Source organism: Scyliorhinus canicula, chromosome 3, assembly GCF_902713615.1.
Source record: "Scyliorhinus canicula chromosome 3, sScyCan1.1, whole genome shotgun sequence".
NCBI lineage: Eukaryota > Metazoa > Chordata > Chondrichthyes > Carcharhiniformes > Scyliorhinidae > Scyliorhinus > Scyliorhinus canicula.
The window spans coordinates 225,410,471-225,919,932 of NC_052148.1; the positions used below are offsets into that span (position 1 = coordinate 225,410,471).

At 48.5% G+C, this 509,462-nt stretch overlaps 2 protein-coding genes, 1 long non-coding RNA gene and 1 pseudogene across 3 annotated transcripts; 3 read left to right on the plus strand and 1 right to left on the minus strand.

Moving 5' to 3' along the window:
• Positions 1–145,156: 145,156 nt before the first annotated feature.
• rxfp1 (relaxin family peptide receptor 1) lies at positions 145,157–369,000 on the plus strand. The gene is made up of 20 exons (XM_038792304.1): positions 145,157–145,285; positions 145,845–146,019; positions 220,165–220,314; positions 230,062–230,142; positions 231,307–231,412; positions 232,258–232,329; positions 239,543–239,614; positions 261,072–261,143; positions 282,241–282,312; positions 282,410–282,484; positions 291,509–291,580; positions 295,313–295,384; positions 301,880–301,951; positions 319,475–319,531; positions 345,605–345,676; positions 347,540–347,611; positions 347,714–347,943; positions 348,816–349,226; positions 352,926–353,144; positions 368,279–369,000. Exons 2-20 carry the CDS (start codon positions 145,971–145,973, stop codon positions 368,557–368,559), a joined length of 2,307 nt encoding a protein of 768 aa, XP_038648232.1. The 5' UTR covers positions 145,157–145,285; positions 145,845–145,970; the 3' UTR covers positions 368,560–369,000.
• On the plus strand, positions 269,817–275,383 carry LOC119963587 (annotated as a pseudogene).
• A 5,672-nt stretch (positions 369,001–374,672) lies between the features above and the next one.
• Positions 374,673–386,268, minus strand: LOC119963326. Its single transcript, XR_005460080.1, has 2 exons — positions 386,112–386,268; positions 374,673–376,696 (listed from the first exon to the last, which is right to left on the minus strand). It is a non-coding gene; the product is annotated as an uncharacterized LOC119963326 (long non-coding RNA).
• Positions 386,269–386,683: 415 nt separating this feature from the next.
• etfdh (electron transfer flavoprotein dehydrogenase) lies at positions 386,684–486,015 on the plus strand. The gene is made up of 13 exons (XM_038792306.1): positions 386,684–386,936; positions 414,546–414,695; positions 422,102–422,331; positions 423,826–423,907; positions 424,164–424,282; positions 425,125–425,202; positions 428,216–428,362; positions 445,114–445,254; positions 448,068–448,211; positions 458,791–458,959; positions 459,933–460,115; positions 467,199–467,420; positions 484,683–486,015. The coding sequence occupies exons 1-13, from the start codon at positions 386,903–386,905 to the stop codon at positions 484,844–484,846; spliced, it is 1,863 nt and encodes a 620-aa protein (XP_038648234.1). The 5' UTR covers positions 386,684–386,902; the 3' UTR covers positions 484,847–486,015.
• Positions 486,016–509,462: the final 23,447 nt, after the last annotated feature.

A 509,462-nucleotide genomic window follows, 5' to 3' on the forward strand; every position in this document is an offset into this window, starting at 1 on the left:
GAGCCGTTTCTCGGATGCTCTGCCATCTCATAAACGGCAAAATCGCTGAGTACTCCACACACCGTTGGGATGGTCTCAGGATGTCACCTGAGGCACTCCCTGGTGCTCCGCCCCGATGCTCCGCCCAGCGCCGCCATAGTCGGTGGGGGGGGAGCCGTTCCGCTGGCAGGGGGGCTTCGGCGGAGGCTGGGTGCACTGGTGGGCGGTGGTCCTGGGGTGGTGAGGGGGGTTACAGAGGGTCACTATCTGGCAGGCCGGGTCCGCACGCGCCCAACACCATGCTGTACGGCGCAGCCGCCGCAGGACGGCACCGTGCGCATGCGCGGCCATGGACCTGGCAATTCTCCAGCCACATGTGCAGCTGAAACCGGAGGCTTTACGTGGCACGGTAGCCCCCACTGGGCAGAGCATCAGTGCGGGGGCGGCGCCGACTTTTTGGTCGTAAGACTAGACACATGCTCCGGACATAGCCTGAAAATCGGAGAAACAAGCCTGTAGTGGTCTGTACATACATCTGCACATACACCAGGGACTACAGACAGATGTTACAGCCACAGCATCACTAGAGGGAAGCATCAGAGATGGGTCCAGCCCAAGGGAGGATCCGCCTCTTTAAGAAGCACAGGGCTAGTGAGCAGCAGCAGATAGAGTCAGCTCAGCATAGGCAGTTTACCTGAGCTTCACTGGTCATACCTCTTGACTGTATGATATCTAGTTAAGCTCTGGAAACAGAACAAACCCATTGAATAAACTATTTTTTTTGTTAACTGGAAGTCTACAATCCTTATTCAGACTTAGAGAGTAACATATGATACCAGGAGTGATATCAGAAAGCTAGCTAGACACCAGCAAGAGAAGAAAAATTTAAACCGGATATTCGACTGTGGAAGACTTCGCAGCAAATGGATCCTCGATGACTAACTGATTCAATGGAACTTGTTGGAATTCCATGGCAGCTGGAAACAACCGGTAATTTAAGTTATAACTGGAAATGCTTAAACAGCTGTTCCAAATATTTATCACAGCTGATGATTTAAGCACTGCCTCTGACACAATGAAAATAGTCCTACTACTCTCAACAGGAGGGCATGAAGCTAGAGAAATCTATAATTGTTTTAATTACTTAGAAGGTGAGGACAACACCAAAGTAGATGTTATACTCAAACAATTTGCTGACCGCTGTAACAATCAGTCTGGTGAGATGCAGGAAAGATTTCAATCTTGTCAGAGAAACAGAGGGCCTATCTCTGATTTTATTACAAATCTCAAGTTATTACCATAAGGAAGTGATTATGCTGATTTCAGAGACACTGTGATAATGCATCAATTAATTTCTGGATTATCTGATAAAAATTTGAAGGAAGAACTTATACAAAATAAGTATCTAACTCTAGAAATCGCTATACAAAAATGCCTTGCTTATGAACAAAAACAAAATCAATACTTTGAGTCTCCAGAAACACAGAATCATCATTTAGAAAACAAAATCTGTAAAACTGGTGCGAACACTCACCACGAGGCGGAGGCAGGAATGAATCGAAGAAAAACGGAGGTTCTGAGCGGCAGCCATCTTGGGAAAAGAGCCACACATGCTCAGTTGCGAAAAGAGGGCACAGTACAGGAAATTTGGTGTGCGCATGGGCAATCGAGTCCTACGCATGATGTCACAAGCGTCATGACGTCAGAGGACCAGGACCACGCCCACTTAAAAGGGAAACGCACGAAAATGAACAAAAATAAATTTAAAGCTGCAAAACCCAATTTTCTTGCCTCAAAGGACAGAATAATGCCCGAACTTACACCAGCAGTTGAAAATAACTTTCACAACACCCTGGAACAAGCAGTTTGCACCGCCCTAGAAGATGATATGGTCCTTGTAGACCACAACTCAGATGAAGATTTCATCTGGGGAGATGGCTACCCTAGTACCAAATCCGAACCGCAACCAGAGGTGTTGTACATTGAAGACTCCGACGACGAGTTCTTCGGATTGGGGAATCCTCAGCCCAGCATATATGACATCCCTACTCGTGAGTGCAGGATTATGCTGCGGCCTGACGCCAAGAAACAGAGAGTAGTCCATGCACCACAAAGGGTCCCAGCCTCCACAGAACGAACCCATTGAATAAAGTATCTGTGTTAACTGGAAATCTACAATCTTTATTCAGACTTAGAGAATAACATAAAGCCCAGAGGTTTTAGAGATTTGTAGGCCGGCTGGGGTTTACCGAGACAGAGAGGGAGCTGAAGACCCTGACGAGAATTTGAAAATTGGGCTATTGGCAATAATAATAATCTTTATTGTCACAAGTAGGCTTACATTAACACTGCAATGAAGTTACTGTGAAAAGCCCCTAGTCGCCACATTCTGGCTCCTGTTCGGGTACACAGAGGGAGAATTCAGAATGTCCAAATTACCTAACAGCACATCTTTTGGGACTTGTGAGAGGAAACCGGAGCACCCGGAGGAAACCCACGCAGACATGGGGAGAACATGCAGACTCCGCACAGACAGTGACCCAAGCCAGGAATCGAACCGAGGACCCTGGAGTTGTGAAGCAACAGTGCTAACCACTGTGCTACCGTGCTGCCCAAGTAGCACCTGGAGCCAATCAATAAATGGGAATTTATGTGGGCTAGTGTTTGGAAGCAAAGCTTTCACTGAGCTCACGGTTATGGAGGGTGAAAGATGGGAGGACAATTTGGAGAGTATCGGAATTATCTAGTCTGGAATAACAAAAGCAGTAAATATGCTGAGACTTAAACAGACCATGTTATGTGGGTTAAAATTGGAAGTCCTGGCAATGGAAAGGGAATAGTATTGTTATTCAGGTCAGGGTCACGTACAACTCCAAGGTTATAAGCAGTCTGGTTTTGGTTTACGCAGTGGCCAAGAAGCAGGTTGGACTCAATGGCCAACGATTGGACTTCGTGGAATTTGTGAGATGCAAAGACAATTTGGCCTTCCCAATGTTAATTGCCAGGATTTGACATCAGAAATACAGGTTGGAATTTTTCAAGCTCACGCCCGCCACAAGCATAAGCCGTGACACGGGCAAAAAATCCCACAGGATTCGGGAAACAAGATTCTCGCTGGTGAGACCAAGTGACCCAATTTTCCCCGGCCCTTGCCGGCGATGTAATCAAAGTCATTTTAATATATTTAAGTATTACTAATATGCCTCCAGGCCACATGATCCCCCTCACTGAATATTTGCAGCTTACTGACGTGATGCCACATCAGCAAGTTTTATAAAGGGGGCGGGATTCTCTGATCCTGAGGCTAAGTGTTGACGCCGTCGTAAAAGCTGTTGCGTTTCTTGACGGCGTCAACATGTCCTCAGGAGCAGTAATTCTGACCCCTGCAGGGGGTCACCACAGCGACTCATGCCGCTCCAGCTGCCGATCCCCAGCGTCAGATGGGCGCCGCGGGTCTGCGCATGCGCAGTGGGCTGGCGCTAATGCACGCATACGCAGTGACTCCCTTTTCCGCGTCGGCCCCGACGCAACATGGCATAGAGCTACAGGTACTGGCGCGGAACAAAAGAGGCCATCAGCCAGAGACGCCGTCCCACCGATCGGTATGTATGGTGGGGGGGAAAGGGCCAATCTCTGTGAACGAGGGGGGGGGGGGGGGGCGGCTGATGGCTGTGAGGGGGGGGGAAATGGGCTGATAGCTGTGAGGGGGGCGGGCTGATGGCTGTGAGGGGGGGGTGGTCTGATGGCTGTGAGGGGATAGAGTGTCCGCGATACTGCTGCGGTGGTGGGATAGTGGGAAATAGAGCCCCCGATACCTGTGTGGTTGTGGGGTGAGAGGGGGGTGGTTAGGGAGTGGGAAAAGGAGTCTCCGATACCTTCACGGTGGTGGGGGTTGTTGGCACCCTGATGAGTGGGTCCTCCGTACACATGGAGGTGGTGGAGGGAGTTTAATTCCAGCACTGATCGGGGGGGGGCAATAAAGATGGCGGCCCAATTTCTGTGGAGTTGGCCTTGGTGATTCTATCAGACTTCGCCCTGCCAGAGTGGCAGCATAAACCAAAGTCCCGGATTCTTTTTGCATTAAGCGCCGGAAATCTGGTCTGCAAGTTCACAATGCATCTGAAGAGATAGACTCTGGTTTTCACTCCGAGCCTGACACTGACAGATTATGGTATAATTTCACCAGTAGCCTGACAACACTGAATACAGTAAATGAGGAGATTCTACAGAAGCACAAAAAATAGATGTCGTGGTTTCTCTGCCTCCCGGAACCTGATGCAGCAGAGAATTGAGCATCAGGGAGGGGCGCCGATCCAATGCCTCGGTCCCCTTCCTGACAGCGGCCCGTGCCAGCAGGAAGATGTAAATGGGTCAAAATGACTCACTTACATCTTATTAACGGGCTGCAAATCGGATTCTCCACATCTTCATTACTCTCGGGCTGGACATCACGCGGGCGTGGATTGATGAAAGTTTTTGCCAACAATGCCTGATCCAGTGGACCTCGCGGGTCGGCCAAGGAGGTTCCTATTTAAGGTACGTGCCCCCAAAGTCCATCAGAGGGTGCACCTCCCCCCACAATGCAAATCTCGGTCCCCCGCCCCCCCTTCAGAGACGCCCACCAGACCTTCCAATCAGACCCCTCTACCAGATTCCCCATCAGACCCCCCCTTACCAAAGCACCCATCAGAGACATCCATCAGAGATGCCATCAGAGACGCCCATCAGAGCCGCCCATCAGAACCGCCCACGAACGCCACCCATCAGAGACACCCATCAGAGACGCCCATCAGAGACACCCATCAGAGACACCCATCAGAGATGCCCATCAGAGAAACCCATCAGACCTCCCAGCAGAGACCGCACCTGAGACCCCCGATATCAGAAGAACCCCCATGACAAAGACCCCCCCATTAAGGAGACTCTCATTACAGAGACCCCCATGCGAGATCCCCAAATTTTAAAAAACCCATAACAGAAACACCCCATAACAGAAATCCCCTCATAGAGACCCCTCCCATAACAGAGACCCCTCATAACAGAGATCCCCCATAACAGAGACACCCACCAGGGCCCCCTTATCAGATAATCCCGCATAACAGTGACCCCATGTGAGTTCCCCCAAAGCAGAAACCCCCCATAACAGAGACTCCCCCATCACAGATCAAAGGATCTGAGGTGGTTTAAAGCCTTGTGATGTGGTTTTGGCTATCTATGAATTTACAGCTGCTGCTTTCTGGACATCTGTCTGAGGCAGCAGCTGTAAGAGACAGGTGTGTCAAAAGCAGTGATTTTGTTTCACTATTTCTGACTGAACTGCTCTTCCAAGCAGTGCTGACTGATAAAGAGGGGAGGGTCTTTGCTATGGTGGGGGTCTCTGATATGGGGGAGGGGTGTTCTCTGATATGGGTGGCCTCTGATATGGGAGATCTCTGATTTGGGGGGGGTTCTGATATGGGGGGGTTCTCTGGTGGGGGTCTCTGGTGAGGGTCTCTGGAGGGCGGGTCACCCTCATGCATGCATACTGTGGAGGGGGGGTGACCCAGTAATTCCCGTGGTTGGGTGGGAGGGGAGGATGCCCCTATTTGTCAGTGGGGGGGGGGGGTCAGCTGCCGGACCTCGCACTTGGGTGCCCACTGAAAATAGCAATCCAATGCTGCAAAGGCTATGGGTCCCCCCCCCCCCCCAAAGCCTGTCCACCATCTACAAGGCACAAGTCAGGAGTGTAATGTGTCATGGGAATGACACTTCAAGAAATGTTTGTCTTCTCAAGTGGCTGCAGTGATGTCAGTGTGTGGGTGGAGCTGGGCTCTGGCTCTGCTTTTTACTTTTGTTTTGAGCTGGAACCTGTTTTTGGCTCTGAGTTTTAGTTTCGTTTTCAGTTGCATTCAAACCAAGGAGGTGTATTTTGGTCTCTCTCTCTGTATGCTAAAGACTGTCTCCAGATCACTTGATAATTTCAAAGTGATACCTGTTTCTGTAAGGAATGCAAACCTCATGTTTTTGTCGGGAAAAAGGGTGTTTGGCTTATGGATGTTTTTGGGAACGTTACTAAGGGTTACCTATAGAGTATTGCATCTTTGGGGGGGTGTGGGGTATCAGTGTAGGTAGTTGATAAGATGTTTACTGTGTGTTTATAAAATGTTAACTGGATTCAGAGTATAAACATTGTTTTGTTTAAAAATACTTAAGATCTCTGTTGCATCACACCTGTAAATTGGGCCCTTGTGCTCCTCATAACCAAAATCTATGAAACGTTGTGGGTCAGGTGAACTCCATGAAATACTTTGTGTTCTCTAAGCCCTGGCCCATAATAAATGGAATACTCTCCACTTGTTCATGTATTTGCTTTGTTTGGTCCCTTGTTCTGCACTGTAACCAATCACTGTTTGTCGATGTACCATTTGTCAATGTTCTCTGTTGATTATTCTTTTTGGCTACTATGTACGAACTATGTACGTTCCCTTGATTGCAGAAAAATATTTTTCATTGTACTTCGGTACATGTAACAATAAATCAAATCAAATCAAATCAAATCAAAATCACTTGCCTGGATGAGTGCAACTTGAACAACACCCAAGAATCACGACACCATCCAGGAAAAAGCAGCCCGCTTGATTTCTCCCTTTTCCACAAACATTCAAACCACTGACGAACAGTGGCAGCCGTGTGTACCATCTACAAGATGCATTGCTGTAACTCACCAAGGTTCCTTAGACAGCACCTTCCAAACCCACGACTACCACCATCTAGAAGGACAAGAGCAGCAGATACCTGGGAACCCCACCACCTGAAGGTTCCATTCCAAGACACTCACCACCCTGACTTGGAAACATATTGCTGTTCCTTCACTATCGCTCGGGCAATATCCTGGAACTCCCTCCCTAACAGCACTATGGCTGTACGTACACCTCAAGGACTGCAGCGGATCAAGAAGGCAACTCACCACCGTCTTCTGAAGAGCAACGAGGAATGGACAAGAATGCTGTAAAACGCCATGGATCCTCCAGACATGGGGCGGGATTCTCCAATCCCATGGCAGAATGTCCACAGCGTCATAAACGCCGTCGCGTTTTATGATGGCGTGAACGGGCCGCTCCCAGGACTAATTCTGGCCCCTACAGGAGGCCAGCATGGCTCTGGAGCCATGTGCAGTGGTGCCAAAGCCAACGTGCGCATGCGCAGCGGCTTCCTTCAACGCACTGGCCCCGATGCAACATGGCGCAGGATTACAGGGGCCGGCGCGTAGGATAGGAGGCCCTCAGCCACAGAGGCAGGCCCGCCGATTGGTGGGCCCCGATCGCGGGCCAGGCCACATTGGAGGCCCCCCCCCCACCCGGGGTTGGACACCCACTCCCCCCTCCCCACAGGCCACCACCCAACCCTTCAACACCGAGGTCCCGCCGGCTTAGAGCAGGTTAGGACGACGCCGGCGGTGCTCGGCTCTTTTCTTACGGCCGCTCGGTTCATCTGGGCCAGCGAATTGGCGGGCCGGCCAAATAGAGCAGCCCGCGACCGGCGCCGTGCCAACCACACCGGCCACTGTAGCCACCGAAGTTGGCCATTGCCTAAATACAAAATGGAGGAACGCAAAGCATATAGGATAAAATGGACAATGTGTGCAGCCCCAGCAGGCTGCACCAAGCCAATGTGTATTCTGTCTGCTAAGAGAGCAGACAGCACCGAAACGAACATTCCGCATACTAATGAGGCAATCTCCGGGATAGTTAGCATATTAATGGAACGATTCCAGAGACAATGGACACAAATGGGGAAGTAACTGCAGCGCCGGCCCTAGGGTTGCTGGCGCCCCGGGCAAGCTGAACTTCGGCGCCCTTGGGGGGGGTGGCAGGGCCGAGGGGCGGGGGGGGCCGAGGGGCGGGGGGGGCGGGGCCGAGGGGCGGGGAGGGGCGGGGCCGAGGGGCGGGGGCGGACCCGAGGGGGGGGCGGGGGGGGCGGACCCGAGGGGGGGCGGACCCGAGGGGTGCCGGGGGGGCGGACCCGAGGGGGGGCGGGGGAGGGCGGACCCGAGGGGGGGGCGGACCCGAGGGGGGGGCGGGGGGGAGCGGACTGAGCGGGGGGGCGGACCGAGCGGGGCGGACCGGGGGGGGGGCGGACCGAGCGGGGGCGCCTTGGGGGAGGGCGGCCACCGCGCATGCGCTGGTTGGCACCGGCCCAACTGCGCATGCGCAGGACCCGAGTCTCTGGCGCCCCCCGGCACATGGCGCCCCGGGCAACTGCCCGAGTTGCCGGTGCCTTGAGCCGGCCCTGAGTAACTGCAACATTGTAAAGGATACCAGACACCCCGGCACCAGCAAGGTTCGAAAACAAAGAAACTGAAAGCCCGCCCAGTAGCCAAGGAACAGCCTCAGTATTGGGGGGATTCAAACATATCGATTGGGAAGAGACCCAATCGATTCCAAGCAGGTAAGGGAGTCCGCCCAAAGGGCCGCGGATCCCTGGGGCCTATAAAAGACAGGTCCCACACATGGTTCATTCTTCTTGTCCAGCCCTCCTCTCTCCTTGACCAGCCCTCCCCTGTGGACCAGCACCTCGACCAGCTTTTGCCAAGAAGACCCTGAAGGAGAGAGAGAGAGGTTTGGGACAGCAGCCACCAGCAAGTAAGTGTCTCACAACGATCGCTACCAGAGATAGACATTCCTGACCCCTTTTAACTTATACTAACCTGAAGTCTGCAGACCAGAGCAGAGCAAGAGGCCTTGTTCCCTGACCCGGCAGTTCCTTCGAGATAAGTATTAGTTTATTTAGCGGTAGGAATAGCTTAATCCTTTTAGCGTGTGCATGGGTAGTTATTATAATTGTATTATAATAAACTCAGTTGTTTGAACTTACTAATTGGTGTATGGTTTTATTACTTTGAACTTCACCTTGAACTTGTGGTGGTACCTTAACGATACCTGGCAACTCCAGAGCTAAGTAAAGAAACAGAGCCAAATTGAGTTTTAAGCACACTCACCCAGAACGAGCAACAGCGCCAATGGCACCGATTCTCTGCTCTGCAGAGAATCGCGTGCCGGCGTCGAGGCGGCGTGGTGCAATTCGCTCGGCCCACCAGCGATTCTCTGACCCAGCACTCTTTGACCCACAGAAGGGGAACCTTGGCAGTAAAGACTGCCCACCCCTATCTCAGGGAGATGGAGTATAAAATGGCAAAGTCTTGCTACAATTACACAAGTCTGTATCTGGAGTACTGCGTACAGTTTTTATGTGGGTGGCACAATAGCACAGTGGTTAGCACTGTTGCTTCACAGCGCCAGTTTTGATTCCCGGCTTGGGTCACTGTCTGTGTGGAGCCAACACATTCTCACTGTGGCTGCGTAGCTTTCCTCTGGGTGCCCCAGTTTCCTCCCACAAGTCCTAAAAGACGTGCTGTTAGGTAATTTGGACATTCTGAATTCTCCCTCTGTGTACCTGAACAGGTGCCGGAATGTGGCGACTAGGGGCTTTTCACAGTAACTTCATTGCAGTGTTAATGGAAACCTACTTACATCGAAGATTGGAGCAGGAGGAGGCCTTTTGGCCCTTCAAGCCTACTCCGCCATTAGAAGAATGTAAATCAAAGTGATTTTATTGAAACAAATAAGTTTCTGAGAGGACTTTGCAGGGTAAATGGTGAGAGAGAGCTCCTCTTGTGGGCAAATCTAGAACTAGGGGGACATAGTTTCGAATGTAATGTTAACCATCTAGACCAGCAAATTATCTATTCTATGTATAGCCATCCTTTCAAGTATATACTTCCTAACAATCTCCACCCCATCCATTGCCTCAACCATCTTGGATTTTATCAATAAATACTCAACATCCTCTTCCTGAATAAATGCTGATATGAAATACTCTTAAGTATTCTAGCCTTGCCTGTGCCTCTTAGCCTCTTCGTTGCTAATTTGTCCCACCTACCTCTTACTATTTGCCTTATCACTACCATTTGGTTTACCACATCTATGTTTTATTTTTTTTTTAATTAATTCAACAAAGAGCTGAGGCACACAGGTAGGCCTTCCACCCAGCCTGCCTCCTCACCTGGCAGTCTTGGCACTCTTTCCACAGGCAGCAGGCCCAACATTTAATCCAGCTCACTCCCCAGAATGAAAATCCCAACTGCGGGTGGCCATGTTTAAAGGTCCATCAGCGGGATCCTCCGCTTTGCCGACGGCGCACTCACGCCCGCGGATTTCCCGACGACGTTGGGGTGCCCATAATGCCGGGAAGGAGGATCCCGCTGCCAGTGGGGGTGCGCCACACCAAAAACTGGGCATGGTAGTACAGGGAATCCCGCCCCTGGTGTGTGGGGCAGGGAATTCTCCCGAATCTGCGCTCCTGCCCTGGGAGTGAAAATTTGGACCTGCAGGTCTCAACGAGAATTCTAAAATCTGATTGGTCGAAGGACCGTTACAGTTACTTGGCATGCTGATACATGCCACAGATCCCCTGCAGAGGGAGCCACACTGAAACAGAAGGTGGATTAGCAAACATGTGTGCTGAAAATCCTTCACAAAAACCTCTGGCAACTACCAGCAAGGTGAATGATTTATAATATCCACTCATGTATATAATGGAGCGCAGACAGGCAGTGATTGACACACAGGATGACCAGTAAGCACACAGCACAGTGCAGCCAATCACCAGACAGGACACTCCCACTATAAAGCCAAAGGGCACTGGGTATCCCGCTCTCTCTGGACCCAGCCACTGAGACAGTCAGAGTCCACGAGCTAGCCAGTGCAAACACCATGTGGTGGCTAGTAAGTCAGGTCAGGCTCATACAAGATCTCCAGTCAGTTCAGTATAGTGTCGACCCACAGCTGAATATGTATATTAGTTCTATCGTTAAATAAAACCGTGTTGGACCTTCTCCAGTGTTAGAGGTCTGTTTCTAGCTTCACTGCATCAAGTGCAGTCCACATCGAATCAACCTGCCTAACACATCAGTACCTATTTCAGATCATGGATCAGAGGTTTCAGTTTAGGACCTCTGTTCAAACTGCACAAAATGAGAACAAAGTCACTGAAAACTGAATTCTGGCCTTGTGTCTGTGACAATTTGTAATTGAGGCTCATCAGTGTTTCCAGTTTACCTGTCCGGGGTCGAATACCAGAATGAAAATATTAAATTTGAGACCTTGTTGGACTAAAGCCAAATCCCTTTTCAGATCTTCCCACACCACTGACGGTAGGATTTTCCTTCCCTTTCCTCTGACGGGAACTTCCAGGCCCGGTGAGGGCAAAATGCCATAGACATCCCGGTCCCGCCAGCAACCAATGGCAAGCTTTCTCCACCACTGAAAAAAAAACACTTTGACTTTACACTCGGCATAGTAAACCAGCAGGCTGCTGTGAAGCTTCATTTGAAAAGTGTCAAAGAACAATACAGCACAGGAACAGGCCCTTTGGCCCTCCTAGCCTGTACCGGTCATGATGCCACCTAAAGCCCAAAAGATCTGTTGAACTTCGGACTTGGAATGAACCGTCAGTTTCATTGGGAGAAACTGGCTGCTCCCCAGTGCTGTAAAGCAATTTGTGTGCAGGGTAGCAGAATGGTAACCATGCCTTCAGTTAGTGACTGCAGGTGGGAAGTTGGTAAACGTTCCCGATTTATTTTCCAAAGTATCAAATTGTTAAATGGTACTTTCACCACATTTCTCTGCACAGTTAAGGAGTGATTTGGAAATAGCAGACTGGGACCAGCTGTATGAAGGGAAATTGCGGTCAGACCAGTGGGAGGCATGTAAGGAGGAGCCAAAGGGAGCAAATGTCACACATATAATGGAGCAGTCCAATACTCGAATTGAAATTGATTCTGAATTTCAGAAATTGCAAATCAGGCTACTGTTTCCTGTGATCTTAGATTTCAACGGTCAAGGTGACAGAAAAACAGACGCCTGTCATGCCTGGAGGTGAAGCATTTTTCTCATTGGTCACAGTAATGCATAATGATCAGACTATTCATTTTTAAATTGACTTTCAAGGGCCTTTCGCAAAGGAGGTTTACAAAGTTCTACCCTCGGAAACTCAGGAAAGGATTTAGTGGTATATTCTTCAATACAAGGGGCGGGATTCTCCGGTCACTGACGCCAAAATCGCGTTTGGCGATCTGCCGCAGAATACCAGTTCCCGACAAATCCACCCTAGTCACTACTCCGACTGCTCTTTTTTGTCAACGATTTTAAAAATGTTTCTCAGCATTTTGTCACCAATGTTTAGCCAGAAATCTTCCAGGGACGTAATATGGAGTTCTCACCACCGTATTTAGTTCAGCACGAGTTGTGTGAGCACAATAAATTAAAGGATTATAAGCTGAGTAGTTAGGGCTCAGGGAAATACAACCATTCCAACCTCATATCACATGCTCCCCCAGAGTTATTTTTAATCAATGCCAGTGGGCAGCCTTGCATCTCTTTACGGATTTACCAAAAGAGACATGTTGATCAAGAAGCAGTTCTAAGTAGCCTAATCCTGGAACACATAATGGTGATTGATACCCATAACAACCTCTATACATTGACACTAACACCAACCTCAGATCTACCTAGAGTCAAGAAAAAAGATCTTCGGCTGGATTCTCCATTATTGAGGCTATGTCCCCACGCTGGCGTCAAAACGGCGTAGTTTTACTCATGAAATTCCTGGATTGAAGGGACACGTATACTGAGCCCTGCAGGGGGCTAGCAGGGACCTGGAGTGAATCTCGCAGCTTTGGCTGTAGATACGGCCCCCCAGCCTCCAGCGGCCGCGCCGTGCTCCCTGGCGGACTCGGACCACAGAGCCAGACCGATGAAAGAGACCCCCGATCGGCCACATGCCCGAGCCTCAACCACCACGCCCGAGCCTCTACCCCTGCACATTAAATCTCTGGCCGCCTAAAAGGCCCCCACCTGGTCTCCGATCCGCCCGCCCCCGACCAGGGCTGCCGCGGACTGAGGATCCCGACCGGCAATAGGTGGTTACTTCCACGCTGTCAAGAACTGGTCTGGTCGGGAGTGGAGGATTCCTGAGCGGGCCTCTGGAAATTGCCCCCTGGCGGTGGGACGTATTCCACGGTGACGCCAATTTTCGGTGCCCAGAGAATCACTGAACCAGCACCGGGCCCGATTGCAGCGCCAAACTGGATTCTCCGCCCGGCGCCGGCCGCGATTTCCGTGCCGGGCTGCAAGAATCCAGTCTGTGTGATGTTCCTTGAAGGCCTGCACATTTCTTGATGCAGAACTCAGGTAGAGCTGTTCTGGACTGAGCCCTTTTCCTTATCGTATTCAGCAGTTACGCACAGTACACACAGATGACTTTACAATGAAGATACAATCAAACTCTTACAGTTCATTGTTAGATTTATATGCTGTGAAGTCTATTATGTCGTTCAGCAACTCTCAGAGGGTTCTGAATACTTGGATATACACACGAACAAGGAGTAGGAGGAGGCCATTCAGCCCCTCGAGCCTGCTCCACCATTTAATAAGATCGTGGCCAATCTGACAGTAACCTCAAATCGTGTCACCACTTTGCTTAACAAGAATCTATCCACCTCTGTCTTTAAAATATTCAAATAGTCTCTCCCCCAGGGGGCGTGAAAGCTCAGTCATTGAGTCTGTTTAAAATAGAGATTGACAGATTTCTAATGCTGATGACGTAAAGGGATATGGGGATGATGTGGGGAAAAAGACATTGAAGTGGATTATCAGCCCTGATCATAGAACATAGATAGAACATAGAACATAGAACAGTACAGCACAGAACAGGCCCTTCGGCCCTCGATGTTGTGCCGAGCAATGATCACCCTACTCAAACCCACGTATCCACTCTATACCCGTAACCCAACAACCCCCCCCTTAACCTTACTTTTTCATGTTGAATGTCGGAGAAGGATCGACGGACTGAATGGCTGACTCCTGTGTTCTCGCCTTCACACTATTTGCTAATATTTGCACTTTAAATTGACCCCAGAGGAAAACCAAATCAACTAAATAATCCTGGAAGCAGTTGAAGAGTTTGATCATATTTTTCCTTACAGCAAAGTTGATTGCACTCACAGTAAGATTGCAGGAAATTAATTTGGATGATTTACATCTAATTGGGGAATTAGATTAGAAGTGCTTTATTTACTGTGTAACCAGCTGTGAAAAGTCTAATCATTTATCTGAAAGAAATCTCATTGTTGGAAGGTTTAACCGAGACGTCGGATGATCTATGGAGCAGCAAATATGTTAATTCACCTTTATCGGTTTCACTATGATCAAGGAACATTTATCACTCCAGTTGCAATGTTACATGTAAGTTAAATCCTCTAGCAGCTGTATTAATAATTGTAGTTAACATTACTTATTAAATACTTTGAACAGCTTCACCATGTAGTGACTTCACAGAAGTGTGATTATTTTTACTCACACGATACTACCGTCTGTCCAAAACACGTTCTATCTACCACACAACTGAGTCACAGTGTAGGTGCACTGCCAGGTACATAGGCCGTGGCTCCCAGCAATTGGCTGATAGGGTAAAGCAGAATGTTCCTTTGGTTGCTCGTAAGAAGCACAGTAGACCCGCCTCAACCAGCCAGCACCTTCAAGCCCAAAACAAAACGTCTACTGATAGATGTGACTCCATAATTGGGCATCACTTGCTGAACAATCCTGAATGCACTAAAGGCTATACGGACAACAAATTTAAGATGATCAGGTGAGTTTGCACCTTCGCCACTCCATGTTGGCGAAGGGGGGGGGGGGGGGCAATGACTGGGGGTCATGAATAGCTCCATGAGGTGAGAAGGACCCTGAGACTGAGGAGACAAGGACGCCACAAACATTTCTTTCCCACGCTCAAGCTACAGTGTACAGCTCGAGGGCCTGAGCCGAATGGAGGTGCCCTGCCACTGCTTCAGGAAGCTTGGTCAGCTGGACCGGTAGCATGGGTGGCTGTGAGTTCAAAATGGAAGGCTCATATGAGCCATTAGTTCTACTGTGGTGTGATTTGAGCCTGGAACTCCAGAGCATTGCTCTAGGATTGTAGATTACTAGTTCAGTGACCTATACCCTATTGTGAGGCAATTAAAATAAATCAACTAAACTGAGGGAAAAATTAAAGGTTCAGCCATTTAAAGAGATACTGTCTGAACCGAAAAGCAAATCGCAAATGAAACTTAAAGCATTTAACTAAAACGTGCTTAAGGGGGTTGATAAGGCACCCAGTCCCTGTGGTGCCCACTGGGCATGGAGGGCCTCAACAGTGCCAGTGGATTCCACATGCTCCTCTCGAGGAACATCGAGATGTGAATACAGCTGCGGTAGCGGAACAGTCAGGTCGGATGACTCTCCTCGATCACTTGCTGCCTGAATTTGTTGATGGCAAGCTTGGCCAGGCCCAGGAGCAGGTTCCTGAAGAGGTCCTCCTTTCCTGCATCGGGTACCCATGGATCAGGAGCATGGGGCTGAAGTGCAACCAAAACTGTATCAAAAGGTTCTTTAAAAACGTCAAAAGGGGGTGCAGCCTACAATAACCTATAATATAAGGGTCCGCAGACTCCGCAAGGCCGCAAAAAAGCCAGGGGATCCTGGGACTCCATGAACCAATGCAAGGAATTGTTCTATGGGACAACTGCATGCAATACCGTCCACTCCAGGTCCCTGATAGTAAAGGGAGGATTCCTCCGTAAAGGAACCTCCACTGGAGACCGCTGCTGCTGGAGGAACCCAGTTGCCTTTGAATATTCCTGAACCTTCCTGAACGATTCAATTATGGCATTAAGTCAGTTGAGTGATGGCTGAATCTGCCACTGATTGGTAGTGAATAGTTAACCCTTTAGAAGGTGAAACCTCCAAGGCATTGATCTCCATGGCTTGCACGCAGCATTCACTGAGAGAGATGACGCATGTTCTGCACCCAATACAAGGGGCAAAGGTTACAGAGCTCAGCAGGCAGCCCTGATCGAGCAAGTCTAGTTGTAGTGGTGTCCCTACAGCACACACACCCCTTCCCCAGGATGTTGATGCACAGAGCCAGTCAATTAGTGTATGTGCCCTCAGTCCTCAGCCTTGGAGTGGGGGGGGGGGGGGGGGGGGGGGGGGGGGGGGGGGGGGGGGGGGGGGGACATGAGGCTCACAAAGGCTTTCTGTCACGTAGAGTTGGCCGAGGCTCTTTTGGGGTCATGGTCATTGTTGTTGAGAGTAAGGGAGTGGAGTTCAGTGGGAAGGAACTCACAGAAGGGAATGGCTACTGATGGTTAAGCCCATGTCTGACCTCCCTTCCAGATATTTGCGACTCTGACTTTGTCGCTCTAGCAGTGGGGGGTTGACCAAACACAGAGGCACGTCACATGACTGGGACTCAGCAGTGTTCTGGCCTTCAGCATTCCTCTGAGTGCTGGACCCTGGGAAGTCCCTGCCTCTGCCTGCTGTGGATCATCAGCAGTGAGGTGCTCACCACTGAGTGACCCAGAAGCCTGCCTCCTATTCAATTCCACTGAGTATCTGCACTGGTGGAGGGCATGGGTGACAGCTGCGATGACTCTTCCCTGCTTATGACCAAGAAACTTTCCTCAGAGCTGCTTGGGTTATATGTTTCCAGAGATGGAGAGGCATTAGTGCATGCCCCCACCTCACCCTCAGCACAGGTGCAGTCTTGCTCCTCTCCAGCTAGCTCAAGGGCTCTCTCCTCAAACGGCATGAGGATGCTCATCTCAGGGAATGAATCTGACCGGCAGTGTCCACTCACACCAATTGTGTTCCAACTTGTCCTACAATGAGACAGGTGGGGAGAATGAAGGCAGGATGGGTGCAGGTCAGATGGTTGACATGCATAAGGAGGATTAGGTGAAGCCCGGTGGCGGCATGGTGGCTCAATGGCACTGCTGCCTCACAGCGGCTGAGACCCGGGTTCAATTCAAGCTTTAGGTAAACGGCTGTGTGGAGTTTGCACTTCCTCCCCGTGTCTGCATGGGTTTCCTCCGGGTGCTCCAATTTCCTCCCACAGTCCAAAGATGTGCAGGTTAGGTGGATTGGCCAAGACAAAATCACCCCTTAGTGTTACGGATGTACAGGTTAGGTGAGGTTTCAAGGATAGCGTGGGGGAATGTGCCTAGATAGCTGCTCTTCAGAGGGTTTGATGCAGACCCAATGGGCTAAATGGCCTCCTTCTGCACTGTAGAGATTCTATGAGGAAAGATATGGCGGCTTTTCTCATTGACAACGTCGGTTGGATTCTCGTCTGTTTTCTTGCTCAAACTGATACTTTGAAATAATATCAGAATATTCCACCAATGATCTGTATTATGAGCACCTACTCATAATTAACACCAGATACAGATCAAAAATACTAATTTGAATATACTATAATGCTTTGAAGCTAATATCTACAGCAAACATCTAGGGCGTGATTAAGCGGACTTAAGTCCACTTTCGGGCACATTTGGTGGGGTGTTTTTCAGGAGCTACAGCGTCAAGATTCACCCCGCTATTCACTGGCCCTCTGCTGGGTTTTTGGGCAGGAGGTTTTCCACCTGCCAAGGCCACACTTTAGTCCATTTCCTGAGCAGGGATGGCTCTTCACAGATCGGAGTGCCATTTGACCAGCAGCCCCAATCTCTACATTCCCCTTTCAAGCCCTCTCCCCCTGTTTTCTGCACCTTTCTAGTGTCACATGGAAACACCCTTCACCCCGACTCTAATGGGTAAGGTCCCCCCCCCCCCCCCCCCCCCCCCCGCCCTCGGGCCTGACAGCTGGGCACCAGCCCCTGGCTCCCTGACAGTACCACCCAGGTGCCCTGGCAGTCCCACCTGGCACTGCCAGGGTGACAGGCTGACAGCACCAAGGTGCCCACATGCCAGGGGCTGTGCCAGGTTATTACCCTGTCCTGTCTCTGACTACCCGGGGGTCTCTAATGCCTACGAGATGGTCTGAAGTGCCATCACGCCTGGTCCATGTTTGTGGAAAGCAGCGCTAAACGGTGCCCTGTTGCGGTCTTTCAGGCACGGCCGATGACTCCTGGGTACCGGGTGAATGTGGTGTCCAGGTATTAACTGAGCTTAATGGCCCATTTAAGTATCATTACCAGGATCACACCCAGTGTGGGCTGATCCAGGTCATGCAGGGCAAAGCGACTCGGGTGATTCGCTATCAGCCCGGTGCGGAATACGATTTGGGTCTCTCGCAGGATTCATACTGAGGCTGAATCCCGTCCTTAAATGTTTATAATTTTGGAATATTTTACATGAGAGGCTGAATGGCCTCCTTCTGCAATTCTGTGGTTCTGTAATATCCTGTGTAGAACCCTCATGAAGCAAATGCAATGAGCGGGATTCTCCGCCCCACCGCGTCACATTTCGGCCCCGACCGGCCGGCGGAATTCTCCGTTATGCTGGCCAGTCAGTGGGGTTTCCATTGTGGTGCAGCCCTACACCGTCGGGAAACCCCAGAGTGCCGGCATAACGGAGAATCCCGGCCAATGTATCACAGTGTGTCTTGTTGAGGTGTAGCAACTGATCTGAAGTTGGGAATTTGTGATAGTATTGAACTTAATATGTAAATTAATCTAGAAATCAACATTGATGCTTGGATCTGTTTGCGGGGAGTATATTTAGGTTAGTAGAGACTGTGGCATAGCGATAACGTCGCTGGACTGGTAATCCAGAGACCCAGGCTAAAACTCGGGGACATTGGTTCAAATCCCACCATTGCAGCTGGTGGAATTTAAATTCAGTTAATAAAGCTGAACGAGAAAGCTGGCATCAGTAATGGTACCTGTGATGATTAACATCGATTGTTGTACAAACCCAACTGGTTCACTAATGTTCCTTACCAGATCTGGTCTACATGTGACTCCAGACCCACAACAATGTGATTGACTCTGCCCTCTGCATTGGCCAAGCAATTAGGGTTGGACAAGAAATACTGACCTTACCACACGTGCGATGAATAAAAAAGAAAAAAATCATTGAGCTTTACAGAATACAAGGAGGTAATTTGGGCTATTTCTGTGCCAGAGTAATGCAAAATGAATCCATACACTGCCCACAGCCATGAATCTTTGCAGGCTTAAAATGTTTGTCTGATTTTTAAATGTGCACATTGTACAGAAGCTGGTCCTATCTTCACTCATTGACACTTTTAAATAGATGACTATGCCCATTCAACCATTGCCATTAACCATTTAATAATGGAGTCACATAGAAATTGTTAGTGTTGGGATCATTACTTCTCATTACCTCTATTAATCATTGGGATGAGGTTATTGGAGGAACTGTCAGCAGGTTTGTGGGCGATGCAATGATCTGTGCTGGCAATAAAACTACGGATGAGAAACAAAAGAGTGCAATCATAGAAACATACGAGCGAATGTTACAGACCACCCACGGACAGGAACACCCAGGCAAATGGGACGATAAGTTAGGGCAACGTGACATCAGCAGCGTGCCTGCCGCCTGCCCACCCATCTCCATAGCCATGCAGAGTTTACAAGCTTGGATTAGCTGGCAGTCAGGACTTCAACCCCCAGGAACCTTGATGCAGAGGAAACTCTGCCGCTGTACAATCAAGTGCTTGAGTGGCAATTGATTTGACGGATCTTCCCCAAACGAGGTAATGCAGAGCTTCTGCTGACACTCTAACCAACGTGTGAGACCCCTGTCACCTCCATTAGATCCTGCCCAGTCTGTCTTGTCTGCAGGCGTTCAAAGAATATGGGGGAAAGCAAGATTAAGCTATTGAGTTGGATGATCAGCCATGGTCATAATGAATGGCAGAGTGGGCATGAAGGGCTGAATGGCCTCCTCCTCCTATATTTTCTAAGTTTCTCTGTTTTTCTATGTTTCTATGAAATGGGTGCACAAAGTAGTTGAAATTTAATGCAGAAAAGTGAGAAATAATACATTTTGCAGAAAGAATGAGGAGATGCAATATAACAGTAATATATGACAGTGTTGGTAGGACACCACAGCACAGTCCTGTGGAGACAAAGTCTTCACACTGATAATACCTTCCATCACTGTGGTATTTACACTACCCCCATGCTAAATAGGATAGATTTGAAACAGATCTAGCAACTCAAAACTGGACACCCAGGGGATGCTGTGGACTATCAGCAACAACAGAATTGTACTCAACCACAATCTGTAACCACGTAGCCTGACATATCCCCAACTCTATCTTGTCCATCAAACCAGGGGATTAAACCTGGTTCAATGAAGAGCGGAGGAGGACATACCAGGAGTAACACCAGGCCCATGTAAGAATGAGTGAAGCAACAACACAGGACTATTTGCATGCCAACAGCAAAAGCAGCATGTAGTAAACACAGCTAAGCGATTCCACAACTAACAGATTAGATCTAAGCTCTGCAGTGCTGTCGTCTCCAGTCATGAATGGTGGTGGACATTTAAACAACTTGCTGGAGGAAGAGGCTCCATAAATGACCCAAACCTCAATGATGTGGGAGCCCAGCGCATCAGTGCAAAAGATAAGACTGAAGCATTTGCCACAACCTTCAACCAGAAGTGCTGAGTAGATGATCCATCTCAGCCTCCTCCAGAAGTCCCCAGCATCATAGATACCAGTCTTCAACCAATTCGATTCACTCCATGTGAAATCAAGAAATAGCTGAAGGCACTGGATACTGCAAAGGCTATGGGCCCTGACAACATTACAGAAATTGTATTGAAAACTTGTGCACCAGGGCTAACTGTGCCCTTGGCCAAGCTGTTCCAGTACAGCTACAACACTGGCATCTATCCGGCAATGAGGAAAACTGCCCAGGTATGTCCTGTCCACAAAAAGCCGGACAAGTCCAACCCTACCAATTACTGCCCTCCTCTCAATCATCAGTAAAGTGAGGGAAGGGGTCATCAACAGTGCTGCCAAGGATGCAAAGATTTTGTATGTGGTTGATGAGATTTATCGCTATAATTGAGTAGGTACAACGGAAGAAACGGGTGGCAGTAAATCTTTGTCATATATTCCTGCAGCAAGGCTGGATCAAGAGGATAAACATTTATTGAAGTTGTGGCCAACTTTATGATATACCATCAATTCAGACACGAGCTGTAGAGTGAGTCCAAAACTTTGGCTTTAATGAACTAGATGTTAACCCTGCAGTCGACTTACACAGAATGGCCGACTGCCAGGTGCAATGGTACTTATACCCCTCCCCGTGGGAGGAGCCACCAGCCTCTCGTCAGCCAATTGGCAGAGAGGCACATGACCAGCCAGAGCCAATGGGCAGCGAGTCCTCTGCCCCAATAGTAGCACACCTCTTAAGGTGCTGCAAGGTCTGCTAGCCATACCTCCACACTTTACTTCACTATTGGCCAAATACCTACCAGTGACAGCACGGCGCTTAAGTGAGATCATAAATTCACAAATGTCAGATGAAGAACGAGCTCATATACATGATCAGAGGATGGCCAGAAGAGACGCCACAAAATCCTCAACTGAGGCACTATTTTGAACAAAAAAGACACTTCAGATTAATGGCTAACTTGCTGATTTACCATGAGAGACTGGTTAGATCTAGTGGCCCACGGGGAAATATACTTCAGAGGTTACATCAAGGTGACTTGTGTATCACAAAGTGTCGTACCAGAGTGAGAAATTCTGTGTGGTGGGCAGGACTTTCCAAATCATTAGAAAAGGTGACATCCAATTGCAACACATGTGTTATCCATCAGCAGGAGCAGAGGTAACCATGGATGGAATCCTCCTTTCTGTCTGGACTGTGGGCACGTCTCAGAACTCGTTTGAGCTCAGTGGGAAAAATGTTTTGATAGTGGTTGACTGCTACTCAGTGTGGATAAGGGTAAAATGTCTACATGGTCAAATATCTGAGGCAGTCATTGCATTGTTGAAAGACATTTTTGCCACACATGGGATTCCAGACCTCATCATTTCAGACTGATGTCTCCAGTTTGCTAATGATTACTTCAGGGATTTCACTGAACCTTGTGTGTTTATCCACACAACTAACTTGTCAAGGTTTTTGCGAGTTAATGGTGAGGCCGAAAGGGGGGTGTGAATGGTAACAGCTTTGTTAAAAAAGAATGATGACACCAACCTGGCACTGCTAAAATATAATCCCACTCTGCTCCCAAATGGTCTGGCTCCGTGCATGCTTTTAATGGGATGGAGGCTGAGGACTCAACTTCCTACTCTTCTGCACACATCTATGCCCAGTCTGAAAGCAGCAGATCTGGACAAGGTGAGGGATAAGCAGGGTGAGTAGATATTATAGATATCATAGAATCATAGAATTTACAGTGCAGAAGGATGCCATTTGGCCCATCGAGTCTGCACAGCCCTTGGAAGGAGCACCCTACCTAAGCCCACACATCCACCCTATCACCGTAACCCAATAACACCACCTAACCCTTTTTTGGACACTAAGGGCAATTTAGCACGGCCAATCCACCTAACCTGCATGGCTTTGGACTGTGGGAGGAAACCAGAGCACCCGGAGGAAACCCACGCAGACACGCTGAGAATGTGCAGACTGCGCACAGACAGTGACCCAAGCCAGGAATCGAACTTGGGACCCTGGAGCTGTGAAGCCACTGTGCTAACCATTGCGCTACAGTACCATCCCAGTCAATTGTGGAACTACAGTAATTGTAACAAAGTACGCAAACTACCAAACCTCCAGCCTGTAGGGTACATTCAAGATCATGCTTGTCAAGGCAAAATTCTTGAGGAAACACCACACCTGTGCTGCTAACCTGTGGAGACAGAAAACGATATTGTGACAAGATGCAGGAGTGCACTTGTTTCTCTAAGGGGGAGGCCTTCTACAGTGCTGACCAGTTCATCAGAAGATCTGGAAAATGACCTGGTTGGGAAACTAGTATCCTTTGACATTTCTTAATTTGCTCAACAGAGTTTGAGAGAATGCATGGAGAGCCTTGAATTCTCAATCTCCTCCAAGAGAGGTGAGACCAGGATTGAGTAGCTGGATGAAGCAGTGGTTGTGTCTATGAATCAGAGAAGATGTAGTGTGAAGGGCTAATGAGAATATGTAAATGAGACCGTTCACATAATCTTGGGAAGTGATGTAAGATCACATGACTATCATGGGTGTGTTCTCTGTCTCAGGGTGACACAATGGCACAGTGGCTAGCACTGCTGCCTCACGCCGCTGAGGACCCGGGTTCAATCCCGGCCCCAGGTCATTGTCCGTATGAAATTTGCATTCTTCCGTTGCCTGCTTGTGTCTCACCCCCACAACCCCAAAGAGTAGTTGGATTGACCACGCTAAATTGACCACACTAAATTGCCACTTAGTTGGAAAAAAGAATTGGGTACTTTAAAAGAAAATGAATGTCTTCTCTCTTGCAGGTTCCTGGCAAGGTGAAGTATCATTCTAGATGTACTCATTGTTTGTTAGTTCTTGAATGAATTTGATGTTAATCCTTGCCTCAGAAGTATCCCGAAATAGTCATTACCGACACCTTGAACACAAGTACATTAAACTATGGCAAGAATGGAGAAGCTGGGGTTGTTCTCCTGAGAGCAGAGGAGAAGGTGAAGGGATTTTCTAGAGGTGTTCAAAATGGACTGAATAATGAGAAACTGTTTCCCCGGCAGAGGCTTCAGTAACCAGAGGACAAGATGACAGTATTTCCCTTTCCACTATCCCCACCGGCACTGCTTGCCCCACAGCGATTCCACTTCCAATGAGCGTTAAATGGCTGGTGATGGGACTGTGGTGATCCACTGTGTAATTGTGTGTGTGCCTATATTAGGGGATGTACAGTAGTACCTATACTACAGGTTCGCCGGTAGCCCCTGCCGGCTAGCTCCGCCCACAAGGAGCCATATAAATATGCATGACTTCTCCTGAGCAGCCATTCTACCAGCTGCAGACGGAGGATAAACATCTAACTGTAATAAAGCCTCTATTGTACCCATTCGAGTCTTTAGTATGATTGATAGCGCATCAGGCACTTCTGCCCCTCACCCGAGAAGAAGTTCCACCTTATAGAGATGCCAGTCAACCTTATTGGCCGGCAGCTCTCTACTTTGTGCAGCGCCAGAAGCTGCAGTGGACAGGACTGGGACTGCAATCAGTCCCCAGAGCTTCAGTCCTGGGATTCCAGGAACAAGTACGTTTAGGGGCTCTCAGGGTAGGGAGAGTAAGGGAGGCTTGGGGAGGGAGATGGTGGACGGAGGGGTATTGGGGTGTCAGTTAAGAGGCCAGTGTGGGAGAGAGGTCCATAGGTTACTGAACATTAAGGGGGAGCACCGAAAATTGAAAGGAGTTTGCTGATGGAGGGGAACCCCGTACCCCAATCCCCATAATACGGAACTGTTCCCGTCAGCCCCAGCATAAGAAACTGCAGAGGGGGTGCACTGGGCAGCAACCCAGCAGGAAGCCCGTCTGAGGAACTGTACCTTTACCCCACAACCTGCACTCCCGCCTGCTGGGGAGCATGCAAATCTGACAATAGATCTAAGGTAGTTGACAAAAGAACCAGAGGCAAGATGGGAATTCTGTTTTTAACACAGCGAGCCTCTGTGATCTGGAATGCGCGTCCTGGAAGGGTAGGGAAGCACATTCAATCGTAACATTCAAAAGTGATTTGGCAAATACACGCAGGGAAATGTTTACCGGGCTACAGGGGAATGGGATTAATTGGACAACTTTATCAAAGGACCAACACAGGCAGAACGGGCTGAGTAGCTACCTTGGTGTTGTATCATTTTATGATTCTATGAATATGAGGATAATCATGTGGAGTATGCTGTGATGTATTTTATATGTAACTCCATTTAATTTTCTAATTAACCTTTCTATTGTAAGTGTAGGCTATTAAAATATATGACTGGGTCATGCTGAACTAAGTAACATCACTTTCCTATGAATTGGATGCTATTACTGGCAACTTTGTCTGTATTGATTCCAAACTCAGGTATGGATTCCCATTTGAATCTGACACTTATTAATCTACTTGCTGCAAAAGCCATCTGTTTATACAGCAGATAAGTGAGAACATGATTATCAACTCCCAATTCATTTTCTGTGGCTTGTTCATGATCCATCCAGAAATGTTATCCTTCCATTAACTTTACTGACATAACTGCATCGGGATTTGCAAATTAAATTAATGTTTGAAAGAAAAGAACGTTTCAAAATAACATTTAAATCATTGCATGTTTGCAGGCACTGTTTGCAAGCCGAATGTTCAAGTACACAATTGGCTCAAGGTTAATCCCACTGAGGCGCCAGGGAGCCGAGAAGAAATCTTTCCAAAAAAGCTATTGGATAAAACTTTCAACTCGCATTGTTTCAATATATTTCAGAAATGCAGGTTGTAGGACAAGTTACACATGCATTACATGATACAGTGTCAAGTGACATTAGGATCCATCTATATTGTACCTGGGTTTTTTCCAATCATTACAATACATGCAGTATCATGAGTTGAAAATGGTGTGGCAGAAGATGTCAAGGAAACGTTGGATTAGGCCAGAAAGAGGGAGCGGGGATTGTGATGCATGATTAACCTTTGGCCACTCATTACGATGCAGGCAACACACAGCTTTTGTGTTTCCTGCTAATTTAAATGATAGTGGCTTCCAGCCCAACACTACTCCCAATGCTGACTGGCTACAGACTCAGTGCGGAGCCCAAGCTCCGCAAGGTGAGCACAGCGTTAAGCTAAAGTGCAGTATGCAAAGCCATTCTGCACCTCCTCAAGGCAAAGTGCATCCCCCTTGGTACCAATAGTTAAGGGATTAACACTCAACATTCTTTTATGTTAGTGGGCACTGTCCTGGAGAGTAGAGTCTGTCAGTTCTAGTATCATAATGTCTGTGTTCTTGTCATGAGCTGCTGTTCAATGACTATGAACCACTTTAGGGTGTCCTGAGGGTATAAAGGGTTTTATATAAACACAAGCTTTTCCTTCAGTGGACTAAATCACCCCTCGTTTAATATCAGCAACATTCTATTGTTATACTCCTTGAACATAAATCGAGAATCAATTACAACTTTTAATAACTATTTATGATTAATAAGTAAAGCATCTGTGAACCTTCAAGAATGACAGATTCTCTTGTTTCCCTCGAGATGGTGAATATCTGAAATGAGCCTCAATGGTGTTGTTAAGGACCACACTCATGCAATGCAAGGGGACATATATCTTCCAGAGACTGCAGAACTGGAAATATAAAGCTGCACATTTTTAAAATAAATTATATTTGCTCTAATCTGGTGGTTTTCCAATTGCGTCCCGGGGATGTTTATTCTTTGTTTCATTTTCTCTAGGGGGTATATTTAACAATATTCTGGCACCAGGTATGGATTCAAATATTTTGTTTCAGTGGGCAATGCAGGATATTTCAGTCGGAAATCTGTTGGGAGAGGAATTCTTGGAAGGATTAGGTAGAAATTGCTTCTGATTAATGATGAATACAGAGTTTTTGTTACTGTGCTTCTTTCGGTGCCAGCCAATGCAAATGTTCTTCCTCGTTAGCCCGATGAATTCAGTTACCTAAAATGGGGTTTAAAACAATCAATACGAGAGCTCGTCAGTGCTGACTGATAACAATAAATCCACAAAATTGCAAATAAATAGTGACCTATATTTCCCACTATTGTAGGGCTTCTGGTAAAGTAGTTCCAATGCCCACCAATGCTAGCTGATGTACCATCAATTGAACGCGAGACGAGTTGCTGGACAAAAGTATGGCTTTAATCAGCTAGATGTTAGCCCTGCGGTCGATTACAGTATAAGGACGACCGCCGGGAGTACTGGGTATTTATACCCCGCCCTGGAGGCGGGGTTAACTCAGCCTCTCGACCAATCGGGGAGCCGTCACATGACTGGTCTCAACCAACCGGTCGAGAGGCACATGACCGACCAGGGCCAATGGTAAGCCGATGTTCTGCACCAATGGCAGGCAGCTATGTTAATCATACCACCACACTAGCCTTCCTTGAGCACCCACTTCGGCCATGGAGATTTCCAGAGGTCAGAAAACTACCTTTCATGTGCCTTGGGAACTAGTATGAGGTAAATGAATTTCCTTTTGGAGTGTCATGGTGAATAACTTCCGTATACATCCTGAAATATCTGGCACGATGTATGTGGAACATCATCCACCATCTAAAAGCTATCACGGTGGCACAGTGGTTAGTATGGGGTTTGATTCCAGTTACTCTCTATGTGCAGTTTGTACGTTCGCCCTGTGTCTGCGTGGGTTTCCTCCAGGTGCTTTGGTTTCTTCCCACAGTCCAAAGATGTGCAGATTAGGTGGATTGGCCATGATAAATTACCCCTTTGTGTCCAATGTGTGCCATATACTGGTGCCATGCTTGGTGGCATGGGTGCAGGAAGGGCCTACGGATGAGGTTGGGCGATGGGGGTGGGACCATAGCTGTACTGTGGGTATACTGTGCGGCACATGGGAAGTGGCTACCTGTCCAGGGGCAGGATGGATGAGGGCAGTGGCGCAGTAGGTAGGCGGGGCTTGGTGACGGACGATGGTCCTGTGGGGTGGGCACACTTATAGTGCCACTGTTGGGCATCTGCCCTGAGAGGGGCAGTGTGCCAGAGTGGGTGCCAAAGGTCATGGTGCATGCGTCTTCTGTTCGGGTTGCATTCTGCTCTCCCCCTGTATGGGGCAGCGACTCGAATGGGTGCACAGAGGAGTGCTAGCATCTGGAGGGATACTGGCTGCGCTGGACCACACCTATCTCATTGGTGAGGCTGCTGGTGGTCAGAGGGTTCCTAGGTGGGTGGCCTGTGGGGGGGGGGGGGGCACCCATATGGCTGGTGGGGCTCTGCACATTTACGGGTCACAGTGGGTAGTCGGCGGAGTGTGCAGCCAGATGGCTGCCTTGTGGACTGCAGGAATGGCGGCCCGTTCCCAGACAACCTGGTCCCGGGGGGGACCCCAGAACCCATGGCCCATCTGCTGGTCACTCCCCTCTACTCCTCCCTAGCCCTGACAGATGCAGCCCCTCCCAGCCTGCAGCAAAACTGTCTGCCCGCCGTCGCACCTTTGGAAACTTTTCTTACTTCCTCTCTCTCTCTCAGGAGCCAGGGCACTCAGTCCAGTTTTTAAACACCACAAGTTAACCTCACTGGCGTCACTTCTGCCTGGTGGAGGCGGAGCATAGCAGGAGGCCGGAGAAAACCGGGTCGGACCCATTAATAATATGTTAACGAATATTACTGTACGTTTTCCATGCCCATGCCATGCAGGCGTGGAACGCGTCCATGCCGCAATCAAGGCTCTGGACCATGGTACTCTGGGCACCCGGCGCTGACCTCGATTCTTGGCGGATGCCTAATTCTCCAGCCGATCGCGATTCGCGATTCTGGCGTGGCTGGGTGGAGAATCCCACCCAGTATCTGTATGCATTCTTACTTAGGTTTTAATAACATTATTGCAAAAATACTAAATGTAAAACATGACAATATCTTACGTTCTTCAAATTAGTGCCAAACATAGTTACATAATTAATGCTTCTAGGTAGGAAATACATCACATGCCTTGTACTTTGTAAGTTATCGTGATTTTCACAAATCCCCTGACAGCAATTCAACCTCAAAACTTTACAATAAAATTTTTGCCCCAGAGATAAATATTATTTGTCATAATTTTGAGGTTTGTGAGATTGTTATGTTTTGCGACTGTGTCTTCAAGTTGAGTTAAAATGAAGAGTGTCAGGGGACGTGTTCTGAAGTCAGCCTGACAGATTATTAGAGATTAAAGGGAGCTCAGGTTGTTTTGCTGCAAAGAATGAGCTATGTATTTACACTTGGAGGCAATAGCAACAATCTTGTGCGCTAACAGTAGGTTGATTGCGAGTCTTCAAAGCCCTAGAAATGTGTTTAGAATGTCAAGGGGTAAACAGTTTTGCTTTAAAATGTACAGTTACTTCCATGATAACAAAAGAGCTGGAGTCTCAAGGATTGCTAATCAGCATTCCGACATGGATACAATTCCCCTGTGATTAATTTTGCCATGAAGATGAGCTTGGAGCGGGAAAAGTCTAAGATATCCCTGAAAACCCATTGACAAGGTGAGTCCACCAGAATCTGGGAGAGACAGCAGCTATCGGCAGCAATACGCTATAGTTCACCATGCAGGAATAGGGGTGGGACTTCACACGTGGATCAAAAGAACAAATTCTTGAGGGATTAAAACAAGGCAGAAAAATTCACAAAGCTTGCATTTTAGGAAGAATCTATAGGGAGAAAACTTTGTTGTGAAGACAGTTCTGAGATTAAAAGTTTCCAGTATGAGAAAGGAAAAGAACAGAGGTAAACCCTTGGGAGATAAACATTATTTTGGACTCATTGCAAGAAACTGAATGTATACTTACAGGATAATATAAAGTATATCTGAATAATATGTTTCCTATTGTGCTCAAGGAAAAGGAGGAATGTTCTGTTTTGTAGTTTAAGTAATTACCTACAAAGATAATATTTAGTCAATAATACTTTGAGTCTTTTTGTTACAGTAAAAGTCTTAAGCATGAAATTTTGTTGCATCATCATTTCGGCTATTAACTGGAAGTTGAAATTACTTCTTAAAAGATATTGGCCTCTGTGGAAATCATAACAATTGTATATTTCAAAAATATTGGACAATTAACCTTGAGCAATTATGCAAATATTTCAATTTGAGCTTTGCACACATGCAAAATTTAATAACCAGTTAATTAAACTTTATTGGAAAGAGTATTCAAATGGGATTCTTAGTCATATTGCTAATTACAAGTGGGCTATGAAGGCTTATACAGCATTAATATTTATGTAAGTTATGAAGCTCAAAGTCCAATACATTTAAAGATCATTTTTATTGTAGTTGTGCTGGATTAAATTTACTATATTATGAATATTATCAATTCCACATCAGTGCTAAAGCAGTTTCCAATATGCATTGATGGAAAAGTATCACGGATCCTGATAGTTAAGAAGCAATGAGGATTGGGAGGCAGGTAGCACCATCGTTAAGGGGAAAGACCTGAAGGCTTTGCTGCTGTTAATGGCAGGACCTCGTTATCATTTTCTTCTTCCATTCTCCACCAGCAGCTGGTCAGATTGATAAATAGGCCAGCCTCCAGGCGGAAATAAGTAGCTGCAAATAGTCATCTAGAGTCCTAAAACTCAAAGACCAGAACACGTTTCAGTCTGCTGATCAGAGCTTAGTTTTGGGGGACTGGGGGGGCAGCACGCCCCGGGGGGAGCGGTTGCGTGTAGGGGTCTGCTGTAGCCTGAAAGCTTGGCCGCTGGGAGGAAGGGAAGGGGGTGACTGGGATTCCAGATTGGTATTTGTTAAATGTAGCTCAGCAATCACAGTGGTGAGTAGAGGTGGTGATTACATTGCGGGGGCCTGATTTAACACCAACAATAACTTGTATTTGTAAAGTTTTACTTAAATATGATAAGACGTTTCCAGCATCTCCAAGATGGGACACATGTGCACACCATTCCATCAGTGTGTGTAAAAATGGCAGCAAGCAGGTGCACTGCAGGTTGGTCTTGTATTGCTCAGCTTTTCACTTTTAAATCTTTCCCAATTGTCATGGGACGGTTAATATCAAGGTCACTATTTCTCAGTGATCTGCCCAACATTCTGCCCATTGGTGCCTCAAAATTGTTACTGGTCCACCGCCCTTATCTTGGGAGCTCATGGGTGGAATTCTCCCCCCCCCCCCCCCCCCTCACGCCGGGTGGGAGAATCGGCAGGACGCCGCGCGAGTCCCGCCACGCAGTCCCGGCACCCTCACGCGAATCTCCTGCTCACCCCCCCCCCCCAAACCAGCGCAACGGGAATCACGGATGGCCGCTCGGAGAATCGCCGCTCGCCGTTTGCAAAAGGCGAGCGCCGATTCTCCGGCCCGGACGGGCCGAGCGGTCACCCCAACACGACAGGTTCCCGCAAGTGCCGTCCACACCTGGTTGCTGCCAGCAGGAACTACGCAGGAACGCTGGGGGGGGGGGGGGGGGGGGGGGGGGGGGGCGGGGGGGGGGGGGGGGGCGGCCTGTGGGGGGGGGGGGGGGGGGGGGGAGGGTTCCTGCACCAGGGGTGGCCTCCGATGGGGTCTGGCCCGCGATCGGTGCCCACCGATCGGCGGGCCGGACTCTCTAAGGGACGATGTCCTTTCCTCCGCCGCCTCGCAAGATCCATCCGCCATCTTCTTGCGGGGCAGACTCGGGGAGGACGGCAACAGCGCATGCGCGGGTGACGTCACGCAGCGCCGCTTTTTACGCGGCACCAAGGCCCAGCGCGCATAAATGACGCGATGCCGCTCCTAGCCCCCCCCCCCCGGGGACGGGAGAATAGGGGGCTGGGAGTGGGCTCTGACACCGGAGTGAAACACTCCAGTTTTCACTCCGGCGTCGGCACCTAAGGGGCAAAATTCTCCGCGGACCGACGTGACGCCCATTTCCGGCGGGAAAAAGCAGTGCGGATGACTCTGGCGTCGGTGCCTTCTTTTAAGCCGTTAATCTCCGTTCCCGAAAGGGCCAGCAGCGGACTGACGTGATACGCGTCAGTTTCACCCGCTACGGAAGTGGCGAGTCCCGGCGTTTGTGTGGTGGGGAGAGAGAGAGAGAGACCCGGTGTTGGGGGGGGGGGGGGAGAGAGAGAGAGAGAGAGAGAGACCCGGCGTTTGGGGGGGGGGGGGTGAGAGAGAGAGAGACCCGGCGTTTGGGGGGAGAGAGAGAGACCCGGCGTTTGGGGGGTGGGGGGGAGAGAGAGAGAGAGACCCGGCATTTGGGGGGGGGGGGGGGGTGCGGCATTGAGTTGAGAGGAGAGGAGAGGAGAGAGAGAGAGAGAGGGAGGGAGGGAGGGAGGAGGGGTTGCGGCGTTGAGTTGAGAGGAGAGGAGAGACGGGGGTTGCGGCGTTGAGTTGAGAGGAGAGGAGAGAGGGGGGGTTGCGGCGTTGAGTTGAGAGGAGAGGAGAGGAGAGGAGAGGGAGGAGAGAGAGAGAGAGAGAGAGAGAGAGAGAGAGAGAGGGAGGGAGGGGGGGTTGCGGCGTTGAGAGGAGAGGAGGGAGGGTACCTGCGTTGAGAGGAGAGAGAGAGAGACCCGGCGTTTGGGGGGGGGGGGGTGAGAGAGAGAGAGAGACCCGGCGTTTGGGGGGAGAGAGAGAGGACCCGGCGTTTTGGGGGGAGGAGAGAGAGACCCGGCGTTTGGGGGGGGGGGGGGGAGAGCGAGAGAGACCCGGCATTTGGGGGGGGGGGGTTGCGGCATTGAGTTGAGAGGAGAGGAGAGGAGAGAGAGAGAGAGAGGGAGGGAGGGAGGGAGGGAGGAGGGGTTGCGGCGTTGAGTTGAGAGGAGAGGAGAGAGGGGGGGTTGCGGCGTTGAGTTGAGAGGAGAGGAGAGAGGGGGGGTTGCGGCGTTGAGTTGAGAGGAGAGGGAGAGGGAGAGAGAGAGAGAGAGAGAGAGAGAGAGAGGGAGGGAGGGAGGGGGGGTTGCGGCGTTGAGAGGAGAGGAGGGAGGGTACCTGCGTTGAGAGGAGAGGGGGGGTACCGGCGTTGAGAGGGGGGGCGGCGTTGGAGGGGGGTAGGGGTGGTGGGGAGGGGGATGGGGCGTTGGAGGGGGTAGGGGTGGTGAGGGGGGTAGGAGCGTTGGAGGGGGTAGGGGTGGAGAGGGGGTAGGGGCGTTGGATGGGGGTAGGGGCGTTGGAGGGGGGTAGGGGTGGTGAGGGGGGTAGGGGTGGTGAGGGGGGGTAGGGGTGGTGAGGGGGGGGTAGGGGTGGTGAGGGGGGTAGGGGTGGTGAGGGGGGTAGGGGGGGGTGAGGGGGGTAGGGGTGGTGAGGGGGGTAGGGGTGGTGAGGGGGGTTGGGGTAGGGGGCAGCGGCGTGCAAAGGGGGGGCAGCGGCGTGCAGAGGGGGGGCAGCGGCGTGCAGAGGGGTGTGCAGCGGCGTGCAGAGGGGGGGGCGACGGATGCCCGGGGCCAACGCACCGTCGCCCCCCCTCTGCACGCCGCTGCCCCCCCCCTGCACGCCGCTGCCCCTACCCCAACCCCCCCTCACCACCCCTACCCCCTCCAACGCCCCTATCCCCATCCAATGCCCCTATCCCCTCACCACCCCTACCCCCTCCAACGCCCTACCCCCCTCCCCACCACCCCTACCCCCTCCCCACCACCCCTACCCCCCCTCCAACGCCACCCCCCCTCTCTCTCAACGCCGCAACCCCCCCAACGCCGCAACCCCCCAACGCCTCAACCCCCCCAACGCCTCAACCCCCCAACGCCGCAACCCCCCCACCAAACACCGCAACCCCCCCCACCAAACGCCGCAAAACCCCCCACCACAACCCCCCCAAACGCCGCAACCCCCCCCAACCACAAAACGCCGCAACCCCCCCACCCCCCAAATGCCGCAACCCCCCCCACCCCCCCACCACCAAATGCCGCAACCCCCCCACCACCACCCACCACCCACCACCCCCCACCACCCCCCACCCCCCACCAAACGCCGCAACCCCCCCCAATCCACCCCTCTCCAACGCCGCTACCCCCGCACTCGCCCTAGGTCACTGAACGGTGTCAACCGTGATCAATGGTTGACGCCGTTTTAAAGCTACTCTGTTTTTCGCCGACGTGACCCGTGGCCACGTCGGCGGGAATTCGGCCCATCCGGCACGGAGAATGTCTGTCTGTTAAAAATCAATGACATCGCGCCGGCGCCAGCTGTTTTCAGAGGCTGCTGGCGGGATTTGCACAACGCCGGTTTTTGGCCGCTCGGAGAATTAAAAACCCGGCGGGAGCGGGAATAACGTCGCCGCCGGCCGATTCTCCGACCCTGCGTGGGGTCGGAGAATTTCGCCCAAGACTCCGTTGGGAGAATTGCGCCCCATATTCTGCAAGGTCCATTGGGTAGTTAATCATTCCCATCCTGTAAGACACATGCAGGTTATACATAATTTCTATGCAACCATCGCCCAGTTTAGACGAGGTAAAGGATCTTAAATTTGGGTCTATTTTGACAGTAATAGAAGTTGTAATTCATACCACAGCATTTAGGAGGATTTATTTTTGTAAGAAAGACTTATTTCCAAGGGTGGAACCTAGAAAAATATGAGCACCTATTTGAGATTCAAGACTGGAGGTCAACAAAACCAATGTGGTGTCCTGATATTCCAGTGACCTGTTATTAGGGACAGAGTGGTCAATGTTCCCAGCCCTGCAGAGGCAAGTTAGGAGCTGGGATTAGGAGGAAATGCATCAGTTTGGCCACCTGACACCTTCCTGCCTCTAAGAAATGTTGTCAGAGATAGGGTAAACCCAGCAGTTATACTCATTAAGGAGTCAACTGATGGCATAGTTATGGTGGCACCAGGGTGGTCTTATGCAGGCGGAACTCCTGGTGAGGCTAGAGCCTGGCAGGTAAAGGGGGGGGTGGTTTCCAACCGCAGTCCAGGGCCATTATCCTCTTGATCGTCTGAGCACAGAGCTATGGGGTAAGAAAGCCAGAGTAAACAAAAAGGCAATCTATGAAAGAGTTTCCCTCTCACCCTGGTGGCCTAACAGATGTGGCTCTGATTGGATTTGAAATGTTTAGAATGCTGCAACGAGGATTGCCCCGTGGAGACACTCTCGCGATTGCTGACCTGCCTCAGCAGCGGTCTCCTCTCCTGTTCAGCCGGCCGGCCATCCAGAGCTTCAGGCCTGCAGATTGCGCCTCCAGCCTCAGTAACCCACTTGCCCCTTAATTGGACAGTGAACTTAATTGCCCACTTTCACCTTGTAAAGGGTAAGTTATGGTGAACAAACTTGGTTTACGGTTTTTGAAGAAGGAACTAATCTGACAGATAAAGGAATCTCCAATGATGTTACTTGTTCTATCTATAGACCAACTAAAATAGGTTGCAAATGCATGTGGGTTGAAAGCAACGTTAACAGAGGTTAATTGAATGGGTTGGTATCAGACAAAGGGCAAAGGCTCGCAAAGTGGCCGAAGACATCACATATGTCACGTGACTGTTCTTAAAGAAACATTGCAGACAACTACAATAACCCACCTATATAGTATCTCTTCCCTTCTAAGGTCCAACACAACTTATAAACAGCATTTTAACTTCGTCATTTACATATATACACAAGTGCAGGCATCAAATGGTTACATTGTAATAACATAGTCCAGAAGATAGACGATCGAGTGGGCATCTATTTCTTGCTGGTTGCCTGCGCACTTCCGGGACTTTGTCATTCTCAAAGGTAGATGCAGTTTCAGGTTCTCAAGTAGATGACTTTACCCTGGAAGGCGTTACAGTCTTTTTTTCCAAAGGAAGACTACTAGTTGCCGGTACTTCTGGTGCAATCTCTGCTTCTGTAGGTAGACTAGAAGTCACAGTCAGATGGAACGGAGACCGTTACCTCTTGAGGTAGTTGTGGCACTGGTACACTAACCCCATGTTGACAATAATTGATCTGCATGGCATCTCCACACAAGTTCATTTGTCGTTTGGACCATGTTGGAGATTGAACCCATTTGAGCCAATAACGTCGCAGAGACTCACTTCTCACTAGTGGTGTAGCAGCACTCTAACACTTGGAGCGCGATTCTCCAGAAAAAAGTTTAAGTGTGATAGCGAGCGGGAATTGCCGCGAGCTTCCCTGCGCTCGGCCCAGTGAGGCCAGCAACGCAATTCAACGTTAATTGGCCAATTAGCAAGGCCATACAGGCTTTGCTCCACAACCAAGGCTCACCAGCCTACTGCAAACAAGGTCGAGCAGCACTTAAGTTGCACTTGCTCAGTCAACCCCAGGCGGAGCTCGAACCAGCTGCTCATCTGTCCTCTGTCCCAAAGTGAACCCCAGGGCCCTATGGGCAGCGAGGAGGGGGTGCTCGTTGCCAATCTGGACCCGTCCCATGTGGTAGCGATGGTGGCCACCAGCTACCCTAGCCCCACCCCTCTGATGAGTTCGCATCTCGTGGTCAGCACATGGGACAGGGTGGCATTGCTGTGCATGTGCCACCGCCAAGTGTGCCGGGGCCCTCTGACCCCAGAGTCTACTGAGAATGCCCACCAGGGGCATCGTAGGCCATGGGACGGGGTAAGCAGCTGGCTGCCTCAACCTCTGATGGCAGGGGTTATGGGTGGTCATTGGGGCAGCCAGGCAGGGATAAGGGTTGCCCCCGGAATGAGTAACCGATCTCAGGGGTTGGCATGCAGGTGCCGCAAGTGGCATCCCCCCCATTGCCCCGCCCCCCAGCACCTCCCCCCAACCCTCCTATGGCAGCCCACCCCGGCGGAGGGTCCCCCAACTCCACCAAGCATTGGGGAGGCAAGCCCAGCACCCCGGGCTCTGCCTGTTACCAAAGATGGCTACTCACCTCCTCAGCTCCTCACAAAATCCCTTCCGCCAGGTTCACATTTTTCAAAAGGAGTACTAATCGGCGCCAGTGTGAGCACTTGCCGGGGAGGCGGCTGAATGACAGGAGGTCGTTAAACAACGGATGACTCTCATTAATTGTATGGAAATAGGGCTTAGGTGGTGATAATTGGTTTCTCGCCATGCTACGGTGAGTTCCCGATATCGCCTACGGGAGCCGGCCGGTTGCATCGCAAACTGTTTGGTGCCTAGCGCGGTTCTCATTTTTGGCCTCTCCCGCTATTCACCAGCCTCGTTTTGCTCAAGCTAAAGCACAACGAGGCCGGAGAATCGTGCCTTTGATCTCTTTGTTGAAACAATAATTTTCTTGAATTACTTTCTCAGTTCAAGACCTGTGACTGTTTATTCTACTATGGCAGATGTCGCCTCTGGCAAGAGTAAATCAAAGGTAGACCTCTGCTTCCTTTACATCAATAGCAAAGTTGGTGAACCTTGTGTAGTTGCATGTGTCATATGTGTCGTATGTTGGTAAAAGCTTGTTCACATGGCGAAGAGTGAATATTGACCCATAGAAGCTTTCAATGCCCGCCTGAGGGTCTGGACAAACCTTTCAGATGAGCCATTTGTGAATGGTGATAAGGTGCTGACTTTATCCACACATCTTCAAGTAGTCTTCAAACTCTTGGGCTGTGAACTGTGGCCCGTTGTTGCTCACGATCTGCTCTGGTTTTCTGAATCTCGCAAAGATCTCGCTGAGTTTCTCAATAGTTTGTTCCACCATCGTTGACCCCATTAAAACTACCTCAGGCCATTTTTGAGTATGCGTCTACAGCGACCATGAATATGTGCCCCTCGAATGGGCCAGCAAAAAAGTGCAGACATTGCCACGGCATTTTAGGCCACTCCAATTGATGCAATGCGGACAACGGTGGTGAGTTTCTTACCCACACACATGACTGGCACAGTGCTGCTTTTTTGTCTGTTTGGGCATCAATTCCTGGCGACCAAAAGTAGCTTTGTACTAGTTCCTTCATTCGCACTATACCTTGGTGACCTACATGTAACTTATTCAAATCTGTGCCATCAATTTGAAAGAATAATTACGCTCATCCACCACAACAGATATCCACCCTCTGCTGTTAATTGGAAGCGTACGGTTTTAACTCTGGATGTTTTCCTGCTATCCTCCCCAGTTAATACTATTTCCAGTACCTTCCCCATCACAGGATCATTTCTGGTTTGTCTTTAACTTGAGCTGCAGTCACTGTAACATTCTCGATCTGTGCACAATAAAAAATATTATCATGACTAGGTGGTATCTGACCAGCAGGAAAAAGAAAATGTCATATTGCACCCGTATTGGCTTGATTTCGAGACTGACAGTATTTCATCTCTTAGGAATGTGTGGTTAGTTTTAACAACCTTCATTGGAATCAAGTTGCAGCCAACAAAGGGATACCTTTGTGTGACCCAAAAATAGCTGTTAAGAGCCTGTGATCTGTCAGTAATGTGAAGTGATGACTTTACACGTATTGGTGAAACTTCCGCACACCAAATATAATACTCAGTGTCTCCTCCTGCAACTGAGCATAGAGGATACTGTCACTTTGACTGGATTCAGAACTTGACACACAGCCCCACACCCCACCACCACCATCTCCACCACCAACCCCGACTAAAGTCTCAGCCATGGCCCATCTGATAATAGCCAGCATGGTTTCCTCCAGGGAAGCTAGAGCATACAGTTGGACCGCTCTCTGTTCAGATAGTCTTTGCATCCAGTTGTGACTCGCCTTGTCCTGCAAGATGTTAGGTAGCAGGGTGTGATATCTGTGCGGATACGTGGGAGCATATGACTGTCAGGCACGCATTCTGGTTGATAGAGATTGTTGGTAGATGACTGATTGAAATGCAGTGGATTAAATTGTGTCCCAGGTGGTTGGGCATTTGGTAGGACAGGTCTTTGAAGATTCATTCACCAACCTTGTCCAGTCCTGTAACGTCAATGAACTTCTTCTGACACTAAGTCCAGGTCCTTTTGGTATTGGAGTGTACAAGTATATGTTCCAAATCCCTTGTGAGAATGTGCCTGTCCCCCTACAGGTATAAGACATTTTGCCTGTTTTCTGCTTTCCACCTTCCCCATCAAGGAGTCCAGTGCAGAGTCTGGAAAATGTCCTATGTTGTGCCACGATTCAAAGTCAAATTCTCTTTGTGTACCTTCTCCAAGATCTTTTCCAGTCATAAAGCACATCCCCTTTTAGAGGTACACACTGGGCTAAAGGAGTTCAGTTTAGCTTTAACTGACGTTAGCCACTGGGCGTGATTCTCTCAGCCCGGGTCGGGCCGGAGAATCCCCGCGACCGCCGCGAATCGCGCCATGCTGGCCCGACGCTGGCACGCGATTCTCCACAGAGCAGAGATTCGGCGCCATTGGTGCAGGTGTGGTTGGCCGCCGCCAGTCACGGGCCACTCTACGCGGCCGGCCCGCTGATTCTCGGCCTGGAATGAGCCAAGCAGCCATCGTGAAAACGGCGAGTCCCCCCGGCACCGTCCACACTAGCTCTCAACCGGCGGGACCTCGGCATGGAAGGGTCGGGGCAGCCTGTGAGGGGGGGGGGGGGGTGAAGGGGGGGTCCTACATTGGGGGGGGCCTCCGATGTGGCCTGACCCACGATCGGGGCCCACCAATTGGTGGCCCGGCCTCTCTGGCTGGGGGCCTCCTTTCCTACACGCCAGCCCCTGTAGTCCTGCGCCATGTTGCGTCGGGGTCGGCGCATTGAAGGAAGCCACTGCGCATGCACGCGTTGGCGCCGGTGCTACTGCGCATGCAAGAATTCCGCGGCCCCCAATTCTCGCTGGGATCAGCAGCTGGAGCGGTGTTAACCACTCCAGTGCTGTACTGGCCCCCTGTAGGGGCCAGAATTAGTTTTGTGGTCGGCCCGTTCACGCCACCGTAAAACGTAACAGTGTTTACGACGGTGTGGACACTTTGCCGCGGGATTAGAGAATCCTGCCCACTATTCGTATTGGCCCCTGCTCAAGCACTCCACCAAACAACAGTGCAATTAATGCTGGCTGGAACTGAGATTATTAAAACAGAAAGCAGTACAGAACTGGTATTCAGTCAATGGGTGCGGGTTAATTGTCCATCATGTTTCTCACACCCATTTTTGGAGGTTTTCTAATTTAGCCCTGGTTTTATTTGCTTATTTTTATAGCTTTATTAACCAGCTTCTTCTAAGGCTGGCTGACCCACTACTTTATATTTTTCGAGCAACATTGTTTTATTGCTTTGAGTCTATTTTTGCTGCAGTTCAAAAAGTTAATAATCATGACTTTATAAATCAAATACCCACAAATAATGTGATTTCAGTGTTCTTACTTAAGTAAGATGAAATTACAAATTGGGTCCAAAATGTTCAGTTCATGAGTTTGGCACAGCAATCTGTAGATTAACTGTGAACTGTAGTTAGAAACATTATTACATGGACACTTCCTGTGCACATAAATAAAATTCATTACCATCCTCCTTCTGATATTTATGTACTGAATACAAACTTAGCCCTAATATTTACTGAGATATATTGGGAGCAAGAAGGTCCAATGTCATACAGGAAACCCAGAAATAAGTTCAGCTCTTCTGTCAGTGGCTTTTAACAAAGTCAATTCATTAGCAGTTTACCTCCAAGTTTGGTTTCCAATCTGTAGCATGATGAGGATCTTCACAATGAAATCCCAACTCTAGTGTTTAAAGGGCCAATGCTGGAACTTGGAGAGGTTTAGACTTTGCAACAAAGGAAGAGACGTTTACATGATAGAATTGAAATGAACAAAGCCGCCCTTCCTTTCAGTGACGCCTTCCTTGGTGTGCAGTTGAAGGTTGTGAAGAGTCGGAGAAGATACTCTTCCCTGCAATGGGGAGGGGGAAGTTCCCATGTAAGGGTTTTCTCAGAAGGGCTAACATTCCCTGGATAATTGCACTGGACTGGGAAAAATTCGACAAAGTGATTTAAATTACTGACAGTTTTACACTCAATACACTGAAAGAGTTAAAAGGAAGAAAAGCAATTCTAACTTCAACAAAGCTATTTTGAACACCCAGACCGAGACCTGTACAGTACACTCTGCACACCCAACCCTCCAGGGAACCCACAACCAGCACCCCACGGTATTCCCCAACCCTATCCCCTTCCTGTCCCGAACAACATATTCCTGTCCCGAACAGCGCATCCCTGACTGAACGACAATCCGGCCAACCGGAATGACAATCCGCTCGACCTGGGCGACAACCCACCCGACGCACCCCCCCCCCCCCCCTCCCCACCAACACGACAGTCACCCTGACCCCATCCACACACCCTGCTCAATGCCCGAACCCTCACGCCACATCCAGACCTCCCCAGTAATATCCAAACCCCTCCCATCCCCCTGCCGATGTTCAAGCCCTCACCATGTCCGAATCCCCTGCCATTGATATCCAATCTCCCCCTCCCGTCCATGTCCAAACCCCCACATCTCTTTTGTTTTCTCCCTTTCAATGGGACCTTTAAACTCACGTGCTTTATAGCAGCTTGAGTCCTCCTTTGCTCTGCTCCCTGCTGGAGACGTGGGTGTGCTTTGCTTCTTCTGTCTCACCCGGCCTGAGACAGGAAGGTCGAGGAAGTCAGGCTCTTCCCATTTCAGGCACAGGTAAGTTGCGACAGAGTGGCAATCTGCCACTGATCGCCATTCCCAGGAAGTTATGGGTCAACCCCCATGAAGCATGGCACTTGGCCATGTTGATTTCAACAATGAGTAAAGTTAGTGTTAGCTGACTAAGACAAATCGTCAGGGTGAGTTCTTCATTGGATAGAATGGTCAGCCAGTGAAACAGCAAACAGTAAATAATTCCGTGTATGCCTTGACTATGCTGTGCAAGGCTCTGAATGAAAGTACGTCTGGCATTTTAATTAAGATGACAAATACCTTAGTACCTGCACTTCTTTCACTCCTTGCCCAGTGCTGCTGCTCTCAGACAGTAGCAGACATGCTGCCGATAGCCAACAAGCCACTGCACAGCTGGCACAGGTGAAATATTCCTGGCAAGGCCTGGTCACCTGAAGTGCATTTTTGGTGTGCTGATATCTTGTTCAATGACACAATTTGCATTTGTTGCAATGCTGTTGGGCTTCATTGGTCACATTGCTGATGGGTGCGAGTTTGCAGTTGGCACCTATTTATAACCCTCAAAGAGGTCACAAGAGCAGGACAAGTAGATTCCAGAGGACCTCCTCTGAATATGAGCTCCCCAGTAACAAGGGGGCGGGGTTTCCCCTTAACTGGAAGCTCAGACCTCTGGTATAAAACCCCCGATCTGGGAGCAGGTTGGGGAGGGAGACCCTTCAGGGAATGGAGAGTGTAATATTATAAATATATATAATCTTTGTTTTCTACCTGCCTGGTGCTGCTTTAACGAATTCTACACTGGCGACGAGAAGAAAGTGGAGCTGCTGCCGATGGAAGATACTACATGCCAAAGCCATTTCATCTAGGCCTAGAGAGGCCTTTCATCCATCAGTTGGTAAGCTCAAGCCTTTTCCAGCAGGGGCCAATTGTCTGAGGACAGTATGGCAAAAGAATGCTGTACTTTTTTTCATAAAAACGGGATAATCAGGAATGAGCAGCAGACGATTGAGTTGCTTATGGTTTGTGGAAGGCCCACATACAGTCTCATAAGACCCTCATCCACCCAAAACCTCCAGCTTCCTGGTTGTTCACTGTCTTGATGGCCTCAGTAAAGGGATATCAAGACACGCAACCGTCATTAATCATCCGAAGGTTGCTATTTCATATGACCACTCAGATCCAGCCGGAGTCAACCAGCGACTTCCTGGCTTGCTTCCAAAAATCAGCAGAAAACTGCGAATTTGGCGCCACGCTTAACGAACCACTGCGAGACAACTTTGTATGTCGAATCTGCGATGCCAACACACAAAAAACTTCTACCGGTAACTGACCTGACATTACACGATGCATTGTGGAGATAACCATCTCCCATGAAAGCGCAGAGCAAGGGGTCCAGGACCACAGTGAACATGGCCGTGCCAAACCTCGGCCGCCAAACCGCACACCTTCATGTCCCTGCCCCGGAAGCAGACATCTGACAGTGGGATGCCCCCACAGTTAGCTTAGAGAGGGCCCTCCATCCTGCCACCCGCCAGGTGTGACAGCTGCCCAAGGGACCAGGCCCACTACATGGACGATGAAGAAGCGGTCTATGGAAGGCTGCATTGTGTGTCTTCCTCTCAAGTTGCCTCCATCCAGCTTTCATTACAAGTAAATGGACATTCCATTCACAAGGAATTGGACACGATTGCATCAGTATCTGTGGTCAGCTGCTGGAACTTCAACCATATTCATTCTGGCCTCCAGACGCTGCCCTTCGGGACATCAATGCCCGCCTCACTACCTACACTGGTGAACCGCTAGCAACAGTGGGTATCTCCATGGTCCTGATGGAGTATGGTCAGCCAACAGTGAACCTTCCGTTAGTGGTCAGAAATGACAGTGACCGGAGTTTGCTAGACCATGATTGGCTGTGCCACCTTGGATTGGACTGGCAGAGTTTGCCGAATGTACCCGCATGGGCCTGAGAGGGTCCTCGCCAGATTTCCCCCACCGTGTTCCAAGAGGGCTTAGGCACCATCAGAAGGGCGATGGCCAGCTTCGGCGTTGACCCAAATGCCCGGCCGAGATATTTCCATATCTGGCCTGACCCTTACTCATTACGTCCTACATTGGATGCAGAATGAGACTGATTTGAAGGATGGAAAAGAATCTGCCCTGTCCAGTTCTCCCACTCGGCATTACCAGTCGTGCTGGTGCTGTACCAGACGGCTCCGTCTGCCTCTTCGGAGATTACAAAATGACAGTCAACCACGTCTCCCGCCTGGATTGCTACCCTGTCCCTCGCCTAGAGGACCCATGTACCAAGCTCAAAGGTGGTTGCACGTTTTCCAAATTGGATATGAGCCACGCATACCTGCAGCTGCTTTTGGTTCTGAACTCAAGGATGTTTGTTCCTATCAATAGACACTGAGGACTGAACGAATACAGCCGGCTTCCCATTGGGGTTTCCTCTCCTTGCACAAGCTTCCAGCAGGTAAGACCTTCAGTCCCACCTTGACAATCGATCTTCTTAAAATCTGGTCTTCTTGAGTTGTATTCGCTGGTGAACTCGGTTGCTGTGTCCTGTCTTTCCCATGCACCGAGCTGTGAGAGCTGGCTCTGGCTCTGCTCCTGTTTAAATTCTAGTCTTCCTTAGATGTATAACTGTTTAAACTCGGCTGCTTGCCTTGTCTTTCCCATGACCGAGCTCTCTCTCTCTGAGTTCTCCTCCCCTTCTCTTCTGTTGCTGTTGCTGTTGCTCTTCTGCTTCTGCTCCCTGGGTTTATATTCTCTTTCTGAAAGTTATTAAGTTTTTAGAGCCTTATTGTAAATTAACTTATTTCCCTTTGATTGTTAAAAGTATCTTTGATGTAAACATTCTAATACAACTAATTATTCAATTTGGGCATATCGTCTCCTCTCAGATCTGATTAAACAATGCTTTGGTTTCAATAGTTAACTTTTATTTCTGTGATTTCGAATCGTTTAATTTTCCAATTGTCCCCAGCTCATAACTTTGCCTTTGATTTTGACTTCAAATTGTGTCTCCCGTAGACAGGTCGTCTCCAATTTTCTTTTAATTGACTTGATGTCCATAGAATTTTACACTTTAGAATTTACACCAAATTCGACTGAGCATCTTCCATCCTTTCCAGCTGTTTACTAAGAGAGTTTATTTCAATTAAGGTGTGAAACTTTGCTTTTAGCTGTATGCTAGTTGGTTGGTTGTACAGACTTGCCTGTTTTAAACATTCGTCACTTAATGCAATTGAAACTCTCATCTATGCTTTTTCAGATGCTTCCTCAGATAGTTACATTCCATGAAGGTGTGAGCCATTGTTTTAGCTTATCACATGAAACCTATGTGTTTGCTAAGCCTGCTTGTGAGCAAGAATCTGCATTTTATAACCCTGCTCTTTGCAGCTGCTATTAACCTTTTGTGGGATCTTTCCCTGTACCCTCTCAAACCAGATATTGCCAGACTTCCATGTTTCAAATGACACATTTTTCTGTATTTTCAAGAACAAGGCTTTCGAACACACTGACATTTTTGCTGGTTTTAAACATTCCCCGTCCCACATCCAAACCTGCATGTTTAAATTCCCCTATTAGCGACCACGTGAATCGCATCCATTAAAGAATGTTAGCACTTTGTTACCTGAGAAATCCATGATTCTAAAAAGCTGATCGAATTTATTAAAGGTAGCAATTATAACTCATCATGCTACAATTCTATATCAATGACCTACACTAGTAAATATGATTTATCGAGGGAAAACCACAATGGCATATGTGAATGGATCTTTCTGTCACAAAAACAACAGATTTTAAAGTGTGCTATGACGCTATTAATACATTTCCTGCTAGTATTCAAAAAACTTCGGGCAGGATTCTCCATGGATGTTGAAATCGGGAATGGCGAAAGGAGAATCGGTCGTGAAGCCAAAATCGTGGCAGGCACCGGGCGCATGACAGAATGCCATACTCTGGCGCCTTTAGAGCGGCATCATTGCGTTCTAACAGTAAATGCCATTTGCATATCATTAGCGGGCCTGGCCCAGTATTCTCCGGGGCCTCCACGATGCTCCACCACCGCTGGGCGGAATTAACCAAAGAGAAAATGCTGGAAAATCTCAGCAGGTCTGACAGCGTCTGTAGGGAGAGAAAAGAGCTAACATTTCAAGTCCAGATAACCCTTTGTCAAAGCTAAATTAACGATGGCGAATTTCGCTTGTGGTTTAAAAAAGAAAATCGTGAAACCGGCGTTGTGGCCGATGAAGGAGAGAGAGGAGGTAGGACATACAGAGGCTGCCGATCCTGCCGCTGGCAGGGCTTTCAGAGCTCTTCGTCAGGCCCAGGGGGCTACTCCATGGGACAGGGGTGTGAGCGGACCTAATGCCTGAGGCTCGCTCGGCACCTGCCGGTCCTGGATGCCCATGCCAGCCCTGACCAGGGTTTCGATGTTCATGGCCATGGAGCACAGGGAGTCGACCACCTCCCTCTGGGACTGTGCCACATCATGCTGCAATTGTGTCACTACCTTCTGGGTCCGTGCCACACCAGCCAGTGACCGCGTCACCACCCTCCGGGTCTGTGTCACGCCGGCCAGCACCCAGGCAACGCCGCTCATGTCCTCAGCCATGACGTACTGTGACTATGTCACACTAAGGAGCGCTGCTGCATGTCCAGGTGGCACTGGCACATGGCTGCCTGTGATAGGGCAGCCCTGTCCTGGGCCTTGGCAACCGCCCGCAGTGAATGCCCAGGCCTTGGACAGTCTGACCCATGGCCGAAACCAATTCCCCCAAGGTCTCCACCACTGACGCCACCCCTGGGGTGTTGGCCTGGGTGGCATGGATGGTCAGCACCACCTGTGGCTCCTGCATGTGGTTCAACACCTCCAGCTGCACCTGCAGGCGCTGGATGGTTGCCGACACCCTCTTATGCATTCCCCAGCTCTGAGACTTCATCTCCACTATAGATGGGACCGTCCTTTCCAGATGCCTGAAACCCATCCAGACAGCAGCTAGTCCCCATCCCTTTTGTTTCAAAGAAGAAGCGGTGGTGTAATTTTTAAATCCTTCGATTTTTGTGTGATCCAATTTTACTAATAACTCAGAAGGTTGATATATTTTTACACAATCAAAAACCCATGAAAAGGTGTATTCACAATTTCCCACTTTGCATTCAAACAGTAAAGGGGAGAGCGGGGAGAATAGAGAAAAGGAGGCTTGCAGGACAAGGGCCACAGCAAAACTCAACACTGGTTCAGTGAGTTCCACAGTCCCAAATTCAGAGTCCACTGAGGAAGTCTTTCACGTCAGCGTTTGATGGTCAGTTGGCTGGAGACCGTTATCATAAGATTCGCTTTTTCAAGTGCCACTGATGTTGCAAGATGAAGCAGGCATGCAGAGATGGGGTCAGTTCTGTACGTGAGGGTACTAACTCTTCCAGTAGAATCAGGTCAGATGGGCTGGTGATCCATCCTCGACAGAGATTGCTTCTTTGTGGCCTGCTCATTGGGTGTTAAACAGCAGGTTGGCTGCACAGCTCAGAAAGGTTATTTTAAACTGCACAAGAGGCCAGAGTCTGGAGTCATGTGACCTTTCTTCTTTCTCCACAGTGACTTCAACAAAGGATGTTTTCTAAGTGTTGTCTCTGGTGGGAAAAGCAGCGGGCAGCCCAGCAGCTGCCTGCCATATTTTCCAGCCATATTTTTAAGCACTTAAGAAAAAGTAGTGAAGGGGCAAATCCAAGAGCCCACCCCACCAGCACACTTGGCTCCTGAGAGATTGCAGTACCTTTTTGAAGGGTGCCCCAATTAAAAAATAAAGAACCCCTCATCGATACCAACCCTCCTCCCTCCCCAGAAACCCCCACCCCCAGTGACCTCTGCAGTGGAAATTCCCCCTGGCATTGCCAGGGGACACTGCCAGTGTATTGCCAGGACATGACCCTCTCCCTTGCCAATGGGGTTCCTGATCTTTCATAGCAGGAACCCCATTACATAATTGACAGGGGGAGGGGACGATCTCAAAGGGAAATCCTGCGGGGGTAAATGCCGTTTTGGGACTCCCATTGGATTTTCCACAGCCTCCACGTTTCTATGTTTCTCTCCCCCCCCCCCCCCCCCCCCCCCACCGGAAACGGGGGCAGCAATTCCCTCCGTTGTCCCAAAAGACATGCAGACTCTGCTAGCAAGGTTGGCTTGTTAAATCAAATGGGATTTCTGTAGTTCTCTTTGAAATTAGTCTGTACAGTCCCAGGTGGTCCGTTAGAAGTTCCTTAGGCATAACAAGGTGTAACATTCCCAAAACAGAGAAGAGAAATATTTTGTTCTGGAGACTGCTGGGGATAATTTCCAGACAAAAGGTCAACCATCTTAATGGTTTGGTTCAGAAAAGTAAACATAAGAAATATTGAAAAGGAAAAAGGAAATATATAGAGGGATGGGTTTTCTGTTCCGTGTCTGAGGAACCCAACAATTTGATTGGCAGCTATTTCTCTATGCTCTATTCTGTCAACTGCACAATGTTTATTTACACAAGATAAAGAGATGTCAAGTTTCTGCTATTGATACATTAAATGTTTGGATGATTGACACTTTGATAGGGCTGTAGTAAAGTCAGGTATATTTAAAGAAAGTAGAAAGTATGAATCAATGACCATTTTATAAAACCTTTTCCAAACATGCTATTACTATTTAGGGTTCATTAGTTTGCATACTTGGTGAATGGGCACAGAAGTGCCAAAACTTGGCATGGAGGGTATGAGATGCCATGCGGTGGCATTAATGGGGCATAGGGAGTGTATGGGAGGGTTTGAGGGATTGCGGGCTTTTTATTGTTTTATTGATTTTATTGTAACTGATCCTATGATAACTTTTAAACAGCCTACCTTGGCACCCAGCAGTCCCTGTGACTGCCTCTGAACTCTTTCCATGATTATCGAACCCAATTCCACTCAGTATGCTGCCCTCAGGGCTACAAATCCATTATTGCCAGCACATACTCCCAAAAGTGGGAGGTTTGGGAAATTTCCTGACTCCTACTACCTGCTGCTCAGATGAAAATCCAGCCCTATATTACTGGACTGGTGATCCAGAGATCTGAACAAATTATCTTAGGAGGTGAATTCAATCCAATACCACCATGACAGCTGAGGAATATAAGTTTAGTGAAAAATTGGAATAAGTATCTAGGATACGTAAAGGTGGCGGGCAATTAGAGACAGACGTTCATTGTTATTTGCCAGCAACACACAAAAAAAAATTAATAAGAAGATTTTTTGTTCACAAATTCTTTAAATTAAGTAATTGGTGCCTGAAATTCCAGTTTCTGGGTGGACAGAAAAGCAGTTTATCCCCATGTTGGGAAAGACAGAATTTAGGTTCAACTAGAAAGAATGAATATCTCATCCTCTTGGCATCCACCACATCTTACTATGAGCATGTCGAGAAGTGCTCCTAGGCTCTCTCTCTATGATCCATGTGCTGAAAGGATATTGGCGACCCATAGAATTCTGTGTAAAATTAAAGTGCATGGGATTTTTGGTAGTGTATTGAGATGGCTGGTTGGCAGACAGGAAACAAGAGTAAGAATAAATGGGTCTTTTTCCAAGTGGCACTGACTAGTGAGGGATCACACGAGGGCCTCAGCTATTCACAATATCTATTAATGATTTAGTTGAGGGAACTAAATGTAAAATCACCAAATTTGCAGATGACACAAAGTGGGTGGGAGGGTAAGCTGCGAGGAGAATGTAGAGATGCTTCAATGTGATTGGGACTAGTTGACTGAGTGAGCAAATGCATGGCAAGATGAAGTATGTCAAGTGAGAGTACCTTTAAGAAATGGGTGTTTATCAAATAGCTGCAGTGGGTGTATCTTTAAGAAATGGGTGTTTATCAAATAGCTGCAGTGATGGCTGAGTGTGGGTGGAGCTGGGCTGTCTGTCTACTTTTACTTTCATTTTTGAACTGGCAGCTACAGTGTGTGTTTAGTTTCGTTTTCAGAGTTGGAGCTGCACCCAGCCAAACAAGGTGTAATTTTGATCTCTTTGCATGAAAACAATGTCTTCAGATCTCTTGCTAATTTAAAAGTGATAACTGCTCTCAGCAGAGAATGTAAACCTGCTGTCTTTGTTAAAGACGGTATTTGTCTTATGGATGTTGCTAGGAAAGATTAAGGGTTACTTATAGAATACTGTATTCTTTGGGAGAAATATTTGAGTTGATAGTTGCTAAGATGTTTACTGTATGTTTATAAAATGTTAACTTGATTCATAGAATCAATATTGTTTCTGTTTTGTTTTAAAAGTACTTTAGATCTCTGTTGCATCACACATGTAGAGTGGGCCCTTGTGCTCCCCATAACCAAAATCTATTAAAAGTTTTGGTTCATGTGAACTTCATGATATACTTTGGGGTTCTCTAAAACCTGGCCCATAATAAATTGGGGACTCGAGGGATATAATTCAACTTTCATGATTGGATTGGCTTAGTGAACTTAAAGACAGTGAAGGGTGAGCATATTGTGGTTGCTTCTAAGGTGTGGTATATCAGTTTAAGAAGGGAGTGTGTTGTGGACAATGGCTTTTTCATAGGCTCGGAAGTTTTTGGGGGTGGAGAAGGTCACACACAGTACCTTATGACAGAGACTAAGAAGAGGCTTTGAGATTTGGCAAAAAAATTGCAGTTAGCGTTATCTGACAGCAGACAAAAAGAAGAGGCACTTACGGTGCTAGCTGAGTATTTAAAATTGCCTGAGATACAGTCTCACTCATGAGAAATGGCAAAAATTCAGTTACAGATTAAACAAGTGGAACATGAGAAAGAATTAAAGCAGCTTGAATACGGAATGAGAGAAAAAGAGAGACAAAGGGAGATACAGATCAGGATAAAGAAAAGGAGAGAGAAGAAACAAAGAAAGAATAGCCCTAGCAGAACAAAAAGAAAAAGAGAGAGAGGAAAGAGAAAAAGAGATAGAAAGGGAGATAAAGATCAGGGAAAAAGAAAAGGGGTGAGGAGAAAGAAACAAAGAAAGAGAAAGGGAGGAAAGGGAAAAAGAGAGAGAGTTTGAACTTCAGAAAATGGCCATGAAACACGAGTCAGTTAAAGATGGCAGATATAAAGGGAAGCGTACAGTTGGAGGATAGTGATGAGGATAAAGAGAAAGAGTGTCATAGTCGAAGGCTTGGTGGGGATCTATTTAAATATGTCCAAGCATTGCCAAGGTTTGATGAGAAGGAGGTAGAAGCCTTTTCCATTTCATTTGAGAAGGTGGCTAAACTAATGAAATGGCCACCAGACATGTGAGTATTATTAATTCAAACAAAGCTGATAGGCAGGGCTAGTGAAGTGTTTGCATCACTACCAGAGAAGGTAACTGGGACATATGAGGAGGTGCAAAAATCCACCTTGCATGCATATGAACTAGTGCCTGAAGCCTACAGACAAAGGTTTAGAAATTTAAGGAAAGAGCCTGGTGGTCAAACATACATGGAGTTTGAAAGGATCAAACAGAATAACTTTGATAGTGGATAAGGGCTTTGAAAATAGATCAAACGTATGAAGCTGTCAGAGAAATTAAACTTTTGGAGGAGTTTAAAAATTCAATTCCTGATGTAGTGATAACTCATGTGGAAGAGCAGAGGGTTAAAACTGCAAGTTTAGCAGGAGAAATGGCAGATGATTATGAATTAGTTCATAAATCAAAGCTTGGTTTCCGACATCAGTTTCTGCCTGTGAGGGATAGAAACTGGGAAAAGAGAAATACTCAAGTGGTCGAGGTAAAGGAGATCTGATGGGAGATAATAAGGAGAGTGTACCTCAGACTAAAAAAGAAATCCAGGAGGGTGCAAGAGACATGAAAAGTTTCAAATGTTTTCACTGTAATAAACTAGGCCATGTAAAGTCACAGTGTTGGTGGTTGAAGAAAAGCACTGGGAAGGCTGATGTGGTAAAACAGGATAAGACAGTGGGGTTTGTTAAACTGGTAAAGGAAAGCCCAAGTGAAGCAAAGGAGGTGCAAACGATTGTACAGCCTGATCAAGAGATGATTGATAAGAAGGTGCCAGATCAATTTAAAGAATTTACTTGTGTGGGTAAAGTTTACTCATGTGTACCAGAAGGAGCAGGTAAAGAAATCCCAATTTTACGAGACACGGGAGCTAGTCAATCTTTAATGGTAAGAGATGAGCAGCTGTAGTTTGGGAAGAATATTGCCAGAAAAGGCGGTAATATGTGGAATTCAGGGTGAGAAGAGTAGTGTTCCTTTGTATAAGGTTAGGTTGGAAAGTCCAGTAAAAAGTGGTGAAGTGGTAGTAGGAGTAATAGTGAAACTATCTTGTCCAGGAATGCAGTTTATCTTGGGTAATGATATAGCTGGGTTACATGTGGGAGTGATGTCTACTGTGGTTGATAAGCCAGTGGAAAATCAGACAACTGAAGTGTTGAAAGATGAATATCCTGGCATTTTTCCGGATTGTGTCGTAACTAGGTCGCAATGCCACAGGTTAAGGCAAGAGGAGAAATCAAAGAGTGCTGTTGAAGTTCAATTATCGGAAACGATTTTTGATCAGATGGTTGGAAAAGAACAAGAACAGGTGGAGGATAAGGCGGATATTTTTAGTTCAGGAAAATTGGCGGAGTTACAACAGAAAGATATAGAAATAAAATGAATGTATCAGAAAGCATACACGGAAGAGGAATGCTATTACCGTAAAAATTATGTCTTGATGAGAAAATGTAGACCTTTACATATGCAGGCAGATGAAAAGTGGGAAGAAGTTCACCAACTGGTATTGCCGGTAGGGTATAGAACGGAGGTGTTGCGAGTAGGGAACAAAACAGGGAGACAAACAGCCGATGGCGGAGTGAAACCCCTCCTCGTCCCCTATTCTCCCCTAGGAGCGGCGGCGCGTGAATTCTGAGCGCCCGGCCTTGACGCTTGCGTCAAAGCGGCGTGCCGGGAATGAAGCGGCCGGCAGCGCCGAAGTGACGTATTCATTAGGGGAAGTATTTGAGTTAATAGTTGCTAAGATGTTTACTATCTGTTTATAAAATGTTAACTAGATTCACATAATAAACATTGCTTTGTTTTAAATGTGCTTTAGATCTCTTTTGCATCCCACCTGCAGAGTGGGCCCTTGTGCTCCCCATAACCAAAATCTATTTAAAGTTGTGGGTCAGGTGAACTCCATGATACACTTTGGTGTTCTCTGAACCCTGGCCCGTAATAAGTATAATGTGGATAAATGTGAGGTTATCTGATTTGGCAGCAAAAACAGGAAGGCAGATTATTATCTGAATGGCTATAGGTTGAGAGGGGGATTGTGCAACGAGACCAGGGTATCTTTGTGCACCAGTCACTGAAGGTAAGCGTGCATATCCAGCTGGTGGTGAAAAAGGCAAATGGGCATTCGAGTACAGGGGTAGGGATGTCTTGTTGCAATTATTGTAAGGTACAGCAACTCATCAGCGGAACTAAAATGAACTGGACAAAGTTGGAAAAGGACATGTTCCATTTTGAAAGGACAAGCTGCTGTACAGGCCATAGAATTCATAGAATTTACAGTGCAGAAGGAGGCCATTCGGCCCATCAAGTCTGCACCGGCTCTTGGAAAGAGCACCCTACCCAAGGTCAACACCTCCACCCTATCCCCATAACCCAGTAACCCCACCCAACACTAAGGGCAATTTTGGACACTATGGGCAATTTATCATGGCCAATCCACCTAACCTGCACATCTTTGGACTGTGGGAGGAAACCGGAGCACCCGGAGGAAATCCACGCACACACGGGGAGGATGTGCAGAGTCCGCACAGACAGTGACCCAAGCCGGAATCGAACCTGGGACCCTGGAGCTGTAAAGCAATTGTGCTATCCACGCTGCCATGTCTGCAGACAGACGACAGAATATGCATCTAGAACAAGCAGGGCCATGAGTCATGACGGAGCCAACAGGAAAATTATGCAGGAAGATTAAATGGACCAAACTCACTCCAAGAGAAACAATTGGGATGTGAATCAGTCGTTGCCCTGGGTAGACAACATCACATTCCCTTTAAACGATTGAAGTTGTCCCCAGAATCCACAATCAACATATCAGCAGTCTCCGGAGACATTATGAACCTTTTGTGAGGTCACTGATCGAATCAAGTTACATTATAGAACCTTTTGTTGTGAAACTGGTCATGTTAATGTCATCCTGTCAGCAATCAGCAGGCCTTTGTCCTGGAACTGACCAGTGAGAGGGGTCAGTCAACTCCATTTCAAGTTTTTGCCCTTAAGAATACGGGACTCGGGGACTGTGGCAGGCTGTCGTTTTTGGCGCACTCTTGACTTGCTGCGAACAGACTATGAAGACCAGAAGGACACCAAGCTCACAGCCCAGCAGCCACACAGACCAGCCAGTTTGAGGAAGAGCCAGAGACATCCGTGCCGGTTTTTAACTATTCTCCCTGGGAACATTGAGCAGACTCCTTCAGCCCTCAGAAATGACCAATTAGTGTAGATTGTTGAGGTTTGGGGTGGGTGAGTGGATATATGTATATGTATCTATGTTTGCGGGCGTTAAAGTAAATTTGTGTAGAAGTAAGAATTTTCGATATGCCATTTAGTCTCTTGCTTTAAAGATGATATTTCGTAACTGGTATTTGTGTGTTATAGTCGGAGTTGTGGAGGACCTAATTCTCTTGAATAAATTATTTAAGTTTAAATCTACCATTGTTGTCGTCTCACCTTTCTTTCACTGTTCGCTCTGGTTGAGTGACAATAATTGCCAGAACATAATTTCGTAGTTGAAGACCCAAAAGGAATCCGAACACTTCGAACACGCTTACTCAAGAGAGAATACTGGTTAGGAATAAACAGTGGTCCCTCTTTCTCTCTTGTGAAGTTGCACGAGTGGGGCACTTCCGGGTGACATTTCACCATCAACAGGGGAGAGACTCACACAGGCGTAGGTGGCAGTCAAGGTAACTGGTGTGGCATAAGGACAAACCCACTGGTTAGGTATAAACAGTGAGACTTGTTCCCTCTCTCTTGTGAAGCTGTCCCAGTGCAACACTTCCAGGTTGTGGTTTCAACACCTGCAGGAGAGAGACACCCACAGTTATCTGTGACACCCAATACCAGTCTGTTGTGGAGTAAAGGAAAACCTTTTTCGTTACATAATACAGGGCCCTGGTGAGACCACACCTGGAATATTGTGTGCAGTTTTGGTCTCCTTATCTGAGGAAGGATATTCTTGCTCTGGAGGGAGTGCAATGAAGGTTTACCAGACTAATTCCTGGGATGGCGGGACTGACGTCTGAGGAGAGATTGAATTGGTTAGGATTATACTCGCTGGAGTTCAGAATAATGAGGGGGATCTCATAGAAACCAATAAAATTCTCCCAGAACTAGGCATGGTAGATGCAGGGAAGATGTTACCAATGATGGGTGTGTCCAGAACCAGGGGTCACAGCCTGAGGATTCAGGGTAAACTATTTTGGAGAGGTGTAAGAAGACATTTCTTCACACAAAGAGGGGTGAGCCTGTGGAATTCATTACCACAGGAAGTAGTTGATGCTAAAACATTGGATATTCAAGAGGTGGCTAGATATAGCACTTGGGGAGAATGGGATCAAAGGTGATGGGGAGAAAGCAGGATTAGGCTATTGAGTTGGATGATCAGCCATGATCGAGATGAATGTTGGAGCAGGCTCGAAGGGCCAAAAGGCCTCCTCCTGCTCCTATCTTCTATGTATCTATGTATAAACAATAATACTGTAGTCGTATAAATACTCACCATCTATACTCACCCAATCAGCAGCTTCCACTTGCCCACGTCACTTTCAAATCCTAACGCCGGCCTCTGGATTGAGTGAAAGTAGCTGGGCTGCTCCTTTTAAAGTTTCCCCACAGCTCTGCTCAGGTGCTGCTCACCAAATTTGCTCTCTTTCTGACCTCAGGTGCTCTGTACTGTCAGAGTTGCTGAAAGTCCCCTTTTATCCTGATGCTCCAAATTCCCTAAGACCTAACTGTTATTTTAAAGAGCAGACGTACTCACCAATCCAACTCGGTAAACAGACAAAAACAAGGGACTGATCACCTCCTCCCTGTCTCACCAAACTCCAGCTGCACTCTGATGCAACAAGGCAGCACTTAAAGGCGCCATTCTGTTTTGGTCCCCAATTCAAGACCTCTGAAACTGGAGTAAACCAGTTGTCTAATTAACTAGCTACAGCTGAAAGCCTGGAGATTCACATTTTAAAGCTTCCTGGTGCAGCCCCACTATCACCAGTTGAGAATGAGAAGAATTTGAACTGGAATTTTCAATGCGCTGAGACCTTTAGATTTCTCACCGCAAACCAATCTTAAGGGCGGCAATGTACCATCTTCTACCAGACAACAAGGTTTATTGGATAGGTCACGTTTCATGATTCCTGTCAGCAGTCACCTAAAATAGGCATGTGTGTTTGCATAAGCTAATGAAGGGCCTAACATCTGTTTTAATATCCCGCAGGAAAATTAAACTGCCCTGAGAGGAGAGAGAATTGTCTTACCTCAGGCTTTCCAAAACATGCATATTGCTGAGTCAGTGATCACTACCAAAAAACTAAGTTGTTTTTTAAACTCATGGGGCAGCAGGGTAGCATGGTGGTTAGCATAAATGCTTCACAGCTCCAGGGTCCCAGGTTCAATTCCCGGCTGGGTCACTGTCTGTGTGGAGTCTGCACGTCCTCCCCGTGTGTGCGTGGGTTTCCTCCGGGTGCTCCGGTTTCCTCCCACAGTCCAAAGATGTGCGGGTTAGGTGGATTGGCCATGCTAAATTGCCCGTAGTGTCCTAAATAAGTAAGGTTAAGGGGGTGGGGGTGGGTTACGGGTATAGGGTGGATACGTGGGTTTGAGTAGGGTGATCATTGCTCGGCACAACATCGAGGGCCGAAGGGCCTGTTCTGTGCTGTATTGTTCTGTGTTCTGTGTAGCCCAAAGAATTAATGGGACTGAAAGTTTTAAGTCTCTGGGACCTGATATTCTTCACCCCAGAGTGTTGAAAGAGGTTGCTATGGAGATAGTGAATGTATTGGTGATCATCTTTCAAAATCCTTCAGATTCTGGAATCATTGCTGAAGATTGGAAGGTTGCAAGTGTCACCCACAGCTTAAGAAGAGGGGGGGAGAGAAAACAGAAATGCAGACCTGTTAGCGTTACATTAGTAATACGGAAAATGCTAGAATCTATTATAAAGGATGTGATAAATGAACACTTGAATAATAATGATCTGATTGGGCATAGTCAACATAGATTTATAAATGGGGAATCATGTTTGCTGAACCTGTTGGAGATTTTTAAAGATGCTACTAACGATGGGCATAGTGCACTTTGATATTCAAAATGTTTTCGAGAAAGTCGACAAAGTCCCACACAGGAGGTTGGTCAGCAAAATTAAAACACAGAGGGCGCAATTCTCCCATATGGGGAGAAATCGTAAGGCTGGCGTCAAATCCGGGCGGGTTTGACGCCAGCCCCCCCCTTCCCGACCGGGAACCGATTCTGGTCCCCGGTCGGGGCTAGCATCCCGACGCCGTAAACTCCGGCATCGCGGGCTTAACAAATTTCGTTAAGCCCGCTTGCCAGAGTTAGCGCCGGCTGACACGTCATATGACGTCAGCCGCGCATGCGCGGATTGGAAGATTCCAACCCGCACATACGCGGATGACGTCATCGCGCATTTGCGCGAAACCCGCGCATGCGCGGGCCGGGATGCCCCTCAGCCGCCCCGCGAATGGATACTGTGGGGCGGCGGAAGGACAAAGAGTGCGCGGGCATCGGGCCCGCTGCCCGCGATCGGTGCCCACCGATCGCGGGCCCATGGCACCCTTTACGAACGGCCAGACCAGGTGTGTTTGCCGTTCGTAAAAACAGCCGTAAAGGGCTGGGAACTCGGCCCATCGATCAGCTGAGAATCGCTGCCGGCCGTAAAAAAACGGCGGCAGCGATTCGTATCGGGAATCGGGCGTGGGGGGGGGGAGAATAGCGGGAGGGCGTCGGAACAGCGTGGCCGTAAAATTTTATGAGCCACGCTATTCTCCGCACCGTCGGGAGTGCGGAGAATCTCGCCCAGAACTCCTACAGTGCAGAAGGAGGCCATTTGAGCCATTGAGTCTGAAATGAAAATTAAAATCACTTATTGTCACAAGTAGGCTTCAATGAAGTTACTGTGAAAAGCCCCTAGTTGCCACATAGGCTGTCAGGGAAGGACACAAGTGAAATGTGGAACTTGTTCAAGGAACAGATTCTGCGTGTTTTTGATATGTATGTCCCTGTCAGGCAGGGAAGAGATGGTCGAGTGAGGGAACCATGGTTGACAAGAGAGGTTGAACGTCTTGTTAAGAGGAAGAAGGAGACTTACGTAAGGCTGAGGAAACAAGGTTCAGACAGGGCGTTGGAGGGATACAAGATAGCCAGGAGGGAACTGAAGAAAGGGATTAGGAGAGCTAAGAGAGGGCATGAAAAATCTTTGGCGGGTAGGATCAAGGAAAACCCCAAGGCCTTTTACACATCTGTGAGAAATATGAGAATGGGTAGGTCCGATCAAGGACAGTAGTGGGAGATTGTGTATTGAGTCTGAAGAGATAGGAGAGGTCTTGAACAAGTACTTTTCTTCAGTATTTACAAATGAGAGGGGCCATATTGTTGGAGAGGACAGTGTGAAACAGACTGGTAAGCTCGAGGAGATACTTGTTAGGAAGGAAGATGTGTTGGGCGTTTTGAAAAACTTGAGGATAGACAAGTCCCCCGGGCCTGACAGGATATATCCAAGGATTCTATGGGAAGCAAGAAATGAAATTGCAGAGCCGTTGGCAATGATCTTTTTGTCCTCGCTGTCAACAGGGGTGGTACCAGGGGATTGGAAAGTGGCGAATGTCGTGCCCCTGTTCAAAAAAGGGAATAGGGATAACCCTGGGAATTACAGGCCAGTTAGTCTTACTTCGGTGGTAGGCAAAGTAATGGAAAGGGTACTGAGGGATAGGATTTCTGGGCATCTGGAAAGACACTGCTTGATTAGGGATAGTCAGCATGGATTTGTGAGGGGTAGGTCTTGCCTTACAAATCTTATGGATAGGTACATAGATTAGGGTAGAATAATGAAGTGTAGATTAATTTGTTCTTAAGGGCAGCACGGTGGCATTGTGGATAGCACAGTTGCTTCACAGCTCCAGGGTCCCAGGTTCGATTCCGGCTTAGGTCACTGTCTGTGTGGAGTTTGCACATCCTCCCCGTGTGTGCGTGGGTTTCCTCCGGGTACTCCGGTTTCCTCCCACAGTCCAAAGATGTGCAGGTTGGGTGGATTGGCCATGATAAATTGCCCTTAGTGTCCAAAATTCTGTGATCTATGATTAACCTCGGACAAAAGTTCGGCACAACATCGTGGGCCGAAGGGCCTGTTCTGTGCTGTATTTCTCTTAAAAAAAAAAAAAATTCCGCCGCCTGTCAGGGGAGGCTGGTAAGGGAATCGAACCGTGCAGCTGGCCTGCTTGGTTTGCTTTAAAAGCCAGCAATTTAGCCCTGTGAGCTAAACCAGCCCCATACCAGCTGAACCAACCATCTGAAAGAGCCCCCTACCTAGGCCCACACCTCAGCCTTATCCCCGTAACACCTCCTAACCTGCACATCTTTGGACGCTAAGGGGCAATTTAGCATGGTCAATCTACCCAATCTGCTAAAATTTGGATGTGGGAGGAAACCGGAGCACTGGGAGCAAACGCACGCAGACATGGGGAGAAAGTGCAAACTCCACACAGACTGTCACCCAAGGTGCTGAGGCACCAGTGCTAACCAGTGTGTCACCATGCCATCTGTGCCCTGGTGTCAGAGATTATATACTGGCATGGATTAAGCATTGGTTAACAGGCAGAAAACAGAAAATGGATTAAATGGGTCATTCGCATGTTGGCAGGCTGTGATTAGTGGGGTATTGCAAAGATCAGTACTTGGCCTCCAACTGTTCCTTCAAGGGGATTTGGACAGACTTAAGTGAGCGGGCAAGATGGAATATAATGTGGAAAAATGAGGTTATCCATTTTGGTGGGAGAAACAGATGTGCAGTGTATTTCCTAAACGGTAAGAAATTAGAAAGTGTAGATGTACAAAGGAACCGGTGTGTCCTTGTCCATAAGGCACTGGAAACTAACATGTCGGTGCAGCAAACAATTAGGAAGGCTTTTTTATTGCAAGAGGATTTGAGTACAGGAGTAGCAGAATCTTGCTTCAATTGTATAGGAGCTTGGTGAGACCATACCTGGAGTACTGTGTGCAGTGTTATACCCTTACCTCTGAAAGGATATCATTGCCACAAAGGAAGTGCAACAAAGATTCACCAGACTTGTTCCCGGAGTGGCAGGACTGTCCCGTGAAGAGAGACTGGGCAAACTGGGCCTGTATTCACTAGAGTTTCAAAGAATGAGGTGATTTCATTGAAACCTATAAAATACTGAAATGGATAGACAAGATAGATGTAAGTAAGGGGCACGATTCTCCGCTCCTGGGGAAAATCGTGAAGGCCGTCGTGAACTCGGCCGAGTTTCACGACGGCCTCGGAGCCCGCTCCTCTCACCGAATTCACCGCCACCCGGGGGGAGGCTAGGAGCGGTGCTCCGTTATTCTCGGCCACCGGGCCTTGACGCTTGCGTCAAGGCGGCGCGCCAAGAATGACGCGACGGCGGCACCTATGTGACGTCAGCCACGCATGCGCAGGTTGGCCGGCTCCAACCCCCGCATGCGTGGCTGACGTCACGACGGCTGACAGCTCAAACCCACGCATGCGCGGTGGCCGTCTTTCCCCTCAGCCGCCTCGCAAGACGTGGCGGCTTGATCTTAAGGGGCGGCGGAGGGGAAATAGTGCATCCTATTGAGACGCTGGCCCGACGATCGGTGGGCCCAATCACGGGCCTATCCCCTCCCGAGCATAGTCGTGGTGCTCATTCCCCACCAGGCCCCCTACAAGCCCCAAAACGGGCATCTCACGGCGATTTCACGACGGCAGCGACCAGGTGTGGTTGCCGCCGTCGTGAAACGGTTGCAAACGGCAGGCTGCTTGGCCCATCCGGGTCAGAAAATCGCCGCTCGCCCTGAAAAACAGCGAGCGGCGATTCTTCCGAGCGGGGGAAGGGAGAATCACGGGGGGGCGCCAGGGAGTCGTGAAATTAGTCGGGAGGGGGCCTCCCGCGATTCTCCCACCCGGCGTGGGGAGCGGAGAATCGCGCCCAAGGTGTTTCCCTTGATTGGGGAGTCTAATAATAATAATAATCGCTTATTATTACAAGTACGCTTCATTGAAGTTACTGTGAAAAGCCCCTAGTCTCCACATTCCGGTGCCTGTTCAGGGAGGCCGGTATGGGAATTGAACCCGCGCTACTGTTCTGCATTACAAGCCAGCCATTTAGCCCACTGTGCTAAACCAGTCTAGAACCAGGAGGCACAATTTAAAAATAAGGGAGGAGCCACTTAGGACCGAGATGAGGAGAAATATCTTGACACAGAGAGTTGTGAATCTTTGCAATTCTCCATGCCAGAGGGTTCTGAATGTTTAGCATTCTCTACCCAGAGGGCTGTGGAAGCTTAGTGATTGAGTATGTTTAAAGCAGAGACTGATGGATTTCTAAATATCAATGATGAAATGAAAATCGCTTATTGTCATGAGTAGGCTTCAATGAAGTTACTGTGAAAAGCCCCTAGTCGCCACATTCCGGCGCCTGTCCGGGGAGGCTGGTACGGGAATCGAACCATGCTGCTGGCCTGCTTGGTCTGCTTTAAAAGCCAGTGATTTAGCCCAGTGAGCTAAACCAGCCCCTAAAGGGATATAAAGGGATATGGGGTAGTGTGGGGAAAAAGACATTGAAATGGATTATCAGCCATGATCGTATAGAATGATGAAGCAGGTTCGATGGGCTGAATGGTCTACTCCTGCTCCTATTCCCATGTCCTGAAGTAGAAGAGCTCACAGCTCCACAGCACTTGAGAGCCGTGATCAGACTCCCTTCTGCTGCCTTCTCTTTCCCAATGTTTAAAAGTGTTGAGACAAGTGGAGTAAATTCATTAATGTGTTTTACTATCTTTATTTAGCAGAAATACCTATTATATCCTTCAACCCATCTTTGGTATCATCACTGGTTGTACAAAAATACTGCTATCTGGCTCTCCGAAAGCAAGGCAATGAAAGGTTATACGCTCAGGCTAAGCTATTCTTTTGTAATCTACTATTATATACCCAGTGCTGATTATATTGTATTTATTACCACTGACAAGATGAAACTGGCTTGAATTATTCTGTTGAGAATTTCAGACTGATTCAAAGATTGCAATGGTTTCTACTTAATGTGCCCAGGAACATTTACCACGGTTCATTTCTTTTTAAGAACTGCTGATCACATACAAAAATAAGTGGCTGCCATACTTACGATGGAACAACGTGTATAGTCTGCATTTGTTTGACAGCAGCTTGATTCCTTATTGAAGCTTTAAATTCCTGAGGCCACATTCAGCCAGTATAAGTGTGGCAGGGCTTCATGCCTGCTGATTTTGGACGAGGCTAATCCTGTCAGAAAGTTCAGTCAGCTTATTAGCTGATAGGAGTCTTGCCAGTGGGGGACTGGCTATTCCTGGAGATCTTAGAAAATGCAGGGCCCGGATAGAGCAAAAGGAGAATTTCTCAACTTAATGGTGTTAAAGGGCTCCTGTCGCCCTGGGAAGAGTGACTGAAATTGCCAGATTTAAAGAAGGGGAAGGTTGATTTCCTAATTTTCAGACTGACGTAGACATGCAACAGCCACAAAATAGCGAGTGGAGGAAGGTCAATGTTGGAGAATCAGAGGCCTTCTTTTGCTGTAACATGGGCCATGTGGAAGGATGTGGCAAGGGTATGAATGTTAAAGATTAACTTGCAAGCTTTAACAAGTTTAAATACCTCACTGGCTCATAAAGGTAACAGCATTTTCAGGTGAATAACAGGGCAAATAAAAGAATCACGAAGAAACACAGATATATTCCTTAAGTATAACAATCAAGCACTATCATTTCACTTTGCTTCATATCACTTACCCAGAAACAACGGGCGGGATTCTCTGACCCTGGGGTCAGATCGGAGAATCGCCGGGCAGGGCGCGATTCACACTATGCCGCCCCGACGCCGGTCCGCCGATTCTCTGGTGACCGAAGAATCGGCGCCATTGGCGCCAGCGCGGTCAGGGCGGCGCCAGTCAGGGACCGCTCTACGCAGCCCTGCCCGACGATTCTCCCGGGATGGGCTGAGTGGCCGCCAAGAAAGCCCGAATCCCGCTGGCACCGTTCATATGTGGTCTTACCCGGCAGGACCTCGGCATCCATCCTGCGGGGAGCGGCCTTATCGGGGGGGGAGGGAGGATCCGACCCCGGGGTGGGCCTCCACCGTGGCCCGGCCCGTGATCGGGACCTACCGATCGGCGGGCTGGCCTCTCCTGGTGGGGTCCTCTTTAACTCAGCGCCGGCCCCTGTAGCCCTATGCCATGTTGTGTCGGGGCCGGAGCGGAGAAGGAAGCCTCTGTGCATGCACAATTTCGTGCCGATCGCAGTGTACATGCGCGAGTTCGCGCCGACTGCAGCGCGCATGCGCAGACCTGCAGCACCCATTTGACACCGGTCTCGGCAGCTGGAGCTGCATGAGTCGCTCCAGTGCCGTGCTGGCCCCTGTTGGGCTCAGGATCGCTGCTCCTGGGGGCCTGTTGACGGCGTATTAAAACGTGACGGCGTTTAAAACAGCGTCAACACTTAGCCTCAGGATCAGGGAATCCCACCCAACATCACTCCCAGCACTCAAAAGTTACAAAGCTGTTATCCAGTATTGTATGCCAGCATCCTGAAGTCTCACAGACTGGGAACTTGGATCCTCCTAACAAAATCTATTGTTCATTACTATCGGAATCACCCTGTGAACTCTGTCATAGGTATTTTGAGAATTGAAGTATCGTATATACTCGCGTATCATGCGATCTCGCGTATCATGCGACCCCTAAGTTTTCGTCCTGAAAACATGATTTTATGCAATATCTCATGTATCATGCGAGTCACTTTTTTGGAAATTAATGCCCAAACTAAAACTTCCAAATGGTATCAATGTCTGTGGATTCTGCAGAGTGGATTCTGTTGTGAAAGCTGTTCGCGAATCGAACAGCTTTCCTGCTGGCTTTACTAGCGTCATTCTGCCACTTGACGTTTCCATTCATAAAAACGGCAAGTAAAGCACCCGCGAATTCTGTATCGGAAAAATCGTGGCTGGATGCTGCGGGTTAAACCTGCCTTATTTTCTTTAATTCCTTTCCCTAATTGTCATGTTTTACCCTGGAAAGCTGTAATGCTGGGGGTCCCGAGGCCAGCGCGTACCATCTGCGTTTTAATGAGTTACTTCATGTGCCAAAAGTAATTTTGCTGCATTCAACTCGTTCCTGTCTGATCTTGCGACTGTAATGAACGATGAAATTCGCATACCTCTCCAGCCTTGTACTCTGCTGCCTGTGGTTTTGTTGTTGTTAATGTCCTCTCGTTCATTAACCTATTTTCTATGACTCTATAACTGATGGTGGGAGTCCTGGGTTAGAACAAAAGCGGTCGGTTACAAACTGTACTGTAAGTGTTGTTTTGTTAAAGAAGCTCCGTGGCTGCTAACAGAAAAAGAACTCAGCTAAGTTCAAGAGAGCGGCGGAATTCACATTCGCCAATTAATGCCCAGCAGAGTAGCGATTGCGGAGGGTGGTGACTAGTAAAATAAATAACCACTTCAAGGGGAACGGAAGTTCTGTTGAGTTTTTTTGGTGATGTGCCATTGGCTGGGCCAGTTCATTAAGGGAGAACAGACAATATTTGATATGTTGTGACATGAACACTCAATTAGATCATTGAGTTCAAATACTCAAATCACTGTCTTTATGCTAAGCAACACTCAGAAGGTCCAGCGCAGGGTCATAGCGGTGACACATCAAATCACATCAGCGAGGAGACTCAGGCTCTTACTCCAGCCACTGCCTCTGTTGACACAAAGCAGGCCCACGCCCACAAACTCTCACCAAGTTAGACCCCGGGCGGCAGCAGAATGACAAACTTACTTCCTGCACTTGAAGGAAGCATCACGTTTATGATGCTGAAGGAATTTTGTGTCAATCAACGCAAATGGAAACGTCAAGTGGCTGAACATCTTCCCATCAGAAAAAACAGCAAGTAAAACACCCACGAATTTTGTATCTCGCGTATCATGCGACCCCCCAAATTTAGGTTACAATTTAGGTCTTCAAAAGTCGCATGAAACGCGAGTATATACGGTAAATGATCCAGACCCACAAAGAAAATTCTGATAATCTTCTACATGCCAAATGATAGCCTATTTTCCATAATTCTCAATGAATAATTGCCAGTTTCCACACTGAAACCTGTGAGATTGATCTATTGCATGGCTTCGCATTAACTGTTACTTTCCAGTTCTCCAAGATGCGTAATTTCAGTAATAAAAAGGAACCAATTTGTTATAAGGTTGTATGTTGTCTGACAAAGAGGTATGTATGGTTGAACAATATTTGATTATTCATAATACATAATTATATTCACAGATATAGGACACAGTCCTGATGAGCCGCTACCTTCATGCTGATCCCTACCAGGCTCACAATGATACTCTATCTCTCCCATGTGACACTTTATATTATAATGTAGGCGACAATGTTTCTCCAGCCGCGCGTTAACCCATTGGGCAGCAAGGTAGCATTGTGGATAGCACAATCGCTTCACAGCTCCAGGGTCCCAGGTTAGATTCTGGCTTGGGTCACTATCTGTGCAGAGTCTGCACATCATCCCCGTGTGTGCGTGGGTTTCCTCCGGGTGCTCCGGTTTCCTCCCACAGTCCAAAGATGTGCAGATTAGGTGGATTGGCCATGATAGATTGCCCTTAGTGTCCAAAATTGCCCTTCGTGTTGGGTGGGGTTACTGGGTTATGGTGATAGGATGGAAGTGTTAACCTTGGGTAGGGTGGTCTTTCCAGGAGCCGGTGTGGACTCGATGGGCCGAATGGCCTCCTTCTGCACTGTAAATTCTATGATACAGTCACCAAAACTGTGATATCACACAATAAAGTGCCATCAGTTTCACTATGCCTGAATGCTTTAACCCTTCAGGCAGCTCTGTGCTTACAGTCACCAGAACCCAGCAAAGAAATGCAGCCAGCAAGAGTTTAAGATGCCGATCTGGTGCCTTCATAAGATCCTCCAAATCCCGTGGTAAGAAAAGCAGTCCAAGAGCGGCATCCTCTCCCAAGTGAAATTGCCCAGTCTCTAGGTGCTAATTACTCATAACCAGGGCTGCCTGGGCAGTACATGTCGTTCGGATGCCTGACATCAGACCCCCAAAGCAATTGCTCCAATTGGAAATCAGTCACGGCTGGCGACTTCCAGGAAGACAGTGGAAACGCTTCGGGCATGTCACCAAAACATCCCCGAAGGAGTCAAACATCCCTGGCGATTCATGGGAGTCCCAGTCTTCCAACTGACTAAAATAGAGATTAAAGCAAGGCTCACCTGGAAAGGCACCCAACATATTGAGACTTCATTGGGAACAGGTAGAAGGGAAATCAAGGCATCAGAGGAAGCTCACAAATCTCCAACTTCTACTGCTGCAACGGATGAAACATTATGCATTGCCTCATCCATGAATGAATCAGATGGATGTAGAAAAGGATGAAGAATATTCCAAATGAAGATTATGATTGTTCTTCTAATATTGTAGGAATTTCTTCTTCTGTAGGCATTGGTTCAACTTACACTCTCTGTTCAGTGTGAGTTTCCTTCTCAGTGACCTGAACATTTCTGAAACTTCATCAGAATGTATGCTGTCTTCAGAAAGTAATGTGAGGTTCAGAATCTCCACCTCTGAAAAATCATCGATTTTAGAGCCATTTTTGGTTATCATCCTCTTCCACTCTTTCCCAAAGAGGAAACTAAGGTTAGAATGTTGGTTTGCAGCTGGTCACCTTCATCCTTGGGACACCTGTCTCCCACCTAACCTTGAGGAGAAATTAAAGATCTACGATGTCCTCCTGTGGCTGAGGTGCTGGAGTTTTGTTAATGAAGATTAATTCACAGAATTCTGAGTCAACCTGGGTTTCTTCAAGGGAGATTCCTTTAACAGATTTCTCCTCTGACTGGTGCAGACTTTCTGGAACAGCAGACCACTTTAAAATGGCCCAATGTGCCACATCTATAGTACTGCACAATTCATGCAGGGCATTCTTCCCACCTGTAGACCTTCTTCCCACCACAGTGAGGACATTGGAAAATGGTGGTTGGTGCTTTTTTAAGTATTTCCCTGGTTGCTGCTGTGAACAACCTGATCAAGCCGTTCCTGGGAAATTTCACTCACAACTCTAACAAAAGCCTTATTCTGCCTCCAATCTTTTGCCTGTCTGATCAGTTGTACAGTTTTGCTTAAATTTAAATCACCAGAGATTATAAGAAGTCAGAGAGCATCTAAAATGGCAACGACTCTTCTTTTTTTAATAAATATTTTTATTCTCCTCCTGTTTCACATTTTTTCACACCCACCAATTTACACCCACCAAAAATAAGCAATAATCAGTAACAAATGCAACGTTAATCCCCATATCAATAACAACAGTCCCATCCTCCCACCAAACCCCAGACATTAGCCCACATGTTAACATGAACAAATAACAAAAAGGAATCAGGAATTACTCATAGTCACCAATAACACACACAGCACCCTCCCCCCATAATGTTCGATATAATCCAATTCTCGCAAAAGTGCATAACGCCCATGAATTGTAGAACCCCTCCAATCTTCCCCTCAGTTCAAATTTGACCTTCTCAAGAGTCAAGAATTCAAGCAGGTCCCCCCGCCACGCCAGGGCACAAGGTGGAGAGGTTGATCTCCAACCCAATAGAATCCGCCTTCGGGCGATCAACGAGGCGAAGTCTGCAACATCTGCCTCCACACCATTTCCAACGCGGCTGGTCTGACACCCCAAATATGGCCTCCTGAGGGCCCGGGTCCAGTTTCAAGCGCACCACTTTAGAGATTACACCAAAAATCTCCTTCTAGTAATCCTCCAGCTTTGGACAGGACAAAAACATCTTCTACCCCTTCAAAGATCCGGTACATCCTCACCCTTGTGATGTGTGCTCTATATACCACCTTCAGCTGAACAAGCCCCAACCTAGCGCATTTGGTGGAGGTGTTCACCCTCCGGAGCACCTCACACCAGAACCCTTCCTCCATACCCTCTCTCAACTCTTCCTCCCACTTTGCCTTGATTCCTTCCAGCAGTGCCTTCTCCTCTTCCAAAATAGTCCCGTAAACCACTGACACTACCCCCTTCTCAAGTTTCCCTGTCGTCAGCATCTCCTCGAGAAATGTGGAAGTCAGCGCCCCAGGAGGCTCTGTATCTCCTTCTTGGAAAAGTCTCGAACCTGCATGGATCGAAATATTTGGCAATAACTATTGCATCTCTGATCAGGTCATCTGTTTGTGGCAGCACGGTGGTGCAGTGGGTTAGCATTGCAGTCTCACGGCGCCAAGGTCCCAGGTTCAATCCCGGCTCTGGGTCACTGTCCGTGTGGAGTTTGCACATTCTCCCTGCGTTTGAGTGGGTTTCGCCCCCACAACCCAAAGATGTGCAGAGTAAGTGGATTGGCCATGCTAAATTGCCCCTTAATTGGAAAAAATGAATTGGGTACTCTAAATTTAAAATAAATAAATAAAATAGGTTATCTGTTACGGTTCAATACTCAATTTTCAGCCAGGCTGTACAATTAGTTGAAGAATGAGCCAATCCCTTCAGCCTATTTTTGATCGCTGATTAAATTTTGCCTTCTCTATAAAAAGATTTTTTACAAAGACTGAAGTATGAGTCAAAGGCTCCAATGACATCCTCTAGGAAGCTATCACTTCATTTACTCCCTGTCTGGCCAGCACACCATCTGCAATGTTCCCAACAGTGTGTAACAAAGTGCTAACTTGATATTTATTCTCTTTATCTGCAAGACCTGAGGTTCCTGGTAAAATGTTTACCAATTTTGCCATCACTCAGCCTGCCTAGGGCCCTCTATATTTTGGAAGGATTCTGGTAGGGGTTGTCTTTTCCCGTGCTGCTTGTCTTTCCAGTTGTTGGGCTGCCTTTGTTATTTAGTCGTCTCCTGTGTGGTTGTTAGATTGACCTTGAAGTCCTTCACCTGCTGCTCTGCCCTATTGCTGGGTTTCACTTGAGGCTTTACACGCCATTTTCTGGTGTTCCTCTGGGGGTGCAGTCACTGCTGTCACCATCTGTTATTGTGGGTTTACTTCAGAATTTGTTGGCTTCTTAAACAAGAAGATATCTTGCTGGAGGCAATAGTCTTTTGTTCAAAAATATTTATTTACATGCTATTTACAAAGGTTAAATAAGACCAAGCCATCGCTGGAGTTACTCTCTGAGGGGCTTCACACTCATCTCCTCTCAGTGAGCGACATCTCTGTGACATAGCTCCTTGCGCATATTCTCAGTAGCTATCAGTAGAGTTAACCCTTCACTCTTCACAAACAACACATCTACCCAACCCTTCAAGCACTAGCTGCCCCATTTTTGGCAGAGTCTGCAAATTGCACATTGGACTTATCAGCCATGTCAGAACCCATCAAACCGGAGTGGGAGAAAGTCACCCTTGATCCCAAGAGGTGGCCAAAGAGGAAGAAGAGGAGGAGATGGAAAGTTTTCGATTCTCCATCAGCCTATTCTCAGCCAGATTGATGGTGCTTGGGAAAACGCAGCCAAAAAAATTAGCTCTCAAATGAGCAATCTGATCATGATGTTGAGCAGACAGGATCACAGATCTAAACAAGTTTCACACAAAGTCATTTTCATGATACATTGAAAGCACAGAATGTTCAGTCCAGGATATCGTATTTGTATCACAAAACCGACTTCATTAGTTGGAAACGGATTCCGACAAATACTACCCAAGAGATCAAAAGGCACAGATTCAGAGAAAAGTGCCTGCAGTAGGCTTATATTTTAACAAAGAAGGTGTAGTAATAAATTATTTTGCAACCGCACATGCATGTTTCCCTTTTTAAGGATCAATCGTGTGCTTTTTGGAAGTCTGGATGGTAATGGAAAGTACTATTCATCTAACTTCTAGGGTATGGGGGGCATAGTGGGTATGTTTCTGGGCTAGTTAGGTGGAGACAGGGATTCAAATCCCACCATTATACTTTAGGAATTTAAATTCAGTAAATTAAATGCATTTGGAATAGAGTAGACTAGTATCATAATAGTGACCATTGTAAAAACCCAACTGGTTTATGACTGTCCCATAGCGAAGGAAACCTGCCATCTTTTCCTGGTCCCTACAGACCACAGCAATGCGGTTGACTTCTAACAGCTGTATGAAATCACCTGGTAAGCCAGGTTGTATCAAAAGATCGGTTGTATCAAAAGGTCGGTGCCGCAATTCTCCGGCTGTTGCGATTCACTTTTCCCACCTGCAGCGCCACGCCACCCGCAAGTTTGCCGGAGGCGTGGGTTAGTTTCAATGGAAAATCCCATTGACAAGCGGTGATAGAATCTGCAGCCAACAAACAGCACGCCACCGAGAAACTCATGGAAGGGCAACCCAGTTGCAACAAAAGAAAAATAACCCAGACAGAATACAAAAGTTTACAAAGTTCACCACCACCTCCTCAAAGGCAATTAATGAAGACCAATAAATGTTGGCCTTGGAGCATTGTCAAACCTTATAAATGAATACAGCAAAAGAAAAAAATAGACAGACTTCAAAATGCTCTTTCCATTCCATATTTTTTTTGTATAAAGTGACTGACTGATGAATACGCATATGTAACAAAGTCACACACTTCGACTCTCTCCGGAACTTTGCACAACTTTCCATTATCGGTTCCAGATCGAATATTTAATATACTAATGCAAGACAAAAGCAATTCAGGAAAGCTGGTTAAACTGTGACAAATGTAAAAACCAATAATAAATTAGAGTTGTTTTAGATTGCACATATATATCTATATATATATATATCATCTTTCATTCCTTGAATCAACAAAATACTAGCTTATCTTCAAGAACCTTTTCAGATCAGATAATTTATTCATTATTGTGTGCCACCTCACAGATATAACATTAGTCCTCAGTTCCCGCAACGCTGAACAGTAAAAGATAAAGAAGGAAAGAGAAAATCAAAGAGGGATCAAAGTGAAATCACATTTGAGAAAGTAGGAAAAGCAAAAAGAGTGAAGCATATGTGTCTGGGTTGGAGCCTGTCAGTCAATGTTCTCCAGAAGCAGAATATCCTCGCCTAGTTCCTTGCTACCAAGAGTTGGTACCCAAGCTTCTGAGCTTGTAATTGTCCACTGATTGCCAAAGTGTTGAGGCAACTGGCTGATGTAACATTTATTTCCTTATTATTCTTTCAATTACTGTATTAATGAGTGCTGACTTCAGAAATTAATGGGAATAATGCACTTCAGCTTGATACACCTCCAGCAATTTTGTGGAGCATTTATTCACCATTAAACTACTTTATAATACAAAATATAATTTCTTCTTTAAATGTTAGCATATCAGCTTCCATCAGTTTGTTCCCAGCGGGTTATATTCATGTGGCCTTGCTGGTATCTGTGAGATCATGAATGCTGGTTTTAAATCATACTTGTGAACTTGAAAAATAGACTTTTAGCTGTTCAGGGCTGTGCAGAACGCAGGTTAGAGACTGAGTATGGTAATGGGGAAATAGTTTTAAAATTATTTTTTAAATAATTCATGGGATCTGGACTTTGTTTTGTATGTTGGTTACGTGGCCGATCTTGAATAACTGTGTTCTGACACAGGCAGGTTACTTCAAACTGGTTTGTTTACACTACATACACAATATACATGATGAGCTTCTTGGTAGGTACTTGTCTCTTGAGGACAGACTATTGCATCTGCGCTGCCAGGCGTCCTGCACATGACTGCTGATGTCACTGCTACACAGTTACTAACGTATTACCGTAACTATTAGCCCATTACTGGCAAGGTCAACAATTATTGCCTATCGCTCAAAGCCATAGAATAGAATCCCTGCAGTGCAGGAGGAGGCCATACAGCCTGTCGAGTCTGCACCGATCCTCTGACAGAGCACACTACCGAGGCCCACTCCCCCACCTTATCCCTCTCGCTCCACCTAACCTGCACATATTTGGACTGTGGAGGAGCACTCAGAGGAAACCCACGCACGCAGACACGGGGAGAAAGTACAAACTCCACAGTCACCCAATGCTGGAATCGAACCTGAATCCCTGGTGCTGTGAGGCAGCAGTGCTAACAAGATGGTGTTGATTTGCCTCTTGAACTGCGACAGTCTGTGTAGTGTAAGTGCATCCACAGCGTCGTTAGGGAGGGAGTCCATGACTTTGTGAAGAAATAATTCATAATGCTCAATGAAAATACATTCCTTGAGGATTAAAAAGTCATTAGAGAAAGTGGTCCATCCATGGCTAACTAGAGAAGTTGAGGATAGTACTTGGTTAAAAGAAGTGCCAAAAGGATTGGAAAGCCTGGGGTTAAGTCTGCGATCTGGGGAAGGGGGTACGCATCGAAGTGCGTTAGGGGTCACTCAACTTGGCCCAGAAGTCCATGCTGTGCAACTTCAAATCCAGGAGATGACAAGGTAAGTGACATTTTTGACTGTCAGACAATCAGCAAGCTACCCGTTATATACCATTGAGATTAGATGACTCGGTCAGATCAACAGTATGTGCGCCAAGAAGGATACCGATTGAGGTGAAGTAAAAGGTCCTCAACGAGCGGCATTGAATGACAGAAATGGGAGTAAGAAGCCAGAGAATGGGTTTCAGCAATGGTAACTACGGTGAAAAAGGACGGTACGGTCAGGATATACCTTGACCCTGTAAAATTAAACAAAGTGCATCTCAAGCCACATCACCCCAGAAAGACAATCGTATAGGCCATCTCAGACATGCTGCAAGCAAGAGCATTTAGTGTGCTAGATGCAAAATGCAGATTTTGGCAAATCCCACTGAATCTAGCATCCTCAAGGTTGACCACCTTTATGTCCCCGGTGCAGATACCGTTTTCTCCCAATGCCAAAAGATATCTCTCCCGGCAGTGAGGTTTTTCACAGCTGTATGAACAGCTCTTTGCTGATCAACCGTATGAAATCATAGTTGACGACGCCCTGATCTGGGGTTGTAATGTAACTGAACATGATGAGTGTCTGTTCTGTATCCTAAACAAAGTTGGGGATCTCAGTTTGAACCTCAACCCTGCCAAGTGCCAATTCCGGGTCAATCGGGGACAGTATGTGGGCGAGCTGCCAACAGATGGTGGTGTCAAATCTGATCCAGAGAAGGCTGCCACCATACGCCACATGGACATGCCAGTCGATCAGCACGCTTTACAAAGTTTCTTGTTTATGACAAACTACCTGTCAAAATTCATTCCTTACTATCGTGAAATCACTGGACTACTTTGTCAACTCCAACATCAGGATGTCGAATGGTGTCGGCAAGAACACTACACAGTGTCAGTCAACAAACTCAAACAACCGATCAGAGGCCTTTCCACCAGTTTTATAATACTTCAATGTCCAGGCTCCTGCCCTAATCACAGCCGATGCGTCACAGCATGGACCGTGCAGCATGCATACAAAATGGCAGACCAATAGTTTTTGCCTCGAGGGCACTCACTGACACAGAATCTCAGTCTGCACAAGTCAAAAAAAAGCTCCTTGCCCTGGTTTTTCCATGTCACAAATTCCACAACTTCATCTTTGGTCATCCGGCAACGTAAGAAACTGACCATCAACCACTCATAACCATCCTCAATAAGTGTCTTCACACTGTATCTGCATGACCACATTTTATATTAAAGCAACACCACTCCAACATTAGTGTGGTGTACAAAGATGGCAAGGAATCTACCAAGTCAATACCCTCTCCAGAGTCTTCCTACCCACCACAGATCAGGCTGATTGTGAGGCAGATATCAAAATCATGGGGATGGAGGTACTTTCCTCCCACTACATCCAAGAGTTGAAGCCGGCACTGCAGCAAGATGTCACGTACACTCAACTGCATGATGTCATCATACAAGGCTAGCCAGATTATATCAGGAACTTTGCCATGACTTCTGTGTGTTCTTTGCTTTCAGAGGGGAAGATGTTTTAACCCTGCAAGGTCAGCGATTTGTCATTCTGTCCGCTCTCCAGTACTTGGCAGTACTATGCCCAACAAGTCCATCAAGGGCATCCCATATTGGATACAACTAAGGCCAGAGAGTCGCTGTATTGGCCTGCTACGCAAGCTGACATTGAGAGAGAGGTCTCCAGTTGTTCCTGTTGCAATGTGCTTCAGCCACACCAAACTAAAGAGCTCCTATACTTACATGAGGTCCCAGATCGAACGTGGGCATTCACAGCAGCAGACATTGTTGAATGAGATGGCAAGCAATATCTGGCATTGATGGATTCGTACTCTGAAAGGTTCAAATTGGGCTATTTGCCAGGCACAGCCAGACGTTCAGTAATTGTGAAACTTTAGAGACACTTTGCCATGCACAGCAAACCACAAACATTCATGACTGACAATGTCAACTAGTTTGTCTCTGCCAAATTCCATACCTTTGCTTCCATTTGGGATTTTCATCACGTAACAAGCAGCCCTCTATATCCAATGGGCCTGCTGATAGAGGTGTACGCTCTGCCAAACAAAATCTGGATAAGCCTGCGTGGGACAACACTGATTTCTATATTGCACTTCTAAGCTTCCAGAATCTTCCCTGACAGGGCCTGCCCTTGCCAACTCCATGGCTCTTCTATAGACACACTTGGACATGATCCTGCCTGTCAAGGTCATGTTTCAGCCAGAACTTGTACCTAACGTGTATGAAGCACTGCTACAATGTAAATTAAACAACAAGACGCATGATGAAAAACATACCCTTGCTCTATGTCCTCTACTCCCAGGCAAACAGTCTGCATACACACTGCATAAGGCTACGGCCAGTTAGCAGTGGTCAACGACAAGGCCCTGCAGCCCAACAGCTATGTGGTGCCTCCAATAGCAGCCAGTATATACACAGTCACCATCACCTGTTGCCAGTAGCCAAACCATCATCGGCAGCTGATTACTCAGACTGACCACTTTTCCTGGACCTCAAGCTCCAAACATCTCCCTCAACCCGGGCACTGTTGGAGTCCTGTGTGGCACAAGGCCTTCACACCACACAAACGATGTACCTTGCATGCCCACCACAACACACACTGCCGATAGGACAGCCCCATCTGCACCTGTTGGTGTCTATACACTTTCCGGATGCTTGAGCAGGTGCAACACGTTGTATCAGGAATTTGTCGCATATTAAACTGCCTGGACTGACCAAAGTCATTCTGTCCGTTTTACTTTTACCATTCCCCCACATTACCCTGAAAGAGGGGAGAGGGGTGCATACAATGGGCACACAATAAATAGGCTATGCACTAGTTTCAAGAACCAAATAGGTATTTCATTGTTTTTACAGACTGTTGTATGCTTCTGTAAATTTGTTGTTCTGTTTGCACATCCTAAGTTCTGCATAGATAAATGCCTGCACTTACGTCTCACATCTCCAGGGGCCCAAACAAGATGGGGAGGATGGAGACCGGATCGTCATGTGACTACGTGATAACACAGTCACATGGAGCCTCTCGGGGGTGGAGCTTTGCAGGATTACCCGGGACCTCAGGCAGAGATGTATTAATGAGAATTTGCATGTATAGTTAATAAGTCTCCCGTTTGTTGAAAGTCCCTTGTGCAGTCGTTGATTGAACGGACCATGCAGAACCACATTGAGAGTTTGTTTGCTGTTGAGGAATATGTCTCCAGTACTCTCTATCTTACAGCAACACTTGTTTCACAGTTTGACTTAAATGGAAAATCTTTGTAAATGATCACACGACGATTGTGTGGGAATTTCTTTTGTGCCAGAAGTAAATCTAGTAAGAATTGGACATGTAGCAAAGTTCGGGAGCTTAGAACTTAAGAAATGCATTGCCTGAATGACAATTATGTAGATAATTCAACAGACCTGAGTATCTGTCTGCCCACTCTCGAGACTTAGTTGTGTATTGACTGCCACATAGTGTTCTTCTGCATTCCCTCTTGTTTCTATTTGCTCCTATCTTTTGTTACCCTATTATGCAGCTATATGCGCAATAATAAGTGTTTTTCCAATGGAGTACACTTTAATTTTGAGTGACATTTTTTGTGTGATGCTGCAGTCGTAAGCCGTCTAACATTACAATCAGTAGGAAACCAGTTGAGGGTGTAGGCAAAGCAGGCCCTGGTGGCTCCATAGTTCAGTGACGACATGAGCATGTTCTCTTCCAGATTATTCAGACAAGGCGAGAGATCCCCTTCCCCAGGGACAGAAGGTGGAGACCACCTCACCTAACCAAGCAAGGCTGGACAGAGGTCGCAGAGGAGATCAGACCGTCATAGAACCATGCAATGAATCAGGCTGTGTTGCCACAAGCGGGTTGACGGTCTTCTCCACACCACAAGGTTAAGTGGAATAACTCAGTTCTGCCAGAGTGCCACAAGTGGTTGAATGTGCAGACGCAGATGTTGGGAACGGGGAGCACACAGTGTTGGTAGTGATGGGTGGAGGCTCCAGCATCTCTTGGAAGAGCGCACTCAGATGCTATGAGCGTGGCATTGGCAATCCTGGCAAGGTCGTGCCAGTGTGGCCCGGTGCCACATGCATGCCATTGACCACAGAAGTTGCACAGAAAAGAGCAAATCAATCGGGCATTGTGTTTGCTCATATGCAGCCACTAACGTTATTCTACTGTGATCCTGCAGGGGACCAGGGCCCAGAACACCAGAGACAGGGGACTGATCAGTACCTGTGCCCTGATCTTCACCATCCTGATGCCCATGGAGGATGAGACTCTGGAGCTGGCAGAGTATCAAAGCGGCTGCTCCATTTTGGGTGATGAGGTCAGAGTTCAGTCACAAGAAGGTGAGTGATTTCATCGACAGAGATGAGGCAAGCTTCAGGTGAGCATGCGGGATGGTTTTCTGGTTCTCTGATGTACAGAGATCTGTGTGAACCGCAGCCGTTCCTTTCTGGAAGGGCGAGAAATGCTGGTCATCCTTTTCTCTTTCACAGGTCAAACCCAGGAACAAAGATCTGCCATCCCCAGGGGACTCGCATCCAACTCAAGAGGAGGAGGGGACCTCGGAGGGCACAGTGTGACATTATTCCCCTCAGCTTCCACGAGTGCAAACATTTTCGCCTCAATGTGTATGCACTCATCAATAAATTCAAGGCCACGCATGTGCCACGCATGTGCCAGAGGCTATGACTACTGAGGCCACTGGTCGTCGGGGAGAATGAGAGACCAGATCCATGATGAGTCCCAGGACTGATGACATGCCTCTGGAGTCACCTGTGGGGGGAGATGCTGGAAGTCCAGGCTTCATGCAACCAGAGGAAGACGGACAAGTTCTTTGCAGGCCTCAGAGCAGCAAGGTCTGCAGCTGGCTACGAAGAAAGAGGACCGTGTAGGAGCATGCATAAAATAATGAAGAAAATACACTAGATGCATTTGGGCCTGACAGTGATTGGACACTTAATGATTCTCTGCTTGTGTGTTCTAATGATGTTAATACATGTCTGATTGGGTTTATGAACATTTCCACCCAGTGTTGATGGTGCTCTGGCAGTGTCAAGGGCTGGCTGGAGATCACCATGGTTTGTGTGCTTATCATATTCACATTGCAGTAGCAACAGATGCTGGTGAATGACGGAGTCTGGCCTTACAGCAGAGGCGAGTGGTCCTTGTATGCCTGGAGGGCTAATCTTTACTTGTCCGAATGGCTAAAGTGGCAAGGGTCAGGAGAAATGAATGAGCATATGTGCCTCGTGGGCCTCCACTTGTCATTTGTCGATGTCCTGCGCTACTCCCTGCCTTTGGGAGCCAGGATCTCTCCCAGCTGTAGCACCATACTGTGTAGAGCACAGCAGACCACCACTATCTGGGAGACCCCTGCTGGGGCATATTGAAGAGCACCAGCCGATCAAACCAGTCCAGGCACCTGAAATCTCATTTTGGGAAGACTGATGGTCCCTCTGGTGACAGCATGGCCCACGTTTTAATATTTTCCTGGGGTTCCGAACTGATATGGTGTGGTCATCTCTTCATGGCACATCCCGGGTTGGATTCTCCACAACCCTGCACCGAAATCGCGTTTGCCGCAGGGATGGAAAGTCAAAGTTCCCGATGGAATTGGCGCCATTCCGGTGATTCTCCGGGCCCCAAATATCCGCGCAGCAAATTATGCTGCGCAGTTTGGGGGCCATTGCTATAGGCCCTCCCAGCGATACTCCGCTCCCGACCGGCCGAGTTCCCGAGGGCGTGGAACTAATGTGGTATGACCGGTCGGGACTCTCGCGTGGTGGCTGAGGACTCAGTCCACAGCCGCCCTGGTGGGGGGGCGGGGGATCGAGCACCGGGGGGGGAGCCTTATGGACGGCCACGGCAGCGATCGGGCCGGAAGGATCCTGGGGCGCGCGGCCGATCAGGGGGAACTAGTTTATTGGTGTTGGTCCGCAGTCCGAGTCTGCCATGACGCAGCCACCAGAGGCCGCCACCATGCGCATGCGCGGACTCGGAACCGGAAGTGTGGGGGCCCGTATCTGCAGCCAAAGCTGCACGAATTACTCCAGGTCCCTGCGAGCCCTCAGAAGGTAAGTGAATCAACTTTTATTTTTTGCAGGAAACTGGGGAGTGCAATGCCAGCATTTTTACACCGGCGTGGGGACAGACCCCCATTTTGGGAGAATCCAGCCCCCCCCCCCCCCCGTGTCAGCAAGTATCCATCCTAACAATTTTTTTAAATGTTTTAAATGATCTTTATTGTCACAAGTAGGCTTACATTAACACTGCAATGAAGTTACTGTGAAAAGCCCCTAGTCGCCACATTCCGGCACCTGTTCGGGTACACAGGGGGAATTCAGACTGTCCAATTCACCTAACAGCACGTCTTCGGGAATTGTGGGACAAACCGGAGCACCCGGAGGAAACCCACGCAGACATGGGGAGAACGTGCAGATTCAACACAGACAGTGTCCTGATCCGTCAATCGAACCTGGGACCCTGGTGCTGTGAAGCAACAGCGCTAACCACTGTACTACCATGCCGCCCCCTTGCAGTCCTCTTGAGATTATTGAAAGGCTGCATTACCTGGGAAAACTGGATAATGATAATGACCACACCTGCAAGATCTGCTGGCAGTGGTTGCAGATAAGTTGGTCATTGAGGGAATGTAATCCCTACCAGTTAATGAAGGGCACCAGCTGCCCTGTGGAAGCATTGATGGCCTCAAGTGTGCAATTTATGAAATGTGGCATTCGGGGAATCCAGCAAACACACCGAAATCTCTGGCTGTATTGGCCTGACTGTACACATGAGTTTGCAAATTGTTGTACTGGTTGGCGCTGCTGAGGAAACCATCATTTGCTACCTTAATGCAGTGTGGTGCAGCTAATTGGGAGATGTTGCACATATCTCCAATGGAGCCTTGAAATGAGTACAAAACGTAATATGAAGGGCTACAGTGGCCTTGCAGATCACTGGCATCAGATGACCACCAATACAATTAGAGTTCAGCTACTCTGCCATCTTGACAGACTGATCGGTCATGGTTCTCAGGGCAGGGTACAGTCTTTGGTGACACAGCTGCTTCAACATCTGGAGGTAGCTCCTCCTTTGTTTGTAGACCTTGGTCACAGGGTACTAACATGTCTGCTCTCAATTCTCTCTGTGGCCTTCTGCTGCTTCCCCTACAGCAGTTGCCTCTGCATGTGACCAGATGACCTTGTTGCTGTCCCGATTCATGTGCCCACAACTCCACCCCCATCCCTTCTCAGATTCTCTTCCTCACTGTGGAAAATGCTCCAGAATGCACAATGCCAAAACTACCTGGGCAATGCCGGATTGATTAGGCCACCTTGCCAGTGGTTGATGCCAGTGGTTGGTGCAGCTGATTGGGAGATGTTGCATATATCTCCAATGGGGCCTTGAAATGAGTCTAATACATAATACAGTGGCTGGCAGTGGTTGTTGTCCATCTCTCCGCCCCCACACCATCACCAGCCATCTCTCTGGCACCTCTCCAACGAGTCCTCTGCCAGGACAATCTCCCCAGGGGAGGCTTGACCAAACACCTTTCAAGAAAAAAAATTGAAAAACATCACTGCCTGATTGCCAAGTGCAACAACCAACAGCTGCCACCTCGTCACTCTTTAAAAGCTGCCAAGGCTCTGATGCCCACTCCCAATTGTAATTACTGCAAAATGTGGAGGGAGCCGTAAGATTGGTTTTAATTGCTGAACAAGTTCAATTGCCTCTCAATTAATAGATGTAAAAATGCCAGTGACATGCCTTGCCACTTGTAAAATTGGGATCTGGCATGAAGAAAATGGGAGCCTGACCCAATGCCATCCCAATGCATCTCTGCCTCCACTGCTATCTATTCCTGTGTTATGAGTACCCAGCTCTAATGTGATTCTTAATATTGTTATTCTGTCATTTTAACCTATTGTGCAATGTGTCATTTGCTACAATAATGGTGACAGGTTTGTTTGTAAAATTCATGAAGCAATTTGTTAAGGATTAGATAAAAAGCAATTGCATACATTCAGAAATGAGATAGATAGAGAGAAAAGTGGCAAGGTTTTCGTACATTTATTTTGCAATCTCAGGAAGTCTTAAAATTATATGTCAAACACTTTTTTTTTGTTGTCAAACCTAGCACTCTATTTTAAACACAACCTTGTTTCTACAAAGATTTGAGCCAAATGTCTCCTTGGACTCAATCAATTAGGCAGCAGTTTTTAACAATGGGCTGGGGCACGTAGCTATGAAGCTACATTTTGCTGGATTATGCTTATAATGATTTGGCAGAGATGTGCTAGTTCATGCTGTTCAGAAAAAGCATGACCACATAGTCAACTGGGAGCCATTAGAGAGGTTGTGGTCAGGCATCTATATTGAAACGGACATTATTAATGTTACTAATATTATTGTTAGAGACAGATTCTCCCATTTATCTAAGCTGAAAACAATGTCATGATAAATTTAGTATCACAGTTCCACTTTGAAGATTATTTTGAAGGGTTCATGTGAGTTGGGTTCATGTCCTTGTTTTCACCGTAAAGTAAAATTTTGATGGAATAGATTTTTATTTAATGAAGGCATTTATGATTTTCTAACAATAAACAATACAAATACAAATGTATACATAGTTCAGTGCGTAACACATCCCTCCATCTCCCATTGTTCCCGCCTACTCTAAACACAAAATAACCTAAATTCCCCCTACCCCCTAACCGCACCTCACCCTTATTGAATCTGCTGACCGTTTAGTTTTCTCCGAAGAAGTCAATAAACGCAGCCACCTCTGGACGAACCCTAACGTTGATCCTCTCAGGGCGAACTTAATTTTCTCAAGTCTGAGAAACCCAGCCATGTCACTAACCCATACCCCTGATTTTGGGGGCTCTGAGTCCCTCCAGGCTAGCAATATCCGTCTCCGGGCTACCAAGGAGGCAAAGGCCAAAACATCAGCCTCTCTCGCCCCCTGGACTCCCGGATTTTCCGACACTAAAAATCGCCACCTCTGGGCTCGGCGGCACGCTTGTTTTTAGTACTGTGGACATGACATCCGCAAATCCCTGCCAGTATCCCCTCAGCTTTGGGCATGCCCAAAACATATGGACATGATTTGCTGGCCCTCCTGCACACCTCACACACTTGTCCTCTATCCCAAAAACCTTTCACATCTGGGCCACCGTCATGTGTGCCCGATGAACCACCTTGAATTGTATCAGGCTGAGCCTGGCACATGATGAGGATTTGTTGACTCTGCTCAGAGTATCCTCCCACAGACCCGCCTCTACCTCCCCTCCCAGCTCATCTTCCCATTTACGCTTTAGCTCACCTATCTGAGTTTCCTCCCACTCCATGAGTTCTTATAGATATCCAAAACATTCCCCTCCCCCACCCCGTTTTAGAAACTACCTTGTCCTGCATTCCCTGTGGCGATAGAAGCGGAAAGGTTGCAACTTGCCTTCTTACAAAATCCCTTATCTGCAGATGTCGAAAACCATTCCCTCCCAGCAATTCAAACTCCTCCTCCAAATCCTCTAAACATGGAAAACTCCCATCAATAAATAGATCCCCCAGCCTCTCAATCCCTGCTCTCTGCCACCCCCGAAACCCCCCATCCAGCCTCCCCGGGACAAACCGGTGATTACCACAAATTGGAGCCCACACCGACACTCCCTCCACTCTTATGCTCCGCCACTGCCCCCTGGACTCTCAAGGCCGCCACTAACACCGGGCTTGTGGAGTACCAGGCCGGCGAGAACGACAGAGGAACCTTTACCAATGCCCCCAAACTTGTGCCCTTACATGATGGCGCATCTACTTGCTCCCATACCGACCCCCCCCCCCCCCCCCCCCCACTACCAACTTCCTGATCTTGGCTATATTTGCCGCCCAGTAGTAACTACAAATGTTTGACAGCGCTAGGCCCCCCCCCCCCCCCGGCTTCGCTCCAACAGCACTTTCTTTACTCACGGGGTTTTACCCACCCACACACAACCAGATATCACTCTATTCTCCCGCTTAAAAAAGGCCTTTGGTATGAAAATAGGGAGGCACTGGAAAACAAACAGAAACCTCGGGAGGACTGTCATTTTTATGGTTTGTACCCTCCTGGCCAGTGACAACGGGAACATGTCCCACCTCTGAAAGTCCTCCTTCATTTGTTCAACTAACCGGGCCAGATATTCTTTATGTAACTGCTCCCATCCCCATGCCACCTGAATACCCAAGTAACGGAAGCTCCCTCCCACCACTTCAAACGGCAGCTCCCCCAGTCTCCTTTCCTGCCCCCTCGTCTGGATCACAAAAACTTCACTTTTACCCATATTCAATTTGTACTCAGAGAACCGGCCAAATTCCCCTAAGATCCACATAATCTCCCCCATCCCCCCTAACTGGTCAGAAATGTATAGGAGATGGAATAGATTTTTAATGAATGCCTTTTTTCCCTCTTTCATTCTGGCATGAAGCACCACAAACACACTGATACCACAGCCAAGTAACCTTTTTTTCACCTGTGGTAGACAATTCAAAATCATGTGTGCACGTGTCACACACACGCATGGACATATATGCATACACAAACACACATGTGCATATGTATGCAAACATGCATGCACAAGCACATGCATGCATGTGCACACACACAAATGCAGATACACAAACACATGCACACATGTGCACATACATGTACACATGCACACCTCAAACACACACAGGCATGCATTCACACACTCATGTACACATGTACACACGTAACATGCACTCGCACAGCACAGATGCACACACACATATGCATGCATGCATGCACACAACGCACATGTCATCTACCTTACTAACTGCACACGAAAAAATAAAATTCTAAGAAACTTGTCAAACATAACCATAGATATGAGCCAGGAAAGTGGGATGGAAATTTCAGAGCTGGGAGAAGAAAGTATTTAGGACACTAAAAGATTTATTTCTTGGGGGTCGTTTTGCAGGATTGAAGGAGTTGGGAGCGAAGTAAGGACTGGAGCAAGGGGAAATATTTATTTACATGCAGGTTTGAGACTTTGCCAGAAAGGAGATACAGAGCTTCCCTGTAGAGCCATCTTCCACATTGCTGGAGGAGGCGCTGATGACAGGGGGACTGGAGAAGGGGATAGTATCGGCGGTTTACGGGGCTATTTTGGAGGAGGAGAAGGTACCGCTGGAAGGGTTCAAGGCAAAGTGGGAGGAAGAGTTGGCAGAGGGTATGGAGGAAGGGTTTGGCAACGGGTGCGGAAGCAGATGTTGTAGCCTTCGTCTTGTTGATCGCCTGAAGGCGGATCCTGAAGGTGGAGATCAATCTCTCCACCCTGTGCCCTGGTGTGGCGGGGAGACCTGCTGGAATTCTTGACGCTTGAAAAGGTCAAATTTGAGGGGAAGGATGGAGGGAGTCTACAATTCATGGGCGTTATTCATTATGCACTTTCAAGAATTGGATCATATCGAACATTAGGGGGGCTGGGGGCTGGGAGGGTTGGGGGGAGAGGGGCTGTATGTGTTAATGGTGACTATGGGTGATTCCTGATTTCTATTTGTCTTTTGTTTATGTGAACATGCGGGCTAATGTCTTGGGTTTGGTGGGAGGATGGGATCGTTGTTATTGATGCAGTGATTGACATTACATTCGTTACTGATTATTGTTTATTGTTGGGTGTAAATCTGGGAGAAAATGTGAAAAAAGAGGAGAATAAAAAATATTTAAAACTTGTCAAACATGATTTCCCTTTCATTAAATCCTGTGGTCTCTATCTAATCAAAATGTGATTTTTTTTTTTCCCAAGTGTCCTGTTTCCATGTTCTTAACAACAGATTCTAACATTTTCCCTAGCACTGATGTCAAGCTCACTGGCCAACACTAACTATCCTCATTCCATTCTTTCTTGAACGGCAGACTTGCATTTGCTTCCTTCTAAAAGAGACTCTTTGAGTCTCTTGGTAAATTTCAAAGATGACAACCAAGTCATCTCTTTTAAAACCCTACAATCTAGGCCAGTGGGCCCAGAGAATTTGTCAGCTTTTTGTTCCATTAACCTTTTCTTATTCATTATTGGGATGTGAGCATCGCAGCCAAGGCCAGAATTTGCTGCTGATCCCTGAGTACCCTTGAGAAGGTGCTGGTGAGCTGGCTTCTTGAACTGCCGCAGTTCATCTGGTATAGGTACACCCGGAGTGATTCAGTTTCTTCAGTGCTGTCTCTTTACTGACCCAGCAGACATGTACATGCACATGTTCCATTTTAACTTGGGTGGATATCGAGACGTCGAACTGACTCTGAACAGGCGACCCATTATTACAATACTGAAATGAGAATCGTTTCAGATTTTGTGGTGATCTAGAATTGATTCCTCTTGCACAGGTTTCTCAGGGTTTAGTGAATTGGAAGCAAGATTTAGGGAAACTTTGTGGGGTGGTCTAATGTCAGTATAAATAAAGGCCCCGTGCTCACAGCTGTAGGAGAATATTTGGTTCAGCTACTGGCTATAAATGAGTTGCTTGTCAAGTTTGGAAGTTTCAACTAAGGTATACCATTTTAGCTGAATTTGGACTTTGAGTTCACTTGCTTTGTTTCTTATGCCATGTGCATTATTTAAGAACATAAGAACTAGGAACAGGAATAACCAATTCAGCCCCTCGAGCCTGCTCCGCCATTCAATGCAATCATGGCTGGTCTCATCTCAACCTCATCTCCATCTTCCTGCCCGCTCCCCACAACCCTTCATCCCGCTGCTAATTAAAAACCGATCTATCTCCTCAAAGTTGTTTTGTTTTTACACACAGAACATCTATTTCTTTGACTAGTAAGACAGTTTATTAACAAAATGGACACGTGGAAAGATAACAAACAAACTATAATGCAAATGGTAACGATTAGTGAATTCAGTGAATTTTCCTGGAGCTACTTCTAATGTAACTGCCCTCTAGTATGACTTACTACCAAGTGCCGATCTCTGGAGTCACATGGTGGATCTCTATCGCCACCTGCTGGTCGGAGGTTGTATCGATAACTGTACACATTAATAGATAATTACATACATTATTGTGCACATGCACATAACCACCTAGAAGAGATTAAATCTTACAATTTTGAGGTGTTTGTACAAAGGTGTACTCAGTGTTACACATTGAGGCTTCTTCAGGCCACACAGCACCTTAGCCAGAATCTGCAGGATTCCACAGTGTGTATGTATGTGTGCTCATTAGTATATTAGAGACAATTGAGAGCGATTGAACTAGATCCAGTGCGAAAGCCCTTCTAACACAGACATATCCAGGTCAGTCTAGCTGATTGTTACAGTCAGATAGTGGGTATGCCTCATTTCTGGCAACCATACAACGCCTGATCCAAACAATAACTGAATGGCTAATGTCAAAAAAATCAATCATTGTCTGTTGAGTCCAAAAGTTTTGGAACATTTGTTAACCCCTGCCTTCCCAAACGTGGTGGGATGCGATTCCACTCACATTGTCAACCCTTCTGTACCTTGTCAAAGAGGAAATGTTCATCTCGGAGCCTAAGCATTGTCAACAGTTTATTTGAGGAGGGAGCATTGTTTTTGCTGACTCCAGCACCTTTACCCAGCCATCCAGAAGGTTCAATTGTTGAAGGTTCGTCTTGAATCTAACTGTGGAATTTAGTTGCAATTTTGCTCCTCTATGGAAATTGTTTTGTGGTTGATGAACCAAGGCAATGGAAACTAAAAGAGAAGATCAAAATCAGCAGCTGTCCAAACTAAATGGAAAAAAAAGCACCTGGTCAGAGTCTTGAAGCCTCTGTATTCTATAAACTTGCCTCGAAGGTGTTGGGTGAGTTAAATACACATGCTAGTGTTAGTGTGTACAATTCCCACAATGAAACGGAATAACAGAAAGAGGGGGAAACAATTTAAATTGTGACCCATTTAAGGAAGGTGTCATCATGGCTGGAGGACAAAGAAAATGTTTTTTCTTTCTGGAGGAGTTTCAGGTTTATGCTGACAGCCGTGGTCTGTTTTTTGGATTGGATGGCACTGACACAGAAAGCACAGCAACAGGACGTCTTGTTGTTCCAGGCACATGCTTCGCTGAGGGAGACTTTTAATATGGTGTTTAACACGAATGAAAGCGCGTTTCCCGTTGGTGCGCCATTCGCTGGCAACGGGATTCTCTACACCCGTCGCTTGTCAATGGGATTTGCCATTAAATCCATGTCAGGCTGCTGGGAAACCTGCGGGCGGGGGTGCGCTGCCAGCAGGAAAAGAGGTGCAACTACACCGAAACATAGAACAACACCTTGCAAAATTAAGAATAGAGAAATCATTGAGTACATCATACAGAGCCAAGAATCATTGTTATTAAGCAGGGAGACATGCTGATAATTAAAGCTGATTTATGAAGTTGCAGTTAAGCAGTGCATTAGCAGATTCAGTAATGAATTTCCAAGATTACCTACAAGCTTGAGAAAACTGAAGAGCAAATCCCATGTTGCCCTAAGAGATGATGCTGAACCAATTTGTTTCCTCACACCGAGAAAGGTGCCTTACCCCGAGGAAGATGCGTTACCCATTCCTGAACCAAGACAAGGGTGGACTTGAGCACATGCAACAGCACCGGGTCACCTCTCCAGTAACCGTACCAGCAAAGTGGTGTTCTGGAATGGTCATGGTTTCAAAGCTTATTGGTTCAATTAGAATCTGTGTGGACTTGACTGAACGAGACAACTCAGTGCAGCGTAGGTTCCACTCAATGGCATCAGTGAGTCTTGCCAAGCTAGCCAAAAATACACTGTTCACCAAACTGAATGCAAACAGTGGATTTTGGTTGTTTCCTGGATAAAGAATCCAGATAGCTGACCACTTTTATAAAACTATCTGGAATTGTGTCTACTACAGAAATAATCCAGATAAATAATAATGTCACAGACTCTAGAGCACATGGAGGGGGAATATGCCCCATTAATTTAATTCTTTCTTAATATATATTTAATTCCCCTCCCCCATCTTATCCAACTTTCCTTCACATTTCTCCTCTTTGCTTCTCCCTCCCCCCCCCCCTCCCCCCCCCCCCCCCTCCCCCCCCCCCCCCCCCCACATCTACAGTTCACCCTCTGATGTTAGTTTCTCTGCTGTTTGACCTTTCACATCTTTTGCACCGGTTTCCCTGGGTTTCTGTGGCTATGACTCATCTTTCATTCTTACTCCACAGTATAAATATTTCCCACTTTCACTGTCTGTTAGCTTTGACAAAGAGTCATCAAACTCGAAACGTTAGCTCTTTTCTCTCCTTACAGATGCTGCCAGACCTGCTGCGATTTTCCAGCATTTTCTCTTTTGTTTCAGATTCCAGTGTTTTGTTATGTAATTTGGAATAACACAAGCTGCCACTTGATGCAGTTTTGAGTAACAGATGCTCCAGACTTTGAAGTGAGTTCAATGTGTTTTATTGAACTATTAGCACAGTTCTCAATGAGTTTGACTCTCTGCTAATTTAAATGTAGTAACTCAGTCTAACTGAACCAACCTTGCGCTAAGCCATGTGCTGGGGTGTGATGCTGAGGATACACCCTGTCTCACTCTGTAGATGTTGGTGTGTGGAAAGAGGCGGGGTGTGAGTGCCTCATCCCTTTTATAGTGAGATCCCACCTCTGAGTGTCCAGACTGCTCATTGGTCGTGCCCTATTCTATGTGTTCATTAGCTGCATGTTTGCATGTCATGACATCTCCCTTTTTTTAAATGTTTTGTTGGCGTATGTGAATGTATTTACATGTGAATGAGTCTGTCTAATGTGACTGACGGAGGACAACAGAACAGAGAAAACAAGACAAATGTTCACAAGTCCAGTCTCTGAGGCTTGCGTCTGATCCTGGTCGACCACCGGAGAGGAGGTGGAGGGGACGACGGCGCCTTGACAGGCGGGATGGAAGCCTGACTGGTGGCCTCGTGGTGCGAGGTATCAGGAGGTGGCAATTCAACATATGGAAATGGAGGAGAAAGTGGTTGCGGGCAGGCAACTTTGCGCAGTGCCCGTCGATTCCTTCGCACGATGGAGCCATCAGCCATAAGTACACCATAAGAGCGGGGAGCGGCCTATTGAACAACGACAGCCGGGGCAGACCACCCACCATCCGGTATCTTGATCCTGACAGTGTTTGCCGGGGACAGCACGGCCAGATCAGTGGCATGGGCATCATAGCCCTGCTTTTGACGGTCTCTGAGCTGCTGCATCTTCTGTAGCACCAGGAGGTCATCCAGGTTGGGCAGGTATACGGCTGGAAGCGTCATCCGCAGGTCCCTGTTCATCAGGAGTTAAGCTGGCGACATGCCAGTGGACAATGGAGTCGCCCTGTACGTGAGCAGTGCAAGGTGTATGTCGGAAGCAGAGTCCACGGCCTTGCAGATTAGCTGTTTCACAATGTGCACCCCTTTCTCGACTTATCCATTGGACTGCAGATAATGCGGACTGGAGGTGACATGCTGGAAATTATTTGACCTGGCAAACGTGGACCATTCTCGACTGGTAAAGCACGGGCCATTGTCCCTGATGACGGTGATTGGGATGCCATGTCTTGAGAACGTCTCCTGACAGACTCTGATGACGGTCCGAGAGGTGAGGTCCGGGAGCTTCAGCACCTCAGAGTAATTTGAGAAATAGTCGATGATCAATACGTAGTCGTGACCATTCGCACGAAAGAGGTCGATGCCAACCTGGGACCACGGAGAGGTCACCATGTCATGCAGTTGGAGCGTCTCCTTGCTCTGTGCTGGCTGAAACCGCTGGCTGGTAGCACAGTTCAGGACCATGTTTGTGATGTCCTGGCTGATGCCGGGCCAGTAGACAGCTTGCCGGGCTCTGCATCTGCTCCTCTCGACACCCAGGTGTCCCTCGTGAATCTGGCGCCGCACCATGCTCTGGAGACTGAGCGGAATGACAATCCTGTCCAGCTTGAGGAGGATACCATCAATCACCGTCAGGTCATCCTTCACATTGTAAAATTGTGTGCACTGCCCTTTCTGCCAGCCATTGGTGAGGTTGTGGATGATGCGCTGCAAGAGGGGGTCTTTGGCTGTCTCATTACAGATGAGAACTACCTTCTCATCTGTCACCGGGAGAGTGCTAGCACACAGCTGCACCTGCGATTCGATGTGCTGGATGATCTCCAGCGGCTCACTGGGCGAGGTGACGGAGCGGGACAATGCATCAGCAATGATGTGCTCCTTGCCAGGTGTGTACACCAAGTTGAAGTCATACCTCCTATGTTTAAGCAGGATTCTCTGCAACCGAGGCGTCATGTCGTTCAGGTCCTTGTGGATGATGTGGACCAGAGGCCTATGATCCGACTCGACAGTGAATGTCGGCAGGCAATAGACATAATCACGAAATTTGAGGATGCCGGTGAGGAGAACCAAGCACTCCTCTCAATCTGAGCATATCTGGTTTCAGTGGGCGTCATCGCCCTTGATGCGTAGGCTACTGGTGCCCAGGATGATGTGTCATCTCATTGAAGCAACACCGCACCGATGCCATCCTGACTCGCATCTATATCTTTGTCTCCTGGTCCGGGTCGAAGAATGCCAGGACTGGTGCAGTGGTGAGCTTGGCTTTCAGCTCCAACCATTCTGTCTGGTGTGCCACCTTCCACTCAAAGGCAGTTGACTTTTTCACCAGGTTACGTAGGGCAGTGGTGTGTGTGGCCATGTTTGGAATGAACTTGCCCAGAACACTGACCATACCCAAGAAGCACAGCACCGCCTTTTTGTCCTCGGGGACCTTCATCGCCTCGATGGCCTTGGATTTTGTCGGTGTCCGGGCGCACACAATGTTGTGAGATCTGGTCGCCGAGGAACGTGACGTCGATGTGCCAAAACAACATTTGGACTTGTTTAACCCAGGCCGTTGGCATGTACATGGCGGAATACCTTTTGGAGACGGGACATATGTTCTTCAGGGGTCCTGGACCATATGATGATGTCGTCCACGTACACACGAACCCCTTCAATGCCTTCCATCATCTGCTCCATGATGCGGTGGAATATCTCTGATGTCAAATGGCATGCGATTGTAGCAGTATCTGCCAAAAGGCGTGTTGAAGGTGCAGAGCATTCTGCCGGTCTCTTCCAGCTGGATTTGCCAAAATCCCTGTGATGCATCCGGTTTGGTGAAGAAGCGCGCGTGTGCCATCTCACTCGTGAGTTCCTCCTGCTTTGGGATGGGGTAGTGTTCCCGCATGATATTCTTATTGAGATCCTTGGGATCAATGCAGATGCGCAGGTCCCCCAAAGGCTTCTTTCCGCACACCATCGAGCTGACCCAGTCAGTTAGTTCGGTGACCTTGGATATGACGTCTTTTTACTGAAGATTCTTGAGCTGTGCCTTCAGGCGCTCTTTCAGTGGAGCAGGGACTCGTTGTGGTGCGTGGACTATTGGCTTGGCATCAGGTCATAGCAGAATCTTGTATCGATATGACAGCTTGCCCATCCTGTTGAACACATCTGGATACTGGGCGAGGATGTCGTCAATGCCGGCCTGAAAATCCACATGGGAGGATGTTGTGGTGGAAACCCTTTGAATGAGGTTCAGCTGCTTGCAGGCGTGTGCACCTAGTTGGGATGCCCTGTCCAGCTTAACAATTTCAAAGCGTAACCGTGCTTGTGTGTGCCAGTTAGATACGTGCAGATGGCAGGATCCCAGTGCCTTGATGGCATCCCGTTGCAATCCAGGAGCTTACAGACAGCTGGAAGGACCGTGGGGGGCTTCTTAATGCGTCTGAAGTCTGCCTGTGAGAGGAGGTTGGCAGAGGCATCTGTGTCCAGCATGAACTGGATGGGGCAGTGGCTGACCTTCATCACTGCTCGCCATTCATCCTCGGAATCCACAGCTAGGATTGACTGGACTTGCGATGTGTCTGGTGTGGCATATTCACTCGTTGTAATAATGCCCACACGGTAGGCATTGTCCAGGCATTCATCATCTGGATCCGTTGCACTGCCGGGATCAGAATCCTGGAGGCGTAGAATTCCCAGCCTCTGCTGTAATTTTCCCACACGTGCCTCTACATGAACCATTTCACTTTAATGAAGGTAGCAGAGGATAGTTGCACACTCCAGATGCGCATCAGAATTGGGAGCGCTGGCTCCTGACTGGTGGTGCAGATCTGCACAGGGCTGCCTAGTGGCCTGGCTTCCCACAGTTGAAACAGTGTCTGCCTCTTGCAGGGCAGTGTTTCTTTAAATGGGCGGTGTCACAGTTCGAACACGTCATGAGGTCGGAGTCCTGGCACTCCGTGCGTCATTGCACATGCGCAGTGCAGTTCTCAGACATCTGCACCTGCGCAGTGCGCATTTCAGCTGCTTTGTTATCCCGTTCGCATTGCGCATGCGTCGGGCCCCGGGAAGAGCGCGCAAAAAGGCCGCTTTCGTCAATGTTGAGGCGCTGCATCCGGGAGATGGCCTGCACACTCTCCGCCTCGTGGGAGGCTAGTTTATCCTTTTCTGCCGTTTTGTACTGGGAATAGTGATTTTCAGCGTGCTCATGCACTGTGCATGTTTCAATCACGACTGGCAGGGTCATGTGCTTGATCTTCAGTTACTGCTCTCTCAGAGGATCAGAGTGAACTCCAAAAACGATTTGGTCTCTCATCATGGAGTCAGTGATATCACTGAAGTTGCAGGATTGCGCTAGCAGTCTAAGGTTAGTTAAATATGAATTGAAGGATTAGTCTTTACCTTGCAATCACTGCTTGAATATGTAGCGCTCGAAGATTTTGTTGATGTCCACCTCACAGTGGCTGTCAAACTTGTCCAGGATGGTCTGAAACTTTGTCTTGTCCTGGTCTTCGGCGAAGTGAAAGGAGTTGAATATTTCCAAGGCGGGATCACCCGCTGTGGTGAGGAGAAGAGCTATCTTCCGTGCATCAGACGCACCATTGAGGTCGGATGCTTCGACGTAAAGCTGACATTTCTGCTTGAATGTCCGCCAGTTGGCACTGAGATTGCCGGAGGTCCTGAGCTGGTGAGGAGCCGGAATTTTTTCCATTGTGCCGGTATACATTCGCTGGTCATCACGGATCTTGCTGAGTTGAACTACGGAGATTGAATAGACTCCTGGTATCATGTTGTGTTATGTAATTTGGAATAACACAAGCTGCCACTTGATGCAGTTTTGAGTAAAAGATGTTCCAGACTTTGAAGTGAGTTTGGTGTGTTTTATTGAACTATTAGCACAGTTCTGAATAAGTTCGACTCTCTGCTAATCTAACTGCAGTAACTCAGTCTAACTGAACCAGCCTTGCTCTAAGCCATGTGCTGGGGTGTGATGCTGAGGATACACCCTGTCTCACTCTGTAGATGTTGGTGTGTGGAAAGAGGCGGGGTGTGAGTGCCTTATCCCTTTTATAGTGAGATCCCACCTCTGAGTGTCCTGACTGATCATTGGTCGTGCCCTATTCTATGTGTTCATTAGCTGCATGTTTGCATGTCATGACATCCATCATCCGCAGTAATTTGCTTTTATGCTCAATGAATGATATACTTGTACATTACTCCACGATGGAACAGCATGATCACAGACACAGGTTTGACAGTGAATGCAAAACCTTTGATTAAAATTTTTGGGCACATTCAGCAAGCCTTAGACCAACCCACAGAACAAAACTGTGATCATAGGGTTTCCACAACCCAGGATTATTACTGAGCTTCAGCAATTCCTCGGGATAGTTAGCCAAGTAGGCAAGTTCCGAACAAATTTGGCAGACGTTAATGGCCTTTCAGACAGCTGTCGGGACAAGGTCAACAAAATGAGAAGATCACAATCATCTAATTTCCCTTGAAATTTTATCACACTATGACCCGTAACTGTTCACAATAGTAGCACCAAATGCATCGTATGCAAGGTCTGGGTGCAGTTTTATTCCAAGTACAAAGAGATAGTAAGTGTAGACCAGTTTGTTACACCACAAGTTCGCCCACAGACAGAGAAAAGATTAAGAAGCATTGGCAGCAACATGGCCGTGCGAGAAATTCTCAGGTTACGTGAGGGGACTGTGATTAAAAATTGAAACCAACCATAAGTCATCACCATGAACATGACCGACATTGCCAAGATACCGCCTAGAATTCAAGACTTCAGACTAAGACTAACGAGGTAACATTCAACAAATGAGTCTGCCCATGGCAAGCACCAGGTGACAGCAGATGCACTATTAAGAATACCAGTTGAAGAAACCAAATTTTAAGATTTGAATTGCATCGAGGAGGTAGAACCATGAACATGAGTATATGAGGATAATTGGGACTTCAGTTGGCTGGACAGCTGGTTTGTGATACAGAAGAAGCCCAACAGTGCAGATTCAATTCCCACGAAGGCTCCACCTTCTCAAACTTGCCCTTGACCTGAGATGTGGTGATCCTCAGGTTAAATCACCACCAGACAACTCTCCCCCTGAAAGGGGAAAGCAGCCTATGGTCATCTAGGACTCAGGTGACTTTACTATAGTGGGCAGCACGATAGCACAGTGGTTAGGATTGTTGCTTCACAGTTCCAAGGTCTCATGTTCGATTCCCAGCTTGGGTCACTGTCTGTGCGGAGTCTGCACATCCTCCCCAAGTCTGCGTGGGTTTCCTCCGGGTGCTCCGGTTTCCTCCCACAGTCCAAAGATGTGCAGATTAGGTGGATTGGCCAAGATAAACTTCCCTTAGTGACCAAAAAGATTAGGAGAGGTTAATGGGTTACGGGGATAGGGTGGAGGTGTGGGCTTAGGTAGTGTGCTCTTTCCAAGGGCCGGTGCAGACCCGATGGGCTGAATGGCCTATTTCCGCATTGTAAATTCTGTGACTCGTTACTCAACATCTACTGGCACCTGCGAAGAAGTTGCAGGAGATAAAACTAGCACAGCAGTAAAATGACAAATGTGTCCAAATAAAGGAATAGTCTGGGAGGATGGCTAGCCGACACACCCAGCCAGTCAGTACAACGGCAGTCCTTCAAACAGAGAAAGAACCTCTCAATCGTTGATGATCCAGAGTTTTAAATGACAGAATAGTCATTACTAGAACACTTCGGGCATGAGTTTCAGGCCTCGTTGCGCTCTCAATTGAGTGAAACGAGGCCAGTGAATAGCGAAAGTGGCCAAAAACGAGAACCACGTCAGGCACCAAACAATTTGTGGTGCAACCAGCTGGCCCCCGTAGGCGAAATCGGGACTTTGCCATAGCGTGGCAAGAAACCAATTATCACCACTTGAGCCCTATTGCCATATAATTAACGAGAGCCACCCCATATCCAACGGCCTCCCGTGATTCAGTGGTCTCCACCGGCGACGATTAGTTCTCCTTATGAGAAACATGAACCTGACGAAAGAGCTTCTGCTGGGAGCCGAGGAGGTGAGTAGCCATCTTTACTCACAGGCAAAGTGCCCGGGGGCACTGGGCTTGCCTCCCCTGTGCTCGGTGGGGGTGGGGGAGGGGCACCCACGGCTGAGGTGGGCTGCCATGGGGGGGCAACCACGTGCGGCACTGCCATGCTAATGCCTGGATCATGATTATCCGTTCTGGGGGCAACCCTAGCCTATGCCCGCCTGCTCCACTGACCATCCATAACTCCCACCGATTGCCAAAGCCACTGGCAGTGTGGCTGAAGGCTATTGCTAATAGGGATTTGGCAATCGTGGTCAAGTGAGCACTTCACATAACACAAGTGTATTCCTGTGGAAGGCCAGGCCATGCAGCATGTGGGAGTCATTGTCTAGCTTCCCAATCATACCTTGATGCCTGGACACTGTGCTTCAACACTGCGGGAGGCAACACCACACACGCAGAAGCCAACATCCGAACACCCGGGGATGGGACACAACTCCGGGGACATGTCCGTGGCCGGATGGTGGGTAGGTGTCACGAGGAGGGGAAGATGCCTGGAGAGATGGGCCAAGGGTTCGGAGCTCAGGTCGCATTGCGGAAGGAAGTGATGCAGGCATCATACTGATTGTGCCCAAGGATTGTTAGTGTGTCACAGGTGTCCAACAATGCCCCACTCTCCAGATGGTGCCGCCACACTCTCCCCACCAACCCCTCATTTCCCCCCACTTCCTACCTACCCTTTCACCCCCTCCTCCTGTGGCCTCAGTGACCCTCAATATGCTTCACCTTCCTAGTTTTGCCGCCAAGTTTAGGTGCGTCCCCAGGATGCACATCTGAGGTGGGGGCAACACCATCACATAGCCTTCAATGCCCCGAGTGGGCATTCTCTTGAGATTCTGGGCCAGAGGGCTCTGGCACACTTGTCAATGGCACATGCACAGCCGTGATGCCCTGACTTCGAGACACGGCATCATCATAGGGATGGAACTCTGGGGAGCTGGTGGCCACTGTCGCCACTTCATGGGATGGGCCTGGATTGGCACCAGCGCCCTTCCTCCTGGTCGGTGCCCATAGGGCCCTGGGGTTCACCTTGGGATGGAGGGCAGCTGGTTCAACCCTGGCTGGCCCAGCATCATCTGGCTCTGCCAGTCCTGGTGGCTCCCCGATGTCTTCACCATAGTGACGATGCCCTCGCAATGCTCCTTAGTGACTGGGACATGCTCTGCAGTGCCTCGGCAATGCCCACCTGCGACTGGGACAAGCTCCGCAGCGCCTCAACTATTCCCATCTGAGAGCGGGACAAGTCCCGCAGCACCTCATCAATGCCAGCCTATTATTGGGTCACGTCCCTGATTGAGTCGGACATTCTGCCGAGACCCTCAGCCATGGCCGGCATCACTCATGCTGCAGACATTGTGCACAAGTGTTGGCCTTGTTACAACACAATGCTGGCGACATCACCCGCACCCGTAGCGTGTGGGGCTCCTCCAATCGGCTAGGGACCTGCTGGAGTGTTGCTGACATCTCCCTCTGAATGTCCCAGCTGCACTGTAACGTCTCCATCAGCTCCGGGTAACCCTGTCCCAGAGGCTCACCGTCAGGCTGGCACCCAGCAGACATCCGACTGCTGTCTCGCCTGGGGGTTCCTGTTTCCACCTGATGTAGATCAGCAACTGTGTGGTGTCACCAGAATGTGCCCCAGAATCCTGACCATTAATATTTCCTGGTGGATCCTCACCTCTGCGGCACCCGTCAACCTCCGTATTGGTGACCGCTCTGTCCTTGGCCAGTCCCGTCACCTGAGGGCCCATTCCTCAAAGGTGGTGAGGATTCATATGTCCGCCGATCTTGGCCCTCTCGTGGCAATTGTGGGAAAGCTTCTCCTGTGGAGACACAGAGAGGGCATCATTTCACACGTGGTTCACAGTGGTGGGTGGAGGAAGAGGGGGGTGTGAAGGAAGGGTTGGGGGGTTGAAGGGAAAGGGAGGTGAAGGTAGGGTTGGAGGCCGCAGGAAGGGTTGGGGGGGTGGATGCTCACGTGGGGGTGTAAAGGACTCTGGGAGCGCTACTGGTGTCAACTCACCCATGCTGTCCGATGTAGGTCATTGTCCTTCTTGCGACAGTGGAGGCCAGTCCTCCTGGTCACATTCCCCGAGTTCTCATCTGCTGCCAACTCATCCCAGGCGGCACTGGCTGCCCTGTGGCTCACTCTGCGGTACCCTCAGGGGAACAGGACATCCCTCCTGGCCTCCACCGCATTAACGTTGAATAGCATTGTCGGCCTCGCTGGGCTGAGCGCCGGAAAGCTCGAGCAATTCCCGCTTGCTACCACACTTACAATTCTTTCCGGAGAATCGCGTCATTACTAAAACACTTCAGCTGGATATGCTTCAGAGAACTCACCCAGGTCTCTTCACGATAGCAAAATGTCAAGTAAGGATCCAGCAATCAGTCGGGCGATGAGGCATTACTTACCCTCTCGCAGAGCTCATTTCAAATTGCTTTACATTGGCAAAGAAAACCACAATCACCTTCAACATTTCCATCAAGGACGTGGGGGTGTCCAGGAAAGGATTTATTTGATTTCAAAAGCACGGAATTCCGTATTGTTATTACTCATAGTGGATTGAAGTGAACAGATTGCACAGGATCACGGTGGAAGTGATTAATCAATTACTGATGAGAATTTGAGTAACACATAATAACATGGGGCAAGATCTTCCAGCCCCTCCCACTGGCAGGATCTTCCAGCCCCTCCCACTGGCAGGAACTTCCAATCCCTCCCGCTGGCAGAATCTTCCAGCCCCTCCCACTGGCAGAATCTTCCAGCCCCTCCCACTGCTGTGATCTCCCAGCCCCTCCCACTGGCAGAATCTTCCAGCCCCTCCCACTGGCAGGATCTCCCAGCCCCTCCCACTGGCAGAATCTCCCAGCCACTCCCACTGGCAGAATCTTCCAGCCCCTCCCACTGGCAGAATCTTCCAGCCCCTCCCACTGGCAGGATCTCCCAGCCCCTCCCACTGGCAGAATCTTCCAGCCCCTCCCACTGGCAGGATCTCCCACCACTCCCACTGGCAGGATCTCCCAGCCACTCACACTGGCGTGATCTCCCAGCCACTCCCACTGGGATGGTCTCCCAGCCTCTCCCATTGGCAGAATCTTCCAGCCCCTCCCAATGGCAGGATCTCCCAGCCTCCCCCACTGGCAGGATCTTCCAGCCCCTCCCAATGGCAGGATCTCCCAGCCCCTCCCACTGGCAGGACCTCCCAGCCCCTCCCACTGGCAGGATCTTCCAGCCCCTCCCAATGGCAGGATCTCCCAGCCTCCCCCACTGGCAGGATCTCCCAGCCCCTCCCACTGGCAGAATCTCCCAGCCCCTCCCACTGGTGTGATCTCCCAGCCCCACCCAATGGCAGCATCTTCCAGCCCCTCCCACTGGCAGGACCTCCCAGCCCCTCCCACTGGCAGAATCTCCCAGCCCCTCCCACTGGTGTGATCTCCCAGCACCACCCAATGGCAGCATCTTCCAGCCCCTCCCACGGGCATGATATTCCAGCCCCTCCCACGGGCATGATTTCCCAGCCCCTCCCACTGGCAGATTCTCTGAGCCCCTCCCATTGGCAGATTCTCTGAGCCCCTCCCATTGGCAGATTCTCTGAGCCCCTCCTACTGGCAGAATCTTCCAGCCCCTCCCACTGGCAGGATCTCCCAGCTCCTCCTTCTGGCAGGATCTCCCAGCCCCTCCCACTGGCAGGATCTCCCAGCCCCTCCCACAGGCAGGATCTCCCAGCCCCTCCCACAGGCAGGATCTCCCAGCCCCACCCACTGGCAGGATCTCCCAGCCCCTCCCACAGGCAGGATCTCCCAGCCCCTCCCACTGGCAGGATCTTCCAGCCCCTCCCAATGGCAGGATCTTCCAGCTCCTCCCACAGGCAGGATCTCCCAGCCCCTCCTACTGGCAGGATCTCCCAGCCCATCCCACTGGCAGGATCTCCCAGCCCCTCCCACTGGCGCGATCTCCCAGCCCCTCCTACTGGCAGAATCTCCCAGCCCCTCCCACAGGCAGAATCTCCCAGCCCCTCCTACTGGCAGGATCTCCCAGCCCCTCCCACAGGCAGAATCTCCCAGCCCCTCCCACAGGCAGAATCTCCCAGCCCCTCCCACAGGCAGGATCTCCCAGCCCCTCCCACTGGCAGGATCTCCCAGCCCCTCCCAATGGCAGCATCGTCCAGCCCCTCCCACAGGCATGATATTCCAGCTCCTCCCACGGGCATGATCTCCCAGCCCCTCCCACTGGCAGGATCTCCCAGCCCCTCCTACTGGCAGGATCTCCCAGCCCCCCCCCCCCCCCCCCCACAGGCAGGATCTCCCAGCCCCTCCCACTGGCAGAATCTTCCAGCCCCTCCCACTGATGCGATCTCCCAGTCTCCCCCACTGGCAGGATCTCCCAGCCCCTCCTACTGGCAGGATCTCCCAGCCCCTCCCACAGGCAGGATCTCCCAGCCCCTCCCACAGGCAGGATCTCCCAGCCCCTCCCACAGGCAGGATCTCCCAGCCCCTCCCACTGGCAGGATCTCCCAGCCCCTCCCACTGGCAGAATCTCCCAGCCCCTCCCACTGGCAGGATCTTCCAGCCCCTCCCAATGGCAGGATCTCCCAGCCTCCCCCACTGGCAGGATCTCCCAGCCCCTCCTACTGGCAGGATCTCCCAGCCCCTCCCACAGGCAGGATCTCCCAGCCCCTCCCACTGGCAGAATCTTCCAGCCCTTTCCACTGGCAGGATCTCCCAGCCCCTCCCACAGGCAGAATCTTCCAGCCCCTCCTACTGGCAGGATCTCCCAGCCCCTCCCACAGGCAGGATCTCCCAGCCCCTCCCACAGGCAGGATCTCCCAGCCCCTCCCACAGGCAGGATCTCCCAGCCCCTCCCACTGGCAGGATCTCCCAGCCCCTCCCATAGGCAGGATCTCCCAGCCCCTCCCACTGGCAGGATCTCCCAGCCCCTCCTACTAGCAGGATCGCCCAGCCCCTCCCACAGGCAGGATCTCCCAGCCCCTCCCACTGGCAGAATCTTCTAGCCCTTTCCACTGGCAGGATCTCCCAGCCCCTCCCACAGGCAGAATTTTCCAGCCCCTCCTACGCAGGATCTCCAAAACCCCTCCTACTGGCAGAATCTTCCAGCCCCTCCCACTGGCACGATATTCCAGCCGCTCTCACTGGCACGACCTTCCAGCCCCTCCCACTGGCATGATCGCCCGGCCCATCCCACTGGCAGGATCTACCAGCCCCTCCCACTGGTAAGATTTTCCGGTTTAACCGAAGTAAAGAAAATAGAAAAATTACAGCACAGGAACAGGCCCTCCAAGCCTGCGCCGACCAGACTGTCTGCCTAACGTAAAACATTCTACACTTCCGGTGTCCATATCCCTCTATTCCCATCCAATTCATGTCTTTGTCAAGACGCCCCTTAAAGATGAAATGAAAATCGCTTATTGTCATACCTGCTTCCAGCACCTCCTTCGGCAGCAACTTCCAGAGACCCCCATGAGGATTTAAATGGATCGCCGCAGCATCCGCAGGCAAACTTGTCGAGGTGGGACCAGAATGTCTCGCCGATGGATTCATCACCAGCTCACCTCGTTATCCTCAGGCTAATGGAGAGAGGTGTGCAAACCATCAAAGACTTGATGAGGAAGAATGAAGGTCTTAATTTATCTCCTCTGAGTTACTGAACCACACCAGTATAAAATTGTTCCTTCACTATCAGAGTTGTGAATGGGAAGGAATTGAGAACACAAATTCCATCTCCATCACCTCGAATTACCACAAGAGGGTAAAACAGTGTGAGAAGGAACAGAGAAACATACAGGGCAGGATTCTGCGACCCCCCCTACCGGGTGGGAGAATCGCCGTGGGTCGGCGTGAATCCCGCCCCCGCCGTCCTCCCAAATTCCCCACCCCCCCAAAAACCGCCCCGGCGTGAGTCGCGCCGCCCACCTCAGAGAATGGCGGGGTCCAGCGCGACTCAATGGTTGCCGGGGCTGCGCGAATTCTCCGGCCCGCGATGGGCCGAAGTCCCGCCTGTCTGTAGCCGGTCACGCCGGCATAAATCAGAGTAGGTCCCTTACCGGCAGGGCCTGGCGGCACGGGCAGGCTCCGGGGTTCCTGGGGGGTCGTGGGGGGATCTTGCCCAGGAGGTGCCCACCGATCTGCAGGCAGGCCTGAGCCGTGGGGGCACTCTATTACTCCGCATCGTCTGTTGTGGTCCTCTGCGATGGCTGATGCGGAGACAAACCCTCTCGCACATGAGCGGGGATAACGCCAGCATGCGCTGGTGCTCCCGCGCATGCACCGACTCGCGCCGGCCAGCGGACGCCCTTCGGCGGTGGTTGGCGTGGCACAAGCCACTATCCCACTGGCCAGCGATGCGCCAACCATTCCGGGGCGGGCCAAGCCCCTGAAGGTGCGGAGGATTCACGCCACTCCATCCCACCGGGACCCCCCACCTCGCCGGGTACGGGAGAATCCCACCCAGAGCGTGAGACAAGGAGAAACTGCAGTGCCTTATAGCCTCGGAAAGAAAACCAATCGGAACTTGGGCTTATTGCCCAGATCTTGACGGAAATAAAGAAGAAGAAACAAGACAAATCTCTACAGCCACATCGGAGAAGGACACTCCCTCCCGACAATGCAGAGTACAGAATATCCTTGACCTCAGAAAGAGATCAGAACAAGATCAGGGAGATTGGCACGGCTCCTCAGAGAGAAAACCTGTGAAGTCTGAGACTTTGAGTCAGGGGGAGGGGGGGATGCAGGAGGATGTAATTAATTGATATAAAGACTTTGTGGAGATGAAGAGTAAAGGGTTAACAACAGAGAAACATTATGCTAATATAATGAAGATGTAACCTCTCGTTACTATGTAACAGAGGTCAGGAGGAAGGAAAAAAAAATTGCTTATTGTCACGAGTAGGCTTCAATGAAGTTACTGTGAAAAGCCCCTAGTCGCCACATTCCGGCACCTGTCCGGGGAGGCTGGTACGGGAATCGAACCGTGCTGCTGGCCTGCTTGGTCTGCTTTAAAAGCCAACGACCAGTCACTTATACAGAATTCCTAAAATGTACACAGAATTAGGATTAGGTGAAGTGCTGATGCAATGACCGTTCTGGTCGCCTCATTATAGGAAGGACGTGGAAGCTTTGGAACGGGTGCAGAGGAGATTTACCAGGATGTTGCCTGGTATGGAGGGAAAATCTTATGAGGAAAGGCTGATGGACTTGAGGTTGTTTTCGTTAGAGAGAAGAAGGTTAAGAGGTGACCTAATAGAGGCATACAAAATGATCAGAGGGTTAGATAGGGTGGACAGCGAGAGCCTTCTCCCGCGGATGGAGGTGGCTATCACGAGGGGACATAACCTTAAATTGAGGGGTAATAGATATAGGACAGAGGTCAGAGGTGGGTTTTTTACGCAAAGAGTGGTGAGGCCGTGGAATGCCCTACCTGCAACAGTAGTGAACTCGCCAACATTGAGGGCATTTAAAAGTTTATTGGATAAGCATATGGATGATAAGGGCATAGTGTAGGTTAGATGGCCTTTAGTTTTTTTCCATGTCGGTGCAACATTGAGGGCTGAAGGGCCTGTACTGCGCTGTATCGTTCTATGTTTTATGTTCTAAATGCCTGCTGAAGGCCTCTGAATCATTGCCGGTATGAGCAGATCTCTGACAAATGTGGAGAGGATATATTATCAGATGGAAAAAGTTGCCCCAGGATGGTGTGAAAGATTTCCTATTGTCATGTGAGCGTACCTTTAAGAAATGGATGTTTATTACTGCAGTGATGTCAGAGTGTGGGTGGAGCTGGGCTGTCTGTCAGCTTTTAGTTTCACTTTGAGAAAAGCTTGGGTGTGTCTGTTTTTTTTGGTTTTGTTTCAGTGTTGGAGCTGCAGTCAGCCACAGAATGTGAAATGATGTTCTATCTGCCATGTAAAGACCATGTAAAGACTTGTTTGGTGAATTCAGAATTCCAACTGTTCTCAGTAGTGAATTTAAACCTGATGTGCTTCTGTTAAAAGGTTTTTTAAAGTCTTATAGATGTTAAAAGGAAAGTAAGGATTACTTAGTGTTGTAGTCTTTGGGGTTTGTATTTGAATTAATGGTTGCTAAGGTGTTCACTGTATGTTTTAAAAAGGTTTACTTGAGTTCGTAGAATAAACATTATTTTGCTTTAAATAAATATTTTTCCATTTCTGCTGTACGACACTTGTAATGTGGGCAGTGTGCTCCCCACACCACAATGTATTAAAGGCTGTGGGTCAGATGAACTCCATGATACACTTTGGGGTTCTCTCAACCCTGGCCCATAACAATATGTACTTATTTTGTATGTTTGCTGTTGAATTTAAATTAGTGACGGATCAGAGGTCATGAGGGATTATTTACTCTTCCAGATCAAAACCATGTGCCAGAATCAAAAGATGGGGTTTGAGCCTCAAGCAATACAAGTACAAAATAGTTCACATTACTGGAAAGCTTGTTGACACATTATCACAATTACCGAGCGAAGATCAAACATACAGGGCGGAATTCTCCGCACACGCAAAAAATCGCGAAATTGTGGTAAAAAACGGGCGCGTTTTACGACGGTCGGGAAGGGTCCATTTCCCGACGTATTCACGTCCGGGAAATGGGCTAGGAACGCGGCCGCGTCAATCATGTGCGCGATGATGACGGAACGCGGCGACGACACGATCACGCCCACGTGACGCCGCCCGATGCCGTAAAAAGGCGCGGGCGAGCACATAATCTGTAGGCCATGATGTCGGAGCCCAGGAGAGCTGCACCTCGTTTTGTGGAGGCCGATGTCGAGACGCTGCTCGATGCTGTCGAGCAGAGGAGGGGCATCATCTGCCAGCGGAGAGGGCATCGCCAACCTGCCAGCGCGGTACACCAGGCCTGGCGTGAGGTGGGTGCTGCCGTCAGTGCTGTGGGACAGACCCCTCACTCAGCAGAGAAGTGCCGAAAAAAGCTTCACGACCTCACCAGGGCTGCCAGGGTAAGTGCCAAGAAGGTGCCCCCTGGTCACAACCATCCCTCCCCCCCCTTTACTTAATCACCCACCTCCCCCCCTGGCACGGGGGGGTGGAGGGGGATTGGGGCAGAGTTATTTGAGGGTGGTTCACAAAGTTGTCACAGACCCAGCGCTCTGGCCCCGTGGAGAGATGCAATCGTCTTATGACAACTTGACCCCCAAACTGTGCCAGTATCTGAACGGACTGCTGATACCTGCCGTATTGTAATGATCTACCTATGTACCCTCCCCCAACAGGCCAAGTCCGCTCACAACACCCGTGAGCGGCACCAGACTGGAGGGGGTTCGCCCAACCTGCACCCCCTCACCACCTTTGAGCAGAGGGCACTGGACCTTGTTGGGGGGTCTGCCACCCGGGATGTCGCGCTATGCGAGGTTGGCGGATCTGCAACAAGTGAGACAACCCTCCTTGACAAACACCCACCCCTCCCCCATCCTCTGTCCCTTCACACACCCTGCCCACTGGGATACCTCCCCCATCCTCTGTCCCTTCACACACCCTGCCCACTGGGATACCTCTCCCATCCTCTGTCCCTTCACACGCTGCCCACTGGGACCGTCCAATGGCCTGCCGAGCAAATCTAAATAACCCGTCTCATTCTCTGCCCTAGGACGTGATGCCAAACGACCAGGGCCGTCTGGCTGCAGACGGACACAGGCATCTGCCCCCACCTCACCCGGGGCCGCACGACAGAGGGTGCCCGATCAGCGGGGAATCCCATCCTCCCCAACCCAAACTGCGGATCAGGATGCCCAGAGGGTGGCGAGACCACAAGCCACGGAAATGGCCAGCGATAACCCTCCGGACTCTGAGCGGCCCGACACCATTGAGGAGGCGCTAAATTGCGACAACATCGGGCTTGCGGCACTGCTATCTCCCACAACATCCATCATCCCAGAGACACTTACCCCGGCGGGCCTATTTAGTGATGAGTCTCCTGGGTCACAGTCTGGTTCGCACATCACAGCTGAGCAGGTACAGCAGGTGGAGGTCGGAGCAACCGAGGGCCTGGACTCGCGGAGGCCAGACCAGGCCCAGCATGCAGCTGGCTCCCAGACGTTTTCGGAGTTCCTGGAGTTTCACAACCCACCCGCACAGCCGATGCCTCAAGAAACCCAGGGAGACAATGACGGGATGAGGGCTGTCTTCCAGACTCTGCAGGCGCTGTTAGAGGAGTCGAACCGCGTCCACGAGCAGGGAGTGGTGCCGCTCTTGGCAGAGACCCAATCCGACACCGCACGGATGGCATCCGCGGTGGAGGCAATGGGTCAGGTTATGCAAGGCGTTGGGGTTAATGTGCACGCGTCATCCTCGGCCCTGGACAGGGTTGCCCTCTCACAGGCAGCAATGTGCCAGAGGCAAAACGACATTGCCGGCGCCCTGCAGGCCTTGGCCCAGTCTGACCAGTTCATGGCCCACTCGCAGCAGTCAGTCGCCGAGAGCATCAACCGCCTGACACATGTGCTGGATGGCGTCGTGCACACACAGGTTGAGATCGCACAGTCCCTGGCGGGAATGTCTAACTCCCTGGACTCCGTCTCTGCAAACCTTCGGATCCTGGTGGATACCGTTGCAGGCCTCCAGGACTGGCAGCGCCAGGTGTCGGTGGTGCGACGGGGCACCTCCCCGCTCGCACCTCTGTCCCAAAGTGAGGCCCGGGGGTCACCGGGCTCCCCGAGGGAGGAGGAGGTTTCGGGACCCGTCCCATTAAGTCCATCACGGGACGTCCCGGAATTCTCGGCCTCCCCCCGTCCCATCCCTGATGCATCTGGTGGGCAGCAGGCAGAGCCGGGTGGCACAATGTTACCCGAGACGCCCGCAGAGCAGCCTGTCCCATCAAGGCCGGGTCGCCCCAGGAAACGCTTGGCCAAGGAGAAACGAGTCGAGGGGGGCGATTCGCAGCAGTCCTCCTCCACTCCTGCTGTATCATCTGGGGAATCACGTAGACGTAGTGTTAGGGCCTGTAAGGCAACTAAGATAGACACTGAGTAAGTTGGCACGGGTGAAGGGCACAGTTTAGTTGTAGGGGCTAGGGCACCTGTAAATAATTGTTAATATTAAACGCACTGTTCCACCTTACTTGTAATACCGTGTGATTGTTCCACAGCCACAGGAATCGTGATGGTGACCGAGTGGCGCTGGGGTTGACGAGCGGTGAAACTTCGGTGCCAGGTGTGCAGTCCCTGCCCCTCCCCCCACCCCCTCCCACAGCTAGCCCACGCGGGCACGTGATGGAGTGTCCGTGACGAACTCAGCGGCCACCATGGTGGATGGTTCAGCTATTGCCATGGGTCAGACTCTCTCTAACGATTCTGAGCTCACAGCTCATCGCAGAGCGGGCTGTCATCATTCCACATGGCACTGATCACACCCGCTGACACAGCCATCAATGTTGTGCCATACCGTCTGGACCCAGTGGTAAGGGTGATGTCTAAGTGGAGCAGTGTACACTGAGAGGTGGTTGGGGGGGGGGGGTGGGGGGTGGTGGTGGGCGGGGGGGGGGGGGGGGGGGTTGTGGTGGTGGCAGTTGTGTGTTGACCCTCTGCACGACTAGAGATGCAGGTGGTGGTTTGGTGTTCAGCGGGGACGTCACATGCGATGCGTGAACCGTGCTGCCACCAAGGTGTCGCGTGCCCGCCGTCCTCGCCGGGTCTGTCGTGCCGCCTCCTGGACATCACCAGCACCTGGGTCGTGTCTGCGTGCTGCGCCTGCCACTCCGCCAGCCTCCTCCTCCTCCTCCTCCCTCTCCTCCTCCTCCTCCTCCTTCTCCTCCTCTGTGCTGGCACCACTGCCACTAGCTTCTCCCTCCGCCTCCTGCAGCAGGTCATCTCCCCTCTGCATCGCGATGTTGTGCAGCGCACAGCAGACCACTACAATGCGAGCGACCCTTTCGGCCTGGTACTGCAGGGCCCCTCCGGAGCGGTCCAGGCACCCGAATCTCATCTTCAGGAGGCCAAGGCAGCGCTCCACCACACCCCTGGTTGCTGCATGGGCCTCGTTGTATCGTGTATCGTGCTAAGAATCCTGTGATTAATCTTTTTTTTTTTTAAATAATTTTTATTGAAATTTTTCGATACAAACATTTACCCCTATTACATTTTAAATTATAACACTACAAGTCCCCCCTGGAAAAACCTCCCCACGCCCTCCCCCGCGCGCACCCCCCCCACCCTCCCTCCCCCCCCCCCCCCCCCCCCCCCCCGCGCTATCAGTCTAGCAACCAGACCGTTTTTCCCCTTTCTGCCGATGGCCTCGGGCAGTCATTGCCCGCGACCCCCCGCTGACGTGCTCCCTTCGTTGCTATCCCCCCCCCCCTCCCTTCCCCCCCCCCCCCCCTTTTCTCCCCGGGTTGCTGCTGTTTCGGCCTCCAGTTCCTATCTCTGATCCAGAAAGTCAAGGAAGGGCTGCCACCGCCGGAAGAACCCCTGTACCGACCCTCTCAGGGCGAATTTGATTCTTTCCAATTGGATGAAGCTTGCCATGTCGTTTAACCAGGTGTTAACACTTGGTGGCCTTGTGTCCCTCCACTGAATCAAGATCCTTCTCCGAGCTACCAAGGACGCAAAGGCCAATATTCCGGCCTCCCTTGCCTCCTGTACTCCTGGCTCCACCCCAACCCCAAAAATCGCTAGCCCCCACCCTGGTTTGACCCTGGTTCCCACCACTCTCGATACCGTCCCCGCCACCCCCTCCCAGAACTCTTCCAGTGCCGGACACATCCAGAACATATGTACATGGTTTGCAGGGCTTCCCGAACACCTAACACACCTGTCCTCCCCCCCGAAGAACCGACTCATCCTAGTCCCCGTCATATGGGCTCTGTGCAGCACCTTAAATTGGATGAGGCCCAACCTTGCGCACGACGACGACGAATTGACCCTCTCTAGGGCATCCGCCCATGTCCCATCTTCTATCTGCTCTCCCAGCTCCGCTTCCCACTTGTCTTTCAGCTCCTCTATCGGTACCTCCTCCACCTCCTGCATTATTTTGTAGATGTCCGAGACCATCCCTTCTCCGACCCAGGCCCCTGACAGCACCCTATCACTCGCCCCTCCATCGGGAAGCAAGGGGAATCCTTCCACCTGTCGTCTGGCAAATGCCTTCACCTGCAGGTATCTAAACGTGTTCCCCGGGGGGAGCTCAAATTTCTCCTCCAGCTCTCCCAGGCTCGCAAACCTCCCCTCTATGAACATGTCCCTCAGTTGCCTGATGCCCGCCCTGTGCCAGCTCTGGAATCCCCCGCCAGTGTTCCCCGGGACAAATCTGTGGTTCCCTCTCAGTGGCGCCGCCATCAGACCCCCCACTTCCCCCCTGTGTCGCCTCCACTGCCCCCAGATTTTAAGGGTGGCCGCCACTACCGGACTCGTGGTATATCTTGTGGGGGGGAGCGGCCATGGTGCCGTTACTAGCGCCCCCAGGCTTGTATTGCCGCAGGACGCCCTCTCCATACGTTTCCAAGCTGCCCCCTCCCCCTCCATCACCCACTTGCGCACCATCGATGCGTTCGCCGCCCAGTAGTATCCGGAAAGATTGGGTAGCGCTAATCCTCCACTGTCCCTACTCTGTTCCAAGAAAATCCTTCTCACTCTAGGGGTGCCATGCGCCCACACATAGCCCATAATGCTGCTAGTTACCTTCTTGAAGAAGGCCCTGGGGAGGAAGATGGGCAAGCACTGGAACAGAAACAAGAACCTCGGGAGGACCGTCATTTTAACTGACTGCACCCTGACAGCGGTACCATGTCCCACCTCTTGAACTCCTCCTCCATCTGCTCCACCAGCCTTGAAAAGTTCAGCTTGTGGAGGGTCCCCCAGTTCCTTGCCACCTGCACCCCCAAGTACCTGAAGCTCTTTACTGCTCTCCTAAAGGGGAGCCGCCCAATTCCCTCCCCCTGATCTCCCGGGTGTATCACAAAGACCTCACTTTTACCCACATTTAATTTATATCCCGAAAAGTCCCCAAACTCCGCTAGTATTTCCATTACCTCCGGCATTCCCCCTTCCGGATCCGCCACATACAACAACAAATCATCCGCATAGAGTGATACCCGATGCTCCTCCCCTCCCCTTGTCAGTCCTCTCCAACCCCCTGAACCCCTCAGTGCCATCGCCAACGGTTCGATCGCTAATGCAAATAGTAAGGGGGATAGGGGGCATCCCTGCCTGGTACCTCGATGGAGCCCAAAATACTCCGACCTCCTCCCGTTTGTAACCACACTCGCCATCGGGGCCGAATACAGCAGCTTCACCCACTTGATAAATCCCTCCCCAAACCCAAACCGTTCCAGCGTCTCCCACAGGTATTCCCACTCCACCCTATCGAATGCCTTCTCCGCATCCAGTGCTACCACTATCTCAGCCTCCCCCTCCACTGCTGGCATCATAATTACATTCAACAGCCTCCGGACATTTGTATTAAGTTGTCGTCCCTTTACGAAACCCGTCTGGTCCTCGTGGATTACCCCTGGCACACAATCCTCTATTCTGGTTGCCAGGACCTTTGCCAACAGTTTGGCATCTACATTCAAGAGGGAGATAGGCCTGTAGGACCCGCACTGTACAGGGTCTTTGTCCCGCTTCAGGATCAAGGAGATCAGAGCCTGTGACATTGTCGGGGGCAGAGCCCCCCCCCTCTCGCGCCTCATTGAAGGCTCGCACCAGCACTGGACCCACCAAGTCCACATACTTCTTATAAAATTCCACCGGGAACCCATCCGGCCCCGGCGCCTTCCCCGCCTGCATCTGGCCTATCCCTTTAACTAGTTCCTGCAGCTCTATCGGCGCCCCCAGCCCCTCCACCCGTTCCTCCTGGACCTTTGGGAACCTCAATCTATCGAGGAAGTTCTCCATTCCCCCCCTCCTCCTGGGCGGCTCAGACCGATACAATTCCCTGTAGAAATCCCTGAAGACCCCGTTCACCTCTTGCCCCTTCTGCACTACGTTCCCTCCCTTCTCTCTCACTCCCCCAATCTCTCTGGCTGCATCTCGCTTGCGCAGCTGGTGTGCTAGCATCCTGCTCGCCTTTTCCCCGTACTCATAGACCACACCCTGTGCCCTTCTCCATTGCGTCTCCGCCTTCCTAGTGGTCAGTAGGTCAAACTGGGCCTGTAAACTGCGCCGCTCCCTCAACAGCCCCTCCTCTGGTGTCTCCGCATATCTCCTGTCCACTTCTATAAGCTCCCCCACCAGTCTCTCCCTCTCCTGCCTCTCCTTCCTTTCTCTGTGTGCCCTTATGGAGATCAGCTCTCCTCTGATCACTGCTTTCAGGGCCTCCCAGACTACCCCCACCTTCACCTCGCCCGTGTCGTTCGTGCCCAGATATCTCTCAATGCCCTTCCGGACCCTTCCGCACACCTCATCGTCCGCCAGCAGCCCCACATCCAGGCGCCACAGCGGGCGCTGGTCCCGTGCTTCCCCCAGTTCTACCTCTACCCAGTGTGGTGCATGGTCCGAAATCGCAATGGCCGAGTACTCCGTGTCCTGCACTCTCGAGATCAGCCCCCTGCTCAGTACAAAAAAGTCTATTCTGGAGTACACCCTGTGGACGTGGGAGAAAAAAGAATACTCCCTCGCCCTTGGCCTGCCAAATCTCCAAGGGTCTACCCCCCCCATCTGCTCCATGAACCCCCTTAGCACCTCCGCCGCTGCCGGCCTCCTATTCGTCCTGGAACTCGATCTGTCCAGCCCAGGGTCGAGCACTGTGTTGAAGTCCCCCCCCCATGATCAGGCCTCCTGCCTCCAGACCCGGAATGAGGCCCAACAGGCGCCTCATAAAACCCGCATCATCCCAATTCGGGGCATATACATTTACCAGCACCACATTCTCTCCCTGCAGCCTACCCTTCACCATCACGTACCTACCCTCCTTATCTGCTACCACCTGCGCCGCCACGAACGACACCCTCTTTCCCACCAAAATCGCCACCCCCCGGTTCTTTGCGTCCAAGCCTGAGTGGAACACCTGTCCCACCCACCCCCTTCTCAGGCGCACCTGGTCTACTACTCTCAAGTGAGTCTCCTGCAACATTGCCACATCCGCCTGCAGTCCCTTTAGGTGTGAGAAAACCTTTGATCTCTTGACCGGTCCGTTCAGCCCCCTCACATTCCAAGTAATCAACCGGGTCGCGGAGCGACCCGTCCCTTTCCCCTGTCTATTAGCCATGTTCTGTCCCCTGTTCGCCCCGGGTCGACCCTCCCCTTCTGACCCGTTCCCCATGGCGATGGCCCCCCCCCTCTCTCCTCCCGTTCTTCCCTTCCCGTCCTCAGCCTTTCCAGCAGCAACCCGGTATCCCCCCCTAACCCCCCTTCCCCCCCCCCCCCCCCCCCCCCTGGCTAGGACCCCTCCTAGCCGCAGTGTACCCACCATCGTACTCCCGAGAGTCAGCTGGTTTTCGCTGACCCGGCTGCCCCTGCCACACTCCGACTCCTCCCGATGTGGGGGGGGGGGGCCTCCCCCCCCCCTTGCCATCCCTCTCTGACCCCGCTTCAGCGCGGGAAAAGCCGCCATTGCTGGCCCCACCCCACTCTTCTCTCCTCCCCTTTCCTTCGTCCCGCGCGCGGGAAACAGGGGAGAGCCCGCGCTTTCGCCCGGCCACACCCTACCCCGCCATCTTCAATTCCACCCCCGTCCCCATCCACACCGATAACAAAGCCCCCTTAAAACGAGAGGAAGAAAAAAGAGAAAAAGAAAACACGCATAACCCACTTGCTCCCCCCCCGTCCCGCCTCCCCAACTTAACAATATAACAATATAAGTAACAAATCGCAAATAAATACATAAATACATAACTATGCCTGCATAACTAAATAACTACCCAATAATAACGTACTTAACCAACAGTAACCATAACCCTTAAAGAACAGATCAAAAAACAGTAAAAAAGCCCCCCCTACAACAACAATAATTAAGGGAAGTTGGCAACGGGAAGAGACACACAAAAAGGAACAAAGAAACCCCCCATAACACAAGTTTCAAAGAAACCAAACGATCCATCAACTTTAACCAAGTTCCGACCTGGCCTAAGAAAGACATGGGCCACTTGATCAGTCAAGGGTACTCGGGCGGCCTCGACCGCCGGCGTTCCCAAGTTCTAGTTCAGGTCCAGCTTTTCCTCCCGAACAAAAGTCCATGCCTCCTCTGGGGTCTCAAAGTAATGGTGCTGGTCCTTGTAGGTGACCCACAAGCGCGCTGGCTGCAGCATTCCAAACTTGATCCTTTTTGCGTGCAGCACCGCCTTCGTTCGGTTAAACCGGGCCCGCCGCTTTGCCACCTCCGCACTCCAGTCCTGATATATCCGCACCGTCGAATTCTCCCATTTGCTGCTTTTCTCCCTCTTGGCCCACCTCAGCACTTTCTCCCGATCGCAGAGACGCTGGAACCGCACCAGCACCGCCCTCGGGGGCTCGTTTGCCCTAGGCCGCCTAGCCATGACCCGATATGCTTCTTCCAGCTCCAGGGGCGATGGACCGGCCCCCTCTCCCATCAGGGAGCTCAACATCTCCGCTACATATTTCGGGAGATCAGGCCCCTCCAGGCCTTCTGCTAGGCCCAGGATCCTCAAGTTCTTCCGCCTCATTCGCGTGTCCAGCTCCTCAAAGCGGCTCTGCCATTTCAGGTGGAGTGCCTCGTGCACCTCCACCTTTCCCACGAGGACCGTGGCTTCCTCCTCCCTCACCGCCATCTCCTGCTGCAGCTCTCTTATCGACGCCTCTTGGGTCGCCTGGGCCCCCATCAGCCTTGTGGTCGTCGCGTTCATGGACTCTAAAAGTTCCACTTTCAGCTCCGTAAAACACCGGAGGAGAGCGGCCTGCTGCTCCTCCGCCCATTTTCTCCAATCTTCTAGTGCGCCACCGGCCGCCATTTTGGTCCTCTTCCCCCGCTTTTTTTGGGGAGCTGCTGCCGCTTTTTTTGTCGCCCCTCTCCGCGTACCGACCATAAAGTTGGTCTCACTCTCCTCAGGGAGCCTTCCCCCACCGGGAATCGTCTTTACAGTACCGTCGGGGCCCTCCAATCGGCCCTTAAACACCTTTGTCGCAGGAGCTGCCAAATGTGCGACTTAGCTGGTCATAGCCGCAACCGGAAGTCTCCTGTGATTAATCTGACCGGCAGTTTAATGGTGAATCTAAATGGGGACGGCGAAAGTTGATAAATTGGCCCATTATTACTCTTAGTTGAAAAGTCACCAGGAAATACAGTGAGAGCTTACCCTCCACCAGAGGGAACCAGTGTTCGAAAAGACACAGAGCCTACTACCCAACTGACCAGCAGAGGGACTCCAACCAGATTGGACCTTATATTCACCCACCGTACTGCAGAATCGCGAGGCAACCTGACAGGGTCTCCCACTGCATTTAAAATAGTCAACAACCCCCCCCCACCCCCCAACCTCCTGGTTATGGATATGAAAGAAGCCCCTTCCAGAAGGCAACCTTCCTATCATCCAGGCCCAGAAAGGCTGGCTGAAGTTCAGGAGCAGATTGCCTGCCTGTTGCTGTGCCAACCACAAGCACCTAGCGGCAGTAACTGGAACACCCCAACTGTGCTAGCACCCAAGTCAGGCACTGAATTGGAATCTCCTAAAGAGGCCAAAGTCTGAATGAAACACCCCCCAATCCCCTGACAATCAGCCCAACCACAGTGCCTGAATTTGATCAGCTGAACCCACAGGTTGCCAAAGTGGCCGGGGAGGAGGTAAACTGGACCACACCCTCTCAGCCATATAATCACCGGATCTGGCGGTCCCAGACTGAGAAACCTGGCATTGCCCTGCAGATAGACCCAAGCGGCTAGACCGTTATCTAGCTTGTGTGCTAACCACCCTGTCAGCCACCGCCTCCCCCCCCTCCCCCCCGACCTTTTAGGGGATACCTAATTTGGAGTTAGACAGGCAGAGTAGGCCTGATCACCAACAGAGGAAAATTCAGAACTCCAACCCTGAATAGGCTTTCCTAAGAGACAGATTTTGAACCTTCCCAAGTGAACGGACATATTCCACATTCCATGAAAGGAAAATGTCCTTGCTGCTGCACTAACCCAGAGCATGAGCTGTGCTACCCGCCCAGTGCCAGTGTTAAGGACATAAGAAAGGACATTTCTTATGCCCCAATAAAGCTTGTAGTCTTCCAGTTGAAGTAAATGCTTTATTGAGTAAGTTCGTTCTCTCTCCAGAGTTTATACTAGATGTTACATCTGAGCTGTCTGTCTTTGTCCTGCCCACTAGCTGCTGTTCCTGTGAAGAGTGGGATCCTGGATCCCATCTGTCTATTTTATACCTCTCTAGTGCTCCCTCTAGTGATTACTTATTGGAGTGTATTTACATTAACCCCTTGTATACATGCAGATGTGCAGATCGCTACAGGACTGTGTGATGGAACGGCCAGCTCACATGTAGGGATCACCCTGGTGGACGGTGGAAAGTGCTACTGTGGGCGGGAGTCAGACGTTGCTGAATGATGCGGAACACCAGAGCTCATTGCAGAGCGGGTTGTCATCATCCTCAATCCCATGGACCAGACCCTGGGCCCGCATCCCATAGTGAGGCAGGTAGGAATCACAGAGGGTGTTGCGAAGGGGGCGGGGTTGTGCAGGGAGGATGTTCATGTGAGGGGGTGGCTGGCCAGCAAGGGAGGGGGGTTGTGGGGGTGTGATGGGATGTCAGGGCCGCTGGCCAGTCTCTCTAGTCAGTGAAACAGGAGGCGATCAGAGTACATTGACCTGGCGTAACATTGTATGGCTTCCTATGCCTGCCCGGAAACCATGTACTGTCCATCCTCCCCCTCCCCCGCATCCTCCTTGTGAGATTAGGATCAATGTTCATCCTCCTCCTCCAGCACATCAGCCCTCTGCTGCACGATGTTGTGGAGGATGCAGCAAACCACCAGGATGGGTGTGGGTGACCCTCATAGCGCTAAACTGGAAGGCCCCTCCATAGCGGTCCAGGCATCTGAACCACATCTTCAGGATGCTGATGCACCACTCAATCATGCCCCTAGTCGCTGGATGGAGGTCGTTCTTACGGGTCTCTACATCGGTCTGTGGCCTCATCAGCCACGGCCGAAGCAGATAACCACTGTCACCCTGGATCCAATCCTCCCCAGCCGAGAGCACCTCGAAGAGGCCAGGATGTGCCAGCGTGAAGGCGTCGTGCACACTGCCCAGGAATTGGCTGCAGACATGCATGATGTGCACCGGGTGCTCAGACATCAGCTGCACGTTCATTGAGTGGAACCCCTTTTGGTTTGTGAAGACCGGCCTGGTATCTGCAGGTGCTCATAGGGTGGCATGCATCCCGGACCAGGGTCATCTCGATGATGGCAGCGAATCCCATTACACAAGCATCCTGGTGGGCTCGGACCACATTGAATTTGATGTATTGCGCCCACCGGGCATATAGGGCCTCCGTGATGGCGCGGATAAACCTGTGCACCGAGGACTGTGAGGTCACGGACAGGTCCCCACTAGGTGCATGGAAGGACCCCGTCACGTAAAGGTTCAGGGTGATTGTCACCTTGACGGCCATTGGGAGCAAGTGCCCTCCCCCATACCCCCGCGGTTCCAGGTGCGCCATGACCTGGCAGATATATTGCACTGTACCCCTGCTCAACCGGAATCTTCAATGGCATGCCAGGTCCAGCAGGTTCTCAAATGACAGGCGCAGCCGGTACACACGGGGAACACGTGGTGCATCCTTCCCACCTCCTCCTCGGCCTGTTGGGCGGTTGGCTCTCCATCCTCACCGGCTGGCTCCTGTTGCTCTGGGGCAGGATCTGCTACTGCAGGGCCCACCCCAAGCAGCTCCAGCTCGTACAGCCTCAGTGCATCCCTCAGGGCTGTGGCAACTTGGAGGAAAGCCACAATTCTGTTGGAATTCCAATATCCATTGTCTGCGTGGGGTTAAAGGCCGACATGTTGGCATGGTGCATAATCCCCTGTCCAACCAGGTCCAACAGGCTACATGGTGGTCCCAGTAGGCACTCCGAACCCTGCCCCAGCATATCCCATTCCCCACCCTGTCCTCCCCCATCTTAGCACCCCTGGCCCCATCGGTGCCCAGCACCGTGAGGGTCTCTGGCCCTGGTGCACATCCCTGCTGCTGGAGGCCAGTGGCTGGCATTATCCATGCCAATTGTATGCTCCACAGTCCCTGCCTGGTTCCCCCTTGCAGGGGCTAAAGTCAGTGTTGCCCTTGGGTGGACCGCGTGATGCCTGTTGGTGGGTGGCAGCCAGTTGGAGGGGTGGATGGTATGGCGGCGGGTGGGGTGCAGGGGTGGTGGGGTGGAGCGTGGGGGGTGGGGTTCCGGGGTGGTGGGGGCTGGTTGGGTGGGGGTATCCATACAGCCAGTGGCACTCTGCACAACCAGGAGCCACGATGGGTGGTCAGTGGGTGGCTGCCTTGCAGGCCGCAGCAATGGCGGTCAGTGCCTGGACACCCCGGTCCTGTGGGGGGTCACCCCAGCCCAACAGTCCATCCCCTAGTCACCCCCCGTCACCCTCACCCCACCCCCACCCCCGGCACTGGCAGCCCCTCCAGCCAGCCCAGTCAGTGTGCTGCCCGGCAGCCCATGGTCGCACCTCTCCGTGTCCTACTTCCTCTCCCTCCCTCATCAGCCAGGGCACCTATTTCCCGATTTTGAAAAGTACAAGTGAATCTCGCTGTCAGGAATTCCCTGAGTGGAGGCGGAGGATCGCAGAGGCCCCAGAGAATACCGGATCAGGTCCACAAATGATATGCAAACAGCGTGAAATGGAGTGGAATGCATTGATGCCACTGCCGCGACACCGGTAAATTGCGATTCGCCGTGAATCCAGCACCCGCCACAATTTCGGCGTCAAGACCAATTTTCCGCCCAATTGCCTTTCCCGATTTCAGCGACGGCAAACGGAGAATCCTGCCCCTGGTCTTTTTGAAATCCATGCTGACTACTTTTTATTATATTCTCCATCTCTCGATGTTTGGCTTTCTGATCTTGTAGCAAACATTGTAGTACCTTTCTCACCAATGACATTAAGCTAACTTGCCTATAATTCCATCGCCCCTTTTTTCAATGTCTGAATTACATTTGATTTTCACCAGTCTCCTGGCACAATATTGTTTTCTAATTTTTTAACGCTGTTGTGCCTTTGCTATCTCCTCCCTAGCTCTGTTGAGCTGCAATCCATCTTTTGTCTTCCCTAAATTTAGTTAATATGTCCACACCTCCTTTCTTTCTATCTTAATTTCTGCTGCTGGCTTTTCCACTTTTTGTTTGCATCTTTTGTGTAATTTGAGCCAAGGGATCTATTGAGTAATGTCATGCCCTGAAAAGAAAAAGATCATATACTGTTAAATAAAATGTACTCTTTTGCTTCTTTAAAAGGTGGACTTTACAGAACCAAAAGATGGCTGCTACAGATCACATGGTTTACAATATGGCTGCAACTCTGGAAATTTCCACCAGCAGTTACAGGACAAAAGCTCAACCCTCATCTTTGTGGATCTCAAACCTTTCATTGTTAGTATACATCACAATCAATGAAACTAGGGACTGTAAGTCAACTTGACTCTCCAGCCTGCTCTTATAACAAAAGGAAAGTATTAAAACAGAGGCACTAAAAGACAACATTTATCGCTGAAGGTGAATAATGCATTTTGACCGGAGGCATAGAAACTGTTTGTTAGCCTTCAACTGACTCATTAATGGGTAACATCACATGACCTAAGCTTCTGGCCTATGAAAGGAATTAATTTTACATTTCCAAATTCAGCCTGCTGTTTAAACACCAGCCTGCAAACATCAAAGCAGGACTCCAGGCAGATTACTAGCCTCCCTGGAACCTGTTTCTCTGGAAGATTCCTGACATTCTGTTGAGCAGATCGAGTTTCTGCGTGCCAACCTCATCTCGCTGCATCACCATCAATTTTAAAGGAAGTCTGCAAAAATCCTGCTACACTGTAGCCCCTCCATGAAGCGACCCTGACCAGACTCTGGAAAGCATGTGAACTAATATCCACATCTGTGCCGCTTTCTCTATTATGTTATTCATAATTGTAGCAGCTTCCCTTTCCTAGTTTTGTATTGTGTGTATGTATGAAGTTGTGACCATTCCCCAGGTTTGAATGTGTGAATAAACTATACTTCTGATTAAATCGTAAAGAGAGTTTGCTGCGAGTCACTTTAAAATTGACCTCACAAACTGGGGGTTTAGGAAAATATGCCACAGCCTATTTCAAAAAATTAAAACACCTCTGCTTACAAACAGTGAGAAAATGAAGGAGCTCAGTTTTGCCTCCCTGCCATTTCTGCAACAGCAAAATTAATTTCAGTATCATCAGGCAACTTCCCTGAACTGGCAGAAAGTGGGAGGTTAATCTTGTTTTCGTGGATTCTGTAATCTCTTAATTCTTCTTTTGGGGCCTCACGGTAGCATGGTGGTTAGCATCAATGCTTCACAGCTCCAGGGTCCCAGGTTCGATTCCCGGCTGGGTCACTGTCTGTGTGGAGTCTGCACGTCCTCCCCGTGTGTGCGTGGGTTTCCTCCGGGTGCTCCGGTTTCCTCCCACAGTCCAAAGATGTGCAGGTTAGGTGGATTGGCCATGCTAAATTGCCTGTAGTGTAAGGTTAATGGGGGGATTGTTGGGTTACTGGTATACGGGTTACGTGGGTTTAAGTAGGGTGATCATTGCTCGGCACAACATTGAGGGCCGAAGGGCCTGTTCTGTGCTGTACTGTTCTATGTTCTATGTTCTATGTTCTTTTGTTATTTTTCTGTCTGTAGAATATATTGCTGTTTGTTTTTATGTTCTTTTGTTATTTTCAATTATTTTTTCTTTGCTCTCATGATTGTGTTTTTAAGCTTTCGTAAACTCATCATACATCCCTTCGCATCCTCTTTATTAAGTTATTTTTGAATGCTTTTTTTTACATTTAATTCTATCCTCAGCATTTTATCTGTGGCATCTCAATTTTAGCTAGTTTCAGTGGAACATATTTCCCCTGCATTCTGTTGATCTCCAGTGTTGACCAGTGTTGTTCATATGTATGCTAATAGTTTTCTCCAATTTATCCTCCTTACCTCTGTACTTATCCACGCGTGGTTTATTTTATTGTAGCTATTAGTCTTTGCACTATCTTTATCTAATACTTTTTATAACAAAATTAGGCAATAAAGAATTGCTGAAACAATTCCCATTGTGATTAAATCTCCCTGTATACATGTTTCTTGGAGATCTTCATTACGTTTATATCATAAGTTTATCATGCATGATAATTGAATAATATGCAAAACATTGAAAGAACTGGAATTAAACAGTTTAGAGAAAATAGCTGGGGTTCTCTGTTTGGGAGATTAGGGCTGAATTCGCTGCCGTCGGGATTCTCTGTTTTTCCAACAGCCCGGGGATTTCCCGACGGCGTGGGGCTATCCCAAAATGGGAAATCCCATTGACCAGACGGAGAAACGGAGAATCCCGACGGCGTGTCACACAAGAAATCTGGTGCGCTGGGACAGAGAAACCCGCCCAATGTTCTCCCGCAAGAGCTGAATTGGGCCTGCGCTCCCTGCAGACCCCTGTCTGGAAGCTGCCAGAAGAGAGTCCCCTGTCTGGAAGCTAGATAAGAGTCTAGACAGAGGCAGTGAAAAAATAATCACTACTTTAAAACTCACCTGTGAACTGCACCTGCTGGCTCAGGTAGAGGAAGCAGCACCTGTCAATTCCTGGAAAGCGAAAACCAGTCATCTGTGTTTAAACCCCCTCAGATCTTTGATCTGCACAGACCCCACTCCCTCCAGAAAATCGAGGTGGTGGACCATCCAAGCCTCCCTCGAAAACTCAGTGAGGAAACAGGACTTCTCCCCCATCAAAACGAGTGTAAATATAAATAAACAGTTCTGGCATGGATTATTATTATTATAAATATGAATGTAAATAAGAGAATGTGAGCACAGGAACCTGGGTCACAGGGAAAGTGACAACCTGTTGTACAGATGTTTATGAAGTTGCTGTTGCTTGGTTTCTTCTTTTGTGTTCTGCCAATGGCTCTGCATGTTGTTGTGTATAAATCTTGTTACTAAATGTTAAAAATCCCAATAAAAATATTTTTCAAAAAAAAATCTTTGATCTGCAAGCCATTCATTCAATTCTCTTTAATATTGTTTTTTCCAGCCTGTGATTGACAGCTTCCACGCACACACAGCTGTCAGCATTGGGCTCCATTCATCTCCCTTAACAGTTGAGTGACTTTGAAGTGGTCAGCTGTGACACTAATCATAATGTTTATAAATATCAAGCTTTGATTGACAGTTCCTCGACCAATTCAAACAAAGTTAAACGCTTACCATTCATCTCCCTTCACGGTCGAGTCACTTTGAAGTGTCAGCTGTGATTCTGTTGGGGATGGGGTGGGCAGGGAATTTTGGGGGGGAAGGGCGGCCCTCAGATGGACTTTGGGGGCAGCTCCCTTAAAGAGTTACTCCCTTGGCCCACTGTGAGTTCCACCATGTCAGGTACACGTTTGTCAGGACCTATACCAGTTCTCGACCACGTGGTTCCGACCCAGAGGACCAAAGAATCACGAGGGCCCAGAGAATCTGTTCCCGGCCCGTTAATGTACCATTTGCAACCTCCCGCTAGCTCAGAGCATGACCCTCGATCCCAACACCAATGGGGGTCGGAGCATTAGAAATCGATCAGCAGCCCCTGCCGATCCCGTTATTTTACCTGATGCTGGATTCTTCATCACTTCGGGAACTCCGCTACCGACAGCAGGCGGTGGAGAATCCAGCCAATCATCTTTCAGATGGTCATTAATCCAAGGGCAAAATATCCTATGGCACTATATTGAAGAAGTGGTTTTTTAAAATTCATTTATGGGATGTGGGCATCGCTGGTTATGTTAGCATTTATTGCCTATCCCAATTGCCCTTCAGAAGGTGGTGGAAGGTTGCCTTCTTCAACCGCTGTAGTCCTTGAGGTGCAGGTACACCCAATGTGCTGTTATGGAAGGGAGTTCCAGGATGTTGCCCCAGCAACAGTGAAGGAACAGCAATATATTTCCTGGTCAGGGTGGTGAGTGACTTGGGGGGAATCTCAAGGTGGTGGTGTTCCCAGGTATCTGCTGCTCTTGTCTTTTTAGATGATAGTGGTTGTGGGTTTGGAAGGTGTTATAATAATAATCTTTTATTGTCACAAGTACATTACACAAGTTTTACATTAAGACTGCAATGAAGTTACTGTGAAAAGCCCCTAGTCGCCACATACCGGCGCTTGTTCGGGTACACAGAGGGAGAATGTCCAAATTTCCGAACAGCACGTCCGGAGCTCCCAGAGGAAACCCACGCAGACACAGAGCGAACGTGCAGACTCCAAACAGACAGTGACCCAAGCCGGTAATAGAACCTGGGACCCTGGAGCTGTGAAGCAACAGTGCTAACCACTGCTCTACTGTGCCGTGTTGTCTAAGGAACCTTGGTGAGTTATTACAGTACATCTTGTAGATGATACAAACAGCTGCCACTGTTCGTCTGTGATGGAGAGTTTGAATGTGGAAGGGGGAGCAATCAAGCGAGCTGCATTGTCCTGGATGATATCGAGCTTCTTGAGTGTTGTTGGAGCTGCACTCATTGAGACAAGTGGAGAGTATTCCATTAAACTCCTGACTTGTGCCTTGCAGATGTTGGACAGGCTTTGAGGATCAGCATGTGAGTTCCTCGCCGTAGGATTCCTAGCCTTTGAGCTGCTGTGATAGCCACAGTATGAATGTGGCTATTTCTGATCAATGATAATACCCAGGAGATTCAGCAATGGTAGTGCCATTGAATGTCAAGGGACAGTGATTAGATCCTCTCTTGTAGGAGATAGTCACTGTCTGGCACTTGTGTGGGGCAAATGTAAATTGCCACTTCTCAGCCCCAGCCTGGATATTGTCCAGGTCTTGCTGCATTTAGACATGGACTGCTTCATTATCTGTGGTTTTGCAAATGGTGCTGAACATTGTGCAGTCATCCACAAACATCCCCACTTCTGACCTTATGATGGAAGAGAGGTCATTGATAAAGCAGCTGATGATAGATGGGCCGAGGACATTACATTGAGGAACTCCTGCTGTGATGTCCTGAAGCTGAGATTATTGACCTCTAACCACCACATCTCCCTTTGTGCCACGTAATGCTCCAACCAGCAGAGAGTTTTCCCCCGATTCCCATTGGCTCCAGTTCGGCTTGGGCTCCTTGATGCCGTACTCGGTCAAATGCTGACTTGATGTCAAGGGCAGTCACTCTCACCTCACATCTGGAATTTAGCTCTTTTGTCCATTTGTGACCCTGGCAGAGCCCAAACTGAGTGTCCATGAGCAGGTTATTGCTGAGTAAGAGCCGCTTGATAACTCCTTCCATCATTTTGTTGATGATGGAGAGTAGACTGATAGGGCGGAAATTGGCTGGGTTGGATTTGTCTTGTTTTTTGTGTACAGGACATACCTGGGCAATTTTCCACATTGTCGGGTAGATGCCAGTGTTGTAGTTGTACTGAAACAGCTTGGCTAGGGGTGCGGCAAGTTCTAGAGCACAAGTCTTCAGTATTGTTGCCGGGATATTTGCCATAGTCTGCAGTATCCAGTGCCTTCAGTGTTTCTTGATATCAACAGGAGCGAATCATGGGGGAGTCACCTCTATTCTTCTGCCCGACATGTTTCCCGCAGCCAACATCACAAAAGCAAATGAACAGGTCACGATCATACTGTTGTGGGTGAGAGTTTTCTGTGAGCTAATTGGCTACTGCCTTTCCTATTCCAACAGCGGCTACATTTCAAATGTACTTCATTGGTTGTAAAAACCTTGGGATGTCGTGTGGTTATAAAAGGTGCTACATAAGTAGAAGTCTTTCTTCCTTTTTAAATCAGCGCTTACAACCCAACTGTTACAAATGTTGCACCGATAATGTGAAAGAAATGAACTGTTGGGAGGGTGGATTAGAACCATGGGCGCGATTCTCCGCAACGGCCGATGCCGGAGTGTCCTCGCCTCCTATTCTCCTCCCCCCCCCCCCCCCCCGGGGGGGCTAGGAGCGGCGTTGGGAGAAACTTGGACGCCGAACCTTGACACTTGCGTCAAGGCGCGCGCCGAGAATGACGCGGCCGGCAGCACCTAAGTGACGTCAACCGCTCATGCGCAGGTTGGCCAGCTCCAACCCGCGCCTGCGCGGTTGCCGTCTTCCACTCCGCTACCCCGCAAGATGTGGCAGCTTGATCATGCGAGGCGGCGGAGGGGAAAGAGTGCGTCTCTTAGAGATGCCGGGCCGATGATCGGTGGGCACCGATCGTGGGCCAGTCCCCTCACGAGTACGCCCGTGGTGCTCGATCTTATCTCCGACTCCCACAGGCCCCCCACTTACCTGTCGCGTGTTGTTCACACCGGCAGCGACCAGGTGTGGTTGATGCCGGCGTGAACAGGTTGGGGTCGTCAGGCCGCTCGGCCCATCCGGGCCAGAGAATCGCCGGTCGCCGTGAAAAACGGCGACCGGCGATTTTCCAAGCGGTGTGTCGCAAAACATGACACGCCATTTTGGGGGGGGTGGGAGAATCGCGGGGGGTGCCAGAGCGGCCCTCCCACGATTCTCCCACCCGGCCTGGGGAGCGGAGAATCACGCCCAGCCTTTCACTTCCCAGGGCTGAATCTGAAAATCTCCATTCTGAAACCATTTTAAGTGAAATCAGCTTGTAAAACTTCACACAGTTCACAACAGTCACAGATCTACTGCTGGTGACATTAATTGGAACTAACGATCAATTTCAGATGCAGCACAATGGCAAACATTTGAAACAGAAATATCATACAATTGAAGTAAGGAGTACTGTTCTGAAACGATGGAACGTTAAGGCAAATAATGAAGAATTTATTCTGTATTTGATCCATACTAATCCTAAACGGGAATGTTTGATGCCTACAAGGAATACAAATTGAAATCTGCTTTATTCACAGAACTTAGAACTCTTACCTTGTTGAGCAGAAAAGCTCTTTTAAAAATAGCAAGCTAACAGAATATGTTATGAGAAGGTAGCTAATAACACTCTTTGCCAGCACAGTAAATTCCATGGGCGTGATTCTCCGCACCCGCAAAAAATCGCGAAGTTGGCGTCAAAAACGGGCGGGTTTGACGCCAGCCTCCGCCCCCCCGACCGGGAACCGATTCTGCTCCCCGGTCGGGGCTAGCATCCCGCGGCCGTGACCTCCGGCATAGCGGGCTTAACGAATTTCGTTAAGCCCGCTAGCCAGAGTTAGCGACGGCTGATGCGTCAGATGACGTCAGCCGCGCATGCGCGGATTGGACGACTCCAACCCGCGTATGCGCGGATAACGACATCACGCATATGCGTGAAACCCGCGCATGCGCGGGCCGGTATGCCCCTCAGCCGCCCCGCGAATGGATACAGCGGGTCGGCGGAGGGAGAAAGAGTGCGCGGGGTAAGTACCGTGGTACTGCCGTGCTAATCGGTGCCATGGTTCCCCAGATCGGGACTTTACGGCCGTTTTTACGAACGGTCAGACCAGGTGTGTTTTACGTTCATAAAAACGGTCGTAAAGGCCTTGGAAATCGGCCCATCGGCCAGGGGTGAATCACTGCTCGCCGTAAAAAAACGGCGGGCAGCGATTCGTGTCGGGAGGCGGGCGTGGGGGGGGGGGAGAATAGCGGGAGGGCGTTGGACCAGCGTGGCCGTAAAAATTTACGCCGCCCGCTATTCTCCGCCCCGTCGTGAGTGCGGAGAATTTCGCCCCATATATTTGTGTCAATGATTTGGATGCTAATTTCCAACTAGAAAATACTGACATTATGATCTCTTCCTCAATATTTGCACTTTGCAATCGTCCAGAGTACTGACTGTTAGAAGCCCAATGATATTTGAATTTTAGTCTTCATCAAGTTTGTAGGCAACATAAGAGACAATTTGCCTAACCCCATGTGCAGCTGTTTGGCTAATTTAAAACTGGTAATACATTGAAGTAGGAAAATATATGACAATTAATTTGATTTAATAAGCAACTTCCTAAAAGGAATCATTGGCGATCTCTGGTACTGTCACCTTGAAAGAGATAGGATAATTAGGGAATCTCGTTATGGTCTTTGGAAAAGGACCTGTCCCACCGAAGGTATTGATTTTTTGGAAGAAGTTGGTCGGCTCTTGGATGATGGACATCTTGATAAATATTGTGGCCGCGATTCTCCGTCCCGCCAGCCCCGTTTTCCGGTGCAGCGCGGCACTGCCAGCAGCGGGATCCTCTGTTCTGGCAGTCGGCCAATAGGGTTTCCCATTGTGCCCAACCCATACCGCCAGGTAACCTACGGGCGTGGGTGCGCTGCCGGCAAAGTGGAGGATCCCGCAGACTGAGTGTATCTAGACTTCTGAAAATCTTTGATTAAAAATGCCTCACACAAGGTAAGATCATGACATGTTGTATTGATCAACAGATATTTGTTTGGATAAGGAACTAGCTGTAATCTAGTAGACAGAAGTTAGTTAGTAATCATAGAGGTTCTGTGTGGCGGCTAATTTCATGAGGTCCTGTAGATGTCAGATTCGGGTTATTTTCATTTTGAACCGTTTTTAACAGATAGTTTGAATGCATACGTCACCATAAACATTTTAAAAGGTGTTTCTCCAAAGTTGCCTGTGAAAAATGCATGTTTTATTTTTGTAGAACCCCTACAGTTCAGAAAGAGGCCATTCAGCATCTAGCCTGCACCGACCCTCTGAAAGAGCACGCTACCCACGCCCACTCCCCCGCCCTATCCCCGCAACCCCGCGCATTGATCATGGCCAATCCAGCTAACCTACACATCTCCAGACAGAAGCAATTTAGCATGGCCAACCTTGCACCTCTTTGGACTGTGCGAGGAAACCGGAGCACCCGAAGGAAGCCCAGGCAGGCACGGGGAGGACGTGCAAACTCCACACAGAGTGTCACCCAAGGCCAGAATTGAACCCAGGTCCCTGGAGCTATGAGGCAGCAGTGCTAACCACTGTGCGACCGTGCCGCCCAGTGGCAGTGTGTGTATTTTCCTACCAGTGGAGTCAAACATTCAATTTAATCGAACCCAGCAACAAAGCCTTTTTAATTGAAAAATAAAAGGTTTTTCCATTTCACTGTACTGCTCTGGAAGTTACTTAAGGAAAGATACAATTACTAACCCAAACACACAAAGGTTAGTTATAGATGGAGATAAAAAAAATAGTAACAAGAATTGGACCAGTTAAATCTATATTTGGTGCAGACCTGATGATTTTTGAATTTGAGGCATTGAATTGTCAGAAGTGAATATTTAGAAGTTGTAGGATTGTCTCTGCAACTGTGATTGCTTCTTCCATGGATGAGCTCAGTGGATGGAATCAGGTTCATTGGAACGAGATCAGGGATGGGATTCTCCGACCCCCCGCCGGGTAGGGGAGAATCCCGGCCCAGGTTCCTTACTTCTGTTCTGCAGATTGGCACTTTTAGCTGTTTAGTTACCTCACAGCAAACCAGTAGCTGTTTCGAGATGCCTATCTCTGCCTCTTCCTGGGCTGAAGCTTCTTCATGGTGGTTCACTGTGCATCTGCCACTTCCTGCCCTTTTCAGCATTTTTTGCAGGTAAGGCAAGATGGCCACTATTATCACTTGTGACCCTCGAAACAGTTTTTCTGAAGATTTAATATATAACTGCGCACCATAGCAACATCAAGGTAACTATTTGCAAGTTTGCAGATGACACAAAGACTTTAAATGAAAGGTGGAATTTGATAGAATGAAGGAATGGGCCCATGTCTGGCAGATGTCTCTACGCGATCTATTGAAGGTCCAGTGCTGCGAGGTTGATGAAAAGCAAATGGGAAAACTCAATATAAAACAAGAACTATGGCCGGGATTCTCCCACCCTTTGCCTGGGTCGGTGATTCTATAGGGGGGAGGCACGAATCCTGCCCCGCTGCCCCGACGCCAGCTTCCCTATTCTCCAGCGCCATTTTTCGGCGGGTGCGGGATTCCCGCCACGACGGTAGAGGCCATTGATAGCGGCCCCTCCAGCGATTCTCCGGGCCCCGATGGGCCCTGGCTGTCAGGTTTTGCCCAGTTCCGCCGGCGCGGATTACTCATCTCACACACAGTGGGGCCTGGCAGGTAAATGTGCAGGGGCCATCCTGGGGAAGGGGGTTGGGGGGATCCGACCCACCATGGCCTGGCCCGCGATCGGGGCCTACCGATCTGCGGGCGTGCTGGTTCTGTGGGGGCCTTCTTTCCTCCGCGCCGGGCTGTTGGAGGGCTCTGCCATATTGTCCAGGGGCCAGCGCGGAGAAGGGAAATCCTGCGCACGCGTGGAATTAAGCCGGCCATTCTGCGCATGCGCGGAACTACACGGCCGGTCCGCGCATGAGTGAACTCACAGAGCTGCGGGAACCAGTCCGGCGTCAACTAACCCCCGAGAAAGTGGAGAATTCCGCACTTTTGGGGGCCATTGACGCCAGTGGTTGGCGCCAGTTTTCACTTGGGCGTGGGGACATAGCCCCATGATTGAAGAATCCCACCCAATAATCCTCTCTTAGCAAAAGATCATGGAAAGCCACATTGCAAAGACTGTGTACTGTTTTGGCGTACTCACATGATTCGGAATATTGATGCACTACGAAAGGTTCAGGGAAGGGCTGTTAGATGAATAACTTAATTAAGGGCCCCAAATTATCAGCAAGTTTAGAATGGTTATGTATCTGCAAATACACTTCTGCTGGGTATGCGTCACGTGATGCATAGTGATGTCAGCAGAGTCACCATCTTGATTGTATGAACAACACCCTGAATAAATCTCTCATCATGTTTTACAAGAACCCAGAGTGTGGATACTTCCATACCTATTCTCTTTGCAGCAACAAAAATATTGAGAAAAACCTGGCAATGAGGATTGTGGAATATCAATCACTGGAAAGATTTTTATCGACAAATTGTGGGACGACATTGGGAGAAACGGAAGATTCTCGGGACCCGGTTAGTACATACACAAACGTCGGCCGAAGAACGTCGGCCGAAGAAGTTTTTTTGACAGCGGCAGTGAGTAAGAAGACTGACAGTTGGTGAAGACTTGCTTGCATTTAAGTGAGTAGGGTCTGGGCTGGAGGGACTGTGCACGTGGCGAAGCTACATAAGCTGTGGGGAACAGTGATTTTCTTTTTAAAATATTTTTTAATTCTCCGCCTTTTTCACCTTTTCTCCCAAAATTTACCCCACCAACAATAAACAATGTTCAATAACAAATATGTCAATCCCCATGTCAATAACAACGATCCCATCCTCCCACCAAACCCCAAACATTCGCCCGCATGTTCACACAAACAAATGACAAAAAGGAATTAGGGATCACCCCATAGTCGCCATTAACACACACAGCTCCCCTCCCCCCGACCCTCCCACTCACACGCCCCAACTAATGTTCAATGTCATCCAGTTCTTGAAAGTGCATAATGAATAATGCCCATGAATTGTGGAACTGCACCATCCTTCCCCTCAGTTCAAACTTAACCTTCTCAAGAGTCACAAATTCCAACAGGTCCCCCCCCCCCCCCCCCCCCCCATCACGCCAGGGCACAGGGTGGAGAAGTTGATCTCCAACCTATCAGGATCCGCCTTCGGGCGATCAACGAGGCGAAGGCTACAACGTTTGCCTCCGCACCCGTTTCCAACCCCGGCTGGTCTGACATCCCGAATATGGCCTCCCCGAGGGCCTGGGTCCAGTTTCACATGCACCACTTTAGAAATTACCCTAAAAACCTCCTTCCAGTAATCCTCTAGGTTTGGACAGGACCAAAACACATGAACGTGATTAGCTCCCCCCCCCCCCCCCCCCCCCCCACAACGCTCACACACATCTTCTACTCCTTCAAAGAATTGGCTCATCCTCGCCCTCATGAAGTGTGCTCTAAGTACCACCTTGAGCTGTATCAGCCCCAACCTCGCACACGAGGTGAAGGCATTCACTCTCCGGTGGCATCTCACACCAGAACCCCTCCTCCATATCCTCTCCCAACTGTTCCTCACACTTTGCTTTGATCCCTTCAAGTGGTGCCTTCTCCTCTTCCGAAATAGCTCCGTAAACCGCTGACACTTCCCCCTTCTCCAGTCCCCCTGTCATCAGCACCTCCTCCAGCAATGTGGAGGCCGGCTCCTCCAGGAAGTTCTGTATCTCATTTCTGCCAAAATCTCGAACCTGCATGTATCTAAACATTTCCCCCTGCTCCAGCCCGTACTTCGCTTCCAGCTCCTTCAATCCTGCAAACCGACCCCTAAGAAACAAATCTTTTAGTGTCTTAATCCCCTTCTCATCCCATTTCCGAAAATTTCCATCCCACCTCCCTGGCTCAAATCTGTGGTTTCCCCCGAATCGGCATTTCCCTTGACCCTGCCCCAACCCGAAGTGTGGGCGAAACTGCCTCCAAATTCTCAATGAAGCTATTATTACCAGACTCCCTGAGTATTTCCCCGGAGCCATCGGGAGCGGTGCTGTTGCTAGTGCTTTCAGTCTCGACCCCCTGCACAAGCTCTCCTCCATTCTGACCCACTGGGAATCAACCCCTCTGACCCAGCTCCGCACCTTCTCCACATTCGCCGCCCAGCAGTAATACATCAAGTTCGGAAGACCCAAACCCCCTGCCTGCCTTCCCCTCTGTCGTAGCACCTTTCTAACTCTGGCCACCTTCCCTCCCTCCTTCCACCCGTCTTAACCCCAGCCAACAAAGCTTCCCCACCACAAAGAAGTCGATCCGTGAGTACACCTTATGGACAGCTGAGAAAAAGGAGTACTCCCCTCCCCTCAGGTGCAGAAACCTCCAAGGGTCCACCCCTTCCATTTCCACCATTAGCCCAGCCAACACCTTTGCCCCCCCCTGATGGGACCAGCGAGCGTGGCCGCGATCTGTCCAACCTTGGCTCCTGCAGCAAGTTCCAGTCCCCCCCCCCACTGTCAGTTTGTGTGTATCCAAGTCGGGGTTGGCCTCAAACACCTTCATTGCGAATCCCACATCGTCCCAATTGGGACCGTATACACTTACCAACGCCACTAATCTCCCGTCCAGTACCCCTGTCACAATCACATATCTACCCCCCTGATCTGCCACCACCTTCTCCATCTGGAAGCATATTCTTTTGCTGACCAACACTGCTGCCCCTCAAGCCCTTTCGTCAAATCCAGAGTGAAACACTTGGCTAACCCAACCCTTTTTAAGTCTCACCTGGTCCTTCGCCCTCAAGTGAGTCTCCTGCAGCATCGGCTTTCAAACTTTTAAGATGCACAAGCACCCTTGACCTCTTGATCTGACCTCCTGACCCCCTCACGTTCCACGTGACCTACCTAACTGGGGGTCTCTCACCCCCCCACCCATCTTATCCACCATCATCAGACCACCGGGCCCTGCGAGCCTGACCCGCCCCTATCCATTATTAACATCAAACCCCTTCCCCCCCCTCCCAAAAACATCCCCTACATTTCCTCTCGAAAAAACATCTCCCAGCCTCAATCCCTTCCCCCCCCCCCCCCCCCCCCCCCCCCTTCGCTCGCCTCGTAGGCCCATCAAAACCTGCTATCCAGGCTCCAATGTCCACAGCCCTCCTCTCACCTCACCTCCGTTCACTGGCCAACTTTAGTTAGCTAGCGCGGGTGGCTCCTCCCGCCAAGATATACCGTCCCCTCCCACCCAGTCCCAGAGAAAGAAAAAACAAAAACAATCCAACCCATACAATTCACTAAAATAAGATATAACCGTCGCAACACAGAATGCCAATCAACCCAACCAATAACTTGAACTCTGTAACAAGGTGAAGAGAAGTAAATTACAATACACGTCAGTAAAAAGAAAGTTATAGCATTTATACATTTTCCAGCTCCCGAATCACAGTCCACAGTCTCTCTTCCAGCACCGCTCCTTCGCTCTCAGCGGCCTCCGCTGTCTCGAAATAAAAGTCTTTGGCATCATACGCCACCCTCAGCTTCGCCAGGTATACCATACCAAATCGCACCCCTTTTAAAAAAATATATTTTTATTGAAGCATTTGCAAAAATTTCTATAATAACAAACAAAACAATAATAACATAAACATCAAAATGGTAAACTAGACATTTCCCACCCAACCCCTTCTGTGCAACCCTTAACCATATTGCACCTACCCGCCCCCGCCTCCCCCTTTCAGAAAGCTGCTTCTGCTGACATTTTAATTGTCCCCGAGTAGGTCGACGAAGGCTGCCACCTCCGGGGGCACACTAGCATTGACCCTCTTAAGGCAAACTTTTTATTTTCTCGAGGCTGAGAAACCCAGCCATGTCACTGACCCAGGACTCTACATTCGGGAGTTTCGATACCCTCCACTTTAACAAGATCCGTCTCCGGGCTACCAGGGAGGCAAAGGCCAGAATGTCGGCCTCTTTCACTCCCTGAACTCCCAGGTCTTCTGACACACCAAAGATCGCCACCGCTGGACTCTGCACCACCTGCGTACCTAGCACCTTGGACATTGCCTTGGCAAACCCCTGCCAGAACCCTCCAAGTTTCGGGCATGCCCAAAATATATGAACATGGTTTACTGGGTTTCCCGCACACCTCGCACATCCAACTTCTATCCCGAAAAAACTTGCTCATCCTCACCACCGTCATGTGTGCCCGATGTACCACCTTAAACTGTATTAGACTGAGCCTAGCACATGATGAGGAGGAATTAACCCTGCTTAGGGCGTCCGCCCACAGACCCGCCTCTAACTCCCCACCTAGCTCCTCCTCCCACTTGCCTTTCAGTTCCTCCACCGGGGTTTCCTCCGCCTCCAACAACTCCTGATAGATATCTGACACTTTCCCCTCCCCCACCCAGTTACCAGACACTACTCTGTCCTGTATCCCCCGTAGCGGGATCTGCGGGAAAGCCAACACCTGTTTCCTCAGAAAGTCCCAGACTTGTAAATATCTGAAACCATTCCCCGGCGGCAGCTTGAACTTGTCCTCCAGCACCTTCAGACTGGGAAAACTCCCATCTATGAATAGATCTCCCATCCTCCTAATTCCTGCTCTCTGCCAACGTCGGAACCCGCCATCTATCCTGCCCGGCGTGAACCTGTGGTCATTGCAAATTGGTGTCTAGACTGACGCACCCTCCACCTTCTTATACCTCCTCCATTGCCCCCAGATCCTCAATGCCGCCACCACCACCGGGCGAGTGGAGTACCGGGCCGGCGAGGACGGCAGAGGTGCCATTGCCAGTGCTCCCACACTGGTGCCTTTGCATGATGCCGCCTCCATCCATTCCCATACGGCCCCCTCCCCCACCACCTACTTCATAATCATCGCTATATTCGCCGCCCAGTAGTAGTTGCAGAGCTTCGGCAGCGCCAACCCACCCTCCCCCCGACTACGCTCCAACAACATTTTCTTCACCCCACGTTATTCGCCCATACAAAGCCCAAAATAATCTTGTTTACCCGTTTGAAAAAGGCCTTAGGGATGAAGATGGGGAGGCACAGGAAGACAAACAAAAATCTGGGGAGGACCGTCATTTTCACGGTCTGAACCCTCCCCGCCAGCGATAGCGGGAGCATATCCCATCTTTTAAAGTCCCCCTCCATTTGCTCCACCAGCCGGGTTAGGTTGAGCCTGTGTAATGCCTCCCATTTCCGAGCCACCTGTATTCCCAGGTAGCGAAAGCTCCTCTCTACCATCCTGAGTGGCAGCTCCTTCAGTCTCCTCTTCTGCCCATTGCCTAGATCACGAACAATTCACTTTTTCCCATGTTCAATTTGTACCCCGAGAATCTGCCAAATTCCCCCAAGATCTGCATAACCTCCCCTATCCCCTCCACCGGGTCCGAGATGTATAAGAGCAGATCGTCCGCGTACAGCGAAACCCGGTGCTCCACCACCCCCCCCCCCCCCCCCCCCCCCCCCCCCCGAACCAACCCCTGCCACTTCCTTGATGCTCTGAGTGCCATGGCCAACAGCTCTATAGCCAGAGCGAACAGCAGCGGGGAGAGGGGGCACCCCTGCCTCGGCCCTCGGTGTGGCTTAAAGTACCCGACCTCAGCTGGTTCGTGCACACACTCGCTACCGGTGCCTGGTACAGCAATCGCATCCAGTCGATGAAGGCCTCCCCAAATCCAAACCTTCCCAGCATCTCCCAAAGATACTCCCACTCCACCCGATCAAAAGCCTTCTCCGCGTCCATCGCAACCACCATCTCCGCCTCTTCTCCTTCTGAGGGCACCATAATTACATTCAAAAGCCTCCGAACGTTAGCATTGAGCTGTCTACCGTTAACAAATCATGTTTGGTGCCCCCTATCACCCCTGGACACAGTCTTCTATCCTAGTGGCCAAAATCTAGCCAGCAGCTTGGCATCTACGTTCAAAAGCGAGATCGGCCTATATGATCCACATTGCTCCGGGTCCTTTTCTCGTTTAAGGGTGAGCAAAATCGAGGCCTGCGACATCGTTGGGGGGGGGGGGGGGGGGGGGGGGGGGGATTCCCCACTCTTTAGCCTCATTGAAGGTCCTTATCAGCAATGGGCACAACACCTCTGAGAACCGGGTAACCATCCGGCCCCGGAGCCTTGCCCGACTGCATGCTCTCCAGTCCTTTAACAATTTCCTCTGCCTCAATCGGGGCCCCCAGCCCCTCGACCAGGTCCTCCTGCCCCTCGACCAGGTCCTCCTCCACCCTCGGACACCTCAACTGGTCTAGCAATCGCTTCATCCCTTCTATACCAGGCAGGGGTTCCGACTCATATAATTTACTATAAAATTACTTTAAAATGTCGTTCACTCCCCCTGGGTCCAATACCATGTCGCCCTCTCTATTCCTTACTCCCCCAATCTCCCTGGCCGCTTTTCTCTTCCTGAACTGTTGCGCCAACATCCTGCTCACCTTTTCCCCATATTCGTAGACCGCCCCCCTTGCCCTCCTCAACTGGTCCACTGCCCTCCCCGTCGTCAACAACTCAAACACTGCGTGTAGTTTCCGACACTCCCTCAGGAGCCCCGCATCCGGGGCCTCCGCATATCTCCTATCCACTCGAAGTATCTCCTCCACTAATCTCTCCCTCTCTGCTCATTCCACCTTTTCTCTACGGGACTGAATCAAAATTAGTTCCCCTCTTACATCTGCTTTCAGAGCCTCCCAAACTACCGCACCCCCTTTTTGTACAGTGCCGCCTTCACTGGCCCGAACGCTGCTCATCTTTTTGCCAACTCCACCGTCAAGTCCTGGTAGATCCGAACTCCAGCACCATCCCACTGCACCTCGTGGCTTAACACCTTCTCCTTCATGCAGAACTTATGGGAGCAGATAATTACTGCTCTTGGCGGCTCATCACTTTGCGCTTTGGCCTTAATGACCGATGAGCTCGGTCCAGCTCGTACCGGGAGGGGTTCTCACCCTCCCCCATCAACTCTGCCAACTTCATAGCAAAGTACTCTGTTGGCCTTGGGCCCTCTGACCCTTCAGGCAACCTGCAATTCTCAGATTGTGCCGCCTCGAGCGGTTCTCCAAGTCCACGAGCTTTGCTCGGAGTCCTCTATTGACCTCCACCCCCCCTCCACATCTCGTCCCCCATCGAGGTGAGCTGGTCGCTGTGCTGCAACACGGCCTCCTCCACTTCCTTCATCTTCTCGCACTGCTCTCTCACCTCGGCCGATGTCTTTACCACAGCTACCCTCAACTGGGCGATTGCCTCCTCCACCAATTACTTCAATGCGACTGCCATCTCTTTCCTCAAAGCCTCCATGTGACTTTCAAACTGCTTTTCCAGCTCCACCGCCATCACCTCGGTCATCTTCTTCGCCATAAGTAGTGCGACCCCACCATGCAGTCCGGCATCCGCCATTTTGTCAGCACTTTTGCTGGTCCTCTCATTCAACGGCGAACCCGGGTTTCCTCCCTTCTTCGACGCTGCTTTTCGCATCCTTTAACGACTTATTATTTTTCCTTTTTTTTCCCACCCTTCTTTCCACCTTCAATCTTTTTTTTATAGAAAAATAAAAACTTCTTCCTTCAAAAAAAGAAAAAAAAGCTTTCACCAAGTTTCTTTAAAACTTCTTTCTCTTCTTTTTTGTATTACTCCAGAATTTCCCTGGGACCGGACTTCAGTCTTCTTACAACATTCTAGGCGGGAACCACCTGCATCGCGCCCTGGCTTCGGGCCTGTCGCCTCGACCTTCGTTTGGCTCCGCTGCTCCGACCTCCGCGCGCGCTGGGCCCAACGCCTCAGCACCAGCCGCCCGACACCCGCACGGGGTTCCTCGCCAGTTTTCAAACCGGCCCCGCTTGATGCCCGGGACTACGCCAAAGGCTGACAATAATCGGGGGAGCGAGTGAAGGGTCGGGGAAACCCCCAAAAGCACTGCAAATAGTGGCCACCGGCGGGAGCTCCTCTCGATGCAGCCGACCCGCTCGCAAACGCCACCAGAAGACCGGGGAACGAGGATTTTGATGTTTGTCGACCCAGAACTACTCGGGATAGGAGTCGAACTACTCAGGCATAAAAGGCAACAAATTCCTCGTTGCTTTCTCAAGGGATTGATGGTGCCGTACTTTACAACACAGTCAGAAAAGAGGAAATGTAGACCCAAGGAGCCGGGATCTAAAAATGGTGGGAAAAATGGATGCATTTCTTAGGGATTATGAAACATGGAATTCATATTAAACAAATTCCAATTGTTTTAGCTACTCAGGCACCAGAGGACCTAAAGGTTGCAAAATTTCTCAGCTCAGTTGGCCGTAAAACATTTATGCTGCTGCAGAATCTAGTTCACCTAACAAAACAAGGAGACAAGTCCTTCAGTGAATGACTGAAAATTGTAGAGGGGCATTTCTCTCCTGAACTATTACTGATTGCAGAAAAATTCCGATTCCACTGCCGTAGTCAGGAAGAAGGTGAAACTATTTTACAGTTTATAGCGTCTTGAAGAAAATTAGCTAGATATTGTGAATTTAGTACAGCACTTGATGATACTCTTCGAGACAGGCTGGTTAGTGGGTTACGCAGTGAAGCAGTTTGGAGGAAACTGCTTACTGTAAGTGATTTGACTCTGAAAGCTGCTGTGGAAGTTGCCACATCTATGGAGCTTGCAACGAGAGAGGCTTTGCAGATAAGGGCTGGAGCAAAGATCCACAAAATTGATACCTCAAGAAACACGGCTGTAATGGTGCAACCACGTCACCATTGTACACAGAGTGGCACTCAGTGGCGGAATTCTGGAGTAAATCAAATACATGCAAGAACTGTGGTAAGCAGGACTACATTGCCAACCCTTGTTGGGTTCGGAAAACCTCTTCTACATCAAGAAAATGCAAGAAGAAAAATACCAATAAACAATCTAGTCGTGTCCAAAAATTAGTGGATGAAACTCAAGATCACTCAAAAGACAGTGAGCTGCAGCAAGAGCTAAAGCTAAGTGTTTTGTCAATGTAGGGAGATCAACAATATTTTTGGTTATATCCCAAACTTGAAGGACATGAAATTAAAATGAAAGTGGATACGTGCGCAGCAGTATCATTAATACCTGAGACAATTTATCATCGAAAGCTGAATCATCTGCCTTTAAAATCATCAAATGTGATCCTAAGGACACATACTGAAGAGATCGCATTCTGGTGAAAGTAGAAGCAAGCGGTCAGACAGTGAAGTTGCCTCTTCACACTGTCTGTGGAAATTTTCCTGCTCTATTTGGAGAGCATGGTTGGCTAACATTAGGCTTAACTAGGAAACAATCAATCAATTAGTGGATTCAACGAATAACTTGCAACAACTTCTGAAGAAGTTCGAGAAGGTGTTTGAAGATTCACTAGACTGTCTGGAGTTGAAGTACACCTAAAAATCACGTCAAATAGCACACCCAAATGTCTCAAAGCTAGAACTGCACCATACATCATCAAGCTTAAAGTTGAAGAAGAACTAGACAGATTAGTAAGGACAGGAGTCATCAAACCTGTTTCTCCAAGTAATTGGGCAATCCCAATCGTTCCTGTATTAAAACGGGATGGTTTAGTGAGAATCTGTGGAGATTTTAAAACTATTATTAAGTCAGCTTTGTGCTGATCAGTATCCACTGCCACTGATTGGGACTTGTTTCCTGGACTTTTTGAAAGACAGAACTTCAGTAAAATTGATTTTTCACAGACATATTTACAGATGAATGTGGCTGTCTAAACACAGCCACTGCTCACCATGGTGACGCACAAAGGTCTGTTTCATTACAGAAGACTTCCTTTTGGAATACCATCTGTACCTGCTCTTTTTCAAAGATCCATGGATCAAATTCTAAGCGGATTGAATGAAGTACAGTGTTATTTTAATGACATACTCCTCACCAGTTTCCATGAACAGGAACACTTGACGAGTTTGGAAGTTACACAGCTACAACCTGAGTGTTAAGAAGGAAATGTGTGACTTCTTCAAGTTATCCATTAATTACCTGGTCATATTGTCAACAAAGATGGTTTGCACGAAGAACCAAAGAAAATGCCAGAAATCTTAGAAGCACCATATCCTCAAAATGTGACACAATTAAGGTAGTTTTAAGGATTATTATGGTAAATTTGTACCAAATTTAGCAGCAGGATTGAAGCCTATACACACGTTGCTATGTATCAAACAAGCATGTCACTAGTCAGAGGAATGTGAGAATGCACACAATTACTTGAAAGAACTTTATTGAAGTCAGAGCACTTGGTTCATTATAATCCAAAAATGAAATTGCAATTAGCTTGCGATGCCTCACTCTATGGGGTTGGTTCAGGGAATAAGTCCCATTCCTTCTCCACGCTTGTGTCCCAGGACATGTCTCCCTCTTGCCAGAGACTTAGCGCCACTTGTCAACCATGTAAGGAAGCCAGGACTTGCCCTCTCCGTCTCACATATTATGCCTACAGCAGAGGAACTACCGATACTATTTGATTCACGCACTCTTACTAGCGCAGAAATGAATTATGCTCAGCTAGAAGAAGCTGTGAGCATCATTTTGTTGACCCTCTTGAAAATGAAAAATGAACTGAAAATCGCTTATTGTCACAAGTAGGCTTCAAATGAAGTTACTGTGAAAAGCCCCTAGTCGCCACATTCCAGCGCCTGTTCGGGGCGGCTGGTACGTGAATTGAACCGTGCTGCTGGCCTGCCTTGGTCGGCTTTCAAAGCCAGCGATTTAGCCCTGTGCTAAACCAGCCCCTATCTTATCTCTGTATCTTCACACAAAAGGTCAAACAGTCGCATTTCAACAAACACTGTGCACTGAACTTATGATTCAACACAATTTATTCACTAAACTTGCATCGAATACACCATGTATTCAAATCTTATGCTATGCAACCAATCACAACTTGTCTCAAGACTCACAGCTTCAGACATAAGTCGATATTACCCCAATGAACTGAACTGTCCAAATTCTTCTCGGGGGTCTGCTCTATTCTCTGAGCCTTAACTCAGGGTCACTGCATTGGCACCGGTTATTCCGAGGTTGTCGCCTGGTTCTCTTACTTTTTCTGACCATAACATAGGTCAGACTCGTGTCCAATTTTGAATTGTCAAATTACATCTTTCTTCTCACCACAGATCCATTCTTCAGATATTATCGTGAAATGTGTCAACTCGGGTTCTGCTTGGCATATCACAATTTTTCCATCTATTCATTGCAGTCTCTAAATAGGTCACCAGTCTAAAGGTAACAGGTCTCATTTCAAGTTGACCAAAACCCTTCCCATCATGCTTGCAATCAGTCATTTTAGCACAAACAGGGTCTTATCGCTACAATGTTTGGTGTAATAAGGTTCCACCATTATCCGGCCCTTTTACCCTTTTGACGAATCATCAAGTCTTGACTCCAATCTTTGGCAGCTAGTAGATTTCAAAGATGGGGGCATTGACATTGTCAGAACACACTTAAATATCCAGTATCGCAAGGCAGAGCAGAATGCAAATGCTGATGTTTTAAAATGATTGCCGTAACAGGTCAGGCATAACCCTAAAGAACATTTTGTCAATATTTTGTATACCTTGCTCATGGATAGTGTACCTGTGACTTCATCGCATGTTCAAAGATGAACAAGAACTGATTCAGTGATGGGGAAGGTGATGGACTTGGTAAGAAAAGGAGCGCTGTCAGAAGTTCACAGCAAAAATGCAAACCTCGAACCTGACATCACACGAAGACTTGTGTTGACAGTGCAGAATGGGGTTCTATTGTGGGGAATCCATGTGATTGTTCCTCCGTGCTCACGTAGGAGAGCCCTTGACCAACTGCATGAGGGTGTGGTAAGGATGAAAGAATTAGCATGCCATTATTTTTGGTGGCCAGAATTAGATGCTCAAATGGAAGATAGAGTTGGGCAATGGCAACCGTTACAAAACTAAGAAACACTCCACCATTACAACTATTATATCCATGGGAACGGCCGTGATCGGGAATACACATCGATTTCGCTGGTCTACTGGAGGGTCACACGTTCTTGGTGATTGTGGACGCACACTCAAAATGGCCAGAAGCTGTGATAATGAAGTCAACGACGACTGAGCAGACCTCTGAGGGAGTCGCAGTAGCAGATTGTCAGTGATAATGTTACGCATTTACTTCAAAGCAGTTTGAGAAGTTTGAGCAGTTTGAGTGCCTAGGGCAGCACGGTAGCATGGTGGTTAGCACAATTGCTTCACAGCTCCAGGGTCCCAGGTTCGATTCCCGGCTGGTTCACTGTCTGTGCAGAGTCTGCACGTTCTCCCCGTATGTGCGTGGGTTTCCTCCGGGTGCTCCGGTTTCCTCCCACAGTCCAAAGAAGTGCAGGTTAGGTGGATTGGTCATGCTAAATTTCCCTTAGTGTCCAAAATTGCCCTTAGTGTTGGGTCGGGTGACTCGGTGATGGGGATGGGGTGGAGGTGTGGGCTTGGGTAGGGTGCTCTTTCAAAGAGCCAGTGCAGACTTGATGGGCCGAATGACCTCCTTCTGCACTGTACCTTCTATGACTCTATGAGAACTACTTGAAAGGGAACGGTACACACCATTTCAAATCAGCTTCATATCATCCAGCAATGAATGGATTGGCAGAACATTTTTTGCAATCACTAAAGAATTCTATCAAAGCATCGAATGTCCAGGGGACATTGTTAGGAAGAGTAAACAGATTTCTAATAACTTATTGGAACACTGTACATGCTACCATGCAAAATTCACTTGTAATGCTGTTGTTCAAGAGGAAAGTACAAACAGTTTCATTTGTTAACTTCGCCTAATTCTTCAGAGTGTCAAATGACAATAAGCACAAATTGCTCTGAGGGAGAAAATTTCTTAAAGTCAACTATTTAACCAGGGAGAGAGAGTGTTATTAGGAATTACACCACTAACAAGAAATGGGTACCAGCTATGATCCTGGCAAAGACAGGTCCAATATCATACAGTGCACAACCAGGTGATAAAAGAGTTTGGCGACATCAGTTACTTGCTGCTCAAAGTGAGTTTACAGAAACCTTTCGAGAGGTTCTACCCTTAGAAGTTCTAAAGAGATATACTTTGGAACGAGACCAGAGACAGTGATTTTCTTTCTGGGGACTTTTCAATACGTATAATGTCAGATACTGAAATAACTTCTCAAGAAGTAAAATCTACAGAAAGGAATGTGGACACTTCTGAGTTTGCAATTAGCCAAGTTCAAGAATGCCAAATTCTACCAAATAGGAATAGACGTCAACCACAGAAACTGCCTTATTGAATTGTATTTATGTACGGAAATAACATATCAGGAGGTCTGTTGTATAAATGTTAATCTTTGACATTGCATTAATGAAATAAAGGGGGAGGGATGCTATGTATCTGGGAATACATTCTTGCTGGTTCTGAGTCACGAGATGTGTAGTGATGTCAGCAGAGTATTTGTCCAGGAATTGAGCAGACCAGCATCCTGATTGTATGAGCAACATCATTAATAAACCGCTCATCATGTTGTACAAGAATCCAGAGTGTGGGCACCTCCATACCTTTTCCCTTTGCAGCAACAAAGAAATAGAACAAGAGTGTTGGAGTTATTTTATGCTGCAAAGGCTGAAACTTCCAGGGATCTACAAAAAGATGTCAGGGTTAAGTATAGTCCATGCAAGTTTTTCCATTTGAGCTAGATAGATTACGGAGGATCAGGATAAATGTATTGAAAACATTTAACCGGGTGCTTGGAGGAATTCATTTTTTGCAGTGCCCTCAACTGCGGGAGCAAATTGCTGTCATGTGCAGCAGCTGTAAAATTCACTAGCATTCAAAAATAAACTGGATGAGTTGTTGCAGGTTTATTTAATGTACTAAGGGGCGTGAGTGTCACTGGCTAGGCCAGCATTTATTGCCTATCTCTAATTACCATTGAAGAGGTGATGGTGAGCTGCGTTCTCGACCTTCTCCAGTACATGTGGTGTAGGTACAACCACAGTGCTGTTCGGCTGGGAGTTCCAGGATTTTGACCCAGCGACAGTGAAGGAATGGCGATATATTTCCAAGTCAGGGTGAGTGACTTGGAGGGGAACCTCCATTTGGTGGGGCTTCCAAGTATCTGCTGCTCTTGTCTTTCTGGACGGTAGCTGTTGTGGGTTTGGAATGTGCTCTTGGTAAGTTCTTGCAGTGTGTCTTATGGATGTGACACACAGCTGCCCCTGTGTGTTGGTGGTGAAGGAAGTAAATGTTTGTGGATGGAGGAGCAAGCAAACAGGCTGCTTTGTCTGGATGGTGTTGAGCTTCTTGAGTGTTGTTGAAGCTGCACTCATCCAGGCCAGTGGGGATTATCCATTACACTCCTGAGTCATGCCTTGTAGGTGATGGACAGGCTTTGGGGAGTCAGGGGGTGAGTTAATCGCCAAAGGATTCCTAGCCTCTGATCTGCTCTCGTAGCCACAGCATTAATGTAGCTAGTCCAGTTTAGTTTCTGGTCAATGGTAACCCCTAGGATGTTGATAGTGGGGAATTCAGCGTTGGTAATGACATTGAATGTCAAGGGGCAATGGTTAGATCCTATCTTGTTGGAGATAGATAGTCCTTGCCTGGCACTTGTGTGGCGCAAATGTAACTTGCCACTTGGCAGCCTAAGCCTGGATATTGTCCAGGCCTTGCTGCATTTGAACATGGACTGCTTCAGTATCTGAGGAGTCACAAACGGTTCTGAACATTGTGCAGTCATCCGCAAACATCCCCACTTGTGACCTTATATTGGAAGGAAGGTCATTGATGAAGCAGCTGAAGATGGTTGGACCTAGGACACCGAGGAACTCCTGCAGTGCTGTCCTGGAGCTGAGATGATTGACTTCCAGCCACCACAACCATCTTCCTTTGTGCCAGGTATGACTCCAACCAGCAGAGAATTTTCCCCTGATTCCCATGTACTCCAGTTTAGCTCAGGCTCCTTGATGCCATACTCGGTCAAATGCTGCCTTGATGCCAAGGGCAGTCACTCTCACCTGACCTCTGGTGTTCAGATCTTTTCACCATGTTTTGACCAAGGCAGCAATGAAGTCAGGGGCTAAGTGACCCTGGTAGGACCCAAACTCAGCATCCGTGAACAGGTTATTTCTGAGTAAGTATTGCTTAATCGCACTGTTGCTGATACTTTCCATCACTTTACTGATGATCGAGAGTAGATTTATGGGGCAGTAATTGGCTGGGTTCGATTTGTCCTGCTTTTTGTATACAGGACACACCTGGGCAATTTTCCACATTGCCTGGTAGATGCCAGTGTTGTAGCTGTACTGGAACAGCTTGGCCAAGGCATTGCAAGTTCTAGAGCATACATCATTAGTACTATTGCTGTAATAATGTCAGGGCCCATAGCCTTTCCAGTATCCATGGCCTTCAGCCATTTCTTGATGTTGTATGGAGTGAATCGAATTGGCTGAAGACAGGCATCTGTGATGCTCGGAATCTCTGGAGGAGGTCAAGATGGATCATCCACTCTGAAGTTCTCATTGAAGATGTTTGCAAATGCTTATGCCTTATCCTTTGCACTTGTGTGTTGCGCTCGTCCATCATTGAGGATGGAGGTATTTGTGGCACCTCCTCCTCCAATGGATTGTTTACTTGCCCAGCACCATTCATGACTGGACGTGGCAGGACTGCAGAGCTTAGATCTAATCCGTTGGTTGCGGAATTGCTTAACTGTCTGTCACTTGCTCCTTATGCAGTCTGGCACACAAGTAGTCCTGTGTTCTAGCTCCACCAGGTTGACACTTCATTTTTAGGTATGCCTGATGCTGCTCCTGGCATGCTCCCCTAGACTCTTCATTGAACTGAGGCTGATCCCCTGAGTGGTCATGGTGGAGTGGGGAACAGGCCTGACCATGAGGTTATAGATTGTGGTTGAGTACAATTCTGCAGCTGCTGATGGCCCATAGTGACAAGCATCTTTACATATGGATGTTTTTTATTATTTATTCAGGGGATGTAAGCATCTTTGGCGAGGCCAGAATCTGTTGCCAATCCCTAGTTTTACGTCAGAAGGTGGATATGAGCCGAATCCTTTAACCCCTGTCATCTACGCGGTGCAGATAAACCAATGGTGTTGTTATGGGACGAATTCCAGATTTTTGCCCCAGTGACAATGAAGGAAAGGCAATATAGACCCAAGTCGGGATGGTGTGTGACTTGGAGAGCAACTTGCAGGTGGTGATATTTCCATGTGTCTGTTGCTCTTGTTCTTCTAGTGGTAAATGCTAGGGGTTTGGAAATTGCTGTCAAACTCATCTTAGTGAATTGCTGCATTACATCATTACATCAGCTGCCACTGTGAGCTGGTGGTGGAGGGAGTCTATGATTAAGGTGGTGGTTGGGATACTGATCAAGCGGGCTCCTTTATTTGGAAGTCACTGTCCAAAGAGGCTTGGCAAGTTGTTGTAGTTCATCATGCTTAAGGTGATGGCTGGGATATCGATCAAACAGCTTGCTTTGTACTGGATGGCGTTGAGATTCTTGAGCATTGTTGGAGCTGCACTCATCCATGCAAGCGGAGAGTATTCCATCACATTCCTGACTTGTGCCTTGTAGATGGTGAACCGTCTTTGGGCAGTCAGGAGTTGAGTTACTTGCCGCGGGATACAGTGCCTTTGACTTGCTCCATTTAGCCACAGTATTTATATGGCTAGTTTAATTAGGTTTCTGGTCAATGCCAAACCCCGGGATGTTGATGGTGGTGAAAATGGCAGTAGTAATACCATTGAAAGTCAAGCGAGGTGGTTAACTCTCTCTTTCAGAGATGACCATTGCCTGGCACATTTGTGCCATGAATAGTACTTGCCACTTACCAGTCAAAGCCTGAATGTTGGCAAAGCCTTGTTGCATGCATTCACTAATGGCTTCAGTATCAGTATCTGTGGAGCTGTGAATGATAACTGAACACAACTCAATCATCGGCCAACACCCCCCACTTCTGACTTTTAGAATGGAGGGAAAGTGAGTCATATGGGTTGTGTTTCCAGTCATCTTGCCTGACTGCAGGTGGGGTTCTAGAAGAAGTATGTTGGAGTAATGTCTTGCTAGGAAAAGGATTATTCCTTCTGAATGTGATCTCCATAATGACAACCCGATTAATAAAGAACTTCTCTCACTCCATTTATTAATTAACTTTACACTGGGTGTAGAAATGTCCATTAGAAAAAATAGCTCATTGGAGGAGCTCATGTGGTGAAGTGCACATTTTCCTTGCTGGACGGTGATTATTTATTCATATATCCCTGGCCAGTCAGTACTTTACAATCAATAGAAACATAGAAAACAGGAGCAGAAGTAGGCCATTTGGCCCCACATGCCCGTTGTGCCATCCATGATGATTTTAGAATCATAGAATTTACAGTGCAGAAGGGGGCCACTCGGCCCATCGAGTCTGCACCGGCCCTTGGAAAGTGCACCCTACCTAAGCCCACACCTCCACTCTATCCCCGCAACCCAGCAACCCCGCCTAACCTTTTTGGACACTGATTTTAGCACTGCCAATCCACCTAACCTGCGCATCTTTGGACTATGGGAGGAAACTGGAGCACCCGGAGGAAACCCACGCAGACACGGGAGAACATGCAGACTCCGCACAGACAATGACTCAAGCCGGGAATCAAACCTGGGACCCTGGAGCTGTGAAGCAACTGTGCTACCATGTCCCCATGCCTGATTATCTAATAATATAATAATAACAATCTTCATTGTCACAAGTAGGCTTACATTAGCACTGCAATGACGTTACTGTGAAAATCCTCTAGTCGCCACACACCGGCGCCTATTTGGGTGCACAGAGGAAGTATTCAGAATGTGCAAATTACTGAAAGCACGTCTTTCACAACAGTGCTAACCACTCAGTAGCTTGTGCCCACTCCCCCAAATGGCACGGTACCAAATGGCTGCCCTGCAGGGCGTGGCAATGGCGGTCCATTCCTGGACACTGCCCCTGTCCTGGGGGTTACCCCAACGCCACAGCCCACCCCCTGGTCACCCTGCCCCCAGCCCTGGCAGGTGCCCCCACCCCCCAGCCAGCCCTGCCAGTGGCAGGACCGGCTGCCCACGGTCACGCCTCTGGAAACACGTCCTACCTCCTCTCTCTCCCTCAGCAGCCACGGTGCCTGTTCCCCGATTTCACCACTGGTGCACCTCGCCGTCGGTAATTCCTCCCAGTGGAGATGGAGCATCGCGAGTGTCCCGGAGAATAGCGGATTGTGGCCATTAATGATGTGGCAACGCGGTTTACTGTACGTGCGGAGTAGAACGCATTGACGCCGCAGTCGAGGCATCAGAGCATGGCATCCGTCAGAGGCACGGCACTGGGCACAATTTCCAGCTCGCGCACGATTCTCCGCACAATCACGGTTCGCGATCCCAGCATCGCTGGCCAGAGAATCCGCCTACAATGTTTTGGTCTCAACTATTTTCTGCAGTACCGAATTCCACAGGCTCACCACTCTCTGGGTGAAGGAATTTCTCCTCACCTCAGTCCTAAATGGTTTACCCTGTATCCTCAGACTCTGGCCCCTGGTTCTGGACTGCGGGCCATCGGGAGCATCCTCCTTGCCTGTGCCCTGAAACATAGAATCACATTGGCTGTGTGTCAATTGCAGCTATGTAGCTTTTCTGTCGGCTCTTGTTACAAACATCAGCATTCATTTACAAACAGGTCGCAGCTCTGGATTGAAAGGCTTTCGACAGCATCGGAGGACGGGACAGATCTCAGGCACGAAAGGTTAAGTCGGGGACCCTAGATTATAGTGGGGTCCGGATTGTGAGGATCGCTGGAGGCTGACTGAGGAGGAAATTTAAACTGAATGAACAGGCGGATGTGTGAGTGCAAAATTCTGGCGCCAAATGCAGAGTAGATGCGTGAGGGACAGTGTGATTGAAAGCGGAATGTGTGTTCGGGTGATGGGAATTGAAGGGAGACAGTGTACGCTTGGTGACAGAGCGCATGGAAAGTGTGCTGAGACTCTGGGAGGTGTGGGATTAAGAGGTGAGGGTGTGAGATGGTGAAATGGAGATTGGGGTGAGAAATGTGTGTGTGAATTTGAGATGGAGGGTAGAAAACGAGATTTGGAGAGGTGTAAATTTGGGGATTGAGTGAGAGTGAGTGTGAGATTAGGGTTTGAGAGTGGGTGTGATATAAAGGGGGAGGGAGAGTGTGTGTTTTTCAGTGTGCCAATGTTGAAGTTCAGTCTGTTCCATCAGGCAGCTCCTGAAGCTGAGCAACAGCCTCCACAGCAATTCCTTCTTTAACATCGCTACTTTTAACACTCTCCCCCCACCAGCCTGGACTCCACCTTCCGAGCTCTCCCCGGACAAGCGCAACAGCGAGTCTCGCTGAACAGAGCGTCTCACAGCGAACAGTGTGAATCACAACCGAGTGAGGAGCTACACGCTGGAAATTATTGGACATGGTGAAGTTTGAGATACTCTGCTTTTCTCTGGTGGTCGGGATGAATGGTAAGTAAGGAATCAATGAGCCTGATGGATAACGCTGCCATGCCTAATGTTGCATTTCTGATATATCGATTGTTGCCAATATTGCTGATATTAGTAACCTGCCAATATTGCTGATATTAATAACCTGCCAATATTGCTGATATTAGTAACCTGTCAATATTGCTGATAATTAGTAACCTGCCAATATTGCTGATATTAGTAACCTGCCAATATTGCTGATACTAATAACCTGCCAATATTGCTGATATTAGTAACCTGTCAATATTGCTGATAATTAGTAACCCGCCAATATTGCTGATATTAGTAACCTGCCAATATTGCTGATATCAATAACCTGCCAATATTGCTGATATTAGTAACCTGTCAATATTGCTGGTATTAGTAACCTGTCAATATTGCTGATAATTAGTAACCTGCCAATATTGCTGATATTAGTAACCTGCCAATATTGCTGATACTAATAACCTGCCAATATTGCTGATATTAGTAACCTGTCAATATTGCTGATAATTAGTAACCTGCCAATATTGCTGATATTAGTAACCTGCCAATATTGCTGATATTAGTAACCTGCCAATATTGCTGATATCAATAACCTGCCAATATTGCTGATATTAGTAACCTGTCAATATTGCTGATATTAGTAACCTGTCAATATTGCTGATATTAGTAACCTGTCAATATTGCTGATATTAGTAACCTGCCAATATTGCTGATATTAGTAACCTGCCAATATTGCTGACACTAATATCCTGCCAATATTGCTGATACTAATATCCTTCCATGTAATCGTGGCTGTGAAGTGGTGGCAAACGGTTTATACTTGGGGGACTCACTTCTTTATAAATGGCGATAACTACTTTGCCATATGTGATTAAAATGTTAATTTCTAAAGTACACAGACTTAAATATGAATGGAAGGGATTTTAAACAACGATCCGCGAAGTAACTGCTGGGTCGGTTTAGGCAATAAAACGGGAGGGGGGATGGTGTGAGAAGAGAGGAGGAAAAGGAGGGGATAGGAATAGAGGGGAGAGCAGAGGGTGGAGCTCTGTTCTGTATGGTGGCTGCATTGAGACCTCGCTGACACTGCGCCATCTGCTGGACCCACAGGAGTTGCACAACCGCAAGGACATATTATTAAATTTATGTTACCGTCATTGCCGAAAAAATATGCTGCCTGCTTAATGATGTATTCCTTCCCCTCTCCCGTGCGGCCCACCACCGTCATGTCATTTTGTTTTTGCAGAAGGTAGTACAATGTAAATGTTCCTAAAATGACTGTTAAATTCCTTCAAGAACGAACTGATTGTTGCATTTTACTATGCCCGTGTTTCCTGGGTGCGCTGCAGAAAATGAACACGATGCATTTCTATTTATAATCTTTTTGAGGTGAGAGAGTTGGGGCTTTGAAGATTATATGCAACATTCCTATTGGAAAACTTTCGCTGCACAAATCTGCAAAGGGAAAGAATGTGTTACAACTGTTATTTAATGTTCTCTTTGTACCTTGTGTGTGTCTGTGTGTTTGGCCAGGGTCTATGTTAGCCACTAGATTGAAAGAATTTCCATTTACTCAGGGTGGCACAGTGGTTAGCACTGCTGCCTCACGGTGCCAGGGACCCGGGTTCAATTCTGGCCTCGGTTGACTGTCAGTGTGGAGTTTGCACTTTCCCCCGTGTCTGCGTGGGTTTCTTCCGGGTGCTCCGGTTTCCTCCCACAGTCCAAAGATGTGCAGGGTAGGTGGATTGGCCATGCTAAATTGCCACTCAGTGTTGAAAGATGTGCAGGTTAGATGGATTGGCCGTGCTAAATTGCCCCTGTGTTGAAAGATGTGCAGGTTAGATGGATTGGCCATGCTAAATTGCCCCTGTGTTGAAAGATGTGCAGGTTAGATGGATTGGCTGTGCTAAATTGCCCCTGTGTTGAAAGATGTGCAGGTTAGATGGATTGGCCGTGCTAAATTGCCCCTGTGTTGAAAGATGTGCAGGTTAGGTCGGGTTGCGGGGATAGGGTGGGGGAGTGTGGTTTCCATGTAGAGTGCTCTTTCTTTTGGAGGGTTGGTGCTGACTTGATGGGCTGAATGGCCTCCTTCTGCATGGATAAAGCTTTTTCATGAATTTAGAGTGACCCAAATCCCTTAAAAGCCAATAAAGTATTTTTAGTGTGTCGTTATGTTGTAACATAGGAAACGTGGCAACCAATTTGCGCAGTCCCTCATACAGCAAAATGATAAGACCCGATCACCTGTTTTAGTGAGCTTGCCTGTGGGATAAACATCTTATTCAAAATCATGCTGCGGAATCATTTAGAACCTGAGGGCAGATCCTTAATGGCTCATCTAGAAAACGGCTCCTGTAACTGTGCAGCACTCCCTCAGTGTTGATTTGCAATGTCAGCCTAGATCTAATGCTCGAGTCTCTGGGGGTGGAGAACGAACCTATGGGGCGGGATTCTCCGTTCCTGACACTAAGTGTTGACACTGGGGCAGAATTTGTGGACGTTCATGACAGCAAAACTGGCGCCGAACCTGGATTGAATCAGCTACTGTTAAGGGGCTAGTACCGGATCCGCGTGGAGCGCAATCGATTCCAATGAAAAATGGTGCGGGATTCGCCAGGTCCATGATTGACACTCGGGAGGCTGACAAGTTACAGCTGGCAGCACGGTAGCATAGTGGTTAACACTATGGCTTCATAGCATCAGGGTCCCAGGTTCGATTCCCGGCTTGGGTCACTGCCTGTGTGGAGTCTGCACGTTCTCCCCGTGTCCGCGTGGGTTTCCTCCGGGTGCTCCGGTTTCCTCCCACAAGTTTCCGAAAGACGTGCTTGTTAAGTGAATTGGACATTCTGAATTCTCCCTCAGTGTACCTGAACAGGCGCCGGAGTGTGGCAACTAGAGGCTTTTCACAGTAACGTCATTGCAGTGTTAATGTAAGCCTACTTGTGACAATAAAGATCATTATTATTTACACACTTCACTCCTCACACACACCATCCCAGCCAGCAAGATGGCACTGGTTGTGCTGGAGCGCGCCCATACAGCTAATGGGTCGGCTGGGACCAGGGAACACCCTGGAGGATGGCCTAGGGGGGGACACCTATACGACCCATGGCCCTAGGTTTGCAGTGGGCTGTCAACGGCATGCACTGCTGCATGGCTGCCTTGCCATCTGCAGCAATGGTGTTCCATGCCCATCCACCCCGACCCCACAGCCCACCCCTTGGCCATTCCCTGCTCCTCCCCCAGCCCTAGCAGAAGCCTCCCGGCCAGCAGCAAAACTGGCAGCAAACTATGGCGATGTTGGACACTTTCCATACCCCCTCTCTCTCCCTCAGCAGCCATGACACCTGTTTCACGATTTTCAGAAGCACAAGTGAAACACGCCATCGGGAACTTGGCCCAATCGGAGGCGGAGCATCGCGGAGGTCTTGGGGAATACCAGGTCGGGCGCGTTAATGACACGCAAATGGTGTTTACCATATGGGCGTTCCGGACCACATTGATGCCGCTGATGAGGTGACGGAGAATTGCGATTTGCCGTAAAATCAGCACCGCCGCGATTTTGGCATTGAAACCTATTCTCCGCACAATCGCGTTTCGCGATTTCGGAGTCAGCCAACGGAGAATCCCGCCCATGATATTTTGACTGGGAAGCATGAAAGCTGCCTCTAAGATGTGAGCCGCGGGATTCTCCGTTCCTGAGACTAAGCATTGACGCCAGGGCAGGATTTGTGGAATTCCACGACAGCAAAACTGGTGCCGGACCTGGACCGATTCAGCGACTGTTAAAGGGCTGGCACAGGCTCCACGTGGAACACACTCGATTCCAATGAGAAACGGTGCAGGATTCGCCGGATTCGCGATTCACACTCTGGAGGCTGACAAGCTGCAGCCGGATGGCCAGCATGGTAGCACAGTGGTTAGCACAGGTGCTTCACAGCTCCAGGGTCCCAGGTTCGATTCCCCGCTGGGTCACTATCTGTGCGGAGTCTGCACGTTCTCCCCGTATGTGCGTGGGTTTCCTCCGGGTGCTCCGGTTTCCTTCCACAGTCCAAAGATGTGCAGGTTAGGTGGATTGGCCATGATAAATTGTCCTTAGTGTCCAAAAAAAGTTAGCTGGGGTTACGGGGATAGGGTGGAGGTGTGGGCTTAGGTAGGGTGCTCTTTCCAAGGGCCGGTGCAGACTCAATGGGCTGAATGGCCTCCTTCTGCACTGTAAATTCTATGATTCTATATACACACTTCACTCCCCATACACACCATCCCAGCCAACAAGATGGCACTGGTTGCACTGGAGCACGCCCATCCTGCTGAAGGGCCGGTTGGCCCCAGAGGGTACCCAGGGTGCGGCCTGGGATAACATCCATTTGACCCATTGCCCTAAGTTCACAGAAGGCAGTCAGCAGCGTGAGCATCTGCATTGCTGCCTTACAGGCCGCAGCAATGTGGCTCCGTGCCCGTTCACCCCGACCCCACATTCCACCTCCTAGCCACCACCCCCCCCCCCCCACTCCCCCAGCCCTGGCAAAAGCCCCCGGCCAGAGGGTCGACTGTCAGCAAACTATGGCGATGTTGAACACTTTCCATACTCCTTCCCTCTCCCTCAGCAGCCATGGTGCCTGTTTCACGATTTTTAAAAGCACAAGTGAACCACGCCGTTGGGAATTTGCCTAGTGGAGGCAGAGAATCATGGAGGCTCCCGAGAATACCGGGACAGGCCCGCTAATGATATGCCTGTTGTGTTATGTAATTTGGAATAACACAAGCTGCCACTTGATGCAGTTTTGAGTAAAAGATACTCCAGACTTTGAAGTAAATTCAATGTGTTTTATTGAACTATGAGCACAGTTCTCAATGAGTTCAACTCTCTGCTAATCTAACTGTAGTAACTCAGTCTAACTGAACCAGCCTTGCTCTAAGCCACGTGCTGGGGTGTGATGCTGAGGATACACCCTGTCTCACTCTGTAGATGTTGTTCTGTGGAACGAGGCAGGGTGTGAGTGCCTCATCCCTTTTATCGTGAGATACCACCCCTGAGTGTCCTGACTGCTCATTGGTCGTGTCCTATTCTGTGTGTTCATTAGCTGCATGTTTGCATATCATGACAATGCCAACAGTTTTTTCTGTACATGCGGAGTGGAACGCATTAACACTGCTGTCAAGGCAACGCGGAATTGCGATTTGGCGTGAAACCACGCCCGTCACGATTTCGCCGCCAAAACTGATTCTCCGCTCAATCGCGTTTTCCGATTCCAGCGTCGGATGATGGAGAATCCCTCCCGAGATGTTTTTAAACATTTCTACCTGCTGAGAATTTTAATCGTGTAAGTGGACTTCCCATTGATTTTTTTGTTAGATCCATGGTAACTGGATTAAAACAGGAAAGTCTGGAAGCAGCATGTCAGGCAGCTATGTCCAGGGAGTGCAAGTCAGTGAAGATTTGGGGATGAAGCCCCTTCTGCAAACTGGGAGCATTTGAAAGAGAACAAAACCACGGATTGGGAAAAAGAATGCGAGGATATTATTCACACAAGGACAACAAACACAGGAAAAGAAATAGAATGTGTTGCAAAGTGCCCAGGTGAAAAACAAGATAATGAAATGACATATCTTATATCAACATACAGAAAGGTCTAGCAGCATAACTAATGCAAATCCTTTCTTTTCAGTACTGCAGATGTGCATTATTAATACTATCTGATATTTCTGGCACCCTATGCCATTCATAACCGTCACTAATGTTGGAATTTAAAATTGTGTTGTCGTTTACGAACTTCAGCATATTTCATTGATTATGATGCCAACTGAATCCCTTGAGTGGCAGAAAATAATGGAAAGTCGAGGGCCGGGTCGGAGAATCGCCGGGGGAGAATCGGTGGCAATCGCACCCGCGTGGTCGCCACGGCGCTGGTCTGGGACCGTTGAAAGCGGCCCTCGCGGCGATTTTCCATGCTCAATGGGCAGAGTCCCGCCGGCGTGATTTATATATGGTCCCATTCGGCGGGACCTCGGCGTTCTGGCTGCGGGGGCCATCCTGGTTGGGGGGAGGGGCAGGCGGATCTGACTTTGGGGAGGGCCTCCACGGTGGCAGGCCCGCGATCGGGGGCTACCGATTGGCGGGCGCGCTCATTCCGGGGGGGGGGGGGGGCATATGTTCCTCTGCGCGGGGTCCTTGTAGGACTCCACAATGTTGCCCAGGGGCCGGCGCGGAGGCGGTAACTACGCGCATGCGCCAGCACGGAGACGGCCGTGGCACACATGTGGGACCCACGCCGGCCGTGGCGCACATGCGGGACCCACGCCGGCCGGCTTTCGGTGCCGGAGCAGCGCACAGCACTCTGGCACCGTTCTCACCCCTGAGGAAGGGGAGAATGACTGGGCCTGGAGGCCCATTGACGTCGGCGTCTCTCGCGCCGGTTTTGACGCCGACGTCAACACTTGGCCGTGATTTTGGAGAATCCCAGCCGAGATATTTGAAGGGGAATAAGCTAAATGAGAGATGTATAATCCACAAGATCAAAATTTGAACTATCACCTGAAACCAAAATAATGCTACATCCTTAAAATTACCTCCCAATGAATATTTTTTAGGTACATTCTATGATCTTTAGAGGGATACCTTATAATGGGCACTAATATTAATGAACTCAACGACATGATCCACAATATACATAAATGGTCAGTTAGAAGGAGCAGCCTCAAAAACAATATAATCTTTTTTCACTCCGTATTATACAAGGAAAACTACTGTGATACTGCAAACCTATGGTGCAGTAGTTCACAGTCAATTGCCTAGAAATAATGTGACTAGTATATATCACACATAGGATATCTCATGTATGGTAGGCACTGTGTTGCATCACTGAGACCTGTTGGGCCCAAGCTTCTGCAGTGTGGCAATCAGAGGATTGCCACTCCACTTCTAATCTCCTACCTGGTAATCCACCTGATCCTGTCTTGTCCAACCTCCTGACTCAAGCCTGGCAGGAACTGTGCTGAGCCTGAGGCCTTCAGTCGTGGCCTGTGGAGTAGAAACATAGAAAAAATAAGCAAGAGGAGGCCGTTTGGCCCATCGAGCCTTCTCCGCCACTCATTATGATTTTGGCTCATCTACCAACTCAGTAGGCTGATCCCGCTTTCCCCCTCATATCCTTTGATCCCCTTCACCCCAGTCAGAGGTAAGGAAGCCACTCCCCTTTTCACAGCACTAGCTGCCATACAGCAGGTAAGTTTGAAGATCCAGCCATTTTCAGAAGGCAGGGAGATGATAGGTTTGTCAGATAAGTTGATAGGATTGCGGGGAGAGGGGTTGGTCAGGGCGGCGTCCATTCATCAATGGGGAGTCTGGAGGAGAGGGGGGTCAGTACGGACCAATGTGACGTTAGGATGGCCTCAGAGAATGAGGCAAGCTTGCATAATTTCTTGCACATTTTTATTGTATCTTTAAGAGTCTATTGCCACGTGCATTTTATGAAATCATTGTGCATTTTGACTACATGATGTTTGTACAAGAAATATATTGCGATGTTTAGGAATTTTGACATGGCTTTGTCTGCATTGGGGTGATAAGGAATCAAGAACTGAAACAATGTGATTTTTCTTGGTTCCAGAACTTAGCTGAGTTAGTAATTAAGGGTTCCTGCCTTCTAGTGATCATGTTAGTTGAGGTCAATGTTGTTGGGCTTTTTTGTGCGAGTCATTTGCTTAATTCCTCTCCTTAGATCATCTGCTTTATTCCTCTGGCTGTTGGTACAGGAGAAAATGATTCAGCCAAGGATCTTGATAGTTCCCTGGTTCCAGTTTGAGGGACGCAGAAGGCTGTGGAGGCCAAATCACTGAGTGTCTTTAAGACAGAGATAGGTAGGTTCTTGATTAATAAGGGGATCAGGGGATATGGGGAGAAGGCAGGACAATAGTGATGAGAAAATATCAGCCATGATTGAATGGCGGAGCAGACTCGATGGGCCAAGTGGCCTAATTCTGCTCCTATGTCTTACGGTCTTATGGTCTTAATGGTATTTCAGCCAATTTTGTCTTGTTGGGAAAGAAGCATTTGACTGCAGAGGTGCGATATAACTACACAAACTCAAGCAATTTATCAATGTCATCTCAAATCTGAGATATGCTGGGCAGGATTCTCTCAGCCCGGGGCCGGAGAATCCCTGCGACTGCGCCACGCCCAAGACACCGGCACGCGATTCTCCGCAGAACGGAGAATCGGCGCCGTTGGCGCCAGCGTGGTTGGCGCGGTGCCAGTCGCGGGCCATTCTATGCAGCCGGCCCGCCGATTCTCGGCCCGGGATGGGCCGAGCGGCCATAGTTAAAATCCTGAGTCCCACCAACGCCATCCATACCTGCTCGCAGCAGGCGGGAACTCTGCGTGCAAAGGTCGGGTGGTGGCGTGTGGGGGGAGGGGGGGACTCCGATGCGGCCTGGCCAGCGATCGGGGCCCACCGATTGGCGGGCCGGCCTCTCTGTCCCCCAGCCTCTTTTCCTACGCGCCGGCCCCTGTAGCCCTGCACCATGTTGCATCGGGGCTGGCGTGTTGAAGGAGGCACCGCGCATGCACGTGTTGCCGCTTGTGCCACTGCATATGCGCGGATCCCGCGGCGCACAGTTCACGCCAGGATCGGCAGCTGGAGCACACCGTGCTGGCCCCCTGCAGGGACCGGAATTACTCCTGGGAGCTGCCCGTTCACGATGTCGTAAGACGCGATGGCATTTACGACGGCGTGGACACTCTGCCGTGGGCTGGGAGAATCCCGCCCGCTATATTTGGCGAATGCACTCCAGATTTTGTCATTCCATATGTACATATATCTCAAATTCTTCCCGTTTACCACGATAAGTTTACTAATTCCCGTTTTTGCTCGGGTAGAGTAATTGGGATGAATAGCAACATCTTTGTGTATCAAACAACTAAGCCAGAAGCGGCTCCAGAATTTTTATTAGCTGACAAGGAATATTATGATAGAGATTTTGGAATATATTCTATTGTTGCCATGTACTGGAATATTTGCAACATTTGTAATATCTGCAACATCTAGCTGAGAGGCGAGATCCTAGTTTTTACAATGTGTTGAAAAGACTGCATGTGGTCCAGCCTCCACAACCTTTGCCCCCATTCTGACAGCTCATGGAAATGAATTGATCACTGAAAAGGCAGTTTTAATGGAAAGGTAGTGTAAGAACTTCACTGAGCCCCTTCAACAGAGACTCCCACAACAGGAGATTCTGGACATCAAGTCGGGCAGTTGGCTGAGAAAGAAAGCCTGTCTCTTCCTCCTTCCGCTGAAGAGGTAATAAAGGCAACCAGATTAACCAAGTTAGATACAGTCCCTAACGCAGACGCCATTCCTGCAGAGATTTGAAAGTGTAAGAGTACCAAGGTCATTAGTAAACCTGCAGCCACCTTCAAGAGTATCGGAGAGCAGGACATTGTTCCACAGGAACTCACAGATGCTAGCATAGCATCTATAAGTGGGAAAAGGTTCCAAAAATGTATGCAGCAGCTACCGAGGGATAATTGTGCTCTCACACACAGGGAAGATCCAGACAAGAATCCTATTAAACAGTCTACTAGACAGCCTCATAGGTCCTTCCAGAATCGCAGTGTGATTTTAGGACCAACGGTCGGATAGTTGATCTGATGTTTGTAGCAAGAAAGATGCAAAGAGCAACTTTAGGATCAATATACAGACTGTCTGTAGACCTGACTCAAGCTTTTGACAGGGAGAGTTGGTCTGGTCTATGGCACTTGCTCCCTAAGCTGGGATGTCCTGAAAAGTACATTAAAATCCTGCACCTACTACATGCTACACCTACTACACCTATGCCGGTTATGGCATAACCGGATGTGTTTGTGCCTGTGGAGAGGTGTCCAATACCTTTGCAGTAACCAGCGGCATAAGGCAAGGAAGCATTTAGTGGCTTTCCAACTGCCCAGTCTCTTATGATAATAATATCATAATAATAATAATCTTTATTGTCACAAGTAGGCTTACATTAACACTGCAATGAAGTTACTGTGAAAAGCCCCTAGTCGCCACATTCCGGCGCCTGTTCGGGTACACTGAGGGAGAATTCAGAATGTCCAAATTACCTCACAGCACGTCTTTCAGGACTTGTGGGGGGGGGCAACCGGAACACCCGGAGGAAACCCACGCAGACACGGGGAGAACGTGCAGACTCCGCACAAACAGTGACTCAAGCCTGGAATCGAACCTGGGACCCTGGTGTTGTGTTCGGGCAGCAGGGTAGCATGGTGGTTAGCATAAATGCTTCACAGCTCCAGGGTCCCAGGTTCGATTCCCGGCTGGGTCACTGTCTGTGCGGAGTCTGCACGTCCTCCCCCTGTGTGCGTGGGTTTCCTCCGGGTGCTCCGGTTTCCTCCCACAGTCCAAAGATGTGCGGGTTAGGTGGATTGGCCATGCTAAATTGCCCGTAGTGTCCTAATAAAAAGTAAGGTTAAGGGGGGGAGGGGGTTGTTGGGTTACAGGTATAGGGTGGATACGTGGGTTTGAGTAGGGTGATCATGGCTCGGCACAACATTGAGGGCCGAAGGGCCTGTTCTGTGCTGTACTGTTCTATGTTCTAACAGTGCTAACCACTGTTCAACCATACCTCCCTTTTTTGCAGCAATGCTTAGGGAAGCCACAAGAGACAAGTCAGCAGGCTTCAACATTGTTCAGGGATGTTCTGCTGCCTGCCTGCCTCCACCAAAGGCACAGAGGCAATAATCAGAGAACTTCAGTACAAAGGTGACTGTGCCATGCATCTAACAATATGAAGATATCCAGACTACAGTAAACAAAAATGTTAGTCACCAAATCAGTGTCTCCAAGACCGAGGTTATGTTTCCCCCTGCATCAAGCTTGCACACAATGAAGTATGAGTCTCAAGGTTGTAGAAAAATTCTTATACCTTGGTAGTGTGTTTGATGGAATCCTGATAATGATGAATCGTTGGGTGGGATTTTCCGACCCCCTGCCGGGTCGGAGAATCACCGGGGGACGGGGGGGGGGGGGGGGGGGAGACGGCGTGAATCCCGCCCCGACGCCGACTGCCGAATTCTCCAGCGCTGGTTTTTTGGCTGGGGCGGGGATGGTGTAGCGCCGGTCGGGGGCCATTAGCACCCGGACCCTCCGGCGATTCACCGGGCCCCAATTTTGGCCGGTCCCGCCAGCATGAAATGGACAAGGTCCATATTGGCGGGACCTGGCTCTGAGGGCGGCCTGCGGAGTCCTCGGGGGGGGGGCGCGGGGGTAACCAGCCCCGGGGGGGGGGGCCCCCACGGTGGCCTGGCCTGAGATCAGGGCCCACCGATCTGCGGGTGGGCTTGTGCCGTGGGGGCACTCTTTCCCTCCGCACCGGCCTGTGTAAACCTCTGCAATGGCCGGCGTGGAGAAGAAACCCCCTGCACATGCGCAGGGATCACGCCAGCAGTTCTGCACATGCGCCAGAACACGCTGACGTTCCCACGCATGCACAAACTCGGGCTGGCCACGTAGGCCCTTCGGCACCGGTTGGCGCGGCTCCAACCACTCCAGCGCCGGCCTAGCCCCCGGAAGTGCGAAGGATTCCACAACTTCCGGGCAACTTGATGCCGGAATGGTTCACGCCACTCTTTGGCGCCGGTACGGGAAGCCCGCCGGTTGGGGGAGAATCCCGGCCCTTGTGTTTTCCCTCAATAAAAGGACCAATTCCGTGCGATGGTAAAAGTTCACTTTTGACTTCAATGTTAGGCAGTGCGGCTGATGGTACACGATTTCTTATACTTCAATAAAACAATTCGGCCAACTGGCCAGTACAAAACGTAATAAGCTTACAAGTTACTTAGAGGTGATTTAAAGAACAAAGCACATGGCAGAGTAAAGGAGCATAGGTCAATGACAGGCTTGGAGAGATAGATATAGCGAGATTGTTAGAATTGGTTAAAACAAAAGCAAACTTTCTGGGCTCCTCTCTTTTAGGGAGGTGCTTATCTTCGGGTTAACTCTTTCTTTGTCTCTAATTGGCTCTTTGCATGGAGGACCCTGACTTTGGTTTGCCCAGCTAGATGCCCGTCAATTAACTGATAAGATTATCAGGAGAGATTGGATGGAATTCATTGCAGTATGACCTTATTTTATTCAAGTTTGTATCGCTGTGTGTGCGTCTTTTAAGGCATTGGAACTTGCTCTCTTTAATGGTTTTGTCTGAGGAGATTGAAACTTGACTAATCTTTGTCCAGCAGGGCTTCCCTTCTCTGGCCGTTTCTATGACTACGAATGGCATTCAAGTATCGGGTGCATACCTTTGTAAGATCAAATCAGATTGAATACACACACTTCTCAAAAACATGATTCTTGGTTATAGGTTTTCAACAAATCCATTGAGTATCGGAACTTAGTTCTATCAGTGTTCTTTCGGGATGCCAAGATATTTGCGAGTTTGCACATCCAGAAAGCAAGTTGTGCCTACTGTCAACTCCATGGTCATGACCAGACGTAGCATGGCATGAAGCTGAAGACTAAATTCAAACTTTCAGACCATTGTCCTTACCACCCTGCCATATGGAATGGAATCCAGGGTCTGCTGCAGCCACCAATAAGCTCTGGAAAGCTTCCCCCAAAGCTACCTGAGGCCCTGAGTCCAAAACACTGATGTCCTTCATCAACAGCATAGAGACCACCATCCAGGAAATTCAAATTTGATGGACAGGCCAGTTCTTCCATGTGGATTATTATAGAATTCCCAAGTGAATCATAGAATCCCTACAGTGCAGAAGGGGGCCATTTGGCCCATCAACCCTCTGAAGAGCACTCTACCAAGATCCACTCCCCCGTCGTCCCCGCCTTATCCCCGTAACCAAACCTGCACATCCTTGGACACCAAGGCTCAATTTATCATGGCCAATTGACCTAACCTGCACACCTTTGGACTGTGGGAGGAAACCGGAGCACCCGGAGGAAACCCAGGCAGACACGGGGAGAATGAGCAAACCACAGAGACAGTCACCCGAAGCGGGAATCAAGCCCGAGTCCCTGGCACTGTGAGGCAGCAGTGCTAATCACTGTGCCACCATGCCCCATCTTTGATATGGATTTGTCTCAGAGCAAACATCAGGGCGGTCAGTACAAATGATTCAAGGACACTCTAAAAAGAACGGTAACAACCTGTGCATCGCAGACCATCTCTCTTGGGAAAACATTGAAGCTGAGTGACCCATGTGGAGGCAAGCATTAAAATTTGGTTCAGCATGTTTTGATATCCAGCTGCACCAAACTCACAGCATTCAACATGCCCAGAGGAAGGCCAGAGGTAGCCTAGCTGCAGGGGTTCTACCAAGCACCAATGACAATATGGGTTTGCTGTTCTGTCAGCATCAAGGAGTCTAACACCACTGTCACATATATCTTTAAAAATTGTTTAAAATTTTTAATGGTCTACTCTGCTAAATTATGATTCATAGCACAGTACTTTGACAGTGAATCATTTGGTACAAGTGGTAGTGTTTACTGTCAGAACATGCTGCTGATTAACGCTGTCGGTAAGTAAAACGTATAGGACTGGGCTTCCAGGCATAATTCAGCTGATGTTGAGATATGCGTTTTGATCCTCCAGTCCTCAATTTCATCTCTTGACAAGGCAGCAAACATTGTTTTGTAGTACATTCTGAATTAGATTTTAGTCTTCATGTAGTGTATTTCAAGTCAGCTATTTTATATTGTAAGGAGTTTCATCCAAAGTAAGAATGTAAAATTCTGTGTATTAGAGCGAGCGTTCCTCTTAACACCAGGGATCATATTTTTGTCTCCCAGTGGAAGTGTGAAGGAGGTCACGCAATGCTTACTTTCGTTTTTTTTTCAATCATGGGGTCTGGGTGTTACTGCATTTATTGTCCGTCCCAAATTGCCCTTGAGACGGTTATGGTATGCTGCCTTTTTGACCACTGCGGTTTGTGTGTGCAGGTACATAACGGTGCTGTTAGGGATGGTTCCAGGATTTTGACCCAGTGACAATGATGTAACGGCGATATTTCTCCAAGTCGGGATGGTGGAAAAATAAATGTTCTCTACCTCTGAAACCCCTTGCCATTTTGTGTAAATTTCCCAGGGGCTTGGGCTGGCTTCAATGTAGATTCTCATTGACGGCAGTGGGACCAGAGAATTCTGCCGTTAGTGAATGGCAGGCGGACTCCCACGGCTGGGAAACACGTGGTTGGCAGGCCAGAGAATTCCACCCGAGATTTTTCACTGGACGAAGTGCCATTATGCATTCAAAACTGTAGAAAAAATTGTTGGTATATCCTCCTTGTCATGTTTGACGCTGGGATATAAATGTACAGACAGGTCTGACTGTGGTGAGGGGGGGGGGGGGGGGGGAGGAATTTCCCTGCCTTTGAAAGATAAAAAAAATGCAAGCACTGCACTCCTCCAGTGATTCATTTAAAATGCAGGAGACACCCATCTGTTCATTCAATTTCAGCTTTTGGAGTTGGGAAACCAATATATTGATAGCTGTGACCATTATGAATGATTGGCTGAGTATCAATCAACAGCTGTTGATTCAGCTGTTCAGGGGAATATTGACATTTACACACGGTTGTAATACGATACTCTGCCTTTGATGTGGTTTCAGAGTACATGGCTATTGGTTTAAACAACTTAACGGCCACTTAAAGGATTACCGTTTTTGTCCATGGAGAAATTCTTGTCACTGCATCAATGAGTGAGAATTTGGTATAATGGCACAAGTTAAATTTTTCCAGTTACATTTAAAATAATTCCTATTACTTCCTGAAGACTGTAAATAGTGAATAATGTTTGAGTGGCTATGGAGGATACATGAGACCTATGGCAGTGACATGGTGATGGCTCAGAGGATTTGAGAGGGCATTGAGGGTACATGGAATGGCACAGGGAACCAAGGGGACATGGAGGTGGGATGGAGGATCTGTGGGAGCATGGTAATGGAATGGGTGTTCTGGAACATGGGATGGCATGGGGATGAGTAGGGTGAGGAGTTGATATTTAGAGAGACATTAAATTATGTTGGTAACTGGGCTGCTATCTCTGAGAACCTAGGCGGACCTTCTGGCCAGGCCACCTCTGCACCCACACTCGTCGCACACTCCATTGCAGCTCATTAAATGCACTATGTGAAAAACAAAATCACCGGGCAAACTCACAAATGGATCAAGTAGGGGTGGCATGTGGTGCTGTGGTTAGCACTGGGACTATGGCGCTGAGGACCCGGGTTCGAATCCCGGCCCTGGGTCACAGTCCGTGTGGAGTTTGCACATTCTCTCGTGTCTATGTGGGTTTCACCCCCACAACCCAAAGATGTGCAGGTTAGGTGGATTGGCCACGCTAAATTGCCCCTTAATTGTAAAAAAGATAATTGGGTACCCTAAATTTAAAAAAAACCCAAATGGATCAAGTGTGCTTTTGGAAGATAGAAAGGTTCACTGGTCAGGATTTCTGAGCCCAAGGAACAATTGTGTCTGTGTACAGCAGCACGGTAAATGCATTTTGAAAATTGCAGGGAACAGCCAGTGGCTTGACATAGGGCAGCTTAAACAGGCAAATCAAGACCTGTGTAAATTCTGGTGCAAAAATGAAAATATTACACTTCAAAGCATTGAGCAGCAGAACCAAAGCTTCTAAAGGAACTGTTAGAGGACACTCAAAAAAAATACACAGGAGTTCGGATTCCTCGGTCCACCAGCCGCGTTTTCCTGGGCGGCGCGCCCTAGCTGGCAGCTGCCACCTGCCAATGGGATTTCCCATTGTGACCATCCCACGCTGCCAGGAAATCCGTGGGCATGGGTGCTCTGCTGGCCCAATGGAGAATCCCGCCGGCAGAGAATCCCACTGAGGATATTTTTATGGGCCAGAAGAAATTTTCTTCCTGAGTCAATTGGGAAACACCGGGCGGGATTCTCCCGTACCCAGCGGGGCGGTAGGGGGGGGGTCCCGGCGGGACGGAGTGGCATGAACCATTCCGGCGTCGAGCCGGCCCAAAGGTGCGGAATCCTCCACACCTTTAGGGGCTAGGCTCGCCCCGGAGTGGTTGCCGCCCCACCGGCTGGCGTGGTTGCCGCCCCACCGGCTGGCGTGGAAGGCCTTTGGCGCCACGCCAGCCGAGGCCGAAGGGACTCCGCTGGCCAGCGCGAGTCCGCACATGCACGGGAGCATCAGCACTGCTGACATCATCCTCGTGCATGCGCGGGGGGGGTCACCTACGCATGGGCCATGGCAGAGGCTGATGGTCGGCGCGTAGTAAAAAGAGTGCCCCCAAGGCACAGGCCCACCCATGGATCGGTGGGCCCCGGTCGCGGGCCAGGCCACCTTGGAACACCCCCGGGGGCCAGATCGCCCCGGGCCCCCTCCAGGATCCCGGAGCCCACCCGCACCTCCAGGTCCCGCCGGTAAGGGACCCAGTCCAATTTACGCCGGCGGGACCAGGATAAAACCATCGGGACTTCGGTCCATTGCAGGCCAGAGAATCACCGAGGGGGGGCCGCTGCAAGCGGCCGCCGACCGGCGCGGCGCGATTCCCGCCCCCGCCGAATCTCCGGTGCCGAAGATTCCGGCGGAGTGTCTGCTGGGGATAGGTGTGTGGGAGTCACGACTGGTGGACCCATGGTTTGTGGTTTCTGGAGGTGACACTTCAACAGGTGGAGGTGGAGGGGGAATTGGTTGCGGGCGTATGATGTTCCGCAGTGCCCTTCGATTTCTGTGAACAATGGTGCCATCAGACATTTTTAGCACATTGGATCTGGGTACGGCCTGCCGAACAATGACAGCCAGGGCAGACCACCCCCCCCCCATCAGTTGTTTTGATCCTGACAGTGTCTGCTGGGGATAGCACGTCCAGATCAGTGGCATGTGCATCATAGTTCTGTTTCTGACTGTTGTGCAGCTGTTGCATCTTTTGTAGTACCGGTAGGTGATCTGGGTTGGGCAGGTGTAGGGCTGGAAGTGTTGTTCGCAGGTCCCTGTTCATCAGCAGTTGAGCTGGTGACATGCCAGTTGATAAGGGAGTCGCCCGGTACGCTAATAGTGCAAGGTATATGTCGGAGGCGAAGTCTGAGGCTTTGTGGATAAGTTGCTTGACGATGTGCACCCCCTTTTCGACTTTGCCGTTGGACTGCGGGTAGTGCGGACTGGAGGTAACGTGTTTGAAGTTGTAGATCTTAGCAAACATGGTCCATTCTCGACTGTGGAAACACGGGCCATGGTCACTCATGACGGTATTCGGGATGCCATGCAGCGAGAATATCTCTTTACACGCTTTGATGACGGTCCTTGAGGTGAGGTCGGACAGCTGCAGTACCTCAGGATAGTTTGAAAAGTAATCAATGAGTAGGATGTAGTCGCGACCATTCGCGTGGAATAGGTCAATGCCAACCTTGGACCATGGAGAGGTTTTCAGGTTGTGTTGTTGGAGCATTTCCTTGCTCTGTGCTGGTTTGAACCTCTGACAGGTTTCGCTGTCCAGGACCATGTCCGTGATGTTCTGGTTGATGCCGGGCCAGTAGACAGCTTGTCGGGCTCTGCGTCTGCAGTTTTCTATGCCCTGGTATCCCTCCGTGAATCTGCCGCAGAACAATGCGCTGGTGACACAGCGGGATCACCATTTCTAGCAGGATGCCGTTGATCAGCATTAGGTCGTCCTTGATGTTATAGAATTGAGGGCATTGCCCTTTCGGCCACCCATTATTGAGGTTGTGGATGACTCGCTGGCAACAGGGTGTCTTTGGCCATCTCTTCTCTGATGAGAACGGGCTTTTTGTCTGTTGCCGGGAGGATGCTTGCGCACATTTGTACCTGTGATTCAATGTGCTGGATGATCTCCAGTGGCTCACTGGGCGAGGTGACGGAACGGCACAATGCATCTGCAGTGATGAGCTCCTTGCCAGGTGTGTACACAAGATTGAAATCGTACCTCCGGAGTTTGAGCAGAATCCTCTGCAATCGGGGTGTCATGTCGTTCAGGTCCCTTTGGATTATGTGGACCAGAGGTCTGTGATCCGTCTCAACGGTGAATGTTGGCAGTCCGTAGACATAGTCATGGAATTTGAAGATGCCGGTGAGAAGACCTAAACACTCCTTCTCAATCTGCGAGTACCTGTGGTCTCTGTCGGTGTCATTGCCCGTGACGCGTATGCCACAGGGACACATGATGATGTGTCGTTTTTTTGTAGCAGTACCGCCCCAATGCCATCCTGACTCGCATCGGTCAATATCTTAGTTTCCCGGTCTGGGTCAAAGAATGCAAGGACGGGTGCAATGGTGAGCTTGACCTTCAGCTCCAGCCACTCTGTCTGGTGTTCCGTCTTCCACTCGGAGGCGGTTGATTTCTTGAATACTTTTCTTAGGGCCGTTGTGTGTGTGGCCAAATTCGGGATGAATTTGCCTGGGAAGTTTCCCACTCCAAGGAAGCGCAGTACTGCTTTAGAACATAGAACATAGAACAGTACAGCACAGAACAGGCCCTTCGGCCCTCGATGTTGTGCCGAGCAATGATCACCCCACTTAAACCCACGTAACCCGTAACCCAACAATCCCCCCATTAACCTTACACTACGGGCAATTTAGCATGGCCAATCCACCTAGTCATGGTACTGCTTTCTTGTCCTCGGGTACCCTCATTGCCTCGATGGCTTTTATTTTGTCCGCGTCCGGGCGTACACCATGTTTCGATATCTGATCACCCAGGAACTTCAGCGTGGATGTCCCAAAACGGCACTTGGATTTGTTTAGCTTGAGGTCAGGTTCATGTGTGCGGCGGAATACTCTCTTTAGTCGCAACACATGTTCCTCCAGAGTTGAAGACCAGATTATGATATCGTCAATGTAGACATGAACCCCTTCTATTCCTTCCATCGTCTGTTCCATGATGCGATGGAATATCTGTGATACCTAGATGATGCCAAATGGCATTTGGTTGTAGCAGAATCTGCCAAAAGGCGTGTTGAAGTTGCAGAGTTTCTGCTGGATTCTTCAAGTTCGATTTGCCAAAATCCTTGGGATGCGTCCAGTTTTGTGAAGAAGCACGTGTGCCATTTCGCTCGTGATTTCTTCCCTTTTTGGGATTGGGTAATGTTCCCGCATAATGTTTTTGTTTAGATCCTTGGGGTCGATGCAGATGCATCGACCCCAAAGGCTTTTTTACGCACACCATCGAGCTGACCCAGTCGGTTGGTTCAGTGACCTTGGAGATGGTGTCTTTCTTTTGTAGGTTCTGCTTCCAGGCGATCCCTCAGTGGAGCAGGGACTCTCCTTGGTGCATGGACCACTGGTTTGGTGTCAGGCCACAGTAGAATCTTGTACTCGTACGGATGTGTGCCCATTCCGCTGAAGACATCTGGGTACTGGGCTAGGATGTCGTCGATGCTGGCCTGAAGATCCTGATGAGACGATGGTGTAGACCCTTTGGGTGAGGTTCAGTTGCTTGCAGGCATGCGCACCTAGCAGGGACTCCCTGTCTGGTTGAACAATCTCGAAGCGTAGGCTTGTCTCTATGTGTCGGTTGGACACTGTCAGATGGCAGAACCCCAGTGCCTTAATTGCGTTGCCATGGTAGTCCTGGAGTTTGCAAGCAGCTGGAAGGATTTTGGGAGCCTTCTTGATTCTCGTGAAGTCCGACTTTGAGATCAGGTTATAGCTGAGTTGGGGCTTCGGGGAGTCTGGGCTCACGCCAGGGAGGGGCGGGGTGAGAGATTAGGGCACTATTTAAAAATGGTTTCCTGATCTCCTGCTGCACTAAAGAGTTCTGGCGAGCGGAGCCCTTCAGTGCAGGAAAGCGTTCCGCGCTGAGGCCCCGGATTGCAGCACAGTCCCATTCGATAGTGTGGTCTTTCTCTGTGCTGCGAGCGCTGGGAAACAACCGGCTAAATGCGCTCCACATGGGACTCAGTTGCAATTCAGTTAGATTGCACCCAACATCTCTGTATCTAATCTGTCCATCCTTGTCCGAATTTTATATGTTTCAATTAGATCCTCACTCAGTCTTCTAAATTCCAGTGAATACCGCCCCAATCAACCCACTCTATCCTAATAGGACAATTCTGCCATCCCAGGAATCAGTCTGGTGAATCTTCATTGCACCCCCTCTATGGCAAGAATCTCCTTTCTTCGATGAGGGGAACGATCGAATGGCTAAACTGTGACCAAAAACCAGTTCGCTGCGGCACAGCCTGGCCAGTAGAAGCCAGGAGACCCCACTCCCAGGATCTACCTGGCTCACAATGTTGCGAGGTAATTCCCGCCCATTGTGGGCGGGATCACTTTTAGGCAAATCTGCACATTAGAACGAGACATCTTTTCTCACTTTAATGTGCAGATACCCGAGGTGTGGGATCTATCTCCTTTGCCTTGGAGACCTTGGGTGATTGCCGTTCAGTACTGTTCTCCACAAATGGAACAGCCCTCGCGAAGGTCTCCCAGGGGTTCGGAGACCCCCAGGTGCATGCCCTTTGGGTAGGGTGGTACTTGGCACTGCTGATGCCACCTCGGCATCCTGGCAGTGACACCCTGGCAGTGCCATCTGGGTGCCAGCCTGGCAGGGGCACTGCTGATTGGACTGGGGGTGTCCTGCGCGAGGGTTGCGGGGGACCCTCTCAGAGTGCGTTGAGGTTTTGGGGGGGATTCCGGGTCGGGCCGGGAGCCTTGGAGTTGGTGGCCCGATCTCTTGCTGCACTGAGGATTTCCGGAAAGCGGAACTCCCCAGTGCAGAAAGCGGGGCGATGTGCAGCCTCGGCTGTGTGTTCCCCACTGAGGCCCCTTATTTAACGTGAGTGGTGTTTTATAGCCATGTGTTTCTCGGCATTTCGGGCACCGGAAACATGTGTTAAACGTGCTCGGTATGGGACTTATTCCCATTTAGTTAGATCGTGCCCAAGGAGACCAAAACTGCGCACCATCTTTAGTTGTTGACAACAGCTCCCAATTTTTCATTCTAAGGTGAGAATGATTTTCACTTTCCTGTTATTTGATTTTTAAAAATCAAACTTGGTTACAGAAAATCAGTCTACCTAATTATCTTTCATCAACATTCAAGCGTGTTGAGAGATGTTAAACCGTTTTCCATATTCCTTTCCATATTCCTGTTAATCTCCACCTATCACTGTCTCCCTTTGCAACCCCACCGCTCCATGCCCCCCACAATAGTATAAATCTGACCCTATTTCCAGTTCTCTCCATCTTTGTCAAAGCGTCCCTGCTCTGGGTCACTGTCTGTGTGGAGTTTGCACATTCTCCCTGTGTTTGCGTGGGTTTCACCCCCACAACACAAAGATGTGCAGGGTAGGTGGATTGAACATGCTAAATTGCCCCTTAATTGGAAAAAATGAATTGGATACTCTAAATTTATAAATAAATTTATAAGACAAAGATCTCCCCCAAAGATTTGTTTGATGCTGCTGTTACATATTTGCTCTTTGAAATAAGTTGTACAGTGTCCAAGTGCAGTTAATTAACTGATAGCTAATGGCCATCATTTTATGTTCCAGTCACTTTCCAGTCAGTAATATTACCTGTAATTATATCAAGAATAGAGAAAGGGGAAGGCAATGATAAAGCAAAATCTAATTAACGAGTTCAGAGGGTGGCTATAAACTCCACCTTCCTTCAGATTTTCTTTATTGTAACTCTGCAGCGGTGATTGTAGATATTACTGTGGATAATACTTTGGGATATTACTCTCGTTGAGCCTGTAAGATATGGCTGTGGTCACAGTTATAGATATTGGTGTACTATCAATTGAATTAATGTATTACTATCACATGCTGATGTGAAATATTATATATTCATGAAGGATACCACTGCAGAGACTGATTGAAATGTTGCTAAACTGTTACAGAACATCACTGGTGTTGAATATTATTGCAGGTACTGATCTGGGACACCACTGCAGGTGTAATATATTTAATTATTGACAGTAATGTGTGGAGTGACGAGATACCAGCAAATGATGTGACAGCAGATATTCTGTTAGCCCATTATTACAGATGACCCTGATGGATATTAGTGCTGCTGGGCTTTTTCTGTGTGAGAAGATTTGGTCTGTATACTTGTGTCTTTCAAATATGCCTTTCATCAAGCTCTCAAAATGCAGATTGAGTGAACACTTGAGAAAGTTCCTAAAGCTGCCTTACTTCCCAACGCATGGGCATACAGTAAATCATTTTTCATTGGATTCATTTATTTTAACCAATACTATTTATCTTCATATAATAATACAAAATGACAAGTATGTTATACTTCCCGACAACAGTGGGCTATTTTACTTAATTTAAACAAAATAACTCTTCTGTGTTCTGTCCTAGGTTAAAACCACAGCAGTCTTCTTGTTTTCTTGATTTCCTGAATGCAGTGCCAAATTAAATACCTGTCCCCTTGACATCTGAATGGAATTTACTAGTCAAACTTCTATACTGAGTTGAAATGAGTATAGTTTGTTGTAGCAGCAATTAGGGTGATCTTTCACCGGGGGGTAAATTTGAGCCCACGTTAGCCGTCAGTGCGAACGGCGGCACTGGCGCAAAATCCAGAGTGAATCGGAAAATTAGCACAGTGGTTAGCATTGCTGCTTCACAGCATGAGGGTCCCGGTTCAATTCCCGCTTGGGTCACTGTGCGGAGTTTGCATGTTTGCCCCATGTCTGCGTGGGTTTCCTCCGGGTGCTCCGGTTTCCTCCCAAAAGACGTGCTGTTAGGTGAATTGGATATTCAGAATTCTCCCTCAGTGTACCCGAACAGGCGGCGGAATGTGGCGACCAGGGGATTTCACAGAGAATGAGGATATCTAGCATTAAGGACTGAGCTATGTTCCTCTCATTCTCAGTGGTATGTCTGCCTCCTGCCTCACATAGAACATAAGTAAACTGCCTCTCATAGAACATAGAACATAAGTAAATTGCAACAGTAGTGGACTCGCCAACACTAAATGCATTCAAATGGACATTGGATAGGCATATGGATGATAAGGGAATAGTGTAGAGGGACTTTAGAGGGGTTTCACAGGACGGCGCAACATCGTGGGCCGAAGGGCCTGTACTGCGCTGTAATGTTCTATGTTCTATGAGTGTTGATGCTAGGGGCGATGGTTGGGCGGAGGGGGAGGGGGGCTTGGGGGGGGGGGGTGATTGGGGGAGATGGATCTTGCCAGCACCAGCACATCTTTGCTGAGTCATCTGTGAGGGAGGTGGCAGCGACATAGCACTGACATTTTCATGCTGCACAGAGATGAAGCACTGAGTGTGTACGAGGGTTTGGGGAGCATAGTGTCATAAAATGACAGTGTGGTGGATCTGCTGGTGAAAAAAGTGATGTTTAATACAAGAGCTATATTAAAATAGTGACCTATCTCAACTCATACCTATGTGCACCCATGCCCAATAGGTACCTACTGTTTCTTACTCTTCCTCACCCCCCGCCAAGTCTAGGTGCATTCCCAGAATTCTTTGCACAGGTACCGAGGTAGCGATGGCCTGCGGCTTTCCATGCTCTGATGCCTGAGGTGACCTTGGCAGGCATGCCTTGGGATGCCTAGACCTTGAGGATCTGGGCCTTCTTTTGGTCAGCACGTGTTGCAGTGCTACAATTATCGGTGTGCTGGACTGGGGGGGTGTCTATCACAGGGAGGGGGGTGTCATAGGGACTGGATACTCCACAGGGTCCACTGGGTGGAGGGCCATGGGCAGCACTCCTGCCAGTCCTCTTCCTTTTGGTTGCCCGGGGTTCCCTGAGCCCCTCCATAGGATAGAGGGGCACCTGGAGCGATATCCAAAAGTCTTGACATCCTCTGGCACAGACACTCGTAGATTCCCACCAGTGCCTGGAACGTGCAATTGAAGCCCTGCACCATGCAGCCCATGTCCTCAGCCATAGAGGTCATGAGCTGGGCCTTGGAGCAGACAGCATTTGCCATGGAGTGCACCTCCTGCACCGAGGTCTCCACTGCAGATACCACCCTTCCAGTGTTGAGTAACGGCACCATCTCCTCAGACAGAAGGCAATGGGACTCCTCCAGTCAGTTTTGCAGTCCAAATAGGGATGCTGTCATGCCACTCTGATGCTCAGGACTCTGCCTTTGCAGTTCCAGCAGCTCTGGGACTACCAGACCCAGGAACACATCATCAACCAGGGACTCACCGGTGTCCCGGGCTCTGGCATTCCTCTGCATGCAGGATCCCTGGAACATACCTGCCTCTGCCTGCTGTGGATCATCAATTATTTATTTATTTATTGTGCGGTTTGACTGTCGGAGTTGGCGGTACGGGAAGGCTCGGGGTGAAGATGGAGCAGGGTGCGAGCGAGCCTGACCCAGAAGCTTGTCGACTCCCTAATCCCACCGAGGTGTGAGTATCTGCGCTGTGGAGGCTGTAGGTGACAGAGGTGACACTTATTCAATGGAGATGTCCAAGAAATCTCCCTCTGAGTTGCTTGTGTCCATGGTCGCCAAGGGACGTAAGGATGGTCTGGGCTATTCTACTGATTGCCCTGAAAGGGAAGGGAGATGGCATCAGTGCATCATGGGAGATAAATGATGGGATAATGTTAACTCACGTGAGGCTTGAGGAATGGCTATATGTCCTGAGGGTTCTCACTTTTGTCTGCAAACCCCACTTTGCCCTTTAATTAGACGCGGTCTTGCTCCTCCCTGGCCGGCTCAAGGGCTCTTTCCTCAAATCGGGTGAAGCATCTGAGCTCGCACATTACTCCTGGGGGATGTGTCCACTCGTGACTGTTATGCTCAAGTTTTTCCTGCAGAGAGACAGATGGGGCGATTGTAGGAGGGAGACCTGCCAGTTGAGGTGGTTGCGGAGTGGCATGTGTGGGTCTAGTGGGAGCGGGGATGTGAAAAGCAGAGTAGATACTGGGAGGACCATGAGGAATGGGGGTGGGTGGGTAGCCCGTGAGATGGCTGGATGAGAAATAACGCTGGAAGTGCGAGGGGTCTGTGAGGGGCCAGTGCGAGAGACAATGATGACAGACGTATCCTGGCCGCACAGTAAAGTAATTCATCTTCTTGCTGTCCCATCCTCTTTTGCAGTGAGCTGGCATTGACTAAGGCTGTCACACCCTCCCAGGCGGGGGTGGTTACATTGCTGGAGGGTTGCCTGGGGGAATGCACGTATACAAAGTCTTACCTCTACTGCATTCCATCCAGTAGTAGGTCTGGCGAGGGCTCCCTCGGAGCCCTGGCTGGCTCCCAAACACCCCCCCCCCCCCCCCCCCCCGACTGAATCTGGAACGAGTGGTGGGGAAGCCTTTAAATGGAGCATCACACTAATTGCAGTGATTAACTTTCCCCTGAGCGAGCGAATCTGTTGGAGACTGCGATGAGCATGGCGTGATTCACGTGGAGAAAATAACTGTTGTTAAAGAGGCTCACTGTTCCGTGAGATTTCCTGGCATGGCAGGATTCACACCAGTTTTCTCATCGGGACTACCTTTGCAACATTTTGTAAGATTCCACCCATTGTCTGTTTTGGATGTCTGTCTGAATGTTAGCAAACTCTGTAGGTTCTGTTGACCTCTGAATTTAACCATATGGGAGATATGTTTAATTTCATAATGGCATTGGTAAAAGCAGACACACAGGGGGTGATTCTCCCAAATGGAGCCCAAGTGTTCGCGCCATCGTGAAGCCGTCGCTTTTCATGACGGCGCGAAATGGGCACGGGGACGACTGATTTGCCAGCACGGTGCTGGAGCAGTTCACCCCGCTCCAGCCTCCCTTCCAGGCGCCAAATGGGCGCCGTGCCAACCCGCACATGCTCAGTTGGGCCTCGCCAACCTGCGTATGCGCGGGGGACTTCTTATGCGCGCCCGCCCCGACTCAACATGGCGTCGGTGTTCAGGGGCCAGCCACGGGGGGGGAGAGGCCGGTCCGCCGATCAGTGGGCCACGATCGTGGGCCAGACCCCATCGGAGGGCCCCCCCGGGGACGGAGCCCCCCCTCCCCCACAAGCCACCCCCCCCCCGACCGTTCGCACAGAGTTCCCGCCGGCAGCGACCAGGGGTGAACGGCGCCGGCGGGTCTCTGTCGTATCCACGCGGCCGCTCGGCCCATCCGGGCTGACAAATCGGCAGCTCCGCAGATACCAGCGGCCGGCGCCGCGCCAAACGCGCCGGTGCAAATGGCGCCGATTCTCCGCACCTCGGAGAATCGCGCGCCGCCGTCGTGGCCGTGGTTGCACCGATTCTCTGGCCAGCGCGGGGCTCGGAGAATCACCCCACAGTCTGGAACCTTAACCTAAGCTTTTAAAAACATTACTGCAACAGATATAAAATGATATATATATATATAAATATAACAATTTTTATACTCGTCATAATAATCCAGTGAATTAAATTGATGCCTTTACTGGAATTCCAATTCATCATTTCATGTGATTGGTGAAGTAACTCAGCCTCTTTGTTCAGAGTGGTTTGCAGTTCATGTATTTTGTTTTTTTCTGCAACTTCTTCAGAGTATATTTCTAACAAATATTAACGTTTAAAGCATGAGAAATGAGTGCAGATGATAAATATCTCTCCCCTCCCCCCACCCCCCACCAACACAATAGGCTGGTTTAGCACAATGGGCTAAATCGCTGGCTTTTAAAGCAGACCAAGCAGGCCAGCAGCACGGTTCAATTCCCGTACCAGCCTCCCCGAGCAGGCACCGGAATGTGGCGACTAGGGGCTTTTCACAGTAACTTCATTGAAGCCTACTCGTGACAATAAGCGATTATCATTTCATTCAATATGCTCTCAATATGAAAAAAGTCAAAATTGTACACGGGAATGTTCTGGCCTCCTCACACAGAAAGCTCTGAGGGCTTCCAAGGGACTGAATAACAATGAAAAAAAATTGACTTTTTCCTTCCGTCTCATAGATTGGTTTAAATTTTAACACTTGTTTTTGTTTTTCTTTAACAAATGTTAAGACAGTGGTGATAGAATTAATGGGTGGTGTTGTGGTGAACCACTGTGTGCACCTGTATTAGGGGATGTAAGGTAGGACCTGCACTACAGATTCGCCGGTAGCCCCTGCCGGATAGCTCCGCCCATAAGGAGCCGTATAAATATGCGTGTCCTCCTCTGATCTGCCATTTCGCCAGCTACAGTAGGAGGCCACGCATCTGATTGTAATAAAGCCACAGTTGTACCAATCTGAGTCTTTTGTGCAATTGATCGTGCATCAGGTGTTATAATTAATCAGTGGTTAGCACTGCTGTCTCTCAGCGCCAGGTACCCAGGTTCAAATCCGGCCTTGGGTCACTGTCTGTGTGGAGTCTGCACTTTCTCCCCGTGTCTGCGTTGGTTTTCTCCGGGTGCTCCGGTTTCCTCCCACAGTCCAAAGATGTGCAGGTTAGGTGGATTGGCCATGCTAAATTGCCCCTTAGTGTCCAGGGATGTGCAGCCTAGGTTGTGGGGTTATGGGGGTGGGGTGGACATTGGTGCAGTGCTCATCCAAAGGATTGGTGCAGACTCGATGGGCTGAAAGGCCTCCTTCTGCGCTGTAGGAATTCTATTATTCTACATACAGCTTCATATCTTCATACAGGAAGTTGGGCAGAAGTTCATGTGGAGTTCAAACATCAGCATGGATCTGGGCTAAGTGGCCCATTTCAGTGGTGCAAATACTCTTTAATAAGTACTTCTAGAAACAATAATTCAGCCCTCACTGTCACAAAAGCAGAATAGTTTATCTATGCACCTAAAAGTTGACATGTGCAGTGAATTTCCCAGGATTGGTAGTCACAACAACTTGTAAATAGCCAAGACAGAGGGAAAAAACTAACACATTCTGACTTTTGCACAGATGTGTTCATTGGTACCATACCAGATAGCACTGTCACTGTGCTTGGTTACTTTTGATAACATCAATGAAAGAAAATAATTGTAACACATCTGGTACATTAACAAAAAAAAATCCCACATTTCGTCTGGAGAGAATTATGTCATTTTAGTCTTTTACTGATTTACAAAAACTAACTAACAGCTAAAAAGACAGTGAAATAGTCACATTTATTTGGTCAAATAACAGCATTAAGATTTTGTGACGTAAGCAGAAACACACATTGGGCGGCACAGTAGCACAGTGGTTAGCACTGTTGCTTCATAGCTCCAGGGTCTCAAGTTTGATTCCCGGCTTGGGTTACTGACTGTGCGGAGTCTGCACGTTCTCCCGTGGCTGCGTGGGTTTCCTCCGCGTGCTCCAGTTTCCTCCCACAGTCCAAAGACGTGCAGGTTAGTATCCAAAAAGGTGAGATGGGGTTCCTGGGCTATGGGGATAGGGTGGAGGTGTGGACTCAAATAGAGTGCTCTTTCCAAGGGCCGGTGCAGATTCGATGGGCAGAATGGCCTGCTTCTGCACAGTAAATTCTATGATACAGAAAGATTAACAAGATTTTTGTCGAGGGTCAGTATTTTACTGCAAGAATGTCACTGGTCAGTTATTGGGATTGAATGTTGTATACCTCGAACATTAGTCCGAGTGGGCAGAACATACTAGCGTGAAACCGCCACCGTGTTAGAGTGTAAACTGTTTTCTTTTCCATTTTTCTCCCTGGTTATCGTGAATTCTACTGGAATATAATTCGTTGAGCACTAGTGTGACTGGTACCTCATGGTGGTCTTTCCTAATTTGCAAGTAGAGAAAGTGAGGCGGCCATTCTGATCTTTTCCCATCACATTGGTGTTCAGTGAAAATGGGTAGGCAGCGGGTGACGTGAAACTATAATACAAAAGGTGATCTATGTACAAAAGGTCCAAACAACAGAAAACCAAGAGTCCATCCGGTTAGCAGGTCACAGGTTGAGCCGAATCGGCGGTCGAACGTTCCGCTGCGATCGGCGTAGCTGTGGTGGCGACGTCGGTGCAGGTGCTGGCGGTGTTGGTGTTGGCTGCTGGCGGGATGACTCCGAGAGCGAGCCGAAATCTTCCGAGAGCGAGCCGGAATCTTCCGTGTCCTCCAGTGTGGGCAGGGGAACGAGGGATGGACCCGGTGGGGACGAATACGGGGGCGCCGGGGAAAAGGAGGGTGGCGCGGGGGGTGGGGGGGGGCGGGGGGAGGGTGTGGGATCGGCACCTGAGGGAGCCAGGTCCCGGAGCGAGACTGTGTCGTGGCGGCCATCGGGGAACTCCACGTAGGCATACTGAGGGTTGGCATGGAGCAGGCGTACTTTGTCCACCAGGGGTTCCGCCTTGTGGTGCCTGACATGCCTACGGAGAAGAACTGGGCCCGGAGTCGTTAGCCAAGTCGGGTGCAACACCCCGGATGCAGACTTCCTAGGGAAGGCAAAAACACGTTCATGGGGTGTACTGTTAGTTGCGGTGCACAGTAGTGAACGAATGGAATGGAGCGCGTCAGGGAGGACCTGCTGCCAGCGAGCGGCTGGGAGGTTCCTGGACCGTAGGGCCAGCTGGACGGCCCTCCATACCGTCCCGTTCTCCCTCTCTACCTGCCCGTTTCCCCGGGGGTTGTAGCTGGTCGTCCTGCTGGAGGCGATACCCCTGCTGAGCAGGAAATGACGCAGCTCATCGCTCATGAATGAGGATCCCCTGTCACTGTGGATGTAGTCGGGGAAACCGATCAGAGCGAAAATGGAATCCAGGGCCTTGATGACGGTGGCAGACGTCATATCCGGGCATGGGATGGCGAAGGGGAACCTAGAAAATTAATCTACCACACTAAGGATGTAGGTGTTACGGTCGGTGGAGGGGAGGGGCCCTTTGAAGTCCACGCTGAGGCGTTCAAAGGGGCGAGACACTTTCACCAGGCACGCGCGATCTGGCCGGTAGAAGTGCGGCTTGCACTCGGCACAGACCTGGCAGTCTCTGGTGACTGTCCGTACTTCCTCGACGGAATAGGGCAGATTGCGGGCTTTGATTAGATGGTACAAGCGAGTGACCCCCGGATGGCAAAGGCTCTCGTGCAAGGCACGGAGCTGGTTCACTTGTGCGCTGGCACATGTACCTCGGGAGAGGGCGTCTGGGGGCTCGTTGAGCCTGCCGGGGCGATACAAAATCTCGTAGTTAAAGGTGGAGAGCTCGATTCTCCACCGCAAGATTTTGTCATTCTTGATCTTGCCCCGCTGCGTGTTTTTGAACATGAAGGCTACCGACCGTTGGTCAGTGAGGAGAGTGAATCTCCTGTTGGCCAGGTAATGCCTCCAGTGCCGCACAGCTTCAACGATTGCCTGGGCCTCCTTTTCAACAGAGGAATGTCGGATTTCGGAGGCATGGTGGGTGCGGAAGAAGAATGTCACAGGTCTGCCTGCCTGATTCAGTGTGGCGGCAAGTGCGACATCTGAAGCGTCACTTTCTATTGGAAAGGCAGTGTCTCGTCTACTGCGTGCATCCCGGCCCTGGCTATGTCAGATCGAATGCGGGCGAAAGCCTGTTGTGCCTCGGCCGAGAGGGGAAAATGTGTGGACTGGATAAGTGGGTGGGCCTTGTCCGCGTATTGTGGGACCCACTGGGCATACTAAGAAAAGAACCCAAGGCAGCGTTTGAGGGCCTTGGGGCAGTGGGGGAGTGAAAGCTCCATGAGGGGGCGCATGCGGTCGGGGTCGGGCCCCAGTAGTCCGTTTTGGACTACGTAGCCGAAGATGGCCAAACGGCCTGTGCGGAACACGCACTTCTCCTTGTTGTAGGTCAGGTTAAGGAGGGATGCAGTGTGGAGGAATTTAGCAAGGTTGGCGTCATGGTCCTGCTGGTCATGGCTGCAGATGGTGACATTGTCGAGGTACGGGAAGGTGGCCTGCAGTCCGTACCGGTCAACCATTCGGTCCATTTCTCATTGAAATACCGAGACTCCATTCGTGACGCCGAAGGGGACCCTAAGAAATTGGTACAGACGACCGTCTGCCTTGAAGGCAGTGTAGGGATGGTCCGATTTACGGATGGGGAGCTGGTGGTAGGCGGATTTCAGGTCAATTGTAGAGAAGACCCGGTACTGTGCAATCTCATTGACCATATCAGGTATGCGAGGGAGGGGTTACGCGTCGGGCTGCGTGAACCGGTTGATGGTCTGGCTGTTGTCCACGACCATCCTGTGCTTCTCCCCAGTTTTAACCACTACCACCTGGGCTCTCCAGGGACTGATGCTGGCCTCGATGATACCCTCCCGAAGCAGCCGCTGGACTTCGGATCTGATGAAGGCCTTGTCCTGGGTGCTGTACCATCTGTTCCTGGTGGCGACGGGCTTGCAATCTGCGGTCAGATTATCAACAAGGGAGGGAGGCTCGACCTTGAGGGTCGCTAGGTCGCAAACGGTGAGGGGAGGTAGGGGTCCGTCGAATTTGAGGGTGAGGCTCTGGAGGTTGCATTGAAAGTCCAGGCCTAGTAAGAGTGACGCGCAGAGGTTGGGGAGAATGTGCAGGCGGAAATGGTCGAATTCCACACCCTGTACAGTAAGTTTAACCAGGCAGGAGCCCCGGATCGGGACAGAGTGGGAACCGAAGGCTAGGGAGATCTGCCGGTTGGCGGGATGGACCGCAAGGGAGTAGCGCCTTACCGTGTCCGGGTGGGCGAAGCTCTCGGTGCTCCCGGAGTCGATGAGGCAGGAGGTCGCATGGCCGTTGACGAGCACCGTCAGGTTGCCAGGTTGCGAGGACGGGACTGGTCGAGCGTAACGGAGGCGAGTAGCGGGCGATCGGCCGACGAGTCCGACGAGTAGCGGCAGCGACCCGGGTCCCGTGGTCCCGTCCCGAGGGGAGGACAAAATGGCGGCACCCATGGAACGCACATGGAGGCGGGGGGGTGAAGATGGCGGCGCCCATGGTGCGCACATGGCAGGGGCGGTGAAAGATATCGGCGCCCACTGATCGCACGTGGGGTCGGGGGCAGCGGACGGCAGGACACATTGTGCTATCGGCTGAGGCGAGGGGGGAATGCGGGCGCGATAGCGGCAACCGTCCGGGACTGACACACCGCTGCAAAGTGGCCTTTCTTGCCACAAGCTTTGCAGGTCGCGGAGCGGGCCGGGCAGCATTGGTGGGGATGTTTCTGCTGACCACAGAAGTAGCATCGGGGACCCGCGGGGTGCGCGGTGCGGCGAGCAGCGCAGGTGTAGTGCGCGGGGGCGGCTGCTGGGGGGGGCCGATTGCGGGGTCCACAAGGGGTAGGACAGGTGGGCCTGGGGGCCGTTTGCGGGGTGAATGAGAGTTAGGACGGGTGGGCCGAGTGGCTAGTGGGGTAGGATCGCGCATTATGGGAGGCAGCCGTCATTGATAGCGCCAGAGTCTTTGTAGCCGCGAGATCGAGGGCGGCCCCTTCCAGCAGTCGTTGCCGGATGGGGTCCGATGCAATGCCCGTAACAAAGGCATCCGTATGAGTAAGTCTGAATGTTCCGTGGCCGTAAGGGCCTGGCAGTCGCAGTCTCGTACTAGAGGTATAAGGGCCCTCCAGAAGTCCTCAATCGACTCACCCGGCTGTTGGACACGAGTAGAGAGTAGATGTCTCGCAAACAGGGTGTTCGTCGACTGTGCATAGTTTTCCTTGAGCAGTTACATGGCACGGCCGTAGTCAGGCGCATCTCGAATTAGTGGAAAGACGCTGGAGCTGAGTCTTGAGTAAAGAAGCTGTCGTTTCTGAGCCTCTGTCAGGGGAAGGTCCGCTGAAGAGATGTAGGCCTCGAAGACTGCAAGCCAGTGAACAAAGTCTTTCTTGGCGTGGGGCGACTGCAGATCCAGCTGCAGGCGGTCAGGTTTGATCCTGATGTCCATGGTGTAAGGAAAATCTCACAGCAATAAATTGTGGTGCTAACAATTGTACGTAAAGACTCGAGTGAAGTACAAGAGAGACTTTATTGCTGTGAGATGCTATTCCTCCGGCGGCAGCTGTAGAATAGTATCTCAGTGAAGCTAGGGCATATTTATACACAAGCTCCCTGTGGGCGGAGCTAGCCGGCAGGGGCTTACCGAAGAAACCTATATTACAGGTACGGCCATACATCCCCCTACTGCAAGCACACATATCTACAGTGGTTGTATCAGCACAGTCACATGCTGCAGGAAGGCCTGCAGCTAGCTGCCTCAGCCTGCACAGCACTGCGTGTTGCAGTCGAGCCCACCGCAGATCTAAAACTCTTTGCCTTCTGCTCTTTCCCAGCTACGACTCAGATATCAACAACATTTGTCAATCTGCAGTCTATACTTGTGTTAAAAACGTAACGATGCCTTGCTTGCCAAGAACAAACACATCCATTACTTTCCCCAGGCATAACTAGAAGCGGCAGGATTGGGTTTTGGGGATCACATAGATTGTAGGGTTCCCCACCTGCATTAACTTAGTCCTCTGAGTTGCATATATTACAACAGTTCCACTCAAAGGAGGTTGTGCGATAATGAACTATGCGATATGTTGATCTGTGGCCTTTTTCTTGATAGTTTTCACGGGCCGGGATTCTAAGTCCCCAGGCGCGCCGGAAAACAGGTGAGAATCACTGCAGACTTTTTCCTCGAAAGCCCGGGGTGATTCTCCATTTTCCAGGGGGCTAGCAAGGCCCCGGCGTGCGTCCTGCAGCTCTGGCTGCCAGCGGGCCCCTGCTGTCCGGACCTCGCGGCCGCGCATGTGCATGGCGGCCCATCTAGGCACGGGCACCGCCAACATGGGTCACTGCCTGTGCAGTCTGCACATTCTCCCCGTGTCTGCAGTTTCCTCCCACAGTCCAAAGATGTGCAGGTTAGGTGGATTGGCCATGATAAATTGCCCTTAGTGTCCAAAAAGGTTAGGTGGGATTACTGTGTTACGGGAATATGGTGGCGAGTGCTCTTTCTGAGGGCCAGTGCAGACTCAATGGCCTCCTTCTGCACTGTAAATTCTGTGAAAAAAAAGTTTGTTGCAGGCTGGCTGTTTGAAGTTAAGGACCAACTCCTTTATACCTCCCTTTCGATCCCACAGTTAGCTGTCAAACTGTAGGATAGTAAGATTCATGTGTTAACTCCCATTGGGCAGATCATTGAAAACCATATTTAAATTCCTGGACAGGTCCAGTAGCATCTTGCAAGGTAGCCAGAAAGAGTGTCCCACATGATTGTGGTTTGCTGTATGCTACGAAGCTTTGTTCTGCAATGATGAATACACATGAAGCCATCATAGGTGATGAGCCTTCAGTATGATGAAAGAGACAAGACTGATAATAAATAGATGGTGAGGAAGTGAGAGACATTTACCGGCAACCATAGCTATTCAATAGCAGCTTGTTGGAGATGACCTCAGTGAACTCTGCTTGTTCACCTTAATTAACCTTGTAATCAACAGTAGCTGCCCAAATACCAAAATTACTATTCCAGTCAAGTATTCCTGCAGTATCACTGACTATTACAAGGAAGATTCCCTGTACATCAAGATTTCAAACCAACTCTCTGATTTATTATTTATTTAAAAAAATTTTAAAAAATTATTGCAGAAAGGCCAACAATTTATTTCTCACTCAAGAGCTGAACTGAAGTGCCCTTTTGCCTGCTCTAATGACTCTAGGAGGTGTAGCCTATGACTAACATCGGAGGAGGGACATTGTTGTTGCTCTGATAAGCTTATAGCCAGCAACCTAGAGGAGCGCAGGTCTGAGAAGCTCCAGACTGTAATAACTCAGCATTGAATGGAGCAATCTGACCCAGCTTGCTTTCTGATGCCAAGCCAAGAATTAATTCATGAGGTTTGGAAAATTATTGTCATCATGAGATGGCCTCATGTTCCATTCCTGTAATACAACTTGCACTGCAACAAAAACAGTATTCCGAGACTTCCTTATAAAGTGGAGTGAATTGACAAATGTAAGGGATGAAAGAATTAGCTGAGTTAGCTAATCTATTCATGCACTCTACAATTATTCTCAGAGCTCCAAAATGATATCCGTGGAGCATGTACATGTTTGAGGAGTGAATCACACCAGTGCCATATTGGTAAGGGCATTCGCACACAGTGGATGTCTGCAATAGGTATGGAAAGCAGGTAGATCATGAATTCAACGAGCATGTAATACTCATTTGATAGCAGTGGTGTGGCATTTTGGAGCTCAAATTTCCAGCTAACTCCTCTTTACCTCCCAGCTGAACAGAGTTCAGCAGCAGGAAAGGTCTCCACCTGCGGTATTGAAAGGGGCCATCCAATAATAGGTTGCTCTTGTCCTGATTCTACCAGAGTTTGCTGCTTTCTATCATTATTTATAGTTACAAAAGTCTGTGGGGAATAATGAGCATAATGTAGTTTTGCTGACTTCAAGGCTTGCGCTTCTCAAACATGGTTGCATTCATATCCATTCCCCTTGGGTACAGCATGACTTTGAAAATGAGGAGAGGCCTCCCAGAGCAGGACATGCTGCTGGAAAAAGGAGGAGCAGGAGGGGAAATAAAGGGTTCTCAGGTCACCAGTTGCTTAAAGTGTTCAGGGAAAACTTCTCTCCCTGAAAATCAGTGAGAAACATTGTGCGAGACACCCGCACTTCATTAAGGATGTCCTCCGCTGAAATCTGTTCTCTGCTGAAGCCACACATGGCTCTCATGGTTGAATAGCTGGCTGTGGCCGGAATCTTCCCAGCCCTTTGGGGATGGGGTGAGGCAGGAACTGGATACGTGTCAGAAAACTCCATTGGGATGTCTCCCCAATACTATCCTGTTTCATGGGTGAGATTCCTCGGGGCAGGTTCCACAGGAATCGGCAACCTGCTCCACAAAGGTGGCCAGCTGATTGGTGTGAGGACGGCCTCAGTCCAGGACCATTATTCCGCATGAATGAGATTTTCTCAGTGTTGCACGTGCTCCCTGCTGAGTCCAGAGCCTGGCAACCACTCGGAGGTGGCCTCCCTTCAGCAAGCCAATGGGCCGTTGGACCTTCCTCTCAAACCTCCAGTGACAGAGACACAAAACTGAGGTGACGGAATTCTGCAGCCATCTGAGATTTTGAGGCACCTTCATGCTCAACTACCTGCTTCAGCCATGTCTAACTTTCCCAATGGAGCTGCTGGCTATACAGCCCAATGGGATATCTCACTGGGTATGTCATGTTGTGGTTTTGCCTGCCATCCTTAATTGGATGGTAAATGCAAAGGTGAATGTTAATTGGCCCCTCCTGTAAGATTATAAAACCAGGTGGCCATCAGACATGAATGGAAAGGAAACCTGGTGAAGGTTCCAGCTCTCAATTATTTTCCATGTCCAGAAGATTGCGGTCAGAGTGTGCAAACTGAGCTGTGAGTATAAAGCTTCCAGCAGTGCCACGTGTGTGAAGGTGAGGTGAAGCATAGGAATATATGATATGAATCTTAACTGATATTGTTCGCAGATGAGTGATGGTTGTGGTAAATTGAGCACTGGCTGAGGCTTGTTGTGCAGTCGGTAAGAGATGGAACCTGAAGATGCATTCATTGACCTTCACTACTCCTGTGAAAGCATTGAACTTCTCGTGGCACTGCATCCAAGTGATCAGAACTCAACTCCAGCCATTTATCTCCACAGCTATCTGCTCCCACTGCCTTCTGAGGGATCTGGTACTTAAAGGGTTCAAATGGGAGTCAGTACAATGCCACCCACACAGTGATGTAAGAAGATACATGATCCAAAACCGTGTTCAGTCTGGAGATGGATGCAGTTGGGTTAAGACCTGGAATGGGGTCAACTCCATATCTGTATCTTCTACTGCAAATATCTACATAGCGATGTGTTGTTAATAAAGACTTGCTTTTGACCTACTTCAGACTGGAAGGTTACTTTTCGTGCCCGAAGCAGGATTCTTCACTGAGCATATGTCTGGAGGGCCCCTGGCCCTCTACGGCTACAGACCATCTCCATTTCTGCCCACCAAGGTTTCCAGTGCAGGGTCAGAAAACCTTAGCACCTGTTCTCCCATATTGTGCCATTCTTCACTATTATCCACGTCATAATCACATCCTGCATAACTACCGCTACCTGCCCTAGTTACAATGCACATTCACTTTTAGAGGTGCAGGTCAACTTAAGTAGCACAGGTTAGCTTTTAAGTGGTGCTAGTAAGTTGCATGTTTGGACTTTGCGCTGATGCATGCAGCCAGTGAGTGGTGTGGTTATTGCTGGCTGCACATAGCTGTCATTCAATTGAATTAGCAGCGTGAAGCTGTCATCCTATCCGCATTACGCTGAATGGGTCCTAGTTCATCGCCCCTTGCGATCCCCACCCATTTTTTGGGGGGGGGGGGGGAACTTTCCAATTTAGCTCACAAACTGCTCAGTGGTACATGATGACTGGATGCAAAGTGAATTCACGTTTTCCCTGATGATGGAACATCATGTACAGAGACCAAAGTATGAAATAACTGAGCAATAAAATGGCATTTTTACCCAGCCAAACAAAATAAAAATTGCAAGTTAATTATATCCTACTGGGCTGTGACCGCAGAAGAGCAGGCCCTAAGGATTCAGGAATCTGAGTGAGCACAGTATTTATTCTCACTCCCAACCTGTCTAAGGCAGAAGGAGCCTATAATCTGCTTGGCTCCTGTATGAGCATCACAACTAATGTTACAGATTCCTTCAAACACTTTCATACACTCCCATACACTTCATGATTAGTAGTGGAAAGTCATATGTGAGACCTCACAAAAGTTGGCAGTTGCATGCTGTTAAATGTGTTTTGGAAGCGGCCTGATGTTGCTCATCACGTTGCACACAGAATTTGAAGTGCATAAGCACCTGTGGTCACAGCATCCAACATGAATTGCCTTCCTGCATGATCCATCCATCTTGTCCTCTACCAACCCGGTAGTCACACAATACGTCACGAATGGAATCGTTGACTAATCATAACACTCAATCTCAAATCGGCGAGTGAATCAGACCATTGCTGGTGTCCTGAAACCAATTGTTTTTTTAAGTGCTGAGGCACTTACATTTTACATTACCCCTTCAGCAGAGCTCAGACGTGAGCTGCCTCTCAGTTAGCTCTCCCCCTGACCTCTCCTGCTCACTGGCAACTTGTTCAATCCATTCTAAATCATTGTCTGAGTCAGCCAGCTTAATGACTTGCCGCTTGGTGTTTGGCTGAGTAAGTTTGAGCTTTCATCTCTGCTTGGTGTGTGATTGAGTCATACGCTTCCACTCGAAAAGCAAGAGAGGGTCAAGGGTTACGATATCATTGCGATGGTTCTCACTAGTTGGCGAATGGACAGTGCAGTGCAACATGTGCATCATGAAATGATGGAATCTTGGTGGACTAGGATGAGGTAGTCCTAACGATTACAAAACTTTAAGCGTATACAAGGTGTACCCTTACTGTCTTCATCCCGGGGTATTCATGATTTTTACACTGGCTCAAAAGTCCATCACCAGAAGCACCCGACCCACAAACTTGAGCGCATTCATCAGTCACAACGGTGAGTTTCCATTGTTGAAAAAATGAAATGAAATGAAAATCGCTTATTGTCACGAGTAGGCTTCAATGAAGTTACTGCGAAAAGCCCCTAGTCGCCACATTCCGGCACCTGTCCGGGGAGGCTGGTACGGTGCCTGTTTGAAAGTTCTCCTCATGTTGCACCCAGAATCTAAGGTGCACAGGTACCTGTAGTCACCAAATCCAACATGAATTACCTTACCTGCAGGATCCATCCAGTTCACCCTTTACCAACCTGGAATGGAATGGAATCGTTGACTAATCATAACATTCAATCTCAAATAGTCCACACCAGGTCCTGAAATGAACCATGGGCTGGATTTGCCGTTTGGGAGACTAAGTCCCCACTCCAGCGTGAAAACGGTGGTGTTGTACGTCAGGAAAACTGGTGCATAATGACCGCCCATTCCCTGCTCCCGGGGGGGGGGGGGGGGGGGGTGCTAGCAGCCAGGCAGCATAGACCTCCCAGCTCTAGCTGCCGATACATACGGCCCGGAGCGTTGCCGGGTCCGTGGCCGCGCATGCGCACGCCGGCGGCCTGCAGCGGTCGTGATGTACTTCATGGCGGACACAGCCCGCAGACCTGGACCGCAAAAATAGTCCACTCCTTCGGCCGGCTCGTGCATCCCGGACCGCCTCCCACAGTGCCACCAGCTCTGATTAAAGACCCCCCTGCAGGATCGGCCCTCCCCCGGCTGTGACGGCGCTGGACTGAGTCTGCAGCCGCCAAGCTGAGTTTACAACAGGTGAGACCATGAGAGTCCCACGCCATCGGGACCTCGGCCAGTTGGGGATGGAGCACTGCGGGCGGGTCTCAGGCAGTGGCCTGAGGCCATGGATACGGCATGCAGCATACTCTTAGAGTATGCCGCTTTTCAAGGGGCGGAGCGTCTCAAAAACTGCGCCGCTCCCGATTTGCTCAACATCGGGGATTCTGCGCCCCCTCGCCGAACGCAAATTCGGCATCGGGGTTCTGAGAATCCAGCCCCCTAGCTTCAAAGTTATCTCTTTATTCCCTTTATTCCCACGTTAGCTAAATTTACAATGTTAGCTAAATTTACAATGTCTCAAATTATTTACGTTCTGTATTATATTCCAAAAGAAACCTTTCTCAAAATCTCTGTCCGAGGCCCAACCATCTTCAGCTGCTTCATCAATGACCTCCCTTTCATCATAAGGTCAGAAGTGGGGATGTTTGCTGATGACTGCACAATGTTCAGCACCGTTCGTGACTCCTCAGATACTGAAGCAGACCGTGTCCATATGCAGCAAGACCTGGACAATATCTAGGCTTGGGCTGACAAGTGGCAAGTTACATTCGTGCCACACAAGTGTCAGGCAATGACAATCTCCTGCAAGAGAGGGCCTAACCACCGCCCCATTACATTCAATGGCATTACCATCGCTGAATCCCCCCCCCCAATCAACATCTTGAGGATTACCATTAATCAGAAACTGAACTGGATTAACCACATTAATACTGTGGCTACCAGGGCATGTCAAAGGCTAGGAATCCTACAGCGAGCAGCTCACCTCCTGCCCCCCCCCCCCCCCCCCCCCCCCCCCAAGCCTGTCCATCTACAAGGCACAAGTCAGGAGTGTAATGGAATACTCTCCACTTGCCTGTATGAGTGCATCTCCAACAACACTCAAGAAGCTCAACACCATCCAGGACAAAGCTGCCCGCTTGATTGCTCCCCCTTCCACAAACATTCAAACCCTCCACCACCAACGAACAGTGGCAGCCGTGTGAGCATCTACAAGATGCACTGTAGTAACTCACCAAGGTTCATTCGACAACACCTTCCAAATCACTGCCATCTAGAAGGACAAGAGCAGCAGATACCTGGGAACCTCACCGCCTCGAGGTTCTCCTCCAAGTCACTCACCACCCTGATTTTGAAATATATCGACGTTCCTTCACTGTCGCTGGGGCAAAATTCTGGAACTCCCTCCCTAACAGCACTGTGGGTTTACCCACACCTCAAGGACTGCAGCGGTTCAAGAAGGCAACTCACCACCACCTTCTGAAGGACAACTAGGGACGGGCAACAAATGCTGGGCTACCCAGAGATGCCAACATCCCATTAATGATTTTTAAAAACAATTTGAGTGCATGTCTCTCTTCCAAGTCCTGAAAAGTTTTCCACCCTGACAATTGTAGCCATTGGACACCAGGAGTGCTGATGACAAAACTGATGCAAAAAGATTGCCACGGTTGATAGAAAATATCTACAGGTATTAAAATAACTTCTTGGAAGAATCCATTACCTCGTGGAGTAAGACTGCACGGCCTCACTGATTCCTTCCAGGGCCTCTAAGATTAAGTGTCATGTGAGAATCATAAATTACATAATTACAAGGATGTTCCACAACATTAATTACAAGCATAAATGGCGTGCGCAGGAATAATTCATAATCAGGTCACAAAATCAGCAATTTTGTGATCACCCTTAAGTTTAATTGAGACCCTCACACTAATACCTTCATTGGTCTTGCTATAGTATCTGAGGAGTCGCGAATGATAGGGGGGTGGAAATTGTCCAGCATTTCGGGGGAATGCATTTTTTTTGCACCAGTTTTCCTGGCGTAAAACACCACCGTTTTCACGCTGGAGTGGGGACTTAGTCTCCCAAACGGAGAATCCAGCCCATGGTTCATTTCAGGGCCTGGTGTGAACTATTTGAGATTGAATGTTATGATTAGTCAACAATTCCATTCATTCGGGGACTGAAGAGGAGCAGAGTATCAGGGCTGGGTAAGTCAGTGGTGGGATGGGAACTCAAGTGGGGTTGGGAGATAGTTGGGCCAGATCGAGCATAATCGGGCTGGGGGGGGGCGTGGTTCGGGAGGGTCGGCTGCAGGGCTTTGTTCAGTCATACCTGATGATCACTGAGTTACTGCAGAGATTAACCAGTGTAACATTTCCAGAGTAAGTATTGTCTTGTCTCCAACCTTGAACTCAGTGCTTGTCGGAGGTTCCACTTCATGGTCAGCGAAGTAGAAAACAGTCCATTGGAAGTTAAAACTTCCTGGGCAATTTCAGCACATGTTTGAGCAGCATGACCTCAACAGGAGCCTGACTCACGACAGCAACTTATATGCAGATTATGTTGCCCTGGATCTTGGAAGGTTTGGGCGATGTATTATAGGCTCCAGTTATAGACTTGCAGTGTGAGCAAGACAGTGACATCAATTCATCATACAGGAATACAAAATCCCTGATTTTAATCTGAGCAAGTAGTCAAGAGGGTAGGACTGAGGCTTTGGTGAGAATGGGGTGTTGGGTGGAAGGATATCATTGCTGGTGCTGTGGAGAAATGCACTCGATGAAGTTGTCGGTGTTTGGGAGGGCCTAGACGTCATAAAATAAATTATCTTTATTGTCACAGGTAGGCTTACATCAACACTGCAATGAAATTACTGTGAAAAGCCCCTAGTCGCCACATTCCGGCACCTATTCGGGTACACCGAGGGAGAATTCAGAATTCTCAGCTGGTATGGGAATTGAACCCGCGCTGCTGGCCTTGTTCTGCATCACAAACCAGCTGTCTAGCCCATTGAGCTAATCCAGCCGCGCTAGAAGATGGAATGGAGGCCCAGGCTGTGGGAGGTCTAAATGTTCTTTGTGGAATCTGACGGAACACTCCTGCTCTTCCTGGTTTTGCAAGGAACATTTTTTTCAAAGAGAAAATCTACTTACCATTTCATGTTTCTTCTGGCCCTGTTTCATCTTCTGCCTAGTTAATCACGAGAGCTTCGGTGCAGACCTGTAGTTACCATTATTGACAGGTTTGCCAAGGTGCCAACGGAGTCTTATTTGCATATTTTAAGAAAGGGTGTCCTTACTTTTTAAGCTTGACAGGGTATTTTCTGCTCACCAGGTTTCTACTGGAGGGTGGGGGCATGACAAGGTTAAAATGGGTCCCAAAGTCTCGAAGAAGTTTGGAATCAATTCTGTTCCCAGCAGTATTCTCTATAGTTCAAGGTACTCCGAATGAGGAATTTCAGAGACAAGGTACAATCTCTTGAAATTGCTCCATCACTTATAAACCTTTATTACATGTTCGACAACATCCCGCCCTATCCCACCCATCCCCGCCAATGCCATTCCCACCCCCTCCACACCATCACCACAACCTTCTCCGTAACTGTGAAAACAGCTTCCGTTTGCTAAGTCTTTCTCTAGAACTATGACCTCTCATTCCCGGTCTCATTCTCGTGAACTTTACATGGCTCCAATATCTTTGCTATAATGATAGTCATAGAATTTACAGTGCAGAAGGAGGCCATTCGGCCCATCGAGTCTGCACCGGCTCCTGGAAAGAGCACCCTACCCGAGGTTAATACCTCCACCCTATCCCCACCTATAACCCAGTAACCCCACCAAACACTAAGGGCAATTTTGGACACTAAGGGCAATTTAGCATGGCCAATCCACCTAACCTGCACATCTTTGGACTGTGGGAGGAAACCGGAGCACCCGGAGGAAACCCACGCACACACGGGGAGGATGTGCAGACTCCGCACAAACAGTGACTCAAGCTGGAGTCGAACCTGGGACCCTGGAGCTGTGAAGTCATTGTGCTATCCACAATGCTACCGTGATGACCCATAGCTGCCTGTAATAGGCTGATTGGACTGGGGACTGGGTTGGCCTCTCACAGATAAAATGCGTGTAGCCCGAGAACGAAGGGTGAGATGCTCAGGATTCAGCAGAACTGAAAGTTTTGGAAAGTTGCTTTTTTGATTTTGCCACGTTGCTGTTTCTATATTATTCTGATGTTTGCTGCTACATTTTTGCAACACACGATAGTGGTCCTTTGTTGCAATAAGCAAGTGTGTGATTCGGTACTTTTGAATCTGACATTTAAGTATTACAGTTTTGTTTCTTTCAAAGGAATAGCCAACGGAAAGTTGCTGATACATTGAATGAAGTCCCAGTGAGAGATGTCACTGTACCCTCAGTTTTCCGTGATAGATTTATTCTAGACAAATAATAATATAGGCAGACATATAAATACTGCCACAAAATATATAAACCATTGGCTTAGGCTTCATGATCATGATGGTGTCCCATCCATTGTAATAATGATCAGTGGCATTGTGATTGCAAAATCTAGGCCATTACTCTTGGCAAATCAATCTCATTGTTAGGAAAAATGTGAAGAATACAAAGTTACAACAGGAGGGAACAAAGGTCTAGAAGAATTTATCGTCTTCTCCACTGATTTTCTATTAGCCTTCATGATATTATTGTGGTGCGTCAATCAGAGCAACAGTTTCAAAGTATAATCTACATTGGCCAATGAAGAGATCCTTATGTATGAGGATTCAGTACAACTTAATCAATGGGTCAGGACTCCAGAGACAAATTGCTTTTGTTGATTTGGCGATAAGAAGTGATAAGTTTTCATTGCTTCAGAACATTTGCTCCTCATGAACGCCTCTTCTAAAGATGCTGATCAATCGAATTTGCTTTTGTTGCAAACTGTTGGAAACAAGTAATGGCTCGCATGAAATCTCAGAGAATTTTAGCATTAGACATAATCCATTTTTATGTCATTCATCCAACCTAGAAATATCCTCACATGGCCACAGTTCCAAGACTGCTTATTTGAAAGCATTGCACATTTCACTATAGCTCCTCTTTACCTATGTTCAAATCCTTTATAAAACTGTAAAAGAAAGATGCAACAGATCCCTGGGGCAAACCACAACCATCCTGCCAATCTGAAAAAAAACTTTTGTTTTGTTTTTACTTGCATTCCATTCTGTGACCATCCTTCTGCCCATATGGCTATGTTCCCATAACTATCACATTGTACAATTTTACTTAGTTAAAAATGAGCCCAGCTCAATTGTTGTAAAATAATTTTCTTGTGATCAGTGATGTGCCCAGAACCAACCTCCAGTGCACGGAGCAGGATGGATGGAAAAATGCAAGGACCCAAGGATGGTAGCCTGGTTAGGTGGCCTATCTGTGGGCGCTGTGGTAGGTGCAAGATCCTCAAAAAAAAAGTGGGGCAAGCAGATTGGCACCGTCTAACAGATATCCCAATGTTTCCTTTGCCTATGGGCTGGACGGTAGCACAGTGGGTAGAACTGTTGCTTCACAGCGCCAGGGTTCCAGGTTCAATTCCCGGCTTGGATCACTGTCTGTGCGGAGTCTGCATGTTCTGCCCGTGTCTGCGTGGGTTTTCACCGGGTGCTCCTGTTTCCTCCCACAAGTCCTGAAAGATGTTCTGTTAGGTCATTTGGTCATTCTGAATTCTCCTTCTGTGTACCCGAACAGGCGCCGGAATGTGGCGACTAGGGGCTTCTCACAGCAATTTCATTGCAGCGTTAATGTAAGCCTACTTGTGACAATAAAAAGATTATTAAAAAGTATATATTATTATTCCCTATTATACTAGAAGCTGACAGGATACCAGTGTCCAGTATAGTGAGCAGAGTAAGTGAAACCCACAGTATATTCCACATCAGCGTCAGAAACAGAAATACTGTACAAGACATAAAAACACAAAAAATGTTTTTAATTAACTGAAGAATTTTTTAGCTGGTCCGGCCATCTTTTCCTTCCCATGGCTTTCATGCCCACTTTGCGCTTTCGTAGTGGATGCTCATGGATGTGCGAATACTGACCAAGTGTGAAGTTGGATAGCCAATCCTCGTGGGCAGTGTCACCTGCTGGAAGGTCACATCGCCGATCCGGGGGAGGACCCATTGGAAGGGAAGAAGGCACCTTGGTGGACTGGAGAGGGCGCTCCTATTCTTGCTATCCCATAAGTAGTGCTGTCCGGAAACTCCTCAAAGCTGTCCTCACCTCCCCTCAGCTTGAACCTGTCACACAATTTGAATGTGATGTCACTATATTTAAAGAGTAAACCTGCCTCCTGGGAGGGGGATGGCTGCCTGTCCCTTGCCCCGCTTCAATCAAACCCAGAAGTGGGTGAGTTGAAGGCAAGTTGGGGTGAGGTGAGATTTAACATTTCATTTGCAACACACCTGGCCCCAAACCACTTTCTTTGTGCGCTAAAATAGTCTTGTTTTCGTAAGTATATGGCCTCCTTATTCTTCCCGCTGAAATATATATCACACACAATTTGCCAATCACACATTCATTGTGCAAATTTTTTAAAATACTAGATCTTCTGATCTCTGGATCATCAGAAACTAGATGTACAACTGAAGATGGGCAGCTAACACGCTGACCATCCCTAACTGCCCTTGAACTGAGCGGCTTCGGGTGGCACGGTGGCGCAGTGGTTAGCACTGCTACCTCACGGCACTGAGGACCCGGGTTCGTTCCTGGCCCTGGGTCACTGTCCATGTGGAGTTTGCACATTTGCATCTGTCTGCGTGGTCTCACCCCCGCAGCCCAAAGATATGCAGGATAGGTGGATTGGCCACGTTAAATTGCCCGTTAAATGGGGGAAAGAAATTGAGTACTCTAAATTTATTTTTTAAAATGAACTGAACAGCTTGCTAAACATAAGGCATTTAAGAACCAACCTTCTGGACATTCGTGAACCAGACAGCCTTTTATCATAATGAACAATGTGGGGAGGCAGTGGCCACCGGGACCTTGCTATCAGGCCACCCGCTCAAAATGGCGACACAGCAGCAGGATTCTCTAGCACATCCCTCACAATCCTCATGGCTAAGGATTGGGAATCGTTTCTTGATTTGTGCGGGAGAACATGGGTGGGATTCTCCGTCCTGCCACACCTGTTTTCTGGTGTGACCCTTTCTCTCACAGCACTTTAAAAGTCTGTACTAAAAATCCAATGTTAATAATATGCGTATAATTACAAAGTCATAAACATTTGTGTTCCAAATTACATTTCCAGTCTTTCTCACATATCTACTAATGAATTACTTATTCTTTAATTATCTCACAATTAAGGCTGTCTCCTTAACGAATCTGGCTGGTTTCCAATCACACTTGTTTAGATTTTATTAAAATAGCTTCCAACAGTTTCAGCTAAGAACATATTAATTCAAACTACAAATGAAAACTACGAAATGATAGTCGTACCAAATCCAGTGATTTTCAAACTACCGACACCAGGTCATAATGAAAGGGGACGCATGAGATATCTGGGTCGAGTAAATAGAGGGAAAATGTTCCCACTTGTGGAAGGATAGAGATTGGAAAAGCACAGATTTATAGCAATTAATAAAAGAAGCAAAAGCGATGCGGGGGAAAGCTTTTTCACAGTGCAGGAAGTGAAGATCTGGAATGCACTGCCTGAGAGTGTGGTGGACCCAGGTTCAAATGAAGCATGCAGACCCAGCAGAGGTGGACTGTTACCTGAAAAGAATGTGCGGAGTTACAGGGAAAAGGTGGGAGAATGGTATTAAGTAAATTGCCAGAATATATTGCCCACCCCGAATTGCCCTTTAGAAGGCGGTGGTGAGCTTCCTTCTTGAACTGCTGTCATCCATATGCTGAATGGAGGGAGTTCCAGGATTTTGACCCAGCGACAGTGAATGGACGGCGATATATTTCCAAGTCGGATTGCTGAGTGACCGCCATTTGGATGTTCCCTTGTATCTGCTGCCCTTGTCCATCTAGATGGTAGTGGTTGTGAGTTTGGAAGGTGCTGACTAAGGATCCTTTTTAAAAATATGTATTTTATTACAAACATGTATCAAAACAGGTTACAGCGAATAAACACCTCAGGAAACATACTTCCCAGCAATCAACTCTACAGTCTGTACAGATTTTCCCCCTCTTTCACTCTTCACCCCCCCTCTCCACCCCCCCCCCACCCCCGCTACGAACAGCCCCTCAAACACGGTCACAAACATCCCCCACCTGCAGACCCCCTTAACTCATACTTTATCTTCTCCAATCGCAGGAAGTCACACAAGTCATCCAGCCAAGCCGCTACCCACCGTGGTGATGCAGACTGCCACTCCAGCGGAATTCACCACCGTACAATCAGAGATGCAAAGGTTACAAAATCGGCTTTTCTCCTCTCCATGAGCTCCGGCTTCTCTGAAACCCCAAATATCATCACCAAGCGTCCGGGACCACCTCCTCCTCCACTATCCTGGCTAAGACCGCGAACACTCCTGCCCAGAATCTTCCCAATTTTTCGCAATGCCAAAACATGTGTGCATGATTCGCTGGCCCCCGCGCTCACCTCTCACACTCATCTGCTACCCCCTGAAAGAACCCACTCATTCTCGCCCGAGTCATATGCACCCTGTGCACCACCTTAAACTGTATTAGGCTTATCCTTGCACAAGAGGAGGTCCCGTTTTCCCTATGCCACACTTCATACTCCTCAATTGATCTCCCCTCCAAACTCCGCTTCCCATTTCTCCTTGATCTTCACCACCTGCTCACCTCCCTGCTCCCCCAGCCACTTGGATTTTTCCCCCATTCTTCCCACCCCTTTCACATCAGGAAGCAGCAGTCGCTCCAGCAGCGTGTATTGTGCAAAGTCCCTAACCTACAGATACCTGAACTCACTACCCCTCGGCAGCTCTACTCTCTGCCTTAGTTTCTCAGACTCCAAATACAGATCCCTCACCTTGACCAGCCCCACTTCCCTCCACCTCCTGTATACTCTATCCATCCCCCCCGGCTCAAACCCATGATTCTCGCACAGCGGCGATAGCACCAACATCCCTTCCACCCTAAAATGCCTCCTCAACTGATTCCATACCTTCACCGTGGACTGCACCATATGGCTCCTTGAATACCTACTCGGAACCATTGGCAATGCTGCCGTCACCATAGCCCTAAAACTAGACCCCTTACAAGATTTGTCCTCCACCATAACCACTCTACCTCTTCTCCTTCCCACCACCGCCTCTGTAGCAGGGTCCTCCCCACCTTCAGCACATTCCCCACCCATACAAAATCCAAAATGACCGTGTCCACTTTCAGAAAAAAGGCCTTTAGTATGAAGATCGGGAGAGCCTGAAAGATAAACAAGAACCTCGGCAGAATATTCATTTTCACCACTTGGACCTGATGCACTATCAATTAGGACCAGACGAGAGTAGAGTGTAATTGAGGCTTTATTAAGCAGAGATGTGTAGCCTCCTGCAGCTGCTGCTGAAATGGCTGCAGCTTGGTGAGCACACACATTTATACTCCGCCTACTGGGTGGAGCCAGCAGGCAAGGATCTACCCCGTACCTGTAGTACAGGAGCCTCACCGTATTACATCTCATATGTGATATATACAACAGGGGTGACTACCACATTCACCCCCTGTTAAAAAAGAGTCCGGCAGGGGAGGTGGAAAACTATTTACATGCATTTTAAGGTCAAAACTTTGGGGAATGTTCACAAATTCAGCCGATCGGGTGCCTTGATCCTCCGTTGTGAGCGCCGCAGTCCCGGTGGCGATGAAGGCGGTGGCTCAGTCGCCGGTGACTTCGGGAGCGTGTAGACCTCATCTTCATCCACTGGTGGGACCAAGGGGAGGACGGATCGTCCTGGAGCGGGTGCTGGGGTGCGCTGGGGGGAGGAAGGGTGGCACCGGGGCAGTAGGGGGTTGGTGGGGACCCAGCTGCTGCCAGATCCCTGAGGGAGACTGTGTCTTGGCGGCCATCAGGGTACGGCGTACTGCGGGTTTGCATGGAGTAGCTGTACCCACTTGACCAATGGGTCCGACTTGAGGAGCCGCACATGCTTGCAGAGGAGAACAGGTCCTGGAGCTGCCAGCCACGTTGGGAGCAAAACCCCAGAGGTGGAGTTCCTGGGGAAGGCAAGGATACGTTCATGGGGGGTTGCATTAGTCGCAGTGCAAAGTAGCGACCGGATGGAATGAAGGGCATACGGGAGGACCTCCTGCCAGCGGGAGACCGGGAGATTTTTGGACCGTAGGGCCAGCTGGACGGCCTTCCAGACCGTCCCATTCTCCCTCTCCACCTGCCTGTTTCCCCGGGGGTTGTAGCTGGTCGTCCTGCTCGAGGCGATGCCCTTGCTGAGCAGGTACTGACGCAGCTTATCGCTCATAAAGGAGGATCCCTGGTCGCTGTGGATGTAGGCGGGGAAACCGAATATGGCGAAGATGGTGTTGAGGGCTTTGATGACTGTGGCAGACGTCATATCGGGGCATGGGACGGCGAAGGTGAATCTGGAGTATTCGTCGACCACGTTAAGGAAGTATGTGTTTCGGTCAGTGGAGGGGAGGGGCCCTTTGAAATCCACGCTGAGGCGTTCAAAGGGGCGGGAGGCCTTCACTAGATGCGTGAAGTCTGGCCGGTACAAGTGCGGTTTGCACTCCGCGCAGACCTGGCAGTCTCTGGTAATAGCCCTGACCTCCTCAATGGAGTAGGGCAGATTGCAGGCCTTGATGAAGTGAAAAAACGGGGTGAACCCTGGGTGACAGAGAGCATCGTGTAGGGTCCAGAGTCGGTCCACTTGTGCGCTGGCACGTGTACCTCGAGATAGGGCATCCGGGGGCTCGTTGAGCACTCCGGGGCGATACAAAATCTTGTGGAGTTTGATCCTCCACCTCAAGATTTTATCATTTTTGATCTTGCCCCGCTGTGTGTTATTGAACATGAAGGCAACCAACCGTTGGTCAGTGAGGAGAGTGAATCTCCTGCCGGCCAGGTAATGCCTCCAATGCCGCACAGCTTCTATGATGGCTTGGGCCTCCTTCTCGACGGAGGAGTGCCGAATTTCGGAGGCATGGAGGGTGCGTGAAAAGAATGCCACGGGCTGCCTGCCTGGTTGAGGGTGGCGGCAAGAGCGACGTCTGATGCATCGCTCTCGACTTGGAAGGGGAGCGTCTCATCGACCACGTGCATCGCGGCCTTGGCGATGTCGGCCTTGATACGGTTGAAGGCCTGGTGAGCCTCGCCCATCAGGGGGAAAACAGTGGAGTGAATGAGTGGGCGGGCCTTGTCTGCATAGTTAGGGACCCACTGGGCGTAGTATGAGAAGAACCCCAGGCATCATTTCAGGGCATTGGGGGAGGGGGAGTTCCATGAGGGGGCGCATGCGATCGGGGCCGGGCCCTAGAACTCCATTTTGCACCACATAGCCGAGGATGGCTGAGCGGTTGGTGCTGAACACGCACGTCTCCTTGTTGTACATTAGGTTGAGAAGTTTGGCGGTGTGGAGGAATTTGGAAAGGTTAGCGTCGTGGTCCTGCTGGTCATGGCCGCAGATGGTGATGTTATCCAGGTACGGGAAGGTGGCCCGCAGTCCGTACCAGTCAACCTTTCGGTCCATTTCCCGTTGGAAGGCCGAGACCCCATTAGTGATGCCGAAGGGAACCCAAAGGAAGTGGTAAAGGCAGCCGTCTACTTCAAACACGGTGAACGGGCGGTCCGCCGTGTGAATGGGGAGCTGGCAGATTTCAGGTCCACTGTCGAGAAGACCCGGTACTATGCAATCTGATTGACCATATCAGATATGCGTGGGAGGGGATATGCTTCAAGCTGCGTGTACCGATTGATGGTCTGACTGTAGTCAACGACCATCCTGTTTTTCTCTCCAGTTTTCACAACTACCACTTGGGCTCTCTCGGGGCTGTTGTTGGCCTCGATAATGCCTTCCCGAAGCAGTCGCTGGACCTCAGACCTGATGAAGGTCCTGTCCTGGGCACTGTACCATCTGCTCCTGGTGGCGACAGGTTTGCAATCCAGGGTGAGGTTTGCAAACAGAGAAGGTGGGTCGACCTTAAGGGTTGTGAGACTGCATACAGTAAGGGGGTGGTAGGGGTCCGCCGAATTTCAGGGTTAGACTTTGGAGGTTGCACTGGAAGTCCAGGCCGAGTAGCAAGGCAGTGCAGAGATTGGGGAGGATGTAGAGCCGGAAGTCGCTGAACTCTACGCCCTGGATGGTGAGGGTGGCGGTGCAGTACCCACGGATCTCCACAGAGCGGGATCCGGAGGCCAGGGAGATTCTTTGTGTATTGGTGTGTACCGCGAGGGAGCAGCGCCTTACCGTATCGGGATGGATGAAGCTCTCTGTCTTGTGCCCATCGACCTTTACCTTCGTTGACATGGTTGCGAGGTTGTGCGGCCGGGACTGGTCGATTGTGATGGAGGCGAGCTGTAGCTGGTGTTGGAAGGCCCCTAGCCACACAAGGCCTGATGGGGGGGAAGATGGCAGCGGCCACGGGCCACACGAGGCCTGATGGCGGGGAAGATGGTGGCGCCCACGGGCCGCACGTGGTCTGAGGCGAGGAAGATGGCGGTGCCCACGGGCCGCACGTGGGTTGCGGGGGCGAACAGGACCCTCCCCGCCAAAGTTAAGTGCAGTGTATCCCACCTCTTAAGATCTTCCCTGGCCTCCTCCACCAGCTTTGTTAAGTTCCACTGATGGAGCCCCGTCCATTCCCTCACTACTTGAATCCCCAAATACCTAAACCTATCCCTTTCTACCTTAAATGGCACCCTCCCTAAAATAGCCCACTGTCCCAGCTCATTCACCGGGAATACCACGCTTTTCCCTACATTCAGTTTGTATCCCAAAACCCTCCAAACTTCCCCAGCAGGCCCATAATCCTTCCCATACTCTCCAACCGATCCGAAACATACAGCAAGAGGTCATCGGCAGAGAGCAACACCCAATGCTCCCTCTGTCCCCTCATAATCCCCGCCACTCCACTGACTGCCTGTGAGCCATTGCCAACGGCTCTATGGCCAGCGTAAACAGCAACGGCGATAGCGGAAACCCTTGCCTCGTACCCCTATGTAAGTAAAAGCTTGGTGAGCTCATATCATTTGTCCTCACCCTCGCCCTTGGTGCCACATACAGAAACCGCACCCATGCCACAAATCCCGTCCCAAAACCTCGAACAAGTACCGCCACTCCACCCGATCAAATGCCTTTTCCGCGTCCGTGGACACCACCACCTCTGGTACCAGAGATTCATCACCAGATTCAACAGCCGTCTTATATTACTTGAGAGCTGCCTGCCCTTCACGAAGCCTGTTTGATCTTCTGCCACCACCCCCGGGATGCACTCCTCTATCCTCCCCGCTAACAACTTCGCCAATACTTTCACACCTGTGTTCAATAATGATATGGGTCTATATGACTCACATTCCAACGGGTCCTTCCCCTTTTTTGGGATTAGTGTGATTACTGCCTGCGTCATCATCTCCGACAACTCCCCTTCTCCAGTGCTTCATTAAACACCCCCAAACAGATGTTGTTGTATCTGTCCAATTCAGATACTTCGACCAGCTCTTTAATTAAAGTTTACCCAAGTGTCTTTATTTATGAGTAGAACAAAGTTGAACACAGATATAATGCAATACACTATATTAAATATAGTTAACCCATAAATACATACAAGAAACACCTAGGATTCGACTATACGTCCCGTAAAGGTGATTTGGTAAGCTGCAGGTCCGATCCCTGAGTCCCTCTGATTCCTCTTTGTAAAGGTGATTCTCGCTGGCTGTTCCTTGCTTGCTTCCTTCCTTCTGGTCTGGTCAAGGCTACCTCACACATCAAGCTTCGAGTCTTTTGCTTCGAGTCTTTTGCCTTGAGTATTTACTTTGAGTCTTTTGCTCCCAGTCTTTGCTTCCAGTCTTAGCTTCCAATCCTTTCACTCCAGATGTCTGGAATGCCTATTTTTTTATCCCCCTGTCGCCAACCACCTCCTTTCTCCACCTGCCCTTGGCCTTCGGCCAATGGAGTCTCAGGAGGCAGGGCCTCAGTGCCCAATGGTCTGCTTGATGACCTGTTGACAGGGCACCTGAGCCCGCCTTGGGAGGAGCGATGATTGCTTGATGGGTTGTAGGAACTGTGGACAATAGGCCAATGCATCTTAAGTAGTGGTGACTATCACTTGATGGGATAACAGGAACTGGAGACAATAGGCCAGTGAATCTCAAGTAGCAACGATAATTACTTGATGGGTTATTCAGGGACTGCTTTAGACAGGCCCCGGCAGCTTGTCTGAGTTCTGCATATTCGGATTCTGCAGGCTTCTGCAGACTGTGGTTTTTAAAGTGCCCAATTCTTTAATTTAAGAAATTGAATTTAATCGGCCTTAAAACTAGGCCCTGATTATTACAACAATGTGGTGCCAGGTCTGTCGCAAATTCCTTATAAAATTCCGCCGGGTGCCCATCCGGCCCAGGGGCCTTCTCCGACTTCATACCACTGATACTATCCAGCACCTCCCTCAGCCCCAGCGGCTCCACCAAAGCCTACCTCTTTGCTTCCTCCACCAGGGGAAAGTCTAGCTCCTCCAGAAACCTCCCCATATCCCCCTCCTCTCCTCCTGGGTCTGCCTCATAATGTCCCTGGTAGTTCTCCCTAAATGCCTCATTTATCTTTCCTGGCTCTGACACCACATCCCCAGCCCCAGTCCGTATCTTCAATATTTCCCTGGAAACAGCCTGCCTCCGCAGCTGGTGCACCAGCATGAGGTCCGCCTTCTCCCCATACTCATATTGCACCCCTCTTGCCCTATGCAGTTGCCCTACCGCCCTCCCTGTTGTCAGCCTGTCAAACTGCCCCTGCAACTTTTTCCTTCTCGCCAATTCCTCCATGGTGGGCAACCTCGAATATTCCCTGTCCACCTCCACTATCTCGCTCACGAGACAGTCCTGTTTCTCCCTCCTTTTCCGATCCGCACGAGTCTCAAACAAACTAATTTCCCCCCTGACCACTGCCTTCAGAGCTTCCTAAAAAATGGCTGCCTACACCTCACCATTCTCACCATTCAACTCCACATACTCCTTAATCGCCACCCGCACCTTATCACAAAAACCTCCATCCGCCAACAACCCCGTGTCAAACCTCCACCTGGGTCTCTGATCTCGTCCTGTTCTAAACCGAATACCCAGCCACTGGGGCGCATGGTCCGAGATAACTGTCCCCAGATACTCTGCCCCCTCCACCCCAACCAAAATCTCCCGACTCATTACAAAGTAATCAATCCTCGAACATACATTACAGATGTATGAAAAGAAGGAATACACCCTTCCCCCTGGGTTCTGGAAGCGCAATGGATTCACCATACCCATCCTCTCCATAAATCCGCCTGGGTCCTTTGACTTTCGTACCCTACCCATCGACCTGGGACTCGGCCTTTGCACCCCGGCTCTAGGACACAGTTAAAATCTCCTCCCGTGACCAACTGGTGAGTGGCCAAATCCGGGATCACTGCCAGCTGACTAAGGATCCTTGGTGAGTTCCTGCAGCGTACCTTGTAGATGGTACACACAGCAGCTACTGTGTGTCAGCGACGGAGAGAGGGAAGGTTTGTGGCTAGTGCTGATCAAATGGGCTGCTTTGTCCTGGATGGTGTCAAGCTTTTAGAGTGTTGTTAGAGCTGCACTCATCCATGCCAGTGGAGTATATCATACAATCATAGTATCCCTACAGTGCAGATGGAGACCATTCGGCACATTGAGTCTACACCGACCCCAAAAGAGCACTCTACCCAGGTCCAGAGTGATGTATTGGGTACTCTGGATCTGTGGAGACTGCGTTTACCTTAGCAGTAACATAGACAGGCTACCAACCCTTGTAATAGTACAACACTATTTTATTAAGCTAGGAACTGTTGAACATACTGGCACTGTGGGTCGACACTATGTTAGATTAAACTGAAGACCTATGCCTATCCTGACCAGTCTAAACTGTTAGCACATGGTGAAGGTCTGTGCTACAAGCTGCGAGCTCTGTCCTTCTCAGAGGCTGCATCCCGAATGAGCGGGAAAACGAGTGTCTTCTGGCTTTATAGTGAGTGTGCCCTAACAGGTGATTGGCTGCTGTGTTGTGTGTGTTGATTAGTCTTTCAGTGTGTCAGTCAGTGTGTGTTTGCACCATTATATACTGATGTGTATATTATGACACAGAGTGCTTTCTATCAATTTTAAATTAGTGTACACTCTTAGCAAAGTTTAAAAACCCATTTCCAATGTCCAGATTAACCACACTTCAACTGATGAAGGAGTGGTCTTCTGAAAATCAATCCTTGACTTCAGGTCTGAACCTTAAAGTCATATAGGCATTTAGCATGGATAAGGCCCTTCAGCCCATCACATCTGCATCAGTCGAAAACAACCACCTAACTATTCTAATCCCATTTTCCAGCACTTGGCCCATAGCCTTGTATCCCCTGGGGTCACAAGTGCACATCTAAATACTTTAATGTTATGAGGGTCTCTGCCTCCACCATTCTTTCAGGCAGTGAGTTCCAGACTCCCACCATTCTCTGGGTAAAAAAGTTTTTTTCTCACATCCTCTCTAAACCTCCTACCCTTTACCGTAAATCTACGCCCTCTGGTCATTGACCCCTCGACCAAGGGGAACGATTTATTTGTGTCTATATCTACATCCCTCAGAATTTTATACATCTCAATCATGCCCCCCCCCCCCCCCCCCCCAGTCGCCTTTGCTCCAAGGAAAACAATCCAAGTCTATTAAATCTCTCTTCATAACTAAAACTCTCCAGCCTAGGCAACATCCTGGTAAATCTCCTCTGCACCCTTTCCAGTGCTATCACATCCCTCCTATAATGTGGATTACAGAACTGCACACAATACTCTAGCTGTGGCGTAAACAATGTTTTATACAGTTCCAGCATAACCTCCCTGCTCTTAAACTCTATGCCTCGGCTAATAAAGGAAACTATACAAAAGGCCGTCTTAACTAGGAGGAGGCGTCTGGCCCATTGGCTGTAACATATGATTCAGTGAGTATGACTAGTCTGGCTAATCTGCCAGACAGCTTTCCAAATTTTAAGTTGCCAAATGTTAGTGAGGAGTGCTTTATAGGATCAAAAGGGCAGGGTTTACCTTTGTCATTTCTGGTGTTTGGTTGATGTATGTTGGCCTGTCTGCTCTTATTTTTCAACTTTTCTGTCATAGTTTGATACGTCTCAGTGGCTTGTTACGTCATTTCAAAGGGCAAAGAATCGACCACATTGCTGTCAAGGATTGATTTTCAGAAGACCACTCCTTCATCGTTTGAAGTGTGGTTAATCTGGACATTGGAAATGGGTTTTTAAACTTTGCTAAGGGTGTACACTAATTTAAAATCTGGACCTGGGTAGAGTGCCCTTTTGGGGTCTAGAGTTATATGTAGGCCAGACCGGGTAAGGATGCCAGATTTCCTTCCTTGAAGGACATTCGTAAACAAGATGGGTTTTTATGACAAACCCAGTAGTTTCACTGTCATCATTTCTGAGATGATCTTTTTAATTCAAGACTGATAAATTGATTTTAAATCCACCCAGCCCTTGGTAGGATTTAACTCATGTCCAAGCCGCTGGTTATCAGTCCAATAGGATTACTACTATGCCATCATTCCTTTATTAGTGCAAAGCTCATGCAGGTTGCATCAATGGACCATGTCATCAGGAAATACAACATCGCTCGTCCCCTTTTCCTCACCACAATTTTACTGATTGAAAGAAGTCCTGAAACTAAGCACCCCTTGGACGCTCCCCCAACCCATATTTGTCTTCCCCATTCATGTTTCCCCATTCATGTTTCCGCATTCATCAGCCAACACATTAGAAAGGCATTTATCACGTAGAAAGGCATTTATCACATAGCACCCAAGAAAGGAAAAGAGATGTAAAAGTGATGAAAACGAGGAATATTTGTGTGAGCTAAATAAAAAGTCAACTTGTATCAAAACAACACTTCCAAAGATATCCATGTGCAGATCCTGTACAACTACATACTCTTTATGCAGCTTCTAAGTGGTGTGACTTGTGGGGCTTCATGAAATGAAAAAATGAAAATGAAATGAAAATCGCTTATTGTCACGAGTAGGCTTCAATGAAGTTACTGTGAAAAGCCCCTAGTCGCCACATTCCGGCGCCTGTCCGGGGAGGCTGGTACGGGAATCGAACCGTGCTGCTGGCCTGCTTGGTCTGCTTTAAAAGCCAGCGATTTAGCCTTGTGAGCTAAACCAGCCCCTGAGAGACAGGCGAATGCTACAGATTCCTGTTCAGACTGCTGGATACACTTAGTTAACATTCCTGGGATTTTGCAGCCCATGAGGGATCTGCCAAAGACTGCTCCACTTCCCCCTTTGCAGGGATAGATCCTGCCAATGGAAGGTGAGGGAGGGTGGGAAGTAGAAATGCTTTGAGTGACGTCCCCACTTCCATGTCCCCTTTTGCCCTCATTCCTCTCCTGGCTCAGCCCAATTGCCATTCTGCTGGAGAACAGGGAGCTCAGATCAAATCGGCCCGTAAGGCCAAGGCTAAGCTGTCAGCCTACTTCTAATGGCCGGCATGTTGTCATTCAGAGCCTGTGCATTACTGTTGGAGGCATGCATGATTGATGGGGGCCACTTAATTCTTCAGTTTTTCTGCAATCATGGTGAGCCCACTTTCAAGACTTGTCAGTGCATCGTACACTGTTCTGCTGCTAATCACTGATTCACTGGCGGCCCCCTGTGTAAACGTCAGTTATAAATTGGACATAACTTGGAGAGGGCTACTTCTCTTTCTCATTCGTGAAGTATGAGTAGCCAGTTAGAGTCGGGCAGTGTCTAACCTGCCCCATTATTAAGATGATGTCTTCAGTGTGAGCTGATGCATGGTCTGACTCAGGATTGCGACACTGTACCCCATCAAAACGAATCGGTTTCTCTGAAGTCACATCACCCACAATGTCCACTGACTCCTACCGCACACATGAAGGTCTTGTGAGAGGTAACAAAAGGATAAAATAGTCTGAGGGAGTTAAGAATATTGCAAGTTGTCTTTAATAGTAAATGAGCCCAAGCTAATATATCATTATGATAACACAACATGGTGATCAGCGGTGGTGTGATAGGTAGAGGCGAGATTAATACAGGTAGGCTATGGTGAACTGCATTAGATCAAGCTACAGGCAGGAGATTACTCTCGACATTCTCATCAGAGCAGCATGCAGCCACAGCGTCAGAAAGCACTGAATATGCAGCATGGTGACTCTGAACGAAAGAGCTGATAAGCAGATGGATTCCTCATGGTAATGTTGCAGCACACTGAGCCTGTCAGAGCTGTGAGTGGGACAGTGCGTCTAGAGGACCAGGACCGGGTTAGCTCAGTTGGGAAAGGTGAGTGACCAGGGTGTGGGTCGGATTAATAGCGAGCGAGGGAGAGTCAGCAAAAAAAAGTTAAAAATATTGGGCCAGAGAAGGTTGTGATTATAACTGATTATAACTGAAGTTGTTTGACAATCAATTGAATAAAAAGCAAAGACACCATTGCTTTATGGTGCGTTCCTGCCAGAACTCAGGTTTGTGGGTGGCGCTTCAGAAAAGCATGTGAAAGCAACTACAGCGACACTCATCCCAGGTACTACAGAAGAAGGCAGCTCAAAGGGATATTTTGAGAATATCGGAAAATTCCCCAGTTTGAATTAAATGCGCTGTTCTACTATCCAAATTCAAAATGTTGATACATTGCGTGCAACCCTGCGTTCTGAATTCTCCGTTCCTGAGACTGTGTGTTGATGCCAGGGCAGGATTCGTGGAGTTCTATGACAGCAAAACTGGCGCCGCACCTGGACCGATTTGTGCACGAGCAGTGGGAGAGGCCACATCCGGAGGGAGGCACAGACCGAGGGAGCTTTAAACTTGAGAATTTGAAGCAGAGTGGGAATTCGCTGCAGAGTGGGAAGAGGTGCTTTTCGCTCTTTGCTTTTTCTCCTTGCTGTGTAAATTTTAAATCTTCAGAGAGTGGTCTTGCCCTGCTGCAGCTGAGGCTACAAGGGAGATAGATGATTGGTAAGAAGTAGGAAGGTCAGTCAGTCTTCACAACTTTTATCACTTATCGTTTGAAAATATCGTTTTGTGGTTTATAATCTGTACGGGCTACTGGTTATAAATTGCTTTCAGACTGAGGTAATAAGGCGAGATATTTTTTTTTTAAGTTCAAAAAAATGTTTTAATTTAAAAACCAAGTTAAAAACTAATCAAATAAAATACGGATAGAGGGTCAAGTGATGTGTTGTTCCTGCATGATGTGGGAGCTGGTGGATCCCATTGTGGTTCCCAGTGACCACGTCTGTAGTAAGTGTTGGTTGGTTGAGGAGCTCCGGCTCAGAGTTGATGAGCTGGATTCTGAGCTTCAAACACTGCTGCACATCAGGGAGGGCAGGGGTATTTGGACACTGTGTTCCAGGAAGCAGTTGCACCCCTTAGAATAACTAACTTAAATTCGGCCAGTGGTCGGGCACAGGAGTGAGGCTGGTAGAGGGACCCAGGAGGTGGAATTGCAGGAGCCTCAGACATTCTCCTTGTCGGGCAACTGATTTTTCCTCGAGGTGGACATTGAGCAGGGAATGTCTGGATAGACTATAAATTGTCTGGATTTCATTTATGTAGGACCAAGAGTGCTCAACCTTATCTGCATCTGCCCAGCCAGTCGCCCATTCAATCCAAACATAAATTGATAGTTGGCTGGCGAGTGGGAGCAGGATGTCTGGGCACAGGAAGTTACCGTCAGGGACTCAAAAGAAATGGAACCCAGTTCTCAGATCAGCGATTGGGAAGGGATTTCGGAGGGTACTGTTATCTGTTTCTGGGGATGGGAAACCTGTGCAAGGGCGGCCTTAAATTTTCCTTACAAGGCCCCAAGAAACTTTCCTCCTATCCTGGCATCACCTGGAAAGTGGAGAAAAGATCCTTTTGTCTTCTTAGGATTCGTCTGTCCCAGTTCCTCTTTCCACTAAGTCGGCCTCAAAAGGAACATACAATGGCTGTGTACTTAAATGGGGATTCTTCTTCGTTTTGAATGCTTATGTGTTGGAAGGTGTGAAGAAGTCGTAGGACGTCGAGGTTCCAGAAGAAGAATCAGGAGACGAAGGGGCCGAGTGTAAGTCCGCCAGCAGTTTGGTTGTGAGTCCAGTAGGAGGAAAGATGCCGGGTGCAAACTTGCCGAGTGGGACTGTGCCCATTACGGTTGATAAGCTGGCCGAAGTGATGGCAGGGGAGTTTGAGCAGCTGTTCTGTAAGCATTTTGATATGCATCGGAAAGATTTGCATGGGGCAGCATGGTAGCACAGTGGTTAGCACTGTTGCTTCACAGCGCTAGGGTCCCAGGTTTAATTCCCAACTTGGGTCACTGTCTGTGTGGAGTCTCCACCTTCTCCCATGTCTGCGTGGGTTTCCTCCGGGTGCTCCGGTTTCCTCCCACAAGTCCCGAAAGAGGTGCTGTTAGGTATTTTGGACATTCTGAATTCTCCCTCTGTGTACCCGAACAGGGAGCCGCAATGTGGCGACTAGGGGCTTTTCACAGTAACTTCATTGCAGTGTTAATGTAAGCCTACTTGTGACAATAAAGATTATTATTAATGTCATGTATGAGCTGGGCTGTCTGTCAACTTTTAAATTCCGTTTTAGGCTGTTTGCTGCAGGGTGTGTTTTAGTTAAATTTTCAGAGCTGGATAGCTGCAGTCACAGCCATAATGGGTATTAGTCTCTCTCGCTGTAATCTAAAGACTGTAAATCGATCCTTTGGTCATTTAAAACTAATAACTGCTCTCAGTAGTGACTTTAACCTGATGTGTTTCTGTTTAAAAGTCTTATGGATGTTAAAAGGACAGCTTAAGGATTACTTAGTGTTGTATTCTTTGGGGGTTATATTTGAATTAATGGTTGCTAAGATGTTCACTGTATGTTTTAAAAAGATTATCTTGAGTTCATAGAATAAATACTGTTTTGCTTTAAAAAATACTTTTCAATTTCTGCGGTACCACACCTGTAGAGTGGGCCATGTGCTCCCCATACCACAATCTATCAAAAGTTGTGGGTCAAATGAACTCCATGATACAGTTTGGGGTTCTCTAAACCCTGGCATTGGCTTAGTGAACTTAAAGACAGTAGGGGTGAACATATTGTGGTTGTTTTTCAGGTGTGGTATTCTAGTTTAAGTGGGGAGTGTGCTGTGGACAATGCCTCTTCCAGAGGTCTGAAGTTTTTTGGGGTGGAGACGGTCACACGCAGTACCTTACAGACAGAGACTAAAAGCAGACTGTTTGATTTGGCAAAAACATTGCAGTTAACATTACCTGACAAAATGTGAAAAGATGAGGTAATTATGGTGGTGGCTAAGCATTTAAAGTGCCTGAGATACAGTTTGACTCATTGGAAATGGCAAAAATTCAGTTACAAATTAAACAAATGGTACATGAGAAAGAATTAAAGCAGCTTGAATACGAAAGAGAGGAAAAAGAAAGAGAGAGAGCGGAAATAGAAAGAGAAAGAGGAAAAAGTAAAGGAGAGAGAAGAAAGGAGAAAAGAAAGAATAGCCCTAGCAGAACAAAAAGAAAGAGAAAGGGTGATACAGATCAGGGAAAAAGATAAAGAGAGAGAGTTTGAATTTCAGAAAGTGGCTATGAAACATGACAGTCAGTTAAAATTGGCAGACGTAAAGGGAAATGTACAGTTGGATGATAGTAATGAGAATAGTGAGAAAGAGCTTCAAAGTCGAAGGCTTGGTGGGAATATATTTAAATATGTACAAGCATTGCCAGGGTTTGACGAGAAGGAGGTTGAAGCCTTTTTAATTTCATTTGAGAAGGTAGCTAAACAAATGAAATGGCCACAGGACATGTGGGTATTACTGATTCAAACAAAGCTGATAGGTAGGGCTAGTGGAGTGTTTACAAGACTACCGGAGGAGGTATCTGGGATGTATGAGGTGGAAAAATCCATCTGAGGTGCATATGAACTAGTGCCTGAAGCCTGCAGACAAAGGTTTAGAAATTTAAGGAAATAATTTGATCAAACTTACATGGAGTTTGAAAGGCTCAAACAATGTAATTTTGATAGGTGGATAAGGGCTTTGAAAGTAGACCAAATGTATGAAGCTTTGGAGGAGTTTAAAAATTCAATTCCTGATGTAGTGAGAACTCATGTGGAAGAGCAGAGGGCTAAAACTGTGAGGTTAGCAGCAGAAATGGCAGATGATTATGAATTAGTTCATAAATCAAAGCTTGGTTTCCGGCGTCAGTTTCAGCCTGTGAGGGATAGAAACTGGGGACATGAGAAATACTCAAGCAGTAAAGGCAAAGGTGATCTGATGGGAGATAATAAGGAGAGTGTACCTCAGACTAAAAAGGAAATCCAGGAGGGTGGAAAAGAAATGAAAAGTTTCAAATGTTTTCACTGTAATAAACTAGGCCATGTAAAGTCATAGTATTGGTGGTTGACGAAAAACACTGGGAAGGCTGATGTGGTAAAACAGGATAAGACAGTGGGGTTTGTTAAAGTGGTAAAGGAAAGCCCAAGTGAAGCGCAGGAGGTGCAAAAGATTGTACAGCCTGATCAAGAGGTGATCGATAAGAAGGTGCCAGATCTCTTTAAATAATTTACTTGTGTGGGTAAAGTTCACTCGTGTGTATCAGGAGCAGCAGGTAAAGAAGTCACAATTTTAAGAGATACGGGAGCTCGTCAATCTTTAATGGTAAGAGATTAGGAGTTACGTAGTTTGGGAAGAATATTGCCAGAAAAGGTGGTAATATGTGGAATTCAGGGTGAGAGGAGTAGTGTTCCATTATATAAGGTAAAGTTGGAAAGTCCAATGAAGAGTGGTGAAGTGGTAGTAGGAATAATAGAGAAACTATCTTGTCGAGGAATACAGTTTATCTTGGGTAATGATATAGCGGGATCGCAGGTGGGAGCGATGCCTACTGTGGTTGATAAGCCAGTGGAAAATCAGACAACCGAAATATTGAAGGATGAATATCCTGGGATTTTAACAGATTGTGTAGTAATAAGGTCACAAAGTCACAGGTTAAGACAAGAGGAGAAATCAAAGAGTGAAGATGACGTTGAAGTGCAATAATCAGAAATGATTTTTGATCAGATGGTTGAAAAAGAACAAGAACAGGTGGAGGATGAGGCGGATATTTTTAGTTCAGGAAAATTGGCTGAGTTACAACAAAAAGACATAGAAATAAAACGGAAGTATCAGAAAGCATATACGGAAGAGGAATCTGAGTGTATACCAGAGTGTTAGAACATAGAACATAGAACAGTACAGCACAGAACAGGCCCTTCGGCCCTCGATGTTGTGCCGACCCATGATCACCCTACTCAAACCCACGTATCCACCCTATACCCGTAACCCAACAACCCCCCCCCCCCCCAACCTTACTTTTTAGGACACTACGGGCAATTTAGCATGGCCAATCCACCTAACCCGCACATCTTTGGACTGTGGGAGGAAACCGGAGCACCCGGAGGAAATCCACGCACACACGGGGAGGACGTGCAGACTCCGCACAGACAGTATCGTAAAATTAATGTCTTGATGAGAAAATGGAGACCTTTACATATGCAGGCAGATGAAAAGTGGGCAGAGGTTCATCAAGTAGGATTGCCGGTAGGGTATAGAAGGGAGGTGTTGCAAGTTGCGCATGAGGTACCAGTGGGAGGTCATTTGGGAATAAGGAAAACTCAAGCTAAAATACAAAAACATTTTTATTGGCCTGAACTAGATAAAGATGTAGTTAAATTTTGGCAATCATGTCACACATGTCAAGTGATAGGGAAATCTCAAGCAGTGATAAAATCAGCGCCCTTAATACCATTCCAGCATTGGAGGAACCTTTTACAAGGGTCCTAATTGATTGCATAGGACCGCTTCCTAAAATAATAAGTGGGAATCAATATCTTTTGACAATAATGGATGTGTCTACTAGGTTTCCAGAGGCCATTCCAGTAAGTAATATGACAGCTAAAAAGATTGCGGGGGAGTTACTTAAATTCTTTACTAGACATGGACTACCCATAGAAATACAATCCGATCAAGAATCAAATTTTACCTTAAGGTTATTCAAAGAAGTTATGGATAACTTAGGAATAAAACAATTTAAATCAACTGCGTACCATCCAGAATTGCAGGGAACGTTAGAAAGGTGGCATCAGACATTAAAGACAGTGTTGAGGGCTTATTGTCAAGATTATCCAGAGGATTGGGATAAAGGAATTCCATTCGTGCTGTTTGCAATTAGTGATGCACCTCATGAATCAACCAAATTTAGTCCTTTTGAATTAATTTTTAGTCATGAGGCAAGAGGACCACTTAAATTGATTAAAGGAAAATTGGTGAGTGAGAAATCGGAAATTACATTATTGGATTACATTAATTACATTACAGAGGCAGCATGGTAGCATGGTGGTTAGCATAGATGCTTCGCAGCTCCAGGGTCCCAGGTTCGATTCCCGGCTGGGTCACTGTCTGTGCGGAGTCTGCACGTCCTCCCCGTGTGTGCGTGGGTTTCCTCCGGGTGCTCCGGTTTCCTCCCACAGTTCAAAGATGTGTGGGTTAGGTGGATTGGCCATGCTAAATTGCCCGTAGTGTCCTAAAAAGTAAGGTTAAAGGGGGGGTTGTTGGGTTACGGGCATAGGGTGGATACGTGGGTTTGAGTAGGGTGATCATTGCTCGGCACAACATCGAGGGCCGAAGGGCCTGTTCTGTGCTGTACTGTTCTATTCTATGGATTACGTGTCAAATTTTAGGGAACGATTAAATGGAGCAGGTGAATTGGCTAGACAACATTTAAAAGGTGAACAACATCTGATGAAACGGGTCGCGGACAGGAAATCCAAAGTTCATAGTTTTGCCGGTAGAGATAAAGTTTTAGCATCGTTACCCGTGGTAGGCGAACCTTTAAAAGCAAGGTTTTGTGGACCTTATCAGATTTTAAGGAAATTAAGTGACGTGCATTATGTGGTAAAAACACCAGATAGAAGAAAGATTCACCGAGTGAGTCATGTGAATATGCTTCAAAGGTACTTTGAAAGGGAAGGAGAGAAAAAGGAGGAGGATTTAATGATTCTGACTCAAAGTGACGAACCAAATCCAGATGACTGTGAATTTGACATTCCTCAAATTAAATTGGAAAATTAGGATGTTCTTAAAAATTGGAATAAATTGTTGAGTTACCTTCCAGAGGAAAAATGGACTGACCTCAAAGAGTTATTGATATCACATGGGCAAGTTTGTAGAGATAAATTGGGAAGTACTAGAATGGCTATACATGACGGAGATGTGGGAAATACTGTTCCAATCAAACAACATCCATATAGATTTAACCCTTTAAAATTGGCACAGGTTAACAAAGAGATTGAGAGTATGCTTAAAATTGGCATAATTGAACTGGGTTGCGGCCAATGGAGCTCACCCATAGTGATGGTACCTAAACCGGACGGTACCCAACAGTTGAGTGTGAACTATAGAAAGGTTAATGCAGTTATAAGAACGGACTCTTATCCTATCCCACGTTTGGAGGATTGCATTGAGAAAGTGGGACAATCAGCTTTTATTTCTAAACTGTATTTACTTAAAGGTTGCTGACAGGTACCTTTATCCGAAAGGGCGAAGGAGATTTCAGCTTTTGTGACTCCATATGGTATGTACCAATCCAAAGTTATGCCATTTGGCATGAAAAATGCCCCAGCCACATTTCAACGGTTAACTAACAAAGTTGTTTCAGGATTACCCAGTTGTGCGGTATACATCGACGATCTAGTAATTTTTAGCCAGACATGGAAAGAACATTTGAAACATCTGATGGAGTTATTCGATCGATTTCAGGAGACAGGTTTGGTGATAAACCTAGCCAAAAGTGAATTTGGAAAAGCCCAAGTCACTTTCCTTGGCCATACAATCGGGCAGGATCGAATGGTCACATGGGATGTGAAACCAAGAGTTACTGAGGAGTTTCCAACATCCTCAAGACAAAGGGAAATAATGCAATTTCTTGGCATGAGTGGATTTGATTGAACATTTGTGAAAACGTTTTGTAACGTGATTGCTCCACTGATGGACTTGCTGAAGAAGCGTAAAAATTTTTAGTGGACAGCGGACTTTCAACAGGCATTTGACTGTCTGAAAGCTGTGATAACCAATACTCCTGTGTTGGAGAATTACAAGGGACTCTGTGATCAGATTGAACTAAAGTATCTGACTTTAAAGAGAAATGCCGAGGCGTAGAGAAATGGACGGATCATGCAATGACCTTTTTGTTCAAAGAGACTGTCAATCAAGAGGGATTCCAGTTGGAGGAAGAAGAACAAAAAAAAATAGACTCTATTATGATACCTGTTTGCGTGTGTTTTTTTAAACAAAATAGTATATTTACTGTGTGCATTTGTTAAAGGATAGTGAAAAAGTGAAAAATGAAACGATCTTGAAGTTGATGGTTTATTTTTTTTTCTTGTGGGAAGGTATCATGTGAGAGTGCCTTTAAGAAATGGGTGTTCAAGAAATGTACCTTTAAGAAATGAGTGTTTATCAGTGATGTCAAAGTGTGGGTGGAGCTGGGCTGTGTCCGCTTTTTGCTTTTGTTTTAGGCTGTTTGCTGCAGGGTGTGTTTTAGTTTCGGTTTCAGTGCTGGATAGCTGTAGTCACAGCCAGAAGGGATATCAGTCTCTCTCTCTGTAATCTAAAGACTGTAAATCGATCCTTTGGTGATTTAAAACTAATAACTGCTCTCAGTAGTGACTTTAACCTGATGTGCTTCTGTTTAAAGTTTTTTTTAAAGTCTTATGGATGTTAAAGGGACAGTTTAAGGATTCCTTAGTGTTGTAGTCTTTGGGGGTTGTATTTGAATTAATGGTTGCTAAGATGTTCACTGTATGTTTTAAAAAGGTTAACTTGAGTTCATAGAATAAACATTGTTTTTCTTTAAAAAATACTTTTCCATTTCTGCTGTCCCACACCTGTAGATTGGGCCCTGTGCTCCCCATACCACAATCTATTAAAAGTTGTGGGTCAGGTGAACTCTATGATACACTTTGGGGTTCTCTAAACCCTGGCCCATAACATTAAAGGGATGATGACCTCACTCAAAGAGTGGGTGGATGTGATTCTTGCCCCAGTAAAGGAAGCTTTGGCTAAGATGTTGATGGTGTTGCGGGAGCAAGGAGAGGCGTTGAACGGGGTGGGCGAGACGTTGTCGCAGCACAGTGACCAGTTCACCTTGAGGGTGAGGAGCTGCGGAGGGTGGAGCAGAGTGACACAGAGCTGAGAGCTAAAGTTGAGGACCTGGATTACAGGTCACAAAGGCAGAATCTAAGGATCGTAGGGCTGCCTGGCGGGTGGAGGGCTGGAGGCCAACAAAGTACTTTGTGGAGATGGTCGTTGAGTTGATGGGGAGGAGGATGACCCCTCCCTCTGCGAGTTGGAGAGGATCCACTGGTCACTCTGGTCAAAGGCAAAGACAGTTGAGCCACCAAGAGTTGTGATCACCAGCTTCCAGTTATCAGGTGAAGAAGAAGGTGTTGAGATGGGTGAAGCTGAATCAAGAAGTGAGTTGGGCAAGCGTTGATATTTGGATATTCCAGGATCTCACGGAGGAGCTGGCGAGAAGGCAGGCAGCCTTTAGCCGGGTCGAAGACGGCGTTGTACAAAAGCAACATGAGGTTTGGGGTGGTCTACCCAGCGAAGCTGAGGGTGATGTACAACCCTAAGGAATTCTACTTTGAGGCAGCAGAGGAGGCAGAGGCATTCGTTAAAGCTGAAGAACTGGGATTGAAATGAGTTTGGACTTTGGTGGTGTTGACCTTTCCCCTTTTGTTTTTTTTTTGTTTTATGTATCTCTCCTCTCCCTGCTTTTTTTTCTTATTTTTAGTTCCTACTTATGCTTAAAGTTGTGGTTGGGAAGGGATTTTTTGGAGGTTGGTAGTGGGTGGCTGGGGATTTGATTTTTTGGGGGGGGTCTGAGGGATTATTGGCTGAGGGGTTTGGAATGTTTGGGTGTGTGGGGGATTGGATATTGGTTTGATTATCTGTGTGGGGGGTGGGGCTCTTCGCAGGGGCCACCTTGTTAATTGGCTAGTGAACAGGAGCGAGGTGTGGGGTGGTAATGGACAAGTTTCGATGGGCCTGGGAGGTGTGAAGGGTGGGGATGGGGATAATACCAGGGAAGGTGTTTTCGAGAATAAGTGGGTGGGGGTTTTCTGGGAAGAGGGGAGGGGCTGATGGTGACCAGACCAGAGTAGTGGTTATGTCTGACAGGAGGGGAAGGGGACAGTGAGAGACCCTAGTCAGGGTGGTGAACGTACGAAGGCTGGGGGAATAGGTGAAGCAAGTGAGAGTTTTCTCGCACTTGAAGGGCTTGAAAGCTGACTTGGTGCTGTTGTAAGAGACCCACTTGAGGGCGAAGGATCAGGTGAGACTTAGGAAGGGCTGGGTGAGTCAGGTGTTCCACTCGGGCTTTGACAGCAGGACCCATGGGTGGTGGTAAGAGGGTGAGGTTTCAGATGGAGAAGGTGGTGGCTGACCAGGGGGGGTAGGTATGTATTAGTAATGGGTGCATTGGAAGGGAGGCTGATGGTGTTGATTAGTGTAATTGCCCGAATTGGGACGATGTAAGATTTATGAAAAAGATGTTGGCTACCATACCAAATTTGGATACGCACCAGTTTATACTTGCGCGGGGTGAGGAGGAACTTGAATACAGTGTTGGATCCAAAGGCAGACAGGTCCAAGCCGCATTCACTGACCCCGCCGGGGGGGGGGGGGGGGGGGGGGGGGGATGTAGGTGTTAGCCGCATTTATGGAGGAGATGGGAGGGGTGGTCCCATGTATGTTTTTGCACCTGCAGGATAGGGAATATTTGTTTTTTCGGCTGTACACAATATGTATTCGAGGATTGATTTTTTTTGTTGTGATGAGGAAAGGCACTGTTAGCCAGGGTGAGGAAGGCAGAGTATTCTGCAGTTGTTATTTCGACTACGCTCCACACTGGGTGGACGTGATCACGGAGAAGGGGTCAGCTCCGAGGTCAGCAGGAAGGTTCAATGCGGAACTGTTGGCAGACCCACATTTTTGTATCAAAATGGGGAAGGTGATTGAGGATTACGTAGGGTTCAATAGAAATGGGGAGGTCTCGCTGTCAGTGATATAGGAAGCGTTGAAGGCGGTGGTGAGGGGCAAGGTCATCTTGTTTAAGGCACAGGTATACAGGGAGGCAAGAGAGGAACAGCAGGGGTTGATAGAGCAGATTTTGGAGGTGGGTAGTATTATGTTACTATTTCTGATAGTAATGTATTGCTTTGAGCAATATACGTTACTCACTTGCTTCTTCCAGAATGATCTTTAACTCGATGTTGGTTAACACTTGTAGTCTTCCAATTAGAGCAAATACTTTATTGAGAACATTGACAAATTAACTGTGAGTTTGTTCTGTCTCCAATGCTTAAACTAGATGTTACATGAACAAGATTAAATAAGAAATACTTATGACTGACTACACTTGCGCTGAGCTGTCTTTGTCTACCTGTGGTCACTAGTCCCTGTCCTTGCGAAGAGGCGGATCTTGGCTTGAGTGTGCCTTTTATACCCATCTCTAGTGCTGCCCTCTAGTGATTACTTGGTTGTTACATCTATACATTAACCCCTTGCGTACATACAGATATGCAGATCACTACAGATAGAAGGTGGGCGGAGGATCCGACTTTGGATCTTCTGTTGAGGAGGGAGGAGCTACAGGTGAGCTTTGATCTTCTGTCCATGGAAAGGCAGTTCGGCAGCTGAGGCTGGCAAGGGGAGGTGTATGAGTATGGGGAGAAGGCCAGCTCCACTGGCTGGTGACGGCGAGAGATTGGGTCAGGATGGGAGGGAAAAGTTGGTGGTGTCTCCGGAGCTGGTGAACAAAGGTTTTGAAGAGTTCTGTGGGGATTTGTATAGATCAGAGCCTCCGGAGGATGAGTCAGATATGAGGGCGGTTTTGGGGCGATTGGAGTGTCCTGAAGTACAAGAGGAGGAGAGGGCAGGATTGGAGGAGCCAGTGGCAGGTGGCGATGGGGAGAATACAGACGGGCAAGGCACCGGACCAGATGGTTTCCCAGTGGGATTCCATAAAAAGTTTAAGGATAGGTTGGCGCCACTGTTGGTGAAAATGTTCGAGGATGTGATTGTCAGGGGACACTGCCAGAGATGATAGGTCAGGCATTCATTCCATCGCTGCTTAAAAAGGACAAAGATCCAGTGGAGTGTGGGTCGTACAGACCCATATCTCTGTTGAATGTGGATGGCAAGATATTGGTGAAGGTGCTGGCGCCAGGTTGGAGGAGTGCCTCCCGAAGGTGATTGCCGTCATCGTGACACGCGCCAAGTGCTGTTTCAACGGCATTGACATGTCATCACCCATCCCACCGGCGATGCTCCAACCCCGATGGGCCGGGTTCCTGATGCTGTGGGCCACGTGTGATCCCGAACGTGCAGGAACCCGGCATGCCGGCTGCGGACAGTGTCCAGTGCCACCTCACTTGGCCGGGACTCATGCAGCTGGCCAGGGGTTGCTTCTGTTGGGGCTGGGGTGGCTGGTGGGGGGGTGGCCAGGAGTTGGCCTGGGGGTGGGTTATGGGGTCGCGGGTGGCGGGTTGGGTTTGCACACGGCCGGCGCCATGTTGTATGGCGCGACGATGCAGGTCATCTGCCATGCGCATGCGCAGCCCGGGACTGGGCCATTCTCCGGCCGTTTTCGGTTTGTCTATTGTCCACGGGAGTTTCAATCGGCGCTGGTGCTAACCCCCCACCAGTACTGGAATTAGTGAAGGTTTAACGCTGATTTTTTGGTCGTGAAAATCCACACATGCTCCGCTGGCATCAACACTTAGGGCTGGATTCTCCGATTTTGAGACGGGCTGGATTCTCCGATTTTGAGACTATGTCCAGAACATGAATCTGGTCTTACGACCATAAAGTCGGTGGCGCCTCCACACCGATGCTCCGCCCACTGCGGGCCTGGCAGTCGTCCCACATAACGCCCCGGCATTTCCTGCGGATACGGATGGAGAACTGATGGGTCTGTGGTCGCCCATCGCATGGCGACGATCTGCGGTGGCCGCACCGCACTACATGGTGGCGGCCGCGCATGGACCCGGCCTGCCAGATCGCGCCCCCCTGTCACCCCCCAAGTCCCCCAGCCCCCGCCAAAGCCCCCCCCCCCGCCAGCGGAACGGCTCCCCCCCTCCGACTGTGGTGCTGCTGGCCACAGTCTACAACCGCCACGCGAGGTCCCCGAAACCTGTGAACACACACGCCCCACGCCATCAGGAAGTGGGCCCATCGGGGGTAGAGCATCGGGGGAGAGCCTTCAGGTGATGTCCTGAGGCCATCCCAACGGCGTGGGACGTACTCCGCGATTATGCCATTTTGAGGGGGCGGAGCATCTGATAAACGGATTCTCCGGCCAATCGCCGAACGCGATTTTGGCATCGGTAATCAGAGAATCCCGCCCTAAGTCTCCCAAATGGAGAATCCAGCCCATGGTGTTTCTGGAAAAGGTTAGGTTAAGTAGGAGGAGGAGCTAGCAATGGCGCTGGAGAAGGGACTGTGATGTGAGCTGCTGCGGGGGGTGAATGCCTCGACCTTGTGTGCAAGTGGAGGGTTGATACAGCTAAAGGTAATACATCAAGCGCACCTGACTAAGCGGAGGATGAGCCGGCTGTTTCAGGGGGTAGAGGATATTTGTGAATGGTGTGGGAGGGGCTCAGCTAATCATGTACATATGTTCTGGTCCTGCCTGAAGTTGGAGAAATTTTGGAGGTTGTTTTTCAGCACTATGTTGGCGATCGTGCATGTAGACTTGGAGCCCAGTCCCTGGGGGACATATTCGGGGTGTCAGACCTGCCAGAGTTGCAGACAGAAGCGGGGGCAGATGTTTTAGCCTGCACCTCGCTGATTGCTCATGGGCAGGTCCTGCCGGGGTGGAGGTCAGTTTCTTCGCCATGTGCCTCGGTGTGGCTAGGGGATCTAATGGAGTTTCTGCATTTAGCGAAGGTGAAATTTGCCCTAAGGGGGTGACTGAAGGGTTCCATAAGAGCTGGGGTTTGTTTATTCTGCATTTTGGAGAGGTAGTTGTAGCAACGGTGGTGGGGGGGGGGGGGGGGGGGGGGGGGGGGGGGGGGGTTGTGTCAGATTTATTTTTGTGTTGTAATGTTTTTCAAATATTAAATGTTCTCAATTTGAATAAAAAGTCTCCAAAGTAGGTATTATTGTGCTTTGGCTCAAGAAGAAATCTCCACCCTAAAGGCTGAAGCATTACAGGTAGGTCCAATAATGTTCCAAAACAACAAATTATACCTCAGCCCACTCCGCCACCCTCTCCCTGTAACTCCACCTAACCTACACATCTTTGGATATGAAGGGGCAATTTAGCATGACCATTCCACTTAACATGTGCATCTTTTGGCTGAGGGAGGAAACAGGACACCCGGAAGAAACCCGCGCAGACACGGGGAGGGAGAGCATGCAAACTCCACACAGTCACCCAAGGTCAGAATTAAACCCAGGTCCCTGGTGCCGTGAAGCAGCAGTGCTAACCACTGTGTCACCCACATTGGGATTTTACATTGCCCGGCGCCAAAATCGGGTTTGGTGATCAGGCGGCGAATGGGCTCCGACGGCAAACTCGGGGTGGGCGGCAGTTTCATATCAGTCAGCCACGCCCCGCCCCCTCCAAAATGGGGCCATCGTGACGTGGCCGCACACAGTCGCAATGCCGTTGGCGCCTTATCAGCCAGCCCACCCACGATGCTCCGTCCCTGAAGGGCCGAGTTCCCGACGGCGTGGGACACTATGGTCACACAAACTGTGAACCCGGCTGCGGACTGTGTCCAGCGCTGCCACACTCGGGGCTGGGATTGTGCCACAAGCCAGTGGGGCGGGGGGGGCCTTCTGCCAGGGCTGGGGGGACTGGTGGGGGTACAACTCACTAACAATTTTGAGACTTCCCTGAAAATTCTGTCACATGCACTGTAGATCCATCAGTAATGAAATCTGCTCAGAGTAGATGGCTTCCATTCTGACACTGATGGAGACCCCAAGTGGTGTAGTTGGAGATAGCAAATGATTTCAGAGCAATTGATTGCCATTGCATTTATGGAGAACACAGAAGAAAATAGTCACATATTGAAGCTTGTTGAAACACCAGACTTTGGCGCCCTTCTCAAACTGGTAGAGTGCCACTCCAAGATTTTGCTGGCTCCATCGGTTGTCTGCCCCTCTTCCACTACTACAGGTATGACTGCCTGTCACCATTGTTTAAAAAGTCCAGGGTCTGTTCTTCAGCCTCTGGCTAAAGGGGTTGGAAGGTCAACCGAAGTTGGCCAAAGCCACCACCAGGGCCCTGAACCACTTTCAGGTTGTAGCCCAAGTTAAGTGGCACTAACAAGCTGCACACGCATCCCACTTCAGCTCAATGGGACTATGAGAAATTGGTTGAGCTGGCTGTCATGTTAGGCTGGGGGGTGGGACGGTGATCCCAGAGGGCTGGAGTGTGTTTCCCAGCCCCGCAGACAAAATTAAAAATCAAAAGCTTCCTCAGTCACTCTTTTGAGCAGAGCCAGAATGCTACCACTGACCCAAGGCTGGCACCTGGATGGGTTGCTGCCCAGTTCCTCAGTAACCGTGCCTCCCTCCCCCCAAATCCCTCGCCACCACTCGCACCACCACTACCCATTACTGCTATTAAAGAGGAGGGAATGACAGGAAAACCCCTGGCCATCTGTGTTCAATGACATGTGGATCAGTGTGTGCGCGTGGACCATTGTAACCTGAAACCATACAAATCCCAATGCCCTAAACAGACGGGGGATGAATTATCACAAGGGTTTTCTGGATCAACATGCTGTGATGTCGGCCATTGTCCCAGGGTTTCTGCCTTCTGCCTATGTTACAAGGGGCAGTCAGATGAACCACCGCGAAGATGTATCCATCCTGAACTCTCCTGACATCTTAACAGCATGAGTCAATGTTCTCTTTGTCCCATTATTACCATTAGTGACTTACAACCTTAAGGTAAGAATGAGACTAATGATCCAAGTAATTTTATTAAATTGACTGTTTTTCTTATCATTCTTTGCAGTTGCTTTTAATGTATTGGAGCTACATAGAGAACGCACTGGATGTTCTCTAGGATACTTCCCTTGTGGAAACACGTCAAAATGCTTACCTCAGCTCCTCCACTGTAATAGTGTGGATGACTGTGGGAATAAAGCTGATGAAGAAAATTGTGGTATGTATATCATTAACTACATTTTTCTGGAAAAGAGAAAATGTTGTTCCCAATGATAAGCTTTGCTTTCATATGAAATTATTAAATGCAGCCTTCACTGCATTCATCATCAAATATGGTGCCCTTTCATCCAGACAGAGATTACTTCAAAAATGATAGATCCACTTTAATTCTCATTCTGTTGTATCCTTTTGTATATTCAAACCCATTGACTCGAATCATATTTTAATTCTCATCCAGCAACATTCCTCTATACAACAGTAGAATCAGATTCATTTTAATACAAAGTCAGATCCACACACATATCACTCTGATTTTTTTTAAAAATCCAATTGAGGGGCAATTTAGCATGGCCAGTCCACCTATCCTGCACATCTTTGGATTGTAGAAGTGAGATCCATGCAGACACGGGGAGAATGTGCAAATTTCACACGGACAGTGACCCGCCAGTATGTCGCCTCCTACATATCAGTCTGATGTCTGCATCTACCGAGGGTTAGCTTTCCCCTGGCTCAGCTAGTACTAATAAGGTGGCTGAAATCACTTCAAATCATGCTGCTGACTTAACCATAGAAGCAGAGAGCCCCTACATTTGGCCCATCGAGTCTGCACTAACCCTGTGAAAGAAAACCCTACCTTGGACCACAACCCCGACCTATGCCCGCAACCCCACTTAACCTGGACATCTTTGGACACTAAGGGGCAATTATAGCATTACTCATCCACCTAACCTTTTGAAATACAGGAAACCCATGTAGAGAATGTGCAAACCGCTGTGCCATGCAAACTGATCCAATATGAGTACTTGCCCATGAATATAACATGTTGTTCTCTGTGGTGCACAAATGATCACCTGAATAGACAAAGAATAGTCTTTTATTGTGAATACTCATGCCCATGTCTAACAATGTATATGCCAGATTTATTTAACATTATACCTGGGTAAATCACAGACTCATAGAATAATACAGCGCAGAAGAGGCCCTTCGGCCCTTCGAGTCTGCACCGATGCATGAAAGACTCTGACCTAATACCTAATCCCATTTTCCAGCACTTGGCCCATTGCCTTGAATGTTATGACATGCTAAGTGCTCATCCGGTTACTTTTTAAAGGATGTGAGATAACCCACCTCTGCCACCCTCCCAAGCAGTGCATTCCAGACTGTCACCACCCTCTGGGTAGAAAAGTTTTTCCTCAGATTCCCCCTGAACCTCCTGCCCCTCACCTTGAACTTGTGTCTCCTCCTAACTGACCCTTCAACTAAGGGGAACAGCTGCTCCCTATCCATCCTGTCCATCTCCCTCATAATCTTGCACACCTCGATCAGGTCGCCCCTCAGTTTTCCCTGCTCCAGCGAAAACAGCCCAAGACGATCCAACCTCTCTTTATAACTTAAATGTTCCATCCCAGGTAACATCTTAGTGACTTGCCTCTCCAGTGCAATCACATCCTTCCTATAATGTGGCAACCAGAATTGCACACAGTACTCCAGCTGTGGCCTCACCAAAGTTCTACACAACTCCAAAATAACCTCCCTACTTTTGTAATCTATGTCCTGAAGAAGGAGCCGTGCTCCGAAAGCTCGTGTTTGAAACAAACCTGTTGGACTTTAACCTGGTGTTGTAAGACTTCTTACTGATTGATAAAGGCAAGTGTCCCGTCTGCCTTTTCCACCACCTTATTTACCTTCTGCCTTCAGAGATCTATGGACAAACACGCCAAAGTCCCTTTGTTCCTTGAAACTTGCCAGTGTCATGCCATTCATTAAATAAATGACAAACAATAGGGGACCCAGCACAGATCCCTGTGGTACGCCACTGGACACTAGCTTCCAGTCACTGAAGCAACCGTCTGTCATCACCCTCTGTCTCCTACAGCTAAGCCAATTTTGAATCCACCTTATCAAGTTACCTTGGATACCTTGTTCATTTGCCTTCTTTATAACTTTCCCGTGTGGGATCTTGTCAAAGGCTTTGCTGAAATTCATGTAAACTACACCATCTGCAGTCTACTGGTCCACTCATCTACTCGTCTCATGCTCAAAAAAATCAGTCAGATTTGTTAGGCATGACCTCCCTCTGACAAAGCCATGCTGACTATTCCTGATCAAACCTTAGCTCTCCAAGTGGAGATAGATCCTCTCCTTCGGATTCTTCTTCAATAGTTTTCCTCACTGGTCTGTACCTCCCTGGCTTTTCTCTACAACCTTTCCTAATGGGACCACACTAGCTGTTCTCCAGCCCTCCCACCCCCTATTACCCTATTATTGTTTTTACACACTTCTGTGAATTGTGCACATATTTGCTCCGCGATTTCCCGCTGACTATCTGATAAACAACTTGCAATGTCTCTGTCCGTTTTTTGTTCCTAGGCTCTACCCACGAAGCTTAATTTGATGTCCCCGCCAAGATATCATCTCTCCTTACCGCAATAACTGACTCCTTGACTAATAATGCAACGCCTCCTCCTCTTTTACCTCCTCTCCTGTCTCACCTGATGATTCAGTATCTCAGGATGTTGAGCTGCCAATACTGCCCCTCCCTCAGCCACGTCCCCGTGATGGCTATTGTATCACAATTCCACGTGTCAATCCTCGCCCTTAACTCATCCATTTTACCTGTAACACTCCTCGCATTAAAGTAGAGACCCTCCAGCCTTGGCTTACTCCCTTGAAACTTACTATCGCTGTATTCCCTCTGACTTGATTGCTTTTCTGTGTAAATGTAGTTCATTTTTAAATGTGTAATTTCCTCTGTGACTTTTCTCATTTTTACCCCCTATTCTCCTGTCATGTTTTTAGTACTTATATAATCATATGGTTGGAGCTCACAATAAGAAAAAGATTATTGTAAAAAGGGACTTATTTTAAAAATAAACATGGCCCATGGTCTGCAGGAAAATATTGTTTGGCAACCGTTTTTGATTTTGGCAGAGTAGAGGCAGAAGAGACCAAATAAAATGGGCGCAATTCTCCGCACTCACGACGGTGCGGAGAATAGCGGGGGTCGTAAATTTTTACGGCCACGCTAGTCCGACGCCCTCCTGCTATTTCCCCCCCCCCCCCCACGCCCGACTCCCGACACGAATCGATGCCGCCGTTTTTTTTGCGGCCAGCAGCGATTCACAGCTGGCCGATGGGCCGAATTCCAAGCCCTTTACGGCCGTTTTTACGAACGGCAAACACACCTGGTCTGGCCGTTTGTAAAAACGGCCGTAAAGTCCCGATCTTGGCAACCATGGCACCGATTGGCACGGCTGTATCACGGCCGTGCCAAGGGTGCCATGGGCCCGCGATCAGTGGGCACCGATTGCGGGCAGCGGGTCCGATTCCCGTGCACTCTTTGTCCTTCCGCCGCCCCGCTGTTTCACTTCGTGGGGCGGCTGAGGGGCATCCCAGCCCGCGCATGCGCGAGTTTCGCACAAATGTGCGATGACGTCATCCGCGCATGCGCGGGTTGGAGTCTTCCAATCCGCGCATGCGCGGCTGACGTCATGTGACGCGTCAGCCGTCGCAAGCTCTGGCAAGCGGGCTTAACGAAATTCGTTAAGCCCGCGATGCCGGAGTTCACGGCCGCAGCATACTAGCCCCGACCGGGGACCAGAATCGGTTCCCAGTCGGGGAGGGGGAGGCTGGCGTCAAACCCGCCCGGTTTTGACGCCAGCCTTACGATTTCTCCCTGTCTGGGAGAATCGCGCCCAGTGTTTCCCACTCGATCGTGAAGATCATACTCTGTTAAATTCATAATACACATGAATCTCCCTATACTGGAAGCATCAGTGCATTGTTCTCTGTTAGCTACATTTGGGGCATGATTCATCGGAAAAACTTCGGAAGTCCGGTTTCGGACACATTTGGCGGGGAGTTTTGCATGGCTGCGTTGGCGAGATCGTGGCTCATATTCAATGGCACTTAGTGCCAGAAATGAGCCTCATGAGATTCTCGACATTGCTGGCTGCCTCGCTGTCTGATTCCTGCGATTCATGCTTCAGCAGATCGCCACTAACAAAGGGGAGCTGCTTTTAAGCGCTACCTTCCTAATCGCCTTCCGGAGAATCCTGCTCGCCTGGCGGTCAGCAGCACTACCCACAGTTGCAGACTGGCTGGCAAACCTGTCGGCATTTCTACACCTGCAGAGGATCAACTTTACTATCTGAGAGTCAGAGGAGGGCTTCCACAAAACATGAAGGACAGTCACAATTTGTTCCAGGACCTGTTCGAAGACAACAGGGGGATGGGGGGATGCACGAGAGCCAACGGGACCGGAGGGAACAGACAGGGAAGGGAGGGGAGGGGGAGGGTGGCTAGAGCACAAAAGGAGGGGGAGGCAAAAAAAAACAGCCACTACAGAGGCCAGGAGCCGAGAACAAAGCCACAAGAAAAGGAACCCCCGAAGAAACACTGAAAATATGACAGGGGGAGGAGAAACAAAGCGGGGGAGGCGGGGGGGGGGGGGGGGGGGGGGGTGGGTGGTAATGGGTGAGGCCAAACGACAAAAGGTGGGGAAGGGAAGGGGAACGTACAGTGTATAAAATATTAAATTCAATAAAAACATTTTTTTTAAATGTATGTTTAGCACAATGAATTTGTTGAGAATTTGCTGTGCTGCTTGACATTACCAACCAGCACAACTGGCGCACAGATCTTTGAAGCGTTGAATAGTTACATGGTTGGAACCTGGGGGCTTGACTGGGTTCATTGCAGAGGAATTACAAGCGAGAAGGTAGCCAATATGACTGGGAAAACAGTGGAGTTATAATAAGGATTAAGGAAGCAGCTAGTCAGGATATTGTTTGGAATCATTGCTTTATTCACACAAAGGCATTGGCATCCAAAGGAATTCCATCCGATCTTGAATCTCATGACTCTGTTCTATCATCTGCATCAGCTCTGGGAGAACCTTGTCAAGAGGCTCAGCATCAGGCTGGGATCCAGCTGTGTCCTGGGATGTTCCTGCCTCCACCTGAAGTGCATCAGTAACTGTGTGGTGCTCACTAATGTCACCCACTGAGGTGTGTCTCTGCGCTGGTGGAAGGTGTAGGTGATGCCTTGCTGATGGTCTCCTCCGAGCTCTCCTCCGAGGTGGTCTCTTGGGTGGCCGGGGGGAGATGACTCCGGATGGCCCGACCCCATCAGATGGTGATCCTGCGAGACAATGGACATGTGGTCAGTGAGAGGGAAGGATCATTTTGTCTGACATGAAAAACTCACTTAAGACAAGTCATCTGGTGAAGGGACAGTGGATCCTCACCTCTGCGACGCTGGCCAACCTCACTGTTGTGACTGCTCTCTCATTGCCTGAATGCTTCGTTGACCTTTTTTTTGCCCTGGCTACCAGTCTATCTCTGTTATTATTTACTGGGCTATCTCTCTCGTGGCTGCCTGCTTTCTCAGCTAGTGAGCCAGCAGATGGCTAGCCTTGTTTCCATGCTGGTAAAAGGTCCCCCATGTCTGGAGGAGCTGCTACACTGCTTTTGTGGTGGATAGCAGGTTAAAGTCAGAGCAAACAAAATATCCTAAAAGTGAAGAAATAAACTGCTCATTGTGGTATTAATGAAAACAGAGATTATTTTGATGATTCACATAGAAGAAAACTAAAGTGATTACGCTTAATTTTGGGGCGAACAGGTCCTAATTTATGGCTTGCCTATGCCAGTTTCTTTGGAATTAGGAAGTATGAAACATTGCATGAAACCTTATTATCATGATTATAGAATAGGGCCAAGTAGCATCATGACTGCTGGTTGCCTCGTGTTGCCCATGTCTCTGCATTTTCAGGATGCCAGTCAGCAAAGTGCTCAGAGCATTCGGAGCAGCCACCCTGCTCTTGTGAAAGGCAGTCTAACATTGTTAAAGGGATGCTGCACTGAATAATACTGCTGCAGCACTGTGGACCTGAGGACCCAGTAGCAGTACCACTCGGAGTTCAATTACTTCATATAGGTGGACGAGGTCAGTTAACGCATCTTCACATGACATCTCTTATTCTTTCTTGGGACATGGGTGTCACTGGAAAGGCCCAACACATGTTGCCCAACACATGTTGACCTTGAAAAGCTGGTGGTGAGCCGCCATCTTGACCGCTGAAGCCTATGTGGTATAGGTACACACAGTGATCCAGCTGCAATGAAGGAATAGTGATATAGTTCCAAGTCAGGATGATGTGTGACTTGGAGGGAAACTTACAGGTGAGAATGTTCCCATGCATCTGCTGCCCTTATCCTTCTAGGTGATGGAGGTCGCTGATTTGGAAGGTGCTGCTGCACGAGCCTTGGTGAGTTGCTGCAGTGCATCTCATTTCTACTGTTGTGTATTGGTGGTGGGGGTACATGTTAATGGTGGTGGATGGGGTGCCAATCGAGCAGGCTGCTTTGTCCTGGATGGTCTCTTACTTCTTGAGTGTTATAGGAGCTGCAATCATCCAGACAAGTAGAGAGTATTCCATCACATTCTTGGCTTGTGCCTTGTAGACGATGGACAGACTTTGGGAAGTCAAGAAGTCAAGAAGTGAGTTATTCTCTGCAGAATTCCCAACCTCTGACCTGCTTATAGCCACATTATTTATATGGCTGGTTCAATTTCTGATCAATGGTAACACTCAGGATGAGGACAGTAGGGATTCAGCAATGGTACTGCCATTGAATGTCATGGGGAGAAGGTCAGATTCTCTCTCATTGGAAATGGCCATTGCTTGGCCCTTATATAGCATGAATGTCCTACATGTCCTACACCAAATTCTCACACTGCTCATTGCACCACACCTCCGTCTCTCACCCAGCAGCATGCCCTGGCACTCAGGACCCAAGCCTAACATTGAGATACACTGGCTAATTTACACTTACCCACTTACCAGTGCTTCAAGCCTCACATCCACCTCTCACTGCCTCCACATACTTCCAGTAATTCAGCTTGGGCAGGCATGTTCCCCAACACAGTAATACACAATTACTGAAATTCTATCTTCTCTCTTGTAGGACACATGGCACAAAGTAGAAGGGAGCAATGCATGGTGGGGAAAAAGGACATCTGCCTTTTTGAGTGCTTTGGAGGAGATGGTTCCCAGGATCATGGGGCCAGTTGCAACAGGGTTTGTGGCGTCCTTTGTCACTGAAAACATTTAGGCTTATGCTCTTTCTCAACTCCCATCTCACCTTCATCCTGTTACCTGGCTTGATGAACAAGCTGCTGATGGTGCCACCATAGACCTTCTGCTTCCCACCCCAACTCCCCCTTTCTCACACCAACTAAGTTCCTGGTTTCAGGCAACTGAGGACTTCTCGCTGATCAGACACAGCAGCTCAAGGAGGAAGAAAGATAATAAGAGCACCGCACCGATGAAGAGGCCCAGTCTCTTGATCTGACACTTTCAACCACCATCTCACACATTGACATTGCACCTAACCTGGAGACCAGCATAGAGTTGAGTGAGTCATCAGGCATGAGTGGGCTGTAAGCAGACATGGGAACATGGAAAGATTGTTTGCTAGCTAACGGCAAGCTGAGGTTGCAGAAGGGTTTCTCTGCAGAAGACACAGATGAGGACCGCAATGGATAACGTACAAATGGGCACAGATTAGCATGCCATTCAAAATGCTGAGCGTGATGTCTGTCCTGCCAGGCACTCTCTGTAGAGGGCAGCACAGTGGCGCAGTGGTTAGCACTGCTGTCTCACGATGCAGAAGACCCAGGGTCAATCCCGGCCCCGGATCACTGTCCGTGTGGAGTTTGCACATTCTCCCCCATGTCTGCGTGAGTTTCACCCCCAAAGCCCAAAGATGTGCAGGGTAGGTGGATTGGCCACGCTAAATTGCCCCTTAATTGGAAAAAAAGAATTGGATATTCTACATTTTTTAAAAAATAGGCAGCTTCCTGTCACGTTGAAGGCAAACTGAGGGGTCTGGCTCCAACATGGCAGAGGGGATGACACAGAATATTGTCTCTCCACAGCATCTCCTCCATTTCCCTGTCGTGTTTCAATGCCAGAGGCTCTGTGACTGCTGCCCCCATACCTGTTGCACCCTTTGTAAACACAGGTCACCCACTCCTCAGCCATCCCTTTGAGGAAGCACCAATAATCCATGGAAAATCCAGGATCTCACTCAACACATCAAAATCACTCATAACAGCATAAGGATCTGAAGTGGTCACTAGGGATGGCTCCCCCATTAGATCATGATTGTCTGCTTAACTCCGCTTTCCTACCTGCCTCTCATGAACTTCCAGATACTGTGCAATAATACAAGTTCTTCAAAATTACTTTACCCGAAGGCAGCACGGTGGCGCAGTGGGTTCTCCCTGCTGCCTCATGGCGCCGAGGTCCCAGGTTCAATCCCAGCTCTGGGTCACTGTTCGTCTGGAATTTGCACATTCTCCCCGTGTTTACGTGGGTTTTGCCCCCACAACCCAAAGATGTGCAGGATAGGTGGATTGGCCACGCTAAATTGCCCCTTAATTGGAAAAAAATGAATTGGGTACACTAAATCTATTTTTTTTTAATTACTTTACCTGCAATGTTGGGTGTCTGCCCCATTGCATAATGCTGGTGCAGAGCCCAGCTTGCAGTTCAGTGCTTGTTTTTTGTAGAGTGCCATGCAGACTTGTTGTCTGGGCCTGCCACAGTCCACATTAGGCTTTTTGGTGTGATATCTGCCGATGTGGCTGTGAGACATCAAAATGGTGTCCTGTTTGAGGCTTCCGGCACATGCTGGTGACGCTCTCACAGGCTCTGCCAGAAGCAAAAGAACGCTCTTAAGTAAAGGAAATCTGTCGCTTTACCAGATCCACAGCAATGTGGCTGACTCTTAACTGTCCCTGAAATGCCTAGCAAGACTCGCGGTTGTATTCAAGAAGGGCCTCGTCACCGCCGTCTCAAGGGCAAATCAGGGATAGACAATAAAAGCTGGCCTTGCCAATGACACCCACATTCTGCACATGAATAATAATAAAAAAAGCTTTTTCCAGCCTCTCCATGTAATGAAGTCCCTGGAAGCTAGGAAAGCTCCTCTGTGGCCTCTCTAAAGTATTGACATCCTGCCTAAAGTGAAGTGCCGAGATTTGGACACAGTATTCTAGACTGGGCCGAACCCGTGGTTTATAAATGTTCAATGTAACTCTCTTGCTTTGTAATTTACGCCCCTGTTTGTAAAGCCAAGAACAGAAGAAATAGGAGCAGGATAGACAATATGGCTCATCAGGCCTACTCCACCATTTAATACGATCATGGCTGATCTCGGGCTTCGACTTCACTTTCCCACCAGCTCCTCATATTCCTTGATTCCCTGAGAGAACAAACATCTGTCTATCCCTTAAATACATTCAACAATGAAGCATCCACAACCTCTGGAGTAGAGAATTCCAAACATTAATAATACTTTGAGTGAATAAATTTCTTATCTCAGTCCTAAATGATCAGCCCCTTTTTCCTGAGAACGTGCCCCCGTGCTTTAGATTCCTCTACCAGACCGTGCACTGCTTAATAGTTTGGAAACTGGTCCCAAACCAGTACTCTACATTTGATGAACACGGTTTTATTTTATAAGATGAATTAAGTCATGCTAAGATATTGTGCATTTGTGACTGAATCTACAGCAACTTCATGTTCTCACAACAATGGTCCAAGCTTCTTAGCACTCTACAAAGCATATTTAAGGATATCTTCATCCAACATAAGGTCAGATTCCATCACCGTTGGTGAACATAACATAGTGTGTGAGTATTTATATTTTTGAAAATAATTTCTCAATTGTAGATGACAACAATGGATGGTCTGAGCTTTTCGATCTGTACTATGGAAGGATTTCAGAACAAGAAACCGAATTTACCAACTGCAGTAAGTTTAAAAAGTTACCTTGTAAGTTTTCTTAAGCCTTTACAACACCCTCTTCATATTTTAGCCAGTTGTTATTTTCTACTCGAGGGAAGTAAGGAAATTAATTTATTCTGTAACTAAACAAGGAAGGAAAGAGATTGATGGGAGAACATTATAATGGCCAAACAATGATTGAGCAAGGGAATGAATGAGTGGAAGGAAAGAGTGTGGCCAATCCACCTGCCCTACACATCTTTGTGTTGTGGGGGTGAGACTCACGCAGACACAGGGAGAATGTGCAAACTCCACTCAGACAATCACCCGAGTTGGAATTGAACCCAGGAGCCTGGAGCTGTGAGGCAGCAGTGCTAACCACTGTGCCACTGTGCCCCTAGTCCTGGCTACCATTAACAGTGACTCCTTTTTTCCAGAGTTGCCCCACTCCAGTGTTATCCTCAATTTCACAGGTGGGATCACTCCAATTGGCAATCTAACCTGCCTGTGTAATTGTCCCCAAGCCTGGAAAATTATTGTCTGTAATGGTGGAATCCGGCAGGTGCTCAGAAGTCCCGCATTAATCCATTTCTGGTGGCAATATCAGTGGAGGAAATATCTTGCCCGATAGATGAAAATCAGGGCTGGATTCCTTGGTGCCCCAAGCCGCGTGTTTCTCAGTGGCGTGCCATTCACTGGCGGTGGGCTCTATACTCCCGTCACTTGCCAATGGGATTTCCCATTGAAATAACCCAAACGCCACCGAGAAACCGGCGGGCAGGAGTGCACTACTGGTGGAACAGAGAATTCCAGCGGACAAAGACTTCCTGCCCAGATGGGCAGGGATATTGCACGGACAAGAAAATAAATTTTAAACTTTTAAACTGATCATGATATATTTGGCCTTCAGCATCTCAATCCATTGATTACAAAGCAGTCAACCCCAGAATGATTGAGCACCTTCAGGATAGGAAATTAAGAAACTGGGGGGGGGGGGGGGGGGGGGGGGAGGTGGCAGGGGAGAAGGAACAGACTTTCAATGATTTAAGAAATTCTATTTGCAAGTTATATAGAAACAATTTCTTTCTGGCATTTCTCAACGCAGTTGCTTAATGTAAGAACATTGCTTGTGCTTTTAATAAATCGAATTAATCGCAAATGAATAATAGAGTTACATTTCTTTTTGTACAGTGCTTGGGAATTTCTCCGAGAAATGTCGATGCACAGGCCTGCAACTCAATTGTGAACACGCTGGACTGCATTCTGTGCCTTTGGTCTCCTCCAATGTATTAATACTGTAAGTATAGAAACATTCAGATCCCATGTGAGGGAGAAACAGTGATCAGAATCTTACATTCTGAAGTTTAGATTAGGTCATGGGTGCAGAGGTTCAAACAATTCCCACTGTGGGACAGGCCGACTGACCATGTGTAATCTTGTGCTGTTCAGCTCATTACATATACATCCATGAGGAGCTGAATCTCTGCGTGGGGCGGGCAGGAGGTCGCTGACCCGTTATTACTTCATGTGAACCAAGGTCTGGGCACCATATTTAAAGGGCACCTGTGGAACCTTCACCATCCCTTCCAACTTTTCCAGTCCAATACTCCACCTTTCCATGCTAACCCTTCCTTGGCCAAGCTCTATGTAATTTGCACTGCCACCACCCTGTCTTAGCTCACAGGGCTAATCGCTGGCTTTGAAAGCAGACCAAGGCAAGCCAGCAGCACGGTTCGATTCCCGTAACAGCCTCCCCGAACAGGCGCCGAAATGTGGCGACTAGGGGGCTTTTCACAGTAACTTCATTTGAAGCCTACTCGTGACAATAAGCGATTTTCATTTCATTTCATTTCAAAATAGTCTGGCATTTACAGAGACTCCTCAGAGAGTGACTTGCCAATGCATCCGAAAGGGCTTCCTATAATTGGGCATAGGGAAGCGCAGGCCACCTTTAACCCACCTTTAAGGTCCCAAGAATTTAATTGATAAAGTTCATCCCACCGTCGGCAACCTGATTTTTGGACACCCCCCAAATGAAGGTCCCCTAACTACTGAGCTCCCCTCTGCTTAGCGGACCGGAAGATTCCGCCCACTTAGTGTTTCTTAAATTCATTGCTGTCTCCTCGTCTTTATCTGATTCAGGAGCATGCAAATCAATAAAATAAGAAAACTTCACGCCGATGGTTTCAGCATCTATCAAGACCTTCAAGAACTGTAAGTGTGAATACTGTTTTAAACTAAATACTATTATAGATGTTCTGACTGTGCTTACTATTAGGAAACAGTAATGGGCAGCTTTCGCTCTTAACGTTACATTTGGCTGCCATAGACATTTTTGCAGACTTGTCAGCAGAGATGTCCAGTAACCAGGATTCAGTACAGAACACTCTACAAAGCATCTGCGTAGGACTAGCAGCAAGGAGGTTCTTTGACCAACCAGATTGAAGAATCCTTAATGAGACGCACAGATCACAAAACAGGAAGTAAAAGGAGCAAATACAAATTATATTTAAATTATTGTACAGGTATCAAAATAAAGATTGGGACATATATATTTGTTACAATAATTCAAAATAAGATAATTTAGTGCTGTGCATTCACCAGGGCTCTGGCAGTAATTTAATTGGAAATTACTATTTTATATAATCCGAGTACTGATGAATGAGGAGCACTAAACTGTGTTAATTTTCAACCCTGCTAGACTGTATGAGAAACTTATAGGCCCAGATCTTCCACAAAGCCGCAATCATCATTGGATCGCCGTTCTGCTGGGACTTCGCCGTGCTTAGATGCTGCTCTGCATTTCTTGAAGGCCTTCGGTGTCATGTTCCAGAACACAGAGAGCCGCATTGCAGAGCTGTAGCGGCAGAGATGAAGCCAGGTCACATCCCCTTTTTCTAAACAACACTCACTGCCACATGCTAAGTATAAATGTCCAGTGTGTCTGTTAATGAATGGGCAGGGGGCTGAGATAGGTGGGTAGGTGAGGTGGAGCATGAGTCAGGTCATAGTCGGGTGATGGGGGTGGTAGTCAGACTAGCCAACGTCTCCAACTCTAGCGCAGTGCCTGAGGCATTCACGGAGGGTCCTGGAAGCAATGGAATTACCCCTCGGACCTTCACATTTTCCTGATCAGTTCCCATAGAGGTCAGCATGTGGAGACTGCTGTGGGGTGCCGACACAAATCTTGGATCGTACGTCTAGTCTATGATAACCGGAGACCACAAAATTTGGATTTGAAGTCAATATCAAGTCATTAAGTCAATAGAATAACATTTGCAGACTGCATTGAATGTCCTGTGACTAAATTTCCAGGAATCTCCAGGAATAGGTCTAACCAAAGTTAACAACGGGCTGTATAAATGCTAGTTGGTACTGTTATTGTTGTCGACTAGCAAATAGGATTGCTTGGGAAGCAGTGAGGTATTGGGGTCCAGTGTAGGCATTTTACTGGAAACAGCTATAAATTTTAGTAATTCAGGTGCTACTAATATTAATTTGTTTTACAACGAATGACCATGGCACCAACATTCACAACATACCAGGAAACAGTCGAGATCTCCACTCCTAATAGCTAATCACCTGAATATTCAGTCGTAGCGAAGGTTAGTGGAGCTCATTGCTGATTCCACATAACCGATGTGAGCTAGATTACCTTGCCATTCAGACCATGAAGGGTATCTTCCTCACCTCTGGCATTCTCAGACTCAGGGGGCTTATGTGCTGTCCAGCCCACTCTCCTGGGTCTGTCTGGCTGCTCCAGTTCCCCTAGCTGGTTCTGCAGACACCGACAAAGGCTTTGGTCTTCCCTATGGTACTCCCACCATGCTACAACTCACTCTTTGAGGGCCTGGACTTCTTCTTTTGCATGGTCCTCATGGCATCTGGCTCCACCAACCTCCACCCTACCCCTCCCCAGCCTGCTAACAAATGTTCTCCCTGCCCAGCAGGGCCCACAGAGGCCAACTACTTCCACTGCAATCTCCCCCACCATTACCACCTGCAGGTATTGCCTCCTTAAGAGTTGCTGTCCAGCAAGTGTACATAATCACACAATCACTGTTTACTAATCAATTACATAACCAAGTTTGATTGAACTATGATAGCCAGCACATTCAAGTCCACATTAGTGGCAGAATTTCCCTTGTTTATCACCAATCTGGGCAAATGATAAGGGTTAAGATGATATCCAGCAATCAAGGTGGCCTTCTCAGTCCATCATCCATATGGGCAGTTTCAATAGGATAAGGCTATGTGATGGATCACCCAGGTCAGGGTTTGGGTTATTTGTGTCTCCAAGGACCATGTGTTCAGCAGCACTTGGTTCTCCAGTCGTAGCCTCAATGCCTGTAACTCTCAATCTTCTACCAGTACCGAAATGGGCCACCTCACATTGGATGTACAATGTGAATCCCTAACACGCAGGTCATTCTAGGATTTGGTGTTGCTATCTGACTCCCCCTCATTCAAGTTAGTGCCTGCTGGCATTTCAGGTTTAGCTATGCTGTTGTGGGTGCTGCTTGACCCCCACATCATCCACAAGGTTTTTGGCCTTTTCTGCTTTGCGAACTGTCTTCTGAGGTTGCCCGCCAGCCACAGGTTTGACATCATGAGTGTGGCTACCAGTGTCAAGCTGCTTCCCTGCTTTGGCCAAAGTACACCTCTGATAGTTCTGGCAGTAGCTGGAATACCGGCAGCCATCCCCGGCTAGTAACACAATGTTCTTATACATGTAACTCCTTTCCTGATGATTGGTAATGCACCTGCTTGTGGACTTCCGTCAATACCTGAAGCTTGAGACTGCCGGAGAGGAGTTGCTTCACCACTCTCCCACTCTTACGGTTCAGCTAATAGAGAACGTCATCTTCCTCCCTGATCCTCTTCCACTCCAGCGAAATCCAAGGTGTGGGAAGTGTGGCTGAAGCCAGATATGGAGAGATCGACATAGCCATGATAGGGAACATCCAACCCTTGCAGAGTGGAGATTCGGACACCTAGCAGCTCATACTCTTTAGCTTCATGCTCGGTAGTGGTTGACACTAACCTCAACAAATCTCATCTGAACTGTTGGACATGTTCCTGTTACTTTCTGTTAGACCAAACCTAGTTGTGGGGTCTGTGGTTGTTGAAGGCAGTCTTATTTGAAGTGCCCAATACTGATACAATTCCAATATCTCTTGGAAGTATCTCTGGGACATAATTGACCTATAGGCTTGTTGTGGAGCAAGGCAACAAAGGCTAGATCTGGGCTTGCTGCACAGTGATCTGCTCTGCCTTCTCTTCATTTACGTCCCCATTGGCGCGAACTCCCTGTCAGTGTCCCCATGACTCAAGAAATGTGACCACTTGTGCCAAACAAGGAGCTTGACACTTAAGTTTCCTCACCTCCATCTGAACATTTTCAATCCTCACCACTTCAGCCAGACGATTTTTCAGCTTTACTTCCCTGGTCAGTTTGCAAGAGGAATCCAGGAGAACGATTTGGTCAAACAAGTTCACAAACTCCAGGGATACTAAGAACAGTCCCTGCCCTTCATCCTGGGTATACCCATTGAATCTCTGTTGCAGCTGCGGCAGAATACTGCTGTCCCCAAGCACCCTTTCCAGGACCCTGAAGATCCGCCGCAGGTTTCTTTGAACACCCATACCTCTTCCCATAATTTTCCTGCGGGCTTTCCTGCATAGGACAGGAATGCTGTCTGATCACTCTCATTGAGGCCCTGAAAGCAATGACTATCAATGTGTCCTCAATCCAGTTTTTGGCTGAAGAGTTATTGGACATTTGCAGCCTTCCCCAAATCAGTTCATTTTCCTACCAGATGCCAGCTATCAGTTAGCAGCTCCATGAAGGAGAATTGCTTCTTCCCCCTACGGGGGAACCGATAGACAACCGAGGCCAGTGAAAGGGCCGCATGAGTGGTCCACCTTTATCTAAGTGGGCCACAAGATTGAAATTGGGCTTGTTGACTAACCATGACCCAATGAATAAGATTGAATACATTCCATATATTTCATAACTAGTTATAGAAAATGCTTAATCATTATATAGTAACAGAACTGCTATCAACTTCAAATGGTAAAAAGCAAAATAAATATTTTCACTTTGGATATGACTCTTACAGTCAATGTTTTGTGCAATCAGCTCACTTCACTTGCCCTTACTTTACGTACATTTCACCTCAATCATACCAGTAGGAAAATACTACACGGACGGAAATCCGCGGAATGTGGCAATCCTGCGCCTGGGCAATGGTCAACAAAATCTCTTGTGGGTCACACTCAGAACCCCGATGGGCTGCACGTGGCTTCCAGACAGCAAGTTGCCCACCATTGCTATCTGGAGTCGAGGAAAAGCAGGCTGGGAGATTCTTCCTTGTCTTGGCTAAAACATCCAACTTCACCCATTGGTGCTTGTGGTCCCTTAATAGTCTCCCTCATTGACATCAGTCTCAGCTCTTCCACCATCTGCTCCATCTCAGTCTCCATGATTCGATGTCTGTGTTGTGAAATCTCACTCCCGTCACCAAAATGGAAAATGAAATTCCAGCACATGGACTACATATAAGTTTGAAAACAGAGATCTTTTATTCCATTGGCATCAAATCTTTATGTACATTCATGGAAAAGCTTAATTCAGAGAAATAATTTACAATGGATGACCGTGGCTCCAGACGCACCAGGAAACTGTCCAGAGCTTAATTCCTAGTCTCTAATAAAATTGTACGAACATGCAAACAAGGAGCAGGAGTAGGTCATTCAGCCCTCGAACCTGCTCCACCATTTAATTAGTTCATGGCCAATCTGATAGTAACCTCAAATCTGCCTCCCGTCTACCCCTTGTAGTCTATCCCACCCCTTGCTTACCAAGAATATATCGACTTATGGCTTTACAAATTCAAGGACCTTACTTCACCACCTTCTCAGGAAGAGTGTTCCAAAGACTCACGACCTTCTGAGTGAATAGGTTTTGCCTCATCTCCATTTTAAATGGGTGACCCCTTATTTTCTGGTGACCCTTATTTTCTGGTGACCCCTAGATCTAGATTCTCCCAAAAGAGGAAGCATCCTCTCCACAGCCATCCTGTCAAGACCCATCAGGGTCTTGTGTGTTTCAATCAAGTCGCCTCTTACTCTTCTCAAGGTGACCAGCTACCTGGATTTTACAGGATTGTCCTGGAATTTGGCTTCCCGCTCTGTGTCACAGGCCAAGAACGCCATTTATCCTGCTTTCCTCCAGTGACTTCCTGAGGAGTTTGCTCAGAGTCACGGTAGCATAGTGGTTAGCACAAATGCTTCACAGCTCCAGGGTCCCAGGTTTGAATCCCGGCTTGGGTCACTGTCTGTGTGGAGTCTGCACGTTCTCCCCGCGTGTGCGTGGGTTTCCTCCCACAGTCCAAAGATGTACAGGTTAGGTGAATTGGCCAGGCTAAATTGCCCTCAGGGTCCAAATTGCCCTTAGTGTTAGGTGGGGTTACTGGGTTATGGGGATAGGGTGGAGGTATGGGCTTGGGTCGGGTGCTCTTTCCAAGAGCCGGTGCAGACTCGATGGGCCAAATGGCCTCCTTCTGCACTGTAAATTTTATGCAAAAAGTCTCCCCTTGCCACTACCTGAGCACCTTTGGTATCTGCGCATGCACACTGTTCAGTCACAAGCACAATGCACAGACACTTAGCCACAAGAGAGTGGCACTGGCCCCCACTCCTGACCCTGAGAGCTGTCTCGCTTAAGCAGCTGGGTGCTTAGGATTGGGGGTTTCAGTGTGAAGTGTTCGCTAGTGTAGGCTTGAGAGATGAACACTTCCAACACTGTTGAAGGTTCAACTCAATTTTATTAACTAACTTCTAACTAACTAACACACGATGACTGTGGGTCTGAATAATGCTAACTTAAACTAGAGACCTAAGCCTTGTCTGAACCAGTTGATTCTCTCAGCACGTGGTGTGAGTCTGTGCTGGGCTGGATGAGTTTTTGTTACACTGAGAGGCAGCACCCAGAATGAGTGGGAACCGTGGTGCCCTCTACCCTGAAGGGCAGCACGGTAGCATTGTGGATAGCACAATTGCTTCACAGCTCCAGAGTCCCAGGTTCGATTTCGGCTTGGGTCACTGTCTGTGTGGAGCCTGCACATCCTCCCCGTGTGTGCGTGGGTTTCCTCCGGGTGCTCCGGTTTCCTCCCAGCGCCGGCCCTAGGGTTGCTGGCGCCCCGGGCAAGCTGAACTACGGCGCCCTTGGGGGGGGGGGGGGGGCCGAGAGGGGGGGGCGGGGCCGAGAGAGGGGGGGCGAGAGGGGGGGGCGGGGCCAAGAGGGGGGCGGGGCCGAGAGGGGGGGCAGGGGGGGGCCGAGAGGGGGGGCGGGGCCGAGAGGGGGGGGGCAGGGCCGAGGGGGGCGGGGCCGAGAGGGGGGCGGGGCCGAGAGGGGGGCAGGGGGGGGCCGAGAGGGGGGGCGGGGCCGAGAGGGGGGGGCAGGGCCGAGGGGGGGGGGCCGAGACGGGGGGGACCCGAGGGGGGGGGGGGGGGGGAGCGGACCCGAGGCACCGGCCCAACTGCGCATGCGCGGGACCCAAGTCTCTGGCGCCCCCTAGCACATGGCGCCCCGGGCGTCTGCCCGAGTTGCCGGTGCCTTGAGCCAGCCCTGTTTCCTCCCACAGTCCAAAGATGTGCAGGTTGGGTGGATTGGCCATGATAAATTGCCCTTAGTGTTCAAAATTCTATGATCTATGATTAACCTAGGACAAAAGTTCGGCACAACATCGTGGGCCGAAGGGCCTGTTCTGTGCTGTATTTCTCTATGACTCTATGTCTTTATAGTGTGTGTATTCTAACTGGTGATTGGCTGCGGTGTTTGTACATGTTGATTGGTCCCTGTGTCCATCAGTGTGTGTCTGCACCATGATATACTGGTGTATATTATGACACAGTGGAGGTCTGGCAGCTGAGATGGGGTTGTATGAGCCAACTGTAGTGGTGGTAGGAAGCACTTAGGACCAAATCTGGGGAATCAGTCCCAACACAGACCCAGAGAGGTCTGAGGAGGAGTGGGTGTCTGGCAGGGCCAAAGAGGATTGTTGGGGGGGGGGGGGGGGGGGGGGGGGGGGGTCTAGATAGGCCTAAAGTGTAGGATTTGTCAATTAGAAATGGGGAGATACAGGTAGGTCTGACGGGCAGGAGGACTTTCAGGCTAACATGATAGGGGTATGTGTCTTGACAGGTCTTTGGAGGAGGCGTATTTCAGCAGGCCCAATGGTAAGAGGGGTTTAGCTCCAGGAGGAGGGGTAGTCCAAGCAGGTCCAAAGGGGAGGAGGGTTCGAGAGCTTAAAGCGTTTTGGCACCAATTTCAAATCCCAGGTCATCTAATTCCCATCATTTTGGTTTGAATACTATTTGTGAATTTCACATTTCAAATTAATTACATTGCATTTTCTTTTAGAAACCTAAACCACAACGAAATCACGACAGTTTCCAAACGAGCATTCAAGGGACTGCATAAACTAATCAAACTGTGAGTATCCTTGATGTAAAATTCCTTCATCTAGAGGTTAAGTGATTGAATTTCCATAGGTGTTCCCCTGATTGTCCAGCATAATTTTGGCCCAAGATCTATAGGTATTCTCCTGATTGTCCAGCATAATTTTGGCACACGATCTACTGTTTTTAAGACCATAAGACATAGGAGCAGAATTAGGCCACTCGGCCCATCGAGTCTGCTCCGTCATTCAATCATGGCTGATATTTTTCTCATCCCCATTCTCCTGTCTTCTCCCCATAACCTCTGATCCCCTTATTAATCAAGATCAAGTTCAAGACCAGAAGTCATCAGCAGGCACAGTATTGGTGTAATTGCTGGGGCCCTTGCCCAAGTATTTTCTGGGCCTAGTTGATTTAACCACGTGACTATTGGTAAATATTTATTTAGCCAATTTCTCATGTTCTATTCACCTCTTAGCTTTTCAGACCTGTTGCAAATAAAAATTGATTGAGCTGATCCTTTTCCCAACAGTACAATAGGATGTTTTAACTAATGTCACTGATTCTGTATTGTTTGGAGTGATGCCATAATTTTTGATTAGTGGATATACATTAGAGTACAAACCACAGGTTTCATTTAACCTGTGAAGCATCACTGCAAATAGCAGCTTACAGATAATTACTTTGTACATTACCATCATTATCATGAGGGTTAAGATACCGGACCAGACCCTAACCTTTGTTAGGCTGCCAGACAAGAATCCCAAACAATCTTTCAATTTGTAAAACTGTGAGGAAAGGATACTTCACCCCAGGAGTGATGACTCTGGCCAATGGGCAACTTTTATGTAAAAACGAACTTTAATTGAAACACAGAATTAACCATATTAACATCAAAGAAATAGCTTTACAATTATCTTGAATAAAAGGCAAAACTTTAACTTACTATTTATGCCCGCCACTAATTCCAATTAAGCACCCAATACAGTTAAAATGCCATTATAAATAACGTTAACAAAATAGGTTATTTGCTTAGATATGTAGAGACTTTTGGAGAGAGTTCCTTTCAAGAGCAGATCTGCTCAACCTAGCAGCATTTGCCAAAATTGCTGTTCAGTTTAAAATCCTATAACAGACTGCAAAACTACAGACAGACCTGGCTCCTCTCATTAATTACAACATCTGTGCCAATCAAGTTCCGTGACCCGCTTAGCTAGGACTAAGTATCACTGCCCACATAAATTACCTACACTTTCGGGAATCTCCAGCGATCAAAACAATATCCATTAGCCATTTATCTGTAACCAAGCAAGTGGTTGGAATCAATCATGACCTCACCTTTTATAACACATTGATTATAGCTTTAGCAAACATACTGCCTGTATGCATTTTTAAAACAGGATTTTTAATAACATTACTGCAGCAGAATATAAAATATAATATATAATGATTTCTACATTCATCACGAGGCATTGCATTGTATTGTGTAGACCTACATGCACAAGGTATGTTGCAATATTTGATTGAAACACTGATAATCTTTCAATACTGAGAAGAGTAAGTTAAGAGAGACAGACATTCTTGTATGTGGTTCATATTTTGTATTACCAATCCAAGGCATCTCTTGTTCCTGTGTGTGTCAGATTTAAAGGTAAATATTAAATAAAACACAGGTGCCACTTATTTGCAATCTTCAGAAAAAATCCCAGCCTTAGCAAATACCTTATTGATTATTGAGTCAGAGGGTTAGTTTTGACTGGCAAAATTTGAGTGAGTGGGGGCAGGAAATTAGAGGGGGAAAAGCACTTCTTACCTAGTTCAGAATGAAAATGCACCTGTCATGAAATCCATGATGCACGGTAGCACTGTGATTAGCACAGTTGCTTCACAGCTCCAGGGTCCAGGTTCGATTCTTGACTCGGGTCACTGTCTGTGCGGAGTTTGCACTTTCTCTTGTCTGCGTGGGTTTCCTTCTGGTGCTCCGGTTTCCTCCCACAATCCAAAGATGTGGAGGTTAGGTGGATTGGCCATGATAAATTGCCCTTCGTATCCAAAAAAGGATAGGTGGGGTTACGGTTACGGAGACAAGGTGGAGGTGTGGGCTTAGGTAGGATGCTCTATCCAATGGCCAGTGCAGACTCGATGGGCCAAATAGCCTCCTTCTGCACTGTAAATCTTATGATCTATGACTTACATCCATATTATTCCAATTAATCTGAACTCAGTTATCATGCATCTAGCTTGCTAAAGGAAGACATTAACTGTCCATGACATTTCAGATGTGCCCATAAGGATAAGAAGTTAAAGGGAAGCACAACACATGTGAATGAATAAATTCTGAGCAGTGCCCAAAAGCCAAACAACTCACTTCTGAAGAGTCATATTCGACTCGAAACTTTAACTCTGTTTCTCTCTCCACAGATGCTGCCAGATCTACTGAGTATTACTAGCACATTCTGTGTTTATTTCAGATTCCCAGCATCTGCGGTATTTTACTTTTTGTAAAAAAATACAACACTTCTGTTCAAATGACAGAAAGGGGCATATAATGTGTGTACAGATACACATTTGTACAATAATATTGATCACAGTAATTCCCAGGTTTATTTATTTTTAAACCTGTTATTGTGCTCATACTGAAAAATATCACTAGGAACTATCTGTAAAGTTATCCCTTGTGTCAAAACTCTAAAATTAGTACTTCACCTGGTAACAAGGGCTGTTTTGCTAATTTAACATCAATTGACCATTTGTTCTTTTACAATGGCCCAGATTTTCTCATCTCCAGATGGTTGGAGACTGCATGCACCCTAAAAGATGCTCTATGGCATCCCTCAGAAGCCCAACTGCAATGACTCATGGGAATTACCGGGAAGCTTGAATTCCAAAGGACAATTCCCCGGGACCCTCCTTCCAGGAACCCTCAGAGTCTGAGACTTCAGACAGTTCCAATTTCCTTAACTGGATAGTTACTCAGGAAATGTTAGACAGATTAAAACCCAGTCTAACATCTGGGTAACTATACAGCTGACACACCACCTCCCCCCCAACCTAGTCTAACATCTGGGTAACTATAGAGCTGATGCACCACAGCTACCCCACACCCCCGACCGAATAGTTTAACATCTGGGTAACTATACAGCTGACGCACCACCGCCCTCCCCCCAACCTAGTCTAACATCTGGGTAGCTATAGAGCTGACGCACCACCGCCCTCCCCCCAACCTAGTCTAACATCTGGGTAGCTGTAGAGCTGATGCACCATTGCACCCCCCTCGACCTAGTCCAACATCTGGGTAGCTGTAGAGCTGATGCACCATTGCACCCCTCCTCGACCTAGTCTAACATCTGGGTAACGAGACAGCTTTCGACGAAAGATTCAGCCTATATTTAATGCATGGAACGCAGGTTACTGTACCTACTGGGGCAGTGAGGATTATTTTTATACAGATGTGTATTAGAATGTTTGTTTTTAATGGATTAAAAATAACAATTGACTGCATAAAATAATAATGGATAAGTAATGAGTATAGTTACAGGCAAATGTTTGATTGGACTTTATTGCAATGTCGCTGCTAAAATATGCTGTGACCAGCCAAACCTGTGGTGTATCCCTTTCCCGATGGGTATGGTGGATAATTGTGATGGCAGGGTTCAAAGGTTGTGAGGCGATTCTCATCTTGTTTACCAGATGGCTGCCTCATTAGCGGAGACTAATCGCTAATCGGAAGTATTCTCTGGATTCTCAGACTCTCACTTCAGGTCCTTTCCACTGTTTCTTGTGGTGAACCTGGGTACCCTCTACCTCATGGTGGACGACCAGATGTTGGAAGTCTATTGCAGAATGGAAGGTAACGCCTACAAGTACATTTGATGGACAGAATGGTGAAGCAGTGTGGACTGCGGCAATGGGTAAATGCAGAGAAACATCCTCTGCCAGCCACCTACTGCAGCTACCAAGGCAACGCGATGTCTTGGATCTTCCTTGCTTTGCGTAAAAGGAGCTGAGAAAGTGACAGTATCACAAATAATTGAGTTCCACAATAATCAAAATTCCTTTGCATAAGTTTAGCTATAAGGTGTGACCTGCAACTGAGTCCTAAATTATTGGGAAGCGGACAAAGCAACAGTTACAGTCACACTGGGAAGCTGTAGCCCTCAAACCTGTATGAGGGCTTGACTATGATCTTGCCAGACAGAAGGAAAAGGCTGGCATCAAGATAAGTTGTGTCATGAAATGAGCTGACTGTTGCATAGAGCACCACTTGATCCGCAACACGCTGAGTCTTAAGTCCAGCCAAATCATTGTAAATCACTTTGCCAGGCACAGCCAAAGCTAGTCAAACCCTTCAAGGATCCTACTATTGCTTTAGACCTTGCTACATAACTTGACACCCCGCTGATGCACGATCAATTACACAAAGACGAGAGTAAGATGTAATCGAGGTTTTATTACACTGAGGTGTGTGGCCTCCTACAGCAGCTGACGAAATGGCTGCTGTCCAGGGAGCACACATATTTATACTCCACCTACTGGGCGGAGCCAGCAGGCAGGGATCTACCCTCGTACCTGTAGTACAGGGGTCTTACCGTAAAGCACCTATGTCAACATCGTCTATATACAATATATACATCAGTGGTGACTACCACACCCGCTACAGTTTGATCTTCTGAATTAAATGACACGGATGATTCATGGAAACAGCGTTGTGATCAGATCTTTCAAGACTTCAGTAGGTAGCCTAGGATAGTGCAAACGCAAACACTGAAACTGGTTTGATGAGAATGATGAAGATATCTCGGCTGTTCCCAAACAGAAAGAGCTCAAAAGTGTAAATCTTCTAGTAGTCCCACAGTCAAGAACCAAGTATCAAGCCAATCAAAATGCTAAACACCTTCTCCAGTCTACTCTCAGAGAAATCCAGAACAACTCATGGAACGGAAAAGCTGATGAGCTACAAAATCTGAGAGGCATAATCCATGTTTTTACAATGTGAAGACTGGATATGGCCCACTGTAATAGCTGTGATGTTCAAGAACTACTGAACAGGTGAAAGTTAACATATTTCTATTGAAGTCTTACTCTTTCCGAAAGAGGAAAAATAATTTTGAGACAGCACCCAAAATTATGTGCCAGCAAATTTCTAAAGAGATTGTAAGTTCGGGATCTACTTACTGTAAGCAGAATGATATTTTGCTTATCCTTTCCTGTAATTTCATTAGCGGAGAAGAAATAGCAAAGTCTTTTGATGTACTGAATCCAGTGTCAGTCTGGGTCAAAAGGATCGATTTTCCCCAAAGGTGGCATTATACTGCAGCAGGCTATTGTCCTTACCACGCTGATGTCTGGCACAGATCCTGGGTCTGTTGAAGGTGCTACATCAAAGCACTGGAACACTTCCACCACAGACACTTAAGGTCCGTCATGAGAATTCAATGGCAGGGCAAAATATCAAACAATGAGGTTCTCGTTGTGCTCAGCATGACAGCTTAGAGACAATATTCTATAAAATAAAGCTTAGATAGGCAGGTCATGCCTCCCGCATCACGTGAGGAGAGAGGAAGTAAAAGGGCAGGTTTAACGTCTCCTGCATATGCATGGAAATGTGCAATGTATCATTTTCTGACATTTCTGCTATCTCCAACGTGATGCCACCACCAAACAACATAATTTCCTTCCCTCCCCTTTCAGCATTCTGAAGGAACTGTTCCTTCTGTGAAAGCCCCGGTCCATTCCTCAAATGCCCCCAACATCCTTCCCATCCCACAGCACTTTTCTGTGCAAAGCACATGCAACATTTGTTATTGGTGTATATCCAAGCTTTAAGTGACACCACGTTGTTCTGTGGATCCTCTAATAACTGAAATGTCCGAGACGAGGATGCCCACAAAACTGACAGTTCATGTTGTTGTTGTCAGTGCTTGGGGAGTTTCTTACGTTGTGCCACCTCTGGCCTTCCTCTAGGCATGTTGGATGTTGTATATTTGGCGTAGATGGCCCTTGAAGCCTTTTGAACCATTTTCCAACGCTTGCCTCCACATGTGTGGGTCGTCTGCATTGTGTTCCTGTCATAACCCTACAGGAGGCCCAGGGATCTGCAACATCAGATTTCCTGTGGCCCCACCTGAATATGATCTCCCCAGATGCGGGGAAGGGGCTAACCTCCCTGTTCAAAGGACTGCTGGGATAGAAATACCCCGGCCCAGGTGAGGGCCAGGTGTGGGAGACCCTTCGGGGAGAAGGACTGTATAGTAACCTTAATAAAACCAAGCATTTTGCCACAGACATCGCTTCTGAGTGGTTGCTTGCCTGAGACTTTTACACTGGCGACGAGGATGGGATTGGCCGGGCCGGCCAAGGTCCCACCTCCATGGGATTTTGTGGGTGTTTTCCAGGGGGCAATGTACCTCTGATAGTGAAGGCACACTCCAAGTGGATGGATGTGCACAGAATGAGGAAGACCTCATTGTGAGCCAGCACCGAACGACTCCGTCAGACCTCTGGCATACGCGGACTCCCGGAGGTCCTCGTTGATGTGTTAGGCAGGTTGGTTCGACGTTGACGGCCACTCTCCTCAATGCTCAGGCCTTGCATTTTTGCAATGGCCTGCACCCGTTCTGCCTCGTGGGAGGCCAGTTTTGCAGTTTCTGCCGCCCTGATGTGGGAGTATCACATCCCACATGTGATGGGATTCCTGGCATGCTCATAGACTACGCATGTCTCGAAAGCGACGGAGAGGGTTAACTGTTTGATTTTGAGGAGCTGCTGCCGCACGGAATCGGAGTGGACACCGGAAACGATCTGATCCCAGATCATTGAATCAGCTGTCGAGCCATAATTACATGACTGCGCTAGGATGCGGAGATGGGTCAGGAAGGACTGAAAAGGTTCATCCTTACCCTGAAGCCTCTGTTGGAAGATGTACCGTTCAAAGCTCTCATTCACTTCAATGTCGCAGTGGCTGTCGAATTTTAGCAGAACTGTTTAGAACTTCGTCTTGTCTTTGCCATCGGCAAACAAAGCGAGTTGTAGATATGGATGGCATGATCCCCCGCGGTCGAGAGAAATAGCGCGATCTTCCTTGCATCTGATGCTACCTCAAGGTCGGAGGCTTCGATATACAGGAGGAACTTTTGCTTGAATATTTTCCAATTGGCGGCGAGGTTGCCGGAGATGCGGAGCTGCGGAGGAGGCTGGATGTTTTCCATGTCGCTGGATGGCCGCTTTCTGGTTGTTGCAGATTTACTCGAGGTAGGTTCAGCAGGATTAATAGCACTCTGGTACCATGATGTGTTAGGCAGGTTGGTTCGACGTTGACTGCAGCTGGATGCAGGGAAACTAGAAACAAACGTCTAACACGGGAGATGATCCAACACTGTTTAATTTAACGATGAACTGCTGTACATGTTCAGCTGTGGGTTGACACTTTACTAATCCTACTGACGACCTCTTACTGGCTCAACCAGACTTACTAGCTACCACATGGCAGTAGTGCCCACTAACTTGTACACTCTGACTGTCTCAGTATCTGGGTCCCGAGAGAGCGGGAGTCTTAATGCCCTGTGGGCTTTATAGTGGTGGTGTCCTATCTGGTGATTGGTTGTTCTCTGTTGTGCATTCATTAGTCATCCTGTGTGTCAATCACTGCCTGTCTGCATCTCATTATGTACATGAGTGGATATTATGACACTCGTGTCGGGCAATGGCACGGCCTTCACTAGTTCAGAGTTTGCGGATTTTATGAAGCAAAATGGAATTCGTTATAACCCTAGAGGAGGCCCAGGGATCTGCAACATCAGAGTCCCTGCAGCCCCATCTGAATATGATCTACCCAGATGAGGGGGGCGGGGCTAATCACTCTGTTCAGTGGATTGCTGGGATATAAATACCCCGGCCCTAGTGAGGGCCGTGTGTGGGAGACCATTCGGGGAGTAGGAGGAGTACTGTAACCTGAATCAAACCAAATCTTTTGCGACAGACATCGCTTCTGAGTGGTCACTTGCCTGAGACTTTTATGATTCCCAAGAGAGGTAGTCTGCAACGCAGAAAATTGTAAGTCTCTTTTTTAGTCCCTTGTAATCTTTGTACTCACCATCTTGATGTCATTTGCACTGAGTTCCCCACAGAAGACCTACTGGAGGATCCTGTAGCAAGCCTTGAACTTCATCTGAATGGACAATCCAATAGTGGGGAGAAGAACTATCGGGGTAAAGGCCTGATAATCATATTTAAATGAATGCAAATGGTGACCATGACTTTCAAAGCCGTTTGAAACTCCGGAACGTGATTCAGCCTCTGCTGCCGCACCCGCCCCCCAAAATCAGAGGAAAATCCTCCTCTAACTCTTCTGTCATTCACACTCCCCTGTTTCTCACCCAATGACAGAACTTCCTTTTTGTCTTTGTCCCACTTATTCTTTGCTCAAAACTGATTACATCTCCAACTTTTCTCAATTCTGATGAAAACCTGAAGTTTTGGGTGGAATTTTCCCATCCCACCTGCGTTTGGTGATGGGCGAGAGCAGAGAATCCAGCGGGAGGCAAAAGTGGGAAACCCAAATGCGTAAAAACAATTTAAAATTCTCCCAGTGTTTGGCCCGTGGCAGGTTGGTTATCCTGCTGCCTGGTGCTGTGAATGCAATTTGCATCTCATGAATGTTCATTAAAACAGCTGCTGCCCGGAGCCTCCTCACGCCTTCCAATCTTGCATCATGCCAGCAGTAAACTATGTCGGCCTCAAATCTGTTTGAAAATTAATGGCGTGCACAAATCAGACCTCAATTCGCTCATGGCTTCAAGGTGAGTACAACATACATAACCTACCTGCCATTGCACTGCGCTGCTCTTGTTGCATTGAACACCACTCTGCTGGGGCTAAACAGTTAGTCTCCTCCTGCTCTATGCTGACATTGTCTGCAAGGACACCACTGTCGTACAGTACTGTGCCCAGCTGGGAAATGCCTGGTTGTGGTGGTATGAATGGGAGCACTGCCATTGGTGCAGAGCATTGGTTTCCCATTGGCTGTGGCTGGCCATGTGCCTCTCGTCTGATTGGCTGGGGCTAGTCATGTGACTGCTCACCAATTGGTCGAGAGGCAAGTAGACCCCGCCTCTGAGGCGGGGTATAAGTACCCAGAGTTCCCGGCGGTTGACCTTTCTCTGTAGTCGACCACCGGGCTAACAACTAGCTGATTAAAGCCTAAGTTTGGATCTTCATCGTGCCTCGCGTCCAATTGATGGTACATCACCGGTGCCTGGCAATGTTGTCTACTGGGACACCATTGTGCTATGCAACCTCCATTTTGACCAACTCGAAGTTCAATCGGGATGGGAAACAAGGTGAGGATGGAGCTGACAAAGCAAGGTGGACAATGGGGAAGGAAAACTGCAAGGGCAGAGGGGAGGGGTGTTGGGAGGGAGGTGGAGGGCAAACACGAGGTGGGCAATGGGGAAGGAAGGCTGTGCAGATGCCCTGGTGGGGGGTGGGGTGGGGAAGGGGCATGATGGAAGGCAGAAGGGCAAGGAGGCAGGGGACAATGATGAACAATGGAAGACTGGGAGTTGGGAAGCTGGAGGCCAAGAAGAGTGCATTATATGCTGACACACAAAGGTGGGTGGGGGGGTGTCAAAGGAATATCACATTGTTTATTGGAAGGGAATACATGCAGACTCTGAAACGGGGCTTGTTAGAGTGGCAAATTAGGGATGGTTTGCAGCAACAGTCAGAAGTTGGGGTTAGTGTGAGTTGCGGAGGGCACTGTTGTCCTTAATCTTCATTGCAATGGGGAACTATGACAAGGTTTCCGTTTTAGCTCAGGGGCTGGCAGACAGGAGTCACAGAGTACAGGGATTCCTGCTGGGAAATGGAAAAGAGCCACTGATGACAGACAGTCCTGGGGCTATGTGGAACTCACAACCTGAAGTCAGAGAAAGGAGAGAGTGAAGCAGCTATGCAGCAGGAGCAGTCACTGGGAGCACGGTGTACTCCAGCTGCAGAGAGGGGCAAGGGCTAACTGCTCCACAGGTAAAATGCACAGCTTAGTGTGCAGCGATATCCCTGGGCTTGGTGGGCTCTGTTCTGGGCTGCAAAGGGAATGGTGATGGTCACTGGGAGCGCCTGTAGATTGGGAAGGCATAATACAGGGGGCGGGGGGGGAAGATGTGAAGTTGCCATGGAGTGGAGGGGGCGGGTAGTTCACCTCTGTTGGTAACAGGCACACAGTTTCCAGATGGAGTGGGTAGAGGTCCACTTGGGGCATGGGCATTTCGCAGGTGATGGGCCCGGGAAGGGGAGAGTTGGAATGTCCATTACTAAAACAGTGGAATCGAGTATTATTGGGGGAGGCTGCAGAATATCAGGAGATTGTTGTACCTTCACATCTTGCGCCCCCCGGTAAATCGGAGGCACACGGGCAATGAGGAAGGGAGGATCGAATTTGGTCCTGAAGTAAAAATGTAGTACCACTATCTTGAAATCCCAGAACAATGGCCTTCAGCAGAAACAAAAGTAACATTGCTTCTGTCCAAGAGGAATTTGAGACAATGTGGGAGGACCATATTGGGCTATAGGGTTCCTTCTTGGGACACATGGGTCCGAGCACTGTTGGTGCTGCTACAGTGGGCAGGATCCAGGTCAGTTACAAAGGATAAAGACCTAATTTCCCAGGAAGCAACTAAAAGCTCATCTTTTCCTTTAGCGCATTAAAGGGACAGACAGATCTCAGTAGCTCCACATCAAAGTGGCATCATCGACAGAGCCTAAGGTAGGAATGCAGCCTTGGTGAATGCAGACAATAGTGATGGAGGCAGAGCTGCATCATGTCTACCATCCCATCAAGGAAGAACAGTCATGGGTTCACAATAAATGTAATTCATCTCTGCCCAAACGACTTCCACTCTTTGATCATGAGCAACTGAAAGGTTATTACTATTCCACTCCACAGAATGGAGCGCAAAGCTACTTTGGTTTAATCATCTCATTTACACCTTATCACCACACAGAAGGCTGCAGATGTCCCATTTCTGAAATGGCATCTTGATCACATAAATTATGTGTGCTAGCGTCTCGGGGGCAAGGCTGCATCAGACACAATGCAAGTTAGGCAGCCAAAGCCATGGAGCCCCACATCCTCCATAGATCTCTCAATGAGCTTCTCTTTCTGCAGTCTTCAATCATTGTCTTCAATGCTTCATTTCCGAGAGAAGGCAAAAGGACTAATGGATCCAGGGCTCAATTCTGTGTCTCAATGTCCTCATTCAATGGAGGAGGTGAAGAAATGAGAGGGGTTGCCGAGCACAGCTCCTGCAGGAGGCTTGGGAATATGGTCAAGGTGAGATTGAGTATGAACGGGAGGGTGAGGAGGAGAGACCCAGGCAGCAAAGGTGCTTTGCCAGACCAAGGGCTAACCGTCGAAGAGTCTCCTACTTACAACTCAGTGAGAGGCAGTGCCGGGCGTGCCTGTGATTGTCCAGAGTCCTTGTATATCACGTGTCATATACTTCGGGAAGACCTGATGTCATGTGGGGTTGGAGGCTCCTCCCCTGCCAGTGGCTTAGAAGGTGACGGCAACACTCAATTTCTTTGCATCTGGGTCTCCCCAGGTGTCGACAGCGGATCTTGCAGCATTTCTCAGTTGGCATCACATTGACGCGGGGAAAACGGGGAGCGAACAGCGTCTTCCCAGGTCTGGATGTATGAAGCTGTCAGTGCTCCCGGAGTCGAAGAGGCATGGCGTTTTGTACCCGTTGATTTGGACCTCTGCCATCGAATTTCGCAGATGCTTCGGGCATGATTGGTCCAGAGTGACTGCGCTGAGTTGCGGGTAGTCAGCGGCTCGATCGGCTGTGCTGGAGTGGCCCCGTGATGACTGCCCTCTGAGTTCATAGTCGTACTCTTCCGATGATTTGTCCGAGTGTGGAAATGCAGGTCGGGCCCGTGGATCGCACATGGCGGGCGGCGAGGAAGATGGCGTCCAAGATGGCGGCCCCCATGAGTCGCACGTGGCCGGCCGCGTGGTGGAGGTTTGCCAAGATGGCGGCCCCCATGGATCGCACGTGGCGGGAGAGGGGCAAGTCGGGGCATAGGCCGCAGCGTTTCAGGCCCCACGGGCCTCGGGAGTGGGGAGCGATTACTTCGTGCCGCTGGGGCCCTTTTAGCGAGGCACACTCTTGTGTAATGGCCTTTCCGCCCGCAGCTGCTGCAGGTCGCTTTGTGGGCCGGGCAGTGCTGCCGCGGGCGCTTGTTCTGGCTGCAGAAATGGCAGGCTGGAGCAGCATAGTGGCTGGCTGGAGCAGCATAGTTGCTGGCTGAGGCAGCATGGTGGCTGGGCGGCCGCGTAGCACAGGCCTGGGGGAGTCGCTGGTCGGGGTCCCATGATTGGGTCACGGGGTCTGCGGGGAACGAGTTAAGGCTGCGGAAGGAGACCTCCATAGTGGTCGCAGCTTCCACAGTCGTTTCTACGTCTTGGGCCCCCTTTTCCAGCAGCCGTTGGCGCATATAATTAGACCTGAGGCCCGCTACAAAAACATCGCGTACAGCAAGCGGTAACCGCTTGATAATTGCAGTCATTTGACAAATTATTGAGTTCCCTTAAAAATTCGGTGAGTGATTCTGTAGGCCGCTGGCGGCGAGTCGTGAACACATGGCGTGCGTAAACTTTGTTAATAGGCCTTACATATATCTTATCGAGTACTGCTAGCGCTGCAGTATATGAACCGGCCGTGTTTAGTTGCGTAGAGATTCGGTGGCTCACCCTCGCGTGCAGTAGACTTAGCTTCTGTTCCTCTGTCGTTTCGGCTGTGCTCGCTTCTGCCAGGTAGGCCTTGAAGCACCGCATCCAGTGGGAGAAGATTTCTTTTGCCTCTGCATCCTGCGGGTCGAGGTCCAGGCTTGAGGGCCGATTCCATGATCGATCTTGACTGGTCTTAAGTTGATTAAATTGATGGAACCATCAATTCACCAGACATGTTTTCCGATATGAATCTAGGCTTTAATCAACTTACTTCAGAGCCAGCCTGTTACCCGTTGATGAACTCTCTGTGAACTGCAGGCTGACTCTGGACAAGGGTAGTTATACAGCAGCACAAGGGGGAGGAGTCGTGGGGGGAGCCAAGGGTGGAGCCCTGTACAAGCTCCTGAGCATTCCCAGAGCTCCTCCCCCTAGTGGTCGGGTAACGCTACTGCGCTTACAAATATACAGTGTGAATTTACCATGTTATATTCACCACACTGGGTGAGGAGATTGAGGAGGGGACGTGGGCGGATGCCCTGGAAAGAGTGAATTCCTCCTCTTCTTGTGCGAGGCTTAGCCTCATACAGTTCAAGGTGCTGCATCGGGCTCACATGACCGGGACGAGGATGAGCAGGTTCTTCGGGGGCGAAGACAGGTGTGCTAGGTGCTCGGGGAGCCCAGCGAACCACGCCCATATGTTCTGGGCATGCCCAGCGCTGGGGGAATTTTGGAAGGGAGTAGCAAGGACGGTGTCGAGGGTGGTAGGATCCAGGGTCAAGCCAGGGTGGGGACTCGCAATTTTTGGGGTTGCAGTGGAGCCGGGAGTGCAGGAGGCGAAAGAGGCCAGTGTTCTGGCCTTTGCGTCCCTAGTAGCCCGGCGGAGGATTTTACTTCAGTGGAAGGATGTGAGGCCCCCAAGCCTGGAGGCCTGGGTCAATGATATGGCGGGGTTCATCAAATTGGAGAGGGTAAAATTTGCCCTGAAGGGATCAGTGCAGAGTTTTTTTAGGTGGTGGCAGCCTTTCCTGGACTTCCTGGCAGAACGGTAGGAAAATAGGCCGGCAGCAGCAGCAACCCGGTGGGGGGGGGGGGGGGGGGGGGGGTTCTTTCGGTGGAGGGGAGAAATGTGTACATGTGTTTAGTGAATATGCCGGGTGCTAATCTATTTATTCTTTTTGTAGTTACTGGGGGGGGGAGGGGTTTGGTTTTGGGGGTTATTGTGTTTTCTTTTTCTTTTTTGTTGTTAATACTGTTTTCTTGTTGCTATTTTCTGTTTTTGATATAGAACAGTACATAGAACAGTACAGCACAGAACAGGCCCTCAATGTTGTGCCGAGCCATGATCACCCTACTCAAACCCACGTATCCACCCTATACCCGTAACCCAACAACCCCCCCTTAACCTTACTTTTATTAGGACACTACGGGCAATTTAGCCTGGCCAATCCACCTAACCCGCACATCTTTGGACTGTGGGAGGAAACCGGAGCACCCGGAGGAAACCCACGCACACAGGGGGAGGACGCGCAGACTCCACACAGACAGTGACCCAGCCGGGAATCGAACCTGGGACCCTGGAGCTGTGAAGCATTTATGCTAACCACCATGCTACCCTGCTGCCCCATATCTTGTGAAAATCTCAATAAAAATTTTTTTTTTTTTTAAAAGAGGAAGGAGGGTTACCAACGGTTCCATCACACGCTTCCAATAATGATTTAAACACATCACCCTGACAACACACAAGGATGCGGAGGCCAGTTGCACTGAGGTTCACATCTTATGAATGGAAATCACAGAGTGGAACACTGTCACTGAGTGGGAGGATGGCGAAACCTCGACATAAGAGGATTCCAATTCACAATCCATTCAGTTGACCAAAACATTCACATACCTATCAAATTATTTCACAAAAGTGCAATTTATTTACAGTGATAGCTACATCAGCCATAATGCTGGCAGACTCCTCCATCATTTGCTTGAGTCTGTTGAGTGACTCTCAAATTTCTGTCTGATGTTCCACTGCTTGCCGTTGCATCTCCAGCATTGAGTGAGCGGTCACTCCCAGAGGCTCATCGCCTGACTGGGACTGAGCGGGTGGCTGGTTCCCAGATGACCTCTGAATGCAGAGAAGTGGGCTATTATCACCTCTCACTGCTGCCTCACCAATACATCCTCCAGAAAGTGAGCCTGAGTCTAATCCAGAGCTACGCCCCACTGCGGATTGCGTCTCTGTTCTGGTAATGGGTGCGGGTGAACGCTGTGATGGTTCTTTGTGGCCTTCCTCATCCTCGGACTTGGTCTGGGGTAACAGGGTCCTGCTCAGCTGTGTGGATGCCCTCAATCTGCTTGTGCCTAGAAAATTGAGAGTACAGTTTTAGTTGATGAGCAAAAGCCATGTCAGGCTACATTCGACACACTGTGATTGTCAGGATTTTACGAAGTGATAGAGCTGTGATCTGTAGTAGGTTGCTGGGAGAGGCTGATCTCCCTTTGCCCAGAGGAGTGATCCCTGACCTCCCCAGTAAGCTCAGCTGCAGCCTCCTCAGAATCAGAGGGCAAGATCGCTCTCCCCTGATCTGGGCTCTCTTCCATTTGTTGTGTGTCAGCTTGGCCAATATTAAGAATGTATGAAAAGCCTGTGATCAGAGGGGTTGGACCAGAGGTCGAGTTAAATGCATGTTCCCTGTGAGGGGTGCCCTCTTCAGAAGGGCCAGAGGATGGAATGTGAGCAGCATGATAAATAGGATGTGTTGATGTGAAAGTGTCCGTGAGAGGAGGAGTGTGGATATGTGTCCCTCGCTAATGCATGTGTGAGATCTGAGATGAGTGTAAGTTGCAAACTTCAAATGGTTCCAACTGTCTTATAATAATAGTTACCCAGAACTAATTAGAAGTATTAAAACTACTTGTAGTTTTTGGGTAACTATAGCACTGACCCATCCTAACCCCCACAGGACCACTAGAGTATCCCCCACACCCCAACTGTGGCCCCTCCCCCAACCGTACCCCACTCCCAACTAACTACCCAATCCACCCCCAACTTCACCCGCATTCCCCCAACTATCCACACAATCTGACTGCCCTCCCCATCCCACCACTGACCACCAGATCCACCCACTGACCAACAACACCACTGGTCATCAATCACTGACCAGTCAACCCTCCCACTGATCACCCCCATCTGACCATCACAACTCCTCCTCACCACTGACCACCTGACCCACCTGTCTGACCTCACCACCACTGACCAGCTGACCCACCTGTCTGACCTCACCACCACTGACCAGCTGACCCACCTGTCTGACCTCACCACCACTGACCACCTGACCCACCTGTCTGACCTCACCACCACTGACCACCTGACCCACCTGTCTGACCTCACCACCACTGACCAGCTGACCCACCTGTCTGACCTCACCACCACTGACCACCTGACCCACCTGTCTGACCTCACCACCACTGACCACCTGACCCACCTGGCTGACCACACCACCACTGACCACCTGACCCACCTGTCTGACCTCACCACCACTGACCACCTGACCCACCTGGCTGACCACACTACCACTGACCTACCTATCTGAGCACCCCACCACAAACTACATCTACACTGACCATCCAACTCCCCACTGACCACCCCGCCACTGGCCACTCAGCCCTTCCCACTGACTAACCCCCCCCACTGACCAACCCCAGCACCCACGCCCCAGAAGGAAAACACAGTAAAATGGGGAAATACGATTTCTGGTCCGAACTGTTTTGTTCCTCTGGGCACCCAACCACCACAACGATCCCCAATCCTGCATCTCTAATCCTACCCAGCCCCTATCCAATCCTGTCCACTTACCTTCTCCCTAACTTCGCAAAGTTGGTGGACCTTTAAACCAACCTGCTTTACAAAAGCCAGTGCTGTAAAACAAGGCGCGATTCTCCCAGAGAGGGAGAAATCGTAAGGCTGGCATCAAATCCGGGCGGGTTTGACGCCAGCCTCCCCCTCCCCGACCGGGAACCGATTCTGGTCCCCGGTCGGGGCTAGCATGCCGCCGCCGTAAACTCCAGCATCGCGGGCTTAACGAATTTCGTTAAGCCCGCTTGCCAGAGTTTGCGCCGGCTGACGCATCACATGACGTCAGCCGCGCGTGCGCGGATTGGAAGACTCCAACCCGCGCATGCGCGGATGACGTCATCGCGCATTTGCGCGGGCCGGGATGCCCCTCAGCCGCCCCGCGAAGTGATACAGCGGGGCGGCGGAAGGACAAAGAGTGCGCGGGTATCGGACCCGCTGCCCGCGATCGGTGCCCACCGATCGCGGGCCCATGGCACCCTTGGCACGGCTGTGGTACAGCCGTGCCAATCGGTGCCATGGTTTTTAAAATCGGCACTTTACGGCCGTTTTTACGAACGGCCAGACCAGGTGTGTTTGCCGTTCGTAAAAACAGCCGTAAAGGGCTTGGAACTCGGCCCATCGGCCAGCTGAGAATCGCTGCTGGCCGTAAAAAAACGGCGGCAGCGATTCGTACCAGGAGTCGGGCGTGGGGGGGGGGGAGAATAGCGGGAGGGCGTCAGACTAGCTGGCCGTAAATTTTTACGAACCCCGCTATTCTCTGCACCGTCGTGAGTGCGGAGAATTGCGCCCAGTGTTTTTCAAACTTTTTTTCCGGGGACCCATTTTTACCAACCGGCCAACCTTCGGGACCCACGCCGGCCGATCTTCGCGGGCACGCGCCTGACGACCTTTGCAACCCACGCCGGCTGACCTTCGAGACCCAGCATTTTCTCTTACTTTGTTTGCTGCTGACAATGTGGAGGAATCGCAATCGCGCCCAAAGTACGTGATGTCAACGTTCGGGGGGCATGACCTGCTCTCTGCCTCCCTTCTGGCAGGAAGATTACATAGATTTTTTTTTTTAATCTTCTGCATTTCCGATTGCACAAATGTGCAGGCAACAGCTGCAGCAGCTGGCTTTTAAACTTCTTTTGTTGTATTCCCAATTCTGGCCCCTTGTGCATTATTTTCTTTGCTCCACAATTGGTGGCTGTACTGTCGGCTCCTATTGCCCTAAACTCTGGTCCTCTTCCTTGAACCACTCTGCCTCTTTAACTCTCTCCCTCTCACTTCTTTTAAGATCTCCGTCTGTCGCGGCGCTCCCGATTGCGCAAATCCGCACGCAGCAGCCGGCTTTTAACAATGCCAGCTGCGAGCAGCCTTCGAAAAGACCGCGACCATATAAAAATATGTGGCCGCACTGCAAATGCGCGCCCGCTCATTGATGCGCATCATCTTCGGGAACATGCTGCACTGTACCTTTCTGACCCAGCCCGATGGGTTTCTGGGTCCATAACGATGAGCGGAGTGGCAATCCGACAGCGATTGCCACTCGAGGGAAGTTACAGCCCGATTTCCCTCTGCACCGTTACTGGCCCACTGATTCAGTAACTTTGTAAGCAAGAAGGTTTCAGTGGAAGGATGCACGGGCAAGTCTAACTAATGGCAGACACTGATTGATGCCCTCTTGCCCTCTGTCCCTTGTTCTCTGTTTCAGAATTGTACGAAAACATAATTCCTAAAGTCTTTGAGATGTCTCAGCGATCTTACAAACATCACTAGCACTCTTCCTAAAATCTTAGAGATGTTTGAGTTACAATTAGAGGGTGTCATACTCTCTGACCACAAGATGCTGCTGAATGACCAGCAGTTGGTTTATGCGATGCTGTAGGAAATTGATGTTAGTAGCCTTATCTGACAATATCTTCAACAAGATTTTGACCCATTAAATATTCTGGTGAGCATTCAAACAGGCAGATAATTGAAGTATGCAGTATGGAGGTTCCACAGTGATTGGAAAGAAAATTTCAGGTCAACTTGTGAACTGTTCTAGGTGCGCAGGAAGTGGTTAAGTTTAGGAAAGATTTATTTCACCATCAAAGGTTTATTAATCGAAAATCGACTTCCAGTGTGTCAAGGGCTGAATTGAGGTTAGTCTTAAGAATCAATCATTTTTGCAAGTCAGATATAAAAATACAAAAAATGATAGAGCAGAACAAAGCAACCAATTGATCATTAGAGTAAGGTCTTTAAATTAGTTCCAAGTTTAACAGTATTTAGAATTTATTCATTCTGCGGATGAGATATGGCATCTTGTCACTTTATATCTTAATTTGGTTAGTTGTTTTGAGTTGCATAGCTGGTAGCTGCTATGAGATCTGGGGCGGGATTCTCCGACACCCCGCCGGGTCAGCGTGCCCCCCCGGCGATTCTCCGGCCCGCGATGGGCCGAAGTCCCGCCGCTGTCATGCTTCTCCCACCGGCATAGATCAAACCACATTCCTTACCGGCGGGAGCAGGTGGTGCGGGCGGACTCCGGGGTCCTGGGGGGCGCGGGGCGATCTGGCCCCCACCTTGGCCTGCCCACGATCGAGGCCCACCGATCGGCGGGCGGGCCTGTGCTGTGGGGGCACTCTTTTTTCCGTCCGCCTTTGTCATAGTCTTCACCATGGCGGAGGCAGAAGTGACCCTCTCCCCTGCGCATGCGGGGGGATGACATCAACAGCCGCTGACGCTCCGGCGCATGCACAGATTTCCGCCGGCCAGCGAAGTCCCTTCGGCCCAGGCTGGCGTGGCGCCAAAGGCCTTCCACGCCAGCCGGCGGAGCGCCAACCACTCCGGCGCGGGCCTAGCCCCTCAATGATAGGGCTTGGCCCCTAAAGGTGCGCAGACATCGCCCCGCCGGGTAGGGAAGAATCCCGGCCCTGATTGCGGTTACAAATATTGATGTTTGGTGTTTGGCAGCAATCTCCCGAAAGAATGATCTTTACCATTCTCGAGTGATATCAAAGCATAATCGCGTAAAGCATCTGAGTCACTTTGGTAATCAAGGCCAAGAGTGACTCTGCAAGCCCTTTCTGACCACTGTTAGTGCTTTACATTGCTGCTTTATGAACCCACTCGACCACACACATTCCTCCGCATTCCAGTGCAGGACAAGCAAAAGATGTGAAAATGGTGACAAGATTATCGCATGAGAGGGATTTGTATTTCAGCTTCTGAAGCATGTACAAATGGCTGTTAGCTTGTTTGACAATATAACTGACATACACATCCCATTTTAGATAATCATACCTAACAGTTTGACGGTGTAACAATGTTGGATTGTGACATTCTTCAGTGTCAGTTTGGGAGAGTCAGGTTTGTTTTGTGTAAAGTAGCTGTCAAGCACACACTGATTGAGGTTAAAGTGCATTCCATTCTCTACAGATCAATTGTCCAGTTGCTCGAGATTACTGACATATGGGATTCTGTGTAAATGCCATTTATTTCAACCACTGCCTGGTCATCAACATCGTTGAAGTGGAGAATGGTTTCACAGGTCGGCGCAACATCGAGGGCCGAAGGGCCCGTACTGCGCTGTAGTGTTCTATGTTCTAATGCCAATTCTCTGCAACCCAGCGTCTTTGATCACGGCAAGGAACACCAATATGCCCTATTTTAGTTCTCTGTGGGTCTCCTGCATGCATGTCCATTCGGATAGTTCGTCAGTGAACTTGACACACTTCACGAATCGAACTGAAGTCACTGGTCCAATAAACTAGTAAGAAGTCTTACAAAACCAGGTTAAATTCCAACAGGTTTATTTGGAATCACCAGCTTTCGGAGCATAGCTTCTTCGTCAGATAAAGGAACTACGCTCCGGAAGCTAGTGATTCCAAATAAACCTGTTGGACTTTGACCTGGTGTTATAAGACTTGTTACTGTGCCCACCCCAGTCCAACGCTGGCATCTCCACACTAATAAATTAGGATAATCGCCTCCCATTTGTAGAAACCTCTGTTTTAATTAAACTGACTGAAGAATGTGATAATCTGAGGTTCTCAGTGGGCAGGACAATTACCATGGGGCGGATGGCAGTCTTGGAGGTTAGTTTTGTCAGAAATTACCACCTAGTTGCAATAGAGTGATGCTAGCCATGACATTGCTATGTTCAGATAGGCTGCAGGTAGCACAGTGGTTAGCACATATAAATAAAGATAACAAAACAGGTTACTTGCTTAGATGTGTAGAGACTTTTGGCAGCACAGTAGCACAGTGGTTCGCACTGTTGCTTCACAGCACCAGGGTCCCAGGTTCGATTCCCGGCTTGGGTCACTGTCTGTGTGGAGTCTGCACGTTCTCCCCGTGTCTGCGTGGATTTCCTCCTGGTGCTCCGGTTTCCTCCCACAGTCCAACGATGTGCAGGTTAGGTGGATTGGCCATGCCAAATTGCCCTTAGTATCCAAAAAGGTTGGGTGGGATTACTGGGTTACGGGGATAGGGTGGTGGTGTGGGCTTAGGTAGGGTGCTCTTTCCAAGGGCCGGTGCAGACTCGATGGGCCAAATGGCCCCCTTCTGCACTGGAAATTCTATGATTCTATGCATGTTCTCCCTGTGTCTGCATGGGTTTCCTCCAGGTGCTCCAGTTTCCTCCCATATCTCCCGAAAAAAACGCTTGTTAGGTGAATTGGACATTCTGAATTCTCCCTCAGAGTACCCAAACAGGTGCAATAGTGTGGCGACTAAGGGATTTTCACAGTAACCTTACTGCAGTGTTAATATAAGTCTACTTATGACACTAATAACAATTATTATTATGAATATGGACCATCAATGTAAATGAAATATGATAAATTACATTACCTGCAGGTGAGAACGGCAAAAGGTTATAATTATAATAATACTTAATGATGTAATTAACATTAGGTTAGATCTTTATTTTTTTCTTTACAGATACTTAAACAACAATCAAATAACGTTTCTGCCAGCCGGCGTGTTTGAAGATCTCCAGCAAGTCGAATGGCTGTAGGTGGTTTTACTTTTCTATTTAATATTGATGAAAATTTTGAAGAGATGGTTTTCCTTCCCTTTGCCCTCCCCATATGAAGTGCATTTTGTCTGACATGACATGAACCCAACAAGCCCCGGTGGAACGTTCTGGCTGCTGCTGTCCCAAAAGCAACCACTCGATACTGAAAAAGAACACTGTCTGCAACAGCAAAGTCCTGCCAAAGCTCCCATTCTAAGTCAGGTTAGCGTAGAGCATGACTGAGTTTGACCTGGGTACTTTCTAATGGCAACCCACTCAACGATCCTGCAGAAAGATTATGTTGGACAGGCCATTACACCCCTCCTACTTCCTTACACCTGCTTGGAACAAACATGAACCACTCTTGAACATAGGAACATAGAACTACATCCCCAGAAAACCTGTGAGCTCTATAAAGGAGGAGGTGCAATATGGCAGGTCTGACCCTATTTTCACAGCTTTGGTTCAGGAAACTGAATGATTCCTGGTCAAAAAAGAGAGGGAAAGCAGCTCCCTTATGTTCAATATTATATTTCAATCATGTATATGGTGTACAACTTTACACTGATCCTTTTGATGTCATTGTTCAGATCTGTACAGAGAGACAGAATGGAGACCGAAGAGCACAGACCAGCTCACTGAGAAGGTGAAGCCATCCTTGGTAACAAAGGATATTAAAAATGGCATCAAATTGAAAGAAAAGGCACGCAATGTTGCAAAGATTAGTGGCAGACCAGAAAATTGGGAAGATTTATAGAAGGCTGAGGGAAAATATTTGGAATGGAAAATTTTGTATCTCTGTGGTAGGATAAAATCAATAAAATCAGGGGAAAAATGGAGGAGGAAATTAAATAAATCATTATCTCTAGAATAGGTACCACTAGGTAGTGGACAATCTAAAGGCTGTCAAATTCCTCTAAATCTCCTGCTCCTTGCCTTAAATATATGTTTCCTGGTTATTGACCCCTCTACCAAGGGGAATAATTTCTTCCTATCTCCCCTATCCCTATCCCTCATAATTTTGTATACCTCGATCAGGACCCCGCTCTCCGCCTTCTCTGCTCCAAGGAGAACAATCCCAGCCTATCCAGCCTCTCTTCATGGCTGAAGTGCTCCAGCCCAGGCAACATCCTGGTGAATCTCCTCTGCACCCGTTCTCATACAATCACATCCTTCCTATAGTGTGGCGACCAGAACTGCACAGAGTACTCTAGCTGTGGCCTAACAAACGTTTTGTACATCATAACCTCCCTGCTGTTATATTCTAAGCCTTAGCGAATAAAGACAAGTATCCCATGTACGTTCTTAACTACCTTATCTACCTGTCTTGCTGCCTTCAGGGTTCTTTGGATATGCACCCCAAGGCCCCTACAGTTTGCTGTATTTTCCTATGTATTGCTGGTCCTCCCAAAATGCATCACCTCACACTTTTCTGGGATAAATTCCAAATCGCCACTGTCTGTCCATTTGACCAGCCTGTCTATATCATCCGATAATCCAAGGCTTTCCTCCTCGCTATTGACCACACCATCAATTTTCATGTCATCTGAGAACTTCCTGATTATACCCCCACATTCATGTTTAGATCATTAATGTATATTACTACTTCCGTTCTAGATTCTAAGTTTAGTGGGTAGGCATGGAAATAGGAGGGATTTCCACTGGAGGAATGGGACAGCTGACCGCACACAACCTTCCGCTGTTCAGCTACATTTCTGTAGAAAGCTGTGGTGGACACATCCAATCATTAATGGCCTTCCTTAGTGAGTTTTTATTTTGAGTTAACATGCTGGTGAAGGCAAGTTAGTCTTTACTGCAAGAGAGATTTGAGTGTAGGATTAAAGAGGTGTGTGTGCAGTTGGCTGTCACATGGAGGTTTGTTGGGCTTACTTGTCTCCTTATCAAGGGTGGCAATAGACTTCACAAAAAGGGTTTTTGCCCTAAGTGCTTTGGATATCATTGAAGGACTAGGGTCTTAGTCCACGAGGGAAGATAGAGTTAATAGGATGGGCCTGTGTGTTGGACCGTATTGAGGACTGTGAGGCTGTCTATGAGGAGCATCAGCAATCTAACAGGGCTCTGCAGGGTCCATGCAGGAAAGATGTTTACCTTGGTTGGAGTGGGAATGATGGATCACAGTTCACAGCTCCCCCATTGGGAGCAAGCTGTGTGTAACAGAGGGACCCATGCCAAGGTTAGATTTGATATTGTTTCCAAGTTGTCATGCACATAGGCTTTGTGAGAGCTTGGGGAAAATCTCATTTCTGCTTTCAGATGCCCAAGCTGGCAGGAGAATGGAGTGCTTTGCAGGTTCCAATGTGCACATTTACCACTGGAGCTCCACGTATCATTACAGTTTGGCGCATGCCAGGATTATTATTATTAAAGATTATTATTATGCAAGGGATTGATTCACATTGACCACAATCTTATAGCGTCGTAGAGTTGTACAGCACATGGGCTGTGGGCAGCGCAGGCTGGGCCAGCATTTATTGGCCATCCCTGAGGACAGTTAAGAGTCAACCACATTGCTAGGTGTCTAGAATCACAGTAAGTAGGGAAATTGTATTCAGCTACCATAATTCAAGGGCTATTAGAGCAAAGTCTAATACTTATAACCAAAAAGGAGCAGGGGCCTGCCAACCAGCAGAGGATAGAAAACCAAACAGTGAAGGAAATGTCTCAGCAGCTTTCTCTGCCTGTATCTGTTTGCTGTCAGAATGTCACAGACCCCTCGGACACATCGTACCCCTGCAATGGCCTCTGCATATTCCCCCATGACAGCCTGGTCCCTGTTGTTGTGTACTATGATATAATCATCGTAATGATGTACACAGAACGTCTGGTTGTGCAACTATCCTCTTGTACGTCTTACTACCAACCGGCGGGTATCTCAAGTCATGTGATAGATGTCGGACGTCACCAGCTGGTTGGAGGTGCTAACTATATACAGACATATCACCATACCCGTTATCACCATCCCTTTCACCATCTCATTATCATAGGAGAAACTTTGCTCCTCCATGTCTCGCTCAGCCAAGACACCCCCCCCCCCCTCCTTTTAATTGCACAAGGTTTGCAGCGTTCAGCAGACAAGATGCTCCAGGACACTCCCTGGTGAGTATTTGGGAGTCCCGTCTGAGCAGTGCAAAAATCTGAACCTCAGCTTTATGAGGTCTATTGATGTCTGTTCAGTTGTGGGTCTGGTAGAGGCATGTGGATTATTGAAGCTCTCCTCAGTAGAACTGTGCGTGCGGCAAAATAATTCGTCAGCTACGAATTCTGAGGGCGCCCCAAATAGTCATCTCTGCAATTGCCAAGATCCTTCAAGAAACTGTGGCACCTGGGAGTTGGCCAGAATGTAGGATTTGTGACTGCTCACTGGGAACCAAGCACAGACCTGCAGGATTTGCCTTCTGTGATAACATTTCAGCTGCACATTGAAAGAATGGAAACTTTTCCCAGTGAAGAATGTGACTGGCTGTAGCCAGGGAGCTATCAAAGCCACATGTGCCACCAATAGCCCCTTGCACTTGTGGGAAACCTGAGATTGTTCTTACAACCTGGCTTTCAGGATCGGGGTGGAATTGGTGTGTTCTCCTGAAGAGAACATCTGTCACTTCCTAGATCCAATTGTGTGCAGCTAACTGAGAGATGCCACACAGATACCCAGTGAAACCCTGGAAGGAGCCACTAGCAAGGAAGGTTATGGTGGCAGTGTTCTTTAATGTGACCATCATCAGATTGCCTCCAAGTCTTAGAGGCTGCAGATCATCATGGAAAAACAGGCAAAGGTGAGCCATCAAATTCCAGGACACACAAAGGCGCCTCCAGCATTCCCTTTTGCTCATGTGTAGATAGCTGCACCATCTGTAATATACCCGTGGTCGGGTCAATGCTTACTGTCAGACTGGCCCTTGGCCACCAGCATCCTGACCTTCTTGAATCTCCACAACCTCTTTCTGCACAGGCCATTGCTCCTCCTGGTTCTGTGCCAAGCTGCAACGGGGTCCTCCTCGGGACGAGAGCGAGTAGCAAGGTGAGGTTGCTTGGGACCTGCATCATTGGCTTCAGTGGATCTGTGAAAGAATTGTAGCAATCAATTGGGGAGGTGGTGGTGTAGTGGTATTGTCACTTGACTAGGGACCCAGGGTAATGCTCTGGGGTCCCGGGTTCAAATCCTGCCATGGCAGATGGTGAAATTTGAATTCAATAAAAATCTGGAAGGAAAAGTATAATGGTGACCATGAAACCATTGCCAATTGTGGGGTGCTGCGAACATTCTCCAAAGTTTTCCAGCCTGGCTTGGGTACAATTAAAGGGATCATGGCCAAGATCCAGGTGGACTCGGAGGCCCAGCCCCGATATTTTGTGCCCGCCTGGTTCCCTACACTTTAGTGGAGAAAGTCGCGTCCAAACGTAACCGTTTGGTGAATTTGGGCATCAATAGACTTTTGCAATTCGCCTATTGGTCGGCGCCAGTGATACCCGTTATGAAGCTGGATAAGACTTCTGTGGTGACTATAAATTGACAGTAAATGCGGTTTTGAGGTTAGACAGTTATCCTTTAGCCCGCATCGAGGATCTTTATGCTGCATTGTGAGGTAATGCATACAAATGTGAGGTAATGCATTTTGGAAGGTCTAATACAGGTAGGGAATATACAGTGAATGGTAGAACCCTCAAGAGTATTGACAGAGAGATCTAGGTGTACAGATCCACTGGTCACTGAAAGGGGCAACACAGGTGGAGAAGGTAGTCAAGAAGGCATACGGCATTCTTGCCTTCATTGGCCGGGGCATTGAGTATAAAAATTGGCAAGTCATGTTGCAGCTGTATAGAACCTTAGTTAGGCCACACTTGGAGTATAGTGTTCAATTCTGGTCGCCACACTACCAAAAGGATGTGGAGGCTTTAGAGAGGGTGCAGAAGAGATTTACCAGGATATTGCCTGGTATGGAGGACATTAGCTATGAGGAGCGGTTGAATAAACTTGGTTTGTTCTCACTGGAATGACAGAGGTTGAGGGGTGACCTGATAGAGGTCCACAAAATTATGATGGGCATAGACAGAGTGGATAGTCAGAGACTTTTTCCCAGGGTAGAGGCATCAATTACTCGGTTGAAGGTGCGAGAGGCAAGGTTTAGAGGAGATGTACGAGGCAAGTCTTTTACACAGAGGGTAGTGCGTGCCTGGAATTCGTTGCCAGAGGAGGTGGTGGAAGCAGGGACGATTGTGACGTTTAAGGGGCATTTTGACGAATACATGAATAGGATGCGAATAGAGGGATACGGACCTCAGAAGTGTAGAAGATTTTAGTTTAGACAGGCAGCATGATCAGCGCAGGCTTGGAAGGCTGAAGGGCCTGTTCCTGTGCTGTACTTTTATTTGTTCTTTGCTTTTTGTTCATTGGCTGGTGGCTCCACGTTTACAAAATTGGACATGAGCGACACTTATCTACAGCTTGAGCTCGATAAGTCCTCACGGACCCAAAGAGAAAATGCTGGAAAACCTCAGCAGGTCTGGCAGCATCTGTAGGGAGAGAAAAGAGCTAACATTTCGAGTCCAGGTGACCCTTTTTTCAAAGCTATAAGACAGAGAAAGGGGGAAATATTTATACTGTGGAGTGAGAATGCAAGATGAGTCATAGCCACAGAAACCACGTGGAAGGAGTGCTAATGGCAGTCCCCAGAGAGAACAAAAGGTGTGAAAGGCCAAACAGCAGAGAAACTAACATCAGAGGGTGAACTGTGACAGATATAGATGTGGGGGGAGGGGAAGAGGAAAGCAAAAGGGAGAAAGAGTAAGGAAGGTGGATAAGATGGGGGGGTGTTAAATATATATAAAGAAAGACAAGAAATAAAGAAATAGTAAAAGACAGTTAAGATGAAATGGGATGAAAACAAATGGGCCGAGGTGAGGTAGTGCTAATCATCTGAAGTTGTTGAATTTGATGTTCAGGCCGGAAGGCTGTAGCGTGCCTAACCGGAAGGTGAGATGTTGTTCCTCCAGTTTGCGTTGAGCTTCACTGGAACATTACAGCAGGCCAAGGACAGACATATGGGCATGGGAGCAGGGTCTTGTGTTAAAATAGCAAGCAACAGGAAGGTCAGGGTCCTGAATGCACACAGACCGAAGGTGCTCAGCAAAGCGATTACCCAGTCTGCGTTTGGTCTCTCCAATATAGAGGAGACCACGTTGGGAGCAGCGAACGCAATAGACCAGATTGAAAGAGGTGCAAGTGAACCGCTGCTTAACCTGGAATGAGTGTTTTGGGCCTGGGATGTTAAGCATGAAAGAGGTAAAGAGGCAGGCGTTACACCTTCTGTGATTGCATGGGAAGGTGCCATGGGTGATGGGAGAGGTACTGGGTATGGTGGAGGAGTGAACTAGATTGTCTCGGAGGGAACGGTCTCTGCGGAATCCTGACAGAGGGAGTGAAGGGAAGATGTGTTTGGTGGTGGCATCACGCTGGAGTTGGCGAAAATAGCAGAGGATTATGCTTTGCATACGAAGGCTGGTGGTGTGAAACGTGAGAACGAGGGGGACTCTATCCTTGTTCTGGGAGGGAGGGGAGGGGGCGAGGGTAGTGGCGTGGGAGATGGACCGGACACTGTTGAGGGCCCTGTAAACAACTGTAGGTTGGAAATCATAGTTGAGGCAGAAGGAACACATTTTCGAAGCACCATTTTGGAAAGTGGCATCATCGGAACAAATGCGACGGAGGCGAAGGAATGAGAGAAAGGGATGGAGTCCTTACAGGGTGTAGGGTGCGAAGAGCTGTAGCCCAGATAGTTGTGGGAGTCAGTGGGCTTGCAGTGGATATTAGTAGATAGTCTATTGCCGGAAGTGGAAACAGAAAGATCAAGGAAGGGAAGGGAAGTGTCTGAGATGGACCAGGTGAAAATGATGGAGGGGTGGAAACTGAAAGCGAAGTTGATAAATTTTTCCAGGTCCGGATGAGAGCCTGACGCGGCACCAAAATAGTCATCAATGTATCGGTAAAGGAGTTGCGGGAGGCGACCCAGGTTGGCCTGAAACAAGGAATGTTCCCACATACCCCATAAAAAGGGAAGCGGAGCTAGGACCCATGCGGGTACCCATTGCTACACCTTTGATTTGGAGAAAATGGGATGAGTTAAACGAGAAGTTGTTGAGAGACAGAACGAGTTCAGCCAGGCGGAGGAAAGTGATAGTGGATGGGAATTGTCTGGACCTCTTTTCAAGAAAGAAGCAAAGAGCTCTCAGGCCATCCTGGCGTGGGATGGAGGTGTAGAAGGATTGCACATCCATGGTGAATAGAATGCGGTTAGGGCCCGCGAACTGGAAGCTGTCAATATGACGCAGGGCATCAGACGAATCCCGGATGTAGGTGGAGAATGGAGAGACAAGTGAGGATGGAGTCAAGATAAGAGGAAATGGCAGCACGGTGGCACAGTGGGTTAGCCCTGCAGCCTCAGGTTCGATTCCGGCGCTGGGTCACTGTCCGTGTGGAGTTTGCACATTCCCCCCATGCTTGCGTGGGTTTCGCCCCCACAACCCAAAGATGTGCAGGGTAGGTGGATTGGCCATGCTAAATTGCCCCTTTAATTAGAAAAAATGAATTGGGTACGCTAAATTTATATTAAATTTTTTTTTTTTTAAAAGATGAGAGGAAATAAGTTTGGTGGGGCAGGAGCATGCTGACACAATGTGCCTGCTGGGACAGTCCTTTTTTGGATTTTTGGAAGTAGGTAAAAGCGGGCTGTCCAGGTTTGGGAGACGATAAGGTTGGAAGCCATAGTGGGAAGGCATCTGGAGGAAATGAGGTCGCTAACGTTGTTGGAGATAATGGCTTAATGTTCAGTGGTCTGGTCATGGTCCAGGGGGAGGTAGGAGGAAGTATTTATCTTGAGGAGAAAGTCCTTATGGAATTACATCACAATGAATATGCACAAGAGTATCCAAGAGTACAGCTGACTCACCTTCAGATTATCCTCAGCATGTGTAGTCACCCAGTGCATCATAGTGAACATCCTGTGTGGATTGCTGCGAGTTGTGGATTACTTAGACAACATGATCATCACAGGGACCACGATCAGGAGCATTTACAGAACCTCGAAGTGGTGTCGAAGCGCATTTCTGAACATGGGGTCCCCCCTGTACCATATAAAGTGTGTGTTTCACACAAAATAATTTGTCTATTTGCAGTATTGGATGGACCAAGATGGCCTTCACCCAGTCGCCAAGAAGGTGAGAGCCATCAAACTGGCCTCCACCCTGTAGGACGCCATGGAGCTTCCTGGATTGATCATTTATTATAACAGGTTCATTCTGAATTTGGCAACCATCCTCGCACCCCCTTCATTTGCTCCTCAAGAAACGCCAGACTTGGGTGTGGAGCAAGGCCCAGGTTGAGCATTTACAAAAGTGAAATGGCAATTGTCCTCTTTGGGTTTGTTGACGCTTTTTAATCCTTCAAAGCCATTATTCATCACATATAATGCACCGCGTATGGGATTGGGGCAGTCCTGTCTCACCGGATGAGTGATGGCCGTGGACATCCAATCACCTTTGCCTCAAGGATGCTGGCCGCAGCTAAGTGAAAATACACTCAAATAGAAAATACGCTCATATTTGGAGCGAAGAGATTTTATCAGTTCGTCTGTGGCCGCCAGTTCTGTATCATCATGGATCCCAAGCCGTTGCTGGGACTCTTCTGTGAAGACAAGGCGAGCCCACTGATTGCTTACGCAAGGATGCAACGCTGGGTTTTGTTATTGGCATCTTACGAATACTCTTTTGGGCACCACCCAGGGACCCAGATTGTGGATGCTGATGCATTGAGCCATCATGTCCTGCGTTATATGGGAGTACAAACTCCCCCCACATTGAGGAGCAGGGGAACTCCATTTAGCATTGTTTAAAAGGTCAACAAGTAAGGCACCGACCAGAGAGAGAGACCCAGTAGGGATCTACTGGGAAGGGTATATGAAGTTATTGTAAATAAATCTAAGTTCTTTATTTTACTCGGTGTGGACCCCCCGTGTCCTTATTAAATCAAGGAGGAAGTCATGCTTGCATGGTGCATGCCACTTACATACAGTCATGGATATCGATGTTCGAATTTCAAACTGACAGGGAACATAATTTCAAGGGGAAACTTAATTCCGGCGAGGTGGACTTTCAATGAGCAAGATGACTTGGTAATGCATACAAAAGGGCTTCCAGACATTGGTCGGCGGGAAGCTCGACCACCTTTAACCCTTCTTTAAAGTCCCAAGAACAGAATTCCTAAAGTTCATCCATCCATCAAGAAAATGATTTTTGGCCTCCGCCTGCATTAAGTTCCCCCACCCGCCAAGCTTCCCGCTGTTTGTGGGACTGGAAGATTCTGCCCAGTGGTTATAGTTGCTGTAGCAAAAAACATTTAATCAAAGCCAGTTATGGCATTGCTTACTTTTGTCCATGAGCAAATAATGCATGTGACTCCTGGGTGTTTTGTCTTTTCTCCTTCTCCAAACACAGAGTTTTTCTTTAATATTACCTCTGTCCCTTCCACAATTTGGAGCACAGAGTGACCATGACGGAGTGCAGCGTTAACAAAGTCCTAGGTTTAAGAAGTTGGTGCAATGGAGAAGGAGGCATTATTCATTTTAGGCTGCAGGCCTCTCACGTTGAGATCTAATTGAGGTATACAAGATGCTAAACGGTATGGATAAAGTAGATGTGGAGTTGATGTTTCCTCTTGTGGAGCATTTTAAAACGAGCGGCCATAATCTTAGAACAAGAGGTAGCAAATTTAAAACCGATTTGAGGAAAAACTATTTCCTCCAAAGGGTTATGAATCTGTGGAATTCGCTATCCCAGAGTGCGGTGGATTCAGGGACAGTGAGTAAATTTAAGGAGGAGTTGGACAGATTTTTAATTGGTAATGGGTTGAAGGGTTATGGAGATTGGGCAGGATGGTAGAGTTGAGGCTATGGTGGGATCAGCCATGAGGGTGTTCGGCTCGAGAGGCTAAATTGCCTCCTCCTACTCCTAGGTCATGTGTTCTAGGGAGGAGATGCTCTGGCTGATTTAACAATCCAGCTCTCGGTGTGTAACATTGTAGGCAGCAAATGAGGAACATATCAGCCATGATAGAATGACGGAGTAGACTTGATGGGCAGCATGGCCTAATTCCGCTCCTATATCTTATGAACTTATGGACAAGGTACTGTATGTGTGCAGCTACACAAGAAAAATTTAAAGGGCTTGCATATCTAAACAAATTACCCACACTACAAAGCAATTTGAGGGTACGTCAGAAGAAGAGGCTGCATTTTATTACCCCCAGTAGCTGGTGAGTGTTTTTATTTCACTGCAACCCATCCATTTTTTCCAATTACATTGGGCACTGATTTGTTTTAAAAATATTTTATTCAAATTACTTTTAGTTAATTGATTTATTTTAATCAGAAAGTGACCTTTTATAAATATTACAATCAAGGCTTCATATCGGGAGTTGAGACCCTCATCTACTGAAATTTCCTGATTAGATATCTTCATTATTAATTAAACCATGGTTTACAGAGCTAACCACTGATAAATCATAAGTAGAGTGGACACAAAACCCATGCTAAGCACAGACCTTAAAATGGGCAACTTGATCTTTATTGTTAGTCTGCACCAACTAATATTTTCATATTAATGCTGCGAGCTGACACTTACCAACAGAGTATGTACGGGTGGTTCTCCCCTTAATGTTGGGGCACTAATAAACTTAGCTTTTTTATTTTGTCACTTAACTAGGAAACTGTAACTAACTATTACTTTGCTAAAGTAGTAACACACCAGCTAAATCACTTGATTACTAAAGTAATTGATTCAATTAAAATAAACTAATCAAATAAATAAAGGTTGGATGGACGTGGTGTGCCGTAGCTGCAACATGTAGGCATTTGTGGAGAACAGTGTGATCCCAGAAAACCATATCATTGGTCAGTGTCTTCAGCTCAAGGAACTTCAGCTCAGGGTTTTGTGCTGGAGTCCAAGCTGCAGATATTGTGGGGCAACAGCGAGGGGGAGAGTCAGTTGCCACGATGGAGAGGATGAACAACAGGGCATACAGGAGTGACGTCTGATACATTGATGGGAAAAGGGTTTGTGCAGAAACGTGACCAAATGTGTTCTCCATTACAGTTCCTCACAACAAGAACAGACAGCATTCCCGCAGCTCCATCACCCCCTCTAAGGACGATGAGACAGAACATTCAGAGGAGTCAACATTATGTAATTCCCTTGCACCCTCCACCAGCGCAGAGACAATCAGCTTGGTGGGTAGGCATTGGCGATGGGGCTCTGGGTAACAATCTAGAGAGCACATCACAGACAGATCCCCGCAATTGCCCAGGTCCATGATGGTTGGAGGGCTGCTGGAGCCGGGACCCATGCTGAGCCCCAAGGTGATGACATGCCCCTGGAATCGACCATAAGAAACCAGGTCTGAGATGCAAGGATGGGTGGGGGAACATGCAGTGAAGTCTGAGGCTATCCGTAGCCTTGAGCAAAAGAGGGGGGAGTTTGTCCAAGTCCTGAGTGCTATCATTGCTCCGTAATGCGGGCGCTTGTCTTCTTCCTTGGAAAATCCGGTGCCTGCCACGGAAGGTCAGTTCCAGCTGAACCCAATGGCTGCTGGATGTGTTCAAGCTTGCATTCCGTTACCCTACCTATGGGCTCAGTTAGCAGTGTCTAGGTCAGAGGGGGGACCGACCATTTTGATCTTCCTTCTCCCCTTGGAGTTGCAGAAAGAGCGGCTGCAATGGTTGCAGAAGCACTCAAGAAACACCTGATGCATGGGTGTTCAAATTTCAGTACGAGGCAAAGGCTGCTTAAATTTCAGCTGCAGTAAAGAACAACCATACATCTGCTACGGCGGGAGTTTTCAAAGTGCGGGTCACGCTCCACGGGTGGGTTGCGGGCGGTTTCCGGGAGGGTCGCGGAACGAACGGTTGCAGCGTTATGTCGTGCTCCTGATTGCAGAGGAATCACCCACCGGCCGCTACCAGCTTTAAAATTGAAAATGGTGGAGGCTGATACCGGTTTTTAAATGAGAGCTATGCAGTCTTCCAGCCAGAAGCGGCAGCAGTCAGCAGGTCATGTGCCCTGTGTGTACACATGATGCCATGCACCCTGTGTGTACATGATTTTGGCATGAAATCACAGAGCAGAGCTTCCATTTTCTTGCTGCTAGCAAGCAAGGCATGACGACTGGAAAGGTGAATCATTTGGTTACAAGGATCAAACAGCCAGAGACAAAAATAGGCAGTGTACCTACTGGTCAGGATTTCTCATCTGAATCTGCTGGAGAGAGCTGCACAGGAGAGTCTATGGCAGGACAGAGCAGTGCTGGTGTTAGTTCTGTACAGAGCTCCAGGGCCTCTGGTAAACAGCCTACATTCCCTGCAGAGAAAAAACTTAAATGAGGAACATAGCAGTATGAAGATGATGTCAGGAGGTATGTCTTTGTTAACTGTGCCAATGCAAATCAGGTTGCAAAGCACATGAGTGTTCTATGCAGGGAAGTGCTGGCAAATGAGAGTTTAAAACCCTCAATAACTAAAAGGCATTTGAAAACTACACATGTCGAGTTTCAAGACAGACCTCTCGATTTCTGTCAAAGTATGCAGCGAGAGAACCTAGATCATCAGCTGAATCTCTTACCAAAAATGTAACATTGAATGACATAACACAATTGGCCTCATACATGGTAGCGTACTGTGTAGTTAAAGAGAAAATGCACCACATAATAGCAGATTAATTCTTCCTGCAGCACTAGACATGGCTCGTATGATCCTAGATGAGATGTCAGCTGAAAAACTGAAGTGCATCCCACATAGTGATAATACAGTGGTTCACTGCGGTATAGCTGCAAATTTAGAAGTCTAACTTATTTTACATTTAATGTCAGCACAGGAGTTTCAATACAACTGAATGTAAGTGCAGACGTTTCAGATTGTGCAACATTGCTGGTTTACATAAGGTATATTTGGTACAATGCATTTGTTGAGGATTTGCTGTGCTGTCTGTCATTACCAACCCACACGCCTGGTGCAGAGATTTTTTAACCATTGAATAATTACGTGGTTGAAAAGTGCGGGCTCAACTGGCTTCATTGCAGACGGCTCATATGTGATGGGGCAGCCAACGTGACTGAGAAACACAGTGCAGTTATAATAAGTATTAAGGAGGCACTCGTCAGGACATTGTTTGGAATCATTGCTTTATTCATCGCGAGGCATTGGCATCAAAAGGAATTCCATCCATCTTGAAGTGGTTTTGAAGTTGAAAGGAATTGTGAAACTTGTAAATTTCATTAAACTCAGTTCACTCAATACCAGGCTTTCAAAGCTCCGTGTTCCGATATGGGGGCTGAGCACACACATTTAGTTCCACATACAGGTACGTTTGCTGTCAAGGGGTTGGGTCCTTGGCCGAGTTTACGAACTGAGGCATGAAATCAATGCTTTCCTCCTTGAAAAATCATCCCCTCTGGCTGATTCATTTGGTGATGAAACCTGGATGCTAACTATGTCTTACCTAGCAGACATCTTTTCAATTCTAAATGAACTGAATCTCAAATTGCATGTGCAGGATGATGATGTCTTTCGGCACTGTGAAAAAATAGATGCTTTCCAAAAGTAATTGAAAGTTTGGCAAGTGCGAGTGCAAAGCCAAAACTGCTACATGTTCCCCACACTGCTACAACACATCAAAGACAATAGTTTTAGTAAGGGAACTGTCAACAGACTGGCAAGCCTTATTCAGTCGCACTGGCTGTGCTGATCAACAGTTTTTGTCAATACTTTCCAGAGAAGTTTCAGATTTTGAAAGCAAAGTGGTGGGTGAAATATCCCTTTGAGTTTGAGACCCCAGAGTCAATTATTAACTTACAGCTGACTCCAAATGAGGAGATTGAACTTCTGCACCTCACCTGTGACAGCACATTAAAAACATGCCACAAGTCCATGAGATTGCCTGCCTTCTGGAGTTGCATCTCCGAGAAGTATCCAGTGCTGAGTAAAACAAGAATTTTGTTGCTATGGCCCTTCAAGACGACCCACATGTGCAAGTTGGATTTTCCGTTCTCACAAAGATGAAGGCAGTACAAAGGAACTGGCTGAACTCCGCACCTGATATGTACATTGCCCTCTCCTCCTGTGAACTTGATTGGAATGCGAACATGAGAACCAAGCAGGCTCGCCTGTTGCATTAAAGGTAAGTGAAAGTGGCATGTATCGTGAAGGTCGGCCGGTGTGGGTTGCGAACGTTGGCCGCGTGAGTCCTAAAGGTCAGCCGGTTGGCAAAAAGTGGGTCCCAGGAAATAAAGTTTGCAAAACAAGGGAAAAACAAGTGCTACAGTGTATTCATTTGCAAAGCTTTTGATGAAGAGAACGTTGATGACATCTTTGAGTCTAGTTCTACTGCATTTGACTGTTAAAATGAATGCAAATGGTTGGTCAAAATACACAGTCGAAGAATGTGCCAATGTTGCAATGCAATGATAAATCCTTCAGTGCCACGATGTACTCATCAACTCATTCACCAAATTTGTAGCATTTTGCTATCCCTAATGGCTTAAAGTTGAAATGTTCCTCCAACTTGATGATGAATTTTGAATGGCACATCTTTTGTCTTCTTGGGAGCAAGGTTTATGAATGTGATGTACACTTTCAGATCAATCTCTTGTAAGGATTATCCTGTTTAATCCCTGTCTGTTCCCCTTTCCTCCTTTTAATTTTCGTTAATCTTTTTACTCTTGCCATTTTTTGTCCATGGATGGTTCAATACCAAGCAGCTTACCTTTAATTTTAAAACAGGAAGTTCCAGCAGGATGTGCTGTTTGGTCTGACATCAGTGATGTCCCAGACTGACTGGCTTGGCTGTTAGCCAACGAGCTATTCCCCGAAAGCCAGGTTCTTCACAAGGACAGGCAGTGATTGGGCGAGGTTGTCTCAGTAAAAAGCCTCCATAGTAGTTTACCGTCCTCAAAAACAAATTGACTTCAGTTATGTTTGTGGGGACAGGCGCCTCCTTTATCGCCTTCACCTTGTCTTCCACAGAGTGTAATCCTTGAGCATCGCTATGGTACCCAGGTAGGTCATCTCATTGGCTTTAAAGGTCAGCTTCTCTTTCTTGAGGCTAACGTCAGCCTCCTGAAATCTTTAACATCTCTTCTTACTTTGCCTGATGCTCGCCTCTGTCAATCCAGTTATAAGGACATTGTCAAGGTATACTACAACCCCCCGGTAGCCCCTGTAGCAGACTCTCCATTGTGCTTTAGAATATTGCACATGTCGAAGACATACCAAAAGGCAGACGCTTGTCCTGGAATAGACCTTTCTGTATGTTTATCATGGCATAACCCCGGGAAGCATCATCTAATTCAAGTTGCTGGTATGCGTGATTTATGTCCAGCTTGGTAAGGTTGACCTCCGGCTTGCTTTGCATACAGGTCTTTAATTCTTGGGATTGGATATTTATCCAGATTTGCAGTCTGATTTACTGTTAGCTTAGTCGCATTCCGGCACCTGTTCGGGGAGGCTGGTACCCACGCTGCTGCTTTGTTCTACATTACAAGGCAGCTATTTAACCCAGTGTGCTAAACCAGCCCCAGAAATAGCTGGCTTGAAGTGCAGAACAAAGCAGCAGCACGGGTTTAATTCCCATACCAGCCTCCCCGAACAGGCGCTGGAATATGGTGACTAGGGGCTTTTCACAGTAACATTATTGAAGCCTACTTGTGACAATAAGCGATTATTATTATTATTATTATTAGGTTGGAAGAATTAGATATTACCCAGCCAGTTCCGTTCTCAGAACGGGCAGCACCTACAGTACCTGTCTTGAAACCGGACAAACCATCCACATTTGCGGCAATTATAAGCTAACAGTTAATCAGACTGCAAAACGGGATTTGGGGAGTGGTTTTTGGGGACAAATTCAGAGATTTTAGGGGTAATGGTGGCCCGAGCCCATGGGTGGCAATATTTGGGGTATAAGAAGATCCAGGAGTGCACGAGGGGAAAGAGGCTTACATGTTGGCCTTTGCCTCCCTGATAGCCCGGAGAGAATTTTGTGTTAGGGTGGCCGGTTCCGTGGGCGCCAAGGGCAACGGTTTGGGTGGGAATTTTTACATTTGGAGAAGATAAAGTTATCATTTGGGGTTCGTAGCCGGGGTTCGACTCAAGCGGAGGCAACTCATCTCCTTCTTCAAAAGGGAGTAATTGACAATGGGAGGGGGGAGGTTGGTTTCTTTTTTAATAGATATAAAATGGGGGATCTGGGGTGATATGGTAGGTGGGGGTGTTTATAATAACAATTGCACAATGTGTTTTGTACATAAAATTAAAATATCCTTAATAAAAATATATTATTTAAAAGGAGTGTGGTTACCTCCACATCGGTAACATTCCACTTTAAGTATTACTAATTGACTGCCTATTTTGTAGCTTTTTGTTGGCAGCTGAAATTGTTTCCCGCTTCACAGCTGCTTCAGCAGTTTTGGCAGCACGGATGGCTGCAGGTTCATGTCCAACTAATGGATGGCGCCATCTGTGTGCTTTGCAGCTCTTGTACACCATTTTCAGTGCTTTCCATGGCCAGCACCATCTCCATTGCTCATTTAAAGTTTATGTCGACATCGGCAAGCAATCTGCGTTGAATAGCATCGTTGTTCACGCCACAGACTAACCTATCTTGTAACATGTCGTTTAGAGCGGCTCCAATAATTGCTTCAGTTTAACAACGTAAATCATGATTGATGCGCCTGGGGCTCACCCTTTAGAACATAGAACATAGAACAGTACAGCACAGAACAGGCCCTTCGGCCCTCAATGTTGTGCCGAGCCATGATCACCCTACTCAAACCCACATATCCACCCTATACCCGTAACCCAACAAACCCCCCCCCCCCTTAACCTTACATTTATTAGGACACTACGGGCAATTTAGCATGGCCAATCCACCTAACCCGCACATCTTTGGACTGTGGGAGGAAACTGGAGCACCAGACTCCACACAGACAGTGACCCAGCCGGGAATCGAACCTGGGACCCTGGAGCTGTGAAGCATTTATGCTAACCACCATGCTACCCTGCTGCCCCCTAATTGCTTTGCATTTCATCTCCTCCCCTATTTTATGTGCGTGGAGATAATATCCACAGCCTCTAACCCCGACCCTGAGTACTGCCACTGCTGACATGGATCCCTTCCGGGATGGACCACCCAGGTACCAGAACCCCCCTCCACTCCCGCCCCCACCCCCTCCCAGACCAACAACAGATCACCTCCACACCCAAGTTTGGAATGAATTTGAATATCTGGAGTATGACTGATGGTTGAGGTTGCAATTGATTCTTCACTAAATGATTTGAAGTCAGGTGTACTTGGGGCTGTATGACTGTGAATGATGTTGTAGGTCTGAGTTCCCCAAACACTGAGGAGAATTGCTTTGCATTTCATCTCCTCCCCTATTTTATTTGCGTGGAGATAATATCCACAGCCTCCAACCCTGACCCTGAGTACTGCCACTGCTGACATGGATCCCTTCCGGGTTGGACCAGCCAGGTACCAGAACCCCCCTCCACTCCCGCCCCCCCCCCCCCCCCCCCCCTCCCAGACCAACAACAGATCACCTCCACACCCAAGTTTGGAGGTTTCATCAAATGATTTTACCCCCCAGCTCCATCCACTAATTGGCCAACACCACCCATCCTTGTGACACACTGCCTCAATGCCAGTTGGAAGGAAAAAGTCTCACCACCCAATTAGATGCTACTTGACTGTCAGACAAATAGTATTTCCCCCTATTTTCTATTGTTTTACATCTGGTAAAGAGAAGTGTTCAAAGCAAATGAGAAAAAAATATATATTTTGATTGTCCTGATGATTTTTCTCCAAGCTGGCACAGAGCTGTGTCTTGGAGATTGATCACCAATCCTTGGAGATGCAAGGATAAACCTGGAGGTTTGGTAGTCACACTGAAGCCAACCCCCACCCCTCCCCCAACCCCAAACACCCACATGCCGAAGCTGGACAACTTTCAGAGAGCGGAGTGCCGGCCAGTGTTTCTGCTTCTTATGGGTGAGTGTGAACTCTAGACTGTGGATGCGTAACGCACAATGTGCACTCACAGACACCAAAGATGTTCAGGCATCAGCAAGAGGTTGCTCAACTAGTTCCTCAGTTGCTGCCCATAGGAATCTGGGGCAAATGGTGTCCCTGGAAGCCCACACACAGAGTGGGAGGTCAGGAAGGCAAATTCTGGGACAATCCCGGAAAATCCAGGACGGTTGGCCACCCCGGTTACACATTTGGAACCACATGCAGGAAAGATAGACACCAAAGTGTCCAGTTCACGTGTTTGATGACAACATTGTGCACTGTGCTTATAACATATTACAAGCTGCAAGAGCTATTCTTTCTAAAGTACATGGTTGATTTGTGATTAAGACTCTGGTTTGCCTGGAATGTAGTCTGTTTAAAAAAATGTCATAAATCATTTCCAGTTTGTTGAAATGCAATAGAACTAGAGGGGCAAATAAGAGAGGGTAGAGGAGGCATCTCAATATGATATGGTAAAGCTGAGTAGAATCTCTGGCAGCAGCGCATCCCTCCCTATGAACTCAATGGATTCTATGCTCATTTAGAGCAGGAACCCAACAAACCATTGTCAACTGCCCCAGCAGCCACGGACACACTTATATCTACCGTCACAGCTTCCGAAGTCAGATCGGCCTTCTTGAAAGTGAACCCTCGGAAAGCAACGGGTCATGACGTGGTCCCTGGTCGTGCTCTCAGATCCTGACGGGTGTGTTTGCAGGCATCCCTCAAACTCTCCCTATTCCGATCTGAGGTTCCTACCTGCTTCAAGAAGACTACCAGCATACTGGTGCCAAAGAAGAACCAGGCACCAGACTACCATCCGGTGGCCTTGACATCTAGTGCTATGAAGTGCTTCGAGAGGTTGGTCATGAGGCACATCAAATCCATGCTCCCAGAATGCCTTGATCCACTGCAATTCGAATACCGCCACAACCGATTCACAGCAGATTCACAACTGACACTACACTCATCCCTGGAGCATCTCGACAAAAAGGACTCCTCCATCAAACTCGTATTCATTGACTACAGCTCCGCCTTCAACACCATAATCCCAGCTAAGGTCAGATCAAAGCTCCAAACCCTAGGACTTGGCTCCTCACTCTGGAACTGGATCCCCAACTTCCTGACCCATAGATGACAATCAGTAAGAACAAACAACACCTCCCCCACAATAGTCCTCAACACCAGGGTGCCACAAGGCTGCATACTTAGCCCCCTACTCTTCTCCCTAAACACACACGGCTGCGTGGCAAAATTTGGCAACTTCGTCCACAAGTTTGCTTATGACACAATTGTAGTGGTCAGATCTCGAACAACGATGTGTCAGAGTACAGGAGGGAGATAGAGAACCTAGTGGAGTGGTGTTACGACAACAATCTCTCCCTCAATATCAGCAAAACTAAGGAGCTGATCATTGACTTCAGGAAGCAAAGTACCCCTGTCAGCATCAACGGGGCCATGGTGGAGATGATTGACAGCTTAAAATTCCTAGGTGTGCACATCACCATCAATCTGTCCTGGTCCACTCACGTCGACGCTACGACCAAGAAAGCACAAGAGTGCCTATATTCCTCAGGAAACTAAGGAAATTCAACATGTCCACATTGACTCTTACCAATTTTTACAGATTCACCATAGAAAGCATCCTATCTGGCTGCATCACAGCCTGGTATGGCAATTGCTCGGCCCAAGACCGTAAGAAACTATAGAGAGTCCTGAACACAGTCCATCACGCAAAGCAGCTTTCCACCCACTGACTCTGTCTACACCTCCCCCTGCCTTGGGAAAGCGGGGAGTATAATCAAAGAGTCCCTCCCACCCAGGTTAATCTCTCATCCCGCCTCTTCCATCGGTCTGAGAACACACACTAACAGGTGTGGTGATATGATTTGCGTAGCTGTCTGCCATTGGGGCAGAACACCGGCTTACCATTGGCCCTGGTCGGTCATGTGCCTCTCGCCCGATTGGTTGAGACCAGTCATGTGACAGCTCTCCGATTGGTCGAGAGGCTGAATTAACTACGCCTCCTTGCCGAGGTATAAATAGTCAAACGCCCGGCGGTCGTCCATTTTATTGTAGACAACCGCAGGGCTAAGTTCTAGCTTATTAAAGCCTAACTTTTGTAAAGCAACTCGTCTCTCGTGCAATTGATGGCTCATCAACAGGTTAAAAACAGCATCTTCCCCGCTGTTACCAGACTCCTGAATGACCCACTTATGGCCTGAACTGATCTCGCCACACATCTTCTCTACTGAATAGTACTGCACTCCGTATGTCTGTGTCTATGTATTTACAGTGTGTGTTTATCGTATGTCCTATGTTTTCTCATGTATGGAATGATCTGACTGGACTGCACAGAACAATACTTTTCACTGTGCCTCGGTACATGTGATAGTAAATCAAATCAATCAATCAATCAATCAATGATTCATGCCCAAAACTCCCACCTTAAGCATAATGTTGGCTTCTAGCTGGTCATTGTTGGCTTCTAGCAGGGGCAGCACGGTAGCACTAGTGGTTAGCACAGTTGCTTCACAGCTCCAGGGTCCCGGGTTCGATTCCTGGCTTGGGTCACTGCCTGTGCGGAGTCTGCACATTCTCATGTCTGCGTGGGTTTCCTCCGGGTGCTCCAGTTTCCTCCCACAGTCCAAAGATGTGCAGGTTAGGTGGATTGGCAATTCTAAATTGCCCTTAGTGTGCAAAAAGTTTGGGTGGGGTTACTGGGTTAGTGTGGAGGTGTGGGATTGGGTAGGGTGCTCTTTCCAAGGGCCGGTGCAGACTCGATGGGTCTTATGGCCTCCTTCTGCACTTCAAATTCTATGATTCTGTAATGGTTATAGTTTGTCCCAATCATACTATTTCAGTCTCTTGGTCCTTTACTTAATAAAGTCTCATTCAAATGTCTATCTTTGTCCAGAAGTCCCATTGGTTATGCGGGAGTAACTTCTATTCAATTAATTCTTTCAGAATTCTTGAAAACAATAGAATCCAGAAGATTTCCGCGAAAACTTTCATTGGACTCAAGTCAGTCATTCTCCTGTAAGTTTGAATGTTAACCTATACATTGTCAAACAATTTAAATGAAGGTCCATCATTTATTGGTGTGAACTGACTGTTGATGCCTCTATTTTTCTAGAGTGCTGCTGAACAATTCCTTCCATCAGCTGCCAGCTAAACCGATCTGTCAAGAGATGCCCAAATTAAACTGGCTGTAAGTACCTCAGTTTTAATTCGGAGCTGCATTGAGGTTTCAAGCTGTTTGCTGACTGTGTTTAGCTGTCAGTTAAAAGGAACGAGAAAGAATCAAAAATAGTGTGCACACCACAGAAAAAAGTTACTGATGTCCCATTTAATATTCCTCACTTCTGTCTTGGTCAGAAAATCATGCCACGTTGTTATTACCAATGTAATAAAGTACTCTTTTAATAACGTTTAGAGGGCGGCCTCCTACTGGTAGCAGGAAATGAAGGTAGGAGGGCGCTGTTCATTGTTCGGGAAGTTGAATGTCCTGATGCCGAGATGATAGTAGTGAATTGAGGCTGCGGCGGTTTGAAGGCCAATCGAGCTCCCTGGCAGCAAGCAAGGGAAATTATATTTTTAAAATATATTTTATTCCAAATGCAACAACATTCCAAACAAAACAACAAATAACACCTCAAAATAAACATGTCACACAGTTTGTCAATTTTCCACCTTTATCACCCCACCGCACGTAAAACCCCTCTCTGACCCCCTCAGGGCGAACTTAATCTTTTCCAACCTTAAAACTTTGTACAGATCCCCCAACCTCCCCGTGACCCCCTGTGGCGCTGCCGTCCTCCAACTCAGTAAAATCCGTCGCCGGGCAATCAGAGAGGCGAAGGCCACAACATCGACCCCCCTTACCAGCAGCAGCCCCGGCAATTCTGACACCCCAAACATCGTCACCAAAGGGTACGGCATCATCCTGACCCCCGTTATCCCTGAAAAAGTCTCCAATACGGCCTCCCAGAAACTCTCCAGCTTTGCAGACCCCCAGAACACGTGGGCGTGATTCACCGGCTCCCTCCCACACCTCTCACATACATCCTCCACTCCCGGGGAAAACCCACTCCTCTGGGTCCGTGTCATAGGGATCCTGTGCATACTTTTAATTCTATAAGGCTCATCCTCGCACAAGAGGAGATCGAGCTGACCCAATGCAGGGCCACTCCAGGTCCCCCCCCCCATCCCATCTCGATCCCCAGCTCTTCCTCCTACCTCCACTTAATCCCTTCCACTAACATCTTCTTCTTCCACCCCCAACGACCCACAGATTTCCCAATCTTCCCTTCCCCCCCCCAATCATCCAGAGCCAACAACTTTTCTTATGCTTACTCCTGTAACTGATGAAACAAGGGTGACTCCTTCCGTGCAAAGTCCCGCACCTGCAAATATCTAAACTCCCTCCCCCTCAGCAACTCAAACCGTTCCCGCAATTCCTCCAATCCTACAAACGTACCCTCTACAAACAGGTCCCTTACCTGCTGTATCTCTTCACCACACCACCTCCCATACATCACATCCATCCCTCCAGGTATGAACCTATGGTTCCCACATATTGGGGCCAATACTGACATATGTCCTGGTTTAACATGCCTCCTCAACTGGTTCCAAATTTTGATCAATGGCATCACAGCGGGGCTGCTAGTAAACCTCCCCGGAGAAAACGGGAACAAATACGTCCCCCTGCAAGAGACCTGCTCCACCTGTACCCAGTGTGACTACTCCCACCTCCACCACCACCCCCTCCAGCCCCCTGCCCCCTACCCCCATCACTGTCTCAGCATTTGCTGACCAATAACAATGCAACAGGTTTTGGAATGCCAGCTCCCCACCCGCCTTCCCCTCTGCAAAAAGGCCCGACTAATACTAGTCTTGCCTGCCCAAGCAAATTCAGAAATCAATTTATTCACCCTCCAGACAAATGCATTGGGAGGGAAAATTGGAAGAGATTGAAAGATAAATATAAATCTTGGTAACCCGTTCATTTTCACGGTCTGTAGCCAAGATGACAAAGGATCATCTGGACTCGAAACGTTAGCTCCTTTCTCTCCCTACAGATGCTGCCAGACCTGCTGAGATTTGCCAGCATTTGTTTTTTGGTTTCAGATTCCAGCATCTGCAGTCATTTGCTTTCAACCCAATCAAAGGCCTTCTCCACATCCATTGATAGGATCACCTCCAGCACTGTATACCGCGACGAGGTCATAACCATATTTGACAGTGCATTATCTCCTGTAGCCGCAATGGCACCTCCAAAGCCTGCCGCTGCTCCTCTGGAAACACCTACCCATCCAAAAAATGCCCCATATCTGCGTCCTCCCTCCGAGGCTCAGATCTATACAACTCCTGGTAAAAGGCCTTAGACACCTCACTGATTTTCCCACCATCCTCAACTGCACAATTTCCTGTGCTGCTGCCTACTGCCTCAGCTGGTGGGCGAGTAGGCAGCTAGCCTTTTCCCCTTACTCATGCTGAACCCCCCCTTAGTCGCGAAGCTAACCCACCACCTTTCCAGTTGTCAACTGAGCAAACTGCCCCTGCAATGGCTTCCTTTCCGCCAACAACTCCCGAGTCGGGGCCACCAATTATCTACGATCCACATCTACAATAACTTTCAACAACCTCTGCCTCTCCTCCCTCTCAACTTTGTCCCTTTAGGCCTTATAAGAAATAACCTCCCTCTGAACCACCGCATTCAGTGCCTTCCAGAACGTGGCTGCAGAAACCTCCACATTTTGAATAAACTCTACGTAATTCTTTATTGCCAATGCCACCTTATCACAAACTTTTTTATCTGCTAAGATTGCCGAAACCAACCTCCACACTGGTCTCTGCACCCATCACATCTCGAACCTCACATCCATAAAATGCGGCGTATGGTCCGAAATTACAATCCCTGCATACTTCGCCCCCATGATACCTGACAGTACCACCTTTCCCGCCACAAAGAAATCGATGTGTGAGTATACCCAATAAACATGCAAGAAGAAGAAGTATTCCCTCTCTCCTTGGTGCCTAAACCTCCACTGGTCCACTCCCCCAATCTGATCCATAAATACCCCCAACTCCCTTACCATCCCCGACCTAACCATTGAATTGAGACTAGATCTATCCACCCTAGGATCTAATACACAATTAAAATCGCCCCCATAATCAACTAATTGGGATCCAAGTCTGGGATGGACACTAACAGCTTGTTAATGAAGCCTGCGTTGTCCCAGTTGGGCGCGAATACATTCACTAAAACCACCGATGCCCTACTAAAATCCACTCACCATCACAAACCCAGCCCCCTGCTCCCGCACCTCCCTGACCACCACAAATTCCATCTTCTTACTGAACAGTTTCTCAACCCCACTCAACTGAGAATCAACCCCCGAGTGGAACGCCTGCCCTACCCATCTCTTCCATAACCGTATCTGATCTCTCACCCTTAGATGTGTCTCCTGCAGGAAGACCACATCTGTCCTCAAACTCTTTTGGTGCGCAATCACCCGAGACCGGTTAATCAGGCCATTTAACCTGCACACTTTCTCCGTTACTATCTTCACCAGGGGTTTCTGACCTCCCCCTCTGCTAAGGTACGCCATCATCACCTAACCCAAACCCTGCCCAACTATCCGTCCTGTCACTAAGCTGGGCCCATCCAAAATGGCCTCCCCTCCATCCTCACTTAATCCTAGCCATAAAACCCTATTGTGCCACCAGCCCACTCCCCTCACTCCCCCCCACCCCCCTTTCAGGCTACCAACTGCAGCCCCCACCCCCCACTGCTTCCATTCACTTGCTTACCCGCTAGCATGGCGACTTGCTCCTGGAGGTCCAAACAAAGGACCCCACCCAAACCACCCAATCTACACATACTCCCACTCTGCTTACTCCATACAGTCCTCCCTTTGACCCACCAATACCAAACTACGCTGTGGAAAAAACAACAGACTGTAAACCAAATATTACATGTACATAACCATCTTTAAAAAGTATCAATAATAACAAAATAACAACAGTGAAAAACACACATAAGCTGAAACACATCACATATCAAGTACAAACAAAGACTGGCATGAACATAATAAGGCACAATCCATACAAAAGTCCTAAATTGGCCCTCCCCAACCCATGCTCCTTGAGGAAGTCATTCGCCTCCTACCTGCCCTGGAAAGTCACCCAAGTTTGGCCGAGTACAACACCCCAAATCTAATCTCACCACCTTGGCCTTGTTAAACCCCACCCATCGTTTGGCTATGTCAACCCCAATGTCTTGATAAATTCGGATCCGATTCTGTTCCCAGCCTCATTCGCAAGTTGCCTTGGCCCACCTCAGAATCTTTTCCTTGTCCTGGAATTTGTGCAAGCGCACAATCACCGCCCGAGGTGGCTATCCAACATATATTAAAACAACTTTATTGCTAACACAGTATTAAAATAACTTCAACAGCATACAAGAAAATTAGCTTACACTTACCCCTTGAACAATATTAATCAATACACAATAACACTTAACCGCTATCTTTACTTTCACTCAAACAACAAAACCATCTCAGGGTACAATCCACTTTTGGATAACAGTAATAATAATAATCCTTCTTTTTGTCACACGTAGGCTTACATTAACACAGCAATGAAGTTCCTGTAAAAGTCCCCTAGTCGCCGCACTCTGTCGCCTGTTCAGGTACACTGAGGGAGTGAGAATTCAGAATTACCTAACAGTACGTCTTTCAGGCCTTGTAGGAGGAAACCGGAGCACCAGGAGGAAACCCACGCAGACACAAGTAGAACATGCAGACTCCTCACAGACAGTGACCCAAGCTGGGAATTGAACAGGGGTCCCTGGTACGGTGAAGCAACAGTGCTAACCACCGTGCTACCATGCCACCCAGTACAGTTAAATACAGTTAGCAGACTCAGCAATACTTACTGTAAAGAGATGTCTTTTGAGACTGTTTGGAAAGATGGACTTGAACCCTGTGAAACAATGCAGAATCTCTGGCTGTATTGCTTCAGGAACTGCTTCCCAGCTTGCCTTTCACCCACAGATTAACTCTGAGTCTGAACACATCAGGCTCGGCATGATGCTGAACTCTTCTTCCATCGCATTCATCCCCTGCTCACATCTTTGGGCAGGAAACCTCCCGTATTCAATGGATTCTTTCACCCTCCTCCAGTATTCTCCCTCTACCTGGACCCCTCGCTTTTGCCTCCAACTAGCTCTTAATCTTTTTATTGAGAACTGTCGGCACGACATTGGCCTTCTCAATTTCTCTGCCCCCTCAACCACTCTAACCTGCTTCCCTCTGAACTTGCTGCACTCCTTTCTCTCAGGTCAAACCCTGACTTTGTTATCAAACCTGCCGAGAAGAGTGGTGCTGTTTTTGTCTGGCGTACCGACCTCTACCTCACAAACACTGCCTCCTCTGACCCCCGGACCATTACCCCACCACTAAACATCAAGCCATTGTTTACAGCACGGTCACTGACCTTATCGCCTCTGGTGACCTTCCCTGCACAACATTCAATCGCATAGCCCCCCTCCCCCAGCCCCAAACAGCTTGCTTCTACCTCCTTCCCAAATTCAACGAGAGGGCTGACTGCGTAGACCCATTGTATCAGTCTGTCCCTGCCCCATGGAACCTATTTCATACTATCTTGACTCCATTCCCGCTCCCCTTGTCCAGTCTCTTCCCACCTATATTTACGATTCCTCTGATGCCCTCCATCACATCAACAGTTTCCTGGCCCCAATCGCCTCCTCTTCACTGTGGTCGCCGAATCCCTCTACACCTCCATCCCCCACCAGGACGGTCGGAGAGCTCTTGACATCTGCCTTGAACAGAGGCCCGAACAATCCCTGCCCGCCAGCACCCTCCCCCACCTCTCTGAACCTGTTCTCTCACTCAGCAATTTTTCCTTTAATTTGTCTCACTTCCCACAAATAAAATGTGTTTCCATGGGTAACAGTTATACGGTGGTGTGTGTGGAATATTCCTTATTTCAGTCCTACTCTGGCCCCTCCAACAACTCTTTCACCGTTACATTGTTGACTGTATCGATGCCGAATCCATGCTCGCGTCTGGACCTGGAAAGTATCATCAATTTTGCTTCCAATTTCCACCCCTCTCTCACCTTCACATGGTCCATCTCCGACACTAACCTTCCCTGACTTCTCTGTCTCTAATTCTGGTGCTAGTTTGTCCACCAATATTCATTACAAACCCACTGACTCCCACAACTATCAGCTCCTCAGACCCTGCTTCCTGTAAGGACTTGATCTCATTCTCCCAGTTTCTCTCAGCCTCAGTCACATGTGTTCCGATAATGACACCTTCCAAAACAGTGCTTTTGACATGTCTTCCTTTTCCTGAACTGAGGGTTCCCTCAACTGTGATCGATGGGGCTCTCAACCTTGTCCCGCACCTTTGCCCTCACCCCTCCCCCAACCTCCCTGAATGATGATAGGGTTCACCTTGTCCTCAATTTTCATCCCACCAACCTCCGCATTCAAAGAATCATCCTCTGCCATTTCTGTCAGCTGCAGCATGATACCACCACTAATCACATTTACTCCTCATCCCCTTGTCAGCATTCCGTAGGATCCATCCCCTCCGTGACACTCTGGTCCACTTCTCCAACATCCTTAACTATTTATCCCCTTCCCACAGCACTTTTCCTTGTAATCACAGAAGATGCAACACTTCCCTCCTCATTGTCCAAAGCCCCAAAACTCCTTTCAGGTGAAGCAACATTTCACTTGTACTTTCTTCAATTTAGTCTACTATATTCGCTGCTCCTAATGTGGTCTCCTGTACATTGGGGAGACTAAACGCAGACTGGGTGACCACCTTTGCTTAGTCCGCAAGCGTGGACCCAACCTTCCCGTCGCTTGCCATTTTAACTCACCATCTTGCTCTCAAGCCTAAATGTCCGTCCTTGGCCTACTACAATGTTCCAATGATGCCCAGTGCAAACTGGAGGAACAGCATCTCATCTTCTGATTATGCATGTTGCAACATTGAGTTCAACAACTTCAGACCATAAACTCATCCCTCCACCTCAACCCCTCTTTTTGATCTAAGTTTTTAATATCTAATTAGCTAGCCATTGAGTGATTGCACACGATTGCAGACAATGGGGCTAGAAGTGTGCTCATCGGCGCAAGACCTCCGTGCCCACAAGTGCACCTCCAGCCACATCATCGGGACACTCAACAGGATTCTGGCCCACTTCTTCCCCTATTTTATCTTGTTGAAAAACATTTTTAGAATGAAGAATTCACACACCAGTGATACTCAACATAATGAATTAGAATTTGCTGGAGAAGTGCAGCTCATGGCCTGCTCAGTTGGTCAGACATATTCCTGCAAACTTCAGCTCAAAACATTTTTGCCCTGTAAGTTGTTGCAAGCGTGAGCTGATAACAACAGGGCAAAGGCAACTGGAAGATTGGTAAATGACAGGACCTAACATTCACAGCTCTACCTCACCCTCATGCATTTAGCACTGCTGTCGGCCATGCGTGCACATAACGGCTATTCAACTATGTCAGCCACATCATCCAAACACATTGCGTTACACTCACTGTCACACTCCTCTCACTCTTGCAAAATAAGGTGGTGCACAATGCTGGTAGAAGCACCTAACCCATTTGGGACAGGCTTGGCAGCATGTCCTCACCCTGATGGAGGGAAGGTTAGTCACCATTTTTGGAGTGACCAGCAGTATGTTAAAGAATGAAGTTAAGCTCATGCGTAATCTTTCTCCTTCCTTCCCACTACAGCCCCATTCCACAATCTCTTCTGCAACCGTCGTCCCGCCCCACAATGTCTGCCTCTCCCCCCCCCCCCCCCCCCATGACATGTTTGCTTCCTCCCCTGGTATCTCCGTCAAGACCCACGATCCTCCCCCCACCCCCTTCCAGTCTCAACTCCCCTCCCCGCCATGAGGTCACCTGCACTTACCTGGTCCTGGACTCTGGCACTTAAAATCTGGGCACTGCTTGGAGTCCCAGTCCTGGCCACTCCCTACTGGCACTGCTGGGACTATTGAGCTGCTGGATTGACCGGCAGCTTTGTGAAACGATACTTCCTCCTGCATGAGGTTAAATTAAATAAGGTGAAAGTTTAGTGGGGAACATTTAACATCTCCAGTAGTAATGACTGCAGGCCAGCCGGTTTTGGCAGGGATTGGCAGGGCGGAAAACACCACCCTCCAAAAATTCCTGCCTTTGCTGAATACATTAACTCAAACTTTTAATTAGAGAGAAGGGAATCTGATAATTGTATGTTAATTGTGATTAATTATAGAGAGGTGGTGGGCATTAACTGGACATACACATGAACCCCGATAAATAGTTGCAGAATAAAACTGTGGTTGTTGGATTAAAAGGTATTTGCTAATAAAGTGTAACTCTGTAAATAAGTATACAAGTGTCTGAAAGTTGGCTCCAGTTTTAACCTTCATTAATTGGCTTTCTGGAATAGAACAATTATTGTCAACTTCTAACTATCGCTGGCTAACTAGAACCATAGCTTTGTGTGTTTTTCATTGAATACAAAGTCAGAGCCTCACGACAGCTGTTGGTTTCAGCTTTCCATTTTCTATTTGGGTTCCTGAACATTTAGGAGCTTCGATGCATTTGAATTTCATTACTTTCTCTAGACTTGTGGTTTGATGTGTTCGCATTTGATACATTCAGCTCTCAGGCAAATTGGTTTGTAAGCCCTTGACTAAACCACAAATAATAATCTTTGTTATTGTCACAAGTAGGCTTACAACGATGTTACTGTGAAAAGCCCCTAGTTGCCACGCTCCGGTGCCTGTTCGGGTACACAGAGGGAGAATTCAGAATGTCCAAATTACCTAACAGTATGTCGTTTGGGAATTGTGGGAGGAAACTGGAGCATCCGGGGGAAACCCACGCAGACATGGGGAGAACGTGCAGACTCTGCACGGACAATAACCCATGCCGGGAATCAAACCTGGGACCCTGGCGCTGTGAAGCAACAGTGCTAACTACTGGGCTACCATGCCGCCCATATATTTCTATCCATGTTTCCTGAACTAGACTGGGGTTATGGATTAGATGTTGCAATACATTGTTACTTTTGATTCTTGAAATTTACTTTTAAATGCTTCAAAGAAAATATGAGACATGCTTAAGGATTGTGTATAAAACTTTCTAAATTCAGTTATTCTGTATTAATCTCTCTTCTAGGGATTTTGAAGGCAATCAAATTGAATCTGTGAAGAATGGCACTTTTACGTGTTGCACTCAGTTAACTGTACTGTAAGTAAAAGGATCATAGAAATCTATCTCCCTTTTGTCAAACTGCTTGCCACATAGCTCATGCAGGTTGTTTCATAGTTTCATAATTAAACTTTCTCCTCATTTAATTTGGCTTTTGTTTCTGAATTCAGGTCTTTAATATAGAAATCATTGTGAGATATTCATTTTCAATAACGCTCCAAAAAACAAACTAGCAAACTTTCAAACTCCCATTTCTCTACAGGAGATATCAGCCCTTCACCAACTATTCTTGTTGTATATTATTCCCAATAGAATGAGGTGAGTTCAGGGAGTAAAACCAAAGTTTGTTATCTTTCTTTACATTTCTTGATTCCTCAATAAAATGGTGATCAAACTCTGACAAAGACTGCTGATATATTTGTCGTCTCAGTATAATGGCATCACTCCTTAGGCTTATTTACTGTATAAGACACAAGGCACCAATCACTCATAGGGGATTGGGTAAGCACATTGTGGGTTCATTTATTAAGACCTGGCATATGAGACATATAGGTGTAAAGCTTGAAGATGTCAACGCCCAAGACAAAAGTGAAACTAGGGGCGGGATTCTCCCATACCTGGCAGGGCGGGGGGTCCCAGCGGGATGGAGTGGCGTGAACCACTCCAGCGTCGGGCGAATCCTCCGCACCTTCAAGGACTAGGCTAGCGCCGGAGTTGTTTGCGCCCCGCCGGACGGCGTGGAAGGCCTTTAGCGCTGTGCCAGCCGGGGCCGAAGGGACTCCGCTGGCCGGCGCGGGTCCTCGCATGCACTGGAGCGTCAGCGGCTGCTGACATCATCCCCGCGCATGCGTAGGGGGGGGGGGGGGTTCACCTACATGCCGGCCATCGCGGAGGCCTACACGGCCGATGCGTAGGAAAAGAGTGCCCCCACAGCACAGGCCCACCTGCAGATCGGTGGGTCCCGATCACGGGCCAGGCCACCGTGGGAGCACCCCCCAGGGCCAGATCGCCCCGCGCCGCCCCCCCCCCCCCAGGACTCCGGAGCCCGCCCGCACCGCCAGGTCCCACCGGTAAGGGGCCTAGTCCAATTTACGCCGGCGGGACCTGCATAGAACGAGCGGGACTTCGGCCCATTGTGGGTCGGAGAATCGCCGGGGGGAGCCGCTGCGAGCGGCCGCTGACCGATGCGGCACGATTCCCGCCCCGCCGAATCTCTGGCGCCGGAGAATTCGGCAGCCGGCGGGGGCGGGATTCACGCCGCCCCCCGGCGATTAGGGGTCGGAGAATCCCGCCCTATAGGTCTAAATGATATGACACATTGCCTTTCGAATGATCTCATAATATATCCCTTAAAGATATATTACAACAATATTAATCTCTTGGATTTCTGCCACAGCCTTTATTTTGTTATATTTTGACAGTATTGTTATGACACCTTTGGCACGGTCAATTCCAGCCCAATTTGACCCAGAGTCACAATACAATTGAAATTAACTACTTATTTTTAGAAAATACCCAAATGTCTTTAGCTGCTCAATAACTACAATCAACAGGTTTGCAAATTTAAAACAGAATTAATTTTAATTAATAACAATAACTGTAATTAAATAAGCAGCAAAACAACTAGTCAACTATTAGGGAGTTTCACGCCGGTTTAGCCCACACTTAGGACGTGAATCTCCAGCTGCATTGGGCTCTCGCTTAAGTGCAACGCGGTCTGTGAATGCCGGGAGAGGTCTGTGGCGAGCCTCATGACAGCCTGGGCTACACCAATGAGAAACTCCCCAGGGCTCAAAAAAGTGACTAAGTATCATTGAATAGGGGTGGGGAACTCAGCGGCAGAGCCGGTGGGAAACTCCCTGAAGGACCCACCACAAATTAACTTCAACATTTTGGGGGAGAATCGGGCCCTTGGAATGTTTTTTAGGACTGGGGAGCTGAACTCGGGCTGCCATTTTGAAAGGGTGCCCCAATCTCTAAGTGAGCTTGTGCGTCCCCCACACCTCCACCCATGGGCAATGTCACCCCCACATGTACGGACACTACACTACACCCCCCAAGTAAGGGCACCCCCCCAAATAAGGACCCTAAGGGGTCGCCTCTCTTCAGAGCCCACCCAAGTGACCTTACAGCACCCCCTCCCATATTGGATCCCGACCCATCACCCCCCCAACCTCCTGGAAGCCCCTACTTACTGGCCCTGCACTCCCTCACCCTTCAAACCTCCCCTCCACCCTCATTTAATCTGCTTGGCCCCCCTCGCCCCTGACCCTTGGCAGTGCCACTCTGGCATTTGGGCACACTTGCACTGCCATCCTGGCACCCAAGCAGTGCTGCTACTGGCTTGACAGTGCCATCCGGGCACCTTGGTGGTGCCAGGGTGGCAATGCCAAGGTTCCCGCATTCCAGGGGGAGGGCCAGAGGGCCACCCTGCATTTATCCTGACCATCCAGGGGTCTCCAATGACCTGATAGACCCCCCTTGGGTGCTGTTCTACCTGGTCCATGTTTGTATGGGCCAGCACTGATCAGCGCCTAGCTGCAGCATCCTTGGGAAGGCCGAACAATCGAGGGAGATCCGACACTGGTAAGTCGTAAGTAGATTTACGACCTATTTCCATGAGCGTCATTTGGCACCGCCCATTTGAGGTGAGGTTCGAACTCCAACATCTCACGGGACTCCAGAGAATCTCCCGAGGCGCAAAACCCTGTCGGGAGGCTCGCTGGAAACCTCTCCCAGCATTCTCCGGCTGCGTTGTGCTCTCGCTTGAGGGCAATGCGGCCGGAGAAGCGCACCCCTTATCTCCAATAGCATAGTGTACTGTTTTGCAACTTTTAAATTCCTCACTTCCTCTCTCAACTCAAATGTCTATGTTCAGTAAATATTGGTGGATTAAAAATGATGACAACAAAGTAAAAGAAATGGGAAATAAGGTAATCAAAAGGAAGGGCCCTTACAAAGAACAAACAAAAGTACAGCACAGGAACAGGCCCTTCGGCCCTCCAGCCTGCGCCGACCATGCTGCCCGTCTCAACTAAAATCATCTACACTTCCGGGGTCCGTACCCCTCTATTCCCATCCTATTCATGTATTTGTCAAGATGCCCCTTCAACGTCAATTATTTTTTTCCAATTAAGGGGCAATTTAGCATGGCCAATCCAACTAGACATGGGGAGAATGTGCAGAGATGTGCAAACTCCCCACGGATAGTGACCCATCATTATTTAAAAAAGAAAGTACAATATGTTTTGATATATTTTAATCAATATCTTACCACTAAATCTCTTCATTGCATTCAGTTTTCTTCTGAATTCCATTCCGCCTCATCACAGAGCAGTACAGTACCGTGTTCTTGCTGGAAACACATTGAGAGATATACTTTTTTATCCGTAGCTCAAAGCTCGTCTTGTAAAATCTCCATTTTATTCACTTTGATTGTTGTAATAGATTGATTTTTTTCATATTAAAAATCAAATGTAAAGTATGAAATAAAGGGGAAAGCCTAAAATGAAAATAGAAAATTCTGGAAGTCTACAGGAAAAGACAGATTACCCAATTGGGTTTCGGTCTTCAGCAGGAATGGAGGGCCGTTAAGCATTTTTATTTTTGTTATTGCTGATTGAGCAGCATTTCTATTTGCTGTTTTTGCATTTTGGTCATTGTGAATTCACAAGAAAAATTACAACGTGAAAGATTTTAGCCAGGTAACGGATGCGTTAAATTAGAAACATATCAGTACATTCAGCAGTCTAACGATTGCATTATTTTCAGGGTTCTCCGCAGGAATAAAATCAACTCTATACATGAAGGTGCTTTTACTTCATTACAAAGGCTCGTAGAACTGTAAGTTTTACTGAACTGACTTAAAATAAATTACTATGTATTAATTTTAATGAAAGCTGAGCAATGGTTTAACTCTCTGAATATCTAAACTTCATGGCAAGATCTGGACATGTTTTGATAGTTTGCAGTAAAGATAGTAGGTAGTCTATTTTAAAGGCAAGGGAAAACCGCCTGTCTTGCTTTTCTTCAAACATTACTCCAGAACATTTAAAGTGATCTTAATAAAATCTATGACATTAGCTGCATTTTCATCGCATGGGCAACACGGTGGCACAGTGGCTAGCAGTGCTGCCTCGCAGCACCAGGGACTCCGCTTCAGTTCCAGCCTTCGTGGAGTTTGCACGTTCTCCTCGTGTCTGCGTGGGTTTTCTCCGGTGCTCCGGTTTCCTTCCACAGTCCAAAGATGCGCAGGTTAGATGGATTGGCCGTGATAAAATAGCCCTTAGTATCCAAAGATGTGCAGGTTAGATGGATTGGCCGTGATAAAATAGCCCTTAGTATCCAAAGATGTGCAGGTTAGATGGATTGGCCGTGATAAAATAGCCCTTAGTATCCAAAGATGTGCAGGTTAGATGGATTGGCCGTGATAAAATAGCCCTTAGTATCCAAAGATGTGCAGGTTAGATGGGGTTATGGGCTATGGGGGCGGAATAGGCCTAGGTAGGGTACTCTTTCAGAGGGCCGGTGTACACTCAATGGGCCAAATGCCCTCCTTCTGCACTTTAGGAATTCCATGAAAGCACTCCTGTAAGAAGTTAAAAAAGAAATGGGCAACTATCACCGAGCATCTGAAGATGTAATGTTGTGCCACATGAAATACTAATGGTGAAATTATAGTTTCAGGTGGTGGAAAGCACATGTCTGTTCTCCAGAAGATGCTACAAGTGCCGTGGTCCATTTTAATAGCCAAGTCTCAGTATCATAGATATGGCAAACTGCCTGAAACAGGAATCTAGAGACATCAGTCCAGATTCTGGTCAGTTGATACTGAGAAGCCTTTGGGCTCCCCAGCTTGTATTCAGGTGGAAGAAGAGGGTGTGGTGCAGGGTTTTGTATACATGGAAGAGGAGAGAACCCCGGATGGCAGTGGCCCAATTCTGTTTGTAATAATAATAATCTTTATTGTCACAAGTAGGCTTACATTAACACTGCAATGAAGTTACTGTGAAAAGCCCCTAGTCGCCACATTCCCAGCGCCTGTTCGGGTACAGAGGGGGAGAATTCAGAATGTCCAAATTACCTAACAGCACATCTTTGGGGACTTGTGAGAGGAAACCGGAGTACCCGGAGGAAACCCACACAGACACAGGGAGAACATGCAGATTCCACACAGATAGTGACCCAAGCCGGGTGATGTACCATCAATTGGACTCGAGTCGTGAAGAAGTTCCATATATCAGACTTTAATCAACTAGTTGTGTGCCCGACAGTCGACTTACAGAGAAAGGCCGACTGCCGGGTCCTACGGGTTCTTATACCCCGCCTCGTAGGCGGGACTACTTGCCTCTCGGCCAATGGGTGAGCAGTCACATGACTAGCCTCAACCAATCAGCAGAGAGGCACATGACCGACCTGAGCCAATGGGCAGCGAGTGCTCTGCACCAATGGCAGATAGGTACCGTAAGCCTCCTAGTTATACCACCACACCGGGAATCGAACCTGGGATCCTGGAGCTGTGAAGCAACAGTGCTAACCACCGTGCTATTGTGCCATCCACAGTAAGAGGATTTAAGCTTCACTGCAACACCTGCTGCCAACTGGAAAGAGACCAGGAATGGTTGCGCATGCAAATGGTGGGTAGGAGCTACGGCTTCTGAATGCCCTTGCAAGGATCCCTGAGCTCTGAATGCCCATGCAGATAAATGTGGGGCCTGCATATTATGGTGGGAAGTGAGGAGGAGGGAAATCCAACCCTTTCACAACCTCATTAGTGAACATATTGGACACATGCAGGGAGTTTCTACACAGTCTGACTAACTCAGTTGCTAGATAATGGGACTTGCAATCACAGGGTGTGCTGATTTTTTTCTGAAATATCATAAGACATTTTTCTTTTTCTTAAATTTTTAACTGGTTGCTGAGGAAAAGAATCTATTTGCCACACCCAGGCATCTTGTATTCATCACTGGAATAATTGTTTGAAAAACAGTATTGCTTTATTGAATAATTTGTAAACCTGTATCTTAAATAAAACTATCCACCATAAATAAATCTCCCAAATATTTGTCATACAGGAGAGAGCAGAGCTGCACTTTTCTCCCATTTTAAACAGTACCAGACTCTGAGAGACAGCACTGCATGTGCAGACAGTGTTCCCCCTCGCGTTGAAGCACAAATAAAGGCAGCACACTTCATTGCGATTTGGAAGAATGAGGATGTCCTAGAGCACGATGCCTTCTCTGAGAATGAGGTTAGGAGAGGGTGGTGACCCTTGAACTGTCAGCTGATCTGGAGGCAGGCTGCTGATCTTTCTGCTCTGAGATTGTGGCAGTCGTTCTCTGTCTGGACTACAATGGTCCAAGACCATGTGTGACTTTAGTTGTTGCTCTTTCTCATGCAATGTGAGCTCTCCTCCTGCAAATTTACTTTGTTACTTGCCCATCACAGTCATGCACGGCATCGATGTTGGTGGCAACCTAATTGTCCATCGTCATGCCGCAGGGATGACTCTTGCATATGGCTTTTAAATACTAGCAGTGCAGGAGTCAGTTCCGACTGACTCGTGTTCCTCCAAGGAGAGAGTAACATGGATCCAATAGCTAATGCTGCTTCCATGGGCATTGTTGCTGGCTGAGTGGGCACCCACTTCTCCAATTTCATCTGTAGTCATATTTTAAGACTGAAAGCTTCACATTATGCTCTGTACTCACATTGCCAGAATGCATTAAGTCACAGATCCTCTTTCGACACTGTGACCATTGTCCCACTCCATCACTGCTCACCACCTCCTGCTATCTCTATCCATGTCAGTTTGGTATTACAAGCCGGTCTTGTCCTTCTGTCCTGAGGTGACAGGACTTCCCACTGAGCCTGTGCCACTTGGAGGAGCACCTCCAGGGAGGCGTCAGAACCTAGGCACCACCCATGCTCCACCTTCTGCCACTTCACAATTTCTGCAGTTGCCAGGGCACGCACTCTGCTCTGTCCTGAACTTTTGGCTGCCTTGCCTTGCCTGAGCCATTATTTCCTCCCACCCGCGCCTACTAATGTACTGGCTTCCATGCCTGTTGACTGTTAATTGGACATCCCTACAATATTGCGCTCCCATTTCCCGCCCATACAGCCATACCACCCACTTTAGGTCCTGGTCTCAGGACTTGGTTGCTGTTTGTAGAGACCAATGCTGAATGGCGCTCGCCCGAGGTATCCGAGGTCAAGCAGATAGATCCCATGCCTTGCGTACCTCAGGAACCTGCATATTGAAGTGATTGCTAAAATCTGCGGGATTTACATCGCAATGTCTCACGAGATCGCATGAGGTCGTCTGACCATTGTAAGCCGGGCAGAACTTCGAAGATAGGAGCAGCCCATTCGGCCCTTCGAGTCTGCTCCGCCATTCGTCATGATCATGGCTGATCGTCAAACTCAATAGCCTAATCCTGCTTTCTCCCCATAACCCTTGATCCCATTCACCCCAAGTGTTATATCTAGCCACCTCTTGAATGTATTCAATGTCTTCGCCTCAACTACTTTCTGTGGTAATGAATTCCACAGGCTCACCACTCTTTGGGTGAAGAAATATCTCTTCATCTCTGTCCTAAATGGAATCCTCAGATTGTGACCATAAAATCGCGCCCTACACTTCATTGGCTGTAAATCACTTTGTCGTATCCTGTGGTTGTGAAAGGTGTTATATAAATGCGAGTTTTTACTTTTTTAATAGATGAGGGCTGCCACTTGCATCCACTTTGCTATTGATGAGTCCAGTCAGAATGAGTGAGCCCTCAGAGCTTCTACTTCCCACAGTCAGATATTTCAGCCTTGCAGTGCTCTCAGATCAACCAGAAGGATCCATCCATCAATGTCCAGTTAGTACGTGATCACTGGAAGGTTTGCACGCCTGCCTTTGCAAGGTATCCAAGAACCTGCCTAGATGCCTAATCCTGCGCCAGTCCAGCCTCTCACTGATATTCACCCCCCCCCCCCCCCCCCCCCCCCCCCCAAGCAGTGCCAGCGGATGGCTCCTTGGAGACAAGGGATCCTCTCTAAAGATGTAGCTGAAGACATTTGTGACAAGTTAATTCACCACTTTGCTCTCATACTCACATCTGTCCTCGGCTGGCTGCAGTGTTCCAGTGAAGCTCAACTGGAGCAGACTTGAGGAACAGCAACTCAACTTCCGATTAGACGCTTCACGCTTCACAACTTTCCGGACTCAACATTGGAGTCGGCAATTTCAGACCATGAAATGGTCACCATTTTGATTCTTTTTTCCCCTTGTGCTGGTCTGAATCCTGCTTTTTTAATATTTTTTTCTTTTGGACAAAGCTGTTGATTTGCACTCGCTCTGGGCAATTGCTTTTCATTTTAAGTATGTTCGAGGATTGGCTAATTGATAGAAGACCAGAGGGTGGGTTCCTCTGGCTACGCTCGCCCGATGATGTAGAATCCCGCCCGAGGTCAATGTCCATTGTCACTGTTTCGCCCGTGGTGTTCTTGTGGTGGGTAGGGCGGGAGAATCCAGCCCAGAGAGTTGGAATAAGAAAGGCATTTTCAGGGTGGCAACCTATAACTAGAGGAGTGCCACAGGGATCAGTGCTGGCATCACAATTATTTGCAATATATGTTAGTGACTTGGGTGAGGGTAGTGAATGTACCATTGCCAAGTTTGTGGGTGGCACAAAAATAGATGGGAAGGCAAAAGGTGAGGATGACACAGAGAGGTTAAGTGACTAAAAACTTGATAGATGGAATATAATGTCGGAAAATGTGAAGTTATGCATTTTGGTAGGAAGAATAAAGGAGCTGAATATTATTTAAATGGAGAAAGACAGCAGAAAGCAGCAGTACTGAGGGATTTGGGGGGCGTCCATGTACATAAATCACAGAAAGCTAGCAGGTAATAGGGAAGGCAAATGGAATGTTGCCGTTTATTTCAAAGAGAATGGAGTATGAAAATAGGGGGTTTCTAATATACTGGCATTGGAGGCAGTCCAGAGAAGCTTAATTTGATTGATCCTGGGTACGGAGGGATTTTCTTATAAGGAAAGGTTGAGTAGGTTGGGCCTGTGCTCATTGGAGTTTCGAATAAAGAGAGGCAACCTGATTGAGATATCTAGGATTCACAGGGAGCTTGACAGGGTAGATTCTGAGAGGTTGTTTCCTCTTGTGGGAGAGTCTAGGACCAGAGGGAATAATATCAAAGTAAGGGGTCGCCCATTGAAGACTGAGATGAGGAGGAATTTTTTCTCTTAGAGGGTAGTGAATCTGTGGAATTCTTTACCACAGAGAGCTGGAGAGGCTGAGTAATTAAGTATGCTGAAGGCTGAGATAGACAGATTTTAATTAGTAAAGGAATCAAGAGTTATGGGGATAAGGCAAGAAAGTGGCGTTGAGTTTTATCATATCAGATCAGTCATGATTTCACTGAATGGTGGAGCAGACTCAATGAGCCAAATGGCCTACTCCCGCTCCTACATCTTATGGCCTTATGGTCTTATTATCTGGATGTTATGATTGAGATCTTAGTGCCAAGTAATGCTTTTGGGTGAGTGATGGGTATGTGGGGTATTGAGCAGCATGAGAGGTTGGTGATGCGGTGGACAAGAGATGTCCTGTGAAGAAACATTCACTGACCTTTACCATTCACAAAAGTCATTAGACTTCTTGCTGCACTACTGCCAGATCCCCGAGGCCAGAAACCAGACATTGATCTCCCTAGCCTCCTGAAGCCTTCTTCTGAGTTGGTTCCTTAAGGTCTCTCCAGGAGCCCGTGTCTTACCTCTACCACTAATGTCTCCTGTTGTGCTGTATCCATAACCATGGAACCCTTTCTCTGCCCTGGTATTCCATTTCCATATTTTGAATTACGCTATATTACACATTGTAACTTTCCTTTAAGAGGAACAGACTGCCTTTAAGAACAGAAAGATGGCTGCACCATTTGCTGTTAGCTGTTCAGCCCTCTCCTGAATGCAGAGGTAGACAGCAGCACAGGAGACACTTGGCCGTACATTATGATCATGATTTTTAAAAATGGTAGCAGCAAATCTATATACTGCCCATCTCCATCAGAACCAGCACAGGCAGGATGACAATCACCACTCAGTGCCCGTAAACAAGAGAAGCCAACTTTTAGCCCTTGGATTTGAACCTTACCGAAGGAATATGCTGAAAATTGATGTAATGGTAGTCTCATTTAAATTTCTGACAAGTGAAGGTTGCAGTTGTGTCTACTGAAAAGCAACTGATATATATAAATGCTCTAGATTTCTTACTGACATGTATCATTATATCTTATTGGAACTGATATGCCTTTTCTGTCTATTTTTGCAGGGACCTATCTTTAAACAGGATTCAAGAATTGCCGCGCAATCTTTTTAAGCAACTCCGAGAACTCCTGCAATTGTAATTTCATTATTAACGATATTTGTGCACTAACCATTTCATGCCTCGCATGTTAAAATGCAGAACTATGGTATTTTTTTATTTATATTACTAAAAAAAGAAAAATAACTGCTTTGTACAATTTGTGTTTCCAGCTAGGAGTGAATTAATATTAAATGGAATGTTGATGATGCAAAGACTGCTAGCATACAATGGAAATCTGACAAACCAGTGAAAAGTAACGTAGGGTTGTAGACTAAGTTTATATACCAGCTTTATACCGCTGTCAGGCTTGGAATAACTGAGCTCAGCAAATACTATGCTCATCAGTACCAAATATTAACTAAGTTTATATGTTATGTTAGAGTGGAGACAATCAGCCTTGCTAACATTATATGGTCTAAGACATATTCAAATTATATTATACCTAAACATTATATCCAATGTATATTTATGAAGTTTCCAGGTGGTAATATTATAAATTTCACAAGGTTGCAGTTTTGCTGCAGTCAGTGTCAAACTTGAGAATGTCTCATCATAGCTGACTAATTTTGTATTGAACGGTTTGAAATATACAACACCTTTCTGCTTTATTCTTTCGTGGGATGTGAGCATTGCTGGCAAGACAATATTGCCCATCCCTAATTGCCGTTGAACTGGGTAGCTTGCTCGGCCATTTCAGAGGACAGTTAAAAGTCAACCGTATTGCTGTGGGTCTGGTGTCCATTCTCGCTGTAACCACTCCTATCAAAACGTTTTGTTGATTTAAAAACCTCTATTACGTCCGCCCTGCGTCTTCTATTTTCGAGAGAAAAGAGACTTTGCCTGTCAGTTCTTTCCTTTTCATTAAGTGCCCAATTCATTTTTTCCAATTAAGGGGCAATTTAGCGTGGACAATCCACCTACCCTGCACATCTTTGTGTTGTGGGGGCAAAACCCATGCAAACACGGGGAGAATGTGCAAACTCCACACGGACAGTGACCCAGAGTCGGGACCGAACCTGGGACCACAAGGCCGTGAGACAGCAGTGCTAACCACTGCTCCACCATGCTGCTTTTTGTCAGTTCTTTCCTGATGTGTATACTTTAATAAGGACACGGACAGTCCACACCGAAGAAAATAAAGAACTTTGATTTGTTTACAAACACACTGCATGCACTTCCCATCAGATCTCAGATCCCTATCGGGTCTCCCTCTCTCTCTGGGAGATGCCTTACTGGCTGATCTTTTATACAATGCTACATGGAGTATCCCCGCCCCTCAGTGGGGGAGCTCATACTCCGCAAGCCCAATGGCGAAGATAATCATTCCCACTCCGTAAGTCCCGTGTGGGATTGACATCTACCCAGGCATTTGTGGTATCATTCATATAAATTTAGACCAAACAGTGTGAGGATGGCAGATTTTCTTCCCTAATGTACGTGAGTGAAGCGGATGGGTTTTTAACAACAATTGATGATAGTTGTCATGGTCACCGTTAGTGAGATCAACTATCAATTCCAGATTTATTAACTGAATTAAAATTACACCAGTGGCTATTTAGGTAGCAATTTCTGACCCAATTTCTGTTTGGATGGTAATTGGGCACAAGGATCTGTGGGTTGGATGGCCTACTTCTGTGCTGTAAGTACTTTTTACTGATTTTTATAAATTACAAAATATCACCCCAGCCAGGTTTGCAATCTAACAAATATTCCTGTCAGCCACACCTATAGTGGTAGCAGCACCCGCATTAAAGAAGCAGGTGCTTTATTTTAATATTCATCAGGGGCATTTCCATCCTGCAATCCAGGTATATATGACATCTGGAATAAATTTAAGTGAGGATACAGAGTTAATAGATGGTAATAAACATCCTACAGATCATGGAAAGCACATTAATATAAAGGTAATGGCCGCGATTTAATGGCCGCGTTGTGATGAATGAGAGTGTGATGCGGCCGCTACATCGCGTGAGAGGCCAAAACCGAGAATCACGCTGGATGCCGATCGGTTTGCGATCTAACCGCCCGTTCCCGTGGCATGGTGAGAAATCAATAATCACCACTTAAGGTACGATTATTGGAACGACCCCGTATCCAACAGCATCCCGTGATCTAACCACCTCCCCAGCAAGTGGCCACATGGGCGCTGATTAGTGCACACATTTAAAAACGTGAAGCTGGCGGAATGGCTGCTGTGGGGACCCGGGGACATGAGTAGCCATCTTCACTTCCAGGCAATAAGCCTGGGGGCACTGGAATTGCTGCCTCGGTGCTCGGGGGGGGGGGGGGGGCTGTGTATGGGTGGGTGTCTCAGTGCCATGCCAGCTTCTGGATTGTGTGTACCCATTACGGGGGCAACCCCAGTCCCTGCCTGCCTGTCTGCCCCACCGACCACCCATAAGTGCCACTGACCGTGGAGGCCTCTGGCCGCGCAGCGGAAGGCTATTGCTAATATGGAATTGGCAATCATAACACGTCCCAAATAGATTCCTGTGGTAAGTGCGCTATGTAGCGTGTGGGAGTTAATGCCCAGCATCCCAATCAGATTATGATTCCTGGACATTGTGCCTGAGCACCTCGGGAAGCAACACCACAGACGCAATGGGCAGCATCCTAAGGGGCTGGGCCCCAGCACCGGGGGTATCTCCTCGACCAGTGAGGGGACCAGCACCTGGTACAGGTGCGGGTGTCTGGGGTACAGGGTGTGAGGTTCAGTGACCAGGGTTCGAGCGGGGACTTGTGTGGCGTCTCACAAACTACAGCCCACATGTGCATCCATGAGGTCACAGGTGCCCTGTTTGCCCGGGCAGCGAACTATATAAACTTTCACATGATCCAGGCTCAACAAGATGCCCGGGATTGTCAGCAGGTCACTGTCGAAGACACGGTGGTGATGATAACCTGCTAAGAGCTGAGCACTGATGCTCCTCAATCCAGGCCATAGCCTGACTCCTGCCTGTCTGGTGAGTGCTCACTCACACCCATCACCGCCACATGGTGTGTCTGAGTAGTGGGAGCGGAATCCCAGGTCCTCCATGCTCGGGGGGGGGGGGGCTGGATTAGGGGATTGGTGGTTGGCACGCATTACAGGAGAAAGGGCCAGAGGCAGCATGTTTCTTGGGTGCGACGTTCTTTAATGCTGGATTATATGTGTCCCCAAGTGCCCCTAGTCCCCGATGGTGCCAGCCCACCCTCCCAACCCCTCCACCACCTCTTTTCCCCTGCACCTCATCCTCCCCCCTTAACCCCCTACACCCTTCCCTCCATTGCTCTCTCAGTGATCCTTCGATTGTTTAGCCTTCCGTGCCCAAGGTGCACAGAGCTGGAGGTAGCCTGCTGCCTACCGGATTCCATGGCCTTCAATGCCCCTGGTGGGCTCCCTCTGGAGGCCCTGGGGCCCGAGGGCCCTGGCTCACTTGCCGCTGGCAAAAGCCCCGCCGTGCCACCTAGCTCCGGGTTGGCACCCAGCATCCCTCACAGTCGGTGCCCATAGAACCGTGGGGTTCACCTCGTGACAGAGAGTTAGCTGATTGAGCACCGGCTGCCACTGCATCGTCTGGCTCTGCCAGCCCTGGCAGCTCCCCATTGTCTGCAGCACGGTGTCAACTCCCTTGGTGATTGGGGCATGCTCTGGAGTGCCCGGGCAATGCAAATCTGTAACTGGGACACCTCCTCCAGCTCCTGGGACATGCTCTGGAGGGCCTCAGCAATGCACACATGGGACTGGGACACGTCCCCCAGTGACTGGTACATGCTGTTGAGGCGCTCAGCCATGGCCGTCTCTGACTGAGCCACACCTTGGACACCTCCACTCATGCTGCCGATGGATCCTCACCTCTCGTGATCCAACCTCTGTGTCGGTGACAGATCTGTCCTCGGCCATCCCGGCGACCTCCAGCGCCCGTTCCTCGCAGGAGGTGAGGACGTGAAGTCCCGTTCCTCACTGCCCATCTGGACCCTCTCCCATCTGTTGTGGGCCTACTGTGGGGCAGTACAGTAGCACAGTGGTTGGCACAGTTGCTTCACAGCTCCAGGGTGCCAGGTTCGATTCTGGCTCGGGTCACTGTCTGTGGGGAGTCTGCACATTCTCCCCATGTCTGCGTGGGTTTCCTCCGGGTGCTCCGGTTTCCTCCCACAGTCCAAAGATGTGCAGGTTAGGCGCATTGGCCATGATAAATTGCCTGTGGTGGCCAAAAAGGTTAGGTGGGGTTACTGGGTTATGGAGATAGGGTGGAGGTGTGGGCTTAGGTAGGGTGCTCTATCCAATGGCCAGTGCAGACTCGATGGGCCGAATGGCCTCCTTCTGCACTGTAAATTCTGTGATTCTATGATTCTATAACTTCTCCTACAGGGAAAAAGTGGGCGGCATCACACGCTTCGTTCAACGCAGGGTTGGGGGATGGGATGCGGGATGGGCGGTGGGGAGTATGGGGGGAGGGGGAGTATGGGGGATGGGAGTATGGGTGGGGGAGGGGGCATTTGTGGGGTTGGGGAATATGGCAGAGGGGTATTTGGGGAGAGGGCCAGCATGGACGGCACTGCTGGACATGGGTGGGCCAGGGTACTGTATGGTGATGGGTAGGGGTGGTGCCAGGCGCGTGGCTTTAGGGGGTTGCAGGCGGTGCCAGGGGGCCAGTGCCAACCTACCCGTTCAGCCCAGGGGATCTTCCTAAGGCACTGGGTGCCGGTAATCCTGGTGACGCTACCTGGTCGTTGCCACTTCTTCCCAGGCAGCACTGGCTGCCCTGTGGCTGGCCCTCCGAGCCCATCAGGGGAACAGGGCAACCCGTCTGGTCTGAACCGCATCCAACAATCTGGCCTGGCCGGCATCCCTGAATGGTGGGGCTGGTCTCCTTGGTGGGATGGCTGCGAGCTGAGAGGTTTGTTCTTCAGGATCGGTCTAAGTGCTGCTCCCCCTTATTAGCGGGGAGCTGGCGGGAGCAGTCCTGGCAAATCAGCGGGTGGGACCATCAATTGTGGTGTCAAGCCTATGGGGCCTCATTAGGTGGACCAATTAACGTTTGCTACCGGTAATGGCCGCGGTGGGCTGAGTATCAGGAGGCTCGCGGCAGTTCCCGCTTGCTACCACACTTAGGAACTTTTCCATTAAATTGCGCCCAATACTGTTGTCATTTCATAATCATTTTTGCTTTTTTACCAATAGCCTTTGGGTTCTATTGTAAGTTACTTGTATTATCCCCCATCAATACTTCTTGGCCAATCAATTCTCCAACATGCACCTTGCTACCCTGAGGTATCTGAAAATTACATAGGTTAACACGGTGAATACAGAAGAGAAAGAGGCCAGCCAGCCAGCCCACCCAGTCCATGCAAGTACTTGTGCTCCACTCGAGACTTCTCCCATCTTTCCTTCAATCTATGTTTGCAACCTTCCATTACCCTCTCCCTCATATACTTATCGAGCTTCCCCCTAAATGTGTCTGCACTGTTCGGTTCAAAGACTCCCTGTGGTAATGAGTTCTACATTCTTGCCACTCTTTGGCTGAAGAAGTTTCTTCTGAATTCCCTGTTGGATTTCTCAATGACTTCCGTACTGAAGGCCTCTAGTTATATTCAGCCACAAGAGGAAACATTCTCTCTGTATCCATCCATCAAAACCTTTCAGAAATTCAAAGACCTCTATCAGGTCCACCCTCAGTCTTCTTCTTACAGGAGAAAAGAGACTCACCCTGTCAATCCTTTCTTGATATCTATATGCATGCATTTCTGGTCTCATTCACATAAAACTTCTCCGCACCCTTTTGTAATGATGCATCTTTCAGAAGTGCAAATTAAAAGGATTTATTATTAAGAAAATACTCGCTCCCTGCATGTCTCCTGCCTATGAGGGGACTCCACCCTCTGGGGAGATTACCCACTCTCTATTCCAATTGGTCCCCCAAACCCATGTGACCTTACTCTGCTGTGTTGCCCGAAAGGGACAATCACCACATGTTTACCCCGTTAAATTCTTAATACAATCTTCAATAACTAAGTTACTCATCCTAAATTCTAACCAAACATGACACACATGAATTGGACAGTTATAAATTGAGTCTTTGAGGAGTTTTCCTGGACGGGAATTTCCAACCCACCCCGGGTTGGAGAATCGCCGCGCGAAACGCACCACACTGCCCCGATGCTGGGACGCAATTCTCCGCAGAGCGGAGAATCAGTGCCATCGGCGCCGGCGTGGTCGGTACAGTGCCGGTTGGGGTATGCACCAACTCCCCAGCAAGGGTCGGCGTGCCGATTCTCCGGCCCGAATGGGCTGAGCAGCTGTTAAAAAGAATCCGAGTCCCGCCGGCTCAGAGGATGTTAGAACGGCGCCGGCGGGAACTCGGCGTTGAAGGGTCCGCGGGCGGCCTGTGGGAGGGGGAGGGGGGTCCGCTTCTGTAGTGGCCTGACCCGCGGTCGGGGCCCACCAATCGGCGAGCCGGCCTCTCTGGCTGGGGGCCTCCTTTCCTCTGCGCCGGCTCCTGTAGCCCTGCGCCATTTGGCGTGGGGGCCGGCGCGGGAAGAAGGCCACTGCACATGCGCATGCTGGCACCGGCCCAACTGCGCATGCGCGGACCCCGCGGCACCAGATTCACGCCGGGATTGGCAGCTGGAGTGGCGTGGGCCACTCCAGCGCCGTGCTAGCCCCCTGTGTGCCGGAGAATGGGGTCCTGGAACGGGCACCAACGCTGGAGTAAAACACTGCCGTTTTTACGCCGGCCTCGACATTTAGCCGCCCGATGGGAGAATCCCGCCCCTCTGTTTCTTGCAGAGCGGCGTAATTCTGTCGTCTGATGCTTCTACAGAATCGACATTAACAGGACCTGTGAATAACCTGTTTGATGCAGGCAGTTCATTACTATTTCCTTCCACGGAGATCAGTTACTTCTATAACAGGTCAATCAGGTACTTTGATGCTTTGGTTCAAAAACATTTCTTGATGACAACACTGACTGGTGGAGCATCTCTCCACAACCTCAAGTGATCCACATGTTTCCGAACGATCCGTCCGCCAACGTCCACTTAGTACGACAGGAGTCCGGTCACAGAGACAATAATTCTGGGGATCTAACTTCATCCACTACTGAAGTTTCATATTATGACAACATGTCATATTATGTACTTAATTCGGAATGCTCCTGTTCACTAGCCGCGTGTTCCTCGATGGCGCGCCCTCGCCGTCAGCGGGATTTTTCATTCCCACCACCTGCCAATGGGATTTCCCATTGTGGCCACCCCACGCCGCCAGGAAACCCACACTCGTGGGTGCACTGCCAGTGTAACGGAGAATCCTGCCCATGGTTTTATAATTGTTGCAGGGTGGATGGCTCATTGATGAGATCTTGAGACTTATGTTTTTAAACATTAACACTTATTGGTATGCTTCAACTGTGTACAGTTCCAGATATGGTCTTGCATGGAACTCTTTCACACAGGCTTGCTGCTTACAGAGTTCTGTCCTCGACTGTTCTCTGGCCATTTTCCCAGATACATCACTCTGGCCGGTGTCACTCTCCAGTCTCACATTCACCCTTGCTCTGCCGAGCACCTTACATTTTTTTTTTATAAATGTTTTTATTCAGTTTTCGTATTTTATATTGAACAAATTACAAATTGTTAGGAGAGAGAAACAAAAAAAAAACAAACAAAAACAAACACGCAAAAATTAACATACATATTTACAGGTAAGCATCTTCGTAGTAGTAACTGCGCCCCCCCCCCCCCCCCTCAACATGTTTATTTAGCTTGGTTTTGGGCCTTAGCTAGCCATCGAACCCCCGTAACGAACCTGTAGCCCCCCCCCCCCTCCCGCTACCTTCCCCCGACTATTCTTCCTCTTGTACATTGGCCACAAATAGGTCCCGGAACAGTTGCATGAATGGCTCCCACGTTCTGTGGAAGCCGTCGTCCGACCCTCGGATGGCAAATTTGATTTTCTCCATTTGGAGAGATTCCGAGAGGTCGGACAGCCAGTCCGCAGCTCTGGGCGGTGCTGCTGACCGCCAGCCAAACAGGATTCTACGGCGGGCGATCAGGGAGGCAAAGGCAAGGGCATCCGCCCTCCTCCCCAGGAATAGATCTGGCTGTTCTGAAACCCCGAAGACCGCCACTATCGGGCATGGCTCCACCCTCACTCCCACCACTTTGGACATTACCTCGAAGAAGGCTGTCCAGTACTCCACGAGTCTGGGGCAAGACCAGAACATGTGGGCGTGGTTGGCCGGGCCTCTTTGGCACCGTTCACATCTGTCTTCCACCTCCGGGAAGAACCTACTCATACGGGTTCTTGTTAAGTGGGCTCTATGTACCACTTTTAGTTGCGTCAGGCTGAGCCTTGCGCACGTGGAGGTGGAGTTGACCCTATGCAGTGCTTCGCTCCAGAGTCCCCACCCGATCTCCATCCCCAGGTCGTCCTCCCATTTCCTCCTTGTTGCGTCCAGTACGGTGTCGTCCCTATCTACCAGTCGGTCATACATGTCACTACAGTTCCCTTTCTCTAGGATACTTGCGTCCAGTAGGTCTTCCAGTAGTGTCTGTCGTGGCGGTTGTGGGTACGTCCTTGTCTCCTTTCGTAGGAAGTTTTTGAGCTGCAGGTCCGAGCACCTTACATTATAATGCATGCATGCACATACCATCACGATACAACAAAGTCTTACGTCTTGACAGTTCTTTCACAATCTTGATCTGTCACTTGTGCAGGAATGGTCGTGTCACTCTGTTTGTTGTACTTAGGTTGTGTGATGAAGTTTCTTATTTTTCTAGCCTTTCAATTCAGTATCATTTCATCGACTATTTTATCATATTGACCATTTCAGCAATCTTGGGCGGGATCTCCGACCCCCAGCTGGGTCGGAAAATCGCCGGTGGGGGGGGGGGGGGGGGGGGGGGAGACAGCGTGAATCCCGCCCCGACGCTGGATGCCGAATTCTCCGGTGCGGGGTTTTGGTGGGGGCGGGAATCGCGCCGGTAGGCGGCCGCTAGCAGCGGCCCCCCTGGCAAGTCTCCAGCTTGCGATGGGCCAATCAGCCACCCGTTTTCGGCCGGTCCCGCCGGTGTAAATCTGCAGGCGCGGGGGGATAGGGCCCGGGGGGTACCCCCACGGTGGCCTGGCCCGCGATCGGGGCCAACCAATCCCGGGACGCCAGCACACACTGGCGCTCCCGCGCATGCGCCAACTCGCGCCAACCGGTGAAGGCCCTTTGGCACCGCCTGGCTAGGTCCCTTCCCCACCAGCCGGCGTGGCGCAAACCACTCCGGGGCTGGCCTAGCCCCTGAAAGTGCGGAGGATTCTGCACCTTTGGGCGGCCCGACACCGTAGTGGTCCACGCCACTCCTCGGCACTGGTACAGCCCGCCCCGCCGGGTAGGGGAGAATCCCGCCCCTTGTTCTGGCACATAATCTCAGTTTCTTTCTCTGACTGAATTGCTAATTCTGCTGTCAACATCATAGTTTTTATCTCTTCAGTTAGTTTCTCATTGCGAAACTTCCTTTCTCCTGATTCAATTCGCAGGGTCACACGGTGGTGTAGTAGTTAGCATTGCTACCTCATAGCGCCAAGGACCCAGGTTCAATCCCAGCCCCAAGTCACTGTCTGTATGAAGTTTGCACATTCTCCCCATGTCTGCGTAGGTCTCACCCCTGATGTGTTGGGTACTCTGGACCTGTGAAGACTGCGTTTACCCTAGCAGTAACATAGACAGGCTACCAACACTTGTAGAAGTACAACTCTATTTTATTTAACTATGAGCTGTTAAACATACTTGCGCTGTGGGTCGACACTTTGTTAGATTGACTGAAGACCTATGCCTAACCTGACCAGCATATACTGCTAGCACATGGTGGATGTTTGTGCTACTGGCTGTGGGCTCTGTCTGTCTCAGAGGCTGCATCCCGAATCCCCGGGAAAACTAGTGCCCTCTGGCTTTATAGTGACCGTGCCCTAACTGGTGTTTGGCTGCTGTGTTGTGTGTGTTGATTGGTCTTGCAGTGTGTGTCTCTGCACCATCATATACTGATGTGTATATTATGAAATCCCCCCCCTTTTTTTAAAAATGTGTGTAAATACTGTAGTAATAAATAATGTAGTATGTGAATGTTCCTGACTATGTGGGGCATATTTACAGGACTATATACAGAAACTCTAATATATTTACATAGGAAGGTGTCTAGTCCATATAGACAGTATGTAACACAAAGCATAACTAGAATAACAGTATGTACAAACCAGTGAGTTAATAAAACAGGGTAACGAAACAATCAGTTCATGGGTTCAAAGAGTCCATGAATTTAGGCAGTTCATAAATTCAGTCTCTGAGGTGGATGACGAATTCTGGTTGACTGCCTCAGGGGTGGGTCAGATGCCGCCTGTTCTGGAACGGGCGGGACTGTGTCAGTCTCAGAGGGTGGCAGAGCGAAAGGGAGATCTTCAAACTCCGTGACGGGCTCGTCCTGAGGGCGAGGCAGGACATGATGATCTGGCAGCGAGCGAGGAAGGAGTCGTAGTGCCCGCCTATTTCGGCGAAGAAGAGAGCCGTCTTGTAGATGAACCAAAAATGGCCTGGGGGCCACTTGTCTGAGCACCATAGCGGTGGCGGACCAACCACCTTCAGGAAGTTGGATACGGACCTTGGCATCAGGAGCCAGAGCAGGGAGATTCGTGGCACAGGCGTCATACGCCGATTTGTGTTGGGCCCGAGACAACTGCATTCGACGAAGGACCGGAAGGTTGTCCAAGTCCGGGACATGAATGGCCGGCACCATCGTCCGCAACGTGCGGTTCATCAACAATTGAGCCGGTGACAGGCCAGTGGACAATGGAGCTGATCTGTAAGCAAATAGTGCGAGGTAAAAGTCGGATCCCGCATCGGCCTCCTTGCACAGGAGTCGTTTGACAATGTGTACCCCTTTCTCAGCTTTGCCATTGGACAGGGGGTAGTGGGGACTGGAGGTGACATGCATGAAGTTATATCGCCTGGCAAAACTGGACCACTCCTGACTGGCAAAACACGGGCCATTGTCGGACATGACCGTGAGCGGGATGCCATGGCGAGCGACGGTTTCCTTGCACGCACGGATGACCGCTGCCGACGTGAGGTCGTGTAGCCTAACTACCTCCGGGTAGTTAGAGAAATAGTCCACTATGAGGACGTAGTCCCGGCCTAGTGCATGGAACAGGTCGATGCCCACTTTGCTCCAGGGGGATGACACCAGCTCATGGGGCTGCAAGGTCTCCCTTGGCTGAGCAGGCTGGAATCGCTGGCATGTTGGGCAGTTGAGAATGACGTTGGCGATGTCCTGGTTGATACCAGGCCAGTAAAATGCCTCACGGGCCCGTCAGCGGCACCTCTCCACTCCCAGGTGACCCTCATGGAGCTGCTCAAGGACGATGTCCCGCATACTGTGCGGAATGACGATCCTGTCCAACTTTAGTAGAATTCCATCTACCACCGCCAGGTTATCTTTAATGTTATAGAATTGAGGGCATTGGCCCTTGAGCCACCCGTCTGTCAGGTGGCGCATGATGCGTTGGAGCAGAGGATCGCTGGCTGTCTCACGATGAATCTGGATGAGTCGGTCGTCCGTGGCGGGCAGATTGGATGCGGCGAATGCCACCTGAGCATCAATCTGGCATACGAAGCCCGACGGTCGCAGGGTGTGGTGACAGATCGGGAGAGTGCATCGGCGCCGATGAGCTGCTTACCCGGGGTGTAGACGAGTTCGAAGTCGTACCGCCTGAGTTTAAGGAGAATGCGCTGCAGGCACGGCGTCATGTCATTAAGGTCTTTTTGAATAATATTAACCAGTGGCCTGTGGCCTGTCTCGACTGTGAACTTTGGGAGTCCATAGACATAGTCATGGAATTTGATGACTCTGGTAAGAAGGCCCAGGCACTCTTTTTCAATTTGCGCATAGCGCTATTCGGTGGGCGCCATTGCACGCGACGCGTATGCGACAGGAGCCCATGATGAAGCGTCGTCAGATTGAAGGAGCACTGCTCCAATGCCAGACTGACTGGCATCCGTGGAGATCTTTGTCTCTTTGGCTGGATCGAAAAATGCCAACACCGGGGCCTTGGTCAGCTTCGCTCTGAGTTCTCGCCATTCCTGTTCGTGGGCGGGGAGCCATTGGAACTCTGTCGTCTTCTTAACCAGATTCCTGAGAGCCGTGGTGTGGGAGGTGAGGTTAGTGATGAACTTCCCCAGGAAGTTGACCATGCCCAGGAAGCGGAGGATCGCCTTCTTGTCCTCCGGTGTCTTCATGGCATTAATGGCCGACATCTTGTCAGCATCTGGCTGCACGCCAAACTGTGAAATGTGGTCTCCGAGGAATTTAATTTCTGTTTGACCAAAGGAGCATTTGGCTCTGTTGAGGCGGAGGCCATGCTCATGGATTATTCGGAAGACGCGTTGGAGGCGATCAATGTGCTCCTGTGAGGTGGTAGACCAGACGATGATGTTGTCTACATATACACAAACCCCTTCGATACCTTCCATCATCTGCTCCATTATTCTGTGGAACACCTCCGATGCTGAGATGATGCCAAACGGCATCCGGTTGTAACAATACCGGCCAAATGGGGTGTTAAAGGTACAGAGCTTCCGACTGGATGCATCAAGTTGGATCTGTCAGAACCACTTGGATGTGTCTAGCTTGGTGAAAACTTTGGCGCGAGTCATCTCGCAGGTGAGTTCTTCGCGCTTCGGTATGGGATAGTGTTCTCTCATAATATTGCGGTTGAGATCCTTGGGATCAATGCATATGTGTAGTTCGCCGGATGGTTTTTTCACGCACACCATCGAGCTGACCCAGTCAGTCGGTTCTGTAACTTTCGATATTACGCCCTGGTCCTGGAGGTCCTGCAGCTGCTGCTTGAGGCTGTCCTTGAGGGGTGCTGGTACTCGGCGAGGTGCGTGTACCACAGGCGTGGCATTTGGTTTTAACAAGATTTGATAAGTGTATGGGAGTGTGCCCATGCCCTCGAATACACCGTGGTATCGGGTGATTATGTTTTTCAGTTGTGTCTGAAAGTCGGCGTCCTGAGATGCTGAAACATCAGCGGGTGACAGGGAGTGAACCCTTTGGAGAAGGTTTAGGAGTTTGCACGCCTCAGCACCAAGCAGGGAAGCTTTAGTAGGTCCCACTATCTCGAAGGGCAGGGTAGCCTTTAATGAAAGGTGTGACACTACAAGCTGGCAAGAGCCACTGGCAGCAATGGCATTGCCATTATAGTCCAGAAGCTGGCAGGCAGATGGCAGGATGGTAGGCTTGACATGGAGGCTTTCGAGGTCAGACCGCGCAATGAGGTTGGCTGAAGCCCCGGTGTCCAGCCGGAATCGGATGCGGAATCAGTTGACCATGAGGGTGGCACACCACTCGCCGTCCGGATCAATGTTGAGTACTGGGAGAGACTTGGCTTTTGTCTTCGGGAGCATCTTGTGTTTGGTGATGATGCCCACCCGAAATGGTGCTTTGGGATCCTCGGTGTCAAGGTCCGGAATCATGTCTGAGTCGGAATCGGTGACCGGTGGCTGGATGGTTTGGACATCCCTGCGTGGCTGGTGGGAGCGACAAGAGGTAGTTGGTTGAGCAGACCTGCATAGGGCTGCATAGTGGCCAAGCTTGTCACACTGGAGACAGCATCGGGATTTTGCAGGACATTGTCGCTTTAAGTGGGCGGAGCCACAGTTGTTGCACGTCGTGACGTCAGAACGTTCAGTGCGCCACCGCGCATGCGCGGTGCGGTCGTACATAGTGCGCGCCTGCGCAGTGCGGTCTTCGGCCTCGCTATCCCCTTGGTCGGTGCGTGCATGCGCGGGAGCCCATGAAAAGCACGCAAAATGGCCACCCTCATCCAGCCTTACGCCCTGGAGTTGTTTAATGGCTTGCACCCACTCTGCCTCGTGGGGGCCTTGCCGCGCCATTTCTGCCGCTTGAATGTGCGAGTATCGGTTAGTGGCGTGTTCATGCAGAACGCAGGTCTCGATGGCTATAGCAAGGGTGAGCTGTTTAACCTTGAGGAGCTGCTGGTGTAGGGGGTCCGATTGCACACCGAAAACGATCTGGTCACGGATCATCGAATCGGAGGTGGAGCCGTAATTTCAGGACTGCGCGAGGATGCGACGGTGGGTGAGGAAAGATTGAAAAGGTTCATCCTTACCCTGCAGACGCTGTTGAAAGACGTCGCGCTCAAAGCTTTCATTTACCTCGATGCCACAGTGACTGTCGAATTTGATCAGGACTGTCTTGAACTTGGACTTGTCTTCACCTTCAGCGAATATGAGGGAGTTGAAGATATGGATGGCGTGGTCCCTGGCTATGGAAAGGAAGAGAGCAATCTTCCTGGCATCTGAAGCAGCTTCCAGGTCTGTAGCTTCGAGGTATAGCTGGAATCTTTGTTTAAAGATTTTCCAATTCGCACCGAGGTTGCCGGTGATGCGGAGCGGCGGGGGAGGGCGGATGCTGTCCATACTACCGGATAGCTGATTGCTGGTGGAAGGCAGATCACTTGAAGGTAGGTCTATCAAACTCTAACATCACGTACTGGTACCATGATGTGTTGGGTACTCTGGATCTGTGAAGACTGCGTTTACCTTAGCAGTAACATAGTTAGGCTACCAACACTTGTAGAAGTACAACTATTTTATTTAACTATGAGCTGTTAAACATACTTGCACTGTGGGTCGACACTATGTTAGATTGACTGAAGAACTATGCCTAACCTGACCAGCCTATACTGCTAGCACATGGTGGATGTTTGTGCTACTGACTGCGGGCTCTGTCTGTCTCAGAGGCTGCATCCCGAATACCCGGGAAAACTAGTGCCCTCTGGCTTTATAGTTACCATTCCCTAACTGGTGATTGACTGCTGTATTGTGTGTGTTGATTGGTCTTGCAGTGTGTCAGTCAGTGTGTGTCTGCACCATCATATACTTAGGTGTATATTATGACAACCCCCACAACCCAAAAGATATGCAGGTTAGGTGAATTGGCTGTGTTAAAATTGCCCTTTTAATTGGAAGAACAAAAAAAAGAAGAAAGAATTCACCAAGTTTGCTGTCAGTCATTTCATCTTGTTGTTTTAACACCTTCTCTAGAGCTATATTCTTTTGCTTATTCCTCTTTAGGTTGAATAGTTCCTAGTTTCATTTGAAGTCTTTAATTGAATTCTTTCAAAGGGAATCCATGGGCTGGATTCTCCGCACGCCGGCGGAAAATCCCTTTTCCGGCATGAAATCGGGACCGGCGCCGGTTCCGCGATTCTCCATCCCCGGAAAGCGACATACTCAGGGAGAACGCTGCACCGCGTATCCACCACCTGAGGACATTGCCCAAGGCCCACCCTGCTCCGCGATTCTCCGCCCCCCAGAAAGCGACGTACTCAGGGAGAACGCTGCACCGCGTATCCACCACCTGAGGACATTGCCCAAGGCCCACCCTGCTCCGCGATTCTCCGCCCCCCAGAAAGCGACGTACTCAGGGAGTACACTGCACCGCGTATCCACCACCTGAGGCCATTGCCTGAGGCCCACCCTGCTCCGCGATTCTCCATCCCCGGAAAGCGACGTACTCAGGGAGTACGCTGCACCGCGTATCCACCACCTGAGGCCATTGCCTGAGGCCCACCCTGCTCCGCGATTCTCCATCCCCGGAAAGCGACGTACTCAGGGAGTACGCTGCACCGCGTATCCACCACCTGAGGCCCACCCTGCTCCGCGATTCTCCATCCCCGGAAAGCGACGTACTCAGGGAGTACGCTGCACCGCGTATCCACCACCTGAGGACATTGCCTGAGGCCCACCCTGCTCCGCGATTCTCCATCCCCGGAAAGCGACGTACTCAGGGAGTACGCTGCACCGCGTATCCACCACCTGAGGCCCACCCTGCTCCGCGATTCTCCATCCCCGGAAAGCGACGTACTCAGGGAGTACGCTGCACCGCGTATCCACCACCTGAGGCCCACCCTGCTCCGCTATTCTCCGCCCCCCCCCGACCGGCCGAATTCCCGACAGCGTATTTCTAATGTGGTCCTACCGTTCGGGAAACACGCGAGGCGGCTGCGGATTCAGTCCGTGCCCGCCGCAGTCAGAGGCAGGCCAATCGGAGGGCATGGTGGGCCGCATTCGGGACTGGGGTTTTTTGTGCTGGCAGTCTGGGCCTGGTGAGCGGCCGATTAGGGGAACTATTTCTGCGGGTTGAGTCCGCCATGGAGCACAGGCAGCTGCTGCAGGCCGCCGCCGTGCACATGCGCGGCCTCTGAACCGGAAGTGCTGGGGGCCATATCGGTAGCTAGAGCTGCGAACTCTACCCTGTCTCCCTGCTAGCCCATTGCAAGGCTGTGAACCTGTGGCCCTTTGACGCCAGTTTTCCTGACTTAAAAGACCACAGTTTACACAATGGCATGGGGACATTGACCCAAAAACAGAGAATCCAGCCCCCTGTTCTTACTGGACATATGCATCACAAATGGAACCTTCATTTTGACTTGTCTCAACTTCAACCAAACCCTTTTCGCCTCATATTGGTCAGGGCTGTCTCTGACAAAGTGTTGACTTGGTTTCATTCTGCATTTTTTTTGTGTCCTTCTTCTGGGGTCTTTCATTACCCAGTTTCTGTGGTCTTCTTTTGCCCACTTTCTGAAGTCTTCCATTCCCTCTTCTTTGAATCTTCATTGCCCCTCCGAGGTCTTCCATTGTCCCTTCCTTAAGGTCTCTATTGTCTCTTCTAACGTCTTCTGTTGCCTCTTCCTTGAGGTCTTAGTTGCTTATGGACCATTCTTGTGACTTGCTTTCTATCTGGGGTCTTATCCAATTTTCCTGTCCATAGCCGTTTGTTCCTTCTTGTGGTTGTCACTTTAAGTGCAATTTTTAATGCATTGCCACTTTAACACTGTGAACTTTTTTTTGCTCAGCTTTCAGTAGCTGTCAGCTTTCTCTTTGTGTTTTTCCCACACTTTTGGAGTTTTGGTTTGAACCTGATTACTCTTTTTGAATTTTAAAAACTTCCACTTTTAGTGAAGGGGGGTACTTTCACCGATCTGTGGAAATTTGTTTTCTTCTGGCAGGAGAGAGTCAGTTTTTCACCTTTTTTGTACTTGTGACGATTTTTGTCGATTTCACTGGGAGAGCCAGCGTGCTCGATCTCCTTAGAGCTATTGTTTTTAAACTTGTTAACTTGTCTTTTTTTTAAATACTATGAACTTTTCTTCTTTTGCGAGAAGCCCACCAGTGCGACAATTGCTGCCACAGACCCCCTGCAAGCTCTGCTCCAATCCTGCACATCAGGAGCTTGTCGGTTTCATCTCCTTGATTTTCTTGTGCTTCGGGACACCTTGCTATAGCTCCCTCGGGCGTTTTGTTTTACTTAAAGCACTTCTTTCTGTGTTTGCTTACCTTTTTAAGAAACTTTGCAGCGACTCTTTGCTTTTTTTAAACTTAAGTTCTTTTTTAAACTTAAAGCCGCAGCTCTTGCTTTGCAGTGTTTTTTCTTTTGTATTTTTCTCTATAATTTCTAAACTTTGGACTGCACTGGCCAATTCAGATTTCTACTGCGTCTGTCCCTCAGGATATGGCAATATCTCAATATCTCAATGGATCTATTCGCACAAAGAGAGGCATTCAGGTGAGTACCATTTTTTTAGTCTTCGATTCAAACAGGATACTCACAGGTGTTGGGCAAGAGGTAGTGTCTGGATAATTTTATCCTCATCACCATATGTAGTGATGCACTCAGAAACTCCATAAAAAGGATTTATTAATGAGAAAACAGCAGCCTCGTGGTGACACCTCGACCCTATGTATGGGAGAGGTGTGGCATGGTGGTATTGTCACTGGACTAGTAGTCATGAAACCCAGGGTTAAGCTCTGGGGATCCAGGTTCAAATCCCACCATGGGAGGTGGTGAAGTTTGAATTAAATTAAAATCTGGAATTAAAAGTCTAATGATGACTTTGTTGATTGTTATAAAAACCTATCTGGTTCACTGATGTCCTTTAGGAAGGAAATCTTTCACCCTTGCCTGGGTTAGCCTACATGTGACTCCAGACCCACAACAATGTGTTTGACTCTTAATTGCCCTCAAGGATGTGCAATACATGCTGGCCCAGCCAGCGATGGTCACAAATTAATTTTAAAAGTTGCCTGTCGAAGAGGGGTGATTACCCACTCTCCGTGTCAATTGGTCCCCCAAGCAAGGTGACCCTCACTCTACCACAATCACCACATCTCTCCAGTGCCTCAATATCTTTTTCATTATATGCTGACACTCTGTGTGATCTACCTATGGCTTAATGCAGGCTTGGCATAACTTCCTTACTTTTAATTGATGTCGCTCAAATAGAACAAAGTGCTTGGTTTGCTTTTATTAATAAATTCTGATGCTCATTTAGAGGGCCGGTGCAGACACAATGGGCCAAATGGCCTCCTTCTGTGCCATAACAATTCTGTGATTCTGTGAATTTGTTGCTGTCTTCCTGAATGTGGACTATCCAACCCCTCCAGAAATTTGGTGTCAACTGCAAATATAGAAATTGTGTTTTTAATTCCAAAGTCCAAATAATTTATTTAAATTATGAACAGCAGTGGTCCCAGCACTGATCCTCATAGAATACCACTTTCCCCCATCTGGCACTCAAAATAACAATCCTTTACTCCACTCTGCTATAACTCTTGAAGTCAGCTAGTAATCCATTCTCCAATCTTCTTCGTTAGTCTTTTATGGGAAACCTTGTCAACAGCCTTTGGAAATCTAGATAAATTACATTTACTGCATTACCATTGTCTACCCTCTCCATTACCTCCTCAAAAAATCAGGAACGTTACTCAAGCAAGATTTTCCCATTTGAAATCCATACTGACTATTCATTATTGTATTTCTCATTTCCAAATCCTCTTCTATTCTCTCCTTTGGTAGAGTTCCCATTATTATTTCTACTATTGATATTAAACGGACTAGCATATAATTCCTTGAGCCTGTTCTGTCCCCTTTCCTAAATACAGGAATTACATTAGCACCCCCCCCCCCCCCCCCCACCACACACATTTCCCCCCCCCCCCCCTGCTCCCCAGAAAATGGACCAATGTCTGGATGTTAGAACACAGTCCAGACAGGGGCAGTGGGAAGCATTATAGGTATAATACTTCCCTTGCAGCTCAGTGTCTCCATTCGTCCAAGGTTAGCAGCTATACCTGCGTCTAAATACCCTACAGATCCATTAGCTGCGAGCCATCCGTAGCTTTTGAGTAATGGTCTGTTACTGACACCTTGTAAAAACCATCTGTAACCTTGATCCAGTCATGTCCTTTCACGCTCCAGTGGCCTAAGTGGTGAAATCCCAATGTTTGTAAACATTAACCATATCAAAGAGGTACATAGAACATAGAACAGTACAGCACGGAACAGGCCCTTCGGCCCTCAATGTTGTGCCGAGCCATGATCACCCTACTCAAACCCACGTATCCACCCTATACCCGTAACCCAACAACCCCCCCCCTTAACCTTACTTTTATTAGAACACTACGGGCAATTTAGCATGACCAATCCACCTAACCCGCACATCTTTGGACTGTGGGAGGAAACCGGAGCACCCGGAGGAAACCCACGCACACAGGGGGAGGACGTGCAGACTCCACACAGACAGTGACCCAGCCGGGAATCGAACCTGGGACCCTGGAGCTGTGAAGCATTTATGCTAACCACCATGCTACCCTGCTGCCCCTCCTTTGATGATGTGGAGATGCCGGCGTTGGACTGGGGTGAGCACAGTAAGAAGTCTTACAACACCAGGTTAAAGTCCAACAGGTTTGTTTCAAACACGAGCTTTCGGAGCACGGCTCCTTCTTCAGGTGAATGGAAAGGCTTGTTCCAGAAATGTTTATATAGACACAGTCAGAGATGCCCCGGAATGCGAGCACCTGCAGGCAATCAAATCATCAAAGATGCAGAGAGAGAGGTAACTCCAGGTTAAAGAGGTGTGAATTGTCCCAAGCCAGTTCAGTCGGTAGGCCTCTGCAAGTCCAGGCTTGTTGGTGGGGGCCGAATGTAATGCGACATGAATCCCAGATCCCGGTTGAGTCCGCATTCATGCGTGCGGAACTTAGCTATAAGTTTTTGCTCAGCAATTTTGCGTTGTCGCGTCTCCTGAAGGCCTCCTTGTAGAATGCTGACCCGGAGATCAGAGGCTGAATGTCCTTGACTGCTGAAGTGTTCCCCAACTGGAAGGGAACAGTCCTGCCTGTTGATAGTCGCACGATGCCCGTTTATTCGTTGTCGCAGTGTCTGCATGGTCTCGCCAATGTACCACGCTTCGGGACATCCTTTCCTGCAGCGTATGAGGTAGACTACATTGGTCGAGTCGCACGAGTATGCGCCGCGTACCTGGTGGGTGGTGTTTCCACGTGTAATGGTGGTGTCCATGTCGATGATCTGGCATGTCTTGCAGAGATTACCCTGGCAGGGTTTTGTGGTGTTGTGGTTGCTGTTCTGAAGGCTGGGTAATTTGCTGCAAACAATGGTTTGTTTGAGGTTGCGCGGTTGTTTGAAGGCCAGTAGTGGGGGTGTGGGGATGACCTTGGCAAGATGTCCATCCTCGCTGATGATGTGTTGGAGGCTGCGAAGAAGATGTCGTAGTTTCTCCGCCCCAGGAAAGTACTGGACGACGAAGGGTACTCTGTCAGTGGTGTCCCGTGTTTGTCTTCTGAGGAGGTCGGTGCGGTTTTTTGCTGTGGCGCGGTGGAACTGTCGATCAATGAGTCGAGCGCCATATCCCGTTCGTACGAGGGCATCTTTCAGCATCTGTAGGTGTCTGTTGCGCTCCTCCTTGTCTGAGCAGATCCTGTGTATACGGAGGGCTTGTCCATAGGGGATGGCTTCTTTAATGTGTTTCGGGTGAAAGCTGGAGAAGTGGAGCATCGTGAGATTATCTGTGGGCTTGCGGTAAAGCGAGGTGCTGAGGTGACCGTCCTTGATGGAGACGAGTGTGTCCAAGAATGGAACTGAATTTGGAGAATAGTCCATGGTGAGTTTGATGGTGGGATGGAACTTATTGATGTCATCGTGTAGTCGTTTCAGTGATGTCTCGCCGTGGGTCCAAAGGAAAAAAATGTCATCGATGTATCTGGTGTATAGCATCGGTTGAAAGTCCTGTGTGGTGAGGAAGTCCTGTTCAAACTTGTGCATGAAGATGTTGGCATATTGAGGTGCAAATTTGGTCCCCATGGCTGTTCCGTGCGTCTGGATGAAGAATTTGTTGTCGAAGGTGAAGACGTTGTGGTCTAGAATGAAACGGATGAGTTGCAGAATTGCGTCTGGAGATTGGCAGTTGTCGGTGTTGAGGACTGAGGCTGTTGCAGCAATGCCGTCGTCATGGGGGATGCTGGTGTAGAGTGCCGAGACATCCATTGTGACGAGGAATGTTCCTGGTTCAACTGGTCCATGGGTGCTGAGTTTCTGTAGGAAGTCCGTCGTGTCGCGACAGAATCTGGGTGTACCTTGTACGATGGGTTTCAAGATGCCCTCGATGTGGCCAGAGAGGTTCTCACACAGGGTCCCATTGCCTGAAACGATAGGACGGCCTGGTGTGTTGGCCTTGTGTATTTTCGGGAGGCAGTAGAGATCTCCAATGCGGGGATTACGTGGGATGAGAGCACGTAGGGTGTTCTGAAGGTCTGGATCTAAGGTCTTGATCAGTCTGCTGAGTTGGCGGATGTGTTCCTTGGTTGGATCTGCGGGTAACTGCCTGTAGTGTTCCTGGTTGTCGAGTTGTCGGTATACTTCTTTGCAGTAGTCTATTCTGTTCAGTATGACGGTGGCCCCTCCTTTGTCTGCTGGTTTGATGACGATGTTGCGGTTGGTCTTGAGAGTGCGGATGGCGTTGCGTTGTGCTTGGGTGACGTTTGAGGCTGCCTTGTGATTGCGAGTGATGAATCTGGCATTGACACGACTTCTGACGGCTTGAGCATACATGTCGAGTCTAGGGCAGCGGCCTTCCGGAGGGGTCCAATTTGACTCTTTCCTTTTCGGTTGCTGCACTGCAGATCTCGCGGTCTGCTGTTCCGGTTCATTGGTCGTGTCCCTGGGTTCGCTGTCGGCCTCTTGGGGTCTGTGGAAGACAGACTCAAAGTCTCAAGACTCAGTCAAAGTCAAAGACTCAGACTCAAAATCAAAGTCTCCTTTGATGAGGTACGTGCAGTGAAGTCACACACTTGAGTGATTTGTTAGTGCTTGGAATGCACTTACATCTCTTTGATGTGGTCAATGTTTACAAACATTGCTAGGTCATTTCAGAGGGCATTTAAGAGTCAACCACGTTACTGTGGACCTGGAGTCACATGTAAGCCAGAACATATAAGGACAGCAGGCTCCTTCCCAAAATGACATTGGTGAACCAGATGGATTTTTACGACAATCCCCAATGGTTTCATGGTCATCATTAGGCTTTTTAATTTCAAATGTTTTATTGAATTTAAATTCCGCCATTTGCCACAGTGGGACTTGAATCTGGGCCCTCAGAGCATTACCCTAAGTACTCTGGATGACTAATCCAACAACAATATCACTGTCCCAATGCTTCCCCAAATAAGTATGGTTGTGCCTCTATTATTTCCTCTATTATTTCCTCTATTATTTCCTAGGTTCTTTTGCGATGTTCTGATGTAATCCATCTGGACTGGGGGTTTGATTTAATTTTCAAAAACATCCTTTTTTAAATTTAAATGTATTTATCTCATTGCAAATAGAGGGACACTGGTGGCAATCCAGGCAGAGCAAACTGCTACGTGCACATCTGTCTGCATTTACACACCTACTGAAGATAGAGATGGGTTTTCACACCAGAAAGATAAGTCTTGCTAGTTGCAGTTCCCAAAATCAGCTGCATCCTCAGATTCTGATGGACCGCTAACTTATACAAATGTCTCATTGTAATGTTGGATGCATCCTTAAAATTACCTGTCATGCTATGTCCTGCCGTGAATGGCATTGCATGAGCCAATGAACAAGGCTCAGGGCAAAGAGAAAATGCTGGAAAATCTCAGCAGGTCTGGCAGCATCTGTAGGGAGAGAAAAGAGCTAACGTTTCGAGTCCAGATGGCCCTTTGTCAAAGCTAAAGACAGAGAAAGTGGGAAATATTTATACTGTGGAGTGAGAATGAAAGATGAGTCATAGCCATAGAAACCCAAGGCTCAGGACGCTGTTTAATAGCCGCGTTACGTTTGGGCGAGAGCGCGACGCAGCCATTAGATCGCAAGAGAGGCCAAAATCGAGAACCAGGTGGGCACCAATTGGTTCGTGATCTATCTGGCCCACTCCCATTGGCAAAATCAGGATCCCGTCACAGTGTGGTGAGAAACCAAAATCACCACTTAAGACCAATCTCCATACAATAAACGGGAGCAGCCCCCTACCTAACCCCCACCTGTGATCTAACCGCTTCCCCAGCCAGTGGTCCCGCGGGCGCTGATGAGAGCACCTTTCTAAAAATGTGAAGCTGGCAGAATGGCTGCTGCAGGGTCCGAGGAGGTGAGTAGCCATTCTCGCCCGCAATAAGCCAGGGGACACTGGGGTTGCTGCCCCTGTGCTTGGGGGCGTGGGGGGGGGGGGGGGGGAGCCCCCGGTGGGACAGTCTCGGTCGAGGTGGGCCACCATCGGTGGGAGGGGGGGGGTGGTATCTCAGGACCCGTGGGTCCACCATGCCACCCCCTGGATCATGTGTAGCCAATAAGGGGATGACCCCATCACCTGCCTGTCTGCCCCATCGACCACCCACAACTAGTCCTGACCGTTGAGACCTATGGCCACGCAGCTGAAGGCTATTGCTAATAGGGAATTGGCAAATGTAGTTAAGTGAGTACTTCACAGCTCCCAAGTGGATTCCCGTTGGTAGTAATACCAATAGCGTGTGGGAGTTATTGTCTATCATCACAATCCGACGTGATCCTGGACACCCTGAGACTGCGGGGACCAAATCATGGATATAGCCGCCAAGATCCAAACACCCAGGGTCTGGGCCCCGCACCAGGGACATTTTCGTGACCAGATGGTGGGTGTGTGCACCAATGAGGGGACCAGCGCCTAGTCCAGGTAACGTTACTTGCGGGTGTCTGGGGTACAGGGTGTGGGGTCCAGTGACCATGGGTACCCCCTGCGGATGGGGGCGAGTGGGCTGGGCGTGTCAGAGGGCAGCGGATGTGGGCAAAGGGGGGCGAAATGGGGAATGGATGGTCCCGGGGTGTAGAAGATGCAGCCGGGTTGTCAGTCTCACATCCTCTCCAATTCCTTACAGGTACTACATGGGATGGATGATATCTTGGACCCCATGGAGGCTGCCCTCACAGTGCTGCTGACAGGCCAGGCGGCCAGATGCCAGAGAAGGCAGCAGCAGCAACATTGACAGAAGCCCAAGGCAGTGGCCCATGTGCAGGGTTTCCCCACACACTAAGGACCTGACCACCCATCAGGCCAGGGATGGACCCAGAGCGAGAGGCCGGCGACGGCCCAAGGTGTACAAGTGTTGCTGGTCTTTCGAACAGATGGCGGACAACGTGTGCTGCAGGAGGCTCCGCCTTAACAAGGGGGTGGTGCAGCACCTGTACCATGTCCTTTTATACGTGGCACCACGTGGAAGAGGAGGATGCCCCACTGCACGAGAGGGCTTCAGCAATGCCAGCCTGGGACTGGAGCATGCTCTACAGCACTTCATCAAGGTCCACCTGGGATTGGGGCAGGGCCCCCAGACACTGGGACATACTGTTGAAGGGTTCAGCCATGGCAATGGCCATCACTGACTGTACCATGCCTTGGACACCACCACTCATGCTGCTGACAATGTGCACCAGGCTCTCCTTTGCGGTCGACAAGCCTAGCAGCTTGGCTCGGTGCCACGCATTGCTGGCACTATTTCTTGCGGCCATAGCCTCTGGGACTCTTCCAATCTGCTATGGTGTGTAGCTGACGTCCCCCGCTGAATCTCACGGCTGCACCCTATTGTCTGCACCAGCTCCGGGTAAGCCTGGTCCAGAGGTAACTGTGTGGTGCTCATCAGAAAGTGCCCCAGAAGCCTGACCATTACTGTTACCCACTGAGGTGTATGTCTCTGTGCTGTTGGAGGGTGGGGAAGATAGATCTGCCACAAATACAATGGTCGCCTCGGAGTTCCCCTCTGAGGTGTTCTCATGGGAGGCGGGAGTGGCACCATCCCAAATAGGCCAGCACTGTTGGATGAAGGTCCTGCGGAAGAATGGACATGTGAGTCAGTGGGAGGGATGGGTCATTCTGTATGGCATGAACAACATGACAGGTCATCTGGGTGGTGCCCGGTGGATTCTCACCTCGGCAGTGTACGCCAACCTCTACATCTGTGTCAGATCTGTACTTGGCCACCCCTGCGAACTCCAGTGCCCGTTCCTCATAGGGGGTGAGGACTCTGATGCCCGGCACCCTACCACCCATCTCCCATCTGTTGTGAGCCAACTGCTCTTGCGGGGACACAGAGGAGGCATCGTATGCAATTTGCACTGTTCAATCTGATGGAGATGGGGAGTATGTGGGAGACGGCGTGGGTGGCATTGCTGGACATGGGTGGGCCGAGGTACGGGACGTTGCTGGGCAGGGGCGGTGTCAGGTGCATGCTCGTTGAGGTGAGGGCGGGCAGTGGTGGTGCCAGGGTGCCGGTGCCAACCCACCCATGCTGCCGGTGGAGGTTGTTGATCTTACGGCACTGGGTGCCGGTCCTCCTGATGACACTCCCTGAGCTGATGGCAGCTGCCACTTCCTCCCAGATAGCACTGGCTGCCCTGTGACTAACACTCTGAGTCCCTTGGGGGAACAGGGCATCGCGCCTGATCTTGCCCATGTCCAACAATCTGTTGGAATCCTGGGGCTGGTCTCCTGGGTAACATGGCTGCGAGATGTGTGGGCTTGGCTCTGTAGGATCGGTCTCCCTTGTTAGCGAGGAGCTGCTGGGCACGGTACTAACTAATCAGCTGGCAGGATCATCAATTGTGGTATGAAACCCGTGGGGCCTCATTAAGTGGCCCAATTAACGTTTGACACCGGTGACAGCTTCGCTGGACCGAGCATTGGGAAGCTCGCGGCAGTTCCCGCACATTTTCACACTTAGAAACTTTTCCATTAAATCGTGCCCTCAATGTTAGTTTATTGACTTCTCACGATACTGCAATGCTGCAATTTTCAGCTGTGAAAATGTGTGTGCGCATTCCTGGTTAGTCTCCCACATTCTACCCTCCATAACCTTTGCTGTCATTGACCTAACTCACGCCAAGTACTGTTCATGCCTGTGCACATTGGCTCAACCAGCATCTTCATTTTAAATCATCCTTGTCTTCAAATTCCTTCATGACTTTGTCCCTCCCTATCTCTGCAATCTTGTTCAGCCCCATATCCCTCAGATATACGGACAGCACGCTGGCACAGTGATTAGCACTGGTGCCTCACAGCACCAGGGACCCGGGTTCAATTCCGGCTTGGGTCACTGTCTGTGTGGAGTTTCTACATTCACCACGTGTCTTCGTGGATTTCCTCCGGGTGCTCTGGTTTCCTCCCAAGGCCAAAAATGTGCAGGTTAGGTGGATTGGCCATGATAAATTGCCTCTTAGTGTCCAAAGGTTAGGTGGGGTTATGGAAATAGGGCGGGATTTGGGCCTAGGTACGGTGCTCTTTCGGCGGGTTGGATCAGATTCATTGGGCCAAATGGCCTCCTTCTCCACCGTAAGGACTCTATGGATTCTATGAAATACACACTCTCATCTAATTCTGGACTCTTCAGCATCCTCAATTTTAATCGCTCCCCCATTAGTTGCTATGTCTTCAGCTGCCTAGGCCCAAGGCTTTAGAATTCTGTCCATACATTTGTCTTCCACTTTATCTCACCTTTCCCCCTTTAATACACTCCTTAGAACCTATCTCACTGACCAAACGTTTGGTCATCTGACCTAATATCTCATTAAGTAGCTGGTTGCCATCTTTTGTTTTATAATTTTTCTGTGAAATACCTTGGAATGTTTTAATACATCAAAGGGGCTATTCAAATATAAGTTGTTGTTGGAGAGACCTAGTGAGCAGTTTCCCTCAGAATCTTGTCAAGTGGCACCTTCACTTCAGCAGCTGTCAGCAAGCTGCCAAATTCTGGCCTGCTCTGAACTGTAAAAACTCATGTCCACATTTTTTTGATGGTGATAGGTAGAGAGAGGTGATAGGTAGATAGAGGAGGAGTGAAGTGTTCCAGCTGGGAAATCCAGAGGTACAGATTTCCCGATAGTTCTGCCAAATTTAACAGCAGGACCTCTTTGATTTTTTTTTACTCCATTTCCTGGTCGAAAGCCAACCTGATTGAGAGTTGGGTAGAGAAGCCTGTAGTGCAAGCCCACAGCCAAGGAGCAGTGAGCAGGGATTGGGATCAGAGGGATATCATGGAGAGCCAGATTAGATTCAAGGTGTTGGTATGGGCATTGTTGATGGTTGCGATTAGAACAGGACAGCATGGTAGCATTGTGGATAGCACAATTGCTTCACAGCTCCAGGGTCCCAGGTTCAATTCCGGCTTGGGTCACTGTCTGTGCGGAGTCTTCACATCCTCTCCGTGTCTGCGTGGGTTTACTCCGGGTGCTCCGGTTTCCTCCCACAGTCCAAAGATGTGCAGGTTAGGTGGATTGGCTATGATAAATTGCCCTTAGTGTCCAAAGTTGCCCTTAGTGTTGGGTGGGGTTACTGGGTTATGGGGATAGGGTGGAGGTGTTGACCTTGGGTAGGGTGCTCTTTCCAAGAGCCAGTGCAGACCCGATGGGCCGAATGGCCTCCTTCTGCACTGTAAATTCTATGACGAGTCAGGGGAGGCATTGTGAAAAGCCACAATTAAATCGGGAAGAGTGGCACAGAGCGTTGGGCAGGGCCAGGATCACATTCAGGTCAGGAAGAACTTTAAGGTGGTGGTGGAGGCTCTGGAGAAGATATAAAGTACAGGGTTCAATCCTGGGAAGGGAACAAAGGGAACTTCAGCAGCTGGAGGCAAGTACTTCAGCTCCTCTCGGCCTTTAAGCAGTGCTGGAAATACATTTAACTGATAAAATAAAAACTGAAAATGCTACAGATATCAGCAAGTTAGACAGCTTCTGTGAAGAGAGGCATGTTAATGTTGCAGGTCAGTGATCTTTCACCAGATGTCTTTATCGCCACAGATGAAACCTGTCCTGGTGAATATTTTCAACATTTTCTGATCTTAATTTCTGATGTCCAGCATCCTCCAGTATTTTGCTTTTGATTTCGCTGATAAACCTAGCCTTTCTCACCTCACTTTAGCAGCTGCTTTACGAGATTTGGGAAAAAAAACATTCCTTTGAAAGTAAAACGCTGATTAGAATTTGAGGTTCACGGGCTTATTAAAATATGACCCATCTCTGTGGCTGCCCATACCCACATCCTTCCTTCGTTAAAACTAGTTTCTGTGTGGTTTCCAATTCTCCAATTTCTAACCCCATCCCCCGACCCAGCCAATATTCCCACTTATTTTCCTTTCTTCCTTGTTGGACTCCGTGGTACATTCCAGATTGCTGTCCGATGGTGCTGCATTCACAAGTGTAGTTTGGAGGGAAAAATGTCCTCTGTCCATCTCCCGCCAACCTGGGGAGTTCAAATTATCCCCTTTGGGCAGAATTTAATGAGTCCTTAAAATAAAGTCGGCAGCATGTCAGAGGCAAAGCGGGTACCATACCGCCTGGTGGCGGGAACATACTTACCACGCATTTGTATACCATGATTGGCCATTAAATAGGAACTTTATCAAATTAAGTCCTACCTTCAAGATTAAGCCAGTGGTGCATGGGAAGCTAATGTCTCCTGTTTTCTGACAGATAAAGGTGGAGTGTCCTAGGTGAGGTTGTTCAATCTCTGGATCTGAGGTGAGGTTTCGCCTTTTGGCTAACTCAGCAGCACTGGTGAGACGAGCAAGAGAAGCTGGAAGGTCCAATTGTGGCAAGGGAAGGGGTGGATGTAGCGTGTTCATGGTCGGATCATTAAATAGCAGTGCAGGTCGGTTTGGCTCAGTTGGCTGGACAGCTATTTTGTGATGCAGAGCAAAACCAACAGCGCGGGTTCAATTCCCGTACTGGTTGAGGTTATTCATGAAGGCCAACCTCCCCAGCCTTACTCCTCGCCTGAGGTGTGGTAATCCTCAAATCAAATCAACACCAGTCAGCTCTCCCCCCTCAAAGGTCCAAGGTCACATGTGTCTGTGGCAACTTTACTGGCATAATTGTGGTTGATGTGGGGGGGGGGGACGAGTTGGCTGAGTAGAGAAGGGTTGCCAACGTTCCCAGAATGGCCAGGTGTCCCCTGGAATCAGCTTTTCAAAGCAACCCGGTAGATTTTTTACCGCTACTTACACCTGCCCCAGGAAAAGGATGGACATGTTGATGACATAAACATAAATTTGAATTTATGAGATTGTTTTCCTGCATTATCTTGAGAAAGACATACATTTCTGAAATGATATAATTCTCCCAATTCAGTGCTTAGAAAATCACAGATGTGACCAAGCGAGCTCAGCAACAGGGACAGAGCCAGGGACAGGGCAGAGCTACAATCCTGAGCCACTGTCGCAGTCTGCACTCGCTTTGTGCACCAAAAAACATCCGGGCTCTGCAAAGGGTGTTCGGGTGAAGTTTGCCTCTTTGGCAGTTTGTGCCCTAAGTATGGACAAGATATTAAAACATTTAACTATCAACATTTCAAAAACATCTCAGTTTGAGAAGATCTATTGTAGGTGAGACAGGTAGACAAAGCTTTCTGTATCCATGCTAAGCTTTGTCTGCCAATTTAAGATTTAATGATTCATTTAACAGAATTGGGAGTGTCGCCTGAGGCCTTTCATAAAGTTTAACCTCACATCAGTTTCAGTTATTCCAAAATTGATGCACAATGAACTCAGCTCCAAATATTATTTTAGTTGGTTTTTTTTCCAGACTTGGGACATTGAACACAATTCCTGTTGGAAGCCAGATTTGAATAGTTAACAATTCAATTGTCATTTTTCGTAATGTCACTTCCACCGACAGCTCCCAGAATATGTCCAGCCCAAGATGGCAACCCTAAAGTGGAGACAGGCATGGACCTACAAAATGGGATCTATCATTTGCGAGTTCTGGTCATGTGTGTCCAAGGGAGGCAGCTGCACCACTTACAGCAGGTCAACAGACAGAGAGAGGATTTCAAACTTGATGCAGGGCGGGTCCAGCGGGAGGGAGAGGCAGACCAAGAGTCTCAGGGGGGAGAATCGAGGGATACTGAGAGCAGGTCAAGGATGTTGGAGGGAAGCTACAGGATGATGGCAGACAGGTTGAGGGTGAGAGATAGAAGGTTGAGGGTCACTGGCAGTGGGTGTAGTGGAATAATTGGTTCAAGGATGATTGAGGGAATGCATGGAGTGTTGTTGGAAGAGTCAAGGGCAATGGGAGGAAGCTTGAGGGTGACACAGGGAGAGTACAAGTGGCAGGGTCACGCTGCGTTTCCATTGACATGATTGCTGATAATAGGTTGATCTGACAGGAGATGATGCAAGGGGTCCTGGGTGTGGCCCATGAGGGGGCCGTGCATTTCCATTGGTCAACTGCAGCTGTTCCATGTACACAGACCTTTAAACTGGACCAGACCCCAACCTTTGTTAGGATACCGGATCAGACCCCCAAACAATGTTTTTATTTGTAAAACTGAGAGGAGAGGATACTTCACTCCAGGTGAGATGACTCTGACCAATAGGTAGCTTTTATGTTAAAACAAACTTTTAAATAATAAAACACAGAATTAACCACATTAACATCAAATAAATAGCTTTACCAATATCAGCTAAACAGTTCTTAACTAAACGGAAAAACCTAACTTACGCCTGCCATTAATTCCAATTAAGCAATTCAACTTAAAATCCCATAACAGACTTCAAAATTACAGACTGACCTGGCTCCTTCCATTAATTACAACATCTGTATCCAATTAATATGTCCCACCACCAGTTTAGCTAGGACTAAATACAATCCCTCATAAATCATCTACTTTCCAAGGAATCTCCAGCAATCATAACGTTAGCCGGGCGGCACGGTGGCACAGTGGTTAGCACTGTTGCCTATGGCACTAAGGACCCGGGTTTGATCCCGGCCCCGGGTCACTGTGTGGAGTTTGCACATTCTCTGTCATTCTCCCTGTGTCTGAATGGGTTTCACCCCCACAATCCAAAGATATACATGGTCAGTGGATTGGCCATGCTAAATTGCCCCTTAATTGAAAGAAGATGATTGGGTACTCCAACTTTTTTTTTAAATATCCCATTAGCTATCTAATTGTAAACAAGTAAATGGTTAGAGACCATGGTTCCCACACTTTTTATGACACCTTAGTTACAGCTTTAGTAGATTCATAGTTTGGCTACCTTAACTTAGGTTCTTTAATAATATTACTACAACAAATATATATCTTAACCAAGGCTTTTAAAAAACATTACTGCAACAGATATAAAATACAATATACCAATCTCTTACATTCATCACAACAGCTCATGCCTTTGCCTGCTTTCTTCACATAGCTCACACAGTGTGGATTCTCAGTGGATCTCATACACCCAATCTTTTTGCAACCTTGGGGAGTGGAGGAGGGGATTCACCAGACAAAACACATGGCTGAACAACAACATAGGCCACAAGACCATCAGAAGAAAGAGAGGGAGGTCAGGAAGAATGTAATCAGGGCCTTCATCATCGACAATGAGCATTGGCGCATCAGCGCATGTTCAGGATGCACATCAACTGCCGTCAAATATCTGAGAGGCAATGCCAGAGAAAGCCAAGGCTTTTTCTGGAGGCAGTCATTGACTTGTGGGTTCTTTCAAAAAGACTTGCAGTCCAGCACATTTGCAGGGAACCCATTGCCAGTTGCGCACAAAGTGACTGCGATGTTGAATTTCTATGCCAGTGGATACTTCCAGGGGTCCACTGAGGGTGTGTGTGACATCTCCCTGGCTCTAACATATAAATGCCATAGGGAGGTGACCAATGCTCTTTTCAGAAGGGCAAGCAAATTCATTCAGTTCAGAACTGATGCTGACAGCCCAGCCGTAAGAGCGATCGGCCTCAAGATATTCACACGATTCCCATAAATGCAGGGAATAATAGACTGCGTACATGAGAGCACCCTAGGAATAGGCAACTGCATTTGTGAATCAGAAGGGATTTCACTCCCTTTAAGTTCAACTAGTCTGCAACCAAAGAAAACAAATTATCCAGGAGTGTGCTGGTTTTCTAAGGAGTTTGCATGACTCCTATATGTTTTTCAATTTTCTCCCAGAGCTATCTGAGGATCCTACAAGGTTGAATCCTGGGTGATTAGGGCCAGAATGTGGCTTATGACACCAATGTATCATCCTCACAGCCATGCGGAGCAGCATTGCACAGCACATGGATCAACCAGGGGAAATCATAGAGAGGCTTGCTGAAAATCTCCTTGACTGTTCCAGCAGAACATTGCAATATGCACCACAGAGTTAAACAAAATTGTCGTAGTCGGCTATGCATTGCAGTGTGACATTTCATCGGGGAGAGGAATTGTCTTGTGAGGACGTGGAGGTGCCGCCCTCAGATGAAGATGACAGGAATATGAGAAAGAGGCTAGAGATGATATGGTGCATTTTCAAGAAGCCAGGAATGGGAGGGACATGCCTGGGCTGTCAGAGAGAACCTCATCTATCGTCATCAGTTTGTGCAGAAATGAAGCAACTACCTGACCAGCATTATATCCATCACCTGCAAACCATTGCCCATTCTGAATGTGCATCCACCTCTGCCTGCGTTCACTTGGAGAGGAGGAGGAGGAGGCATTGTGCTAAGAGTGATGCCCTGTTGCTTCCGATGACATTGGAGGCTCTGAGGTCGCCAGTAAAGGGGATGTTGAGCTACTGGGGAATCTAGTGAGTTCTCGAAGAGGACGTCCCGGTGCAGCAGGCTGGTGTTCCTCCCTCTCGGTGTGCAATGGCATCTACATGTTTCCCTGTGGAGAAGGGACATCTGGAAGGAGGTCCTGGTATCTCATTCCACTCTTGCCCAGCCACTGCTTTACTGAGCCACTGGCCAGAGCAACAGAATGCTGGTCTGCACCCATATGGGTCGTCTAATAAACCTGCCCCCCCCCCCCCCAAACTAGGTCAACAACCTGTCCATGAAGGAAGCCACATGCTCACATTCCAGAATCTGGCAGAACTCAAGGCTTAGATGGATTCTTCCACCATCCACGCAAGTTTCCGCATAGCCTCTTGGACCTCCAGATGTTCCCCTCCCTCTCTCTGCACCTCCAGCAGTCTTGCTGTGGCTAAGATCAGAGGACTATCATCAACTGAGGTTCAGAATGCGGCTGATCCCCATTTGTTCTCCTGCTGTCGGGGACCTTGGTTAACACACCCTCTCTCCATGTGGCCCCAATTCTATTTGTGAACCCTCTGAAATCCATGTGAATGAAACTGTGCTGATGGACGATGAGGGGAAGTAATATGCAATGCATCCTTCAGGTGCTTTAGGTCTTCATCCTCAGAGCTGGAGTTATCGTTTTCTGGGTTTGGGTCTTCGCACACTAAGGCAAAACCTTCAGTGGTGAACAAAAGCAAAGACATTATGAAGAACCTCAGTCAACCAGGAAACCAGTTTCATGCGTGTTCCTGGTATATCCACATCTCAACATACTGACCTCGCATTTAAACTGTCGCTTACTCATGTACAACCGTCACATGGTCTGGTCCTATTGCTATGTGGTACTGAGGGTAACCATGCATTTTTAAGCCTCTCACTCTCTCTTATTAAATTCCATCGCTGGGTACCCTCATGAAAGGCCTGTTGATATAACGTCACACAGCCACCTATCCCAGCAAATTTCAGGAGATCATTGTCCTGCAATTTGCCAGGATAGGTGGGTGTGTGGCGTTACATGAATAGGGGCTGGTTTAGCACACAGAGCTAAACAGCTGGCTTTTAAAGCAGACCAAGGCAGGCCAGCAGCACGGTTCAATTCCCGTACCAGCCTCCCCGAACAGGCGCTGGACTGTGGCGACTAGGGGCTTTTCACAGTAACTTCATTTGAAGCCTACTTGTGACAATAAGCGATTTTCATTTTGTTTCCTTTTGCAGTACCGGACACATGTTCATGGCTGGACACCACAGCTGCTCACCTTCTGTGCGATCTCCATCCAGCTCGTCATGGTCAAGCGGGAGGATCTTCTATTGCCAGCCCTGAGGAAGAGCACCTCATGCCCTCCCTGTTGGGGAGGGTTTAAACTAATGTGGCAGGGGGATGGGAACCAATGCTGGAAGTTGGAAGGTAGTAAAACAGGGACAGAAACAAAAGGAAGTAAGGGGAAAAGTGCAAGGCAGAGAAGACATAGTCAGAAATCCATAAGGGCGACAGTACAAGGTACAGTGACTGAGGGGAGCACAGTGAATAGGCCCAGTAATAACAAAAGGAATAAAACTGGAGATGTTAAGATTCAAAACAGGTAAAAAAACCAACATAAGTGTACTTTACCTGAATGCTCGTAGTATTCGGAATAAAGTAAATGAGTTGGTGGCACAAATCATCGTAAATGACTATGATTTAGTGGCCATTACTGAAACATGGTTAAAGGATGGTCACGACTGGGAGTTAAATATCCGAGGGTATCAAACTATTCGGAAGGACAGAGTGGATGGTAAGGGAGGTGGTGTTGCTCTGTTATTTAAGGATGACATCCGGGCAATAGTAAGGGATGACATCGGTGCTATGGAGGATAAGGTTGAATCCATTTGGGTGGAAATCAGGAATAGTAAGGTGAAAAAGTCACTGATAGGAGTAGTCTATCGGCCACCAAATAGTAACGAGATGGTGGGGCAGGCAATAAACAAAGAAATAACTGATGCATGTAGAAATGGTACAGCAGTTATCATGGGGGATTTTAATCTACATGTCGATTGGTTTAACCAGGTCGGTCAAGGCAACCGTGAGGAGGAGTTTATAGAATGTATCCGCGATAGTTTCCTAGAACAGTATGTAATGGAACCTACGAGGGAACAAGCGGTCCTAGATCTTGTCCTGTGTAATGAGACAGGATTGATTCATGATCTCATAGTTAGGGATCCTCTCGGAAGGAGCGATCACAATATGGTGGAATTTAAAATACAGATGGAGGGTGAGAAAGTAAAATCAAATACTAGTGTTTTGTGTTTAAACAAAGGAGATTACAAGGGGATGAGAGAAGAACTAGCTAAGGTAGACTGGGAGCTAAGACTTTATGGTGGAACAGTTGAGGAACAGTGGAGAACCTTCCAAGCGATTTTTCACAGTGCTCAGCAAAGGTTTATACCAACAAAAAGGAAGGACGGAAGAAAGAGGGAAAATCGACCGTGGATATCTAAGGAAATAAGGGAGAGTATCAAATTGAAGGAAAAAGCATATAAAGTGGCAAAGATTGCTGGGAGATTAGAGGACTGGGAAATCTTTAGGGGGCAACAGAAAGCTACTAAAAAAGCTATAAAGAAGAGTAAGATAGAGTATGAGAGTAAACTTGCTCAGAATATAAAACAGACAGTAAAAGTTTTTACAAATATATAAGACAAAAAAGAGTGGCTAAGGTAAATATTGGTCCTTTAGAGGATGAGAAGGGAGTTTTAATAATGGGAAATGAGGAAATGGCTGAGGAATTGAACAGGTTTTTTGGGTCGGTCTTCACAGTGGAAGACACAAATAACATGCCAGCGACTGATAGAAATGAGGCTATGACAGGTGAGGACCTTGAGAGGATTGTTATCACTAAGGAGGGAGTGATGGGCAAGCTAATGGTGCTAAAGGTAGACAAGTCTCCTGGCCCTGATGGAATGCATCCCAGAGTGCTAAAAGAGATGGCTAGGGAAATTGCAGATGCACTAGTGATAATTTACCGAAATTCACTAGACTCTGGGGTGGTCCCGGTGGATTGGAAATTAGCAAACGTGACGCCACTGTTTAAAAAAGGAGGTAGGCAGAAAGCAGGAAATTATAGGCCAGTGAGTTTAACTTCGGTAATAGGGAAGATGCTGGAATCTATCATCAAGGAAGAAATTGCGAGGCATCTGGATAGAAATTGTCCCATTGGGCAGACGCAGCATGGGTTCGTTAAAGGCAGGTCATGCCTAACTAATTTAGTGGAATTTTTTGAGGACATTACCAGTGCAGTAGATAACGGGGAGCCGATGGATGTGGTATATCTGGATTTCCAGAAAGCCTTTGACAAGGTGCCACACAAAAGGTTGCTGCATAAGATAAAGATGCATGGCATTAAGGGTAAAGTAGTAGCATGGATAGAGGATTGGTTAATTAATAGAAAGCAAAGAGTTGGGATAAATGGGTGTTTCTCTGGTTGGCAATCAGTAGCTAGTGGTGTCCCTCAGGGATCCGTGTTGGGCCCTCAATTGTTCACAATTTACATTGATGATTTGGAGTTGGGGACCAAGGGCAATGTGTCCAAGTTTGCAGATGACACTAAGATGAGTGGTAAAGCGAAAAGTGCAGAGGATACTGGAAGTCTGCAGAGGGATTTGGATAGGTTAAGTGAATGGGCTCGGGTCTGGCAGATGGAATACAATGTTGACAAATGTGAGGTTATCCATTTTGGTAGGAATAACAGCAAACGGGATTATTATTTCAACGATAAAATATTAAAGCATGCCACTGTTCAGAGAGACTTGGGTGTGCTAGTGCATGAGTCACAGAAGGTTGGTTTACAAGTGCAACAGGTGATTAAGAAGGCAAATGGAATTTTGTCCTTCATTGCTAGAGGGATGGAGTTTAAGACTAGGGAGGTTATGTTGCAATTGTATAAGGTGTTAGTGCGGCCACACCTGGAGTATTGTGTTCAGTTTTGGTCTCCTTACTTGAGAAAGGACGTACTGGCGCTGGAGGGTGTGCAGAGGAGATTCACTAGGTTAATCCCAGAGCTGAAGGGGTTGGATTATGAGGAGAGGTTGAGTAGACTGGGACTGTACTCGTTGGAATTTAGAAGGATGAGGGGGGATCTTATAGAAACATTTAAAATTATGAAGGGAATAGATAGGATAGATGCGGGCAGGTTGTTTCCACTGGCGGGTGACAGCAGAACTAGGGGGCATAGCCTCAAAATAAGGGGAAGTAGATTTAGGACTGAGTTTAGGAGGAACTTCTTCACCCAAAGGGTTGTGAATCTATGGAATTCCTTGCCCAGTGAAGCAGTTGAGGCTCCTTCATTACATGTTTTTAAGGTAAAGATAGATAGTTTTTTGAAGAATAAAGGGATTAAGGGTTATGGTGTTCGGGCCGGAAAGTGGAGCTGAGTCCACAAAAGATCAGCCATGATCTAATTGAATGGCGGAGCAGGCTCGAGGGGCCAGATGGCCTACTCCTGCTCCTAGTTCTTATGTTCTTATGTTCTTATGGTGAGCCTGCAAGAGAAACCTGCAGCAAGACACTGCTGAACCATAAGATTACACTTTATTGGAATGCAGGCATGATGCTGATGTGGGGGGGGGGGGGGGGGGGGGGGGAGAATAGTGGTGATGGGGGTCATGGTGATGGGGGCCCAATAAGATGCTTGCTATGGAGGAATGGAGAGAGTAAGGAGGTCCAGGAAGAGGATTGAGTGGAGGGGAGAGTGTGAGGAATCTAGGAAGATGAATGCTGTCGAGGAGAGGGAGAAAAGAAAGGGGCGCTAATTCACGAAAACTATCAAGAGGGACAGAGACAGTGGTTCAAAAAAATGGCTCTTTACTGGTCCTCCAGGTGGAAAACCTTGCTGCCAACTTCCACCCTGCCCGCAGAGACTGGATGCTTGCAGAGGTGGGACTTCTAAAGTCTGAAATTGAGTCAGGTGTCAGCAGGGGCAGATTTGCACATGCCCACTGCAAGCACTTACAATTTGCATCGTAACAATATGCCTTGTGGATCACTCTTCTGATTCTATCCCCATTCACTTAGTTTTTGCATCCCACCCCCGAGCTCACCCCATAATACAAGGGGTGGGTGGGCTCCAAAATCGATAGCCTGAAAGCTATATTGAAATCAGTAATCAAGGGTCAATTACCAAGACAAATGCCCTGGTAGTATACTGCCCATGTTATAAATGGTCTGTTGTGGTCAGCCGGGCAGGAGTGGACAGCCTGATTTTTTGCACTACTTTCATCAAAGGACAGGAAGGAACCAAGGTGGGGGGTCGGGCGCGAGCTCGGTGGAGGGGTGGGGGGAGCGGATCCCTTTGCAGATTGGGAGGTGTCCCACCAAAGATGGAACCCCCACTTCCTTCCAAACGGCCCGCGGCCTTAACCTCAACGATCTCTTTCACCTGCCGAAACTCTCCCTCCCCAAGACCCTGGACTAACCAGCTCGGGGGTCCATATCTTATTCCTCCCCTTCTTTCAGTCCAGCCAGTAGCCACTAACATGCTCTTAGTGCTGCTAGGACTGATGGAGCTACCAGAAAATCAGATTGGCCAGTCAATCCAGAGGCCAGGGCCTCTGACCTCATGATGGGCAGAAGTCCCACTGGTCTTTGTTCGACCCGCCAACAGTGCTTTATGACTGTGGAGCGGTCCAACATGTAACATATCGAATAGGGGGTTGCATCCATGCACATACACACACCCCACTCTATTGTATTCAGCCCCTTGTCCCTTAGTCAGAGGTGTGGGTGCAAGTCTCACTCCAGAAATTCAGCTCAAAAATCAAGGCTGACGTGTGCGGAGGGAGTGCAGTTGGAAGTGTTGTGTTTCAGATGAGCCACTAAAGTGAGGCCCTGTCTCCCAGCTCAATTGGGGGAAGAAGATCCCTTGGCATTCCTTCAAAGGCCAGGGGAATTATCCCTATAATTTTTATCCCTGAACTAACATGACAGAACCATTTTACTGGTCATTATCACATTGTTATTTGCAGGAACCTGCGTTGTGCAAATTGACTGCCACATTTCCTGTATCACAAATAGTAACTACAATTCAAAAATGTTCCATTGGCTGTAAAGCACCGTATGATGTTCCATGGTTGTGAAAGGTGCTTTTCGAGCGAGTCTTTTTTCTTTCAAAGTGTCTACCGTAATTGCACTGTGATGAAGGTGAAAATCTAACAAAAGCAATAAATACTTAGCAATTTATATAGCATAGTAGGTCATTTTATGAGATTGTTTCCGAGCCTGAAGCCTTGCACATCAGTTGTGTATATCGGGAATTTGCATAAATAAATGAATGGAAAATTGGAGAGAGGGACATTGCATGCATGGATTCCAGATCTACACTTTTAAGGAATGTCTTAAAAGAGGAAAGTGAGGGAGAGATGCTGTGGGCGTAAGAATGGAATTCCAGAGCTTAGGGTCTAGGCAACTGAAGGCACAGCCACCAATGATGAAATGATTAAAATCGAGGTGATCATGAGGCCAAACTTAGATGAGGATGGAGCGTTTTGGGGATGGAGGAGCTTACAGAGATAGGGAGGGGGCGGCCTCAGAACAACTTAGAAACAAAGATGAAAATTTCAAAATCAATTTGGTCATTTACATTAGTCAGCACATACAGAGGTGAGAGGTGAATGAGACTTAGTGGGAGTTAAGACACAGGCAGCAGAGTTGGGTGACCCCAAGTTTATGGAGAGTAGAATGTGGGAGATCAGGCAGGAATGTATTGAGATAATCAAGTCTAGACAATAGAATAAATGCGGGTTTAAGAGCAGATCTGCTAAGGCAGGGATGAAGTTAGGCAATGTTACACTGGTGGAAATAGATGAAACATCTATACATAAAATGTTTATGGTATCTAAGTTTGTTCTTCGTGAAAAATATAAATGAGGGTATTCTAGTTGCATCATCAATGAGCCCCAAGGAAAATGAATAAAATATATGTATTTGTTCCATCTGTTAGCTGTACCATCCATCCAAGGATCAGAGAGTTGGCACAAATTGTTTCCTTTTAGCAGGAAGTGCAAATCTCGAGTTAAGGGGTACAGGTCTTTGCAGATGGTTATTTAGAGTATTGACAGTGGCCTGCTAGGAATGGTCACCTCTTAGTCTTTTCAGTTACTAGAAGTTACATACAGAAGGAGAACCTAGAGGAGGAAATTCTAAAGGGTATTTTTACATCATTTAATATTTTTAGTTCATAATTTGAATATGCCACTGACTTGAGAACAAAGTTGCCCTAGATCATTGAGCCGATGTAGCTAGTTCCACCCACAAGCCACTCAGAAGCTGCTTTATCATGCATTCCACTCTGTTATTTAATCTCCAACAGGAAAGTCCTGCACAATTTCTCCCAGTTCTCAAAGGTAATTCAGTAAAATTCTAAACCTCTACAATTGTTTTACAATTACGTTATTTCACTTGTAAAGCTGGAAAAGAACTTCAGGCTCATAAAAGTGAAGCTGAAGATGCTGGGATCACTCAGCAGGTCAGGTAACATCCACAGAGAGAGAATCAGAGTTAACGTTGTTGACCTGAAATAATATTGACTCCAATTTTAATCTGTCCCCCACCAACAGCCTGATGGAAAACATGCAGAGTTGGGTAGAAGGCAGTTAAAATGAGCCTAATCGCTTATCCTATCTTAACCTGCTCTTTTGAACAGGCAAGCAGAACAGCCACAGGAAGTGGGTGCTTGTTTAAATGTACAGACTGACTCCAATTATGGAAAAAATTGCATTTATATCGCACTTTTTGTGACTGACAGGCATCTCAAAGTGTTTTACAGTCAACAAAGTGCATCTAAAGGGAAGTCACTGTTATAATGTAGGACACATGAGGTAAAATTTTTCAGGCGGTGGAGAATCGGCAGGAAATGCAGCCCTGCAGCCCATGCAGCTCGGCTTGGGACTACTGTCCTTCACGCTTGGTGAAACTCGGGGAGCTGTCAGTCAATCAGATGAGGTGGTGGGGGTTTTGATGGAGAGACCAGTGGGGAGGGAGCGCCCACAGTTTGGAAATGGAGCGACTTAGGGGGTACACCCAAAGTATAAATTGGGCCTTTGAAGGAACAGCCCCTGCTTCTTGCCCAAGGCCCGAACAGAGTGACCCGCTGGGCTTCCTGCCCTGTCCCTGAAACCCCCATCTCAGCCACAAGATCGAGGTTGGGCAGGAATCTGCCCTTAAGTGGCCAATAATTAGGCCAATAATAATATTTAATGCCCTCCATTGGGACAATGGTGGACAGGCCACCTTGGGCCTTGAAAAGCCAATGTAAAATAGTGACAGATTGGAGGCTGCCAGGAAGGCCACCCGGGGAATTTCATGGCCCCCGCTACTTGAAATCCTGCCATTAGGGAATTATAAAATTCTGCCAATTGTGTCATCCTACTGTTGAACTCAAACCCCCACTCTCCAGCTAGGTAGTGGATCTAGTCAGGTTCAGGTGGGACTCTAGGAACACTTATTCAATTAAGGCTTTCGTCTGGTCCGCCACCTGCTTCTGAACTGGCGTGCACCATAGCTGCTCTCAATTTAAAAGCAGGACCATTAAATCTGTTTCTCTCTCCACAGATGCTGCCTGTTCTGCTGACTGGTTCCAGAGTTTTCTGTTTTTATTTCATATTTTCAGCGTCTTCAGTATTTAGCTACTGTATCAAAGTAAAACTATCGTATTGATTTGTGCACACAAAATAATATCAATTTCAACCTCTTTCTGGGCCCAAAATGGCGTTATTGACATTTTGGCACATGCTTCAATCTCAGCATAAGGGTACTGCTTCACACAGTTGCTGGGTAAGAAGGTGATTGACAGTTTGAGGCACAAGTATTGATGAAGATGGTAAAGTACCCATAAAGCGCATTACTGTGAATGATTAATGAAACAGTTGAGAGGCAATAGATAAATAGTTGGTAGAAAATATTGAGAGTCGTACTATGAAAGCAGGAAAATGGGATTAGAAAAGATTTATACCTGGGATGGGGGGAACTACCTTACAGGGAAAGGTTGGGCAGGCTGGGCCTGTATGCATTGGAGTTTAGAAGACTGAGAGGTGATCTGATTGAAACATATAAGATCCTGAGGGTAATTGACAAGAGTAGATGCTCAAAGAATGTTTCCTCTTGTGGGAGAGACTAAGGGCATGATATCTCGGGCCCCTTCTACAGGCGCGCAAATCCAATAATGGCCTTTAACTCTCTGAGAGGGCCAAAACAGAACTAACTGGGGCTAGATCTCAGAATGAGATGTTACCCCCCCCCCCCCCCCAGTGACGTGATGAAGTTCATGTCCTTTCTATCAATTTAAATATTTTTGAATATAATTAAACGGCTTTACTCTGTGGTGTCCAGCCATGTGTGATGTTCCTCCACAGCAGCGTGACGTTACGCTGGCGCGGTTCACCACTGATTTACAAAATCAAAAAACAGTCGTCATGACCACGCTGGGGGAACGGAGGTGCCTGTGGCCCCGGGATTGAGGCCTGGCACCCTGGCAGTGACCCCTGGTGCTGCCAGGAAGCACCGAGAGGAGACAGTGCCAGGGGACAAACCCTTTTCCATTGGGGGAGCGGGGCAGCCCCTTATAAGTGGGTGGGGGAAGTGGAGTATGCACCGGAGAACGTGCAGGGGGTTGGAGAGAGAATGAGAGTTTCCCCCAATGCATCTGTGGTGGAGGGGGCCTGCCCTGAAGCGTGTGGGGGGGGGGGGGGGGGGGACCTCCATATATGTGGGGGGGGAAAGTATATTGTTGGTGCAGAACGTTTGGTCCTTTAAAGTTGGCACCTCCACCTCTGTGTAGCCGGGCATGCCAGCTCTGTGAGTCCCGTCCCACCAGAGTAATGGTGCAAGGTACACCCAAGGATATTTTTCTGATGAAGTGCTAGAAGATCTGGACAGAAAATCTGGCTGTGTTTCTGGGGAGAAACACACCGGTTTTCAGTCAGGAACTGACACGCCATTTTCTTTCCCATAACATTCTGCCATGTAACTAGGGGATACAGTTTAAAAATAAGGAGTGCCTCATTTAAGAAGAATTTTTTCCTCTGAGGGTGGCAAGTCTCTTCCCCAGAGAGCGGTGGAGGCAGGGCCAATTAATACTTTTAAGGCAGATATAAAAAGATTCTTGACTAACAAGGAGTCAAAGGTTATCAGGATTCGGCAGAATGTGGAGTGGAGGCCACAATCAAATCAGCCATGATCTTATTGAATGGCAGAGCAGGCTTGAGAGCTGAATGCTCCTGCTCCTAATTTATATGTATGTATATGCCTGTAGAACTGATGTGAAGTTAAAACTGGGACAGACACACACACAATCCATTGGCTTTACTTGGGAGCTGCTTTATTTTCATTGTACAGCGAGCTCACTTAAAAGTCAAAACTAAGTAAAATGACAAGGCCGTTCTTTCAAGTTGATAACTGTATGTATAAGCATGTCTTACATCTAAAGGCCAGTTTAAAAATTAATGGACAGAAATTTGTAGGGCAAGTCCAGAAATGCACAGCTGACAGGTGACGATCTGTACCAGGTGTGTATATTCAATAAGTATGTCAATTGTATGATCTGTAGTCTCTCGAAGGGTTCATATTCACTAGCTAACATTTTTGTCAATGTTCTGTTCTCTTTTGATTGGGGATAATGGAATCACAGACAAAAATGTTTTCATGGAATAATGATGTGCTTTGCACACAAAAATAAAGACCTGAAAAAGATAACTGGTTTCCATTTGCTGTCATTGCAGGAATATTTCTTTCAATATCATGAAGCAAATTCATGCAGATCAATTTGATTACCTGGAGAAATTAAAGTCGCTGTAAGTTCTTCCAAGACCTTCGTAATATGGATATTTTGATACTCACCTTAGTATTGTAATTTTTGATGATAATAAAAGTAATTGTTCACATCTTTTTTGTGAATTTTGTGCTCATCAAATACTTCCAGCGTGAGCCTGGCAGAGCCTCCAGGGAAATTGCCAGCTGCTTGTATCCGGAGTGATGGCAGGGAATTGGTAGATACACGCAGAATTTCAGGACCCCAGTGCACCATTGAGTGCCTCCTGAAGCGCTCTGTCCCACAGCCGCCACACATTCAGCCTAAAGAGCTACTTTGTATTTGTTTCTATGTTTTGAGGAGGCACCTTGAGGCTTTTTGAGATTTTCAACTTTAAGCATCAGTCTGGGGTCAGTTTACAGAGATAGATTTTCCAAATTTCTTTGCAATAGATTTCTGCACAATATTTAGATTTACTGGGAAACCATGCTTCAGAGAAAGAATTAAAAAGAGCTAAAATAAAGCTGCTTTTTCTCTCCCTCCATTTGCAGCTGAATGCAACCGGAGACTCTCACTTGGGACGTGGTTCAATGGATGCCAACTTGCATTTTAATACTTTGTCCAAGTTCCCATTCTTCACGTATAAATACAGACAGCAACTGGCTGTTGTTCATACCTGAACCTGAAATCACCAAAGTACCTATATGCTCCAGAAGATGTTATGTGATAGTGAACAGGAACAAGGCACCCTGTCTAGTTTTTTTACCATCCTCCCTAACCCAGAAGCACTGAGGCTGATTGTAACAATTTAACTGCACATCATGCTGAGACCTGTGGTGATATACCTGTAAGCAATATCATAGTTGGATGGTGTGCAACCAGCAGGTGACCAGGGACTCCCATATAAGTAGGGACACATCCGGCCATCAGCAGATGGTTGTAGCAGATGGTAGTAAGACATACAGGTGAACAGTTGTGCAAGGTGTAGTTCCAGAGGACTACAAAGAAACTCCATGACAACTTGCTCTGTAAAAGATCGCTATCTTACCACGTGTGATTCAATAAAGATCCTGGTTTTGACAAGTCTACGTGTTTGGTGGATTCCTTAGCACGATATAGAAGACCAAACACAACAGCGATAATGATCAGGAACAAGGCACCCTATCTGGGGTTTTTTTCATCTTCCCTAACCCAGAAACGCTGAGGCTGATTGTAACAACTTCACTGCACATCATGCTGAGACCAACTATGCTTACACAGAGCAGAGATTTAACTGGTGTTAATGGCTTAATACCATACCAGGAAGTATATAGGGGGATTATTATGAGTTTGTCAAAAGACAGGAAGGCATCACTGGGATTCTGAGCACTTCATCAGGACAATGTATTACTGGAGATAAGTTGCCAAAGACTAACATACCCGATGTGAGAATGAAGGAACTTAAGAAACCAATGGCCTTAAAATGGTGACACAACATAAGGTGGTTAAGAGATGGATTTCTAAATCCACAGGCCTCCAGTGAATGTGGGCACTGTATTTACCCTGTATGAGGAGATTCATTCTTCTTAGCCAGTTTTGAGAGCCATAAGAAAGATTTGTTCGGCCACTTTCAACTCAGTCCTTAACAGGGGCAAGTTCACACCACAATATGGCTACAAAGTTAATATTCAATTGGAAATTTCAGTCCGTCAGTCAGTAAAGGACGTCCTGCATGCAACCTACAGTGAAATTGACCTGAGTTTGATCTTCAATTGGAACATGAAAACTGGTTGAGCATTTTCATATCCTTAATGAACATAAAGTATAAATTAAAACTACTGCTGATAGATTTAAATAACTCCAGCAAATTATATGCTTATTCAATAAGTATGTGTGGTAAGGATATTGATATTTTCTATTGTTACAGCAGCATGGATGGAATGGACCTTCAGGCTCTACGGAAGAGGATATTCCAGCCCCTTACAAATCTATCCCACATGTAAGTGTTGTGCATACATACCGCAGAGAACTTTACATAGCATATTCTGGTGAAGCTTATGATTTTGATACAAGAATGCTAACAAATCAATTTTTCTTTCAGATATTTTAAGAAATTCCAATTCTGCGGTTATGCTCCACATGTTCGCAGCTGCAAACCCAACACGGATGGCATATCGTCCTTTGAGAACCTGCTGGCAAACGTTCTCCTCCGAGTCTTCGTTTGGGTGGTTTCTGCTATTACGTGTTTTGGAAACATCTTTGTCATATGCATGAGATCTTACATCAGATCCGAGAACAAGCTTCACGCCTTGTCTATAATGTCTCTTTGCTGTAAGTACACAATCATCAAAACAGCTTTTGTTTTGCTTTAGATGTAATACATGTTTTCTTATTGCATCTTTCTGGTGTCCCGGTACATGCAATCAAAAGGGGAACCTCTACAGGGCACTAACAATGTCATTGTTTAGCTGTCCACCAGAGGGTACACAGGAATACAACAGTAATGACTCTGCCTCTGATGCCCCGATAGGAAAAAACTGAATTCAGTTTCAATTCACCGTTACAGAGCAGGTAACGTCAGCTGTCCAGATGTGCAAAGAATCATATTATGTTAATGCAGAGATACATACATTTTGTAAATTTGTCATCTATTGAGAGATGGGAGGATAGATCAAGTTAATAATAACTAGTTGAATCTAATGGCTGATAGTCATAAATACAAATATTACAATTCATAAACTTACATTTGTTGAAGAATTCCCCATTTGAAGCTCACGTGTGTACCATCATTAAATATTCCTTCATGGAGCTGTTTTTTTAGTTTTCCATGGAAATATTGGAGAATTAAGTACTAAAAAAACATTTTTACTTTTGTTCAGCTGGATGTCTGGTTGGTGCCAAAAAAAATTCACCATGTTTGAATGTCTTCAATCCAAGATATTGAGAAATCCAAGGCAAGTTTCTGTTCCTTTGTACTGGAGGGCAGTGCCTTCCTTGGAGGGGACATATTCCATTTCACCTTCCACACTGGAGTATCAACCTAGATTTTTATGCTCAATTCCTGGAGTGGGACCAAAAGCCCACATCCTCCTGACTCAGAGGCAAGAGTGCTACCAACTGAGCTATAGCTGGCACTCTGCTATCCCAGCTGACATTCATGTCTTTTTACAGACTTGACTAATTGATGTTTATGTTCCCTCTAGGTGCAGACTGCCTGATGGGAATATATCTTTTGGTGATTGGATCATATGACCTAAGATACCGTGGCGAGTACAATAGACATGCTCAGATGTGGATGGACAGCATGCAATGTCGGATAACTGGATCTTTAGCAATGCTCTCAACAGAAGTGTCTGTACTACTTTTATCTTTCCTGACTTTAGAAAAGTATCTCTGCATTGTTTATCCATTCAGCAACTTGAAGCCAGGAAAATGCAGGACAGTTTCTATTTTGATATTTATTTGGTTTGTGGGGTTTGTCATTGCATTCATTCCCCTGATGAATAGCGACTTCTTTAAGAATTACTATGGCAGAAATGGAGTGTGCTTTCCATTGCTTTCAGAACAGCTGGAGACTGATGGAGCACAAGCGTATTCAGCTGTCATTTTTCTTGGTAAGTTTGTCGATTATTTGTTGGACCTAACTCTTATGATTTTCAATATCAAATGTAGTGGCAAATTTATTTGTGTAGAAAACTAAATCTATAGCTTCATTGCTAATCATATGGGCAAAGGCATACCTAACAGAAAGTATAGGGTTTTGTTGCGTTATCTAAAGTGTGTGTGTGTGGGGGAGGGGGGGGGGGGGGGGGAACAGTAGGGGAGAGGACTGTAGGGGAAGGGGGAGGACTGTAAGGGGGGAGGACTTTAGGGGAGGGAGGAGGACTGTGGGGGGGGAGGACTGTAGGGGGGGAGGACTGTAGGGGGGAGAACTGTGGGGGGGGGAGGACTGTAAGGGGGAGGACTGTGGGGGGAGAACTGTAGGGGGACGGGGAGGACTGTAGTTTGGGGGGGGGGGGGCGAGGACTGTCGTGGCTCAGGAGGAAAAACTCAGTTTTTCCAATCCGGGTTGCTATTCATTGAGCCCTGTGATGTAAGACACTGTATGAGGAGATAATTATTCTTGGCTGTTAAGCGCCCACATTCCATGAAGTAGCATGCTTAATGTCTAGATTCACGCACATCAAATGGCCTTTAGTGAGGCACCAAAGAACTGCAAACACCCATGTAACTGTACCCTAGCATCAGTCAGTATTTTCAGGAGAGGAGTGAAAAAAGATAGAAAATGAAATGTTGCAACTCCCCCAAGTTCAATGTTTTTTTTCTAATAAGAACAAAAGGGCCGGGGTTCTCCTTTCCGGGGACTAAGTCCCCACACCGGCGGGAAAACCGGCGCCAACCACTCCGGCGTCAACGGGCCCCCAAGGTGAGGAATTCTCACCTGTCTCGGGGGCTGGATGGACGCCGGTGGGGTTGGCGCCACCCCAGCCAGCGCCGAAGGGACTGCGCGAGTTTGTGCATGTGCCAAAGGACCGGCCTGTTCTCACAGCGGCCATGGCAGAGCCCTACAGGGTCGACGCGAAAGGAAGGAGTGCCCCCATGGCACAGGCCCGCCCGCAGACCGGTGGGCCCCGATCGCAGGCCAGGCCACCATGGTGCCTCCATCGGAAAAACGGCGCTGGAGAATACGGCAGCCGCCGTCGGGGAGGCGGGGCGGGATTTGTGCTGTCCCCGGGGATTCTCCGACCTGGCGGTAGGTTGGAGAATCCCGCCCAAGTTGTTTTATTTCTGCAAGTCTCATGCTTATTTTTAATTTTTAAAGCTTGCCCCTCCCCTATTTTGATTTTTTTCCCCATCCTAAGCCCCAATTTTCCTCCTTATCCAAACACTAGGTCATATCAATGTTTCCCTGTCTTTGCTGCTCCTCGACCAGCCGCTAGATGCATAAGAACAGACTGGATTGATTTATCCTCCAGTTTCAGCCCATGCTACTGAATTCCATTCTGCTCCACCTGCAGCCCAGTTGAGAATGAGAATCTACAATATGGGGAACTCACAGGGGGTTAAATCCTCATTGCAATCCTTGTGGTGTGTCATTATTTCTGTTATATATTATGTAATTTGAGGCTCCAGGAGCACATTTCTCCGTAGATATGAAACTAAAACACAATTACCATGCATTAGTATATTGGAAATGGTAAATATAAGAATTGTGTGTTGTTGTATACGATTCCTCCATTAACATTCAGCATCAGCAAAGTGTCAGCCTTGCAGATTACATATCCAGATAACATAAATGTGTTCTGAAAGCCTCAAAGGCCATTTGATAATCAGAAAATTCACCCAGGTTTCTAATAGTGACAGATCACTATCTTAAAACACAAGATCATTTGCAGATGGGAATAATAATAATAGTAATCTTTATTATTGTCACAAGTCGGTTTACATTAACATTGCAATGAAGCTACTGTGAAAATTCCCCAGTCACCACACTCCAGCACCTGTTCAGGTACACTGGGGGAGAATTCAGAATGTCCAAATTACCTAACAGCACGTCTTTCGGGACTTGTGGGAGGAAACCGGAGCACCCGGAGGAAACCCACGCAGACACGGGGAGAACGTGCAGGCAGTGACCCAAGCCGGGAATCGAGCATGGCACCCTCGCGCTGTGAAGCAACAGTGGTAACCACTGTGCTACCGTGCCGCACAGTGTTTGATGCAGTTTTGTCTCTAGATGGAAGATACGGAATAATGATAACGAATCTCATTTACCTCATTCTTCTACAATTCAGATCTTTCAAATATTTTTCTGTGAAAATGTTCCAACAGATTCTATCAATGAACTGCGGGAGAGAGTTTTAGCATATTTATATGCATAAGGAAGTTCATATATATTTTGATATCTATTTATGGAATGTGACTGATCACATTGGCCCAATGAAATATTCCATGACACTATTTGAAGAAGTACAGGAAAATTCTCAATTTATCCTAGCCACTACATAACACTCAATCAGAAAAAATAACTAGTCATTTACGTAAGTGATGCTTTGGGACTTTGCTGTGTACAAATTGGCTGATGTGATTGCCTACATAATAGCACTGACTACACGTAAAATCAATTTATTAGTTATAAAGCACACCTGAAAGACACAATATAAATATACCTCCTCTATCCTTTCCCAGATTTTTGGAGGAGGTAATTAATATCATCTGGGATCAATTATCTTTCCGTAGTAACGTTCAGAGAAACTTACACCTGACATCAGCAGGCATGAGTTCCCCAAGCCCTTATTCAGGGTGGAATGGACGGTATTTCCATGGCTAACCCTGAGACTCCCCCAGATGTGCTTTTTGTAACTGCCGGTCTATTGTTGAATTGCATAACATCCACATTCTGAATCTGTGATAATAAAGGGCATTCCTAAGTCTTTGGGTGACAAGCTGAGTTCTGCGAGTGCCCTTAAGGTTCCAAAATGTCATCTGAGACACATACAACATGCTTCTGGTGCAAAGCACACCAGAAGCCATTTTGGCATGGACATTAGCGTGAGTGAAGTTAACATTCATTACATAGATACATAGAACATACCGTGCAGAAGGAGGCCATTCGGCACATTGAATCTGCACCGACCCACTTAAGCCCTCACTTCCACCCTATCCCCATAACCCAATAACCCCTCCTAACATTTTTGGACACTCATAGCAATTTAGCATTAGATGTCTTTGGACTGTGGGAGGAAACCGGAGCACACCCACGCAGACACGGGGAAAACGTACAGACTCTGCACAGACAGTGACCGAGCGGGGAATCGAACCTGGGACCCTGGTGCTGTGAAGCCACAGTGCTAGCCACGTGTGCTACCGTGCTGTCCTTAGAAATATGCAGAGCAGGGAGATCATGATATCAATCAGCATGCACAGCTGATCTAACACCACCAGCGCATTTTCAAGCTCAATGCTCTCACCAACTTGCACAATAGAACATACATTAATCAGCAGAAAAGACACTGAACCAGTGTGACTAAAAGGGTTCATCAATTACTTGCAGGTTAGTTGCAGATAGATTTCTTCTGATTGTTGTTGTAAATGTTCATCTTTTGGTGCTTTTTACAATTGTTTCAAGTATCAAAAGCCTACAGGAAGTAAGAAAGTTTTCTTAGCTTCAAGGCTTCAACAATCTAGTTGTTTCCAGGCTTGTTACGTTGAATATAAAAATACCATGTCAGGAATTCGAAGATTGAAAAAGGTAATTATGAAAAAAATGTTTATTATTATATATCTATTTGTAAAATGTTGTTTTGTTTTTGCAGGTCTAAACCTTGTCGCTTTCATCGTGATAGTATTTTCCTATGGGAGTATGTTTTACAATATTCATCACACGAGTACAATGGCAACAGGAATCAGCAACCACATTAAAAAGGAAGTGACCATTGCCAAGCGTTTCTTCTTCATCGTCTTCACAGATGCTCTATGTTGGATACCTATTTTCATATTAAAAATTCTATCTGTACGTCAAGTAGAAATACCAGGTAGGTCATCTAATGTTCTTTATTTAAAGACAAAGATTTTTTTCCAGCTGCCTGCATGCCTTATGTCTCCCAAGTGAATCGGACTGTGCGTCAGAGGGTGCCAGTGACCAGATGCACTTTATAAGTGGGGGAAAATAATTCCTGAGGAAATCCTAGCACCAGTGTTTACTTTACAGAAGATGCCACGAATTCACAGCATTACCTCCCCTTTTTGGAAGTTATAAAGTTCCATAATTACGGAAAGTCGTTCCTTCAGTTATAATACCTTAGTCGCAAGATATCACAAAAATCACAGAATTGTTCCAGTGTAGGAGGTCATACAGGCCATCATGTTTGTACCATTTCTTTCCTCATTTCAACTGTGATTTTCTAGCTGCATAACTTTAAATATTGACTTAATTAAACCGTAATTTGTATTATCTAAGATGGAATAGCTCATTCTAAATGCAAACCAGGTATAACATTTAGCAATATTCCATTGACATAAATTTTTTTAAAGATTATTGAGATTTTTGCAGTTTTTATAGAGTTTGCAGAAAGAGATCATCGTCTATTTACATCGGAATAACGCCCCCACCCCCCACCCCCTTGTCGGATAACCCCACCCTCCCTCTCCTCCCCTTCCACTGTTTAGGTGTTCCCCTGGCGTCTTAGTTTGTCTTGCATTTTTATCGGGTTCCATTGACATAAATGAGTCTGTACCTGTTCGATTTGTTTATTTAAGGGAGTGGATCCTCTTAATTGGGCAATGCGGCCTCATATACACTCCCAGAAATTGTACACCAAACAATGTCAAGATAAGACCTATGAAATGTCTAGTCAGATGATCAGGATGACCAGGTCATCAATACACAATGTGATCAGACATTCAGCATGTTGATCATCAAAGAATGTATTCACATTCTGGTACCAACAGAAACCTTTGCCACCATTCAGATTATATGCCCACACGTGTAGGAAAGCATAACCTTTATGCAAAACTAGATATTGGTGAAGGTGCAAACATCCTTCCCCTTTGCACGCTGAAATCTATCTGCATACAGAAGTGGTAGGTGATGATTCAACTACTGCCAAACTCACCATGTACAATGGGCTTGGAGATTCCATCTCTGCCATCCATTACACACAAGTGTCTGTACAAAAACACACACTGATCTCCAGATATTTCATGTTGTGCGCACCACAAGTAGAGTGATTATTAAAAAAGAGTTTTAAATAAAAACAGAAGATAGTGCAAAAATCCTCTTGAAATTGATCTCCAAAGCTCAGAGGAGCATATTACTGCCAATCACTATTAGTTTAACAGTTTTCTATTACAAAGTTAAACAATTGATACATTTTCTTAAATGTCCTGCGATCACAGTGGGAGGCCACTGAAATTGACAAGCACGGGAAGACCGGAGATCGAGAAAACAAAACGCAGCGAAGGAACCATTTTGAAGGAAAAACAATTTACTGCACAACCATTTCTAAAAGAGTTACGATGTTTAAAGCTGTAACTGCAGAAAAACAAGGAGAGGAAAAACAGTTTCTACACAGACATTCTTAAAAGGCCAGGAGGAGCCGGCCTCCACATTGCTGGAGCAGGTGCTGACGACAGGGGGACTGGACAAGGGGGTAGTGTCAGCGGTTTATGGAGCTATTTTGGAAGAGGAGAAGGCACCACTGGAAGGGATCAAAGCAAAGTGGGAGGAAGAGCTGGGAGAGGTTATTGAGGAGGGGTTGTGGTGTGAGGTGCTCCGGAGAGTAAATGCCTCCACGTCGTGTGCAAGGTTGGGGCTGATACAGCTGAAGGTGGTATATAGAGCACACCTCACGAGGGCGAGGATGAGCCAATTCTTTGAAGGAGTAGAAGCTGTGTGTGAGCGTTGCGTGGGGGGGGGGGGGGGGGGGGGGGGCTAATAACGTTCATATGTTTTGGTCCTGTCCAAAGCTAGAGGATTACTGGAAGGAGGTTTTTAGGATAATTTCCAATGTGGTGCACATGAAACTGGACCTGGGTCCCCGGGAGGCCATATTTGGGGTGTCGGACTAGCCAAGGTTGGAAATGGGGGCGGAGGCAGATATCGTGACCTTCGCCTCATTGATCGCCCGAAGGCAGATCCTCTCAGCCTCTCCACCCTGTGCCCTGGCGTGGCGCGGGGACCTGTTGGAATTCTTGACTCTTGAGAAGGTTAAGTTTGAACTGAGGGGAAGGACGGAAGGGTTCTACAATTCATGGGCATTATTCATTATGCACTTTCAAGAACTGGATAACATCGAACATTAGTTGGGGGGGGGTGGGTTGGAGGGTACGGGGGAGGGGGTGTGTGTGTGTTAAGGGTGACTATGTGTAATCCCTGATTCCTTTTTGTCATTTGTTTATGTAAACATGCGGGCTAATTTTTGGTGTTTGGGGGGATGGGATCGTAGTTATTGTTATGGGGATTGACATATTTGTTGCTGATTATTGTTTATTGTTGGTGGGTGTAAATTTGGGAGAAAATGTGAAAAAGGAGAATAAAAATATTTTAAAAGAAAAAAAATATTTAAATCTCTAACTGCAGAAAATATATTAAACAGCCATGTATCAAAAATGCAACTTACCAAATCAGTTTAGACTCATTGCCGGGACAAACCTAACGGTAAATTGGGTGTCCTGAAGAGCAGCATTTTTAAACTACTGGAGAACATCAGGTCTAAGTAAGGAATCAAAAGAAGTCCTGATTAATACCTTTTTATCCTCAATTGGTGAACTTTCTGATTATGTAATCCAAATGCGGTGTAAGAATGAGTCATCAGTCAGCTTTCATGAAATATTAAGAGTCTTAGTCAATTTTAAATCTTCAAATGGAGGAGTGTGCAGAGCTTAAAAAGAAGCATAGAACCCCCAGCAAAATGATGAAAAGGCAAAAGACAACACCCAAACAAACCACACGAGGGTGCCAGACAAGCACAAAACTTTAGCAGAAGCCCGAAGCAGACCCTAAATGATTTCCTTTTCAAAGACATGGGCCGGGATTCTCCAATCCCACAGCCAAGTTCTGAGGCTGGTGTGAAAAGCGGCGCCAACCATTCCGGCATCAACGGTCCCCGATATTGAGAAATGCTCCACTTCCTAGGGGACTAGGTCCGCCCGGAGTGGTCTCCGCAGCTCCAGCCAGCGCAGAACGGCCGGCGCGATTTTACGCATGCGCGCTACAGCCGGCATGATTCCACGCATGCGTGGAACGGCCAGCGTGATTCCACGCTTGCGCATGGGTCCTGTCTCCGTGCCATCTCCCGGGCAATATGGCGGAGCCCTGCAGGGGCCTGGCGCGGAGGGACATAGGCCCCCACGGAACCAGCCCGCCCGCCGATCGGTACGGCCCAATCATGGGCAGGGCCACCGTGGCGGCCGCCATGGGGTTGGGTCCCCTCCGCCCCACCTCCTGGACGGTCTGCGCAGACACACCTTCCAGGTCCCGCCATGTGGGACCTGAGTAACCCACTCCAGCGGGACTCGGCCGAACTCGGCAGCCACTCAGCCCGTCGGTGCCTGGAGAATTGCCGGGGGGGGGGGGCCCGCTTTCAACGGCCCCCGACCGGCACGGCGGCGGGGTCGGAGAATCCCAGCTATGGACATAGTTTCCAAGACTACCAGCAGCTGGTAGTGAATGATGAGGGAAGAGCCCTGAAACAAACTCATCAAGAAAAAGCAGAGGTACAATCACAGAATTTTCATCTCAAAGCTGAGTTGAAAGAACTCAATCTGAAGTACAGCCAGACATGACAGCAGACAAGAAGGCACTCACAGAACTCATTGCGTGAAAGACTCTTTGACGAACAATATGCTCCCCTGGAAAAACACGAGGAGTTGGAAAAGATGTTCAATGCTTCTTCAGAAAAAGCTACATTGGAGTTATCAGTACTGACAAAGCTTTACACTGATTCTCAGAGTGAGAAAAAAGACAAGAGCTGAACAAGAAAATAAATAGATGAAAGATAGATGAATTGTCCTTCAGGAACAGATTTTTTTTAAAGTCGATTACCCTTCGGCAACATGATGGAATAAATAATACCACGTGCAGCTGAATAGCAGAACAGCAGAACAAACTCAATGAGACTAATTACAAGTAAATTACAAGAAAACTCAAGGTGAAGTACTAAACCTGAGCTTCACAATGAAAAGGAAAGCCTGTTGAAAGACTTTCACATGCGATAAGGATCTTCATGTCCGAGGTTGCCTCTTGGAGCATTACGAAGCAAGACAAAATGAATTTAATGTCACTCTGAAAGAACTGATGAACCAGTTGTCATCGAAGATTCAAGAATGTTCACAATATTGGGAGGAAGCCTCTTGGTACAAAGAAGAAGCTGAAGTGCTAAAGGAAACTCACTGGGATTTTCCAGCCCATGAGCAATGATGCACTGGCAGGGCCAAAACATCATGGCCACAATTGCACATTTGGAAAGAACCTTTAAAATACAGTACATTCCCACAGAGGTATACGAAGAGATGAAAATTAAGAAGATAGAATGGCGCAAAGGTAGAAGCTCTCACTGAACAGTGTCAGGTGGCTCTAAAACAATGGCAGAAGCACGCTTACAAAATGTGAGCTTGAAATATAGCACAATGGGACTGTACTCTGCCAAGGAAAAAACAATCAGTAGAGAAAATACGACATGGGACAGCAAACAGATCTTTGAGCTGATGTACATCATCCATAGCCAGACTTTCTCTCTCCTGAGCAGGGATACCTGAATCAACCTGGATCTCCTCCAGATGGCAGAAGATGTCAAGACTACCATTGTCATTAGCCAGTCAGAACAGTACAGTCCTGAGAACTCAAACACTAATGAGTATTCAGACTCAGGTTTCACTCTTCTCTCTTTGTGGAGCAGGTTTGTCCATTATTATTGCAGGTTCCAGAAAGTCTCCAATGGGCAGTAGAACCTACCGCCCACAAACCTACCACCCACAAACTTACCATCACACCTCCTGTGGAAGAGGTACCAGAGAATGATGAACAGTTTGAATAGCCTCTACCTACAACTACGATGATGGTACAGTTGGTCGACCCTTCACCTATTGTGCACAAGCTGCACCTTCCAGCCAACATTGCCACAATGCCAAGGAATGCTGCGACCTGGTACCAGTCTCTCATCATCAACAGCAAAACACAGAAGTGAACAAACCACTAAACCTTCTTTTCTCCACAGGAACGTTTTTCCCCACCTCAGAGGATTTCAAGATATTCAACACTGAGAAAGAAGAAGAATCTGTTGTGCCAAGGAGGCAAATATATAAGAGTGTAAGCGCAGGAGTAGGCCATCTGGTCCCTCGAACCTACCCCCCCCATTCAATAGGATCATGGCTGATGTTTTTGTGGACTCCGCTCCACTTACCTGCCTGCTCACCGTAACCTTTTATGTCTTTACTGTTCAAAAATCAACTACCTTTACCTTAAAAACACTTAACGAGGTAGCCTCAAATACTTCACTGGGCAGGGAATTCCACAGATACGTGACCCTTTGGATGAAGACGTTCCTCCTCAACACAGTCCTAAATCTGCTCCCCCTTATTTTGAGGCTATGCCCCCTAGCAATCGGTGCTCCGGTTTCCTCCCACAGTCTAAAGATGTGTGGGTTAGGTGGATTGGCCATGCTAAATTGCCCGTAGAGTAAGGTTAATGGGGGGATTGTTGGGTTACGGGTATACGGGTTACGTGGGTTTAAGTAGGGTGATCATTGCTCGGCACAACATCGAGGGCCGAAGGGCCTGTTCTGTGCTGTACTGTTCTATGTCTATGCTTCTATCCTATCTATTCCCTTCATGATTTTATATGTTTCTCTAAGATCCGCCTCATTCTTCTAAATTCCAATGAGTATAGTCCCAGGTTACTTAGTCTCTCTTCATAAGTCAATCCTCTCAACTCCAGAATCAACCTAGTGAATTTCCTCTGCACACCCTCCAGTGCCAGTAGATCCTTTCTCAAGTAAGGAGACGAAAACTGTAAACAGTAATCCAGGTGTGGACTCACCAGCACCCTTTACAGCTGCAACATAACCTCCCTGTTTTTAAACACCATCCCTCTAGCCATGAAGAACACAATTCCATTTGCCTTCTTAATCACCTGCTGCACCTGTAAACCAACATTTTGCAATTTACGCACAAGGACACACAGGTCCCTCTGCACAACAGCAGGCTGCAATTTTTTAACAATTAAATAATAGTCCATTTTGCTGTTACTCCTACCAAAATTGATGACCTCACATTTATCAACAATGAACTCCATCTACCAGACTCTTGCCCACATTTAAACTATCTATATCCCTCTGCAGACTTTCAGTGTCCTCTCAACACTTTTCGCTTTACCACTCATCATAGTGTCACCTGCGAACTTTGACACATTACACTTGGTCCCCAACTCTAGATCATCTATGTAAATGGTGAACAATTGTAGTCACAACACTGATCTCTGACGCACACCACTAGCTACTGATTGCCAATGAGAAAAACACCTTTTTATCCCCACTCTTTGCTTTCTATCAGTTAACCAATCCTCTATCCATGCTAATACATTATCTGCAATGCCATGCACCTTTATCTTATGCAGCAGCCTTTTGCGTGGCAACTTGTCGAATGCCTTCTGCAAATCCAGATACACCAAATCCACTGGTTCCCCATTGTCCACTGCGCTCGTTCTGTCCTCACAGAATTCCACTAAATTAGTCAAACATGACCTGCCTTTCATGAACCCATGCTGCATCTGCCCAATGGGACAATTTCTACCCAGATGTCTCGCTGTTTCTTCCTTCTTCATCCACCTCACAAGAAACAATCAAGAGTAACAGCAACCATGGATCAATACAACAGCCAAACTAACTGGGCATGGATCAATATTACGCAACAAAAGAAGAGAATGAAAGTCAGTCCAAGCTCCAAGTTCATAATAAGAACAGGAACCTAACAGAGCCTGCCACACAACGTCTGAAAGGGTGAAAAGGCCTCCAGATCACCTGAATCTCTAACTTCAAGGTGCTGAAAAGGGGAAATAAGTAGCAACCAGTGAAGTGTTGTTAATTCAAATACTCTAATAGCAATAATGTTTGAATAGCATTAAGGTTTTAATAATAAGGGCCAGGCTTCTCCATTTGGGAGACTGTGTTCTTCTGCTAGAGTTGAATTGCTATTGATTTGTGTAATGATAAATAGATTGTCATCTGCATTATCATCTGCATGTAAATAATAATATATGTATAACTGCTGTAGTTCCAGCATCCGACCAACAGGTGGTGTGAGTGTGCAGGCATGTGACCCGGACACACCATGTGTTCCAGAAGAAGGTGTTAGCAAGGAGTTTGTAGCAGTCACATATTAGAGTAGCTTTGTAATATCTTTTTTTTAAATAAATTTAGAGTACCCAATTCATTTTTTCCAATTAAGGGGCAATTTATTGTGGCCAATCCACCTACCCTGCACATCTTTGGGTTGTGGGGCAAAACCCATGGAAACACGGAGAGAATGTGCAAACTCCACACGGACAGTGAACCGGGGCCGGGATCGAACCTGGGACGGTGCCATGAGGCAGCAGTGCTAACCACTGCACCACCGTACTGCCCCTCTATAGAATCTTAGTGTAAATTAGTGTTAAACCATTATTTCCGACTGTATTAATCTTCGACATTTTAGTAATGCGTTAGTGTAGAGTTAGTAACAAATGTTCTTTATTCACATTACAATATCAAGATTCGACACCAGCCCAATCAAAGAATATTACATGGTACCTAGAAGTGGATGTCGAAAGAGAAGTTAGGAAAAGTTAGGTACGTCAAGTAGACACAAGAGAATAATTGGAGACTCAGAGAAAATCGGCTGTAAAATAAAATACTACCAGGATCGTTGAAGTGAGATGGAAGCATTGAAGACTCCCAGCCAACTTTTCACGACTGGTAGTGTCGATGTGAACTGGCGTGCTTTCAAGCAACAGTTCACTTGTTACGTGCAGATTCTTGGTCTCCAAGAAGCTTCAGATGAGAGAAAAAGAGTACTCCTAATGACAGTAGCCAGTCCCCAAGCAATTGATTTGTACAATACCTTTCAATTTGCCTCAGAGGAAGACAAGAAGATCTACCTGAAGACAATAGAGCAGTTTGATAACTTTTGCTGTCCTCAAAATAACGAAACATTCGAGCGTTAAATCTTCAGGGTGAGACATCAAAATTGGGCGAAACATTTGACTGTTTTGTCACGGATATTCGTAGCAAAGCGCAATCCTGCAATTTTACAGACTTTCATGAGTCATTCAGAAAAGACCAAACCGTACACGGTTTACAATGTGAGGAATTATGCGAGCAATTGCTGAGGGAAAACAATTTAAAATTAGTAGATGCCATTAAAATCTGCAAGACCAATGAGATAGCACAAAAGCAGATCACTGAGATCCAGCCCCGAGAAAGTGGCAGAAAAAAGAGAGCGCGACTGTGCCATCTTTGCTGTGTCACAGCAAAATCAGAAGCATGATCCAAGCAGCAGCCATTTAAAACACATTTCGGAGTGCACCATTTTATGCCGGAGGAGCAGCAGGATGCATGGTCTGAGAAAATGCCCTACATTCGGCAAAACCAGATGTGCCAGAAAAAAAATCACTTTGCACAGCAATGCCTGTTCAATGAAAGAAGACAGTAATCAAAGTGCGTGAATATAATAGCCAAGGCTACAAAAAGTAGCGATTCATCAATTATACAAAGTGCAGCCTTGAACAGGCAACATGAAACTAATGATGAACCAATTGGCCTTGAAGGTTCTGTCTATGTGAACGTAATTAATGAAACCGCTGGACGACAAAGAGCACTAAACATTCAGATGGTGAAAACAGCAGATGAGTCGACTACACCGCTCAAAATAAACAAGATATTGGAAAAGTAAAGTTAGACACCGGAGCTCGCACAAACTTGACTAACAAAACCAATTTGCTGAAGTTGAAAATAAAACCGAATATCCAATACACAGATTGCATCCTGAGCGACTATAATGGGAAAAATATTACGACTCGAGGTGCTTGTAACCTACCGATGGAAGTTAAGAGGAAGAAATATTTAATCAAGTTCATAATAGTTCAATCATCTAAAACATTGTTATTGGGCACAGATGCCTGCGAGCAGTTACAACTGGTGAAGCGTATCTACAGCGTGGTACAACAACCACACTGTGTTGCCATTGAGGAAATAATACAGAGATTTCCCCAAGTATTCCAGGGAAGTGGATTGTTGCCATTCCAATACAAAATCCAGCTCAAGAATAATGCATGTCCAGTTATTCACCTGCCCAGAAGAGTGCCTGCGCCACTTAGAGAATGCCTCAGGACTGAGCTTGATAAGATGCAGAGGTTAGGCCTCATAGAGAAAGTGGAATAGCCAACTGACTGGGTTAGCTCAATGGTGTGAGTGAAGAAGCAGAACGGAGAGTTGTGCATTTGCATAGATCCCAAGGATCTGAACAAAAACATAAAATGGGAACACTACCAGATCCCCAAAAGAAAGTTTACCTGTGAAATGAAAAATGCTACAGTTTTTAGGAAACTTGATGCTTCCAGGGGATTCTGGCAGTTGAAATTGGACGAGGACAACACCCGTTTGCTGATAGTGGACAAGGACAACACCCGTTTGTTCATCTTTAACGCACCGCTCGGGCGGTACTGTTTTTTAAGAATGCTGTTTGGCGTCATCTCTGCATCAAAGATTTTCCACTGAGCGATGGAACTTTCCTGGAGTTCGCGTTCATATCTATGGCATAGTCATCCGGGCATCAAACATGGCAGAGCACGACGAAAGACTACGACAAGTCATGCACAGGATTGAGCAGTACGGGCTCAAGCTCAAAAAAGACAAGTGCCAGTTCGGGGTCAAAGAGATCACCTTTTTAGGAGATAAATGATTATCACAAGGAGTACAGCCGGATCCTGAGAAGCTAAAAGCCATTATCAGCATTCCTCGACCATATGACAAGAAAACGATACTATGTATGCTTGAATGGTGAATTTTGTGGGAAAATTCATCCCCAACTTAGCCTTCAAATCAGTGCACTTCAGGAATTTAAGTAGGAAGGTCTAACCTGATAAATGCTTTGACAGGTTTTAGCATTCTTTGACCCAGCAAAGAACACAAAGATATTGACTGATGCCAGCCAGAATGGGCTAGGAGCAGTTTGCTACAAGAAAATACTGACAAGACATGGCAAGCATACGTATCCAGGGCAATGACAGAAACCGACAAATGGCATGCCCAAATCACGAAAGAATGTCTCGGACTAGTGGTGGGAATTGAAAAATTCTACAATTACGTTTACAGTCTGCCAACGTTCACTGTAGAGACCGATCATAGGCCACTAGTGTCCATCATTTGAAAGAACCTAAGTGAGATGACACCTCGAATCCAGAGGCTAATCATGAAGCTACAGAGATACGACTTCAATCTAGTGTATTTGTAGGGCAAATACATAGTGGTTATGGATGCACTACTGACAATAAGAAGCGGACAGACATCTCTGAAATATTACAGGGACAGGCCGATCTGGTGATGAAAATCCTACCTGTATCAGACAACAAGTCCAAATTGATAAAGGCTGAGACAGAGAAAGATGAAACCTTGCAGAAGGTAGTGCAGCATGAGATTGGGATGACCGACAGACTTATGCTCCAAGTTCTGGAACGTCAGGCACAAACTGAGCTACACCAGTGGCTTTGTGCTCAGAAAAAAGAGAATAGTTATTCCACAATCGTTACGGAACATGATCCTCGTGCAGATTCACGAAGGGCTCTTGGGGATTGAGAACTGCAAGAGGCGGGCCAGAGAATCAGTTTATTGGCCAGGGATCAATCAGGAGATTCAACGATCAGTGAAACACTGTGAGCATGGCAAAGATATCAGAACCATCAACACAAGCAACCCAAGACTGAAAGTGAGTTAGTTGATAAACCATGGATGAAGGTTGGGGTTGATCTTTCTTACCTGGATGGCACTGGATATATACGGCTAATTGATTACTACTCAAACTACCTGGAGGTAATGAAACTACCGAATTCCAGCAGTGATAGCGTGATCCGATGTGCAAAAGAGCATTTTGCGCGTCATGGCATACCGCACATTGTTATGAGCGACAACGGTCCCATGCTTTGACAGTTGGGAGTGGCAGGATTTCGCTGAGGGATATGATTTCAAGCATGTCACTTCCAGTCTGCACTACCCTCAATCGAATGAACAAGCAGAAAAAGGGGTCCACATTACTAAGACTCTGCTCAAGGAGGCCATTGCTTCACACAGTGACCTATATCTAGCCCTGTTGGTGTATCGTACCACACCACTGAGCAGTGGATTAGCTCCAGCTCAACTGCTAATGGGTAGGAAGCTGCGGACAACACTTCCCAGCATTCCTGAAAGAAATCTGTAATAAGCCCATAATGCGAAAAATCGTTGCTCAAAAGCAGAAACAAACACACTACTACACCCGCTCCAGCAGAATGTTGGACAGTTTGGACCAGGTGATAAGTCAGGGTTGAGACAGCTCAAGGATGGTCCATGATTGCCAAAGTCATAAGACAGGCAGGTCCCAACTCCTTTGTCATTCTCACCTTGGGTGGCCAGTGACGGGACCTTGTCATCAGCGGCTTCAAGGGCTAGGCCCGCCCCGGAGTGGTTTGTGCCCCGCCGGCCGGTGGGAAAGGGGCTTGGCGCCACGCCAACTGGTGCCGAAGGGCCTCCGCCGGCCGATGCGAGTTGGCGCATGCGCAGGAGCACCAGTGTGTGCTGGCATCATCCCCGCGCATGCGCAGAGGGCTTCGCTTCCGCACCGGGACTGGCGGACCAGTACAGCCTCCGATGTGGAAGGATAGAATGCCCCCACGACATAGGCCCGCCCACGGATCCGTGGGCCCCAATCGCGGGCCAGGCCACTGTGAGGGCACCTCCCGGAGCCAGATCACCCCGCGCTCCCCCACGAACCCCGGAGGCTGCCCGCGCCGCCAGGTCCCGCCGGTAAGGACCTACTCCAATTTACGCCGGCGGGTCTGGCAAAAGACGGGTGGGACTTCGGCCCATCGTGGGCCGGTGAATTCGGGCAGCCCTGGGGCCCATTGAGTCACGCTGAACCCCGCCATTCTCCAAGGCGGGCGGCTCGACTCACGCCAGGCCAATTTTTGGGGGGCTGGAGAATTTGCAGGACGGCGAGGGTGGGATTCACGCTGACCCCCGGCGATTCTCCGACCTGGCGGGGGGTTGGAGAATCCCGCCCCATGTGATCCAGGAGAAGGAGTTAATAAGGAGTTTGTAGCAGTTGCATATTAGAGTAGCTGTGTAGTATCTTAGTGTAAATTAGTGTTAAACCATTATTTCCAACTGTATTAATCTTAGACATTTTCATAATTCATTAGTGTAGTGCTAGTAATAAATAATTTTGTTTATAAAACAAAGTCTAATGTTCTTTGTTCACATTAAAATATCAAGATTCAACGTCAGACCAATTAAAGAACATTAGGACTGAGTTTAGGAGAAACTTCTTCACCCAAAGGGTTGTGAATCTATGGAATTCCTTGCCCAGTGAAGCAGTTGAGGCTCCTTCATTAAATGTTTTTAAGGTAAAGATAGATAGTTTTTTGAAGAAAAAAGGGATTAAGGGTTATGGTGTTTGGGCCGGAAAGTGGAGCTGAGTCCACAAAAGATCAGCCATGATCTCATTGAATGGCGGAGCAGGCTCGAGGGGCCAGATGGCCTACTCCTGCTCCTAGTTCTTATGTTCTTATTACAATTTGCGCTCCCACTGGGAGCACAAGTCAGGAGGGATTTCCAGAGGGAATCCCACTATTGTGCCACCATTTTGAGCAGGTGACCCAATGGCCAGGTCCCGTCGCCGACCACGCAAGCCCTCCACCCCGAGGTAGAATTGGCAAGACCATGAAGGGATTTTAAAATGAAGACAATGCTTGACGGGGAGCCAACTTAAATCAGCAAACACAGGGGACATGATTAAGCAGGACTTAGTGTGAGTTCAGACATAGGCAGTAGAGTTTTGAAATAATGGAATATTAACCAGGGGTACATTGGAATAATCACGTCTAGAGGTAAGAAAAGTATGCATGAGGGATCCAACAGTTGATAAACTGATGCACAAGGTGGAAGTGGAGCGTTATCATGCAAGGTAGAAATAGCCTGTCATTGATGATGCAGGTGTTGGTTGTGAATGATCAATCATAGACATTTGCCCAGGAGACGGATTGGCTCAATAGTAAGGGAATGGGCAACATTTGACAAAATGTGGCATTGAGGAGCCCTTGCATGAATTGGCATCAATAGGAATTGGGGGAAAGTTTCCACTGGTTGAAGCTATACCTCGTAGGTGGTTGTGGGTTTTGGAGGCCAATCAGCTCAGTCCCAAGACATCACCTCAATGTAGTGTCCTAATTGCAAACATCTAAGCTGTTTCATCAAGGACCTTCCTTCCAACATAAGGCCAGCAAGTGGGAAGGTACACTGATGATTGCACAGCGTTCAGTATTGTTCACAACACCTCAGACACTGAAACAGCCCATGCCCCCATGCAGCAAGACCTGAATAACATTCCGGTTTGAGCTGATAAGCAGCAAGTCACGTTCTTGCCACACTTGTCAACAAAAGAGAACCTACACCTCTCCTCTTGACATCCAATGGCATTATCATAGCCGGGTTCCCCACCATCAACATCCCGGGGTTCTGTTGACCAGAAACCCAACCAAAACAGGCATTTAAATGCTGTGGCTACAAAGACTGGAAATCCTGTGGTATGTAACTCACCTCCTGACAATCTACTCTCCTTTTGTCTGGATGGATGCACCTCCAACAACACTCAACAATCTCAACCCTATTCACGACAAAGCAGGCCACTTAAGCAGCACCCTAATCCACCACCAGCACACAGCACTAGCAGTGTGTACCACCCACAAGATGTACTGCGGCATTTCACTAAGGCTCCTTCAACAACCCTTTCAAACACATAAACTCATTCACCTAGAACAAGGGCAGCAGGCGCATGGGAACACCATGGCCTGCAAAAGCTCCTCCAAATCACACACCAACCTGACTTGGAACTATATCACCATTCCTTCTTGATTGTTGGGTCAAAATATTGAAACTTCCTTGCAAACAGCACTGTGCGTACCTGGACCACAAAGACTGCATCAGTTCAAGAAGGCAAGCTCACCAGCATCCTCACACCTTCAAGGGTTTGTGTGAAAGTACCTGCTTTACAATTGTGCCAGAGGAAGGGAATAAGGTGCATTTAAATGGTTTATTTGCTACAAGATATTGGAATCAGATTTTCTATGTGCATGCTTTAATAACTTAATTTAATAACTGGTTAATGTCAAAACTAGGCTTCAATGAAGTTACTGTGAAAATCCCTTAGTCACCACATTCAGGCACCTGTTCAGGGAGGCCGGTACAGGAATTGAACCCGCTCTGCTGGTCTTGTTCTGCATTACAAGTCATCTCTTTAGCCCACTGTGCTAAACTGGCCCCTTTCAGTGTAAATGAATTAGTTTCCAATGATCTCCTGCAGAGAAATGGAACATGCTGATTATCAATTTGGTGCTTTGCACCCACTGCAGCATTGAAAAGACAACTTTAATAAGAAATGAATAAAAACACAACTAATTTAAGCATACTATTGTTTTTAATTATCTAGGAGCTTGGGAAGCCTAATTCCTTGCAGTTTTACCTTGATTTGCCCCAACCAGAGTTGACTTGCTGGCCAATCAGCACCCTTTTCTTCTGTAGTATAAATTGTTGCAATGGTTTGAAATTTAGCATCCCTATATTTGTCCTGATGCGTTAAGACAAAAAATGCTGGCCATGCCTCTCTTTTCAACAATATTCAAAATATTACTTTACGTTGTTTTAAGGCACACTTGGAATCATAACAAGAATAAAGCCACTTATACTTATTTTTGAAATTGCTAATAATTTGCTGTACATGTGATGGAAGTAAGGGGTTCCAGGTAATTATGCCAATTGGAGACGAAGACATGGATTTACACTATCAGGCCCACAAAGATTGCATTCAGTGGGCCTGGCCTAATTGAATTGAATGTAATTTTATGTGTTTTGAATTTGGATTCTCGTTTTTGTTTACATTTTCCCATCAGGTGCCATTAGTTCATGGGTGGTCATATTCATATTGCCTATCAACAGTGCATTAAACCCAATCCTCTACACTCTGACAACACGACCTTTTAAGGAAATGATACTACAATATTGGTACAACTATAAAAATAGAGGATGCGTAAATAAACGATGCCAGAAAAGCTATGCACCAACATTCATCCTTTTGGAAATGTGGCCATTGCAAGAGACCATTCCAGCGGTCGGAAAAAGTGAACTTTTACAACATCCTTCAGAAATTTCATTGACCCGTGAATCACCATGAAGCTGAACTCCTACATAAAAACTGCTTTTATAAAATTTTGTATCAAAAATTTAGCCCAAGGTGGGTACTGTCATATCACAAAGTGATCATGTTTAGCTGAAGACCTGGGGCTGAAAGCATTGCCAAGACTGAAGCAAAAATAAAGTTTCAACTTATTTATTTATTTTGGAGCAAGCTTAAATTTTGATTATATTTTGTCTTTTGATATTTTTGAAACATATCTTTATCATGCATTTGGTGTATCTTCCATACAAGACGTAAAAATAAACACAGCTTTTTTGATGTGCTGTCATACATCATGTTTCCCAAATGTTTACCTCAGAACAACTAACAAATGACTTGAACCATGTTTTAATGAATTGATTCAGTGGCTTTGCACAATGCTTTAATGCATATGTATACATCATTTGCTATTTAAATAAACTCTCCATTTGTATGAAGTACAAGTTTCTATTTAATGTGTCTTATTGTTGGTCATAAGAGAGGCCGCAGTTACTTCAATGTGGTTTTTCACTCATCAGTTTGAGTTATTACTCCACATATTCCTTTCCTGGATGTTGCTCGACTGGTATAATCCATAATTGTATCTATAAATCTCATTTTTATAAAGTCAGTTATCATCCATATATCTGTTTTGCAGTACCTTGACAATGTTGGGATAACCTGCACGATCACATAGCAGCATGAGAGATGTGTGAAGGTGATAAATATCAACCCCCCCCCCCCCCCCCCCCCCCCCCCCTCACAATATGCTCTCAATATGAAAAAAAGTCAAATATTTCATACGGGAATGTTCTGGTCTTTTCACAGAGAAAACTCTTCGAATGGCTGCGATTAGAACAGGACAGCACGGTAGCATTGTGGATAGCACAATTCCTTCACAGCTTCAGGGTCCCAGGTTCAATTCCGGCTTGGGTCACTGTCTGTGTGGAGTCTTTACATCCTCCCCGTGTCTGCGTGGGTTTCCTCCGGGTGCTCTGGTTTCCTCCCAGTCCAAAGATGTGCAGGTTAGGTGAATTGGCCATGCTAAATTGACCCTTGGTGTCCAGCCTAGGTTGTGGGGTTACGGGAATAGGGCGGGGTGGACATTGGTACAGTGCTCATCCAAAGGATTGGTGCAGACTCGATGGGTTGAATGGCCTCATTCTGCACTGTCAGTATTATTTTCTATGAACCTCCAAGACAGGCTTTGGCAGTACCTGCTAGGAATCACCATGTTTTTATCATTACCCCCCCACCCCCTGAACAAGGTTGAGCAGCACTTTAACAGCACTTGCACAGCCAATCCCACTCAGCTCACAGCCATGGCGTTGGGACGACTGGCCCCACGATTCGGGGATACAGATCTGGGGAGGCCCTTAAATGCAATGAAGCCAGGAGGGATGTCTTGTTCCCCCGAGGGTCCTGGAGGGTGAGCTAAAGGGCAGCCTGGGACGAAGTGGCAGAGGCCGTCAGCTCGGGATGCGTGACAAAGAGGATTGGCCTCCAGTGCAACAAGGTCAACAACCTATACCAGGCAGCACGGGTGAGTTGACATCAACGCGCCTCACCTCCCACACACATCCGCCGAGACCTTTCCACCTCCACACAAGCATCCCCCAACCCTCCATGTGGCCCTCAACCCACCGTCCACCACACCCCTTCCCCCCACCACTGTGAAACACGTGTGTGGCCAACGATGCCTTCTCTGTGTCTCCACAAGGGACGCTCTCGCACAATCACCGAGAGAGAGCCCAGACTGAGGAGGGGTGCTGGACATCAGAATACTCACTACCTACCAGGAACGGCACTGGAGGTTACGGTGGTGACCGAGGACAGAGCGGTCATCAATGCAGAGGATGGCGCACACCGCAGAGGTGAGGATCCACCGGGCCCCACCAGAAGGACCTGTCAAACGTGAGTTGGTATTGCCATACAGACTGACCGCTCCCTCCCACTGTCCACTGTCCATTCTGCCACAGTCCTCCAGCCGGCGGCACTGGTCCATTCGGGGTGGCCCCCTCCCCTGCCACCCATGAGATCACCTCGGTGGAGAGCTCCGAGAATGCCACAATCGACATGCCACAGCTACCCCCCCCCCCCCCCCCCCCCCCCCTCACCCTCCAACAGTGCAGATACACACACCTTGTTATGTAACGTTAGTGGTCAGACCTCTAGGGCACAATCTAGCGAGCACCACATACGAGGTCTGCTGGATTCCAGGTCCCACCTGGGTCCCAGCCTGATACTGAGCCAATGGAACATGCTATCCCGGAGTGATGGAAACATTAGGGAGTGGCTGGGACTTTCAGAGTGAGCTGTCAGTGACACTCCAGGAAGTCCATAGCCAATCTGAAGAGTCCCGGAGGCTACGGGAGCAGGAGACATCACCAGCAATGCATGGTACAGAGGCCAACACTGCTAGGGTGGTGACCGCAGTGGAGAGCCTGGTGCATGACATCAGCAGCATTGATGGAGGTGTCCAAGGCATGGCGCAGTCAGTGACGGCCATGGCTGAGGACCTCAGCAGAATGTCCGACTTGCTGGGGGACGTGACCCAGTACCAGGCTGACCTTGATGAGGTTCTATCGGACATGTCCTGCTCTCAAATGGGAATGGACGAGGCTCTGCGGAGTTTGTCCCAGTCACAGGTGGGCATTGTCAAGGTATTGCAGGGCATGGGCCAATCACTGAGGAGCATCACTGAGTATGTTAACACGATGGTGCAGATATTGGGGAGCCGCCAGGACTGGTAGAACCAGGTGACACAGGGACAGCTGAGGCTCAAACCAGCTGCCCCTCCATCACAAGGTGAACCTTGGGCTCTAGGGGCATCGAGTGGGAGGAGAGGGCGCTGGGTGCCAACCTGGACCCATCTCTTGGAGGGGGGATGGTGGCCACCAGGTCCCCTAAGTTCCACCCGTCTGATGAGGCCACGTCTCGTAGTCAGCGCATGGGACAGGGTGACATGGCTGTGCATGTGCCGCCAACAAGGGCTCAGGGGCCCTCCGGCACCAAACCCCACCCGCTAGGTTAATCGAAGGCCACGGGATGTGGTAAGCAGCTGGCTGCCTTAAACTCTGATGTGCATCCTGGGGACACTTAGACATAGCTGTAAAGCATCTCTTTCCTCTGCTGGCGGAACTCTTCTTTCATGAAGGCCTTCAATTCTTCCATCTGGGCCGTTGCTACTGCACTGGCCCTCTCCCCTCGGCCATCCTTCCACTGGCTGCTGCACCAAAGGTCTCTTCCAACTCCTTGGTTAGGTCTTTCACCTTCTTCTGCCGGGTTTGGTAACCAGCAGACACACGATTCCCGGGGAGGAACCTGTCCTCCGACCTACAGCTACACTTTTCTGTCGAAGTGGCACCATATTTCAGGTAAAAAGAGCCCTTTTCTATGCCTTCAAGCAGGAGCTTCCCAGTGTGCGATCACTCACACCATGGCTGCCACCCGAAGTCGTACTGCAGGACTTGTTATCTGCTTAATGCAATACTGCAGCCTGGCACTAGGCTGTAGTTACTTTGGCTGCAGAGAGCTTTAGTCTGTGGGCTTCCAGCCTGGATCCTCACAACTTGCTACATCCATGCCAACTATGCCTCTTATTGAGGCACTCCTTACCGTATGAGAAAATACCACATAGATTGGATTATAGTAAGATATAATCCACTCTATGTGCAAGTTTCACTATTATCACAAAATCTGGGCATCATATGGAGTCACAAAAACTGAAATGGCGAGGTGATGACAGTGCAAGCCGGGTATGTTACTCAGTACCTATCCATAAACCTGTATGCAGGTGGTTCAAGTTGATTTGACATCGATCCTAGAGTATCTTTTAATTCATTCATGGGATGTGGGCATCACTGGCTGGGCCAGCATTTATTGTCCATCCCTAATTGCGTTTTGAACTGAGTGGCTTGTCCATTTCAGAAGACATTTGAGTCAACCATATTGCTGTGGATCTGAAATCACATGTAGGCCAGATCAGGTAGGGATTGCATATTTCACATTAGTGAACCAGATGGGTTTTTATAACAATCGACAATGGTTTCATGGTCCTCATTAGACTATTAATTCTAGACTTCTTACTGAATTCAAATTTCACCACCTGCCATGGGGGGATTCAAACCTAGGTCCCCAGAGTATTAACCTGGGTTTCCAGATTACTAGCCCAGTAACAATACCATTAAACCTGTGTTATTCACATCTTCCGCAAATCAGCAGTCCTTTTCATCGACCATACTGCTCTCCCCAAATGCAGATGTCAAGAAAAATATACCTAAAGATCCCTTGCACTATATCTGGATTATCTGTAATCTGCCACAGCCAACTGACCATCTAATTGTGTGCTCAAAAGACAAAACAACAATGGCGCTTGCTATCTGGAACGCTTGCACTCTGCTAGATGACATCAACAGATGTATATCCATGCTTGGCAAAGAACTTGTCAAATACAACAATGACATAACTATTTTCAGTGTTCCCGGACAGCTCTCAGTTCAAGCATGTGGGTACTAACTACATATTGTACTATATCAGCTAGCTAGAAGTGAAGGTATCAGGCGTAAATTCCACTGCCAGCCTGGATTTAGCCATACCAAAAGGCACCAACAGTCTAATGGTTCTCCACATCCCCATTAATCTGTATCATATTCCTCCAGTAGTACTCGTACGCTAACCATGATCAAGATCCCAATGACCACGAAGACTGTAACATCAAAACACCCCGAAAAGACACATTAATAATCCTCAGATTTCAACGCTTGCATTGGTTGTGGAACAAGGTAATTCAACATCATTGAATTGGCAGCAAAAACTCAGTACTTTCCTCGTCACCAGCATGCATTACCAGTTTGCCTTCCTCAACACAATGTTTGAACAAGATACACAACACACCCTTGCTCTGGCACAGTCACCTGCGGCCTCAAGTGTGTGCTAGCACAACATCCAAAATGTTTTGATTATCCGTGTAATGCAGTGCTCTTTGCTGGTCTGATCACGATAGCATGAATCCTTGCATAAAACGCAGTAGCGATGAAATAACACCAGTATCAACAATCACCTTTTATCACACCAATGCACTCAGAGGTCACTTGAAAACTAATCATGAGCGATAGACTGCAGTTTGCCCACTCAAATTTGTTTCTGACCCTAGAAAACTGCAGATGGCAGAAATCTGTAAGAAAAATGAGAAGACAAAAAGTGATTGTGAGGGTTAATTAATGAAATATAACTAAAAAGGTTTTCAAACGCTTTAGCATGAGGGACCTGCTGAAAACTGTGACACAGTCCTAAGATCTGTTTTAGTTTTTAAAGATCACCTTGAAGTTGATGGAAAGCAGTGCCTTTTTGTCTTATTACAAGGGGCTGGTTTAGCTCACAAGGCTAAATCGCTGGCTTATAAAGCAGACCAAGCAGGCCAGCAGCACGGTTCGATTCCCGTACCAGCCTCCCCGGACAGGCGCCGGAATGTGGCGACTAGGGACTTTTCACAGTAACTTCATTGAAGCCTACTCGTGACAATAAGCGATTTTCATTTTTCATTTCATTTCATTATTAGTGTGCATCACCAAAAATAATGTGCCAGTAATTCACCAAATACAGAGGGGAGTACCACAGGAATTCCTGCACCATGAAATCAAATATAAAAATCCTAAGACATTAAAAGGACCACGGTAATTAGTTAAGTCTTTGTTTGTGGCCAAGAAAATTGCATAAAAGATCAAATTTAAATTTTTTAACATTGGAAGTAGATTTTAACATATTTGAATATTTAGAAATGTCTTCGCAAAAAATCTTAGATAATACAGTGCAGGAGGCCATTTGGCCCATCGAGTCTGCGTCGACCCACTTAAGCCCTCACTTCCACCCTATCCCCGTAACCCAATAACCCCTCCTAACCTTTTTGGTCACTAAGGGCAATTTATCATGGCTAATCCACCTAACCTGCACTTCTGTGGTCTGTGGGAGGAAATCCACGCAGACACGGGGAGAACGTGCAGACTCCGCACAGACAGTGACCCAGCGGGGAATTGAACCTGGGACCCTGGCGCTGTGAAGCCACAGTGCTATCCACTTGTGCTACCGTGCCGCACAATTTAACCGAGACAGTTAATACAACAATTAAGTGACACATTGTAAATTCATATTTTATTAATTTACCACATGGTAATGTTGACAGAATATAAATATCTCAAGTAACATTTTTACAAAATGTTGAATGCACATATTGGCCAAAACACACAAGACAGCCTCTAAACATGAAAATTTTATATATAATTATGGAGTAAGAATGAAATGGGATAATCCAAATTGTGCTGCCATCCTTAGACAGTAGAACAAAATTTACAAAAGTCTCCTTGCATAAAACGCAGTAGCAATGAAATTGAATCCAAGTCACAATCATTCTACATGAAGAAAATGAAAAGCTACAGAAATAACACCTACAATTACATAAGAACAATTTAATGGCATAAATGTAACAATATCCTGTACTAATTTTACCTTGAATAATCTCAAATAAAAGTATTATATATGCATATTAGCAAACTGCTCAGAATGCTTGAAATATTTCACTTTTATAGGCAATCTTAAAAAAAGAACAACTTTAAGATATTTAGTCCATCAAAATAACTTCTGGCTTTCTTTATTAAAATGCCCCAAGTATAAATGCAGCAGGAACTATCTTCCAGCAAACACATCAGTCTTAACATATATACCACTGATGGCCAAGTTATTAAAAAACATTACGGGAATTCTTCCAAGATAACAACCATTATATATGAATCTTTTCGTGTACTGCAAAAATATATGGTTTAGATCCCACAAAGAGAGTCTGAGTCATACAATGTTAAGTGATAACAGGCTATCCATGGATTGTGCAAAATTAGATGGTCACCATGAACCAGAAATGGCAATGAAATAGTATCCATCATCAACCCATGTTGCTTATGATGACCTGCAGAGGTGTCTGCATATAGATGCTAAGCACAAGTGTGGGCTTAGCCAGTGATTACGTTTGAATGGTCCAGCTAAAATTCACCAACCAGATTTTCACAAAGTTTAATGGTCACTTTGGTGGGGGAGTGAGGTAAAAAAAAATGTATGTCTCAATACCCAAAACTGCTCACATAGTTTCTAACCTATGAAACTTGAATTATTCCAGTACAATATACAAGCCTTTAGTTTGTGCAAAAGCATGGTACAAATATTGGTCTTATAAAGTTTGCCATACAAGTGGCTATTTAACTACTAATTATCTCTACTCATTAATGCAGCTCTCATCTGCTTACTTACACGTCCCAAAATTCTGCACATATAATACCCACAGCTTTTTCTCAGGGTAGCCAAAAACTTGTTCACAATGTTGTACAACACAGTGCAAATTCATACCTTCCAAAAATACCTTAATATTAAACAACATAATAGCATAGGTCATTTCCAGCCAATAGCCAATTTTCCAGTTCCACAGAAATCTTCCTTTTTTCTGAAGCAGCATTTCAGCACATTTCATCTGATTCATTGTTCAGCTGCAATGAAAAGTATACTCCAAAATTCTTGTAAATTAGCCTTCCCCTTTAGAACTGAATGGCTATTAATGTATTTTTGTGCCACTACGTTGTTCCAATTATGTTAAGTTTGAAAAGAGTTATCCTACTTTTGAATGTCAGATTTGATCTGTTTCTTCTATGTTTGATTCCAAATGCAAAGCAACTTTGGGATGGGGTCTCCTCCATTACCTGCAGGACATATACTGGTCATTTCCAGCTAGGTTCAGAAATATAAGGTAATTTGTAATGCCACTGCTCAAGATTACATCTCAGACACTCTCTACTCAACATAACTTTAGGTTGATACATATGCATCCCCTCTTTGAATTCCTATCTTATCATTGCATCCTTGGCCTTATAAGTAGGTTCTTAATGCTCCCATATTAAACATGGTGTCTTTAAGTTCTTCCTCCAGAAACCACGGAATAACTTATCTTCTGCCTTTTCAGTTAGTTTTTTGGTTTCAGGGATTCATACCCCTCTTGTAGTAGTTCTCTCCACGCTTTCAAGAACTGAGCATGGTTTGAGCATTTCGAAGTTAGGTCTTCCACTTGAGCTGAAAGAGCTGATGTGACTTCCCAGACTTTGGTTAAATATATGGCAGTCTGAAATGAAACAAAGTAGCAAATTTAAAAGACAGGAGTAATAAATGTAAAGTCACCATAATCCCAGATGACCATAGGCTGCTTTCCCCTTTGAGGGGGAGAGCTGACTAGTGGTGATTTAACCTGAAGATCATAACATCTCAGGCAAGGGGCAAAGTTAAGAAGGCGGGGCCTTCATGAATAACCTCAGCTGGTACGGGAATGGAACCCACGCTGCTGGCTTGCATCATGAACCAGCTGGTCAGTCAACTGAACTAAACTGAGTGCCACAGGATCAGTGCTCAGGCCGCAACTATTTATAATCTACGTCAATGGCCTGAATGAAGAGACCTGGGGCAGGATTCTCCGACCCCCCGCCAGGTCAGAGAATAGCCGGGAGACGGAGTGAAACCCGCCCCGCGGCCAGCTGCCTAATTCTCCGGCACCGGTTTGCAGGCGGGGGCGGGGATCACGCCGTGCCGGTCGGGGGCCATTGGCAGCGCCCCCCCCCCCCCGGCAATTCTCTGGGCCCCGATGGGCCAGGTGGCCACCCGTTTTCGGCCAGTCCCACCGGTGTGAAATAGACAAGTCCCATCCCGGCAGGACCTGACTTGGAGGGCTCCCCCCCCACAGTGGCCTGGCCCGCGATCGGGGTTCATCGATCTGCGGACAGGCCTGTGCGTGGGGGCACTCTTGTCCTCCGCGCCGGCCTCTGTAAGGCTCCGCGATGGCCGGCGCAGAGAAGGAACCCAGCGGTTCTGCACATGCGCCAACTCGTGCCAGCCGGCGGAGGCCCTTTGGCACGGCGCCAACCCTTCCAGCGCTTGCCTAGCCCCCGGAAGCGCGGAGGATTCCACACTTTCCGGATGGCCCGACGCTGGAGTGGTTCACGCCACTCTTTGGCGCCGGTACAGGCTGCCCCGCCGATTCTGGGAGAATCCCGGCCCGTTATGTATAGTAGCTAAATTAGCTGGTGAAACCAAGATAGAAAGGAAAGTAAGTTGTCAAGAGGAGGTAGAGAGAGCAGAGATATAAACAGCTCCAGGGAAAACATTTGACAATGAAAGCATAATGTGAGAAAATGTGAACTTGTCCACTTTGGCAGGAAGAATAGCAAAGCATTATATTACTTAAATTGGGAGCAATTGTAAAACTCAAATGGTACAAAGGCATCTGGATGTCCTGGTGCATGAATCACAAAATGTTAGCATACAGGTACAGCAAGTGATTAGGAAATATGTCATGTATTGCAAGGAGGATGGCATATAAAAGTAGTGAAGTTTTACTGCAGCTGTACCAAACCTTGTTGAGACCACATCTGAAATACCGTGTACACAGTGTTGGTCTCCTTATTTGAAAAAATATAATTGCATTAGCAGTTCAAAGAAGATTCACTTGAATCAGTCCTGGGAGGAGGGGATTATCTCAAAGAAAAGTTGAAAAGCTTGGGCCTATACCCTCTGGTGTTTTGAAGAACGAAAGGTCATCTGATTACAAATGGAAGGAGATCGGAGTATTTTAGGCTCTATCGTGGGACCAGGCAGGGGTGTCCCCTGTCCCCCCTGCTCTTTGCACTGGCGATTGAACCGCTGGCCATGGCGTTGAGGGAGTCAGGGAAATGGAGGGGTCTGGTGCAGGGTGGGGAGGAGCACCGGGTATCGCTGTATGCGGACGACCTGCTGTTATATGTGGCGGACCCAGAGGGGGGAATGTCGGGGGTGATGGAGCTGTTAGCGGAATTTGGGGGCTTCTCGGGCTATAAGCTAAACTTAGGAAAGAGCGAGGTATTTGTAGTGCACCCGGGAGATCAGGAGAAGGGAATTGGGAGGCTCCACTTCCGGAGGGCCGTGAAGAGTTTCAGGTACCTGGGTGTGCAGGTGGCCAGGAGTTGGGGGGCTCTTCATAAGCTTAACTTCACCAGACTAGTGGAACAGATGGAGGAGGAATTTAAAAGGTGGGACATGGTACCGCTATCGCTGGCGGGCAGAGTGCAATCTGTCAAAATGACGGTTCTCCCGAGGTTCTTGTTCCTCTTCCAGTGCTTGCCCATCTTTATCCCTAGGGCCTTTTTTAAAAGGGTGACCAGCAGCATCATGGGGTTTGTTTGGGCGCATGGCACCCCGAGGGTGAAGAGGGTCTTCTTGGAGCGGAGTAGAAATGGGGGGGGGGGGGGGGGGGGGGGGGGGGGGGCTGGCGTTGCCCAACCTCTCGGGGTACTACTGGGCGGCCAACGTGTCGATGGTGCGTAAGTGGGTGATGGAGGGGGAGGGGGCAGCATGGAAACGGATGGAGAGAGCGTCCTGTAGGGATACAAACCTGGGGGCCCTGGTAACGGCGCCGTGGCCGCTCCCTCCCACGAGGTATACCACGAGTGCGGTGGTGGCGGCTACCCTCAAGATTTTGGGGCAGTGGAGGCGACATGGGGAGAAGTGGGGGGCTCGATGGAGGCTCCGTTAAGGGGGAACCATAGGTTCGTCCCGGGGAACATGGATGGGGGATTTCAGGGATGGTATAAAGTTGGCATTAGACAGCTGAGGGACCTGTTTATCGACGGAAGGTTTGCAAGCCTGGGGGAGTTGGAGGAGAAATTTGGGGCTCCCGCCGGGAAACATGTTTAGAATATCTGCAGGTAAAGGCATTGCTAGACGGCAGGTGGAGGATTCCCTGCGCTCCCCGCGAGGGGGGTGAGTGACAGGGTGCTCTCGGGGGTCTGGGTCGGAGAGGGGAAGATATCCAATATCTACAAGCTTATGCAGGAGGTGGAAGAGGCGTCAGTAGAGGAACTGAAAACGAAGTGGGAGGGGGAACTGGGGGAAAAGATCGAAGACGGGACATGGGCTGATGCCCTGGAGAGGCAGGGTAAATTCTTCCTCCTCATGTGCGAGGCTTAGCCTCATTCAATTCAAGGTGCTGCATAGGGCCCACATGACTGGGACGAGGATGAGTAGGGGTGAAGATAGGTGTGTCAGGTGCTCGGGGAGTCCAGCGAACCATGCCCATATGTTCTGGGCATGCCCGGCATTGGAGGAGTTCTGGAAGGGGGTGGCGAGGACGGTGTCAAGGGTGGTGGGATCCAGGGTCAAGCCAGGATGGGGACTCGTGATCTTTGGGGTTGGGGTAGAGCCGGGAGTGCAGGAGGCGATAGATGCCGGTGTGCTGGCCTTTGCGTCCCTAGTAGCCCGGCGAAGGATTTTGCTACAATGGAAGGACGCGAGGCCCCCAAGCGTGGAGACCTGGATCGATGACATGGCGGGCTTCACAAAGCTTGAGAAGGTCAAATTCGCCCTGAGAGGATCGGTGCAAGGGTTCTTTAAACGGTGGCAACCTTTCCTCGACTTTCTGGCTCAACGATAGGGTACTGGGACAGTAGCAACAGCAAGCCGGGAGGGGTTGGGGGGGGGGGGGGGGGGGGAACGTTGATTATGTTGCTTATTTTATTTAATTTGATTTATTTAATTTTAATTTATGGGTAAGTTCTCTTGTTGGGGGGGGGGGGGGGAGTGTGATTACCATGTGGATGTTACGGCTTGGGGGGAATTGTGGGTGTTATGGGGCTGTTAGTTGCATATTACTGCTTGTTGCTATACTTGTTATATTTTTATATTTTCTGTAAAAAATTCCAATAAAAATAATTTTTTTTTAAAAAAAGGTGATCTTATCAAAATATATAAGATTCTGAGGGGACTTTATTTGAACATACGCACAATTTAAGAATGCTTCCCATTAAAGATTTTAAATTGCAGTTTTTTAAAGTCTGCAAGACTGAATATGTAAGCTCATAAATTAAGGAAATACAGGGGACAGCATGGTGGCACAGTGGTTTAGCCCTGCTGCCTCACAGCACCGAGGTCCCAGGTTCGATCCCGACTCTGGGTCACTGTCCGTGTAGAGTTTGCACATTCTCCCCGTGTCTGCGTGGGTTTCACCCCCACAACCCCAAAGATGTGCAGACTAGGTGGATTGGCCACGCTAAATTGCCCCCTTGATTGGAAAAAATGAATTGGGTACTCTAAATTTTTTTTTTAATAAATGAAGGAAATACTGTGAGCAGCACTTTTTTTTTTTTAAATTTTTATTCAACATTTTTACATCAACAGCACCCGACGTCCGACCCTGCCCTCAATCACCCTCACCCCATCCTGCGTCAGCAATCCGGTCTCCAAAATGTAAAATAAACACCCCCCATCTCTGGCACAACCCTTCATCTGCCCTCTCGGAGCAAATTTCCCCTTTTCCAAGGACAGAACTCCAACTGCTCCCCAGCCATGTCATGGTACTGGGGGGGGGGCTCTGCAATTCCGGCAGGTCTGACACTCCGAATATGGCCTCTAGGGGACCCGGCTACCCGGCTCCAATTCTATATGCGGAACCTCGGACATCCTGCTGAAAAACAACCCCCAATATTTCTCCAACTTCAGGCAGGACCAGAACATATAGACATGGTCGGCTGGGCCCCTCCCAATATTGCTCGTAACTATCCTCCACCCCCTCAAACAGCGGGCTCATCCTTGCCTTCGTTAAGTGCGCCCTGTACACCACTTTTAACCGAATCAACTCCAGCCTCATGTACAAGGTCGAGGCATTGACTCTTCACAGCACTTTGCTCCATAATCCTTCTTCCAGCCCCATTCCCAGCTCTTCATCCGACTTGGCTTTCCAGACTCCTTGTCCTCCTCCAAAATCACTAAACAACGCCCTCTCCAACCCCTCCCTCCCACCAACCATGACAGCAATAAGGAGGGTGGTGCCATCAGAAAACTTGGGAACACCTTTCTTGTGAAATACTGCACCTGCATATACCTAAAGCCCCCTTAAGCTGCACCGCACCACCACTCCTCCAAACTTGTGAATCTCCCCTCCAGAAACAGATCCTTTATCTCTTTTACTCCTTTCTCATCCCATCCCCAGAACCACCCATCCATCCTCCCTAGCTCAAAACCCTATTAATCCCTCTTATGGGCATCACCTTCGACTCTGCCCTCAACTTGACGTACCGCCGAAATTGCCCCCAAATCTTCAGAGTGGCTACTACTACCGGATTCCCGAATACTTCCCCGAAGCGAGCGGCAACAGCGCCATTGCTAGCACCCGCAGCCACAACCCCTTCCAGGACTCCACCTTCCCCCTCACCTAAAAGCCTCCGTCCCCTTATCTTCTCCACATTCGCCGCCCAGTTGTAGTGCAACAAATTCGGAAGAGCCAAGCCCCAAATTGCCTCCCCCTTTGGAGCACCGCCTACTGTATCTTTCCAACCTTCCCTGCTCACACAAATGGCGAGACCAGCCTGTCCATCCCTCGGCAAAATGCCTTTGCCAAAACGACCAGTAGACACTGAAACAAAAACAGAAACCATGGCAAAATATTCATTTTTGACTGCCTGCACCCGGCAACGATAAAAGGAGACTATCCCACCTTCCCCCCCACCCCCAAGCTAGCGAAATGTAGCTCACAGAGTCGAGTCCAATCACACGCTTCCTGCACTTCCAAGCACCTCGTGAGGTGTCGCTACCCTAAATGGCAACCTTTCTTCTCCCGCCCCTATACCTGAAGACGATGCGACAAAATACTCACTCTTCTTTAATACACCGGAAACGCCCCAAATTTCCCTAGTAACCCCATTATGTCTCTCACCAATGAGCCTGGGTTCGAAATGTACAGCGGCAAATCACCTGCATACAAAAGCACCCTGTGCTTCCCCCCCACCCACTATCCGGCATCATAAGCCTAAATCCCTCAGCCAACGCAAACAAGAGGGGAGGACATGGGACACCCCTGCTTCATTCCCAGAATAGTGGAAAATATTCCGAATGCATCTCAATCGATCGCACACAAGCTGTCAGTCGTTGTATACCAAATTTACCCAAACCACAAACTTAGGCCTAATTCCAAACTTTTCCAGTACCACAAACAAATAAAACCACTCCAGTCTGTCAAATGCTTCTTCTAACACCACCACCTCCAGCTCTCTCTCTGCCGGAGAAAGCACACATTCAGCAGCCGCCGCACATTCAACAACAGCCCCCTGCCCTTAACGAACCCCTTCTGATCCTCCCCAAGACCTTCGGGAGACACTCCTCCAGCCTCACCGCCAACACCATCGCCATTATCTTGGCATCCAAATTCAGTTGCAAAATGGGCATATACCATCCCCACGCCACTTGATCCTTCTCCTTTTTCAGTAACAATGAAATAGATGCCTGCCTCATTATCTCAGGCAGTTCACCTCCTCTTACCATCCCATCTTCAAACATTTCCACCATCAGTGGCGCCAACTTGTCCTTAAACTTTTTATAGAACTCCACCAGGAACCCATTCGGTCCTGGTGCCTTACCCAATGCATCTTCCTTATCGCTGCCTTCACTTCCTCCAACCCTAATGGCTCCTCTAATCTGGCCCTCTCCCACCTTCGGCCACTCCAGTCTTTCCATAAACTCCCTCGTCTCCGGCTCAGCCTTCGGCAGCTCAGTCTTAAATGAAACCATATACAAGTCCACAAACACCCTATTCACCAGCTCCAATACCACCCCTCCCGTTCCATCCCTAATCCACACGATCTTCTTCGCTGTTGCCTGCCGATGGAGCTGGCCCACCAGCAATTGACTGGCCTTCTCGCCATATTCATACACAACCCCCTGCGTTCACCTTAACTGCCGAACCACCCTCCCCGTTGTCAGGAGGTCAAACTGCACCTGTAACTCCTTCCTCCTCACCAACAGCCCAGGCTCTGGATGCTCCGCATATCTTCCATCCACCTCCAAAATTTCCTCTATCAGCCACTGCCGCCACTCCCTACCCACCTTTGCTTTGAATGTAATGGCCTCACCCCTAATTACTGCCTTCAATGCCTCCCAAACCACCGACGATAAGACCTCCCCAATTCGGTTGAACTCCATATACTCCTCCATCAGCAACCTCCCCCCCCCCCCCCCCCCCCCCCCTCCCTCCCTCCCCCAAACTGGGTCTGTCAACAAGCCCACATAAAACCTCCACATTAGCCTCTGGATCGGACCCTTCTCGAAGTCCACATCCACCCAGTATGATCCGATATCCCGATCGCCGAGCACTCTGCCTTCTTTACCCCAGCCAGCAGCATCATAACCACCACAAAAAAGTCAAGTACATCATATGTACCGGTGAGAAGAATGAATACTCCCTATCCCATGGGTGCAAAAACCTCTACAGATCAGCCCCGACAGGCGGGGGTGTTTGCCTCCTCATCAACACCTCCTGGTCCTCGGATGTGGTGTCTCTAGCTCCCCAGACCTTGAATACCTAACCCGTGAAATGTGGCCCCTTCTACCTCCCACGTGAATTCACCCCTGTACTCATCACAGCAGTCTACATCCCACCCCAGGCGGAAGTGAAGAAAGCACTTGACGAACTACATTCCACCATCAACAACCAAGAAACAAATCACCCAGAATCCTTGATAATTGTGGCTGGAGACTTCAACCAGGCCAACCTCAGAAAGGTCCTACCCAAACTCCATCAACATATCTCCTGCCCCACCAGAGATGCAAACACCCAGGACCACTGCTACACGAGCAAAGGTGCCTACCGCTTCATTCCCCGACCACACTTTGGCGAATCCGACCACAAGTCGGTATTCCTACTTCTAGCTTACAAATAGCAACTCAAGCGTGCTGGGCCAGTCAAGAAAACCGTGCAATGCTGTTCTGAGGAATCTGAGGACATCATCCGTCACTGCTTGGAGACTATGGCTGGTCCATATTCAAAGCCGCAGCAGCTATCCTGGACAAACATAGGACATAGGCTATTCGGCCCATTGAGTCTGCACTGACCCACTTAAGCCTTCATTTCCACCCTATCCCCGTAACCCAATGACTCCATCCAACATTTTTGGTCACTAAGGGCAAATTATCATGGCCATTCCACCTAAACCGCACGTCTTTGGACTGTGGGAGGAAACCAGAGCACCCAGAGGAAACCCACGCAGACATGGGGGGGGGGGGGGGGGGGGGGAAGAGAGAGAACATGTGCAGACACTGCACACCGTGGCCCAGTGGGGAATCGAACCTGGGACCCTGGCGCTGTGAAGCTACAGTGCTATCCACTTGTGCTACCATGCTGCCTACAGACGAGTACGCAAACACCGTCACAGACTTAATCGAGGACGGTGTACCAAAGAAGACAATACTTGTATTCCCCAATCGGAAACCCTGGCTCAAATAAAGGGTTCACTCCATGCAGAAGTTCCGGATGGAGGTGTTCAAGCCTGACAACCCTGACCTATACAAGTCCAGGTACAACGTATGGAAAGCCATCAGGGATGGAAAAAGACAATACCGCATCAAACTACAGTCCCAGACCAACAACACTAAACCACAACGACTATGGTAGGGCCTACAAGATCACAGGCTATAAAGCAAGGCCAGGTGGAATATCTCGGGCTGGAGCATCCCTACCCAATGATCTAAACAAGTTCTATGCCGGCTTTGAGCAGTCAGCCAATGCATCAGTGCCTCCTGCCCCAACAGCATTGGACACATCCATACCCATTATTACAGCCTCAGAGGTAAGAGCTGCAGCCTTGAAAGTGAATCCGTGGAAAGCGATGTGCCCCGGCGGAGTCTCTGGGTGAGCACTCAAGAGCCTGCACAGACCAGCTGGCGATTGTATTCACAAATATCTTCACCACCTTACTCCTCCGCTCTGAAGTTCCCACCTCCTTTAAGAAGACCACCATAATACCAGTACCAAAGAAGAACAAGGTAGCCTGCCTCAATGACTGTTAGTACGTGGAATTCTTTTTCCCGGAAAGCAGTTGAGATTGAATTTATTTAGGGCAGAATTAGATAGACTTTTGACAAACGGGTCAATGGTTATAGAGGGAAAGATAGGAAAATAGAGTTGAGACCACAACCAGAGCAGCCATGCTCTTCGGCGTCAAATGGCCTATTTGTTCTATGTGGTACACTAGATGTGGCTTGACCAAATTGGGGGGGGGGGGGGGGGGGGGGGTGATTTGACCAAATTGGGAGGTAAAAGCTGGGAAATTGGGCAAGGGCTCGGTGGGAGAAGAGCCGGGCAAGAGCTTGGGGTGAGGCAAGAGTGGAGTGGGAAAAGAGAAGGGCAAGGGTTCTGCGGAGAAGGGGGGGGGTGCATCTGTTTCGCAGGGGTGCGGGCTCCGTTACCACTGACTGACTGACCTGGTCGATCTGCAGCTCGAGCTCCTGCAGTTGCCGCTCGCTCGCGCCCTGCTCCATCTTCCCCCACCTCGAGCCTGCCCGGACTGCCAACTCCTCCCAGTCAAACCGCGCGCCCAAATCAACAGTCAAACCGCGAGCCCCAGTCTGTCCAAACCTGCGCCTGTAACACGATCAATTTACACACCGCCCAATCACTACTGTCTCCTCGTTTTTAATGTTGATTTAAAAATGCGTAGTTTAGATCAAATTATTTACTGATCACCCACTAGGCAATTCGCGTATTCCTGGATGTATCTGTTGTCGCTTACGAACAGGATCTTATATCCCCCCCCTCAAAAAAATGAACTGCTGCGTTTGCAAACCATTTGTTGTTAACCGAGGGTGGCGAGTAAACAAAAATTTCTTAACAGAGGTCGGACTGGCCATAAATAGGTATCGCTCTCTATAGTGCATCCTGGGATTTGTAGTTTGAAGCCAGAGTTTCAGCGTTATTTTAGGATTTAGCCAGAGTTTCAGCGTTACTTTAGGACGCGGACTTAAGGATAAGATCAGGAGAGCATTGGGGAAAAGTCAAGACTTCAGGTGACATGGCTTTGATGAGTTGAGATAGCGACGGTGTTGGAGGGTTAAAATAAATAGGTGGGAAATTCAAACACCGGTCGATATAATAAATGGAAATGAAGTGTTGGTGTGACCTCCTAATCGCTAAGAGATTTTGGCATTTATTTGAAAGAGACAAGAGGTTACTTCTCGCCATTGAGTTTACAGCCTCAGAGACGCTGAGCTCACCACAGGGCGGATTGTCACGTCACCGGGCGGTGAGCGCACTGACACGTCACCGCGGTGCTGCCGGCGCTGAACAGGACCTCACATTTTACAGAGGGCTGTGATTCTCTACGGCGAAGGCTGGTGTTGTGACACTTCGTTCCCTGAGCCGGAAGCTTCGGGCACGAGCTAGCGGCGACCGAGGCTTGAAAGGGGGGCTACCCGCAGTGGCCAGGGGGAGAGGCAGATCCGTGCGCCATATTGTTTTCAGTGGCTGACCGGCGGCTCCGGAATGTGGTCGGCGGGTTACCGGTGTACACCACAAGGTAAGAGGCCCCCTCCCCGGCAAAATCAGCCTCAATGACAGCAGAATTGCTAAGACTGACTGACATTTAAATCGCAGCCTGCCTCGCACGGATTTTTTTTAAACCAGCTCAGTCAAGAGTTATTACGCCACACGGTCAATCCAGTCAACGCCGGCTCTCTGTCAGTCAGTCCCATCGTCCGTTATATGAATCCTCAAAAGTTTTTTTTGTCTCATGTCAATCCGAATTCCTTTTGAAATCGTCCATGACCTCTGTTTCCGCCACCTCTTGGATATCAAGTTCTATGTGAATACTTGCTCACTGTGAGAAAAGTTCTTTTCACCTCTTGCCCTGAACTTTAAATCTGCACCCCATTAACCTTTGTAATAATTTGTCTCCACCTGTCATAATCCTGGGTAACACCATCAGATCTCCCCTCAATCGCCTTTGCTCTCTAAGGCAGTGTTCTTCAAACTTTTTTTCCGGGGACCCATTTTTACCAACCGGCCAACCTTTGCGACCCACGTCGGCCGACCTGCACGACCAACCATTTTTTCTAACTTTGTTTGCTGCTGACAAAAATGGAGGAAATGGTTTTGGGTCCCTTTGGCCCTCGTACACGCTCCTCCAATGGAACCTGTTGGATGAGGGTGAAGCCTTCCTGTGGTGGAAAGCATGAAGTCTCCAGCTGTCCAAAGTTCTGAATTTTTTTCCTGTAAAATTTTATGAAATAAACCCCCCCCCCCCCGAACTTGTAAAAAAAAATAAAAATTAGTAAAATAAATATAAAATGAATAACCCCCCCCCCCCCGAACTTGTAAAAAAAAGAATAAAATAAATGAAAAAATGAATAAAAACCACTACAGAACTTGTAAAACTCAAAGCTGCAACCGTTTTTAAAAAATAGCGGCCGCACTGCGCATGTGCAATGCGGCCAATTTTTTTTCCACATGTTCACGGAATGCGCATCGATCATTGTGTGCGCATGCGCAATGCGGGTAATTTTTTGTTTCACATGTTCGCGGAATGTGCATCGATCATCGTGCGCGCATGCGCAATGCGGCCAAATTTTGTTTTTTACATGTTCGCGGCTGCTTGCAACCGGCGTTACGAAAAGCCAGCTGCTGCGCGGGGATTTGCGCGTTTGGGAGCGCCACAGACAACGGCTCCAGGACCCTCCTGACACCTGCCCGCGACCCATCCGCGGGTCGTGCCCCCAACTTTGAAGAACACTGCTCTAAGTGTTATGGGAGAGGTGTTTTCAGAACCCCAAAATGTATCATGGAGTTCAACCAACCCCCACCTTTAATGGAGTGTTGCTTTTGAAGCACACGGCTTGTTCCCCAGGTGTAGTATTACAATTATGGACACGTGGTTTTTAAAACAAAACAATGTTTATTCCATGAACTGAAGTTAACCTTTTAAATAAACATTGGCTCTCTTAACACCCCTTACTTCAAAGATAACCCTGAAAATAATACAACACTACCCAATCCTGCAAACTGTTCCTTTACACATCCAAAAGAAGCACATTAGATTTATATTCAATATTGAGACCTTTTTACAATTCCAATTTCACCAAAGGATTAAGAGATAGTCCTTCATGGCAGAGATCACCAGCAATGCAGCTCACAGCCACACCCAAGCGTTCTTCAAACAAACTAAAACTCCCAAAAAGCAGAAGTGAGCTCAGCTCTCTCTTCCCCCCCCCCCCCCCCCCCGGTGACATCACTTCAGTAATATGATCAGCTTCATTTCTCAAAGGTATATTTCTTAAACATCCAATTCTTAAAGGCACTCTCACATGACATAAGGTAGTGGTTTTCAACACTGATGTGCCATGAGAACTGTCCCAAGTGTGCCGTGAAATCTTGCGGCTCGTGCAGTCTGGCAAGAAGAGGTTGAGAGGTGGTAAATTTTTTTTAAAATATTTTTATTCTCCTTTTTCACATTTTCTCCCAAATATACACCCACCAACAATAAACAATAATCAGCAACAAATATGTCAATCCACATAACAATAACAACGATCCCATCCTCCCACCAAACCCCCAAAATTAGCCCGCATGTTTACATAAACAAATGACAAAAAGGAATCAGGAATCACCCATAGTCGCCCTTAATACACCCCCCCCCCTCTCCCTTACCCTCCCACCCATCCCCCCCCCAACTAATGTTCAATGTTATCCAGTTCGTGAAAGTGCATAATGAATAATGCCCATGAATTGGAGAACCCCTCTGTCCTTACCCTCAGTTCAAACTTAACCTTCTCAAGAGTCAAGAATTCCAACAGCCCCGCCACCCGCCACGCCATGCCAGGGCACGGTGGAGATACTGCTCTCCATCCCAAGAGGATCTGCCTTCGGGCAATGAGGCGAAGGCCACAATATCTTCCTCCGCACCCGTTTCCAACCCTGGCTTGTCCGACACCCTGAATATGGCCTCCCGGGTACCCGGGTCCAGTTTCTCATGCACCACCTTGGAAATTATCCTAAAAACCTCCTTCCAGTAATCCTCTAGCTTTGGACCAAAGCATAGGAACGTGATTAGCCCCCCCCCCCCCCCCCCCCCCCCCAACGCTCACACACATCTTCTACTCCTTCAACGAATCAGCTCATCCTCGCCCTCGTGAGGTATGCTCTGTATACCACCTTCAGATGTATCAGCCCCAACCTCGCGCACGAGGTGGAGGCATTTACTCTCGGGAGCACCTCACACCAGAACCCCCCCTCCATAACCTCTCCCGACTCTTCCTCCCTCTTTGCTTTGATCCCTTCCAGTGGTGCCTTCTCCTCTTCCAAAATAGCTCCGTAAACCGCTGACACTACCCCCTTCTCCAGTCCCCCTGTCGTCAGCATCTCCTCTAGCAATGTGGAAGCCGGTTCCACCGGGAAGCTCTGTATCTCCTTTATGGCAAAATCTCGAACCTGCATGTGTCTAAACACTTCCCCTGCTCCAGCCCATACTTCGCTTCCAGCTCCTTCAATCCTGCAAACCGCCCCCTAAGAAACAAATCTTTTAGCGTCTTTTTCCCCTTCTCCTCCCATTTCTGAAAATTTCCATCCCACCTCCCTGGTTCAAATCTGTGGTTCCCCTGAATCAGCAGTTCCCTTGACCCTGCCCCTAACCCGAAGTGTTGGCGAAACTGCCCCCAAATTCTCAATGAAGCTATTATTACCTGACTCGCTGAGTATTTCCCCGGGGCTATCAGGAGCGGTGCTGTTGCTAGTGCTTTCTATCTCGAACCCCTGCACAAACTCTCCTCCATTCTGACCCACTGGGAATCAACCCCTCTGACCCAGCTCTGCACCTTCTCCACATTTGCCGCCCAGTAGTAGTATATCAGGTTCAGGAGACCCAAACCCCCTGCCTGCCTTCCCCTCTGTAGCAACAACTTTCTCACTCTGGCCACCTTCCCTCCCCATATGAACGAGGTAATCCTTCCCTCAATCTCTCTGAAAAAAGCATTTGGCAGGAAAATCGGTAGGCATTGAAAACTAAACAGAAATCGCGGCAACACATTCATTTTAACCGCCTGTACCCGACCCGCCAGTCACAGAGGGAGACCATCCCACCTTGCCAGATCAGCTTTCACTCTCCCCACCAAACTAGAGATGTTGTACCTGCAAAGCTCCCCCCCCTCCACTCCTGGGCAACCTGCACCCCCAGGTACCTAAAGTCAGTCCCTGCCCTATGGAATGGCAGCCCCTCCACCCCCGGCCGAGACACCACAAAATACTCACTCTGGTCTAGATTCAACTTGCACCCCGAGAAAGACCCAAATACTCGAAGCAGCTCCAATATTCCCCCTATCGACACACCCGGTTCCGACACTTATAACAGCAAGTCGTCGCCATATAATTGTAGAATCATGGAATTTACAGTGCAGAAGGAGGCGATTCGGCCCATCGAGTCTGCACCAGCTCTTGGAAAGAGCACCCTGCCCAAGCCCACACCTCCACCCTATCCCCATAACCCAGCAACCCCACCCAACACTAAGGACAATTTTGGACACTATGGGCAATTTAGCATGGCCAATCCACTTAACCTGCACATCTTTGGACTGTGGGAGGAAACCGGAGCACCCAGAGGAAACCCACGTACACACGGGCAGAATGTGCAGACTCCGCACAGATAGTGACCCAAACCGGGAATCGAACCTGGGACCCTGGAGCTGTGAAGCAATTGACCTAACCACAATGCTACCGTGCTGCCTTATGCTCTATTCCCCCCCCCCCCCCCCCCCCCCCCCCCCCCCCCCGGACTATTCCTTTCCATGCGCCCGAACTTCTTAATGCGATGGCCAACGGCTCAATCGCAAGTGCAAACAGCAGGGGGGGACATAGGACATCTCTGCCTCGTCCCACGGTGGAGAGAAAAGTATCTCTATCTGATGTTGTTTATGCGGACACTCGCCCTCGGCTCCTTGTATAGTAGCTTTACCCAGTTCACAAATCATGGTCCAATCCCAAACCGCTCCAGAACTGCCATCAAGTACCCCCATTCTACACGGTCAAACGTCTTCTGAATGAAAATTGCTTATTGTCACAAGTAGGCTTCAAATGAAGTTACTGTGAAAAGCCCCTATTTGCCACATTACGGCGCCTGTTCGGGGAGGCGTCCAATGCCACAACCACCTCTGTTTCCTTCCCCTCCGCCGGTGCCATAACAGTGTTCAATACCCTCCTAATGTTCGAAAAGAGCTGCCTCCCTCTCACTAACCACGTCTGATCCTCACCTATCACCTTCGGGAGGCACTCCTCCAGCCTACCCGCCGGTACCTTGATACTTTTGCGTCCACATTCAGAAGTGATATGGGCCTATACAACCCACACTACGTCGGATCCTTATCTTTTTTAAGCAACAGTGAAATCGTGCCTGCCCCAAAGTTTGTGGCAACACCCCCTTCTCTATCGCCTCTTCAAACATCCCCACCATCAGGGGCGCCAGCTTATCATTGAATCTTTTATAATATTCCAGCGGAAACCCATTCGGTCCTGCCACCTTCCCCGACTGCATCCTCCCAATCGCATCCTTTATCTCCTGCTCCGCTATTGCTCCTTCTAATGTAGCCCTGTCCCCCTCCCTTAACCTCAGGTACTCCAACCCATCTAGAAATTCCTCTCATAAAACTCCTCAAAAACCTTGTTAATCAGAACCGGAGCCACCACCAACTTCCCAGCCCTATCCCTCACCTGAAGAATTTCCCTTGCCACTGCTTCCCTCCGGAGCTGACCTGCTAACATACCTTATCTCCATGTTCATAAACTGCACCCTTTGCTCGTCTCAGTTGGCGCACCGCCTTCCTGGTAGACAGTCGGTCGAATCTCGCCTGTAGTTCCTTCCTCTTTTCCAGCTTCGCTGGGTCCCCATCTTCTGCATAACTCCTATCTACCGCCAACATCTCATTTATTACCTTCTGCCGCTCCAACTTCTCCTTGTCCGCCCTGGCCTTAAATGAAATTACCTCACCCCTCACCACCGCCTTTAGAGCCTCCCAGACAACTGCTTTCGACGTCTTCGACAACTCACCCGTACAGTTGAAACCTACATATTCCTTAATCACCTTTTCAATTCTGTCACAGAACACTTGGTTCCCCAAAAGTCCCACATCCAATTTCCACCCCAGCCTCTGCACCACCCTCCTCTCCAGTACCATATTCACCCAATGCGGAGCATGATCTGACACTGCAATTGTCGAGTATTCCGACCCCTTAACCCCAGCCAGCAAAGCTTCCCCACCACAAAAAAGTCAATCCGCGAGTATACCCTATGGACTGCTGAGAAAAACAAGTACTCCCGTTCCCTTGGGTGCAGAAATCTCCAAGGGTCCACACCTCCCATTTCCACCATTAGCCCAGCCAGCACCTTCGCCCCCTCTGATGGGACCAGCGAGCGTGGCCGCGATCTGTCCAACCTTGGCTCCTGCAGCAAGTTCCAGTCCCCCCCACAATCAGTTCGTGTGTGTCCAAGTCGGGTTTGGCCCCAAGCACCTTCTTCACAAATCCCATATGGTCCCAATTGGGACCGTATACACTTAACAGCGCCACTAATCTCCCCTCCAGAGCCCCTGTCACACTCCCATATCTACCCCCTTGATCTGCCACCACCTTCTCCATCTGGAAGTGTACCCTTTTGCTGACCAGTACCGCTACCCCTCGAGCCCTTCTGTCAAAACCAGAGTGAAACACTTGACTAACCCAGCCCTTTTTAAGTCTCACCTGGTCCTTCACCCTCTAGTGAGTCTCCTGCAGCATTGCCACATCGGCTTTCAAACTTTTAAGATGCGCAAGCACCCTTGACCGGACCTCCCAATCCTCTCGCGTTCCACGTAACTATCCTAACTGGGGACAACTATCCTACCCGGGATAGCAGGGAACAGAGGGAAGTAGACCTTGGAAAATAGGAGTCAGGTTTAGATAAAGGATCTGGATCCCCCCCCACCCTTCTTATCCACCATCATCATACCACCGGGCATGGGTTAGCCCTGCAGCCTCACGGTGCCGAGGTCCCAGGTTCGATCCCGGCTCTGGGTCACTGTCTGTGTGGAGTTTGCACATTCTCCCCATGTTTGCGTGGGTTTCGCCCCCACAACTCAAAGATGTGCAAGATAGGTGGATTGAACATGCTAAATTGCCCCTTAATTGGAAAAAAATTAATTGGGTTCACTAAATTTTTTTTAAAAAATCATACCACCGGGCCCTGCCCCGTAAGCCTGATCTGCCCCGGTCCATTATTAACATTGAACCCCTCCCCACCTCCTCCCAAGAACCCCCCTCATTTCCCCTTGAAAAAACATCTTGGGGTGAGGACTTGAACCCAGAGCTTTTGGATCAGAGATAAGGACACTACCACAGTGTCACAAAACCTCCTATTGGTATCGATACTCTTTTATCTAGCTAAAATCTATTATTCGCAATATTGAGAGACAGACCCCTAGCCTTTTTGGGAAGAGATTTCCAGATTACCACTCCCCTTCGTATGGAAAAAAACATTTCCCGATTTAAGACCGTAAGTCATCGGAGCAGAATTAGGCCATTCGGCCCATCGACTCTGCTCCGCCATTCAATCAGGCTGATAGGCTTCTCATCCCCATTCTCCTGCCTTCTCCCAATAACTCCAGATCCCCTTATTAATCAAGGAGCAGAATTAGCCTATTCGGCCCATCGTCTCTGCTCCGCCATTCAATCAGGCTGATGGGCTTCTCATCCCCATTCTCCTGCCTTCTCCCAATAACTCCAGATCCCCTTATTAATCAAGGAGCAGAATTAGCCTATTCGGCCCATCGACTCTGCTCCGCCATTCAATCAGGCTGATAGGCTTCTCATCCCCATTCTCCTGCCTTCTCCCGATAACTCCAGATCCTCTTATTAATCAAGAACCTATCTATCTCTGTCTTAAAGACACTCTGTGATTTGGCCTCCACAGCTTTCTGCGGCAAACAGTTCCACAGATTCACCACCCTCTGGCTGAAGAAATTCCTCTTCATCTTTGTTTTAAAGGATTGTCCTTTCAGTCTGAGGCTGTGCCCTCGGGTTCTAAGTTTTCCTACTCATGGAAACATCCTGTAAGTTTCAAGAAGGTGCCTCATGCTTCTGAACTCCAGACCCAGAGTCTTCAATCGCTCCTCATATTCATATTTCACTGGAGTCTAAGTGGGTGCGCCGTGGAATTGTTTGTCTCATTGAAGTGTGCCATGTTATTGAAAAGTTTGGGAACGACTGCTGTTTATGGGCGGCATGGGAGCACAGTGGTTAGCATTGTTGCTTCACAGCTCCAGGGTCCCATGTTCAATCCCGGTTTGGGTCACTGTCTGTGCGGAGTCTGCACGTTCTTCCCATGTCTGCATGGGTTTCCTCCCGGTGCTCCAGTTGCCTCCCACGGTCCAAAGATGTGCAGGTTAGGTGGATTGGCCATGCTAAAATTACCCTTAGTGTCCAAAAAGGTTAGGTGGGGTTACTGGGTTACGGGGATAGGGTTGAGTTGTAGATTTAAGTAGGGTGCTCTTTCCAAGGGCTGGTGCAGACTCATTGGGCCAAATGGCCTCCTTCTGCATTGTAAATTCCATGGTCAAATTCTATGGTCAAGGAGAACAGCCCCCACTTTTCTAACCTAACCTAGCTAAAATCCCTCAATCTTGAAGCCATTCTGGTAAATCTCCTCTGCACCCTTTCAAAGACCCTTCCTAAAAGTGTGCTGTCGAACTGGACGCAGTACAATAATTGTGGCTTAAACAAAGCTTTATACACATTCATTGTAATTTTACTGCTTTTGCATTTGGTGCCTCTGTTTATGAAGCCCAAGATCCCATAGGGGTGGGCAAAAAATGCTGGCTTGGCCAGCGATGCCCACATTCCATAAATGAATTTTTAAAAATATTACTCTCAATGTGTCCAGCCTTCAAAAATCTATGCACATGAAGCCTCAGATCCTTCATGGCCTACACACTCTGTCAGTGTTGCTTCTCCCTACCCCTCTGCCAAAATGCATCACTTCTCAGTGTTGAATTTCATCTGCCACTCATTTGCCCTTTCTGCTAGCATATTTTTGACCTGTTATATTCAAGTGGTATCATGCTCACTGTTCGCCATTGTTTTTCAAGTTTGTATATGTTGACAAACTTTGAAATTATACTCAGTATTCCAATATCCAAGTCATTAGTATATATCAAAAAAACACTGGTTCCAGCATGACTGTTGGGACTGTTGTCTACCATTCCCAGTTTGCAAAATAATCATTAAGTGCTTATGACAGTTTTTTTTATCCTAGCTGACATGGCTCTCACTAATAGCCTTTTATGTGTTGCAATACTTTGTCAAATGCTTTCTTGAAATTCAAATAGACAACATCCATTGAATTCCCTTTGTCAACTTTCTTTGTTGCTTCTTCAGAAAATACAGCTGAATGAATCAAGCAGGAACTTTCGTTTGAAAATCTATGCAGGCTTTCTTTAAATTATTTAAATCTCTTTAATTACCTGTTAGTTATTTTTTTGTTTTCCTGATGATTGTTTCTAAAGTCCTCCCCACCATTCATGTTAAATTGACCTGCCTGCAGTTACTGGGAATGTCTTTACATATTTTCTTGAATACCTTGTCCCAAATGCCACTCTCCCACGTTCTAGCATATCTCCCTGTATTTAATAATTATCGCTTATTGTCACAAGTAGGCTGCAATGAAGTTACTGTGAAAAGCCCCTAGTCGCCACATTCCGGCGCCTGTTTGGGGAGGCCGGTACGGGAATTGAACCCGCACTGCTGGCCTTGTTCTGCATTACAGCCAGCTGTTAGCCCACTGGGATCCTTCAAGGGAAGGTTATGGCAATCCCTTCTGCTACCTCCACTCCAGCTTCCTGCAGGAACTTAGGATGCATGCCATCTGGGCCAGGTGCCTTGTCCACTCTTAAGCACCTTTTCAATGCCTACCAATTTTCACTTGTCCATTAGCTATAATAGCACCACTTCTAATATTTTGTCATCATTCTCTTTCTTAATAAACATGAATACTAAACATTCATCGAATATTCTAGCCTTTCACTCTCGCTCTGCCTCTAAACACATATCGCCTTCTTTATCCCAAATAGCCCCCACCAATACCCGCTTACAATATTACATGCTGGTAGAAGATTTCATTTAATTGCCATTCTATTCTCATATTCTCCATTTGGAGTCTCATTTTCCTCTTTCCCCTATTAACCTATTATATTTAGCCTTGGTCACCTGACACATTCTCTCTCTCCCTCGTCACCCAAGAAGCCTGTTTTTCCCACTTATTAGAATGTGCCTAGCCTATAACCGAAACATCTCCTTAAAGATCATCCATTGCTCTGTTACAATTTTCCTGTCAGTTTTTGATTCCATTTTATCTCGACCCCTGACACCCCATTGGAATTGACCCTCTTTTAATTTAGACATTCTATTATTGATTGTTCCTCCATCACTAATCTAAATTTGATAAAATCATCTAAATGTTCCCCATGGACAATTGCTCCAATTGGCCCTACTTATTCCCCAGCACTAGATCCAGCAATGTCTCCTTCCTCATTGGAGGACTGAAAAAATAAAAATAATCTTTATTGTTACAAGGAGGCTTACATTAACACTGCAATGAAGTTACTGTGAAAAGCCCCTAGTCGCCATTCTTGCTTCTCAACTCCAACCAAGTGGATTCTGCTCCCTCATTAATATTCTCACTTTCCAACACGTCTTCCCTGATCAGTACAACACCACCTGCCCCACCTTCCTTTTTTTCATTTCATTTAAACACTTAGTAACGCTGAAAATTAAGTGCCCAGTCCTCATAATTAAAAAAAAAATTTAGAGTACCCAATTCATTTTTTCCAATTAAGGGGCAATTTAGCGTGGCCAATCCATCTACCCTGCACATCTTTGGGTTGTGGGAGCGAAACCCACACAAACACGGGGAGAATGTGCAAACTCTACACGGACAGTGACCCAGTGCCGGGATCAAACCTGGAACCTCGGCACCGTGAGGCAGCAGTGCTAACCACTGCGCCACCATGCTGCCCGAGTCCTCATTATTTTTAATAAACATTATATCAAATTTCCACAGGTGCTTGTAGCTCACCAACCTTATTCACCACTCTTTGTGTTAACTTGCATACATTCGAAACCTGCCCTTGTATTCCTCATAGTCCTTCTTAGTCTGTTCCTTTCTAATATAATTCTTCTCTAATACTATCTAATGTTCTTTCTTTGTGCACCTTTATTCCTGTTTTCTACTTTTATATGTCCATCCCTCTGCTAATTTAGTTGAAACCCTCTCCAACCATAGTAGTGAACCTCCCAGTGAGGATAAACCCAGCAGGTCTGGTAGCATCTGTGGAGAGAGAAACACAGTTAATGTTTCAAATCCATTTGATACTTTTACAGAACTGTAGAAGAATTACATAGACTCAATGTTAACAATGTTTCTCTCTGCACAGATGCTGCCAGACCTGCTGAGTTTATTTGTTTTCATTTCAGATTTCCTGCATCTATAAAATTTTGTTTTTATTCTCCCAGTGAGGACATTGGTTCAAGGCCTGTTCTCAACATTACAGCAAATGAGGTCCTTTCATCACCAAGTGTGGGAATCAGAAATATGTAAAACAAGAGCAGGACACTTGTCCAATCACATCTGTGTCTGTTTTTTGAGATCATGGCCGACCAGTGACTTCAAATTAGGTCTAAATCCCTCCATACTGTTGGTTTAAAAAAAACACAAATAATCTTTGTTTCAAATTTATGAATTGATCTATGATCAATTATTACTTGTGGTAGAGTGTTCCAAATTGTACTATCCTTTGCATGAAGAAATGTTTACAAATTTTATTCCTGAAAGGTCCGCCCCAAGTCCTAGATTCTTCAACTGTCTCCCTATCTGTTAATTTATATCTTAGATTAAATAAACCCTAATCCTTCTAAATTTCCATCACTAAGAGTGGTTCAGTACCACCAATACAGACACAGCTGCTCAACTGGTTTGTCTGCAAGTGGTGAGGGAACCAACAAGAGGGAAAAACATACTTGACCACATCCTCACCAACCTGCTTTCCGTAGATGCATCAGTCCAGGACAGTATCAGTAGGAGTGTCCACTATGTAGTCCCTGTGGAGACAAAGTTGCATCTTCACATTGAGGATACCCTCCATTGTGGTGTGGCACTAAATGGGATAGACTTCGAACAGATCTGGCAACTCCAGACCTGGCAACCATTAGGCACTGTGACACATCAGAACTGTACTCAATCACAATCTGCAACTTCATGGCCTGGCATTATCCTCCCAGCCCCCACTCTAATGTCAACACCAAGTCAGGGGGTCAACCGTGGTTCAATGGTGTGCAGGAGGGCATGCCAGGAGCCTCACCAGGCATCTATAAAAATGAGGTGTCAGCCTGGTAAAGCTACATCACAGGACTGTTTGCATTCAAAATAGCATTAGGAGCAAGTGATAGACAGATCTAAGCTCTCTGTAGTCCTGCCACATGTAGTCGTGAATGGTGGTGGACAATTAAACAACCCATTGGAGAAGGAGGCTCTACAAATGTCCCAATCCTCGATGATGCAGGAGCCTAGCACATCAGTGCAAAAGACAAAGCTGAAACATTTGTAAATCTTCAGCTGGAAGTGCAGAGTGGATGATCCATCTCTGCCTCCTCCAGAGGTCCCAAACATAACAAATTCCAGTTTTCATCCAATTGGATTTACTCCACATGATATCAGAAAACAGCAGAGAGCACTGAATCCTGCAAAGGCTATTGGTACTGACAGTACTCTGGCGATTCTAACTGAAGAAATGTGCTCCAGAACTTGTTGTGTTCCTGGTCAAACTGTTCCAGTACAGCTACAACACTGGCATCTAACTGGCAATGTGCAAACTTGCTCTGTATATAAAAAGCAGACAAATCCAACCCGGCAATTACCACCCCTTTAGTCTACTCTCAATTATCAGTAAACTGCTGGAAGGAGAGTTCAACAGCGCAGTGGCAGCGAGTGTACCATCTACAAGATGCACTTCAGGAACTCACCTTGAGGCAACACGTTCCAAACCTACGACCACTAGCATCTGGAAGGACAAGAGCAGCAGATACATGGGGACACCATCATCTGGAAGTTCCCCTCCCTCAACATCTTGACGTGGAAATATATCACCATTCCTTCACTGTCACTGACTCAAAATCCTGGAACCCCCTCCCCACACCATGTGGACTGCAGAAATTCAAGAGACAGCTCACCACCACCAAGGGCAATTAGGAATAGGAAATCAATCTTGGCCTTGCCAGCAACACGCACATCTTCATGAATAATTTTAACATCTGAAAATGCCTATATACTGCAGCCCAGACACACAACCTGCTCTGCCAGATTTTAGTTCAAATTGTTTGTGTTATTGATATCTAGTTTTTAGTTTGTACATCATTTTTTTCTTTTTCTACTTACAAATTCGTAGGAACAATGGACAAAAAGCTTTGACAAAGGATCATCTAGACATGAAAAGTTAGCTTTTTTCTCTCCCTACAGATGCTGCCAGACCTGCTGAGATTTTTCAACATTTTCTCTTTGGTTTCAGATTCCAGCATCCGCAGTAATTTGCTTTTATCCAAGGTCAAATACTCAATTATGTCAAACTTCCACTGCAAATATTGAATTTTTTTAAAGTAGCACCTCCTTTCTGCTCTGCACCAAATTCTCATGTGCACCAAATTACCGACTTTAGCACTCTGTTAACACCTCACTCTTTTCACAAGAGTCATGCAAACCCCTCACCGGTGAGGGGCTAGCACCGGCACCGCGGTGATCCCGCGTATCACGGCGAAAACGGCCGGAGAATGGCCGAGTCCCGGGCCACGCATGGCTGATGACCTGCACTGATCGCGCCGTAAAACATGGCATCGGCCGTGCGCAAACCCTAACCTACCAACCGTGGCCCCACAGCTACCCGCTAGTCACATCCCACCAGTCCCCCCAGCCCTAGCAGAAGCCCCCTCGGCCACGGTTCCGGCCGAATGTGGCGTCGCTGGACACTGTCCGCTTGGACCACATGTGTTCCGTGCCATCGGGAACTAGGCCCGTCGGGGGCGGAGCATCACAGGTATACCAGCCGATGATGCATCAACGGTGTTGAAACGGAACGTGTCACAATGATATTGGAATGGAGGAGGCAGAGCATGCCGGACCAGCATCAAACCGGCGACAGCCCCGATTCTGGCGTCTAAATCCATTCTCCACCCAATCGGCAATCACGATTTTGGCGTCTGGCTACGGCGAATCCAGCTCGTGGCCTTTCATTCAATTGCTAATCACCTTAAATCTGTGTTCTTTGGTTACTGACCCTTGTGCCGCGGAAAAACAGTTTCTCCTTATTTATTATTTTAATATGATCATGCCTTGAGTACCTTTGTCAAATCTCTAAAGGGAACAATGCCAGGTCCTCCAGCCTCTTGACGTAGCAGAAGTCCCTCAACCTAGTACCAGTCTAATAAATTCCTTCTGTGAGTTCTCTAAGGCCATGATACCTAAAATGTGCCACCCAGATTGCATATCATGTGCTCCAATTGCAGCCTAATAGTGGTTTTGCAAAGGTTTAAAATAGACACATGGGGTGGGATTTTCCCTTTTGGGGAAATTAAGTCCCCACGCCCGCCGGAAAATGGGCGAAAATCACTCTGGACTTTCTCCTCGAAAGTCCGGGGTGATTCTCCGTTTTCAAGGGGCTAGCAGGGCCCCGGCGTTCGTCCCATAACTCTGGCTGCCGGCGGGACCCTGCTGTACAGGCCGCGCATGCGCACGGCGGCCGCAAGTGGGTCTGCGCATGCACACAGAGGCCCACTTCGGTACGGGTGCCGCCGACATGGCGGAGCCACAAAGCCGCCGCTGAGCCCCCCCCCCCCGGAGTCAGATTCCCCCCTTCCTCCACCAGGACCGCGGCCGCAGTCCCAACTCCCGCCGGGTGGTACCACATGTAAACGACACCGGCGGGAGTTCGGCCGGTCGACTGGAGAATCGCTGTGGGGGCCTGTTCCAACGGCCCCCGAGTGGCGCCGCATCGACCGCGCGCGTGGGTCTGGCTGGTCTGCGGAAGCACCGGATTTCCGGTGTGAACAGCTATTCTCCGCCCTTGCGCCGGGGGCGATTCCAGCGCAGAGGGTCGCAGAAACCCGCCCCATGGGCGAAATTCTCCCCCCCCCACGACGGGTGGGAGAATAGCGGGAGGGCCTTCCCGACTTTTTTGACGCCCTCCCGCTATTCTCCCACCCCCCCGCCGAAATCCCGACACGAATCGCTGCCGCCGTTTTTTTACGGCCGGCAGCGATTCACAGCTGTTAGAAGGGCCGAAGTCCCAGCCCTTTACGACCTTTTTACGAACGGCAAACACACCTGGTCCTGCCGTTCGTAAAAACGTCGTGACCACCTGGAAAAAAATAACCATGGCACCGATTGGCACGGCAGTACCACGGCCGTGCCAAGGGTGCCATGGGCCCGCGATCGGTGCCCACCGATCGCGGGCAGCGGGCCCGATGCCCGCGCACTATTTGTCCTTCCGCCGCCCCGCAGTATCAATACGCGGGGCGGCTGAGGGGCAACCCGGACCGCGCATGCGCGGGTTTCGCGCAAAAACGCGATGACGTCACCCGCGCATGCGCGGGTGGCGTCTTCCCACCTGCGCATGCGCGGCTGACGTCATATGACGCGTCAGCCGGCGCTAAGTCCGACAAGCGGGTTTAACGATTTTCGTTAAGCCCGACTTGTCGGAGCCTCCGACGTCGGGCTGCTAGCCCCGACGGGGGACCAGAATCGGTCCCCCGTCGGGAAGGGGCGCGATGCCGTAAAACCCGCCCGGGTTTTACGGCGGTTTGACGATTTTTCCCGTTTTGGGAGAATTTCGCCCCATGTTTTTGTACTCTACGCCTCTAATAGTTTAGCCAGAGATCCCATATGCTTTTTCAAAAACCTTCTCATCATTTTGCCAACTTTAAAAGATTCACTCCAGGTCTCTCTATCATTTATTTCATATTGCCTTGCCTCTTCAGTACTGCCAGAATCTGTCACTTTGCATTTCTCTACCATTTGCCAATTTCATTTGCCATAAGTCTGCCTATTTTACTCATCTGTCAATACCCTTCTGAGGTCTGTTATTATCCTCCTCACTCACTGTTTGCTACATTTGAATTTCATGCTATCCAACATCTTTGAAATTATGTTCTGCATACATAAATTCACATCTCTACATATAAAAAAAACAAGGTCGTAAGATCCCTGGGGAAACCATTGCATACTTCCCTCCAATCTGAAAAACTACTACACTCTCTGCTTTCTATCATAGAATAGAATTTACAGTGCAGAAGGAGGCCATTCGGCCTATCGAGTCTGCACTGGCTCTTGGAAAGAGCACCCCACCCAAGGTCCAACTAACCTGCACATCATTGGACTGTGGGAGGAAACCAGAGCTCCCGGAGGAAACCCACGGACACACAGGGAGGATGTGCAGACTCCGCACAGAGAGTGACCCAAGCCGGAATCGAACCTGGGACCCTGGAGCTGTGAAGCAATTGTGCTATCCACAATGCTACCGTGCTGCCCTCACCTATCCTTTCACCTATTTTGAAACCATGCTCCTCTTTTTACTTTAATCCCATGGGCGTTGATTTTACTTACACGTCTACTTTTATGGTTTTTTAATCAAACATATCTTCAGGGCTACGATCCCAGTTGATGTTATAACTGAACGGGAAGATCCCAGAATGGAATCCTGGCTCAAAAGACCATTATTTTTCTATGAACCATGGAGGAACAGAGTCGCAAGACCACTAATTAGTTTTAACAATAACAACAAGAACAAAAACATTTAAATTGGATTCTAATACAATACTCCCTTCCTCTTCTCCCCCCCCCCCCCCCCCAGTTTAACAAATGCACACACAATTAAAGATTAACATGGATTGCAAAGTATATCTTACAAAAAATCCCTTTTACGCACAGAAGATGACGAGTAAGATACACTCCTCTCTGAACCCAAGTGAATGTCTGTGAATCTTTTCTCAAAATTCTCCCCAGATGCTTCTTATTCTGTGAGCCACCTTGTTTCACTGAACTCCGGCTTCCACACGAGTAACTTCAAATTCCGCTTTAAAAGTCTGCTTTCAAATCTTCTTTTCAATTGTGCTTTCCCAGCACTGCTTCTCTCAAGATTTCGCTTTCCGGTTTTAGACTTCTCCCTTCAGGTTTCCTTTGTCTTAAATGTTTTGCACAAACTTTGAGGTCCAGCCACCAATTCCCACAATTATTTCAAATAATGTCTCCCTAACTAGTCATTTCTCACAAATATTCACATCGCTGCAGATATCTTCCTGGCCTTCACGATCCAGTACCTTTTCAACTCATTGTGAGTTTACTGTACAGTAATCTGTTCTGGTTGCCAGTTTCCTCTGTTCCATTTTCTTAACCATTACTCCATACTATATCTTTCTTCTAGCAAGGCTGAGAGAGATGTTCTTTTGCCTTCTAAAACCAACACTTTTTGCAGAGCTGTGAGAACTACCTTCTCTCTCATTACCTATCCCCAATTGCAATCCAATTAGCTAAACTAAAACTTAAAAGCTTCTCTACCTTACAAGACCCCAGTTGCTTAGAAACCATTGCTGGTTTACTCTTCACGGCATAGCCCTCTCTAAGCACAATAGAATCACAGTTGGAATTGAAACCAACACCCACGCATACGAACAGCTTTGTCCAGCATAAATCTAACTTTAGGTTTTACCCTTCCAGGCACAGAAATGTTAAATTAACCCCATGTAAAACATTACTTTATTTATAATATTTACCAATTCAAATCCCTTAAAAGTACCTTTGTTTTCCTAACATAATTTACTCTGCTACTTCAAATAACTGAAGTGAATGAGTCAGACAGGATTTGCCACTTAACCATAAGTCCATGCTGACTTGAGTTAATTACCCAACACTTTTCCAAGTACTGTTTTACCAGCTTATACTGCATCTAAAGGTTTCTCCAAAGATTGATTAGCCCCTCCTTTCTTGAGCAGAAGTACAACATTTGCAAAACCCCAGTTTCCTGTCAACAGGCCATGTCTAAGGAGAATTGGAAGATTGTAGCCAGTCTCCATAACCACCTCCCTTACTTCCATCTGTTATCTATACTGGCTGACATTTCCCATAGTATTCCTATAGTGAAGAAGGAGGCTATTTGGCCCATTGATTGTGCGGCAACATTTGGAAAGTACCTAGGTCCACTCCCCCGCAACTCGCACCATTAGACACTTAGGGGCAATTTTGCATGGCCCATCCACCTAACCTGCTCATCTTTGGACTGTGGGAGGAAACAGGAGCACCCAGAGGAAACCCACACTGACACGGGGAGAAAGTGCAAAGTCCACACACACAGTCACCCAAGGCAGGAATTGAACCCAGGACCTGGCGCTGTGAGGCAGTAGTGCTAACCACTCTGCCACTGTGCCACCCCTTTTCTACTTTCTGCATTTCTATTTTGAGAACTGTCACTCCTCAAGTAACACCTCTTTATCAATTCTTATTCTATCCAATGTTGTTGCCACCTCCTTAATTGCTACATTGGCAGCATTCTCTAGATCATTGTTTTTCAAACTTTTTCGCGGGACCCACTTTTGCCAATGGGCCAACCTTCGTGACCCATGTCGGCCAACCTTCAAAATCCACATCCCGTTTGCTTCCCCAGTTTTCCCTGAGTAGGCAGTGGTTGGGACACTAAAGCTTCCTTGTCCCAGACAAGAGAGAGAAAAAAGATCATCTAGATTTCCTGTTCGTAATCACTATCTAGTAGTCCCTGGTGCATTGAATGTATGTAAACATTGAGTGATAATTGAGCAAACAGACCCCCAGGATGCCCCTGAATTTAAAACCGACCATACTGGAAATGGTCAGCAGATCAGGCACCACTTAATAGCTGTGATGGAAGGTCATCGACCTGAAACGTTCAACCATTTCTTTTTTATCACTGAACTTTGAAACGATGTTCAAAGCTAAAATGAAGGGTAAGAGAAAGTAAAGGCATATCCTTATTCAGTCAATCTGTCTCGCCATTCTCAAGGATATGGTGCCTTCGATATTCAAAATGTTGAAACCACTGAGAGTTATGTGAGCTGGCTGAGTTGTGCGATTGAATACATCCGCCTTCACAGACACGTGAAATCAGCACAAGTGGGCAGGCATTTAATTAAAATAGAGAGAGAAGGGAATTATAGTTTTTGTGGTCAGTGGTGTGGAGGGATTTAAAACAAATGTTTGCAGAATCACAAAACAGTCTGCATCCCATTTGCAGACCTTTCTAAACAGTTCCAATGTTCAATTGTATTCAGCAATTAGAACAGAATTTCGGATCGGATCATGTAAATTTGCCTCCGAGTCAATGTGCAATTTCACCTCGATCATTTAATGAGAGTTGGTGACTCACTCCCTTAATCAATAGATAAATGAATCAATTAACTACGATATTTATGATCTTGCCAATCCTACCCTTCAATACAGAAGTTGCCTCCTGTGCTTTAACAATTTTGTGGGTTAATCAAATGCCACCCTTCACTCATCAGCGTCCGGTTTTATCGCATTTCCGGACAGAAATGCTGAGCACAAATTAGGGAAGGATTTTAAGATATGAAGCCCCGTTCTGTTCTCACCTACAGTGGTTGACACACGGTCACTTCTTCTGAGTTGCATTCACTCTAGCGCGATTTTCCTGATAAATGTATATCCATCAGCTCCTATGTCCCCGAAACCAATTACAGTGCACTGAAATTACTTCTTTAAAATAATTTGAGGAGCAAAATTGCTAAACATGAATCTGGTGCAATAAGTTAGAATTCCTAACGGTCAAATCATTGTAATTGTTTAAGGAGAAGACTGAATTGACATTTTAGGTAGGATTTTCCCTGCCGTGGCGACCCTTCTGACACCCGTCCGCGACCCACACGTGGTTGCGACCCCCACTTTGAAAATCCCTGCTCTAGATAGGTGCAAAATAATCATTTACTTTACGATGCCATGTGCCTCCAAAATACCTCCTTCCTCGTCCCTAATCGCCTCACCATTCCTCTGACTATCCTTACTTACTTACAAAGTGGACTTTTAGGTCCCTTTTATGTAAGCTGCTAATCATTGTTAAGACTGTTTCTTTGTCCCTCATATTAATTTTAGAACTCCTCCATACTTTATCTTCATTTAGTTCTCTACTGTATTATCAATCATACATTTGTCATAAACCTTTGTTTTTCTATTAATTTTAATCTCCATAGCCTTAGTAATCAAGAGCGCTTGAGCTTTGGAAGTCCTTCCTTCCCCTCTCATGGAAACATGAACACTTTGTACTTGTGCTATCTTGTGTTTGAAGGCCTCATTTGCTGCATTGCCTACCTTTTCTTTTCAATTTTCCTGGGCCAGATTGTGAAATTAGCCATCCTTCATTTAAGTATTTTTATGCTTTATTCTCCGTTGGCCTTGTGATGACTATAAGAAATTGTCATATTTTATATTTTGGGGTTTCTACAGTAATGTTATTGAAAATCTAGGTTGAGACTTCCGGTGGCAGCTACGAAGGAGTAGGTCTCACATTTGGTGGCTCCCGCTCGGGTCGGAACTTTGGACATTTTTTGTCAGATCTGATTTGGAAAATTGATGTTGGATGCAACTGTGATGAAGAATCCTACATCAATGCAGGGAGAGGCGGACTAGGAGTGCTCGCAAAGGAAGAAATAGGTGAACAGAGAAGGCTTAGGCTGAGGCTGCAGCGGGAAAACGCATGGTGGACGACCGGAGTTCTGGCTCGACGACCCAGCGGTCGACTGAGCAGCTGATGCAGTTCATACAGGAGGGCTTCGCCAAGCAGAAATTGGAATGCTTGGACCCGATTTAGGAGTCGATTGCGCGACTTGAACTCAGACTGGATGCTCAAGACTGGGCGATCCAGAAAATGGAGAAGGCACTGACTGGGTAGGAGGAACACCAAGCTGCAGTGGAGTTGGAGGTGGGATTGTTGGGAGACCAACAGAAAAGGCTCCAGGAGAAGGTGGAGGATCTAGAGAACAGGTTTTGCCGGCAGAAGCTGTGAATCGTGGGTCTCCAAGAGGGATCCAAAGGAACGGACGTAGGGGCATACATAGCGAGTATGCTTGAGAAGTTACTGGGGGAGGGGACGTTCACCCGACCCTTGGAGGTGGACAGAGTGCTAGCGAGGAAGCAACGTGTAGGTGACCCCCCGAGAGCAATGGTGGTGAGATTCCACAGGTACCTGGACAAGGAGTGTATCCTACGGTGGGCCAGGCAGACACGGAGCTGTAAATGGGAGAACAGCATCCTGAGTATATATCAGGATCTCTGCGCGGATATGGCCAGGAGAAGAGCAGGGTTCAACCAGATAAAATTGACCCTTTTCAAGAAGAAGGTTAAGTTTGGACTGCTGTATCTGGCCCGTCTTTGGGTCACTCATTATTAAGAGCAACATTTCTACTTTGAGTCGCCGGAGGAAGCGAAGGACTTCGCTAGAAGGAAGGGGCTGGTAGCAGACTGAGGTGTTTGGACTGAGCTTTGCTGCAGCGTTCATGTTTTTAAAAAGTTTTTGTTTTTGGACGTTTTCTGTAATGCCTTCTGTATCAATTTGGGGCCTGCGGATGAGCAGTGTGAGTTAAAGTTTGCATTTGCACTGATGGGGGATGGAGGTGTGAATGTTAGATGTTGGATCATCTTTTGATTTTATTTATGTTTCTTTTGGGCAATTGGGTTGGGATTGTTTTTGTTTGATATGTGTGTCTGAGCCAGGGGAAGGGGGCGTGAACAATAGGTGGGAAAATGTCTGGCGCCATGGGCGGGGGCCACCAAGCTAGCTGGGCGGGCGAGCTCACAGAAGCACAGTGGGGGGTGAGCAGATGTTATGCTTGTTGAAGGGGACTGTTTGTATAATGCTGTTACTGGGTGGGGGGGAGAAATGTTCTGTTGACGGGGAGGGACTTTTGCTGTGGGACAATAGGGAGGTCGGGGACAGAAGCTGCCTGTGGGCGGGCCTGTGAATGCGTGGGGCGCGGGCTGGAGACTAGCCCAAGAAGGGTGATGGCGAGAAGCCCCCCAACCAGGCTGATAACATGGAATGTAAGAGGGCTAAATGGACTGGTTAAGAGGGCACGCATGTTCGCACATTTGAGGGGACTGAAAGCATACGTGGCAATGTTGCAGGAGACCCACCTTAGAGTAACTGACCAGGTCAGATTAAGGATGGGATGGGTCGGGCAGGTTCTCCACTCAGGCTGGACTCGAAGATCAGAGGGGTCGTGATCCTGATCAACAAGCGAGTGTCATTTGAGGCGGGAAAAATTGTTGTGTATGTGGGGGTCGGTACATCGTGGTCAGTGGGAAGCTGGAGGGGCTGCCGGGGCTGCTCGTGAATGTGTACGCGCCAAATTGGGATGAGGTGGAGTTCCTAAGGAGGATGTTGGGAAAGATCCCGGACCTGGATTCACATAAACTGGTCGGGGGGGGGGGGGGGGGACGGGGGGGGGGGGACTTCAACACAGTCATTAACCCGGGGCTAGACCGGTCCAGCTCAAGGCCAGGCAGGCCAGCAATGGCAAAGGAGCTAAAGGGGTTTATGGAGCAGATGGGGGGTGGGGGGGGGGGGGGGGGGGGGGCCGAGAGTGAAGGAGTTTTCCTTCTACTCTCACGTGCATAAAATGTACTCCCGGATTGACTTTTTTATCCTGAATAGGTCTTTGCTGATGGGGGTAGTGGACACATAGTATTCAGTGATCACGATCTCGGATGCCCCACACTGGGTTGACCTACAGGTGAGCAAGGAGGGTGGCCAACACCCGCACTGGAGGCTGGACGTGGGACTTTGAGCGAATGAGGAGGTGTGTGGATGGCTGAGGAGATGTATCCAGAACTATCTGGAAGTCAACGACACAGAGGAAGTTTCAGCTACAGTGGTCTGGGAGGCGCTGAAGGTGGTGATTAGAGGGGAGCTGATCTCGATACGAGCCCACAGGGATAAGGTAGACAGAGCAGAGACAGACCGACTAATAAAGGAAATACTACAGGTAGGTCGACAGAAGTAACCCGGAGGCCCTAGAGGCAGGGCGTCTAAGGGAACGATAGAGGCTACAGGCGGAGTTTGGCTTGTTAACTACAGGGAAGGCAGTGGAGCAGCTGAGGAAGGCGAGGGGGGCGATTTATGAATATGGAGAGAAGGCCAGTAGAATGCTTGCACAGCAGCTTAGAAAGTGGGAGGCAGCCAGGGAGATTGGGAAAGTAAGGGACAGGGATGGGAACCTGGTTGGAGATTCATCTGGGGTCAATAAGGCGTTTAAGGATTGAAGACTGCGTTCGGGACGTGATTGGGGAGGACCAGATCGGTTCTGTTATGGGGAGGCAGTTGGCGGCCAATGTAAGAAGGCTTCTAAATGTAATTATGATGCCCCCAGAGGGTGGGGACGTGGAGGTAGTGGTCGCAATGGACGCAGAGAAGGCATTTGATCGGGTAGAATGGGATATCTGTGGGAGGTACTGGGACGGTTCCGATTCGGACGGGGCTTCTTTGAATGGGTCAGGCTGCTGTATCAGGCGCCCGTGGAGAGTGTTGAGTCGAACAGGTTGACATTGGATTATTTTAGGCTGCACCGGGGGACGAGGCAGGATGCCCCCTCTCCCCACTGTTGTTCGCATTGGCCATAGAACCGCTGACAATTGCGTTGAGAGCCTCAAGGGACTGGTCGGGGGGGGGGGGGGAGGGAAAGAGTCTCGCTATACACAGTTAAAAAGGGGATGCTGGAGCACAGCCGGGGGAGGGCGGACTGGCGCTGCCGAACTTTAGTAATTATTACTGGGTGGCGAATATAGCCATGATTAGGAAGTGAAGGGGGGCGGGGGTTGATATCATGGGAGCGAATAGAGGCGGCATCATGTAAGGGCACTAGTTTGGGGGCATTGGTAATGGCGCCTTTGCCGTTCCCACCGGCACGGTACTCCACCAGCCCCGTGGTGGGTGCGGCCCTGAGAGTCGGGTCAATGCAGGGGACATGTGGGAGCAGAGGGAGTATCGGTCTGGTCTCTAATCTGCAATAATCACCAGTTTGCCCCAGGGAGGCTAGATGGAGGGTTCCGGAGAAGGCAGAGAACAGGGATCGAGAGGATGGGAGATATGTTCGTAGAGAGGAGCTTTCCCAGCCTGAGGGAGTTGGAGGATAAATTTGAATTGACGGGAGGGAACAAGTTTAGGTACCTGCAGGTGCGGGACTTCCTACGCAGGCAGGTCACAGCCTTCCCGCTCCTACAAAGGGGGATACAGGACAGGGTAGTTTCCAGAATGTGGGTGGGAGAAGGGAGGATTTTGGACATTTATAAGGATCTCATGGGGTCAGAGGAAACACAGACCGAGGTCGCAGACCATTCTACGACCCAGCGGGCAGTCGGAGAATCTCGCCCTATGTCTGCGAAAGGTGTGATAGTGAGGTAATCAGTGATTTTGCAGGGTAAGTGTTTTGCTAATATATATTAAAAGTAATTTATCTGTTTGCTGATAGCTAGCTAATGTAATGTTGTAACAGTTGAGTCTGGCTAAACAAATCAAGGCACATCTTGTAACAGAAGACAAAAGAATGCTGTGCAACTGGTGTACTTAATGGGAGTGGCCAGGTCTCTCTGGACAAAGGAGTTGCTTCTAGGACTCTGTTTTCAGCATAGTGCTTAAAAAAAGGGTTCTCTTTCCAAGGACTTTGCACCAAGATAAGCACGTACAACCTGGTTGTTAACTTTATATATAAGTAAAATATATGGGTTTGCTTAATGTAGAGGCGGGTTGTAGGAAGCAAGTTAATATGTTGTAACTGTTAACTGTAAAGCTATTTCTTTGTTGCTGATGTGCTTAATTCTGTGTTCAAATCAAAGTTTGTTAACATAAAAGCTGTCTTACTGGTTTGTGTTATCGCTCCTGTGCTGCAGTAACATTTCCTCACAGTTTTACCAAATGCAAATAGTTAGGTTGTAGTCCAGGGTCATATAAAATTGGGGTTCTGGTCCATACCCAAAGCAGTCTTTTCCTAACTGTTCAATACCTGACATATTAAGATAACTTCCCCAATTTCCTCACTGAAATATGCTCCATTTGCTGGACTTCATTCCCCAGAACAAAATCCAGCACTGATTCATTTTTAGGATAAAAACATGCCGATCATAAAATATCTCTTATACATATTGAGGAACTACTTCCTTTATGTTCCTTTACAATTTTGCTATCTTGGCCTCTATTAGGGGCATTCAGACCCCCCAGTGTTAGCATTCTGTATTTATTGCATCATTCTATAATTTGCCTGTAAATTTGCTCCAATATCCTCTTCCCACTCTGGCTCATCATAAATGCCCAGTCGTGTAAAACTCCTCTCCTATTATCCCTTAATTTTAATCAAATAAATTCTCTTTGATTCCTCAACTACATGATCCTTTTTCGGTTATGTGATTGAAAGTGGGATATTTTCAGAAGTTATTTTCAGTGCCCCTTTTCCTAATGCGTGAACAAATGCAGGAGTAAAGGTTGAGAACATCAGATATAGAACCAATGTAAATAACCTGTTTACCACAAAGTTATCAAAAGTTATATGGGCAAGGACTATTGTTCACACATACTGTGGTGTAAAAATGCATTTCTTGAATGGTTTGAAAACCACAATTAAATCATTACTAAGACGATATTTCATAGTCTTCATATTATAATCCCTACATATTTGAACTTTGGAGTCCAAATAAACTGTTTGTTGTCACACTGAAAGTATGTTAAAGGTTAGTGCTACTGTCTGACTTATAAGTTGGCACAGTTCCAGTTCCGATTGAATAATGAGTGGTATGCATTTCAACTCATCAGTAGGTTCAAGAACAACTAAATGTTTTATTTTCTTCAGGCAGACTTTAAACAAATCAGAAGTATTTTTGTACTCCAATGACATTATTCCATGGTTGAAATGGCTATCGTACATTTTCTTTGTACTTGGAAGGAGAATTACTTGCTGATAATTTATTTGGAATGTGCCGTGATTTTACAATGGTGACCAACATATTTGCGGTTTAAGCAAAAAAATCAAACTGATGTGATGTTTTGACAAGTAAATACAGTAATGGCAAGTGTGACTGAATAGTTGGATGGGTGGGGGGACAATGGGAAAAGACAAAGTGCATCTGACACAAAGAACCAGATGTTTGCTCCAGAGATGGGTAATGTGAGATTTCCCAATTTGCCGCACCCACATTGGGGAAAACTCACCCAAATAGCAGGATCTTAATTCCAGGGAGGCAGGTACAAGATGGAGTTGAGCCCGCTGCTCCCAAACACATGGGAGGCAGCCACAGGGGCTTCCAGCAGACGGGATATGGGGCGAGATCGTTCTGCTGTTTACACCGGCAGAATCTTCCAATCCCATTGGTGGGACCTTCCAGTCCCGCCAGCAGTCACAGGTTTCCCAATGGCATGGATTCAATGGGAAATCTCATTGACCACGGCGGGATTGGAAGATCGCCACCTGCTGCCGAGAAACTCACTGCAGGGAAGCCAGAATCTCGTCCAACATGTTTCAAAAATACCTTTTTAGTTTATCTAGATTTCGTCTCAGTTTTGCTAAATATTTGACCCACACACCCATTCTCCAAGCCCCATCCGTACCAACTCGTGTCTTCTGCTCACCCCCCCCCCCCCCCCAAACCGAATGGTCCCTTATTCTCTCCATGCCAGCCCACCCACCACCCTTTGCCGTAGGAGCCTCTATGCCAACTCAAACCGCATCTATCCATGGGTATACTTCAGGAGCCATGTTAAAATTAAATAAAAATCAAGTTCTAATTATCTATTCCAGCCTTCACTGTAGTAACAAAAATCATGAAAGCCTATTAAAACATTTAAATCTCCTCAAGAACTTTATCCGTTCTAAAACAAATAGTTGTATTCATATCCCTACATCAAAGATAATTATTCCTTTAATAACTTCTTTGAGCTGTCAATAAAATTGAACTTATGAACCTCATTCCACCCTGCCCCCTTTGCTGGAATAGTAGTGGGAAGCATCCAAATATTAAAAAAACAAAAAGCCCTTGTGATAATGTCAACAAATACCTATTGTAACAGCCTGGGCAAATTTTTGTTCAATTCACAGGCAGCTTTTCTTTAATTAAAAGGCAGGGGATTTAAGTAACAGGACAATATAGGTTTTTACTCCTCATTGGCAGAGGCAAGCTATATTTTTAAAGAACTCGGGATTTGAATAACCTGACAGCTTGATAATTTTGTAGACATTACCTAACCTTTCAGAGCTTTTATGATTACTCTAAAAGTTTGTGACTCTCATGCTGTGGGTTAAGGTCCTTGGTGCAGGGAAAATGGAGGTGGGATTCTCTGGTTCACAAGCCGCATGTTTCTCAGCAGTGCACCATTCGCTGGTGACGGGATTCTATTTTCCCATCACTTATCAATGGGATTTCCCATTGTAACCGTAAAATGCTGCTGTGAAATCTGGGGTGCGCTGCCGCCGAGAAAAGTGAATCGCAATGACCGGAGAATTCCGGCCAGGTTTTGTTTGAACTCTGTACTGAGTTCAATGGCCCTACAGAGTTCGAATTTACCATTTACCAATTCTGCCCACCACCTTTCCCCTCCTTGCAAAATTTGGGTCTGTCAGAAATGGGGAAGGACTATCGGATTCAGATCCTGCTGCCATATTTGAAGTTCCACAGAATTTCCATGACTCTGAAAATCCAGGACAAAGCCTTAAGATAATTGTTTTAAATTAAATGTCTGCAGTTGACCAATGGTTGTAAATGTTTAACCTGTGTTTACATTATTTTAAGTTTTGTATTTGAATGTCTTTCTCAACTCTTGGGTTCTGTCTAACTTAGTGAGAATTGTAATTGGACTCATAGAGGATAGGTAATTGTAGGGCTCTGTTAAGTCAATATGATGACTCCTGGTATGCAGGTGCCATAATTTTGTGTACTATAATTTGACACCAAGCACAGATTCTTTACTCAAAATCCTTGTGTCAGCTGGCAGTTGTGTAAAGCAGTGCAATAAAGACAATTACATGGAATTAATTTGTTTAACATGCTTTTCCTCTACAGTGCACAGGTGTCTACACATTTTGAAAGCAATACAGAAGGAGTCTCTTCCATTCTTGGTGTGTACTAAAAGATGTGCTTCCTCCTCTTCAATTTCCCGTATCACTACACATTACACAATCCATCCTCGGGATAAAGATTCAAGATGGAAAGGTAACTGTCAAGAATGTTAGATTTTTGCACTGGAAATTTTCTCGGGATCGGTGTCAACAGTAACATCCAAAATTGGATTTTCTTTGTGCCTATAATATGAATTGCATCCTTCTCTGCCCATATAAATTTAGGGAAGGAAATTCCAGAGCTTAAGTGTTACTGACATTGGACTTTATAAAATAGTTATGTTTTAAAATGCCTCCTTTGACTTAAAGTAAAATTAGGAATTCAGGAAGCGCTTCAGGTCAGAAGCGCTTCTCAATACCGGGACCCCGCAATGCCGCGTACTTAGCCCCCTACTATACTCCCTACGCACACACGGCTGCCCAAACCCACCAGGACAAAGATCTTGGCATTGATTACTCCGGGGATTCAAGGCTTTTGGATCCTTTCTCTTCAGCATGTTGCTCGTTATGCTTTCCTTAATTTGCTCTGTTTTAATTACCTTTGCTCAAGAGTCGCCAGGTATCTTTCTGATACCACCACAAGGTTCAAAACCGAATACTGATCAATGACTCGATACACCAGTTAGTAAGTTTGAAATCAATGCACATTTATTTACACACCCAGTCATAGAACATAGAACATAGAACAGTACAGCACAGAACAGGCCCTTCAGCCCTCGATGTTGTGCCGAGCAATGATCACCCTACTTAAACCCACGTAACCCGTATCCCAACAATCCCCCCATTAACCTTACACTACGGGCAATTTAGCATGGCCAATCCACCTAACCTGCACATCTTTGGACTGCGGGAGGAAACCGGAGCACCCGGAGGAAACCCACGCACACACGGTGAGGACGTGCAGACTCCACACAGACAGTGACCCAGCCGGGAATCGAACCTGGGACCCTGGAGCTGTGAAGCATTGATGCTAACCACCATGCTACCGTGAGGCCCCTAAATCAATCATTACTCATGCACAAACTCTACTCACTAAACTACAACTACTACTAAAAGCCTATACTTAGCTTCGGGCACACACTCAGTCAGAGGAACAATGGCCGTTGTCCGGTTCTGATACTGCTGGCTTCGAACTGGTATAGAATAGTAGCTAGGAGCGCCTATCTCGTAGCGTGCGTTGTTATTTTCCCGCGCAAGAGCAGGGGGGGGGGGCCTGCTGATGGGCACGAAGGAGGAGGAGTAGTCCCACGTGGGGAGGAGTCAGAGGTATGGCGGGAGTCACCGGGGTCAGCAGAAGTTAGCTGGCTCACTGGAGTGCTATGGAGGGAGGGGCGCAGCTAGGAGGGGTCCTAACCTGGGGGGGGGTGTACCGGATTGCTGCCAAAATGGCCAGGAAGGAGCTGGAGTATGCTGGGGGGGGGGAGTTGCCGCCGTGGGGAACAGGCCGAGCGGGGGACGCTGGCCAGTGGTGGGCAGGGTATGGGTTATGGCTAATCTGGAGGGGGGCAGGGAGTCCTCTGATCCGGCTGATAACCTGGAATGTGAGGGGGCTGAACGGGCCGGTCAAACAGGCCCGGGTGTTTGCGCACTTGAAGGGGCTGAAGGCGGATGTGGCCATGCTCCAAGAGACACACCTGAAAGTGGCGGACCAGGTTCGGTTGAGGAAGGGATGGGTGGGCCAAGTATTTCATTCAGGGCTGGATGAGAAGAATCGGGGGGTGGCGATCCTGGTGGGAAAGAGGGTGTCGTTTGAGGCGTTGAGGGTGGTGGCTGACAGTGGTGGGAGGTATGTGATGGTGAGTGGTAAGCTGCAGGGGGAGCGGGTGATGTTGGTGAATGTCTACACCCCAAATTGGGACGATGCGGGGTTTATGCGGCGCATGTTGGGCCGCATTCCGGACCTGGAGGTGGGGGGCCTGATCATGGGGGGGGGTCTTCAACACGGTGCTGGATCCCCCATTCGATCGATCCAAGTCCCGGATGGGTAGGATGCCAGCGGCGGCTAAGGTGTTGAGGGGATTTATGGATCATATGGGAGGGGTGGATCCCTGGAGGTTTGCGAGGCCAAGGGCCAGGGAGTACTCATTTTTCTCCCACGTGCATAAGGCCTATTCGAGGATTGATTTTTTTTGTCCTGGGCAGGGGGCTGGTTTCGAGGGTGGAGGATGTTGCATACTCTGCCATTGCCATTTCGGATCATGCCCCGCACTGGGTGGACCTCGGGCTGGGGAGGGGAGGGACCAGCGTCCGCTCTGGCGCTTGGAGGTGGGGCTGCTGGCAGACGAGGAGGTGGCCGGGAGGGTTCGGGAGTGTATTGAGAGGTACCTTGAGGCCAACGATAACGGGGAGGTCCAAGTGGGGAGGGTCTGGGAGGCATTGAAGGCGGTGATTAGAGGGGAGTTGATTTCCATCCGAACCCATAGGGAGAGGGGGGAGCAGAGATTGATAGGGGAGATGGTGAGGATGGATAGGAGATATGCGGAGGCTCCGGACGAGGAATTGCTGGGGGAGAGGCGTAGCCTTCAGGCCAGGTTCGACATATGGACTACCAGAAAGGCGGAAGCTCAGTGGAGGAAAGCACAGGGGGCGGTGTATGAATATGGGGAGAAGGCGAGCAGGATGCTGGCACACCAGCTCCGAAAGCGAGACGCGGCCAGAGAGATTGGGGGAGTTGGATAGAGTTGGGAAGGTGGTGCGGAGGGGGGTAGACGTTAATGGGGTCTTTAGGGACTTTTATGAGGAACTGTACCGGTCTGAACCCCCGGTGGAAGGGGTGGGGGGGGGGGGATGGGGCGCTTCTTGGACAAGCTGCGATTTCCGAGGGTGGAGGAGGGGCAGGTGGAGGGACTGGGGGCGCTGGAGGAGCTGGTTAAAGGGATAGGGAGCATGCAGTCGGGGAACGTGCCAGGGCCGGATGGGTTTCCAGCCGAATTTTATAAAAGGTATGCGGACCTGTTGGGCCCCCTGTTGGTCCGGACCTTTAACGAGGCATGGGAGGGGGGGGGCTTTGCCCCCAACTATGTCACGGGCGCTGATTTCCTTGATCCTGAAGCGGGACAAGGACCCTCTGCAGTGTGGGACATATAGGCCGATCTCGCTGCTAAATGTAGACACCAAGCTGCTGGCAAAGGTCTTAGCCACAAGAATAGAGGATTGTGTGCCGGGGGTCATTCACGAGGACCAGACGGGGTTTGTGAAGGGAAGGCAGTTGAATACTAACGCGAAGGCTCCTCAACGTTATTATGATGCCGGCTGTGGAAGGGGAGGCGGAGATAGTGGTGGCATTAGATGCGGAGAAGGCCTTTGATAGGGTTGAGTGGGGGTATCTGTGGGAGGTGTTGGAAAGGTTTGGGTTTGGGGAGGGGTTTGTCCGTTGGGTGAGGTTGCTCTAAGTGGCCCTGATGGCGAGTGTAGCCACGAATAGGAGGAGGTCGGAGTACTTTCGGCTGTACCGGGGGACGAGACATGGGTGTCCCCTGTCCCCCTTGCTCTTTGCGTTGGCAATTGAGCCCCTGGCCATGGCGTTGAGGGAGTCAGGGAACTGGAAGGGCCTGGTGCGGGATGGGGAGGAGCATCGAGTGTTGCTTAATGCGGACGACCTGTTGCTGTACGTGGCGGACCCGGTAGGGGGGATGCTGGAGATGATGAGGATTCTCAGCGAATTTGGGGGCTTCTCTGGGTATAAGCTGAACCTGGGCAAGAGCAAGATGTTCGTGGTGCACCCGGGGGATCAGGAGGAGGGGATTGGTAGGCTCCCACTGAAGCAGGCAGGGAAGAGGTTCAGGTACCTAGGAGTCCAGGTGGCTGGGAGCTGGGGGGGCCCTGCACAAGCTCAACCTCACAAGGTTGGTGGAGCAGATGGAGGAGGGGGTCAAAAGGTGGGATATGTTACCGTTGTCACTGGCGGGGAGGGTGCAGTCCGTTAAGATGACGGTGCTCCCGAGGTTTTTGTTCCTGTTCCAGTGCCTTCCAATCCTTATCCCGAAGGCCTTTTTTAGGAGAGTTAACAGGAGTATTACGGGATTTGTGTGGGCGCATGGGACTCCAAGGGTGAGAAGGGTGTTCTTGGAACGGGGCAGGGATGGGGGGGGGCTGGCACTGCCCAACCTCTCTGGGTACTATTGGGCTGCCAACGCAGCGATGGTGCGTAAGTGGGTAATGGACGGGGAAGGGGCAGCATAGAAGAGGATGGAGATGGCGTCCTGTGTGGGCAAGAGCCTGGAGGCGCTGGTAACGGCGCCGTTGCCGCTCCCTCCAACGAGGTATACCACGAGCCCGGTGGCGGCGGCTACCCTCAAAATTTGGGGGCATTGGAGACGGCATAGGGGAGAAGTGGGGGGGCTCAATGGAGGCCCTGATACGGGGGAACCATCGGTTTGTTCCAGGGAGCATTGATGGCGGATATCTGGGCTGGCACAGGGTAGGGGTTAGGAGGTTGAGGGACCTGTTTGTGGAGGGGAGGTTCGCGAGCTTGGGGAAGTTAGAGGGGAAGTTTGGGCTCCCTCCGGTGAACATGTTTCGATACATGCAGGTTAGGGCGTTTGCCAGGCGGCAGGTGGAGGGGTTCCCCTTGTTGCCCCCGCGTGGGGTACGGGACAGGGTGCTCTCGGGGGTGTGGGTTGGAGGAGGGAGCATTTCGGACATATACCGGGTAATGCAGGAGGTAGACCAGGCCTCGGTGGAGGAACTGAAGGGTAAATGGGAAGAGGAGCTGGGTGAGGAGATTGAGGAGGGGACGTGGGCGGATGCCCTGGAGAGAGTGAATTCCTCCTTCCTGTGCGAGGCTTAGCCTCATACAGTTCAAGGTGCTGCATAGGGCCCACATGACTGGGACGAGGATGAATAGGTTTTTCGGGGGCGAAGACAGGTGTGCTAGGTGCTCGGGGAGCCCAGCGAACCACGCCCATATGTTTTGGGCATGCCCAGCGCTGGGGGAGTTTTGGAAGGGGGTAGCAAGGACGGTGTCGAGGGTGGCGGGATCCAGGGTCAAGCCAGGCTGGGACTCGCAATTTTTGGGGTTGCAGTGGAGCCGGGAGTGCAGGAGGCGAAAGAGGCCAGTGTTCTGGCCTTTGCGTCCCTAGTAGCCCGGCGGAGGATCTTGCTTCAATGGAAGGATGCGAGGCCCCCAAGCGTGGAGGCCTGGATCAATGATAATGCGGGGTTCATCAAATTGGAGAAGGTGAAATTTGCCCTGAGGGGATCAGTACAGGGGTCCTTTAGGCGGTGGCAGCCTTTCCTGGACCTCCTGGCGGAACGGTAGGGAAATAGGCCGGCAGCAGCAGCAACCCGGAGGGGGGGGGGGGGGGGGGGGGGGGCGGCGGTTTGGTTCGGTGGGGTGAGAATTGGGTACATGGGTTTGTTGGATGTGGCGGGTGTTATCTCTTTCCTTTTTGTTGTTTGCTTTTTTTTTGTTTTTGTAGTTAGTTGCTTTTGTAGTTGGGTGGTTGTTGTTCTTGGGTTTTTACCATGGTTGTTTTGTTAATATTGTTTTGTTGTTTATATTTTGTGAAAATCTTAATAAAAATTATTTTTTTTAAAAAGAAGATGGAGAGTTCACGAGTTCTTAAGAGAGCGTTCTGACTCCGGCCTTGGAGGGGTTTTGGAAGGGGGTGGCGGGGACTTTGTCTGAAGTGGTCGGGTCTGGGGTCAGGCTGGGCTGGGGGCTCACGATTTTTGGGGTAGCTTCGGAGCTGGGAGTGCAGGAGGCGAGAGAGGCTGGCATTCTGGCCTTTGCGTCGCTAGTAGCCCGGCGCAGGATTCTGTTAGAGTGCAGGGACACGCGGCCCCCGTGTTCGGAGGCCTGGATCAACGACATGGCTGGGTTTATCAAGCTGGAGAAGATTAAGTTTGCCCTGAGGGGGTCTGTACAGGGGTTCTTTCGAAGGTGGCAGCCCTTTCTTGATTTCCTGGCGAAGGGGTAGAGGGTGGCCAGTCTCAGCAGCAACCTGGTGGCGGTGGGGGGGGGGGGGGGGGGGCGCGCAAGATACGGGTGGGGGGGTTCGGGGCTGGTTAGGGGGGTTTTTGCAACGGTGGGCTTGGGCTTGTTATTTTCTTCTTTCTTGTATTGTTGTTTGTTATTATTTATTATTCTGTTTTGGCGGGGGGGGGGGGGAGTTCTTTTCTTGTTTCGGTATAGAACCACACCTTGTCTAATTTAACTGTGGGGAGAAAATTTGTTGTTGAAAAGCTTGAATAAAAATTACTTTTTTAAAAAGAGAGCGTTCTGACCTTGGGGACTCTGTTTTATAGCCCCCAGAGGTTTTGCGCCCTTCTGGGCGGACCCTGGACTTGGTCCCAATTAATTGGACCATGTCCCAATCGTTTGTATCGATTCTCTCCAATAACGGGGTCGTTCCTCGATCGCTGGGTAACCGTTGGCCTGCCTTTGTTTTAGTGCCCACTGGTGCCGGGGAGTCTGCCCTGGTACCGATTGTTTAAATGTTTCTCTTTTGTCCCCGGAGATAGCTCATTACTATGCTAATGGCTTGTAGTTTCAGTTCTGTCTGGGCTCTGCAAGTTCCAATCCACAGGAAACCTTCTACCTGCTTGTTTTTCTAGTACTGTCCATTTTTCCCTGTACTCTTTACGAATGTCCATTTTGGAATCGGGATGTGGCTACCCCAGGTGGCTACAAGCAATCCAGGCAATGGCCACCTGATGCCTTCTTGGCACTGGTGAAGCTACTGGCCAATTGGACTGAACGGCAACTCCAGGGAGAAAACTTCTGCCCCAATGAGAGGCTGAAATCCCATTCAACACTCATTCGTCTACTCTCAAGCGCTTTACAGCAATTGTGTTTTCAGGGTGTGGACCATTCTCCGCTGCCCATCCCCCTCACTCCAGCTTTTCTTATTCAGTGCATTATGTTTATTTCATTCAAAATTCTGCACAAATCTGATGTTAAAGGAGAGAGCCAGTACCAAATTCTCAAGTCATCACTCAATTCCTTTGCAGAATTAATTATATGTATTTGAGGCACTGTACCCCATCCCAAACTCATTGGCTAAAGTTGTAGGTCCTCAACGTTGCACCATTAGGGGCTGGTTTAGCACAGTGGGCTAAACAGCTGACCTGTAATGCAGAACAAGGCCAGCAGTGCAGGTTCAATTCCCCTACCGGCCTCCCCGAACAGGCGGCAGAATGTGGTGACTAGGGGCTTTTCGCAGTAACTTCATTGAAGCCTAATTGTGGCAATAAACAATTATTATTATTTATTATGCATATTTTAAATACATTCAGATGAATTGTGTTCTCCAAGTAATGCATCACATGTTATTGCCTGATATCTTGCAATTTGTAGTATTCTTTATTTAACCAGTTTCATATTGCTCTAATTGTACTGAAAACATTAATGCATCGAAACAAACCTTGAATTTATATCTTGGTTTCATTTTGGAAACATCCCAAAGTGATGTTTGGAAACATCCCAAATTTATCAAATCTGCCTGAATCTTTAAAATTCATATGTTAGATTCACATTTCTTATTCTGGTATTTCAAGAGGTCAACATGGAGCGGTTTGCAGATGAAGCTGATGTGGTGATAGTGGGTGGAGGACCTGCTGGTCTGTCCGCAGCAATCCACCTTAAACAGCTTGCTGATAGACATGACAAGGAACTACGCGTATGTTTGGTGGAGAAGGCTGCACAGATTGGTGGTCATATCCTTTCGGGGGCCTGCCTAGATCCAAAAGCTCTGGTGGAGTTGTTCCCAGATTGGAAGGACAGAGGGGTGAGGAAATAGTTTTATGTTGATTGTGAGCTTGCTTCCTCCATAAAAAATACAATTTGGAGTTTATACAGCTATACAATACTACCACTACTTAAAAGAGCAAAGGTATCCTTGTAAAAAACTGAGGGGGAGGAGTTTGACCAATTTCCCCTTGACAGTCATAACAGTATTTTTGTCATTGGGAATATGACCGACAAGGGGTAAAGTAATATATTTCTAACTGTGGTGTTCCAATTTTAAAACTTTATGATTACTCAATCTATGGGGATGAGAAAATCTCAGCCATGATTGAATGGCGGAGCAGACTCGATTGGCTGAGTGGCCTAATTCTGCTCCTATGTCTTGCGGTCTAATCTTAGAATTTTATTAACAATCCTGCTCTAGAAACTTCACAAAATCCTCACAGAACACTCCATTGCAGTACTGGGTTAGAAAGGTGTAAAAAAAATCGAAGAGCATGGGAGTTGTCCCCATTGTCCTCGCCCACCTTTATCTCTCAACCACTGCAGTAAAGCAGATTAAATTATCATTATTTCATTGCTATTTGTGCGACATTGCTGTGAAAACGGCCTCCCAACATTAAAACAGTCACTTCGCTTTCACTTAAAAAAAACACAATTGGCTCTAAGGGGGCGGTGCAGTGGTTGGCACTACTGCTTTGCGGCACCGAGGACCCGGGTTCAATCCTGGTCCCGAGTCACTGTCCTTATGGCATTTTCTCCCCGTGTCTGCGTGGGTCTCACCCCCACAAACCAAAGATGGTCCAGGGTAGGTAGATTGGCCACGCTAAATCGCCCCTTGATTGGACAAATCTTTTTTAAAATAAAAATAATTGGCTATAAAGTACTTCAGGATGTCCTCAGGCTGTGAAATGTGCAAAATGCAAGTTCTTTCTTTACTTTAATAGTATTCATTTTCTAACTAATATAAGACAAATGTAACATAAATATAAAAAGGTAATTTCTTTTGACAGTTTAGCAGCATGAGGGAATATTATATGTAATTTTATACAATAACTGCAGCTTAGTTAATTCCTTTGTAACTGAAGTATACTTACCTAAAGCAATGTGAAATTTTGGAATCTGATAGCAGAATCCATAAGCCCAGCTAAATATAGTGAGTTGACAATGTGGAGAGATTCTCAAATAAAATCTGCTTTCTGTAGCATACGGAGCTTTTTTTTTCTTAAACAATCCATCAGCCAGATCTAGAAATTAAATGAATTTCAAAACCAATATGTATTTTCCACATTTACCCCTTTAGAGTTACGTTAGGCAGCTGAATTTACATTGCTGGACAACAGCCCCCATTAAATTTAAACAAGGGCAATGTGGATTTAGTGGCATCTAAAACAATTTTGACATTGAAGTACAAAACATTGCAAAATTTAAATTGGTTCAGAGATGGTAATCTACTAATTTAGGGATTTGTTTTTAGAATCAAATCAACTCTTTTATAATGTGATATGTAATAACTTGTGCATGTACATAATAGGCTCCACTACACACTCCAGTAAATGAAGATGTATTTGGTATTTTAACGGAGAAGAACAGAATTCCAGTTCCGTTGTTACCAGGTAGTGTGGATATATTTTATTTGTAACTACTTTGTTGTAAATTTGCAAAGCTGTGTTGGGAATTTTTATTTCATATTGCATGTGCAGGGATAATTAGTCCTCAGTTAAATATATTATGACATCATTAAAAAACTTGATTTTGTGATCAGGACCATTACCGCTAGGGTACTACTGTTCACTACTGTTAATGCATGCATTTAAAACTAAGTTTTCTCATAAAATGCTGTATTGTCTCCCGCATCTGTTTTCTATGCAGGCCTTCCCATGAGGAATCATGGAAATTATATTGTTCGTTTGGGTCATTTGGTTAGATGGTTAGGTGAACAGGCAGAAGAACTTGGTGTGGAATTGTATCCAGGGTATGCAGCTTCTGAGGTGAATTATGATTTAGATCAAAAACCCTGTACATTTAGTTGTTTTTTTAAAATTGTATTTCAAACCTGTTCATGAATTAACAGGTCTGATAGTGTCATACCCTGTGTGCATTCATCCAGAGAGGCACTAGGGAAGTTCTGCATCACAAAAACTTTTCATGAGGACAATTTGATGGAAATTTTCCTAATTGGCTATTCAAAAAGTCTGAACGTCTTGTGAATATGAACAATATTCATTGCTCCCTCATGTCCCACCTTATACAATAAGAAGAAAACATATTTTGTTGAAATGTTTTAATGGACCTTTGCAGTACCAGCACTGATTTTTGTCAGCCCTGCTTTTGATGTTCTGCAGACTAGATTATTCAATCCATTTATGGGGATGCATAGTACATCTTTAATGGTACATTGATAAATATGATCAAAGCAAAGCATAACATTTATTCACAAAATGATATCTTGGTATTGCTACAATATATTCTTCTAACAAACTTTGTTACTCTGTACAAGTCATTTCCTAATTTATGAAGAATTTGCATTCTGCTTCCCAAAATTTCAAATGTTGATGAGATTAATACCTGTTAAATACTTAGCAATCCACACACATTTTTATCATCTTGAACTTTTTTATTCGAAAAACATTTTATTAAGGAATTAATGAATTTATAACAGTAATTACAAATGTAAACATAACTCAGTAAATAACACCATTCCCAGCCAACATGGCTTACACACACAGTTCCCCAATCCTTCCCCCAGTTGCTGATCTTGAATTATTTTATGTTCTGCTGATTTAAAATCATTGTACTACTTAAAAGTTCCATTCTTTTAAAAACAATCCAGATTTTGTTCCATGAAGATGGGAGTATTAAAGGGATTTCTACCAATGATGTTGGTATTCATAAAGATGGATCACCAAAGGTAGGTTTTAAATTATATACCTGTTAATACTTCTGATCAAACTATAAATATATTTTATTTTATAGATTTTTGTGAATACAAACATGTCATTCAAAAAATTTTTATCCAATACAATTAATTTTTTAAAACATTGTTTTTGGAATATGGCACATACTGTTAAAACACTATTTTTCTTATTGCCTCTCACTACTTTCCCTGAGAAATATGTGGTGGTGACCCACAGCGCTCCTTGTGCTGGTGGTATTGGTTAGACATTTGCAAAATCTTTGACCAAAGGTACTTTTGTGTATAACTTCATGGTTTCTTGGAAGTGTGGAGAAACAGAGGGATCTTGGGGTCCACGTACATAGATCCCTCAAAGTTGCCATCCAGGTTGATAGGGTTGTTAAGAAGGCGTATGGTGTGTTGGCTTTCATTAACAGGGGGATTAAGTTTAAGAGCCGCAAGGTTTTGCTGCAGCTTTACAAAATCCTGGTTAGACCACACTTGGAATACTGTGTCCAGTTCTGGTCGCCTGATTATAGGAAGAATGTGGATGCTTTGGAAAGGGTGCAGAGGAGATTTACCATGATGCTGCCTGGACTGGAGGGCATGTCTTATGAAGGAAGGTTGAGGGAGCTAGGGCTTTTCTCACAGGAGCGAAGAAGGAAGAGAGGTGACTTGATAGAGGTGTACAAGGTGATGAGTGGCATGGCTAGAGTGGATAGCCAGGGACTTTTCCCCAGGGCGGAATTGGCTGTCACGAGGGGACATAATTTTAAGGTGATTGGAGGAAGGTATAGGGGAGATGTCAGAGGTAGGTTCTACACAGAGTGGTGGGTGTGTGGAATGCACTGCCAGCAGAGGTGGTGGAGTCAGAGTCATTAGGTACTTTTAAGCGTTGGACAGGCACATGGACAGCAGTAAATTGAAGGTGTGTATGTTAGGTTGATCTTAGATTAGGATAAATGGTTGGCACAACATAGTGGGCTGAAGGGCCTGTACTGTGCTGTACAGTTCTATGATATCTAGTTACATAACTTGAATGTGATGCTATTTATATGATCTTCTTGATCTTGGTGATAGAAGTGCGCGTTTGAGAAGTGCTGTTGAAGTATTCATGGTGAGTAACTGCAGTGCATCCAGTCGACAGAACATGCTGCAATGAGAATGTCGCAATGGTAGAGCGGGGTGAATACTAAGTCCAATGGCAAAAATGTTTATAAATTGCACTGCTTTGCCCTGGACTGCAGTGACCACTAACACAGGGCAACTAATGAAAAGCAACAAGAAAGGTAGCATATTCCCCAAGAGCAATTTTTTAAAAATGTATTTAATAAGAGAAAGTTAGTTTTGAAAGCATCCATCAAAGGTAGCCAACTATGCAATAAGTTGAGCTTCATATACATGGATATATAGAACATACAGTGCAGAAGGAGCCCATTCAGCCCATCGAGCCTGCACTGACCCACTTAAGCCCTCACTTCCACCTTATCCCCATAACCCAATAACTCCTCCTAAACTGTTTGGACACTAAGGGCAATTTAGCATGGCCAATCCACATAACCTGCATGTCTTTGGACTGTAGGAGGAAACCGGAGCATATGGAGGAAACCCATGCAGACACGGGGCGAACGTGCAGACTCCGCACAGTGACCCGGCGGGAATCAAACCTGGGACCCTGGCGCTGTGAAGCCACAGTGCTAGCCATGTGTGCTACTGTGCTGCCCTACAGATGAGTATTGAATATTCCAGCGCACCCCTAATTTGAGGTTTGTAGAATATTGAGAAGTTTTTGAGATGTCAGGAGGCAAACCACTTTTTTAATTTGGCTGTCCGGCTAAGGTTCTTCTCCAGTCATGACTTTCTGGATGTTGATGAGAGCTTGCTGATGGTGGTGCCATTGAGGGTTGGGTGTGGGGAGCAGGGTGGTGGAAAAATGATGCTTGGGGTTTATCTAGTTGGAGATGATCGTTAGCTAGCACCAAGTCTAAATGTTATCCAGGTCTAACTATAAGCTAACATTATTTGAGGAGTTATGAGTGGCACTGAACACTGTCGATTGTCAATGAACTGCCCGCCTTGACATTATGATTGAGAGCAAGTAATTGATGAAGATGTTGAAAATAGTGTGCTGATTGATTGGCATAATAGTTTTCCCCTTGACCCCTCATTTATCTCAGGAGGAGCTAGTGCTCCTCGATGCCATAACTCATTGACTGCTACCCTGATGTCAAGTACAGCTATTCAAACCCATAACAAACCAATTTTATTTTTCCTAAATTAAACATATCTATTCAAATTTCATTTTTTTTTAAAATCTACCACAAGAGACATAAAATTCCAGCCCTGATGCCTGTATGATGGGATGGTTTGTCCCGATTCTTGTGGGCGGTGGGGGAAGAGTTGCCTTGATGTTTGTTGGGTTGGGGGATTTCTTTTTATGGTGATCAGAACACCCTTTAAAGATGGCGCACTATTCTCTCTGGAGCTGGCATGGTTGGCTCTATCAAGCCCTGCCCTGCCAGTGACAGCGAAAACCACCCCCCACAGATTTTCTTTGCACGATGTACACTAAATTGGGAGAGAAAAGTTGGCTGTGCGCATCCAATTTCCCGCCTCAGCCAGCAGTCTATGTACTGAAGTGAAGATCCCTCCCATGTGTATTATCCTGACCACTTTCTTGCAATTTATAATCTTTCAAAGAACAATAGGTTAGCACTGTTGCTTCACAGCGCCAGGGACCCGGATTCGATTCCCAGCTTGGGTCACTGTCTGTGCGGAGTCTGCACGTTCTCCCTGTGTCTGCGCATGTTTCCTCAAGATGCTCCGGTTCCCTCCCAAGTCCCGAAAGATGTGCCTGTTAGGTGAATAGGACATTCTGAATTCTCCTTCAGGGTACCCGGAGTGTGGTGTCTCGGGAATTTTCACAGTAACTTAATTGCAGTATTAATGTAAGCCTAATGTGACACTAATAAAGATTAATACTCACAAAGATTATAATTGAAATTATTTTCTTCCTATTTATAAAAAGGACACATTTGAAAGAGGAATGGAACTTCATGCCAAGGTGACAATATTTAGTGAGGGATGCCATGGACACCTTGCCAAGCAGTTGTACAAGCAATTCAAACTAAGAGAGAACTGTGAACCACAGACCTTTGGTATAGGATTAAAAGAGGTAAATGCACTCTGAATTCTTTCACAATAATGTTTGCTATTTGGACACTTTAAAAAATATTTTTGAGCTTTAACCATAGCTGATGAGAAACAGATGAACCTGCTTGCTAAACAGAGTGATGATAAGTGTTTGTTGCAAGTGAGAATTAGGTGTCAAGGAGGAAGTTGGTGTTAGGTAATTTAAACCTAGGAGCAGTAAATAAGGAGATATGTAAATAATCAGTAATTAATTAGATCTCAGGATATAACCTTTAAATTAATTAAGTAGAGGATATAACAGCAGCAACTTGCATTTATTTAATCCTTCTGGTGTTATTAAAGGTGTCAAGGGGCTTCCGGTTGCGGCTATGCGGAGCTAAGCCGCACGTTCGGCAGCTCCTGCTATTTAGGGACTTTTGGGCCGATTTGAGGGCCCCAAACGATGCTGTTTTAACGCATCCCGGTGGGGGAAGGTGTCTGGAGGAGCTTTCCACACAATTTATGGTGCTCACCCGGAGTGGGACGAAGGAAGAAGCTGCAGCAGCTCCCCAAAAAAAACGGGGGAAGAAGAACAAAATGGCGGCCGGCGGGACACCCGAGGACTGGTGGAAGTGGGCGCAGGAGCAGCAGGCCTCTCTCCTGCGTTGTTTTGCGGAGCTGAAGGCTGAGTTGCTGGACTCCATGAATGCAACTACAAACAAGCTGCTTGGGACCCAGGCGGCCCAGGAGGTGTCTATTCGGGAGTTGCAGCAGCAGGCCGCTGAGAGGGAGGAGGAGGCCGTGGTCCTCGTGGGGAAAGTGGAGTTGCAGGAGGCACTTCATAAAAAGTGGCAAGACCGCTTGGAGGAGCTGGACGTTCGCACGAGGCGAAAGAATTTGAGGATCCTGGGCCTGGCGGAGGGGCTGGAGGGGTCGGACCTCCCGGTGTATGTGACTACGATGCTGAACTCGTTGATGGGAGCGGGGTCCTTCCATTTGCCCCTGGAGCGTGAGGGAGCTCACAGTGATGGCCAGGAGGCCCAAGGCAAATGAGCCCCCGAGGGCGGTGCTGGTGCGGTTCCATCGATTCAGTGACCGGGAATGTGTGCTGCGCTGGGCCAAGGAGCAGTAAATGGGAGAATTCGGTAGTGAGGATCTACCAGGACTGGAGTGCGGAGGTGGCTAGGCGGCGGACCGGGTTCAACCGGACGAAGGCGGTGCTTCATGCCAAGCAGGTCAGGTTTGGAATGTTGCAACCTGCGCGCCTGTGGGTGACATACAAGGACCGGCACCATTACTTCGAGTCCCCGGAGGAGGCGTGGGCCTTTGTACAGGCGGAGAAGCTGGACTCGAACTAGGGTCTGGGGACATACTATGGCCGTTGCTGTTTTCGCTGTTGCTGTTTTTTCAACTTTTTTAACTTCGACATGTGTGTTATGTATGCTGGTTTTTTCTTTTTGCTCTGTTTACGGGTGGGTTTGTTTGTTGGGCATGGTTGTGGGGAATGTTGGGGGTTTGTGTTTTATATGTTCTCTTCTGTATGGGGGTTGGGGTGAAACTGGATTTTGGGGAACTGCGTTAGAAGGGTGGGGTGTGGCAGTGTGAAAGTGCGGGCTTTCCTCTGGTTTCCCGCGCTGTGGGGCAGGGGGGGTGGAGGTGGGGCGGGGCCTCTACTGGTCTTCTTTCCCGCGCTGAAGCGGTGCCAAGGAGGTGTGGCAAGAGGGGGATGACCCCATGCCGGGAGGGGATGGGCGTTGGCGGGAGCTGCCGGGGTCAGCAGAAGTCAGCTGACTCAAGGAAGTCCTATGGAGGGTGCGTCACGGCTAGGAGGGGTCCTAGCCTTGGGGGGGGGGGGGGGGGGGGGGGGATACCGGGTTGCTGCTGGAATGACCAGGAAGGAGCTGGTGAGGGCCGGGGGGGAAGAGGAGAGGCATTATCGCCATGGGGAACAGGTCGGGCGGGGTGTGCTGGCCTGGGGCGAACATTTGATAAGCTATGGCTAGCCGGCGGGGGAGGGGGGCGGGTTGCCCTCTGATCCAGCTGATTACCTGGGACGTGAGGGGGCTGAATGGGCCGGTTAAGAGAACCAGGGTATTTTCTCATCTGAGGGGGCTGAAGGTGGACGTGGCTATGCTCCAGGAGACCCACCTGAAGGTGGCGGACCAGGTTCGTCTGAGGAAGGGGTGGGTGGGGCAGGTTTATCACTCCGGATTGGACGCGAAGAACCGGGGGGGTGGCGATTCTGGTGGGGAAGAGGGTGGCGTTCGAGGCGGCTGAGGTGGTGTCGGACAAGGAGGGCAGATATATCATGGTGAAGGGTAGGCTGCAGGGAGAGAAGGTGGTGCTGGTGAATGTATATGCCCCGAATTGGGATGATGTGGGCTTCATGAGGCGCTTGTTGGGACGCATCCCGGACCTGGAGGCAGGGGGCCTGATCATGGGGGGAGATTTTAACACAGTGCTGGATCCCACACCGGACCGGTCCAGTGCAAGGACGGGTAGGAGACCGGCGGCGGCCAAAGTACTGAGGGGATGCATGGACCAGATGGGAGGGGTGGATCCCTGGAGTATTCCTTTTTCTCTCATGTCCATAGGGTTTATTCCTGGATAGACTTTTTTGTCCTGAGCAGGGGATTGATTCCGAGGGTGCAGGATGCCGAGTATTCGGCCATAGCGATTTCGGACCATGCTCCGCACTGAGTTGATCTGGAGATGGGGAGGCGCGGGACCAGCGCCCGCTCTGGTGCCTGGATGTGGGGATGCTGGCGGATCAGGAGGTGTGTAGGAGGGTTCGGAGAAGCATTGAGGGGTATCTGGATACCAATGATACGGGGGAGGTCCGGGTGGGGATGGTCTGGGAGGCTCTGAAAGCAGTGATCCGGGGGGAGCTGATCTCCATCCGGGCCCACAGGGAAAGGAGGGAGAGGAAGGAGAGGGAGAGACTGGTGGGGGAGCTCCTGGATGTGGACAGGAGATATGCGGAGGCACTGGAGGAAGGGTTGCTGGGGGAACGGCGCAGTTTGCAGGCCAAATTTGACTTGCTGACCACCAGAAAGGCGGAAACACAGTGGAGGAGGGCGCGGGGCGCGGTATATGAGTATGGGGAGAAGGCGAGCAGGATGTTGGCGCATCAGCTCCGTAGGCGGGATGCGGCTAGGGAAATTGGTGGAGTGAAGGATGGGGGTGGAAATGTAGTGCAGAAGGGGACAGAAGTAAACGGGGTCTTTAGGGACTTTTACGAGGAACTGTACCAGTCGGAATCTCCGATGGGGAGAGAGGGGATGGAGAGCTTCATGAACAGGCTATGTTTCCCAAGGGTTCAAGAGGGGCTGGTAGAGGGGCTGGGGGTGCCGATAGAGCTGGAGGAGCTAGTCAGGGGGATCGGGAAAATGCAGTCAGGTAAGGCCCCGTGGCCGGACGGGTCCCCGGTGGAATTTTACAAAACGTATGCGGACCTGGTGGGCCCCTGCTGGTACGAGCCTTCAACAAGGCATGGGAGGTGGGGGGGGGGGCTTTGCCCCCGATGATGTCGCGGGCACTGATCTCTTTGATCCTAAAGCGGGATAAGGACCTCTTGCAGTTTTGATCATACAGGCCTATCTCGCTCCTCAATGTAGACGCTAAGTTGCTGGCGAAGATCCTGGCCACCAGGATAGAGGATTGTGTGCCAGAGGTGATACACGAAGATCAGACAGGATTTGTCAAGGGGCGGCAGCTCAACACGAATGTGCGGAGACTGCTAAATGTTATCATGATGCCGGCAGTGGAGGGGGAGGCGAAGATAGTGGTGGCGCTGGACGCAGAGAAAGCGTTTGATAGAGTTGAGTGGGGGTATCTGTGGGAGGTGCTGGAGCGGTTTGGATTTGGGGAGGGATTCATCAAATGGGTGAAGCTGCTCTACGCGGCTCCGATGGCGAGTGTAGTTACAAATGGAAGGAGATCGGAGTACTTTAGGCGCTATCGTGGGACCAGGCAGGGGTGCCCCCTGTCCCCCTTGCTCTTTGCACTGGCGATTGAACCTCTGGCTATGGTGTTGAGGGAGTCAGGGAGATGGAGGGGTTTGGTGCGGGGTGGGGAGGAACATCGGGTATCGCTGTATGCGGACGACCTGCTGTTGTATGTGGCGGACACAGAGGGGGGAATGCCGGGGGTGATGGAGCTGTTAGCGGAATTTGGGGGCTTCTCGGGCTATAAGCTAAATTTAGGAAAGAGTGAGGTATTTGTAGTGCACCCGGGAGATCAAGAGGAGGGAATTGGGAGGCTCCCTTTTAGGAGGGCAGTGAAGAGTTTCAGGTACCTGGGGATGCAGGTGGCCAGGAATCGGGGGACTCTCCATAAGCTTAACTTCACCAGACTAGTGGAGCAGATGGAGGAGGAATTTAAAAGGTGGGACATGGTGCCGCTGTCGTTGGCGGGTAGAGTGCAGTCCGTCAAAATGACGGTTCTCCCGAGGTTCTTGTTCCTCTTCCAGTGCTTGCCCATCTTTATCCCTAGGGCCTTTCTTAAAAGGGTGACCAGCAGCATCATGGGCTTTGTTTGGGCGCATGGCACCCCGAGGGTGAAGAGGATCTTTTTGGAACGGGGTAGAGATGGGGGGGGCTGGCGTTGCCCAATCTCTCGGGGTACTACTGGGCGGCCAATGTGTCGATGGTGCGCAAGTGGGTGATGGAGGGGGCAGCATGGAAACGGATGGGGAGAGTGTCCTGTGGGGATACGAGCCTGGGGGCCCTGGTAACGGCGCCGTGGCCGCTCCCTCCCACGAGGTGTACCACGAGTCCGGTGGTGGCGGCTACCCTCATGATTTGGGGGCAGTGGAGGCGACATAGGGGAGAAGTGGGGGGCTCGATGGAGGCTCCGTTGAGGGGGAACCATAGGTTCGTCCCGGGGAACATGGATGGGGGATTTCAGGGTTGGTACACAGCGGGCATCAGACAGCTGAGGGACCTGTTTATCGACGGGAGGTTTGCGAGCCTGGGGGAGTTGGAGGAGAAATTTGGGCTCCCCCCGGGAAACATGTTCAGGTATCTGCAGGTAAAGGCATTTGCTAGACGGCAGGTGGAAGTATTCCCTGCGCTTCCCGCGAGGGGGGTGAGGGACAGGGTGCTTTCAGGGGTCTGGGTCGGAGAGGGGAAGATATACGATATCTACAAGGTTATGCAGGAGGTGGAAGAGGCGTCAGTAGAGGAGCTGAAAACGAAGTGGGAGGGGGAACTGGGGGAACAGATCGAAGACGGGACATGGGCTGATGCCCTGGAGAGGGTTAATTCTTCCTCCTCGTGTGCGCGGCTTAGCCTCATTCAATTCAAGGTGCTGCACAGGGTCCACATGACGGGGACGAGGATGAGTAGATTCTTTGGGGGTGAAGATAGGTGTGTCAGGTGCTCGGGGAGTCCAGCGAACCATGCCCCTATGTTCTGGGCATGCCCGGCACTGGAGGAGTTCTGGAAGGGGGTGGCGAGGACGGTGTCAAGGGTGGTGGGATCCAGGGTCAAGCCAGGATGGGGACTCGCGATTTTTGGGGTTGGGGTGGAGCCGGGAGTGCAGGAGGCGAAAGAGGCCGGTGTGCTGGCCTTTGCGTCCCTAGTAGCCCGGCGAAGGATTTTGCTACAATGGAAGGATGCAAGGCCCCCGAGTGTGGAGACCTGGATCAATGACATGGCGGGTTTTATTAGACTAGAGAAGGTCAAATTCGCCCTAAGAGGATCGGTACAAGGATTCTTCAGGCGGTGGCAACCTTTCCTCGACTTTCTGGCTCAACGATAGGGTACTGGGACAGTAGCAGCAGCAACCCGGAGGGGTGGGGGGGGGGGGGGGGGGGGAACTATGTTTGTTTATTTTATTTAAATTTGATTTATTGAATTTTAATTTATGGTTAAGTTCTCTTGTTGGGGGTGGGGGGGATGGGATACATATGTTGATACGGTTTGGGGGGTGTTACGGTTGTTATGGGGTAATTTGTTACATATTATTGTTGTTATATTTTTTTTATATTTTCTGTAAACATTTCCAATAAAAATTATTTTAAAAAAAATATTAAAGGTGCCAAGGTATTTCATAGGAATGATAGCAAAACATAGAATGTGAAAATTTGTTTGGGTAGTGATGCCTTGATAGCACTGGGGTGACTCAAGCAGCTTCCTGCGGTGCTGCCAGCCATTTGGAAATCACACAAGTCTATGCAGCGATGTTTGAAGTGGCACTTTGCCAATTTTCCCCAAGGTTTCATGGGCTAGGCAGCATGTTAAAGAGCAGGACCTCAAAAGTAGCTCCAGTGTCACATGCCGGGAAGTGTAGCAACAGTACAATGAAACAGATTAATACATGGTTTGAGAAATTATGCATGAGGGACAGCTTCAGATTTGTAGGGCTTTGGGACCAGTTCTTCTACAATGAGTAACTGTACAAAATGGATGTTTGTGTCATCACAGAGCTAGGACCAGTGTCCTCGCAAGGGGGGCGTTAGTAAGTTCTGTGGGCATGTTGAAGTGGGGATGGCAACAGGTAAATTAAACTAATGTGGCAGAACAGAAATATCGGGATGAAACATTAGAGAGAAGGTACAACATACAAAGACGACTGGGAGAAAAAAGAAATGTCATAATAAAAAGTAATTCAGAAATAGGGATTAGACAGTGGAGAAATCCAAGGCAGACGAAAATGGCAGTGCACTACGTGCTACATGCACATAAATGCATGGTGAGTGGTAAATAAGGTTGGTGAGCGCAGATGAATAAAACCACATGGGATTATGATATAGTGCCGATAACAAAAGCCTGGCTCATCCATGGGGAGGAAGGGGCCTTTACTGCTCCTGGCTACACTATATTTAGGAAAGATAAGGGTGAAAAAAATGAGGGGTGGCGGAGGGAGATTAATATTGATCAAAGGTGCTGTCACAGCACTAGAAAAGGTAGCTGAGGGTTCAAATAATCTATTTGGTTCGAACGGAGGAACTATTAAGTTGCTGGGTGTGTACTATATGCCACTAAATAGTGAAACGGGAATAAAGAAGCAAACTTTAGAAAAATGCAAGAACCAGAGAGTAGTGATGATGGTATTTCATAGACTGGGAAGATGACACTGTAAAGATCAAAGAGGGGAAGGAATTCCTGAAATGTATAGGAGACAACTTTATTGTTAAGTGTATTTCTAACTCGAAGAGGAAGGATGCAGTGCTGACTCTAGTTCTGGAATGAAGATAGGCAAGTGGAACAGGCTTCAATGGGAGAGCATTTGTGGAAACCGTGAATCGCAATTGAGTTGTGATAGGTTTAGAGCAGTTGTGGAAAATGGCATAGAAAAATCTAATCGGCTGGAAGAGGATTAATTCCAGTGGGTTGAAAGGAAATAAGGTCCAGTTGGATTGGAATCAAAGATAAGCGCGTTCAACAGTAAATGAACAGTGGGAAGCCTTTAAAGTTGACACAGAGTAGACACTTTGCCAAGAAAGTTGAAACTAAGTTAAAACTCCCTGGATGGCTATGCAAATTAAAGCAAAACAGAAAAAGGACGCTTATGATAAATGCTGGATGCCAAGCTGAATTCAGAAATTTGGAGGGTGATAATAAATGATCAATCACACTAATATCAAAGAACGTGAAATATTAAAAATTGGGGAGAATCTATTTATGATATTAGGCAGAAGAACCAGAAAGAAGTTGCAGGATTTTCTCTTACCAGCACAGGGCTGACTTGCATTTGGTGGCCAAAACAAAAAAGCAACAGGTCTCACATCTAGAATTCCTGGTGACGGCTATTTTCAATGATGAAGGAAAGAGGGTGTATCACAACCTGAAATTCACAGTGATGGATGGTGGGCACGCCATAATGAAGACTGCTGAAGCAGTTGTTTTGACTTTCTGAAGGAGTCGTGCTTGATTGGGAGCCTGTGTGAATCAATACAGCTCCATGAAGCAGGGAACACAGTGGGAGGCCCCTTAGAAGTGCAGGAGAACTTTTGAAAACTTTGCAAGTAAAGAAATGTCTGCATTATTTCAACCAGAAAATTAAGATCTTGGATATGCACCAGGGAGGGGAAGGAGGCATGGGTGTGGTCCCTGAACAAGTGGAGCCTGTGCAAAATTCTGCCACCAACTGCCATTCAACCAGACTCGAGTGATCTATCCTCGAAGAAAGGAAGTCTGCTACTAGATATTAGTGCAACCCCCTTACACCTGCAGGCCATTTAGGCAGAGCAGTGGTCTCACCTGCCACAATGAAGGGCCCCCAGACAAAAAGAGCTGCAACCTCAGCTGCCAGCACTGAGGAGGAGGAGCAGAGAATACCATGAGCAATGTATGTACCACAAATGGTTCACCTACCTGGAGATGTTGGAGTGCCCTCCTAAATGACTTGGCCCCTAAAACCAGCCTTTGTCAGGCCCTTCTATTAGTACTGAAGGTCACCATTGCTCTCAAAGTCTTCACCTCCGGTTACTTTTCAGGGTTCTGTACTGATCTCTAGGATACCCCAGATAGGTGTTTACGGTTGTATCCATGCCTTCACAGATATCATGTTCGCAATGATGGCTGACCTCCTCAGCTTTCTGATAGATGCAACCCCACAAACCAAATGGCAGGGGATTGGCCCAGGTAGGGTGCTCTTTCTGAGGTTCGGTGCAGACCCGATGGGCTGAATGGCCACCTCATGCACTGTAGGTATTCTATGATTCTAGGTTTGCATTGGTGGCAAGCCAGCATTTTTGCCCATCTCTAATTTCCCTTGATATGGCTGATGATAGAATGCATATCTGGCACTGGTTAAAGCCTGAGCCTTCCCATGGATGGTAACAAGCCATGCTCCTTCCCAATACAAACATCACATATAGAAGGTCTACAGGCTGCCACCTCCACTGACATCGGTGAGAACCTGACAACTTCTGTGTAGATTCTAAATAATCATTGATTAGTTATGTAAATAGCACTCGCATCTTGTGTGCGAACCAGTTACTTTAGTTTAGCATTGTGTAAGATTTTCTTATTTATACAAATATAATAGAATATAATGCGTTAGATCGCACAAGGCAATCTGAGTGTCATAAATCTCGCAAGAGGCCCTTCACCAGATTTAATGGCCTCATTGCGTCATCGAGTCCGGTGTGATGAGGCCGCATGATCGCGCCCATGGTCCTTGAGGAGAAGAAAAAAGCCAACAGGAGAATGGAAGCTAAATGTCCCTCCTGCATTTTGGACCCACCCATGAAGACCTAAACCTTTCACGCACCTCTCAGCATAGCATCACTCAATTCTATCACGATTATAGGATATCAAACAACCTGTGTAACCATCATAAAGATACAGATAAGAGAAAAGAACTGGTAATTAGCACATGGCACAGCTACCATGAATAAAGGTCACTGAGATCCTTGGGATAAGGCATTCCGTATAGTGCTCAAATGTTAACACCTCCCCAATAAACAGACTATATGGCAAGATGAAATCACAAAAAAGCAATAGAACAGGGAGAAAGTTCAAATTTCAACGAGCTGCAGATTGTCACTCCAAGTCCTTGCCTTCTAGGGACTTTACGAAGGCCAAGGCACTAGCCAGATTACTAAAAGACTTAACGGAGTTGTCGGATATCACTCTGGGCCACAGGGTATAATTCACCCCAGCTGCTTGAGCTGTTTTCTAACTTCACTGAAGCCTCTGCGCTTCAGCTGTGTCGCTGCCAAGAAGTCCTGAAAAAGGAGATCCTTGCCACCTCATGGAGCCAAGTCCAACCATTCCTCACTGCCTCCAGAACCGTCTGCCGATCTTTTAAGTTTTTAAAGCAAATGATTGCGGGCTTGATTGAGGTTGATTGTCCCTCGGCCTCAAAAGTCAGGATACGGTGCACCCTTTCTAACTTGAAACGCTCCGCCTTCAAATCCAGCTTAAGAAAACGTGGTAGCCAGCTCTCAGACTTGCCCTCCATTCTTGCTGGCAGATTGACGACATGGACATTCTTCCTCCAGCCTCTGTTCTCTAAATCTTCCAGGATTTCTGACGCACCACGTAGCTGGTTTTCCAAGGATTTAATGCGAGCTTCAGCCAAGGAAGCAACATTTTCGACATTCAGGATTCTTTCCTCCATTTCATCAAGCCTTTTATTAGTATTCTGCAGCTCGGTCTCGTGAGCATTTAGATTCTGTGTCAACAAGCCAGGTTTGTCAGCAAGTACTCATATTGTTCATCCTGTACGCAGTCATCATTTGCAGCGTCTTAAAAAGAGGCAGGTCAAGAGCATGCCCAAGGATCAGGTCATATTGAGAAGGTGGCTTCACTCCCATTACATCTAACTGCTCCCTCTTATCGCCAGATTTCCTCATCTGATGAAGGAGCAGCGCTCCAAAAACTTGTGATTTCAGATAAACCTATTGTACTTTAACCTGGTGTTGTGAGACCTCTTACTGTGCCCACCCCAGTCCAGCGACAGCATCTCCACATCTTAGAATTTCTCAGCATTTTCTCTCCAATACTCATCGAAAAATCTTCCAGGGACACACTACATTGACTCCTGGATTAGTCCAGCATGTACCATGCAAAAAGGATATAAGAAAGATTACAGAAAAAGTAACACCAGAGCCTACAGGAACTCTTCTATTCCCACGGCCACATAGTCCCCAAGGAACCCGTTACAACCCGTAAGTAACTTACAGGGTGGGAACAATTAAGTTCCCCGTGAACCTTGCAGAATCCGAACTCCCCCACTCAGGGGGCGGGGACCGAACTAATCAATGTATAGCTGTTGTATATATGAAGTTGGCCAGTTAAATACCGGCAAGGCAGATCCTGTTGGGATCTGCCGTGTGATGTATATAATAGTTATTGTAACTAAACTAAGTTTCTTTACTACTCGATGGGGGCTCCTCTGTAGCCATATCAAAACCTTTTTTGAAAAGAAGAGATTATAGAGCGGAATCTTACCAAAATTTGGCAAAGTGTCAGTTCCAGTATGAAAACCGATGCAAATCTCACTGCCAACGGGAAATCTCATGGAATCTTGAGCCTCGTTGAAAAAATGTTCTTTTATTACGTGACTCATGCTGTACTCATGATGGCCTCCCACGGATTTGCTCACCCCGGAGCAACTTAATCTCTGCAATTGGTGGGGAGCTCCATTTAAACGCCACCTCAGCACTTGTTCCAGATCCATTAGAGTTGTGGCTGACCGGAAGCCAGCACCACGATTCACAGAGACGTGACCAAACTCTTGGATGGCGTGCAGCAGAGGCAGGATGTCCTTTATCCACGGTCACCGCAGACAGCATTCCAGCAAAGTGACACTAAAGCATTGGATCAGCAACAGGTGAGAGCATGTTCTTCCATTCTGATTGTTTTGACTGTTATGCCAAATTCAGCACTCTTGCCAGGAAGGAAAGGATATCTGAACACACCTGTCCCATTTCCTTTCTGAATAAGAATTGTTCAGAAAAAGAGTCCCATTTCACACTGTTTGTCTCTCCACAGAAGAGGAAAATCAACCTACCCTTTTCCACCAATATCATCTTTAAATCTCCACCACATATTTCATCTGCCAGGCCAGTTGGGAGGGGCTGAGTCCATGGATGGCCCCCACGGTTTGACAATGTCGCCCTGTGACAACTCCTTCAGGCGGTAAGAGATCCTCATGGCAAGAGATGACTTCCCCGCCAGATCAAAGAGGCCAGGGTGGAGGTCACAGAGGAGATCAGCAACCATTGGGTCATCCAACGGACTTGCCTACAGTGCTGTAAGAGGCTGAATGACCTCTTGTGTTCAACAAACATGAGTGTACAACCGTAATATATGTGGACCTTGTGGGAGAGTGTGGGCCATGTGCAGAATGTGAAATGAAGCAGACATGGCACACTGCATAGCACCAGGGGATTCTGAAGGCGGTCGGAAGTCCAAAACCTGTAAACTTGCAGGCATCATTGCAAAGTAATGGCCGCTAACAACATACATGTTGGGTGCACAACCAACACCACAATCTTTCCACAAGAGATTCATGATAATGTCACTTTTCGTTGCAGGGGAAGAGGGAACATAATGCCCGTGAGAGCTCAGGGACCGGAGGAGTCATATATTACGGTTGTACACTCATGCTTGTTGAACACAAGAGGTCATTCAGACTCTTACAGCACTGTAGGTAAGTCCGTTGGATGACCCAATCGTTGCTGATCTCCTCTGTGACCTCCACCCTGGCCTCTTTGATCTGACGGGGAAGTCATCTCTTGTCATGAGGATCTCTTACCGCCTGAAGGAGTTGTCACAGGGCGACATTGCCAAAACTGGTAATTTTGACTCCTGTGGAGAAGGAGCTTCTGGAGATGGCTAGCCATCAGTGGTACAAAACCCTTGGCTGCAGTTCTACTAAAAAAACATCCCAGGCAGGTGGGACTCCAAGGGCCCATAGTTCTCTTCTGATGTGGGGAAGGAACATTGATGGATTTGACTTTGATGGCTTGCAGCATTTGGGGAGGATTGTGTGCCTCATATTTCAAATACACCTCTTGACGGTGGATTAGCAGCTGCTGTCATCATTGGGAGGGCACCTCTCAGAATGCTCCTGCTGGCAACAGCCTCTATCCTCTGAGCCTTTGCTATTGATATGAATGCCTGAGTGCTGCAACAACAGCTGAGACTCCTGCCAATGTGCCAGAGAAGCCCACCACCCTGGGGACTACTTGGACTCGGGTGACCAGAGGAAACCTGCCAAAGTCATACCAGGAAAGAGGGAGAAGGGTCAGCAGCCTGTCTCCAGTACAGCTGGCAGACAGGAGGGAGCACCACACCACACCATAGCACCTGCAAGAGAATTAAGAAAACACATTTGTCACACATGGTTCACAAGAATGATTGTATAGTCGTTTTATTTGGCGATATTTTGGATTCTGTATTAAACTACGGTGTTATGTCCACCTGCTGTTCTGGCTTCATTTTTGTTTCATGCGTATGGTGTTCTGGTTTGAAGCTGGATTGACTGACTGCTATCAGGGGTGTTTGTGCTCATGTGACACTTTGAACAGGCTCATATTGTCACGTGCACAGCCAGCCCTGGAGTTGATACATGGGCAATATCAAAAAAAGGTGAGTAAAGCCAGGATGTTATCGTTGAAACAAATTCCACATTCCAAGTTCAATCATCACATTGTAAGAAGCTCCAGTATCTCTCTCCCATCCAACGCCTGTTCCATACTGGGTTGGCAAGCTAGCTAGCATAGCTCCTCCTCAACATCCTTAGATTCATCCTGAGACTTGTAGTCAGGATGCAGCTCGTCCTTTAGATCATCCTCTGCAAGTATCTACCTTCTCTGGAGCACCAGGTAGTGTAAAGCATAGCAGACCACAACAATTAGTGAGACACAAGCTGGGGAATATTGCACACATCTGCCTGCACGGTGCAAGCATCAAAATTTAATTTTAAACAGACCAGTGGTCTGCCAAATGATGGCCCTGCTGGTTGCATGGCTCTCATTGTATTATATCTCAGCCTTGGTTTGCGGATTTCTCACTGGGGCCATAAGTCATCTCTTCAGCAGGAATCCCTTGTCTCCAAGAATCCAACCATCCAGTAGCCGTAGTGGACAGAATATCTGTGACACCTGAAATACCTAAGGATATACTCCCAGGCTCGCAGGCTTACATCTGTATGATCTTTTGGCTATGGTCGCACACAAGTTGCACATTGATGGAATGAAACTTTTTCTGTTCACTGGGAATCCATTTACACAAGCAAAGTCTCTGTTCTTTTGGCCTGACTCTATTTATCTATGCTGAATGAAACTAAATTACTTACTTGCCTTTCTCACTACCTTTATGAAGTGGTGTGCTGAAGTTGATACTTGGAATGATCCCAAAATGCCACTGTTCTCTTGAGTGTCCCTGGACAGCTGGCCTCCTCTGCCTCCTCGCCACCAAACTAAAGGAGCCTTCTCCAAAGTGCACAATCGCCATGGAAGACAACAAGCATGGGTTCCCATGCTGGATTCCTAGACCTCGAGAACATCCGTGTGTCTAGGACCCCTTCCTTCTGAATCTCAATTTATTTGTTATCATAGAATTTTTTTCTATCATAGAATTTACAGTGCAGAAGGAGGCCATTCGGCCCATTGAGTCTGCACCGGCTCTTGGAAAGAGCACCCTACCTAAGGTCAACACCTCCACCCTATCCCCATAACCCAGTAACCCCACCCAACACTAAGGGCAGTTTTGGACACTGAGGGCAATTTATCATGGCCAATCCACCTGACCTGCACATCTTTGGACTGTGGGAGGAAACCGGAGCACCAGGTGGAAACCAACGCACACACTGGGAGGATGTGCAGACTCCGCACAGACAGTGACCCAAGCCGGAATCAAACCTGGGACCCTGGAGCTGTTAAGCAATTGTGCTATCCACAATGCTACCGTGCTGCCCTTATGACTGTCTGGAAATTGACTAGATAAAATGTCAGAAGATCCAAACACTATGATATTCACTAGCAGACTCTACTGCAACATACGTCGCCTTCTTAAACCTGACTTGATTCACTCTCAACGGGCTGGATTCCGCGCGCGCCCCCCGGATGGCGAAATCGCGTTTAGCGATGGGGCGGAGAATCCGTTTTGCCGCCGAAATCTGAAGCGGCGCCTGTTTTCCGATTCTTACCTTGTACTTCTCCTCTAAACCTTGCCCCTCGCACCTTAAACCTATGCCCCCTAGAAATTGACCCCTCTACCCTGGGGAAAAAGTCTTTGACTATCCACTCTGTCTATGCCCCTCATAATTTTGTAGGTCTCTATCAGGTCGCCCCTCAACCTCCTTCGTTCCACTGAAAACAAACCAAGTTTATTCAACCTCTCCTCATAGCTAATGCCCTCCATACCAAGCAATATCCTGGTAAATCTCTTCTGCACCCTCTCTAAAGCCTCCACATCCTTCTGGTAGTGTGGCGACCAGAATTGAACACTATACTCCAAGTGTGGCCTAACTAAGGTTCTATACAGCTTCAACATGCCTTGCCAATTCTTATACTCAGTGCCCCGGCCAATGAAGGCAAGCATGCTGTATGCTTTCTTGACGACCATCTCCACCTGTGTTGCCCCTTCTCAGTGACCTGTGGACTTGTACACCAAGATCTCTCTGACTGTCATTATTCTTGTGGGTTCTACCATCCACTGTATATTCCCTACCTGTATTAGACCTTCAAAATGCATTACCTCACATTTGTCCGGCATTAAACTCCATCTGCCATTTCATCGCCCAAGTCTCCAAACGATCTAAATCCTGCTGTACTCTGACAGTCCTCATCACTATCCGCAATTCCACCAGCCTTTGTGTCGTCTGCTAACTTACTAATCAGACCAGTTACAATTTTCCTCCATATCATTTACATATACTATGAACAGCAAAGGTCCCAGCACTGATCCCTGCGAAACACCACTAGTCACAGACCTCCAATCAGAAATTCTCCGCCCCCTGAAAATCGGCGTACTCAAGGGGTACGCCGCGCCGGGTAACCACCTGTCAGGCCATTGCCTGAGGCCCGCCCCGTGATGCTCCATCGCCGACCAGCCGAATTTCCAACGGCGTGGGTCTCTTATGATCCCAGTCATTCAGGAACCTCGCAAGGTGGCTGCGGACTCAGTCCGGGGCCGACAGTCGGGGGAGGGCCGATCGATGGACAGGGGGGGCTTCATTCGGGGCTGGGGGCACTGTGGGCGGGCGGTCTGGGGGGCACAAGCGGCCAATGCAGGGGCACTACTTTGGCAGTCCATGGAGCATAGCGCGGCCGCTGCAGGCCGCCACCGTGCGCATGCGCGGCCTCTGAACCGGAAATTCTGGGGGCCATGTCGGCAGCTAGAGTTGCGAGCTCTACGCTGCCTCCCTGCTAGCCCCCAGCAAAATGGGGAATCAGTGGCCGTTAAATTTCAGTTTTCATGGCGTTAAAGACCACCGTTTTCACGATGCCGTTAGTCCCCAAAACGGAGAATCCAGCCCAATGATTTTGCATGCACTAACTAGGAATTCAGTGGGCAGTGTAAAATTGCTGTCAATTAGGTGTTCAACAAGGCCAGTTGCTAAAAGGAAATGACTGCAAATTCTGGAATCTGAAACAAAAACAGAAAATAGTGGGCAATCTCAGCAGGTCTGACAGCATCTGTGGAGAGAAAGGAGCTAACGTTTCGCGTCTGGATGACTCTTTGTCAAAGCTGACTAACAAAGAGTCATCCAGACTTGAAACATTAGCACTGTTCTCTCCACAGCTTCCAGACCTGCTGAGATTGTCCACTATTTTCTGTTACGGTCAGTTGCTAATTAATTGGGGGGTTTTTTAATGGACGGGCTTCAAATTCCGGTGCCCACGCAAACCTGGGGACTAGGTGCTGACATAGAGTTAGCAACCCAGGTAATCACACTGTTTTATCTTATCAGGGACAGTGTGCCTGATTTGTGGCTATAAAGTCTAGTCCAAAATTTCAATATTGATCTCTTGGTTCCTATATTTATGTAAAATTCCGTTCACTTTCCACCCAATGCAGGGATGCGAAATCATTGTAGCACCTTGACTGGTTGATTTAACCAGGATTGAATCTAGGTTTTTCCTTGGTGCATATGATCCAATGCTACAAGAAATTGAATTATTTTAAGATTTAAAGTACTCAGTTTGATGAAAGTTGTAATTAAATTGTGGTGTATTAATTGCAAATTTTAGTTGCATATATATTCATTTCAACTTGTATTTTTACGGTTATTTTCCTTTCCGTCTGTCTATTGTATAAAGTCTTAAAACCCAGTAGCGGTGTTTATTATGGTCTTGTGTATTTCTGACTTCCATTTCATTGGCAGCTTTGGATTATTGATGAAAATCGATGGCGACCTGGCAGAGTGGAACACAGTGTGGGATGGCCCCTGGATAGACATACATATGGTGGGTCATTCCTGTATCACTTAAATGAAGGGGAACCATTGGTAGCTTTGGGCTTTGTGGTAAGTATATTCATTACTGCTGCACTTCTATAATTGTAGTTGTCAGTTGTTTGGTGGTTTATTTACTAGGTAAGCTGAAGGAAAGTTAAATTGAAACTAGTTTTAATTTCTTCTAATCATTAATGGTTTTCCTTTTTTGGGGCAAGTTTGGTTATGGGATAGTTCTTTTTAAGTAAACGTAAACATAATGAAATATAGTTCAGCCATTTTATAGAGTTACAGAGATGTTTTAAAGCTTACCATCCTATTTAGCTCTGAGCTTCCAACCCTACAATTGTTCATCACTAAAACTGCCCATTTCCACTTCTGTAACATCACCAGTCTCCACCCCTAACTCACTTATCTGCTGCTGAAGCCTTCAATCAACCAGACCATTGTAACTCATAAACTTGAGTACTTCAATGCTCTCTTGGCTGGCCTTCCACTCATACCCCATAAATTTGAGCACAATGATGAATTCAGCAATTCCTGATCTTAACCACTGTCCCCACTTTTTCAGAAAGGAGCTATTTGAGATGATTCTACTCCTCTCATTTATACCTGTACATCCATCTTTTGTTTTTTTACTTGTCCCATTATCATCTCCTTTAACTTTATGCCATCATAGGGTGGCACAGTGGTTAACACTGCGGCCTCACGGCGCTGAAGACCCGGGTTCAATCTGTGTGGAGTTTGTACATTATCTCTGTATCTGGTAGGTCTCACCCCCACAACCTAAACATGTGCAGGGTCGGTGGATTGACCACACTAAATTGCCCCTTTTTTTGAAAAAAGCTTTATGCCATCATCATTTTGTCAATTAATCTCTCCTGCCTTCCATCCTGTCATGACAACCCCCTCTGTGCTTCCCCACCTTCATCTCTAACATTTGCTGATTACAAGAAAAAGGTCATCAACCTAAAACAATAACTCTGTTTCTCTCTTTTTAGATGCTGGCTGGCCTGAGCATTTCCAGCATTTTAAAAAACATTTGTATTCGGCTCACTGGTTTATTGTTCCTTTTACTATGTTTTTTTATTTTAATTGTATTAACATATTTTCAATTCTTGAGGACTAGGTTGCAGAACACCTCCATTTAGTCCACTGCAGTACCCAAAGCTTCCAGCTGACATTTTAATTTTCCACCCACTCTGACCTGGACCTACACCCAGTTGTAATGAAGCTCAACACAAGCTTGAGAAATAGCACCTTTTTCAATTAGACACTTTATAACAATCTGGATTTAACATTGAGTTCAATAATTTTAGATCTTAATCACTGTCCCACTTTTTCTGATGGCAGTGTTGATTCTTCTGCATCTCCAATTTACTCTTCCCCTTAGACCTATCTTGTGTCAGTAAAAGATAGTAACTTGAACGTAATTGATTTTGCTATCATTTCTGTTCACACCTGTTATAACCTGCCTGCTTACCATTGGCTGGGGACTAACGACAATCCCACAATCCTATGGGAGTATGAGTTTCCCCAATGAGGGGGGCGGAGGAATCATTAGCAGACTCCCTGCATAAATAGAGCTGGCCAGTTTGGAACCAGCAGAGAGAGAGAGAGGAGTGAGCAGCAAGGGAAGTTGCTGCTGTTGTGTATATATATGTTATTGTAAATAAATGTTATTTCTTTGTATCCTGAAAACTCGTGCTGAATTCTTCGTGGCCCTCACAAAAACACCCTTGTCCATCTGAGCCTAGTGCATTGACCAGTCTATGAGTGACTAACATTTATATTAATCCATTTAACGTGGTGTACCTGGATTAAGGGGCAAGGTCCTCTGTTTACAAGTAATTTCCAATCTCTCTCATTACCATGTAACTCAAATTCCCATCTATTTGTTCTGAAACTAATCCAATGGTATTACTTTATAAACTTTTCTCCGACCATGTGTTTCTTGGAAGTTAACCTTGTCAACCTCCTCCACATCCCAATCCACTGCCTTAGATTTTGCTAATAGTTACCACCTGTGCCACATTTCCCTTCAGAATGTATATTCATCTGCAAACAATGCGCTTACCAACTATCACCATTTCCACTGTTCTCCAATGGCCTCAACACAGAAAAATCCATCTCTGACCAATATCTCATATCCCTCAACTCTTTGAATTCTTGACTTTCTATCCTTTGCGATCCTTTCCCTCCATCTAAATTCTCTTGCCCACATACCCAATATCTCGGACACACCTGAGGTATAGGTGAGTAACCTTTGAAATGATCCTGTTCACACACAAGTGTGATTTGTATTTACCCCATGGGCATAAATGACAAATTCAGAACTCCGAGAAGCATAATTTCACACAAGGAAAAGCTGAGTTTATCATTTGTTTGTGAAGATAACCATTGTATGATCATGTCTGCATCATTTAGGGCAGCACGGTGGCCTAGTGGTTAGCACAACCGCCTCACGGCGCTGAGGTCCCAGGTTCGATCCCGGCTCTGGGTCACTGTCCGTGTGGAGTTTGCACATTCTCCCCGTGTCTGCGTGGGTTTCGCCCCCACAACCCAAAAATGTGCAGAGTAGGTGGATTGGACACGCTAAATTGCCCCTTAATTGGAAAAAATAATTGGGTAATCTAAATTTTTTTTTTAAATGAAAAAAAAAATGTCTGCATCATTTATTTGTACCAAATAGGAAAGCCCAGTGCTTATTCTGAAAGGCATACAGAATAAACCGATCGCCTCAGATAGCAAAGTTTATTTCACTATCATCCGTATTACACAGTAAATTAAAATGTGACTTTTTTTTAATGTGTATTTTCACCTTAAGTTTTCATTTCTCATGATATGGATGTTTACCTTCGTCATTCATTTGATTTGCTCTATAGGTGGGTTTGGATTATCAAAATCCATATCTGAACCCATTTAAAGAATTCCAGAGGTGGAAGCACCATCCTTCAGTGGTACCGACCTTAGAAGGGGCAAAAAGGATTGCCTATGGAGCCCGTGCCTTAAATGAGGGTGGTTTCCAGGTAGTATAAGATGTTCTGCACCAGACTAATACCTACACTGTGTGTAACATTAACGTAAATAATATAAAAAGAAAGATTGACCTTCGTTATTGCCAGCAGTCAGTGACTCGTGTAATTGTTGACAATGTGTAATCCTTGTCCATTAAAATAATTTAACTCGGACTTCCGGTTGCGGCTATGCAGAGCTAAGCTGCACGTTCGGCAGCTCCCGCTATTTAGGGACTTTTGGGCCGTTTCGAGGGCCCCAAACGGCGCTGTTTCTACGCATCCCGGTGGGGGAAGGTGCCTGGAAGAACTTGCCCCACACTATATGGTGCTCACCCGGAGTGGGAAGAAGAAAAAGGCTGCAGTAACTCCCCCAAAAAAACGGGGGAAGAAAAACAAAATGGCGGCCGGCACTCACGCTATTTAGGGACTTTTGGGCCGTTTTGAGGGCCCCAAATGGCGCTGTTTCTACGCATCCCGGTGGGGGAAGATGCCTGGAAGAACTTGCCCCACATTATATGGTGAAAAAGGCTGCAGTAACTCCCCCAAAAAAACGGGAGAAGAAAAACAAAATGGCGGCCGGCGCAACACCCGAGGACTGGTGGAAGTGGGCGCAGGAGCAACAGGCCTCCTACGTTGTTTTGCTGAGCTGAAGGCTGAGCTGCAGGACTCCATGAATGCAACTACGACCAAGCTGCTTGGGACCCAGGCGGCTCAGGAGGAGTCTATTCAGGAGTTGCAGCGGCAGGCCGTTGAAAGAGAGGAGGAGGCCGTGGTCCTCGTTGGGAAAGTGGAGTTGCACGAGGCACTTCATAAAAAGTGGCAGGACCGCTTGGAGGAGCTGGACGTTCGCACGAGGCGAAAGAATCTGAGGATCCTGGGCCTGGCGGAGGGGCTGGAGGGGTCGGATCTCCCGGCGTATGTGACCACGATGTTGAGCTCGTTGATGGGAGCAGGGTCCTTCCATTTGCCCCTGGAGCTCGAGGGAGCGCACAGAGTGATGGCCAGGAGGCCCAAGGCAGGTGAGCCTCCGAGGGCGGTGCTGGTGCGGTTCCACCGATTCAGTGACCGGGAGTGTGTGCTGCGCTGGGCCAAGAAAGAGAGGAGCAGTAAATGGGAGAATTCAGTAGTGAGGATCTACCAGGACTGGAGTGCGGAGGTGGCTAAGCGGCGGGCCGGGTTCAACCGGACGAAGGCGGTGCTTCATGCTAAGCAGGTCAGGTTTGGAATGCTGCAGCCTGCGCGCCTGTGGGTGACATACAAGGACCGGTACCATTACTTCGAGTCCCCGGAGGAGGCGTGGGCCTTTATACAGGCGGAGAAGCTGGACTCGAACTAGGGCCTGGGGACATACTTTGGCCGGCGTTGTTTCCGCTGTGGCTGTTTTGTTCCAACTGCTTCAACTTTTTCAACTTCGGCATGTGTGTTATGTATGCTGGTTTTCTGTTTGCTCTGGTTACGGGTGGGTTTGTTTGTTGGGCATGGTTGTGGGTTAGGTGGGGAGTGTTGGGGGTTTGTGTTCTATATGTTCTCTTCTATACGGGGCTGGGGATTGAGGGGAAACTGGATTTTGGGGAACTGCGTCAGAAGGGTGGGGTGTGGCAGTGTGAAAGCACGGGCTTTCCTCTGGTTTCCCGCGCTGCGGGGCAGGGGGGTGGAGCTTGCGGTGGGGACGGGGCCTCTACGGGTCTTTTTTCCCGCGCTGCAGCAATGCCAAGGAGGTGTGGCAAGAGGGGGAGGACCCCATGCCGGGAGGGGATAGGTTTTGGCGGGAGCTGCCGGGGTCAGCAGAAGTCAGCTGACTCACGGAAGTACCATGGAGGGTGCGTCGTGGCTAGGAGGGGTCCTAGCCTGGGGTGGGGGGGGGATACCGGGTTGCTGCTGGAACGACTAGGAAGGACCGATGGGGGCCGGGGGGGAAGAGAAGAGGTGCTATCGCCATGGGGAACGGGTCGAGCGGGGTGTGCTGGCCTGGGGCAAACATCTGCCAAGCTATGGCTAGTCGGCGGGGGAGGGGGGCGGGTTGCCCTCTGATCCGGCTGATTACCTGGAACGTGAGGGGGCTGAACGGGCCGGTTAAGAGAACCAGGGTGTTCTCCCATCTAAGGGGGTTGAAGGCGGACGTGGCTATACTCCAGGAGACCCACCTGAAGATGGCGGACCAGGTCCGTCTGAGGAAGGGGTGGGTGGGCCAGGTTTATCATTCAGGATTGGACGCGAAGAACCGGGGGGTGGCGATTCTAGTGGGGAAGAGGGTGGCGTTTGAGGCGGCTGAGGTGGTGTCGGACAAGGAGGACAGATATATCATGGTGAGGGGTAGGCTGCAGGGAGAGAAGGTGGTGCTGGTGAACGTATATGCCCCGAATTGGGATGATGCTGGCTTCATGAGGCGATTGTTGGGCCGCATCCCGGACCTGGAGGCAGGGGGCCTGATCATGGGGGGATATTTTAACACAGTGCTGGATCCCACACTGGACCGGTCCAGTTCAAGGACGGGTAGGAGACCGGCGGCGTCCAAAGTGCTGAGGGGATACATGGACCAGATGGGAGGGGTGGATCCCTGGAGGTTTGGGAGACCGAGAGTGCGGGAGTATTCCTTTTTCTCTCACGTCCATAGGGTTTATTCCCGGATAGACTTTTTTGTCCTGAGCAGGGGATTGATCCCGAGGGTGCAGGATGCCGAGTATTCGGCCATAGCGATTTCGGACCATGCCCCGCACTGGGTTCATCTGGAGATGGGAGAGGCGAGGAGGTGTGTAAGAGGGTTTGGAGAAGCATTGAGGGGTATCTGGATACCAATGATACGGGGGAGGTTCAGGTGGGGATGGTCTGGGAGGCTCTGAAAGCAGTGATCCGGGGGGAACTGATCTCCATCCGGGCCCACAGGGAAAGGAGGGAGAGGAAGGAGAGGGAGAGACTGGTGGGAGAGCTTCTGGAGGTGGACAGGAGATATGCGGAGGCACCGGAGGAAGGGTTGCTGGGAGAACGGCGCAGGTTGCAGGCCAATTTTGACTTGCTGACGACCAGAAAGGCGGAGACACAGTGGAGGAGGGCGCAGGGCGCGGCATATGAGTATGGAGAGAAGGCGAGCAGGATGTTGGCGCATCAGCTCCGTAGGCGAGATGCGGCTAGGGAAATTGGTGGAGTGAAGGATGGGGGTGGAAATGTAGTGCAGAAGGGGACAGAAGTAAACGGGGTCTTTAGGGACTTTTACGAGGGATTGTACAGGTCGGAACCTCCGAGGGGGAGAGAGGGGATGGAGAGCTTCATGAACAGGCTATGTTTCCCAAGGGTTCAAGAGAGGCTGGTAGAGGGGCTGGGGGCGCCAATAGAGTTGGAGGAGCTAGTCAGGGGGATCGGGAAAATGCAGTCAGGTAAGGCCCCGGGGCCGGACCGATTCCCGGCAGAATTTTACAAAAAATATGCGGACCTGGTGGGTCCCCTGCTGGTGCGAACTTTCAATGAGGCCTGGGAGGGGTGGGCTTTGCCCCCGACAATGTCGCGGGCACTGATCTCTTTGATCCTAAAACGGGATAAGGACCCCTTGCAGTGCGGATCATATAGGCCTATCTCGGGGTGCCAGATGAACGTAGACGCTAAGTTGCTGGCGAAGATCCTGGCTACCAGGATAGAGGATTGTGTGCCAGAGGTAATTCATGAAGATCAGACAGGATTTGTCAAGGGGCGGCAGCTCAACAGGAATGTGCGGAGACTGCTCAATGTTATCATGATGCTGGCAGTGGAGGGAGAGGCGGAGATAGTGGTGGCGCTGGATACAGAGAAAGCGTTTGATAGAGTTGAGTGGGGGTACCTGTGGGAGGTGCTGGAGAGGTTTGGATTTGGGGAGGGATTCATCAAATGGGTGAGGCTGCTTTACGCGGCGCCGATGGCGAGTGTAGTCACAAATGGAAGGAGATCGGAGTATTTTAGGCTTTATCGTGGGACCAGGCAGGGGTGTCCCCTGTCCCCCCTGCTCTTTGCACTGGCGATTGAACCGCTGGCCATGGCGTTGTGGAAGTCAGGGAGGTGGAGGGGTCTGGTGTGGGGTGGGGAGGAGCACCGGGTATCGCTGTATGCGGACGACCTGCTGTTATATGTGGCGGACCCAGAGGGGGGAATGCCGGGGGTGATGGAGCTGTTAGCGGAATTTGGGGGCTTCTCGGGCTATAAGCTAAATTTAGGAAAGAGCGAGGTATTTGTAGTGCACCCGGGAGATCAGGAGGAGGGAATTGGGAGGCTCCCCTTCAGGAGGGCAGTGAAGAGTTTAGGTACCGGGGGTACAGGTGGCCAGGGGTTGGGGGGCTCTTCATAAGCTTAACTTCACCAGACTAGTGGAACAGATGGAGGAGGAATTTAAAAGGTGGGACATGGTGCCGCTATCGCTGGCGGGCAGAGTGCAATTTGTCAAAATGACGGTTCTCCCGAGGTTCTTGTTCCTCTTCCAGTGCTTGCCCATCTTTATCCCTAGGGCCTTTTTTAAAAAGGTGACCAGCAGCATCATGGGATTTGTTTGGGCGCATGGCACCCCGAGGGTGAAGAGGGTCTTCTTGGAGCGGAGTAGAGATGGGGGGGGGCTCGCGTTGCCCAACCTCTCGGGGTACTACTGGGCGGCCAACGTGTCAATGGTGCGTAAGTGGGTGATGGAGGGGGAGGGGGCAGCATGGAAACGGATGGAGAGCGTCCTGTGGGGATACAAGCCTGGGGGCCCTGGTAACTGTGCCGTGGCCGCTCCCTCCCACGAGGTATACCACAAGTCCGGTGGTGGCGGCTACCCTCAAGATTTGGGGGCAGTGGAGGCGACATAGGGGAGAAGTGGGGGGCTCGATGGAGGCTCCGTTAAGGGGGAACCATAGGTTCGTCCCGGGGAACATGGATGGGGGATTTCAGGGATGGTATAGAGCGGGCATTAGACAGCTGAGGGACCTGTTTATCGACGGAAGGTTTGCGAGCCTGGGGGAGTTGGAGGAGAAATTTGGGCTCCCGCCGGGAAACATGTTTAGATATCTGCAGGTAAAGGCATTTGCTAGACGGCAGGTGGAGGGATTCCCTGCGCTCCCCGCGAGGGGGGTGAGTGACAGGGTGCTCTCGGGGGTCTGGGTCGGGGAGGGGAAGATATCCGATATCTACAAGCTTATGCAGGAGGTGGACGAGGCGTCAGTAGAGGAGCTGAAAACGAAGTGGGAGGGGGAACTGGGGGAACAGATCGAAGACGGGACATGGGCTGATGCCCTGGACAGGGTAAATTCTTCCTCCTCGTGTGCGCGGCTTAGCCTCATTCAATCCAAGGTGCTGCATAGGGCCCACATGACTGGGACGAGGATGAGTAGGTTCTTTGGGGGTGAAGATAGGTGTGTCAGGTGCTCGGGGAGTCCAGCGAACCATGCCCATATGTTCTGGGCATGCCCGGCATTGGAGGAGTTCTGGAAGGGGGTGGCGAGGACGGTGTCAAGGGTGGTGGGATCCAGGGTCAAGCCAGGATGGGGACTCGCGATCTTTGGGGTTGGGGTAGAGCCGGGAGTGCAGGAGGCGAAAGAGGCCGGTGTGCTGGCCTTTGCGTCCCTAGTAGCCCGGCGAAGGATTTTGCTACAGTGGAAGGGCGCGAGGCCCCCAAGCGTGGAGACCTGGATCAATGACATGGCGGGCTTCATTAAGCTTGAGAAGGTTAAATTCGCCCTGAGAGGATCGGTGCAAGGGTTCTTTAAACGGTGGCAACCTTTCCTCGACTTTCTGGCTCAACGATAGGGTACTGGGACAGTAGCAGCAGCAACCCGGGGGGGTGGGGGGGGACGTTGATTATGTTTGCTTATTTTATTTAAATTTGATTTATTTAATTTTAATTTATGGTTAAGTTCTCTTGGGGGGGGTGGGGGGAGTGTGATACATGTGATGTTACGGTATGGGGGGAATTGGGGGTGTTATGGGGCTGTTAGTTGCATATTACTGATTGTTGCTATACTTGTTTTATATTTTTATATTTTCTGTAAAAAAATTCCAATAAAAATTATTTAAAAAAAAAAAATAATTTAACTCAAATGAATATATAAAATCATAAATCATTACAAGTTGAGTATCGTTTATCAAAACCCTCAGGGTGATTGCATTTTGGATTTTGGCTCAGTTCGGTTATCGGATACCACATATAAACTTATATTACAATAGCCTAAGCAGAAGGCTAGCTATGGTCCAAAGTAAATAAAATGGCTAAAAATGTAAGAACAAAGAAAAGTACAGCACAGGAACAGGCCCTTCGGCCCTCCAAGCCCGTGCTGACCATGCTGCCCGTCTAAACTAAAATCTTCAAAACTTCCGGGGTCCGTATCCCTCTATTCCCATCCTATTCATGTATTTGTCAAGATGCCCCTTAAATGTCACTAACGTACCTGCTTCCACCACCACCACCGGCAGCGAGTTCCAGGCATCCACTACCCTCTGTGCTTAAAAAAACACTTGCCTTGTACATCTGCTGTAAACCTTGCCCCTCGCACCTATGGCCCCTAGTAATTGACCCCTCTACCCTGGGAAAAAGCCTCTGACTATCCACTCTGTCTATGCCCCTCATAATTTTGTAGACCTCTTTCAGGTCGCCCCTCAACCTCCGTCGTTCCAGTGAGAACAAACCGAGTTTATTCAATCGCTCCTCATAGCTAATGCCCTCCAGACCAGGCACAATTTTTTCTAAGATTCCTGGGTTCTGCTACACCAGGTTCAGGGTGATGTACGAGTCCGAAAGGCAATCCGATCTGAAACAAAAGATGTTGCGGGGTCTGGTGCACGGCATTGTTCCAAATGGGCCACCTGCTAACGCCATTGAAGAAATGCTTTTGCAGATTGTTGATGCTTTTGTTGCTGGTGTGGTGAGTGCTGCATGTAAATGGCACCTCACTGTGGATTAAACTCGCTGGAAGTCAAGGATGTCAACTGCACCTTGAGCGCCAGTGTAATATATGGATGCCAGGATTTGGTTCCAGTGAGATTAGGCCAGGTGGGAGGGCCTGCACAGCTGTGGATCCTGGACGGAGAATGGCACTGATACGTGGAACAAGTCACACATTGATGGACAGATCATTTCCGCGACAAAGTCCTGGACATCATAACACATTTTCAGGCTTATCCTCTGTTTCTGTTGAACAACCTGTGAGGGGTGGTATCGTGTGGTTTCTTTTGTGAAAATGAGCTGATATAGATACCAATATGGAATGGTGACGTCTCCTTGTTTAATGGTTAGTGTGATATGTGGAATGTTATGTAGTTGATTTTCAAATCTGTGTTACTGTTGACCATTTAATAAACAAAATATTCTCAAGTATTTTATCATGGGTACATGTGCCGGGTCTCAGATTATGATTATAGCATTGCATTTCAATCAAACTCTGAAGGAAGCCTGAGCAGTTTGCCAGAACTCCAGAAACGTCAGCACCATAGAGGCAGCAACCAACAATTAAATCTTCAAGAGCTGGGCTTCAACACTGGATATCCTCACGCGTGACCATAATCTAAGAGTGTGGATCAAGGAGGATACCTGAGCACGGTCTCCCTGTCTGTCCCACAGAGACTTCCCTCGTGGTGCTGATGACAGCTGAGACGCTGGGGAAAGCTGGAGGCAGCACACCATGTGTCGGGGACCGTTGCATACCCTGAAGACCCATCAGTCCAAGGAGGATCCCACAGAGGGAAACCATTAAGGGCTAGAGGTTCACAGGTGTTGTTGGTCTTTCGAGGAGATGACGGACAGCATGTGCTGCAAGAGACTGCAGCTCAAGAAAGAGGCAGTGCGCCATCTGTGCCTTGTCCTCGTGGGCTTGCATCCCGTGGTGGAAGAGGACGCCAGAGCTGGGATGCACCAGGTCCAGTGGGTAATTGATGGCATGTATGTCACTTTGTGCGCACCTGAGCATCAGGGAATGCCATTCATTAACAGGAATGGGTTCCATTCCCTGAATGTTCATCTCCTGTGCGACCACCAACTCCGCGTAATGCTTGCATGTTCACATTTCCAGGGAGCTGCATCCTTGGACACTGAGATCCCCAGCATCTTCGACATCCACCCCAGGATGTTGCGCTGCCTCTTGGGGGATATGGGGTAACTGCTGAGGTGCTGGCTGATGACCAAGGCAGAGACCCGATATAATGAGGCCCATGCTGCCACCAGTGCTCTCATTGAGCAATGCTTCAAATGCTGTTCAAATGTCTGGACTACTCTGGCGTTGCCCTGCAGTACATCCCCCAGGAGGGTCTCCCGCTTTGTGTTAGTCTGCTGTGTCACAATCTGGCACAGCAATGGAGCGACATACTGGAGGAGGAGGGACATATGGCCTCGTATGAGGAGGCACTGGAGAACAGGCGGTGGCAAGGGTACGGCATGCTGGTGGATCAGGGAGATTCATCCTCACTCGATTCTCATAGGTCAAGGCTTTGTCTGTCATGGGCCTGTGTCGGAACTGTCAACAGGTCAGTATACAAGGCAGGACTGCGATAACTCGCTGTGAGGTTAGCTCTGATGCTCCTCAGCTTATGCCAAAGTCTGACTCCTGTCTTTCTCCTGACTGTGTGTTCGCACACATCCTTTGAATGGGGTCTGCATCAGGGGCATTTGATCTTGGACATCTGTGCCCAGGGGGTGGGAGGAACAGAGGGAATAGGAGGTGGGGGTGCAGGCAGGCCGCCTGTGAAGATTAACGGGACAGAAGATTCACATGTATCAGGTGTTTAATTGTGAACATTCGACATTTCCATTCCCCCAGTTACAGATAGCCCCCCCCCCCCCCCCCCCCCCCCACACCACCAAATCAATGATCATCTCCTTTTCTTGATCTTTCGTGGTCTACTGGTATGTCTTGGTGCGTCCCCAGGATCCTATCGGAGGTGGAGGCAGCCCGCTGCTTTCCGCACCCTATGGCCTTCGTCCTCTGGAGGGCCTGGAGCCAGGGGGCCTCAGCCGCCTCAGCGGTGTCACTGGCATCGCCATGTCACCTTGTTATGCCTGCTACCCTTGAGATGTGCTGCTGTCAGAAGAGGGGAATTCTGAAGAACTCGAGACCAGTGTCGTGTCCTTGGTGGCAGGCCTTGGTTGGATTCCAGGACTTCCTCCTCTCTGACAGAGCCCACAGGGGTCTCCATGGGTCAGAAGGGAAACTAGAGTGAGCTCCAAAGGCCTCTGAATCATCTGGCTGTGCCAGTCCTATCAACTCCCAATCACTGGGCCATGCTCTGCAGTGCCTAGGCAATGTTCACCTCTGTCTGGGACATGATGTCGAAGCCCTCAGCCATGGTCGTCACAAACTGAGCCATACCTGGGCACCACCACTCAAGGCATAGATGCCATGCTCCAGGCTTTCCACTGTGATCAACACCCTAGCAGTGTTGCCTTGGTGCCAACGATTGTCGGCATCATCTCCTGTGCCCGTAGTCTCTGGACTCCTACAATTGACTATGCACTCGCTGGAATGTCACTGACATCCCCTCCTGAATCTCACAGCTATATCCTATTATCTACATCAGCACTAGGAGAATCTTGTCCAGAGGCTCATCATCTGACTGGATCTGGCCGGCCCACTAATGTCATCCACCGAGGTGTGTGTTTCTGCGCTAGTAGAAGGTGGGGGCTGAACTCTGTTACGAGGTAGTCTCTTGGGTAGCAGGGGGAGAATGACTCTGGATGGCCCGGCCCCATCAGATGGAGATCCCACCGAGACAATGGATGTGTGGTCAGTGAGAAAGAAGGATCATTTTGTCTGACATGAACAACTCACTTGGGACCAGTCATCAGGGTGAAGGGACAGTGGGTCCTCCGCCCCAGCCTTTGCCATTACCTACATATTATGGGCTATCTTCTTCTGTAGGGACAAAGAGAGGGAGGGCATTGTGAGCCACCACGCTTGATGGGTTGGGGGGGGGGGGGGGGAATAGCAGATGGCATGTGTGGGCATCACACCTGGACATGAAGGGGTTATGCTGGCAGGTGCCAGTGGGTTCTGAGGAACCAGATCGGATGGTGTGAGTTGTCAGAAAGTGATTCGTGGAGGGGGGGGGGGCTGGGAATTTGAGGGGTGGCAGGCAGAACTGATGCTAGGAGAGAAGTAGTAACTTACACGTGCAACTCGGTGGAGCTCTGGTCTTCTTCCAACAGATAGGATGTCCTGCCTCGCATCAATGGCGAGAAGCCCGGCCAGGTCGGCATTCCCTAAACGAGGAGCAGGCCTGCGCGCTGCTATTCTTATGTGTTGACTGAGTGGTAAGGGGGCGTTTCAAAGCAGTGCCCTCTTGTTAATGGTGAGACGCTGAGGCGCGTGTCTGGAAATCAGACTGCGAGTCTACCCGTAATGGCGAGAAATTCATACTAGGTGCGGTTAAATAGGGGCCGCGCTTTTGCCAACCCGGCCGTCGAGAAACACCCTGTCAAACACGTCCAAAATCACACTTCGAAAATTTCCCGATGAATCGCGCATGGTGTATTTTGATTATAATTAAAGACTTGATGATAGTATTTTGGACAACGTTGGTTGTCACTATGTCAACAAAATTATAAGGAGGAATGCTCTCACAGATCTGTTAATATATAATTTAAGTTAGTGATTGAAGTAATATTGTTCCATAGTCCATACCTAGAATGTCTTTCCCTGGAGGACTACTGATTGGCTGCAGCCCAGGATTGATGAACGTCCCTAAAATTAAAGGAACACATACTGCTATGAAAAGTGGCATGCTTGCTGCAGAGGCCATCTTTAAGAAACTATTTGAACATAATCGCCAGCCTGTGACTCAAGGTATGGATCTGATAGCTATTGATTGAAATCTCCTTTAAAACACTTTCTCAAAATCTACATAGCAGAAAAGGAGCACGTCACCATTCGCTTTTGGACTTGGGGTGCGAGCAAACGACCTCGCCGACTCGATGACCCGACAAGGCCGTTAAATCTCGTGAGATGCCTCTCGCAAGATTTACAACGCTTGGAACACCTTACGAGATCTAATGAGATCTCACGAGATGTCGCAATCACAATCTCTCCCTCACGGGGCGAGATCCAGATTTGCATATTTAAGTGAGCCAGTTAAATATGTCAGCGCCAATGCTCCCACGGTCCGGAACGAATATCCGCGCCTGGGAGGCCTTGCCATGGCGCTGTTTAGCATTAATCCACACAAATATGAAGCAGGCGTAAAGGCAAGGGGAGGGTCTCCCAGGCCATTGGAAGCTTCTGGGCAGAGTGGTATCGTGGCATTCCTGCCAGCCTGACTCCTTCACACTGCCACCTGGGTACCCTTGCACTGCCAAGGTGCTTGAATGTTAGGTTGCCGTGCCGGGACTCCGTCCCAGGTGTGCCCTGCCCTTGTGAGGGGGAGGCTCAAGGACTCTGTGACAGGTAAGCTAGGGAGGCCCAGAGACCACGGTGGGGTTGGCGAAAGTGGTCAAGAGATCGGCCGACATTTAAAAATGCTGAGCTCATCAGTGCAGAAAATGAAGGTAAGTGCAGCCTTGGTAGGGTGTTCCTCGCCAAGGCCAAAAAACAAGTCCCGTTTGATAGAATCTCGACGCTGATAAACACATACTCAAAACGGGACCTTTTTTTTAATGTTAAATCATGCACACAATCTCTTTTTAAAAATGAATAAATAGAATTTAACAGTTTTTTTTGTTGACTACCTTTAAGTCACAAGTTTATTTTTGCTCAATTGATGAAAACATTTTTTGAAATGTTTTCCTTTTCTGAAATTGAAAGGATTTTTTTCTGAACTTAGGCCTTCATGTACCAGAGTATGATGTGGAACTGAGAAACTCTTGGATTTGGAAGGAACTTTATGCTGTGAGGAATATCCGACCTTCCTGTCATGGACCATTGGGCGTTTATGGTGGAATGATTTATACTGGGATATTTTATTGGATATTTCGAGGATTGGAGCCCTGGACACTGAAACACAAAGGTGATTTAATAATATGTTAGAATAATATTTTGGGTATTTCCGTGGAAATAATTTGTATTCCCGGTTCGATTCCCGGCTGGGTCACTGTCTGTGTGGAGTCTGCACATCCTCCCCCTGTGTGCGTGGGTTTCCTCCGGGTGCTCCGGTTTCCTCCCACAGTCCAAAGATGTGCGGGTGAGGTGGATTGGCCATGCTAAATTGCCCGTAGTGTCCTAATAAAAGTAAGGTTATGGGGGGGTTGTTGGGTTACGGGTATAGGGTGGATACGTGGGTTTGAGTAGGGTGATCATGGCTCGGCACAACATTGAGGGCCGAAGGGCCTGTTCTGTGCTGTACTGTTCTATGTTCTATGTAGGGACAAAAGATGCAAAATGTTTTTTTTTTATTTGAGGAAATGTTATTTTCTCTCCACACATACATGGAGAAAAACATGTCAAAGAGGAAGATAGCAACTTAGGATGCAAATATAACTGAAGAATTAAATGACAGTATTGAAGACAGGAACTCCAAATGTGACGATCATACAAACCAGACGTGGAACAAATGCAACAAGATGAATGAGCAATTTTTTTCCTACATGAATTTCAGACATAAACCAAGGGTTTGTGAAGAAAACATTCACGGTAGCACAGTGGTTAGCACTGTTGCTTCACAGCACCAGTGTCCCAGGTTCGATTCCGGCTTGGGTCACTGTCTGTGCGGAGTCTGCACGTTCTCCTTGTGTCTGTGTGGGATTCCTCCCGGTGCTCCGGTTTTCTCCCACAAGTCCCAAAAGATGTGCTATTAGGTAATTTGGACATTCTGAATTCTCCCTCTGTATACCCAAACAGGCACCGGAATTTAGCAACTAGAGGTTTTTCACAGTAACTTTGTTGCAGTGTTAATGTAAGCCTGCTTGTGACAATAAAGATTATTATTATTATACTAGATAATCAACATTAGAATTAAATAGTTCATGTACGACTGCTTTTATAGCAACAAATAAAAACATCTGAAATGTTAACTCTATTCTCCAGAGATGCTGCCTGAACTGCTAAGTATTTTCTGTTTTTATTTTATATGCTAACAGTTTTGCTCAAGATTGCCAAGGCCATAGATTATGTTGTAGTGCATAATTTCCCTTAGACATCAGGTCAATTGCTCCAGAAGTAATCTGTAAACTTGCATTCAGATAGAAAGTGGTGAGCTAGCTCAGAGCAGAGAGCATTTAAGCAAGGAGTCAGGAGGGCTAAAAAGGGTCATGAAAAGTCATTGGCAAATAGGGTTAAGGAAAATCCCAAGGCTTTTTACACGTACATAAAAAGCAAGAGGGTAGCCAGGGAAAGGGTGGGCCCACTGAAGGACAGGCGAGGGAATCTATGTGTGAAGCCAGAGGAAATGGGTGAGGTACTAAGTGAATACTTTGCATCAGTATTCACCGAAGGGAAGGAATTGGTGGATGTTGAGTATGGAGAAGGGTGTGTAGATAGCCTGGGTCACATTGAGATCCAAAAAGACGAGGTGTTGGGCGTCTTGAAAAATATTAAGGTAGATAAGTCCCCAGGGCCGGATGGGATCTACCCCAGAATACTGAAGGAGGCTAGAGAGGACATTTTTGGATCCTCACTGTCTTCAGGTGATGTCCCGGAGGACTGGAAAATAGCCAATGTTGTTCCTTTGTTTAAGAAGGGTAGCAAGGATAATCCAGGGAACTACAGGCCGGTGAGCCTTACATCAGTGGTAGGGAAATTACTGGAGCGAATTCTTCCAGACAGAATCTATTCCCATTTGGAAGCAAATGGACGTATTAGCGAAAGGCAGCGCAGTTTTGTGAAGGGGAGGTCATGTCTCACTAACTTGATATAGTTTTACGAGGAGGTCACAAAGATGATTGATGTAGGTAGGACAGTGGATGTTGTCTATATGGACTTCAGTAAGGCCTTAGACAAGGTCCCTCATGGCAAACTGTTACAAAAGGTGAAGTCACACGGGATCAGGGGTGAGTTGGCAAGATGGATACAGAACTGGCTAGGTCATAGAAGGCAGGGAGTAGCAATGGAAGGGTGCTTTTCTGATTGGAGAGCTGACTAGTGGTGTTCCGCAGGGATCAGTGCTGGAACCTTTGCTGTTTGTAGTATATAGATTTAGACCGTTGCTGTTCGTAGATTTAGAGGAAAATGTAACTTGTCTGATTAATAAGTTTGCAGATGACACCAAGGTTGGTGGAATTGCAGATAGTGATGAGGACTATCTGAGGATACAGCAGCATTTAGATCGTTTGGATACTTGGGCGGAGAGATGGCAGATGGAGTTTAATCCGGACAAATGTGAGGTAATGCATTTTGGAAGGTCTAATGCAGGTAGGAAATATGCAGTGAATGGTAGAACCCTCAAGAGTATTGACAGTCTGAGATCTAGGTGTACAGGTCCACAGGTAACTGAAAGGGGCAACACAGGTGGAGACGGTAATTAAGAAGGCATACGGCATGCTTGCCTTCATTGGCCAGGGCATTGCGTATAAAAATTTGCAAGTCATGTTGTAGTTGTATAGAACCTTGAGTATAGTGTTCCATTCTGGTCGCCGCACTACCAGAAGAATGTGGAGGCTTTAGAGAGTCTGCAGAAGAGATTTACCAGGATGTTGCCTGGTATAGAAGGCATTAGCTATAAGGGGAGGTTGAATAAACTCAGTTTGTTCTCACTGGAACGACAGAGGTTGAGGGGCGACCTGATAGAGGTCTACAAAATTATGAGGGGCATATTCAGAGTGGATAGTCAGAGGCTTTTTCCCAGGGTAGAGGGGTCAATTACTAGGAGGCATAGGTTTAAGGTGCGAGGCGCAAGGTTTACAGGAGATGTACGAGTCAAGTTTTTTTACACAGAGGGTAGTGGGTGCCTGGAACTCGCTGCCGGAGGAGGTGGTGGAAGCAGGGACGATAGTGACGTTTAAGGGGCATCTTGACAAATACATGAATAGGATGGGAATAGAGGGATACAGACCCCGGAAGTTTTGAAGATTTTAGTTTAGACGGGCAGCATAGTCGGCACAGGCTTGGAGGGCCGAAGGGCCTGTTCCTGTGCTGTACTTTTCTTTGTTCTTTTATTTTCTTGTGCTCTTGTTCTAAGCACAGTACCCTTACATGGTTGTTTATTAAAATCTTTCTGCGTATTTGTTTGTCAAGTGTGACCCCAGGATTGACTGCCACTGCATTTGTTTGCTTTCCGTGTCTCTCATGTCACCACATTAAATCCAAATTCTGAAACTTACTATGGTGATCTTTTCTTCTCTGGGTAGACTTTAATGTAAGGTGTAATTAAACAGACTTTTTTGTTTCATGCCATCTGGAGACGATTCTCCATTTATATAATTTTTGATTATCATTTTGTATTTTTACTACATATAAAATGCATGGTAATGATAGTATTTTGGCTGGTTGCTTTATTTTGATGGTAAGTGATTAATAAAATCAAAATTTTTAAAATTTTATTTTCTGCCAGTAAAGGGCAATTTGATCTACCATCTCAGCATATCTCAATCCCCTTTTACCTCCAGAATTATCCTTTCAATCCACTGATACACAGCTTTAGTGATTTTGCCTGGTAACTTATTCCATAAGTTTATGGCTGATCTTTCAATGTGGCAAAATGCAAACGGGTGATACATTATTATACACCATACCCAATTTTAGGAAGTTCCACACATTTTCTCGTGTAAAGAAGTATTGCCCAATTCCATTTTAATAACTTTGCTTATCCATTCACTCCCAAACTCTTCAGTGAGGTAATAAGTGTGAATTGATTGATTTATTATCTCGTGTATCGAAGAACAGTGAAAAGCTTTTATCCGCAGCCAAGAGAACGTACACAGTACGTACATAGTGGACAAAAAAATAATAGACAAATAGTGATTGGTTTCAGGATTCTGAATGTCTGGGTAACTCACGGCCATGTCCAACCGGGACGAGACGCGGCCGGAAAATGCTGTGAGAGGCCTATTTTGGGATTCCCAATGGTTGTGAAGCCCCACAAGATCTAACGAGATCTTGCGAGGCGTCACGATCTGGATCCCGTCCACAATTGGCAAGATCCAGTTAAATACATTTAAACGAGCCATGTCTGTGCTGGGTTATCCCAGCGCCCGGAAACTAACTGCCTCCCCAGCGAGGCCTCAACGGGGGCCATTTAGCACTGGTTAATACAAATGACGACCAGGCGGAACGGCATCTGGAGGGTCTCCCAGACCATTGGAGACCCCTGGGTGATCGGGGACATGGCAAGGTGGCATCCTGGCTCTCCCCAGGGCACCTCAGCACTGCCAGGCTAGCACCTTGACACTGCCACCCTGGCACTGCCAAGGTGCCCAAGTGGCACTGACAGATTGGCAGGAGCCGTGCCTTTGCTATAATGCAAAGTCTATGTTCGCACTGCTCCTTCCTCGGGTGAATGAAGAGGTATGTTCCAGAAAATGAAAATCACTTATTGTCACGAGTAAGCTTCAATGAAGTTACTGTGAAAAGCCCCTAGTCGCCACATTCTCCGCCTGTCCGGGGAGGCTGGTACGGGAACATATATATAGACAAATTCAAACATGCCAGACAATGCTTAGAATGCGAGCATTTGCAGGTAATTCAGTCTTTACAGATCCAGAGATAAGGGTAACCCCAGGTTAAAGAGGTGTGAATTGTCTCAAGCCAGGACAGTTGGTAGAATTTTGCAAGCCCAGGCCAGATGGTGGGGGATGAATGTAATGCGACATGAATCCTAGGTCCCGGTTGAGGCAGCACTCGTGTGCGAAACTTGGCTACAGTAGTCCCCCTTTATAACGCGGGTGTTGGGGTCCAAGACAGCCACCCGCGTTGCAACCGAGCCGCGGATATCCACGATGGGGGTTTTAAATTTATTTAAAAATCTATGCTAGCGCTTCCCATTGAGAGTCTACGGGGGGCGGGGGGAGAGGTCAGACCCCCGTAGACTCACAATGGGAAGCGCTAGCATAGATTTTTAAATAAATTTAAAACCCCCATCGTGGATCTAATTAAAACAGTGTCAATTTCAGCGGCCGGCTCACTTTGATCCGGAGAGGGAAGCTGCTCGCTCACTGAAACAATCAGCCGGCCGCTGAAATTGACACTGCCGGCTGCTCTCTCCCTCCAATCCAACTTTTAAGTTTTAATGTTTCTGATTGGAGGGAGAGAGCAGCCGGCAGTGTCAATTTCAGCGGCCGGCTGATTGTTTCAGTGAGAGAGCAGCTTCCCTCTCCGGATCAAAGTGAGCCGGCCGCTGAAATTGACACTGCCGGCTGATTGGAGGGAGAGAGCAGAGAACACAGGAGGAGGTCATACGGGCCTCTGCAAGACCAGCATGGTGTCACATCGCCCCTCCCCTCTGTAGCTGGGGTTCAGGCTGTGGCTGCTGGGCTTCAGGCTGTGGCTGCTGGGGTACTGTGGCTGCTGGGGTACAGGCTGTGGCTGCTGGGGTACTGTGGCTGCTGGGGTTCAGGCTGTGGCTGCTGGGGTACAGGCTGTGGCTGCTGGGGTACTGATTGGAGGGAGAGAGCAGCGGGCAGTGTCAATTTCAGCGGCCGGCTGTTTGCTTCAGTGAGAGAGCAGCTTCCCTCTCCGGATCAAAGTGAGCTGGCCGCTGAAATTGACACTGCCGGCTGCTCTCTCCCTCCAATCAGAAACATTAAAACTTAAAAGTTGGATTGGAGGGAGAGAGCAGCCGGCAGTGTCAATTTCAGCGGCCGGCTCACTTTGATCCGGAGAGGGAAGCTGCTCTCTCACTGAAACAATCAGCCGGCCGCTGAAATTGACACAACTGACAGTTGGGGTCCATAAGCCCCCCCCGCGGTATATCGCGAACCGCGGTATTGCGGAGCGCGGTATAACGGGGGACTACTGTATACGTTTCTGCTCGGCGATTCTGCATTGTCGCGCGCCCTGAAGGCCGCCTTGGAGAACGCTTACCCGGAGATCAGAGGCTCCAAGGCGGCCTTCAGGACGCGTGACAATGCAGAATCGCCGAGCAGAAACTTATAGCCAAGTTCCGCACATATGAGTGCGGCCTCAATCAGGACCTAGGATTCATGTTGCATTACAATCATCCCCCACCATCTGGCCTAGGCTTGTGAAATTCTACCAACTGTCCTGGCTTGAGACAATTTACACCTCTTTAACCTGGGGTTAACCCTATCTCTGGATCTGTAAAGACTGAATGAGCTGCAAATGCTCGCATTCTAAGCATTGTCTGGCATCTTTGAATTTGTCTGTATATATGTTTCTGGAACATATGAGGAAGGAGCAGTGCTCCGAAAGCTAGTGTGTCACCCCAGTCCAACACCGGCATCTCCACATCTTTGCTCTAATGGCCAATGATGAATATGATATTTACAATGGACTCTAACCAGCTTTTTGTATAGTTAACACTTTTCATTTATCTCGTCTCATTTGTTCTATGTCTGGTTTGTATGATTATGGTGGAGTGGTATTGTCACAGGGCTAGTAATCCAGAGGCCTAGGGTAATGCTTGGGGACCTGGGTTCAAAGACCACCATGGCAGATGGTGAAATTTGAATTCAATAAAAAAAACAGGAATTAAAAGTCTAATGATGACCATGAAACCATTGTCATAAAAACCCATCTGGTTCATTAGGTTCACTAATGTCCTTTAGGGAAGGAAATCTGACGTCCTTACCTGGTCTGGCCTTCATGTGACCCCAGATCCACAGCAATGTGATTGACACTTAAATGCACTCGGGGATGGGCAATAAATGCTGGCCCAGCCAGCGACGCCCACTTCCCATGAACGAATAAAAAAAGTATTGTATATCAGGATGGGCCAGGTTTTGGAGAGGAAGATTTAGGGCAAGTTGAGGTCTACATAGTCTTCAGTGTCACAACCGATCCACTAGTATGCTTAAATGTGTTACTCGATTCTACTCTGACTGGGACATGACTTTCAGGCAGAACTTCGAGCAGGTTAGCTGATCTTATTTCACTGAAACAAAGTTGTAATTTTCAATGAGACATACTCCTTGCTCTTACATACAGTGTAAAGCTGTTCTTATGCAGTGGTTGTCTAAAAAATGTTTCTATCAAATTGCAGGAGCAGATTATTCTCAATTAAAGTCAGCCAAGGATTGCACACCCATTGATTACCCTAAACCAGATGGAAAAATCAGCTTTGATCTTCTATCATCTGTAGCTCTTAGTGGAACCAATCATGAAGATGATCAGCCAGCACATTTGACGCTATTAGATGATAGTATACCAGTAAACAGGAACTTGGCTGAGTTTGATGGACCTGAGCAAAGATTCTGTCCTGCAGGTAATTTTTATTAGCTAATCTGATTTCATGAAGTATTTTCATTATATTCTTTTTCAGACATCAAGATATGAGCAAAGCCTTGTTTCATAATCTGTATTCTTTACAATTATTTTTTTTAAAAATTCACAGTTGAAACTCTTTGAAATCAAACATATTCCAGTATTCCTTTTTATTTTTGAGTTTTATTTTTTGAAATGAAGTATAAGTACCAGAGATCATGGCATATAAGTTTACCTTTTGAAGCCTCCAAAAATCCTTCCAAAATGGGCGATCAACGAGGCAGAGACTACAGGCGGAACTGGGGGCACTATCCACGAGCAGGGCCGTGGAACAGCTTAGGAAGGCGAGGGGAGTGGTGTACGAGTATGGGGAAAAGACCAGCAGACTGTTAGCGCAGCAACTCAGGAGGAGGGAGGCGGCCAGGGAAATAGGTAGAGTGAGGGACGAGGGGGGCCGCAAAGTGGAGGATCCGGCAGAATTGAATAGGGTATTCCGGGACTTCTATCGTAAGCTGTATACTTCGGAGCCGCCGGAAGAACCGGAGGGGATGAAAAGGTTTCTGGACGGGTTAACATTCCCAACAGTTGGGGGGGGGGGGGGGCGAGTGGAAGAACTGGGGGCCCCGATTAGAGTAGAGGAGGTATTGGGGGGCCTAAAGGCCATGCAGTCGGGGAAGTCCCCGGGGCCGGATGGATACCCAGTAGGGTTTTATAGGAAGTTCTCTGAGCTGGTGGGCCCGGTCTTGGCGAGGGTTTTCAATGAGGCATGGGACAGAGGGACCCTGCCGCCGACAATGTCACAAACCACCATAGGGGCCTCACGGTAGCATGGTGGTTAGCATCAATGCTTCACAGCTCCAGGGTCCCAGGTTCGATTCCCGGCTGGGTCACTGTCTGTGTGGAGTCTGCACGTCCTCCCCGTGTGTGCGTGGGTTTCCTCCGGGTGCTCCGGTTTCCTCCCACAGTCCAAAGATGTGCGGGTTAGGTGGATTGGCCATGCTAAATTGCCCGTAGTGTAAGGTAATGGGGGGATTGTTGGGTTACGGGTATTCGGGTTACGTGGGTTTAAGTAGGGTGATCATTGCTCGGCACAACATCGAGGGCCGAAGGGCCTGTTCTGTGCTGTACTGTTCTATGTTCTATCTCTGATATTGAAGCGGGGTAAAGACCCGGAGGTGTGCGGGTCCTACAGGCCAATCTCCCTGATTAATGTAGACGCCAAGCTCCTGGCAAAGGTACTGGCGGGTAGAATGGAGGACTGTGTACCGGAGGTGATTGGGGAGGATCAAACGGGGTTCGTGAAAGGTAGGCAGCTGGCGGCCAATCTGAGGAGATTGCTCAATGTGATAATGATGCCCCCGGCGGGTAGAGAGGTGGAGGTAGTGGTGGCAATGGACGGCGAGAAGGCCTTTGACCGGGTGGAGTGGGACTATCTATGGGAGGTGCTCGGACGGTTTGGGTTCGGGGAGGGATTGGTGGATTGGATCAAATTATTATATCAGGCCCCGAGGGCCAGCGTCAGGACCAACAGAGAAGTGTCGGAGTACTTTAGGTTGTACCGAGGGACCAGGCAGGGCTGCCCGCTCTCCCCGCTGCTGTTTGCGCTGGCCATAGAGCCGCTGGCGATTGCGCTGAGAGCCGCAGAGGGTTGGAAGGGGATGGTGAGGGGCGGGGTTGAACACAGGGTTTCTCTTTATGCAGACGACCTGCTCCTGTATGTGTCGGACCCAGTGGCCGGGATGGGAACTATACTGGGAATGCTGAGGGAGTTCGGCCAGTTCTCAGGATACAAATTAAATACGGTCAAGAGTGAAATGTTTGTGGTCCAGGCAAGGGGCCAGAAGAACAGATTGAGAGGGCTACCGTTTAGGCTAGTTGAGGAAAATTTCCGGTATTTGGGAATCCAGGTGGCACGAGACTGGGGCAGGCTGCATAAGTTAAATTTGGCCAGGGTGGTGGAGCAAATGAAGGGAGAGTTTCGGAGATGGGATGCACTCCCGCTGTCACTGGCAGGGAGGGTGCAGACTGTAAAGATGACAATCCTCCCTCGATTTTTGTTTATTTTTCAGTGCCTCCCGATCTTTATCCCACAGTCCTTCTTCAAAAGAGTTAACGGGCTGATCATGAGCTTTGTCTGGGCGGGAAAGTCTCCGCGGGTGAAGAAGGCGATGTTGGAGAGGAACCGCAGCGAGGGAGGGCTGGCTTTGCCGAGTCTGGTCAATTATTACTGGGCGGCCAACATCGCTATGATAAGGAAGTGGATGGTGGGTACAGGGTCTATTTGGGAGCGGGTGGAGGCGGCTTCGTGCAGGGGCTCCAGTTTGGAAGCCCTGGTCACGGCTCCTCTACCGCTGCCGCCGGCCAAGTACACCACCAGCCCGGTAGTGGTGGCGACCCTGCGGATATGGGGCCAGTGGAGGAGGCATGTGGGGGAGATGGGGGCGTCTGTCTGGGCGCCAATCTGCGACAACCATCGGTTTGCCCCCGGCAGTATGGATGGGGGGTTCCGAGTATGGCGGCGAGCGGGGGCGGGAAGGGTGGGTGATATGTTCCTGGAAGGGAGCTTTGCGAGTTTGAGGAGCTTGGAGGAGAAATTTGGGTTGGTAAGGGGAAATGATTTTAGATACTTACAGTTGCGGGACTTTGTTCGTAGACAGGTCCCATCTTTCCCGCGCCTCCCGCCAATGGGGATCTTCGACAGAATAGTCTCTAGGAGGGAAGAAGGGGAGGGCAGAGTCTCGGGTATATATAAGGTGCTCATGAGGGAGGAAGGGTCCCAGACAGAGGAACTGAAACTTAAATGGGAGGAGGAGATAGGCGGGGAAATGGAGGATGGGTTGTGGGCAGAGGCCCTGAGTAGGGTAAACTCGACCGCGACATGTGCTAGGCTCGGGCTGATCCAATTTAAGGTCGTTCACCGGGCCCATATGACGGTGGCTCGGATGAGCAAATTTTTCGGGATAGAGGACAAATGCGCTAGGTGCGCGGGAGGACCAGCGAACCATGTTCACATGTTTTGGGCATGCCCTGAGCTGAGGGGGTACTGGGAGGGATTTGCGGGGGTCATGTCCCAGGTGCTAAAAACAAGGGTGGTGATGAGTCCAGGGGTGGCAATTTTTGGGGTTTCGGAAGACCCGGGCGTTCAGGGGGAGAAAGAGGCCGATGTGCTGGCCTTTGCTTCCCTGATAGCCCGGCGACGAATATTATTGGCGTGGAGGGACTCGAAGCCCCCGAAGACTGAGTGGTGGCTTGCGGACATGTCGAGTTTCCTGGGGATGGAAAAAAATTAAGTTCGCCTTGAGGGGATCTGTGCAGGGGTTCACCCGGAGGTGGCAACCATTTATTGACTTCTTTGCGGGAGAGTGAGCGTCAGCAGGGGGGTGGGGGGGAGGGGGGGGGGTAGAGTAGAGTAGGAGGGAAAATATGGCGGGTAGTACCGGTGGGAGGGGAGCGGGCTTGTGCAATATGTTACGATGGAAGTATTGAAAGTACGTGGATGTTTGCACATTTTTGCCTTTTTTGCTTCCTTTCTGATGATGTCTGTAACTGTTTATAAAGCCAAAAACTACCTCAATAAAATTGTTTATTAAAAAAAAAATGGGGGATCAACTTGTATACTGAGTATAAGATGGGATCTGTTGGAGTGAGCGATCATCATTTTGAAATGCGGGGAGAAAATTACATCGGTAATTCATATAAAATTAATACTAAATTAATTCTATAAAGATGAACAATCTAAGAGTTTTAAAAGCGGTTAAGTCATTGCCCTTAGCATCCAAGAGAAAGAGTTCATCAAATTCATTCTGAGTCACTTTAGCCAAGGCACCATTGTAAGGATCTCGCTCTGGATCAGTAATGGCATTTCCAGTTTCATGACCCTTCCACATCATCTTGCTCTGCATCCATTGAATTGGATAGTCCACATTCTTTTGAAAGTCTGATGACACATTGTGCACTAACAACATCTCAGGGTTTGATGAAGAACCCACGCGAAACATATAACAAGGCAGCAGGGAAAAACTTTCACTTTCTGTGAACGTTTTTTTTCCATCAACCATCCACCTCTTCTCTCTGGTGCAAATATTATCCTTGAATATCTTATTGAAGCACACATACAAAAGTTGAACTACGGATGTTAGACCTCTGGAAGTTTTTAAAAATACATTTAGAATACCCAATTATTTTTTTTCCAATTAAGGGGCAATTTAGCGTGGCCAATTCACCTACACTGCACATCTTTGGGTTGTGAGGGTGAAATCCACGCAGACACGAGGAGAATATGCAAACTCCACATGACAGTGACCCAGGGCCAGGATTCGAACCTGGATCCTCAGTGCCATAGGCAGCAATGCTAATCACTGTGCCACGTGCCGCCCTATTAGACCCCCTGGAATAACTACAATTTGGCTGTTGTTTCTTTACAACCTCTTGGTACCTCTTGATTTTATCAATTATGAGATTTAAACATGCCTCACACAAAGAAGTTGCATTTTTTGTGTAGGCCACCTATTCCATACATTATCGGTCCACAACTTCACTCCATCCTCATCCATCAACTGTTGCATAGAGATGGTTGCATGGAATTTCATATTCAGCATGGTTTTACACTTGAAAATTGTCACGGTTAATTTTGTTATGTCGGCCATGCAGCCTAGTACCACCGTGAATTGTCGTCTTATGTTCTATAGTTTTCACTAGAACTAGTTTTGAACCTTTCCATTCTACAGTTTGTTTGCTGGGCAGATCAAAATTCTTGAGCGCTTCATCAATGTTGCCAATGTAACATAACACGTACTCTTTTTTTCACTGCTGTCCTCTGATGATTCGCTAGAAAGTGGTAATTTTGACATCAAGGCCTTTTGATAATCTCTGAAAAATCTCTGCCTTCTGCCACAAAATTACACATTTTCATTCCATAGAGCAACTACACCAACTAAGCTCTTGCTCTGAAATCTTTGCTGGTCTCAGGCTTCGATTTTGCCTATTTCATCATCTCATACAAGTGTGTCGGTGCGCACTACATTTTTGGTGACTGTGTAATCATGCTGATAATTTTCAAGAACTAATTCTGACAGGCCAGCAGGTGGCACAGTGGTTAGAACTGCTGTCTCATGACTCCCAGGACCCGGGTTTGATCGCAACCTCGAGTCACTCTCCGTGTGGAGTTTGCAGATTCTCCACGTGTCTATGGGGGTATCACCCCCACAACCCAAAAAGATGTGCAGGTTAGGTGAATTGGCAACAGTAAATTGCCCCTTAATTGGAAAAAAAATAAGAACATACTCTAAATTTCTATTTTAAAAACAAGAACTAATTCTGATGCATCTCAAGATCAAGCCAGTGGCTGGTCCTTGTTCAAATGGTCTTCAAATAGTTTTTTGGTCTTCAAAAACTTCTTCAGGATGGATTCCTGCTTCTTTCATTCTCACATCAATTTTCCACTGCAAGAAGTCTTACAACACCAGGTTAAAGTCCAACAGGTTTGTTTGGAATCATTAGCTTTCGGAGTGTAGCTCTTTCATCAGGTGAGTGAAGTGATGGGTTACACAAGCACATATATAGACAAAGCCAATGATGCAAAAAATTTCTTTGAATACGAGTATTTGCAGATAATTAAGTCTTTACAGGTCCAGACGGTGCTATTGGAGAAATGGATAATGACAGGTTAAAGAGGTGTGAATTGTCTCAAACCAGAACAGTTGGTAGGATTTTGCAAGCCCAGGCCAGCTGGTGGGGGGGTTAATGTAGTGAGACATGAATCCAAGGTCCCGGCTGAAACCGTAATCATGCGTGTGGAACTTGGGTATCAGTTTCTGCTCGCCGATTCTGCGTTGTCCTGCATCCTGAAGGTCGCCTTGGAGAACGCTTACCCGAAGTTCAGAGACTGAAAGCCCTTGACTGCTGAAGTATTCCCCGACTGGCAGGGAACATTCCTGCCTAGTGATTGTCGCGTGATGTCCATTCATTTTCACTTCCTTCACTGCGGCTGTTATTTGACAAGTTAGAAAATTTCATGACTTCTAGATTGAAATCAGCTTCATACTTCATTAACTGCTGGACAACTGATTTATCTTTGTCGTCACCATGCATGGTCTACTGTGTGTGGACATGTCTTAAACCCCTGCTTATCTTTGCAACACGGCCTGTATCATCTATTTGATCCCTTGTGTCCCTATAAGGTATCATTGCGTGAAACATGTATTTATGGGGTGAAAAATTGAGGCCAGCTACTTAATGCGAGTAAAGCATATTGTGACTGAAAGGGGGGGGGGGGCAGTTCGACTTTATTACAACTGAGGTTTATAAGATGATTATAGCATATATCTTTTGTTTTCTAGGAGTTTTATAGTTTGGGACTGTATCTTTAAATTTCAGGTTAACGAAAGGGTTAATATGATACATGCTGATGTCTGCCTGACAGTAAACAGTGCAGTTTAATTGTTAAGGATCAAATGGAAGTCTCAGATTGTTTTATTGAGAGGGAGGTGCCAAATCTTTACACTTCGGGACAATGACAGCTGTTTCTAAGTCCACAGTGAGAAGACCAAAAGTCTCTTAAGACATAAAAAGGTGTCATCGATAGCAAGTTGGAAACAATTGTGCTGGAACCTGCCTTTGTTTCTATGATGTAAGGCAGATATTGGATATGTAGCTGATGTGTTGCCACGAAGAAGGAGATAGAGGAAATTGTATAGAGATCAGGTTACAGGCTTCCCTATAGACCTGAAATATGGAGTGGAATTTGCAGTTTGGTTTGTGGTCTGCAGCCTACTGGGAAGATGAAAGTAAAGTAATTATAGAATTTAGCCAGGCTGATTCTTCCGTTCACCATTTGGGTGGGAGCTCATGGGCTGGATTCTCTGATTTCCGACACCGAAATTGCATTCGGCGATTGGCTGGAGAACCCCTTTTTACACTGAAATCGGGAGCAGCGTTGTTTTTCGGATGCTCCACCCCCTCAAAAATGGTGTAATCGCTGAGTACGCCGCATGCGGTTGGGATGGCCTCAGGACGCCACCTGAGGCCCTTCCCGATGGCGTGGGGTGTGTGTGCTCATAGTTTTCGGGGACCTGTGTCCAGCGCCGCCGGGGGGCCGCCGTTCCGCTGGTGGGGGGTGGTCCGAGGGGGTTACAGGGGGCACTATCTGATAGGCCGAGTCCACATGCAGCCGCCAGGTGCCGTGTTGTACGGTCGCCGCCGCCATACAACATGCGTGGCCACGGAGCCAGCTATTCTCCTTCCGTATCTGCAGGTAAAGCTGGGAGCTTTATCCAGCCCCATTTTTGTTTTTATTCGTTCATGGGATGTGGGCGTCCAGCATTTATCGCCCATCCCTAATAGCCTTCGAGAGGGCAGCTAAGAGTCAACCACAGTGCTGTGGGCCTGGAGTCAGACCAGGTAAGGATAGCAGATTTCCTTTCTAAAGGGCATTTGTGAACCAGATGGGTTTTTATGACAGTCGGCAATGGTTTCATAGTCATCATTAGACCAGACTGGCTTTGCTAAAGATAGGCAACTTACTGCGAACACATCAGGCGGCTTATGAATGTAATAATGACTCTTCTCCCCCCCCGAAACCCCCAGGGGAGAGAACACCAGAGGTGATTGTCTCCCTGGATCCAGAAAAGGCCTTCGACTGAGTTGAATGAAAGTATCTCTTCGAGGTACTGGAGTGGTTTGGGCTAAGAGCAGGGTCCATCTCCCGGGTGAAAATCCTGTACAACACCCCCAAGGAGAGCGTTCAAACCTACACTACCAGCTTTGATTACTTCCAACTGCACAGGGGCACTCGGCAGGGATGCCCACTGTCCCTGCTCCTGTTTGCCCGAGCAATTGAACCCCTGTCGATCGTACTGCGAGACGCAAAAAGCTGGAAGGGCATCCAAAGAGGTGGCAGAGCACAGAGTCTCACTCTGTGCGAATGACCTGCTCCTCTATGTCCTGGAGCAACAGGAAGGCCTGGGAGCAATCATGCAGCTCCTCAATGAGTTTGGAACCTTCCCGGGCTATAACTTTAACCTGGTTAAGAGCGAGGCATTTCCGGTGAACCCAAACAGGTGAGGGACAGAGCTGGAAGGACTCCCATTCAAACTAGCCCAAAACAAATTCCACTCCCTGGGGGGTGTGCGCGTGTGTGTGTGTCCTACCTGTGGCGATTATTATTAGTACAATGGGATTGCCTTAAATGCTGTGTCGACTTGTATGCTACGATCTATGGTAGACCTCTGCCACCTTGTGGCAATTAAGGAGTGAATGGAACCAGTTATCTAAAATTGTTAACAGGAATTGAATTCGGCTTCCGGTGTGCACCATGGAGTGAGTGGTCACACATAAGGCAGCTCCTGCCTAAGGTTACAGAAAAGAGCTCTTTTTTAATCAATACGGGATGGAATTTTGATGGAAAGGCGTAGGTGAATGTTGGAGGAGTACTTTCCCCCAGGAATGGTATGTTTCTTGGTTACCAGACCCTCAGAAACAGTGAAAGATTTGGCTGAAACTGCAGCAAAGATAAAAGCCTCTTCCAGCATGCAGGCGGGGGAAGGGCGGGCTTAGAGGCCTCAAGCTGACTTGAGGGCCTTTATGAAAGCTGAATTCTAGCAGCAGAGGGAACAACTGTGAAAATATCTCACCAAGGCCATTTAAGAAGCGGGGACGGGACTTCCGGTTGCGGCGATGCGGAGCTAAGCCGCACGTTTGGTAGCTCCCGCTATTTTTGGACTTTCGGGCTCTTTTAAGGGCCTGCAACAGCGCTGATTCGGCTTTTCCCCGGGTGGGGACGCAGCCACTGTGCTCAGCGGCCGGTGGATGGGCTGGACTAGAAGTGGAGCAACCAGAAAATCAACTTTGCAGCAGAAGAATCTGCGAGGCAGAAAGGACAAGATGGTGGCGGGCGGGGAACCGGTAGCGTGGCAGCAGTGGGCGAGGGAGCAGCAGGAGCTGCTGCTGTGCTCCTTCCAGGAACTAAAGGCTGAGATCCTGTAGCCGTTGAGGGCATCGCTGGACAGGCTCGGGGCGACTCAAGACGGCTCAGGCTGCGGAGATTCGGGAGCTGCAGCAGAAGGCTTCGGAGAACAAGGACAAACTCCTGGGCCTGGCGGTGAAGATGGAGTCGCACGAGGCGCTTCACAAGAAATGGTTGGCAAGAATGGAGGAAATGGAGAATCGCTCCCGCCGGAAGAATCTGCGGATTTTGGGCCTCCCGGAGGGGCTGGAAGGTTCGGAGTTGGGGCCTATGTGGTCCTGATGCTGAACTTGCTGATTGGCGCGGGGTCGTTCCGGGGACCCCTGGAGCTGGAGGGTGCCCATCGGATGCTGCTGCGGAAGCCCAGGCCGAACGAGCCGCCGAGGGCGGTACTGGTAGCTTTAAACGCTTTTTCGACCGTGGGTGTGCTTCGTTGGGCGAAGAGGGAGAGGAGTAGCAAGTGGGAGAATACGGAGATCAGGATCTACCAGGACTGGAGTGCGGAGGTGGCGAAGAGATGGGCTGGGTTTAACCGGGCGAAGGCAGTGCTCCACAAGAAGGGGGTCAAGTTTGGCCTGTTGCAGCCGGCACGCCTGTGGGTCACCTATGAAGACCGCCAACTTTACTTTGACTCCCCAGAGGAGGCCTGGACTTTTGTCCAGGCAGAGAAGCTGGACTTGAACTGAAGACTGGGGGCTGGGGAACATTGTACACAGCCCGGAGGCTTTGTCCTCCTTGATATCCTTTCGCTTTTTTCTTTTTGGCTCTATTGGACGATGTTTCTTTTGCTGTTCTGTTCTTTCTTGTCTGCTTTTCGGGACTGTTATCTGTTTACTTGGGTGTTTTATCATATCATGTTGGGACTTTTATTATTTCACTGGTTGCGGGTTTGGGTGGGATTCGCGGCCCTGTTGGGTCATGTGCCTGTCTTCCCGCTTTTTGGGTCGGGGGGGGTGGGCCTTGGGATGGGGGCGCGGGCTTTTCTCCCACGCTGGAGACGCAGGGGCGAGGTCGGCATTGGGGAAATGGGTGTGTGTCACTGGGGGGGGGGGATTGTGGTGGCGGGGTCAGCAGGAGCCGGCTGACTTACGGAAGTACAATGACTGGAGTTACACAGCTTGGGGGGGGGGGGGCCTAGCTTGGGCGGGGGGGGGGGGGGGGGGGGGGGGGGGGGGGGGGGGGGGGGGGTTTGGGCGGTTTGGAGGGGGAAGAAGGGGGGATACCGGGTTGCTGCTGGAATGGCCAAGAAGGAGCTGGAGCGTGTAGAGAGGGTCGTGGATGGGGGTCTGTTGCTGTGGGGAGCGGGGGCCGCGGAAGGGTGATGGTTAGTCGACGGGGGAGGGGGGCAGGTGGCCCTCCGATCCGGCTGATCACCTAGAATGTGAGGCGACTGAATGGGCCGGTTAAACGGTCCCGTTGTGGCACTTGGAGGTGGGGCTGCTGGCGGACGAGGTGGTGAGGGGGTGGGTTCGAGGATGTATTGAGAGGTATCTAGAGGCCAACGATAATGGGGAGGTCCGAGTGGGGATGGTCTGGGAGGCGTTGAAGGCGGGGGTTCGGGGGGAGTTGATCTCCATTCAGGCCCACAGGGAGAGAGGGGGGAGCAGAGAGAAAGGGAGAGATTGGTGGGGGAGATGGTGAGGGTGGACAGGAGGTACACGGAGGCCCCGGAGGAGGGATTGCTGAGGGAGCGGCGCAGCCTTCGGGCTGAGTTCGACTTGTTGACCACCAGAAAGGCGGAGGCTCAATGGAGAAAGGCTCAGGGTGCGGTGTACGAGTATGGGGAGAAGGCGAGTAGGATGCTGGCACACCAGCTCCGTAAGCGGGATGCGGCCACGGAGATTGGTGGTGTTAAGGATCAGGGAGGAAATGTGGTGCGGAGGGGGGTAGACATTAATGGGGTCTTCAGGGACTTTTATGAGAGACTATATCGGTCCGAACCTCCGGCGGAGGAGGGGGGGGATGGGGCACTTTTAAGACCGGCTGAGATTTCCGAGGGTGGAGGAGGGACGGGTGGAGGGTCTGGGGGCGCCAGTTGAGCTTGAGGAGCTGGTCAAAGGGATAGGGAACATGCAGTCGGGGAAGGCGCCGGGGCCGGATGGGTTCCCGGTTGAATTTTACAAGACGTATGCAGACCTGCTGGGCCCCCTGTTGGTTAGGACCTTTAACAAGGCAAGGGAGGGGGGGCGGGCTTTTCCCCCAACGTGTCTCGGGCGCTGATCTCCTTGATTCTTAAGCGAGACAGGGATCCCCTGCAGTGTGGATCATACAGGCCGATTCCACTCTTGAATGTGGACGCCAGGTTGTTGGCAAAGATCTTAGCCACGAGGATTGAGGACTGTGTGCCGCAGGTTATACACGAGGATCAATCGGGGTTTGTGAAGGGGAGGCAGCTGAACACTAATATACGGAGGCTCCTGAACGTTATAATGATGCCGGCGGTGGAAGGGGAGGCAGAGATAGTGGTGGCGCTAGATGCGGAGAAGGCCTTTGATAGGGTCAAGTGGGGGTACTTGTGGGAGGTGCTGGAAAGGTTCGGGTTTGGGGAGGAGTTTGTCAGTTGGGTGAGGCTGTTGTATGAGGCTCCGATGGCGAGTGTGGCCACGAATAAGAGGAGGTCGGAGTATTTTTGGTTATACCGAGGGACGAGGCAGGGGTGTCCCCTGTCCCCCCCCCTACTTTTTGCGCTGGCAATTGAACCCCTGGCTATGGCGCTGAGGGAGTCGGGGGATTGGAGGGGGCTGGTCCGGGGTGGGGAGGAGCACCGAGTGTCGCTCTACGCGGATGACCTCTTGTTGTATGTGGCGGACCCGGTGGGGGGAATGCTGGTGGTGATGGGGATTCTCTGGGAATTTGGGGATTTCTCAGGGTATAAGCTTAACTTTGGGAAAAGCGAGCGGTTTGTGAAACACTCGGGGGACCAGGAGGCTCCCACTGAAAAGGGCGGAGAGGAGCTTCAGGTACTTGGGGGTTCAGGTGGCCAGGAGCTGGAGGGGCCTTGCATAAGCTTAACCTCACGAGGCTGGTGGAGCAAATGGAGGAGGTGTTTAAGAGGTGGGACATGCTGCCGCTGTCTCTGGCGGGTAGGGTGCAGTCAGTCAAGATGACTGTGCTCCCGAGGTTTCTGTTCCTGTTCCAGTGCCTCCCCATCCTTATCCCGAAGGCCTTTTTCAGGCGGGTTAACAGGAGCATTACGGGATTTGTGTGGGCGCACGGGACCCTGAGTGTGAGAAGGGTGTTTCTGGAGCGGGGCAGGGATAGGGGGTGGCTAGCGCTGCCCAACCTCTTTGTGCGTATTATTGGGCTGCCAACGCAGCGATGGTACGTAAGTGGGTAATGGACGGGGAGGGTGCAGCATGGAAGAGGATGGAGATGGCATTCTGTGTGGGCACGAGCCTGGGAGCGCTGGTAACGGCACCGCTGCCGCTCCCTCCAACGAGGTATACCACGAGCCCGGTTGTGGCAGCTACCCTCAAGATTTGGGGGCAATGGAGGCGGCACGGGGGGAGGTGGGGGCCTCGATGGGGTCCCCGATACGGGAGAACCACCGGTTGTTCCGGGGAGAATTGATGGCGGGTTCCTGAGTTGGCACTGGCCAGGTGGCAAGAGGCTGGGGGACGTGTTCATAGAAGGGAAGTTCGCGAGCCTGGGTGAGCTGGAAGGGAAGTTTGGGCTCCCCCCGGGGAACACCTTTGGGTACATGCAAGTACATGCAAGTTTGTCAGGCGGCAGGTGGCGGGGTTCCCTCTGCTGCCGCTGCGTGGGGTTCAGGACAGGGTGTTCTCGGGGGTATGGGTTGGAGAGGGGAGGATCTCGGAAGCGTACCAGGTGATGCAGGAGGTAGACCAGGCCTCAGTGGAGGAGCTGAAAGGTAAATGGGAGGAGGAGCTGGGTGAGGAGATTGAGGAGGGGACATGGGCGAATGCCCTGGAAAGGGTGAACTCCTCCTCTTCATGTGTGAGGCTTAGCCTCATACAGTTTAAGGTGCTGCATAGGGCTCATGTGACCGGGACAAGGATGAGTCGGTTTTTGGGAGTGAGGACAGGTGTGTTAGGTGCTTTGGGGGCCCAGCAAACCATGTCCATATGTTCTGGGCATGCCCAGCGCTGGGGGAGTTTTGGAAGGGTGTAGCAAGGATGGTATCGAGGGTGGTAGGATCCAGGGTCAATCCAGGCTGGGGTCTCGCAATATTTGGGGTTGCAGTGGAGCCGGGAGTGCAGGAGGTGAAAGAGGCCGGTGTTCTGGCCTTTGCGCCCCTAGTAGCCCCGCGGAGGATTCTTCTTCAGTGGAAGGATGCGAGGCCCCCCCAGCGTGGAGGCCTGGGTCAACGATATGGCGGGGTTTATTAAATTGGAGAAGGTGAAATTTGCCCTAAGGGGGTCAGTGCAGGGGTTTTTCAGGAGATGGCAACCATTCCTAGATCTCGTGGCAGAACGGTAAAAACAAAAGGTCAGCAGCAGCAGCAACCCGGGGGTCGGGGGTCTCTTTGTTTTTGTTTTGGGTTGAATCTTCGCTAACGACGGCTGTTTATTTATTGTTTCTCTTTTGTATATATGGGGGCGGGGGGGTTTGTTCTTTTTGTTCTTTGAATTTTCTGTTACTGTTTTCTTTTTTGTGAAAATGTGATGAATTGAATTCATCACTGCCCAAACTACTTGAGTGACCATATTGTTTTCAGCTGCCTGATAAATGTATGCCATTTCTAATCTTCATGCTTAATAAGTTTGGGTCATAACATTCATATGAAATACAATTTGTTCAGGTTTAGGACACAGGGCTGTACCAAAGGATCAAATGTATAATTCATTCTAGTCATACTTAACATAATTGCAGAATAACAAAAATCACCCCTCTTTTTTTTTTCTGCCCCATTACAATTTCCTCACTTTGTCTCTTTTTTAAGAGCACTTTGTTTTATTCATTCAAGGGACGTGGGCATCATTGGCAAGGCAACATTTATTGCCATCCTTAATTGCCCTTGAAAAGGTAGTGGTGAGTCGCTTCCTTCAACCACTACTACCCTTGTGTCATGGATGCACCCACAGTGCAGTTAACGGGGGAGTTCCAGGATTTTGACCCAGTGACAGTGAAGGAACAGCAGTCTACCTCCAATTCAGGATATTGTGTGGCTTGGAGGGGAACTTGTAAGTGGGGATTTTCCCACATATCTTTTGCCCTGTTTGTTTAGGTGGTAGAAGTTGCAAATTTGGAAGGTGATGTTGAAGAAGCTTTGGCGACTGGCTGCAGTGCATCTTCTACATGGTGTTGGTCATAGATGTGGTGTCAATCAAGAAGGCTGCTTGGTCCTGGATGTTGTTGAATTTATTGAGTGTTTTTGTTTTTGAGTTGCATTCACCCAGTTGGGAGTAGTTCATCATACTCCTAACTTTTGTATCTTGTAGATAGTTGATGAGCTTTAGGGAGTCAAGAGATAAGTTACTTGCTGAAAATTTCCCAGCCTCGGCTAATGAATGGGCCCTGCTGCACAAATTGAACTTGGGCAGTCTGGTGGAGGGGGTGAAAGGGGACTTGAAGATGTGGTATGCCCTCCCTTTCTCCTTGGCGGGGAGAGTGTAGACTATTAAAATGAACGTTCTGCCAAAATTTCTATTTACGTTCCAGTCCTCTCCAGATTTTCCTTCCCAAATCTTTTTTCATAAGGGTGGGCAAGTTAATTTTGCCTTTGTGTGAGCAGGTAAGGCTCCCAGGATTCGGAGAGCTTTTCTACAGAGGGGACGTCATTCGGAGGGTTGACATTACCAACTTTAATGTTCTACTCCGACGAACATTGAGATGGTGTGACGGTGGTTTGGGAGTCGGGGTCATGGTTGGGGCAGATGGAAGAGGCCTCCTGCGTATGGGTATGTCTACAGCCGCTGGTTACTCCATTCCTGTCCGGCCAGATTCCGGTAACCATGGGTTCACACCATCGGGGATGGATGCACATTCAAGATTTGGAAGTGGAAAAGGGTAGAGAGGTTTATGGATCTGTTTGTGGAGGGTAGGTTCACGGTACTGGAGGCGATGATGGATAAATATCAGCTCCTGAGGTATCTGTTGGCGTGGGACTTTGTTTGCAAAGAACTCTCTTCATTCCCCCATTCTCCCCCCCCCCCCCCCCCCCCAGGTACCGAGGCTTACACTGATCTTGTGATGAGTTGGGAGAAGGGAAGATCTCTGATATATATGTACGATTGCCGGAGATGGGGAAGGCTCCATTAAGAAATAACGGGGAAGTGGGAAGAGGAATTGGGCCTGGAGGGAGGGGTCCGGAGTGATATTTTTATTGGGTAAACTCCACTTCCTCTTGCGCCTGGCTGAGCCTGATATAATTTAAAGTAGTCCATAGGGTTCACCTGACCATGAATGGGTTCTTCCCCACTGTAGAGATGTGTGAACAGTGTTTTAAGTGGGTTGGCAAACCGCTCGCACATGTTCTGGTCCTGCCCAAAATTGGTTGAGTTCTGGGTCTTGTTCTTTGAGACCATGTCAGAGAGTGGTTAGGGTGTGGAATGGACTGCCTGCTGTGATAGTGGAGTCGGACACTTTAGGAACTTTGAAGCGGTTATTGGATAGGCACATGGAGCACACCACAATGACAGGGAGTGGGATAGCTTGATCTTGGTTTCGGACAAAGCTCGGCACAACATCGAGGGCCGAAGGGCCTGTTCTGTGCTGTACTGTTCTATGTTGTATGTCGAAGATCGTGGGGATTAGGCTGGTGGCGATATTTGGGGTGTTGGAAATTCTTGAGGGGGAAGAGGGCCGACGTCTTCACCTCCATTCTGACAGCCTGGCGATGGGTCCTGCATGGGCGCCACCTAGGGCCTCTGCATAGTTGGGGGACTTGGCAGAATTTCTGAGATGGGAAAAAATTAAATATGCGATCGGGGGGTCAAAGGAAGGGTTTTACTCCAGCTGGAAGCTGTTCGTCTTCTTCAAAGATCTGTTTGTTGACAACAACATAGGCAGGGGGAGGGAGTTGGGTGTGTGGGGTTATTATCGTTAATTTGTCAAAACAAAAGATGACAAACTATTATACTTGGAGTGTTTTTTTATGTATGTCATTTTTTGTATTGTTTGGAACAAAAATTTTATATTTTTTTAAAAATTCAGTTCAATCTTTCACTTTCAAAACCAAATTGAAGCCCGTTTTTAAAAAGTGGGATAGCTATGTCGACGTTTTTAAATGGGCAATTTATTTTAAAATCTGTTATAATGAATTTATTTGTAAATGAAAGGAAGGTCCAGTGACTGTTTCTTGCATCTTTTCTTTCAGTGCTTTAAGTAACCCACTAAGGTCTGAAGAGAGTAATTCACGTATGACATTCTGTTACTCAAGTTAGTAGCACTCTTGTCTCTGAGTCAGACGGTTGTGGGATCACGAGAGAGACATGGGCATATGATTTAGGCTGACAATACTGTCATAAGTGTCATCTATTGAATCAGGCATTAAAAGATCCCATCTGAGGGTGAAGGTGGTACCGAGTCCAGAATTAGCAATTTTTGAAGTGTCGTAAGACCCAGGAGTCCAGGGGGTGAGAGAGCCGGCGTTTTGGCCTTTGCCTCTCTGGTACCTCAGAGACGGATCCTGTTGGGATGGAGGGACTCGGAGCCGTCGAAACCGGCTGTGTGGGTGAGCGACCTCGCGAAATTCCTTTTCAGCTGGAAAAAAGTCAAATTCACCTTGAGATGGAAACCGATTATCGACTTCTTCCAGGATGGTTAAGGCGGGGGGGAGAGAGACATACTTTAGGGGTTTTTAAAAAAAAGAGGTGGCAGGGAGAGCTGAGCACGGGTGTTGGTTATTTATTTGTTATGAGATTTCCTGTTCTCTTTTTGATTTTGGTTGTGTTTGATGTGTATACCTTAATAAAAACATTTTAAAGAAAAAGGTCTAATCTGACACCTCTGGTGTACTTAAATGATACCAAGGCATTACTCCGAGAACAACAATGGAATTCCTCCTGCTTTCCTGACAAATATTTATCACTCCACCATCAATAAATCAGATGATCTTGTCATTGCCATTTGCTACTTGTGGAACCCTGCTGTGTCCAAATTGTCTGCTGCATTTCCCACATTCCAGCAATGAAAACATTTCAAAATTACCTCACTGACTGTAAAGTACTATAGGAGCATGGAGATCATGAAAGGTGCCAGATAATTACAAGCTGATTTTTTTCTGTTAGTCTAGGAGATGTTTCTGCATTGTTGTTCCTGCAATTGTTACTGTTAATTTCCCAAAACACCATCATTGTGGTTATTTGTCATATGAACATTTCTTTCCCCTCCTCTCAGGTGTTTATGAGTATGTTCCTTTGGAAAGTGGTAATGGGATGAGATTGCAGATTAATGCCCAGAATTGTGTTCACTGCAAGACGTGTGATATTAAAGACCCCAGCCAGAATATCAACTGGGTAGTACCTGAAGGAGGTGGTGGCCCTGCTTATAATGGAATGTAAACAATCACAAACTGGAACTACAGTATTATGTACTGGCATATTGTTTATTGTACCAGAGGTTCTTTTTTTAAATCATGTTGAATTGTAAATCTAAAAGAAGGACTACATTTTCAATTAATTTTATATACATTTCATTCTAATTTCACCAATGCTGTATAAATTGGGATCAGTTGTTCAGAGAAACTCAGTCAAATAGATCAAAATAAAACTGTGTCCAACATGTGCCCTTACTGATGTTACTGACTCAGATGTGTGTTTGTTAAATACATCTAGTGACAGATAATTGACACTTCAAAATATGGAGCCTTTAATCAGTTCACTTTTAATTGTAAAAATATTTGAATAATCTGCACATTGAGAGTAGCTGAGTTTTTTTGGTAAACTACTAAAAAGTAAAATTCTGGTTTCAAAATTAATTTTAGTAATTTATTATACTGAGCAGGAATTACTTCATACATTTTTTAGTTGAGAATTTAAGTCGATTTTCATGTAACATTGAAAGTAACAAAAAGGAACTGGTACTATAAAAATACTTCAACACTAAATACAGATCAACCGAGGAAAACTCAAACTCAAACATAACCTTTCTTCTGAATTGCAGTTCCTTCTTGCCTTAGCCAAAGTGCTGCTTGCCCAAATTATATTTGCATGTACCTTCTAACAAGCTGATTTTAAAAATAAATTTAGAGTACCCAATTTTTTTTCCAATTAAGGGCAATTCAGAGTGGTCAATTCACCTACGTTGCACACCTTTGGGTTGTGGGGGTGAGACCCACGCAGACAGGGGAGAATGTGCAAACTCTACACGGACAGTGACTCAGGGCTAGGATCAAACCCGGATCCTCAGTGCCGTAGGCAACAATTCTAACCACTGTGCCAAAATGCTGCCCTGTTTTTAAAAATTGTACACAATTATTTTTAACTTTATTTAACAAAATATGAAGTAAAAAATGATATGCAAAGCCTTACTGAGGAGAGGATAGATGGGCATCTTTTAATTACAAAATTGATGATTGCTGCTTTGGTGATAGGAAAATAGTATTAAGTAGCTACTTTGTGCTTACTACTTTTTTTGTTCAAGTAATTGCTGATGATATCATCTGATTTTACTGGTTTGTAAATAAAACCTTGTAAATGTTTTATTTCTGTAATAAAAAAAGTGGAATATTTTTGTATTAGTATATCAATTTTCTTGTACAATATCTATGTTTAAAATATTATAGATTCTTTCCCTTGGAACCTAAATGTTAATGTACCATGACCAAAGGTAGACAAATCACCCATTCAAAAGGACTGGTGAGAAATGTTAAAGAGCACAGGCGGGATTCTACATTGGCCAACGCTGGAAACGCGATTGAGCGGAGCATTGGCTTCGACGGCAAAATTGTTGTCGGCACCATTTTCACGTCAAATCATAATTCTCCAGTGTCTTGACATTGGCGTCAATGCTTTCCACTCTGCACGTATAGTAAACACCTTTGGCATATCATTAGCTGGCCTGACCTGGTATTCTCTGCCTCCAGTGGGGCAATTTCCCAATGGCAAGGTTCACTTATGCTTTCAAAAACCATGAAACAATCACTGTGGCTGCTGAGGGAGAGAGATGGGATATGGAAAATGTCCAATATCGCCATAGTTTGCTGACAGTTGTGCCACTGGCTGGGGGGTTTCTTCCAGGGCTGGGGTAGAGTAGCGGGGTGGTGGCCAGGAGGTGGGGTCAGGATGGACGGGCACAGACCACCATTGCCACAGGCAGCTATGTAGCTGTGCATATTGCTGACTGTGAACCTAGGTCCACAGATCCTAACAGTATGTGTCCACCCCCAAGTGGCCTCTGGCTCCAGCTGACCCATCAGCGGGATGGGCATGCTCCAGCGCAACCAGTGTCATGTTGTTGGCTGGGATGGTGTGTGTGGGGAGTGAAGTGTGTGTATGCAGCTGCAGCGCTTCAGCCTCCCGAGTGACAATCACTGACCACACGAATCTGGCACTGTTTTCCATTAGAATCAATTGTGCTCCACGTGGAGCCAGTGCTAGCCCCTGAATTGGTCCAGGTGCGGCACAAGTTTTGCTGTCGTGAAAGTCCAAGAGTCCTGCCCTGGCGTCAACACTTAGTCTCAGGAACGGAGAATCCAGTCGCATATGTTCTTCCACAGTTTGGAAATGTTACTTTACCAATGGTACAAATGACCTGCTTGTTCTATATTCTAGGACTAAATTGTAGCTTTGATGGACTTCATACATGGAATTTACAGTGCATAAATAACTATTCAGCACAACTGGTCTATGCTGGTTATTATGCTGTACATGAGATTCCTCCTACCTACTTTCTGTTCCTTTCATCCTTGTGCTTATCTAGCTTCCCATTAAATGCATCCATGCTATTTACCCCAACTATTCCTTTGAAAGCATAATCCACATTATTACTTAATAGTTTTTCATGACCACTTGATTGGTTTGTTACTGTCTCTTTTATGGCCACTCGTTTTTGACCTCCCCAAGTAGAAACATTTTTCATACAACTATACTATCAAACCCTTTCATAATCCAAAATACATTTATCAGGTCATCCCTTGGGCTTTTCTAGAGATCAGAGCCCTCAGTCTGTTCAACCTTTCCTCCAGCGTATAATCCTAATTCTAATGTCATCCTTGTGAATATTCAACAGGCCTGGCAGCATCTGTGGAGAGAGAAACAAAGTTAATAGAGGGAATCCTGTTCTGAATGAATGTTTTCAGCAGTTGGAACCCCAATTGGCACTGGCTTGTGTAGTCCTGGGCAATCTGGAAGGTGCGTCCAATAAAGGACAGCGGGCAGAGTCCTGAGGCTGCAACCTTATCAGAAAGTCCACAGCAAAGTCCTGCGGCAGCCCCACTCAGGCAAGCAGCAGACCAAGAGGACGGCTCGAGACAGAGACACTGAACAATTATAATGTCTTAAAATTTTGTTTGACCACAGCTGCCAGTGCTCTTTAAGGACAGTAATGGGCAATAAATACTGGCTTTACCAATGAGGCTCACATCCCATGAAAGTCTTTTTTCAAAAAGGATGGCCTGTGGGAGGACGCTTCTGGCTTCCGCTAATCCTGGTGAGATTCCCCATGGTTGGCTGATGGAAAAAGTGAAGTCTCATGGGGTCCAGGGTGTAAAAGCTAGATGGATAAAGAACTGACTGGGCAACAGGAGACAGAGTAGTAGTGGAAGGGAGTTTCTCAAAATGGAGGACTGTGACCAGTGGTGTTCCACAGGGATCCGTGCTGGGACCACTGTTGTTTGTGATATACATAAATGATCTGGAGGAAGGTATAGGTGGTCTGATTAGCAAGTTTGCAGATGACACTAAGATTGGTGGAGTAGCAGGTAGTGAAGGGGACTGTCCGAGAATACAGCAGAATATAGATAGATTAGAGAGTTGGGCGGAGAAATGGCAGATGGAGTTCAATCTGGGCAAATGCGAGGTGATGCATTTTGGAAGATCCAATTCAAGAGCAAACTATACGGTAAATGTGAAAGCCCTGGGGAAAATTGATGTACAGAGAGATCTGGGTGTTCAGGTCCATTGTACCCTAAAGGTGGCTGCGCAGGTCGACAGAGTGGTCAAGAAGGCATACGGCATGCTTTCCTTCATCGGAAGGGGTATTGAGTACAAGGTTGGCAGGTCATGTTACAGTTGTATAAGACTTTAGTTCAGCTACATTTGGAATACTGCGTACAGTTCTGGTCGCCACATTACCAAAGGGATGTGGATGCTTTGGAGAAGGTGCAGAGGAGGTTCACCAGGATGTTGCCTGGTTTGGAGGGCGCTAGCTATGAAGAGAGGTTGAGTAGATTAGGACTATTTTCATTAGAAAGACAGAGGTTGAGGTGGGACCTCATTGAGGTCTACAAAATCATGAGAGGTATAGACAGGGTGGATAGCAAGAAGCTTTTTCCCAGAGTGGGGGCTTCAATTACTTGGGGTCACGAGTTCAAGGTGAGAGGGGAAAAGTTTAACGGAGATATGCGTGGAAAGTTCTTTACGCAGAGGGTGGTGGGTGCCTGGAATGCATTGCCGGCGGAGGTGGTAGAGGCGGGCACGATAGCGTCATTTAAGATGTATCTAGACAGATACATAAATGGGCAGGGAACAGAGGGATACAGATCCTTAGAAAATAGGCGACAGTTTTAGATAAAGGATCTGGATCGGCGCAGGCTTGGAGGGCCAAGGGCCTGTTCCTGTGCTGTAATTTTTCTTTGTTCTTTGTTCTAAAGCAAATCTCATTGGCCCCCACCTCCACAAAGCTGCCAAGCTTGACACTCAGCAAGAGTCTGCTCCCTCACCAGGAAGATCCTGGCGGAGCCCTTCCTCTACTGTTCATTCGGCTCTCAAAAATCAATGGCTACCCAACACTACCAGTCAAGATCACCTGGAGGAGGCAATACATTAACCTACCCACCAGTGCCCTAATCTGTACATTAGCACCCAATCCTGCCTTCAAATCTGCCTCTGCAGGACTGAAGATGCATTCCTACATTCTAAATTGGTGATAAAAGCAAATCACTGCGGAATCTGGAATCTGAAACAAAGACAAAAAATGCTGGACAATCTCAGCAGGTTTGACAGCATCTGTGGAGCGAGAAGGGAGCTAATGTTTCGAGTTTGGATGACTCTTTGTCAAAGCTCATCCAGACTCGATTTTAAAATTTGTGACCTTTCACCTCAACCAATCTGATGAAAGGTCACAGACATGAAACATTAGCTTAATTTCTCTCATCTCAGATGCTGCCAGACCTGCTGAGTTCAACATTTTTACAGCGGATTTTTGCCTTTGTATCATTTTTGTGAATCCTTCACATCTTTTCTCATACCTCTGTATACTTTTCCTTAATAATATGCAAACCGAAATTCTGTGCAGTATTGTATGATCTGTAGGGTAGCAAGGTAGCACAGTTGTTTCTATGATGATTCTGTGATCTAACTAAGATTCTATGCAATTTTTTAAAAACATTTTATGAAGGAATTTATGATTTTATAACAATAAATACAAATACAAATGTATACATAGTTCAGTGCGTAAGGCTTCCGGTGTGCACCATGGAGTGAGTGGTCACACAGAGGCAGCTCCTGCCCAAGGTTACAGAAGAGCTCCTTTTTAAGCAACCCGGGTTGGAATTTTGATGAAAAGGCGTAGGTGAATGTTGGAGGAGTACTTTCCCCCAGGAATGGTATGTTTCTTGGTTATCAGACCCTCAGAAACAGTGCAAGATTTGGCTGAAGCAGCAGCAGACAAAAGCCTCTGCAAGCATGCAGGCGGGGGAAGGGCCAGCTTAGAGGCCTCAAGCTGACTTGAGGGCCTTTATGAAAGATAAATTCTAGCAGCAGAGGGAAGAACTGTGAAAAGATCTTACCAAGGCCATTGAAGAAGCGGGGACGGACTTCCGGTTGCGGTGATGCAGAGCTAAGCCGCACGTTCGGTGGCTCCCGCTATTTTCTGACTTTGGGGCTCTTTTCAGGGGCCGTAGTGGTGCTGTTTGGACTTTTCCCCGTGTGGGAACACTCCTCAGATTCTCCACCGGTGGATGGCCTGGACTAGGAGTGGAGCGGTCAGAAAATCGGCTTTGGAGCAGAAAAAGGTACAAGGCAGCAAAGGCAAGATGGCGGCGGGCGGGGAAGCAGCAGCGTGGCAGCAGTGGGCGCGGGAGCAGCAGGAGCTGCCTCAGCGCTCCTTTAAGGGGCTGAAGGCAGAGATTCTGGAGCCGTTTATGGCCTTCCTGGACAAGCTCATGGCGACCCAGATTGCTCAGGGTGCGGAGATCCGAGAGCTTCAACAAAAGGCCTCGGAGAGCGAGGATGAACTTCTGGGCCTTGCAGTGAAGGTGGAGTCACACGAGGCGCTCCATAAGAAGTGGTCAGTGAGGCTGGAGGAGATGGAGAACCGGGCCGGTCGGAAGAACCTGCGGATTCTGGGCCTCCCAGAGGGGCTGGAAGGTTCGGATTTGGGGGCCTATGTGGCTATGATGCTGAACACGCTAATGGGTGCAAGGTCATTCCAGGGACCCTTAGAGCTGGAGGATGCCCATCGGATGCTGCTGAGGAAACCCAGGCCAAATGAGCCGCCTCGGGCGGTGCTGGTCCGTTTTCACCGCTTCGTCGACCGCGAGTGTGTGCTGCGTTGGGCGAAGAAGGAGAGGAGTAGCAAGTGGGAGAATACGGTGATCAGGATCTACCAGGACTGGAGTGCGGCGGTGGTGAAGAGAAGGGCTGGTTTTAACCGGGCGAAGGCAGTGCTCCACAAAAGGGGTCAAGTTTGGCCTGCTACAGCCGGCACGCCTGTGGGTCACTTATAAAGACCACCAGCTATATTTCGACTCCCCGGAGGAGGCCTGGTCTTTTGTCCAGGCAGAGAAGCTGGACTTGAACTGAGGACTGGGGGCTGGGGAACGTTGTACACAGCCCAGAGGTTTTGTCCTCCTTGGTATCCTTTCGTTTTATCAGTTCTGTTGGATGATGTTGGTTTTTTGCCGTTCTGCTTTTTTGTTTTGCTTTTTGGGACTGTTATCTGTTTACTTGGGCGTTTGTTTTGTTTGGATTTTAATTTTCCTTCACCGGTTGGGAGGTTGAGTGGGGTTCGCGGTCCTGTTGGGTCATGTGCCCACCTTTTCCCGCGTTTTGGGTCGGGGGGGGGGGGTTTGGGAGGGAAGCGCGGACTTTTTTTTCCCGTGCTAGAGGAGTAGTGGGCGGGACCGTCACTGGAGGGGGGTGGTTGTGTTGCAATGGGGAGGGTCTTTGGGGTGGCGGGAGCAGCCGGGTCAGCAGGAGTCGGCTGGCTTATGGAAGTACAATAGAAGGGGTTACGCAGCTAGGGGGGGCCCTAGCTTGGGGGGGGGGGGGGAAGGTATGGGGGGCGCGGCGCAAGGGGGGGGGGGGGTACCGGGTTGCTGCTGAAGTGGCGAAGGAGTTGGAGCAGGTAGATGGGGTCGGGATGGGGGTTTGCCGCTGTGGGGAACGGGCGGAGCGGGGGGGCGCGGGCACGTGGCGGATTACGGAAGGGTGATGGGTAGTCGACGGGGAAGGGGGGGTAGGTGGTCCCCTGATCCGGCTGATCACCTGGAATGTGAGGGGACTGAATGGGCCGGTGTTAAACGGGCCCGCGTGTTCACGCACCTGAAGGGGCTGAAGGCGGATGTGGCCATGCTTCAGGAGACGCACCTGAAGGTGGCGTATCAGGTTCGATTGAGGAAGAGATGGGTAGGCCAGGTGTTTCATTCGGGGCTGGATGCATAAAATCGGGGGGTGGCAATCCTGGTGGGGAGGAGGGTGTCGTTCGAGGCATCGAATGTGGTGGCAGACAGTGGCGGGAGGTATGTGATGATGAGTGGCAAGCTGCAAGGGGGAGCGGGTGGTGCTGGTCAATGTATATGCCCCGAATTGGGACGATGCCGGTTTCATGCGGCGCATGTTGGGCCGGATTCCAGATATGGAGGTGGGAGGTCTGATAATGGGGGGGGGGATTTCAACACGGTGCTGGATCCGCCACTGGATCGATCCAGTTCCAGGACGGGTAGGAGGCCTGCGGCGGCTAAGGTGTTGAGGGGGTTTATGGACCAGATGGGAGGGGTGGACCCATGTAGGTTTGCGAGGCCGAGGGCCAGGGAATTTTCATACTTCTCCCATGTGCATAACGCTTACTCCCGGATTGATTTTTTCGTTCTGAGTGGGGCGCTGATTGCGAAGGTGGAAGATGCTGAATATTCGGCAATAGCCATTTCTGACCACGCTCTGCACTGGGTAGACCTCGAGCTGGGGGAGGAGAGGGACCAGCGCCTGCTTTGGGGCTTGGAGGTGGGGATGCTGGCGGACGAGGAGGTGGGCGGGCGGGTCCAAGGATGTATCGAGAGGTATCTGGAGGCCAACGACAATGGGGAGGTCTGAGTGGGGACGGTCTGGGAGGCGCTGAAGGCGGTGGTTCGGGGGGAGTTGATCTCCATTCGAGCGTACCGGGAGAGAAGGGAGCAGAGAGAGAGGGAGAGATTGGTGGGGGAGATGGTGAGGGCTGACAGGAGATATGCGAAGGCCCCGGAGGAGGGATTGTTGCGGGAGCGGCGCAGCCTTCAGGCTGAGTTTGACTTGTTGACCACCAGAAAGGCGGAAGCTCAGTGGAGGAAGGCACAGGGTGCGGTGTATGAATATGGGGCGAAGGCGAGCAGGATGCTGGCACACCAGCTCCGTAAGCGGGATGCGGCTAGGGAGATTGGTGGAGTTAAGGATCGGGGAGGAAATGTGGTGCGAAGGGGGGTAGACATCAATGGGGTCTTCAGGGACTTCTACGTGAAACTGTATCAGTCCGAACCCCCGGTGGAGGAGGGGGGGGGGGGATGGGGCGCTTTTTGGGTCGGCTGAGATTCCTGAGGGTGGAGGAGGGACAGGTGGAGGGGCTCGGGGCGCCAGTTGAGCTGGAGGAGCTGGTTAAAGGGATAGGGAACATGCAGTCGGGGAAGGCACCGGGGCCGGATGGGTTCCCGGTTGAATTTTATAAGATGTATGCAGACCTGTTGGGCCCCCTGTTGGTTAGGACCTTTAACGAGGCAAGGGAGGGGGGGGCATTGCCCCCGACGATGTCTCGGGCGCTGATCTCCCTGATTCTTAAGCGGGACAAGGATCCCCAGCAGTGTGGGTCGTACAGGCCGATCTCATTCTTGAATGTGGACGCCAAGCTGTTGGCAAAGATCTTAGCCACGAGGATAGAGGACTGTGTGCCGCAGGTTATCCACGAGGATCAAACGGGGTTTGTGAGGGGGAGGCAGCTGACCACTAACATACGGAGGCTCTTGAATGTTATAATGACGCCGGAGGTAGAAGGGGAGGCGGAGATAGTAGTGGCACTGGACACAGAGAAGGCCTTTGATAGGGTTGAGTGGGGGTACTTGTGGGAGGTGCTGGAAAGGTTCGGGTTTGGAGAGGGGTTTGTCAGTTGGGTGAGGCTGTTATATGAGGCCCCGATGGCGAGCGTGGCCACGAAAAGGAGGAGGTCGGAGTATTTTCGGTTACACCGAGGGACGAGGCAGGGGTGTCCCTTGTCCCCCCTACTTTTTGCGCTGGCAATTGAACCCCTGGCTATGGCGCTGAGGGAGTCGAGGAACTGGAGGGGGCTGGTGCGGGGTGGGGAGGAGCACCGAGTGTCGCTCTATGCGGATGACCTATTGTATGTGGCGGACCCGGTGGGGGGAATGCCGGAGGTGATGAGGATTCTCCGGGAAATTGGGGACATTTCGGTGTACAAGCTCAACTTTGGGAAGAGCGAGCTGTTTGTGGTACACCCGGGGACTAGGAGGGGGGGATTGGTAGGCTCCCATTCAAAAGGGCGGAGAGGAGCTTTAGGTACTTGGGGGTGCAGGTGGCCTGGAGCTGGGGGCCCTGCATAAGCTTAACCTCACGAGGCTGGTGGAGCAAATGGAGGAGGAGTTTAAGAGGTGGGCCATGTTGCCGCTGTCTTTGGCGGGTAGGGTGCAGTCAGTCAAGATGACGGTGCTTCTGAGATTTCTGTTCCTGTTTCAGTGCCTCCCCATCCTTATCCTGAAAGCCTTTTTCAGACGGGTTAACAGGAGCATTACGGGGTTTGTGTGGGCACATGGGACCCCGAGGGTGAGGAGGGTGTTCTTGGAGCGGGGCAGGGATAGGGGGGGGCTGGCGCTGCCCAACCTCTGTGGGTACTATTGGGCTGCCAATGCAGCGATGGTGCGTAAGTGGGTGATGGAGGGGGAGGGTGCAGCATGGAAGAGGATGTTGATGGCGTCCTGTGTGGGCACGAGCCTGGAGGCGCTGGTGACGGCGCCGCTGCCGTTCCCTCCAACGAGGTATACCACGAGCCCGGTGGTGGTGGCTACACTCAAAATTTGGGGGCAATGGAGGCGGCACAGGGGGGAGGTGTGGGCCTCGATGGGATCCCCGATACGGGGGAACCACCGGTTTGTTCCGGGGAGAATTGATGGCAGGTTCCTGAGTTGGCACAGGGCAGGTATCAGGAGGTTGGGGGACCTGTTTATAGACGGGAAATGTGCGAGCCTGGGTGAGCTGGAGAGGAAGTTCGGGCTCCCCCCGGGGAACGCCTTTCGGTACATGCAGGTGAGGGCGTTTGTCAGGCGGCAGGTGGCGGGGTTCCCTCTGCTGCCGCCGCGTGGGGCCCAGGACAGAGTGTTCTCGGGGGTGTGGGTTGGGGAGGGGAGGATCTCGGCGGCGTACCAAGTGATGCAGGAGATGGACGAGGCCTCGGTTGAGGAGTTGAAGGGTAAATGGGAGGAGGAGCTGGGTGAGGAAATTGAGGAGGGGACGTGGGCGGACGCCCTGGGGAGGGTGAACTCCTCTTCTTGTGCGAGGCTTGGCCTCATACAGTTTAAGGTGCTGCACAGGGCTCACATGACCGGGACAAGGATGAGCCGGTTCTTTGGGAGTGAGGACAGGTGTATTAGGTGCTCTGGGAGCCCAGCAAATCATGCCCATATGTTCTGGGCATGTCCAGCATTGGGGGAATTTTGGAGGGGCCTGGCAGGGACGTTGTCGAGGGTGGTAGGATCCAGGGTCAATCCGGGCTGGGGACTCGCAGTATTTGGGGTTGCGGAGGAGCCAGGAGTGCAGGAGGCGAAAGAGGCCGGTGTTTTGGCCTTTGCGTCCCTGGTAGCCCGGCGGAGGATTCTTATTCAGTGGAAGGATGCGAGGCCCCCAAGTGTGGAGGCCTGGGTCAACGACACGGCAGGGTTTCTCAAGCTAGAGAAGGTGAAATTTGCCCTAAGGGGATCAGTGCCGGGGTTTTTCAGGAGGTGGCAGCCATTCCTGGACTTCCTGGCAGAACGATAGAAACAGGCCAGCAGCAGCAGCAACCCGGGGGGGGGGGGGGGTGGTTTCTGGCCTGTCTATTGAAGGGACGGGCAGATGTTTTGGGGGAATGATGGATGTTAGTTTGTCTCTTCCGCTGTGTATGCGCGGGGGGGGGGGGGGGGGGGGGGGGGGGGGGACTGTTCTTTCTGTTCTTTGTAAAAAAAAATCTGTCTTTTTGTTGTTGATATTATGCAAAAATTTGAATAAAAATTACTTTTCTTTTAAAAAGTTCAGTGCGTAAAACATCCCTCCATCTCCCATTGTTCCCGCCTACTCTAAGCACAAAATAACCTAACCTCCCCCTACCCCATAACCCCCCCCCCCCCCCCCCCCCCCCCCCTTATTGAATCTGCTGACCGTTTAGTTTTCTCCGAGGAAGTCGATAAATGACTGCCACCTCCAAACGAACCCTAACATTTATCCTCTCAGGGCGAACTTAATTTTCTCAAGTCTGAGAAACCCAGCCATGTCACTAACCCATACCCCTGATTTTCGGGGCTCTGAGTCCCTCCAGGCTAGCAATATCCGTCTCCGGGCTACCAAGGAGGCAAAAGCCAAAACGTCAGCCTCTCTCGCCCCCTGGACTCCTGGATCTTGCAACACTCCAAAAATTGCCACCTCTGGACTCAGCGCCACCCTTGTTTTTAGTACTGTGGACATGACCTCCGCAAATCCCTGCCAGTATCCCCTCAGCTTTGGGCATGCCCAAAACATATGGACATGGTTTGCTGACCCTCCTGCACACCTCTGCACAGTCCTCTATCCCAAAAATCTTTCACATCTGGGCCACCGTCATGTGTGCCCGATGAACCACCTTGAATTGTATCAGGCCGAGCCTGGCACATGATGAGGATTTGTTGACTCTGCTCAGAGTATCCTCCCACAGACCGACCCCCCCCTCCCCCCCCCCCCCCCCCCCCCGCACCTCCCCTCCGAGCTCATCTTCCCATTTACGCTTTAGCTCACCTATCTGAGTTTCCTCCACTCCATGAGTTCTTATAGATATCCAAAACATTCCCCTCCCCCACCCCGTTTTAGAAACTACCTTGTCCTGCATCCCCTGTGGCGATAGAAACGGAAAGGTCGCAACCTGTCTTTGCACAAAATCCCTTATCTGCAGATATTGAAGCCCATTCCCTCCCAGCAATTCAAACTCTTTCTCCAAATCCTCTAAACATGGAAAGTTCCCATCAATAAATAGATCCCCCAGCCTCTCAATCCCTGCTCTCTGCCACCCCTGAAACCCCCCCATCTAGCCTCCCAGGGACAAACCGGTGAGGCTTGGAGTCCACACCGACGCTTCCTCCACTCTTATGCTCCACCACTGCCCCCTGGACTCTCAAGGCCGCCACTAACACCGGGCTTGTGGAGTACCAGGCCAGCGAGAACGGCAGAGGAGCCTTAACCAATGCCCCCAAACTTGTGCCCTTACATGATGCCGCATCTACTCGCTCCCAGACCGATCCCCCCCCCCCAACCACTTCCTATATTTGCCGCCTAGTAGTAATTACGAAAGTTCGGCAGAGGTAGCCCTCGCCCCCTCGGCTTCACTCCAACATCGCTTTCTTTACTCGCGGAATTTTGCCCGCCTACGCAAAACCAGAGATCACTCTATTCACCCGCTTAAAAAGGCCTTTGGTATGAAAACAGGGAGCCACTGGAAACCAAACAGAAACCTTGGGAGGACCGGCCAGTGACAACAGGAGCATGTCCCACCTCTGAAAGTCCTACTCCATTTGTTCAACTAGCCAGGTCAAATTTATGTAACTGCTCCAATCTCCGTGTCACCTGAATTCCCAAATAATGGAAACTCCCCCAGTCTCCTCTCCTGCCCCTCACCTGGATCACAAAATCCTCACTTTTGCCGATATTCAATTTGTACCCACAAATTCCCCTAAGATCCACATAATAACAGAACCAGAGAGGATTAACAAAACCTTCAAGGCCTTCTACCAAGAGCTGTACACCTCAGAGCCCCCAACGGGGAAGGCTGGGATGAACCGGTTTCTTGACGGACTGGACATACCAGTTGTGGGAGAGGGCAGAAAACGGGATCTGGAAGCACCACTAGCACTGGGAGAGATCATGGACAGCATTAGCTCCATGCAGGCGGGGAAGGCGCCGGGACCGGACGGATTCCCGGCGGACTTCTACAAAAAATTTGCGACAGCGCTGGCCCCGCACCTGCGGGAGATGTTCACAGACTCGCTAGCTAGGGGCACATTGCCACCCACGTTAGCACAGGCCTCAATCTCGCTGATACCTAAGAAAGACAAAGACCCAACGGAATGTGGGTCATACAGACCCATATCTCTGCTGAATGCAGACGCCAAAATACTGGCCAAAATCCTAGCCAAGAGGCTAGAAGACTGTGTACCTGAGGTGGTCACAGAGGACCAGACGGGCTTTGTCAAAGGTAGACAGCTTACCGCGAACATCAGGCGCCTGCTGAACGTGATAATGACCCCCTCCGGGGAGAGAACACAAGAGGTGATCGTCTCCCTGGACGCAGAAAAGGCCTTCGACAGAGTCGAGTGGAAATACCTCATAGAGGTACTGGAGCGGTTCGGGCTTGGAACAGGGTTCACCGCTTGGGTAAAGCTCCTGTACAACGCTCCCATGGCGAGTGTACAGACCAACAATACCAACTCCCAATACTTCCAGCTGCACAGGGGCACCAGACAAGGATGCCCACTGTCCCCGCTGCTGTTCGCACTAGCAATTGAACCGCTAGCAATCGCGCTCAGGGCAGCAAAAAATTGGAGGGGGATCCGAAGGGGAGGTAGAGAGCACAGAGTCTCACTCTATGCGGATGATCTGCTCCTCTATATCTCGGACCCACAAAGCAGCATGGACGGAATCATCGCGCTCCTGAAAGAGTTTGGAGCCTTCTCGGGCTACAAACTCAACATGAGCAAAAGTGAGATCTTCCCAGTACACCCGCAAGGGGGGGGGGGGGGGGGGGGGGGGGGGTGGGGCAGCACTAAAGGGGCTGCCGTTCAATCAAGCCCGACATAAATTCCGCTACCTGGGGATCCAAATAGCCCATGACTGGAAAGGGATCCACAAATGGAACCTCACCAGCCTGACGGAGGAAGTTAAAAAGGACCTGCAAAGATGGAACACACTCCCGCTCTCCCTCGCGGGGAGAGTTCAGACGATCAAAATGAACGTACTGCCCAGGTTCCTCTTCCTGTTTAGATCCATTCCGATCTACATCCCCAAGGCCTTTTTCAAAGCGCTGGACAAACTCATCATGGCGTTCGTATGGGGGGGTAAAAATGCTAGGATCCCAAAGAAGGTCTTACAAAAAACAAAAACCAGGGGAGGGCTAGCCCTCCCGAATCTACAATTCTACCACTGGGCAGCAACAGCCGAGCGAGTAAGGGGATGGATCCAGGAGCCAGAGGCTGAGTGGGTGCGTGCGGAGGAGGCCTCCTGCATGGGAACCTCCCTCCGGGCCCTCGCCACGGCAGCACTCCCATCCCCACCCAAAAAACACTCCAGCAGCCCAGTGGTGACAGCCACCCTCCAATCCTGGAACCAACTGCGGCAGCAACTTGGCCTGACCAAAATGTCGAACAGGGCTCCCATCTGCAACAACCATAGGTTCACACCAGCACTGACTGACGCCACCTTCAAAAGGTGGAGGCAGGACGGGGGGACACTGACAGTCAGGGACCTATACACGGACGACAGGATCGCAACACTGGACGAACTGACAGAGAAATTTCAGCTAGCTGGGGGGAACGAGCTACGGTACCTGCAGCTCAAAAACTTCCTACGAAAGGAGACAAGGACGTACCCACAACCGCCACGACAGACACTACTGGAAGACCTACTGGACGCAAGTATCCTAGAGAAAGGGAACTGTAGTGACATGTATGACCGACTGGTAGATAGGGACGACACAGTACTGGACGCAACAAGAAGGAAATGGGAGGACGACCTGGGGATGGAGATAGGGTGGGGACTCTGGAGCGAAGCACTGCATAGGGTCAACTCCACCTCCACGTGCGCAAGGCTCAGCCTGACGCAACTAAAAGTGGTACATAGAGCCCACTTAACAAGAACCCGTATGAGTAGGTTCTTCCCGGAGGTGGAAGACAGATGTGAACGGTGCCAAAGAGGCCCGGCCAACCACGCCCACATGTTCTGGTCTTGCCCCAGACTCGTGGAGTACTGGACAGCCTTCTTCGAGGTTATGTCCAAAGTGGTGGGAGTGAGGGTGGAGCCATGCCCGATAGTGGCGGTCTTCGGGGTTTCAGAACAGCCAGATCTATTCCTGGGGAGGAGGGCGGACGCCCTTGCCTTTGCCTCCCTGATCGCCCGCCGTAGAATCCTGTTTGGCTGGCGGTCAGCAGCACCGCCCAGAGCTGCGGACTGGCTGTCCGACCTCTCAGAATCTCTCCAAATGGAGAAAATCAAATTTGCCATCCGAGGGTCGGACGACGGCTTCCACAGAACGTGGGAGCCATTCATGCAACTGTTCCGGGACCTATTTGTGGCCAATGTACAAGAGGAAGAATAGTCGGGGGAAGGTAGCGGGAGGGGGGGGGGGCTACAGGTTCGGTACGGGGGTTCGATGGCTAGCTAAGGCCCAAAACCAAACTAAATAAACATGTTGAGGGGGGGGGGGGGGGGGGGCGGGCGCAGTTACTACTACGAAGATGCTTACCTGTAAATATGTATGTTAATTTTTGCGTGTTTGTTTGTTTTTTTTGTTCTTTTTCTCTCCTAACAATTTGTAATTTGTTCAATATAAAATATGAAAACTGAATAAAAACATTTATAAAAAAAAAAGATCCACATAATCTCCCCCATAGAACATAGTGCAGAAGGAGGCCATTTGGCCCATCGAATCTGCACCAACCCACTTAAGCCCTCACTTCCACCCCATCCCTGTAACCCAATAACCCCACTTAACCATTTTGGACACTAAGGGCAATTTATCATGGCCAATCCACCTAACCTGCATGTCTTTGGACTGTGGGAGGAAACTGAAGCAACCGGAGGAAACCCAGGCAGACACGGGGAGAACGTGCAGACTCCTCATAGTGGCCCAACAGGGAATTGAACAGGGACCCTGGTGCTGCGAAGCCACAGTGCTATTCATTTGTGCTACCGTGCTGCCCATGCCCCCTAACGGGTCAGAAATGTGTAGGAGTTGGTCTTCTACATATAATGAGGCCCTGTGTTCCACCTCCCCCAACCCCTGGACTAGCCCCTTCCATTCCTTTGAAGCTCTCAGCGCCATCGCCAATGGCTCTATGGCCAAGGCAAACAATAGTGGGGAGAGAGGACAGCCTTGCCTTGTCCCTCAATGCAATTTAAAGTATTCCGAACTCAGCCGATTCGTCTGCATACTCGTCACGGGTGCCTGGTATAGCAACCAAACCCAGTCAATAAAGCCCTGTCCAAACCCAAACCGTCCCAGGACCTCCCACAGATAATTCCATTCCACCCGGTCGAAGGCCTTTTCTGTGTCCATAGCGACCACCACCTCTGCCTCCCTCCCCTCGGAGGGCATCATAATCACATTTAGGAGCCTTCTAACGTTGGCCATTAGCTGTCTGCCTTTAACAAACCCTGTCTGGTCTTCCCCTATCACCTGCGGGATACAAAGTCCTCTATCCTTGAGGCCAAAATTTTGGCCAGCAATTTAGCATCAACATTCGGTGGGGGGGGGGGGATTGGTCTGCATGACCCACATTGCTCTGGGTCCTTCTCCTGCTTCAGGATCAATGATATTGAAGCCTGCAACATTGTTGGGGGGGGGGGGGGGGGAAGGACACCTCGCTCCCTTGCCTCATTAAATGCTCTCACCAGCAGCATAGCAGAGAACCTCTTGTAGGATTCCACAGGGTAGCCGTCCGGTCCCAGGGCAAAGTTTGGGGGATGATCTGTGAGTGCCTGAAAGCAGGTGGGGGATGGAGAGGCCTGGGAAGAGGGGTCTGCAGTGACCCTATAGCAGGGTGACATGAGTGGGGGTGTGGGAGACCCTCAAGTTCACTTAGAGATCAGGGCACTCTTTCACAATGCCGGCCCAATCTCTGAGGAGCCGGTCTCGCCAGCAGGTTCAGCTTTGCATTGTTGAAAAAATGTCTACGTGTGGGCTAGACCAAGGAGACACTCCACAAGGCCCAAAAAAATGACTAAGTGCTGCCAGCTTCCCAACAGTTGACCCAGCGAGGCCTTCACCTGTATCAAACATTAATTGGTCCACTTAAAAAGGCCCCGCAAGCTTCACACCGCAATTGACTGTCCCGCCTGTTGATTGGCCAGGATCGCGCTCATCAGCCCTTCACTAACCAGGGGAGTAGCATTTAAACTGATCCCGCAGAGGTAATTCCACACAGCACGCAGTTAAGCCACCAAGGAAACTGGTTCCAAGATTCGGGATCTGGCCCGCTTGCATGGGAATCGTATCCCAGAGGACCGCCACACTGCCGCAAAAAGCTAAATGACCTCCAATGGGCCGCACTGTGAGTTGGCATCAGCCCCCAGCACTGCCGTTACTCCACTCCCCTAACAACTATGCACCGGACACTGTTATGGGCCAACGTCTCTGCGGAGTGCATCATGAGCCATACGTATCATGCACCGGGAGAGGGGGTGTGTTGCATAGGCAAGCACACTGCTGGACATGACGAAGAGTTGGCCCCCTACGAGGAAGGGTCCTGGAGTTTGCGGGGTGGCTTTGGGAAGATCAATCTCCGACATAGAGATTGGCCTGTGCCGCAGAGGTGGGTAGCCATTGGCCCCCACACAGAGGACCGGTCACATGCGAGTTGTACATGCCAGCACGTTGACCCTGCCCCCCAATGACCACATGTCCATTCTCCCAAGGATCTCCATCCGATTGTGCCGGTCCATCCAGGGTGGTCACCACATCCCATGATAACACCACGGAGGAGAGCTCCGAGGATGCCACCATAATAGTTGTCGCACAACTATCATCCCCACCCTCTACCAGTGCAGAGACAAACACCTTGGTGGGCGAAGGTAGTGGACAGGTTTCAGGTGCACAATCTGGTAAACAGCACACAGTTGCTGATGCACATCAGGTGGAGGGAGGAACATCCCAGGGAGACAGAGTTGGAGATCTGCTGGATCCCAGGACCCAGCTGAGTCCCGGTCAGATACTGAGCCTCTGGACCACATTTACCTGGAGCTGATGCAGTCGAGAGTAAGAGGGGGATGTCAGCGACAGTCCAGCAGGTACGCAGCTGATTGGAAGCGTCCTAAAAGCTGAGGGCAAAGGCGATATAGCACCGGCAATGCGTGGCACCGAAGTCAACACTGCTAGAGTGCCGACCGCAGTGGAAAGCCTGGAGCATGATGTGAGCATCCTGAGTGGTGGTGTCCAAGATGTTACCCAGTCAGCGATGGCCATGGTTGCGTGTCTCGCCAGCATGTCCCAGTCACTGCATGCAGGTGGACCTTTCCGAGGGGCTGTGGAGTATGCCCCAGTCTCAGGTGGGCATCGCTGAGGCGCTCCAGAGCATTTCCACTGAGGACCATGTCAAAGACGCAGGTAGACATTGGCAAGGAACTGCAGAGTGTGGCCTGCTCACGTAGTGGTATCGCTGGGGGCACCGACACCATGGTGCAGAAATGGGGGACCGGCCAGGGCTGCCAGAGCCAGATGATGCAGGGGCATCCGCAGCTCAGTCCAGCTGCCCCTCTGTCCTGAGGTGACCCCCGCCCCCCCCGCTCCCCCAGGGCCTTATGAGCACCTACCGGGAGTACTGGGGGCCAACCCGGAGCCTCCCTGCGGACTGGCGACAGCGGCCACCAGTAGCTGTGAGTCTGCGCTCCCCCCCCCCCCCCCCCCCCCCCCCGCTGACAACTGCACATCTCGGAGTCAGCAGCTGGAACATGGTGGCAATTGGGATGGGGCCCTCCAGCCCCAGGACCCCCCACAGGATCCCCGCCAGGGGCATCAAAATATCCACGGGATGGGGTTAGCAGAGGCAGCGTCCACCTCTGTTGTGCATCCTGGGGATACACCTAAACACAGTGGCAGAGCACGGAAGCCTAAGTACAGAGGATCACTGTGAGGGCACGGGTGGAGAAGGTAGGCAGCACCATCAGGGACTCGGGGCAATTGGGGTCACTACTGTACAATAATAAAACGTTGCATGTGACCACCAGAGTGATCGAGGCATCCAAACCGCATTTTGTGCAGTCTAATGGACCGGTCATTGACAGTGAATGGCCTCATGGGCCTCGATATAGCCATATCTGCATCAGTCATCAACCTCTGTACTGGCATCATTAGCCAGGTACTAAACGGGTACCCCTTATATAGAATCATAGAATTCACAGTGCAGAAGGAGGCCATCCGGCCCATCGACTCTGCACCGGCTCTTGGAAAGAGCACCCTACCAAGCCACACACCTCCACCCTATCCCCATAACCCAGTAACCCCACCCAACACTAAGGGCAATTTTGGACACTAAGGGCAATTTAGCATGGCCAATCCACCTATCCTCCAAGAACCAACCTTTCATCCTGGGGTTGAAGTCGTGGATCTCCAAGTGTCCCAGGATGTAGCTGTCATGCACACTCACTGGAAAGCGTGCATACACGCGCATGATATTCATGTGGTGGTCACACACAGGTTGAAAGTTAACGGAGTGGAACCCCTTCCTGTCAATGTAGGGCGCTTCCTGACACTTGATGCACACAAGCTGACATGCGTGCCATCCATTACCTCCTGGACCTGGGACATCCCAGCGATAGCAGAGAACCCTGCTGCCCGGGATTCCTGTAGTTTGGCCCAGGTCCAAGTTTATAGATAGCTACCTAGGCAAACAGGGCATCTGTGACCTCACGGATGCACTTGTAGACTGTTGGTTGGGATATGCCGCACAAGAGCCCACTCGAGCCCTGGCATGATCCTGAGGTATAAAGGTTCAGGGCTATGATGACCTTGACAGCCACCAGGGAGGGCTATCTTCCTCCTCCACTTGGTACCAAACCATCCCCTTGTTGAAGTGGCGCCTCCTGCAGCGCACACTGTCAGTCATCAGTGGGGGTGGCACAGTGGTTAGCACTGATGCTTCACAGCTGCAGGGTCCGGGGTATTAGTTCCTGTCTCGGGTGACTTTGTGGAGTTTTGCACTTTGTCCCATGACCTGCCACAGTCCAAAGATGTGCAGGTTAGGTGGATTGGCCATGCTAAATTGCTCCTTAGTGTCCAAAAGGTTAGGTGGGGTTACAGGGATAGGATGGAGGCATGGGCTTAAGTGGGGTGTTCTTTTCAAGGGCAGGTGCAGACTCGATGGGCCAAAAGGCCTTCTTCTGTACTGTAAATTCAATGATTCTATGATCTGGTCAAACATCCAGCAACACTTGTACACTTTCAGCCATCACCGGCCTCCCCCTCTAGTCCCACCCTGGCCTGATGGGTGGCCGGGTCCTCAGGATGTGGGCAAGGCCTCAAGCCTGCCGATGCTGCTGCTGCTGCTGCTGCCTTCTCCGGCACTTGACCACCTGGCCTGCCAGCAGCACCAAGAGGGCACCCTCCACGGGATCCAATATATCATCCACCCAATGTAATATCTGGAAGGAATTAACATGGATGAGGGACTGTCAATCAGCGATGGTGTCCAGCCCGGTACCCTCCAGTCCCGCATGGTTCCCCATCACATCCCCTGCCATCCCTCAGGGCAGCACCCAATGTGCCCTGCATAAGCATCCCCGGCCGCAGCGGGAGCTCCCAGGGCTCCAGAGCCTGTACACCAGACACCCCCATGTAACTGGGCGCTGGTTCCCTCCTCCTTGCACTCTCTGGTTGCGGGGATGTCCCCAGTGCTGAGGCGCAGCTCTTGGGTGTTTGGAGGTTGCCTTCTGCCTTTGTGGTGTTGAAGCCTCTGGTGTTCAAGCACAGGCCTTATGGTCTGACTGGGATGCTAGGCAGTAACTCTCACCTGCAAAATGGCATATGTACCCATGGGAATCTACTTGGAGGCTGTGATGTGCTCACATTACTGCAATAGCCAATTCCCTCTTAGCAATGACCTTTAGCTGTGCGTCCGGAGGCCGCCACGGTCAGTTGGTGGGACAGATAGGCAGTAGCCGCAACTGCACCCGTTATAGGTATTGACATTCCAGGGCATGGCGTGGCAGACGTGCAGGTGCTGAGACACCACCACCACCATACCCCCACCGACGGCGGCCCCCCTGGTGCCCCACAGGGGAGATTGCCCGACTTCGAAAATGGCTACTCACCTCATCAGATTCCCACAGCAGTCACCCCGCCAGCTTCGCGTTTTGAAAAAAGTTTACTAATCAGCACTCACATGACCACTTGCAGGGGAGGCGGTTAGATCACAGGAGGCTGTTCCCGTTAATAGCAGAGAGATTGGCTTTAATTGGTGATTATTAGTTTCTCACCACGGCAGGATCCTGATCTCGCCAATGGGAGCTGGCCAATTAGATTACAACCCGATCAGTGTCCGATTGGCCTCTCCCACGATCTTTTTTAAAAAAATCATTTTATTCTCCTAATTTTCATCAAATAAGCAACAAAAGAAAAAAAAAACAGAAACAAATGCAATAACAATCCCCCAAACAAACCCCCTCAATATGCAGACCAAAACATCCACTCATGTGTTCCAGGTAAAAAAAATTAACAATCAGTAAACAGTGCAATCAAAAATAATAATAACCCCAACCCCAGTGTTTGATGGCAATCAATTCTTGAAAGTGTTAATTCCCATGAATTGTAGAACCCTTCCACCCCCTCACCCGCCTGCAGCCCTGGCCAGTCCGACACTTTGAAAATGACTTCTAGGGGACCTGGTTTCAAGTTCACGTGCAGTTCCCCCTGATCGGCATCTCCCCGACTCCACCCCCAGCATAAAATGTTGCCTCAACTGCCTCCAACTCTTCAGTGTTGCCACCACCACCGGACTGCCAGAGTACTTGCCCGGGGCTATTGGGAGTGGCACAGTTGCCTGCCCACCAAGCTAGTAAAATTGTACCGACGAATAATTGTACCCACGGAGCCCCTCCCACCCCCAGCACGCCAACGTACAGACAACATGTGAAACACAAAAGACTTGTCCTGAACACAGTCCAGGGGCAGATAAAGGAGAGTTGTTGAAATGATGTTCGTATGGTGAACAGGGACTTCCAAAAGTCATTGGGTACATTGCTGCACCTCAAATTTGTGAACAAAGTTAGTGCTCATGAAATAAAAGGGGCAGTAAAAACACAATTAGAGAATTGGCTGAGAATGGTGAATGGATGTTTTTCGGACTGGAGGATGGCTCCCATATTGGAATTGCCCAGATGTCAGTCTTGAGACGCATGTTCTTCCTGACATGTATTAGTGACCTATATGTTGGTGTACACGGCACAATTTAAAACTTTGCGGATGATGTTTAGAACTTGGAAGCACGGAGGTGTGGCGGGAGTTGCCGGGGTCAGCAGAAGTTAGCTGGCTCACAGGAGTGCTATGGAGGGGAGGGGGGGGGGGGGCACGGCTAGGATGGGTCCTAGCCTTGGGGGGGGGGGGGGGGGGGTACCGGGTTGCTGCTGAAATGGCCAGGAAGGAGCTGGAGTATGCAGGGGGGGGGGGGGGGGAGAGGAGGAGTTGCCGCCGTGGGGAACAGGCCGAGCGGGGGGGCGCTGGCCAGTGGCGGGCAGGGGATGGGTTATGGCTAGTCGGCAGGGGAGGGGGGCAGGGAGCCCTCTGATCCGGCTGATAACTTGGAATGTGAGGGGGCTGAACGGGCCAGTCAAGCGGGCCCGGGTGTTTACGCACTTGAAAGGGCTGAAGGCGGATGTGGCTATGCTCCAAGAGACACACCTGAAGGTGGCGGACCAGGTTCGACTGAGGAAGGGATGGGTGGGCCAAGTATTTCATTCAAGGCTGGATGCGAAGAATCGGGGGGGGGGGGGGGGGGGGGGGGGTGGCGATCCTGGTGGGAAAGAGGGTGTCGTTTGAGGCGTCAAATGTGGTGGCTGACAGTGGCGGGAGGTATGTTATGGTGAGTGGTAAGCTGCAGGGGGAGAGGGTGGTGCTGGTGAATGTCTACACCCCGAACTGGGACGATGCGAGGTTTATGCAGCGCATGTTGGGCCGCATTCCGGATCTGGAGGCGGGGGCCTGATCATTGGGGGGGGGGGGGGGGGGGAACACTTCAATACGGTGCTGGGTCCCCCATTGGATCGATCCAGGTCCCAGACGGGTAGGAGGCTGGCGGCAGCTAAGGTGTTGAGGGGGTTTATGGATCAGATGGGAGGGGTGGATCTCTGGAGGTTTGCGAGGCCAAGGGCCAGGGAGTACTTGTTTTTCTCCCACGTGCATAAAGCCTATTCCAGGATCGATTTTTTTGTCCTGAGCAGGGTGCTGGTTTCGAGGGTGGAGGATGCCGAATACTCTGCCATAGCCATTTCGGATCATGCCCCGCACTGGGTGGACCTCGGGCTGGGGGAGGAGAGGGACCAGCACCCGCTCTGGCACTTGGAGGTGGGGCTGCTGGCAGACGAGGAGGTAGGCGGGAGGGTTCGGGGGTGTATCAAGAGATACCTTGAGGCCAACGATAATGGGGAGGTCCGAGTGGGGACGGTCTGGGAGGCATTGAATGCGGTGATTAGAGGGGAGTTGATTTCCATGCGAACCCATAGGGAGAGGGGAGAGCAGAGAGAGAGGGAGAGATTGGTGGGGGAGATGGTGAGGGTGGACAGGAGATATGCGGAGGAGGGATTGCAGGGGGAGCGGCATAGCCTTCAGGCCAGGTTCCATCTACTGACCACCAGAAAGGCGGAAGCTCAGTGGAGTAAAGCACAGGGAGCGGTGTATGAATACGGGGAGAAGGCGAGTAGGATGCTGGCACACCAGCTCCAAAAGCGAGACGCAGCCAGGGAGATTGGGGGAGTGGTGCGGAGTGGGGTAGACGTTAATGGGGTCTTTTATAGGGAATTGTACCGGTCTGAACCCCCGGTAGGGGGGGGGGGGGGCGGGGGGCGCTTCTTGGACAAGCTGCGATTTCCGAAGGTGGAGGTGGGGCAGGTGGAGGGACTGGGGCGCCGATTGAGCTGGTCACTGGGATTGGCAACATGCACTCGGGGAAGGCGACGGGGCCAGATGGGTTTCCGGCCGAATTTTAGAAAATGTATGCGGACCTGTTGGGGCCCCTGTTGGTTCGCACCTTTAATGAGGCAAGGGAGGGGGGGGGCTTTGCCCCCAACTATGTCACGGGCGCTGATTTCCTTGATCCTTAAGCGGGACAAGAACCCCCTGCAGTGTGGGTCATATAGGCCGATCTCGCTGCTAGATGTAGACGGCAAGTTGTTGGCGAAGATCTTAGCTACAAGGATAGAGGATTGTGTGCCGGGGGTCATTCACGAGGACCAGACGGGGTTTGTAAAGGGAAGGCAGTTGAATACCAACATATGAAGGCTTCTGAATGTCATTATCATGCCGGCTGTGGAAGGGGAGGCGGAAATAGTGGTGGCATTAGACGCGGAGAAGGCCTTTGATAGGGTTGAGTGGGGGTATCTGTGGGAGGTGTTGGAAAGGTTTGGGTTTGGGGAGGGGTTTGTCCGTTGGGTGAGGTTGCTCTATGAGCTGTCCCCCTTGCTCTTTGCGTTGGCAATTGAGCCCCTGGCCATGGCGCTGAGGGAGTCAGAGAACTGGAGGAGCCTGGTGCGGGGTGGGGAGAAGCATCGAGCGTTGCTTTATGTGGACGACCTGTTGCTGTATGTGGCGGACCCGGTGGGGAGAATGCCGGAGGTGATGAGGATT

Coding starts and splice junctions, on each gene's coding strand:
- rxfp1 (XM_038792304.1), top strand. CDS start 145,971: ATGGTGAAGTTTGAGATACTCTGCTTTTCTCTGGTGGTCGGGATGAAT. Junction 291,581..295,312: donor TGCACTCAGTTAACTGTACT/GTAAGTAAAAGG, acceptor CATTATTTTCAG/GGTTCTCCGCAGGAATAAAA. Junction 301,952..319,474: donor CTCCGAGAACTCCTGCAATT/GTAATTTCATTA, acceptor TCTGTCCCTCAG/GATATGGCAATATCTCAATA.
- etfdh (XM_038792306.1), top strand. CDS start 386,903: ATGTGGTCGGCGGGTTACCGGTGTACACCACAAG. Junction 423,908..424,163: donor TCCAGTTCCGTTGTTACCAG/GTAGTGTGGATA, acceptor TTTTCTATGCAG/GCCTTCCCATGAGGAATCAT. Junction 428,363..445,113: donor TTGGTATAGGATTAAAAGAG/GTAAATGCACTC, acceptor TTTCATTGGCAG/CTTTGGATTATTGATGAAAA.